This window comes from Chrysemys picta, chromosome 8 (assembly GCF_011386835.1).
Source record: "Chrysemys picta bellii isolate R12L10 chromosome 8, ASM1138683v2, whole genome shotgun sequence".
NCBI lineage: Eukaryota > Metazoa > Chordata > Testudines > Emydidae > Chrysemys > Chrysemys picta.
In genome coordinates, this window is record NC_088798.1 from 19,877,973 (window position 1) to 20,365,559 (window position 487,587).

The 487,587-nt window shown below is 43.9% G+C and overlaps 7 protein-coding genes, 2 long non-coding RNA genes and 1 pseudogene across 52 annotated transcripts; 3 read left to right on the plus strand and 7 right to left on the minus strand.

Annotated features, from left to right (window-relative positions):
- Positions 1 to 40,620: 40,620 nt before the first annotated feature.
- On the plus strand, positions 40,621 to 45,891 carry GADD45A (growth arrest and DNA damage inducible alpha). The gene is made up of 4 exons (XM_005300111.5): positions 40,621 to 40,867; positions 41,032 to 41,133; positions 41,718 to 41,937; positions 43,383 to 45,891. Exons 1-4 carry the CDS (start codon positions 40,824 to 40,826, stop codon positions 43,494 to 43,496), a joined length of 480 nt encoding a protein of 159 aa, XP_005300168.1. The 5' UTR covers positions 40,621 to 40,823; the 3' UTR covers positions 43,497 to 45,891.
- Positions 45,892 to 56,392: 10,501 nt separating this feature from the next.
- GNG12 (G protein subunit gamma 12) lies at positions 56,393 to 124,976 on the minus strand. Of its 9 annotated transcripts, XM_065554006.1 has the most exons (7): positions 124,616 to 124,970; positions 112,627 to 112,695; positions 96,515 to 96,573; positions 95,305 to 95,385; positions 93,323 to 93,444; positions 61,541 to 61,658; positions 56,393 to 60,364 (listed from the first exon to the last, which is right to left on the minus strand). In XM_065554006.1, exons 6-7 carry the CDS (start codon positions 61,634 to 61,636, stop codon positions 60,239 to 60,241), a joined length of 222 nt encoding a protein of 73 aa, XP_065410078.1. In that variant the 5' UTR covers positions 61,637 to 61,658; positions 93,323 to 93,444; positions 95,305 to 95,385; positions 96,515 to 96,573; positions 112,627 to 112,695; positions 124,616 to 124,970; the 3' UTR covers positions 56,393 to 60,238. The 9 variants fall into 9 exon arrangements, with proteins under 9 accessions (XP_065410078.1, XP_065410077.1, XP_008164882.1 ...); XM_065554005.1 differs by lacking the exon at positions 112,627 to 112,695; XM_008166660.4 differs by lacking the exon at positions 95,305 to 95,385.
- A 58,176-nt stretch (positions 124,977 to 183,152) lies between these two features.
- DIRAS3 (DIRAS family GTPase 3) lies at positions 183,153 to 189,747 on the minus strand. 8 transcript variants are annotated; one of them, XM_065554012.1, is made up of 3 exons: positions 189,632 to 189,729; positions 187,391 to 187,455; positions 183,153 to 184,512 (listed from the first exon to the last, which is right to left on the minus strand). In XM_065554012.1, exon 3 carries the CDS (start codon positions 184,420 to 184,422, stop codon positions 183,826 to 183,828), a length of 597 nt encoding a protein of 198 aa, XP_065410084.1. In that variant the 5' UTR covers positions 184,423 to 184,512; positions 187,391 to 187,455; positions 189,632 to 189,729; the 3' UTR covers positions 183,153 to 183,825. The 8 variants fall into 8 exon arrangements, with proteins under 8 accessions (XP_065410084.1, XP_065410083.1, XP_065410082.1 ...); XM_065554011.1 differs by lacking the exon at positions 189,632 to 189,729 and adding an exon at positions 187,937 to 188,155 and having other exon boundaries at positions 187,391 to 187,452; XM_065554010.1 differs by lacking the exon at positions 189,632 to 189,729 and adding an exon at positions 187,937 to 188,155.
- A 19,339-nt stretch (positions 189,748 to 209,086) lies between these two features.
- Positions 209,087 to 216,465, minus strand: LOC101946224 (protein wntless homolog; annotated as a pseudogene).
- A 12,762-nt stretch (positions 216,466 to 229,227) lies between these two features.
- On the minus strand, positions 229,228 to 297,999 carry WLS (Wnt ligand secretion mediator). Its single transcript, XM_005300117.5, has 12 exons — positions 297,717 to 297,999; positions 257,697 to 257,969; positions 249,825 to 249,949; positions 244,017 to 244,178; positions 242,560 to 242,696; positions 241,616 to 241,784; positions 240,165 to 240,262; positions 238,722 to 238,785; positions 237,553 to 237,696; positions 235,759 to 235,842; positions 233,053 to 233,206; positions 229,228 to 232,641 (listed from the first exon to the last, which is right to left on the minus strand). Exons 1-12 carry the CDS (start codon positions 297,820 to 297,822, stop codon positions 232,532 to 232,534), a joined length of 1,626 nt encoding a protein of 541 aa, XP_005300174.1. The 5' UTR covers positions 297,823 to 297,999; the 3' UTR covers positions 229,228 to 232,531.
- Positions 298,000 to 302,013: 4,014 nt separating this feature from the next.
- LOC112059301 (uncharacterized) lies at positions 302,014 to 359,319 on the minus strand. 8 transcript variants are annotated; one of them, XR_010589652.1, is made up of 6 exons: positions 359,180 to 359,319; positions 358,544 to 358,616; positions 334,266 to 340,779; positions 322,527 to 322,652; positions 322,125 to 322,330; positions 302,014 to 302,603 (listed from the first exon to the last, which is right to left on the minus strand). It is a non-coding gene; the product is annotated as an uncharacterized LOC112059301 (long non-coding RNA). The 8 variants fall into 8 exon arrangements; XR_010589647.1 differs by lacking the exon at positions 359,180 to 359,319 and having other exon boundaries at positions 334,266 to 334,382; positions 340,669 to 340,779; positions 358,544 to 359,125; XR_010589651.1 differs by lacking the exon at positions 359,180 to 359,319 and having other exon boundaries at positions 334,266 to 334,382; positions 340,705 to 340,779; positions 358,266 to 359,125.
- On the plus strand, positions 359,249 to 380,981 carry LOC101935285 (methylcrotonoyl-CoA carboxylase beta chain, mitochondrial-like). Of its 16 annotated transcripts, none has more exons than XR_010589640.1 (14): positions 359,358 to 359,509; positions 361,477 to 361,815; positions 363,483 to 363,697; positions 365,899 to 366,077; positions 367,431 to 367,511; positions 369,581 to 369,759; positions 371,272 to 371,464; positions 372,597 to 372,688; positions 375,146 to 375,302; positions 376,535 to 376,587; positions 376,987 to 377,109; positions 378,092 to 378,240; positions 378,861 to 378,942; positions 380,638 to 380,981. XR_010589640.1 is itself a non-coding variant. In XM_065554016.1 (13 exons), exons 2-13 carry the CDS (start codon positions 361,481 to 361,483, stop codon positions 380,719 to 380,721), a joined length of 1,776 nt encoding a protein of 591 aa, XP_065410088.1. In that variant the 5' UTR covers positions 359,359 to 359,509; positions 361,477 to 361,480; the 3' UTR covers positions 380,722 to 380,981. The 16 variants fall into 16 exon arrangements, 11 of the variants coding, with proteins under 11 accessions (XP_065410093.1, XP_065410090.1, XP_065410088.1 ...); XR_010589642.1 differs by having other exon boundaries at positions 378,185 to 378,240; XR_010589643.1 differs by lacking the exon at positions 359,358 to 359,509 and adding an exon at positions 359,622 to 359,805 and having other exon boundaries at positions 363,501 to 363,697.
- Positions 380,982 to 384,581: 3,600 nt separating this feature from the next.
- On the minus strand, positions 384,582 to 405,183 carry RPE65 (retinoid isomerohydrolase RPE65). Of its 4 annotated transcripts, none has more exons than XR_010589653.1 (15): positions 405,071 to 405,183; positions 402,711 to 402,793; positions 401,243 to 401,393; positions 399,832 to 399,939; positions 399,589 to 399,730; positions 397,260 to 397,349; positions 396,821 to 396,968; positions 396,382 to 396,463; positions 395,774 to 395,906; positions 395,519 to 395,658; positions 393,535 to 393,664; positions 387,803 to 387,917; positions 387,610 to 387,704; positions 387,394 to 387,505; positions 384,582 to 385,341 (listed from the first exon to the last, which is right to left on the minus strand). XR_010589653.1 is itself a non-coding variant. In XM_042851331.2 (14 exons), exons 4-14 carry the CDS (start codon positions 399,906 to 399,908, stop codon positions 385,190 to 385,192), a joined length of 1,326 nt encoding a protein of 441 aa, XP_042707265.2. In that variant the 5' UTR covers positions 399,909 to 399,939; positions 401,243 to 401,393; positions 402,711 to 402,793; positions 405,071 to 405,110; the 3' UTR covers positions 384,582 to 385,189. The 4 variants fall into 4 exon arrangements, 2 of the variants coding, with proteins under 2 accessions (XP_042707265.2, XP_005300179.1); XR_010589654.1 differs by lacking the exon at positions 405,071 to 405,183 and adding an exon at positions 404,520 to 404,597; XM_042851331.2 differs by lacking the exon at positions 397,260 to 397,349 and having other exon boundaries at positions 405,071 to 405,110.
- Positions 405,184 to 422,015: 16,832 nt separating this feature from the next.
- On the minus strand, positions 422,016 to 442,165 carry DEPDC1 (DEP domain containing 1). 4 transcript variants are annotated; one of them, XM_008166666.4, is made up of 12 exons: positions 441,990 to 442,165; positions 441,253 to 441,518; positions 440,374 to 440,524; positions 438,886 to 439,001; positions 438,020 to 438,150; positions 437,664 to 437,711; positions 434,178 to 434,318; positions 432,787 to 433,668; positions 431,878 to 432,050; positions 428,553 to 428,729; positions 428,063 to 428,248; positions 422,016 to 423,621 (listed from the first exon to the last, which is right to left on the minus strand). In XM_008166666.4, the coding sequence occupies exons 1-12, from the start codon at positions 442,035 to 442,037 to the stop codon at positions 423,478 to 423,480; spliced, it is 2,463 nt and encodes an 820-aa protein (XP_008164888.2). In that variant the 5' UTR covers positions 442,038 to 442,165; the 3' UTR covers positions 422,016 to 423,477. The 4 variants fall into 4 exon arrangements, with proteins under 4 accessions (XP_008164888.2, XP_023959631.2, XP_023959630.2 ...); XM_024103863.3 differs by having other exon boundaries at positions 433,021 to 433,668; positions 441,990 to 442,164; XM_024103862.3 differs by having other exon boundaries at positions 441,967 to 442,106.
- Positions 442,166 to 447,069: 4,904 nt separating this feature from the next.
- Positions 447,070 to 475,295, plus strand: LOC135973283 (uncharacterized). Its single transcript, XR_010590094.1, has 4 exons — positions 447,070 to 447,180; positions 451,689 to 451,764; positions 473,131 to 473,257; positions 473,372 to 475,295. It is a non-coding gene; the product is annotated as an uncharacterized LOC135973283 (long non-coding RNA).
- Positions 475,296 to 487,587: the final 12,292 nt, after the last annotated feature.

The following is a 487,587-nucleotide window of genomic DNA, read 5'->3' on the forward strand; positions in this document are numbered from 1 at the left end:
CGTGCCATTTTGACAGATTCACTCTTTAGAACTGCACTTTGAAAAGAAAAGGCTGTCCATGGCAGGCCACTTCTCCCCTTGTTCCTTTAGCCTCCATTGTTAAATAAATATGTTGGCTAATTATGACTAGCAATCAGCCAGAAAAACACAGGGAAGGAATTACGGAGCAATTTTGCTAAGCAAAGAGCTATTTTTTAGAAAAGTGCAAAAAATTTTTTTACCTTCCTGCACAACAGAAGGTAAATAACATTCCCAAGTTAACCTTTGAAGGAATGAACCTAATAAGACAATGGAAAAATACAGTTTCTGTGCTCCTAGCCAAACATATATTCTGACACAATGGGGCCCTTTTAAATGAATACTTCCTGCATGTACAAAAACAGACTTTCTGAGCACCTTAGTTATATATTGAACAAGTTTTCACTCTGTGTTGCAGAAGCTTATTGGTTTAGAGACCTATATTGTTTCATTTCAAATGGGTCCATTCTATTTACGGAAGGAAAAGAAATGCCCCCATTTTTTCCCCCAGCAGGATACCTCAAGATCCTCTCTTCCACTACCTCCTCTTAGTCCCACCCATGCCATTCAGTGTCCCTCCCTTGTACAGAGTGGAGGTTAGTTCAGGATGGGTCAGCCAGAAGAAGTGGCTAAATTAGTTGGATATATTTTAAATATGTACAGAGGGCTCTGGCTTTGCAATCAGTTAAGTCAGAGAGGCCCAGGACCAATTATAAGTTACTGAAGTTGTTATGAGGAAATTGTTTACATGGGGAAAATTCACCCTGGGCTTGTGAAGTGAGCTAAAGATAACGTTTTCCTCTCTGGACGCTTGATGATTTACCTAAGCTGCAGTCACAGCTTCTATTACATTGTAGACATACCCAGAGTGCCTGGAAAGAAGTATTTATGTGACACTAGATTTTGGCTCTGAAAATGGATATCCCCCTCCCACTGAGGGGGACTGCAACCAATGGGAGCTGCGGGGGCGGCACCTGTGGGCGCGAGAGCAGCGTGCGGAACCTCCCTGGCCACCCATGCGCCTAGGGGCTGAAGGGACCTGGCAGCCACCTCCTGGGAGCTGCGATAAGCGCCGCTGGGACTCCGCACTCCCTCCTGCACCCACAACCCCCTGCCCCAGCCCTGAGTCCCCTCCTGCAACCCAAACCCCTCATCCCCATCCCCACCCCAGAACCCACACTCCCAGCTGGAGCCCTCACCCCCGCTGCACTCCGACCCTCTGTCCCAGCCTGGAGCCCTCTCCCACACTCTGAACCCTCATTTCTGGTCCCACCTGGAACCTGCACCCCCAGTCCAGAGCCCATACCCCCCAACACACACATCCCAAACCCCTGCCCCAGCCCAGAGCCCTCTCCCATATCCCAAACTCCCTGTCCCTGGCCTCACCCCAGAGCCTACACCCCCAGCTGGAACCCTCACCCCCTCCCACACCCCAACCTCTTGCCCCAGCCTGGTGAAACTGAGTGAGGGTGGGGGTGTGCGAGTGATAGGGAGGGTTGAGCGAGTGAGGGGCGGGACCTTGGAAAAGGGGTGGGGCAGGGGCATTCAGTTGTGTGTGATTAGAAAGTTGGCTGAGATGGAAACATGAAAATGGCCCACTTAGCATGCAAATTTAGTATCAGTCACTTGAGAAGCATTTTTGGAGAAGAGAATACTAAAATTCTAAGTGTTCAGTCCTGCAAGGTGCTAAGCACTGCTACAAGGTAACAAGCATCCTTGAGTGGAGCATGAGGCACTCTGCAGAATTGAGCCCTAAATGGACATAAAGAATGGCAAATATTTTAAAGTTGACTTACAGCAGTTCTGCCAAAGGAAGCACCTTACAGAGAGTGGTTAATTATGTAGTTAAAGGTAATAAACATCCCATTATATAATAAGTCCCGAGGCTTTAATCAAAGATCCTGACTGTAAAGTTATGAAGCATCGTGCTGGGGGAGGGGGCGTGTCTGAGTAATTCCCCCCCCCATCCAATTAGAATACATTTTAAAAATGTAGGCCAAGAATTGGACCTAAAAGCATTGGCAGAGTATTTTACACCCTGATTCAAACATTTTCTGTTCCAAATCCTGTCACCACACCTATTTTTATATATGCTCGGAGAGAAATGGCACTGAGCTTCAACTGGAAAGGTGCTGATATTGCAATGCTTAGGGTACATCTACCCTGCAAAAATACCCATGGTAGCGAGTCTCAGAGCCCAGGTCAACTGACTCGGGCTTGTGGGGCTCATGCTGCAGGGCTAAAAATAGCAATGCAGACATTCCTAGTGGGGCTGAAGCTCAGGCTCTGAAACCCAGTGAGGGAGGCAGGTTTCAGAGCCAGGCTCCAGCCCCACTGGCAGGGCCAGCTCCAGGGTTTTGGCTGCCCCAAGCAGCCAAAAAAAAAAAAAAAAAGCCGCGATCGCGATCTGCGGCGGCAATTCGGCGGGAGGTCCTTTGCTCCCAGCGGGAGTGAGGGACCGTCCGCCGAATTGCCGCCGAATACCTGGACATGCCGCCCCTCTCCGGAGCGGCCGCCCCAAGCACCTGCTTGCCAGGCTGGTGCCTGGAGCCGGCCCTGCCCACTGGGAAGGTCCTGCAGTGTGAGGCCCACAAGCCTGAGTCAGTAGACCTGGGCTCCGAGACTTGCTTCCGTGGGTTGTTTTTTTGCATGATGGACATGCCCTCAGTTTCAAAGCACCACTTTCCTCTCTATGAGAGAATGACTAGATTCACTGGTCTGCTTTTGCTGCTTTGCACCACTCTGGCAATGCCAAGCAGCGGCAAACCCATCTTAACTGGTTGGTTGGCATTGCTGGAGCCACTCAGAGAGGCTGCTGAATGACACAGAATTTGACTTAATGAGTGTTTTTCCTTTGACTTCAAAGGAAGCAGAATCCAGCTTCTAATAAGGATCAATTATTTTTATTGTGGAAGCACCTAGAGGCCTTAACCAAGCTGAGGTCTCATGGTGCTGGGCACTGTACAAACATATAGTAAATTACAGTCTCTGCCCCAAAGAGCTTACAACATCAGGCTCCAATTCTGCCAAGGCTTCTGCATGCGCTGAACTTTACACACACTGTGTCGACTACTATATGCTGGGCTAGTATATTATAGATCTATACATTGGTATAAATCACACACACATATAAAAATTGGTATATATTAAGCATGTAGTAGTTATCCAGCCTAAATTGGCCCATGCTTCTTATAAAACCCTGTTCATTTATGCTAAGTATCCCATAACCCCTTGCATTCAGCAAAAGCTTACTTCAATTAAGTAGATAGGAAAACTGTCAGGATGAGGACACACAAGTATTTTACCATAGCAACAGGTAGGGAGTTATTCTCACAGGCCAGTACTGGAACATCCTAGGAAAAGGACAAGATATATGATTGTTCTACCCTGGTACAAACCTAGGCGGTACCTGCACAGATCAGTACCTGGAATGCTAGTATCCAAAACAAAGACGAGGAAAGGAACAGAGCAACAAGTTAAGGAACTGGGACAACTGATGGGTTGTATTTTAGTGACATGTAAAGAGATGTGTAACTCGTAAAATCATTCTATAAATACTGCCAGCTGAAATATGTAACTTCAGGAGCACACCTGCTGTGAATGTAACACCACGTGAGACAGCTTCCCAGAGACTGGTATCATATTGAACCTTTTTCCTGTACTATGCTATTATTGGCTTAAAACAATAAACCTGACTTCATCATCCATCTGATGAAGTGGGTATTCACCCACGAAAGCTAATGCGCCAATACACCTGTTAGTCTATAAGGTGCCACAGGACTCTTTGTTGCTTTTTACAGATCCAGACTAACACGGCTACCCCTCTGATACCTGACTGATATTGGTTATTTAGTCTCCTGAATAGATTTCATAATCCAGTGTGGTCAAACAATTGACTATACAACTTATCAACGATTCTATGGAAGTCAATGGAACTGCTTCCAGCACCCAAAGTTAAGCACATGCATGACTTTGCTGCATCAGGCCTAAACAGATGAGGCATAAAGGATGGGTTAAACAAACAAATGGGTGGCAAGAGTGGGAGAGCTGGTTACAAGAATAATAGGCTGTTTTAGCACAGATTAGCTGCATGCCCAGTTTGTAGCCACACTCACCTCCTGCCTACCTGTTAACTAATGACTAATCCCCTTTTCCATATTAATCTCCAACACAGAAGTGCCACTGTCAATGCACAGCAGTTCCCTCTGCATTGTGTAAAAAAGGATAACAAACAAGACCTCAGTGCCCTCCCTAAACCAAAATCCAGTGGGGACAAAAATAGACCTGCCCTTTCCTTAGACGTCAAAAACAAGCGCAGCAGAACTTGTTTGCTTCATTGTGCGAAAAATAATCCAACTGCTCTCACATCTTGGCCTTTGCACACTTGGGTGAATCCTAACCAGGTGTACAGCACTTTAATGAAGCTGATCAAACCAGCCATCTGACTAGACCGGAATGAAACGTGACGAACATTTTTGTTCTCAAAATAAAAATGATTCTTGCACCCTTCTTTCTCAATGTCCTTGTCAGAATCAGAACTAACATCACCTGCTGCTTCCTGCCCACTTTTTTTTGGCCACAGCTTATTATCTTGTATGCATTTAACAAAGCAAAAGTCTAATTACTTCTTTTTGCCCAGCTCTCAGGGGGGGGTCTGTACTCCATTTTTCTGCTCCTTGACCCCTCTAGTGCTTTTGATACTGTCGACTGTCCTCTTCTCTTAGACATCTTATTCCCAATGGGTTTTCATGCTACCATCCTCTCCTACCTCTGACTGTTGTTTCAGCCTCTCTCTTTACAGGGTCTCCTTTGCTACTGTTTGTGGGAGGTACCCCTGGGCTCTGTGCTTGGCTCCCTGCTCTTCTCTCCTTACACCCTCTCTCTGGGCAATTTCATCTATTCATATGGCTTCAGCTGTCACCAATATGCCGATGATTCACAAATCCACCTCTTCAACCCTGACCTGGCACCTCCCATCCAATCCCACGTCCAACAGTGACCTTCTGACAGCTCCTCGATGTCTTGTCATCAGCTTAACCTGAACATGGCTGAAACTACACTCCTTACTTTCCACCTTCTCTGACACTGTTGACAACACCACTTTGCTCCCTGTTACTCACCACCCATAATGTGGGGGTGAGTTTTGATTTCTTCCTCTTCCTTGCTTCATACATCCAGGCCATTTGCAAATTTTGATGATGCTTTTTCCAAGATCTCCAAGATCTCTTCTTTGCTTTCCATCTCCATAAGTAAATCCCCCCATTATATCCCACCTTCACTACTGCATGGCTATCCAAACACGCACATCGCCCACCCACCCTAGGAGTGTCATCTTTCTAATGGCTGGTGACCGGGCCCCCAAGGCCCCACCCCCTGCTCTTCCCCATGGTCCTGCCTCCTGCTCTGCCTCTTTCCCCCAGAAAAAGAAAACCAGACATCAGGGTTTGTCAAATGGCACCCGGACACACAAGCCGAAACCCAGACTATCTGGGTGAAAACCGGCCGGGTAGCAACCCTACCCCCCCCCCCCATAAGTCCAAAGGAACGCTATAGGAAAACCAATACATTCTGATTTGTAAAATAAATCCCACATTTAGTTTGGGGGAGGGGAGAGGAGACAGTGTGAGGCGTAACGATGGGGGGGGGGTGATCTATGAAGGAGAATTTGCAGGGAGAAGAAGAAATCAAAGGAATGGGTTCCCCCACACCATAAGTAACTTCAGTAACAGCTCCCCAGATATTAAAGCCAGCCTTGTTTCTATCCCAAAGAACAAGAATGGCAAAAGAGATGTGCACACAGGTTTAGGGCCACAATGTGACTCCCGTTAACTTCAGTGGGACTCATGTGACTAACTGTTCACTAATGTGAATAAGAGGGTCCCAGTCTAGACTGTACACGCTTCAGGACAGGGCCCTGTCTCCTCTCTTTGTCTCCTTCAAAGCACTTAGCACTATATAATAAATAATAATACTGCACATATTGCTGGTGGCATTTCTATGTTATAGAATTATCCCCATGCCATCCGAACACTAACCAGTAAGGCTGCCTGAACCAAGCCTCAAAGGCACAGACACTTGCATATTGGATAAAATTATTTAACAGGACAGCAGGAGAGACAAATTTCCTTTCCTTCCTCAGCACTTTACCACTCAAATAAGGTTGGAACATGAGGGCTAGAGGATTAATCTGTGCATGGGCTGAGTTAGCCCAGAGGTCTCTTACACTCATAGTTAAATTCAGCCTGGTTTGCATCGGCATCAGCATAATGCCACAGCAGCAGTAAATCCACTAGGGGAGAAGGCTGTGGTGATAAAAAGCCTCTCTCCTCACTTGGGGTGGCCATGGGAGCCCAGTGCAGACCAAGATAATGGGCAGAGCTAGCCAGGGAGTTGACATAGGTAGGGCCGCTGCGGATGCACTGGTTCAGTACATCTATTTACCAGCCCCTGCCGGTGGGAGTCTTAGGCAGAGGCCAGACTTAAAGCTCTCCTTTCTGCAAGTGGAAAACTCTGAGGCAGGGACACTGGGTGTAACCTCCTGCTCTCCATTAGGATGAATCCGTCCTGGGATGTCTGAGGCCAGGAGGGCAGACAGAAGTGTCATTTACTGCTCCATGTGCCAGCATTCTCCTTGAGAGGAGATGGTCTTCTTAGGGCCGGGTTATCAAACTACCAGTGACATAGTTCATATAGTCTCCTCCTGGGCATAAGTTTCCTTCTGTTGTTCAGCCTCCTTTTGTCTTTCCATTGCTGTGACCATTCCTGCAGCCTTACACAGTCTCCATTCCTGGCACCTGCTGCCACAAGCATAAAGAACAGGCTTCTAGCACAGTGGTTTTCAAACTGCGGATTGCGACCCAGTACTGGGTTGTGGAATGGAAGGCACTGGGTCGCTGCAGCTCTGGTCAGCACCGCCGACCGGGCCATTAAAAGTCCCATGGACTGCACTGCGCCCTGGAAGTGGCCAGCAGCAGGTGCAGCTCCTAGCGGAGGGGAAGGGAGGGGGTAATGGGGCTCCGCACGCTGCCTCCGCCCCGAGCACTGGGGCCAATGGGAGCCGGAGGGGGTAGTGCTTGTGGGTGAGAGCCACGCGGAGCCACTTGCGCACCACCACCTAGGAGCCGGACCTGCTGCTGGCTGCTTCCAGGGCACAGTGCAGTCCGTGGTGCCAGGACAGGCAGGAAGCCTGCCTTAGCACCCCTGCTGCACCACTGACCAGGAGCTGCCCAAGGTAAGTCCACGCCCCAATCCTCTGCCCCAGCCCTGAGCCCCCCCCCAAACCCGGCGCTCCATCCTGCACCCCAAACCTCTCATCCCTGGCCCCACCCCAGATCCTGCACCCCAAGCCCAGAGCCCTGCTTTCCTCCTGCACCCCAAACCCCTGCCCCAGCCCAGAGACCCCTCCCATGCCCTGAACCCCTCATTCCCAGCCCCACCCCGCAGCCCTCACCCCTGTACCCCAACCCTCTGCCCCAGCCCCGAGCCCCTCCCACACCCCAAAACCCTCATCCCCAGCTCTGTTGGGTCGCAGGCATCAACAATTTTCTTCTACTGGGTCACCAGAAAAAAAGTTTGAAAACCACTGTTCTAGCAACCTTCACTAAGTGGCATCGATTTCTGCAGCCTCAAGCTAACAGGTGCTACTATCCTCACATGATCCTTCACTCCTTACTCCCTGATTGGAACAAAAACCAATTACCAGGAAAAGGAACAAATCACCTTCCCCTTGCTGAGGCTATGTAGATGTGGACTGGTATTTTTTTCCATTTAGATGAGAAGAAAACTGACCACAACAATCTAATAAGTTAGGGCCATTATGAAACAATAAAATGATTCCAGTTTATATTTCCTGTTTTCAATGCTGTCATTGTTACATAACACTCTGGGCAGTGCAATAAAAATACCCCACATACATAGGTGGATAAAAGCGAGCCACAGTAAAACGAATAGCAGTGAATGGAACACTAGGATCTTTAACTCTGATCCTGCTGCCACTGGATAGAAGCAGTGGCAAATACAGTATTCTCCATTTAACTCCGGTTTTAACTCATATGCAGGTTATTTGCTTATCTTTCAAAGTGAGGCACCAAGCCAGACTTACAACCATTCTTGGCCCAGCTGTGTGCTCCTTTTTGCACAACTCAAAGACGTCCAGACAAAACATTGCTCTAGCTTTGTTTTCAGTTCCCACCATGGACTTTAGCAACATTTTGTGTTTTCTCCTTGAGATTTGATAATCCAGCAGGACGTGTGTTTTAGTCTGAAAATAAGACATTGTCACTAAAGAGGTTTTTCAGATGCATGTTGTAGGACGGAGGCTGACTGAGAATCAGCAGAACTATTCGTTTCTGACCACTTATAGGATGTGGATTCTTTCCCAGTTTCATGTAAAGCTGGTTTTCTTTAACCCACACTATACAGGAGCTCAGTGCTCAGCCCCAAAACTGAATACACTCTGCACTGGCAGGAGATCAGCTAGATAACCTACTGAGTCCCATCTCTAATTTCTATGAGACTTTGATTCTATGAAGATAGCAGAACAGCAATAGGTGGCAATTTATCACCTCATCTGCACATGGGGACTTTTCTTTGACAGTATGATACGTGAGTTAAAATTAAATAGGCTAAACTCTCTGCACCCAAACACACCCAAACTTTGGGGAAGTCAGCTCCAGATCCAAAGTTTGCAGTTTGGGTCTATGCTGTAGACAGCAATAAAACTGTAACGTCCTTGCTCTTTGTTTACAGCACCTCTACCTTTCTAACGCCAGGAGTCACTTTAATTGCAGTGTAGACATATCTGAAAACAGACGCTCATGGCTGGCCCGTGCCAGCTGGCTCCAGTTGCTGGGCTGTTTAATTGCGGTGTAGACATTCCGGCTTAGACTGCAGCCCAAGCTCTGAGACTCTCCCACGTCACAGGGCACTAGAGCCTGGGCTCCAGACTGAGTCCGAACATCCATGCCACAATTAAACAGTCCCATTGCCAGAGTCTGCTGGCATGGGCCAGCAGTGGGTTTTTAATTACAGTCTAGACATACTCAGAGTTTCTGAAGCCTGGTACAGAGGTGATAAATACATGGAAGTTTTACATTTGTTCTCTTTCATTTTCCTTATTCTAAAATAAATAGCCAAAACTTCAGCTTTAAGTGGCTTTTGTGTACAGAAACAAGTTCCAGAGCAACATTAAACATAGCAATTGAAGGACTGATTTGCACAGCTTATCAGTCATCAACATTTATTTCCTTCTGAGCCAACACTTGCTTTCAATCTAGCCCAGTAATTCTCTTCTTACTGATGGTTAGCACTGTGAAATCTTGCTCCCAGTGGCACAGGGTTAAAAAAGTGCCAATAACTAACTGGCAGTTACAGTTTAACTTCTTGCCACCTACAGCTACACAAACAAAACCCCAGCAGCTATGGACAGTGTTTCAGAAATTGTGGATTTTGTTTAGATTTTATGCAGCCAGCTTAGCCAGCACCTTCCAGGAAAAAAGGCTTGACTTCTGCCAAGCAAGTCCTGTTCTTGCTTCATTAACTTCTAAAACATGTTTTTAACTGCTGGGCAGTTTGAGAAATCATATTTTTCTCAGACCTGCAGCATTTTAAAATACCCTTCCGGTAAACTGTTTGGTCAGCCTGTTCATTGGACTAATCATTGCAGATTCAGCATGGGACTGATATTAATACACAGAAGCTTGGATTCAGTAGCCTTTTCAAGCTGCGTTCAAATGGAGGCTCTTATGCATCTGTACTAGACTACTAAGTATCGGTGAAGAACTATTATCATTGCTCAGCACATAGGTTAAGTATAGAACAATATTAGTGAGTTTCCTTTACTGCACATCTCTCCTGCATCAACAGGAAGTAAAGCTAATAATTAGCAAGACATGTAGGTAATTGTAATTCGTTTGATGTAAAAAGCACTATGCAAACATCTTCTTGTGGACTGCCTTGACCCTGACATTTAGGAAGGCTGTTGGCCAGATGCCTAGGCTCATGTGCACCCACATGGCTCAGAAGCCAAACAAATTGAGAGAGTTGCATTTTCCCAGCTGCATTATGAACTCACTGAATGTCTGGCCAAAACAATAAAAATGACCCAGGCAAGCCAGCAGAGGAGAGGGAGTTGCTTCAGCTGAACTTTGTTTTTTATTTTCATTAAGAATCAAGAAACGCCTCTAAGTAAAAATGCGGGAAACAAATTTCCAAGGGTTAGGGGCATATTCTCTCCCAGATGAACACACCTAACTCCCATGCTTAGTGACAGGAATGGTGTGCAGTTGGCTGAAATACACCCTCTGGATACAAAAGCCCAAATAAATTGGCTTTGTACTAAGAACTCTGTAGAATGCAGGGGAGGATGTAATCCTCAACCAGGACATGGGCAGCCCCTCCATGACCGTTCCGCACCGATGAGCTGTAACCCAGTGGTAGGATCCCTGGATACTGGATTCATATGTGAATAAATCCAGTGGTCTCTCCCTCATCTGTCCCCAATGCTTCCCTCTATGCCAGTATCGTGGGAGCCAATGTGTAGTTGTTTCCTCTGTATGTAGGGTACCATAAGGGTATCATGGCATGGAGGACCATGTGTGAGCCTTCTACCTATGTGTATTTGTCACCCATGTGGTATAGCACAACTGGAATCTGCAATTCAGAGATAAAGGGTGAAATTCTTGTGCCATGGGATGTGAAGGGGCTTCAGCATAAATGAGAATAGGCTCAGTCTTTAACTTCAGAGAGACAAACTGATCTAATGACCTGAGCATGGGACTGGGAGCCAGGAACTGCTGAGCTCTGATCCATGGTTGTGTCATTGACTCCCTGTAACCTTGGGCAAGTCACTTAACTCTCTGTGCCTAGTTCCCCCTAAGTGGGGATCATTGGCAGAGGCTACGACAGGGTTGTGTTTTGCCACCCACAAAGCCATTATCCTCACTTCATCTAGATCCCACCTGAGGGCCCACTTCTAGCAAGAGACAACTGGCAAGTTCATCAGCTTATCCATTTCCGGTGTCTCTCTCAGGAGTGACCTGCTCAGAGACATGGAGAGAAGGGTAAGGCCACTGGAACTGAAACAACAAAAGAATCAGCATGAGAGAAAGAGAAGTAGGCGGGATCCTGAAGGGAGGGTTGTTTGTGTGTTATCTTCAAAACTCCCACAGATGAATAACGTCCACCAAACCTATAATTTAGCAAGACATGTGCCAGTCACGGCCCTTATCACTGTGATTGGGTGTTACAACACCAAGATCCTTCTTTGTCTGAAAGCTCTTCAGAGCAGGGGCTGCGTCTGTCTCTGGGTTTGGAACACATAACATACCATGGGCTCTACCACAATCCGGATAAATAATAACTGAAGCCAGCATCTCCGCTGAGCCTGATTGCCACTCTCTCTATGGCAAGGGTTGCCCACTTTGGGCCCCTGGTTGAGGGGGCACTTTATGCAGCCCCTCTTGGGTGCAGATTTTCCACCACTAGGTACCTTGCTCCCTGATTTCCACTGGCGGAAAATCTGTCCTTTAACATTAAAGGCTCTTTTACTCTTTGAGTTACTGTACAAAAACCTATATTTGACCTGGTTATTTTGCAGCATTGCTGGTGACTGAGTTCTGAAATGAAAGGAAGAGGTTCAGACCTGCTTCTCTGTGCAGAGTTCTGTCCCCAGCGCCCTTTGCAAATGAGAGTGGAGGACAGCTGGGAGCCAAGAATCTCATACTGCCAACTGGCAAGGCGTGGCAGAAATCTCACAAGTCTGGTGTGTACATTCTAGTTCACCACAGAATGTCATGTGAGTCTCAAATGAGAGCCAGTGTCCCACTGGTCATTAATAGCATTGTGAAATGTATGTAGAGATATGGTGTAAGGAATTACGTATATATACACTGAAAAGATGTTCTTAAAGTCTGTATCAAGGTATTAGTCACCAGCAAAGGTGAAAACCAGGTTTTCCTCCAGACAGGGGGGAAGAAATGTGTACCTCTGTTGGTTGTAAATTAAGCACTGTAAGCTAGAAGGATGCCTGGTTCCATCATAACAAAGAGATGTGAAGTCAACAGAGAAGGAGTGCACACACAAAAAACACTACCACAATTCCCAAGGGCGTTATCCTGTCTAGGTTATTTCTAGAAGGCACAGAATACACCTTAGTAGGAAGTAAATGGACAGAGCATTTACATTCATGAAAACAGCATCTCAGCCAACCTCGGTTGAAAACACTGAAGAAGACTGTGGGTGAGATAAACTTCTTTAGGTAGGAAAGCGTATTGTGATTTTGTTTGATATGTAGCCATTTGTTTCCACTATGCTTACTCTCTATCTCCTGAATCTCTAGTCTTTAATAATAAATGTATTCTTGTTTTCACTATAAACATACCTAAGTGCTGTTGCTGAGCTGAATCTTACAAGCTGGTGTGCGCACAGTTCCTTTGGGAACAGCAGCCCCCTATTTCTGGGAATGCTCAGGGAATAAGGGGCTGGACACTACAGGGAATGCTCAGAGAGACACGGGGCTGGTGTGTGACGTTCACTGACCTAGAAAGAGGGAGCAAGGCCTGTGAGGCAGGGCTTGTGCTGCCATAGGCTGGTTGTTTTAGGGAGCAGAGCCACAGTAGGCACAGACAAGATTCCTTCATGCTAAGGGCAAGGAATAGCAAGGTGCTTCCCAACCCTGGGTACCCCTGGGGAGCATCACAACAGCTGCCGCCACACCTGTTTTTCTGTGGAATGTGTTCTCTCATCAAAATGAGACACCCATGTTGAAAGCCTGCTGGACTCTAGCTGCTTTCATGGTAGTGATAGCCACTCCACAATGCTATTATACGCAGATTGCACCAGAGAACAGAAGGGAAGGCTGTAGAATTATTTCTGAACTTGGGGATATAGTGTCAGAGGGCAGTTCAGTGACTCACACTGTAAATATTCTCTTGAGAAGGGCAGATCCGGAGCCCCAGCTCATACACGGCACAGCACGGGTGCTCCAGTCACCAGGCCTCTCTCACACTGCCACTTTACAGCGCTGAAACTTGCAGCGCTCAGGGGTGTGTTTTTTCACACCCCTGAGCGAGAAAGTTGCAGCGCTGTAAAGTGCCAGTGTAGACAAGGCCTTCTAGTGAATGTAGCACTTGTGAACAGTGCTGGATGGATATCCCTGGAGAGGGAAGTCTTCTCCAAACTCATACAACAAAGGCAGAATCAGTGCAAGAGTAGCACATTGGCAAAGTGTGTGTCACCCCCGCTTTACCGGCTGGTCCGCTAGCGGACAACAGCTTACCATTACTAGCTAATGGAGTTGCTCTTTCAGCTCAAGCAGCATCTGTAGTAGGATTTTGGGTGGCTTTCATGAATTCTGGGTAGATGCCCATGCGGTGTGGTTATATCAGCAACACTGCTAATTACTTCACTACTGATTCTTAGTGTGTTAATTCAGGAAGCTCACAGGAACTTGCGCTACTTGGAAAATGAAGTAACTGAGAGGATTGTAAGGGGTCTGTGGAATCTGCTGGCTAGTGTTCACTTTTCAATGGCAATCACCCTAGTGGTTCTCTCGCAGATTTAATGGGAAATTAAAATTACAATCCAGAGTCTGAGACAAACCTGAAAGTTTTGCTATGTTTGCCTGCCAGAGAGCCTGCTAACTGGTGCAGACAACATACTTCTGTACATTGTTGACCAAAGAACCAAATCCAGGGCCTTTACATAGCAACAACATGACAGAGGGGAAAGCTCAGTGAAGCAGACTAAAGATTCTAATAAAGTCAACAACAGCAGGCAGCTGGTGACAGATTTCCACAGCAGGAAGGAGGCAATGCAAATGACAGTAGGACAGAGCAGAGATTGGACCGTAGGATGGAAACTGGGCCAAATGAGCACGTCAGCAAGGGATTGAGTAAATGTGGAGCAGCCGGCATGCAGGCAGCCTCCGTGCCCTCTTTTGTAGGAAGAAAAGAAATGCTGCTTTAAAAAAAAAAAATAAATAAATAAAGGACATTCCACACTGGAATAAATGTATAGTTACTTTTCACTGAGTAAAGAACTAAAAGTTACCTTTCCCTTCAGCCCCCAGTTTCAGATCAGACATTCATATACAAAAAAGGGACTTTTCTAGTGTTAAAAACTTCTCTCAATAACTGGATGTGTCTCTCTCTACTCTCCAGATGGATGGATAATGAAAAGTTTCCTCTTTTTTCTGTGAGCAAATTGTTTCCTCAAATTTATTTGCTATTTGAGATTTACTGAATGCTCTCAAACAATTTTTCTTCATAGAGAGCTTGCTGTGAGTGCTCAATGTTTAACCATCTGATTGAGCACATAGGTCCCAGTGTATCCATCCTACCCCCTGACTAGAAGAGCTTAACTTTAAGGGCTAGATTAGGATGTTAGGCACAGTTCTGAGCAAGGGATGTGGTGTATGGAGCTACTCATGAGGGCAGCATAGAGGGGAATTGTTGCTCAGAGACACACTCTGAAGGCTCAATTCCATCCTGCTCTGCATTTCCCTTGTGCAGGTGTGTGTATTGGGGTAGGGTGGGGTAGACATTTGCTGCTGGCCTATAACAGCAGCAAGTTACAACAGCTCTTGTGTTGGCTCAGCTACACTGGCCAAGCTCACCTGGTCTAAGAGGAGTCAGTGAGCACATACTCCCTGTTTACCACTGCATGCCTGCAGCCAACCCCCATATAGCCAGCGCACAGGTATAAGGAGGGTTCTTACTCTCCTGCACAGGTGTGTAGTCCAGCCCTTAGAATCAGTGTGAATGCTCCCAATTACAAATTCAAAATATGCTTCCTGTGACTATTCTGGAAATCACTTAAGATCTGATGCTAGGGTTACCATACGTCCGGATTTTCCCGGACATGTCCGGCTTTTGGGGGCTCACATCCCCATCCGGGGGGAAATCCCCCAAAGCCGGGCATGTCCGGGAAAATCGGGAGGCTCGGCCGGGGCCTCTTTGTCCGGGGTCGGGGGCATGGTGCCGGGCCGGGAGCGCGGTGCCGGGCCGGGCCCGCGGGGCCGGGAGCCGGTCCGGGGAGCCGGTCCGGGCCCGTGGGGCCGGGTCGGGGAGCCGGGCCGGGGGTGCGCCGGGCCCGCGGGGCCGGCAGCCGGGGCCGGGGTCGGTGCGCCGGGCCCGCGGGGCCGGCAGCCGGGGTCGGGGTCGGTGCGCCGGGCCAGCGGGGCCGGGAGCCGGGGTCGGGGTCGGTGCGCCGGGCCCGCGGGGCCGGGGCTGGGAGCCGGGGTCGGTGCGCCGGGCCCGCGGGGCCGGGAGCCGGGGGGTCCGCGGGGCCGGGAGCCGGGGCGGGGAGCCGGGGGGTGCGCCGGGCCCGCGGGGGGTGGTCGGTCGGGGCCGGCACCCCAGGGCCCGAGCCAACCCAGGCTGGAGCCGCCGGGGGGCCAGCCTGGGCCGCGCCTCCTCCCCCCCGTCCCCCTTACCTGCTTCAGGCTTCCCGCGAATTAAATGTTCGCGGGAAGCAGGGGAGGGGGCGGAGACTTTGGGAGGGGGCGGAGTTGGGGCGGGGGCGTGGGCGGGGCTGGGGGCGGGGCCAGGGCCCTGGGGAGTGTCCTCCATTTGGAGGCACAAAATATGGTAACCCTATCTGATGCCTCTTACCAGAAACTACCACTGCTAGAGTAACACTGGTCTGCAATTTTTGAGAAGTCGTCTGCTTCAGAGATAAAATGTGCTATTTATTATGTATTTTGATGTGCTGAATTCAAATATGACAATTAAAACAACTGATTGGCTACTGTTTCTAAGATATTTAAGTTTTTACATTTTATGTCTATATATATTGTGTAGATAGTAGAGTTTTAATCATAAATTGTAAACCTAGATCTTTTCATGTGTTTATGGTTGCTTTACATGATAATATTTCACCTGTCCTGTTTAGGTAACACTTTAAAAATCAGCAAAAGGGTTATATAAATAAAATGTATTATGAAACAAAAGGCAAAAAACTATTATGTACATAGTTTGGTCCTATTCAGTGTCTACTTGGAGCTTCTTGGCTTGTCTCTTGTATTCATTAAATGGAGCATCTCTTGTCACTGTCCAGCAATAGTCTGCAAGCATTGATGGGCTCCATTTGCCCTGATAGCGTTTCTCCATTGTTGCAATGTCCTGGTGAAATCGCTCGCCGTGCTCGTCGCCCACTGCTCCGCAGTTCGGTGGAAAAAAATCTAGATGAGAGTGCAAAAAATGTATCTTTAGTGACATGTTGCAACCAAGGCTTTTGTATGCCTTGAGGAGGTTTTCCACCAACAACCTGTAGTTGTCTGCCTTGTTGTTTCCGAGAAAATGTATTGCCACTAACTGGAAGGCTTTCCATGCCGCCTTTTCCTTGCCACGCAGTGCATGGTCAAATGCATCATCTCGAAGAAGTTCACGAATCTGAGGACCAACAAAGACACCTTCCTTTATCTTAGCTTAACCTTGGAAATTTTCCATGGAGGTACTTGAAAGCTGCTTGTGTTTTGTCAATGGCCTTGACAAAGTTCTTCACCAGACCCAGTTTGATGTGTAAGGGTGGTAACAAAATCTTCCTTGATTCAACAAGTGGTGGATGCTGAAGACTTTTCCTCCCAGGCTCCAATGACTGTTGGAGTGGCCAATCTTTCTTGATGTAGTGGGAATCTCTTGCACGTCTATCCCATTCGCAGAGAAAACAGCAGTACTTTGTGTATCCAGTCTGCAGACCAAGCAAGAGAGCAACAACCTTCAAATCGCCACAAAGCTGCCACTGATGTTGGTCATATGCACCTCATGCATATTTATGCATGTAAATGTTTATGCATTTATGCACCTCAAAAGTTTATGCACCTCAAAAGTTGTTTCATGTTGTCATAGGTTTCCTTCATATGGACTGCATGACCAACTGGAATTGATGGCAAAATCAAACACTGACAAATAAGAGAGCACGACACTGTATGATTTCTAGAGCTGATATAGGGCAATTTATTCCGCAGAGTGATGTAAGCTTCGTTATGATTGCATCATCCATGACTTCTAGGAATAACATGATGCAATTCATATCATGTATGACGCAATACCAGCTTCAGATTGCATCATTCATTGTTTTGCCTAAAAAGCAAGTACTGTCCAAACCCAGTCATAGATTTATTCATAGATCCAGTCAAAGATGTATTTTAGTCATTTCTGGTTTAAATTGAGATCCCTTCCCTTTATAACTCACTTATCCTCCGCCATTCCCAAGTCAAGGGGAATGACCCAATAGCATATCTTGAAAACTAGAGCCAATCAACAATTTTAAGCATCATTTTCGTTCTCAGTGACCCATAATTAGTAAAGTTTGACTACATTTATTTCAGAAGCATTTTGGCTGTAGAGCAATGTAATCAGAGAAAGTGATTTCAGAAGGGGCACAGTCAAAGCAACTGTGTTTAAAAAGGCAAACAAATAATCCCTCAAACTTTTGCAATATTTTCCCTGCTCTAATATATGCCTGGTACAGGATACATTTAACCCAGCAGGATTCAGCCCTTCTCCCTCACTGATATTTATGCTGTGATGCACCTACTTCATTTAGCATTGTATTTTTCTGGTTCTAAAACTAAACAACAAGCCACTGTGACCCCAATTCAGGAAAGCACCTAAGCCCATGTTTAAGTGCTTTGCTGAATAAGAGCGTCTGTTGGGTACTTCCAGAAACATAGAATGATACAGGGTTCAAGACACAGTTAGCATGTAGCAATGCATAAATTCTTAACATTGTTCTTATTCTTTGCTTCAGCTCATTTCCAATTAGAAAATTCAGGAACAAGTAGATCTGGGAGCAGAGTCAGACACTGTACCTGTAATGTGGGCTCTAGCCAGTTAATTTCACTAGTTAACACATTTAGCGCATGGGCCACATAATTTATATGTGGTGGAAGTGTTTGAATCACTGAAAATAAAGTTAGACTCCTCCTGCATAATAGATTCAAACAATTTCAAAAACAGCTGGGCAGGCTTGCTTAGTTGTTCCACCAAACCCTAAATTTGTTAACTATGAGGAAGCAAGTTGACTCTGCTTGATTTATTCTTGTTTATTTGACACGAGCACAGCTCAAATTCCCACTTGCAGGATTTGATTTTTGGCCTTATTCCCAAAAGAGGTGAATTGTGTTCTTACGTGCAGGGTGTGGTGTAATATTTTAGCTTGACCGGTGGAGAATTATCTGCTCCTAAATCAGGAGGGATTTCTCTTTTGTTGTTTTTTTAAGTCTTTTACATTTCTTAATTATAATGTGTCCATTTCTCTGTTAGTACTGCTAATGCATCCCCCACCATAGTCTGCATGCTTTTGTCCACAATCAAAGGGTTTCTGAAAAATATGACCGAGATATACAGCTGTATCTCTGTGTGAAGAGCTTCATTTTGCAAGTATAAACAAGAGGGCAAAGTATACAATACACATTTTGCAAAATGCTTTATTTGGTATTTTACTGGAATAAATTCTAATTAAAGATCAATAACTTTGCTGTCAGACTGACCCAATCTCATATTACTGGCTGACTATAGGAGTTATGCATGTATAGGGTCACTATCTCAGATGTCACAATAGTGCCCGTGACTATTGTATTTAAACACTACACTCTGCAACTGAGGTGGCTCTTAAGCAAATACTTAATTACAATTAAACCCTGATCCATCTTTTAAAAAATCCTAAAGTTAGGAAGTGTTTGAATGGGGGATTTTTGTTTAGGCTTGTAAAAGGGCATACCTACCCTCTAGCACCCCCTGCTGGCTCTGAGGAGACTAACTTCAGTTTCCCCTTCTCTCAGGGCTCCTTAATAAATTCCATACAGGCCCTCTCATAGCTACCACCACCACCCCGCCCCCCAGCCCTGGGGCTGGTTTAATAGCATAAGTTAAAAACAATCCCAAAGTCCTAAAATAAAGTCCATGAGCACAACACAAGAGATCATACTTAGCTCTAGCATTTTCAGCCAGTCCTAGAGCTCTTCTTTCCAAGTCTGCTCCTCACTAAGCAACCACTTCCTGCCTTTCCTCACTGGGCCTCAGCCTTCTTCATCTCTTTCTCACCGTCTGAGAGAGGTCAGCAGACAAACCCTCTCTACTGCTCTTGTGGTTACCACTCAGGGTCTCCTTTCTGCCCTGCAGCTCTGCCACAGCTTCCTTTACAGCACCCTCACTTCCCTCCCTTGAGAGAGACCAGGACATAAACATCCTCCCTTTGTTACTATCTCCCCTTATAAGGCCCAGGTGCCTGCCCAGTTGGACAGTGTGTAATCAGTCACAGATACACTGGACCCTTCTCCGTCTTAAATGGGCTTGACAAGGCTTAGTTGATGAGGATTGGAAACCTCTCCTCTCTGAGTCACAAAGCTGAATCTGGTTATGGTCAGCAGAGATTGAAAGCCTTAGCTGACAGCTATGGTGATCTATGTGAAATGAGTTGGTGGTTTCAGACTGGTTCCTAGTGGCTGTAGTAGCATGCTGGTTTTGAAGCCAGAGATTGAAAGGGCAAGTAGAGTGAATCACCATAGAGACAGCATAGCCTAGGCCAGGGGTTCTCAACCTTTTTCTTTCAGAACCCCCACCCCCCAGACATATTATAAAAACTCCATGGTCCACGTGTGCCACAACTGTTTTTTCTGTATATAAAAGTCAGGGCCGGCATTAGGGGGTAGCAAACAGGGCAATTGCCTGGGGCCCCACGCAACAGGGGGCCCCCATGAAGCTACATTGGTCAGGCTTTGTCTTCAACCCCAAGTGGTGGGACTCAGAGCCTCAGGTTTCAGACTCATGCAGTGGGGCTTTGGCTTTCCACTCTGGGCCCCAGTGAGTCTAACACCGGCCCTGCTTAGCGCCCTCCCTCCCCCCCCAAGGGCCCCAGACCCTGGTTGAGAACCACTGGCCTAGGCCCAAGCATCTGAACGTTGTGGTAGGGCCAGGAATTCGGCAGTTCTAATACTAGCTCTCACATTTGCCCTGTGTCACCTACAAGGTCAACATTCACAGAATTTACTCATTTACTGAAACTTTTCTATGCATCAATATAGTCAAAACTTGCTGAACTGAAGACTGAACCCTGGTTAAATAAAACAAAAACTAGAAGCTGAAGCTAGACAAATTCAGTCTACAAATAAGGTATACATTTGTAATGGTGGAGGTCAGGCCCTGATTTAGGGGAAGGCAACCAACTGATGTGCTGGGCTGGGGGGTGGGGGTGGCGGGTGCCGGCTTGGGATGATGTTTTTTATTGTTAGTGACAAAAGGGAAAACAAAATATTTGAAGTAAAGTGTTTCAGGTATTCTGTATGTGGATTCATTTTTCCTAACCTCCTTCTGGACCTTTGTAGAATCTCATGGAACCTTCCGGACTTTCTGAGAACTGCATTTTTCTCAAACTTCTTAGAATGTTGTCTGTCATGCCCTCACAGGTATATAAAGGGCAGGGCGTCGCCAGTCAGTCTTATATGACAGGGAAAAATCATGTGTGCAAATCATGCATCAAAGTTGTGAAATGGGCTACAAATGCAATAACCAATAAGGTATTCAGAAGTTTAACAAATGGGAGGGGCGCCAAAGATGCGCCTCACCTGGGGTGCCATTTGATCTAGGGCCAGCCCTGGTGGGGGTAATTAACCAGTGGAATAAATTATCTAGGGACATGGTGGATTCTCTGTCACTAGAAGTCTTTAAATCAAGACTGGATATCTTTCCAAAAGATGTGCGATAGCTCAAACTGAAATGATGGGTTTGATACCTAAACTACAGGGTGGGTTGTATGGTCTGTGTTATGCAGGAAGTCAGACTGTGACTCTAAAACTCAGTTATCTTAAATTAAGATATGGCGTAAAAGTGGAGGGTGGCATGGGGATGGGCTGAAGATCTCCATGACATAATCAAAAAGAGAAAACCTCCATGCTTTGGGTAGGCTTGACTACCCCTTGTCACTATATGGACGTAGTCAGCTTAAAACCACTTGGTTGTCTGAAAACTTTTCATGTACTAGTATTACTGGTAACATCTATAGCAGGGGTAGCCAAACTTACTGACCCTCCAAGCCGCATACGACAATCTTCAGTTTGAGAGCCAGGGTGCACCAGTCTCGCTCCTGCTGAAACCCCTATCCCTGGCAGGTGCACCCTGCGGTGCTGAGGCCCAGCCTCCCCTCCCCACTGGGCAGAAGCCCCTACCCCATCACCCCGCAGCAAGGCAGAGGTCCCAAGCTCCCCCCTGCACCAGTCTGGTAGGTGGAGAATGGGGAAGGGGCTCTGCGAGCTGCACTTTAACAGTAAAAGAGCTGCATGTGGCTCGCGAGCCGCAGTTTGGCCACCCCTGCTCTATAGTTACCAATAACAGAGAGATTAAAGGGGGAAATGTCTCTGTATTTTCAGTTTGTTTACATTATGCATTTGACAGTACATTGTGTATAGTCAATTTAGGAGTTTCCCCATTCCAGTGCCTTGTTTTCCCCTGTTCTTTGTATGGGTCTTTCACACAGCAACAAAGGAGAAAAAACATAAACAAAGATAAGAAAGTGAGATTGTGAAACCAGAAACATTGGCAGGGGGACTCAGGGACTGGAGTACAGTAATTCCTGAAACTGCTTTGAATCTCCTCTTTAAACTCACTAGATTTCAAGCTGACGATGTCCCTTCAAATTCTCTGGGCCAAATTCAGAGGTGAGTCAAAAGGTGAGACTTCATACAAAGTTATAGCAGTTTAACCAAAGGTGTGGTTTTAAACTGATTGACTCTAAAAGCTGTGCAAATACTCTAATTTTGATTTAAACCAGGTTTATTTCAGTTAAACTGAAACAAGAGTGTCCAAGCAGCCTTTTGCAACGACATAATGAATCTGGATTTAGGCTACGTTAACACTATGAGCGAGGGGTGTTCCTAGCTCTGACTGAGCTAGTGCAAGTATCAATAGCAGGTTAGCTGGGGTAGTGTTGGTAACGGCAGCAGAGGCATGGCAGAGCTGTGCCCAGTATAAACCTGCCTGAAATCGGCGGGTTTGTGCGCAGCACGGCTGAGCTGTGTCTCCGCTGCCAATGCCTGTGCAACCGCCCTACACTGCTGAGCTAGCAGGGGTCTGTGTACAGGAGCAGGGGAATCACACCTCTAGCTTGTAGTGTAAACATTGCCCTAGTTAGCAACTTTCGCCTAGAGATAAGACCTAAGCTGATGTAACTTACATCTTCTTCTGGGCCCGCTGTACCATGTGAGTTATACCAGCTTAGGCCTTGTCTACACTAGGGTTACCATACGTCCGGATTTTCCCGGACATGTCCGGCTTTTGGGGGCTCAAATCCCCGTCCGGGGGGAAATCCCCAAAAGCCGGGCATGTCCGGGAAAATCGGGAGGTCAGCGGGGCGGCGGGGAGCCGGGTCGGCCGGGCCCGCGGGGACCCCGGCCGGCGGGGAGCCGGGTCGGCCGGGCCCGCGGGGACCCCGGCCGGCGGGGAGCCGGGTCGGCCGGGCCCGCGGGGACCCCGGCCGGCGGGGAGCCGGGTCGGCCGGGCCCGCGGGGACCACGGCCGGCGGGGAGCCGCGTCTGCCGGGCCGGCGGGGAGCCGGGTCAGCCGGGCCGGCGGGGACCCCAGCCGGCGGGGAGCCGGGTCAGCCGGGCCCGCGGGTACCCCGGCCGGCGGGGAGCCGCGTCGGCCGGGCCCGCGGGGACCCCGGCCGGCGGGGAGCCGGGTCGGCCGGGCCCGCGGGGACCCCGGCCGGCGGGGAGCCGGGTCGGCCGGGCCCGCGGGGACCCCGGCCGGCGGGGAGCCGGGTCGGCCGGGCCCGCGGGGACCCCGGCCGGCGGGGAGCCGGGTCGGCCGGGCCCGCGGGGACCACGGCCGGCGGGGAGCCGCGTCTGCCGGGCCGGCGGGGAGCCGGGTCAGCCGGGCCGGCGGGGACCCCAGCCGGCGGGGAGCCGGGTCAGCCGGGCCGACGGGTACCCCGGCCGGCGGGGAGCCGCGTCGGCCGGGCCCGCGGGGACCCCGGCCGGCGGGGAGCCGGGTCGGCCGGGCCCGCGGGGACCCCGGCCGGCGGGGAGCCGGGTCGGCCGGGCCCGCGGGGACCCCGGCCGGCGGGGAGCCGGGTCGGCCGGGCCCGCGGGGACCCCGGCCGGCGGGGAGCCGCGTCGGCCGGGCCCGCGGGGAGCCGGGTCAGCCGGGCCCGCGGGGACCCCGGCCGGCGGGGAGCCGGGTCGGCCGGGCCCGCGGGGACCCCGGCCGGCGAGGAGCCGGGTCGGCTGGGCCCGCGGGGACCACGGCCGGCGGGGAGCCGCGTCCGCCGGGCCGGCGGGGAGCCGGGTCAGCCGGGCCGGCGGGGACCCCAGCCGGCGGGGAGCCGCGTCGGCCGGGCCCGCGGGTACCCCGGCCGGCGGGGAGCCGCGTCGGCCGGGCCCGCGGGGACCCCGGCCGGCGGGGAGCCGCGTCGGCCGGGCCCGCGGGGAGCCGGGTCAGCCGGGCCGGCGGGGAGCCGGGTCAGCCGGGCCCGCGGGGACCCCGGCCGGCGGGGAGCCGGGTCGGCCGGGCCCGCGGGGACCCCGGCCGGCGGGGAGCCGGGTCGGCCGGGACCCCGGCCGGCGGGGAGCCGGGTCGGCCGGGCCCGCGGGGACCCCGGCCGGCGGGGAGCCGCGTCAGCCGGGCCCGTGGGGAGCCGGGTCGGCCGGGCCGGCGGGGACCCCGGCCGGCGGGGAGCCGGGTCGGCCGGGCCCGCGGGGACCCCGGCCGGCGGGGAGCCGCGTCAGCCGGGCCCGCGGGGAGCCGGGTCGGCCGGGCCGGCGGGGACCCCGGCCGGCGGGGAGCCGGGTCGGCCGGGCCCGCGGGGACCCCGGCCGGCGGGGAGCCGGGTCGGCCGGGCCCGCGGGGACCCCGGCCGGCGGGGAGCCGCGTCAGCCGGGCCCGCGGGGAGCCGGGTCGGCCGGGCCGGCGGGGACCCCGGCCGGCGGGGAGCCGGGTCGGCCGGGCCGGCGGGGACCCCGGCCGGCGGGGAGCCGGGTCGGCCGGGCCCGCGGGGACCCCGGCCGGCGGGGAGCCGGGTCAGCCGGGCCGGTGGGGAGCCGGGTCAGCCGGGCCGGCGGGGACCCCGGCCGGCGGGGAGCCGGGTCAGCCGGGCCCGCGGGGACCCCGGCCGGCGGGGAGCCGGGTCAGCTGGGCCGGCGGGGAGCCGGGCCCGCGGAGCCAGGAGCCGGGGGGTGCGCCGGGCCGCCGGGGGCCGGCAGTGCTGGGCGGGCCGGGGGTGGTCGGCGGGGGCCGGCACCCCAGGGCCCGAGCCGACCCAGGCTGGAAACGCCGGGGGGCCAGCCTGGGCCGCGCCTCCTCCCCCCACGCCCCCCTTACCTGCTTCAGGCTTCCCGCGAATCAAATATTCGCGGGAAGCAGGGGAGGGGGCGGAGACTTTGGGGAGGGGGCGGGGTTGGGCAGGGGTGTGGGTGGGGCTGGGGGCGGGGCCGGGGGCCGTGGAGTGTCCTCCATTTGGAGGCACAAAATATGGTAACCCTAGTCTACACTGCAGAGTTTTGTTGGCAAAAACCAGTGGAGTGCAGTACACACTGCAATGCCACTTGTGGTGACAAAACTCTTCAGTTTTGGCCACAAAATAAAACCACCTCGACGAGAGACATAGGACTTTTTGCACAAAAGTTTTGTGAACGAAGTGCCAGTGTAGACGCTGCCGTTCATTATGTCAACATAACTGGCCTCCCCCGTATCCCGCCGTGACCGCTGTGCTCACTTTTTTGAACTCAGCTGCCCTCCTCTTTCAAAGCTCCAGGAGGCTTTGACATTCCTCAGCACAGAGAGCTCACAGAGCTGCTCAGGATGCCGCTCCCGGTAGCTGAGAAGGTGGTGGGAGAACTGGAGGCAATCACAGAACCACAGGCAGGCAGGCAGGGCAGGCTGCTGCTGATGCAGAGTGGAGGGAAGAAAAGACTGCTGTGCTCAGGGGCGGCGCTAGCTTTTTTGCCGCCCCAAGCATGGCAGTCAGGCTGCCTTCGGCGGCATGCCTGCGGGAGGTCGTACCCGTACCCACGGCTTCGGCGTACCCGTACCCGCCGCCGAACTGCCGCTGAAGCGCTGGTGCCTGGAGCCGCTGCTGGCTGTGCTCTGCTGTGCAGAGCCAGGGGCTGATGTAGGGGGTGTCCTCCTCCCCATAGGCACCGGCTTCTAATTTTCCTAGCTGCCACTCCACCCCTTCCCCAAGACCCCACCCCCACCCTGCCTCTTCCCGCCCCCACTTCACCCCCGCCTCACCTCTTCCTGCCCCCTCCCCCAAGCACATCCCATCCCCGCTCCTCCCCCTCCCTCCCAGCGCCTCCTGCACTGCGGGGAACAGCTGTTCTGTGGTGTAAAAGAGGCGCTGGGAAGGAGGGGGAGGGGTTGATGGGCAGGGGCCACCAGCGGGGAACTTGGCTGCAGGTGGGTGCTAAGCACCTGCTAATTTGCCCATGCCACTCCCCACCCCCAAGGATTGGTTGTTCAGGTTGCTATCTGAAAAAGAGACAGCACGCGGACACACTCACTCTTCCCAACACACATCCTGTTTCTGTCTCTCCCCCAACACATACATTCCCTGTTACACACTCTCCCTCTTCTCCTCCCCCACATATACGTCAGTTGAAAAGTGGCTGGCAATCTAGTAGAGTGCCTATGGATAGATGGGATTGAGAAACCTGCATCATGTGACTCTGTAACTGCTCCAGGAGGCATTGCAAACCCTTCCCAAAGCACCCTGCGACCAGTTGCACAGTGGGATAGCTACCACAGTCAGGGCCGGCTCCAGGCACCAGACGAGAAAGCACGTGCCTGGGGCGGCACATTGTAAGGGGCGGCATTCTGGCCAATTTTGGGGCGGCCAGCCCAGCCCTGCAGGGGCATGAACTAGCGATCCCCGCTGCTCACCGTGCCGCCGGGCTCCCCGGACGCGCCACTCCCCAACGCCTGCACCAGCCTCTGCCTCCTGCGCCGCTCTGAGCCGCCTTTAAAGGAGCAGCTGAGCCAGCACCTCCTGCAGCTCCCGGGGGCTCCGCCTGCCCGACCGGGAGAGGCACCCCAAAGCCGGAGGGCTACCCACGGGCAGAGGGAGCGGGCGGGTGCCGCCCTTCACCCCCCTGCAAGCCTCCACTCGCTCCCTGCGGCTGCCGGTTTTTTTTTGCCTGGGGCGGCAAAAAAACTAGAGCTGGCCCTGACCACAGTGCACTGCTTTCTGTGTCGATGCAAGAGCTGCTAGTGTGGATGCACTCTGAGCATGGTGTGGACATGCAACAGCGGTTTAATTCAAATGCTTTAATTAAAGCGCCATAACTTTTGTCGACAAAACCCTACAGTGTAGCCAAGGTCCTAGATTCTGTTAGGCTGAGAGGGCCAAATTCACAGGTGATGTGTTAGTTATGTGATAGCAAATGGGTGTGAATCTAAGGGAGAATTAGTAGGTCTCATTTACAAGCATGAAGGGGCTAGAAAAAGGCAAAAAGTTACCCCAGCTCAGAGCCACCTCTCAATCTGTCTCTCAGTTTCTCATTCGTACAACAGGGATGTTAATACTGACTTACCCACCTGACATGGGCGTTATGAGGATTAATTTATTCTTGCTTGGCAAAGGGCTAATTATTGCTATTAGCTTTTCAACGGAGTGGTCCTTCCAGGTCAGTGCTGAGTCACATTGGTGGGGCAGTGTGAGGAAGTTTGCACTCCTGCTGGCTGTGCAGTACGTGCACCTCTGGGAAGACATAAGATTCGTGATTCCAGTGTAGTCCTTTCCTGGGAATTAAATTAACTGGAAACAGAAGAGCCCTCACTTGGCTACTAAAGGAGCGTTACCATCAGCAGTGAGTCGAATGCAGAGCCATGAAGCACTGCAAACCCGCCCTCATCCTGGCAGACTTCAGCAAATCATCACCTGAAGACTTGGCCTGTGTGCAAGGGTGCACAGAGGAGCTCCTCTACAAGAGGCATGTGTGGAGAAATACTCGAGCAGCTGCATCTCAGGCTAATTGCAGTTTCTTGACAGAGTTATCAGGGAGACCCATAAAGAGGGAATTACAAGCATCAACCTGGCAAATTATGAAAGTAGGGATTAAAGCTCAGAGTTTGTGTGAGAGCGAAACGCCTTCAGCACTTTTTGGCAGGTGATGAAAGGCAGATTTAGTGACAGCTGCCAGATGAGACTCAAGGGCCAACTGAATCCATATGGATATCTAGCTTGTTGGCAAGCTCTGAATCTTCTAATGTATCATGGTGGGAATAATGGGGGAGCCTGACTCAGACAGCATTTAAGGACAGTCAGGATCACATCACCTTTATCTGACTTTAGCCAGAACCAATTTTGAAACACTCCATCCTGACCAGCTGATGTTAAGACAGCACTAAGCCTACCCTTCCCCCATTCCCTTAGCCACTTTTACAAGATAAATCTATAGGCTGGTCACAAAGCAGAGGAATCCCAGAATAACTGAGCCAGCTGAAAGACATTTAAAGGGAAATTGATTAAATCGGGTAATGACAGTAACTCATAGGCCCTCCATGCGTTCACAGGGGTGAAAGAACCCAATGATCTAGTGTATCAAGCTGGTTGAAACTCTGAATTTCTGTTCTGTGAGAAATCCTGACATTTCAAGATTGGTCCAAATCAGAACAAAACAAGTAAAATTTCAAATTTCCTGCACAATGACATTTCAGACAAATTTTGTTTCCAAAATATCAAAATGACCTTATCTAAACATTTCCTTTCGATAAGATCAAAGCACTTCACTTTGAATTAGAATAGCCTAGAATACAAAAATCGAAAGAATAAAGTCAAAACAAAACTCTTTGATCTTATCAAAATAAAATGGTTTGCCCTTATCAAAGCAAAACATTCTGATAATTTTTCATCAAAAGTTTCCGTTAACTCAATATGTTCCTGTAAAATGTTTTGATTTTGTGGAATCAGCATTTTCTGAAATGTTCCACTGGAAAATCTTCGACCAGCTCTAGTCATCCCTAATAATACAAAGAATATAAAGAAAGACAAGATGAAACCACCTATTTACTGTGGCAGAATTAACAGCCCCATATCAGTCTGTCTTTATGCTATGTCTACTTCTAAAACCAAGTGGGAATTTTCATACGAGCAACGGTAGATGGGATGCATTGCTACGCCTTTCCCTAAAACCTTGCTCACAAATCAGCAGGTCTGAAAGGATCTTAGTCCATACAAGAGAGGAGAAGGGAGAGAGGTCTTTTCAGCAAAACAAATAGTGCATCTAAGTACACAAAGACATGCCACACTCTTCAAGGGGAAATGAATTATCCTGGCCAATATTTGACCCAGCATTAAAAATAATTGAGTAAGCAGCTAGGCTGATCATGGTCCATTTGACAGAGGGCAAGGGTGCATCTGGTTTACCACTTTAAGTAAATCTGTTTTGGAAATCAACTCAAAAGTTCCCCCAAGTTCTAGCCAGCAACCTCAGCATGAGAGGGGGCCCTGATTCTGAAAATGCCAGGGTAGGACTATTGTGGAGAAGGATGAATCTGTGTCATTGTCAGAGCTTTTTTGAGCTTATCAGTAAAAGGAGAATGGTGGGGAATTGCCCTGTGCATGAAAATCCTGAGAAAAGACCCATTTTTACAGCACTGCACAGGGTTTCTAATGTCCTGGCTTCAGGGGGTTACTGACACCCAGAAGAGAGAAATCGGCATTTTGTTTTGCAGTTGACTTTAAGACAGATTTGGCTCTACAAGCAGTCACAGATGGACTTGCACTGACAGTTTGTCTACGAAGTTTAAACCTGATCTCAATCTCGTGCAATGAAGTCTGAGATTTTAGTTGCTAGGGATATGTAAAGATATAGTAAATTAACCGAACTTAATTCAGATCACCATCAAACAATAGTTCCACCTGTTTTGCTCTTGTCTTACCATCTGCCATCCCCCTACCTGCTGCAAAAGAAGCTTTTCCCTTTCCCCATATGTGATACATATTGTTAAGTCACGTCATGTCACATCTGATACACTAAGTGCCACCTTAGAAGTGAGAAAAGGACAATACAATATGCAGGCTGAGCTAAGCTAGTGAAATGTGCCCACAACTGTTTTCTTGCCCATGTCAGAAGCAATTAAAGATCCACAAATTTTGTATTTAATTACCCTTTTATATTGTGCTATGGCAGATAGTAAGAGCTGAGTATGAAACTAACAGATGCTCAGATAAATGGTTCTATGTATAGCATACAGCATAAACCTTTACCTCATTTCGCTGCATGCTTCAAGCTATGATTTTAGAGGGTTTCAGATGCATTACACTAGATTGACTTAATGTTCTGAAATCCAAGTTGCCATTTATAACAAGCAAAAAGCAAATCTGAAAACAAACAACAAACCATATTAAACCACATTGCCCAGAAGTCTTTAATAGATTTTTCAGGGCCAGATCCTTAGCTGAGGTCTGTTGAAGTCAAGGGAGCTATGCTGTTTTACACCAGCAGAGGATCTGACCCTCCAGCTCTGTGTTTCTGTAGATAATGTACAATGAATGCAGGTCTTCTGGAAAAGGGAGGCTTGCTTCTTGGGGCAGCAGCTGAGAAAGCATGATCTCTGACATAGTTCTGATTATAATAAACCCTCCCCTGTAGGTCTTACAGGGTGAATGGGAACATATGGCAGCAAAAGTTCAAAGAGAAGCACTGGGCTGACTACTGTCCTTACAAAGCCTTACAGGTCAACTGTAGAATCTGAAAGTACAATCTACCACGTTACAGAAAGCCAGTAGTTTACCAAATGCAGGAGTAAAGCCTAGTACAGGGGTTGGCAACGTTTGGCACGCGGCTCGCCAGGGTAAGCACCCTGGCGGGCCGGGCCAGTTTATTTACCTGCTGACGTGGCAGGTTCAGCTGATCGTGGCCCCCACTGGCTGCGGATCGCTGTCCGGGCCAATGGGGGCGGCAGGAAGCGGCGCAGGCGAGGGATGTGCTGGCCGCGGCTTCCTGCCACCCCCATTGGCCCGGGACGGCGATCCACGGCCAGTGGGGGCCACGATCGGCTGAACCTGCCGTGTCAGCAGGTAAATAAACTGGCCCAGCCCGCCAGGGTGCTTACCCTGGCGAGCCGCGTGCCAAATGTTGCAGACCCCTGGCCTAGTAGCTAGCCAAAGAATAGCCTGATAGAAGTAGTTTGTGTTAGCTAAAGGTGGTGGATTATCTTCTCCAGGAGTCTAAGGCCTGGGCTACACTAGTGGGGGGGTTCGAACTAAGATATGCAACTTCAGCTACGCTATTCGTGTAGCTGAAGTCGAAGTATCTTAGTTCGACTTACCTGGGCGTCCTCACAGCCGCGAGTCGACCGCCGCGGATCCCCCATTGACTCCGCTTACTCCTCCTGCCGAGGTGGAGTACAGGCGTCGATTCGGGGATCGATTTATCGCATCTAGACAAGATGCGATAAATCGATCCCTGATACATCGAACACTACCCGCCGATCCGGCTGGTAGTATAGATGTACCCTAAGTTATAAAGTGTTCATAGAAGGTAAGCAACTGGAAGGTAATAAGTAACAGTCAACATGATTTGTCAAGAACAAATCATGTCAAACCAACCTAATATCCTTCTTTGACAGCGTAACAAGACTTGTGGATGGGGAAAAAGCAGTAGATGTGATATATCTCAACTTTAGTAAGGGTTTTGATACTGTCTCACATGACCTTCTCATGAGCAAATTAGGAAAATAAAGCCTAGACAAACCTACTATAAGGTGGGTGCACAACTGGTTAGAAAACTGAAGGATAGTTATAAATGGTTCACAGTCAAGCTGGAAGGGCATAACCCTGGGGTCCTGCAGGGATCTGTCCTGGGTCTGCTTCTATTCAATATCTTCATAAATCAGTTGGATAATGGAATAGAGTGTACACATATAAAGTTTTCAGATGATACCAAGCTGGGAGGGGTTGCAAGAACTTCAGAGGACAAAATGATCTTTACAAAATGGAGAAATGGTTTGAAATAAATAGGATGAAATTCAATATGGATAAATGCAAAGTATTCCACGTAGGAAGAAAAAATCAAGTCCACAAATAGGAAATGACAAAATGGGAAATGACTGCCTAGAAAGGAGAACTCCAGAAAAGTATCGGGGGGATCATAAATTAAATATGAGTCAACAATGTAATACTGTTGCAAAAAAACCCCAAACATCATTCTAGGATGTATTAGCACATCTGTTGTAAGCAAGACACGAGAAGTAATTCTACTGCCATACTCAGCACTGATAAGGCCTCAGTGGAAGTATTGTGTCCAGTTCCGGGCAACACACTTCAGGAAAGATGTGGACAAATTGGAAAAAGTCCAGAGGAAAGCAGCAAAACAGATTAAAGATCTAAAAAACATAACCTACAAAGAAAGATTGAAAAAAGTGAGTTTGTTTAGTCTGGAGAAGAGAAGACAGAGGGGGGACATGATAACAGTCTTCAAGTATGTGAAAGGTTATTAATAAAGACCAGGGGGATAAATTGTTCTCCTCAACAACTGATGACAGGACAAGAAGTAATGGGCTTAAACTGCAGCAAGGGAGATTTAGGTTAAACATTAGGAAAAACTTCCTAACTTTAAGGATAGTTAATCACTGGAACAAATTTCCTAGGGTGGTTGTGGAATCTCCGTCATTGGAAGTTTTTAAGAAAAGGTTAGACAAACAACTGTCTGGTATGATCTAGATAATACTTAGTCCCGCCTCAGTGCAGTGAAAAAAACCTATCGAGGTCCTTTCCAGTCCTACACCTCTATGATAAGCAAGTATCAGATAAAAGGCTATGTATAAACTAAGCTTCCAAACCAGGACTAGTTAAAATAGATAAAAGAGTTACTCTAGCATAGAGGGTGATGGGCAATCTTCTCACCCCTAATTGCCCAGACCACCATCTCCTTTCCATCAGAGCAAGAATTTCAATGGAAAACAATCACATGCTTCTTCTACATCTCAGTAATCACCAGCAAAATGAATCCCAGTCCCTCCTGTAGGGAGATAAGTGGCAAAGGTGGTGGCAACCTGTTAAAAATACAAGTATAATTCAAAGGTAATCCTGCACCTTCCTCAAAGCCAGGTTAAAAAAACAAAATCCCAACAGGTTAGCTAAGGTAGAAAGTGAAATGCAAACTTGAGCCTCAGATCTCTGTCCAAGCTGAGCAATATTCTGTGCAGAACAAGAGGGGGAAGAGACAACATTGGTTTTAAGCCACTTTTGAATGGGGAAGTCTGAGATTGTATGCAGCCTTTTGTTTAGCTGTTCATTTGCATTTTATAAGAGTACTTCTTGGTAAGGCCAAAGGTAAAGTATACATGTAAATATTTGGCGTAATATTGCAGAACAGAAAGGGACAGTAGGTTTTGGTGTGGTATTGTTATACATACGTATGTGTATAGCTATTGAGTTTAACTATTGTATATTCAGAGGTATTCAGTGCAGCATGGTTATACACAGGTAGGGTAGGTCTGAGATTGTTATACACAGATACATGGCTGGTTTGTGCAGCATTGTGTTCAGGTTGAATTTATTCAGTGATTGATATTTTTTGAGAGATAGTACAGTGGAACTTTAGCCCTGAGGCACTGCCACTTGTTTCCTGTGTGTTAGCTCTTCAAACAAGTTACGGATTGTCTGATTTAAGAAGAGATCTATTCCCTTTCCTCTTTTCATATTTCGTTTAGCTATGTTGTAATTTTCCTATGAGTCACAGTCTTTGCTGCTTCAGTTAATATCTTTTGTTGCTTTTTTGTAGGTTTGGGGTGTATCTCCGGGAATGTAGCAGTGTAAGGTCAGTGGAGCTGCACTGATTTACACCAGCTGAGGACTGGGCTGTGATTTTTTCTTAATCTCTCTGGTCTGTCAAAGGTTTTGTAAAGTCTGATCAAAATGGCAGGATTTGGGGGCAGTGCCAGAAAATGTGTATGTGGCAACTAAAGATGCCATCCAGGGCTTAAAGAGAGAAGACACTGAACAAAATGGAAGGCTTCTCACAGTACCTTTTAGAAAAGTTATTTTGTTAATATTGCAGTGATTGCAAATAACTACCTGGCTTTTGGAGAGAAGCATAGCCTGAAGGGCCAAGCCTCAAGTTTGAAGTAACTAGATTCCCTAGAATGAAATGCTCATCTCCCATCAGTTCTAACATAGATCAGTTTGGTTCCATGCAGCTTTTTGTGCGGGGTCATTCAGGTTAGGTCTGACAGTGTGGATCCACCTGTGAGAATTACTATTTATTTGGGCTTATTTAAACCATACATTTAAAAAGTGCCATGATGCTAGGAGGAGGGCCTAACCCTAAAAGCTTCTGGAATGTGCTGAGCAGCCTCAAATCCCACTGAAGTAGGGTGACCATCCGTCCCACTTTTAACGGGACAGTCCCGTACTTAAGCCCTACTGCAGGTGTCTCGCCTTTTTTTAAAAAACGGGCAAATTGTCACTTATTTTATGCTACCCCTGCTGGTCAGTCAGTGGTCAGTCAGCGCAGCCCCAGCCGTGTCTTGTTTGTGGCTGGTGAGCGAATGCGGCCAGGTGGTGGCTCATCAGGGAGAGCACGTGGTGGCCTCAGGCCAGGTGGAGAGGCGGGAAGATGACACATCAGGTAGCCCCGTGTGTGAGGGGGTAGGGGTGTGTGTCACCCCTCACCATGTGGAACCTTAAGCAGGGGTTCTCAATTAAGGTCTGCAAGCGCAGACGATGCTGAAACCCAGGGCCTGAGCCCCAGCGCCGCCCATGGGGCTGCAACCCTGATCCCCGGCGCCCAGGGCCGGCTCTGGCTTTTTTGTTGCCCTAGGCAAAAAAGCCACCCGCCGCCCCCCACCCCAGCACAGCAGGGGAGGTGGCCGAGCCCAGCCGCGGGCCCGCAATCCCCGACCGGCCGGAGCACCGGGTGGAGGGCAGCGAGCCCGCTGCGGCCGCCGCTCTCCCCGGCCAGAGCAGCGGGAGGAGGGCGGAGAGCCCGGCCGGGACTCTCCACTCTCCCCGGCAGCCAGAGTGCCGGGAGGAGGGCAGAGAGCCCGGCCGGGGCTCTCCGCTCTCCCCGGCGGCCAGAGCGCTGGGGGAAGGGCGGCGCGCCCGCCGCGGCTCTCCACTCTCCCTGACTGGCCGGAGCGCCGGGGGGAGGGCGGCGAGCCCTGTTGGGGCCCTGCTCTCCTCGACCGTCCAGAGCGCCGGGGGGGAGGGTGGCGAGCCCAGTCGCGGCCTGCCACGCCGCCCCCCTCCAGGCACCGCCCCAAGCAGATGCTTGGTGGGCTGGTGCCTGGAGCCAGCCCTGCCGGCGCCCACCGCGGGGCTGAAGCCGATGCCACGGGGGGGTGGGGAGTTTAAAACCCTGATTCCCAGTGCCCGCGACAGGGCTGAAGCCAGAGCCGGGGGAGGTGTGTGTGTGGGGGGGGACCGAAACCCTGATTCCTAGCGCCTGCCGTGAGGCTGAAGGCAGGATCCGTGGGGCTGAATCTTGGATCCCCGGTGCTCTCCATGGGGCAGAAGCCCCCTGAGCAGAGTTGGGAGGCACCGGGAATGTTGCCACCCCAAACGGCAGCTCCACCCCCCCCACACCTCCTTCTCTCTCTGCCCTCTGGCCAGTTCAGAGGTGGGAAACTGGAGCTGGGCAGTGCGGGGCAACTGCTCCTCTGGCTGGTGCCACGGAGCAGGTAGCCAGGGTGTTCCCTCCTCTCCTGCTGGCTGCTCCTCAGCTCCCAGCCCCCTTTTCTCATGCAGCTGGTAAGTGCCGTAGGGGTGGGGCTAGGGGACCAGACGTCCCGACCTTATCGGGACTGTCCCGATATTTGCTTGTTTGTCCCGCGTCCCGACCGATGTGCGGTTGGCACACTGGACACACAAGCAATTTTGCCCTCCCGGAAGGGCTCTCGCCCCACCCCACCCCCCGGCTCCGCCCCCTCCTCCCCCCATTGGCTCCCTCCCCAAATCCCCGCCCTGGCCCCGCCTCTTCCCCAAGCATGTGGCATTCCTCCTCCCTCCCAGGCTTGCTGCTGTAATGGCTCCTAGCACCCTGAGCTACCCCGTGTCTGCACACAGCCCCTAGCTACCCCCTCACTTCACCCTGAGCTACCCCCTGCCCATACACAGCCCCTAGCTACCCCCGTCCCTGCACCCTGAGCTACCCCCTCCGCACACACAGCCCCCAGCTACCCCCTTCGCTGCACCCTGAGCTGTTTTCAAACTTTTTGAGCTGACCCCCCCCACACCTTTGAGTTATAATTTTTGGTTGTGCCTCCCTCCCGTCACAACCAAGACAGGCTGGGTGGCCTCTTGAGGTGAGTCAGGGGGTGAAGGTGGCACTCCCTCCGCAGACCCGCCATGTGGCACTGGCTTGAGCCCTGCTGGCCCCTGCCCCCCAAAATAGAAGTCTACTATGCCTATGCCCAAGGCCGCCCCCCCCAGACCCCTGAGGACCCCTTTTCCTTGCTGAGCTCTGGAGTTTTTATAGCATGTTGGGGGGCTACTGCATAATTCTGATTGATTGCTGTTGAATATGAGCAATTTTATAAGGTGTCCCATATTCAGCATAGGGAAATATGGTCACCCTACACTGAAGCCAATGGGAGCTGAGGGTGCACTTTGCCTTTGAGGTGGCTCTCAGCACTTCACAGTTATCAGTGGTACCTTATCAGCAAGGGGCAGATATAAAGTGTAGCCATGGTGTCCCTTGTAGAGATAGTATTGTTATTTTAAGACTCTGTGCCATATTTAGGGACCCTGTGCCCTTCAGAGCCCAACAGATCCAAATTTATGTGCATCAGAGAATAAAGTATTCTGAATCCAATAACGGTCTAAGACAGAAAGCATGTTTTCTAGGAGAAACATCTAAGGGTGACCACCAGCCCCAAGACTCTCTGTCTAACCATCTGATTTACCACACAGTTTAATACAGGAAGCTTCCTCCAGTTAAAATCTTTGGTGAAAAGATCACATCAGGCATGTGCATGACTTACAGAATGTGCAGGGCAGAATTTAGCGATGGCAGAAGATGACACAATTAACATGTTTATAATTAAAAACCATGTTATAATAACAACTAGGCGTCTGGTGGCACCTTAAAGACTAACAGATTTATTTGAGCATAAGCTTTCGTGGGTAAAAAACCCCCACTTCTTCAGATGGGCTATTTACCCACGAAAGCTTATGCTCAAATAAATCTGTTAGTCTTTAAGGTGCCACCGGACTCGTTGTTTTTGTGGCTACAGACTAACCCGGCTACCCCTCTGATACATGTTATAATAAAAGTTATAGACATGAGAAACCTGTAGGCTCCTAAAAACAAACCCAAATGTTCCACAAAGTCATTGACAAAAGCTCCTATATTCTTTTGAGGACAATGTATGGAGAGGACATTAACCCCAGCACTTAAATGCCTAATAAGGCCAGATGTTAAGAAAGCCATCAAGGCTGCGGGATAGGCTGCATTGTGTAATCAGGATATACAGTATCTGCTGCACACACGTCCCTTCCACCTTCTTCTACTCACTCTTGGCACGTCATTAGTATAAGTAATTTGAATTGCGGCACAATTAAAATGATAAAATACTTAAGGTAAATTAAAAAAAGCAGAGGGGATATTTCTTTACCAGCTTCTTGGAGAAAAACAGACATAAACCTATTAAGTTGTGGCTGCATTTTTCGCTTCAGAGTTGCCAGATCTCTGTATTGTATTGGAAGTCCCGCAATATTTTGTGCTTTGTTTTTAAAGCCCCAGCTGTTGGAGTCAGATTATGAGCCGAGTATCTCAACTTTCATTAAAAAAAGCAAAATAAGTCTCTAGCCCCCCTGGTTGTGAAGAACAACTTGAAAAATGTGACTTGAGTGTACCCTAAAGGCCTAGAAACAGGATGGCAAATTAAAGAGAAGCCCAATTTTTTTAAAAAAATCATTATTTTTAAGCCAGTGTTATGATTTTGGGGGGGCCTAGCTTGTGATTTTTGAATGCTTGGGGTTGGCACTATTGCACTTAAGAAATTCTGGTACAGAAGGAAAAGTGATATCATTGGGCCAAATGTTTCTCTCAGTTATCTGAGTAGAAACCAGAGTGACATCCTCGATCCTGGTACTAAGCACATACCAAATTAACTCAGCCTAAAACATTCCCAATTATGCAGCGAAATGCAGCGCCCAACTCCCTCATTTTAAGCACCAACTCACCTCCGTGCCACCCATAGTTTCTATCTCACTTTTATCACAGTGAATTATTGACATAATGCTGATTCATGCAATGGATATGATAGAAAACTTTGTACCTATGCTAAATCAGAGGCACCTGAATGTAATGTCACTGAGAGCTGTATTGGCAATTGGCCAAGGGCTAGACCTGGCTTGCATGTATATTTATCCCCAGTAGACGATTGAATGTGGGCCTTAAAATGATATGAGAGTCATTTCTTTTCTCAGGGGCTGCCCATTGTGCGGCACAAAGTCTAAAGTGTGATTTCAGTCAACGAGCTATCACTGCTCCCCTCTCAAGGAAAGTACAAGTTCAGTCACTTCACACTTCTAATGGTGATATGACTTCATATTTCAGGATTTTTTAAAACAGATTCAGCCCTGATTGCCAACACAGATGTCACTGACTTTACCTTTGGGCATCTTCTTGCTTTAGCCAATAACAGCACCTCCCCCCTTCCTGAACCTCTCCCCACTGACCCCTATGCCCAGCACCACCTGCCAAGAGACCCCTCCACGGAGTGGGGACAGGAGCGGAGCCCTGGGTGGGGTCAGGCAGCAGGGACCCCGGATCCCGCCGTGCAGGGCCGTGCAGCAGCCCCGAGTTGCTGGACCCCGCCGCAGGGGGCTGGGTGGTAGGGCAGCCAGGCAGCAGCCCAGACCCCAACCCCTCAGGGCTGGCCAGCAGCCTCAGACCTGGACCCTCTGGAGCTGTGCGGTGACCCCAGACCTCTGCTGTGTGGAGCCGGGCGGCAGCCCTGGACCCCAGACTCCTGCTGTGCGGGGCCTGCCGGTAGCCCCAGACCACGCTGTGCGGCCCGGCGGCCTTTAGCACACAGCTGGGCCACAGCTGTGTGATAATTGGGCTGCATGCGGCCCATAGGTTGAGAACTGCTGGCCTAGAGACAGTTTTCTGTCATTTCTACAGCATGAGTCAGCATAATCTTACGTCATTAACTTACTGTAATAAATGTGAGATAACAGATTTGGGTGGTACAGAAGTGAGGAAGAGTTGAGAAATGCATTTCAGTGCATGAATGGGAATACTTAGAGTGACTTGGTCTGATACGCACTTACCACTTACTTATTTCCAGTCTATTGTTTTTCCTCCAGTTACCAACCCTTAACTAGGGAGATCAGATTTTTGAAGTGGAAAACCAGGGCAACTGCCATGGTAGGTTGTGGGTGGAGAGGCCAGTGCTCTGACTGGACATTAAGAGGCACTTATGACACTGCCCTCCAGAGCTAGCCATGTGCCCCACCTCCAGAAGAGAAACCAGGACTGTTACAGTAAAGGATGAAGTGGGAGAAAACAGTCCTTACATCCCAGTGCTCCCTTTAGTCAGTCTCAGCCCCACCTCTTGCAGGCTTTGCTCCCTTTTTAATTTTAGTCCAACCTTACTTCCTTATTGCTGCTCTGAGTTTCTGTCACCCCAAGTTCTTGGTGCTTTATCTTCTCTCTCCGTTCTCTGCTCCCTATGCTTTCCCTCTTCCTCCAACCAGCATTACTTACACAGCTTTCCTCTTCTCTTGCATCAGCTCTCTCTCAAGCTTCTTCTCAGTCTCCCACTTATCCTCTCCAATGTCTCTTTCCTTGCTCGTTCTCTTCCCACTTCTATCACAGGGTGGCGAAAAGAGAGGGGAGACATCTTGCCAGGGGAATGGGGAACCTGAAGGTCAAAAAGGATCTGTTGGAAGGGGGAGGGGCAGAAATCAGAAGAGAAGTAGCTGGAGAAGGTTGGAGGCCAGAAATGGAGGCCCTATGGTAGAGAGAAGGAATTTAAAAATATGCCTGGAGTTCAACAATAGATGGGGCTGGACATGAGGGGTGCAGGAAAGTGACCTAAACTGAAGACAGGAGACAGAAATGGAGCTGCTGTGTCACAGGCAGGAAATGATGTCAGAGTGCACGGCTGAGAAATGGCCCTCAGGAGCTCCAGAGCAGCACACAAGGCCAATGAGGCTGCCATGTCTTCCAGTACTCACTCAGAGAAACTGAGACTAACCCAACCAGGAGGGGAAGACAGGTCCCATAAACTGGAAAATTCCCAGTAACCCAGCTCCCCCTGACTGTAACCAGGGGCTAGCAAAGGGTTGGATCTGCCATATCAGCATTCTGGCCCTGACCCAGAAAAGCACATGCTTAAATATTAAGTGCTTTTGTGGATTAGTGCCAGAGCATTCAGCACCTTGCAGCATTGAGCCCTCAGTGGGTATTTGTGGGCATAGACAATTTTTGGCTTACTAAGCCTATGGAGTCCTGATTTTTAGGAGTCAAGGGCCAGATCCTGAGCTTGTATAAATCCACATAGTTACTTTGACTTAGATGGAGCTATGCCAATTTATATCAGCTGAGAATCTGGCCCCTACTTTCTAGTTACAGCTGCTTCACAATCACTGTCTTATATTACAAGTGACTGGTGACCTCTCTTCTGATGTTAATGAATACTATTAGTAACACTTACAATGGCATTCTTCAAATATATGTTAAAAATGGGTATGCCATAATAATAGGGTGACCAGATGTCCCGATTTTATAGGAACAGTCCCGATTTTTGGGTCTTTTTCTTATATAGGTTCCTATTACTCCCCACCCCCGTCCCAATTTTTCACACTTGCTGTCTGGTCACCCTACATAATAACCACGTGCCCAATAATACTGTTTTGTGTTTCCTAAGCACCTGCCATCTGAGGTTCTCATACAACTTTCACCAGCATTAATGAACCAAGTCACACAACATCCCTGGGAGGTGTTCAGATGGGGAAACTGAGGCACAGAAACCAGATTTTTTTTTTTTTAAAAGGTGCACTGGGCACCCCCAGCTCCCATTGCAAGTCAACAGCTACAGGGAAGTCAAGGGGGGGCTGGGGGTACTTAACACCTCTCCAAATGGAGCCATATGCATGCCAAAGTCATGCAGCAGCCGAGGTGGATACAGAAACCGGGTCCCTCCCCTGCCCATGCCCTGTGACATCTGGGTGGCAGGTCACACACCCCACTACTGAAATGCTTCCCTCATTGAATTCAATGCAGGAGTTCAATGAACAGCAGCTGGAAGGGACAACGCGCTGCACGCGAGCAGCTACACTTGGCTTTTCTAACCTGCTACTAACAACTACTATTGTCCTGGTGCTTTGCGAGCACTAAGCCCCGGCAACAGCTTTGCCCAGCAGCCCCCTCCCCCACACACAGTGGGGAGAATGTGCACCGACCAGAAAAACAGCTGAAGCAGCCCACAGAGGCTGCAGGGATGATGGACAGCGCCCTGCCACCGCAGACCCCGCCTCCCAACCCATTTGCCCCGCCAATCGGCAGGAGAAGAGCCTGCTGTCGTCCCGCGCCCGGCTTCCCAGCCCCCTCCTTTCACCAGCGGGGCCCGGGCAAAAGGGGCAAGCGGGCCGCGAAACCACATTTGCATGGCCCAATGGGGCGGCCGCATGCAAATGAGGAAGGAGACGGTTGGCTGGATGTTGGCAGGATAACCCCGGCCGAGGCCGCCTTTGTCCCTCAGAGGCTGCGGCGCTGCTGGCGGGTGTAGGCGGCTCGGCGGGGGCAGGGGCTGCAGCTGGGGAGGTGCAAGTTCGTGTGAGGGTCGCGGCAGGGCCCCCGCCGGTGTGTCGGGCGGGGCGGGGCACGCTCCGGCGCTACCCACGGCTGCACTATGACTTTGGAGGAGCTGCCTGGAGAGCAGCAGGCGATGGGCAGGTACCGCGGGGCGGGGGGCTGCTCGCGGCGGGACGGTAGCGCTGCGGGGCTGCCTGTCAGCCGATCGCACCGCCGGGGGGACGAGGGGATGCCGGGGCGGGCGCAGCGAGGACTCTGCCCGGGGGTGGCTGACGGGAGCCTCGGCTTGTTCTTGCTGCTCTCAGGATGGAGACGCCGGGGAGCGCGCTGGAGGAACTTCTCAGCAAAGCCCTGAATCAGAGGCGCGTCACCGTCGGGGTCTACGAGGCTGCCAAGCTGCTCAACGTGTAAGTGGGGAGGCCAGAGGCCCCCGGCTGCCTTCTGCTGTTGTCTGGTAATCCCCTGTTCCCCGGGGCGAGGTGCCCCTGGGCACAGCCTGTGCGCTGTGCTGGGCTAACCGCCTCACACCCCTGGTGTGCGGAGAGCACATCTCTGTGCGTGTAGTGCGGGGCCGGGGGGGAGTACACCTGTGTGCGTGTAGTGCGGGGCCGGGGGGGAGTACACCTGTGTGCGTGTAGTGCGGGGCCGGGGGGGAGTACACCTGTGTGCATGTACAACGTTGGGGGAAGTACACCTGTGTGCGTGTAGTGCGGGGACGGGGGGGGGGGGGAAGTACACCTGTGTGCATGTAAAGCAGATAAATAGGGATGCATCTGTATTGATTACATGTATGCACTGTATGTACACAGGTCTCACCTTGTGAACATACCTACATTTGGTTGCTCGTGGCTGAGACACACCATCAGCCTGCATAGTAGCTTCTGCATATGTATAAGCTGTGACATTGTTTGTTTCATCCGTGTGTGTCTGTGATAAATATGTAATTGTGTGTTAGCTGTGACTAATCGGGCTGTATTGTTTCATCCTTCAGGGATCCGGATAATGTGGTGCTTTGTTTGCTAGCGGCAGATGAGGAGGATGATCGGGATGTTGCTTTGCAAATCCACTTCACCCTGATCCAGGCTTTCTGCTGTGAGAATGACATTAACATTCTGCGAGTGAGCAACCCAGGCCGACTGGCTGAGCTGCTGCTTCTGGGGGCAAGTGGGGGAGCTGAGCAGCCTGCAGACCTGCACTGTGTGCTTGTCACAGTAAGTGACCATCCCCTCCTCCCTCCCCAGTAGCAGGAGCACAAAAGACTCACTGGCACAGAGCTCCCTTTCTGCTGCTTAAACTGGGTCTCAGAGGCCTGTTTCTCACCTGATTACAGTTGGATTTGCTTTAGAGATGAGCTAAGATATGCATTTGGGTAAGATATTGAACACACCCACAGCTTTATGGAGTTTGGGATCTAGGGTTTTGCCCATTATATATTCAAATCTGGGTTTACGCCCTCCACCCCCAGATCTGGGAGTGCTCAGATCTGGGACTTAGATCAGGCCTATCTTTAGCTTGTTATGGGGAATGACATGCCCTTTTCCCTACTTCGTTATTTCCTGAACTAAGGACATTGGATCAGAGCTGTTCCTGATTTAATCAAAGATTTTCCCCATATGGGCATGTTCAAACATGTTCAAGATCCTGCCAGTAGCAGAGAGATCCCCATGAGTCACCTTGCTACAGCAGCCTCTTCTATTTGTTATTCCTTATTACAAATAGGTTCAGAGTAGAGATTAGATAGCACAGGTTAGTTGCTTTTAGAAGAAGCTTTTGGAGTGGGAAGAAATTTTCATTGAAGGTTTTTGGCAAGCCTGAACACTTTAGTAATTTTTTAACTCTAGCCCAGGGTCAAAAGTTACTGTGTACATTTCTCTGGAGAAAAATAGGGAAATAATTCAACTCAATCTGCTCTTTAGAGAGACAGAGCAGGAAATGGATCAATAATTTTCTGTTTAAAAAGTAGAGGAAGTTTATATTCATGCAGCTCCTATTTTAATATTTTTCCCTATACTAAAAATAATCCTCAAAACACTTGTTCAGTATTTCCATTATGCCCATACTGCAGAAGAAACATGAAAGGAATCTTAAGTGGTCTTGTTTGCTTTGCTGTTCTGGGTTATAGGTTTAGATGCAATAGTATAGGTGCAGTATAATGTTAAAGCTATTTTCTGCCACTTCTCTACAATATCCTGACACTCTCATGGAACTCTCACTGAAATGAGTGGGAGTTATGGCCCATCATATATAATCCTGCATTTTCAAATAAGAAGCCAGATTATTAATGTTTGTGTGTGGTTTTCACCAAGATTAACACTAGAATGAAACAAAATTTCAAGACATGCCAGTACATAAACTAGGAATGTATTTAAAATGCTCTGACCATTAGATCACACCACCACCACAGCCAAATTCTGAAGCCCTTACTCAGCTTTTAAATGTTGAATCCCTGTTGCAAATCATGTATATAGCACAGGATTTCACAAAACCTCTAAAGGGCTTGAGGAGACTATTTGTATCAAACTACAATCTGAGTTCAAGGATCCAGCTTAGCTTTGCATTTGGATGTTAGTTGTATCTTAGTTAGTAGCACCATCTTTCTGCACTAGTGATTTAAGACCATTCAGTTTTGTTTTGAAACAACTCTATTTTTTTCCAGAATCCCCATGCATCTCAATGGAAGGATCCAGCACTGAGTCAGCTGATTTGCTTTTGCCAGGAAAATCGCTACAAGGATCAGTGGGTCCCAGTGATTAATCTCCCTGAGCGATGATGGCATTTGGATGAAAACTAATTGAACAAAATTGCACTGAAATTTTGAAATACTTTAGCAGTTGGTCAGGAAGTAAATCCCTATACCTGACGAACGGATTACAAACAACTGATGTCAAGTGGGTAGACTGAGATTGAACAACATGGTGTGTGGGACTGAAGGAAGTTGACTTTGCAGCCAGAAAGTTATGGGAATGAAAAAAGAACCTGTGCTGAAAGAGTTAAGCAAGTGTGTCACTAAAGGAACTAAAAACCAGGCAGGAAGATTTAAGAAGCTGCATGGTTGAGTTACTTTCAAAATGCACCAAACACGTTGAAGTTTTAAAAGTGCAACTAGTAGTTTCTGGTTTAAAACACCTTTAACACGAAAGAGCAAAAAGGTTAATCAAAACTTTTTAAAAAAATTTATTGTATTTTGGGACGTTGATGCTCAAGGTTTTATTCTAAGATATACTAAGTTATTTTATGATATTGACGAAGATTTTATTTATGCTATGAACTTCAGAACCAGAATACCCTTAAGCAACAGGTATACAACTACACCACTTTTTTTAATAAAATAAAATGTTAAAACAGCTACATTTTAATATAAATTTGTTTGAAACTGGATGGTGTTTATTTTACTGAAATAAAAATTTAAAAATCTCAAAAATCCTAGTGTTAGCTTTTACTTTCTTGCCAGATTCAATACTCTGCAATGCTAGGGGCTGATTCTGCAGCTACAGTTCATTTTAGCACACAGGAGTTTTATATACACAGAAGTTACAGGACCAAGCCTGAATGTGGGATGTGGGTTTAATTCCTAAACCCTGTCATAGTTTAAAAAAAAAAAAAAAAAGTACATTGCTGAGAGTGGGGTCTGCTATGTATTATTCAAGCACTTCAAAAGCACCTAAGTAACTTAGGAGCCCAGGTCCTATTGAAAGTCAATGAGTTAGGTGCTTTTGAGAATTTTACACCAAGGTTCCTATGCTGAAAAGCAGTTCATGTCTTGGTCCATGAACTGCTTAGCAACTCCTACCTCCTTTGTATTTGAGAAGGGTAACAAGGCACCTGCTCTGAGTCAGTAAAACCCACTTAAGACTTTCCCTGCTGGATCAACACCTGTTAGCGGGATGGGGAGATAAGGACAAACACTGCCAGTTCTGTTACAAGGAATCTATGCTTAGATGGTATGGAGCAGCCACCACAAAGAAAGAGAAAAGAGTGGGGGTGGGTGAGTTAGCCATTAGAATCTCTCCATCAGCAACATGCACCCATATTCCTTACAGCCCAACTGTACAGGACCTGATGAAGAAGGCCTTACAGGCCAAGAAGGAACTTAGAGGCTAATCCATCTTTGGCCAGGGTCATTTTCCAGAAACCCTGGAAGGATTGTCATTTTAGCATTCCTACCTGGGAAGACTCTCCTCATGCTCTATATGCTGCTTCTACCTGGTTTCAGGCCTAGTTACATTTGACCTTTGGACAGCAGGACATCTACTTCAGACACATGGCCTGGGGGTTACATAGCAGCCAGTATAACCCTGCAAATGGCATTCTTTCTGCAGCAAGCCTTGTGTCCAGATTAACTGCATGTAAAAGACGACTGACAGGCAATCCATAGAGACCAACCAAATTCTGCCCTCATTTAACCTGTGGATTCCCCCAATGACCAGACTGAGTTTGTACTATGGGTAAGGCAAGGCAGAATATGGCCAATTTTAGTATGGTTCTGGGAAACACAGACTAATTGTAGGGCCAAACTGTATGCAATACAAAAGTTTCATTTGCTGGTTCATATTCTATTAGGGTCAGTGTTTGGTAGGAGACAACATCTGACACCTAACTTTAGACCCTTTTTGATGCACTTGCTATCTCAGCATGTGAGAATCTTGCACTATAAGACAGCTGCTTTTAGCTAATTGCAAACTTGAGTCCTGATCCGGCAAATGTCGTTACACACATACTTAACTTTAATCCTGGGAGGAGTCCCATTTCTGGGAATAAAGTACATGTGTAAATTTTTGAAGGATTAAGGCCTCAGTGGGTTAACTTGCCCCATTTAATATCCCTTCTGATTACTGCTGCAAAGAATATACTTTCTGCATGCCTCAGAGAAGTTCCCTATAAACATCTGCAAAGCTAAATCCCGCCTCAAAACTCTCCTTTGTCCCGATGCCTACAAAAAAATTGACAATATTGAGACCACGGGTGTTCTGAGATTACTACCTGTCATGCTAACGAATATTGTCTCATTGTTTCCTTGTACTTCCCATCTGTTGTTTTGTCTTCTTTTACTGTAAATTCTGTGGAGCAGGGACTATGTCTTTCCAGCCCTAGCAAAACAGGGTTGTGGGCCATTACTAGTCCTAATGGCTACAGTGATACAAATAATAAAGTTAAAAGGAAATGTTTATGGCCCCCATTTACTAATTTTTTTCCAGACTTAATAGAAACATTTTGTCATTTGAAACAAAGCCAGTAACAGTTTTTTAGTTCAGGTTTAAACATTCCCCTGCAGTGTTTGCATCCCACATATGACATAAGTGCAGGATCACCAGAATGTGACAGTGATTCTAACCACAAGTGACACTGATAAATTTACAGCAGAAAGGGTGAAGAGTAAATTATTCTAAGACAGCATTAGTGATAAAGGAAAGGAATTTTTGGAAAACATTTTTAATTTGACAGTGTCTCTTTAAATTCTGATGTGCTGCTTTACCATGGCATTTAAATTTACTATCAGCATTTCAAAAGTAAATACACACTGAAGACTTAATGTGTTAGAGATTCCCTCCCGCCCCCCGACTCATGCCCATATCAAAAATACCCTCTCTTCCTGTTGTGCTGGAGGTAATTTAGAAGCAGAATTGAAGATATTAAGGAAACAGTTTAGTCACATATATTTAAGGGATGACTATAAACATGCAATTGGAGGCTGCTAGATCTTTAATCTTTCTTCAACTCCGTGTCCCAGGCTTTGTTCCTTTTGTTGCTAGTTCCTGAGTCAATAAGGTAAATGGTGTAACGAATGTTGGAATCAGTATCTGGAGGATTAGCTACAATCCCTATCTGTCCCGAGCCAGTAGCTTCATTTTATCCTGATCAGGCATTAAAGCCCCATCTCCACAACCAATCTAATGGTGTGAGCAGAAATTTGTCCAGCACTGTTAGGAGCATCCACCTGGTCTAACACTGTCTTTTTTGTTAGTAGTGTTATAAAAGATTATTAGGGAAGCACAGCACAGACTGACAGTGTGTGAGAATACAGACACTCCTAAATGTGCCAAACCACTATGAGTGGGCATGGATAGACTTGTAGCATATTTGGAGTCTTACATTAACAGTGCCCAGACAACATAGCAATTGGCACAGTATAAAAGCCTAGGGAGAATAAAATAGTATAGATCTTAAAACGTACTGCTGTGTGAGATCTGTCCCAATCACAAATCTGAAGGGCATGGAAGCAGAGTTTCCATGTCTAGTCACTTTTCCCCAGACTTAGAACATAAGAATGGACATAGTGGGTTAGACCAATGCTCCATCTAGCCCAGTATCCTGGCTTCCGACAGTGGCCGGTGATTGCTTCAGAGGGAATGAACAGAACAGCACAATTTATCAACTGATCCATCCCCTGTCATCCAGTCTCAGCTTCTGGCAGTCAGAGGGTTAGGAAAACCCAATGCATGGGGTGGCATCCCTGACCATTTTGGCTAATAGTCATAGATGGATCTATCTTCCATGAACTTTTTAAATTCTTTTTTTGAATCCAGTTATACTTTTGGCCTCCACAACATCCCCTGACAATGAGTTCCATAGGTTGACTGTCCAAGTTAGTTGTTTTGTAATCACAAACAAAAATCTCAATTGTAATGTCAATTGTAGCAGTTATTCATTTCACCACCTGAAGCTTGTGCAGTGTTGCTAATCCTGAATAGTTGCCCTGTTCCAACTCTTCTCAAGGCTGTGTTTCAGCAGAGGAGATGGAGAAAATGGCTACTAACCTCCATAACTGTTATTCTTCAAGATGTGCTGCACATGTCCATTCCACTCACGGTCTGTGCGTGCCCCGTGCACAGCCATTGGAAATTTTTCCCTCTGTGGTATCCATTGGGGGCGGCTCAAGCACCCTCTGCTGCTACGTGCCGGCATAAAGGGCCCAGTTGCCCCTGAGCTCCCTCAGTTCCTTCTTGCCAGGCAACTCTGATGCAGAGGAGTGGGTCATGGAATGGGCATGTGCAACACATCTCAAAGAACAACAGCTACGAAAGGTTAGTAACTGCTTTTTCTTCTGAGTCATTGCACATGTGCATTCCACTTCTGGTGACTCACAAGCCGTAACATAGGAGGAGGGATTGGAATTCACATGCACACAGACTGTAGTACAACTTGGCCAAATTTAGCATCGTCTCTGGAGTACTGAGTAACAGCAACATGGGATGGGAAGATGTGAACTGAAGACCAGGTTGCTGCGCTACAAATGTCCTGTATAGGGACTTGTGCAAGGACTTCCCTCGAGGCTGCTTGCAATCTTGTGGAATGTGCCATCAGTGTGCCCAGCAGGAAACATGAATGCAGGAAATGATCCAGGATGAAATTCTTTTTGAAGTGACCAGGAGACCCTTCATTCTGTTTGCTAAGGCCACAAATAGTTGGGTCTGACAAACAAAACTGTACTGTCCTGTCTCTGTAGAACGCCAACACTCTTCTAATGTCTAAGGTGTGCAGATGTTGCTTCTCTCTATTCATGTGTGGTTTGGGATAAAATGCACATAAGTAAATTGACTGGTTAATATGAAAATGAGATACCACTTTAGAGAGACATCTCAGATGAAGGTGCAAGGACACCTTATCCTTAAAAAAGATCGTAGAAAGCATTTTGGATATCAGAATATGCAGTTTGGCCACTCTCCTGGACAAAGTGATAACTACCAGAAAAGCCTCCCTCAGAGATAGGTGTAGTAAGGAGCACATTCATACAGGCTCAAATGGTGGCCCCATGAGCTTCAACGAAATTAGGTTAAAGCCCTTCACAAATCTGATTCTCATATCATTAGAAAATATAGAATTGTTATCCACATGGGGATGGAAAGCTGCCAGGTTGACCTTGATAGCAGAAATCACTAATCCCTGCTGTTGTAGGTGCAATAGATAGTCCAGGATATGTATGGTAGAGAACTGCATTGGCAAGACCCTGGATTGAGGAGACCAGACAGAAAAACACCTTCATTTTGATATGGAAGCAGTTCTGGTGGAGGGCTTTCTACTATTTAACAAGACATGGTGCACTTGCTCTGAGCAAAACTCCTCCCTAGGATTTAGCCATAGAGCCTCTAGGCCATTAAATGAGGGGCCCACAGGTTTGGTGGAACAGCCAACCATGATCTTGGGAGATCAAGTCTGGGTGCAACAGGAGTGAAATTGGAGGTGCCACTGACAGATCCAATAGAGTGAGAAACAGTGCTGTCATGGCCATGCTGGGGCTATTAATATAACTTGGGCCTGGTCCCACTTGATCTTTACAGCAACTCTCTGTAGGAGTGGGATTGGAGGAAAAGCATAGTAGAGCTTGTTCATCTAGGAAAGCCTCTGTGATGGAACTGGAAGGTGCAAAATTTTTGGCAGTTCCTGTTGGCTTTGTTTGCAAATAAGTCTAGCTGGGAGTCCCCATTGTTGAAAAACTTATCTGGCCACATTTAGGAGCAGAGACATCTCATGGTGGTTCATAAATGATCTGCTTAGACAGTCCGCCAGCTTGTTCTGCACCCCTGGAAGGTAAGAGGCTTTGAGATTTGCATTGCCAATTCAACCAAAGTTCCATAGTGAATTGTTTCCTGACAAAGCAGGGAAGAGCGAGCACCTCTCAGCCCGTTGAGGTAAAACATCACCAGAGTGTTGTCTGTGAGAACAAACAGGCTTTTCCCTTTAACATGTGAAGAGGAGAGGCAGACAGTCCTTAGCTCTCTGACATTAATATGCAGAGAGAGATCCCTTCAGGACCTTGAGTTTGGAGGGGTCCCCAGATGAGCTCCCCATTCCAGGGCAGACACATCCATCATCATAGTCAGCAAAAGCTGAGGGTAGACCTTAAAATGTGCCACAATAGATCAAATTGTTTGATATCTTGTGTCTGGAAGGAAAACTCTGGCTTGAGTAGAGTCTAGCACTGTTCCTATAAACTCCATCCTCTGCACTGGACAAAGGGTAGAACTGTCTAAGCTGATCTGTAGACCTAAAGCTTTGAAGGTTGACTGGATGAGTTAAACATTGGAGCGAACATGAGCCCTGGACCAGCTTTTGACTAGCAAGTTGTCCAGGTAAGGGTAGACCTGTACTCATAGTCTCTTCAGGAAAGCAGCTCCCACAGACATATATTTCAACCCCCTGGGAAGCTACATAGTATTTATGTTCAGCCCTTTTTAAGGTGGGGGGGGGGGCAAGGACAAGGAGGTCTTCCAGAGAGCCTTAAGTCTATAATTGCCTTGTTAATAGGTAAGGCCACTCTTGAAGGCCTTGCTGTGGCCAAAATGTCAACAAAGCAGTGTGAGGATTCTTTAGCCTCCTCCACCAGGCTTAAGGCTACCCTCTTTAACAGCTCCTGGTGGGCCTTATAGTCCTCTGGTGGAGGCTAAATGCCCCCTGAGGAGAATGCCTCATCAGGAGAGGATAAAGAGGCCCGCACAGGCTGAGGCAGCTCTTTCTCCACTAGATGTCCAGCAGGGTCCTCCTGAACTATCTCTTGCTGCTCGGTATTGGGCTATAGAAAAGGTAGAGCCTGGTGAGTAGGTGCCCCATGCCTCTCTGAGGACACAAAACTGGAACGTCTCATGTATGACCTAGAAACCAGGGGGGGAACCACAGGTTCCAATAAGGCCACTGGACTGGTAGTGGGTCCAGTGACCCCCTGGCCATCCACTTGATGGTACTACTCCTGATGAAGGTTCCCTAGCAGGGGAGTAGTGCCTTAGCAGAGAGTAGTGAGAGCAGCTCCAGGGTTGGGAAACATAAGAGCCAAATCTCCAATTCAGAGGAGGGTGACTCTCCCTCCCCTGACTGAAGGGGCTGCTCCCTCTGATGTTGGAGTCAGTGCAGAGTTGGAAGTAGTGCCACCAACATTGCAGGCTTCCCTTTCAACAGTACTGGTGGACGTACAGTTTGAGGCAACAGAGGTTGACATGGTACCAAGCGCTGCACCGATGCTGATGTTGCCCTCCTGCATCTGCTGGTATTTAGTGCACGGGCTCCTGCATCGCTGGGTATAGCGGCACCGAAAGGCTAAGCCGCTCTCTCGCTGCAGCAAATGCCCCCCATTTTTTACCGGACGTAAGGGCGAGCGATGGGAGGAGAGGGCGGAGAGGAGCAAGCAGGGGGCAGGGTCTTGCGGGGAAGAGATGGCACAGGAGCAGGGCCTGGGGAAGAGATGGTGCAGTGGCGGGGCCTCAGGGGAAAGGCCAGTGTGAGGTTGGGGCTCGGCCTGGCAGGTGGGACCACGGTTTGGGAACCTGTGGCACCCCTACTTTTAGAGAGTGCTTCCGCCACTCCTGTATCTTCCACTAGGCCGATGCTGGTCTCGGGGTGGTGCAGTGCCGTAGATGTAGAAGGCACTCCCTCATGCTCCGAACAGGACAGTGCCTGCCTCAGTGCCAGAGTTAGCCGTGCCAGCTTGAAGAGGAGTGCTTAGGTTTCAGCTGCACTTTACTCTTATGCCCATGCCTACATGACTGCGGTACCAAGGACCATCCCCTCTTGGTGGTCTGCTTACAGGTCTTGTACCTCTTCTTAAGCACTAAGGAGGGTGAGCAGTGTCGGGACTCAGGCCACATAGGAGGCACACGTCTAAACAATGCCGAGGCACTTGCTGCTCAGCCTGATCGACCAGACATCTCATGGCTGCCTCCATGAGTAAAAACTTTAGCCTGGCTTCTCTGTCTTTCCTTGTCTGAGGCTTAAAGTCTTCACAGATCTGGCAATGATCCTGAATGAGAGCTTCCCCTAAACACTTCAAGCAGTTTGAGTGTGGGTCGCTTATGGGCATTGGCCTAGCGGAAGATACAGGAGCAGTGGAAGCACCCTAAAAGTGGGGGTGCCACAGGTGCCCAAACCGTAGTCTCACCCACCATGCCACCCTGAGCCCCTGCCCCCACCGCGCCCCTTCTCCCAACCTCACACCACCTCTTCTCCCTCAGGCCCCGCCCTCACATTGGCCTTTCCCCTGTGCCATCTCTCCCCCCACCTCCCATCGCTCGCCCTTACAGCTGGTAAAAAATGGGGGCGGGGGTGGACATTGTCCCCCCTGTTCTGGTGCCACCTGGCAAGGGATGCAGGACTTGAAACCCGGTGACTCAGGCATCCCTCAGTACCGAGTACCAGAAAAACACTCCAATTGGGACCAAAAAAGAAAAACTTATACTATCTACACTATTAACTAAGTGGTATCACTATAAACCTAGAAACTATCTACAATTAATTTATAATGAACACACACAGTACTTGCTAAGGCAAGCACAGCAATTCCAACAACTGTCATGGGTGGTAAGGAGGAGCTGAGGGTGCTCTGGGACAGCATAGCCCTTTATGCCAGTGTGCAGGGGTGCGCAGCAGCAGGCGGTGCTTGAGCCACCCCAGAGAGTACCAGTGAGGGGAAAAAAATTCTGATGTGTGCAGGTCGAGTGTACATCAAGAGCAGAATGAATGTGTACAATCCCTCAGAGAACAGAAAGTTCTTCTGGCCCTTCTCACTGAAAGGCATTTTAGCATGTATACAAATATAAGCTGTTTTCTGGAAAGGTATTGTAAAACAGCTGTGGCTACCTGCAACATCACTGCTATCACTTTGCAGCACAATATAGCTACTCTGAACTTTGTGGCAAGAGTAGGGCTATAACACACATCCTTCCACTCCAGAAACACAGATCTCTAGTACATGATCTAAAAGAGAATCTCTTTTATCTGTTTGCAGTACATGGCCTATGACACAACTGAATAGTTTGGAACCACCCCATACCAGGTCAGTGGTACACAGAGGCCAATTCATTACAAGATGGAAGTTTCAGACTAATTATTACAGATTCTCCCCTCCCGCCCCCCACTCCCAATCATTGTGAAATAACGTCATGGGAAAAGACTTAAGCATTCAGGTGGGCCTATTAGTTTTCTATATGACATCTAATGATTAGAGCACAGGTCTGGGAGTCAGTATTCATGGATACAATTTGCTGGCTCCATCCTTGACTTACTATGTGATAATGGGCAAGACACTTTCTATTATTATTAACTGTAAGAATGCAGGCAGGAAGAGCTGTTGTAAGACATTTTGGATCATTCCTGCAGAATCTTAAAGTCTTCTTTTATTTATAATGATGAACTTAAACACGCTCCGCCTCCATGCATGAAATGAATGTATTTCTCCTACATGAGTGCTATTGGATTTAGTGTGTGTGAAGCACTTTGCACTTATCAAAATTCTAAAACCAAAACTTTTGGCTGAAAGCAGTAGAAATTCTAAACTCTTTCATGACAGGTTCAGGGCTCTTACTTCAGAAAGTATCTTGGAATTGCTTTACGACTTGGATGAAAGCCTTTGGCAGCCAAGATTTCTCACTTTCCCATGACTCACAAAGGCATTAGATGGGCCCATATGCAAAATGACCACAGGGCAGCACAGTTAAAGCCAAAATAAACACATCCTGACCCCATTGACATCAATGGAACCAGGTTTTCACCCTTTTCGTGTCCCCACCGATGATTTCCAATCATTTTAATTGACGAGAGTAAGCATCAACTAATGTGCATTTTGTAATGCTGCAGATTAATTATACTAAGGGAGTTTCTGAAAATAGTAATGTAAGTAGACCCCCCCCCCCCCCCTTAAGTGTAGAAATATTTCCTATTGCATTATATGCCCCAGTCCTACAGTCAGGCCCATGACAAGTCCCACTGAAGTTAGTGGGACTCCCTGCAGATGCAGGGATATGCTGACATGAGCCATGATGTGGAATGATGTTGCATTTGCAAGTGCCACGCCACCAGTAGTTTAAAAGGAGTGCACTGCGATAAGGGCCTGATCCTGCTCTCACTGAAGTCAACAGTAGCTGTACCATTGACTCCTGTCCAAATAGGATTGGCCATTAGGTCAGATCTCTTATGCTCAGGGACATTGACAGATTGTTTTGACTCTCTGGGCCTGAACTACCATACAGAAACATTTTCTTGATGTTAAAAAAAAAATCCAATCAAACAGCTTTTTGTTTGGATTTAAACCAGTGCCTGAGAACCAGAACCAGACTATAAAATGATTATAAACTAAAGTGAAATGGGACTACTCTTCTGTACTGTCCAAATTGAGTGAAATACAAGGAGCAAACAAACTGCAGAAATACTGTGAAGTTGAATTTTTTTTTTAAATCAGTTTTAATAACGTTGGGCAGTAATGCTATAGAAAACTAAGTATTTGTTTTAAAATCATATTTTAACTCAATAGAATTCCTTTCAATTTGAATTTCTGCTGTCTCATTTCTGCATGCTGCATCACACGGGGGCTTTTGCAGGATCTGTGTAAAGGAACATTAGTAGCCCTTACGTACTAGTTTAGATGGGGGCCCTGTAACTTGCCTTAGTACTCTGCATGTGCTCATTGATGAAGGGCATGCTTGAAAGTTCGCCTCAGTGCGGTGTTTATCATCATCTGTATAGCAGTAGCTGTGTTGTGGCTGCCAAGTTGTTCAATGAATTTCAGCAGCTGTTGCCTCCTTCTGGAATGGGCACAATCTGTGGCACCAGCACAGCAGCCCCAGATGGAACATTAATTTAGAGGAGCTTTTTCTATTAACATATATGAATGACACATGGATTTGGGATGAAGGAAGGATGGTGTAGCAGCGGGGTAGGACTCGGGAGATCTGGGTTGTAAGCATTCAGGAGACAGAAATACTTCATACCTTTAGGGAGGTGAGAATGATTCTCCCCGAGTCCCCTATTCCAATGGGAATATGGAGCTTATTTCTAGCCTGGGCAGACTTTGAGATATCACCCCTTAAAAGTTAATATTTTTTATGGATTTTAAAATTTTACTAGTTATAATTTCTCTCTGCCTCTGCGGGCTGTGCAACTGGACTAAGACAGACCAGTTTTGCAACTGGAAGGACATGAAAAATAATATTTAAAAAATTGGTATGTACTCTTACTACGGGTTTTTAATAACAAATAAGCATCTCAACCAATTTTCCAGTAAAATATGTGGCATTAACAAAATGCCTGATGGTTTGGCATGAAGTTTTTACTACTGGCAGTCAGTTGGGATGATTTGCATAGCTCACTGGTGCTCCCAATGCTTGGGCCAAACAAAACATTTATACGAACCTGCTCATTGAGTGTGAGACAGATCACACTCACACAGGATAATTAGGAATACAAATTATAGCCTCAAATTCTATTTCAACTATAGTAGAACCTCAGAGTTACAAACACCTCAGGAACGGAGGTTGTGCATAACTCTGAAATGTTCATAACTCTGAACAAAATTATAGTAGTTTCTTTCAAAAGTTTACAACTGAACATTGACTTAATACAGTTTGAAACTTTAGTATGCAGAAGAAAAATACTGCCTCCCCCCCTTTAAAAAAAATGTTTAAAACAGCACTGTACTGTATTTGGTTTATATATTTTTTTGGTTTCTGCTGCTGCCTGACTGCATACTTCCAGTTCCAAATGAGGTGTGTGATTGATTGGTCAGTTTGTAACTCTGGGATTTGTAATTCTGAGGTTCTCCTGTATGAAAGACCTAATAAAAGGGCACTAGGGAAATAGAAACAAGATTTAAAGAAGCCCAATGGGTAAATTTCAAGGATCTCAATAGGTGTGTCTTATAGTCATGATTGGGTTTTGTAGAAAGACATGCACTGAACTACATGTCTTCCACCAGAATTTAAGAAGGGGTCCTTATAACTCCAAAGGGATAATACTGAGGAAGTTAGAAATACCATTGAGCCAGGGGAGCATTTGAATCAGAGTTCCTCATGCAGGGCTGAATCTGGGCTGGCACAACTTTACTGACCCCAATGGAGCTCCGCAAGAGTAGAACAGGAAAAATAAAACAGTCATATTCTTCCAAGGTCTGCCCACTTGAGATACCACTCACTAGAAGAGTGTGCAGATGTTCCAAATACGTCCTCCATGCTCTGCTGGGCTATGACTTGGTTTTCCCTCTGTGCAGATCAGGTACCTGTTAGGCTCTGCTAGCCTAATGGGCTTGGCTCCTCCTCGATTGTGGAGCTGGGGGGGAGAGAGGCACCAACTCTTCCAAATGTTACCAATTAATGGCATCACAAATTATGTCACTTGAAGTTCACCATGCAGATCTTCATAACATGATCTTCCCTCTCCTTCCCTACAAGCTTTGATCAACAGTGAAAGACAACATTCACATTTAAATTTATTCTCATTCAGCAACCAAGTTAACACTTCTTTGAGATGAGCAGTCACCATTTAAGTTCCTCTCAGAGCTTTTAATTCAGGTTCTCTGCATGAGCAGGCAGAGCTCTCTATCTGCTACATTTTGACTTTTTTTTTGTTTTTTGTAACCAAGGTGAGAGAGACTTTTTAAAAAAGAGGAAGCTAAGATTTGGCGCATAAGATTACAGTTGGTAATAACACTGCACATACACAGCCACCCTCCCAATTTAAACCCTGGTGCTTAGCGAATTTTACCTACAGAGCGAGTCATTCCTTCCCCTCCCACCCCCCACCCCAAATTTACATCTAGTCTGTCTTTCTTCCAAGAACATCGTCTTTGTCAGTGTTCAACACCACTGTGCTGAAAGCCTTCGGACCCTCTGGATGGCTGACATTTGTCTAATTCCTCAACAGGCTCTGTGCATTGGAAAGTGAACTGAACTACAATGACAAGCTGAAACAATATACAAAGCAGAGATATTTTTAATTACGTATTTCATATCCATGATATTGAACATGTTAGCCATCCATCAAATTCTCTTGGTTAACATTTTTTCTCTCATTTCTATAAGAAGCCCTCTTCCATACAAAGACCACAATGAACTACTTTAAGAGGCTCACTGATGAATGGCAAAAGCATGTTAGAGAAAACAAAAGGATTTCATAAAGCCATTTGTAAGTCAAAGGCAAATAATTGTGATAACATTCATGTGAATCTGAAGTTACAGTGACAATATAAAACAACACAGTATTAAAACAATCAAATTAGTAAACCCAGAGAGGGAAAAAAACAAGCAAATGGGCCTTTTAGTTTAAGAAAAAGAACCCTAACATTTTCTGGAATAATATCAGGTTCATTTTACAATCACAAAGATTTTACATTTGAGGTATCTGCACTCAGAGCACCAAGTAAGTTGCAGTATTGTGGTTCCGCTTTTTCTGCTTAGCTAGCCTGGCTGAAAATCATTCCCGCAACGTCCAATATCCCAACAGCTATGAATTTGGGGTGGTTTGGTTTTCATTATTTCATCTCACTAACTAGAAAGTCCATATATCTTCACAATTCTTCCCAATCTGCATGACTCCTTCTCTTCACAAGTTCATCAAACAAAAAGGTTTACTTTATACTGCATTTTGTATACTTAAAGAGTAATATTATAAAAACATAAGTAGCTGTTTGAACCTTCAGATGATACTACATATTGCGTTTAAAATACAATACACAGAGAGTTTATTTTAAAACCTATAGAAAAGTAATCAGAAACAGTCAGTTGTATTTCACTGTTTTATTATAGTTTCCATGTGTTTTAGGCTAAAAGTTAGAAGGCACCTGAAAGAAGTTGGCACCCTATTTGCTCTACTTCTAATCATATATATGTGGGTAAAGGGGCTATTATGTTCTAATAAAACTCTTTTGCTATTTAAATGCATAGGTATAAGAAAGAATTAAACAGCTGCTACTATAAATTTTGTCCTTGCGTTGTAAAGATGTCAAAAGTGTATGAAAAAAAGTAGAAAAATACACTTCAGATTAAACAGGGGTGAATAGATCACTATTAATTCATCCTTTAAAAACAGGCATACATTGTGGCACTATGAACATTTAAAATCCTAATATTTATGAAGATACTTCCAACAGGTTATAAGTGCAGTATGCTAGTCACCCCAAGTCTCCTCATAATCCCACTGAAGTCAATGGCAAAATTCTCATTGACTTCAATGGGAACTGAGTCAGGCCCCAGTTGTTTATGAAAATATTTCCAGTAGCGTATGTTTTATGGCAACATGTTTGTGATAATACTTTAAAATGTATCATTTACATGTTTTGATTCAGTAACTTAAAAACCACAATCATGGCACTTATGACTCCAGTTGTAAAAATGCTGGATAGATTTGATATGGAAGTAGTAACCGAACAAAATGGATTCAGGTCAAAAGAAAATTTAAAAGTTTAAAAAGAAAGTTTAAAAAAAGTCTGCAGTTAAACTCATTACTCAAATTAATGCAACTTAAGTAGTTATAAAACAAGTTTGTAAAGTTCTAATTTAGCTGAATACTTCTGACATGAAATTCTATGAGTAAGAAAGATCATAAACCAATAGCTTAGAAATGGCCAAAGAGAAAGAGCCAGGTATCAAAATGACCTTTGTATCACCATATTTGTATATATTACATTTTCATATATTCATTTGGGTTCTAAACAGTTCAAACATTTAGCCACAAATTGCTGACAACACGGGCCATAAAAGATCAACAGAAGGGCAATATTTTGGTTGTAAAAAGTTACTTTGAAAAAAACCAAGATATTACAGAACTGAAGAAATACAGCATGACTGCTGCTAGTAGCTCAGTTATGAAAGTATACAGCTAAGTTAATTACTATTTTTATCAAGATGCATTATAAAATGATGACTGAAATATGGTAAATAAAATCAGTGAAAATCTAGATTGCTTTGAAATTGTTATTAGAAAAATATTCTAATTATAAAAATAATTTGAATGTCAGCACAGAACAATCTGTGCATTTATTTTTTCTTACAGGAAGTCTCAAATTTAGATTTTTGAAAGGAGGTTTGTTAAAAACATAACATATTATTAACAGTGTCTATATAATTTAATACAGAATTAGACACATGCAACATAAAACAGTAAATTAAAAGTGGTTAATAATTTCTGTAAATATCATTACAGAAGATCACAATTTTAGGTATTGTATAGCTGGCTATAGAGAAAAGAAGAACAGGAGTACTTGTGGCACCTTAGAGACTAACAAATTTATTAGAGCATAAGCTTTCGTGGACTACAGCCCACTTCTTCGGATGCATCTAATAAATTTGTTAGTCTCTAAGGTGCCACAAGTACTCCTGTTCTTCTTTTTGCGGATACAGACTAACACGGCTGCTACTCTGAAACCTGGCTATAGAGAAACACCCACACACACAAAAACACATTGGTAACCTACTAGAAGTCAATATTGTTTTCTTTCCACTCACTTATTCCATCAATACACAAGACTTGTATATAAACTTTATTAGGCTATTTGTAAATCAGTGATGTTATGGAAAGGCCATCCGATTACATTTGCTTGATCATAATCTGGATAGGATTTGGCTTCTTTTTCCTTAAAAAAAGGGGAACTCAATTATTAAAAGAACCAAATCCTGGATCACTGCACAAAACCTAAATGAGACTTGCACAGGTGACCCATGTGGTTTGGAGTGACAGAATCCTCCCCCTCACCTTAGCAGTGGGGCAAGAGAAATGCTAGTTCCAAAGTGTTGGAGTCTTATGTAGCCCTATTAAAGGAGCTACATTGATCATAATTTGAGGAGAAAATTTAGAGGGGCAGAATAAAAGGATTAAAATTCTCCTTTATTAGATCTTCTCAAAAATGAAAAATTACATAAATCATCAGAAATCTATTGATTCTTGACACAAAAACAGATTTTTCACTTTTAAAAAGAGTTAAGACATAACTGAAGGTAAAGGCATGAACTATGGAGTTTATCAATAATTGCAGCAGTTGTTTGCAAGGAGTCTTGTCAGAGAATGCACTTTGGAATGTGTATATACACAAACACATATATATACACACACACACAAAACCAATACATAAATACACTAATTGAATACAAATACACTATTTTTAAAAAGCTACAGTAAATTTATCTTGATTAAGAGTCAAATTACTTGTCTACCTTGCTGATCTGTAGGTGAAGATCAGGCAACTTTGGTCTTGATTGTGTAGCCTAATACCTTAAACTGAAATGCAGATATTACACATTTTTAAAAAGACCTTCACCTCATCCAAGCCTCTCTCCTTAGGGCTAGTCTTCACATACAGTGCTGCAGCAGATCGCTTTAGTGAAGATGCTCCTATACCGATGGGCGTACTTAATCCACCTCTCAGAGAGGCAGTAACAATGTCGATGGGAGAAGTTCTCCTGCCGACAGAGTTGTCTACACGAGGGTTAGGCTGGTATAACTACGTCACTCGGGAGGCATGGATTTTTCACATCCTGAGCAACATAGTTATATCGACATAAAAGCCAACACAAGAGAATTACCAGCTGCATGCCACAGACCCCATTCCATTTTACAAGAAATAGGATAATTTAGTTTATAATCTTCCTTCCCAGTAGGGACACTATAAAGAAAAAGAATCTTAAACTTAAGAATTCGTTTACACACATAGTAAATACATTGCTGTTTTACACCATTGATATCAGGTGACCATAACATTATTTCTCTACTAATTTTTGCTTGTAGTCTGTTTTGCTTGGGAAAGCTATGGAGGTACTTACTGCTCTGCTACAATATAATGCATGTTTTTTTATCCTTGAAAGGGTTTTCAGAAGCAGGTATGCCCATTAGTAAAGGATCTTTCCTGGCATGTTCTTCACAGTAGCACATGAGATCTGCTGATGCTTTTGACACCTGGCAAAAAGACACAAAATGGTAAATATTCCCAGATCATTTGCGATAGGATGGAATGGGCTGTGGGATGCATCCATAGCTACAGTGAATTAGTTCTGCATATGGAAGAACAGAGTTTGAGAAATCCATAAAATCTTCAGGTCCAGAGCTAAGGCCACCAAGCATAATGCAAAGGTTTCTGGGATTTGCTTCTTGGACTGGCCTTGATGAGGTTGGTAGAACGGGAAAAAAGTAAGCAAAAACGAGGATAAGCCAGGATGCTGTGTCTTTAAAGGTACTTTGGGAAGATAGGCATGAGTAACTTTACATTTTTCTGAGATTTGAACAGCAGGTTCAGAACAATAGAGCAGGCTTCTAGTAAAAAGATTTTATATCTTTAGATATCATTGTTAATAATCACTGAAGTGTCATCAATTGACTTACAGTTTCTAGGAAATTGATTCAGTCATTTCCTTGCAAGACATTGCATGTTCCTAATCTCTAGCTGACTGAAAGAAAAGTACCTACGTCAGGTGTAGTAACCAGTCTGCTGACCTTTGGACAGTCGGTAGACTGCAGAGAGTATTAATAAAATGGAGAATGAAGGCAAGGAATGGTATGGTTAGAACAACAACAAAAAGCCAAATCTTAATAGGTGATATTTTAGCTTAATCAAATTCCTTAACCACTGGGTGGGACAGGGAGAAAAAGGGAGACGTTTGGGCTCCTTGTCCACCATAATTTAGGTGCACCCTGTCTCAACTCTCTTCCTCTTTCAAGAGGGCTACAAACCCTTGATCTACCTGCAAAGATATATAAAGTAAAATTTAAACATCCAAAACTAACATGCTCAATTGGAAAAAAAAACTGCTTTAAATCACATCTCATCTTCCACCCACTCCATATTATAGATTTAGATTATAAACTCACAGTAGCAAAGATTTGGTCTTCTCACACGTCCATAAAGTACCTATTATACTCTTGGTACATTTTTTTCTATAGCAACAATAAGGAAATCTGTAAAGTTCAGTACCACAGGTATGAGTGAAACTACCACATTCAAAGATAACCCCTGTGAGGTATACTGCATAATAAAAAAAATATGTACATATATATTGGGAGTTTACTAAAATATATCTGCTGTAATTCACATGGTTCATATAAAAAAAGAGAAAGATCAGTAAGAATGTTTCTCACCTTTATTCTTTCGATAGAAGCTTCTATTCTTAACTGCTGTACAGTTCTTCGTGCCTGAGCTATATTGTTTGTTGTGCTAGTTGTTTTGCTAGTCATTTTCAATGAAATCTCTCAAACTCTGTTAAGAAAAACAATTGGTTATTTTTCTAAAAACTGCCTCCCTGTATAGAGGCAATGCCATATGCTGAAAAAGGATTTTTAGTTCTTTTGTGTGAAATGTTGACGGATCAGATATTGTACAGGGAAAATACTAGCAAAAAAAAAAAAAGTGAACACCGTTGAAGCTTTTATGTATCTTTTTTTCTCCCTAATTCCAAGCCCATTAATATAAATACAGCCTCCACCAATAGTTTCTCTACTTGTATTCCCCTGCCCCAACAGCTTTTTATTAATCTATTTAGTCCCTTAAAGTTGAAGACATTCATAAAAGTATTCCTATGCTCATTTTAAAAACAGACATCTGCACAGAAGATTATGGAAAGTGGTATACTGGGCCAGATACTAGCTTTAGAGCCACATATACCTCTCCAAAGCTAGAGTATTATTACTGATTATCATGGGATGAACTTTGCCCCTAGGCACAGCCCCGAGCAAGGGGAGGTTGTGGAATCTAGACTGTGCCAGGAGGCACTATGTCTGAGATAGATGCCATTTCTCTCCTGCTGGCCTCTGGTTCTCTTGTAGGTGGAGGAGTATTTTACAACTGTCCTTACGTGGCACAGCATCCTTTCCCCAGGCAGATCAGCAGAGAAGGAAAGGGGCAGAGAAATGGCCCACTTGCTCATTAGGAGAGAGAATGTCATGTGTGCACCTCCTGCTCTTCCCCCCCCCCCTTTACCACACACCCAGATAAGGTTATGTTTGGATTTTGTAGTGACTTAAGAACAATCTTCCAGCTTCTCACAGGAATCAGACATAACAGCTGCCAAAGTCTAGAGAAATACTCCCACTCCACACCCCAATTCCCCTCCCAACACACACACACACACACACACACACACACACACACACACACACACACACACACACACACACCCCGCATGGCTGGCTCAAAATGTGTTTTTGGTAAAAAGAGTGAGCAACTTTGAGACTGATTATGCTTCGAATTCTCATCCTGAGAAGAAAAGTAGCACTCACGCCACACAGTTTTAGCAGTGCTGCACTTGGACACTACCCATTGTGTTCAGTTGATCTCAGCAGCACATGACTGCAATTTGATCAAAGCTTTTGGACGTTGACTCCATAGTGTGTAAAGTTAGCCTCTGTGAAGGCATGTGAGTGATTAGAATGCAGGTTTTGATCACAGACAGTTCAAGCCTGTGACTAAACCAGTGCCACTAAATCAGAGCATCTCACTGAGTCATGCACAGAAATACCAGATTTGCTCTCAGCATCACAGACAACCAAATCCTAAGAAGTAGCTAACGAGAACCCTGTGTAAGGCCACACTGCGACAAGCATGAGAGCAAAGCTGTCACTGTGCCAGATCCAACTCAATGATAATGAAGAAGAAAAAAAAGAAAGAAAACTGCTGTCTAAATCAAAACTGCTGCAAAAGTAAATAATTAAGCATAACTGTTTGCTCAGACTGGTGTTTTCATCTGGCAGGCATAATGGTGGTCTCTTTACAAAGACTCTTAAAAGATTCCACTATCATGGCCATAGACATGTATTTCATAATGTCTGTCTGCTCATGATACATTACTCTGCCAACTTCTACACCATTCACACTTCAATATCTATCAAATCACAGGGTGGCCTCTGAAAGTTGTGTAATAAGCAAGTTCTAAAGACATCATGTGATCAAGATTCAGTTTGTTACACATGCATGGAGGACTACAGGATTGTGGAGGACTTCACTGCTCAACTATTGTTCCCCCCCGCCTCCCCAATAAGTCCTGCTGAAGCATAATCTTTGCAAAGTCTTCTTTCTAAAAGACCTCTGTATCTTTGATTTACCATCACTTCCTTATTACAATAATACTGTAATAAAGGTGCAAAACACGGAAGTGCTGGCAAGAGATGGATCTTTGTTTCCTGACCCTCATCATAGGCTAGGGTCATGGTCACAAAAGGTTATACCTCTGTTACATGGACAGGGTCAGTATCCACTCTCAGTTAGCTGCTGTTACATTGTGACTTTTTTTTTTTTTTAAAGGCAAATGCAAATGAAGCATATCATCAGTCAAGACCACCCACAAAACAATGCGGCAAATTAAACAACACATGAATAGAGACATCTAGGATGCATAAGGGTACTCTTAAAAAGATCAAGAAAGACGAGTCCAAGGAATTTGCCTATTTCACGATGGATTTAATCACTACTGAGGTTGAAGTCTCATTTTTTGAGCAGAAAATTTTGAGGCTTTGCTAAAGGTAGAACGGGCTATACTGGATCTCATAGCAAAGAAAGACAATCCTGGCCCTTATGTTCAAAAAATTATCCTTGATGAGCAAATGCAGCTCCCATTGAAAATGTTGGCCTAAGGTGACTTGCCCGAAGCCTCAAAGTGAATTATTGGAAGAGCTGGGGAAAAATCTCCTTGGCCTAGTTCTCCAGGTGTTGAACACAGTTAGATCCTCTGCACTTTGGTTGGAACTAGCTTGCGCAGCACTCCCAAAAAGTAAGGCTGCATGAGTCCTGGCACCTAGTTCTCTGTTCTAACCACTAGACCACGCCACTCATGTAACTCTCCACCTAGTAAGTGTCCTACATAAGAGCGAAGTATAATTATTATTTATTTTAGGGCAGCAACATTCGTGCCATTTGTCCTATGCAATCTAAGTTATTTCTCATCTCTGTAGAAAGTACAGCCTACACTTCAGAAACAGGAATTATTTCGGCTGAAACAAGCACTGATCAGAGAGCAGCATGAGGATAGAAGAGGCAACTTGAGCAGTTTGCAGCATCAAATTTGAAATAATATGGTCATTCCACTAATTCCTTATGCAGCAGCAAAGAGATTAAACTAGTAAACTTTACCCTCCACAAATACTTCTAGAAAACAGAAAAACAAGTACAGTAAAACCTGCCAAGAGCAACCACTCACGGGAGTAAGCAAATGTGGTCGCTTGTAAGAGTGGTCTCCCTCCACAGGCTTGCACACTAGAGAGCAGTGGTGTTCCGTGGCCTCTGCAAGTAGTCACTCGTTCCGGGGGGAGGGGGGGGTGTCTCTTTAGCAGGTTTTATACTGTAGGTCAGCCTGGTGGCCTAGCAGTAGCTCTTTGCTATGCGACTGCTGGAGGAGATAAGTGTTGGCTTTGTGTCACACTGTGAAGATACTTGCTTGATCACAAGTGGCATTTAAATAAGCTCCTTCCTTTAGCCCCTCACACGGCAGGGATGACAAGTAAAGAAGCCAGAATTTAGAGAGGCACAGATTTAGCTCTGGATTTTATAGCCGAATGGTATTTCTTCTGCCTAGTGAAGACCTTAGCCTGCGGGTCATTGCAGATGGCAGTTTGGAGAGGGTTGGACAGGGAAATATTAAGGTAGAGGAGCATAGCTAATAGAACAAAATCAAAACAAAAAGGTCTTTGTTTCAGCAGTGCTACGGCAATATTTTGAATATGCCTTTACGGTGCGTCTATATCTAGATAAGCAAAAAAGAGCTGGTTAGGACAAAGCCACTTTGCCAGGCTGTAATTTAAACTATGTCAATCTTCTATGAAAATACTGGCATGTCTCTAATAGGATTTGTATACAAACTCAGCAGTGACAGTCTTATTCTCCACAGATGTTGGTGAATAATCAACTACTGCTGTGCTGTGTTTAAATTCACTTATACTACAACTCAAACATATTAAAAAAATCACCTCTCAAAGACCCTAAATATAGTGTTTCAGAGGAAGTTTCATATTTCTCACCTTTGTGCAGCTATCCAGACAACCCCATTTTTCCCCCTCTTGATTCTTGCACTTATCTAGCCAAACAAGCATGGCATTATTTTATCCTAACAAAAAGCATACCCCCCCCTTTTTTTGCACATACTGTAGTTTTCAGCCTGTTCAGCAGCACCTTGCTTTTTAAAAAGCCCTCTTTGCACAGAATAGTATAGAGCATTCTCTCCCTCTCTGAATTTGAACCATATCCAGTACTTTTCTAGATTTGATCAAAAGTTCTGCATTGCAAAGCAGCTACGACATATCAAGACTTAGATACATTAACAAGAACTGTGATAGGTGCAGAAAGTATATGAAGTTACAGTGTTTCAAAACTCTCCCTGCTAGCTTCTTGCCAAATATGCACTCAGAACTCCTTACAGTGAAAGCTGGGCAAGCAACAGGCTCAGATCCTGTCCCAGCACAAACAGTCTCCTCCCAACTCCCTTGGCCTCTTCATTAATGTCACTGCTCTCCCCAGACAGTGACATGAATAATTATCCAGTATTTTCCATTAACTGTGAATTCCACGTAATCAGGACTAAAGGCCATCTATAGTGGCATTCTAATTTAGCAGATTCTACTATAAATAATTAGCTGAACATGAATAATAAAGATGTAATTACACTGAGGGGTCCCAGTGACAAAAAAGGAGCAAAGAGTGTGTGTTATGTTCATGCCATGAGTACAAAGAAAATATCAAAAGTAACTACCCTTCATTTACACATATTTTGATAGCTTCTTGTTTAGTAAAATATAATCACTAGTAAAGAAAAAACACTCTTTACAAGTGTAAAGAAGGTCTTGTGGCTAAGGCACTGAACTGGAAACCATAAGATCTCTATTCTATTCTGCCATGGACTTCCTGAGTGACTTTGGGCAAGTAACTTAATCTTGCTGCACCCCAGTTTAAGTAATAACACTTCCGACCTCACAGGGGTGTTATGAATGTAAATTTATTTTTTCAGGTATATAGATACTACAGTAGGTCCCATAGACAGGCCTATAATAATCATACATAGCCTTCATTTCCCTTAGTAATTATTTGTATTACCGTGGCACCTGGGAGCCCCAGGCATGGATCAGGACCTGACTCTGCAAGGCACTGCTCAAACACAGAACAAAAGGACAGTCACTTCCCCCAAATCACTTACAATCTAAGGCAGTGATGCCCAAACTTTTCCTGTTGCACTCCCCACTCCTTACCAGTAATGGAATCTGTCCACGCCTCCCCTCCATTACTGCACAATTGGCTCAACAGAGGAGCTAGGGCTGAAGGCGGAACTTGGGACAGAACTGCGGCTGGGGGAGGAGCTGGGGCGAGAGGTGGAGAGGGAATGAGGGCAGAGATGAGTTGGGGGCAGAGCAGGGGGTGGAGTGGAGCTCTGGCTAGGATCGGAGGTGGGCTGGGTGGTGTTCCCTACCTGCCTCCTGTGGGGGCTGGCCTGGGCCCCATCATGCATCCCCCGAACATTCCTCCGCAACACCTTAGGGGGCACACCCCACAGTTTGGGGACCACTGATCTAAGGGTATGTCTGCACTGCACTCAGGAGGCATGACTGCAGCACATGTAGGCATACCCAAACTAGCTTTGATCAACCTAGCTCATTAAAAATAGCGTAGTAGCAGTACAGGCTAGCCTCCAGACTACAATTATGCCCAGACCCCAGGTATGTGCTCTGTCAGCTAGCCCATGCTGCAGCAGCTACTCTGCTATCTTTAGTGAGTTCTCTCAATCAAAGCTATCTTGAGTATGCACACACATGCTCATAGGCGCCGACTCCGTGGGTGCTCTAGGGCTGGAGCACCCACGGGGGAAAATGGGTGGGTGCTCTGCACCCACCAGCAGCCAAGCTCCCCGCCCCGCCCCAGTTCACTTCCACCTCCTCCCCTGAGTGTGCCGTATCCCCGCTTCTCCTCCCAGCGCTTGCCGCCGCGAAACAACTGTTTCGCGGCATAACAAGCTGAGGGGGGGAATGGGGGAGGAGCAGGAATGCGGCACGCTCAGGGGAGGAGGCCGGGAAGAGGCAGGGCTGGGGTGAGGATTTGGAGAAGGAGTCCAATAGGGGCAGGGAGGGGGCAGAGTTGGGGCAGGGACTTTGAGGAAGGGGTTGGAATGGGGGCGGGAGGAGGCAGAGCGGGGTGAAGGCGGGTCAAGCACCCACTGGCGCCAGGAGAAGATGGCACCTATGCACGTGCTGTCCTGCTTGAGGTGTTAGACATACTCTAAGGAGTATAAGACACGAGACAACAGATGAATACAGACAGACGGGGATTACAAGGAAACACAGAGACAACGTTGGTCAGCATGACAGGCAGTGGCCTCTGCACACCAGCAGTCTAACTGTTATCACTTGGGGAAGGGTTCCCTCTCTGGACTCTCAGCCTCCCCAGAGATCAAACCACTGCTACTCTTCTCTGGAGTGGTGTGTAGTTAGTTCTGTTGCGATCTGGACCACCTGCCAACATCTGGTAAGTTCCTTGCACTGGGGGCCAGTTCTCTGTAGGGTGTGGCACTCAACTCTCCCCTTCAGAACTTCTTCCTTCTAAGAGTATTTTTCCTAGGTTCCCTTTCATGGTGAGCTCCCTAACCAGCTTCCCCAAGTATCCCTCTCCTCAAGAGCTTCTTGTGTTCTGGGACCTCCTAACTGAGCCCTCACAACCCTTTATTAAGCCCAGGTGTTCCTTAGCTTATTAACTGCTGCCACCACCTCAGCAATTAACTATTCAAAGATGGATCTGGATTGGCTCATTCTCCTTAGTGGAGCCTGTCGCAGGTAACTGGAGACCTGACCCCCATCAGAGGGTCAGTTACCCTGTGACAAGGGGGTTCTGGGTGTGTGCTGGGGAGAACAGACATTTAACAGCATTAGGATGCATCACATTTAAATATACTTTAGAAAAGTATGTTTTACTACAACCCACCTGAACTGCTGTATCACTGATAAGCACTAATATCTGTGGGTAACAGCTGTCTTTATAATCAAGCTACTGTCCATTACCAGTTTGACTCAGTAATGCCATGAACACTGGTTGAATCAGGTACAAGATTAAGCAGCCTGGTTTCTGACCAGGGCACTTTTTTATAACTTGTCCAGTCCCTCTGTTTTTATGGGCCATGTGAAGAGGCTATTTCATTGGATTCCCACCTGCAGTGTAATGGCATTGCCCTTGCTATCACACTGATGGGTCTGCTTGGTCAGCACTTATGGTTGGCACTCTGCCAAATATACACGAATCAGGAGCAGTGCACTTCAGAGGATTGAACAAAGTGGAATCTTACATTATCTGTGTCATACACATCTACCTGGCAGACCACTCCCCCAATTTTGTATTTGGCTTGGTTATTTAGAATTTATTTTCTGCACCCTTGGGGGAGTTGTGTGTATATGTGGGATAACAGGGGTTGCTTCTTATGCTGCTGGTTCGGAGAAAATAAGTGTAGAATTAGACACTAAAATGAGGAATGCTCTGACAAATATGGATGATAGATTCCTACTCCCCACAGTAACTCACATTGGGATGGATCCTGCTGAATAAGGAATACCCTCAACTTCCATTGATTCAAAGGAGACTAAGGATACTTGACATCTCAGAAGATCAGGTTCATTACCGTACAGAAGGTCTTGGAGTTTGCAGGATTCCCTTCTCCCTTGGGATCGCTATTTCAATTGACTTTTCAAAACTTGGTCTCACTATCTCCTCTTGCTAACCTGAGAGAAGGACTACATACAGTGACTCACTTGAGTCTCCCATTGGCCGCGGCTGCCAGCTCTCAGGGCGGGGGCAGCGTATGGAGCCCCCGGAGCCATTCCTCTGCCTAGGAGCAGTAGGGATGTCGTCGCTTCCGGGGAGCCACGTGGAGTCAGGTAGGGAGCCTGCCGACCCTGTGCCAAACGGACTTATAATGGCCCAGTCAGTGGTGCTGACCGGATCTGCCAGGGTTCTTTTTCAACCAGGAATTCTAGTCGAAAACGGAACACTTGGCAACCCTATTGAAGATCAGAAATCCAGTTTATAGAGCTTTCCGGCTGGTAAAGTGCCGGATAACACAGCGTTTACTGTATAATCACAATGATGAATCAGGAGACAATGCAAAGATCATCAAAAGCCTACTGCCATTGCCACTGAAGTCAGTAGCAGAACTCTCATCAACTTCAGTGGGAGCAGGAGTATGCTGCACATAAGCAGAAGATAGAAAAGTGAAACAGCAGAGTATAGAGCTTTAGAATGAATGCTGTCACCCTTCAACAAGCTACACACAATACAAAAGCTTTTCCAGCTGGAAGAAAGCCAAATGCGCAATGTGGAAGGACTCTACTTAGCATGCTGGTGGTTAGCTTAATTAGAAAATGACAGACAGTGTTGCCTATTGAAAAGCAGGCAGAAGGGACATTAAATAACAGATTTCCAAGTATCATTTCAAACTTATTTCCTGGATCATGCATGTTAAAAAATAAACACATTCATAAATCTCACAGATCTAGATGAATCTAGCCATTTAAATAATCACCTGCTTTCACAACACTGACCTACTTTTCTAGTAACTCCCTTATTTCCATCAGGGAAAAGGAGACTAGAGAAGAATGAAACAGAATAAATTTAAACAATGCTACCACTCTAAATGGCTGACTTTCAGCAAATATGACTGAAGGAGTTCTTCTATAAACCATCATGCCAGTTCAAAGATTAGGATAGTCTCTAGTGCAGACACTGCATGCAGTATTTTCAGAATTGAACTGGCCATGGGTTGCGTACTATCCAATTCACAAAGTATTTCCATCAAGGGTTTCTGTATTTCAGCTTTCCTTAGCAGAGCTGGAGAAAAGATGGTGCAATTTGGAAAGAAAATGCATCTCTCACAGTTGTATGTTGGAAGGCAGAGCAGACAGCACACACTACCAGTCCTTTCAAACACAGATCACTACCGGAAGGAAGTCATCCAAATTCTGTGATAGGAAAAAAAACTTATTAACTGATTAGTTGCAGTACAGGCTGCTCCCTCATCTCCAAAGTTTACTGTATCACTGACCTGACCCTAGACTTTTTTCAAATTTACAACACTCCATTTTACAGAAACCTATTCAGCTCTGACTGTCCTCAACACAAAATCTTTCCAAGACAAAAACCCAAATAGTGATAATGCTTCCTTTGGAACAGTTTGTTTTCAAGGGTTTAAATGTGTTATTTTTTGTAATACAATAGCATCTAGAAGTGCTTCCTGATTGAGCACCTAATTTGCACATTCCTTTCCCAAGAAGTGACCAAATGTTCTAACGAAGGCTACTTAGAAATCAAGCAATGATACAGCCAATGTTCATAACTTTGAACACACAAATGGCGCCTGCATACAACTAGGATGAACATAACCAGTAGATCATAACCTTTACATAGATATGTTACATGGCATTTGTAGCAAAACCCTATTCCAGTTATATCAAACATACATTTATGAGCACCCCCCCATAAAACCTTATGGGGTATACTGTCACAGTGACAATTCGCATATGAAAAATATTCACAAGGTAGATATTTTTTTCTTTTTGGCTGGGAAACAGCATGCTATTATTTGAGCAGGATGTCTGGTTTTGGTGGTGGTCAAGTGTTTTCAGGTGCACTTTTTATTTTTGGAAAATACATCCTAACTGAAAACTGCTGAGAATTAAAAAGTCACAAGACTTTCTGTTTTGGTTTATTATGCGGTGAATTAACCATCTGCTGACTCACCATATTTAAAGGCTTACACAGCAAACAGGCTATTTTTCACATACAAGATAGTCATAGCCAGCTCAATAAGGGATATTTTTAAGTGACATTGGTCATCCAGGAATGTATTATATAGTCTATCACAAATATGGAAGAAGAGTTTTTAAAATGGGAAGAAATAATTTAACACTGAAAACAGCTTAGTCTAGTTTAAAATCTTACACTTACTGATGCCTAAGTGAAAACGTTTTAGTTCCACACAATCACAAAATAAGCTGTAGTTAGCAGTCTAAAGAACTCATAATAGTTCAGATTTCCTGTTGTGCAACTACAAAAGGGAAGCCAGTCCCATGAGAGCACTGGCTGTTTTGTACCAGACATGTGTGAGCAATATGATCTTTAAGAGATTGCTTACCAGAAACTTACAACAATGCCCAAACCAAAGTTCTTATGACACTATCTTCCAGACAGCACCTGAGCGGACATGTTTACAGCTCTGCCAGTAAAACTACTCACATGACATAGCTACACCACTGTCCAGTGAACTGAGCCAGGAGACTGGAACATTACTGGACAGTGACTCGCAACTATTTAAAAAAAGAGGAGTTGGCTTAAGGAGTTAGAAAGCCAGAACTCACGTACAATAACAAACTGCTTTGGTTTTACAGCAGCAAGTTTAAGTTTAAAAACATAATTTAAAAATAAAATGCAATTTTAAAGAAATAGAGAAAAGACTTCTGTTAAGGTCTTACTCAAAAACCCCATACATATCTCTTTCCCCCATATAAAAAGCAATTAGAACTTATACTACACGAATCAGGGCCTGTCAGAGAAAAAAACAGTTCTTACTTTTTGGTTGTTTGCAACAAAGTCAGATACTTTATTTTCAAGCAATTGCATAGAGGGAGAGAGTGCACTAGGACACAGGGTCTTCCCCTTTTAGACAGGTCTCTCTACAGGTAAACAATTACAGCAAGCATTTATACCTTTTGTTACAAACAATAATGAGCAACAGCTGCATTTTGTTTATATATAGGTTATTTTGATAACTTTTTTTAATTTATTTAGACTTTAGTTTATATTTTATTTTATTTATATAAGGTCGCAACAACTTTTTATACAGTTTTTTTTTATTTGTTTTATATAATGTTTGCTTTTACAAATTTTGCATTATTAGGGTTACAGTTAGCCTGACTTTTGCTAACAAAAAAAACTGTTTGCATTGAAATTTTCTTTTAATTTTTGTCAGGTCTTGCTTTACTTTTACAGGCCTAAACCTACATTCTTTACTGAGTCAAAGTTCCCAAAGAGTTCAAAGAGGAGTTTTGCCTAAGGACCACAGGATCAGACTTTTATTTATAAATTAAAGCAATTTTTCTTCTATAAATATAAAAAGAATCTTAAACTGTTCACTTCTACTGGTTCTGCAGTTATAAAGAGCTCAACAAGCTTTTATTTTAATTTACACAAATCATTCCTCCTTCACTAGAAATGTTACAAGTAAAATTTGACAGTGAATTTTTATATTTAGACGAAGCCCCTAAAACTAGGACTTTATCATGGAAATACTGACAGAACCTTAACCATAGCAGAACAAAAAGGCACAGCTATTATATCAATTTTCCTTTTATGTGGGTGGAGAGTTTACATTATTAATTTTTTATAGAAATTTTTGCTCTAGGGCCGTGTTCCCCGTCATTAAATAGATTATTTCATCTTACTGTGAGACAATCAGAGAAAGAAAAGAAGCACTAGAGAGATATGACTCAGCTCTTGTGCTGGAAAGTAAGGCTGTTTTCTGCAAGAGGTAGTCACGTGCAATTTCAAAATAATACTTTAATTGCAGGGAAATCAATTAGTAAGCCACCAACTCCCATTCAAGAGATTCTCTTATGTTAATACTATTAATAAGAGAAATAATACCCATAGAAGATAGCAGAAATAAAAATAGACCAACATTGAAAATTAACTCAGCAAAAAAGTATGATAAGGAATATTAAAGGCCATTTTCTCCAGGTTTTAGTTTTTAATCAGAAAACGTAAAAGTCATACAGTAAGAGAAAGTGGGAAAAGTTAACATTAACAAAGAACATATTTATTTGGATAAATGTATTTCACACTTCAGGCAATCTCAATGCATTTGAAAAAGATCAATTGATATTACTAGTCATACAGGCCAATACCAGTGTAATTATTGCAGAGAATGCATTTTTTATGTGCTACTATGTCTGCAAATCAAAAAACCCAACATACACATCATATGTGGATGTTTTGAACTGAATGGAGATTGAGGTGTTAAAGATAAATCTCTGGAGCAAACAGATAAATTTAAGAGCACCAGAACCAGCTGGTGTACACCCAAAAGTTCTGAAGGAAGTGAAGAATGCAATGGCTGAATGGTTAACAAAAATATGCGTGTACACATAAAATCAGCAACTGTGCTGTAAGACTGGACACAGGCTTTGGAAAGTAGTTTGATATTATGACTAGGAGTTAGACGAGGGCATGAGTTACCACCAATCCTCTTTGGATTAGCAGTAGACTGGGTAATGAAGCAGACAACAAAAGGCATCATGGATGCTATAACCTGGGTTAACGGAGATGCGCTAGATAACCTTCACTTTGCTGATGACATTACTTTACTAAGTCTAAAATGGAACAGAATGACTGTCCTTGCATCAGAGGTAGAACAGGAAGCAGCAAAAATTGGATTGAAAATAAATGTAAAGGAAACCGATTTACAAAGGTAGGACAACGGATGCAAAGGTGTATGTGAGTGGAACAGAAATTGAACAGGTAGAAGAGTTCTGCTATCTGGAGAGTGTGATGACATTCGAAGGTGGCTGTGATAAATAATAGGCATACGAGAGTAGGGAAAGCAAGCAACACTTTTGGAGGATAAACAGTATCTGGTCAGACAGAGGTCTCCACACCAAACTAAAAGTCAGATTATACAATGCATTGTACTGAGCATGCTACTGTACGGAGCAGGGACTTGGCCAATGACAATTGCTAACAAAAAGAGATTGGAGGCTGCCCATCACAGATGGCTGAGGAAGAGGCTACACATTTCATTGAAAGACAAACAACAAATGGGAGAGTAAGGGGGCTAAGAGAGCAGGACGTTCGAAAAAATCATCATAGAAAGAAGGCTCAGGTAGTTGGGACATGTCTTCCATCTTCCATATGGCGTACATGCTAAACAAGCACTCAACTGGGTACCGAGGGAGGAAAGAGAAATCAAGGAAGGCCAAGAAAGAACTGGCAGAAGTCAATGAGATAGGATATTGAGTGTGCTGGCATCACTTGGGAAGTACCACAATTAGCAAGTGACTAATCAGTGAAGGAACTGGACTACCCAATGTGTCAGTGGCACAGGAGGAACTAAGGCCTAAGGTAAGGACTGTACTGAAATACTGCTGAGGACAAGTTAAACATAATACTTTTACACAAACAATTGCTGTTGTTGCCACAAGGATATTATGTGATTGTAAAAGGGCAGGGGAGTGTGCCTCTATTCAAATGTGGTCCAACTACATTGCCTGAGGTTGAGAACTCAGGTCCTAACTGGACTTCTCGCAGATTTTTTCCCCCAACAATTTAAAGAATCTAGCCAGATTGAGAGTTGTATTCTCTAGGTCAGTTATTTATTAATTGTATTACAATAGCACCTAGGAGTCCTAGTCACGGGCCACAGCCCCATTGTCCTAGGCACCGTGCAAATGCCTAGCCAAAACATGGTCCCTTGTTGCAAGAATACAATGTGCTTGTTTGAACATGCTGTTTTTTGTTTAAGACAAAACTTCCAGCTGCTAACCTGCAACACATGCTGTTACATAGGACAAGCAATACAGCCACTGAATTTGATATTAAGTACATTATATCCATATTCAAAGATTTATTGGCTATCAACAGAGCAAATTGGTTGTATATTTTTAAAAAAATGTTTGGAGTAACGAAGAGGTATTTGCTAAGTGGTGTGAAGTCCTTTCCCAGAGAGCCTGGATCCACTCCAATAAATACAATCCGAACTTTGGTTCCATGCATCTCAATTTTTACTTAATATACTATAAAATTTTGTCCTGTGTTTGTACAGTGCATAGCACAATGGTATCCTGATCCATGACTAATGCTCGAAGGTGCTACAACAATACAAATAATAAAAAAGTTGCAGGGGGAAAAAAAAAGGAAAATCTTTTCTCTTAAAATGGAATACACACGATGATTTCTCTACCTTTTGTATTAAATCTTTCTTGGCCAAAAGAAAAAGATGTCAAAGAGCAGCTACTAAAAAGTTTAAGAGCTAAATTTTTCTCTCAGCTTCACTGATGTAAATCCAGATTAGCTTCATTGAAACTAGTGTCTCCCATTTAAATCAATGGAGTTACGCTGGATTTACATTGTAAAATTTGACCTTAAAAAGTACTGGGCAAAAGAAAATTCTAATAATGACCTTATTAATAAGTTCCACTGTCCATTTTCTTAAATAGTTAGGCTTTTTGGTAATTCAGACATACAAGACATTCATGCCTTTTGGAAATTAAATTGCCAAATTTGGTACTGAACCTATACTATTTCTTCCCTCATCTTCAAATAAACATAAGAAGCAGCACTACTTTACATAGTCCTCCCAAAACTGAGTAGATCTCTTCTGCAGATTTTTTGAACAGAATACAGACTGGCTATGTGATTTTAAAGACGGGCTGGCTGCCTACGTAAATTCCTAATTTTAAGAGGCGTTTTAAACAACCAAAATACTACCCAATAATCTTCTTTTCCTTCAGAGTCAAGGGGAATCTACACTACACAAATGGTCACAAAAATTCTCAATGGTAGTATTTGCACTCTACTTCAGACTATGGTGATGAACTGTCCGCAACTTTATATACATTTTGAACACAACTCTGAAGAATTTATATATTTATTTGTGCTCAAAGTTTAGGAGAAGGATTTTCTTAATGGGCTATTAAGCAAATGATTCTTTAAAAAGCTCCTCAAAGAGGTAGAAATAGGTCATGCTTCCAATTACCAGTCATATACTCCCATCAGCAGGTAGAGCATTATAGTACAAGGACAAAAACATCAGGAGATTCCAAGTCTTCCTAGTAATTTTCTCAGTAGGATACCCATTGATCTGTCATTTCCTGCTACACTTAGATTCGCCTTACAGTGGGGGGAGGGAGTTGATCCCCATTTTAAGTATTGCACTTGGTAGTGGTTTGGGTTGCACGTGGTGTAACTGGAAAGAATGGGTGTGTTAAATATATTCTCAAAAGCTTGCTTCAATATGGGACATATTGTTTTCTACTCATCAAGCAAACTTTGGCATCACTGTATTATAAAACATCTACATGTAACTGTAAAATTAGAGAGAACTTTACAGACCGTAGGTAGGGCACATTTCCTACCCCAAAGACCTCATGGTATACAAACTACACAAGACAGTTATTGTTTAACATAATATTGTGTTCATACCTAGATGTCAGCCACGTAAAGCCCCATTCGGCTAGATGCTGCGCAAACATATAGCAAATGACAGCCCCTGCCCCAAATAGCTTGCAATTTAAGGCCATGTCTATACATACATCACTGCAGCAGCACAGCTGTACAGATACAGCTGCAGCACATCTGGTGAAGATGTTTTATACCAATGGGAGAGAGCTCTCCCGTCAGCATTAAAAAACCCACTTCCACAAGTGGCATAAGCTATGCCAGTGGGAGAAGCTCTCCTGCCGACATAACACTGTGCACAAAAGTTTATATCACACAGGGGGGTGGAATATTCACACCCCGAGCAACATAAGTTTTGCTGACATAGGCTGTAAGTGTAGACATAGCCTAAAATATTAGTCATAAGAAGCAGATGAGATAAAGAAGTGAGTGGGGTTAACAAAAATGATACGATGCGTGCAAGTTTTAGCCAGTCAGGAGCAGTAATCCAAGTTGCCACCTATTTAACCATAGGTTAAGGACAACAATTGAAGAGAGGGAGGGTCTGGTATTTACTAATGATGAGATGAAGGATTTTCTGAAGAAGGGGAATTTAAAGAGGAATTTGAAGGAGAGTGAGGACTCTTGGTGGCAGGGAACAAAGAGACTGTTGCACTCCTGGGGCTGCCAGAGAGAAGGCATGAAGCTGGGATTGGGAGACAGGAACAGAGGGAGGTGTAGGGAGAGGTTTGGGAAGAGCATAGGGAGTGAGATGGGGATAATAGGAAGAAAGAGCAGAGATGTAGGTAGGGACAAGATTACGTAGAGCCTTGTGGAAGAGGAGCTTGAACGTATGTGATGAGACAGGAAGCAGAAGAAAGGATTCAAGGAGAAGGCGATGTGGAGTGCAAGCATCCCTCCCCTTCCTGCTCCGCCTAAAAATCCAGGCTAAACACTACCATGACACTCAACTGTCTTAGGGTTTGTCTGCGCCACTGTAGCACTTCAGTGTAGACACACACTACTGCAATGGGAGGGGTTCTCCCATCAGTGAAGGGCTGTAATCCATCTCTCTCAGAGGCGGTAGCTAACTTGATTGAAGAATTCTTCTATTGACCTGGTGCGGTCACCACCAGGGGTTAGATCAGCTAACCTATGTCGCTCAGGGGTGTGGATTTTTCACACCCCTGAGAAATGTAGCTGGGTCAACCTAACTTTTTAGCGTTGACCAGGCCTTACTTACAAACTACAAATAGGCATAAGATAATCAGGTTTATCTGTAACCTTTTCTGTCAAATGTGTTAAAGACAGAGCACATTTCAGATATCTGAAAGGGCTCTAGAGACAATTCATCTTCCAATTTGACGAACATTTCTTTTTGGGGGGCAAATCGACATCAAACCAATCAGCAATGAAATCGTTCAAGTTGGCCTCTTTAAACTGTGACTACCATATACCCACAATCTGAACCCTCACACCACTCTGTTGAATTGATGCTCCCATTACTTCTAAGCCATGGATCCTAAACAACCTTAATCCTCCAGCTACTCCCCAGAGCAGCATCTTTTATTTTGTTGTGCGCTCTCTATCATCTTTTGTCCTTTTTTACCCTGCTGTCTCTTCAGCTCAGTTGTTTTCTCTTATTGCCTCCACACTCGCTTTATGGCTGAACGATGGAATCAACTACCCACTGGGAAAATGCCTTTTTTTAAAAGTGCCCTGATCCAAAAGAACCTGCCCTAGAGCTCGTGATTTACAGACATATTAAGCCCTTTTGAGCATACAGTTGGATGTTTAAGGTCAAACCTGGACACCAGGAAACATCTGTACAGACATACTGGTCACACAGATTTTGTATGGAGCCATACTCAGCGATTGAGTACAAACCAAATCAATGGATGAGTTCAGAAAGCAGCACACAGTCACATATTTGCACTGCAGTTATCTGCATCAATCCGCCATAAAGAAGTTCTTCCCTTAAAAAAATAAGAACTTTTGAAAAATAAAATAAATTATCTAAACCAGAAAAGAAACAAAATTTGTGGAGGAAAATTAATCAGCACTAGAAACTAGCAAAATCACCTGCCCTCTTCTACATATTTCAAAACTATAGTATCCACTGTGCTAAAGCTCTTCATTTAGCAAGAGAATAAACAACACATCTACAATGACCTCTACCAGGAGAGCATTACACTGGTAAGGAAAGGTTTAACAAACAGGGAGAAAATGTGTCTTTTAACGTGCATTTAGTGTGTTCTGCATATTCTCCCTTTTACAAGCGATAACAGAAAAACACATACACAAAGTTAAAACTTTTCTCCCAAACTAGAACGCACACAACTATTTTCAATACATCATCCTGCTTCTTTCTGCAGACTTTAAATGCCGAAGATACAGTGCTATAAGTGTTTAAAACAACAGTCTGAGCAGGTATATGGCTCAGTCTTAAAGCCGAGTTCCAGCTGGGATAGTTAAAGGCCAATCTATCTTTTTTTTACTGACTCTTAGATCTAGGATTTATGAACAACCTGCTGAGTGAAGTGTAATTAACTCACTCCTGTAAAAGTACACAAGGGAATTCCATCTCAGCATTCCTTTGTAGATAATTTGCTATTCACTACAGTTGCATAAATTCAGCTGATGCTCTAGTTTTAAAAGAATACATCAAAAATTCTAATCTAACAAAGACCTAAATAAAGATTAAGAATAAAATATTGAGTATTTTGCCACTATTTCTTTTGACAGAGAACTGCTTTTAAATTGACTCACTTAACAATGTGGATCCAGCAATAAACCAGACTGAACATAGAACCACAGTGAGCATTACAGTACTTAACATGTGTAATCTTAATACACCAATTAATGGTGATTTTATCACCATGCACTGTGTCAATCCACAGTATGAGGCCAACTGTAACAGGTATCCAAAGTCACAGTCTATGTGTGGTCGCAAATTTCTAAGTAATGTTTTTATACAAAAAGTAATACCAGCCCAAAGTAAAACTAAAGGCCATACCCTACACTCCTATAGAAGCACCACAGGGGCAGCAGAATTGCCAAGGAAGCTCTGGGATGAAGGTGTCCTTTGAGTACACCCCTGAATACACTGAGACTTGGGGGGCTGCACGGTGGAAGGGGGGATACTGCCTTCAAATTGTGCAAATCCCAGGAACTGTGGGAAAAAGAAGATGCCCACATGGTGTACTGAACCCTCAATGATACTGCAGGGCTCCCCATGACAGTGCACAACCTTGGCCTTTCTGCTATTGGCTCCTCTACCCAAGTGTAGGCAATCCCTCCTCACTGAGAAAGGTGTAGGCCTAAAACAGGAGTTAGTGATATTGGAGTAGTATTAACTTTTGCTCAGAGATCTATGCACTTCTACAGGGAGCAAGCCCCAAAGAGTGGTTGCTCCCCCAATTCACCACCTACTGAACAACAGAGCCTCAATCTTGTGGAATCAGGGTGGTGCAGCTTCTATGGGACATGGGGAACAAACTATGGAGCCCACAACCTCCTTCTGCATGCAAAAAAGCATCATCGTGCTGTTTATGTTAATGAAGGGGAGCATATTTTAATTAACTTTAAATTTTATTTATAAATATGCACCCACTCAATACTATATACACAATCATCACAGGTTTCAGAGTAGCAGCTTCGTTAGTCTGTATCCGCAAAAAAGAACAGGAGTACTTGTGGCACCTTAGAGACTAACAAATTTATTTGAGCAATCATCATAAATACTAATACATCATAAATAAGTTTCTCTTTAAATCACAATAATGAAAACCAATGGAAAAAACACCAAACACTGGAATTCCAATATACTTCACTTGTTCTGTGTGACAAAGTCAGAACTGACAGCTATAAGCATGGTGGAAGGTTGGTATATCAGGCCTTGAATGGTGAAGGCCCTTTTCCCCATGAGCTGAAATGAGATCATCTCAGGTTAATTAGACACACCTGAGTTCAATTTAATGGCCACCAGGAGTGACCTTTAAAAATCTCTCTTCTGGTGAGAGAGGAGGAGGGATGAGAAAACAAGCTGCAGGAGGGAGAAAAGGCTACTCCTAGGTGGAAGGCTGTTCTTTCTATAGGGGAAACAATCAAGTTAATGTCTGTTGGGGAAAGGATTGGTGACCAGAAGCCAGCACAATAAGGCAATGCCCTGGAGAGGGGGCAGGGACATGTACGTATTTTTTGTGCATTGTGAATTTGTTTTTTGCTTAAGAGAACTACTCAGGCCTACCCTGAGGCCCACTTTGTAAATACTGAAAAATAAACCAAAGTGAAGAATTAAAAACCTCTGGAGTAGAATTGATTTACTCCAGGCCCCCACCACCAGAGGGAGAAATGCTGAGGCAAATGATGTTCCTTGCCAGACTTTTTTTTTTCTTTTTGTAACACAGAAAACAATCCTGCTAAACCACTTTGTTGGGGTCAAAAGTAAATTAAACCGCTGAACTAAAAGCCTTTCAAAAGGAGATTTACCATAGAAACATGGATTTTAAGATCTATTTTAACTACAGAGCTGCAGTAAAGTATTATATATTCCCTTTGTTCATACTTTCTCAGAGTACATATTTCTGTTAATTCTTCATCTTATAAAATGTGTACAGTCCATTTTTTCCTGCTACTGAGGTGAGGATGTGAACCTTTAGTATATCTCAAACAGGATGAATTTACTAATATACTGATGGATCTTTAATGTACCTTATCTAACTTTCCAGAGAGAAACTACAGTCTAGATTAGAAGATCACCTTTAATTTAAACCAAAAACCCACCTAAAACCATCCTCTGAGCCATGCCATATAAGGTAATCCACATGCCATTTTAGGTCTTAAATTATTCAGCATGATGTGATCGTCTGGCATGTACTCACTGCTGTAGTCACTCTAAGCTAATGAAAGCATAAACAGAAGATAAATGATTCTTAACCGTTCCATAGAAAAATATTAAGCCTGAATATGGCTACATGCTTTGCAGAATGTTGAAATTTTTGCATTATCAACTACTAATCATACCATCAAGGCAGCTAAATGTAAATATCACTTTGCCATAACACTTTCCCCACACTTACGTAGGATTTTCCATAAACGATTCACCTGCATCAAGGTGATTCACCTGAAAATAAAGTCAATAAAGCAGGTGATGTTTCCCACAGTTCTTTAATGCATTTAGTGACCTTTCACAGCACATTTTCAACATTCATACAACTAAGATTAAAACAAATGAAAACAAACCTTTGTTAGAATTTAAGAACCCAATTTTTAAACAGGCCTCAACATGGCCTCTAATATTTTGGACAGATTTAGTGGTTCCTACAACTGCATACGTTTATTATACTACTACTAAATTATAATAATCTTTGCATTTAACTAATATCTTCTGAGAATTTCATAGTGCTTTGCAAACATGATTAAATTAACTCTCACAATACCCATATGAAGATGACTGGCATTACACTCAACGGCATTTCTCTGTTTGTCTGTAACATGACAGCTTTGGAATTGATTGGATGTGATGTTCAAAAGTATCTCTTGTTTCTTTGATGGCATTTCTCTGTGTGTGTGTAACACCACAACTTTGGAACTCCACATCCAATCAGACACCTTTTCTGTTGAATGTGGATTTCACTACCACCTGCTCTGCCTTTGTCACCTCAAGATTAGACTACTGTTATGCTTTACATAGTACTGTACCTAGCAACTAGTCAGAAACCAAAGTTAGATCAGGTAGACCTGCCTGCCGCCTAGTGTATCAGCAGCATATTACACCAATACTCTGAATTCTGCATCAGTTCTTTATTAGTTTTTAGGTGATAATTACATTCTATTTCTGATCTGAAAACTGACTATATAAATGACATTGTAGAGTTCCATGTTTATGGTCTCTGATTTCATATTAAATGTGCTCACTTTACAAGTGAACATTTTTTCAAACTGCCAGCTCTGCAAACTCCCCAGTATGGGTTCAGATGGTTATCACCACCAGCAACAAAGGTTCTTCAGGCAAATTACATATGTACCACCTCATCATTTTTAAGTTGCACCCTCAGGGATACCTGTGCAATGACCTTATCTTCTAATTATGCTCTCAGTGACTCATGTGAACCGCACTGCCCTTACATGGAAATTTGTAACAAATTGGTAGATGATACACAAGGAGGAACAGAATCTAGCTCAGTCTCTCCTTCGCTGCTTTGACTCTTCAGAGCTAACAGGAGTAAAAAGCAGTGAACTTACTGTCACTTAAATCATCCGTTTTTCTTCTGAATACTGAGAGAAAGCAGATCTGTTGAGTAAGGAGGTGTCATTTTTATAAGCTATGTTTCACAATACATCTGCTCCTTTCAGATGTTGGTTTTGAGCTATAAAGCCACCTGCTTCTCTTGAGGGTCTGCCACAGTTACAATTGTTGGAGGCACTTGAGCTGGGATCTTGATTAAAATGGGAAGGGCTTCGATGTGTTTTTTATGAAAGGACCTGGACTTTGGAATTCACCTGAGCCTCTGGGTCTGAAACAGCTCAAGTTTATTCCCTGGAAGGCATGCTTCAAGACAACTATTTTTTCAGGCATTTGGGGGCTTAAAAGGTATGTTGGGAGGGAGGGAGAAGTGTTACTTGAGTGCTGGTTGGTTAATTTAGCTATGGGGGTTCTGGTTGTTCTAGACCAGGTTTGCTATTTTAAAATAAGTTGTGTAATTTAAAAAAATTGGCCTCAGCCAAAATTTTCAACTTGAGCGGCTAAAGTTAGGCACTAAAGTCCACGGTTAGGCACCTAAAATAAATGGCCTGATTTTCAAAGCGATTGAGCACCCAACAAAACTGGTCAGCCTATAAAACCTGTGCTATGTACAGGTATTTAAATGTCTCTATAACTGAAATTTCACAATCCAGTTTGACTGTTTTCAGATCCCTGAGGGAATTACCCATTGAAGGCCCTTGTAAGAATTCCTGACATTGCCACCCTACTGAATTGCCTGGTTCCCTGCACTGAAATTTGCCTAAAGGACTATGTTTAGACTCCTTGAACTTTCGAATCCCAAACACATCTTTATGGATAAGCTTCCATACAGGCAGCCTGTGGTGATCCAGTGAGGCTCTTCCTGAAGTGATAGTCCTTCTGCAGATCCTCCCTTAAGGGTCCTAAACTCTGAATGAGTTTATTTAACACCAACACTGGACTCAATGCTGTGCAATACACAAAAACCGAGTTAATCCTTGCCAGATGAGGTCATAGGCCCTGAGTTTGCAGGCCCCAAGACTGAAAAAACATATGCATGTACCTAACTTTATGCACAAGTACTCCCAGGGAAGTCGGTGGTACTACTAATATGCACAAAGTTAAGCATGTTCAGGTTTGCAGGATCATGCCTTAAAAGAGACCTACTAAATAAAAACATGCACCAGGAACTCCAATGATGGGAATAAAAAGGGTTTTATTTGTTTACGATCTATTTAAAATTTCAAAGTCACTGAGGATTTAAACACAATAGTGTGAGGTCAAGTTGATGACCTAATTGAAAAGGACTTATTTAAAGGATTTCTGCAAAAATAAAATGTCACGAAATATAATGCATATTGCAAAGTTAGTAAATACTTACAGCACAAAGGAGAGTAAAAGTGTGATACATTATCTTCTATGATACACAGTATTTTGTGCATTTGTGAATGGCATTTTGATGCATTAAAATGATTGCTCTTTTTTCTGTTTCACTTAAACATTGACAAGAATTAAAATACTACAAGAGTTCAAGTTATTTTGCTCTGTGTAAAGTCAGGCAGTCATGAAGGTTATGGAAAATGTGATTTTTCCTGATCTAATATAATCACTCCTGCCTTTTCCATGGTATTGCTTTGATTTTTTGTTTGTTTAACATCAGCTACCTTAAGGAGAAGAGGAACACTGCTGACAAGTGTAACCCACTGCCGTACTGAGTGCAATCTGCAGAGGACACAAGTCAATTTACAGATGCAGTTAGAGAGCCTTAGCTTTTTGGTTCAAGCTATAGCAGTTCATGCTTTTAGTTCTGGAGGTCTTCAGTTTGCTCCCTGGTGTGTTGGCTAAGATGCCAGCCATCCCTAGGGTAGGGATGCAAGCTCTGTAATACCAATCAAATGATTAGCTCTCCCCTTCTCTGTGCTCCAGGGCTGGAGATCCACAGGGCAAGCATCCTACTGCTAGCTACCTGAGCCAGTCTCATCTTCACTGCTTTGGATGGCTGGGGTTCTGGAGGGCAGGCTCCTCACTGCTGTCTGCTTCCTTAACAAAATAGTCTAGCTACCCAGGCACTGCAATATAAGAGGTTTCATAATCTAATGTATAGGAACAAAGAGAGGTGGGGTAATTAGGCCCAGAATAGGCACAACGACACTTAGCAGCACAAGTGAGGGGGAGAAAAGTAATTGCCACAGTTGAAGCAGCACCAGGACCTAACAAAGACAGCAGAGCTAAGGGGATGGCACCTGCCTATGCTATCAAAACTCCACTGCTCACCCCCAGCTCTACACCAGGGTGGAGCAGCAGCCCCACTATCAGCTCCCCGCTCCCTTAAGTTCCCTGTGCAGCAGACGCCCAGAAGGCTTATCAATTGCCCAGCAGTTCAGCGGCCCTCCCCCGACTGCCCTGTGCTGCTCCTGCCCTCTGCCTTGGAGCTGTTCCCGGGAGCCTCTTGCTTGCTATGCAGGGGGAGGGGGAAAAGGGATGCTAATGTCAGAATGTTCCCCTCCTTCCCGCTGCTGCCCCCCACTACTTAACCCCTGTGACGTTGCACTCTATATGATTTTATAAATATATGCTAATGAGTGAATATAATGTAACTGGAATATGCTTCATGCAAAAGGTCTCTTGTAAGGTATCATTACAAAGCTTATAATCTACTGAGTGTGGTCATCCTATTTGTATAAATGTATCACTCTTGTATCTGAAACTAGAAATATGAAATATAACTCTGAGGGCCGATTGTAATTATGCAAAGTGTGGGCCATTAATGGTGGTTTGGAATCTTGATGGCTCCCATCAACCAGGACAATTGACTGCGGAGGGCTCTGTTTGCAGGCAAGCCTTTCTGTGAGTCAGGCTGGAAGGAATGAAGGCTTGAAGTCTTAGGCCGTGGCTACACTCAAAACTTCAAAGCGCTGCCATGGGAGCGCTCCCGCGACAGCGCTTTGAAGTGCAGGTACTCCACCTCCACAAGGGGATTAATTTACAGTGCTGGGCATGCTCCCAGCGCTGGGGCACTGTTTACACTGGCGCTTTACAGCGCTGTAACTTGCTGAGCTCATGGGCGTGTTTTTTCACACCCCTGAGCGAGAAAGTTGCAGCGCTGTAAAGCACCAGTGTAGCCGAGCCCTTACAGTGACATGTGATCATGTCACCTGAACTGGAATCCATCTTTAACCTGGTGTCTTTCCATTGAGAAGGAGGGGGTGGGAACCCAGAGAGGGACAAAGGATTCCTGCCTTATGCAAAAGATATATAAATGGGTGGGACAGAACAAAGGGGAAGCCATCATGGGGAATCCCCTAGCTACCACCTGAACTGGAACAAGAGCAGTACCCGGGGAAAGAAATGTGCCCAGGCCTGGAAGGTGTCCAGTCTGAGGAAAAAACTTACTGAAGCATCTCTAAGGGTGAGATTATCTGTATTCAGTTTGATTAGACATAGATTTGCATGTTTTATTTTATTTTGCTTGGTGACTTACTTTGTTCTGTCTGTTACTACTTGGAACCACTTATATCCTACTTTCTGTATTTAATAAAATCACTTTTACTTGTTAATTAACTCAGAGTATGTGTTAATACCTGGGTGGGCAAACAGCTGTGCATATCTCTTAATCAGTGTTACAGAGGGTGAACAATTTAGAGTTTACCCTGTATAAACCCCAAGTGGGGGTTCTGTGATCTAACCCGTCACAACCCCATCTCCACAGAGCGGGGGGACATAACAGGGCTCAGGATGGAAGGAGCTTGCTGGCAACAGCTGCTGTCTCAACTTGCTGATCTACTTAAAAAAGCAATGTACTTAGAGTGGTGTCAGCATACTTAAAGGGGCAATGCGCGTCTCTCTCACACACAGGGTGTGTGTGTCTGTCTCTCTCTGCCATACTGTCTCCCCTCCCTCCACTCGTGCTGCCTTGTAGAGTGTGAGGCTACATTAACAACAATGTGTTAACTCTTGAGAGCTCAGCCGAGTGCTAGTTCATCATTTATCAGTAAGGCATTTCCTGGGAAATATCCCACCCTCTGACACTCTCACCTCAACCAAGTTTCACAATCATCATTGCTGTGTACAGTTTTCAACTGTTTGTTTAAAACTTACTGTGCATTATATAATATAGTCTTATCTGGGTGGAAAAATTTTCCCCTGGAACCTAACCCCCCTTTTTACATGAATTCTTATGGGGAAATTGGATTCACTTAACATCATTTTGCTTAAAGTAGCATTTTTCAGGAACATAACTACAACGTTAAGCAAGGAGTTACTGTATCTGGTCAGGTCACCCTACTGGTCACAAAGTTTATCATACCCAGTTTAGTCAAAAACGTCAAAATTATCCATCTCAGCCTTATTAAAGACAGTCCAATGCCCTATGCATAGTCTTAGAATTGGAAAATTCTCTGACAACCCCAAATTCAGTATTTCTCCCTTCAACTGACTATCTGCTTCTTTCCTGTAGACTTAGCCAATTTAAAAACAACTCCTTCAATTTAACAGTCGCTTCCCAGAATCTTGAAGTGGGCCATCAGACCCCTCCTCCCCTCACACAACTCAAGAGGGGTCAAGTACTGTGGAGACCGTCAACTAGTTCATCTACCTAGGCTGCAAGCATAGTTCAAATAGTCACAACAAACAGGACGTTCTTTGACAAATAAGTCTCACTGCCTCCTGCATCTCTCACTTACGGACGCAGTGACAAACATAGTAAACAAGTCCAGCATCAATTTCAGCAGGCGATGTCCACATGTGCTCTGTCATCCCAATGGTCTGGATCATCCACAAGTAAGAAAATTGACACAGCCATTGCAGCCATAGAATTAGGAAAAGCAGTAGGAAAAGATAGTATATATCCGGAGTTCCACACATGGAAATGGATGATGCAGCTTTTTACCAACATTCTGGAGACTGGTGAAATTCCTCACATGTGGAGAGAAGCCAAGGTCATTGCAATCCTAAAGCCTGGAAAACCTGCAGATCACTCTTCTAGTTAATAGGCCAATCTCCTTCTTGACCACCACAAGCTGATGGAGTGTATAATTCTGAAACGAATTGGGCCCCTGTGGATGCCAGCCTACCCAAGTAGCAAGCTAGTTTGACTGCACAGAAGTAGCTGCAAACAAGTCCTGTGCTATGCTTATAAAAAGCATACCAGATTTTTGTTTGTTAGTTTGTTTTTTTTAAGTGAAAAAGGCAGTATGCTGCGTTTATTGAAGACACAACAATTAGCATATGTATTTACCAAAAGGCTCTGTTCATGCTCCGACACTCTTCAATGTATACACGAGCGATATACCTGAAATGATAGCTCAGAAGTTTGAGTATGCTGATGATTTGGCACTTGCAACTTAGGCCCATAGCTTTAAAGAGCTTGAAGTGACCTTAACATTTGACGATAAGATCATGGAGTACTTCCAAAGGTGGAAGATGAGATCAAATCCAAGCAAATCAGTAGTTTCTACTTCCCCACTTGACAATACAATCACACAAAACACTAACTGTTGAGTTTTGTCGTGAAACTGTTATGACCCAAAACTAACATATCTCCGTGTCATTCTTGACTGCTCACTGACCTTTCATGACCACCTCAAGAAAGTAGCCTCTAAAGGTAAGACTTGCATCAATATTATTCAGAAGTTAGTGGGAACAAGCTGGGAATCAACTGCCTCAGTGCTATGAACATTGGTCTCGGCAGAGTTGCAGAGTATTGTGCACAAGTGTAGACAAGAAGTTGCCATACCCAACTTGTGGATGAGCAGCTGAATCAGACCATGCAAAATCATCATAGGAACTTTAAAATCAACACCTCTACTGTGACTTTCTGTATTAGCAAACATTGAACATCCAGCTATCAGCCGAGATATAGCCACAGCATGAGAACTTAAATGTGCCAAAGACTACCCAGAACTTCCAATCTGACTGGTTATGGATAACATGCCCCCAAAACACCTGAAATCATGAAAACCACTGTGCACCACACATGACCACCTCATGTCTCTAGATCTGGCCAGGGAATGGCAAAGTGTCTGGAACCTCATCAACCATTTCAAACAAACACATTGCTACTTACCCAGCAAAGCCACCCTCCCGGTTTTGACATGCCACACAGACTTTGGTCCACACTGAACTGCATCTGAACAAACCATGGAAGATGAGGCTCCTTGATACACAAGTGGAAAATCCCCTTCGTATGACTGCGGTGAGAACATCCAAAGCATCAAATACATCATAATGCAGTGACCCAAATATGAATTGAAAGGTGAATTGGATGAGATCCACAGTGTAACAGAGGAGGCCTTGATATGGCTTATGGACAAACAACTGCATCTATAGACTGTTGCTCTGCAGAGGTGAGAGAGATGGGTGCAAAAAATGTCTTTCCACTGAAACAAAGTCCAGGATCTATCAAACCCGTGTATTATCAGTATTGCAATATGGGTCAGAACCCTGGACCTTCCTGTCAAGCTATCTTGAGTAGCTCACAAGCATGAATGCCAATCTCAGGGAAAACTGTCAAGGAACAAGGTGCAAACCCCAAACTGGTTTTAAATTCTATAATTAGATTTCATCAACCCAGTAATAAGCGTGAACTCCTAAAGCACTATAGTACCCTTAACATGGAGTCATAGACAATCCTCCTGGGCACTCTGGTCTATCTTGCCACCCAGGCAAGTCTGCTGTTGTGATAGATGGCCCCTTACAACAAAAATCACAATAATAGTCAGGTGACTCCTAGTCCAAAAATATTCAGGTTACTCCAGGTCAATTGTAACTCAGATCTCAAACCAAAGACTACTCTTGTAGCCAATCCTAGAATACTAATGATTTATTAAGAAAAAGTAGTAAGATAATTATTTATAAGGTTAAAGCAGGTAAACATATATACACAAATAAGATAAAGTCTTAAGTTCCAAAAGGTTATACTAGCTGGTATAATATGCAAGCTCTGTATGTCCTTTAGGGCTAACCAAGCCAAGCAGCTTGGGGATCCCTTGCTTATGCTTAAAAATTTTGCTGTCTCCAAATTACAAGCAGTATAGTCATCACAATTATTCCTAGACAGGGATCTTTATTCCCTCACCCAGCGTTCAAGCAGAGATGGGATGAGGGCTTGTACACACATACCCTCTTCATGGGTGTGGGGGAAGCAATCAACAAAGTCTTTTGTCTACTGATGTTCCACAATGGCTTGTCTGTTTGACCTTCTTTTGTTGGGGAGATGACGACACCTCTAGGGCCGCCCAGAGGATTCAGGGGGCCTGGGACAAAGCAATTTCGGGGGCCCCTTCCATTAAAAAAAGTTGCAATACTATAGAATACTATATTCTCATGGGGACCCCTGCAGGGCCTGGGGCAAATTGCCCCACTTGCCCCCCCGTCCCCCGGGCAGCCCTGGACACCTCATGTGGTAAACTAGTATCTCACTTGACTGTGGGGGTTTACAGCCTGAGCAAACATTTTTATAATTGCGAACACTTAAATGTTATCTTACTTATATCTGCATCCTAGTTATAAGATAACTACATACAGCATCCTACAAGCATTTTATAAAGACTAAACACATTCTTATAACTCTAAAATTTATTTTAACAGTACTCACACACAGCTGAGCAAACTGGTTTCCAGCTATACATTTGTCAATATACAGTGAGGCCCAGGGGCCTTGGCATGAGCTGACATCTGGTCTTCCAGTGTCACACTTCCTATAAGCACACTTGGAGCGGCTAGAGGCATTCCATATGTGCTGTCAGCACCAAATCCTGAGCATAAAGTAGTTTGACTTTGTGTGAAATGTCACAGTTTTGCAAATATCTGGCCTTCCTTCAAGCCCTCGTTATATCCAAAAGCAGCATTGCTTGCTCTTCAGCCACGTTGCCAGGATGGACAAAAATACCCCAGCATACCATGCTTTCACATTCTCCATCAACACGTGAAGTGGTGCATACTCTGACACTTCCTGGCGCCACCCACGGGGCCACCCCAGAGATTCATGGATTCACAGGATTGACTCCTATCTGGCAACTTCACCGCACGCCTCGTGTGACATCATCCACCGTAGTCGCTGTCACTAGTGTAACAGTCTTTAGTAGGCTATGGACGTTTGATAATGACTCCCCGCCCAGCTAACAGATCTCTTGCATCCTCTCAAAGAAACCTCTGTTATTTCAAAGTTGAACATCAGATTCAGGCTTGCTCAGCTGTCACATAGCTAGCCTCATTTCTAATTATGAATGCAGACAGAAAATCTTAAAACATAGTTTCTCTCTTACATGGGCTTTTACTTCTTTCACTTCCTTGTAAACTCAAGGGTTTTCACTGCCTTCCTAATATTAGAACAAGAGTGACACCTAGTGGATAGCAAATAAGTCAGATGTATCAGACTATCAACAAAACTGATACTTGGAATTTGTAGTCTTTTATTTTATATTTTTATTTTGAGTTACATTAAAGAGATTAGTGTAATAGAAAAACTGTGTGTTGAGAAGAAACCTTAAAGTTTTGTCCTCATTGAGAAATACACGATATGATGCTAAAATAAAACATGGATTAAAAACCAAGATGCCTTACAATCACTTGGATTATGAGCTATTTGAGAGGGGATTGTCTGTTATATGAATGTACAGCTCCTAGCACAATGGAGCTTAAGGGTGAGATTCTGTGCTGTGCCAGAACACCCAGCCCTGGGGAAGGGAATAGTTAAGGTGACCTTGAGCCACCTTTCTGCCCTCCTGATCCTGCATTGTTTTGGGGGACAGAGGTCCTAGAGAAAAAAAGAACAGGAGTACTTGTGGCACCCTAGAGACTAACAAATTCTCTAAGGTGCCACAAGTACTCCTGTTCTTTTTGCGGATACAGACTAACATGGCTGCTACTCTGAAACAGGTCCTAGAGAGTAATTTAAGACAGCCCTTGGGGCCTAAGTTTCAGAAGCCTCCCTAGTTGTCTTAAGGGCCACAGTGCTGCCTAGAATCGACTACGCTGCATGTTGTGATCCCACCCTAACACAGAGCTTGCAGTAGAGTCTTCAGAAGGTAGCCTTCTGGCTGTCTTCTGCATTGCCTGTGCCAGGACTTCTACAGCCCCTTCATGTCACTCCAGCTGTTTTACCCCATATAACAGGGTGAGAGCAGGGCTGTCCTCACCCCTCCTCCCAGACTCTTGGTGCTACACCAATACAATGGATTATTAATAATAATGCCAATGGTTTACTAGTGGGGATTGAGTAGACAGATTTTTTTTTGAATGCACGCTTTTCAATGTAAAGCTTTTATAGTCAAATAAAAAAAGCTCTAGAAAATCCCTGCTGTTTTGCACCTTTTAAAGATTTTCCGTTTTGTTTCATAGAAAAATTTTACATGCACAAATTATTTTTCATATGTCCTATGATTATCCCAAAAGGATTTTGAGTCTAATATAATATATACTGTACAGTATAAGACTGTAAATTTCAGTATGCAATGTGAAACGGAAATAAATGCACTGAGATATGGTTTTATACAAAAGAGAGTTGAAGTCAGTGGTTTAAGCATGGGACTGGAATACCCCTGTTTACGTCTTGCTTAGATTCTGATGTATATTAATACATTTCACAACCACTTCCATAATAAATAGTACAACAACACTTAACTCTCGTATCGCATTTTTCATTTGTGGATCTCAAAACACTTATGAAGGAAAAGTATCATGTTCCCCATGTTATAGATTGAAAAATCTGAGGCACACAGAGGTACAGTAACTTTTCCAAAGTCAATCAGTTCAGTGCATGTGCACAGTGAGAGAGATCCCTTTTTATAAGGAAACAGATTTCAGATTCTTGCTTTCAAGAGATTATTCAGAGTGAGTACATTTAAAAAAATTAAGCATCATTTTTACCTGTCTTTTAGTTTGGCGGTATTCCTGAATAGCATAAAAAACCCTACTCAGGTGTAAGGAAGTGAAGGAAAGCATAAGACATTTACTTCCAATTTTCTCAACAGGATTCAGCATACTGGATACTCAGTTAAGGACTGGATTCTTCAAAGCCTTACTCCCAAGAGTAGCTCTTATGCAAGTAGTCCCACTGACTAATGGAGCTACTTCTGTGATTTAGGCTTTTTAAGGTCAAGCTGTCCTTTAGCATGTCTGGGGGATGAATGGCATGTGCAATTCTGTCAAGCACAGCTGTTTGGTGGAGGTGCAAATAGTGGAGAAAATTAGGTCTTTCCCCTTCCATTTTTACTGATCTCATTCCGAAAACTCAGACCATTACAGTAAATAAAAGTATCAAAGTGAAAGTTGACCCCTAGACCTAGTTACTTTGAAACCACTGTAAATTATCTCATTCAGGTAATATCAACAAAATGTCATTTATAAGAACAATTCGTACTCCTCAAATTGTAGTGAGATTTCTCTAAATCTTTCTCTAAGGAACATACCAATTACCCTCCAGATGGTGCTGTCAGCCTAATCGACAATTGGAAAGTTTTCCGGTCATCTAAAAGTACCTATAAACAACTTTAATTTATAAAGAAGTCTCTCTCTCTCTCTATCAAAAATAGCTTACCGTACAACATGTAGGGCAGAGATGGTCCCGTGGTCAAAACACCAGAGTAGAGTCAGGAGATCTGTGTTCGGTTTCCAGCTCCGCCACACTGTGGGTGTGTTACCTTGGGCAAATTCTTTAACCTGTAAAACAGGGATAACATCCACTTGAAAGGGCTGACGGGAAGCTATTTGTCAAGTATTCAAGGGCCTTGTTTGGAAGGCACTACATAAATTCAAAGTCCGGGTTTTATGAATTTATCAAAGCTTTTATTTTTGACCATTTTATTGGTGCTGTGACAAGGAAGAGAAACCCATATAGAAAGAAGTGTTGTATTTCAAGACTGTCAAACAAAATAAATTTATTTTAGCACACAAATCAGGAAGTCATCTGCAACTGACTGACTGCCAGTAAACTGAATGAGCAAACCAGAAGCATAGGCGCCGACTCCGTGGGTGCTCCGTGGCTGGAGCACCCACAGGGAAAAATTGGTGGACCAGCAGCCAAGCTCCCCGCTCTTCCCCCCTCCCCAGCTCACCTCCGCCTCCTCCCCTGAGCACGCCACGTCCCTGCTTCTCCTCCCAGGCTTGCCGTAACAAGCTGTGGGAGGGAGGGGGGAGGAGTGGGAACATGGCGCACTCAGGGGAGGAGGTGGGGATTTGGGGAAGGGGTCCAATAGGGGCAGGGAAGGGGCAGAGTTGGGATGGGGACTTTGGGGAAGGGGTTGGAATGGGGGTGGGGCAGGGGCAGAAGGGGGCAGGGCAGGTGTGGAGTCGGGGTGCAAGCACCCACCAGTGCCAGGAGAAGTTGGCGCCTATGACCAGAAAGAGCATCATTTGTCGGATTGGGAGAAGAACTCCATCCAAAGTAGCAGATGACGCTCAGAAATTACCATTAAAAACACTGGACCAGGGACGTTGTTTCCTGAAATTCACGCATCAGAGCAGCACACAGAAAAATGAAGCATGGTCCAGGTCACTACATTTTTATTCAAGCTGAACTGGTATTGATCAGATGTCTGACATGTCTGCTTCTGCGCATGCTCTCTTACTCTCTCTCATCCGCCTCCCCAGAACAGCCATCACTGCTGGTTTTGGAGGTATGGTCCATAATGCGTATTGTATCTAGGTTTTTATATGGCCTTCATCACTGTATTATCTGAGTGCTTGATTTCACATGAGATAGTACCCTAATAAAAATAGTACCCATAAAAACCGTTTGCCAACTTCTGCCTACCCACTTCCCCTTAGGAAAACCAGACAAACTGACTCTTGTCCACCATGATCACACCCACCCTGTACTTATGTGAATTAACAACACACAGTTTCAGGGTTTTATAAATAAATGAGCAACCAAGTATCCCTGAAAACTGACAAAGTTCCTGTCGGTTTTACAGAAGACATTGTTTAGTCTTGATTTTTGTAAACCCCAGTAGACTGGATGGATAACTGAATTTTTGGAACTGACAGTGAGCTGGGAAGCATGTGCGCACCTCAGGGACCAGCCACAGATTTACCGAGTGATCATATCCCCACTCAATTAAATCTCACTATCAGCAACCCTATGAGCCATCTCTTCCTCAGACATAGGCCCTTGCCTATTCTATGGAAATCTTCTTAAAGTTTCCCATCATTGCTGACATCTGTTCAGCTCCACTAGTGTTAGCATCACTGGAAGTCTTAGTATGATGGGATACCAGCTGCTGCTGATTCTTTTATTATTAATTATTATTAACAAACAAGTGTTGATTAGGGCTGCTCTGAGAAGAGTTATGACACTATGTTAAAGATGCCAGCAGCCCACCTATACCAAGTCTCCAAATATGCTAACACCAGTGAAGCTAAACAAGTGTTAATTATCGTGGAAAGTTTTTAGAAAGTTTGCATAGCACAGACAAGGCTGTACAATCAGATGTGAGCAGAGTCTGAGACTGAGCGCTGCTGCAAGTGGCAAGTCTACAGGAAGCTTGGCTGTCATGCTACCATATGCAGGCAGTTACTGACCTAGACTTGGAAGTGCCATCCATACTTCTGTTCTCCTCCCCTGCACCACCTCTCCTGCACCTTGTAAGCACTGGACTGTTGCTGGGCATTAGGGATGATTGTGGCAGAGCAAAAGGGAGAAAAAGGATTGAGAGTGGATGTGTGAGAGGATATTTTGCAGGGGGAAGACATGAGGGAATAACTAAAGAAGGAAAATGAAAAAGGCTGAAGCAAGGGAAAAGACAGATGAGAAAGGAACAGAAGAAAATGGAAAAATTAGAGAAGATAAAAGCATGGAAAATATGAGGAAAGAATGAACATCCAATACATTTAATTTGTTTAGTAGGTTTTCATAGATTCATAGATTCTAGGACTGGAAGGGACCTCAAGAGGTCATCGAGTCCAGTCCCCTGCCCTCATGACAGGACCAAATACTGTCTAGACCATCCCTGATAGACATTTATCTAACCTACTCTTAAATATCTCCAGAGATGGCGATTCCACAACCTCCCTAGGCAATTTATTCCAGTGTTTAACCACCCTGACAGTTAGGAACTTTTTCCTAATGTCCAACCTAAATCTCCCTTGCTGCAGTTTAAGCCCATTGCTTCTTGTTCTATCCTTCGAGGCTAAGGTGAGCAAGTTTTCTCCCTCCTCCTTATGACACCCTTTTAGATACCTGAAAACTGCTATCATGTCCCCTCTCAGTCTTCTCTTTTCCAAACTAAACAAACCCAATTCTTTCAGCCTTCCTTCATAGGTCATGTTCTCAAGACCTTTAATCATTCTTGTTGCTCTTCTCTGGACCCTCTCCAATTTCTCCACATCTTTCTTGAAATGCGGTGCCCAGAACTGGACACAATACTCCAGTTGAGCCTAACCAGCGCAGAGTAGAGCGGAAGAATGACTTCTCGTGTCTTGCTCACAACACACCTGTTAATACATCCCGGAATCATGTTTGCTTTCTTTGCAACAGCATCACACTGATGACTCATAATAGGTTCTTCATAATAAAAAGAGATTCAGTCGCTACTATTGCCTCCCAACCAAGTAGGATATGCAAACTATTCCAGAGCAACAAGAATGTTCAAATTCAGAGCCAAATATAGATGCTGATTTTATTTATTTTACTCCAGAGCAAAATTAAGGCAACTTGGTTTGAGAAATTGAATATCATGCCTTTTTATATTTTGCAATCAAAGACAGAAAAGGGTGTGTGCTGAAAACTTACCTAGACAAGCAGTCTTTCCACTTGTCCCAGCTTGTTCAGGTTTAATCAGCGTAGTAAATCTGTAACACAGTAAAATGAAAATATAGATATACCCATAGTATAAGAAAGCCAAAGATTAGAATCGAACACTGACATTTCTTATTACAAAGACTACAATATTTTGAAAGTTTCCTTATATACAGGCAAAATAAAAAACAAACACACAAAAATCAAACAACCAACCACGCGCTGTATTCACCTCCCAAAGCATAAACCCAGTAGCGGCTATGGCCACAGCACAGGAAGTTTTCTCAAAGATGAGTGAAAAAAATCAGGAAGTTCCCAAAGAACCCGCCAAGAGGAACAGTTTTACATCTCTCCTTCGGTCCAACTTCTACTGTTATGTCTACAAGAAACCAGAACAGATTTATCTAGCCAACAGATTATGGCTAAATAGAGGGCCAGTGAGCACACATGGTATCTACTTAACAAATAATCCTTCGTATGTTTTATCGATCTCCCAACTCTTCATACTTTCCTTGTCTTTTCCAACTGAGAGCCCTATGGGGCAGGAACAGCATCTTGTGTTTGGGAAGTGCCTAGCATATAGGAGACATTAAAGCAATCATAAAAAATAATACTACTTCTATAATTCTGAAAAATGATCTGAACCCAGGCCTCTTTGAAAAGTCAACTGGAGCTTGGTCTACTTTTAAAATTTATATCGGCATAGCTACATCAGTCAGGGTTGTGAAAAAAGTCACATCCCTGTCTGACAGCTATGCTCACAAAACACCCAGCGTAGAGACAGCTCTGTTGACAGAAGAGTGCTTCTGTCCAGGGGCGGCTCCAGGCACCAGCACAGCAAGTGCGTGCCTGGGCGGCAAGCCGCGGGGGGTGGCGTGCCGGTTGCCGTGAGGGCAGCAGTCAGGCTACCTTCGGCAGCATGCCTGTGGGAGGTCTGCCAGTCCCGCGGTTTCAGCAGCAGATACACCGAAGGCACAGGACTGGCGGACCTCCCGTAGGCATGCCACCGAAAGCCGACTGACTGTCGTGCTTGGGGCAGCAAAATACATAGAGCCGCCCCTGCTTCTGTCAAGGTAGCTAACATCATTTGAGGCAGTGGTGTTCCTGCACTAGTAGAAATAGTCCTTCTTTGAGTGTACACTGCATCTATATTAGGGGATTAACCAACACAGCTATGCAAGCATAGGCTCTGTGTTGTACACGTAGCCTCAGTGTCTGAAACCCTGGTCCCCATTGAAGTCAATAGCCGAACTCCCATTCACTACAACAGGGTCAGGATTTCATCCCTATTCCTGCTCCTATTTATTGACTATTGAACCTGATTGTAAAGAGAGTCTCAGCCCCTCCCAGCATCAGGCCTTTAGCAACAATCAAGCTACTCACTCCCCTACCACAATTATTGACATTTTACATATTCTGTCTCACTTTAAATATTATGATAAAAATGAGCGAAAAATTTAAGCTTTTAGCTAAAATATTTTGATAAGGTTTAATGTGTAGAACAAAAAAATTATATTAATTTTTCATTTTGGGAGAGATTATTTTTAAATCAAAGAAAAATGCATAAGTGCACAATAAAAGTGTATGCTAGAACAGAGTAGAAACACTTCTAGCTAGAAGCCTAGAAATAATTTTTCTGCACTATCAGAGCAGAGCCAATAAACCTCAGTGCACAAGCAATGGAAGAGGGAAAGGTCAGTTTCAGGCATCCCAGGGAAGAGGGAAAGGTTGGTTTCAGGCATCATCAGTGAGAAAACCATGATTTAAATAATTGGGAGAGAAACCTTTTTAGAGTGTTTTACATATTTTTTGTTTTCTCACATCATAACTAAGGATCATGGGTATAATTCTTCCCCCTTTGCTTTTGGTGTAATGTTTTTGGCAAGTTGCTGCACTCACTATCACTTTTTATTTTTATTTTTTTAAAGGAGTAGTAGTAGTTGTAGTAACCCTCTATCAACGTTTTAAGGAAATCATAATTTTTAGATGCATAAAAATTTGCCCTTTCTGAAGCTCACGGCTCCCAAAGCTGAGTTCCTAGTGAAGGTGGAAGGTTTACTGGCTTTGTCTACCCTAGGATTTAAAAGTATATTGTTAGATGGTGTTAGCTATCACCGTCTAGCTGCCTAGTGTAAACAAGGCACACTGCCTGTAACACATGCTAAACCGGTCAGGTTGAAGTGGGGAACCTAAGTTTTAATGCCATTTTAACCCATATTAGGAGTATGCAATGCTTTGTCTATGCTAGAGACCAGGGGGTCTCACAAGAAATTGTTTGGTGGCCTCAGAGTGCAGCCACCAACTCTTGCTGGTGGCCATTCTGACAATTTTTCTTAAAATACTTAATTAACTTTAAAGAAAAACAACAAATACATTTGCACATATACACATCCAAATCATAATTTATTTATGTAGGTTAATAATGCAGACTCAATAATAAAAATAATGTACAGTTGTCTCTATTCTTTACTGGACCTAAACAGAATAGAAACAAATGTGATTTGCACGTTCTTGTTTTGTTGTTGTCGCTTATGCTTTTTTTTTTTTTTTTTTTTTTAACTTGCTAGCTAGCAAGTCCGTTTCTGTGAAAAATGATATCTGTATGTTTGTTAACATTGTTTTGCCTCCCTCCCCATCATTGCCTAGGAATCTTTGGCCACACAAAAAGCCCCTGGTGGCCACATGCAGCCATATTTGAGAAATGTTGGACTGTAGACAAAGCCTTAGGGTATGTCTATGCCGCAATAAAACACCTGCAGCTGGCCCTTATCAGCAAGCTCAGGGGGCTGAGGGGCTATAGAACTGCAGTGTAGATGTCTGGGCTCCAGCCAAGCCTGGGTAGTGGGACCCTGTGAGGGGGGGAGGGTCCCAGAGCTCAAGCTCCAGCCCAAGTCCAGACATCTATACAGTAACTCCTCGCTTAACATTGTAGTGATGCTCCTGAAAAATGCGACTTTAAGCGAAACGATGTTAAGCGATGCTCTGCGTTTCTAGCTCATGCAGCCACCCTAGTTCTCACTGTGATGTGGCATCAGATAGTTGATACAACAAATTTACATGGGTTGAAGGACACATTCCAACCACTACATTTATGTCCTTTTGATTGGTTAGAGGTTTTCCCCCCGTCGTCTTTAATATGTTTTCAGAAATGGTTAAAAGAAAAGGAAGAAAATGTGCCCTGTGCCACTCAGTTATGTAGTTGACGACTGGTGCTTTTCGCTCTGCCAAGAAGTCTTGCTGTACTTCCAAGAGAAACAATGGCTTGTTTAGGACCTCTCCCATGAACTGCTAGTGTCAATTCATAAAAAATGAAAGCTTATATTGTTTTTTAATTAAGTTTCTAGCACTTATGGCAAAGAACAAAACCTTCCAAATGTGAAGTGAGTGTGAACCAATGCAGTGCTTTTTTTGCCAAATCTGCACATAAACTGCACCAGTGAGAAAGACCTCTGGGCAGGTTCTGTGCCTATTCAGAACTTAGAGCCAGTCAGAACTGTCATTTCAGCAAAATAGGTTTTCGTTGAAACCAGAATGTTTTGTGCAGATGTATCAGTTTAATCTCCATAAATCAGTTTCCAAGAAATGTTTGTCAGGATTCAGGAAGGTCTTTAGGTCTGGGGCACGGGAAGGGTAGGGGAGAGGGGGAGGAGAGATGTGAATAACACCTTTATTCACTGTAAAAAAAAATTACATTTAAATATATTCAAAATGTCATTAAATACGTTAAATATACATAAAGAAAGGAATAAATAGCAATAAACCCACCCCGAACAAACATTACAGATGGATCACTATGGCGTCACCAGAATCAAGTTTGCTCAAGACATTATTAATACATCAGGTGAATCAAAACATATCCAGACTTCAAAGTGAGCTTATAAAAGGTAGCAAACCCACAGCCAGGCAACGATCAGCATGCAGAACAACTCCAGCACATCACACCCCTTTACCCTTGTCACTTTATCCTTGGGAAAGTTCAGAATGACCAGTTTGGCCTGATACAGTAACACCAGCACACACACACACACACAAACAGGCTGTGTATTGCACTCCCAGAATAAACTCAAGTTTGGAGGAAAACAGTTCCCAGCAACTGAAAAGCTACCGCAAAAACCCAAAGAGATTAATCAAATGGGAACAATTGAGGAAAAAAATGAAACACTGCATCCAAATAGGATAGAATAGGATCTTGTAATTGGGACAGAGAAGGGAAATAGGTCTCCAGTTCCGCACATCATAGAGGTCCCATTTCTTGGGCAGCAGGGTAATCACTGCCCCGTGACAACTGAGGGACAGCTCCTTCCTCTGGAAGCACTCCAGAAACCACTCAGAAAAATATCAGGACCAATAAGATCCTAAAATGTAGACAACAGCCCATCTATTCCTGAGGCTTTGCCTGTAGAGAGCTGCTGGACCACAATAGAGCTCCTGCAAGGACAGAAGGGCTCCAGACATTGTTGTTCCTCACTAGCGAGACAGGGCAACCCATGGTGCAGCTCCACCACTGCCAGCATGTCACAGGACTCAAGTGAGTACAAAGCACTACAGAAGGATACAGATGCTTTCTGGATTTCCACAGAATCAGATGTCAGACATGCCCTGGGCAGCTGGAGACAGTGAATCTGCTGACAGTCCACAGTGTTCCTCTCCAAACCAAAGAAATTTCTCATGTCATGCAGCTGAGGGAAATGGGCCCAAACCAGAGCTCCCTGCAATGTTCTCCTCCAGCAAGCGCTCTGGAGGCTCATATTTGATATCAGGTTCCCAACATCAAGGCTGCCATGAAGATCCACGATGTCCCATTCCAGGGTACTCAGCATGACACAAGGCCCTTACAGCAGCCTGGGTGTAACATTGGCAAAACAATTGCATTTGGACCTCTCATGTTCTGCCGCTGTCTCAAGGACTCCTAGAAGGACTTCTGCTGCTGCCGCCAATGCTCCCAAAACACAGCTAATGCCTGGGTGAAATTCAGGCCCTGAAACAATTTGGTGATAAAAACACCAGCGGGAAGCACAGGCAGGATAGGGGAGAGAAACACTGACAGAGACATAGTGATGGTCAGCCAAGTGAGTGGGAGACAAGCAGAACTGAACGAACAATCATGCTGGACTTTACAGCATAAAAGAAATCCAGCCTAGCCCCAGAGATGTGGTTGGGGTGGCCTTTGAGCCTAAGTATTGCCTAACAGTGGCATGAGAGAACCTCCAGTCATCCACTAAGCCAAAATTCTACACGAGACAATACAGCTCCTTGGCCAGCTGAGGCTGTGGCTCCGGAGGGCTCCTGTCTAAAACAATATACAGTACAGATGAAGTCATCATCCCCACCCCTGCAGACAATAGTAGCATTGAGGACCACAGCCAAGTAGGAACTGGGTATCTGCAAAAAGGAAACATGGTCCTGCCCCATAGTATGGGCACAGACAGTAAAAAAAACTAACCACCACAGCACCAATGCACACCTCCATCTGGAGGATCTGACCTTGCACAATCTCCTTCACAAAGGAAAGCTGCACTCTGGGAGAAAAGTACAGACACCCTAGCACTGACATCAGAGCCATGGCTCAAACAACCTTCCCCTTCCTCTTCATTCAGATAGCTTTCTGGTCATCAGGATCCAAACAAATCTCTTGCAAAAAAGACTGGCCAGGTTTTATCAGAGAAGCTCAAGAACTTGTGCCCTTCAACAACCACCCTGGTACCCATTAATATTCAGAGAGCTGGGGTTGAGCAGCACCATAGAAGTTAGAAGGATAAAGATAGAGAACAGAGGGAAACAATGCAGAGTGGGAGGACCCAGAGATACACGAGCCACAGGGGAGTTTTATCGCCCTGAACAGTCCCGGCATGCTTTCTGACCTTGCCTACCTACTTCTTGAGATGGAAACATTTCCTGCTATCAAATGAGATATCGCTCAAAACAAGAGCGGCCAAATGAACAAAGCACTGCAGATCAAGGAAACAGGCCTCAACCTCAATTCCCCATTTCCCTTCAGTGTCATCTCAAAAGTCACTCATCTCCTGCATGCTGTACCACCCTTCCTGTCCAGCTGACTGGTGAGAACATCAGGGACCAGCAAGAAGTCAGAGACATCATCATCTTCTTCATCTCCCTTGGACTCCACTAACACAGAAGAATATCGGGCTCCTGCTGCAGCATCCCCATTCAAAAAGGGGCCAGGCATAGTAGAAGTAGCGGGCACATCAATCAGATCCATCCTCAGAGGAGTAGGCAGTGGAGCAGCCTGAGGCTGAGACGCAGTATTACCACCATGCAATGCGGAATCTGAAGCCAGTGGACTCACCTCACTTGGGGGAAGCAGGGCACCACTGGGAACCCCAGGTATGGAGCTGCTACCTGGCACTGCACAAACCTATTCCCCAGGAGCCTGCACGGCTCCATCAGCCGCCACAGCCAGCAACTCAGGGGCCTCCCAAAAGCTTGGCCATTTTAAAAACTGTCCCAGGCGGATCAGGATTTGTAGCTGTTTGTTTCACAAAGAGGCACTCCTCAGTGTCTGGGACTTGTTTCCTATCAAGCAAAAACTATCAGGTCACAACAGGGGGCTGACCCCTGAACAGCACATCATCTAGGGTAATGAGGCAATGCAGATCCCAGAGGTGCAGGCATGGACTTCTGTTGTCCCTGTAATGCTCCAGCCTCCTCCCTTCTATTTTTGGGCCCCATATTCTTACCGTGTCCCCAGATTTAGTGGTACATGGGCAAGATGCCCTCAAAAGACCTGGCTCACCACACAAACATTAAATACTGTAAGTGGTGGCAAACGTCATATAATCCAATATTTATCTTGCTCTGTTACTTGCATGTCTGTATTAGCCAAATTGCTGCCCCACATCCCATCAATATGGTACTTCAGAACCAGGTTTAAAGGGCTGGTCAGGGTTATTTTAAACCACATTAGCCTGGCATCAGAATGACATGACATGCCTCATGCCCAGACTGACAACCAACTGGATCATCCTAATGGCAGAAACCACCTTCCCATAACGAAAGAGGGTCTCATTACAAATAAGTGGAAGGGGAACTGGTTTAAAACAAAAAAACAAACAAAAACTTAGCAGGAGTAAAATGGAAAATGGGAACAAAAGACTCCTTTACCCAGCGCAGTGAATTTCATGCTGCTGCTGCTGAAGAAGGCTATGAGCAATAGCAGAGACAGACACTGGATCTATTCACTGACAAGAAGGACTTAAAAATGGAGTCAGAGAGGAAGAAGAGATTTCTCTTTATTTCCCTCCACCTATGTTGTACCCAGGAACTTCTGGAGTAAGTGGAAGGGGGAAAAATAGGAATATAAGCATTTTCTCTTTTTTCAGCAGCCAGGTTTGTGCATGAGGAAGGGTTTTGAATCTATTTATTCAACACTTGCTAGTCAGAAGCTACAAAACAGGATTCTGTTCAGAGGACTCAGGGATAGCACCTTGGTATGAATCCAACTACCCTTGGCTTGTCACTTGAGCTTTGTCCCTGGACAATAGCCTCTCATCCCTCAGTTTAGTCCTCGCACTGTTGTGCTGTTAGGTGTTCTGCTAAATTTTGAAAGTCCTTTGCATAAAAGAGGTTGATGATTGAGTACATGGGATGATTGTAGATGGTATAGATTAATGGGATAAGAAAGAAAAGAGAAGTAGAGCACAGAGATTATTTTGGAGACAGGGAAGAGTGGAACAGAAAATATAGGAAAGGAGGTAGAGAACACAAACAGAAAAAGAAAGAAAGGAATATATAAAGTAAATCGGAAAGAGAAACAGTGAGAACAATTAAATGGAAAGTATGTCTGTCATGTTTCACATCACAGGTGAAAATTTTAACTTAAAATGAATTAAAAGGGATTGGCTGAGGAATTGATTAATGGCGCACAAAACTTTTTGCCTTTAAGTCAGCAGTTCAAAACCAGCCCAAGTTTCTAGTGACTAAAAGGTTTTTTTCTTTTGTTTACTTGTTTAAAACCACCACATGATTTACATGAAAAGCATTTGATGGTTAAAGCCGAATTTTCAATGGACAAAAACTATCTCACCAACTGGCATAAGAGCCTGTCTTCACTAGAAAATAAGGTCATGGTGGAATACAACCTTGGGGAACCATATTAACTAACACAATGTTCAGTACTGCTCCAGGCATTAAAAAGTCATAAGTCAGGAATCAAAAGACCATGAGATTGGCTTAAAAATTATGACAAAAATAATTCAACCCTTTTTTTATTTTTAATTTTCCCTCTAGTTTGAGGGTTTAGGCTACACTTGGTTCACATTTTCAAGTTTGTTTTCTATAACCATGAGGGCTAGAAACTTTTTTTTTAAAATAAAAGGTGAGATTCTCTTGCAATGTCTTAGGCCTTGTCTATACTGGCAAGTTTCTGTGCATAAAGCAGCTTTCTGCAGTGCAACTCCTGAGGTGTGCACACTGCCATGGCACTTAGTGCGCAGAAACTGCGCAGTTGCAGCACAGTAAAAAAAAAAAAAAACACACACACACACACACACACACACACACCACGAGAGGCGTACAGCTTTCTGCGCTGGGGCTGCAGTGCCAGTGTAGACACACTGGTCAATTACAGCGCTGCGATTGGCCTCCAGGAGGTATCCCACAATGCCTGTTCTCGCCTCTCTGGTATCGGTTTGAACTCTACTGCCCTGCCCTCAGGTGACCAACCGAGAGCCCCACCCTTTAAATTCCTTGGGAATTTTGAAAGTCCCCTTCCTGTTTGTTCGGGGACGCGGGCAGTGGTCTCAGCACATCTTTCCAGGTGACCATGCCTGCTCCACCCACCAGGCGATCTCCCACTTGGAGCAATGCCAAGCTGCTGGACCTCATCAGCATTTGGGGAGAGGAGGCTGTCCAGTCCCAGCTGCACTCCAGCTGTAGGAATTATACCATCTATGGACAGATTTCACGATGCATGACAGAAAGGGGCCATGACCAGGACACACTGCAGTGCGGGATCAAAGCGAAGGAGCTGCGGAACTCCTACCACAAGGTGCGGGAGGCAAACTGCCGCACCGGCGCTGTGCCCACGAGCTGCCAGTACTACAAAGAGCTGGACGCAAATCTCACTGGCAACCCCACCTCCACTGCGAAGGCCACTGTGGATACTGCAGTGGCTCACGTGCCAGTCGAGAGTGGACAGAGCCAGGGGGAAGAAATCTTGGATGAGGAGGGGGAGGGGGACCCAGAGGCAGAGGACGACTCGGAGGTCAGAGATGCATGCAGCCAGGAGCTCTTCTCTACCCTGGAGGAGGCTAGCCAGTCACAGCTGTCGGATGTTGGCAAAGCACAAACAGGAGAGAAGGCCCCTGGAAAGTGGATTTGATTTTGGGAATCGCTGAAGCAAGTTGTTGGGGGCAGGAGGGTTGCAGAAAGCAGGCTTGTGTCTGTATGATGTGCGTCCCACCACATGCCTAGTCTGAGCGGCGGAACAGGGGGTTGATTGACTCCCTCACTTCATGGGACTCTCCCTCAGAGAGCAGCACGAAACTCTCATGGAGATACTGGGCAATCTGCTGCTGCAGGTTTTTGGCAGAGCTGCTTTTTTCTTGCCCCATTAAGGGTAACTTCCCCGCGCCATTCTGCCGTCACTGCACACAGGCGACCTGCAAAAAAAGGGCCTGGGCGGACGCCTCAGCCTTGGAGAAGACCCTCCCTTGATTCCCTGCTCACCCTCAGCAAAGAGATATCTTCCATAATGAACACAGCCTGTGGAAAATGTGGGGACAGTAAGGATTATAAGGCCTCCCCTACAGTGCTGGCTCTCCCCAAGAGCCACATGCCCAGTGCACATGTGGTCCTGGAACACTGATTTCCCCTGCGGTTACTCACCATTTTGGGGGTCTTGTGGCTCATGTGTGCTTGCCTGGGATCAGCCAGTTAGTGACAGGTATGTGAATAGTGGCAGTGTTTTAAATCACTGCAACACACAGACCACTGATTCAAACAATACTACTTCTGTAAAATGTTGCATTTTGGCTTCACAAATATGATCTTGGGAGCCCAGCCTCCCTCTTTATCGCTGGCTGAACAGCTGCGCAGAATTATAAAGCAGACACGAAGAACTAAAGAGGACTTTCTGTGTGATGTCATGATGACGCCGCAGCCAAAAAACAGGAATTGAAGGAGTAGCAGGACAGCAAAAAGAGGGACCGAAAGGAGAATGGAGCTCACCAGAATGAAGCCACGGAGCGGCTCTTAAATATTATGGAGCGCCAAGCGGACATGTTCCAAGCACTACTAGCACTGCAAACCGAGCAGCTCCATGTCCGGCCTCCTCTGCAGCCACCGTCGCACAATTCTTTCCCATGCACCCCCCAGACACCGCCAACACACTCTTATCAACCTCCTGGCTCCAGTCTGTACCCGCTGCATTCCACTCCTGCCCCGTCACAGTCCAGCCCTGCAGACTCCCACTATCCACTGCACTCAACACCCATCCCTCTGCAGTTTGGCCCTGCTGAAGTACAGTACCTGCTGCACTGTACTCCAAAGGACAATGTTGGATATGATTCCTGGACAAACACAAATCTTTAACCGTCCCAGGGCCTCACCTCCTCCTGGGACTCTCCCTCCCCCGCATATCATCCACAGTGCTGATGTGTTTTTTTGTTTGTCTCTCTCCTCTGGTTGTTGTTTTTTAAATAAAATAATTGTTTTGGTTTGAAAGCAATCTTTAGTCCCTTAATTGAAAGCAAAAAGAGCCCTGCAAAGCAACAGGCAATTTTCTTAAACCTTCATAGTGCATTGTCTGCACCAATCACAATCACCTCCTAACATCCCAAGCACAGCAACAAATATTAGTGGCTTTCAGCTTAAAATTGCTGCCTCAAGGCATCCCTCTTGTAGCCCTGGTCTCTGGCTGTTCAAATTCAGGCTCCAGGTGCTGAGCCTCAGTGGTCCAGCCCTGAGTGAAGCTTTCACCCTTCCCTTCACAAATATTATGGAGCGTACAGTACACGGCTATAAGCATAGGAGTATCGTCATAGACAGCGCCAGCGGGCCTTTAAATGTCCAAAAGCACACTCAGTCATTCTGCACTTGCTCAGCCTGTTGTTGAATCACTCCTTGCTGCTGTCAAGGTTCCCCATGCCTGGCTTCATAAGTCATGGCATTAACGGGTAGGCGAGGTCTCCCAGGATCACGATGGGCATTTTGACTTCCCCTACAGTGATCTTCGGGTCCGGGAAGAAAGTCCCTGCTTGAAGCTTCCTGAACAGGCCAGTGTTCCAAAAGATGCATGCATCATGCACCTTTCCGGACCAGCTTGCGTTAATGTCCGTGAAATGCCCACGGTAATCCACAAGCGTCTGGAGAACCATAGAGAAATACCCCTTCCGATTAATGTACTCTGTAGCTAGGTGGTTTGGTGCCAGAATTGGAATATGTGTGCCATCTATCACTCCTCTGCAGTTAGGGAAGCCCATTTGTGTGCACAATGTCACAAATGTTGCCCAGAGTCACGGTCTTTCAGAGCAGGATGCGATTAATGGCCCTGCACACTTCTATCAACACGAGTCCATCGGTCGACTTTCCCACTCTGAACTGGTTAGTGACCAATCGATAGCAGTCTGGAGTAGTCAGCTTCTACTGTGCAATCGTCACATGCTTCTCCAATGGCAGGGCAGCTCTCATTCTTGTGTCCTTGTGCCACAAGGCTGTAGCGAGCTCACCACACAATCCCATGAATCTGGCTTTCCTCATCCGAAAGTTCCACAGCCACTGCTTGTCATCCCAGACGTGCATCACAATGTGATCCCACCACTCAGTGCTTGTTTCCCGAGCCCAAAAGCGGCGTTCCACTGTGGTCAGCTCCTCCGTGAATGCCACAAGCAATCTCGTGTCATAGCTACTATGCGTGGCAAGATCAATGTCAAACTCCTCTTGCCTTTGTAGTTTAAGGAATAATTCCACTGCCACTCATGAAGTGTTAGTGAAAGCGAGCAGCATATTGGTCAGCAGCGTGGGATCCATTCTTGCAGACCAAAGAGGCAGAGCGCACAGTACACAAACCATTGAAAGATGGCATCAAATGCGGACACAAGCACAGGGATTGCTGGGATGCGAAGCAATGGATCACGGGGTACTGGAACAGGACCCAGGATGCCCCGCGACTCCCTCCACTTTCCCACAACTCTTAGCGGCAGAAGAGGAAGAGGTGCTATGCAGGATAGCTGCCCGGAGTGCACTGCTCTGAATATCACTGCAAGGGCCGCAAGTGTGAACATGCTATTGCGCAGGGAGCTGACAGTGTGAACACACAACAGCGGTTTCTCTTCGGCGCTCTCTGAGCAGCGCTATAACTGCCAGTGATGTAACTCTGCCATAGTAGACATACCTTTAGTTGAAGCAGCTGTAGCTTAAAGAAAAACACCAAATATCACAAGACTCAAATAATAGAGCAGGCAACACTGCAATGGTAAATTTGACTTTGCATTCATTAACAATGGGGGCAAACAATGCTTAAAATTGTCGCTTGATTGTGAGTCAAGTGTTAAACACTACTTGTCCTCATCTACACTGACAGCAAAATCATGCCTAGGCTCCTCAAGGTTGTATCCTGGTACAACCAAATATTCTAGTGAAGACAAGCTTGTATCAAACTTGTTGGCAGTTTAAAGGAAGAGACCAACTTAAAGAAAGAAAAAGTGCCATCAAGACAGGAAAGGAAAGCAGGCATAACAAAAGCAAGAGGGACAGAGCAAGGGTTTTTTTTTCATTTTTTTTTTAATGTTTTAAATAGAGAGTTGACTGATATTAGTTGCAGGGTGTTTAGCAGCGTATTTTTCACCCTGGCTAGACTTACCTAATATCTCCTAGCTTAAAGGTTAAATTTTCAAGCCCTATAATAAAGAGGTTAAGTGAATTCTTATTTTGCTAAATCTTTATTATCTTTAAGAACTATACTGCACTACCATTTTAAAATGGTACGTTAGAGGTATGTCTATGCTGCAAAATACCTGTGGTGCGAAGTCTCAGGATATGTCTACACTGCAATTAAAAACCCGCTGCTGGCCCATGCCAGCTGACTTAGGCGCATGCGGCTCAGGCTAAAAAGCTGTTTAATTGTGGTGTAGACATTCTGGCTCAGGCTGGGCTCTAGGACCTTGCAAAGCTTGAAAGCCCCAAGCCTGAACATCTACACCACAATTAAACAGCCCGAGCCCGATCCTCACGAGTACGAGCCAGCTGGCACAGGCCAGCCGCAGGTGTCTAGCTGCAGTCAGAACTACCCTCAGAGTTCGAGTCAACTGACTCAGGGTCACAGGGCTAAAAATAGCGGTGTAGATATATTCATGCTAGGGCTCTGAGACTTGCTGCAGTGTTTTATTTATTTTTCTGTGTAGATGTACCTTAAACTATAATTGTCAAAATAAATGAATAAAGCACATTGTGTCTTTAGCATTAGCCTTCCTTTATATCATTTGTTCCTTTCCTGATTCATAAAATTCAGGGATTTGCAATGGTCTTCCCAATCATTAATGCAAATTATTGAACTGCTGTTGTATGTGGGAAATTTTATAACAAAAATTTATATACATACGTACGAGGTAAGTTTATGCATGTGAATTCAGTCTATATATTTATTAGGGCTGTCAATCGCAGTTAACATATGATTAACTAAAAAAAAAATCATGATTAAAAAATTTATCACGATTAATCACACTGTTAAACAATAGAATACCAATTTATTAAATGTTTTTGGATGTTTTTCTACATTTTCAAATATACTGATTTCCATTACAATAGAATACAAAGTATACAGTGCTCACGTCATCTTATTTTTATTACAAATATTTGCACTGTAAAAATGATAAACAAAAGATATGAGGTGAATTGAAAAATACTATTTTTTTTACAGTGCAAATATTTGCAATCATAAATAAATATAAAATTAGCATTATACACTTTGTATTCAGTGTTGTAATTGAAATCAATATACTTCAAAATGTAGAAAACACCCAAAATATTTAAATAAATGGCATTCTATTATTGTTTAACATTGCACGCTTAATCTTTTTCATCGCACGCTTAATCACAATTAATCTTTTTAATCACTTGACAGTGATTATTTATGTTTTAAAATTATATACTTACTAAAACCATTCAATTATTTTTGCTAGTTTATACAAGTGCAATACTTTAAATATGAAAGCAGAGTTATTTTGTGAAAGACAAGTCAAAGATTCTTTAAAAACCCTGCAACCAGAGTTTTTCAAGTTATGCTAAACTACTGCCACATTAGTCTATTTTAACTATGCCTCTGTAAACTCAATAGTCCATTATTAGTCATTTTTTTTCTTTTAACTAGATAAATCCATCTCAGCAGGCTTATGCTATTAACACGGCATATGCCGCCTTGGGCAGATCCCTCTATAGTCTTCCCTTTTCTTGAGAAAAAAAGGAAAACAAAGCAGCTGCAATGCAACACAAAATATTTACTCTTCTGCACCATTTACATAAGAGAGTAGGCCAAGTGAGGCCAACGGGACTGCTCATGAAAGGCTTATTAACTTGAGTAAAGATTGCACCATCATTTCTGTTGTGTATTAATAAACTCAAAGCAGAAATGAATTATGGCAGCCACAGATGAATGGCCATATCTTTTCTAGACTTACGATACATTCCAGATGAAATAATATGGTCAACATTTCCATCTACTTTTACATAGATTCATATTAATCAAATGTGAAAACAATAGAGCAAATAAATGTTTGACAAGTGTAAAACTTCCATTTTGCGTAACGCAAAATTCTCTAACTAAACTCCTGCGCCCTCAAAGTTATGTTTGAGAAGTTAAGAGACATACAAACTGATAGCATATATCAGGATAAAATACCTGCCACACTTACTATAGCTAAAGTTTCTTTGCAAACATCCTAAAAACATACACAGTATCATTGCAAAAGATCATCTTCCACAAATGCTTATTCTTTCAATTCAAACTGATATGGATTGCTCTGCAATAGAATTTAATTTATTCCACTGAGACACTGAAGTCTAATAAATTGTGAATTCCTGTTTATGTAAACTTGACTTAAAAAAAAAAATACAGAATGGAAATTTTCTTCCTGAAAAGCTTCGTTACTTATTGAAATGATTAATGACTTAAAGCAACAAGCCAGTTTTAAGGATTTAAATTCATAAACACAGACAGTTCAAATAGCATGTAACTGTATATTCAACCAACTGTTAAGAAAATTTAAGCATGAAAACATAACGACACAGAACAGAAATCTAAACATATCCTATTAGGGATAGGCAGTTTACGGAAAACATTTCTGGAGACTTCCTACAGTGCATTTAATTTTTAAATATAAAATTTACAATTGATTTAAATGACTGAATTCCTGTCTGCTATTAAAAACAAATAGGCATTTGGCAAAAAAGAACATTTCTAACATCTAATTCGATTGATGGTCTCCTGCCTAGGATTGCAAGGCAAGATGTCATGAATGGGAAATAAATAAATGATAGTTGGTTCCACATTAGGATAAGATCCTGTAAACACTACCTGCCAACTAATAGTGCCTCCATTTAACTTGTTCACAGGATATGGCCTGCAGTGTTTTGTCTCCCACCAATGCCTACAGGCTCCTGGCCTGCAGAAGAGCTGAGCTCCCTCTGGAGGGGCGTGAAGAACCCAGGAGTCCGGGCCCCCCTTCCCCTGCTGGCGTGGCTGTGTGTGTCTCAGCTTCTGCTCCCCCCTTCTGGTGACAGACGACACTCTAGGCGTGCACGCCATGACCGAGCTGCTGGCCCCTCACCCTCAGAGGTGGGGGAGGGGTGACCCACCCACCCCCAGATCCTACAATAAAGAAGAAACTATTTAAACAGGGGAAAAAAACCAAAACTATCCACCAAGTCACCTTCTCCCTCTGACTCAGCTATTAGCTACAGTACACAGTACTTTGGAAACCAATCCCTGCACCATTGCTCGCCTCCCAGCTACTATTTATCTAGATGTTGCAGGCCAACCAACACTTTTAGATGATCCAACCCTTTAAATATAAATATGCAGCAACGGTGTGCTGTGTAGGAAGGGAGCATCGCCTATTTTGGCAAAGAACAGAGTAATTTTGGATTCTAACCTTGGCTCTGCAACTCACTGGGTGACCTTGTGGTCAAATCAAAACGTCCCCATCTCTCAGCTTCTCCACCTTTAAATCAGACAAAAATAAAACTTATACACCTCACAAACTTAGTGCACGTTGAGATCTTTTGATGAAAGATAACATACAAGTCTTATATTATTTCATGCAGGGAACACTGGGCACAGCAAAAAATGGGGGCTGTTTTGGCCGCTGTGGACCCAAAGAATTTTTATACTTTTTAAAAGAAATGTGATTATATGTAAGACACCAGGAGGTTCTAATGGGAGTGAATGTTTTTAAATTGCTATATCTTTAAGTCTATAGATATTGACAGTGTTCCTTTAAAAAAAGGAAAAAAGTTACCTCCAGGAAGAAATAGATAGGATACTCTTTACACTTTTAGAGAGACTTCCACCCAGGAACCTCAATGCACTATGAATATCAGTGAACCAAGCTGCACTACACTCCTTTGAGTTAGGGAGGTCTCATTTGCAGGAGAGGAAACTGAGATGCAAAGAGGTGCACAGTTCTGTGCCTTAACCACACACAAAAAATACTCATAAAATAACACACCCTCCCAGAAAAGCACTTTTGGCTTCTCAGATGAATATGTAATTGATGTGGGATGGTGGAAGTGGACTAGTGTTCATTTATAAGCAATTAGCTCCCACCATTTTATTAAAGCACAAAGATGAATGTCAACCTGGACCAAATTAGAAAGAGTCATTGAGTAAGACTAGATGATATAACTTTTATACTTCCCCACAAGAATTGGTGCCACGTGGGCACCAATGATACTGCCAAGAATGACCTTGAGCGGATCACTGCAGACTACGTGGCTCTGGGAAGAAGGATAAAGGAGTTTGAGGCGCAAGTGGTGTTCTCGTCCATCCTCCCTGTGCAAGGAAAAGGCCGGGGTAGAGACCGTCGAATCGTGGAAGTCAACGAATGGCTACGCAGGTGGTGTCAGAGAGAAGACTTTGGATTCTTCGACCATGGGATGGTGTTCCAAGAAGAAGGAGTGCTAGGCAGAGAAGGGCTCCACCTAACTAAGAGAGGGAAGAGCATCTTCGCCAGCAGGCTGGCTAACCTAGTGAGGAGGGCTTTAAACTAGGTTCACCGGGGGAAGGAGACCAAAGCCCTGAGGTAAGTGGGGAAATGGGATCCTGGGAGGAAGCATGAGCAGGAGAGTGCAAGAGGGGAGGACTCCTGTCTCATGCTGATCGATGGGTTATCTTAAGTGCCTATACACAAATGCAAGAAGCCTGGAAAACAAGCAGGGAGAACTGGAAGTCCTGGCACAGTCAGGGAACTATGATGTGATTGGAATAACAGAGATTTGGTGGGATAACTCACATGACTGGAGTACTGTCATGGATGGATATAAACTGTTCAGGAAGGACAGGCAGGGCAGAAAAGGTGGGGGAGTTGCGTTGTATGTAAGAGAGGAGTATGACTGCTCAGAGCTCCGGTATGAAACTGCAGAAAAACCTGAGAGTCTCTGGATAAAGTTGAGAAGTGTGAGCAACAAGGATGATGTCGTGGTTGGAGTCTGCTATAGACCACCAGACCAGGGGGATGAGGTGGACGAGGCTTTCTTCTGGCAACTAGCAGAAGTTGCTAGATCGCAGGCCCTGGTTCTCATGGGAGACTTTAATCACCCTGATATCTGCTGGGAGAGCAATACAGCGGTGCACAGGCAATCCAGGAAATTTTTGGATAGTGTAGGGGACAATTTCCTGGTGCAAGTGCTGGAGGAACCAACTAGGGGCAAAGCTTTTCTTGACCTGCTACTCACAAACAGAGAAGAACTAGTAGGGGAAGCAAAAGTGGATGGGAACCTGGGAGGCAGTGACCATGAGATGGTCGAGTTCAGGATCCTGACACAAGGAAGAAAGGAGAGCAGCAGAATACGGACCCTGGACTTCAGAAAAGCAGACTTTGACTCCCTCAGGGAACAGATGGGCAGGATCCCCTGGGAGAATAACATGAAGGGCAAAGGGGTCCAGGAGAGCTGGCTGTATTTTAAAGAATCCTTATTGAGGTTGCAGGAACAAACCATCCCGATGTGTAGAAAGAATAGTAAATATGGCAGGCGACCAGCTTGGCTAAACAGTGAAATCCTTGCTGATCTTAAACGCAAAAAAGAAGCTTACAAGAAGTGGAAGATTGGACAAATGACCAGGGAGGAGTATAAAAATATTGCTCAGGTGTGCAGGAGTGAAATCAGGAAGGCCAAATCACACTTGGAGTTGCAGTTAGCAAGAGATGTTAAGAGTAACAAGAAGGGTTTCTTCAGGTATGTTAGCAACAAGAAGAAAATCAAGGAAAGTGTGGGCCCCTTACTGAATGAGGGAGGCAACCTAGTGACCGAGGATGTGGAAAAAGCTAATGTACTCAATGATTTTTTTGCCTCTGTCTTCACAAACAAGGTCAGCTCCCAGACTGCTGCACTGGGCAGTACGGCATGGGGAGAAGGTGACCAACCCTCTGTGGAGAAAGAAGTGGTTCGGGACTATTTAGAAAAACTGGACGTGCACAAGTCCATGGGGCCGGATGCGCTGCATCCGAGGGTGCTAAAGCAGTTGGCGGGTGAGATTGCAGAGCCATTAGCCATTATTTTTGAAAACTCATGGCGATCGGGGGAGGTCCCAGATGACTGGAAAAAGGCTAATGTAGTGCCCATCTTTAAAAAAGGGAAGGAGGAGGATCCGGGGAACTACAGGCCAGTCAGCCTCACCTCAGTCCCTGGAAAAATCATGGAGCAGGTCCTCAAGGAATCAATTATGAAACATTTAGAGGAGAGGAAAGTGATCAGGAACAGTCAGCATGGATTCACGAAGGGGAAGTCGTGCCTGACTAACCTAATTGCCTTCTATGATGAGATAACTGGCTCTGTGGATGAGGGGAAAGCAGTGGATGTGTTATTCCTTGACTTTAGCAAAGCTTTTGATACGGTCTCCCACAGTATTCTTGCCGCCAAGTTAAAGAAGTATGGGCTGGATGAATGGACTGTAAGGTGGATAGAAAGCTGGCTAGATCGTCGGGCTCAACGGGTAGTGATCAATGGCTCCATGTCTAGTTGGCAGCCGGTTTCAAGCGGAGTGCCCCAAGGGTCGGTCCTGGGGCCGGTTTTGTTTAATATCTTTATTAATGATCTGGAGGATGGTGTGGACTGCACTCTCAGCAAGTTTGCAGATGACACTAAACTAGGAGGCGTGGTAGATACACTAGAGGGTAGGGATCGGATACAGAGGGACCTAGACAAATTAGAAGATTGGGCCGAAAAAAACCTGATGAGGTTCAACAAGGACAAGTGCAGAGTCCTGCACTTAGGACGGAAGAATCCCATGCACTGCTACAGACTAGGGACCGAATGGCTAGGTAGCAGTTCTGCAGAAAAGGACCTAGGGCTCACAGTGGACGAGAAGCTGGATATGAGTCAACAGTGTGCTCTTGTTGCCAAGAAGGCTAACGGCATTTTGGGCTGTATAAGTAGGGGCATTGCCAGCAGATCGAGGGACGTGATCGTTCCCCTTTATTCGACATTGGTGAGGCCTCATCTGGAATACTGTGTCCAGTTTTGGGCCCCACACTACAAGAAGGATGTGGAAAAATTGGAAAGAGTCCAGCGGAGGGCAACAAAAATGATTAGGGGTCTGGAGCACATGACTTATGAGGAGAGGCTGAGGGAACTGGGATTGTTTAGTCTCCAGAAGAGAAGAATGAGGGGGGATTTGATAGCAGCCTTCAACTACCTGAAGGGGGGTTCCAAAGAGGATGGAGCTCGGCTGTTCTCAGTGGTGGCAGACGACAGAACAAGGAGCAATTGTCTCAAGTTGCAGTGGGGGAGGTCCAGGTTGGATATCAGGAAAAACTATTTCACTAGGAGGGTGGTGAAACACTGGAATGCGTTACCTAGGGAGGTGGTGGAGTCTCCTTCCTTGGAGGTTTTTAAGGCCCGGCTTGACAAAGCCCTGGCTGGGATGATTTAGCTGGGAATTGGTCCTGCTTTGAGCAGGGGGTTGGACTAGATGACCTCTTGAGGTCCCTTCCAACTCTGATATTCTATGATTCTATGATTCTAAGAACACTTATGCATTGCACAATACATTTTCTTCTGGTTTTGTTCAATTTAATTGTAAAGCGGGCTTTCTACCACTCCCACTGGATGACTATTCTACATAGCAACAAGTCTCATGGTCATAAAATTCCACCTGATATTTAGGCTGCATTTTCCCTTTCTAATGATACCCAATTACTCCTAATTATAGCCCCTTGAATGATAATAAACAATTATTTTCCCTTCTTGGTACTGACATCCTTCAAATACTTGCAGATAGTTATGACTCCACAACCCCTAAGCTGCCACTTAGCCAAGACCTACATTTAACTCAGGGGCCGGCAACCTCTGCTCACCAGGGTAAGCACCCTGGCAGGCCGGGCCAGTTTGTTTACCTGCCGCATCAGCAGGTTCAGCCGATCGCAGCTCCCACTGGTCGCGGTTCGCCATCCCAGGCCAATGGGGGCTGCGGGAAGCGGCGAGGGATGTGCTGGCCATGGCTTCCCACCGCCCCCATTGGCCTGGGATGGCGAACCACGGCCAGTGGGAGACGCAATCGGCCAAACCTGCCGACGCGGCAGGTAAACAAACTGGCCCAGCCCGCCAGGGTGCTTACCCTGGCGAGCCGTGTGCCAGAGGTTGACGACCCCTGATTTAACCTTTTTAGTATTTCCTCATTCGCGCCTGATTCTGACACCCTCACTCATGTTGAGTAGTAATTTACTCTGCAAGCCGTCCTATTCAATTCAATCAGACGACTTGCAGAGCAAGGTGCTACTCAGCAGGAGTGAAGGTATCAGAATCTGGCTTGGAGGAAATCAATTCCTCTAGAACCATAATAATTGTGCCCCCACCCTATCTCCGTAGAGTTTCTAGCAGTGAAAGGCTAATTAAGGTTTATTGTTTGTAGTTAATCCTATATCAACACTAGGAATAGAAAAACTCACCTTTGCTATTTTGCATTACATTGAGTATTTAATCTCAAATAGTTAAATGAAATTTACGGTTGCCTTTGAGCCTCAATACAAACTGCCCAATCTCCACCCATGTAAGTGAGAAAAGTTGTTCCAGACATTGTTTTCCTAAGAACACCTACCTGCATGAGCATTCACAGATAACTATCTATTAAGAATGCAAGATCCAGCAGGACTTCATTTAACATGTTACAACTCCCTGTTTAACAAGGGTGGGTCACAAACAGCAACAGGCCGATTCAGCAAGGAACTGAAAATACTAGTCTCTGCATCTGTGAAGTCAATGTTTAAATACCAGCCCATATGAATGAATGGGCTTTCTATAAACATTACCCACCAAGATAAAATTCAGTTTTACATTTTCCAAACATCCAAGGATCTCACCCTTCACTTTAACTGTCAACTTTTACCAGATGTTGTATGACAGAACAATTGTACATTAAGCAGAGTGAAAAAAATAATGCTACGAACAAGTTTATGACTAAAACTAAATCATGTCAAAGTGAAATGTTTGTACTGCAAGTTTTAAAAAATATGGAAAAGGGATGGAAAGAAAGATGGTATAAACAGAACAAATTTGCTTTCTATTGCACAGCAGCCAAGCTGACGTCTAAATAGCAGGGACAAAATTCTTGACCTACACATACGTTGCATACTAGTAGTATACACTACCAAAGTAGCACAATTGTGTTCTGACTACCAGCAGCCCTCCACAGTCCCCTTTCTAAACTTATTATTCCTGCCTGGAACATGCAGAAATATGTGGGGTTGTGTCCAAGGGACACACTATCATCACCTATTGATGTAATGGTACTAAGGTTATGTCTACACTGGCAATTGAACTACAAAACTTGTGTCTTTCAGAGGGTTAAAACGCCATTTCCCCCACCCCAAAAAAAGACAAAAGTTTTGCTGTGACAAATGCCAGTGTGAACAGTGCATTGTCAGCAGGAGCACTCTCCTGCCGAAAACACAAATGTCGCTTGTTGGAGTTTTTGTTTTGTTTTGGGTTTTTTTGTTTAAATCGGCAAGAGAGCTCTCTCCTGCTGACGAACAGCAGCTACACTGCACAACTTTTAGCGGCACGGCTGTAGCGACAGCCATGTCATTAAAAGCTGTGTAGTGTAGACATAGCCTAAGCAAATATCTATTACATTAGAACATGATTAGAGCAGACTAAATAATAATTTTTTGGTTCAATGGCTGAACTGAAAAATCCAAAAAAAATGGTGTTAGTTTTCAAACTAAATTGCTTTGTTTTCATTTTTTCCCCTCACGAAAATGGGTGGGGGAGGGGAAGGGAGAAATCATTCAGGTCAATTTAACTCAACATAAAAAAAAAAAATTCTGTCAATTTGACTTTAAAAAAAAAAATCCTCAATTTTTTACTCAGCTGAAACTGCAGTTTTTAGCAAATTTACCATTTGCCAAAAATGTTCACCCAGCCCTAAATGCAATCTATTACTAGGTGTAGATACAGCACCTAGCACCATGAGCACTGATTTCAATTGGGGCCCCTAGACACTATTATAATACAAATAATTGTCATGGTGGTGAAAAAGTAATTACTTAGACTAAGTCATATGTGCCTATCATGTGAAATGAGCAGCTGTGCACATATACATTGAAATGTTAGGACATTTTACAATTTTCAAGAACTCTGGATTTTTCAATAGCAGATCTAGAGAGACTCTATTCCCACCAAACAATAACTGTCACCGTGTTTCCTTTCCCACTGTGATTGTGGATGATCCCTACGATTCCCCCTTTTAATGTGAATAATGAAACCATTCACAGATTACCAAACCCAGGGAGAGGCCACTTCAGCCAATAGGCATGGGAACTAAGGGTACGGGGCTTGCTGCAGCATCCCCAGGTTTTGTGCAGGGCCCCAGCCCCAGCTGTGGTCCCAGCCTCAGGCCCCTTACCCTGTCCGCGTCCCCCCACCCTCCCGGAGCCACGGCCCAGTCCTGGCCCCAGCTCTGGGGAGAGAGGGCACGGACGGGGTAAGGGAGGTGCAAAGTAAAAAGTTTGGGGACCACTGGCTTTCAGCACCCCCACTGTAAAAAGTGTTCCAGCGCCCCTGGTTCAGCAAGACACTCAACAGGTTCAGGTTGGTGGTGACTATACATTTGGAAGACAAAACAAGATGGAGAAATCTGCTGATCCACAAAGAAAATTCAGTGATTCATGTAACAATTATATTAGTTTCATACTGGATTTAATACAATATATTGAAAGCAAAGATGAGGTCTTCGGTAAACAATGGAGCGAAGAGGCACTGGAACCTGCAACATTCCCTCTCTCGCAGTTTGCCATTTTTAGTAAGTACATATGGCACTGCTCAGCCAATGGGTGTGCATGCCAAACTGGCATGTCCACACTGATCAGAAGAGTAGTCTTTCCACAGGGTCAAAATGGAAGTGCTCCACAGCCAAGACTTTGCAGCCTCAAAGATGAAGCATCCCAATTAGCAAGTTTTGACAGGTGGATCCAAACATTTATGAGTCCACCTGTCTCTCCCATCTTTAAAACCTACCCCTGCACTAGAAAGCATAGAGCCCCAAAGAGCCGTAAGTGCAACAGTTAGGCACAGGGTTCCACTGCATTCTGGATCTTCTGCACATCCAAAACGGAGGGGGGGGGGGGGTGAAATCTGCCTATTATAGAGGAAAGCAGAGGCAAACATGGAAAGACAGACCATAACAGCAGTCTATAAGCATTGCCTCCCTTCACCACTTTCTTGATATTGTTTTTCCAGTGAGAATTTTATACCCCAAAGTTTGTAAGTGGGCTGCCTAAATTTGCCATTTCGTTCCAACTGTCATCATGAAACAAAACAATTTGTTCACACTTAGGAAAGAAACTACACTGTCCCCTCCAACTAACGAAGTTGCTCTTCTGTGGGAAAAAAATAAATCCTGAAACCCTCATTATATATATATATATAGTTGTGTGTGTGTGTATATATATATATACACACACACACACACAACTACTACTACTACTACTACTACTACTACTATTGAAAGTCACTCGAGGTAATTTTCATTAATCCTCTTTTAAACTCACTGATCGTTCTTATTAATCCTTGGAAGCCAGACACTAAAAATGTTCACTTATCAAACAAACCTTCCCCCACTGATTTACACATCCAGTCACATGTACACACTGGTTTATAGTTAGGAACAGAGAATTGCCACATCAGTTGCAGAATTATCCTATGGTTCATCTGAAATACCATTATGCTACTCAGGCTAGGACTTGTCTACATAGGGAGTTATTCCAGTATAGCTATTTCTGATTTATTCTAGAATAAAATCATCCACATATAGAGTTAGAGTGTCCTCACATGGATAGTTAATCCACTTTAAATTCCTAAATTATTCTGGATTAATTTTCATGTGTAGACAAGTCTTAGAGAGATTAGGTCTAGTCCATGCAATATCACCACATTGAGGGAAAAAAGCTGCCCGAGTCCAGCAGTAATAAAACTGGACCAAATCCAGAGAGACACCAAACAACCTGCCAGTTTGGTTTCACTGGGAATTGCAAGTCCTCAGCCCAACTCAGGATATGGGGAAAGATCCTGCTCCTTGCTCTCATTGAAGTTAAACTGAATCAATAATAAAATGTATTAAGCAGGTTCAGGCCATTGGTCCTTTATACATTAAAGCAAGAGGGCTGATTGTCATTTTTATTCTTTATTTTATAAATGCAGATGCTAATTTCATTTCTAGATGGCTCTAATCCTTAAATTACTTGCTTATTTCAGTGGCAGCGAATTTCACAAGTTAATTTTATATTGCATGAAAAGTACTTTTTATTCATTTTAAAATTTGTCAATTTCATTTAGTCTGTGTTTGTTCTTGTATTATGGGATAGGGTAGGTCAGTTCATTAGAACCAGGCTGCAGGAATAATTCCTATTGGTTTGTTTCCACTGCAGGGCCTAACCAACAGACCAAGAATCAGGAGTTGGGGAGCTTTGCCTGTACAGCAACTGAGCTACTGCCTTTTGTAAAACTTACGTTGTTTAATATCTTCCAAGACAGACCCAAAATCCTAAGAACACATACGCCTGCTGTGGAGCCAGCACCCAAGATATTCCACAGGTTGTACTCTTAGAGCCACAGACACATTGTTTATGAGTTAGCTCCAAGGTCCTGAGCTTTTGCAGGATCAGGCCCAAGAATTCAGACCTTTAGTATCCACAGAATTAGTTACTACATAATTACAGGTTTGAATTATACATATTATTTAAAATGAAACAAGTAGCTGAAATGTATATTTGTATAACTCAGTATCTGTGCTAAAAGATTAAAATAGAATTAAAGTATGTATACTTCTGAGACAGCAATGTATCCTAAAAAAAGAGTTGAAGTTAGAAGTCTCAAAACAATTTTGAAGTGTTTCATTACTAAATGCATGTACCTTGATTAGCTTTATAATTATCCAGATAAGATTGCTTTATTGCACTACTTAATTTCTAAGGGAAAGCAATTCATGAAATGTATTCTGACACTTTATCACTTGATTAAAGAGCTCCCAAATTGCTCTAATATATACAATGCAGGGGGAGGGAAGAGATGAAATAGGGGATTTAGAAGTCATTAACTGTATACTAATCCTTTAATCTCATTTAGTTTGTGTTGGACCAGCACAAAATACTACTACTATACAGTACTGGTCACTTACTCATGGAGTTTTATTTCAAGCTAATCTACAATTAGCATAAATACAAGCTAATTACCTATTATTATTAGCTCTAAATTAATTGCAATATTGGGGAAAATGTGACGAATCACTTTAAATATTATTCTATACATAATGCTAAAAATATAATTCAAACATCATCTAGATGGATGTTAAAGAATTTCTCTCATTAAAAACATCATGAATATTAGCCTGGCATATGATATTGTAGTTTAAGAATGACTAAAATGAATTATATATATATATAAGACAAGTAACAAGTTTTGGTGAGACACATTTTGATTAATAATGTTAATAATATAACATGTTTCTACTTCAATGCACTAATTAGACCCAATCTGCAACTTGTTGCATGAAGACAGACTACTCAACCAGCATAGAGCCCCAATGAAGTCCTTGTCTGCCCACACAAATAGGGGCCTTAATCAACACAAACTTTCCTTTGTGGAATTTTGTGATCCCCACTTTACAGATGTGGAAAATGACACACAGCTTTAAGTGATTTGTTCATGGCCATACAGCAAATCAGTGTCAACGCTAGGATTAGATTGCAGCAGTTTCTGACTCCAGCCTCATGCTCAGATCACTAACAAACACTATAAAGACATACTGAATAAAAATTAATCAGTATTCACAATGGATGGACAAGGATACTTATTCCAAATATGTTTTTGTTTAATAAAAACTTTTATAGCTACATACTCACTGTATTTTTTTAATAAATGAGTGGGGTTTTTAGTAGGGATATGTAACTAACTGAAATTAAATAAAATCAGTCTAAATATATGTGGCTTTAATGCAAAATTGTTTTAATGAAATTTGTGGGGGAAGTTAAAAAAAACCACAAACTTGCTAACTAAAATGTTTGCTGATTTAGATCTGTCATTATCTGATTTATCCATTCACTTCTGCAGCTGAAACACCAGAGACTGCTACCCACAAGCATAAGACGATGTGCAATATTTCGAAGGTTTAATACACGTTAAAGGCAGAGCCAAACTCTTTCTTAAAACAAATACACTTTTTGATATCAGCTAAAAGATTCTCTGTAGGCAGTATACCAGCCTCTGAAACAACTGTCATTACACTAGTGAATGTAAACATTCTGTCCTCAAAAGCAGCACGGGGCATAGGGGATAAAGAGGTAATATGGATGAGAAGAAAGATGATAGAGTTTAGAAACAGATGGAATTTTCAACAAGTTGCATGTTTCCTTCCCAGCAGCAAACAAGCCAAACAGGCAAACACTAAACATGACAGGACACATTAATTAACTCCCTTCTTTCTTTCTGTTACCACATTTCCCTTAAGACTAGTTTTGCCAGTCTATTCACCTGGGGAAAAATAGTAAATATTCAGTAATAAAGTGGCAACTATCACCAGACAATCCCTAGACAATGTGTTCTACCATAGTTTTAAGTCCTGTCATATCTTGGTCCTTGATGGGAACAATTATTTCCTTTTCCTATTTGTAACAGTATCAAGGACTATTACAAAAACAACGAGGAATTCGGAGGCACCTTAAGGTGCCACCGGACTCCTAGTTGTTTTTGTGGATACAGACTAACACGGCGACCCCCTCTGATACAAAGATTATTACCTGATACATTTAGCAGTATCACCAAGATGGGGCAGAAGGTGTTTGAGCAGGGTTGATTCAAATCTAAGGAAGAGGCTGAAGGGGTAGCAGCAAGTGGAAAACTAGACTAGCCAGCCAGGGTAGGTGCTATTTCCACACCTGCTGGGAAGTTCCTGTAATAAGTCACTCCCAGAACCCTGCCATCACTTCCAACTCTGGCACGCATATAAGCAGGCGCACACTCCATGCAGGGAGAGGAGTTCAATAACCATTTGCCCTGTGCTAACCACACTGGAGGAGCATGTGAATATCACCCCTGGTTCTCCCACTGCCAGCCACGCCCGGGCGGACAGGCGTGTGTGTATGTGTGGGCGGGTGTCTCAGGAGTCACCTCGGCTCTCCCCCAAGGCCAGCCACGCTGGTGGTCTCAGGAGTCACCTTCCCCCAGGGCCAGCCTCAGCAGAGGAGTGGTGGGGGCGGGAGGGAGGTGCGGGGTCTCAGTCACCACACCCGAGGAGCCAGGCACGCCGGGGAGGGCCACAGCGGAGAGCGGCCGCACGGGCCACTGTTCTGCTGGGCGCCGCCTGCCGCGATTTCCCCCCAGCGCGTGCGGGCGCGGGGGCTGCCACCCACCCCGCGGGGCCGCCGCACTCACCGCCGGGCGCCGCCGCCGCCCTCTCTGCCCGGGACTCAGCCTCTGTGGGCGACCGGAGCTGGCCGACCTCTCACCCGCTCCTCCTCCCGCTGCTGGCTCCGCCTGGCCCCGGGCGAGGGAGGCCGGGCCCGGAGCTCTCCCGCCCGCCGCAGGACCCAGAGTTTGCCGGCGCCCAAGCCAGCCAGGGAGACGCCCTCTCTGTGCCCCTCGCCCAAGGGGGCGGGGCTGTGCCTGCTGGTCCCCTCGGGCAGCCTGGGGTGGGAGCGTCACCGGGTGACACTGCGCTGCCGGCCGCCTCACACCGCCCCAGTACCAGAGATCCTACCGCTCACACCGCCCCCCACCACAGCCTCGCACTGCCCCCGGGCCAAGGAATCCCACCCACCCATCACGGCGTCATACCCCGCGGCGTCACACGGCACTTTCCCCACTCCTTCACATCGCCCCAGTGTCAGGGATCGCCCCATGGGGTCATCCCCTTCCCCACCCTCACATTGTGCCCCCTCCCAAAGTCTCCTACCCCCCCTGCCAGGGCATACCCTCCCACGCCCCCACACAGCCGCAGTGCCAAAGCATCACCAGGGCTGCCCAGAGGATTCAGGGGGGCTGGGGCAAAGCAATTTTGGGGGCCCCTTCCATTAAAAAAAAGTTCAATACTATAGAATACTATATTCTCGTGGGGACCCCTGCGGGGCCTGGAGCAAATTGGCCCACTTGCCCCTCCCTGGCAGCCCTGAGCATCACTCTGCCCCCCCCACCCCCTCCCATCACCACCCCCTCCCACACCAACACACTGCCCTGCATCACACCCTCATACTGCCCCAGTGCTGGAGCATCACTCCACCTCCCACACAACATGCTCTCACAACCCCAGTGTCAGGGCAGCACATTGCCTCTCATCACGCCCATACACTGCGCCAGTGGGTCACACTGCCCCCAGCAATCCTCTCACATCACCCCAATGCCAGGGCATCCCACCACCCTCCACCATGCCCTCACACCACCCCCACTGCACCATCACACTGCCTCAGTGCCAGGATTCATGCCACTCTCCCACACCCTCAGAACATTCTTGTGCCAGGGCATCCCACCGCTCCCACCACACCCCACGCCCTGCCCCAGTGTCAGGGGGTCATACCAGCCCCACCACCATGCCCTCATACTGCCCCAATGCCAAGGCATAAAAGTGTCCCACCCAACGCCATCATACCACCCCAGTGCCAGCACGCATCCCACTCCCCTATACCCTCACACTGCCCCAGTGCTAGGGGCATTACTCCTCTACCATGGTTACCAGTTCTCTGCAATATTGCTCTGCCCAATGTTTACAGAGAGGAAAGCATAGCAAAGCTTGTGACGAAATTGCATGATATGCCACATCTACTGTTAAATAAAGACTTGTTTAATCCACCAAATGGGCATCTGTCCTCACGTTGCCCATTGTGGATAAGTTTACCGGGTGAGGGATTTACGATAGAGAATGAGTGGTGAGCTTCTTGGTCCACAGAGAAAATGACAATTATCTTTTCTGAGACCCCACTCAATGTCAATCCAGGGTTGATTTACCACTAAGGCAATGGAGCCTTCTGAGCCAGTTTCATACTGGACATGGAATTTGTGCTGCAGCGGAATTTCGGTGACGTTTCAGAGACAGTCCACTATGTCAATGTGGGCAGCCCCAAACCATGACACACATGAGGACTACAAAATGACTCAACTTCCTGGAGGTCTTTGTGTCTTGAACATAGTTCATAAGAATGCTGTGGCTTGGCTTGACCAGATTACATACACCAAATAATAATAGTGCCAGGATGTCACTCCACTCCCCCCCCCACACACACAAACCACCCCTATGCCAGGGTGTCACTCTACCCCCCTCCATGCCCTCACACCACCCTGGTGCCAGGGTGTCAGACTGCCCACCAGTGTGTGTGTACGTGTGTGTGTGTGAGACAGAGAGAGAGTGAGCGCGCTTTTCCTAAATCCTGTCACTCAATAAAGCCAAATTAATTGGAGCTGTAACTCAATTGTTTTCAATGCAGTTAGAACAAGGATTATTTTCCCCCATATGTTCAAACAAATTTAGGGTTGAGCAATACAGAAGGGAAAATATCCAGTTGCTGCTTTTAATTTAGTTTTCGACCAAATCACTAACCACAACCCAAATTAGTCTTTGTCTCTGTCTTGGAAGGACCTAATTCTGAGGAGATGCTCAGCACTCCTGACTCCCACTAATTTAAAGGAAAGTTGATGGAATTCAGCACCCTACAGGAAGTGATCAGCACCTTAAAGATTAGGCCTGAAATGTGCAAGGACTTGTCTATGCTGATTCTGGTAAAACTTGCCTTTACTTGTGATTAGCTACTTTGACGCTATGAGTTACTCAAAAATGCATTTGTTTCCAGAAGCAAAGAGCATCTGATTAAAGTTTTACAAAAAGTTATCACTTGCAAGCCAGAAGCAGGCACATGTTATAACACATCACATTCAACTTTGTATTTAAAAGGTGGACCTTCCTTAATACTATACCAAAATTGGAAAAAAAAAAAAAAGTTGGAAAAGAACACCCAAACATGTATAGTTTGATTTTTACACTTTGCTATTAGTAAAGATATTTATGTTTTGAAAGACGGCTTCTCTCTCATGGCCTAACTAAGCCTTTTGCTAGATCCTGCAGGGATGTCACAGTCCCTAACGTTAAAGTTGAAATTGCCACATACAGAATGTATTGTGATGTCACAAATTCAGTATAATAGGCCAAATTCTGCCCTGATTTGCACCCATGAAACTTCATTGGGGGGAATTTGGCACTATGGGTAAGATGAAAGAGCAGACAAGTTGTGAAGGAGAAAAAGCTTGTTTTACTACAAATGGCTCCTGTAGTTACAAAACAACATCATGTGCAGGATAGACTCTGCCACTAGAGAACATAAACAGATATTTTAGCCAAAAGGCAAATATGAAATTAATGCAGAATGTGTCCCTAACCTGCCTGAGAATGAATCCATCAATAGACTCCTTAGTTGTGGTGGGCAGAAGAAAGCACTTTGAGTTTGCAGCTATGGTGCAGTACACTTAGCTTGAAGGTACGCACCCTATAATTTGTCAATTCAGTTTGTAGTTTAGGATTGTTCTTGGCTTCCTCACTGATGCTAAGATCTCATGTAATAGAAAGTATTACTCATAGATGCTATCATTTTCAGCTGGCTAGGAGACACCAGCTCATCCTGACCTTGGTTATTCATATTTTTGTCATGTCCAGTCTGGACTACAGCTGTGTCAGAGAGTTCAGGGTGCAATCCAGACCAGTGAGGGGTTGTGTTACTTCTTACCCTGTAACCCTGAGTACCCCACAATGCTTTGCCACTGTAGCTCCCAGCCTAGGAGCCATCCGCTGACTTTGAGGCAGTAGGTCAGAGCCCTCTTTCCTGGACAGGGCATCTGCCACCATAGTTTCTTTCCCCTTTATATAGAAAAAACCTGTTTGTCACCTTTGTCTATTTATAGTCTCCTGGACATATCATCAGAGAGTATCTATGATTTCACCTACTGAGGTGTTACAAACATTTTACAGTGACATTAATGGCCAGTGTGTTATTAGATTTCATTAGCTAGACATATTATATTACGTGTCACCTTTTAACTAAATATCATGACACCAGTGCGTGAGGTGTAATGAGTATGTCAGGCCTGACAAGAGTTGCTAACATGGAGTAGTGAACCATAAGTGGGCCAGTGTGTCACAAGCAGTGCAGTGCATTTGGGCATGAAGTCATCAGCTCTTAGGAAACACCAGCTAGAATGCTGCAGCATGTTTCCTCAGCCACTACATCAAACCCATGCTCTGCTCTCCACACTTCCCATAGAACAGTGAATCAAATTCAAGATCTTGGGCCTTATCTTCATGGTGCTGAATGAAGGATGACAACTCCATATGACGAAGTGGGACTGTTCATAATGTTTCCTCTGAATACTGTGTGGGTGCCTCAGTTTCCCCTATGCATTTCTTAAGTCTCCAGTGTGCATAAATGGCTGACAATCTGTCTCCTAGCAACAAATGGCCAGGGCCTTCCCCTCTGCAAGGGAATAACTAAAGGTGAACAAAGAGATCAGGTGACCTCCTGGCCCGGGAAAGAGACAAAGGCCAGAAAGGAGTGGCCGGAGAGGGTTTCAGTTTGGAGCTGGCTGGGGACAGGAAGTGAGGGCAGACGGGGGTATCTGCCTCGCTGGGCCCCAGAATGGACCCGGCTGAGGGGTCCCGTTCTTGGCACCTACAAGCTCTGTTTTAGACCGTGTTCCTGTCATCTAATAAACCTCTGTTTTACTGGCTGGCTAAGAGTCACGTCTGACTGCGAAGAGGGGGTGCGTGCAGGACCCTCTGGCTTTCCCAGGACCCCGCCTGGGTGGACTCGCTGTGGGAAGTGCACGGTGTGACGGGTTGGATCACAGAAACCCCCTTGAGAGCTGCCACCCGATGTGCAAAGACTACCCCTGCTTCTGCTTTCCCTGCCAGCTCAGGACTCCAGCACCCTGTCTTGCTGAGCCAGACACTCCCGTCTGGCTCCAGACACAGATCCAGGGTCTGAATCACTTGTCCCAAAGCTGCAAGTTTACCTGAAAACAGCTCACAGTAGTGTGCTTGTCTTTAGCACTCAGATGCTCAACTCCCAATGGGGTCTAAACCCAAATAAATCCGTTTTACCCTGCATAAGCCTTATGCAGGGCAAACTCATAAATTGTTCGCCCTCTATAACACTGATAGAGAGATATGCACAGTTGTTTGCTCCCCCAGGTATTAATACATACTCTGAGTGAATTACTAAATAGAAAGTGATTTTATTAAATACAGACAATAGGATTTAAGTGGTTCAAAGTAGTAACAGACAGAACAAAGTAAGTCACCAAGCAAAATAAAATAAAATGCGCAAATCTATGCCTAATCAAACTAAATACAGATAATCTCACCCTCAGAGATGCTTCAGTAAGTTTTTCTCAGACTGGACATCTTCCAGGCCTGGGCACAATTCTTTCCCCTGGTACAGCTCTTGTTGCAGCTCAGGTGGTAGCTAGGGGATTCTTCATGATGGCTCCTCTCCCTCTCTGTTCTCTTCCCCCCTTTATATATCTTTTGCATAAGGCGGGAACTCTTTGTCTCTCTGGTTTTCCACCCCCCTTCACTGGAAAAGCACCAGGTTAAAGATGGATTCCAGTTCAGGTGACATGATCACATGTCACTGCAAGACTTCATTACTCACTTGCCAGCACACACATATACAGGAAGACTCACAGGTAAATACAGCCATCTGCAGACAATGGGAGTCATCAAGATTCCAAACCATCATTAATGGTCCACACTTTACACAATTACAATAGGCCCTCAGAGTTACATTTTATATTTCTAGTTTTAGATACAAGAGTGGTACATTTATACAAATCAGATGATCATACTCAGTAGATTATAAGCTTTGTAATGATACCTTACAAGAGACCTTTAGCATGAGGCATATCCCAGTTACGTTACATTCACTTATTACCGTATTTTCTCTAAAACTATCTCAGTTACATTATATTGACTTATTATCAAGTTTTTATAAAACCATATAGACTGCACAACGTCACACACGGAGGGGCATATGTTGAATGCTCCAAGGAGAGATCCAGGAGGTGAAGCCATGTAAGCTTCTTGCCCTGAAGACAGTCTGCTCCAAGGGAGAGGAGGCTCCCCAAAGTCCTGACTGGCTTTGTGGGGAGCAGTTCCAGAGCATCGCCCGGGGACTCCGTGACACTCCACTTTTCAGACACAATGGAAATTTCTACCATAGGGGTAAAGCTCAATTGTACGAGAGACAGTTTTCTTGGGGACTGATCCACGACTGTGGAGTGAACTCCCACATGAAGTAAGGACCATCATAAACTTCACCACCTTCAGCTTCAAGTGCAAGGCAAACTTCATTGATCTGCCTTGTCTCACAAAGACACAGCAATGTGTATATTAAAAAAACAAAACAAAAGAAAGCCCTACAAAACCCATAATTCTCCTTCTGGGGAGAATTTGAGAGGGAGAGAATGAACCACATGTGACAGATGCTAGACATGTTGCACTACTGGAAGGCACTCCAATATTATTCTGTTCTGAAAAGAATAGAATCCCAGAGGCCCCAGATTTCTCTCTGGATTAGCAAAAAGAAGAACAGGAGGACTTGTGGCACCTTAGAGACTAACAAATTTATTAGAGCATAAGCTTTCGTGGACTACAGCCCACTTCTTCGGATGCATATAGAATGGAACATATATTGAGGAGATATATATACACACATACAGAGAGCATAAACAGGTGGGAGTTGTCTTACCACCTCTGAGAGGCCAATTAATTAAGAGAAAAAAAACTTTTGAAGTGATAATCAAGCTAGCCCAGCTCTGGATTAGGGCTATCAGGAATAAACACATCTGGCCACCAGAAGGCACTGTCTTCATGAAAAATCACCCTTGGGAACATTTGTTTGACAGTTGTGAAACAACATAGGATCAAGTGTCAGAGTGCAGTGATGGGCTTTAAGGGAATGGCTCAGCAGACACTGAAAATTGATGATTTAGAGAGTTAGGGCTAGTCTACACTGGCAACGCTAAAGCGCTGCCACGGCACTTTAACATGGCTTTAACGTGGTTGTGGCGCAGCACTGGGGGAGAGCTCCCAGCTCTCTAAAAAAAACCTACCTCCACGAGGGGCGTGGTTCCCAGCGCTGGTGCACTGTCTACACTGGCAATTTACAGCACTGAAACTTGCTGCGCTCGGGGGGGGTGTTTTTTCACACCCCTGAGCGAGAAAGTAGCCGTGCTGTAAATTGCCAGTGTAGAAAAGCCCTGAGATTAGAGGACTACCTCAAACCTGAATGCTGGATCTAGGCCTGAGGTGATCTTTTCTTCTGAACCTTTTGACCAAGATCAACAGTACGATCAATTTAGTAGCTGTCACCAGGTAATTTTGGCAATTTCCTGCTTAGAGCCCAGTCCTGTGGACTCTTGTTCAGAAGTCCAGTTAAAGCCGAAGGGCGTTCTATGCATGGAGGATTTGCAGGATCAAGCCCTTAATTAGGGTTACCATATTTGAACATTGAAAAAAGAGGACACTCCATGGGGCCCCGGCCCCGCCCCAACTCCGCCCCTTCCCCTCCCCCCGGTCCCACCCCTTTCCCCACCCCCGGCCCCGCCCAACTCCGCCCCTTCCCTGTCCCCATTCCAACCCCTTCCCCAAAGTCTCCGCCCCCTCCCCTGAGCACCCCACATTCCCCCTCCTCCCTCCCAGCCACACGAAACAGCTGCACCAATTCTAAAGTCAGGCACTCCACTAGTATAGACTCCCATGACTTTAATGAAGCTGCTCAGTGGAGGATCTGCCCCGGCGCTCAGTTTTTGGGAGCGGTCAGGACACGCAGCTCACACTGTTCTGTTTCCCAGCTCCCCAGATGCCTTGGAGCACCCAGTTCTCCTCCCTGCCCGGTAAAATCCCGGACATTTTGAGCTATTTAATTCTTTAATTCTAAAACGTAATTCTTTATATGTAGTGAACTTTGTATTTTCATTTTGGCATTGTGTTTGCTCCTAGGATCAGGGGCAGCCAGGGTCTCCACGTGCTGGGCCCGCCACAAGCCAAGCTCAGAGGCTCCCATTGGCTGGGAAAAGCTCCAATGGGAGCTGTCGGAGCCAGCCCCTGCAAGCCCTGCCCCCGCAGCTCTGATTGGGCAGGTATTTCGCAGTGATCTACCACACTGCTGTGTCTCATCACAAATGGAGAGCTGAGTGCCATACAGCACACCCCAGCCCCAGGAGCTCTGATCCACTTGCAGGCAAGGCAGCCCGATGCCCATCGCAGCCAGAGCTCTGATCCCTCTGCACACTCCTGCCTTTTTCACACTGCCCTCCCCTCCTCCCCCACCACAGTCAGTGCTTTTTGGCGACTCCCCGGAGCAGCTCCCCCAGCGCTGCCCCCCACCTGTGCAATCAGCGGCGCATGGTACTCCCAGCTTTGCTGGCATCCCTGGCTTACCTTAGAGCAGGCTCTGGCGACTGCTGCTGCTCCCTGACTCTTCGACTCTGTTTAAGAGCCAAGCTGCCCTAGTGCTACCGGCTTCAGGCACTTCTCCTACCTGGGCTCCACCTGAGCTGCTCCTCCCAGCTCAGACTGTAAGAGCCGAGCTGCTGGCTTCTGGCAGCCCTCCCCTACCTCAGGACCCAGAGCTGGCTGGACACGTCCCTTCCCCAGCTCCAGCCGAGCTGCTCGGCTCCGCCCCCTCAGACTTACAGAGCAGAGCTGCAGGAGCCAGCGTTACCGGCTTCAGGCAGCACCCCCCCTGCCTCCGGACCTTGCACCGTGGGAGCAGCTCAGCTGGAGCCGGGTAGGAGAAGTGCCTGGCTGGGGGCTCGGGGTCCGGAGGCGGGGGGGGGGGTGCTGCCTGAAGCCAGTAGCGCTTGCTCGGGCAGCTTGGCTCTGTAAATCTGAGAGAGGAGGAGTGGAGCAGAGCCACAGGGGGAGAGGAAGTGCCGGCCATTTTCCCGGACATGTGTGGCTTTTCAGCAATTCCCCCCGGACGGGGGTTTGATTGCTGAAAAGCCGGACATGTCCGGGAAAAAGAGGACGTATGGTAACCCTACCTTAATGCTATGTCTATATAAGCATTTCTCAGGAAATCTCTCACCAGTACAGCTCCATGGATAATATTGCCAGCATAGAGAGGGCACAAGCATTATTACTATCATGCCATCTAACCCTGCTCAGAGCAGATCTGTATGTCATGATGGTAAAATTGCCTGTGCTTTTCAACACTAACACTCCTACTGTTACCACCACCCTGAAAACTGCACCAATGGGAGATTTAAAAACAAAGATCAAACCAAAAACCCTAGAGTAGACAAGGCTCTATTGTCTATGTGCCAAATATTTGTCAAGTTTGGTCTGCACTGTCTTCACTTGTGCTTTTAGATACATTGACAGCAAATATTGAAGCAATTCAGTCGCAGCTGCATTCTATAATAAGACAAAATGTACAGTACGAATACAATGTAGTCTTAATTTGATAAAAAAAATATAAGACCAAGTTACTAGTTTTAGTTACTGCTGTTTTCTTTTGGTTACTCTGCCATCACATTCATTTCTAATTCCGTGTCCAGGGCATATTCTTTAAATAATTGAAATTAACCTCCCAAATGAAAGGATTTGCTAGGGGTAGCAGCTACGCTTGGTACAGTCTCAGCCAATAACAAGTAAAGACAAACTCTGTAATTTCTAACTCAGCCCCCTACTGAGCAGTCCCATAGAGGGGTACAAGGGCAAATTTACCTTATGGGGTTCTTAGACCTCGTACTGTGATGCCTCTTCTAGTTCATCCTTCTGATAGCAATTAAGTCTAGGTTAGGGTTGCCAATCCTCCACGATTGGCCTGGAGTCTTCAGGAATTAAAGATTCACCTTTAAGTAAAGATTATGTCATGTGATGAAATCTCCAGGAATACATCCAACCAAAATTGGCAACCCTAGTTGCCCCCTTAAGATGTTTTGAGGGCTGCTATTCTGTGCTCCAGACAATCCCTTTCAGACGCCTCCCAGGTTTTAGCTGCTGGGTCCTCTACCCCCAGCCTCTTTGCCTAGTCTAGACAGCGCCTGTATCCCCCTTGGAAGGTTAATGACAGACACTGTTGGCCTAACTTTCACAGGTTGCGAGCACCCACAGCTAGATCAACTTCAGTACATTTTAGTCCCCATATCTCTAAGGGCTTGTTCCACCGACGGGAGGTTAATTTAGCAAATGTACAAACAAGGATCTTTTGAACAGTTAAAAGTAGTTATCACTAAAAGCCAGCCATGTTACTTCTTACTCTTTTAAAATACAGGAGGCAATGCTTATCAGAATAACTTGAGTTACCCTTAAATGGCCATAACATTAGTCCTGCCTTCCATGGGACAATTCCCCATGCTTAAAATTAAGCAAACGCTCAAGTATTGTGAGATCAGAGCCTAACTGGGTAACTAGTGGAGCTGGTTGAAGTTTTTTCCATCAGAAAAACAACAGCAAAAACATAGCTTTCAACTTCCATTAAAGTTTCCACACAAAACTTCCATTTGGGTCAGAATTCTCAGATTTTAATGAAAAACCAGAAAGTGAAATATTTTCAGTAAAATTTTTCAGGGTTTGGTTTTACACAAACTGAACTTTTTTTTAAGCCCAAAAATGGTTTTCAATTGTTGACACACTTATTTTTAGCTTAGGTGTTTCTTCAAAAATCTTAACATTCTGAAGAATCCCTTCCCCCTTCCCACCCCTAAATTTCCCACAAAAACTGGCATTTTTCCAACCAGCTCAAGCAACTAGTCACTTGGGTTGAAAGGAGCATTGCTCTCTAGTGGACAAAACAGATACCCAATTATCTATTTATATTTATGGACTGATTTATTATGACATGCATTCTGTGTCACTAAATCTTTCAACATAATATAATTTTGAAGAGAATGTCTGAAAATAAAGTGACGGTGAAGCCAATGGGAATTTTGCTGTTGACTCGAGTGGGCCAGGATTTCACCTACTCAGTCAGTTCAGGATCAGCGCACAGGCCCTAATCCTGCAAACATGAACATTGGTAATTACATTTGTTAGCAATCCCATTACACAAGGTTGAGAGGGGAGGGTGGTCACTTCATCTCTCTGTACCTCAGCTCTCTATTTGCAAAATGGGGATATTAATATTTCCTTTCACCCATCCGTATTCATCTTTTTAGACTGTAAATTCCTCCTGTGTGTCTTTATAGCACCTAGCACATTGGGGGCTGATTATGACTTTATTATGTAATACAAATACATAAGCCCAAATATGAGGAAGTCTCAGTACAAGATCTTACATGAAATCTGTTATTCTGTCCACAAGCAGACAAACCTTTGCTTACAGTGTGATTCTGTACTGTGTAGTCTGTTTCTCTCATTCAGGGATATCATAATGTTTCTCTACATTTGTGGTTATATGTAAACCAGATTCCACTCCTATTTTACATTCTGCATAAAATGCTTCCATTTCATATCCTTGCATTATAAATGTTGCCATGAAAGTTTTATGGGAAACGTGAAAGGTAAAATGTAGTTTCATCAGGTCTTCATGTTCATGTAAAAATAATGAAACTGATCAATTGTTTTACTTATGTCTGGTTTAGACTGTGGTTGATAGTTTTTATAGGTAGACCGTGAATGTCTTTTTGTCTGCCTTGAGTGTTTTTCAAAGCTAATAAATACAATTTCCAGAAAATGTCAGTCTTGAATTTTTTAATCAAAACTAAATAGTGCTATTTAAATAATAATGCATTATTATTCTGAGACTGAAAACATAATTACATCCTAAAAACATGCCAGATGCCATTTGGGGCCAAATCCTCAAATCTAGAGGACTTTGGATACAGAAGATATTGTACAGTTCCACTGTCCATGAGAAAGTAGGGGAGAGTAGATTTCCAGGTCTGTGGTCTCCCTTGTGAATCACAGGCATTTGGTCCCAGTGCTCTCCTGGCTTCGGGAGGTGGGTGGAAGGCTGAGGATCGTTAAAACATTCAAATTGTTATAAGCTCCTAGAGGTGTCAGCCAGGTTGGTGTCCCATTCTGTAGGCACTCTACAAACATACAACCCCTGCAACAGATTGCTTACATTGACCGTGTGGACACACTAGCCATTACATCCTGCAGAGGCAGAGCATAGCATCTACTGAGGTAATTGAATCCATTAGGCTGAATTAGTGGCTTTGAAGCAGCTCTGCTGGTACTGCTCAGTAACATGAGGGAAAGATTCCTCCCTCCTCTGCTACTTAAGTTGTTTGCAGAAGACAAGATTTACTCCTTAATGTTAAAACGTAATAAGCTCTATGTATATATTTAAGGTTCAAGTTTGACTTCTTCACCACACCCGCAGATACAAAATTAGAGAAGACCCAACATTAAGTTTGGGACTCCATAAATCACAATCATCCCAAACTGAACCCTATTAATGTAAATCAGCTTAGCTCCATTGACACCATCTGAGAATCTGGATCTCTCTCTTTTTGGAACAGGTTCATAGGACTTTTTGCTGACACATTTGTCTCTGTTACTTTCTTTGAAGATGTGCCTCAAAGTTTTTAGGTGAATTACAGAAAAACATGGCTGGCTCTCTGTGTAGTTGGCTGGGACTCTCATAAGCAATAGTCCCCGTTAGTAGTAAGGAGAACACAAATGTGTTCCAAGATTACTATGCTTGAGACATGGGACTGATACTGTATTCCTTGTGTATCAATTAAAGTCAGCCCCTTAGTCACAGTGACACTCACTCCAGCAGAGGAGGGAGTATTGCAGTATTGTCCATAGCCAGTGAAAACAGTACTCCACAGATCTTACCATAAATGGGATTGTGGCTTGGGAAGATGCACAGCCACTTCTGCCAACCTTCTAGACTTTCTTCTCCAATTATTGCAGCACCAAGCTACCTTACTACTGAAGTCAGCTTAATCGGCTACCTTTATCCCGCCCAATATGTTGTCCTCCAGCCTGCCTTTCTCAGCACATCATTTCCAAGTCTTGGTTATGACACTGTCATTAATCTGTCCCCAGCACCCTACCTGTGTCTGCTGAAAAAACAGGGCTGTTAGTCAGACTGAGATGTATGTGTTATCTATTGTCCCATATGTGATAATCTCCTCAGCTCCATTCCCTTCAACTCTTGCAGTACGATTTCCAAGTATAAATCAGTGAATTCATAGAAAGCCAACAATCTACGCAGGATAGCACTGGAATGAGAGGATAATGATCTCATTCCCAGTTTCATAACAGGCAAGTGGAAAATCCTCTATGAGCCAACTATTTTCTAAGTTTAGGAAACTGTAGTCAAAGTCTGATTTTATTAAACTTGACCAAATATTATTCAATATTTAAAAAATTATACAGTACTGACCAGTTGGATAATATGATGAGCAACAACAAAATGTATTGAACAACTATTTTTTCCAGTGTTTGACCAGTTCTAATATATATCTTCTGACAAATGATCTAAGTAGGTAGTTAATGGTTTTTGGAAAGGTAAAATGAAATAAAAACCAGATGTTTGAAAAGATGACTAAGACAGTATCTAACTGTTTGTACAATACATAGCTCAATAGGATCCTAATCATGGCCTTTGGGCACTACTGTAATATTAATAAAGACTAAGACATCAGCATTAACTCCCAAAAAGTACTGTAATAGTATCACTTCCATCTCTGAGTGATTATTTCTATTTATCACTAGTGCAAACATCAAAACTTCACCAAACATCAAAATATAATCCCAACTATACATATAAAATGATGAGGGTCTAAATTAGCTGTTACCACTCAAGAAAAAGATGTGGAGTCATTGTGGATAATTATCTAAAAACATCTACTCTATGTGTGCGGCAGTCAAAAAAGCTAACAGAATGTTGGGCATCATTAAGAAAGGGATAGATAATAAGACAGAAAATATTATATTGCCTCTATATAAATCCATGGTACACCCACATCTTGAATACTGCATGCAGATGTGGTTGCCCCATTTCAAAAAAGATATATTGGAATTGGAAAAGGTTCAGAAAAGGGCAACAAAAATTATTAGGGGTACAGAACTGCTTCCGTATGAGGAGAGATTAATAAGACTTGGACTTTTAAACTTGGAAAAGAGACAACTAAGGGGGGGGATATGATTGAGGTCTATAAAATCATGACTGGTGTCGAGAAAGTAAATAAGGAAGCATTATTTCCTCATCATAACACAAGAACTAGGGGTCACCAAATGAAATTAATAGGCAGCAGGTTTAAAACAAACAAAAGGAAGTATTTCTTCATACAACACAGTGTCAATGTGTGGAAGTCTTTGCCAGAGGATGTTGTGAAGGCCAAGACTATAATAGGGTTCAAAAGAGAACTAGATAAATTCATGGAGGATATGTCCATCAATGGCTATTAGCCAGGATGGGCAGGGATGGTGTCCCTAGCCTCTGTTTGCCAGAAGCTGGGAATGAGTGACAGGGAATGGATCACTTGATGATTACTTGTTCTGTTCATTCCCTCTGGGGCACCTGGCATTGGCCACTGTCAGAAGAAAGTATCCTGGGCTAGATGGAGCTTTGGTCTGACCCAATATGGCCATTCTTATGTTCTTATTTAATGAAGGAGGTGATAGTTTCATTTGATTTCACTGTCAGCCTTAGGCAGAAAACCAAACAAATAAGGTGATTCAACAGTTTTAAAATAGAGAGCAGAATTAATTTTAAGTGTATTCTCAACCTGAAAAATAGAAATACAAAGATCATACAATTCTAATATGATGCTAATAGTTGGTTTTTTTTAGTTCTCTGGCAATTCCAAAGAAATAAAAATAATAATAATTTTGGGTCAACCTGAAAATAATTTTGGGGTGGGGGGGGGGTGGAATATTCCAGCAACACAAAAGTTACAAAATAACTTTTTCAGACATAAAGTATCAGGTCAAACAAGGTGTTTCATTCTACTCAATATAAGATTCTTTGTTTCAGCTTTGGGCATCTTTAACTTGAAAAATAAATAAATAAACGCAAAAGGAAATTTGGAAGTGAAAGGCTAGATTCACAAAGGAGTGGTGGCAGCCTGCCCAACAGCTAGTGGCTAGGGTACTCACTTGGAGGGGGAGTAAAGTCCATGCTCCAGAGTGGGAATTTGAACCTGGGTCTCCATGATGAATACCTAACCAACAGACTAGTGACTATTCTGGGGCAGAGTTAGTCTCTTCTGTTGAGCTGTTCCACTACACTTGAGATACTCCACTAGAACTCGACTAGCTTGAGTGAGAATGACCACACTGCAAAACACTATGTTCTTTGATTAGCGGCACAGATTGATTGGATTAGCTGAGTGATGGGGACACTACTATACCTTTCTCCCACCTGTCGTCAGTCTTGTCTATTTAGACAGTAAGCATTTTGGGACAGGCACTGTCTCCTACATTTTGGTACAGTACTTAGCACAATGGAGCAAGGATCTCAGCTAGGATTGGGACCAGGAACTACCATAATACAAATAGTTTTTAAAAATGTTATTTTGAAGCCAGCCTTACAGGTTGGAGGGGCACCAGACAAAACAATATTCTCACCCCTTCCCTTCCTATTAAGTCACCTTTCGTCAGCATTATAATGAATTCCAATGCAACAGTGCATTCAGTTAATGAGCCTGAAAAAAATTGCCGATTCAGTTTAGTTAGGACATTCTCAGGTTAAGATTCTTATTTGAACATAGCTGAACTGCTTTAGGATCCAATTCCATGGGATGTTAAGTGCCCTTAGTCTCCCACTGAATTCAAGTGGAGTTGAGAAGGCTGCATCAGGCTCTTAAAAAAAAATCAGCCCCATTGAGGAGAGCCCCAGAAGGTCATGGTTTTAATAGGTTCAGAACTAACACAAGAAAAAGACCTCTCAGCTGTACAATTATTATTTTAAAGCTAATCAAACTCTTTTGAACCCTAAATAGGATTGAGATTGTGTATTAGTTTCAGATCCAGCTACACTCATTTCTAATCATGACATCCCTCAGTGAGATGGCTCAAGTGTAGAAATGTTTGGTCAAGAGCAATCACTCATTTTTTAAAAGGGATGGCCTGACTGCAGAGACAATAGACCCTCAGCCTACAGTGAGGTCTGTTTTAATCCAAGCAGCCTGCTCCTTATTAGAAAGGTGTGAACAGCCACAATCTACTCCATTTTAAGTTATGAAGAGCCCTTGGCCTCCTGCCATTTACCAGTGCTGCCATCAGTTGGGCAAATTGTGGATGCTCACACTGAATGGAAGTCCTTGTGTCCTCTCCCCTTCGTAAGCATCACTGCCTCTTACTGGAGACTTGTGAAAGTTATTTCCTGGATTGTACAGCTTGGCATGTTAATCAGATGCTTTGTTTTACTGCAGGACGTTCCAAAGTCTTTAACATTCTCTGCGAGTCAGGAATGAAATAAAACTGGCGTAGGTGGAGTGTCTGGGGAAATGAGACTGCTCTGGCACAAAGAATTCAGACAGGTCTGGAAGGAGAACAAGGGAGGTTTCCTTCTGACATAACCAATAGCCATGAAAAAGTAATTGTTTTAAAAAATTAAAAATACACCACCTGTCGCTTTATTTAATTATGGGTTTGCTGCTACTACTGCATTGGAAATCCATGTCTGGTCTCCCATTCAGTTTGACCTGACAGTAACAGCTTCGCTTGTGTTATTCATGACCACAGTTACACCTATCATTTACAGTAGTTGAGTCAGTGAAATAGAGCAGAGCTCAGCAAATTAATCTGAATCTGGTCTATATAAAGGTTTCAGACAAGTTGAGGACAAATGACCACTCCTGCTCCACCTCCTCAGTGGGGTTGGGGTTTGATTGCTGAACTGTTTTCACAGCCCTGCTGAAGTATCCCAGGCAGACAGTGCAGGAGGGCATGGGAGAGAGGAGACGGGGAAAATCATAGGAAAATCACCTATGAAATAAGCAGGGCTCACAGGTTCCCCTACAGAAGATTTCTGGGGACAGTGAGTGCAGGAAACAAGTGCAAAGCAGAGGATTTCTGAATGTGGAGTTTTCCCACAGATTTGCTATTAATGAATAGTTAGAAATGCTTAACAGCACCTGGGCTTTGCCTACATTAACAATTAGTCATCCTTACAACATGCCTGGGAGAGTGGTATTTATCACCTCTATTATACAGATGGGGAAATGAAGCGAATAAGCAATTTGCTCAAGACCAAAGTTAGTGAGTGCAGGGATTCCTGGCCCCCAGACCCATATTCAAGGTATATCTTCACTGCAGAGTTAATGTGGGTGATTGGCACCTATGACACTTCCAGGGGTACCTAGGGTTGTGAAACACCTTGCTACCATCTGCCCTTAGTGTGAGGAAGCCTTGTCCGTGCCTGTCAGGGGTCAGCTCCCTGACTCCACCGGCCATGGGCAACACAAACTCTCCCCTCTAGGCCTACACAGGCCCTACTCTCTCTCTCTGCAGGTTAGCTATAGGCACGCTCCAACTTCTAAGCATCTCACTGAAGTGCCCAACCCCTGTTCCACTGGACACTCACAGAATTCACAGGTTCGCTGCTTCCAAAGAAGCAGTTCCATCTCAGATCACCACTCTGCTTAACACACAGCATGTAGTGAAAAGTAGTAAAAAAAAGTTTTTAAACAAAGTATAGCGATTCAAATGACTTCATGTAGAAGTATTGGAAACAAATGGTTACATATAAAATAAAATCATAAAGTGCATTCTAGAACCTAGACTTACTTAACTAGATACTTTCATGTCTTATAGAGCAATGCTAACTCAGCCTTCTTCCAGTGTTTTACAGCCAGTCATGGCTGTGTCTCTCCATTCCTAAGACAAACACACTGTTAGCATGCCTCCTCAGTGAAGGATCCAGGGTATACCTCTGCACCCCTCCCCCCTGCCCGATATACCCCAGCCATTGTCTTTATTCATAAAGAGGATCCCCTCCTGTGTTTATTTCTTCCTGTACATTTCCTCTTAAAGGTTTCACAATCTCTTGATTAGTATTCAACTCAGTATGCAAACAGGCATCCATTGTGAGACATACACTATGCACATGAACAGACACAGAGAGAAGCTCTGTTACCTCCTGAGTGAAAGGAACCTGTATGAGACATGTCCCCTCCTGGTTACCTGAATTTAAGAACATAATTTTCAATATAGACATAACTCCTTACATATTATCCAGACATACATTCACAGTGGGCTCTTGGTAGAGACCTCACCTGCCACCATATAGTGAATTATTATGCATATAGTGACTCACGGGATCCCTGGTAAACTTTAGGCACCCCATGCGCTCTTCTAGTTGGTACCTAGAGATTCCTGGGTCACAGCACCCACATTAGCCTAGCCACAGTGTGAGCAGTGCTGCATTCTCATGTGTGTGTCACTAAGACCTGTGGAGACATAGCCTATGTGCTCTTTGTGCTGCAGTAAGATGAGCCGCTCCATGATTCTCTCACAGTAAGTGGTGGGAGAACCTGTGTCTCTTTCTGGGCTCTTGTGGGAAGGCATGGTAGGACTATCAGCACTTGAGTGGTTTAACCTGCATCCTCACTGCAAAGTGGGTGGGTTACCAGCCTGAATTAAAGCGGAACCCAGCTCTAGTCTATAGCGACAGGCAAGCCAGCTAGCCCAGGTTGAAAGCATTCAGAGGTTTGCGTGTGTGGCTGGAAGCTGGGTTGGGGCAACCCAAAACTCTTACTCAGGTGTTAGCCTCAGACACAAAACCCACATAGGTTTCCATTGGAGGCTGTCTGGAACTTCAGGAAGGAGGGTAGCAAACAGGCAGGGTGATCACTAATATTCAGGATTTAAAAAATAAAAAATTGAATCCTTATTCCTAAGACCATTTGTGGCCTCTGCAGTGAGAAGTACAGTTATGCATCCCTCGGTCCCACTTCTCCACAAAGTGGAAGCAGACAGTTGACTGAAAGCTTGGCTGGTGGCCTCAGTGCAATCCCTACTGGACAGGTGCCCACAATTAAAGTTTTTAAAAGTGCCTACGTGATTTAATTCTTATCTACACATAAAAGTTGTACCGCTTTTAATTAGACCAGTCTAGCTAAAGTGATACAACTCTCCTAGCATTGACAGCTCATACCAGTAGAACGGTGCTTATATTCCCTTCAGGGAAGGAAAATAAGATATACTGGTATGAGGCATTTTTATACCAGTACAAATGCATTCGTGGTATGGATGTCAGTAAAATTTTTGTTTTAAAAAAATCATACATCTAAACTAAATAGTTAAATCTGTACAAAAACTGCATAGCCCAGGCCTTAGAAGCATAAGTTCTATTGACCTCAATGACTATGACAATCATAATAACCATTAATGCTATTTTGCACTCTCAGAAGAGGCCAGAGATTCGGCCATCTAAGGAGTTCCCTTCTCACAAAACAGGATGGGTCCCTTCACATCAGGACTAAAGCACAAAGTCAGGGAAGTATGGGAAAGCTTGTCCTGCTGCCTTACCTTTTCTATAGCAAAATCGAGGATACCCTTCTCCAAGGATGTCAAATGCTAAATCTAGGTTTGTTTGGTTTTATAGATCTTAGTTATAGGACAGTCAACAGTGGCTCCAGAATATTAAAATCCTCTGGGGTAGTAAATAAATGTGATGCAACTATCTGAGACTCATATGTTTATATAAAAGGCTATAATATTTCAAAAGGACTCTTATATAATTTAAATACCTTTTGAAAACAAAGAACAAGAAAACCACATAAAACTACAATGCATAGTCAATAACTTTATAGTTCTGACTCCGGGCAACAGACGTGAGGAAAGTTAACTATAAGGCTGATGCTCCATTTTATACTCCCACTGTTGGGCTTTTCTTTCACAAGGATCCCAGTCAAGATTCAATGTGAGGCATCAGTCTTAGTTTTGTATTTCTTGGATTTTGATAGGTTTTTGGTATCACAATCTTATTACTTAAACATACTACATTGCGACTTTGCCAACTATCCTAGAGAGAGACACACACACGGCCCAACTCTCCCTAGAGTTACATGACTGCAACTTCCCTTTTTCCTCCAAAAACAAATGTTAACATTTATTATTTATTTGTATAAACAATAGCACCACTCAAGTTCAATACTGTGCTAAGCAATACACACATACAAACACACACAGAGAGAGACCCTGTCCCAAAGATCCTGCAGTCTAAATAGATAAAGGATGGGAGGAGAAACAGAGGTGAAGTGACTCTTGCTCATGGTCATACAACAGGTCAGTAGCAGAGCTGTAAAGAGAACCCAGGCTTCCTGACTCTTATCACAGTGCCTTATCCACTAGCCTACATGGTCTCCTGATAGTTTAATACTAAGTAAATTTCTCCAACAGGGACTGATTCAGGTGAAAAACAAACAAGCAACAAGAGATTCATTCCCATAGAACCATGGTCCACTACTTGACATTTCTTTAATATAGAAAAGCATCCTAACTTCATTCTTCTGCTTTTCTTAAGTGAAATTTCTAAATACTTGCTATGACTTAAACCTGTTTAAGGAAAAGCAAACAAAGCAAAAAATCCTTCGTTCTCCCAACTTGCCTCTAACAAGTGGCTGTATTTTAACTTAGGCAATTGTGAAGCCCTTTTATTACTATTTGATTTTTCTCCAACTTTGCCCTCTTTAGCCCATAGTGAAATGCACAAAATCTATTCTGAATGTGTATCATTAGCACCAGCAGCGCCTTTAGGATTCAGTGCTCATCCATAATTTGATCTTTTCCTCTTTAGTGTGCTCAGTCACATTTGCTGAGTCCTTATTATTTCACATGTAACAAAGTTTAGAGTTCAGCCAAGGGACATGCTGCAGTAACAAACCATGAAAATAAAAAGGTCTAGTCTCAGCAATGCAGTTTGGTCATGCTAATGCTATGGGGGGGTTTGTTTTGTTTTACATATCAACTTTGACTGAATCGGATACAATGCATCAGAAGAGTAAATCTCTTGTAAAGTGTAGACGATCTAATTCATAAACAGTTAGATATCTCTGCAATGCCCTAATAAGGAGATTAGATCAATTTCATTAAAGGAGCTGCAGTAAGAGCCTTTTAAATCTTTCTTACTGAGATCTCAGATATTAGAGACAAATGTCTTCAAGAGATTATGCTTTTGGACTGAAAACTAATTAAGATCTGGCTTTGTAAGCTAACTGGGGCATCTGTATAACAAGGCCAATTGTTTACTTTCTGAAATGGCTAGAGAAATGAAATTCACCACTCTGGGTACATGAGAGTATTGAGCACCGAGGTCATATCCTTTCAGCTTCCTGCCAGCCTCCCTTCCTCTCCTTCCAAGGAAAAGGTATTTCCAGGAAAGGACTGGAAACAAAGATAGGTTTGTGTGGCTTCTGGGAAGGCCATCAAAGCATCAACCATTCTGTTCAGAAGGTTCTTCCCAGGATGAGGTTCAATTGCACTGTTCAGAGTACCTATGCTAAGGAGAAGTAATATTGGCCAACTGCCTTCTCTGTCATAGGGCCCCAATGTTAAGAGGTGCTAAGCAGCTATCACTACCATGCAGGCCTAAGTCTTTAAGCAAAAAAAAAAAAAAAAAAATTGCATTTAGAGCAAGCCATCTGCAACTATCTAAATGAGAGAAAAATGAATGATTGCTTAAATCTCCCATTAACTCTGTTAAGAGAACTGTTAGATGAGGAGCAGCCGAAATCTGAGGCAGCCAATGAGTGCGTGACTTTCAAATAATTACATTTCTTGGATGAGCATATTGCTTTTTCTCCATCAGAGAATGAGACAGCACTTTATACAATACAGAAGCAATAGACCTTGAAATGAAAAGTGGAGTGCGGTAGCTCTAGCTAATCAGTTCTATAGCACTGGAAAGCGCTGCCAGCATTGCTGCAATCAGGTGGGAAAATCACAACCACAATAACATTAACATGACTAAATTAACATTAGCATCATCTTCTTGGTTCTCAATGAGCCATGAAAGAAGGTCACTGCTTGAATGTGCTGTCCTAGAGGAAAGGATTGCACAGAGGGATCTGAAGTGACCTTCCATTGTCTCTCTGACAAGAACACAGCCTTAAACTCGAAAGCTACCACGAACGGGCTGTGCTATCTGGACAGCCGACAACAGTTTTGCACTCTCACCAAGTCCCTCCACATTTGTGGCATTTTGAAAGGGATGGGGAGGGATATCTCAGTGGTTTGAGCATTGGCCTGCTAAACCCAGGGTTGTGGTTCAATCCTTGAGGGGGCCATTTAGGGAACTCGGGTAAAAATCTATCTGGGGATTGGTCCTGCTTTGAGCAGGGGGTTGGACTAGATGACTTCCTGAGGTCCCTTCCAACCCTGGTATTCTATGATGATTCTACCATGTAGCTGAGGACAGTTTAGTCTCTACTTGAGCCACACGGGGCTGTTGCAGGTCAGAATTCAAGTAGAGCTCTGTACGGACGCTTACACAGTACTCGCCTGGCTCTCGCCAATCCCCTTATCCCATGCCTGTGTGTCATACTTTCAGGAAGGTACATTAGGAAAGAGCCCTAGTCTTGCTAGGGTGACCAGATAGCAAGTGTGAAAAATCGGGAGGGGGGTAATAGGCGCCTATATAAGACAAAGCTCTGAATATTGTGACTGTCCTTATAAAATCGGGACATCTGGTCACCCTAAGTCTTGCTGACAGATTAACATATCTAAGCACTAATTTTCCTAAGGAGTCTCATTCATTTTGAGGGGGCTTTGCTTTATTATTCATCCCTGACAATTTCCCTCTGAGAGGCAGGGCCGCCCAGAGGATTCAGGGGGCCTGGGGTCTTCGGCAGCAGGGGGCCCCTGCCGCCAAAGACCCGACACTTTGGCGGCGGGTCCCGGGGTGGAAGGACGCCCCGCTGCAGGTCTTTGGGGCACTTCGGCGGCGGGTCCAGGAGCGGAAGGACCCCCCGCCGCCGAATTGCCACCGAAGACCCAGAGCGGAAGAAGCTCCGGGGGCCCAGGCCCCGCAAGAGTTTTCTGGGGCCCCCAGAGCAAGTGATGGACCCTGCTCCAGGGGCCCCAAAAAACTCTCGTGGGGGCCCCTGCAGGGCCCGGGGCCTGGGGCAAATTGCCCCACTTGCCTCCCCCCCTCTTGGCGGCCCTGCTGAGAGGAGGTGAGAAGTGATGCAACTATTTTGGCACCTTAGCCCTGGGGATGGAAATGCTCTTCTGGCTCTTGTTCTCCAGCTACCTCATAAGGACAGCAAAGCAGTACAGATGTTATCTCCCCAGAGACAACTAGGATACTTATGAGAGCCACAGGCTGAAACCTTGACTTCCAGCAAATGCCAGCAAAACATAGTTTGCACTTTCCTAAATTGTTACTCCAGAACAATTATTAGAGATGGACCTGAACCAAAAACAGTCTTTATTGGAGTTTGGATCCAGATTCAACATTTGCAGTTGGGGCCCATCTTCAATAGTGATTATTTAATACCTATTTCAGCATCATTTTATCATGGAAACAACGTTGCCATCTTACAAGTGGTGAATTTATGCAGTATATTTTCATTGTGACCTCTGCTGAGTGTCTCTAACATGTGCAATACACTTCGGAGGATGATTTAGGAAAGCATCCCTTCAGGACAGCACCTGAACATTTGCTTAATTCCAAGCACGTGTTAAAGTCCCATTGAAGTCAATGAGATTTAAACACATAGACTAAGCATGTTCTTAAGAGCTATTCTACACAGGAATGGATATAAGCATGTGCTTAGGTGCTTCCCTGAATCAGGGCTAAATATGGAGATCTGTATTGTTTTAACTGGTTGCACTTTATATTTACTGGGAGTAAAGTAAAATGTGTCAGCTCTGTTCTCAATGTGCATCAAATGTTATCCAGCTCAGGGAGTTCCTACTGCAGGCCAAAGTCTATTACACATCTTTCCCTGGTGACGAAAATCGAGAGATATTTCAACTTACCTGTCAAATAAGTTACTCATCACAGGTGGGGGCTGAGGAAAATTCTGCAAAGCTACTGTCTATATAATCACATGGTATGTTGTCTCCTACATCACAAGTCATTCAAAGCTATTGCTTCTTGCACACAATGTACATAGTATCAGAGGGGTAGCCGTGTTAGTCTGAACAAAGAGTCCTGTGGCACCTTATAGACTCTATGGCACCTTATAGACTAACAGACGTATTGGAGCATATGCTTCCGTGGGTGAATACACCCACACACTGTCTGACGAAGTGGGTATTCACCCATGAAAGCTTATGCTCCAATACGTCTGTTAGTCTATAAGGTGCCACACGACTCTCTGTTGCTTTTTACAATGTACATAATTGCACCACCTTGTGACGTGTGTGTGACGGGTTCAGTCACAGAGACCCCCCCTTGGCACTTCATATTTCTAGCTTCAGATACAAGAATGATACATGCATACAAATAGGAGGAATGTATTCAGTAGCTTATAACCTTTGTTATGATACCTTACAAGAGACCTTTTGTATAAAGCATATTCCAGTTACATCATATTCATACTCATAAGCATATTTTCATAAAACATGGAGTGCAATGTCAGTGTGTCCTGGTTCTTCTATTTGTTTTAGCCATAAGCCATTTTGTAAGATCTTAAATCTGAACCTGATCATCCCTCCCAAAAAAATTCTGGATTCATGGACTCAAAACAAAATCCCACAGCTGGACACGCTCTCAAAGTTTTGGGAGAGGTCAGATTCAGCTCTTTCTGTGGTGCAGGCCCAACTTTAGGAAAATTAGATATGAGGGGAAAAGACTGGCTACTATTTGCCCTGATTTTTAAATGCTACATAAACTTACATTTGACAGGCTCCACATCAGCAACCAAATTAAAAGATCCTGTGATAATTCTAAGGATAATTGTACTTTTTTCAGTGAATGGAAAATTTTTAAACTCACAAATTGAAATGATTATTTGTATTGTGGCAACATCAAGAGTCCCACTCATGGACCAGGTCATCGTAGAAAGACAAAACAAGACGACAGTCCCTGCCCCAAAGAGTTTAATTGCATAGTGAGAGTGGTGGCTCAGGGAACTAAGGAGACACATGTAGAGCAGACCATAGTTTGATTCAGATAAAAGTGTATTGAAAATTCAAGCACACATCTGTAATAACCACCACTGGATAAGACAGTCCTGAATGTGGGCATCTGACCAAAAGTGCTTAATTTTGGAATTGTTCTTTTAAAATCTAGCAAAAGCCTACGTTCCAGGTGTATTTTCTTCCTCTACCTTTTTTAAGAACAGGATTGGATTTTTGGTGTCCTAAGAGATTTATGCATGTTGTTTGATTATCTGGTAGCAACCACTAATTTCCTTTGTTTTCTTTCTCAGCTCTTCCCTGGAGGCGGGGGGTGAAAGGGCTTGAGGGTACCCCACAGGGAGGAATTCCCAAGTGCTCCTTCCTGGGGCCAAGGATGTTTTTTTATTTATTTTTTGCATTTGGGTGGTGGCAGTATTTACCAAGCCAAGGTCAGAGAAAAGCTGTTTAATACAAGCCTGGAGTGGCAAGTATTAATTTTTAAAATCCTTGCAGGCCCCCACCTTCTGTACTTAAAGTGATAGAGTGGGGATTCAGCCTTGACAGTCTCCTTCAAAATCTTTGTGACTGTTTATATCTGGCCTTCAGTGACACGTCAGGTGAGTAGCAGCCAGTTGTGGTGAGTGGGTATAAGAAGAATGAGACAAGGGATCAGCCCCACAACATTTGAAGAACATAATATGGCTGATTCTCCATTGCCCTCTGCCTTGTGCAGCCAGTTATACCAATGAAAGGTGGGTTAAAGGCCAACATTCTGATTTGGTAGTGTTTTTACACTACTCTCCATTGGTAGGAATCATTGCAAAAGGCACAGAGCAATGGACACTCATGCCCAATGTCTATTGGAAGCAGGCTTCTGCTTCCAGTCAATCCAAAGTATCAAGAAAAGATTTTTCACAGCCATGTTCTAATTAAATTCAAGAGAGAGATTCAGGACACCACTGACTAAACTCAGAACAACACAGGGAGGACTGCCTTCAGTCCAGGTTTCTCTCAGTAACAAAAGAGTATTGCTCAAATTCAATATACCAGATAAGACCCTTTGGCTTCTAGGGGCTGGTCTACACTGGGGGTGGGGAGGGGAATCGATCCAAGATATGCAACTTCAGCGTAGCTGAAGTCGAAGTATCTTGGATCGAATTACCTGGGGTCCAGATGGCGTGGGATCGATGGCCACAGCTCCCCCGTCAACTGTGCTACCGCCGCTCGCTCTGGTGGAGTTCCGGAGTCAACGGTGAGTGCTTTCAGGGATCGATATATTGCGTCTTAATGAGACGCAATATATCGATCCCGGATAAATCGATTGTGTACCCTTTGTAAAGACGTACCCTTTGTAAAGTTTCTATTGCCTAAGCCAGGCACTGACAGCAAATAGCGGTGGTGTTCTACACTCGCAAAGAGTAGTACTGTAATAGTCTTCTTGCAAACCACTGGATGGAATCTGTCCACCCTTCAGACCTGTTCAGCGAAGAGTGGTTTTCACAGGAAAGGGAATGGGGTTTCAGTGATATTTTTAGAGCCTCCATAACATTCTCTTATTGACCTTTTCTAAAGTGGAGAAGTCTAGAGGAGGTGGGATGTGAATAAAACGGGAGAACACCTAGGGAAAAACATGCTCTCGGCCTATCTTTGCCATTCAGTTTAAGTGTGTAAATAACAGGCTACCCACTGTGCAATGATGATAAGTTCCCACTCTGTTATTTGTTTTGAAGCAAAAATAAAACCCCCAAGGAGGAGAGCACAAAAGTGGATTGCCTAAATTCAGTTAAGACCATAGATGTGGCCAGGGGATCTGTATTGCTGAATCAAATGCCTGCTGACTGGAATTTATTATTTTGTGACATGACCAAAATCAGGGTAATTTGAAATCTGAAGTAAGAGTTGCATTTATGTCTGAAGGACGGTGGTTGAGGGCCTGAGTCTGACCTCAGGGCAGTTTTACACCAATGTGTAAAGACTAGTGGGTCTGATTCTCAAATGCTTTGTTCCAGCATTTCACACTTGTGCGAAATGCTGCCATTCTTATTTGGGAACCATCTGACATCCATTTTGCAAACTTATAAGTGATTACACAAGGAACAAGGCAAGGGGAAAAATCAGGCCAGTTGACCTGAATGAAGTTAAACCAGATTTCCATCAGCATCTGACATGAATCAGACCCTGTGTAATACTAATAGAGAAGACTTCTCATGGAAATGCTGTCCCTGAGATACTTATCACATCGTAAGAGTAGGACAAGACCATGCAACCCTTGGAGACACAACAGCCTTGTAGTTTAAGATGGGCTCCCTTCCCCCCAACCTCCTGAAGTATCAGGGATGGGTAACAGAGTTTAGTCACAGGCCGCTGACATGATGGTGAATCCAATATGCTCTAATCTACACTAACCACCAAGTCAAGGTCAGCATCATACCAGCTGATACTCCCTGTCAGAGCTCATTCTAAACACAAGTCCTGCCATTCCATGCTGATAGGCAATCGCTGAACTCACTTCGCTGGACAAAATTTTTTTACAAAAGTTACTTTTGAAATACCCATTATGTTCCTGACATGTTCCTCATTATTCTTAGTCGTTGTAATAGACATAAAACAGTGGTGAAACTTGTCAAAGTCTGCTTTCCACATCAACTGATTTGAGGTGCAAGATCCAAATCCTTCACTTGGCTGACACACGTGCAACATATTTTCTCACCCATAATGTTAGACGTATTGTACTATAGGGACAAGAGAACTGGCAAAACTCATTTACCATAATCTGCACTGGATTAAAGCGAGGGATTCAATTCAAGAATTTGCCAGTTGCATATAAAGATCTTAGGGTCAGCGCTGCAAGCTACCTACTGCTCTCCCCTTCTGTTGGCTACACTGGGAGTTCAGCACCGCTCAGGGTTGCACCCGTGGTAAGCTGGGCATGAGGTACTTTGGCAACCATTCTTCCTTCATGTCCTTCTAGTTAATTGAGATTGTCTGGGCTAACCCCGCTATCTTCTAAGTTTATATCAGAACTGCTTCGGGGGGGCTCAGACCTACTTAGTCCACAAAGCTCCCAACCTGCAGATATCCCCTGGAGTCCCTATGGGGCTTCCTTCACAACTGTTCCAGGCAGGTCTGTACAAATTGACCATTTTCCCCTCCCTTTCCCTCCCTTTGTTTAGAGGATATTTCTTTTTTGCCCAGATATTTTTATGGCTCCCCCCCCACCAACCCCCCAGAGATTGAGCCCAGTCTGCTTTCATTTTTGTTTATTGCACAGGGTCCAGACAGATGCTTTGTAAATAAAATAAATAGGTGTCCACAGCCAGCAGCTAAGCAAGGGCATTTTCTTCTCTGAGCTTGAAGACAGTAATAAATTCTGCTCATAGCATCTAGAAGGTGAACCAGAGGTAGAAGAAACAATGAAATAGAATTGACAAGTAATTTCGTGAAGTCTTTTCAGTTGACGTCAAAGCCTTCTTACATGATTTATACCCTGATCCTACAAAGTCATGCATCGGCATTGAAATCAATGGGACTATTCATAGTAATAAAGTTTAGCACATATATAAACGTCTTGAATAAGACCTGACCCCACGACTCTTTGTATATAATGCAGACCAAGAGGAGATGGTGAAAAATTAAAGCCTCAAAACACAGCCACTAATGACACATGCCATAACTGTTGTATCAGAGAGTTGAATGGAGTGTTCAATTGGTTAATGTACTTTTGGCTCACAGGGCCTGTTTTTTTAGTGAGGTGTTAGTGACTTGGACCTACTTCTTTTCCAGTCTGCCTCATGCCTACCTGTGCAGGTAGAGTCCCCAGAGTGCATGTATACTTGAAATAATTTAAAAAAATAAATATGCAGTGTCATTCTGCCCTTCTCATCCTGGAAAAACTCCAATGGACTTGTGGGAATGTTGTCAGTCACGGACTAAGTCAATATTGGGTGTTTTGTTTAATTTTCTTCATGTATGTGGATATAGATACTAAGCTCTTCTGGGCAGTGACTGACTTCCTGGTCTGTGTTTGTACAGCTCCTAGCACAGTGGAGTCCTACTTCTTGAGTGTAATGTAATACAAGTCTTCAGAAAAGGCTTCTGTTTAGAAAATAAGTTAATTTTCAATGAAAATGTAAGGCTCTGTAGCCATTTAAACATAACTAATTTGGTTATTAGGCTCATCGGAGGCTTTCACCAACATAAGGCCTCAGCAGTATTACAGGCCTGACTACAGCCATTGTTCTAAATGAAGGGATAACACCTCCCACGACATTTATTATTGACCCCTCCAAGTAATACTGTCTAGTCCAGGTTAAGGCAAACAGAGGTATTGTATTTATTTCTCTCCTGCTACAGCTATGTACATCTTCAGTGAATCCTTTTGATTGTATTCAGCCAATATATCTAGAAAGGTTTCTGTGAGCAGAAAAGGGAAGGAACTTTCCTGGTGTCTTGATTAAAGAGGACTCAGTTTACAGCTGCCTGCCTTCAGAGATAGCTGTGTAATTAAAAGGTCACCATGTTTAAAGCTCTGTTCTTGAGACTCATTTCCTGTAGCTATCTTGCAATGCTGCTACTCCATACTGTGTAAAAATGGCTCTGAATGTGACATTCACACAATGGTGATGCTTTGCAATAGAAAATTGCTTTGTCACAGGGGCTTGACTGTCCAGACATACCCAGTAATTTCTGCCACTGATGGCCTGTCCTGCAACATGATCCACTGTTTGTAGGCAATCTTTCTTCCCCTTGCACTTTGTCATGTAAAAAACCAGCAGGATCATATAAATTGATATTTAAAGAAAAACAAATGATGTTTCAGATACATAACCCGCTTCCCATATTAATTCAAAGCAGCTGAAATCTTGTGGCCCAATATGAATTTAGTGACTGACTATTCTTGATAAATAGATAATAAATGGCTGAATGGATTTCAGAGGTAGATGAAAGGGAAATGTGACATCTGTATAACCACCATCGAATAGGAGTAAGAGACAATCAAGCACAAAGCAGGCAATTACAGTGGTGATTGAAAGCAAATGAAGAGTTACAGCAGTGAGCTTTGGGGAGAGCCATAGTCCACATCTCAGAAAACAGAACAGCTTTCAATGTGGGAAAACAGACAGCTGGAAAGGGAGAACAAACTGCATAGTGTACCTATAAAACATGGCAAAAGCAACAGCCCAGTGCTGTTGAAAAGGTGCTGAAAGCACAATTTTAACCACCACAAACGGAATCCTCATTTATATTTCTTAGATCTGTGAAACCCCATGAAGCTTCAGGTTGGGGGTGGGTGATTGTCCGGACTTAGAGTGCAAGGAGTATTGTACAACGGAGAACACTAGTGCTGTACAGTCACAGATTTCATGGCACCAACCTAATCACTATAAACTGGCCTGGTGGGCTTCAGCTACATAGTGGTGTGGTAGGGCTTAACCCGCGTAGTAGGAGGCAAGAGCTCTGGTTCTGTTCCCAGCCCTGCAGTACTTGCTCTGACCTTGGGCATATCATTTAAGCCTGATTTACAGAACTGGCCTCTCCTTGTGTGTGCCCAACTATAGTCAGATGTTGAGAGTTGCTGAGGACTCAGACATCTAATTGAAGTCACTCAGAATGGTGAGAGGAGGCAAAGGTGGCTTAATGCTACTTTGGCACCTCCAAAATCATGGGCCAGAGTGGGGTGCCCACTCAGCAGCTTCCCACACTTAACTATGGTGTGCTGCACTGGCCCAGAATAGCTAGAATGCATTGTGCCCTGGCTACACCTCATGTCCCTGACTGGGGGGGGGGGGGGGGGGGGCAGGCAAGTGGTGCTCTCCTCATCTCTCGCCACTAGATTACTCCCTCTTACCACATCACTGTAGTTTTCCCCTTCCAGGGAATCAAAGTCTCTCTGGGCTAAGTATCTCAGGCAGTCTTCCAATCCACCACCCAGACTATGCCACTTCCCAGTGGTTGGTAGCAGAACCCAGTCCAGGGGCCCTATGACTAGCAACACTGTGCACAACCCCAGACTCCATTGCTGTTTCTCTGGACTGCTGCCTACCTTTCTTCTCTAGCTTCAGCCCCACCCCGCAGTTACCTCTGGAGCGCCCTCTGGTTATTTCACCCTTCTTGGGCTCTTGCAAGTGCAAGACAGGATCCCAGGACCTAGTATCTCCCTAGATCTCCTCCTCACTTGCCAACACCCCTTGTCTCAGAGCAGTAACTACAGAGCTCCTTCCTACAGCCCTCTTCTTGTGCTCCACTTCCTGGATTATACCAGCTAAGCCTGCCCCTGCACAGCTGGGCTTCATCAATCAGACCTCATCGGCCCAGATTCTCTTCTAGGTGCAGCCTGTCACAAGGTTAATTGGCCCTTTTTACTTACTGAAGCCTCCTGTAGAGTAAACAGCCCATCACAGGGCCACATAAGGGATAGCATTAAGCCAGTCCTACACTCAATTGCTGTAAAGGGTTGCAGTGGAACACAAAACTGGGGCTCATGTGAGTTTATATAGTGCCTAGCAAAATGGTCCCTAATCCAGATTTTGGTCACTGTGCTACAACAAATAGCCCATCAGTCCCACACGAAACTGACTTTGCAAAGGCACAAGTGTGGGTATTAAAGGTCAGATTTTCTAAAGCACCTAAGGGATTTAGGAGCACAAATACTATTAACATGCCTTCATGTGCATCTCTGATACATGACTTTCCAACTATTTCACATGGCTTAGATCCATTACAGTGCTTCTGATGCTGGCTGCTATAGGATTATCTCATAGCAAAGACTACTTAGATTGCCTTGTCTGCTTAGGAAGATGTGTGCATATATAGAGAACAAACTATCATAGTCAAGATCTACTATGTGACTCTGAGAGGAGAACTGTGCCCTAATGCTTGGGAATGACTAAATGACTAAGTAGTGTTATTAGCTATCATCTCATCAGCATGCAGCACCACTTCTTCTCCATGCTGTAGCGGAAAATGCAAAAATGAGAAGGAGAGATAAAAGGATGGGGGAGGAGGGAGAGGGAAATGTGGTACATTTGGTCATCCAGATCCTCATCTGATGTAAGCCAGCACAACTCCTTTGAAGAAAATGGTGCTACACTGATTTACCCCAGCAGAGGCTTTGGCCCATTCTTTCTTGTGCTGCTACCCTCATTTATGTGGGGCATATACTGCCAATGGGTCAGCAGTGACATTACATACAGCAGCCTGTAGTGGACACACAAGCATTTAACTTTTGCATTTTCTAGACAGATAAAAGTGGATTGATGGGGATACCCCACAGTTCTTTCACAAAGGCCACTGGCACGAATCCTTCTCAGTAGGCTCAGTGCCTAAAACAGAGCTACTGCTCTCCCACACCATCCCCAACTCTGAGTCACTCTGACTGTGTGATTCTCCCTGCGTGGCTCTAATGAGCCATTTCCCTCACCTTTGCCATTAGCCCCCTATTTCTAAGTGCTTCCCCATTAGCAGCTGTTAGAACTAACAGCTAATTGAATCTGACTTCTAAAAGGAACTCTTCATTTGACATTAGTAGTGTGGTAGCCCTGTTGGTCCCAGGAGATGAAAGAGAAAGTGGGTGAGGTAATATATTATATTGCACCCAGAGCTCTGTGAAGCTTGAAAACAATCATTTGAACCAACAAATGTTGGTGCAATAAAAGATATTCCCTAACCCACCTTGTCTCTGTTTAAGTCAGAAAAGAATTCTGTGGATTTTTCAAGAGTGAAGTGAAAGACAGAATTTGAAATGGCTGCTCTCAACAGGTTCTCTCCTGGGTCTGAGGATATCTTGGCCTGCCTGTTACCCAAAGACAACAGGGGATTGTTCAGAACATGAATTAATGACCCCAAAATGAGCATCTTAGCCATTCTGTTGGATGCTGAATAGACTCTGCTGAAGGAGAAAGGATGCCAGCATAGAAATGGAGAGGATGAGGGAAGTGGTGCTTCTTAAATCTGCTGTTCATTTCTTCTCCATTAGATCACCTCTCCAATCCAAGCACAGCAAGCGGCAGGGGCTGTGATCTCAATAGTACCAGTCAAGGTGCCTGCAGTGGCTTAAGAGCATGAGTACCAAATTTAATGCCCTCTGTTAGGAACCAGGATACAAACTCCAAATTGAGGTGAGTTCTATACTTGGATTTCACCAATCAATCATCAAGTGTTAGGCACTAACAGCTTCATGAAGGAGTCACAGACTTGCATACTCCGTCTATGTTGCCACCTAGGTAAGATCATCTTTGTGATCGATGGTCCCTTACACCAAGAATCACAGCAATAGTCAGGTTATTCCCTGTCAAAGAACTGCTCACTTTCCCCAGGTCAAATCGCACTTTAGCTCTCACACCAAAGACAACGCCTGCAGCCAATCCTATAACAAACTATGTAAAGGTTTATTAAATAGGAAAAGGAAATAAGATTTACAAGGTTAAAGCAGGTAAATATATACACACAAATGAGTTACAAATCATTATGTAAGCGGGGGAATGGTCCCGCTATTGTGAGGAACTTTCCTGGCTTCTGCACAACCCCGGTGAAATGGGCTAGCGGAAGGATCTGAGTCCTCGCTCCCACTTCCTTTACCCAGAGGCCTCCCTGCCCTCGAGGACTCCCCTTGCACTCTCCTGTCTGGCAGAGTCCTCGTAACCCCAACAAGGCTGGGCCCAGGATTCCTGGGGGGCTCGACCCCCAACCTTGCTGTGGTCACCTAGGTCGGGGCTAGGGTGTCCCCACTCCGGGGTACTGTCTCTGCACTGGATGCTTTCCTGACCCACTGATCATTACATACGATTTAAAGAAATACAGTTTATTTAATTAACAATTAGTTTAAAAAGGAATAAGGAAAAATGGAAAAGGTTGAAGGAAACACATCACCCTGCTCTGTGGCAGGGAACATCACAAACAGTGTCTCTGGAACGTCAGGGCAGTTCACAGTCTGTTCCTTGTAGGTCCCAGGCTCCTTCTCAGGCCCTGGCTGTGCTGCAGAGACGCTGTGGGTTGGACACTTGCTCTGGCGGTGGCCACACGCTCTCAGGCTCTAGATGGCAGGACCCTTCTTCCCAGCGTTGCCCCCGCCCTGTCGGGGTTACGATCCCCCCCAAGTCTGGCCTGCAAGGCCTCTTGGCTGAAACGTCTCCCTTTGCTGCGCCCACTGCCCAGGGTCCCCCTCGCTCTCTCCAGCTGCTCACCGCACCCAGCTCCGGACTGCTCCAGCCCCAGCCCCAGCTCCAGCTCCAGCTCCAGCTCCAGCTCCACACTGCCTCAGCACGGCTGCTGCTGCTGCTGCTCTGCCTCCAGCTCCCTGGGCTGCTTGTCTAGCCCCTCTGGCTCTGGTTGCTGCAGCTCTGCTCTCTCTGGGCTGTGCTCTGGCTTTGGGGCTGCAGCTCTGCTCCCAGCAGCTTAACTCGGGCCCCTGCTCTCTCCTTAGCTCGGCCCCACTCTGTCTGACTCAGGCCATTCCAGTTCACACAGAGGATGGGACCCCCCTGGCCTCCTGACTCCTTGAGTAGCCTGCCTGCCCTGTCAATCAGGCTGACCTGGAGCATTGGCCTCTCCCCATTGCCCCTGGGGACTGTCAGTCTCAGGGTCCTGATTTCCCATCGACCCTTCCCCTTTTAGTGCTGGGAGCTAGCCAACCAAAACACCCCCACTGAATGTTAGTAAGGGGATAACAGTCCCCTTACATTAAGTTTCAAAAAGTAATAGAAGCTTCTATAATAAGCAAGCTGTACATGTCCTGTAGAGTTAACCCAGGCTACACAGCTGTGGACCTTTTGCTTATGCCTAGAGCTGCGTGGATACAAATATATATCTGCAGATGCAGATATCAGTGGATATAAATTGGTATCTCCGGAACGGCAGGGCTTTCCTGGGAACCACAGCAGCGAAAGGAACAGAATGTGGGACCTTCACTCCCAGAAGCCAGCACCTTGCGTCGCAGCTCCTCCGGCACACATGCACCGCCCCCAGCCCTGTCCCCAGCCCCTCCACACTGCTGTCTGTCTCCCATCTGGGGGGGGCGTGTACACCGCTTGCACACACTAGCACGACCAGGGACAGCTGCTGGTGAGCCTGGTGCCCACCCCAGTGGGTGGGGCTAGCAGTGGTACAGGCACATCAGAAGAGCTGCCGGCATGGGGTGTTGGCTCCTGGGAGCAGCGGCCCCACATTCTGCTCCTTTCACCAATGCGGTTCCTGGGAGAACCCTGCAGCTCCACGGATACTGAGTTATAGCTGTGGATATCTGCATCTGCGGGTATACATTTGTATCCGCACAGGGCTCTACTTATGCCGAGAAAACCTTGCGTCTCCACTGTGGGGAGGGGAGGGGAAGGGAAAACGTATTCTGTCCTCTTTAGTGTGCCACAATAGCAAGACTAGTGTCCAAATAACTTTCCTGTTGGGCAGGACATAACATGTTCTGTTGAAGAACAGCAATTCACACTAGTTCATGGCTCCCTCCGGTCTGGTGATTGACACAGTCAGAAACTTATAAGGTAATGTCTGAGTGGTTGTATGGCAACATCTGTATCCCATGTTGTAAGTGAGATTAATGCATGCAGCAACTCACAAGCATTCAATAAATCTAAACACTATACACATTCTTATAATTCTAGTACTTATTTTAAGAAGACCAACAAGTGAGCCAGACAGATTTCAGCATATATTTGTCAGTGTTATGAGACACAGGGACCTTGACATGAGCTGGCACCTGGTCTTCACAGTATCTTCAGTGACAGAGCCGTCATGGAGGACAAGTTAAGGGTGACAGGAGCAGTATTAACTCCCATGTAGATAGCTACCTGCTTCTGATGGCACTATGCTGCAGAGAAAGGCTTCTCCCAGCCCTGACCCCTCCTACCACAGATATGACCCTGCCTGACCTCATGGAATGGGACAGAGGGGCTTCCACAAGCTCTAGGGGAGGGGACAAGCATGCCAGGGAGGTGCAACCTCCTGCTTAATTACAAAGAAAATAAGCCACAGACGTGTTCTCTTCTGGCTTTGCTACCTCCTTGCCCACCCAATTCTTTGGGGAAATACCAGCCCCAGGTCTCTGGGGAATTAGGACCAGAGGATTGGTTGCATTAGGGTTACCATATTTCAGCAAGCAAAAAAGAGGACGGGAGGAGCCCTGCCCTAGCCCCGCCCCTGCCCCCCCACTTCCCGCCCCCCTCAGAACCCCCAACCCTCCCCCTGTTCCTTGTCCCCTGACTGCCCCAACTGCCCCCCAGGACTCCACCCCCTACCTAAGCCTCCCTACCTCTTGTCCCCTGATTGCCCCCGCCTGAGACCCTCCCCCCATCCTAACTGGCCCCCTAGAACTCTACCCCCTACTTGTACCCTGACTGCACCAACCCTTATCCACACCCCCACCCCCAGACAGACCCCTGGGACTCCCACGCCCCATCCAACCACTCCCCACCCCCTGACAGCCCCCCCCCGAACTCCCAACCCATCTAAACCCTTCTGCTCCCTGTCCCATTGACTGCTCCGATCCCTCTCCCCACTCCTGCCCCCTGACAGCCCCCCCCCAGAACTCCCAACCCCCCCCTCACTCCTTGTCCCCTGACTGCCCCCTCCTGGGACCCCTGCTCCTAACTGCCCTCCAGAACCCCACCCCCTACCTAAGCCTCCCTGTTCCTTGTCCCCTAACTGCCCCCTCCTAAAACCCCCCACCCTAACTTCCCCCCAGGACCTTACCCCCTACCTGTACCCTGACTGCCCAAAACCTTCTCCACCTCACCCCCCAAAAGCCCCCCCCCGAACTCCCGACCCCCCCCGTCTCTTGACTGCCCCCTCCAAAATCTCCCTGCCCCTTCTCCTGCCCCCTGGCCCCCTTACCCTGCCGCTCAGAACATGGTGTTGGGCTCTGTGCGGAGCCAGACACGTGGCTGCGCTCCCCAGCGCAACACACAACCCGGTCCCTGCCCCCGCACAGTGCTGCCGGAGCGGGGCGCTGGGCAGCAGGGGAGGAGGAGCTGCCGAGGCCCGATGCAAACGGCCCGGCAGGCCGGCCGGCTCAGAATGTGGGGGGGGGGGGGGGGCGGGGAGGAGGAGCTCTACAGCTGCTCCGGAGCCCAGCCCGGCAAGCTGCGGGGGAAGGGCTCTGGCTGCCAGAGCCCCATGCGAGCGGCTGAATTTCCTGCAGCCCTCCCAGCCGCGCCTCGCTCTGCATGGGGGGGAAATCCCGGACATTTTTAGTGATTTACAAATTCCGCCCTGGACGCTATTTTTAACACAAAAAGCAGGACATGTCCGGGTAAATCCGGACGAATGGTAACCCTAGGTTGCATCCCTATTTCCTTTCACTGTCTCTTTCTCTCGCAGAGAGCTGTGTCCAAGATAAGCCCATAGTGCTGGGCTGGTGGGATCAGCCTTCACTGGAAAAGACTGTACAGAAAAAGGACATGTGTAATACGTCAGAAGGTGTCCCATAAGAAAGCCTTATCTATGCACTGTGCAATAATAGTATAACATGCACAAGCTAAAATTGACTCTCAAAGTCCACCTTTCATATGTATCATTTAACTTAAAACATTCAACCAAACTAAAATGTTACATCAAATAGTGCATATAAATAGAAAAACTGACCTAAATGGATTCCCCCCACTAAAAAACAAAACAAAAAAATCAAATCAATTATATTTAATTTTATATACACCTGCTTGTATGAGATGGCCAGTGCGGTGTTTGACAATTCTGATTTACACACTGCATGTGAAATTTCCTTTCCTCTCTATTTTGCCTCTAAACTGGGCACGTTAGTAGCTTCAAAAGCAGACAAATTAAATCCATACCCACTGTGAATAGACAGGAGAGATGGTGCCTGGGTGCATTATATTACGTTAGCACACAAATTCAGGCACCATTTGATAGGCAATGTACAAACACCATAGGAGACAGTTCATGCCCTTGAGGCGTTGCAATCTAAGGAGACAAAGGAAGTACTGCCCCCATTTTGCAGATGGGGGAAGTGAGGCACAGAGATTCAGTGTCTTGCCCAAGACCACCCAGGAAGTCCATGGCAGATCTGAGACCGGAACATATCTCCTGAGTCCCCATTTAGTGCCTTAACCACAAGACCATTCTTTCCCTCTACAGAGAGAGCCAGCCCAGAAATGCTGTTGCTAGGGTTATGAGTATCCTTTGCTATGTTAATGGCCACATAAGCTATCCTTCTCTAAGCATTACTCATTTTTATGAGGGTACAGTGGTCACAATTGAAACACTTTTTAATTCTGAAGAGCAATTGATAAAATCTCTGGTGAATCAATGGCAAGAATTATGTTTGTAGCAAAGAGTATTTTATAATCTATACTAATGTTTTCCATTTGTGTTCCATGTTCTGGATAATTTCCAGTTAATTAATAAATCAGCCTAGTTAATACTTGTTCAGCACAGCTGGCAGTCAATAAGTTTACCAAGGGTAGTGGGGGTTCTCCATCACTGACAATTAAAAAATAAAATAAAAATAAAAATCAAGATTGGATGTTTTCTAAAAGATATGCTCTAGGAATTATTTTGAGGAAGTTCTGAAGCCTACGCTCTACAGGAGGTTAGACTAGATGATCACAGAGGTCCCTTCTGGCCTTAGAATCGATGAAAAAGCATCTCACAGCAGAAATGGCTGAAATGCAGCCTGAGAATAAACACATTCTCCTTCTGGTTTTCCTCCTCCCCTTTTGCTGGCTGTCCTCCCTAGTAATGAAATGTTATGAATGTATAAGGACAGGCTAATGACTCATAACTATATTGTAATAGTCAGTTGGAGAGAAAGGATAATTCAACTTTCCGCTCCCCCGTCTTCCATTTATATCCTAAATATTGAATCTATAGCATCCTGTTTGCTATTTGTCTTCCCTTCTCACTTACCCTCACAGTGGCATTTCTAGGAGAGAACTAGTTCTGGGCTGTAGCCTAGCAAAGTGATTCCCTGCAGAAGGGCTCCATAGAACCATGTCTGACTTATACTGGTAAATACCATTTTATAATTTTTTTTTTCTGGGCTTCATTGTTGTATCACTCTGAATAGCTGCATCTGACATTGGCTGGTGAGTCACTGACTAACCCTTTCCATTCTCTGATCATTGTAGTGACCCATTGCAGGGCATGTGTCTCACCCACCCCGTACATTTTATTTGGAGGACATTGGTATAGCAGAGGTGTAAAATGTTGTGCATATGTAACACCAACAGACCCTAGTCATCGGTGAGTGGGATAGAACCTGGGACCTCTAGAGCTAAATGCATGAGTCTCTACTACATGAGCTAAATGCCACATGGCCCTTAGCTAAGTCTGTAGAGCTGACTCATTAATTTCTCTCTAAGTGGTCTAGAGGGGACAGAGCACCACACCCAGGAAGTGTGTGTGTTGCACACACTCTGCTGGGTTCAGCTAATATGTGGACTAGCCACTGCCTCCTCACTGGAGCAAGTCCTTCCAAACCTCCAGGATTATTAAAAGTGATAAATAAATGATCTAATGAAAACATTGGTAACAGTGAACTCAAGGATAGGGGATTTTTGTAAAGAACCAGAGGTGGAATTTAGTGTGTTTTAGCCATTAAATTAAGAGTCCACTGTGGGAAAAACAAGAACCCACCCGGCAACAGCCTAGCTCCCAAGTCCTTCAAGTTACCTCCTAGAGTGGGACAATCTGGAGCTGTCATGAGCAGCGACAGGAGCAATACAGCTGAGAGCCACCTCTGTTCAACAGTGGGACTGCAGGCCACAAAGGAGCAAGACAACCATTAATAACCCCATTTGAGAGCCACTGCTCACCCGAGGCCTTCACCCAGGCCCAGAAGCGCCATGTGAAAGACAAGTTATTCCCCTTCCGACCGCCATGGAATGTTGGCTTTCATTCAGCCAGGCATGCTGGCTCTCCTGAACACGCTACCCTGGTGCCTGCCTCATTGCAAAACACTTCTCACCCTGGTCAGTGTTTGCCTCTCAGTAGGAGGAAAATAAAGATTTCCTCTGAAAGAGCATTCAGATCGCCAGGCACTATCATTCCATTCAAGAGAATCCTTAGGTCTAAAGAGTGTCTCTTAAAAATCTAGGGATAAATTAGCAATGTCGAAAGGGGAGCCTATAAGAGAGAGAAAGATTGTGAGGGAGAGAGCACCCATGAGCAAGCATGCCAAAACCAGCAAACAGTCTTTCATCATTGGAAAACCTGACTGGTATTTCTAGGTGCCCAGAGTCACTACTGACCCATAGGCCCAGCATGATGTTAGTTGGCACTTTGCTCCTGGAGATGACATCTTTCAGGTGACACATAAAATCAAAGTCCTCCTGATCTCTTGTTGTCATTACAAATCTCACATGGCCTTCTACACATACTAATACTAGGTAAGAAAGGAAAGAGATAAGGTAGAAATGGAGACTGAAACAAAAGAAAGGATGTGGGGAGAAACACAGAGATAAATAACCAGGTGAGAAAAGAACAATGGTGTTGTACTTAAAGTACTGCACAGGATCTTTTCAGGGGGAATAAGACAAAACGCCACATTTATTAGTAATACATGTATTCATTAACACTGTATCATATGCATATAATATATTACACTTACACTCACACACACACCCAAACACACTCCATCTTGTTGTTACCAATTAGTTGCTCCCCTTAACTTCACTGGCCAGGTGAGTTAGATGGGGGAGGGGGTGGAGCTGGGCTTCTGCCGATCAGGATCGATGCTCCCATGTTGACAAGACGAGACCCGGGGTCCTCTGCAAGACACCTCACTTTTATAGCAGCTTTCCTCTTATGCAAATCTATACCAGATTCAAACTCTGTGTCTGTGTCCATTGGTCCTTTGTGCTGCTTTCTTTTGAGTGTTGTCCCAATGCTGCAAAGAGGGTGTTTCCAAAAGAAGGTGCTTGTTTCTAACCCCCGAGGCCGTCGGTATGTCTGCTTGTCTTTAATGAGCCCACTTGACATGTTTTATTGTCTTGGGTCTGGCTCCCAGCCCCTCTCCAACAGTTGAGGCTGTCTGGAGGTGCTGGCTTCCATGCCTTGCTCATCCACACCTCATTCATTCAACAGGGCAATTGATTAAGAGTGGGGGGGAGAGCGCTTGTTCTACTGCTAGCAAAAAGAAATTTTTCTTCTATCTTATTCTATCCTTAGGGGCTATAATATTATATCAAGGGCAATGCAAAGTTTCTAAATGAGGCTTTGATACAAAGTCCCATGAAAACAGAGGTCACACGTGGGTAGACCCACCACAAGGTTATATGAAGAGGCACAATGCAAAGTCATATGAAAATTATCAGAGATTTATCTACAATGGTAGCCCAAAAATTTCATACAGAGAATTATGTAGGCCACCAAAATTTGATTTAACTAGTAAACCATTGGATCCCAGATTGACTTGTTCACCACTGTTTACTTATTGTAAGTGCCAAATTAGTAGACATTAACACCTTAACTCTTGTCAATTCAAATCACTCCTTACCCTTGACTTTTGTGGTCCTGAACTCTGATTTTTGCAAAGTATTTGAGTAAAACTTTCACTGACAGCAGTTCTAGTTATGCCAACATTTGAGTCATATGCACAAAGTGACTCCTCACTCTCCTAAACATTAATTAGTTGTGGCTTTGATCAGCTGGAGAAGTATTTAAGAACATAGAACATTAAGGTCTTGTGGCACATTGAGCAATCAAAACATAGCCATATCTGAGCTTTGAGGTGTGATAAATGGGGGGTGGGGGATAAGCTCCCTTTTATGGACACCCAGCCAGCAGCTATAAAATCCCTTTTAGTAGCTGTTCTCTAATTGCTCTACCTGTAAAAGGTTAAGAAGTCTCACTGCTATGCATAGGTAAAAGGAAGTGAGTGGGCACCTATCTAAAAGAGCTAATGGGAAGGCTAGAACTTTTTAAAATTGAAACAAGACTCCCCTTTTGTCTGTCTGTGGTTATTCTCTCGGAGAGAAGACACAGAGCAGTTATGCTGTGAGAACGTTGGGCCAGGTATGAAAAAAATCATCAGTATCCTACCTAGAAACTACTCATTTAAAACCCCAATGTAAGTAGATCAGGAAATGCCTAGGAAGATGCAATTAGGTTTACTCCTTTTATTTCTTTATTGCTTGTGGGCTCCTCTGTGCTAACGCCAGGGGCTTCTTTGTTTTGCTTGTAACCTTTAAGATGGACCTCAAGAAAGCTATTCTTGATGCTTAATCCGTGTAGTTTTTTTAATCTAGCAAATTACCTTAATTCCCAGATATATTTTTCCTTTTTTTTTTAATAATAAAATTTACCTTTTTAAAGAACAGAATTGGATTTGTATGTCTTAAGAGGTTTGGGCACATGTTTAATAAGCTGGTGGCAACAGCTGATTTCCTTTTTCTTTCTCAGCTCTTCGCCAGAGGTGGGGTGAAAGGGCTTGAGGGTACTCCACAGGAAGGAATTCCCAAGTGCTCCTTTCTGAGCTCTCAAAGGGGTTCTGCACTTGGTTGGTGGCAGCATCTACCAATCCAAGGTCAGATAAAAGCTGTTACCTTGGGAGTTTAATACAAGCCTGGAGTGGCCAGTATTAATATTTAGAATCCTTGCGGACCCCCCACCTTCTGCACTCAAAATGTCAAAGTAGGGAATCAGCCCTGACAGGGGTATTGACGCCAGCTATTGTCTCAATCAGCTGATGAGGATTTTGCATTTAGAGATGCAGGGGCTGTCTAGGGGAGCTTCATTTCCCCTTTTCCCCTCACAAGGATGCTCCTACCACCTTCACTCACTTGTTTCTAAACAAAAGCCTCTTTCACTGCTGCTACTACCAGCCCCACTGCAGTGGACACCATGGGCATGCAGGCACCACGTGTGACTGGACTATTCACAGGACCCTGTTCTGTTTTTTTTATAAACATATCCCACTAACTCACAACTCACTTCTTGGTGTCACACGCCCAGTCGCCCCTGGCTTTGGAGAACTGACTAATGTTGTATTCTGTTTGGATAGGACTGCTGAAAGCACTTTACTACACATACTGGTACAGCAGAAGCTCAATTATCCAAATATAATGAGAGAAATGAAATTTACTCTGAATCAGGAATTTGGGTAAATGGAAAGCAATTTATAGGCCTTGAAAACTTCATCACACAAGGATGTGTGTGAAGAAGTCTGGCAGTAGTGTATAAAGACTTCATGAGCTGTAGACTTCAAGCAAAGAGAGTTCAGATTCCATCCATTATGGAGAAAGGTAACAGATTTGAATCTTTTACCAGGTTCAGTTCTACCCTCAGTTATCCTAACTGAGCATGAGGTCAGGCTCCTTTCCTGGAAAAGATTGGGTGATGCAGACCAGATTTTATACAGTATGCTTTGTGATACAGCGCCCTTTTCTATCACCTTGAGCTTAACCATCTCACAGGAGGAACTGGATGTCCTCCAAGGTTATAAGATTAGACATTTTTGGCATTTCATTAGCTCTGCTGTAAGCACTGCGTTGCATCTCAGTAAATGTTCAACTGAGGCCCTCAAACGTCAAAAAACTAATAATCCGAAACTCTGCGCCTTGTTATGCTTTTCTCCATGCTATTTAGACAGTGTAATATTTCAGTTGAGGACAGAGGAGTAGATTAAGTCATACTGAAGTTTATCCCTCTCACACTTTTGTTGCACAGAAAATTCTTCATGGTCATGGTAAAAATGGAAACCAAAGTTTTTAAAGGGACATCAACTTGAAAACCTTATTTCTATCCAACAGTCACAATACTCATACCACAAGGCATTCATCACAGTTGCGTTTGTGGTTGAAGTTAAATGAAACTGGATTAGTTCTTTTCATTAGAGGGACAAAAAGCGTGAGTTATAACTTTTATTGGACCAACTTCTGTTAGTGCAAGAAACAAGCTTTTAAGCTTACACAGGTTTTTCCTCATGGTGTCACTAAAGAGCAGACTGGGGCCTCTAAATGTAACTTTCATACAAATAATGTAATACCAGCTACTTGTTTAATGACCAATGCATAAATTCAAACCTTGAAACCTCTAACAGAGTGAATAAGATCTAATCAAGTTTGATAACAGACAACACATCTTATCTTCCACCCCTAGCCTCCCCACTCCCAAATATTAGAGTGAAATGTTTCTCGCTTTGGAAATGGAAAGTTAGAAAGATTAAGTACTGGAAAAACCATCCATTGTTTTAGTTTGCTGAGTACTCAGTGAAATCCCAAGCCCAGACTCAGGGCCGGCTCTAACTTTTTTGCCACCCCAAGCAACAAAAAAAAGCGCTGCCCTGCCGTAACACACCCCCCTCCAGCGCCACCCTGCCCCACCGAAACACCCCCCCACTGAGCGCCGCCCCGCCGAAACACCCCCCCACCGAGCGCAGTGCCGCCGAAACCCCCCCCCCGTTGAGCACCGCGCCGCGCTGCCCCCTGCCACCCCAAAATTCGCCGTCCCTTACCAGGTGCCGCCCCAAGCACGTGCTTGGTTGGCTGGTGCCTGGAGCCGGCCCTGCCCAGACTAGGGTCTAGTGGTGTGAGTTACAGTGCACACACTGAAGTGTTATACAATAACTTCTCTGTGTATACTTTGCTAGGGCTAACTAAAAGGTACCTAGTTGGCATTAGTGAAGTCTCTACAGGGGCATGTGGACAAGCCCTAAATCTCTTAGTGTGTTGAGAGCCCAGAGACCAGCATGGATATGAAATGGATGCAACCTAAAAGAATTTTCTGGGTACTGATATACTAAGAAATTTACACCCCACTTCATTTCAGAGTTGCTGTGCCCACATGCAGTGATACACCACTGCAGGCACAACAGTGCCCCAGAGCCAGAGTTACTTGTGACAGCTTGCAAGTGTTGACTCACCACTGAAGTACCTCCTTCTGGTCAGGCATTTCATTGGGGGCTTAGGGGCTGTCTCCCTACCTGGCATCCCTTGCTAACAGTCACTCCAGCAGTCTCTCTTCCTGGGACTCAGCCCTCCAGTCAGAGCACACTTTAGTTTACCCCTTTCAGGATAAGAGGAAGTCAAACATAAATCAGTCTAATGTCCTCACAAAAGAAGCTTCAGCCCCACCTCTGAACCCTATGATCTTCACACCCTTCTAGACTTAGGGCTTTCCACTGTCCTTATCCCCTTCTCAGGGGCCGGGGCCAGGGCTCCCAATAGGAATCACAAAATGAAAAGTATACAAACAATCCCATTACTGCCTTCCTCAGGCTCGGGCTTGACCTCATATACCTCTGTGTTGCTCTGTTCCTCCACTGAGCACCTCCCCAAGGAACCTCGGTGCTCTCTCCCTGGTAGTCCAAATCCTGCCCTTCTATCAGGGCTCACCAGTAAGACCTGCTTCACTCCCAGTAGCTACTGTCTTGCTGTCCCGGCCTCTTGCCAGACTTCTCCTCTCAGGAATGGATTGTAGGGCCAACTCTATCCCCTAGACTTTATCCTCACAACATCTGAAATCCCAAAGACTAACTGCAATATTCCTCAAATTCTACCTACAGCCCCCTTTTTGAACTTCCTTTCTTTATAATCACTACCCAGTTGGGCTTAATCTCTAATTAAGTCTGGAGAACTCGCCCCACGACCCAGGTTCTACCAGGTAACCTAATTGGCCTCTGAGGCCCTCATTAACTCTTTCAAGGTCTGTGTGGGGGACATACCCTACCACAGGTAGTAATGGATACAGGAATTCTTGGGGAGAATGGGCTGCTTATAGGGTTACCACCTGGCTGGTATTTGACTGGCCTGGCTTTTTTTTTTTTTTTTTTTTTTTTTTTTTTTTTATGGATTTGCCAGTTGCCAGAAAAATAATTTAATCTGTCAGGTTTTTTTTCTTTTTAATGTGGGTCTAAAGATTTGCATTATTGTCACAATTCACTGGGCTATCTAATGTTAAAAATTTCTGTGTCCAGCTAAAGATGCTGCAGTGTTCAAGTGATAACAGATCAAAACTGTTGAAAATGCAGTAGCTGTCTGCCCACCAACACGCAAGTGTTGAGAGAGGGTTTGAGTCACACGAGAGTGAGGAGACGTGCAATGTTATCAATCTTGTCTACATGTGTTATCTTTCTAGGTACTATAAGTGGCTATCGAAGACGGGGGTTGTGGAGTTGTCTTGTGGTTGGGGGTTGAGGTTGCGCTGGGCTTGCCCTGTGGGGAGGTGCCGGGTGTTTTTTTTAATTTCAAAGGTGGAAACCTTAGCTGCTCAGCATGATCACTTGTGAATCAATAAGCAGCATGTTCTTCCAATGTACAGCAATGTTATAGTGGTGCTGATGTCTGGGAACAAATGGAACAGTTTGCATTTGCTGGGCGCCCTCTGAGTTCTGTCAGTGCACTATTACATGGCGAGAGGCATATTTTTATTCTGAAAAGCATAAATGCATCACTAAAAAAGGCCTCCTTCCCTCTCTCGTGTGGGGACTTTTGTAGAATTCTGTTATAAAGGCTCTGCCCACATCTCACTTCACTATCAGCCTCCTTTTCACTTCCCTGCTCTGCAGAGTAGGAGTGGGGGACTCTGGTGGGGTGAAATGGAACCAATTTAGGAAAAGAGCAGGCTGCCTCTCTGCTCACATGGAAACACCCTCGGCGACCGCCACTTAAGAGAAATATCTGACATCGTTCTGGAGAAAAATTGCAGTGGGAGTCTTTCCCACCCACTGGCTGCTAGTGTAGACAGCAGCATATTTAATAATCCCTCTCTCTCAGGCAGTATAAGCCTTGTGTTTAAACATGGGCACAATACCAAGTGTACGCATAAAGCTCTGGGAAAAGAGAACTGAAGAACAGTGACAACTGAAAGTTCACTCTTCTTTGTCTGGGGGAAAAACTGTTAGGGCTTGTCTACATGGGGATGCCCAGGAAAATTGACTCAAGGTGTGAAGTTTTAAAGCTCTTTAAACCTCTGTGTGGACTCCTTCACTCAGAAGTAAAATGGCCTTAGCCCTGGTCTACACTGGCGGGGGGACGGGGGTGTCGATCTAAGTTATGCAACTTCAGCTACGTGAATAACGTAGCTGAAGTCGATGTACTTAGATCAACTTACTGCAGTGTCTTCACTGCTGCCGCTCCCCCGTCGACTCTGTCTGTGCCTCTCACCAAGCTGGAGTACAGGAGTGGACGGGAGAGCGCTCAGGGATCCATTTATCGCATCTAGACTAGACGCAATAAATCGATCCCCGCTGGATCGATCACTGCCCTTTGATCCGGCTGGTAGTGAAGACATACCCTTAGTTTGCTATAATGAACTATTCACCTCCCGCTGTTTGTTCAGGCACCTCATAAGATCAAAGACCTGCCTGTGAAAAATGAGAACATAGTGGGGAATTTAATAAGTACATGAGCTTATTCACCTATCCTAGGAAACCCTTGGCCAAACACAAATGGCCATGGTTCTCTTCTCACTTACATGGCAAGAATCAAGAGCAGCTCCACGGAAGTCAGGGGCATTGTCCCAGTGGAGTAACTCAGGAGAACCCGACCCTACAGTAGAATTGGTCGAAATACAGGCCACATTTTATAAAGAGGAGCTTCTCTGCTCATTTAATAAGTAATACATATTTAGCATTTTCATCCATATTATTCCCATTTGCACATGGAAAAACTGATGCACAAAGCCCTATGTTACCCAGGGAGCGAAGAAAATGCAGATCTCCTAACACCCAGTCTGATGCCTTATCCATTGGCCCACATTGCCTCTTGATGCCAACACAGGCAGCATGACTAATCAACGTACAGTAGTCTGACACACCTTTAGTTCAAACCTGATTTGCTTATAATTATGGTCAAATTCTCAAGTCCCTAACAGTCTGACAACTTACTGCACTGCTGCAGTGAGATATTTTTAGATGTCTTTAGCCTAATCCTGTACCTCGTACTCTGTTGCAGAATCAGGCCTGTATTGTGCAGACTGGATAAAACTAATCCAAAGCCGTTTCTGGGCAGCTAATATTTGCTTGTTAAATTCTACTCACTTAGAGCAGTTTGATGAACTATAAAAGGCAACCACTCATCTATCCTAGATAATGCTCAATACCACTGTAAACTCCAGTTGTTTAACCTTGATCATTGTTCTGATGTTGACTCATTTTCTTTTAGATTGTCCTCTACAAATAAACCTTGCTGTCAGCTGTGTTTGTCAGTTGTTTTAGGGCCCGGGGAAAAATTTACAGGCATATAAAACACTTCTCTTGTTGAAGAAAGTATGTTGGCTTCAGATGATGAATTATAAGGGTTTTATCTCTGATTTGTAATAGTATATTTTATCAATAAAATAAAAAAAAATACAGCTGCTAAAAACACACACAATATTTCATTGATGGGCCAAATTCTCCATTGATGTAAGCAAGCACTTTATTATAGAGTTAGAATTGCACCTGCTTCCATTGGCAGTGAATTTGCCCACTTTTGTCTACTTGTAAAAGTTTATACAGATTGAACAGGGGAAATCAGTTATGTTACTGTATAAAAGGGTATATAGTTTACATGAGCAAAGCTGCACAATTGCGATTCCTTTTATATAGATATTCTAGCTAAATTGTCATGATTCTGCAGTTTAGAAGGATATAGTCACTTTCAGGGTGCTAGGATCCTGGCTATCCACCTACTCTGTAGTCAGCCTATCTACTAAGAAAGATAGAATGAGCTCTTCCGTGGAAGGCCAAATGTGCATGCTGCTGCTAAGTATTGTACACTGGGACCTAAAATAGCCAAAGAGATTTAGGAACCTAAGTCATTCAGGCAATTTTGAACATTTTGCTCACAATATGAAATGGGAGACCATTAGAGCAAAACTCCCATCAACTTCAGTGAGAGTAAGGGAGCACTTTTAGGCTCAGATTCAGCAAACCATCTCTATTAAGCTAAACACTAAGTGTGTGCTCAATTTCCATTGATGTCAATGAGACTTAAGTATGTGCATCAGTGTTTTGCTGAAATGAGGCTTTCATTTGTGATGTACTGAAGCCAGAGCCACTGCAATTTGGTACTGTGCAGAAAACATTGTCCCTGTGGTTGCCAGTACAAAGTCAGCGTTTGCCAACAGTCCCCACAGTGGAATCTGAGATACCCAGGGTTTCCCCAGTGTTTAGACTAGGATATAGCTGCTGTAAAACCAGAAAGGGGCATTAGAGTAGTTTCTGTTTCTAAAGGAAATTAGTGATAAAATCAGCCCTGTTTAATAAAAGTAGCAAACAAAACACCTATACTTGGAACCAAATTTTTTATAATAATGATCCACCAGTGCCAGGTCTGATGACAGGCTTCACTCTGAAACATCCACCACTGTATTTCACTAAGGAGGAGGTGGGGTGAAAGTGAGGCAATTTGTCAATAGCCCACACAAGTCAAATGAAACCTGCTACTGTTGAAATCAGTGGCAAAATTCCCACTGACTGTAATGGGACCAGGATGTCACTCATTGTCTTTTGGGATCTCTTGGTTGCCATATTTAATTTTTCAAAGTTTTCCCTTTTCCTTTGGAACGCAAGAGTGCTGAATGGTCATCCTGACTTTTTCCGGGAGGGAGAAGCTGTGATTAGTGCTAATCTATACCCAAGTTTGCTTAAGAATATTTACTAAAATATTTACACACATATTTACACAATAGCCAAGAGGCAGGCTGGCCCTGCTAGCTAATTCATAACCTGCTGGTAAATGCATTAAAAAAGCTTACAAAATGCTTTTAACATACATTATATATTTATACCATAATTTTTCTTCTAAATAAGTGTTAATATTCAACCAATGTTAAATTCAAACACATCTAACACATAGTAGAACTTACCTTAAAACAACATGTAAAGTTCCAGCTTTTCTCATGCATTCATGTCCTGAGTAGCACTTTTGGGGCCAGTTAAGTCAGATACATTAATCTGTTTCTTAAAGCATGGTAAGGAAAAATGTACTGACATACAGGAGTCTGTAGAACTTGGAAAACTGTCTGCTAGGCCACAGCTTCAAAGTATTACAGATTCTCCACTTGAGCAGAAAGAGATCCACAGTTTGGTAACATTTATTCCTTATTTGGAGGATCTTTATTCCGTCTGTATTTCGTGCCAAGGGCTGAAGCCCAAGACCCGCCACCCAAGCCGAAGCTTCAGCCGCGCCACCCAAGGCTGAAGCACAAGGTGCATTGACTTCACCGCCAGCTGCCCCTCCCCCCCCCCCCCCCATGAATGATCCGTCATGCTCCCCTTGGCTGATCGTAAACCTGAATCTGACCCTTTCTCATTTTGATTCTTCTGTATTCAATTTATTAATTTAATGCCTGTAAAGGATACTGCAATGACACTACTCTAAAGCAGTAATCCCCAAACTTTTCAGAGTCACACCCTCCCTTACCCCCTATGGAGAGGGGGGGAAGCTCCACAGATAGGGGTAAGAGGACTGAGGCTGGGGGCAGGTCTTGAGCCTGGAGAGGGGCCAGGGCTGCGAACAGAGCTGCGGCCAGGAGCTGAGGCCGGGAGCCGGGGCCGGGGCCGAGGCTGGGCTGGAGCAGAGCTGGGAGCGGAGCAGAGCTGAGTGGTGCTCCCTCCCTGCCCTCCATGAGGGCTGGCCCAGACCCCACAATGCCCCCCAGAACGTTCCTCCATGCCCCCCTCAGAGGGGCATACCCCACAGTTTGGGGACCTCTGCTCTAAAGTGACGTTGTCCATGGGCAGAGCAGGTATAACTAGGGTTACCATATCTAACAAATAAAAAAAGAGGACCCTCCATGGGCCCTGGCCCTGCCCATTTCCCCACCCCCCACCCCGCCCAAACTCCGCCTCTTCCCCACCCTAACTCCGCCCCCTCCTCCCTCCCACTCCCAGCCACGCGGAAAGGGCTGCCCGAGTGCTACCGGCTTCACGGTTTGCCGGGCAGCCCCCAGACCCTGCGCCTCCGGCCGGCGCTTCCCCAGCGCAGCTGGAGCCTGGGAGGGGAAGCGCCCAGCCGGGGGCGCAGGGTTTGGAGGCTGCCCGGCAAACCGTGAAGCTGATAGCGCTTGGGCTTCGGGCAGCCCTCTTGCCTCCGGACCCTGCGCCCCCAGCTGGGCACTTCCCCTCCCGGGCTCCGGCGGCGCAGGGTCCGGAGATATGGGGGCTGCCCAAAGCCTGTAGCACTCGGCTCCAAAGAGTCGGGGAGGAGCAGAGCCGCCGTGGCTGGAGGCTCTGCTCCTCCCCTGACTCTTCGGCTCTGTTTAAGAGCCGAGCTGCCCCAGCGCTACTGGCTTCGGGCAGCCCCCATGCCTCCGGACCCTGCGCCGCCGGAGCCCGGGAGGGGAAGTGCCCGGCCGGCGGCTGGGGTCCGGAGGCAAGGGGGCTGCCTGAAGCCCATAGCGCTCAGGCAGCTCAGCTCTTAAACAGAGCCAAAGAGTCAGGGGAGGAGCAGAGCCGCCATTTTCCCGGACATGTTCAGCTTTTTGGCAATTCCCCCGGATGGGGGTTTGAGTGCCGAAAAGCCGGATATGTACGGGAAAAAGAGGACGTATGGTAACCCTAGTATAACATAAGAAGCAGTTGTGTAAACTTCCCCACACTGCCTTGCCAGTGTGCTCAAATCCTGACCTGAAGGAACTACTACTACTGGGCACGAAAATTGACCACCATGCCTATGTTTGCGTTAACTATCTGAGCCTTTATCTTTTGCTCTTGGAAAAGAACATGGGTTCTCACCTGGGGGGGCTGCAGAAGGGTGTGTGGCAGTCATGGCCACCACCCTGTCTTTCCCTGATTGCTAAATGCCAGGGACATTTCTGTTAGATTGTGAGGAGCCATGCAAAGGAAGGGTGTTTCAGTATGAAAAGGCTGAGAATTACTGCAATAGAATATAAGCAGGGAAAGTTGTGAATAAATAATTGCTGTGCTTTCATGGTGAATATTTCCAATTTGCCAAAGCTAAGGTCCTTTCCCCTCTTTTTTTTCTAATTTGTCAATGTATCCCTTCTAAATATCAACAAGAAGAGAGTTTACAAAAGGGAAATATTCCAACCTAACTTCTTTCCATGCTATACACCAGTCTGGAAGCCAGACCCAGGCATAAAACACTCTCTCTCAGATGAAAACAGGAATGCAGAAATTCTCTGCTGCTGTAAATGAAGGCTGTGTCCATTTACATCAGCAGAGAATTAGCCCCAAATATCTGAAGAACAATGGGGATGGAACTGGTGACTCAAAAGTGATGGAAAAATGATCCCCGGGTATACTTTGTACAGCCAGTTGAGATCCTTCAAGCTGACAAGTGCTAGAAAAATGTAACAATCTTTATGCAACAGCTATTGTGAATAAGATCTGACAAAATATATAGCATGCCTCCTTGTACTGTACCAAAACCGATCAGTTGTGCTATTTAGGCTAAAACCAGTGCTGTCTTGATCTGGTCAATGTGATGCACTTTGACATGACACAGAATGGATAAGTGACAAAGGAATCAGAGCTAATGTTCTTGTTCTCTCATTGTTCAAATTGTTCTTTTCTACCATTCTATCCAGGTCAAAGCAGAAATCGTAGGAACATAATTAAACTTAGCATGCTATCCTGGTATCAACTAAGATCAATTACCTAACAGGTCATCATGCTGGAGTAGGTTTTACATGGTCTTTATAGGTTTCCTTAGCTTGTAGCTGCTTTCTGAGTACTTAATTTACCTATGTCACAAAACAAACTGCAGAAAATGACAGACTAAGATTAAATCAGACATATCTGTACTCCACTAGCCCCCTTTCCATTCCCTCCTCTGAGTACCCTTTAACTGTGAAACATTAGACATGAAAACCCACGTCACTTATTTAAAAGTGCTAATTATACTAATCATGGACATGCCCTACTCTGATAAAGGGAATTAGACTATAGCAGCAAATCTCCCTCGCTACTCGTTCTTTAAACACTTGTGTGGGTGGACTCTGAGTTTGCTGCTTACATTTTCTATTACAGATTGCAGCTCAGCTGTTTTATGATTACCATTATTGTCATTTCTGAGGGTAATTTTATTGGCCAGATGCAGGAAGGAAGCTGCATTAAGCCAGTCTCTAAGTGTAGCATGAAAATAAATATTGTTAATTGATAAATGTTTGAATATCTGGATTGTGACAAATGCTTTAAAATGGGAGCTTTTTAAAGCACCCACTCCCCCCCCCAAACAAACAAAAAACCTCTAGTGCAATTATCTTTGCCCCTGAAAACACTTTTGTTCTGACAGTCTCTAGTTTAGTATGATTATTTTTCAACCTGTTTTATATGGTTAAGCTGCCAAGTGTTTTCTATACATTTTTAAAATGGTTGTAAGGGCGCTGAAGCAGTAGAAAGTTATTTTAGGTTATTAAGAGTAACATTTGTGGTGTGTTTTAACAAAGTTTGAAACTCTCCTTTGCTTTCTCTTCTCCTCAGAAATCTTCCAGGCACTCTTGCTGCTTTCTTTCACCATATCATATATGAGGGAGAGAATACACACGCCCATGCTGCAGTGACTTGATGCCAGTGCCACCAGTGTAAGTGGCAGCAAAGCAATTGAAGGTCCCCACACTGAGTTCTCCTTGGTGGGGGTGGGGGGAGAAATGGCATATCTGAGGAATAGCCAAGGTATTTCTTCAACCTGCTGCAGTGCCCAAAGGAGCTATGTCAGTGATATATTCAAGCTACTCCAACCTGCTCGAACAGCCGATCTGGCCTCCCCCCACTTCTAGCTTCCTCTGTCAGAGCATGACCGGCGTATGGAAGGTTCTGCAGGGCGGTCGCCCGCATCCCACATAGAGAAAGCGACACTGCATCAGTGCTAGCTTCTCTTATGCTTTTTAGTTTGCTGCTAACCAGATTTGGGGAGGAGGCTCCAAGTTCCACTACAGTTACGCCACAGACTGGAGTAACTTTTTAAAAATTATAATTCTCTTCCATGACAGGAATGGTGCTTTGACCTCCTATCCTCATTCCGGATGTTGCAGCCAGTTTGGATGGAAATAGATGAAAAGCATAATAATGGATGACACCAACCAGCACCAAGTTCCTTTCACTGATGGCACTGCAGAAACTAGCAGACATGGGAGCTGGGTTGTAGCTCCGGCTCTGCTAAGAGCTGAGTGAGCTCAGGCATGCCACTTTACTGATGGGGTTTACTGTACATCAGTAAACCATGGGGTCGGTCCTGCTTTGAACAGGGGCTTGGACTAGATGACCTCCTGAGGTCTCTTCCTAATCTTCCTATGATTCTGTGTGTGTGTATGGGGGGGTGGTAATAATATTTATCTTGCTCACAAGTGTGTTGAGAAGCAAACCTTCATGAAGTTCTTTGAGAAACATAGATAGAAGAGGCTGGGTAAGTTTAAGCTGTGATTTTATTGACAGGAATGCCTCAATGAGGCTGCCTTCATCCAGCCATTGCCACAAATGTTACTTCAGCCAGTATATTTAGCTACACGTGGAAAATATAGTTGAATGTGCTCACCTCTTGGTCCTGGAAAGAAGTGTTGTGGACAAGTAAATAGCAATTCCGCAACCTGTCATATCTACTTCCCTAACCCCATCTCCCCAGAGTCTGAGTTTTGGGACAGGCTGGGCAAATACTTGAGAAAGTGCATCAACTTGAGAAACAACAAATGCCATTGTTGTCAGCTCGTAAGAATGAAGAGAAGTGACGGGGCATAGGCAGAGTGCACGTTTTAGAAAAGCATGGGAATTAATGGAACATATAAATATCTCCACAGAGAATGTGTCACTGTTACCTCACAAAGACCATCTGCTTCCGATAGCCCTAATGCACCATTGACATTCTAGGATCCAGGAACCCACGAATCTAGCGTGCAAGGAAATGCAAAGCTGACTGAATTGTCTCAATATTTTGATAAAAGGCAAAGATTCTTTGTAACAATTCTTTGCCCAACTCTGTTGCCCTGTAATCATAATTTATATCCCAATTCAGCAAAATACTTAAGTACTAACTTCAGGCATGTGAACTGAGGCTCCAGTTCATTGTAAGACACTTTGCTGATTTTAAAAAGCATAGCTATTTGGGACAGCACTTAAGCATATGCTTAAGTTTCTTGCTTAACTATTGTTCTGAATAGGGATAGACTCACATTATGTGTCTAAGCACTTTCCTGAGTGGGTGCGTCTAAAACAAGTAGTATTATTCAAACTACGGCCTTAACAAAGCATTTGACAATCAGTCCAGCAACGTCTACCTTAGAGTGTCTTCTGAAAGGCAGCCAAAGTTTGTCTACATGGGGAAATTTACTGGCATAGTTATACCTCTATAGTTATACACCGGACCCTCGCTAGAACGTGGGATTTGTGATCCATGCAAGGTACTGTGTTAAAATGAATTGCAATTAAAGTAATAAATTTGGGATCCATGGCCGTGACCCCGTTATATGCGAATTCGTGCTATATAGATGCATGTTCTAGCAAGGGTCCAGTGTACTTATATAACCCTCCACATGGAGTTATTCCTTATTCAAGAATTATGCCAGTAAATTTCCCTGTATAGACAAGACCTTCAGAGTGTGATCCTGAGAAGGGCAGAAGTGAAAAGGGGACTAAAGGTGCTCAGAAGCCTTTTAATAATGGTATTACCACTTCTCACAAAGCAATACAGCAATTACAATAACAATTCTTTAGATAGTAGTAGCTGTAATAATTCTTAGTAGAAGGCTAATGATTTATCTTGTAGTTTATATTTGTAACGAAGTTTTAATAGTCACAATCTTAACAAAAAACAGTTCCATAAAAGTGACCTTTCATAAGAATAGTGTGTGTGTGTGTGTGTGTATGTGAGTGAGTGAGAGAGAGAGACTGTCTATATCTAGCTTGGGTCAAATATCAGTGTTGTTGTAGCCTTGTTGGTCCCAGGATATTAGAGAGACAAGGTGGGGGAAGCTAATATCTTGTGTTGAACCAACTTTTGTTGGCGAAAGAGCAGATTTCAAGCCACACAGAGCTCTGCTTCAGGTCTAGTAAGCTTTACAATTGGGTTTTTACATCCCCAATGTTTTTATGAGACTGTCACCAAGCAAGGCTTCTCTCCAGCTCCAAAATATACACTGCCAGTCAGTCTCTTTCAAGGAGGCTTATTTTCTTAATGGACCCACCTAAACAAACAGAAAAACTGTATTTTAATTCAGTCCTTATTTTCAGGTTTCAGTTCCACCCCTCTTCAGGGCCTTGCCAGCTTCCCAGGTCTGCTCCCTCTCTAGGGCAGTAGCCTCCTTGCTCTAGGGGCCCACAACAGTGTCAGATTGGGTCAACCCGTCTCAGTCAAACCATTTCTTCCTACCTACTAGTAGTTCTTTATAGGCCCAGGTAGATCCCAGCCCCCTTGAATTGGCTGGATTGCATGTACCTGCTCTGATATAGGCTACCTGGGCCTAGGCTAGTCACAGAGACCAGCTACCCTGAGGCAGCTAGTTTGACAGTATAATACGTCTCTGGTACATATTCTCACTACTGAAAAATCAGCTTGTAAGAGGACTGTTAAAATGTTACAGATTCAAGACTCTCCTGATGCAGGAGAATGTCCCTGCTGTTATGATTGAAACAGCACATCTACATTTAAACAGGGAAGCTTTGGATGCTGGTATTACTACTGTTCTGTATAGGTTCTTATACCAGCCTCATCACTGCAAGATTGGAGCATCTTCTGGCCGTGCATCTGTCACATGTGATCCTGCCTCCATTGAAGTCAATAGGAGTTTTGCCCTTTACTTCAGAAGGTGTCGGATGGATTGAGCCCTTTTACCATAAATAGTACTTGTCCCTTGTACACTGCCAATGCCTGGTTTAGTTATCATTGCCATTTGATAAGCAGGAAAAATAGTGCAGTGATAACACATTCCAGAATGGTAAATGTGAATAGATAACTCCACTCTTGGATATGCACTGATGTCTCCGTAAGTCAGAGGGCATTGTGTTTATGGAGATATTTTTAGGCTGTATGACTATTTTTCTCAAGGTTTACATGTAAAATGTCATATCAGGATTTCTCAGACTGGAATACAGCAGGTTCAGCTGGAATTTAAATGTGGTCCCTGGCAACATTACCGCCAAACACTCCATCGTGTAAGCACTGTGTAACTGTCCAGAAATGCTGAAGAAAGAGATCAAAGTCCTGGATGTAAAGGAAGGTTATTTACAAACAAAACCACTATTAGTTCTTCCAAGATCAAATGTAAGTCTGACCATCTAGGGTCATAGTTTTGCAGCACGCACTCCCTGTTGCCTCCCATACCTGTACAGATTTAACAAATAACGAATTTGGCAGGTAGCTTTCAGGGTTTAGTAGCACTCTGGAGACAGGATGGAGAGAGAAGGTTCAGCACATTTATTAACCGCATGAGTGCTCAGTGCCAACTGAGTCTGCTCAGAGTTCTGGGAGACATCCTCATACCTGCTCCAGCTACTTTATGCTGGGTAAAAGGGACCTACTAGTCCTAGTTCTGGCTGAGAATGAAGGCAAAGACAACTGAAAGGCAGCCTTCCAAGGAACCCTTATAAGCCCTGATGTGTGTCAGGGCCAGGAGAGGCATAACAGACAGTGCTTCCAAGATTCCAGACAGTGTTGCAGTCCATAGAGCAGCCTACGGGCCTGTCTAAATTATGCTGGGCGCTGCGTCAGAACAGGCAAAGATCAGAATGTTGCAAAAGAGGACATAGCCTGGACTGTGAATTTTGTACTGTGCCTTTGCTAGGTGCAGCACAAACCTGACCTGTACTTTGCATTGAGCCTGCACAGAGAATTAACACAGCATTATAGCTACACACACATTAATATCATATCTATCCTTACATTTAATATACTGCCTCTTGTGTTAGCATCTAACTACAAGTTGTTCAAATGTGAGACTTTGCTTTAAAGAGGGGAAATATATTGTAAGCTATGTTGAATTCCATTTTTTTTTAACAGTAATAGAGCCATTACAAACCAGAATGAAATAACTTGCCAATTATCAATACAGTATCTCAGCCCAGATGCTCCACAAATGCACAAAGAAAAAAATAGTAGGCAGTGTCATGGGACCAGAAGATTACAGCTGTTAATTACTATTTTCCCCAAAACTCATGAAGACACTTCAAATCCTATTAGGCTGTCCATTCGTGAATTTGGGACCTTAAACTAATACAACCCAAAAGTAACATGTTGATATCTATATTATATGCTAGTAATGGACACAACATGATTTAGCCTCCTTCTCGTTAAAATAGCTTTACTGATTTGCAGACAGTAGATCAAGGCTGCATATGCAGAAGGCTACTACAAAGAGCCAGGGCACAATTACAAACACTTGCCAGAGACAGAAAAAAGGGGAGGGGTGGCATATAAATTGACTGGGACTCTTGTTCAAGTTCAGAAGGAAAAAAAAAAAAAAGCAGCATCACCAGGAGTATGCAAAGCTGGATTTGCAGTTCAAAAGGGTAGGTTGGGTTGACAAAATAACCGGCCTCACTGCAGCCAATAATATACCTGTGCTTGGATTACCTGAACTTCTCTATAAGAACTCAGGCCATCTCGCTTTAGGGTGATGAAAGGGACAGGCCACTGGCCTAGGAGTCAGACAGACTGAAATCTATTACCTCAGAGACAGTGATAATGTGGCCCATATCACACACATGAGGCAGACTTAAGCAAGTCACTTCACCTCTATGCTTCAGTTTCCCCAGCAGTTCCACAGAGATTGTAAAGCTTGTTCACATTTGTGATGTGATTTGAAATCTATGGCTGAAGAACGCTATATACAATGCAGAGCATTATTTCAGTTGTTGGTGCTCAGCTATGCAATAAGAGGCAAGTTAGCAGACAATTTCTGTTAGTAACTATGCTACATAAGTGCCTGATCTTCTGGGGTTATGAGCTCCCTCCTCTCCAGCTGAAGCCAAGGTACTGTGGATACTTCCCACTTTACAGGATTGGGCCCCTAGGCACAACATGGCCAGAAGGACATAGGGAATTAACCAAGTTACAGGGTGCAATGGAAATGAGAACTGTTGGCAAGAAAAAAGCCCAGCAAACAAACTAATTACATGCAGGAATAACTTTAATAAGTCACATAGCTGTAAAATATCAATAACTGCATAACAATACACAAATTTAATTTTTATTATGAAACAACAAGCATGTCTTTGGTAAGCCAGTCAGTCTCTCCCCAAATACCTACATATCTGAAAAATCATGTGTTTGTTCCTTCGTAATAAGACACCCTAACTTTGTGAAAGATTTGCTGTGGTCACTATATTTCTGAAAACATTTTTCCTTTAAGTATATACACACTGTAGGCAAAACAGGATTTTTGTTTCAGGCTAATACATAATCTGAGAATATTTAAAAACCAACATATACTCAGGGATAACAAAGATGATTTCTGCCTCTATTAACACATTCTGGTATTTTGATCTTGTCTGTAAACTTTTTTGTTCAAAACCTGGACTACTGTGTAATGGCTAACACTGGACATTCCATTTGCTTAAAAAGACACGTTCAAAAAAATCGGTGTCTTCCAAGTCAATGATTAAAATGACCCAATTGAGTTATCAGAGAGAAACTATAGGCCTTAAACCTATTTATTCTTCTTGGATTTCTAGCAAATGCCTATGAGCAGACTGTTTCCACTTTACATGAGAATATTCTGAGAGAGAAAGTCCATGCTCTTATTACATCATGCAGTGATGCGGCTCCAGCCATTCAAGGTATACTCACATAACAGAACACTTGCCTTTCAGTTTATCCTTCTTTTTCTGCTGCTTGGATTTCTTCCCATCCACCTGGAGACTGACAGTTCTTCTCTTCTCCAGATTCAAGAGTTCTTGGAAGAGCTCCTGTACATTGTAGTTCATTTTAGCTGATGTCTCCATGAAGGAACACTTCCACTTGCTGGCTAAGGCTTCCCCTTCACTGGCATCCAGTTCCCTCTGGGTCTCATCACTCTTGTTACCAACCAACATTATTGGAATCTTTTGGATATCCCCTTTGATCTGACAAATCTGATCATAGATTGGCTGAAGTTCTTCCACGGACTGCCTGCTGGTGACCGAGTACACCAAGATGAAAGCATGACCTTTGGAGATAGACAACCTCTGCATAGCAGGGAACTGATGGCTGCCAGTGGTATCTGTAATCTGAAGGGTGCAGATGTTCTTATCACAGCTGATCACCTGTCTGTAAGTGTCCTCAATGGTAGGGATGTAGGTTTCCCTGAAAGTTCCCCTTACAAAACGAAGGACCAAAGAGCTTTTACCAACGCCTGCAGCTCCAAACACAACCACCCTGTAATCATTGCTTTGTTCTGGCATGTTTGCTCTGATGTGACCCAAGAAGTGAGGAAGGTCTGAATTGCAAATGCCCAGGTTTCTTGAGTTTACATGCCCTTGTGCAGAGACGGCCTGCAGAGAGGAAAAACAAAGGGGGGGGGACCCCAACCCTCATCATTCACAGTACACAAGAAGTTTTGCTGTGCCAATAAATACACCCCCTCCTCCCATCCTTCATCTCTCTGCTGTATTACAAAGCCAAACCAAATCCCCATGGCACACGTCCCATACACAGCAAGCATCATATTGAAAGTGAAAACTGTAATTCACCTGTGGCCACCAGCTCCAATATCCGGAGAAACGAGATTAAAATCACCCACCAGAGCTAAGATCAGGCAGCTTCTCTCATTAAAGTTCTTCTGTGCCCAAGCAACAGAGCCCCGCAGCATTTAGCTCCCCTGCAGCTGGTGCAGAGGCTCTGCTCAGCAAATGCCTTGGAATCACCTCCTGCTGCCTACACCAATCCCAGCGACAGGCTCCCTCACTTCCCACCTTTTCTCGGATGCTAATCCTGGGGGGAGAGGAGGGGTTGTTTTTCTCTCTCTAGTTTCTGTGCACTCTCCCACGCTGGCTCTCGCAAAGCAACAGGCAGCACAACTTGGCCATCACTAAAGCTGCATTACCTCCACTGATGGATCTAAGCTAATGCAATATTTCAGCTGCTGGTACAATCAGAGGCATGCAGGCATGAGAGTCACGCACTAGGGTCATCTATAACCAGGAGTGGCTGCATCATCAATCCCCTTCAGAAAAAAGGGGTAAGGTGGATCCTGCTGATTTTTGCATCCAAGCCCCCCTCGATTGGACCATCAGAATAAAAAAAAAATCTGCCCCAGAAAGCCTGAACCCCCAACATCCTGGCACAACAGACGCCCAAAGCCCAGATCCAGTACCTGGACTCTGCTGGATCCAGCCACATTTTGCCTCCTACCTTCAAATTCTACTGCATAAATAGAGAATGAGGATAGAGGTACTTCTTACACCAAAAAGAAATTCCAGACTCTGATACACCACAGAGCAATAGTAGGACAGCTACCCAGAGCTGGCACTTGGTTCTCGTTCGATCTAGCCAATTTTTGCCCCCAACCATGAAAATTCCACTGGTCAAGTATATCAGCAGAACTTCTGTGTGGGTTTTATTCTGATGGAAGCATTTAGAGCTACAGAAGTGAATTGTGCTATTAAAAGGGGGAAAAATACAGCCTTCACCCCCACCCAGTCCCCAGTCAAGCCACCAAGCCTTGATATTTTCCAGTTTAGGCTCCGGTGCTTTGATTTTGTTGCTGATAAAGAAATAATGCCCTATTTGGTTAGGGGGCAGGGCTGGGTGGAGATCCAGCTTGCATGGCTGATCATTTATGGGACCTCACAGGCTGGAGGATGTTTCCAGCACTCTATTTATTTAGAATACATAGACCTAATTTTGTTGCTGTTTCAATGGTATGTTTACAGTGTTCTACAGAGTTGTGAAATGTGCATCTCCACCACCTTTTTGGCAATGCTGTTGCATTAGGATAGGTAAGAATCCAGATTATGCTGGTGATGTAGGGGAAGGTGCATATATATAGTAAGTGTACGTAGAAAGACTGGGGAGTATGCAGCTAAAAATTATCCAGATTCACAAAGATACTGGGGCCAAATTAGAGAATTGCAGTTTTCTTGAAGGAGGATATCTTGGGAGGAGGAATAGAACAGGAGTACTTGTGGCACCTTAGAGACTAACAAGTTTATTTGAGCATAAGCTTTCGTGGGCTACAGCCTACTTCATCGGATGCATGGGAGGAATAGTAAAAGCTACACCTGCTCTCTCTTTTGATGGTACAATTTCTGGGTTTGCAGCCAAAAGTTGGCAGGATCCCTGGATCCAAGTTTTTGCATCAAGGTCTAGATTTGTTAAAGGTACAGAAGAAGCAGTGATAGGTTCTCTACTTACATGGTAGATTTTGGGGGATTGGGGCCCCAAAATTGGCAGCATCCAGGTAGGTTTTGCAGAGCAGTTGCACCAGGATGTGTCCTGGTCTGGGTATTTTGGTGGCAGGAAAGTAGCTATTTTGGTAATACATTTGGGGGTATAGCTGCAAATATCAGCAGGACCTAGCCAGCTCCAGGGCTGCCCAGAGGGGGGGAAGCAAATGGGGCAATTTGCCCCAGACCCCATAGGGGCCCCCACGAGAATATAATATTCTATAATATTGCAACTTTTTTTTAATGGAAGGGGCCTCTGAAATTGCTTTGCCCCAGGCCTCCTGAATCCTCTGGGCGGCTCCGGCCAGCTCCATCTTTCACCCACTTACCTGCCACATTCGAGCCCCAAACATGCACCACTCTCACCCCCTCCACTCCCCAACAGTAGAGCAGACACAACAAGTGCTCCTAGCTCCAGACAAGCAGCTTCCTCCCAGGCAAGTCACCCTGGTACTGTTCAGCTATCAAGCTCTATATGCAGGAGAAAGTGGTAGCCCCAGGCCCTCCCAAAGCCAGGAGGGAGCAAGCAACAGCACCACTGCTGGCTTTTTGATGAGTAATAAGATTATTGCAGCGCAGCTGAAGACAGCACAGGGCTTTAGCAACAGCCAATGAAAGCAGCCCCCTTTCCTCATCCAAGCCTCAGCATAGAATAAATATGTATATGAATCTTTACCTCATTCTTTTGCTCTTCCAAAAAGCCGGCTAGTGCAGGGGCAGCCCACACCCACAGGCAGCCTGGTGTGGAGCTGGCACTCAATGGAAATACAAATTCCACTGTTGTACTTGTACCCGATGGAGAGCAGAGGCTGGGAAGCACCACTGCACCGAGGGAGAGGGCAGGCGTGGCTCCCCCTGTGCAGCAGCCCTAAAGCCAGCCTCCAAATCTGCCCTTGCTGGGAGCCCTGCTCCGCCCTGGCAGCTGGGCCGCTCTGGCGCGGGTGCCTAGCTGTATTTCCAAGGTGATGGAGCCGCACAGACTCACCCCTGCTTGCAGTCACCCTGTATTTCATTCAGTTTTTCCAGGAGTGGAACATCCCATTCATGCTGCTGGAGTGGAATAATAATAGTTAAAGGAGCCAAGTCTTCCATTAGAGGGTTATCATCTTGTCTGGGGAAAACTGCCTGGGTTTATTAGAGCACTTTTCCAAAGCCAAGCACAGTGTTTAGTGCTGGAAGAAGCAGCTCAGTATAATGCAAATGCTAGCAGGGCTTTCTCGGAGGTAGACGGTTGTCTTTAATGTCAAAACACCTGATGTGAGCCTAGCAAAGCGTTTCTTGGCCAGATCCCAAACCAATATTGTTATTAATTTCTTATTTGCACCCAAGTACTTATCCCAGCGGTGGCTAGATTTTTCCCAAATTCTCTTCACACCTTTTAGCATCCCATGAGAGAGAGAAAAAAAATCAGTGTACTCCTAAGTAAAAATCATTTTAAAAAACGAAGCCAACAGTGGAATTGTAGGTACAAATACTACACTGCTAACTGTGAGTGCTTCTATCAGAGGGACCCCCCCTGAACTGAAATCACCTGCTGTTAAGACTGGAGATGTCCTCCTCCTTTGGGAGCATTGTAAGTAATGTTCAGCCAGAAACTTCCTGACATTCTGCACAGATATCTTGTTCAGGACAAGCAAGTCCAGACTCTCTCTAGTAGATCAGCATCAGTTCATCAGTCTCTAATAGATCAGCAGTTCAAGGAAGCTATGCTGCCTTATTAGGGGAGCTCAGGTGTTCTTTCTCTTTATTGTCCCAGCCTCATTGCCTGAGACAGGGCAATTTAACCTTCTGTTATCTAGGCGGGACCAGTTTTCCAACCCATCACATGCAGCTGTGCTGATCTTCATTATAAAAAGGCTTTTCTGAGCACTTCTTTATACTAACAAACAACAGTGGGAGAAGATTTTCCTATATTTAGTTGTGCAGTGTGCCACTGCTTCTTCCTTCTTACATCCTGACCTATGGTTATTTATTTGTATTTTAAAAGCAGACAAATTAATTGCATGTCTTCTTCTTGGCTATTTGCTAAAATCTCTGAGCATGTATTGTATAGGGCAGGTGTACATTTGCTTTAGCTAAAAATAGGATTCCTATATTAGCATCTATTGTATTGTCCCCACTGAATGGAGGTTGTTTCCATAGAACTATTCCAATTCAATATAGTCTTCTTTCCTCATACATGTAAGAGGAAGGAAATTCCTAATTTTGTTTCAGGATAAATTTTCATATGGAGTTTTACTTATTTCGATCAGCAAAAGGACTTATCAAAGCGCTAGGTCACAGGTGCCTTGTTACAAGTTCTAAAAAACCAAGACTACGCTTTCTCATTGTTAGTGGAGCCATTTCCTGTTGCAACAATGGAAACTACATCTGTGTAGCCGAGTGTCTGTGCCCCCTGTGACAGTTTGGAGGATATGTCTGTGGCCAATTACGAATACCTCTCTTTTATAACTGGCATGTAACATTTGCTTTTAACAACTCTCTTCCAGCAATCCCACATGAGGCTGAAGCATGGAAAATCCCAGGGGAAGGACAGGAACAAAGAAGATGTGTCGCTTATTTAAAAAGTGACATGCTCTCTAGCAAGGGCAGCCATTTCATTACCAGAACCAGAGGAGTCAACAGAAGGAGTGGAGGCAGGTGGGACCTGGCCTCCCTGAAGGATCTGGACCAAACCCCAAGATTCACAAAATGGGGACACAAGATTCCCAAGACTAAGTGGGGATTGTGTTCAGGAGACCGTTGTTTTGCCTAAGTCTAACTCTCTGGTGCTGTCTAAGAGTAAAGCATGAGTGTGTTTAAGAAGTTCCTTTGCAAAGCCTGTGTTCCTCGCTTTAATGGTCATGTGGTTTCCAAAGAGTTAGACTATACACCGGAGTGCACTTGAGGGTGGATTGCTGAAGGGAGCATGTATAAACTATTGGGGGGACTCAGAAGGGCTGAGACACTAGTTCAAGGGTAGTTGGCTGTATGGCAGGGGCATCCTACCAAGACATGAGGCCTAGAGAGTGTGTGGAGTAACCCAGAGCTAGGAGCAGCAATCAGCCACTATCCAGGCCCAGGAGCGTAGCTGGGGGGGGCAGGGGGAGCGGCTGCTCCCCCACTGAGCATATTCACCAAAGATGGCGCCTTGCCGCCGACTCTGTGTGCTCCGGGGCTGGAGGGAGCACCCATGGGGAAAGCCCAGCCCAGCCCAGTCCAGCTCCCCAGTCCCCGCCCAGCTCACCTCCAGTCCATCTCCACCTCGTCCCCTGAGCGCCGCGTTCTGCTTCTTCCCTGACCTGGCTCCCAGTGCTTGCCCTGCAAAACTGATTCACGGCAAGCCTGGGAGAGGGAGGAGGGTGAACGCAGCGTGCTGGGGAAGAGGCAAGGGCAGAGATTTGGGAAGGGGTCCAATAGGGGCAGGGAGGGGGCGGAATTGGGGCGGAGCAGGGGGCAGGGATTTGGGGAGGAGTCCAATAGGGGCAGGGAGGGGGCGGAGTTGGGGCAGGGCACGGTTGTTCTTTGGCAGCAGGGCCTTGACTCGCTCCTGGTCTTTGGCGGCATGTTGGTGGCGGGCCCTGCAGAGCCATTGAAGACCCGATAGGGAACTGCCCAGTGAGTACAAGCCCTGTGTCCCCCCTCAGAACCCGCAACCCATCAACCTCCCCCTTGTCCCCTGACCACTCCCTCCCGAGATCCCCCAGGACTGCACCCTCTACCCAACCCCTCCCATCCCCTGACCACCACCCCCAGAAACTCCACCCCCTCCAACCGCTCCATGTCCCTTATCCAACCCCTCCTCCTAGCCCCGGCCCGGCCTGGCCCCCTTACCATGCTGCTCAGGGCAGCGTGTATGGCTGCTGCACAGCCCACTGGAGCTTGCAGCCCCACCCCCTTACCATGATGTTCAAAGTGGCAGGAGCTGCTGAGCTGCCCAGGAGTAGTCCAGAGCACTGGCGGCATGGCACGCTGAGGCTCTGCGAGAGGGGGGAAGGCAGGGGAGCCTCCCCAGCCAGGAGCTCAGGCAGGCCGGCTGTGGCCCGCGGGCCGGTGTAACGACAGAAAAACCTTCCTCTCCCAGTTGCCCACCCCTTTAACAACCGGTTCTAAACCAGCTTCTAAATTTAACAACCGGTTCAGGCGAACCGGCTCCAGCTCACCACTGGATACGGGTGCCTCCAAATAATTTTTGAGGGGTGTCATTTTCTTCTGGACAAGCTTCTGACACCCCCTCCATGCACTTGAGTATCAAGTTTTCCTTGGCATTTGGAGTGGGGGCTGAAGGAGGGGGAACGATGACGCCTCAGGTTTGTTTCAGCAACACTAATGGGGGGGAGCTGGCAGAGTTGTAGGAGAGAGATCTTTATTGGGCACGCTGAGGCTGCAGAGTTTGTGTGAGGTGCCTGGCCCCTGCTTGCGTCCCTGAGCCCCTACTGACACAGCGAACTAGGTCCTCCGGAAACATGGCCCTCTGTGGCCCAGGTCAGGGGAGATGCTGCTGTCTTGGGTCTGGACTAAACAATTCAGAAGCATTCTGCCATTGCAGGATGTGTGATATAAGAGCAGTCAGATACCGTAACAAAGATCTGGACCCCCCAGTATAGTCACGTGGAAAGAGAATGAGCCTGCAATCTATGTGGGCAAGACAGGCCCAGGTTGGGAGGAGAAACAGAGGCACAGAGAGGAAAGTGACTTGCCCAAGGCCACTTAATGGGTCAGTGGCAGAGCTCAGATCAGGGCCCAGTTCACCTGATTCCCAGTCCAGTGCCCCATCTCTAGACCCATGCCACCTCCCACATATGTATTGATCATTCAGATCACCTTTATGGAAGGGGGCCTATACGGTCTGAAAAAAACCTTCTGGTATTAGGAAGGTAGCTCCTGGAGGCTCTAGCTAGAGGAGGGCCCATTGTGCTAGTAAGAGACAGTCCCCTCACTCCAAACAGACAGAGGATGGAGTATTATCCCCATTTTACAGACAGGGAACTGAGGCCCAGAGAGATTAAGTGACTTATCCAAGATCCCCCAGGGAATCTGTGGCAGAGGCAGGAACTGAACCTACATCTCCCAAGACCCAGTCTGCTGCCTTATCTAGAAGCCCATCCCCTAAGCTGCAGATGCCCCCTAAAGAATGGGAAATGCTCCAGAGCTCATGTCTGCACCCCACGCTTTCCAAGATGACAGCTGAGTTTTCTCTAGCAGCAGCAGGATTGGCTGCTTTAAATGCTATATTTACAATACCCCCCGCCCCAGAGATTGTACCCTGGACCTGTAGCCCCACAAGTACCAACGCCCTTGAGCCAAGGGAACAACCTCATTGGCTGTGAGTAAGTGGAACCAGCCACTAGGGGGCACCGCACCCCCATAGCCTACCCAATAGTTACACCCATAGATGAGTGAATCTGATTTCCGCCCCCCCCCCCTTCACTAAAAATACATCCAGGGTCAGCCTCCTCCCCCACGCCGGCACAGAAGATGGCCTGGTCCCCACTGAATCCCTCTCACATATCATGCAGTCCCCCTGCATATCTGGGTTGGTGGGGTGCTCCCCAGCACCCCTCGCCACCAGTCTTTTATGCACAACGTAGGCTCCAGCAATAAAACCCAGAGACCTAAGCCGAGCTCTCAGGCATCGCTCTTGCCTCTCGGCACTAAGCCTTCAGCCACTTGGAATTGCTCACTGCCTTCCTGAATGGGTTTGTAGTTGATATTCTGCGCATGTCACTGGTAATATCTTTATCTGATCTTTTGAAGACATTTTGCTGCAGTAAATGGAACTTGGTAGGGGTTTTAAAAAGTTTTTTATTTTGATTTATTTGGACTGAATGGCACACTGGAGAGACGTGATGGTACCTAGAGTCTCCTCTCTTCCTGTAGAACAGGAGAGTAGCAGGGCTAGCCAGCCCCCCCATGATTCCCCAATGATGGGCTTCTGTAGATAAATCTCTGATAATTTTCACATGACCTTACATTGTGCCTCTTCATATAACCTTGTAGTGGGTCTACCCATGTGTGACCTCTGTTTTCATGAAACTTTGTATCAAAGCCTCATATAGAAACCTTGTACTAATTTGTATCAAAGCCTCATGTAGAAACTTTGCATTGAACCTTGGTATAATGTTACAGCCCCTAAGGATAGAATAAGATAGAAGAAAAAATTCTCTTTGCTAAGAATAGACTAAGATTTCCCCTCACCCCTTAATCAATTGCCTTGTTGAATGAATGAGGTGTGAATGAGGAAGGTATGGAAGGCAGGTACCTCCAGACAGCTGCAACAGTTGGAGAGGGGATGGAAGCCAGACCCAAGGACAATAAAACTTGTCAAGTGGGCTCACATACTTGTAAAACAATATAATTCTTGTGTTTTTATTTTAAGTACAAAATAAATATGTATAACAAATTTAAAAGTATGTAATTAGTAATTTGATATGTTGGGTGGTGCCTTTTTTTATGTGTTTGCTCCCCCTGATGTTAGAACCTGGCTACGCCACTGTCCAGGCCCAGAGAGTTTAGGAGGACGTGGTTCCAATGGTTAGGTCTGACACAACAGACTGGTGACCACCCATAAGGGGAGACCCACCTGGCCTATTTCACCCACATTTTCAACCCATTTTTGATCGGAGGTCTGTGGTTTCCATCCTTGTGTGAATAACATTACTAGACTCTGACTTTGGCTGCTTCAGTGCCTGCTGCCACCTATTCCAGTGTGTATGCGTATATCTAACCCACAATGGAGCTTGGACGTCCTAAATCTGGCAGCCTGCAGTTTGTTTTTGGAGGGGTTTCCCAGTGGATTAAAGCATACTGAAGGGAACGTGGGTGATGACAGTACAATGGGCACTGCCGAAGCCCATCATTAATACTTCTCTTATTTAGCAGCTTTTCATTCACACATCTCAAAGCACTTCACAAAGGAAAGCAAGGACCATAATCCCTTTTACAGCTGGAGAAATTTAGGCAAGTCACTTCCCCTCCTGGTGCCTCAAGTCACACAGCAGATCAGTGGCAGAGCCGGGAATGGAATCCAAGTCTCCTGAGTCTCTGGACACGTGAGGATGAAGACTCTTCATTAGGGGAGCCTAGAATAGGGTGACCAGACAGCAAATGTGAAAAATCAGGATGCAGGGGATGGTGGTGGTAATAATAGGAGCCTATATAAGAAAAAGACCCCAAAATCGGAACATCTGGTCACCCCAGCCTAGAATGTCCATCACAAGAGTCTGAGTACGTTACTGTTATGCGCGCCAGGGTTGGGATCTGCTGCCATAGAGACAATATATATGCAGCATATACATGGAACTGATTGACTATAATGTCTCCCAATCTGACCCTTGAACTGTCAATGGAAAGTTTTTCTTAACAAATGTCATAACCAGATAGTTATAGGATAGAGTCTTAAGTGTCACTTTAGAGATCAACCAAACAATGTGTTTCCAGAAGTCTGCAAGGACATGATCATCATGCTCTATAAACAAGTGTTCATGGCCTGACTTTCCATTTCTCACCTCCCCCAAACTACACAAATAGCCCTTACTTCTCTCAGACATCACACCAGTAGGCGTATGGATTTTTTCCACTTTAAAATATATATATATATCTATATATATATATAGATATATATATAGATATGACACTCCTCTGTCTGCATCTCCAAGCACATCTAGTCTATGTCTATCTTCGACTCTCCCAGGAAGGGACTGTCTTAACACGTGACTCATACATAGCTGAGCCCATTGATGGTGCTTAACAAATAATGGATCCTCTATCAGCAGATGATGTCAAATAACCTGTGGTTTAAAAAAGGCCAGTTATTACTTATTGACACTCTAGTCTTAGAAGCAAGACATTATTGAGCACTGCTGAAATGTGACTAACACAGCTGGTACAAGTACACCTCTTGATGACTTGGGGAGAAGGAAACATCCTTTGGTTTACCTGATACAGCTGCTCCTTGCGGGTCACAAGGCTCCTAGTTGCAGAAAATGTTGGATATACTCACAAGTCCCTCCACCAGCTGCAGGACTCTGCTAGTTAGTTAAGTCTACAGAATGAGGTCATTATCCCTCATCCAGCACCTATAAACTGGTGGTGAAATGTTGTAGAGTAGGGTGGGCTGACCTTTTAAAGGCATGCAGAGCCCGGGGTCAGTAAACCTTGGCCTAAGGAGAGGCCCAGCAGGCACGTGTTGGGAATCATTAGGTACAGCTAAGCAGCAGCAAATGATTGGCTTGTATTCCCAGCTGGAAGATATAAGTGAGGACCTAGCCCCATAAAAGAGAAATACCTTTGTAAGTGTTAAAAGGTTGTAAGCAGGTCCTGGGACTCCCTTGAGATTAAGGAGGGCTGTGAGCCATGAGCTACTGAGGTGTTGAGGACCCAGCAGTATCATTCCAGGTCAGGACACTCATTTTTTGGGGAGGGAGGCTTTTATGTAGCAGAAGAATAAAGAGCCTTGAGTTGGGTGTGGCTAACTGTTGTGTCCCCCCCACAGACCCGCCAGCCTATAGGTGCCATCCATAGCAGCATAAAGCCCTAGTTCTAGGGAGGGGGGAATTTCCCCCCCCCCCCCTGCCCGTGCAAGACCTGCTAATGATAAATGTAAGGCTATTCTCTGAGGACCACCTTCAAGCTCTGATGTGACAGGTGCTGTAATAATTGGGCCTATACATTTATCTTAATTGTAAGCTCAATTATGAAAAGGGAGTGAAGTTCATAAAATACCAAAATAACCTATAACCATATCTTTTGATGGGGGGGAAAAACTGCAAAAAGAAAACAAAAAGGTAGGTTAATCCAAACAAAAAGGACTGTTGATATAATGGCCAGTTCACCTTGAGTGGTTCCTTGAAGTATATGTTAACTACGTATGCTAAACAATTTTTTCCACCTTGTAGTGAGCTGTGACACTCAGAGTACATTTCCCAGACCTGAAATCTGCATAGCTCAAAAACTTCTCTCCCTCCTGAAGAGAAGTTGGTCCAATAAAAGATATTTTCACCCACTTTCTCTCTCTAATATCCTGGGAGCAACTTTGCATATGGTATAAGTGGAAACATAATTGTGAAGTATGAAAAGAGTGATTTTCACATAGGGATTAAAATTATTGCAAAAAAGAGCAGGCTGGCTACCTACATGTCTAAGGAGTTTGTCGCATGAGCAGAACCAGGTTAGTAGACTGAGATAGTTGGACATGGCTGAAGAATGAGCGTGAAATGTTAAGGAGGCAGATGTATATCTGGCACAGAAACAGGGCCGGCTCCAGGCACCAGCTTAACAAGCAGGTGCTTGGAGCGGCCAAGGGAGAGGGGCGGCACCTGCGGCAATTCGGAGCAAAGGACCTAGGAGCGAAGGACCTGCCGCTGAACTGCCGCCACCGATCGTGGCTTTTTTTTTTTTTTTTTTTTTTTGCTTGGGGCGGCAGAAATGCTGGAGCCGGCCTTGCACAGAAATCCCCTTTAAAGGGGAATTAGGGTCCCTGCCTGCCCTGACCTGCTCCAGGAAGAGGCTGGAATGTGGGGAAGGAGGGGCGGAGGGGTGTGTTGCTGTTGCTTCAGGCAGCGCCTCCAGCAGCTCCCATTGAAGCAACAACAACACACAGCCCCTTCCCCACATTCCAGCCTCTTCCCGGAGCAGCACAGGGCAGGCAGGGAGCCTGCCCTGTCCCCGGTGCACATCCGGCTGGAGCCACTCTAGATAAACACTGGGGGAGTGTGGGGGTGCTGCGAGGGGCTCGTGGACCGCAGAAAATAACCCCGCGGGCCACGTGTTTGAGACCCCTGGTTTAGACCAACCCTAAGTCTCATTTTCAAAAGTGACTGACACTTAAGAGCATAAGCTCCATTGCTTTAAACCAAGACTCAGATGCCAAAGTGCCTAAATCCCTTTTGAAAATGGGACTTAGGTTCCTAAGTCACTTAAGTGCTTTTGAATTGCTTTGGCACCTTTTCTTAAAGTTTTCATTAATATATAGAGAGAGGAGTCAATGGAGTTATGCCGGGTTACACCAGCTGAGGACCTGGTCCTAAAATAAAATTGTGAGTCTCACTCATTGGACAACAGGTAACCAAAATATATAGCATATGCCTTGGCATGAAGGATAGTCTGGCAGGTGCTGGCCAGTGATGCCAACACATTTAAAAGCACCTGATGTTTCCTCAAGGCAACTCCTCCTCTGACAGAACAAGGAGTAATGGTCTCAAGTTGCAGTGGGGGAGGTTTAGGTTGGATATTAGGAAAAACTTTTTCACTAGGAGGGTGGTGAAGCACTGGAATGGGTTGCCTAGGGAGGTGGTGGAATCTCCTTCCTTAGAGGTTTTTAAGATCAGGCTTGACAAAGCCCTGGCTGGGATGATTTAGTTGGGAATAGGTCCTGCTTTGAGCAGGAGGTTGGACTAGATGACCTCCTGAGGTCCCTTCCAACCCTGATATTCTATGATTCTAACATGCAGAGATGCAATTGTTACCAGCACCCACATCAACCCACTGCAGAATTAGTGCACATTAAGAAACAGTTTTATTGTGTGCTCCCCTTCATTAAAAAAGCTGATTTCCCCCACCCTGCTCCCACAGTTCTGCATGGATCTGTTGCAGCTGCTTGATAGTTTGTCTACCAGCGACTCGACTAAAAACGTGAGTGTTTCAAAGCTCATTAAAGGATTTAGCCACGCAGCTCCCATTCATTCAATGGACGGTATAGGGCTAAATTCCCTCAGCAGCTCTGAAACATCTCATTCTTAAGTCTTCCTTTATCCCGTGTCACAGGCTTTTGGAGGCTGCATTTCTTTTCAGGCTCAGTAAATAAAATGGCCAGAATATTTATTACAATAGTGCCTGGGGGCCAATGCAGAATGGCCATCATGTTAGGTGCTGTACAACCACAGAGGAAGATGTGGTTCCCTGCCCCAAGGAGCTTACAGTCTAACCAGACATTGGTTAGAGGCTAGGATTATAACAGTGGGATGGTCTGCAAGTGACATGTTAGTGCCACAACTTTGGTTGTTTCTGTCATTTTAGCTATTTAAATCTTTCAGGTGAGGTTTGTTAGGAGGGGATTAGCTAATTGGAAAGACAAAAGGAGGGAGGAGTTTGGAGCCAACAGCACAGGGGAGAGAATATTCAGCATGAAAGCTGCAGAAAAGGGTCTGATGACACCATTTGTGTCCATCAGTCTCTGGTAAAACTGCAGCTGCTCTGCTAGCTTTAGTCTCTGGCTGGTCCCACCCTGCAGATTCTTTCCCATAGGTCACATTGCTGGAGGGAGAGAGGTGGGTGCCGCACTAGTGGCTCCAGATATTGTAAATAAGTTTCATTTTGGTACAAAGTCACACCCCTTGACTCTCATGGATTTCAATGAGAGCAGAATGGGGCACATATTTGTGCTTACCACACCGTGGTTCCTTGATGGGCTCAGCATGGTTGTCTAGTACACAGGGACTCCCAAGCAGCACCTGTTCCCATTTTGTCTAGGAGATCTTGAAAAAGAGTTCATTTCTAGCCACTGCGGAGGAGGAGGTTTTGCCACCACCTGTGCCTGACTAATTCAAACAAAAACCAGTCCTCTTTGCAGTTGTGGCAAACAGAGCTGACTCAGCCAGTGACTCAGAGATGGGAGGAGTGGATGCAGCACTGCTAGCAGATGTGCCTCAGGTCTCATTATCTGAGCTAGTTATGTAGGAGGAGGGTTGTTATTAGTGCTACAGAACCTCTCACTCCTTCCTGCAGCTACTGTTGGGGTTCCCCTCACCATGCAGGTGCTGCTGACTAACCAGCATAACCCTTCTGCTGGGTGGGGTAGGTAGCAATAAGGGCTAGGTTCAATATCTAGAGGTGCCTCTTAATAATACAAAACAGGACTGGCTCGAGCCCCTACCCAGTAATTGGGGAAACCTGAACCCTTGGGCACCTTTAAGAGGCACTACTTCACCACTCTCAGGCACTGAGTCTGTGTATAACTACACAGTTATAGTTACACAGTTAATACTTTTATTAAAAGAAGAAAACAGCATTAATTTGGGGAAACACTGCAACAATGACTTGAAAGTACACAACCTAGCAGTAAAATACCTGCACCATCGTACCTTGAGCAGTGTGTTGGGAAGAAGGGTTCCTCTTAAGACAGGGAGAGTTCCATGAAGCTGTATCTTGTGGAAGCAACAATGGAGTGCATTACTGTTGATGTGCTTGGGCCTTTGCCTAAGACAGGCTGCCAATCAATACTGGCTAATAGCTAGGTACTAAATTACAAAATGGCTGAGGCTTACTCAATAAGGAACCAAGAGGCCATAGCAGCAGTTGGAATCCTAGTGAATGAATTCTTCACTAGATTGGGGGGGAGGTGAGTTACACACAGATCAAAGAAGAAACTTTGAACTCAAAGTGTTTCAGCAGGTTTGTGAGATTCTAGGGATCCACACCACCCTACACACCCACAGTCCAATGTGATTTAATCAGACTCCAGGGATTCAGCCAGCTACCTTTGTAGAACAGCACCAAAGGGAATGGGACTGACATATCCCAGTCCTTTTGATGATTTATAGAACAGTAGTCAGAGTACAAAGTGTACTCCAGCAGTCCTCCGGTTTGGACATCAGCTTTGTGTGGGATGGGTTGTTTATGGTGCCACTATTTTAGGCTCCAGTAGGGTCATGGATGAAGCTGAGGTGGTGGGGAAGGAAGGTTATGGATTGGGCTAAATGTTATTGAAACTGGTGGGTGTAACCACCTCCCTTCATTTAAAACAGTTGTAAGAAACAGTTAAGCTCCTCTATATAACCAGGTAGTTGAAATAATAGCAGCCTTCACCCTGAAGATGGGCACATGTGATCACCCAAAACAAAGGCACATGCCAGGCAGAGGGGCTTCACTAGCTCTTGTTTTGTGAAGTCAGTGAGAGAGAGGCAGAAAACCCAGAGAAGCAGCAGAAAACCAACAACCCAGTCAGCACAAGTGCTAGGAATGTTGCCCTGAAAATGCCTGGAGAGTGAGCTTTTGGGCTAAGTAGTGGCTGGAAAGGGTCTTGGAACTATGACCAACAAAACAGTGGTCTTCTGTTTGATGCCTGCTGTGTTCAGAGTAACAGACCTCTACGTACATTTGTTGTAATAAACAGGATAGCATCAAAGAAATACCTGACTCAGTCACCAATATCTCCACAAGACCCTACATTTTTGGCTAACCGCTTGGGTCAAAAGGGCAACATTTTAGGGCCACATCAGCACAGCTATAGTAGGTGATTAATCAAACAGCTGATAGCACAGCCATCTTGTCCCATCAGACAATTCTGACAGAATTAGCTTCAGCATTTGTATCATCAGGACAGGTTCTGGGCTTTTTGAATGATCAAAATTCTGTAGTTAGCCTTCCACAGGGGCAGCACGCCCCAGAAACTGATGTTTCCCTTCATAGTGAAGCTTTCATTTTATGGTATCAGATAATACTGTATGTACAGGTGTCTATTTATGACTTTTCTACAGATGTGTGTGTGACGTTGTGCAGTCTATATGGTTTTATAAAAACTTGATAATAAGTCAATATAATGTAACAGATAGTTTTAGAGAAAATACGGTAATAAGTGAATGTAAGTAACTGGGATATGCCTCAGGCAAAAGGTCTCTTGTAAGGTATCATTACAAAGCTCATAATCTACTGAGTATGATCATCTGATTTGTATAAATGTACCACTCTTGTATCTAAAACTAGAAATATAAAATGTAACTCTGAGGGCCTATTGTAATTGTGTAAAGTGTGGACCATTAATGATGGTTTGGAATCTTGATGACTCCCATTGTCTGCAGATGGCTGTATTTACCTGTGAGTCTTCCTGTATATGTGTGTGCTGGCAAGTGAGTAATGAAGTCTTGCAGTGACATGTGATCATGTCACCTGAACTGGAATCCATCTTTAACCTGGTGCTTTTCCAGTGAGGGGGGGTGGAAACCCAGAGAGACAAAGAGTTCCCGCCTTATGCAAAAGATATATAAAGGGGGGGAAGAGAACAGAGAAAGAGAGGAGCCATCATGAAGAATCCCCTAGCTATCACCTGAGCTGCAACAAGAGCTGTACCAGGGGAAAGAATTGTGCCCAGGCCTGGAAGGTGTCCATTCTGAGAAAAACTTACTGAAACATCTCTGAGGGTGAGAGTATCTGTATTTAGTTTGATTAGACATAGATTTGCGCATTTTATTTTATTTTGCTTGGTGACTTACTTTGTCCTGTCTGTTACTACTTTGAACCACTTAAATCCTACGGTCTGTATTTAATAAAATCACTTTCTATTTAGTAATTCACTCAGAGTATGTATTAATACCTAGGGGAGCAAACAACTGTGCATATCTCTCTATCAGTGTTATAGAGGGCGAACAATTTATGAGTTTGCCCTGCATAAGCTTTACGCAGGGTAAAACGGATTTATCTGGGTTTAGACCCCATTGGGAGTTGGGCATCTGAGTGCTAAAGACAAGCACGCTACTGTGAGCTGTTTTCAGGTAAACTTGCAGCTTTGGAACAAGTGATTCAGACCCTGGATCTGTGTCTGGAGCCAAACAGGAGTGTCTGGCTCAGCAAGACAGGGTGCTGGAGTCCTGAGCTGGCAGGGAAAACAGGAGCAGGGGTAGTCTTTGCACATCGGGTGGCAGCTCCCAAGGGGGTTTCTGTGATCCAACCCGTCACAGTGTGATTCATGGTGCACAATGATTTCCTATACACTGAGAGTACCAACACTGACAATAGGGGCCTAACTGTCCCTCCTTATATCAGGACCTGCATCTGATACAGCCACGGAAGGTTGTTTATATAACCAGAGTTCAGCAGCTAATAGGCCTAGTCTTTCCTTCTTCCAGCTGAGACAGTATGTCATTATGTAATATAAGATTAGCTCTGAGGATTGAAAGCAGATATTTAGGGTCATACAAGGGTGTATAACTAGGAGAAATGAGATGGCATTAAGCATGGAACAATCTGCACTGTATCAAACCTGAATGAGGTGACCTAATGAGTCTTTTGTAGAAGTGAGAGAAATATGGGATTTCTATCCCCTGGGAAATTCCAACATTTCAGCATTTATTTTCATCCCAAATTGGGATAGAAAGTTGAAGTTTTGAATGAAATGGAAATTCTGAAAAAAATAGATTCAGAAATTTGTTTAGACATTTTCAATTGAAACTGAACGTTTTGACATTCCCAACATCAAAATGTTTAGTTTTGGTTTATTGACCTGACCTGAAATGCTTTGTTTTGAGTCAGCTCAACATTAATCTGCATTCCCCACAGTGTGCCTTGCCTTGTGGGAGTTGTAGTTTGGGAGCCTGATGCCCATATTACCCACAATAGGCCAGGTTCTTTGGCTGGACTACAATGTAACGCATCCTGAGTCATGTAACTCCCATGATGCACCATTCAATTTAGCCTGAGAAAAATCTACAGTGCATTAGAGGAGATGTAGTGCTCCAGGGAGTCTAGTCTATAAGGGAGAATGGGGGCCCAAATTACAGCTCTCTTAAGGCAATGCATTGATAGGGGAAAACAGTTCAATGTTTTGTTGAACCAATTCAAAATAAAACCTTTCAGCTAGTTAAAAAAAAAATTCCAATTTGGGTCAAACAGGCCTGAAATGAAGTATTTCCTGACAGTCTTCTAGACAGAAACATAGAAAAACGTCAGCAAAAAAAATCAAAAATTTCCTGTGCAAAACTTTGATGTTATGGAAAATGTTGTGCATTTTCATTTGGAACTCATTCATATGGAAAATTCCCAACTGGCTCTCGTTGTTTCTGCTCTAATTTCTAAAATTCTAGGGCAGGAAGTTTAAAAATGAGCATATGGAGGGAATAGATTTGGGAGGAATGCTCTGCCTCACAGGAGAAAGCCAGCTGAGAGAGAGCAGACCAAACTGTGACCAAGCCATATCAGGGGGCAGTTAGCAAAAGGTTTATGGAAGATGGGCTTGCAGATCAAGTTATTTATCTAGCACTTAAACAGGGCAAAATGGCCTACAGCTGGTGCATAAGAAAAGGTTACTGAAGAGGGGAATTATTTACTGATAACCAGCTGAAATCCTCCTTTTCCCACCCACATTCCTCAGAGATTACAGGCAACCCAGCAGTGGCCTGCCTTTTCTGTCAGATGAGAAAAGTGCAATTTACAGCTGAGACAGGCCTGGGACTTGTGCACCTGGGGGGGCTGCTGCCCAGAGGCAGGGGTGCTGGCACAATTCTTATTGTGGGGATGCTGATGAGGGAAATCACACATTTGGTGTTTGTTATAACCACTTCAAGCTGGGGGTGTGGCAGCACCCCAGGAACCCTAGTTCTAGCCCCACTCCCAGACGCACAAGGGGCCGGGCTGAAGTCTGGGCTGCAGGACCTACCCCTGAGGAGCCTGACCACCAGAGAAGAGGATGGGGTGCTGGAACCATGTGTATAGTAGGGGTTCTGAGAGCCACTGAACAAACTGTACACCCTATACATGATGGAAACCACTTCAAGCCAGGGGGTGCGGCAGGCCCCCCACGACCACTAGTTCAACCCCTATGGAAGATTCTTTAAACACCTGGCAACCCCTTTAAAGCTGGCTTGGGCAAGGGTTGAGCATGCAGCGCAGTATTAGAAAAGAGACTTGTAGGGGAAAGAGGGAGGAACCAGGCTGTTTCAGAACTTGGATGATAGTCGCTGCCTGTCTCTGAGGGGTAAAATGACCTGTTGGGGGAAGGGCTCCTCCTCTTAGAAACAGCCAAAAGGAGGTAAAATATTGCTATAGCCACCAACTCAGTTCCTGTAAAAATATACACAAATAGAAGGCATTCAAGCTGAATGTCAACCTTCTAGAGGGATTTGGCCAAGGTCATCAGGTTGACTCTTACTCAAAACAGCCAGGAGTCACCACTGCTAGAAAATATAAACCAAGGCTCTCCCTTTTTGCACTGGGTTGGTGGGTGCTATTTGGCAGACACCTTGTATGTACCCTTTTCCTAAAGGCACCTCAGCATTTCTGGCTCAGCTCCCCCTATTCCTTGTAATGTCTTCTCCAATACTTTACTCAGGCAAGCTTCAATGACCACCCCCCGAAACCCACTTCACAGTCTCTCCAGCAATGACCCACAACCTTATCAAATCTACATTAATTCAAATAAAAGAAAGCCCAAGATCAAAGGGAATCAAAAGGATGCTTAACAAGTAACCTTTTGTCCTGTGTCTAGCAGTGTCATGGCTAACCTAAGTTGTAAGCTCCCAGAGGGGAGACCTGATTCAATGCTCACACCAGGGGAGAATTTGAGTAACTCCATTAAGGTCGATGGGAACTTCATATTTCTGAAATACTAGCCTCTTATACAGATGTGAGGGAGGCTGGTCATCTGCAGTGCCTGTGCTGGAGGAATCCTTCCCCAGCTTAAACCAGGGCTTTTGTGTCCCCTTTATGCAGCTCTGGCCCTCTTCTCCCATGTAAAAAGGCCAGACTGGGGGTGAGAATCTTACCTATGTGTGGAGAACAAGGGAGTTGTGGAGTAGTATTTTTTAAAATAAGTAGCATATGCCCCTAGGGTGACCAGATGTCCCAATATTTAGTTGTTTGTACCGCGTCCTGACCGATGTATGTCCCCTCATTTTGCACTCCGGCTTTTTTTTTTTTACTTCAACGGCAGCACCCCAGCTTTTGTTTTTTCTTATGCTTCTGTGATATTTTGTTCTTGTCATCTGGTCACCCTATATGCCCCTCAGGTTACCTGTGTGATATTCTCCTGAACATCTAGAGTTAAATCAAAGGGGCTGTTAAAGGAACCAAGCAGGAAAGGCAAAACAATGATGCAAATAAGAGTCCTTAAGGAAACAATAGGGAAGCTGTTTATTGGGGAATACCCCCTACTCTATCAAGGTTAAGAACAGTTTACTCTTCCCTAGGCTAACCCAAATGTCAAAAGGGAATCCTAAACTGTGGAGATGCTCACCCCAGGAAGGAGCAGGAACAGCCGGGGAGTGTCAGTGTCAGGCAGTGCAAAGTGACCGAGACAGAGGTATGCTGAGAGCAGGCCAGCCTGCGAGAGATGAAATGCACCAACGCTTGGCTAAGGGGGAAAAATATGTATATAGATCTCTCGTTTTTACCTTTGCTTGGCTGTGCAAGAACGTTTTGTTTTTAAGACACTTTGTTTTGTTCAAAACTTATCATGGTCATAGGCTCCTGAAGGGAACCCCTTAAAGTTGCCATTCCAAACCCAGGTGGGCCTCTTAGGTTGACACGATCTTTTAAAGGGGTGGGGGGCCTATGGGCAGAGATTGAGTCAGAGTTTCTGAACCTTGTAGCCCCACCCAGAGTGAAGTGTTAGCAGCCAGTCCTGTCACCTGAGGGGTGCACCCAAGAGGGACAAATGGGGGGAGGGGGTGTCTAAGGCACATCTCGCCTGGTCACCATAGATTTCCAGTCCTAACTTTAGGCTCCTACTTAGTAAACTCTTGGTCTCTGTTAAGCACTAAGGCTAGGTCTACACTACAGGGTGTGTGTGTGGGGTCGACCTAAGATACGCAACTTCAGCTACGTGAATAGCATAGCTGAAGTTGCGTATTTTAGGTCGACTTACTTGGCTGTGAGGATGACAGCGAGTCGACTCCGCTTCCGCCTCTTGCCGTGGTGGATTTCCGGAGTAGACAGCAGAGCCATCGGGGATTGATTTTATCGCATCTTCACTAGAGGCGATAAGTCAATCCCCAATAGATTGATTGCTACCCACCGATCTGGCGGGTAGTGAAGACGTGCCCTTAGACACCCACTACATTATTTATGCAGCTACTGCTAATAAAATGGTGCTAAACTTTAAAGCCAGCTCTGTCACATTTTAAAAGCAGAAGCAATATGGTACAAAGTCAGTCAGTGATAAAGATTAGGGCTGATTCTGAGTTCAGCTTGTCTCCAGACCACCGGATTAGATACTTGGCAACACACATAGGTGGGACTAAGATCAGAATCCAGCCAAAAGTCTGAGGAACCATGACAGGAATTTTCAAAGGGGCCTTGAGTAGTTAGAGGCCTAATTCCCTTGGCCTACCTTGAAAATCCCAGCCCCCCAAAGTAATTAATAAATAAAAATCAGAGGGGAAAAGAGTGTTATATCAATACATCAATAATAAAACCCAGGTTACTGTTGTGTGAAATACAAAAGAATGGGAATTTGTTCTGGCAAACTGTACCTCTCTTACAATAGTAAAACTTACGCGCTACAATCACGCTGAATGAATCACAACTATCTGGAGATTGTGTGTTTGTTCAGGACATTTTCCTCCTGTTATTAGTCATCTCTCAAAAGAAATTGTTCTCAGCTCACTGGGAGTTAAGGTGACGCTATTACACACAGCATAACCACACAATGTGTAGGAGGGTTAGACTGTGAACAAAAAAAATAATACCTCACGCATTGCAAATGTCGGGGGTGGGGGCACTGCTTTTGTAACAAGGTTCCCTGCAGAGTTGCACGATGAAATGTAAGCAGGGTTAATAGCATTAGAGAGAGGCTGACTCCCTATTTATTCCATTCAGATCTGTGCTGGAACATCAGCAGAGATCCTTTTTTGTTTCCCAGTGTTCAGCTCACAGCATTAACAAACGTGTATTTCAAACTAGAAGCTCACTGAGGCTGGGATGGTCTGGTGCTGGAAGATATGCTTTAGTCAAACACAAGTTACTGGGATCAATACAGGGGTGACTGGATGAAATTCTATGGCCTGGATTAGGCAGGAGGTCAGACGAGATGCTCATAGAATAGGGAACCCATCCCCAGGTTCAGTTTCAGCCCATAGTTCAGAGTGACTGGAAGCAGTAACTATCTATTGGCTATTCAGTATCCCAAGTGAAGGGAGCTAGTTACCTCAGCAAATCTCATTATGACTGTCACTAATTAGCACTTTGGCTATTGTCTGCACAGAGAAACCAAGGATTAAGTAGAGCTGGAGAATGAACTCTCCTCTCATCCTGCAGGAAGATCCTTTCAGCTCAGGCGGAGAGAGGAGGGAAGCTTGCGTGGATACTGCATATGCAATAATTATTCTGCAGATAAATAGCATCTTTCACTATGGAAAAAATGGAGGGCAATGAGCATGTCATTTCATGGTAGTGATTAACTATTTCTTCCCCATGCTCATACCCTGCATTGAATAGCAGTAACTGACATTAAGCAGCAGCAATTTTCCCTTCTAGGTAAGAGAAAACAAATTGCCAGCCTGACCTTGTTCACATACGAAAGGTGAGTCCTTATGGACTAGTCTGCATATCAACTTGTACCTCATGCTTGGGGCTATATGGGGAGGTTCAGCAGGCACATTTGTATCCTTTCACGGACGGGAGCACTTTGTTCTCTCTTATAGGAGCCATACATTCACCTGACAAATTCATTCCGTGGGAGTAGACGTTACCTCTCATTCCAGGAAGCTTAGAAACCAAACCGTCAAATAGCTTGTGGTGTGTGATCTTAGAGCCTGAAGAGGAGAGGAGATCTGGCTAGAGTGCCCAAGTTCAAACTAGAAATAAGGCACCATTTTTATTTTTTTTATTTTTTAAACAGTGATGGTAATTAACCAGCGAAACAACTTACCAAGGGTCCAGTGGATTCTCCTTCCCTGGGGATTTTTAAATAAATAAAGATTGGATTTAAAAAAAAAAATAAAAAAATACATGGTCTAATTCAAACAGGAATTCAGGGAAGTCCTATGATCTGCATTATACAAAGAGGGGAGACTGGATGATCACGGTCATCCCTTTTGGCTTATAATCTATACTCCACAAGGCCTACTGGCCATATTGACGACATGAGGAACAGGCAGGGAAAGGCCCTAGCTCTGTTCTTGAGGTGAACACTAAAAGGGAAGAGGTGCGCGCTCTCACACACAGTTAGAAAAGAAACTGATCTGCACAAGGATCTCCAGACATTTGTAAATTATAGAGGTAAACAAACATTTATGGGAGAAACCTACCTCCATATTCCAGCAGATGGCAGCAAATAACTGCCACAAATTGGTGAATCACTCATGCTACGTTGGGGCGGGGGGGGGGGGGGGGGGAGAAGATGTATGCAACCAGCTCCAGCCTGTGAATTTTAAGAACCAGATGTTTTTGAAGTATAAACACCCCTGGGAGCGCGGCTTTAGGAAACACAGTCCATATTAAAGGGGGACCCATACCTCAAATCAAGTTGGAAGCTAACAAACCCAATCCTAAAAACATTTTCACATGCACAGAGGCCTACATACATCAATGGAGCTACTCACATACATAAAGTTAAGCTGGTGCATAAGTGTTTGCAAGATCAAGGCCTACCATACAAACTATCAAAGGCATGATGATCCCTTTAGTTCCCTAACTAGCCTACTGTAGCCCGGCAGTGTATCTCTGAGGCAGACTCACACAGGCACAGTGTATTGGACCCTTTACTGACATAAGCAAGTCTTATTTTTTCTAGGTGGATTATAGTATGAATATATTCGAAACCTAAAAGGATAAAAAAAACTTTCACAAGACCCAAAAACTGTTGTGGATTCTGTAATTCTTACTTAGTTTGACACAAGTTATGCTTTAAAATGTCAATGCCCCATATGTAATAAATGTGTAGATTATTTTTAAAAAAAATCAGAGAAGCATTTATATTCTGAAGTACCTAAATATTTATAGAATAAGCTATTTGTAATGTAAACCAAAACCAGAAATAGTCCTGAACTAGGCATTAGAACTAAGGAATAAATCTGAATTTTGGATTTAATGCCAAGAATGCCTACAGCAGAGGAAAAAGTTCTAGGCTCACAGTTCATTTAATAAGATTTTCATATAGTTAAGATATTTGCTAATCTATAGATTCCTAAACGTGGGGTTCACTAGCTGACCAATTCCTGGCACAGAGATTATATTATAGAATATTCGACACCGATCCCAGAAAATAAGTAGTAAAAAAGGATACACGTACCTGACACTCCTGCTCTGCCCACCCACAAAAAATAAAGCTACCACATTAAAGAAAGTTAACAAATGTTGATCCAACTTGTATTCTCCTGCAATAAAACCTGCAGGAAGAGGCTTTGGGCTGGATATCTCTGCAGAAGTCCCCTCAGAGATCCTTCCATGGTTAGGGGTTGGGATTTGTCCACCGTCATGGAAAAGTCTGCAGGGCCCCCACCCCAAAAGCTGGCTGATTCTGCCCAGGATTCCAAGGCACTAACAGCTGGTGTACAGATCCCTGAGTATGTGGGGGAACCCTAAGCTGTAGTATCTTTGGCAGGTGTTTCTATGGGCTGAGGGGTGGAATGATGGACAAAGGCCTATCCAATACCCCTTCTCAGAGAAGACCAATTATAAACACTGATCATTTATAAAGTGAGTAGTTTTAAGATGTAGCTCCTCATGGAAATTGTTGAGTAGCCTAGTATCTTATATCTCAGTTCAGGTTTGTCTTAAAGGTGATGGCATAGCAGTTACTCCTAGGCCTCCTTGCGAGCAGGTTACAAACTTCTATTGGCCCGGCCAGCCTGGTGGTTTCTCCCCACTTCTCATCCTAAATCACCCCCCCCCCCCCCCCCAAAAAAAATAAGTTTGGATACTTACTTTGATTTAAAAAGGAAAGAGAAAGACTTGGTGATTGAGAGACACTGCCAGGTCAAATTTGGCTCCAAATTTTAAAAGTGGTGTAAAGATTTTTTCAACCCCCCAAACCAATTTGAAGGTCACATTCTCTTTACGCTGGATGCTTTAAAAAAAGAAGAAGAAAAAAAAAAAAGGATTCCCCATTAGTGTTGTAAATGTTGCGCTAGATTGGAAGAAACAGGGGTCCCGTGCAGTAGTTTTCAACCAGTGGTCCGCTGACCCCTGGGGATCCGCAGATTATGTCTAAGATCTCCAATGGGGTTCACACTTCCATTTGGAATTTTTTAGAGGTCAGCAAATGATCGAAAGGTTGAAAACCACTCGTCTAGTGCATGAAAAACAAAGTGAAACTGACTACATTAAAAAAAAAAGGGGGTGTGTGATAAAACTGCAATAAATAGTTTTTTTTCAGCTGACCATTTCAAAGCAATTCAGAAACCTGGGTAAATTTACTTCCCTGTGTCTCAGTTTCTAAGCCAATAAAACAAAGCTAAGTGACATGCCCAGGGTCACAAAACAAGTCAGTAGTACAGTCAGGAAGAAAACCCAGGCTTCTTAGTTGCTCTGTCCATTAGAGACCTTGCTTTCCCAGTTAGTGAACCCAACTAGTTTATTTTCATTGTCCATGCTGGGAGAAATGCAGAAACTGAACAAACAGAATTAGATTTTTAAAGGCCATTTTAATAATCTAAAGTGTTATTTGTAATGTAGGTCAGGACAATTACTTTTTTTAAGTGAGTAACTTTACCGTGTTCCTTAAAAAGAAAAATATCTTTGTATAGAATCGGAGAAGTTAGAGAAGTAAAATACCCATTGGATGTTCCAGTCATTCCCTAAAGCACATTTTTAGTGGTTTATTACCAGTGTCTAAAAATGTCAGTAGCACCTATGTCCCATTAAAAGTAAAAATTGCAAATGCCCCTTGGCTTTCCAGATCTGTTTTTTCATTTACTGCCATGTGCTAACAGCTCTAAATCCAGCCAATAACAATACGAATTTCCCTTGGAGAAACAGATGGTCGCTAGACATTTCACCAGCTCTAGGATTCTTTCACAGGGCCCCCTACTGGTACAGTTCTGCTGGATGTGCAAACAGCAGTAACCACCACATTACTTCAATATGCAACTGATTAAGAACAGCTCCACAGCCCAGCTTACTGTTAGCTGCTGATCTTCGCCAAATTTCTCATGTGAAGGCGCATATAGGAACAGAAGAGCGAAGACGTAAAGGTTCCACATCCCATAGATGCCTGTGAAGAAGGCACCATTCCCGTACCCTGGGAAGTCCCCCCATTTCCAGTGCCCTTCAGGCACCTGTCCATGAGAAAGCAGAGATTCAATAGGGCCAGGCAGGTAAGGAAGAGTCTCAAATATGTTGAATGAGCACTTAGGTAGAACCAAGGTATCTCTATGGGAGTGGATGTGTCAGGCTTAAATAAAAAGCCCACAAGTTGCTTTTTGGATGGATAATGGACCAAATGTTTGGCTTACCACCCAGAACCACACACGCGCGTGCGCACACGCACACTAAAATACAGGACAATGGACAGAGCAGGTGGCGGAATTGCTCAAGCAATTCCTTCAAAATCTATTAGGTAAATAGAAACCCACTGCCACATTTTTAGAACTAAGATATAACCATGCAGCTCACACTGGTGCATTGTTTTCTATAAGCATTTCAAAGGGCTCTATATTAAGACATCACATATCTCTACATCACCACTGCAGCCCATGAGAAGGCACTTCTACACACAAAACCAGAGCCATAGGGCTTGTAGTTAACCAAGAATCATAACCATTTCTTCCTGAAGGTGTGTCCCCTTTCTACTCACTAACCCAATGTGCTGCCTTGTAATTACTGGAACAGAAATCCCTCCAAGTGCAACACTGGAAGACTGAGTTTTTCAAGGGCATTGTTCAGTACAGAAAAGGGGATTAGTCCCAGAGGAAGAATCTTGGATAAGCCTCAAGAAGCTGCGCAGTGTTTGAGACACTGATGAAAATCCATGGTACTGAATGGCCTTTTTGACTATGGCCCTTCTCACTCCAGACTGAGCTAGGATGAACCCGAGATGTCACAACACAACGCAGGAATGCTTTCATGCAGGATTACCTTTCAGCACACTCACCTGCCGGACAATGAAGATGATGATAGTCATGGCAGCACAGATCAAGGTGATGACCATCAAGAACTTGAACCTGATATTCAGCTCCTGGGTACACAGACATCATTAAAGACTACAAACAAAAACAGACTCACACATGTCCTCTCGGAGCGACAGCCAATGTTCTTCATTCCCTTACACATCTGAATTCCCCTCAGACGCACGGAGAAGGTGTTTAAGTGTCTGAGATTATTACTGCTTTCCATTACATTTCCTTTTGTGAAATGATACAGGATAGAGTGAGGCTGATTTACTAAGTGAATGTGCTGGAGGCACCACTTCAACTTAATCAAAAAGTTTCATTAAAACAGCAGCAAATTTGACAGCCCCAAGCTTCCATGCTTAACTGTTTACACTCCCACCATGCTTACAGTGAGAGACTGGACAGAATTCTGACTGACTTAGCCAGGGACAAAGGAGGCACTTTAGGAACAAAGAGTGAAATTTTCAAGTGTGCCTAACTGACTTAGGAACCAGACTTAAGATGCCTAAATCATTGAAAAAAGCAACAAAGAGTCCTGTGGCACCTTATAGGCTAACAGATGTAGTGGAGCATAAGCTTTTGTGGGTGAATACCCACTTTGTAACACGGCTACCCCTTGGATACTAAATCATTGAGTTGCTTTTGAAAATTTTAGCTCAAATTATGATGTATTTCTAAATAATAACATAAGAACGGCCGTACCGGGTCAGACCAAAGGTCCATCTAGCCCAGTATCCTGTCTACCGACAGTGGCCAATGCCAGGTGCCCCAGAGGGAGTGGACCAACAGGCAATGATCAAGTGATCTCTCTCCTGCCATCCATCTCCATCCTCTGACAATCAAAGGCTAGGGACACCATTCCTTACCCATCCTGGCTAATAGCCATTAATGGATTTAACCACCATGAATTTATCCAGTTCTCTTTTAAATGCTGTTATAGTCCTAGCCTTCACAACCTCCTCAGGTAAGGAGTTCCACAAGTTGACTGTGCACTGCGTGAAGAAGAACTTCCTTGTATTTATTTTAAACCTGCTGCCTATTAATTTCATTTGGTGACCCCTAGTTCTTGTATTATGGGAATAAGTAAATAATGGGGAATTATTAAGTAATAATTATTAAATAATAAGTAAATAATGGGGAATTAGACTTACCCAACATTTGCCCCTTTTTTAATAAAGGCTTTTCACTATATCTTCCGATAACCAAAGAATGGCAGGACGCAGAATCCTCTAGTACATCCACTATGGACCTTGCTATGGTCATTGACTTTCCCTGCACAGTACTAAGATACCCCAGAGAAGGGCAATAAAAAAAACCTAGCACTAGATTACAATTGGACAGAAGGTAGTATTTGGCTCCTTGTCCATACCCTGTACCCTGGCTCCGTTAATTCTTCCTCTTTAGTTAACAAAGAGCTTGGTCAGACCTTCTGTACCTATGCTAGGCATGCTCTTAACACAATCTTTCAGTTGAATCAGTAGGCCTTTTTGTTTGGACTAATTAAGGCTTTTTGGCTCACTTTTGCAGCTTTTCGCATCAACATTTGTTGTTATAGGTTATTGTGACATTTTATAAACTTTCATTCAGTTGAGTTCACAATTAGGGTAAATTTGTAAGCCCAATTATCACATGTGCTGCATATGACACATTTTTATTGGAGTAAATAACATATTCCTAGTGAGACAATCACCTAAGATCAAGATTCCACCTGTGATAATATCTACTAGGAAATGTTCAATAGGGGCTTAAAGATTTTTGGAAAATAATCCATCAATACAGATGCCCTCCGGGTTACGCAAACCCGACTTACATAAATCCGCACTTAAGGAAAAAGTTCTGTAAGCTAGAAATAGGAGTGGTGGTTGGGTTGTTTTTTTTTTTTTTTTGGGTGCATAATGGTCAGGTATATGTTTCCGACTTACGCAAAATTCTAATTATGCAAGGTGTTCTGGAACAGAATGCTTGCATAAGTCGGGAAGCATCTAACAGCACAATGGACATTTTGAGCATGTTCAGAAATCTAGAGGGGACATTCATTTTCTCCCCTGCAGCAGAAACAATTGGGAGCAGACCTGCAATCAAGTGAGTGGAGCTATGTTGATTTAGGCCAGTTTAGGATCTGGTCCAAACTCCAGTCTCCCTAGTAAGAGTTATCAGAACGAACACACACACACACACACACACACACACACACACACAGTATTTGAACAGGCTTTTCCAACCTGATACTGAATCCTGCAAGTCTTCTTTATGGGTGGGAGACTTAATGGCTTTCCATGGAAGTTCTGAAACACTTTAAACACCAGGAAGCACAGAAACAAGAAGTAGAGGCAGAGACAGATGCCTGCTATTGTAATGAATGCCATCAGCTGAGCATACCAGTTAAAGGAAATGACTACTTGACAGAGTGGTATTTACAGAAACAACCATCCAGGTAATTAGTCTGCTTTCAGCTACCCTAATTCAGGCTTCTAGTGTGTATTCAATGGAAGCTTCAGACAGCAGCTTCCGTCTGAGCGAGGGTATATGCTTCACAGTTCCTTCCCCAGCTCAGTCCCAGAGCTGATGCTTTGTTGTTCCCCCTAAGCACTTGACATGGTGTTAATGAGGGATAAAATATTAAAACTTCTGCAGGCTAAAAAGGCTAAGCTGGAATTGTCACTTCTGCTCCACTGGCATGAAAAGGCAGGGCTTAGCTAAGAAGTAATCACCAACCAATCTTAGACAACTCCTGCAAGAGGACTGGGATGCTGGAGAAGTGGAACTAATCATGTTAGCTTATCTCACCCTGGAATAAAAGTTAAGGGAGCTGAAAGAACTTCCAGCGTGAACAGGCAACTTTAAAAATCGTATAAATGCTGTAGGATAATGCTCCCAATCAGCAATGAAATGAACTGCCCCGGGGGGGGGGGGAGGGAAATCACTTACACTTCAGATCAAGAGAGGGAACAGCATAACCTGTACTTGTGGCACCTTTGAGACTAACAAATTTATTTGAGCATAAGCTTTCCTGGGCTAAAACCCACTTCATCGGATGCATGCAGTGGAAAATACACACACAGCACGAGAGAACATGAAAAAATGGGTATTGCCATACCAACTATAACTAGAGTAATCAATTAAGGTGGGCTATTATCAGCAGGAGAAAAAAAAAACGTTTGTAGTGATAATCAGTTTCCAACAGTTGACAAAAAGTTGTGAGTAACGGGGGGGGGGGGAGAGGAGGAAAGAAATTAGCATGGGGAAGTAGTTTTTACTTTGTGTAATGACCCATCCACTCCCAGTCTTTATTCAAGCCTAATTTAAGGGTGTCCAGTTTGCAAATTAATTCCAATTCTGCAGTTTCTCGTTGGAGTCTGGTTTTTGAAGGTTTTTTTGTCGGAGTATTGCGACTTTGAGGTCTGTAACTGAGTGACCAGTGAGGTTGAAGTGTTCTCCCACTGGCTTTGAACGTTAGAATTCTTGACGTCTGATTTGTGTCCATTTATTCTTTTGCCTAGAGACTGTCCGGTTTGGCCAATGTACATGGCAGAGGGGCATTGCTGGCACATGATGGCATATATCACATTGGTAGATGTGCAGGTGAACGAGCCTCTGATAGTGTGGGCAATCCTGATTATCACTACAAAAGTATTTTTTTCTCCTGCTGCTAACAGCCCACCTTAATTGATTACTCTCATTATAGCTGGTATGGCAACACCCATTTTTTCATGTTCTCTGTGTGTGTATATATCTATCTATATCTATCTCTTACTACTGTATTTTCCACTGTATACATCCGATAAAGTGGGTTTTAGCCCACGAAAGTCTCTAAGGTGTCACAAGGACTCCTCGTTCTTTTTGCTGATACAGACTAACATGGCTACCACTCTGAAGCATAACCTGTGCAATTTAGACAGGGTTCAGTAAGGACAGGATTTGCTCTAGAATCACTGTAATACCCAAACCCTAATTCCAGACTTCCTACAGCTTGAGGCAGGTGCTAATTTTTCTAGTTACTTCCCTTATATTAACATCAGTCTCAGAATTCATCCTTGCAGCAAAATCTACATGCTGCACTAATGTTTGACAGAGTGTCACCCTACAGAACCATAAACACTGTTCACTCAAAGGACACTCTGGATCATCCACTATTAAAATCATTAGAAACCAACTATTGGTCCCATTTTATTTTATGATAAGATGCTTTTCACCAGTTAAATAAGAACTTAAAGAAAAATAAATTACTTAAATATTTCTAGTTTCTACCACAAGGAACACATGGTACTAATAGATGGAAGGATACAGCCAGCTCCATGTCAACATCTGTGGTCCAGAAACCGTAGAATGGATTTTTCAGTTGTACCCCCCTGAAAACAGGAGAGAATCCACAATAGTCATAGATCACATCAGTATAAAGTTGAAAAATAGAGCAAGATGCAAGTTCTTAAGTATTATTCTTTGCCGCTTGGAAAAACCTGAGAAATGTTATTTTCAACTGGTTGGGGAGAGGGATAGGAAGTGGGAAGGAGGGACATACTTGTCCATAAAAAACAGGAGTACTTGTGGCACCTTAGAGACTAACAAATTTATTTGAGCATAAGCTTTCGTGGGCTACAGCCCACTTCTTCGGATGCATATAGAGTGGAACATATATTGAGGAGATCCGAAGAAGTGGGCTGTAGTCCACGAAAGCTTAAGCTCAAATAAATTTGTTTGTCTCTATGGTGCCACAAGTACTCCTGTTCTTTTTGCGGATACAGACTAACATGGCTGCGACTCTGATACTTGTCCATGTTTCCAAATATCCATTTTCGGAAGAGCAGAATATTTTAAATCGGAGCATAATCACGTTAGCACTACAGAGGCCAGTTGGACGATAGCATCTCATTTACCTCTCATAAATGTCAAAGATGAAAAGGCAGAAGGGGCCAACAGCTATTGGCCCAACCCACTTCTAGTACCCGGAGACCCACATTTGGTCATTTTGATCCTAACCAAACAAGGATGGGAAAAAATAATCAAAGGACTTCTTTCCATGCCAGGTAGAGCCAAGAAGCTAAGTTAAAGGCATAAGCTTCATTACAACAACATGGAGAAATCGCACCGAGCAGAGGACTCTTTTTTTTTTTTAATTATTGTTTGAAACTGAAACAGAATAATTACACTGAAATCACATGCAGCACAATGGCAGGTTCTAGGATACTGCACAACATGCAGGATGACACAGGCCTGGTTAAACTCACCTTGATGTGCACTCACCAGGTTGCTGTGTTTAGATCCAAGTGCTGGATCCGATCCCACATACTTCTAAGCCCGTTGAGACTGAGCAGTGTCCAGACATGGTCTCTAACTTCTCAGGTCAATAAATCAGAAGATGCAGATTCCCTGACAGGTGCCCCTTCTTGGAAGCGGGACCCTGCAGGCCAACTGTCCTAGGCCCCAGAGGTCCACCCTGATGGGTACTCTGATTTAGTTTAACCCTTCAGGAACATGTGAGTTACAGCAAGGAATAGAGGGTTTGCACAGTAACTCCTTAACACACACACACACGACTTACAGATCCATGAAAAAACCAACAAGCCTTTGCAAAAATCCCTCTCTCCAGTGCCTCATTACAGAGAGGCCTTTGGTTTTGGCCAGTCCTTTCTAGGGATCCCTCTTGCTTCTTAGCCTTCAGGTTCTGGTCTCTCCCCTCCATTGCAATGGCCAGTCCAAGAGGCACACTTTTATATAAATTGCAGCCCCCTTTGTCAGGTGACCACCATCTTTCACTTCAAGTCCTTTGTTTGGTGATGCTTTTCTTGGCTCCTAGCTCATATGGAAGGTTGGGTTTGTCCAGGCAGTACCCAACTCATCATCCCAGGGTGCTTGTGTTCAAGTAGGAGACCCTCCAGGTTAATGACCCTTGGACACTTGGTATTGTTTGCCCTCTGTCAACACCTCTTGGAATGTCAGTCCAAAATGGAGGCAAAAAGACCACAGGGAAGGCACAGTACAGTCTTACAACCAAAACGGGGCTCCTAAACAAAATGGAGTTTGTAGTTTGATATAGATACATACAGGCATAAACCGAGTTGTCACATAGGGCTCTTTTGTTGCCTTTTCCTTCCATTTATTTGTTGTCCCCTTGTAAGATAGTCCGGCGCTACCCCTTTGGGGGCCTTTCACAGGAGCACCCCCCCCATAACAAACAAACAAAAACAGACAGCAAATAGGGGGCCCACTTTGAGCAGCCCAGAGCCCTAAGCAATTGCTTAGTCTGCTTATGCCCAGTGCCAGCTCTGATTACAGGGTCCCCATTCAGCAAGGTAGTTAGGCACATGGGTAATTCCATGGACATTGTGGTATCAGGGCCCAACCCCTCCTTTTTATTAAGGATAATGCAGCAGTAATGAAGCCAAAGTAGAAATGATTTTACACTTCTTGGTTTTACACTTACCACAAGCTGTTTTGATAGGGTTTAGCTGGCAGGTAGCTCCCGGCCAAGCTGTGCTAAAACCACCGGTCTAGTTCAGATTTCGGCTTCAATAAATACATTTAACACTGAGTCCATCCCGATTAGTAATTAAACCAGGATGAAAACAGGGTTTAACTGCTTCAGGCAATATGGTTTTACTAGCTGGAAGGCCATCACCAGGACTCTGCACAAATAGGAGGGGAAGTGCGGTCACCCTTTGTGACAGCTATGAGCTACTGACAGATTAAAGCCAGAGTAGAAATACTGGCCAGAATAAATGATAAAACTTTAAATCCTGCCTTGTAAAATCAGCGAAGCATGAGCTGGTTTCAAACTTTGTCAGAGGATTAGAAGTGGCGTTCCTCATCAGCAGAGCCTGCCACTGAACAACTTAGTCCTCCAGTTACAAGTGGAGATCATGCATTTGTTGTTGCTTTTGTCCTCTAAGCATCTACCCATGCAGCGATTCCCCCTACCCCGCAAAAAAATACTATATATAAGGGCATCAGCCACCTGCAATTGGCAGGGTAGATAGGAGTGAGGGCTGAATGTATAATGTCTATGTCACTTAGGCTAGATCCTCTCCTTTTATACCATTACCTCTCCTTTCTTAGAGCTAAAAAGGGACTACTGCATTCCCAGCACCATATTGTTCCCAATAAAGGAGGTTGCACAAGCTGCACGTAACGGACATGAAACTAAGGAAGCTCTGAAATCCTGTCGAGCAACATCCTAGTTGCAAAAGTTTCCAGTAACTGTTGCAAACCTGGCAGTGAGTAAAAAGATTTCACCTGAAATCCACCATCTGTGGAAACCAAACATCACACTGCTATTTCCCTGCTTAGCAGCTTCCCTGACGTGAGAAAGGAGCTCTTCAAAAAGCCCTGAGGGGAAAAACATCACAAAACACAGAGAACCCCAAGTTTCAGAGTAGCAGCCGTGTTAGTCTGTATCCGCAAAAAGAACAGGAGTACTTGTGGCACCTTAGAGACTAACAAATTTATTAGAGCATAAGCTTTCATGGACTACAGCATCCGAAGAAGTGGGCTGTAGTCCACGAAAGCTTATGCTCTAATAAATTTGTTAGTCTCTAAGGTGCCACAAGTACTCCTGTTCTTTTTAGAGAACCCCAAGTGTCACTCTACCAAAATGCCTCCTCAATCTCTTCCATTCTCCTCTCACTCTGCCAAGAACCCACCTCAGGAAGCAGACGCTCCCTCCCCGCACCTCTACTGTAACTTGTACTGAGTTTCCTCTTGGCAGAGTTCCTGAAATGAAATCTGCGAGAGACTTTAAAGAGGGAAAAAACCCACCATCACAGCACAATTACAGATAAACAAGATTCTTCTGCTGGAGCAGTTCCCAGCAGTTGTTTTTGTTATTATTTGTTTAACTGAAGATTAAGTTACTTCCTGTAACTGCTCTGAGAGAAGTTAAAGATTTTTAGTTTCAAAGTTCCTATTCAATTTCCCTTCCTCTCCAAGCAGATACTGAAACTAGGCACTTTTTCCTCTCTCCCCTTTGTTTCCTGGTAGCCACTGGAGTCCACAAAGAGGTCTGGGGAAGATGCATGTTCATAGAAGCAATTCAGCAACACATAACTAAACAGGACAGAGGGAAGGAGAAAGTTTGCACCTTTAACACTTACCCACAGGGCCAGCTCCAGGCACCAGCACAGCAAGCAGGTGCTTGGGGCGGCCAAGGGGAAGGGGCGGCGCGTCGGGCTGTTCGGCAGCAATTCGGAGGCGGGTCCCTCTTGGAGGGAAGCACCTGCCACCAAATTACCACCGAAGAAGAAAGCGGCGCGGTGGAGCTGCCGCCGATTGGAATGGCGATCGCGGCTTCCCCCCTCGCCGCTTGGGGCGGCAAAAACCCTGGAGCCAGTCCTGCTTACCCATCAGATCTCCCACTAGAAAAGCAATGACTTGGGAAATCAGCAAGATCCCTCCAATAACGCAGAGCTTTTTAGTGCTCATGTTTTCTATAACTGCCCCAGCCATACTTGGCCTCCTTCGCCAGCAAAACTGAGGGCTTGAAAAGTGCTGTGGGGATGGGAAGGAGATAGGCTCAACACTGGCTGCTGAGACAAGACTGGATCGGTCTCCCCTCTTCTGAGAGCTGTGATTTAGCTTGGTGCTTGGCTGCTTTAAAAGGTGCAGGAACACAAAAGTGAATCACATGACACTATCTTGCCCCTCCTCCCCTTCCAATTCATGCAGCAGCTATTTATGGCAGTCTCATAGAGCCTCGTCAGCTGTGGGGAGAGCCAGAACTGCCCATTCAGCAGGTGCTTTTTCGTTCTTCAGTCACAGAACCATAGGCTAGCTCTACACCACAAACTCTTGCTGGCATAGAGAGGTTGGTCAGGGGTGGGATCCCTGGCCAACATAGCTGTGCGGGCAAAAGCCCCAGTGTAGATGCGGTTGGGCTGGTAAACACTATATCCACACTAGGAGTGCTTTGCAAGCTCAGTATATTAGGATAGCTGTAGGCAATGTGCTCTTAGTGCACATCTGGCGCTAGAAGTTGGAGATGGAAGGGCTAGTCAGATTCACAGGCTGGGGTTAGTGTAGGATTGTCCCCTACAACATATGCTTCAGGCAATTTGAAAGTGAAATTGGATCTGGAAGAACATGCAAGCAAACCTACAGGCAACAGTAAGAACACAAGGCCAGGGGACCCAGAGGGGGCATTTAGATTTCTGTGCTGTATTTAGCCTATCAAGGCTCACATCTGTTATAGGAGTACTCTGTATGCATATTACAGCTGTGGGATTTCAGAAACTGGTCCAGTTGCACACCAGAAGCATCCATGAGCTTTCCAAAGGTTTTGTGAAAAGGATGACAGCATGAGCCAGGACCCAGAATAGCCAGTAGCCTGGTGGTCAGGGCACTGTCCTGGGGTGGTGGAAATCCAGGCTCAGATCCCTGCTCTTCCTAATTTAGAGCAGGGACTTTGACTCTGTACCCCATTTGGGATATGGGAGAACCAAGTTCGTCTCTCTCTCACTGAATGCTTAATTATTTATACCAAGTGGAACAGCTCCAGCAGGAGAAGCAGAGAGACCCAACCCAGAACAGCCGGTAGCCTGGAAGGCAGGACATTCACCTTCACTGTGGGAGAATGGCAGAGTAGGGACACACACTTGGCTTGCCCACATCAGAGGCGAGTTCTCTCACCCTCAGCTTACTGGCTATTCTGGGGTCTCATTCTCTGGATTTGATCAGAAATTCCTGGGCCTGAGAAACCTTCCTGATGACAGTTTAATCCAAATGGATACGCTCCCACCAAAAGTGTCCGTTTCGACAAAACATTTCCAATGAAGAACCCTTTTACTGAAAAGTTCCTGAATACATACGGTACCAGTAGATGCACTCAAGAATATGCTGAATAATTTCTGGGTTTTGTAGGCCAAATAGAACTTCTTGTGCACTGAAAATGGCTTCCTCTAGATTTTAAAGTGATGTAAAATGCAATCAGTTTCATGCCCCATACCTATCCTTTGCCAATTTTTGTGGTTTTACAGTCACCTTTCCTATTCAAAAAAGGGTTTCTCTGTCCTGCTGCTGTGTGTAAGAACCACACAAGCAGGAGAAATAGACTAGGGGGGGGGGGGAGGAGAGGAGGGGAGAGGTAGGAAGTCAACAAAAAACAAACAAACCAAACCACACAGTATTCTTAGATGTTCCATATCAGACTAAGTAAAACAATTGTTCAGACATGACTAATTAAATTGATACTCTTTAACCATCCCGGCTTTTCTGGACTACTTCACCTCTGCAGTGTCAATAACATGTCTGAATGTTTGTGCCCTAATCTTCAGAGAATGGAAGCAAATGCAAACTGCATCAGTTTCTAATGCAACCTAGCCAGCAGTTTACAACAAACAGCCATAAGAGGCATTTTAATTGGTCTTTGTTTTTAAAATGTTAATTGTAGACATCTGTTAGATAAATGACATGGCCTGTGATAAACTAAGTGTAAAAACTTTGTTCCCCAGTTAGCACCGTCTCCCATTAAGCCACTCATTGTCATGCAACATGCTCTCCTTAGTCTTTTTAGCTGGATAAATGGATATTCTCAGCTCCTTTCACATCTGTCACTCTTGTTAAATATATGCTCCCAGTTTATTTTTCATATACAAATAGTCTTTATTTTTAATGGTATGATGCCTCATTTAGGTATTCTACCTAATCCATTATCCCGGTTTTCCATTTAATCCTCATCCATAAATAAAGTCATGGGGCCCCTTTTATTGCACTATAAATACAACAGTAACGTTTTCTCGTCAAGAAAGCGTTCCCCATTGTTGGCAGTGTATAGAGTGAAGAGTGATTGTTAGGAGTGTTATGGGCACCAGCTTAATACTGTTTCATCAACAAAGTACAGAAGTTACAAAGGAGGTTTGATTACAGTGATGGTTTTTGGCAACCTCTAATTTCACATTCCATCATAGGCAGAGGTGCAGAGGGGGAGCTGGGCCTCGCCCTGCCTTTTTTGAGCACCCAGGATTCCCACTGAAGACAAGGGAAGTCTGGGTGCATAAGAAATGCAGGGTTGGGTTCCTATACTGAATGTGGGCCAGATGTAGGGTACCCCAGATGCCTTCAACTCATTGCAGTGGTGCATTAGTGTACAGCTAATTTTGTAAACCAAGTCACACTACGAATGTGGTGAACTGCACCTAGAATTGTGACAAAACTCAAGGTCCATTGGATCGAGACAGACAAGTAAAATGTACAAAGCCTGCTTGGAAACATAATGGCTACTGCTCAAGGCCTAAGGGTATGTCTACACTACAGGATTACTCCGAATTTATATAATTCGAATTTTGGAAACAGATTGTATAAAGTTGAATGTATGCGGCCACACTAAGCACATTAATTCGGCGGTGTGCATCCATGTACCAGGGCTAGCGTCGATTTCCGGAGCGTTGCACTGTGGGTAGTTATCCCATAGCTATCTCATAGTTCCCGCAGTCTCCCCCACCCATTGGAATTCTGGGTTGAGATCCCAGTGCCTGATGGGGCAAAAAACATTGTCGCAGGGGGTTCTGGGTACAGCCTCACCCCTCCCTTCATGAAAGCAACAGCAGACAACCATTTCACGTCTTTTTTCCTGGGTGAACACTGCAGACTCCATACTACGGCAAGCATGGAGCCCGCTCAGCTCAAGACGGCAGTCATGAACATTGTAAACACCTCATGTGTTCTCATGCGGTTTATGCTGAGCCAGGACCAGAAAAATGAGGAGAGGAGGAGGCGGCAGCGCAGCGACAAGAGTGATGAGGACATGGACAAGAACACAGAATTCTCTCAAACCGCGGGCCCCGGTGCTTTGGAGATCATGTTGTTAATGGGGCAGGTTCTATCTGTGGAACGCTGATTCTGGGCCCGGGAAACAAGCACAGAGTGGTGGGACTATATAGTGTTGCGGGTGTGAGACTATTCCCAGTGGCTGCGAAACTTTCGCATGCGTAAGGGCACTTTCATGGAACTTTGTGACTTGCTTTCCCCTGCCCTGAAGCGCCGGAATACCAAGATAAGAGCAGCCCTCACAGTTGAGAAGCGAGTGGCGATAGCCCCAAGGAAGCTTGCAACGCCAGACAGCTACCGGTCAGTCGTGAATCAATTTGGAGTGGGCAAATCTACTGTGGGGGCTGCTGTGATGCAAGTAGCCAAAGCAATCACTGAGCTGCTGCTACGAAAGGTAGTGACTCTGGGAAATGTACAGGTCATAGTGGATGGCTTTGCTGCAATGGGATTCCCTAATTGGTGGGGCGATAGATGGAACCCATATGCCAATCTTGGCACTGGAGCACCAGGGTACCCAGTACATAAACCGCAAGGGGTACTTTTCAATGGTGCTGCAAGCACTTGTGGATCACAAGGGATATTTCACCAACAGCAACGTGGGATGGCCGGGAAGGGTTCATGATGCTCGCATCTTCAGGAACACTAATCTGTTTAAACGGCTGCAGCAAGGAACTTACTTCCCGGACCAGAAAATAACCGTTGGGGATGTTGAAATGCCAATAGTTATTCTTGGGAACCCAGCCTACCCCTTAATGCCATGGCTCATGAAGCCATACACAGGCAGCCTGGACAGGAGTCAGGAGCTGTTCAACTACAGGCTGAGCAAGTGCAGAATGGTGGTAGAATGTGCATTTGGCCATTTAAAAGGTCACTGGCGATCGTTACTGACTCGCTCAGACCTCAGCCAAACCAATATCCCCATTGTTATTGCTGCTTGCTGTGTGCTCCACAATCTCTGTGGAAGTAAGGGGGAGATCTTTATGGCAGGGTGGGAGGCTGAGGCAAATCGCTTGGCTGCTGATTACGCGCAGCCAGACACCGGGGCGATTAGAAGAGCACACCAGGAAGCGCTGCGCATCAGAGAAGCTTTGAAAACCAGTTTCATGACTGGCCAGGCTACAGTGTGAAATGTCTGTTTGTTTCTCCTTCATGAAAACCCACCCCCTTTATTGACTCATTCTCTGTAAGGAACCCACCCTCCCTCTTCCCCCAGCTTGCTTTCAAAGGAAATAAAGTCACTATCGTTTAAAAATCATTTATTCTTCATTAATTGATTATAAAAAGAGGGAGAGAATCCGGGTGGGGTTTGGGAGGAGGATCGGCGGGAAGGAAAAGGCCACTAAAGAAAGGTTTAAAAAAAAAAAAAAAAAAAAAAAAGACAGCCTTTTGCTTGGGCTGTCCACTGGGGTGGAACGGGAGGGTGTACGGCGCCTCCTCCCCCCCCCCCACATTTTCTTACACATCTGGGTGAGGAGGCTATGGAACATGGTGAGAGGGGTTATACAGGGACTGTAGCGGCACTCTGTTATCCTGCTGCCATTCCTGAAGCTTCAGACGCCAGAGCATATCTGTTTGCTCACGCAGCAGCCCCAGTGTTGCATCCTGCCTCCTCTGATCTTCCTGCCGCCACCTCTCATCTCGAACGTCTCTCCTCTCCTCACATTGGTCCCTCCTGTCCTCACGTTCACTGGCTTCTTTCCTATACTTTGAAACTGTGTCCTTCCACTCATTCATATGAGCTCTTTCACTGTGGGTGGATTCCATGATTTCCGCAAACATCTCGTCTCGCGTCTTCTTTTTCCGACGCCTTATCTGAGAGAGCCTTCAGGATGGAGGAGGGAGGCTTGAAAAGTTTGCAGCTGTGGGAAGGAGGGAAAAAAGGAGAGAATTTTTTAAAAAGATACATTTTGCAGAACAATGCTTATACTCTTTCATGGTGACCAACACTATTCACATTACATAGCACATGTGATTTCTGTGCAAGGTCGCATTTTGCCTCTTAATATTGAGTGCCTGTGGCTTTGCTGCTAGAGATCACAGAGGCAGATCCGGGCAACAGAATTCGGCTTGCATCCGGCCATGGTAAGCCATTGTCTTTCGGCTTCTGCGCCCTCCTTTCCCACATACCACGCAAAGCCCGTTGAGTGCTGCAGTTTTCCTGTTAACCTTCAGCAGCAGAAAACAAACTAATCCCCACCCCATCCTGTTCTCTGGATGATTGCTTTACCCCTCCCCCCACCACGTGGCTGGTGTCAGGGAAGATCCCTGCTAGCTAAACGCGAAAAGCTCAGGGCCAATTCCCCCCCCCCCCCCGCCCTGCACTTGGCTAACTGCAGGGACACCTCTCTTTTCAGCCATAGGCAAACAGCCCAGTAGGAACAGCCACCTCTGTCCCCTTAATTAAATTCCCGTATTTCAACCAGGTTACCATGAGCGATATCACTCTCCTAAGGATTACACAGCGAGATAAACAACGGATGTTGCTTGAATGCCAGCAAACACTGGGACCATACGCTGCCAGGCTTTGTCATGCAATGATCCCAGATTACTTGCTGCAAGCATGGCGTGGTCAAGTGTCCTACCATGGAGGATGGAATAAGGCTGCACTGCCCAGAAACCTTGTTGCAAGACTTTTGGAATACCTCCAGGAGAGCTTCATGGAGATGTCCCTGGAGGATTTCCGCTCCATCCCCAGACACGTTAACAGACTTTTCCAGTAGCTGTACTGGCCGCGAATGCATCCCAAGTCCTCAGGGCAAAGTAATCATTAAAACACGCTTGCTTTTAAAAGTTTTATATTTTAAAAGGTAAAAACTCACCTGAGGTCCCTTCCATGGGGTCATGGTCTTGGATACTGGCTTGGGAGGGTTGGGGAGAACGGAGTGCTGTGTGCTCTCCGCAAGCTCGTCCTCCTCCTCCTCTTCCCCATCTGCAGAATCCTCAGGTGTAGTTGATGAGATTACCCCCGCCTCGGAATCCACGGTCAGAGATGGGGTAGTGGTGGCGGCCCCCCCTAGAACTGCATGCAGCTCGGTGTAGAAGCAACATATCCGTGGCTCTGACCCAGAGCGACCGTTTGCCTCCTTTGTTTTTTGAAAGTCAAGGAGCTCAGACAAGCCTATCACGCGGCACTGATCTGAGTCCCTATTGTGGCCTCTGTCCATCATGCCCTTGGAGATTTTTTCAAAAGTTTTGGCATTTTGTCTTTTCGAATGAAGTTCTGCTAGCACTGAATCCTCTCCCCATATAGCGATCAGATCCAGTACCTCCCGTACGGTCTATGCTGGTGCTCTTTTTCGATTATCGGCCTGCATGGTTACCTGAGCTATCTGTGGTCACCTGTGCTCTCCATGCTGGGCAAACAGGAAATAAAATTCAAATGTTCGCAGGGCTTTTCCTGTCTACCTGGCCAGTGCATCCGAATTCAAATTGCTGTCCAGAGCGGTCACAATGGTGCACTGTGGGATAGCTCCCGGAGGCCAATACCATCGAATTGTGGCCACACTAACCCGAATTCAAAATGACAATATCGATTTTGGCGCTACTCTGCTCGTCAGGGTGGAGTACAGAAATCGATTTTAAGAGCCCTTTATTTTGAAATAAATGGCTTCGTTGTGTGGACGGATGCAGGGTTAATTAGATTTAACGCTGCTAAATCCGAATTAAAGTCATTGTGTAGACCAGGCCTAAGTGTAAACAAGACTCCAGCTCCTTTCCAGGTTCTTCCAGAAGCACGAGTCTCGCAGCACAGTTCATGCTTTCTGCTATCTTGCCAGTATTGAACAAACTATGGTCTTATGTCTGAAGCTATGTTAACTTTTAAAATGCTACAGTAGCACAACTCCAGTGCCACCACTGCACTGCTCTAGCGCTACAGGGTAGACCCTCACTACAGCGATGGGACTGGGTTCTCCAGTTGCTGTAGTTAATCCACCTCCTCAAGAGGTAGTAGCGAGACTGACAGGAGAAATCTTCCAGTGACCCAGCTAGACTGGGGGTTAGGTTGGCTTAACTACATCTCAGGGGTATGAATTTTTTTGCACCCTTGAGAGCTGTAGCTATGCCGATGAAAGTTTCCAGCATAAACCAGTCCTGACACCATGCCCTGAAGTACCCTAAGAAAGCACAGCAGTTTGTACCCTTGTGCTAGTCATTCCTATATAGTCTGTTAATTAGGATGGTGTTAAAAGTACTTTACCTTGTTCTGTTGAATAAAGCTGGCAGCATGTACTTGGAAAGCTCTGCAGGTTTGCTAGCTTTTTTAAAGTGGTCATAGAGCAGCACGCTTGTTCATGCTCCGTGCTGTTTGATGGCATAGGAAGGAAGAACAGTTTATGCGAGACTGAAATCATATAATATGAGCATGGTGCCTCTCTGTTTGGAAATGCTCCCCCCGCAGCACAATCACTGTAACAGCCAAGTGCCTCCTACAAGGGCAACTGCCAATGGCACCTCAGGCTTCATTTTCTGCTAGCAAGGAGCAGGCTTGGGAGTGTTTGGGGCCATTAGTATGAAAGGGAGGGTACTATTGCAAGAAAGCCTAATCGGGGGGGGGGGGGGGGGGAGGTTTGGTTTTAGCTCTGAACACTTTCTGATCAAGGGAACTCACTCTTCCTGACAGTTTCCTAGTTCTCAAAAAACAATGTCATAGCATGCCAATAAATCAATCAATCTCACCTTGTAGCTCAAGCAGCGGGTAATGGTCTCCCATAAGTTTAACTGTCAGTTCAAATTATTTCACTTAATACATTAGCTTTCCCTTCACAGAATACCCCTGGGCAGATGTACATGCCAAACTAGTTAGGAAAGTCAGTTTGAAGTACAAGGAAACAGAAGGGGGATTCCAGTTAGCTGTAGGGTCCAACGCCAAATACCTGTGATATGGAGACCAGCCTCTCTTCAGTTCCCATTGACTTCAAAAAACACTGGATCTGGCCCGGCGTAAGCAATACCTAAGTTACTTTGATAACGTAACTGCTTCTAATGTGAGGGATTAAAGAGAGAATGAGTTCAGCCATTGACGTACTGCTTTTCAGCACTTCAAATGTGAGGGGTAGCCATGTTAGTCTGAATGTGACGTGGCGGTGAAAAAAGCCAATGCGGTCTTGGGATGCATTAGGCGAGGTATATCTAGTAGGGATAAGGAGGTGCTGCTTCCGTTGTATAAGGCGCTGGTGAGACCTCATTTGGAGTACTGTGTGCAGTTCTGGTCTCCCATGTTTAAAAAAGATGAACTCAAATTGGAACGGGTGCAGAGAAGGGCCACTAGGATGATCAGAGGAATGGAAAACCTGTCGTATGAAAGGAGACTAGAGGAGCTCGGGCTGTTTAGTCTGACAAAACGAAGGCTGAGGGGGGATATGATTGCTCTCTTTAAATATATCAGAGGGATAAATACCAGGGAGGGAGAGGAATTATTCCAGCTTAGTACTAATGTGGACACGAGAACGAATGGATATAAACTGGCAGTGGGGAAGTTTAGGCTTGAAATTAGACGAAGGTTTCGGACCGTCAGAGGGGTGAAATATTGGAACGGCCTTCCGAGGGAAACGGTGGGGGCAAGGGACCTGTCTGGTTTTAAGATTAAATTAGATAAGTTTATGGAGGGAATGGTTTAATGGTAAAACATAAGCTGAGGAATACCGAGCAATAGCAGGTAAATAGTATAATGGCTAACAAGGGTCAGGCTGGAGACTCTTACCTACATGCTCGGGGTCTTACTGATCGCCATATTTGGGGTCGGGAAGGAATTTTCCTCCAGGGTAGATTGGCTGAGGCCCTGGAGGTTTTTTGCCTTCCTCCGCAGCATGGGGCGGGGATCGCTAGCAGGAGGGTTCTCTGCAAATTGAAGTCACCAAGACACAGGATTTGGGGACTTCATCAGCAGAGTCAAGGGAAGGGTAGGGACGGTTTTGTGGCCTGCAGCATGCAGGGGGTCAGACCAGATGATCATAATGGTCCCTTCTGACCTTAAAGTCTATGAATCTGTAAAAAGCAACAGAGGCACCTTTAAGACTAACATTTGAAGTGACAAGTTGCTTATGTTAGCCATCTTGCCTCATAACGAGTTATGCAAAAGAATTCCAGCTTCCAAAAAAAAAAAAAAAGTTTTGCGTTTTCATAATAAATGCAATTATTAGAATTTTTTTTTTTTAAATAAAGGTCAAAAAGATCACCAAGAACTAGATCAGTGGCTTGGTGGGAAATTCAGGTCTCCATAAAGCGCAGTTCCGCCCCATTGGTCTATCCACTGTAGTTCAGCAGACAAACCATAAAAAGACACCCAAAAAAGGCTACAATTTCTTCTCACTCAATGAACCAACAACAAACCCACAATATTGTATATTTTATTTAAATTAACAAAACTACATTTTTTCCAGGTTGCTTAAAGCATTTTGTAAAAAGTGAACATACAACAAACAATTTAATAAGACCCAGGGGCTGTTTCTGGTACGCAAGTGGCACTTAGTTTAGCAAATATAAAAAAAGATATCTACACCGTAACAGATGTTAGTGTTGGACACACAAGATTTGGTTTTAAAGCTGCAATGACTCTTTCGTAAATCAATTTTTACAACATGCAACGTTACACTACGCTATAAAAGAAATCAGGATGAATTTATTCTAGGTATATAGATATTACATAAAAACTAAAGTTAAAGTAACATTAAGGTTGCAGAGTCAAGCTCTCAAAAGTTGTGAAATGCTAGAATTGAGGTTGGAAGAGCAACTCAACTCTGCCCCCTTGGGAATATATGTTTTATGTTACAGTCTTTAATTATATGCTTATCTATATTTTTCTCCAGAGGACCCCGGCCTCATTGTATGAGCATATATTTATTCAATATCTTCTTTTATTCTCCTCAATGTGGATCCAGGCTTTATTTGACAAAACCCATCCAAACTCTGCACTGGATACAAAATTAATAATTTCCAACTAGTGCTCTCCAAGTGCTTCAAACACTAATACATGGATCTTCACACACACACACACACACACACAGGTGGCATTTACCCATTTACAGATGGGGAACTGAGGCACAGAAATTATGGCCAAAATTGTCAAAGTGTCCATTAATTTTTGGTACCAAATTTGAGAAGCCCAGAGCCTTGTTTTTAAAAGATTTAGCATTTTCACAGCACTTAATCTATGCTCCAAGCGTAGCACCACTTGACTTCAGTTGGAGCACTTAGCAGTTCTGCAAATTTGGTCCTTGGTACCTCAAGGTGAGCAGCCAGAAAATGAAACACCCACATTTAGTGATGGGGATGCTACAGCCAGTAGCATCCTTCACTACACATCCCTGATTTATCCCCACAGCTGGTCCATCCTCTGCACTGGATAAGGCAGAGGGGGCCTATGGGGAGCAGGAAATAGTGAGAGATCATTAATTAAAATCTACATCAATGTGTATGCAGAAGAGGGTCATATTAAGGTTACACAGGCAAGCTTAATACTGGCATTTCCTAACTTCTGAGTGTTTGACTTTGCAACCTTAGCACTACTGTAGTTTATGGTGTGTGATTTCCCAGGCTTAAAAAAAGCCAACTGAAAAATGATTGTGCCCCCCCTCTGCCCATGGCAGCTGGGAGCTGCAGGATGACCATATTTCCCAGAGAGAAAACAGGAAACCCCAGCCACTCGCCTGAGGCGTCCCCCTCTCACCATGCAAGGCAGTTGCCTGTTGCTGGAACCCTAAGGAGGGCCCGCTCAGGAGTCTATTACCTGTTGCTGGAACCATCCAGGGGGTCCCTGTCACTGGAACCCTGCCAGGGCCCCACTGGCTGTCAGCTCCAGAGTCCTGCAGCCCATGGGGCTGAAGCGGAGAATGTCACAGAGGTCTCCGAAAGTCATGGATTCTATGACTTTGTGACCTCAGTGAAAAACACAGCCTTATGCATGAGGCAATTTGGAACCTTTAGCTTCGTAGCACAAACCTCTATTACTTGAGCAACTGATAGCAGTAGACTCATCCTCTGCATGGACCAAGCTCTAGAGGGGGAATGACAAACTTTGCTAGGAGTTTCAAAAGATATTTGCTGACAGCAGGAATAAGACACTCAGGAATCCATTCCATGCACTCTAGTGGGCACAGACCCTTGTGCCCATCTCTCTCAGCCTCTCCCCTTCCGCCCCAGTCCCCTCTAACCTATGCCTGTCTTAGTTTTCCTCTCTCCCTCACCACAGCTCTAGCGCCTTCTCCTAATCTCCCTGCCCAGCCAGTCAGTCCCTGTCCCCCACACCTCCAATCCACATGTATCCTAGTCCACTCCCTCTCCCTCCAGGTCTGGATCATCCTCTCTGCATTTGAAATCAGGCTGTTTCCTCCTCCACACTGCCTGGGCATTAGCAGGGAGAGCACAGGACTTAATACCGTGTGCAGCACTACAGCATCCCGCAGCAGCCAAAAGCAGCAATTGCAGGGAAAGTCCTGCTCAACTGTTGAGTCCCCAAAGAGTCTAAGAACTGGTCAGGAAGTTTGGCCAAGTTACGAGACACTGAAAAATATTGGTTCTCACATGCTCAGTGCAGATTTGGCAGCTAAGTTCTCCAGACATTCCATCTCTGAGTGTGCTCCATGCTAGTGCTGCAGTCTTTGAGCAGGAGTTGCCCTGCAATTGCTCCTCCCAGCTACTGCAGGATCCTGTGGCACTGAGCACAGGAACAGAGGGAGACAGTCTCTCCTGTGTCCTCAATGCTCCCTCTCCTGACACCCAGGCATCATGGATGAGAAGGAGCCATCACTGGAATGCAGAGGAATGAGAAATGGAGGAAGGAGGGGTGGGGAGGGAAGGGGTTTCAGGAGCCCAATGGGAGTGGGGCAGATAGGAGGATACGGGAAAGTTGGGGGACACAAGGGCAGAAAGGTTATAACCACTAGAGTATATTCCCCTCCAGGACTTGGAAAAGAATCCAGGAATTCAGAGTTCCTACATTCCTCTATCCGCAAATAGCTGTGAAACCCACTAGTAAAGTGTGCATCTCTTCCTCCTTTAGTGCCTAGTCCACACACCAGGTAACAGCCTACTACTGCTGCCAGTCACTGTTAGCTTAAGTGGCAGAGGTCTGTGCTACAGGTCTAAAGGTTTGAACCCTGCCGGGGAGGGGGCACACTGAAGGAGGTATCAATATGGTTAGATACAGAATATAATTTTGCATTTTCTGTGTGTTTATGAGGAAGTTACACACAAAAGATGACAAAATACTAAATACCTCCTCTTAAGTGATACCTCCAATGTCCATTTTGTGCATTGAATGAGGCAGAGGTCCTGTGTAAAACCCCCAGTAATTAAAGACTATCATCCTGCATACACACAAGGAGCCAAATTAAGGTTCTGCAGGCAACATTAATCCTGGCTTTTAACTCTTGAACGTTTCACTTTGCACCCTTAGTGTTCGTTTAGCGTGTCTGTAAAATATAAAATACATATCCTGCCCTCCCCCAGAGATAACTACACCATATTAAAGAGAGAGTTTACAAAGGTTCTATTTTAGTGCCACTGCTCAGTGAACACACTATAAATACTGGGCATTTGTAGAGTGAGTTACTTCTGATGTCTCCTCAAGGAGGACGTTGTCTCAAATCGGTGTATTGTACTTCATTGTGTTTGTCCCAAGTGAGGTGTTCCAGGAGTTACTCCTGAGCCTCCTTGCGAGCCAGCTTGTAAACCTCAGTTGGCCCGTCCACATGGGTGATGGTGGTGGTGAGCTGAAGCTCCTCCCCACTACTTACTCCCAGGTCACCTGAAATACAAAGCTATGTTTCAGTGTGATGCACAAAGGAGGACCCGGGAACTAGAGAGATTGCCATTCAATTTCTCCAGAGTTTGGGTCTTGGAAACAATAAGCTTTTCTAAAACTGAGAATTAAGAAGGGTTTCCATGATTCCTTCAATTCATTTGAAGAGAAGAATGTTCCTTTGCAGTGGTTTCAGTCCAAACAAACACTGTTACATGAGCTAATGCTGGAGAGCCACTGTGCTACTGAAAGATATTCCAAGGGAAACCAACTGTAAACTCAGTAAACAAAAACTATTTAGTTCCATTCCTCAGTCTTGTCTTTCACTTCCTCCACCACAGCTACACAATGCAGTCTCCAGACTATTTCAAGTTAGTATTGATATGCAATTAAGAGCCACACCAAAGCCCAGTTTACCATTTGATTGATCTTCACCATAATTCTTGTGTGATGGAGCATATAGGAACATAAGAGCGAAGACGTAGAGGTTCCACATCCCATAGATGCCTGTGAAGAAGGCACTGTTCCCCTGTACTGTGAAGTCCCCCCATTTCCAATGGCCTTCAGTCACCTGTCCACAAGAAAGCAGAGATTCAACAGGGACAGATAAGTAAGGAGAATCCTTCTACGATGAAGTAGTACATGTTTCTAAGAGCAGATACAGAGAATTCTGAAATTAGACAGAATGAAGCAGATGGACAATTCATGTCCAGACAGCAAACACATGGAAGTAAAAAGTCTATACTAACAAGTCTCTTCCCCTGCCACTAATCTAGAAGGATTGGCACATGCAACAAGATTTGTATTAGAAACTTTATTCATCTTTGGTTTTTTTAAAAACTAACAAAATTTATCTCAGAACATTCAAGTTAGATCATTCCAGTCATACAAGATTCTAGTGAGAGGAGAATTATAATCGAGCAGTACCTGGGAGACTGGCTACGTCTGGAAACTTTAGAGAGGGTCTATAAATAAACCTTTTATAGAAGAAAACAGCATGAATAATGCAAAGAGCTAATGGCATTCAGCACATCTCACTGCTTCTGTCTTACAGCAGAGACCTATGGCTGATAGCATTAGCTCCAGATATAAAGAAAGACAGGAGACTCTATGGAGAGTTAAGAAAACAGTCATTTAATATCAATATTTTGAAAACAATGAAATGCATGAGCTATGCACCTTAAGACTGCTTTCCATTTTAAAAGCCAAATTAACAAGTCATTTGGAACCATAGCCTACCATTGACTTTAAAGCAGAATTCCCTATAGAAAATGAGGAGCTCTGCTTTAAAGAAAAAGACAGTGGCAGAACATAGCCTTTAAACAAACAAAAATACCAAACTTGATGAAAGTAACTGGACAAAATGATTTGCCAGATTTGAGGTAGAACTTCAAGCCAATTGCTTCAACTGAACAGATTTTTAGATCAGAGTCATCTTACCATGCCAATCAGACTATGGCATTGTTTTCCATAAGCAAAGGGAACACAGATGCTAGATTCTCTAATATAGTATGTCTGAGAGTACTTCTGTGCACGACTCAGCAGAAGTGCTTACAAGTAAAATTGGCAAGAAAATAAAATCCCTTCCTGTGAAAAATTTCACCTTTTTGAAAGTTTTCATCACAAGCGGAAATGAAACATCCAAAATTTCTCACAGGAAAGGATTTCAAGAAAAACTTCATTTTGCTTCTCTCAAAACTGAAGCTTTCAGCTGCCCATCTCATCAATTTTGCTTTCTGCCTGCAATGAAGCTGACCCACTCCTCCCAATTCCTGCAGCCAAAGAACTGGGCCTGTCAGTCGCCCCCACCCCAGTGACTAGCTGGGGAGCGGTCTTTTCAGTTTCCCCTATAGAAAAGAAGAGATTCTTCCCCACGCCACCAGCAAAACTGAAATTGTCCTACAACTGACATTTTCCTTAGGAAAAGGAGTATTACTCTATAGAAAATTCAGACGAAAAAGTTTCAGAACAGTTCTACTTTCAAAGTAGAAAAGAGTGTGACTATTAACTTATAAAGGTGTATCCACTGTATTTCTGCAACTAAAGCCTACATGTCTATATACAACTACAATTGCCACCTTATATCTGAGACCAATAAAACATCTTAACACTGGAAAGTCATTTTGGGAGGCTGTAGTCCTGGGAACTGGTCAGGAGAGTGAAGGGGCTTATTCTCAGAGGAATACTGTGGGGTAGACCTTCAAGAGGGTACATGGGGTTTTATCTGTGCAACTTAAAACATAGCCCAATACACTATATTTTTATTATAATTGTATATCCACATATCTATCTATAGGCTAAATCCAAGTTCAGAGGGAAGAGACATACACACCTGCCTCACGCCCAAAAAACTGTTAAGAGCATTTAAGATTGCAAAAATCAAACACTCAAAAGTTAAATGCCAGAATTTAAAAAACCCCACCCAGACAAGTTCATGGAGGATAGGTCCATCAATGGCTATTAGACAGGATGGGCAGAGATAGTGTTCCTAGACTGTTGGGCAGAAGCTAGGAATGGGCAATACGAGGTGAATCACTTGATTACCTGTTCTGTTCGTTCCCTCTGGGGCACCTGGCATTGGCCACTGTCGGAAGACAGGATACTAGACTAGATGGACCTTTGGTCCAACCCAGTATGGCTGTTCTTGTGTTCTTAGAATTAAGGTTACCTATGCAACCTCAATTCAGTCCCCTTGTGAACATGCATTATGACAGTCTATAGTTGCATACTCATATATTAGAGATTTTCAAAGAAAAAGGTCACCAGAATTTTTTAACACATGGACAAACCACCCTCCCCACCCCTTCATATTGCAAATGGTTAACCTATTTTGACTGAAATGTAAGGGGCGGAGGAGGGGGAAGAGGGAAAAAGCTATCCTGAGGCAGACACTCAGTATGAAAAATTTCAGCCCAAACAGTTTAAGTTTGGCAAAGTCAAACAACTGAAAACAGGGTCTTATAATGGGAAATATCAGGCAGCCTTAACAATAAGAGGATACCAGCCCTGCCTACAGTCTATGCATTCCTGTGTCCTCTGAACTAGGATATAGCCAATATCTTGGCTACCTAGGAATTTGGATACTGCACTCTATCATACCAAGTTTGGTTTCAGCACACTCACCTGACTGACAATAAAGAAGATGATAGTCATCGCTGCACAGGCCAGAGTGATGAGCATCAAGAACTTGAACCTAAAAATCAGCCCCTATTGAGAGAGAGAGAGAGAGAGAGAGAGAGAGAGAGAGAGAGAGAGAGAGAGAGAGAGAGAGAGAGAGAGAGAGAACATGACACTGGTCACTGTAACAGAACAGACAATCCCTTTTCAATTTTTAGCTTCTACAAGATGGAAGTTGGAAAAAAGATTAGTCCAAAACTACAAAACCCACAACCACCCACTTGCTCCTTTGTCCTGCCCTGGTGACAGCAGATATTCTCTGTTCCCCACACATCTGCATTCCTCGCAGTTACATTGAATGGGGTGTAGAGATCTTGACTGCTACTGCTTTCCATCATGTTTGCTTCTGTAAAATTAAACTGATTTACGTAGAGCTAATGTGAAGGAGGCACTTGAGTTTAAGGAAAAAGGTTTCGTTAAATTAACATCACATTTGATAGTCTGTGGCTTCCTTGCTAAATCAGATATGCTTTCTTTCTAGAACATATCTGTGATGAGGGTTTGCTAGGTTATACCAGGAATGATCTACTTTACAAATGTTTTCTGTTTCTGTAAGTGTAATGAGTTTATGTGAGGAGGATGCAAACTTTCCCAATCTAATTTCCTGTGGCCGAGAATTTAAGGTGACTAAATGAATGTTAGACTATAGATTAAGGACAACAAACAAATGACATAAGACCTTCAAACCATGTGACTTTATCACAGACTGTTTGCTTTTTTTAAATCTGTTTTAAATTTAACAGATGGATTTTAGTTGTGTTAGTTTGAAATCACACTGACTCAGGCATCTTGGGGGAGTGTGGACATTTTACAAGTTAGTTTGTGCAGCAGGTGGGCTGAGGGTGGCAAGACTGAAGTCCTCAGGGAAAGGACTGTCTTTTTGTTAAGTGTCTGCACAGTGCCGAGAGCAGTGGAGCCCTAAACTCTCCTGTAACACAAATCCATAATCCCTGTGCTGTACTTTTAACTCAAGAAAAGAGATGAAAGAAGAGCTAAGACTTCAGGGAAACGTCTGCAAAAATACAGATTCTTTTATTGGAACAAGTAATGTGCCTTTTAATGAGTCACAAATGACCTGATTAGACATGGAGTTTGACTCATCAGAACATTTTCTACCAAAGTTTTATGGACACAAATCTTTATCACCAAGAAAACAGGCATTCTTGGTTTGACTGCAACTCTATCTGGGCTCCTCCTTCTGCTCTGCAACAGCAATTAAAGAGGAATGAGTACAGCTCTGACCAGAGACAAACTTGGTCTAAGGAGAGGATGGCAAGCCAGAAACTCCTTATTTTTAATCCTGTTCCGATGCAAACTGTCAAGTGGTTTGGGCAAGTCACATGAGTACCCTGCATCATTTTCCTCATCTGTAATAATAATGCTTGACATCAGTAAATCTCAAAAGGTTTTACCACCGGGCCACACCACTCTGAAGATTAAAACAGAGCTGATTGGGAGTAAATGCCTACGAGTACGTTGTGCGGGTTAGTGTTTGTAAAGTACTTTGAAGATTGAAAGCATTAGTGGGGGCTAAACGTCAGAATGAAGAAAAGTTTATTGCGTTTTTGTGAGCTGACATTAGGGTGGTTTTGGCAGCATGAGAAAGCGGTTTTCTAAATTATGGAAAAAGCTAATGAGGGTGGATACAGTTTTTCTGGTAGATCACCAGTCGCCTTTTTGGAATACTAACGCAATGAGCGCATGCACATGACAACTTTAATCCAACAAGGGTTTTCTAACCTCATAATGAAGCCTGCGAGCCTTGCTCATTGCTGGGAGGCTGGATTGTTTCCCACTAATGTTTCTGAACACTTGAAACACCATGAAACACAAAAACAGGAAGTAGAGGCAAAGGCAGATTCCTGCCACTATAATAAATGCCATCTGAGCAGTAAAGTTAAAGGGAACAACTACTTGACAAAGCAGGAGATTGAAGAAAATATTATTCAGGTAATTAGAACTTTACAAAAGCAAACTAATTATCGCAATAATCCTAATTCAGGCTTCCAGTGGGTATTAAATAGAAGCTTCCGTCTGAGTGAGGGTGTATGCTTCATGGTCCCTTCCCCCAGCTCAGTCCCAGAGCCAATGCTTCAGTTGTTCCCCAAGCACTTAACATGGTGTTAACGAGGATAAAATATTAAAACTCCGGCAGGCTAAAAAAGGCTAAGCTGGAATTGTCCCTTCTGCTCTGCTGGTACAAAGAGACAGGGCTTAGCAGAGAAGACGAGAAGTAATAACCAACCAACATGTGATCTTGGCGACTCCTGCAAGAGGACTGGGATGCTGGGGAAGTGAAACTAATCACATTACCTTATCTGAGCCTGGTAATAAAAATTAAATGCAGCTGAAAGCACTTCCAGCGTGACCAGGCAAATTTAAAAAGCAATTTGTATAAATGCTGTAGGACCACACTTCCAAGTGTCAGTGATGAAATTAACTGCCCCAGAGAAAAAACTGCTCTAGTTCAGACCAGGAGAGGGAATAGCGTAAAGGGTGCAATTTAGACAGGGTTCAGAGAGGATAAGATTCTTTTCTAGAATCACTAATACCCAAACCCTAACTCAAGATGTGCCATTTCCTAGACTTTCTGCAGCTTGAGGCAGATGCTCATTTTTCTAATCACTTCCCTTATCTCAATACTAATCTCAAAATTAATTCTTGCAGCAAAATCTACATGCTGCACTAATATTTTTACAAGTGCCCCCCTATAGAGCCATAAAGTTGTTCATTCAAAGGATACTCTGGATCCTCCACTATCTTTGAATCAGAAACCAATTTCCCAGTCCCATTTTACTAAAGTGACCAGGCTTTTCATCAGGTTCAATAAGTAGTTACTAAAAACATTTCTCACTCCAAAAACCTAATACAAAATAAATGCTACTGCACAAAAACAGATAGAAGGATACAGCCAGCTCCGTGCCAACATCTGTGGTCCAGATACTGTAGAATGGATTTTTCAGTTGTACCCCTCTAAACAAACAAATAAATAAAAATAAAAAGAGAATTCAGGGCAATCAGAATTTGTGTGCAAAGAGTCAAAAATACCGTAAAATACACATTCCTATACATCTAACTTAACAGTTTGGAAAAATGAGTCATGTTATTTTGTAATTTGGGAGTGTGTTTGGAGGTGGGTGGGGAGACTTCAGTTTACATTCCAGTGGACATGTAATCTTACAAAAAACTGTTCCAACACAACTTCACAGTAGTATAAAAGTCAAAGGAAAAGCCTTCTTGTCTCTTTGCAAGAAAAATGGTGAAGCAAATGGTTGGACAGTTGCTATCAGCATTGGGGCAGACTGTACCTTGCTTGTCCAAAGTGACTTGCATCAGCTATGCAAGTGATAGCATTTTTAAAATAGGTATTGTTTGTGGTGTCAAGCACACTAGCTGAGAAGGAATTCTCGTCACTTGCACAGTATTAAACCTCCTTTTCAATTATGCAGAATTATAATGACTCCACATTGCTTCAAAAAAAGTGTTCGTTGGAAATGTATAGGATACATGTAATAAAAATCTTCCATGTAAATGTTAATACCGGAAAAAGGGATGAAACTTTCATATACACAAGAGACTGGACTAACTTTTATGTCTTGATTCACATACCAATGAAGTGATACTGTAAGGAATTGTATTTTAGCCCACAATGGGTACAGAGCTGGATAAAATCCTTATTTTAAACACACACGGTCTACTGCATTTTCATCCTGAAACTCACTCACTGTTCCAGTGCAGCTTTCTGAGATTGCTCAATATACCCTTTGAACTACAAGTCAAAAACATTTTTTTGTCCTGTGACAGGTAATATTTCCATGCGTTGTGAACTTATATGGCCAGGCAGGCAAAGAGCTACCTTTTATCTCTCTCACTTTCAGTCAGTCATTTTCCAGTAAAAAGTCTACTTTTAAGTAATGTAATCTGATCTGGAAGGGAAGACTTAAATTGGGGAAATTGCTACTGGGATGTCTAAGAAATTGACCACTGGGCTTGGAGGAAATTGACTTATAAGGGGGCTAATGACTTGAATACCTAGTCTGAGGAAAAGGGACTTGCCATTCCCTTCCCCAAAAGAGCACAGAAAGGTGGCTGGTGCATACCAGTGTTGGCAGGGGGAGACCCAAATGGCCTGAAAAGTGCTAAGTCTTTGTACCAACTTTTCAATCCTTGTCTCAATAAAGCTATTAGAAAAAGGCAAGCCAACATGGACCCAGTGTAAAGATCAATTGTATCCAAATAATTGCCCCTGTAAGAAGAGGCCAGAGCACAATTGTATTAGCACTACAGAGCGTAAGAGAAGAGAAAAAAAAAAAAAAAAAAAAAAAAAAAAAAAAAAAAAGTGTCTCCGTTACCTCTCGCACATGTCAAAGATGAAAAGGCAGAAGGCACCAACAGCTATGGGCCCAACCTGTTTCCAGTACCCAGAAAGATGATTTCGTTCATTTTGATCCTAATGAATCAAGCCATGGAAAAAGAAAGTTAATTTATGAAAGGGGAGGGGGGAAAAAGTGGGTGCATAATTCAGTCAGTGAGATTGATAGCAAAGAACATTCTTAAGTCAAGAAAGAGGTTACTTACTAGGTGCTGTTTTGAGTCACCTCTGTGTATTTCCATGGTGGGATATGGCATCCCAGATTTTGAGCTACATAACTTCATTGGGAAGCCAGGTACATTGGGGATACATGAAAAGCTTGAGAGGGAGACATCATTGCCCTCCCCAGAGGTGGGCAAGCTATTGCCCTGCGGATCACTGCCATTCCAGAACTGCTCCACCCCTGCCCTGAGCCCCCTGCCACACCCCAACCCCCTGCTGAGTCCCCTTGTACACCCCACACCCCTCCTGCACCCCAACCCCCTGCCCTGAGCCCCCTGCCACACCCCAATCCCCTGCCAAGTCCCCATGTACACCCCACACCCCAACCCCTTGCCCTGAGCCTTCCACACACCGCACTCCAACCCCCTGCCGCAGCCCTACATTCATGGCCCTGCATACAATTTCCCCACCCCAGTGTGGCCCTCAGGACAAAAAGTTCACCCACCCCTGCCCTACCCTACATATGGGAACATAGTCCCGCCCCATCCCCCCCAACTGCCTCTGTTCATTCTCCAAAGCCACACAGTACTGATGTCAGACCTCTGTGTAGAGGGAAAGTAGTGGGAACGCACAGAGGTGACTCCCAAAGAAGGAGTTACTGATAAGTAACCTCTAAGCTTTGAGGGCATCTGTACATTTCTATTTGTGGGAGATTAGCAAGCAGTGTGTCCATCCGGAGGAAAGCAGGTGAAGAGTTCTGCTAAACTTAGGGCTTGTCTATGCGGTACATTAACAGGCAGTAGGGAACTTTAAGTGCCCGCCAGCAGCGTCCACACACAGGCCAGTTAGTGTGACACATGTTGGTGTCATCTAGAATTTACAGCCCACTGGTGTGGGCTAAAGCACCATGTAGCCAAGCCCATAGATTAACACTGTTCTGCCAGTCTGGCATTGGAGCATTATGCTATTTCCAAGGAAGAGATCTGATGAAAAATGTGCACAACACTCCCAGTTGTTGCTTTGCAAATATCCAGTATCCACCAGGGGAGCTTGTCTAAGGCAACCACTGATGCTGCAATTGCTCTTGGGGAGAGGGTTTGTAAAACCAGGAGATGCTTGTTTCCTAGCTAAGAAATATACATCTAAACCAGTGGGAAAGACTGGCTGGTAACTTTCTCCCTAGCATTTATTCCTATATGCTACGAACAATTTTTTGGATTTCTAAAGGGAACGAGATACACTTTACTCTATAGTCATAGTCACACCCACCATCATATGCTCGCCACAAAAGATTATCCAAAATGACAGAAGCATGGCATAGAAGATTCCTTGTCGAATATCTCCAAAGAGCAACATCCAAGTCCAGTCAAATCCAATGGAAAACCACTCCACTGGGATATTTATGAACGTCATGGAGATCCCAAGAGCAAAGATTACCCTGGAGAAGCAGACAGAACAGAATCTCTTTCCATTTCAAAGAAAGGACCAAGAGGACTAGGTCAAAGGAGCTCAAACTTCATGAAGAAATAGAGGTTTCCTCCTTTTTGCCACGATACCTTCCTGTTCACCCACCCACATAGCAGTCCTGTTATCCTGCCTCCACAGAGACACTGTTAATGAAGGGTGACTCAGTAACTGGCAAGACATGTATCCATTTCAAACAAAACCCATGCTCAGGAGTCAAAATGGAAAACCAGTTGCTGTTTTCAAAAGGACTGGTTGGGCAGTCAAATTCTTATGGTGCTAATCCTACACAAGCACCCACAGTCAGAGGGGACCCTGATGCAGCAGCCTAGCGTATTTCTGCCATATTAGGAGATAGGGTTCAGAATTTGGGGGAACTGACACACAGGGTACAGACACTGTCTGCTACACAGCCCTGCAGGGGCTTCCCGTGGACCACCAAAAAGTTTTAGGAGGCAAATTCTGTGGCTCCATGATTGCTGGGAGAGAATGGCAGAAGGGTCTAGTCACGCACACATAGGAGGAATGTATCAGCTATGCAGACTATTGCAGAACAAAGACTGCAACAGAGGATCAAGAGCAGCTCTGTTGCCACATTGGCTTGGCTAAGAGTGGGGAAGGAAGGAAAATGGATCCACAGGGTTGGCAATCTAGTACATGGCCAGTTTACCCAGGCTTTGCATGAGGCATACATTTTGGCCTTAATCTTACAAGTTGTCTGGATCACAGTGAGTTACTCCTTTACTCACTTTTCCAGCAGGACAGGAGCGCGTGTCATCATCGTGATCCGTCTCCAATACCAAACCATGATGATGAAGATGCTGGGCGTAAGGAAGGTTTTCATTGCGAACCACACCTTTGTAAAACCTCCATTTTGATGGATACTCTGAGGAGACAAGTTTAAACATGGGAGCTGTACAATATTTCACTTTCCTCATTTACAGACAAGATCAGATTTTGCATTATCCTGTTATAGTCACAGGGCCTGACAGAAATTGCAATAGTCTAAACTACAACCACTTTAATATTAAAGAGCATTGCTTGTGAAATGCACAGCTGAACTGTTGGACAAAATGGAAAGAGCTGTACACCGCTGTTTAATGGGTGTCCTGACCATTCAGTCCAAGTCGAATTTTTAGGACTCCTGATAACTAATGCAAATATTCCACCACTTCAATTTCCAAATAACCAGAAATTGATAAACAGATTTTATTACTGGTGTTTGATAGGTATATTTTTGCATACAATTTAATCAATAAAAGTTGCCACGCATTTAAACAAAATTAATTTATTCTAACATGAAAATTAGTCAACTTAATATTAAATGCAGAAAGATATACATGATGGTAACCCCGATAAATACTCAGAGCTAATAGGCAAATTGATCATTGCTCCAGAAATAGTGCCGCTCAAAAGCCAAAAACAGTGAGAGGAGAGGGACTAGTTCTACTGCATTAAATGGTGGTAAACAGGAGAACTATTTAGGCTCTCAGCACCTTGATGGACAAAATTATTTAAGACTGAAATGAGGCAGAGACAAGGACACTTAACACATTTAAATTAAAATCAAAAAGGTGACACGATTAAAGGGGTTTCCTCTTCAAGTGCTATCATTCCAGATCTCTTATTTCCTCTCATCCCTTATTTTAAGTTCTATGCCTAAAGTGACCATGTGATAGGAGGCATATTTTCCAGTTAAAATTAAACTCTGATCCAAAGCCAGACTGTCTGCAATAGAAAAATGTTAGTCAGGCATAATAAAATTGCCTGCTTCTGGAGTCAGTCAAGGAAGCAATTACCAGTAGACCAGAATAGCAGTGAATTATCCCACTAGTGTAGTCAGCATGGTGGGAAAGGGGAGGAATAATAGCTAGAGAATAGTAATAGAAGAGATCCAGTGGGGAAAAGGGGCTGCATTGACGATGAGAATCATACAAGTTTACTGACCTTAAACAATAATGTTGTCATTATATTCTTACTAGGGCATAGAGCAATTGGCAATTGTGGTTTTGTACAGAACAGCAAAACTCCTTCCCATTTCTCTATCAGTCATGGGTTACTTTACCACAGCAAAATCATAAACCCAATAAAAGGTTGGATTTTACAAATATCTTCCCACCTTTGACACAGCAGTGAGTCTCCATTAAACACCTACTCTAGAGACGGGAGCCCAGAGTAAAGATAGAAATGGGACATGCACACTTACCACCAGGCGAACATCCTTTATTTCCCCAATTCCCACATTAATTAGTTTCCTTTCATTCACAGGGAGTCGAATATTGAGGAGGTAGAATTTGTGAGCCACAGTTCCAATTTCCATGAAATGGAGTGCATCACAGTCATAGTGTCGGCCTTCATGCTCTATGGTCTAGCGGAATAGTGGAGAGAGAGAAAATGCAAAGGGATCAGCTTTGATCACTTTTATTTGGACTTCAAAGATGATAAATCAATAGTTGTAAAGCAGTAACTAGTCCTTCCAGGGACTCTAATTTGGAGATGTACAGCACAGACTTCTTGTTTCATCACATCCCAACCTTTCCCCTTTTAGGGAACCAGGAAGTAGGTACTAATAAATATAAAAAGAAAGCAAATCCACATGGAGAAGCAGTTCAATTTATATTTTCAGAGAAAACTGGTTGATACATAGTGATGAGAACATATCGGAGCCCTTTTCTTCCTGAACAGTGACAATTTGCCTCAATACTATAGCTTTTGCCAGTTTTAATCCGTGGCCAAAAAGAAGTTCATGGGTGTCACTATGCTATTTGCTATGGCTACTCAGAACTTCCTGTGGTAGCAAGGGTAGGTTACAAATATGCTTGGTCTGGCTTTTCCAAGTAGAATTAAAGGAGACTCTCAGTTAGCCGAACATGGCCAGACGCATGGTTGAACAGTTCCAGTTCCATCCAGTAGAGTTTAGTGGTGCACATTAATGCTGCAATTAACTGGCTAGTTTAGTCAGTAATATCGGTACTGTTAAATTATTCCAATTGTTTCACAGCACAGATCACTACAGTCCAATCAAGTGTACTTAGGCATGTTCATTTTTAAAGTTATTTTATTGTGTAGCAGTTTTAGAATGTAAGTCATGCATTTTTAATGTTCAATTTTCACACAGAATGACTTATAAATAAGTACCGGTAGTGAATAGAGTAAGTTAGAGAAATTTGATTTAGACCCCTAGATGTAAAGTCTGTAATTGATATTTAATGCATTAAGCATTTAGACAACAAAAAAAAATGTAAGCAGGAAGTAGTTATGCAGCATCTAATATTCAAATATCAGATGCCAAGCAGGGATAATAGGTCTAATCAATTAACCAGCATTGTCTGTCAAACTGCCAGCAAAACCCTATTAATAGATCAATTGCTGCTTAATATTTATCAGGGTAGATTGATTTAAAAAACTATGCTTTTCACTTGGTCACTTAAATCATGCTTAAAATAACTGATTTTAATCAACCCTCTCCATTTGTACTTCAGTTAATTTTCTAAAGAAAGGTACATTTTCATTGGTTGATATAGCCATTAAAACATGTTTATTTACAATTAGATAGAGCCTTTACATTAGACTGATACTTTTTTGCTACCTAGGAGGATAAACAAAGGTATATAGTTATAGTGTAAGCACTTCTATAGGTTGATATTTTCAGATTTTTAGTATGTTAGAAAATGGTGGTGAAGGATATATTCCTTATTTACTTGGACAATTAAAGTTGTACTCATGTGCATTGAGCTGCATTAGGATGGCTATTGGAGTTTCATTAAAACAACTGCACAAAAATCTGCTTTTATTAAACAAAACAACCTTAAATGTTTTGGATACATAATCTCTTATCATAAGATGTTTCACATTTACAACTAAATGATTTATTAAAGGCACAGAGGGATTAGCAGCAGTAAGTGAATCAAAACTATTTCAGGTGAGCCTGGGAAAATTTTCAAATATGCTTAAGTGAAAGTGTCTTGAGCTTAACTTCCTACTCACCTGAGGGGCTGCTCTATACTTGAAAGTTAGGTCAACCTAGATGCATTGCTTAGGGGTGTGTAAAAGTCACACCTGAGAGACACAGTTAAGATGACTAAGCCACACATTGTAGACAGCACTTCAGATGACCTAGCTCCTACCTTTCAGGGTATGTCTTCCCTACCGGCTGGATCGGCACGCAGGGAATCAATCCAGTGGGGAAAATCAATTTATCACGTCTAGTCTAGACGCGATAAATCAATCCCGAGCGCTCTCCCATCGACTTCTGTACTCCAGCTCAGCAAGAGGCGCAGGCAGAATTGACGGGTGAGCAGCAGCAGCAGCCTCACCATGGTGAGGACACCACAGTAAGTCGATCTAAGTACATCACCTTCCGCTACGTTATTTACATAGCTGAAGTTGCTTAACTTAGATCGATCCTCCTCCCCCCCTGCGTAGATCAGGCCTCAGAGGTGGCTTTACTTCAGCAACAGAACCCTCCCTTCTGTCACTGTAGTGTCTCCACTGCCACAGTACAGTGTTTCTAGTGTAGACATACCTACCCTCGGTCTCATTTTCGAGAGACTGTTTTCAAAGTTTTTCAGACTTAACTAGGAGATCAGATCCCCTCTCGTGTTTTTATTCACAGCCTGGAAGAGAGACAAGTTTTCCTATTTTAACTCCCAATTGATTTTTCAACCTCACATGAATTAGTTCACATGAAGAAAATACTCTGTGCCTGCAGAAGAGGTTATTGCTGTCAAAAGCTGGTTTAGAACTTCAACGAACTATGGTTCCAAGTGCTTGACTAGTGATTTAAATCAGTTAAGTGGTGTGACTTTCTTTAAAAGATCAGCAGCAAACATTCACTGCTTGAATGGCTCATCTCTGGCCCTTCAATTTATTATGGTTGGCATGATTGATGGGTGAATATTTAGATGCCTATGTCATAGTAATATGATCTTCAGCAGTTAGGCATCTATCCTGATACTCTGGTTCAGAATATTTGCAAGAAAATTAAGGGGAGTAAGTGCTTAATCCATCCGCTTCTTTACTGCCTGAAAACAGCACCAGCAATACAGCAGCACTTTTTATTTCCATAGCCTTGGGCAAACTGCAGAAACTGCATATACTGAATCCTACCGCTTACATTTTCCCTTATGTTCGACGTTGCCTACTTTGGCTGTGATAGTTCCATCTATTTTGCCATGCTTTTCTTCATAAACTTGTCATCGGAATGGGCCAGTTCTTAACAAACAGCTCCAGACAGCCAACCAACGAAATCATGCATCTTGGGGGAGAATTAGTTTGCATCCTCCTGCTCTCTTCAGTGAAGTTGAGACAAAATGGTTGTTATGGAAGTACCTTGTAATTTCAACATGATTTTCCTTTATTCCTAGATTTGTACTTGGCTAAAAGATGCCTCAAATGAGCACTGTACTCATATGTCAAGTTTCAGGTTCCCTTTGCTATCTTATCTTTGCAATGTTTGCAGCATTGACTGTGACAAAGCTACACACTTGAATTTTTGTTCATCTTGTTACAGCTTCATGAGAAACTAGATGGGCTCATTGAATGATCCTGATGAGAGGCTATACGATGGTGTCTCCTGGAATCAGAGGCCAGGTCCCAATGCCTGCGATGACTTTGCCTTGTGCACAATAATGCAGCCCCAGAGTCCTCCACAGGATCACACCCTTAATACAGTACATGATCTGTTTGTGCCACATTTATAAAAATGTACTCAAAAAAGTTAGAATTGGGGAAAATATCCTTCATATAGAAAAGACGACTTGAACTCAGTTTTAGATGGAGGCCCCATCAGGGATTCAGCATACTTAAAATAATAGTTTAGCCTTAAAACATTTTGTATTTACAAAAAATCAGTTTGATTTTTTCAAAAAATTTTTAATGACCCTGATATTTACCACTTTTACTTAAATACAGTTATTGTATGCATTATTCCTGCTTATATATGCAAAGTGGCCATTAAATATAAACTCAATACAATCCCTCAACATCCTCAATCTCTGCCCCACAGTCATTCTTTACCCTTCTCCTTAACCTCTCGCTCTCCTCTGGCTCTTTCCTCTCACAATACAAGCATACTTTAGTCTCTCCCATCTTCAAAGATATCCTTGACCCCACTTGCCTCTCCAGCTACTACTTCATCCACCCCCTTCATCCCCAAGCTCATCAATCAGATGTGCTGTCTACAAGCCCTGCAGGGAGTGTCTCTTCCAATTCCATTCTAGACCTTCTCCAAGAACGCTTCCACCACTTGCACTTCACTGAAACAGCTCTCAGTCCTCTAATGACCTCTTCCTACCCGAATTAAAACAGATTCTCCATTCTCAGTCTCCTTGACCCATTGGCCACTTTCAAGAGGAGCAGCATGGTTGGCTATGCTGAAGTTCTTGTCCGGTCTTGTGACTCTGTCCTTTCCAGGTTCTCCCTCTCTCCAATCAGCCTTCCGCATGTCATTTGAAAGATCCTTTTCCAACTTCAGGAGGAGGGAAGGCAGGTCCCACGGGGCTTTGCCCAGGTCTTCTCCCTCTATATACTGCCTCTTGGCAAGCTCACCTCATTCACAAATGCAAGTTCCACCATAATTTCTTTGCTGCTGCTCTCTCTATTTTAGAGAGTAAAATCTTAGCCTATCTTTCAGACATTTCCTCATTGACTTCCAGCTGTCAGCTTAAGCTCAACATGACCAACACAGAGGTAAGCACTCTAGATAAACACACATCCTCACATCCAGGCTAAGTTTTGTCCGTTCTTCCTGTGTAATATCTTGAAGATACAGCCTCTCCATCCGCACATCTAAGATTCTTGTCCAGATCTTCAAACACCCTCTCCACTGCATTTGTCAAGGCCAATCTTGCCCCACTTATATCCATTCAAAAAACACTGCTGCAAAAGGTCATTTTCCTGACATTTTGTCCAAATCATCCAGTATTTGCATCCCTCGCTGGCTCCTCCTTTTCCATGCATCAAACGCAAGAGTACTTGTTTTCACTTCCCTAGTCAATTCTGCCAATTGCCAGCTTTTGATGCCCACGTGTTCAGTTTTTGAACAAATACCTTCATGCTTTCTCCCAACACTGTTTCTTACTCCCGGAAATAGTTCCCTATAAACACCTGCAAAGCTACCTCATTGATCTCTTTCAAATTCTTAGTTAAAGCTCTCCTTTGCCATTAAGCCTACTCATATCCACAACCTCCAAAACCACCACCCAACTTGACAATGGACAGTCAGCTGGTACAACACCACTGACGATCATGCTAATACTATCTCATTATTTCCTGGTGCTCCCCCATCCGTCTGTTACATCTACCAATTATTTCTGGTCTTACAGGGCTGTGAACTAAGGCAGGGATTATCTTTTTGTTTTGTGTTTGTACAGCACCCAGCAGTGGGGCCCTGGTCCCTAACAGGACTCTCGTACATGAATTCAGCCACCACCATGGATGTGATTTGCTGCAGGAAATGCCATTTCGGACTCCTCACCAGGAGCACAAAGAGCTGGAGTCACAGTTATCTTCCCCCAAATACTAGAATTACAAAATGGAAAGTTACCTTTCCTTCTCCTTCCCACCTCCCCTACTATTACTCAACCTCAGGTACCCACACACGCAACCCACCAAGTCACAATTGTTAGTCATGTCCACAACTCCTTATTGTAGTAGGAATTCTCCCCCCCGCAACAAAATTTTGTTCATGACACTTTTTCCTTCCAGAACATAGTGATTTAAACAAAACAAATAACCACCATTATTTCTTAAAATAGCTTTTTTTTTTTTAAAAAAGCATTACAAATCAATGTAGACCCCAGGATTAATGACTACTTGGGATCCCAATTTCATTCCTTAGAGAAAACACACAGTCACTCTTGCCTTGGAGTCTTTGAAATCCAATTTTATTGGCACCATTCCCCCTCTGCAACTCCCATCCACTTACTGTACACCCAACAGAAACCTAGTAATGCTGAAAGCGGTTAGAATTGTGTCCAGTTGCAAAGAACTCCTAGAAACCAGCAATACCTACTTTTGGAGAGGCAAAAGAACATTTTAGCTTTCGGGTCTCTATCGCATGTGCCATTTCTTTCCATTCACTGAACATGTCATCACGATAGGCCAAGGACACATCAAGCGTAACTTCTGCATTGTCTTCTGCAAGAGTAACAACCAAGCTTATTATGAAAGGAACAGTATGCAACAAAAAAAGGTGCAAGAATAAATATTTCAGAACATATAAAGGATAAACTCTGATTTACATATGGTGATGGAAATCCCTCCATTCCAACTCTTATGGATATTTACCGTCTATAGGAGGTTTATAGATTCTCCAGTAGGAGTCCTAGAAGTCCAGGGTGACCAATCTTTATTGGTCATGAGTGTTGGGTATTCTTTTCTATTCTTGCTAACTTGTAGTCTTAGGTAACACTGGTCCTAAGGCACACACACACACACACACACACACACACACACACACACACACACACGATCCAGCATCCTATGTCAAGGCTCTGCTGCCTCATGACCCACTTCACCATGACTGCAATTGAATTTGTACCATAGCGATCGATGAAATCAGAACTCTCACTCAGTAACTGGCCCTACCCTACTTCCTGTGTGTACAGGAGCTTATATTAAGTATTGTAAGATAGAACATGTTAAAAAAAAAAAAAAAGCCACCTTAAATGGACATTCTCTTCTGCTTTTCTCCCACTGTTATTCTTTTCATGTCTATTTTCATCATTTCTAATGTCTTTTTCAGAAGATAATCTTTCTTCACTGCACACTTCGAAGCAGATGCAGAAAGTGGACAGACCTGAAGCAGTAGTAGTTCAAAGTACAGGTTACCACAAATAGCATCTGCTTTGAAATTCCCTAGAAGTGGAAGGTGGCATGGTTGCCAACAAACCAGATCAGAAATCTCACCACGTGATAAGTTGCCATATGCATTCCATCTAGTTTACCCCATTGAAGAGGTTTAGAAAGGCCATTTATATACAAACCATGAACAGAGATGTTGTGCAAAAGGGATCTCAAAACAAAAATCCACCAAATCCCACCTCACTTACATAGTTCACATGGGAGCAGATTGACAAGGAACTCTGCACCCAACATATTCTTTTGAATCTCTGGCCCCAACCATGGATGCTGTGCTCCTTTGAGAAACTGGCCTTTACAGTTTACAAAGGATGATATTTCAAATCTACAACAGAATAAGAACAGATTCTTGAAGCTCTGCTTGGCCTACGCATTTGTCATCTTTTTCAGAGTTATGTTTTTGTTGGGATTATGTAATGGTACACTCATACAGAATGCTGGGAAGGGGTGTGGATGGGTTTGTGGTTTAGACTTGCTATTTATAGTGTGTTTGGAGGTGGCTCTCTCAAGCTTTAATGTGGACGCCAACATGGTTTTTTCTGAGCTGTTTTTGTCGCATGTGTGATCTGTGTCTTCCAGATTGATCAGGAGTTCTGATACCCCAGAGCCATCTTTGCATTAGTTAAGCTTCCTTGAAATATGAATACACGAGCTCAGGGCCACTGTTTTAGCGTTTCAGCAAATAATGGCTAAATAGTCCAGTCAAACTGGGCCCCAAAAGCCCACCCACACACCCCATTTTACAAAATTATAAAAACGGGACTATTCAGGACTTCATTTTTGCAAACTGTTCCCACTGGAACTGAAGTGGTTTTTAAACACTAAAACACTGCTGCACTTTCACTGGTCATGAAAACCAGAAAGCAAAAAAACTAGTATATTTTTGTCCAAGCCAAGAAAAATGCCAAAGAAGTAAAATCCAGAATATATTTGGATATATTAATAAAACTCTGAAAACTTGAAAATTATAAAGCAATAGTCTGGGATTACTCCGCCCATCAGAGATGCAACTTGACTGAAGCGTCCCTTCAAAATTGACAAGAACAGAAATGTTCTTACACACCAATACAGTATAAAGAAAAAGACTGATTCCACACTTGGGTGCACTAATGACTCCTTTCACTGAAACCAGCTATTTTTGGGGGAGAAAAAAAAATTAAACTTCTGCTAAATACTTTAACCGTGAAAGGTTTGTAACTCTACCTGTATTGGCTATACTAACACCCTTAGACAGTTAACTGTTCTTTCATACTTTTTGTTCAGCTGGGTAACATTCCTGATGTTCTTGCAGATAAAAAAAACAACACACAAAACCAGGAACCATGTATATAGTTAACATACTGTAGCATGGTGTGGAAATTGGAGCAAACGCAGACACCACGCTATGTTTGGCCACAAGACAAGGGAGTGGTTTTAAAACTGGATGTCAGACACACGTCTCAAGAGTCAACAAGACAGATCATTGGAGGAACGAACAAAGACTCCCCATCAACATATTACTCACTTCTTGTAGCGCCCAATACACAGTATGGGCTTTCTAAACAGAAAGCAGGCACAATATCTGTCCTGAGGAACTTATACTTTAAGTTAGAGAGGTGAACTGAGAAAGGGGCACTGGAAAAAGATACAACATACAAAGGTAGTCAAAATTGTGTTTCTTTGGTTAGTTGGTATAAGTTAGTTGCCTATGAGGAATTTAGCATGGCAAAAAAATTGAGTCTTCAAGGAGGGATTTAAATATAGAGGATAGGGACCTTGCAGATGAAGTCACAAGAAATATTAAGACCTCTAAACAAAAGGTCTCACTCAATTGGCCCTCTCATATTCCATGAAGGGCTCATCTTCCAGTGGTCTTTTGTCTTCTCTACTCCTGGCTTTTGGGTGCCCCCACTCCAGATCCACATGAAGTGCTCTTTGGGCTCAGACAGCTGCAGGATGGGAACAGAGCCCATTCAAGATCGCGCCAGGTACTTTTGGGGATGAGAATAAGGAGCCCATCCCCCAAAACATATTCAGAACCAGGATAATAGGCAACACCTTCAAGGCTTTGGAGAGGCAGCCACACATCCTTCTTATAAAAGGGAATTTAAATAAAAAAAAAAAAAAAAAAAAAAAAAAAGAGTCATGTATCGGAAGGGAAAGGTAGAGAGGAGTGGAAGATGGGGCAGTATCTTCTTCATACTGGAGGTAGAGAGAGACCAGGAGAGATTGTTTATTCAGGGGGAGAGAGAGAAGGTGAGGAAGAGAGACAGGCAAGGTGCTGCTGAATACCCATAAATATATTCAGCTTGTCAAAATATCAATGTTCAGGGAATTATTTATTCAGTTTCTCCATGTTGCATAGAACTCTCCAGTTTTCAGAACCATGTATGGCCGCAAAAAACTGAGGTGGGTGGGGTCACGCACAAACATGGTATCCGCCACCTCCTTTAGTGTCAAAACAGGAGACTGGCCAGGCACCTATAACAGGCTACCGTATATAGTTAAGATTCAGATTAAGCATGTGTAGTTGCGAGGGTTTCCCTTCCACTTCCCCCACTGCATGCTCAGACTAGATGAACCTTCCACAGATGCACAGGACACTTGTGCACAGAAGAGGTGGCTATGCAATTCCATTGTCATCGTAACAGGATGCTGTATGGATAATGGAGATTTCAGATTTCACATCCTCATATAGCACCTCAGTTGTCAATACCAAGAGGTGGTGAATAATAATCTCACCTGCCCCACTGGATTATTTTGAAACACTCTAAATGAGAAAATAAACTTGTTTATACAGTAGGCAGTGTGCCAAAGAGGATTGTCTCCTGGTACACACGTTCTCCTAAGGCTTCCAGCCAGTCACAGACTTCTCCATGACAGTTTCATGGACATCCATAAGGTAACTCCGGTCACAACTACAAGAGCCCTAAAGAAAGACAATTTAGCTCTCCTTGCATTCCCCATGTCACATCTCAAGATGTCGGATTTTGAGGCTAGAAATTCAACGACTAGGAGCTTTCACCCAATTCCCTTTAAACTATTAGTACAGATATCTTCACTCACAAAAAACAGTCTAAAAATAGGGAAGTCATTTCACAGACTGACAGGTCTGTGCCAGCTGCATACTAATAGAACAACCTGGAAAGACACTAGCAACTAGGAAAAACTGTCAGTTTTTGCATTAGCAGAAAGCTAACAAAGGATGGAAGTACAAGCCAGCCAATTTAGGAAGAGAAAAGGGCCAGCTCATACAAATCTCAGTAGGAGCATACAGGGCTAGACGGACTATGGTGTCCCCTTCAGAAAAAAGAAAGTGATGGTAATCTTTTCCTCCATGCTGACAATACTGGAAACTTAAGTTATTCGCATCTATTAGGATTTTTAAGATTCATTTAAAATGGGTCTCCTCATCCTCCCCCCAATTATTATTATTTTTTTTTTAAATTAGGCTGAAAGTGGTTTAAGTCCTTCACAAGACAGTTAGGGAATGTTATAGATAAAGTCATGCCATTGATTTTCCGTGTAATAAAATGCTGCTGCCACCACCTCCTGCTTATAAAGCACATTTCATATACAGATTTCAAATATTTTCCTCATTTTATACACGTTGAAATGGAGGCAGAGATGTCAAGTGACTCGGCCAAGTTTACAGCAGGAGTTGGGAATAAAAGCCAAGTCCAAGTTCACTAAGTGTGAATAGAAGTAAATCAGTTCTCTGCATAAGAGGTTAAATATAAAGCAGTCTGAGGAGGAGTGCTAGTGTACAATGGTCCAGTCTTCCAGGTGATGTACAAGAGGCGAAGCTTGATAAACAAGAAAGTCCTATGTCCAAGAAGGTACAGCAGACAAATAAATAAATAAATAAATACATACATACATACATACATACAGTATCCAGTGATACAGCACATTGCTTCATGAAGGAGGGGTATTCAGCTATAACCAATGTGGTGGTGGTGGCGGCGGCAAGATGTGCAGGCAGTTATTTCTATTACTTAAGACTAGAGAGGACTGAGGATTGGAAACTTAAGTTGAAGGACTTAAATTACGAGAACAACAGATAGAGTCTAATGCAAACCTATTAAGCAAGTAAAAGAGGATTTAACTCATTGTTGGAAGTGTATCCAACTTGGAATATTACCTGCTGATGGCAAAGTTACTGCCGAAGGATCAAAAGGCCAGAATGCATGAAAGTTTAGAAGAGCATAAGTGCAGGCAATGGCTGGGCTAAGTTGAGGCATGTGTACTGTAGGTCAGCCAAGAAACAGTTGGTTTGAAACCAGGTGTTATATGGTGGAATGAGCACTGATGAGCTGAGTGGCATTTTACCCATTCCAAAAAAAGTTTCCAGTGTTCTCCAACTCAATGACAGGAATAAGATCTAATTGCACAGTAATAGAGTAACACTTCAAGTTTCAAAAGAAGTGTTTTGTGCTGACTCTTAAACAAGCGATTTCTTGTGGTCAGAAACTAGATCACCACCAATGCTCCCCCCCTAATTCTACCTCACTTTCAAGGTTGCTGCCAGCCAGCTAAATGTCAGATTACTGCATACAAACATTCCCTCAGAGAGTGCCATCCATCGTCCTGGTAACTAAGCTCTTTCAACAGCTGTGTTATTGATGGAGACTGGCCAATGTTATTCACACAGAGCATTTGTTTCATACAGCTTATGTGAATGAGACTTATTGCACTAAGATAAGACTGGAATTCTATTTGCAGTCGTTACCTGCTTGACAAATTAAATGAAATATGCACGGCGTATTTCAGTAGCCAAATACAGACCATTTTAACCAATTCAGACTTCTTTGGCAGATTTCTCCATGCGCCCCATCTTTTGCAGAACAGTCAAACTGAGCAAGAGCATTTGTTGTTTTCAGTATTTGAGTAAACATTGCATTAAAGAGGAATAGTCTGTTTAGACCCAGAAATTAGCCTTTTTTAGAGAAAAGCCAAGCTCAGGCAGCTTTCCATGCGAGTTGACAGACATAAGAGCAAACTGCTTTTTCTAAGTATCTGGATCCTTATCAAAGACCTAAAACATATTTCTAAAGATGTGCATGAATAAGGCCTTCCTGCCTTCCGAAGGGCGTAATGCCAGCATTCCTGAAGGCATATTTTAGGGCTACCCAGTTTGTGTTGCTTTGAGAAAAATAAACCATCTTACAGAGTCCACTTGGGGCCCACAGTATCATGACTAGGATTTCATTCTACCACAGGAAAGCCCCTGTTTAGTCAATGACCAAGTTCTGAAGTTGTTTGACTGACATACATGCCTGACTCGTGGTATTCTAGTCAGTAATGCCTAGTGAGCAAGCAGAGTAATACTAATTAAACCGTGATAGAACTATGACAGTCTCCCATTATCCTTGCCCTGTGGCTCAAGTGGCAAAATTTAGAACTTGAGCTGGTCAGAGGAAAAGCCTACATCAAAAACAACACGAGTCACTGCAACCTTGTCACTGGAGCCCTGCCCCCACCAGGCAAATATTGTATACATACCCCCTCCCAGAACCCTAATATCAGATTCCTCAAAATAATCTAACTCTGCTAGAAAATTTGAGTATAAAGAATTATTGCAAATAGACTTTTGTTCAGCTCAAACAGCTTGCAGACCACTAGTGAAAAGAAGTCCTGGCTTTTGCAGTGAAAATTGAAAACCAGTTTAAGCAAGCATCATAAAGTTACAGGGTCACTGTTAAGTACAGATGAACATCCCCCTTATCTTTCTCTGGTTTTCTGATGGTGCCTATGCAGATTTCAGTAGCCTTGAAAAGCTAATTTATAAATGCAAGGGATATGTGCTCACTAGAAAAGAAGTGTAGATTTAATACAGTTGATTTTAGCTTGGTTAGGAGTACTGCTGATTAATTTGTAATAACACTACATAATAATTTGGGACATGGATCTTAGAGGAGTGACTTCCAAACGGTGTCATAATGGAAATCAACCATGCATTTTACCATTGCAAAGTCTTTAAGAAGGAGCCCTTGTAGGTGGGGCCATTCCCGGTTATCATCCAAAAGTGTAAGGCTACTACATCCAGTAATAGAAAGGAGAGGATAGATTCACGTTCACTCAACAAGAGTAAGATTAAAACAGAAATGATCTTAAGGTGAAGTTCAATCATATGAAAGAGTCCACTCCATATTTGTGCTCGCAAAACTGAGGTTTGGAGGGTGAGGTAGTAAAGAAAAAGGCCATTTCTGATTGCAGATCAGAATTATGCTTCAGCATTCTTTGTTGGGAGGGAGAAGAAGAAGAAGAGGAGAGTTCCTTATGCTAGCTTTCCTTCCTTTAACATGCTAGAGCTGTTCCTTCCCCACGATTTATTTTTCAAGGAGAAGGGGCCTCCCTATCTCACACAATTTTAATAACTGACTATTCTTTCCACTGACCATTCCAGCACTAGCATGCTGCTTAATCCTGTAAAATGCTGCACGTCAGATTAAAATGGCACCATCTTGTTAGCATCACTACCCCAGCATAGTTTAATAAAAAAAAAAAAAAGTTCCAGAAACTTTCTCCCATGCAGAGGGAGATAGTGGACCTCAACTAGTGACCTTTGTCTTATGGTTCAAATCCTAGTTCCACTAAGTCAGTGGATTGTTGCCAGTGGACTTCAGTGGGAGCAGTACTAAAGCCCAAACAGCTGGTTATGTAGTAGGATCTGGCAAAGGGGGATTTGGAGAAGACATTGCTCTTACCAGGGTTACTCCCTTTTGTATTGTTGGGGGATATTTTGATTTTTCCATGATTAAATACATTTTATACACTGTAAATAATCCATAAATTGACAGACCTTCAGGACATTAAAATTCTCCTTAAGATGATGGTTTCAAAAGGGAACAGTGTTTATACGTTCTCACTGTTAGTACGTATCCCAGGTAGCTCAACTTAGACAATTAAAATACATTTTATTTAACTATTTTATATAGACAAAGATTTAACCCCCCACCCATACACACGCATGCACACACTCTATGGTCAACGTTTTCTTGTACTGATCAAGCATTTTTGGGGATACATAAAAGTGACATACTTATCTCATTATTTTTCTTGAACGCAATGTCCAGCTGCAGGATAACGAGTATGAACTGGAACCAGGGACTCATCTCCTTGGCGGGGAGGGGGATGTGAACAGCAAACACAATGTCATTGGCTTCTATTTGTCTGCTCATTGCCTCGTCAAGATCTCGGATCCTCTCACACTGGTTGGGTCCCCAAGGCATTAGCCACTTAGTTTTGTGGTGGTTTTTCCGTACATCTACACATTTTATTGACATGTAGTGCATAGCCGTAGTGGGACTTGGAGCTGAAATTGAAACAAGCCATATTTTTAGAATCTTTAACATGTTACATGACTAACTGCTTATGAAACCAGATTATCCTCAACCCCACAGAAAAGTACAGGAGACAAGTTACATCAGGGCAGTCATTGCCATTAGCCTTTTAAAAATACTTTAGGAATCCTTTCAACATATGCAAGAAGCAACACAGTAGTTAAGTAAAGAAGTTTCTAGGTGAGAAAATGTTATCCTTGTTCTACTGACTAGGCATGCCAGTGGCACTTTGCATCACATGGTGGAGTAGCCACTGTGACCATGAGGGCCACTTTTAATGAAGACCAACCGGAAGCGAGGTGCAGAACGTAGCAGGTCTATCCACTGGATCAGGCAGTGTTGTCCAACTTATGGCCCTTCAGAGTGACTAAAGAAAATGTGGACTGAAAAGGCATTCTATAAGCTGTGTGCTGTGATTTTACTGTATCAGTTGGTACATGGCATAGTGGAAGAACTTACAGATGTGAATGTGCCACCTATGCATTTCCGGCTTCTTTAGCAGAAAGAGGCAATTACAGATTTTCAAAACCTAGCCTCTTTTCTTGTGCTTGTAATTATTTGAGACAAAGAACTAGCTGGAGGCTCATATTAGACATATTGTTGTCTAATATCTTGTACATCTAGGTACTTGTCCAAGGAGATTTCTAACATAAGGGAGGTCAGGATGAGGCATCATAAAAAACAAAAACAAAAAGCCACACACATCCCAGCTTACTTTATCTAGCTAGAATACATATCGCTCCTAGCTCTTACATGCTAACCCTTTCCTTGCCTTTAGCCTTATTTCTGCAGAGAGAAATTTGAATGCAAGTGGTTTTTAAAATTGCATCAGCATGATTTAGCCAGCTGAATGGAGGGAGCTTGAGACTAGACACCATTTGGCTCCATCCACCCCAGTTGGTTAAGCCATGTTAACACATTTTAATCTGAATTAGTTTTCAGAACAGCACTTATGATAACATTACTACTTCTGGATTAACTAGTGACTTCCATTCATGGCAGCAGGTCTCCAATAGACACCACTCACAGGAAATTTTGATAGATGGGTTTTTACAAACCAAGAGCAAGAGGGTTTATTGTGCTTTTTGTAGCCTGCTAGAAATGCCACCTTAAAAATCTTTGGTCTGTGAGGCTCCCAGTCTTTGCAGTCACTAATTCAAGTTTCTACAGTTGTGCCATACTTGCTTCCTGTGCAGCTGGGGCCAGAGATCTCACTATGGCCCTTCAACAAGATTTCACAATGTCTTTTCACAAGAGTTAGCAACTCGGCCCTGGTCTACACTATAGAGTTAGGTCAAGTTTAGCCGCGTTAGGTTGATTTTATAATGGATGCGACTACACAAGCAACCCCGTTCCGTCGACCTAAAGAGCTCTTAAAATAGACTTCTGTACTCCTCCCTGGCGAAGGGAGTAGCGCTAAAATTGACCTTGCAGGGTTGAATTTGGGGTATTGCGGTTGCAAATTGATGTTATTGGCCTCTGGGAGCTAACCCAGAGTGCTCCAGTGTGACCACTCTGGACAGCGCTTTCAACTCTGATGCACTAGCCAGGTACACAGGAAAATCCCCAGGAACATTTGAATTTAATTTCCCGTTTGGTCAGCGCGGCGCGCTCAGCAGCACAGGTGACCATGCAGTCCCCCCAGAATCGCTCCATGCTGGAGCTCGTTTGCTGTATGGGGAGAAAAATCCATGCAGGCAGAACTCCAATCAAAAAGAAGAAATGCTAATATATATGCCAAAAATCAAACAGGGCATGATGGACAGAGGCTACAACAGGGACACACAGCAGTGCCGCATGAAAGTCAAGGAGCTCAGGCAAGCCTACCAAAAGATAAAGGAAGCAAACGATCACTCTGGGTCAAAGCCCCATACATGCCACCTCTATGATCAGTTGCATGGCATTCGGGGGTGAGGAGGACCCTACCACTACCCCAACACTGTCCGTGGACACCTGCAAGGGCGGGGGAAGTCTCGTGCAAAACGGAGGAGGATTTTGTGGATGAGGAAGAGGAGCAGGAGAACGCGCAGTTGGCAAGCGGTGAATCTGTTCTCCCCGGCAGCCAGGATCTTTTCATCACCCTGGAGCCAATACCCTCCCAAGGCAGGATCCCTGACCCTGAAGGCAGAGAAGTCACCTCTGGTGAGTGCACATTTGTAACTACAGTACAAGGTTTAAAAGCAATAGTCTTCAAGGCAAATCAAACATTAAAGACTTCGGATGCATTCATGGCCAGTACAGCTACTGGAAACTGTCTGTTAACGTGTCTGGGGATGGAGTGGGAATCCTCCAGGGACATCTCCATGAAGTACTCTGAAAACCTTCTCAGAAGGTTTCTGGGAAGGGCTGCCTTATTTCAATCTCCACAGTAGGACACTTTACCATGCCAAGCCAGCAGCAAGTAGTCTGGATTCATTGCAGCACGAAGCATGGCAATGAATGGTCCTGGGTTTTGGTCCCATTCAAGCAACATTCAGTCTACATCTTTCTGTGTTAGCCTCAGCAGAGTGATATCATTCATTGTCATCTGGTTGACATAGGGGAATTTTTGTAAGGGAACAGTAGAAGGACCCCGTTCATGCTGGGCTGTTTGTGCTTGCCTAAAAGGGATCATCCCTGAGAATAGCCACGTGGCAGGGGTGAAGGGATCATCCCAAATAGCCACGTGGCATGGGTTGGGGGGGGGGGGGGGGAAGAAGGTATGTGCTGCACATCCACCAGAAAACTGCAGCCCCTCTTTTTAAAATGGCAAACCCAACCAGCATTGCTTGCTTTGGGAAAGGAGGGTGCTGCAGTTTGAAAAAACATTCCCACGTTATGAAGGCGTTAGAAGCCAAACCCGCGTACCCTTTGGCTTACCATGGCTGCCTGGAAACAGAATTCTGTTGCTCAGCTGTGTGTGATGTGTCACCATACTGGCAGGCACTCAATATAAAAAGGCAAAATGGGACCTTGTACCTAAAGCACATGTGCAGTCTGCTGGGAATTGCTTGATTCACTGTGAAAGAGTCTCCCTTTTATTCTCAGAAATGTATCATCTTAAATTTTACTCTCCCTTTTTATCCCTTCGCAGGTGCAAATGTTTCTATGCTCCCCCTATCAACTCTGTCCCTGAGGTTATCGCAGATTAGAAGGCGGGGAAAAAACAAAACAAAAAAACCAATGCACTCACAATGACATGTTTTCTGAGCGAATGCAGTCCTCCCGCACTGATAGGGCACAGCTGAATGCATGGAGGCATTCAGTGGCAGAGTCCAGGAAAGCATTAAGTGAGCACGATGAGAAGAGGCAGGATGCAATGCTGAGGCTAATGGGGGAGCAAACAGACGTGCTCAGGCGTCTGGTGGAGCTGCAGGAAATCCAACAAGAGCACAGACTGCTGCTGCATCCACTGTACAACCACCTGCCCTCCTCCCCAAGTTCCATATCCTCCTCACCCAGATGCCCAAGAACGTGGGGGGGAGGCTCCAGGCACCCAGCCACTCCAGAGGATGGCCCAAGCAACAGAAGGCTGTCATTCAAACAGTGCTTATTGTAGCCACACTACAAATAAAAAATGTGGCCTTGTCCTTCCCTGCTCCCCCACCCCACCCTATCCAACCCGGGTTACCTTGTCAGTTATCTCCCCCTTCCCCCCCCCCCTTTTTTTTTTAAAGAAAGAATGCACGGTATCAAAACAATAGTGACTTTATTTCCTTTGCCAGCTGTGATCGAAGGGGGGAGGGTGGTTGGCTTACAGGGAATTTAAAAAAGTCAACAAAGGGGGCGGGTTTGCATCAAGGAGAAACACATACAACTGTCACATTGTAGCCTGGCCAGTCATGAAACTGGTTTTCAAAGCCAATGCACAGCACGCCTACCTGTGCTCTTCTAATCGCCCTTGTGTCTGGCTGTTCAAAATTGGCAGGCAGCCTGGACACTGGTAAGGAGCAGTTCAGCTATAGGCTGAGCAAGTGCCACAGCACGTGCTTTCAGGAGTGTCTGTGTCCATGTCCTCCTCACAATCATCCTCATGCTGCCGTCTCTTAGCCAGGTTCTGCACATACTGCAGTATAATGCATGAGGTGTTTACAATGCTCGCAACAGCAGTGGTGAGCTGAGTGGGCTCCATGCTTGCCATGCTATGGCGTCTGCACGGGTAACCCAGGAAAAAAGGCGTGAAAGGATTGTCTGCAGTTGAATGCTCTCAGTCTCCAGAGCTACACTATACCCTTATGCAATCTTCAGACTGTAGTAGCCACCCATCAATGTTTGTCTGCTGGATAGTCGCCTATATGCTGCAGGAGTGGGAAGAGATCTACAAGTCTTCAAAATTAGATATCCAGATATGTTCCTACAGCATGGAGAAACTCCCTACCCAACCCAAGGCAGCAACACCGCATTGGGTCTGCAGCATTCAAGATCTTGCATCGAATCACAGCACTGGAAGGAACCTCGAGAGGTCATCTAGGCCAGTCCCCTGCACTCAAGGCAGGACCCAGCATTATCTAGACAAGAGGTGGGCAAACTTTTTGGCCTGAGGGCCACATTGGGGTTCTGAAACTGTATGGATGGCTTGGTAGGGAAGGCTATACCTCCTTCCCACCCCGACTGCCCCCCCTCAGAACACCCCCTCCTGGGACCCCCCTGCCCCTAACTGCCCCCCCTCAGACCCCACCCCCTATCCAACCCTCCCTGTTCCCCGACTGCCCCAACCCCTATCCACATCCCCACCCCTGACAGGCCCCCTGGAACTCCCACACCTATCCAACTGCCCCCAGCTCCCTGTCCCCTGAAACTCCCTGCCCGTCCCCAAACATGCTGCTCAGAGTGCCAGGACTGGCAGCCGTGTTGCCTGGCCAGAGCCAGCCGCGCTGCTGCACATTCTAGAGCACTGGGGTAGGCCGGCAGCTCTCACCGCCACGCCGCCCAGAGCACTGCCGGCACCGCAAGCGGAGACTGCAGAGGAGGGGGGACAGCAGGGGAGGGGTTGGGGGCTAGCCTCCCTGGACGGGAGCAAAAGGGCCAGGCAGGACAGTCCCGTGGGCTGGATGTGGCCTACGGGCTGTAGTTTGACCACCTCTGATCTAGACCACCTCTGACAGATGTTTGTCTAACCTGCTCTTAAAAACCTCCATCATGGAAGTTCTATAACCTCCCTAGGCAATTTATTCCAGTGCTTAAGAGGTTGTCTAGACCCTTAATCATTTTTGTTGCTTTTCTCTGGACTTTCTCCAATTTGTCCACATCTTTCCTGACATGTATGGTGTCCATTTCTGGGCACCACACTCCAGCTGAGGCCTACTCAGCATGGATTAGAGCAGAAGAATTACTTCTCATGTCTTAGCTTACAACACTCCTGCGAATACATCCCAGAATAATGTTTGCTTCCCCCCCCCCTTTTTTTTTGGCGCACAATAGTTTTATACCGTTGACTCATCTTTAGTTTGTGATCCACTATGACCCCCAGTTCACTTTCTGCAGTACTCCTTCTGAGGCAGTCATTTCCCCATTTTGTAGGTGTACAACTGATTGTTCTTTCCTAAGTGGAGTACTTTGCATTTGTCCTTAATGAATTTTATTCTATTTACACCTCAGATCATTTCTCCAGTTTGTCAAATCATTTTGAATTTTAATTCCATCTTCCAAAGCACTTGCAACTCCTCCCAGCATTGTATCATTCGCAATCATTATAAATGTACTCTATACCATTTCTAAATCATTGATGAAGATATTGAACAGAACTGGATCCAGAACGGATCCCTGTGGGACCCTCCTATATGCCTCTTCAGCTTGACTGTGAGCCACTGATAACCACTCTCTGGGAATGATTTCCCAACCAGTAACTCACCCACCTTATAACAGCTCTATATAGGTTGCATTTCCCCTAGTTTGTTTATGCCCAAGAACGTAGGGGTCAGAAGAATATAGCCTCTCTCTCACCTTTGTGAAGAGGTGTGGCAGCAGATTAGTTGAATGGAGAAAAGAACGCATAGAAATTGCCTCTTCGAGTTCAGTTGGCATGAGAGACAGAGCCCTATCAAATGAAGATCAGCCAATAAAAATACTGTTTCTTTAAAGACTATTAGGAGAAGTTTCTCAAAATTTACAGTCCCCATGTTCAGTTACCATATTAATAAGTTACCCAAGAGGCTTATATTCCAATAAATATTTATCCTTCATGGCCCAGTTTCTGCTTAATCTTGCAGCAAAGTTAAAAAAAAAAAAAAAAGTAGTGTTCAATTTATTAGGTAAGCAGACAGACATAGGAGTGTGACTGCACAGTGGGATCAAAATAAGATTAGCTGGTGGAAAGGGAATAAATGGATTCAGCAATAACAGAGATGAACTGAATATTATTGGTCCTGGCAATTTACTTTGCCCACATTCCCTTTCAATGTGTCCCAGTGAGCAAGTCCCTGTGTAAAGCACATACTCATATCAGTAACTGATAAATAAGATGGTCATGAACCTCATTATGCAGATGAGATAATGACCTGCTCTGATTAATTGAATTCAAGCATGTTGCTAGGGTAAAATTGTATTTCTCTTGCTGCTGGATCACGACTTAAAAATAATAAAAAGCAGCAAGTTGGACAGTACAATGAGTGTCTGAAGCTACTGTACCATCTGGAAAACAGCCATGAATTTAATAGTTTCTAGCACTGAAATTCAGTGCTGCTGCATCCCCCCTCCCCTAACCCCCAGAACTGATCTGATTTCCCTATGTGTCAGTGAGTTAATCACAGACCCATTACACTACACAGCTGTAACCAGTTCAGAGGACACACAATTATAACTTGGATAAAGAGCTCAAGTGTAGATGGGACCTAACCTTATTATGCAGGGAGGGCTGTAGTGTAGACAGAATACAGAAACCCAATTATGTTGGATTGCATTGTATTTATACCCAATGGCCTTGTGTACATTACACTGTTTTCCCATAAACAGTAGGGGGAAATTCGTTTCTGTAGTGAAGTTTCCCCATACTAACTTCTCGCTACTGTTACTCACACCTTCATGTCAACTGTTTGAAATGGGCCACCTTGATTACATTGGCATCATTACTACTACCAATAATTTTTTCCTCCTGTTGAGAATAGCCCACTTCCACTTTAATTGAATTCTCATTAGCACTGATTTCACCCCCCCCCACACACACACGGAAGACAACTCCCATCTTCATGTACAGTGTCTATATGCATGTCTACTGTATTTTCCACGCCATGCATCTGATGAAGTGGGTTTTAGCCCACGAAAGCTTATGCCCAAATAAATTTGTTAGTCTAAGGTGCCACAAGTACTCCTCGTTGTTTTTGTCTTTAATAGAGTTATTCCCGATTTACACCAATGTGGGGGGGGGGGGGGGGGAGAAGAGTAACCCCCTTTGTCTTAAAAGATAAATAAAACAGATGAAACCCCAAGCAAGTCCTTCAGTATTGGATGTAGGAATCAAAGGATGTGATGTGTTTGGGGTTTTTAAAAGTCCCCCCCCCCTTCTCAAAGCAAATCCTGTATTTCTAACATCACTGCAATGCAAACAAACAACGATAATTCTTGTGTCAAAGTAGTTCTGTCATGTTTGTAGTGTCACCTGGGAAATAAATATTTTAAAGCTACACATAAGCATCAGAGAACTCTCAAACCCTGGAGCTAAGTGGAACTGGTATCATTCGGATTCTAAACCTAGCAATCATGATTTTGAGAGGGTTCTAAATATGACAAAGTTCTCCCATTCCTAGCTGGGTGTTCATATTCCTCCAGTCTTGTGTAATACACAGTAGGAATTATTTTCCAGAGTGGGAAGTGGCAGAAGAAAAACCAATCAGGAAAAAAGTTGTATGCTTTTCACAGCATTTGGGCATTTCATGAAGCATGCAATCACTTCCAGATTGTCTTTAGAAGCACCAAACAAACATTCTCTACATACAAAGCAGCAAACATGTCAGGGAAACTATCCATCTGTGGCATTTAAAAAGGAGAAGAGAGGACCAGCTAACATTAAATGGAAAAAACACCATTCTTGCTGCTTCTGCCTAAACCAAAGTCTAAAAAGCCAGGACTCTGGTATCAATTGGTTATGGAAACTGTGGCATCACAAACATTTTGCATTATTTTGTTAAATGAAAACAATCTTTTTCCTCTTTACACCCAACTGCCATTAGTATAAAACAAAATCAAAAATACCCCCAAAAAGAATCTTATAATACATGTCACATTGTCTCTAGATACAGGATGTTTAGAGTACATCAGGTTATTAGGACCAGAAGGGACAGAGTTTGCATTGGCCCCAATCCAGGAAAGCATCTAAAACATACTTAACTTTAAGTTTGATTTCAGTAAGATGTAAGGACTGTCTTAAATAGTGATTACCTAAATTAGGGTCATGGGTTCCAAGATTCAAAACATCTCAGTTTAATAAAAGAGAAATAAGAAGTGTGTGCGTATTTATCTGGTCTCCCACTAGTTCACTTTTAATGGTCATTACAATTAGCAACTCAGCTGCAATGTCTACCCTCTCAGGCCTTGGCTACACTTACCCGCAAGTTTGACGGCTGGAAATCGAACTTCTGGGTTCGACTTATCGCGTCTAGTCTGGACGCGATAAGTCGAACCCGGAAGTGCTCGCCGTCGACTGCGGTACTCCAGCTCGCCGAGAGGAGTACCGCGGAGTCGACGGGGGAGCCTGCCTGCCGAGTGTGGACCAAGGTAAGTTTGAACTAATTCGAACTAAGGTACTTCGAACTTCAGCTACGTTATTCACGTAGCTGAAGTTGCGTACCTTAGTTCGAATTAGGGGGGGTAGTGTAGACCAAGCCTCAGAAGAGTGAGGCAATCAAGACATTCCTTAAATGTTATATTCCTTTCCCCCCTGCACCACCACCACACCACACCCAATAAAAAAAAAAAAAAAAAAAAAGTGACATCAGCTTGCATTCTGGTTCATCCAGTAGAGCTCTCTGGCATTTTCTCAAATATCGCTACATTTGGTAAGTGCTGGAAGTCATAATATGTTTAAAATATTATGACAAGTTGTCATAACTATAAAGGGAAGTACACAGGAGGGATGTTACCCAATACTATAATCCCTCCTGGCCAGACACACCAAAATCCTTTTACCTGTAAAGGGTTAAGAAGCTCAGGTAACCTGGTTGACACCTGACCCAAAGGACCAATAAGGGGACAAGATCTTTTCAAATCTTGGCAGGGGGGGGGGGGGGGGGAGGAGAGAAGAAGAAGAAGAAAGCTTTTGTCTGTGTTATTTGTTTTGGGTGTTGTTCGCTCTTGGGAACAAGGCCTGGTCTACACTAACCCCCCCAATTCAAACTAAGGTACGCAACTTCAGCTACGTTATTAACGTAGCTGAAGTCGACATACCTTAGTTCGAACTTACTGCGGTCCAGACGTGGCAGGCAGGCTCCCCCGTCGACTTTGCGTACGCCTTGCGCCGAGCAGGATTACCGAAGTCGACGGCGAGCACTTCTGGGTTAGATTTATCGCGTTCAGACAAGACGCGATAAATCGAACCCAGAAGTTCGATTGCCTGCTGCCGAACCAGCGTGGTAAGTATAGACATGCCTTAAGAGGGACCAGACATCACCCCATCCTCTCCAAATCTTCTGAACAAGTCTCTCATATTTCAAACTTGTGAGTAACTGCCAGGCAAGGCATGTTAGGTTTATCTTTGTTTTCTCAACTTGTAAATGTTCCTTTTGCTAGAGGGTTTACCTCTGTTTGCTGTAACGTTGAACCTAAGGCTAGAAGGTGTTCCCTCTGGGCTCTCTGAATTTGATTACCCTGTCAAGTTATTTTCCATCCTGATTTTAACTTCTCTTTCTTTAATTAAAAGCCTTCTTTTTAAGATCCTGATTGATTTTTCCTTGTTTTAAGATCCAAGGGGATTGGATCTGGACTCACTGGGGATTGGTGGGGGGAAAAGGGAAGGAGGGGAATGATTAATTCCTCCTTGTTTTAAGTTCCAAGGGGTTTTGGATTGGTGTTCACCAGGGAATTGGTGGAGGAGTCTCTCAAGGCTACCCAGGAAAGGGAGTTAGCACTTGGGAGTGGTAGCAGCAAAACCAGATCTAAGCTGGTAGTTAAGCTTAGACGTTTTCATGCAGGTTCCCACATCTGTACCCTAAAGTTCAGAGTGGGGAAGGAACCTTGACACAAGTATTTACAGTATAAGGCTATATCTAGAAGTGCATTATACCAAATAAACTAAAGGGAGTCACTACAAAACCAGAACACACTCCACAATTCTTCATAGCAACCAATTCACTATAGTTTGATCTCACAATAATGTCCACTAGATCATTCCTACCACAGTGCTAGTTTAGCAACTGATATCCAGCTTTCTGAAGCATTACGAGTGATGTAGCATTAAAATAAAAGATACTCTATTGCATTTACTTCAGTTATCCAGTTTTCTGAACTCAGAGCTAGAGCTGGTCAGAGAAGTATTTTCTGAAAAATAAATGACAGGTTTCAGAGTAGCAGCCGTGTTAGTCTGTATCCGCAAAAAGAAGAACAGGAGTACTTGTGGCACCTTAGAGACTAACAAATTTATTAGAGCATAAGCTTTCGTGGACTACAGCCCACTTCTTCGGATGCATATATAAATATAAATAAATAATATAAATGAAAAATAAATGTTCCTTTTGATTGTTTTGAAGAGTGAAGAATTTGACAATTTTTAAAAAAAAAAAAAAATCCCCAAACTAACTTTTTTGTATACCAACCCCCCCACCCCTCCAAAAAAAACCACCACATACCAAAAAGGTTGACTGGCTTTACTCAATCATTACTGATTATGTCAACAAGTGCCCTGGTGATGTGAAAATATAAATGGAAATCTCATCTAAAATTACTTGAAAGGGTAAGATTCAAAACACCCTCCAACCATTTACATATTTTCACTATCACCGGGGGGAGGGGAAAAAGAATAGCATGCAGAATGCCAGTGAGCCACGCCAAAACTTCTACAGGAAGAAAATGACTTGGTAAGTGTGGTCATTTTAAATATGAAAGAAGGGGGCTAGACTCAATGCAGACTCTAAGCTCCTACAGAATTCTGTTTTCATGCAGTCACCATTAGCTCTCAACAACCGGTAAAGAACTTGCTGGTAATGCTTTTTGATATGTTGATTTACTCAGGACATAATAAAACCCACATGCAAATTGCAGTAGTTCCAATTACACAGCAAGGTTTAGGAATTCACAGGACAAAATCCTGGACAGTCTGATTTTTGTAATGAGCTGGAACACACGTGCCAGCAACCCCAAACACTGATAAAATGGCTCAAGAATCAGAGACATCACATATATACATATTACACACAGGTCTATTTGCACAATTTTTTAAAAGTTAGTACTGCCCCTTTGGTCTATTTGACTGAGCTTATTTGTAAAATTAGAGTTTAGATTTATAACAAAGTTATAATAACTGACAAGAACAAGGCCTGGTCTACACTAGAAAAGAATCAGATCACAACTATAAATTGCTCAAAGGTGTGAAAAGTCCACACTGATCAGGGTAGTTAAGCCAACCTAAGTCCCCCTGCACACAGTGCTAGGTCAACAGAAATATTCTTCCATCAACCTAACTACTGCCTTTTGGAGAGATGACAGGGGGGCAGTACTTATGCTGTGCTGCTTTAAGTGTAGAGAAGCCCCAAGGTGCTCATTAGGGCAAGAAGTGTGTGTTATTCCAAGAGCAGGCTGGACAGTTGAAGCTCAAAAAAGGGAAGTTTGCTGGGGTGGGGGGCTACTACTGTCACAATTTTATTTCAAAACGTTATTTGCAGGTTCTTGGGTGAACTGAGAAACAGATCACCATAGCCAATACATGCAGGACTGTAACCAGGGTGGGGCAAGCGGGGCAGCCACCCAGGGCACAAAGTCATGGGGGCAGAAAAATGCTGTGGGGGGGGGCGGAGAAACGTAGCAGGGGGCACAAATATGCTTGCTGTCACTAGCCACTAAAATATGTCTAGTTACAGCTCTGAATATGTGTTTGGTCACGGAAGGTTATTAAAAGGCAGTTGCCTAGACAGATCACACAACTTTTTATTACAAAGATCCCTTTCGTGGTCTTTGCCCTCCACTATAAAAGCCACACAGACCTGATTATATCATGCCTGGATGCCCCTTTATATCAATCTCCTCAGACATATACTGCCCCCGCCTCCAATAATCCCTGCACTGCATTCCATCTATTCACTACTTCCATAGGCCCATGAGAAGCGAAGTATAGGTTATCACAGCCCCAGCAAAAACAAATCCCTGATAATTCTATGGTTAAAACCAAGAAACAGTTTTTTAAAAGGCAACTTTGTGTCCATGATTATGTAACATATTTGTGTCTTGTTTTTTTCCTATCCCCCACCACCCCATTAAACACACACCTTAGCAGTAGAGTGTTAACTTCCTTTAGCCCCATGACAAGATAGTAATCTAGCACTGATGACTAACAAAACACAGGTTTCAGAGTAGCAGCCGTGTTAGTCTGTATCCGCAAAAAGAACAGGAGTATTTGTGGCACCTTAGAGACTAAAATCTATTAGAGCATAAGTTTTCGTGGACTACAGCCCACTTCTTCGGATGCATATAGAATGGAACATATAGTGAGGAGATATATATACACACACACACACAGAGAGCATGAACAGGTGGTCTGTACTGGGCTAGCTGGATTATCACTTCAAAAGTTTTTTTCTCTTACTTAATTGGCCTCTCAGAGTTGGTAAGAGAACTCCCACCTGTTCATGCTCTCTGTATGTGTGTAATTATAATATATATATATATATATATATATATATATATATATATATATATATATATACACACACACACACACACACACCATTCTATATGCATCCGAAGAAGTGGGCTGTAGTCCACGAAAGCTTATGCTCTGATAAATTTGTTAGTCTCTAAGGTGCCACAAGTACTCCTGGTCTTTTAACAAAAAACAGCAGCTTTGCATGAAGAGTTTGAATTCTAGTTTTTTGTTTTTAATAAAGAAAAAAAGCCAGATGTTTCAGACAGGCTCTCCTGGAGCTTTTATACACACTAAGTTCTTTGTGTTTGATTTAAAGCAGGCATTTCTGAATTAAGAGGGATCATGATTTCTACTTTAATGTTTCCTGCTTTGATGCAACTCATTGTGGCTTTAAATATATGTTTTCATTGCTGGCTGATTATGATTTTAGATACTTGGCCTGCAACCTCATATCTTCCCAGCCAAAGTTATAGCTTTGAGAAAGAAAAGACAATCTCTATATATTTCTTGTCAGGAACTGCACACCAAACAAGCATTGCCACTTGGCTTACATTACTTGTTTGGCTCAGATCCCATTAAATTGGAGAAAGCGTTGAACCAAGTGGAGAAAATGCTTTGTGAAAGCCAAGTCAACTAACAGTATTACAAAGTGCTATGCAAAACTCCTCTACCATCAAGAGATTTCAGTTAAATATTGGTGCCAAGCATACAGTTTTTAACCATGCAGTTTACATGCTTGCATTTGGTTCAGCTGTATGTGTGCCTTGGTATATTTCAGTAGAAAGGTAATTAAAAATGACATTTCTGAGCATAATACAGTGTGATATTGTTGCCTGAGTTCTACAATTGCTGTTGTAATGAAAAACAAATGCAGTAATTACTGTTTAGATAATTTACTAGAGGTAGCCAAGTACAAGGACTTCTAATCAGGAAGTGTGTCATAGAATGGGGATATTTTCAGAAATTCTTTAGTGTAGGCCAGTAGTTCTCAACCAGGGGTACCGCATACCCCTGGGGATACACAGAGGTCTTCCAAGGGGTAAGTGAACTCATCTAGATACTTCACTAGTTTTACAACAGGCTACATAAAAACCACTAGTGAAGTCAGTACAAACTAAAGTTTCACACGAGTTGGTTTTTACTGCTCTATATACTATACACTGAAATGCAAGTACAATATATATATTCCTATTGATTTTATAGTTATATGGTAAAAATGAGACCGCAAGCAATCTCAGTAATAGTGTGCTTTGACACTTTCGTATTTTTATGTCTGATTTTGTAAGCAAGTAGTTTTTAAACTTGGAGTAACTTGGGGGTAGACAAGACAAAAACCACTACTGAAAGTGGTACAGTAGTCTGGAAAGGTTGAGAGCCACTGGTGTAGGCAAGGTTTAACAGAAAATACCTCTAACATAGGGGTCCCCAAACTTTGTTTGGTCACCCTCCCCTCCCCCCAGGGGCCACAGTCGGGGCCAGAGTTGTGGCTGGGGCTGCAGCCAGGGCCAGAGTGGAGCCTGAAGGCAGAGCAGGGCTGGACAGCACTCCCTCCCTAACCCCCATGTGGGCTGACCTGGGCTCCACTGTGTCCCCCCCTCCCCCAAAACAAAAACAACCACACTTTGACCCCCCCTAAAGGGCAGGGCCCCACAGCTTGGGGACCACTGCTCTATCACCACCACTAGTTCACCTCCAGAGTTAGCCATATTGGGAGCACAACAACTGGGAAAGGCTATCTGGCATAGACATTGTGCTGAACACACTTGCTCCAAGCCATCTAAATCAACATGGTGCTGAAAACAGCTGCTGGAGCCAGAAAGCCAGCCACACTAGAGTTCCCACCGTTGCTAACACTGGTTGACCTGAACTGTGTCAGTAGAATTTTTGGATGGGAAAAAAAAAAAAAATCCTTCCTCTAGCCAAGTTGAGACAGCAACTAATAGCATTCACTTCTTGGGCGGGGAGGCTGACTCTCCAAGGTGTGAGTGTACATGCAATATTGCTGGTGCATGAAGCATAACCAAGGGTCACCTCCAAGTCTCCTTACCAAGGTTTATGCAGATTCCTCCTCCTCCCCCCATTTGTGAAGGTGTAACAGAGACTGCTTAGCAAAGGGTCCTCCTGCTCTTTGTCAATAGCTTTCACCTCAGACCTGACAGACTCATTACACTATTAAACACACATCCTGCTGGGTTTTTATCCATAAAGGGATATCATGAGGAGTCTCCTGTGGGAGAAGCCGACACCTCGGTGTTGAAATACAAAAAGCTTGTAACTTACCTCTTGTAATGATTTGAGTCTTGGTATGTACAGGTCACATTTAAAGGAACAATGTATTTATATTGGAAGTTTGCTTTATGGACTGGAGTAGAGCTTAAATCACCAAGAATTAATGGGCCTCTGTCATGGAGTGTGGGGGAGTCAGGGCCCTGCACCCCTCTCTTCCTGAGATTCACCGTGACTCTCAGCCAGCCAGTAAAACAGAAGGTTTATTAGATGACAGGAACACAGTCCCAAGCAGAGCATGTAGGTACAACCAGAACCCCTCAATCAAGTCCTTCTGGGGGGTTTAGGGAGCTTAGCCCCCAGCTTGGGGTTCCCTGCATTGCACCACCCAGCCCAAAATGAAACCAAACCAAAACTCCTCCTGCAGCTCCTCTCTTCCCCCTCCCCCCAGCTCCTCCTCTCCTTTGTTCAGTCTCCGGGGGCAGAAGGTATTATTTCTCCCAACCCCCCTCCTGGCTCAGGTTACAGCTCAGGTAGCTTCCTTCAAGGGAAGTCCCCCATCCCCAATGCAACCCCCCTGCAACATTCCCAGGTCAAACCTGCCCTGCTCCGTCACAGCCTCACAGATGGCCCATCCAGGCAGGAGGGAGTTGTCACTCTCCCTAATCAGCCAGTGAGGTAAAGGAAGGCTCAACTGACCAAGCTTGCTCCCTCCCAGAACTATTAATGAAAAGCCATCAAAGACATCACCAAATCAATCAAAACCTGTTGGGGGGGGGGGGAGGAGGAGAAGAAGAAGAGCCATTACTGTAGACAGAGCTGCACCTTGGCTGTGAACAGAAACAAAAAAGAGACTTTCCAGTATTAGAGTACTGGAAAGGGCACTCTGGCTCCATTCATTGAGGAAACTGCTTGGGGAGCACAAGTGCCCTCATGAACATTTTGGATCCTGCTTACTGAGAAGCCAGCCATCTTGGCAATAGAGTAAGGTTTTTTTTAAAAATCCTGTCTCCCCCCTCCCCCCCACCAGCTCAGTCTAATAGATAGAAAAGGAAACTATTGATAAGCGTATGTTCAGCATGTTTTATGGTTTTGTTTTGTATTGTATGGTAACCACTTGCTTTTCCACCACTCTCTCGTTTCTAGAGAAATCTTTATTCTCTCTTAAATTAAACTTACTTTGTTTTACTCAGAAGTGCCATGTGGTTTACAGAAGTGTTATTTCCAGGAAAAACTTGTAAACTGGAGTATGTTGCATCTTTGGGCCAAAGGATCTGGGATTTCTGAGATTAGCTAGTATCAGGAGCTGGATATCACAGGGGAACAATCAAAGGGATTAGGTTTCACCTATTGTTAGCCTGCAAGGCGAAGGAAGGGCTGGCATAGCCCAGTGGAGACAGTGGTTGAAGGAGCTGACACCCACAAGATGACTCCCTCTCACTAGAGGCAGGAGGTAACAAGGTAACTCACAGTCCAGGATACCCAGAGAACACTCACAGGTGGGCAGGCATAGAAGATGAACACAAGAGGCATCTCAGTAGCCTGTCTGTTGTAGCTCATTGCTCTTCCAAGAAGTCCTGAATACAGTGTATTTGCCATGTCTCACACTATGTTCAAAGAAACAAAAGGGAGGAGGTAATATAGTATTACAATACTGTATTTTAAAATCAGACCTACTTCTGTTCATGAAAGAAAGACAAGCTTTCGAGCTACAGGTGACCTGAAGAAGAGCTCTGTGTAGCTCAAAAGCTTGTCCCTCTCGCCCACAGAATTTGGTCCAATAAGAGCTACTACCTCACTCACCTTGTGTCTCTGATATTCTGGAACCAACATGGCTACAACAACATCACTGTTCAAAGCTTGTTCATATCCATATTGTAACAAGTTTGTCTGGAAGGTATTTGCTGACAAACTGGTCGTCTGACTAACTAGGGGGTCAGACTGTTCCACCTCTGCAACAGACAACTGTAAAAACGCCTTACTCACAAAAAAGCCACAAGCATTGAGCAAGAAGAAGATTCCAATTTACACGGAGTTAGCCAGACTATGCAGCAGCCTTCCAGGGAAGCACCATACCCTTTGTTTTATCCTAACTAGACAGATCTCTCAAGCAACATTGCTCCTTCTTGCTAAATCTAGTAGCTCTCCTTGTGAAGGTTTTCCTGAATTTTCAGCTAAGTTTCCTTTGCTGTTATTGCATTACTCCTAGCTAAACACTGTGGTACCACCCACCCTCAATGTCCTAGACAGTTTTTCCACTTTTAATATTAAAAGTAATTCTGTAGCTAATGATACATGGGGTCTTCCACTCAAGTCATATCCATGAAACAAGCCATCATTTATTAGGATTAGGGGTATTTCAATTTAAGTACTTCTTGTAACTTCAAGAACCAAGACTTAAGGGAGAACTTAAGTTTCAAGTATTATTTATTTATCATAGATCAATTAGTTCTAGGAAGCCAGAAGACTGAAGCGGGTAGTGCGGCACTGTTCTCAGGACCATTTAAAACAAAACAAAAACAAAAGACACCTACAACCTTGAAGTCTTGCTACTGAGATCGCCATTATTTTATTTAAATTGCTAGCTATTATTGCCAGTTTGACACTCTGTATATCCCTCCCCCACTTTTTTGATCCTAATGGTTCATTCATATTTTTGGGACTCTAATCTTCTCTCCTCCAGAGCACCCAGATTCAACCCTTACCCCAAAACCTAGTGCCACATTTCTATCTGCCAAAAATACTTACTTATTTTGTTAGGGCTTGTCTACATGGGGAAAAAGCCCATAATAGCCAGCTCAGAATTGCTATTGTGCACTAGCTCCACATGTGAGCAATCTTGCTCTGCAGAAGATATGTCTACATTGCAATTGCAGCACATGAAGATATATGAGCTAGCTTTGATCTAACCAGATCAAAGCTAGTTCAAGGAACAACTGCAGTAGTGAAGCACCCGCTTGAGTATGTACCCAAGGTCCCAAGGGGGTGAGACTAACCCATACAGCTGCGGCTCCACTGCTATCGTTAACTGAGGTAGCTTTGATCTAGTGTGACCACAGCTAGCTCAAGTAGTTTATACTGTACATGCTGCACATGCAGTCACCACAGCTGATTACACAGCAGACATGCCCTACAAGTGCCTTTTTGTGGTTTAGGAAGGATTAACCTACAACACAAAGAGGCACTCTTAAATGCAGAATAAGTGTCCACATGGGGAGTTAAAATACAATCAACTATATCGCACTAGCTTCCTACCTTAGTTATTTCACACTAACTTCCCCATGTAGACAAGCCCCCACTGCAAGATTTTAAGTTCAGTTGTGCCAGTATTTGATGTGAAACAACCCCACCAGGCTACAAAAGCCTATGTAGGGTGTTGCAGAGCGTTTGATGCCAGGTCCTTAATAAAGGAATGTCCTGATGACCTCCAAGTTAGTATACTAAACCATCAGCTCGGTTTTTTTAAACTACATACAGACCACTCTCCCATAAAATAAGACATGGAAGTTTGTTACATGTTTGATAGTTAATTCTGAATATTTGATAATGCCTTAAACAGTCACACAGGAGTACTCTTGCCTTCCTCTGGCACAAAACTTTTGGAGCAAATAGGACTGAGATGACAGGAGCGGTTACATCTCAAAACTCCAGTTACTGTGCCAGGTAAGTGTCTCCCCCTAGGGGTGCTCCACCACAAAGTGTGTTTACACCCATGCACTCTTGGCTAGAGATTTTCCATCAGCAGTGTCTGCAGGCCTGTGCATGGGCCCTAGATATCCTTGTGCTTTGGTATGAGGGCATATCGGGGGGAGGGGAGAGGAGGGAAGAGAGGTGGATCCACCACCTCTCTAGTTTCCAAGGTCCAGCACAAAGATTCTGAGGCAGAGGAGAAGGAGGGCAGATAGTGGAGAACCCATAGAGACGCACACACCTAAGAGAACTTGAGTTACCGTACAAGGTAAGTAAGCTCTTCAAGTAGTGTCCCTATGGATGTTCCATCACAGGAGATTCCCAAGTAGTTCCCCAATTAAAGAAGAGAGTGCAGAAGTGATGGATTCAGTATAGACTGAACAGCAACAGCTTGTGGACCACAAGCTAAATATGAGTCAGTATGATGCTGTTGCTGTCCCACATGATTCTGGGATGCATTAACAGGTCTGTTGTGAGCAAGACCCGAGAAATCATTCTTCCGCTCTACTTTGCGCTGGTTAGGCCTCAACTGGAGTGTTGTGTCCCGTTTTAGGCACCGCATTTCAAGAAAGATGGAGAAATTGGAGAAGGTCCAGAGAAGAGCAACAAGAATGATTAAAGGTCTTGAGAACATGACCTAGGACGGAAGGCTGAAAGAATTGGGTTTGTTTAGTTTGGAAAAGAGAAGACTGAGAGGGGACACGATAACAGTTTTCAGGTATCTAAAAGGGTGTCATAAGGAGGAGGGAGAAAACTTGTTCACCTTAGCTTCGAAGGATAGAACAAGAAGCAATGGGCTTAAACTGCAGCAAGGGAGGTTTAGGTTGGACATTAGGAAAAAGTTCCTAACCGTCAGGGTGGTTAAACACTGGAATAAATTGCCTAGGGAGGTTGCGGAATCTCCATCTCTGGAGATATTTAAGAGTAGGTTAGATAAATGTCTATCAGGGATGGTCTAGACCACGGGTAGGCAACCTTTCAGAAGTGGTGTGCCAAGTCTTCATTTATTCACTTTAATTTAAGGTTTCGTGTGCCAGTAATACATTTTAACGTTTTTTTAGAAGGTGTCTAAGTCTATATTATATAACTAAACTATTGTTGTATGTAAAATAAACAAGGTTTTCAAAATGTTTAAGAAGCTTCATTTAAAAATTAAATTAAAATGCTGATCTTATGCCGCCAGCCTGCTCAGCCCGCTAGGTGTGTGGGGGGAGGAGAAGGGGGGTGTTCAGGGCAAAGGGCTGGGTGTTGGGGGGGGGGGGGGGAGGCTCAAGGTCAGGGCAGAGGGCTGGGGTGTGTGTGTGGAGGTGCAGGGCAGAAGGCTGGGTGTGGGGGTTTGAGGGCAGAAGGCTGAGGTGCTCCCAGCCCCCTGCCCTGAGCGGCTCAAGACAGGGGGCTAGGAGGGATATGCCCTGTTCCACCCCCTTCCCCAAGGCCGGTCCCTACCTCTCTCTGCCTGCTCTAAGGAGCAGCGAGCACGGTGCACTCAGCTCTGCTCCTCTGGGAGGAGAAGGGGCTGGAATGCACCATGCTGTGGCAAGTAGTGGGGGAGGGGGGGGAAGCTTGGCTGCCGCAGGACCAAGCTTTGCCTCCTGCCCCCGCAGGGGAGAGCGGTGGGCCAAATTTTTTTAAATCAATGTAGTTAAACTGATGCAAGTGGAGTGTTTAAAAACAGCTTGAAAAATCCTCTCTTCTCAACTACTTGATTTTCGCATCCTGGAGATGTCATTTCATTAGTCTTCAAGTCTGTCTAGCTTGGACAGGACCTGAATATTGAATGTGTATCTTAAAACAAATCCAAAACCAACAACCAATTTCTATTTCCTCCCCCCCTTATTTATGATGTAAAATGAACTTGAGGAGTTTAAAAAAAAAATTCCTCTACTGCCCTCAGGCCTTCTATATAATGTATAAAGCAACAAAAAAAAAGAGCCCAAGCCTGGTTTCTGGCCCATTCCCTTTTCACTTGCAGGTTCTCCTTAGGAGAAGAGTGCAGGAGGAAAGGATGAGAGCAGAGATGTAGACTGGGCAGGGTTATACCTTAAAGGTGAAGGCAAGAACTATGGTGCAGAAGGTAGACTAAGAGTGGCCCCTCATGACTGGAATCTCTTTAATTTCTTCTTTGAGTAATATCCTGCGGTAGAACATGCACAGGACACGTACGCCCCTTTGTGTTCTTGATTGGAGATTTTTCTTCAGCACTCAACTTCCCACAGAAGGGAAATTCCAGAAAAAACAGTTATTTTTCTATTTAAGAAAACTTCAAAACTAAAAATTCTACCTGGTTAGCTGATGTGGAGATAGGAGCTGGAGCCTGGTTTCCAGACTGCTGGGATTCTGGTAGTCCAGGGAGCCAGCTGAACTCAGGAGCTGAAGAGCCTGGCAGCCCTGAGAGTCCCAGCTCCATGACAGCTTGCAGTTTTCCACTAGATATTCATCAAAATGGACACATTCCCATGGAACACTTCAATTTAGATGAATCTGCATTTTCCCCAATGGAAAAAGGTTCTACTGGAAAGCTTCTGATCAGCTCTAGCCTGGACACAAAGCCATCACTTTCAAACTTTGATTGAAATGAAATAAGTGTTAACAAAAATAACTGATTAATCATGGAGAAAGGAAGTTTTTTGCTGAAGCTTCATCACCTCCAACTCTCCAGTTAAGAGCTGAGAGAACAATATACCTCCTTCAAGAGCCTCAACCAACCAGTTCTCCACCAAGACCAGGAGAGGCTACATTTAACACTCACTGAGTTTCTAAAAGGTAAAAGAACCAAGCAGAAAATTAGGACACCCAAAAACATGCCTTTCAGGGCTTTATACATCATAAAGTAAAATAAGGCACAAACCACATTTCTGAAAATTATTTGCGTGTAAAATTTCATGCCCCTTTCATTATCCTTGTTCCACATTAAAAACAAAATTTGTTATGCCTCCCTTTGAACTTGAAGTCTCCTCCTTGAAATCATTTCTACTACAAAGTCTCCACGAAGCAGGTCAGTATTAGGGCTTGTCTACAACTACTGGAGGATTGACGCTGTGGCGATAGATGCACTGGTGGTCAATTTAGCAGGTCTAGTGAAGACCCATTAAATTAGGGGTCTCAAACTCAATTTACCTTAGGGCCAGTGCCAGTTCTCAAATCCTCCCAGAGGCATAGCTACCAGCGCTGGTGCACTGTTTACACTGGCGCCTTACAGGGATGAAACTTGCTGCGCTCAGGGGGGTGTTTTTTCCACACCCCGAGCGAGAAAGTTGCAGCACTGCAAATTGCCAGTGTAGACAATCCCTAAAATGGTGGCTGTCACACTAACTTCTCTGCTGTAGCAAGAGCAGAGAATTAAACTTCAGATAAATAAATCAAACAATCTTCCCCACTGACATTCACCAAGCACTCCACATTTCTTCTCTAACAAGAAGCTGAAAGCCACACACTCCCTGAAGACCCACCTGTCCCATGAAGTGTTCCAAGAGACCACACTCGCATCCTGTTTGTCTAGTGTTGTGCTTTGCTATATTCAGGGCTCTGTTTAGTTTAAGTATGTCAAGTTCTTTTGGACAAAAAGATGAATTGTGAATTGCATTTTTGCAGTACTAGGTACATCTATAGCAGTACATAGATTACCTCTTCTCTAAACTACAGTTAATCTAAGGGGCCCTTTTTAAAAACCATTTCTTATACATGAGTTCAGCCCAAAATTTAAAATGGTCACATCTATCCCATCCTTAACAGTAGGATATTTGTGAGAAGTATATTCTGTACCTTCTTTTTTGAAGCACCTACAGCATTTCAAATTAACTACTAACCCTTGATCTCACACTATAAACAAGCCCTTTAGAAAATCTCAATTGCATTGTGTCTACATTGATTAAAGCTTGAAGCCTAGTGACCTCACATGGTATTAACTTCTCCCATGCACCAAGAGCATTCTGCTTTTCTACTCAATTACCCCCTTCTGTGCAGAGCCACCACTACCCAGTGAGCATGTACAATGGACTTCTGCTTCATTACACTAACCAGCAGCAGGATTGGAATAAACAAGCTAATTTATCAGGACTGAGCTAGCTTTTGCTATTCTGAAAAGTTTGTTGGTGGGTTTTTAAGTTATTCACAGCAATATCAATGTGAGGTAAAAATCATAACTTCAGACAGCCAAGGTATTGCTACTGGCATAAACATGTATATTATATTGACAAGACACCTGGGGTGATTTTTCAGTAGTTACAATTTCCCAAGACTAAGTGAAAAATCCCCTTCCAATCACCAACAGCAGCACTTTTTGACAGAAGTTATTGTATAAGAGATCCCCATTCCCTGTGTGTATATAAAAGGTGTTATTTTTGCAATTATAGTACGGCCTAGAGACTCCTCTCCCCTAACAGATCTTGGGGCCCTTTTGTGCCGGGGACAGCGTAAAAATATGGAAATAACATCCCTGTTCTGAAGAGACTACAATCTAAAAGAAAATAAAGGGTGGGGTGGGAAGGGAAAGAGGCCCAGTTGAGCTGTCTTGCCCAAGACCACATAGCAAAATCAGTGGCACATCAAGTAACAGAGCCCAGATGCCCTGACTCCTATGCCAGTGCCACATCCATTGGACAACACGGCTTTTAATTGTAATTACAAAAGTAAATTTTTGCCACTTTTTACTCCTATTAGCGCCACACCGCTAAGTGAATAGATTCATTCCACTCTAGCTCAAAGATCAGAATTGTTAGTTAGTTACCGGTAAGTTCTGTCTGTTTTCATGCTTTAACTATCCAAGACCCATGCATCTATATTGCCCCACAAGTCAAGGCAATGAAGGAAAAGGCACACTCCTGTCTCCAGCACAGGAGTGTCATGGCCATGTTTTGATAGCAACTCCGTGCAGCAACTGTAACTCCATAATTACAACTGTAACTTGTTTTCCATTGTAAGCCTGAGTTGGGGCTTTCTGCTAGATATTTCATATCTTGCCCATACCCAGGAAACTCTTGACAAGATAGATCAGTGCCTTAATGGCTCTACTAGTTGAACATCATTATTCCCCAAGATTTCTACAATATAATAAGATCCAGTCTCCAAGCATGGACCATCTGACTGAGTCCATCACCCCACAACAGGTGATCTGCTTAGGAGATTCTCGCTCAGAACTACCACCACCTATGATAGGTTCATCATTAAGACACAATCCATTGGATTTAGAGAATGCACTTATTGTTGGCTTTATACATTGGAACTGAACCATACTAATCAGTCATATAAACAAGACCAGATATGCACTGTCCCAAGAAAAAGTAATGGGAATAAATCGTTCAAGATTTGTAAAAAGTGACTGGGGGGGGGGGGGAGGAGGAGGAGAGGAGAAAATAAATTGGGGCATACACTCCTGTTAAGTGGTGTAGAAGGGAGTCCATGCAAACAGGGGGAGGGGAGGGAAAAGAGAGTGGCATGGGCAGAGGGAAAACAGCTCCATACTATCTTTGCCCTGTAACATTGCCCTGTAACATTGCCATGTGGGGACTAGATGCAGTTATGCAAGAACTCAGCTGTACACAACCGCTGCCATAGATGGTAAGAGGGAGAAGTTGTCTAGGAAATCAGCCATTCCGCACAGCATGCGCTCTTCAGAGGAGTACATGTTGAAAGGTTTTTTGGTATCTTAAGTTACTGCTCACAGATCAATAGTAATAACTACTCCCAACATGTTTGCAAACCAAACAAAGGATATAGACTGGTGGGGTTCCCAGTCAGTGAACCTTTTGTACGGTTTCTGACAGAAGGGGTTTCAGATGGCCTTTCATAGGAAGTACAGAAAGGCAAAGATCTTTGGGAAAGGATATTGTTTCCACAGATCTTGATACTATCACCAAAGTCACCCTGCTGCCAGTCCCAAATCCCAGAGTGACCAATATGGTAGAGTGGCAGCACAAGAACAGCATGAGTGTACTTACACATGGTAGTACATAGAAGAGGGAGCAGGCATGTACCTCACTGCTCCACTTGCATGGTTTTGCAAGGTGCTGAATTCTTACTGTGCTCCTCATAAACTAAATTAACAAAACCAAAATAGGAGATACTTTCTACAGATGTGAAGACAGGGTTTAGCTTTTGAAGCACCTGGAAAAGAAACACCTGTGCAAGAAGCATTTCATGAATGGAATGTGGATTCACAATGAAATTTAAGCAGACTGTGTTCAGACACTGCATTTAAGTACACAGATAGTCGTCATTTTACAGCAAAGAACCAGCAATTTGAGTTCTATAAGTGCAGAAACATGCACCCAAGATATTTTATTAACTTAAAAATGCTAGAATTAAATTTTCTAATTCTTACAAAGCAAGCTGAATCTTCATCCAAGCTTGCATGTGTCAGTTTTCAGGTCAAATCAAACAAGTGTTTCCTGCTACACTGAGTCAAGCTAATAAATCCCTGAAAATGGAGATCTGTAACTGCAGTGGTGACCCATCTCTCTCATGCTACAAGCAGTGGTGTTTTGACAACAGATATTTCCTTGGCGCTTCTCTCCTCCAATACATGGATACTGACATTAATTCTCCATTTTGAAATCAACAGCTTAGATTCTCCCAGACATATGCATGGTTGCCTATATGAGTATTTCACACACGCCTGAACTAATGCTAAGGAAACACTGGAATGCATGTGTGCACGCCTTTCCCTCTTCAGAGGCATTCCTGGGTTAACAGGAGAGACTTGTAATTTAACATGTATCTTCTTGCAGTTAGGGTACGTCTACACTACGAAATTAGTTCGAATTTATAGAAGCCGGTTTTATTGAAATCGGTTGTATACAGCCGATTGTGTGTGTCCACACAATAAAATGCTCTAGGTGCTCTAGTCGGCGGACCGCGTCCACAGTACAAGGCTAGCGTCGACTTCCAGAGCATTGCACTATGGGTAGCTATCCCACAGCTATCCCACAGTTCCCGCAGTCTCCGCCGCCCCTTTGAATTCTGGGTTGAGATCCCAATGCCCGGATGATGCAAAACAGTGTCGCGGGCGGTTCTGGGTACATGTCGTCAGGCCCCTCCCTCCCCCGTCACAGCAACGGCAGACAATAGATTCGCGCCTCTTTACCTGGGTTACCTGAGTTACCTGTGCAGACAACATGGAGCCCGCTCAGCTGAGCTCACCGTCACCATATGTCCTCTGGGTGTCGGCAGACGTGGGACTGCATTGCTGCACAGCAGCAGCTGCTAACTGCCTTTTGGCGGTAGACGGTGCAGTAGACTGGTAGCCTTCATCGGCGATCTGGGTGCTGGCAGCCGTGGGGCTTGCCTTTTGGCAGTAAATGGTGTATTACGACTATTAGCCGTCCTATTACAAGTCGGGTCATCGCACATTAGCAGAGTCTTCCCCGAGCAGCCGATTGTGCAATAGGCCTGAAGACCATCGTCATACACCGCCCCGTATTTGCTGCCAAGCACCCAGAAAGATGCCGAGGGCTATCAGTCACGCTGCACCGTCGTCTTAAGATGTAAAAAATAGATTTGCTCTGTATTCATTTGCTTCCCCCTCCCTCCGTCAAATCAACGGCCTGCTAAGCCCAGGGTTTTCAGTTTAATCTTTGGGGGGAACATTCTGTGTGACAGTTGTTTGTGTTTCTCCCTGATGCACAGCCACCGTTCTTGATTTTAATTCCCTGTGCCTGTACGCCATGTCGTCACTCGGCCCCCCTCCCTCCTTCCCCTAGTCCGTCAGATACTACGTTTGCGCCACAGCTCAGAGAGCCGAGAAGCGGTTCGCGCCTTTTCTTTGAATTCTGGGTTGAGATCCCAATGCCCGGATGATGCAAAACAGTGTCGCGGGCGGTTCTGGGTACATGTCGTCAGGCCCCTCCCCCCTCGTCACAGCAACGCAGACAATAGATTCGCGCCTTTTTACCTGGGTTACCTGTGCAGACAACATATCACGGCAAGCATGGAGCCCGCTCAGCTCAGCTGAGCTCACCATCACCATATGTCCTCTGGGTGCTGGCAGACGTGGGACTGCATTGCTACACAGCAGCAGCTGCTAACTGCCTTTTGGCGGTAGACGGTGTAGCATGAGTGATAGCCATGGGGCTGGCAGCCGTAGGGCTGCATTGCACCAGCCCCTTGCCAGGCGATGGTATATTATGACTGGTATCCGTCGTCATCGTATTGGTGTGGCTGTCAATCATGGCCACCTGGGCAGACATGCTACTGTTTCGATGATGATGGCTACCAGTCGTAATATACTATTTTCTGCCAATTGCCCAGTATTGTCTGCTAAGCACCCAGAAGAGGCCGAGGGCGATGCTGGGTGCTGGCGGACGTGGGGCTGGCAGACGTGGGGCTGCATTGCTACACAGCAGCAGCCCCTTGCCTTTTGGCAGATGATGGTATTTTATGATTGGTATCCGTCATCGTCGTACTGGTATGGCTGTCACTCATGCTGCACCGTCGGCTGCCACCTTAAGATGTAAAAAATAGATTTGTTCTGTATTCATATGCTTCCCCTTCCTCCGTGAAATCAATGGCCTGCTAAGCCCAGGGTTTTCATTTTAATCTTTGGGGGGACCATTCTGTGTGACAGTTGTTTGTGTTTCTCCCTGTTCCTGTACCTGTACGCCATGTCGTCACTCGGCCCTCCCTCCCTCCCGCCCTCCCTCCTTCTCCTGGTCCATCAGATACTACTTTCGCGCCTTTTTTCTGACCAGGCGCCATAGCTAGCACTGGGATCATGGAGCCCGCTCAGATCACCGCGGCAATTATGAGCACTATGAACACCACGCGCATTGTCCTGGAGTATATGCAGAGCCAGGACATGCCAAGGCGAAACCCGGACCAGGCGAGGAGGCGATTGCAGCGCGGCGACGAGAGTGATGAGGAAATTGACATGGACATAGACCTCTCACAAGGCACAGGCACCAGCAATGTGGAAATCATGGTGTCACTGGGGCAGGTTGATGCCGTGGAACGCCGATTCTGGGCCCGGGAAACAAGCACAGACTGGTGGGACCGCATCGTGCTGCAGGTATGGGACGATTCCCAGTGGCTGCGAAACTTTCGCATGCGTAAGGGCACTTTCATGGAACTTTGTGACTTGCTGTCCCCTGCCCTGAAACGCCAGGATACCAAGATGAGAGCAGCCCTCACAGTTGAGAAGCGAGTGGCGATAGCCCTGTGGAAGCTTGCAACGCCAGACAGCTACCGGTCAGTCGGGAATCAATTTGGAGTGGGCAAATCTACAGTGGGGGCTGCTGTGATCCAATTTGCCAGGGCAATGAAAGACCTGGTGATAGCAAGGGTAGTGACTCTGGGCAACGTGCAGTCAATAGTGGATGGTTTTGCTGAAATGGGATTCCCAAACTGTGGCGGGGCCATAGACGGAACCCATATCCCTATCTTGTCACCGGAGCACCAAGCCACCGACTACATAAACCGCAAGGGGTACTTTTCAATGCTGCTGCAAGCCCTGGTGGATCACAAGGGACGTTTCACCAACATCAACGTGGGATGGCCGGGAAAGGTACATGATGCTCGCGTCTTCAGGAACTCTGCTCTGTTTCGAAAGCTGGAGGAAGGGACTTTCTTCCCGGACCAGAAAGTGACCATTGGGGATGTTGAAATGCCTATCGTGATCCTTGGGGACCCAGCCTACCCCTTAATGCCATGGCTCATGAAGCCGTACACAGGCAGCCTGGACAGGAGTCAGGACCTGTTCAACTACAGGCTGAGCAAGTGCCGAATGGTGGTGGAATGTGCATTTGGACGTTTAAAAGCGCGCTGGCGCAGCTTACTGACTCGCTCAGACCTCAGCGAAAAGAATATCCCCATTGTTATTGCTACTTGCTGTGCGCTCCACAATATCTGTGAGAGTAAGGGGGAGACCTTTATGGCGGGGTGGGAGGTTGAGGCAACTCGCCTGGCCGCTGATTACGCGCAGCCAGACACCAGGGCGGTTAGAGGAGCACAGCAGGGCGCGGTGCGCATCAGAGAAGCTTTGAAAACGAGTTTTGTGACTGGCCAGGCTACTGTGTGAAACTTCTGTTTGTTTCTCCTTGATGAACCCTCCAAACCCCCCCCACCGACCCGGTTCACTCTACTTCCCTGTAAACCAACCACCCCACCCCACCCTCCCCTCCCGCTTGCAGAGGCAATAAAGTCATTTTTTTTTAACATTCATGCATTCTTTATTAGTTCCTTACAGAGGTAGGGGGATAATTGCCAAGGTAGCCTGGGATGGGTGGGGGAGGAGGGATGGAAAAGGACACACTGCATTTTAAAACTTTAACTCTTATTGAAGGCCAGCCTTCTGATGCTTGGGCGATCATCTGGGGTGGAGTGACTGGGTGGACGGAGGCCCCCCCACCGTGTTCTTGGGCGTCTGGGTGAGGAGGCTATGGAACTTGGGGAGGAGGGCTGTTGGTTACACAGGGGCTGTAGCGGCGGTCTCTGCTCCTGCTGCCTTTCCTGCAACTCAACCATACGCTCGAGCATATCAGTTTGATGCTCCAGCAGACGGAGCATTGCCTCTTGCCGTCTGTCTGCAAGCTGACGCCACCTATCGTCTTCAGCCCGCCACTTGCTCTGTTCTTCCCGCGATTCAGCCCGCCACCTCTCCTCTCGTTCATATTGGGCTTTTCTCATCTCCGTCATTGACTGCCTCCACGCATTCTGCTGTGCTCTATCAGCCTGGGCGGACATCTGCAGCTCCGTGAACATCTCGTCCCTCGTCCTACGTTTTCTCTTTCTAATGTTCACGAGCCTCTGCGAAGGAGAAACATTTGCAGCTGGCGGAGGAGAAGGGAGAGGTGGTTAAAAAAGACACATTTTAGAGAACAATGGGTACACTCTTTCATTACAAGGTCGCATATTTCGGCTTGCAGGCAGCCATCGTAGGCCACAGTGTTTTGGCTTTTTTAACCTTCTTAACATGCGGGAAAGGTTGCAAACAGCAGCGCATTTCCCATATCAAGGATGAATTGGGTTGTCCATTTAAAATGGGGTTTCAATGTAAAAGGAGTGGCTGCGGTTTCCCGGTTAACATGCGGCACAAACACAAGTAAACCCCCCCGCCCCACACACACACACGATTCTCTGGGATGATCACTTCACCCCTCCCCCCACCGCGTGGTTAACAGCGGGGAACATTTCTGGTCAGAAGAGCAGGAACGGGCGCCTCTGAATGTCCCCTTAATAAAATCACCCCATTTCAACCAGGAGAGCTTTCTGGAGATGTCCCTGGAGGATTTCCGCTCCATCCCCATACACGTTAACAGACTTTTCCAGTAGATGTACTGGCCGCGATTGCCAGGGCAAAGTAATCATTAAACACGCTTGCTTTTTTTTTGTAATGTTTACAAATAGTTACAAAGTTACACTCACCAGAGGTCTCCTGTGTGCCCTGAGGGTCTTGGGTGAGTTCGGGGGTTACTGGTTCCAGGTCCAGGGTCACAAACATATCCTGGCTGTTGGGGAAACCGGTTTCTCCGCTTCCTTGCTGCTGTGAGCTACCTACAGTACCTCCATCGTCATCATCCTCCTCGTTCCCCGAACCGTCTTCCCTGTGTGTTTCTCCAGTGAGAGAGTCATAGCACACGGTTGGGGTAGTGGTGGCTGCACCCCCTAGGATCGCATGCAGCTCCGCGTAGTAGCGGCAAGTTTGCGGCTCTGCCCCGGACCTTCCGTTTGCTTCTCTGGCTTTGTGGTAAGCTTGCCGTAGCTCCTTAATTTTCACGCGGCACTGCTGTGTGTCCCTGTTATGGCCTCGGTCCTTCATGGCCTTGGAGATCTTTTCTAATACTTTTCCATTTCTTTTACTGCTACGGAGTTCAGCTATCACTGCTTCATCTCCCCATATGGCGAGCAGATCTCGTACCTCCCGTTCGGTCCATGCTGGAGCTCTTTTGCGATCCTGGGAGGACTCCATCACGGTTACCTGTGCTGATGAGCTCTGCGGGGTCACCTGTGCTCTCCACGCTGGGCAAACAGGAAATGAAATTCAAACCTTCGCGGGTCTTTTCCTGTCTACCTGGTCAGTGCATCTGAGTTGAGAGTGCTGTCCAGAGCGGTCACAATGAAGCACTGTGGGATAGCTCCCGGAGGCCAATAACGTCGAATTCCGTCCACACTACCCCAATTCCGACCCGCAAAGACCGGTTTTATCGCTAATCCCCTCGTCAGAGGTGGTGTAAAGAAACCGGTTTAAAGGACCCTTTAAGTCGAAAGAAAGGGCTTCGTTGTGTGGACGTGTCCAGGCTTAATTCGGTTTAACGCCGCTAAAGTCGACCTAAACCCGTAGTGTAGACCAGGCCTTATTTGCCAGGGAAAGACTTCCTGTTTAGTCTGAGAGAGAGAGAGACTTAAAGAGGCAGAACACCACCACTTGCTAAATCTTCAGATAAAATTTAGAAATAAAGTTTGTTATACTTGAAACCAGACACATCTAAGATGGAAAACCACGCAGTTGTTTTCACTTTACATCAACTATGAAGCACAGACTGTCACCCAGACTTTTCAGGTTAACTGTTATCTTGAAAGAGATGCAGTTACAAGAGGATCTAAAAATATTACCTTGTAGAGTTTACTGCCTGCTCCTCGAAGGACAGAAGTTTGTATCTGGGAATTGTCAACTCTGGCACGTTTGCCCATTCGGCTACAGTAACAGCTCTTAAAAGAAGAATTGAGTAGACCTAAACTAAATAGACACGACCTTTCATTTCTGTTTTTTCATCAGCTCCCAGAATCCCTGCCAAGATTTCAGGCTGAAGGAATCTTTCAATACACAAGAGAGTCTATCAGTATTCGTGTCCACAGTACAGCATGGACCTATTCAGCACAACTTGTCCATAGTTTTGGAGTGTCAAACAATTAAAAAAAAAATCAGGAATATAAAACAAAAAACAAACAAAAAAAATGTTGTGTGCTGGAATTCACAACCATTTTACTTTGAAGGTCTGCACGGTGTTCTCTGAGGAGCAACATTCAGTCCTAAAAATGTAATAAAATCAGAGCCAAAAAAAAAAAAAGGAACCGTAGAAAATTCACGGGTAAGTAACAGAAGCAGACTCAGATAATTAAATGGAATTGTTGATAACTACTCAACCGTTTATATAAATGGTTCATTATCTAACTGGTTAAGATCTGCAAGTAATTGTTTTGATTGGAGCACATGGACTTTTCAGCATTTGCTCAGCCTTGACCAAGTGCAAGCAAGCGGTGATGCTCGGTGTTTTTAAATGAGTCTCTCTCCTGCCAGCAACTTTATACACTAGAATGAAAACCTCAATTTCTCTTGTGTAAAAATAGTCACCTGAAAAATCAGAGGCTATAAGGTATACTTTCAAAACTCAGCAGTACTCCCACTCTTTGGCCTCCTTTTTACTACAAGACAGACGTGTTCTTAACTCAAGTTAGCAAAAATGCTAGTGACAAGAGTTTGTAGTCTTCACATGAATTAGCAAATGAATGACTACGGTGAAGCCTAGAACATGTGACAACTTCCTAATAACTCTTGCACATCCTGTGCTCTTCATTGCAGCGATACATTGGTCTTCATGGGGTCTTCTACATAACTGGAAAAAAAAATACTGAAGCACAAGTCAAATCATACTGACGCATGGGAGAATTACAGCAGATGCCAAGCCACAGGGGAGTCAGGACAATGGGAAGATATCCCTACTCCAAATATTTAAAATAGAGCAATCCAGTCTCAGTTAAGCAGGAGTACCGAGTCTAAGATTACATATCTACACAGATTATCAAAATCATGTTGCAATGCACAGATCTGGTCTAAGCCCCCCTTCATAATATGCTGCCACAGCACCAGCAGTGCAAATGGAATTCTCTAAGGACACAACTAATGTGTTATCTGTACATAAAGGTAGATATACTTTCTATTCAAGATCACAAACAAATACAGTTTATTGTACAATATTCACTCAGACTCCAAGAAACAAAAAAATAATAAGTTTCCCCATTGTTTTTAAAAAGACACTTACTGCATATATAAATTTTCCCTCCACCCCAGAGGTGGGTGGGTGGGTGTGTGTGAGAGAGAGAAAGGTAACTGTCAACAATTCTCCATATTGACTATGGTGAAGATTGCTTGATATTATCAACTTTCTCTCCCTTGTGGTTTATTTCCCCCCCCCCCCCCCCCCAAACTCCTCAATCCTGAATTGCCTCTTCAGTGGAAGAGACAAGTCTTAAAAGGCCAATTTTAATAACTTCTTCAAAACCCAGTGGTTGTTTGAGCTGCTGGGGGGAGGGGGCATATCCACACTTTGCTGGATAACACCATACCTGAAAAAGGGGTGGGGGGGGGCAAAGCAAAGGTCTGTAAGGAAAGAACATTCCCAATGAGACCAGTGCTGGAGTTCATATGCATCTCCCAAGGCAGTGAGCATTGGTCAGATTTATGCTTGTGCAGAAATCAGAGCAAAGATGGGAGAGGAAGTTGGGGCTTATATTGACCCTGGAGCTGCCTAGAGGCAGTTTGGCCCCAGCTGCTAGTTAGTGCAACTCAAGACTTCCATGGCTTGGGGGCAGTTATGGGGACAGATCACCCTGGCCACACCCCTCCCAAATCCTGAACACCCTCTGGGTACGTCTACACTACCCGCCGGATTGGCGGGTAGTGATCGATCCATCAGGGATCGATTATCGCATCTACTGTAGACACAATAAATCAATCCCTGATCACTCTGCTGTCGACTCCTGCACTCCACCATGGCGAGAGGCAGAAGCGGAGTTGATGGGAGAGTGGCAGTAGTCGACCCTGCACCGTGAGGACACGAGGTAAGTTGACCTAAGATACGCAACTTCAGCTACGAGAATAGCATCGCTGAAGTCGATGTATTGTAGGTCAATTCCTCCCCCTTCCCCCCCCGCCCGTAGACCAGGCCTCTGCGAGTAAGCTCAGTGTCAGCAGGCAGAGCTTAGACCTGGGGGGGGGGGGGGGAAAAGAGGGGGAAAAGAGTGTTTCCCACCTTCCTCTGCAGCATGGGTCACTTGCAGGTTTAAACTGCGTAAATGGTGGATTCTCTGTAACTTGAAGCCATGGTTTGAGGATTTCAGTAACTCAGCCAGAGGTTAGGGGTCTATTACAGGAGTGGATGAGTGAGATTCTGTGGCCTGTGACGTGCAGGAGGATGGACTAGCTGATCATGATGGCCCCTTCCGGTCTAAAAGATTATGAGGGCTTCCTGGTACCAATGAAATCAAGTCCCATCCCTAGTTTCTCATACTCAATCATTGCTGCTGACCACAGTGGTTGACTGGCTTCACAAAATGTCTGTGTTTGTTAACACTGGCTAGGCCATGAGGTCTGGCATACTGCACATCCAGCCTTCACTTCTGCTGTGTAAACAGCTGTCTCCTTATTTACAGGAAAGAGTCTTCTCTTAATCTCCTTCATGTCCCACAATCTCAATTACATGTGTACAATATTTAGGAGAGTGAGCTACACATACATCAATGAACTGTTACTACAAAGCTTAGCAGAAGTCAATGGGAGACGCTGCCTGTCTGGAGAGCAGTTGGTACAGAATTTTCACATAATTCCAGTTGTCTGGAGTCAGCATTTCATACCAGAAGTATGATGGAAAAAAAAATCTCCCTTTCTGGGCTGCTTATTCCTCCCTACGTCAGGCAAAGATTCCATGGACTTCAGCAGGAACTTAGCCCTGGTAGGAATGTTACTCCTTACTTCAGTCAGACATACAATTCCATGTGAATACTGATAAAAGCCCTGCTTCCTAAAGAGCATGTTTGCAGCCTTATTACATTTTAGGTATTGATACAATTTAGTGTCCAAAACTAGATTGGCAGCCAGCACTGGCAGATCCACAGGCTCAGAACATGCAGTTTTGTTGCAGTTCCCAAATCAGACAGCAGAGTAACCTGCTAACATAGAACATCACTTAGCATTGTTCTGAAACATGACCTAATTTCCTGATAGGAGAGGTGTTATAGCTTTGTAGCTGTGGTCCAGTTGTATACGTACCTAGACCCGGATAGCATTAATATAAAAAAAAAAATCCTTGATTTAGTTTTAGTCTAGACTTAACCAAAACAGACCAAAGTCACCATTTCAGATGCATCTTCAGCTCCCATCCCTGCTTGTATTGTAGTAATTTCATGTAAAAGACCACGGTTCTGATGTGTGAAGTTACCATTCCTGTCAGAGCCATGAAGAGTTTATTGACTAATCTATGGCAGTTGTTCATATTTTAAGTCTCAGGCCATTTTGTAAGACAAAAATCCTGCCATGGACCCACTTTTCCCTAAACTCCACTTAGTTCATACAATGGAAATTCTCCAAGTGGAAAGTTTGTGTGGATCACTGATGGTCCAGGGACCATAGTGTGAAAGACACTGGGACACTGTTGGGGGAGGAAGAGTTCAGAAGATTTCTTACTGAATATTGAAGAAAGATTTTAGTGCAGGTGGTCCCATGTAAACTTTGCACTATGAGTACACTATCAACATGTCAGATCTGGAGGACCACACCCAATTTACATACACATACACTTAATAAAAATTTGGGTAAGTATAAGCAAATACTGCACATGCAATTGTTGATGGAGTATTTGAAACTGAGTTCACTATCAAGCGACCCAGACAATGACTAAACTGGATGGGGAGGAAAGCGAACCCTTTAACTCTTTACATGTATCCAAAGGTTGTAAACCCCACAAAGGGAGGGAATTGTTCTGGGTGGTCCAACTTCACTTATATTTGCAGCTTCCTTGATAAAAGGATTAAAAGCTCACTAACAAAAACCTCGGCCTTCCCCGGGAGAGTCACTGGTTTAACTAAAGATATTATGTGGCACTGAGATAATTTTAACTGTGTAGCTTTGTTTTTAGAGCAGTCCCTGAGAAATTGTATCCTCAGTTATGATGAGAAGGCCATTGTGCCATGCCCTTTAGGATTTTTGCGTGCCACCTTTGACCACCACTACCTTCACCATCTCGTTTCAGCAGGATTTCTTTTTCAAAGAAGTAGCTGTGTCCACAGCCTGCAAGTGGCATAGTAGATACAAAAAAAAGTGAAAACTGAACTTGTAGGATCCAAGTATCAGGGGGTAGCCGTGTTAGTCTGTATCTACAAAAACAACATGGAGTCTGGTGGCACCTTAAAGACTAACAGATTTATTTGGGCATAAACTTTCATGGGTAATCCAAAGAAGTGAGGTTTTTACCCATGAAAGCTTATGCCCAAATAAATCTGCTAGTCTTTAAGGTGCCACCAGACTCCTTGTTGTTTTTTGTAGGATCCAAGTCATTTTGGCTCTAAATGAGCCTTCTTGTGTTTTTCATACCTGTTCTAAGACTAAAATGAGGAATACTGCTGTCCAGTCACCCTATTTTCAAATGAAAATTGAGCAAATTGGAAAGAAGGCTTGTTACATTGTGCAGTCTATATGGTTTTATAAAAACATGATAATAAGTGAATATAATGCAACTGCGATATGCTTCGTGCAAAAGGTCTCTTGTGAGGTATCATTAAAAAGCTCATAATCTACTGAATGTGATCATCCTATTTGTAGAAATGTACCACTCTTGTATCTAAAACTAGAAATATAAAACATAACTCTGAGGGCCTATTGTAATTATGTAAAGTGTGGGCCATTAATGATGGTTTGGAATCTTGATGACTCCCATTAACCAGGACCATTGTCTGCAGATGGCTGTGTTTACCTGTTAGTCTTCCTGTATATGTGTGTAATGGCAAGTGGGCAATGAAGTCTTGCAGTGACATGTGATCATGTCACTTGAACTGGAATCCATCTTTAACCTGGTGCTTTTCCAGTGGGGGGATGGGGGGGGGAGAAACCCAGAGGGACAAAGGTTTCCCGCCTTATGCAAAAGATATATAAAGGGCTGGAAGAGAACAAAGGGAGAGAGAGCCATCATGAAGAATCCCCTAGCTATCACCTGAGCTGGAACAAGAGCTGTACCAGGGGAAAGAATTGTGCCCAGGCCTAGAAGGTTTCCAGTCTGAGAAAAACTTACTGAAGCATCTCTGAGGGTGAGATTATCTGTATTTAGTTTGGTTAGGCATAGAATTGCGCATTTTATTTTATTTTGCTTGGTGACTTACTTTGTTCTGTCTGTTACTACTTGGAACCACTTAAATCCTACTGTCTGTATTTAATACAATCACTTTTTATTTAGTAATTTACTCAGCGTATGTATTAATACCTGGGAGAGCAAACAACTGTGCATCTCTCTCTCTATCAGTGTTATAGAGGGAGAACAATTTATGAGTTTGCCCTGCATAAGCTTTATGCAGGGTAAAACGGATTTATTTCGGTTTAGACCCCATTGGGAGTTGGGCATCTGAGTGCTAAAAAACAAGCAAACTTCTGTGAGCTGTTTTCAGGTAAACTAGCAGCTTTGGGGCAAGTGATTCAGACCCTGGGTCTGCGTTGGAGCAGACGGGAGTGTCTGGCTCAGCAAGACAGGGTGCTGGAGTCCTGAACTGGCAGGGAAAACAGGAGCAGAGGTAGTCTTTGCACATCAGGTGGCAGCTCCCAAGGGGGTTTCTGTGATCCAACCAGTCACAAGGCTGTTAAAAATATATCAATCATTAAGACCAAAAAAAAGGGACCATCAAAAGTCAGACCTTCTCGCATGACAAAGGCCATAGAATTTCACCGAGGCCTTGCTGTGAAGCACCTGAGTATAGTCGCGCCGCCAGCGCTGCGAGAGCTCCACCTCTCCGAGGGGAATAGCTTGCAGTGCTGCACGCTCGCAGCACTGATTACACTGGCGCTTTACAGCGCTGTACTGGGGGGGCGGGGGCACGTTTTCACACCCCCGCACGCAGCAAGTTGCAGCGCTGTACAGCGCCAGTGTAGCCAAGGCCCGAGTGATTGAGGCATCTAGCCCAATAACTTATGCTTAAACCAGAGCAGAGCTTTTAAGAGGTATGGGAGTCTGGATCATTAGCCCTTTCTCTGTAATGTTACCCTTTTGTGATTCAAGCACACAGGACTGAAATAATACCAGATCTTTCCAGGTCTGCCACAGACATCCCGTGTGATTGACCTTGCCCAAATCAGTAAGGGTCTATGCCTCATTTCTACGAAAGCTGTAAAAATCCTCATGGGGTGCTGCAGGTTATGTTTGTAGGACACTTAAGGATTCTCAAATATAAAAAAAGTGTTCTAGAAATTCAAGGTGTTCTTGCATACCAAGACACAATGGATCAGCTCTTAGGGGTGTAGAGAGATCATTGGTTCATAGGCTATAAAAGGAAATGAGACGGATTGGTAAAGGTCAGGTATGGTAATAGCCCTGCTTTATTCCTAAAGTAAGATGTTGGATTTGTGACCAGCCATAATTAAAATCCTTACAGCAACCACTCATGAGCAAATGGTGTCTGTTAGATCATCTTCGCCAGTGCCATCACTCACATCAGAGCCCTGAGTAACTGTACATAGAGATGTGGTGGATAAATACTGGTCTAGTTTGTGGGATAATTTCCACCTCATAGAAAGGGACAAAAGAGGAAGGATTTTAGGGGATTCTGTAGTTCACCTGGTTTGGGGCAAAGTTTCTCCTAGGAGATGCTGCTGCCGCCACCACCTCCATTTATCAAGACACAGAGATAATATTTGTCTGGATGCTGTAGTGGCTGCGCAAGGAACTGACACCTTAGGTAGTAAAACCACCCATGAAACTGCTTCCTGGGACTATTCCTATGTACAGTTCATACCTCCAGGATTGTCCAAACTCTGGGATCTCCCTCAGCAACTCTCCCCCTCCCTCCCCACGTCACCCCCCCCCCCCCCCAACAAAATCACAGCCGTCACAGACAGGATAAGTTAGACAATAGGCACTGAATGAGAATATGGGGGCAAAGAGGATTACAAGTTATGTCAGCACTTCCATAAAGATTTTGTAGTGAAACAAACTTGCCCCCTTCAAGGTTAAATAAATAAATAAATAAAATAAATCGGTGGCTCTAACATTTTACCCGGGAGAGTCTGCACAGGTGCAGGAAAGCTTGGAGCTGCTGAAAAGTATGGACCAGTTGGGGGGCTTCCACCAGAAAGCGAATTTTGGGAAGTGGCTAGACTCTGGGAAGCTGCAGCCACAGGCCCTTCATTAACAAAAGGAGCAAGAAAGAGATCTAGTTAATGGGACGTCTGCGGAGCCCATCACAGCATCTCTTACCCGCAGGGTATCAAAAAGGAGGTAAAGTGGAGGTAAAGTGGAGTCACAATACACATTTGGGGAAGGGAGTGTTTCCAAGCCCATACACAATAGCCAGAGAACTTTTCACAAGCAAAACACACACACAAAAACACCCACCAGTCTCAAGCTTCTTGAAGCAGGATCAGAGGAGGTTTCTCCCCCTCCGCCCCCCCTTTCTGGGCTAGGAGAAGGGGATGGGTGAGAAAAACCTTTCAAGCACAAAGCTAGGAGCAGAACTTGCTGCCATGGCCACCCAAAAGTCTCTCCCACTCACTCCAGCTTTGCTGAAAGCTCACATCACCCCCTCCCATTATGTTAGGAACGCCCCCCCCAAAGCCCCTCAGGCTGAAATACAGCCTAAAACAGGAGATTGTTGGAGAATAAAGTAAACAGTGATCTAAATACAAAACACCGCAAATTAGAGACAATAAAAACGTTCCTTTCCTCTACTAGAGCAGCTCTCATTGATTTTTTTTTTTTTATTGAAGGAGATTAGATTTCCTCCTGCAGCCGGTTCAAAGAGAGAAAAGGGTTGAAGGCAAGGAGAAAAAAAAAACCAAAACAAAAACACAACTTTGTAACCCAACACTTCCATGCACGATCAGTCGCCATGCTTAAGATTTTCTCCCCCTTCCTCGTTCTTTGAGCAGACACTGAAACTAGGCCAAAAAAACTTTTCCCTGCCCCTTCTTTTCTTGTAGCCACTAGAGTGAACTGTGCACAAAGAGACCCGCGGAGCTATGTTTTCTTAACTACAATAGCAGGACTAATTAGATCATAGAAGCAAGGCAGTGATACAGTAACAAGTAGCTAAACAACACGACAGAGCGAAGGAGAAAGTTTGCACCTTTAACACTTACCAATCAGACCTCCCACTAGAAAGGCGATGACTTGGAAAATCAGTAAGATCCCTCCAACAATGCACAGCTTTTTAGTGCTCATGTTTTCTATAATTGCCCCAGCCATTTTTGCAGAGATTTCCGCCCCCCCTTCTCTCTCACTGCAAAACTTAAGGCTCTGAAAGTGCTGCAGGGATGGAAAGGAGACAGACTCAGCTCAGATTGCCCAGGCACGCCCGGATCTGGCTCCCCCTCTGCTGAGAGCTGTGATTGTGGCCGGTACTCGGCTGCATGTGGCTGCTTTAAAGGAGCAGGAAAGCGAATCACATGATACCTACCTCCTCCTCTCCACTCCCCACCCCCCCTTTTCCCTCCCTGATCCATTCAGCAGCAGCAGCAGATATTGGTGTCAGTCTCATACAGCAGTGGCAGCCTCTTCAGCTGCGGGAAAAGCCAGAGCTGCCCATTCAAGGGTTGCTTGTTTTGGTTTTTGAATAACACAAACATAGAAGTTGGAGGTAGAAGCGCTAGTCCAGTCCAGTCCAGTCCAGGAATGTCCCCTTGAGAGTGTTCTCCAGGGCCTTGCCCAGTGCAGTTTTAAGGGTGAGGTTTGCACTAGCCTAGTAGTTTTTTTTTTTTTTTTTTTGATAATGCATTACAAACACTAAGTGCTTTCAGTGCTAAGCATTATCCATTGTTTTAATAATATTATGTTCTATTTTAGCACCTTTCAGAAGGAGGATTTCAAAGCACAATGTAGGGTAAATAAAGGATGCCCCAGTGGATAAGGACTTTAACACATCACTGAAATGCAGGTAAAGGTAAAGGACTTAATATGCTGCTGAAACAGTCACCCTGGGGCGAGATGCAGATTTCCTTTAAGGGCAAACATTAACACCACAAATGAATACTATATCCATCTGATACAGCAGGAAGAGTTTAGATGAGACATAATGTGAATTAAGTTGAAATTTAGCCAGGACACCAAAGATCATACACCTACACAAAACAAGTTCTTTAGTGTCTACAAGCAGTCAGGGCAGTTGCAGCTCCAGATAAAGACAGCAGTAAGTTTTCGATGATATTCAGTTTCTTCCCAGTTATGCCACCATTGAATAAAGGCTCTCCCTCTTCCGTGTTCAGGTCCGTCAGATGCTACAAAGCTATATCTCCTCCTCCAATTAGTGATGCTTCAGCCAAAGTACTTTCCTTACTTCAGTTCCTCCAACCACTTAATTATTTTTGTTGCTGTCCTTTGAATTTCCTCCAAATTACAGACAAAGTTTGGAGGTACCCAGAACTGAATGCAGCATTCTAACTGCAATCTCACCAGTGCCACAGAGGGGACTTATCACCAGCTGGTCTCTGACAGTACATTTGCTCACATGTTGCCATATCACAATCTAGAATTAATTCACTCTGTTCACCCCTGCCCTCATTAGTGGTTTCTGGCATTACTGCTTTTCAGTTATTTATGGGATTCCACAGGGACCACTGTTAACCCTGATTATTTAACATCTTGATACTTCTGAGATCTTTAATAAATAGAACATTACCATTTACAGATTAAACTAGATTGGGAGCTGTTGAAAACATCTATGAGAACATAAACAATGCAAAGGGAACAGAAGAGATAGGAATATGGGCAAGGCATATCAAAATGGGAGCCAGCTGGGAAAATGTGCAAACAGCAACCAGTAAGAATAACCTGAAACATATATATATATTCAATGAAACAGAGATAGCTGGGAAGCAGTAATAGCACAAGAGACCAATAGAGGTGATAGTAAAATGAGATAAGTGTTTGCACTGCAATATGGCAGCAAAACCCCCCAAACACCTGTATTCACTTTTCTTTGGGACAAATATCATATCTATGTGAGTCTGAAGAATGAGGCTGTTGGTCATTCAATAATAGAGATAATTAACACCTCAGAACCAGAAAGACAAGAAGTTAGAAAGAATTCAGAGAAGGGCAATAAAACAGACTAAGGGTCTGGATGGACTGATTTGTGAGGAAAAATTAAACTACAAAGAGCTTGGCCAGTGTAGGCTAATTAATTCTTGGCCAATTAGTATGAGGTGATGAGGGGGCACATGTTAACTTTCTATAGGTAGAAATAAAGGTAGGGAGAAGAATTGTTTTGGGTGGTCTAACCAGGGGTAATTTTTCATGTACTTTTATCTTCTTTAACAGAGATTTAGAAATAGTCCATCCATAGGTAAGAATGTGTCCTCCCTTTCAGATGTAGTTGCAGGATCAAGGCTTAAATCACTTCAGCTAAATCCCATCCTTTATACTGTTTTCTTTAACTAATAAGGGAATCTGCTTTCCAACCAACATATTCCCTCATTAAGGGAGCACTGGCACAGGTTCATTATATGAAAAATGATACTGATGCAGATTATTCAGACAGTCTTATGTTAGCAAGAGCAAGTGAAAAAAATAGAAGGGTGGCACTGGAGATCAGCCAATAGTGTAGTGAGGAACTTTGGATTCACTAAGGGTATGTCTACACTACGGGATTAATCCGAATTTATATAATTCGAATTTTGGAAACAGATTGTATAAAGTCGAATGTATGCGGCCACACTAAGCACATTAATTCGGCAGTGTGCGTCCATGTACCAGGGCTAGCGTCGACTTCCGGAGCGTTGCACTGTGGGTAGTTATCCCATAGCTCCCGCAGTCTCCCCCGCCCATTGGAATTCTGGGTTGAGATCCCAGTGCATGATGGGGCAAAAAACATTGTTGCAGGTGGTTCTGGGTACAGCCTCACCCCTCCCTCCATGAAAGCAATGGCAGACAACCATTTCGCGTCTTTTTTCCTGGGTGAACACTGCAGACTCCATACCACGGCAAGCATGGAGCCTGCTCAGCTCAAGACAGCAGTCATGAACATTGTAAACACCTCGCGTGTTCTCGTGCAGTTTATGCTGAGTCAGGACCAGAAAAACGAGGAGAGGAGGAGGCGGCGACGGCAGCGCAGTGACAAGAGTGATGAGGACATGGACACAGAATTCTCTCAAACCGCGGACCCTGGTGCTTTGGAGATCATGTTGTTAATGGGGCAGGTTCTATCTATGGAACGCCGATTCTGGGCCCGGGAAACAAGCACAGACTGGTGGGACAGCATAGTGTTGCAGTTGTCGGACGATTCCTAGTGGCTGCGAAACTTTCGCATGCGTAAGGACACTTTCATGGAACTCTGTGACTTGCTGTCCCCTGCCCTGAAGCGCCAGAATACCAAGATGAGAGCAGCCCTCACAGTTGAGAAGCGAGTGGTGATAGCCCTGTGGAAACTCGCAACACCAGACAGCTACCGGTCAGTCGGGAATCAATTTGGAGTGGGCAACTCTACTGTGGGGGCTGCTGTGATGCAAGTAGCCAAAGCAATCACTGAGCTGCTGCTACGAAAGGTAGTGACTCTTCGAAATGTGCAGGTCATAGTGGATGGCTTTGCTGCAATGGGATTCCCTAACTGTGGTGGGGCGATAGATGGAACCCATAGCCCTATGTTGGCACCGGAGCACCAGGGTACCCAGTACATAAACCGCAAGGGGTACTTTTCAATGGTGCTGCAAGCACTTGTGGATCACAAGGGACGTTTCACCAACATCAACGTGGGATGGCCGGGAAGGGTTCATGACGCTCACGTCTTCAGGAACACTAATCTGTTTAAACGGCTGCAGCAAGGGACTTACTTCCCGGACCAGAAAATAACCGTTGGGGATGTTGAAATGTCAATAGTTATTCTTGGGGATCCAGCCTACCCCTTAATGCCATGGCTCATGAAGCCATACACAGGCAGCCTGGACAGGAGTCAGGAGCTGTTCAACTACAGGCTGAGCAAGTGCAGAATGGTGGTAGAATGTGTATTTGGCCGTTTAAAAGGTCGCTGGCGATCGTTACTGACTCGCTCAGACCTCAGCCAAACTAATATCCCCATTGTTATTGCTGCTTGCTGTGTGTTCCACAATCTCTGTGAAAGTAAGGGGGAGACCTTTATGGCGGGGTGGGAGGCTGAGGCAAATCGCCTGGCTGCTGATTACTCGCAGCCAGACACCAGGGCGATTAGAAGAGCACACCAGGAAGTGCTGCGCATCAGAGAAGCTTTGAAAACCAGTTTCATGACTGGCCAGGCTACAGTGTGAAATGTCTGTCTATTTCTCCTTCATGAAAACCCGCCCCCTTTATTGACTCATTCTCTGTAAGGAACCCACCCTCCCCCTTCCCCCAGCTTACTTTCAAAGGAAATAAAGTCACTATTGTTTAAAAATCATTTATTCTTTATTAATTGATTATAAAAAGAGGGAGAGAACCTGGGTGGGGTTTGGGAGGAGGATTGGCGGGAAGGAAAAGGCTATTAAAAAAAGATTTAAAAAATGACAGCCTTTTCCTTGGGCTGTCCACTGGGGTGGAATGGGAGGGTGTACGGAGCCTCCCCTCCCCCCCCGCCGCGTTCTTACACGTCTGGGTGAGGAGGCTATGGAACATGAGGAGGGGGGTTATACAGGGGCTGTAGCGGCACTCTATCCTGCTGCCGTTCCTGAAGCTCCACTAGATGCCGGAGCATGTCTGTTTGCTCACGCAGCAGACCCAGCGTTGCATCCTGCCTCCTCTGATCTTCCTGCTGCCACCTCTCATCTCGAGCGTCCCTCCTGTCCTCACACTGGTCCCTCCTGTCCTCACGTTGGTCCCTCATGTCCTCACGTTGGTCCCTCCTGCCCTCACGTTCACTGGCTTCTTTCCTATACTTTGAAACCGTGTCCTTCCACTCATTCAGATGAGCTCTTTCACTGTGGGTGGATTCCATGATTTCTGCAAACATCTTGTCTCGCGTCTTCTTTTTCCGACGCCTTATCTGAGATAGCCTTCAGGACGGGGGAGGCTTGAAAAATTTGCAGCTGCGGGAGGGAGGGAAAAAAGGAGAGAATTTTTTAAAAAGATACATTTTGCAGAACAATGCTTATACTCTTTCCCGGTGACCAACACTATTCACATTACATAGCACATGTGATTTCTGTGCAAGGTCGCATTTTGCCTCTTAATATTGAGTGCCTGTGGCTCTGCTGCTAGAGATCACAGACGCAGATCCGGGCAACAGAATTCGGTTTGCATACGGCCATGGTAAGCCATTGTCTTTCGGCTTCTCCGCCCTCCTTTCTCACATACCAAGCAAAGCCCATTGAGTGCTGTGGTTTTCCTGTTAACCTTCAGCAGCAGAAAACAAACTAACCCCCCCCCCCCATCCAATTCTCTGGATGATCGCTTTATCCCTCCCCCCACCGCGTGGCTGGTATCAGGGAAGATCCCTGCAGGAACCAAACTAACATCCCCCACCCCGCCATGAATTCTCTGGGATGATCGCTTTACTCCCCTCCCCCCACCGCGTGGCTGGTATCAGGGAAGATCCCTGCTAGCCAAACACGAAAAGCTCAGGGCCAATTTCCCCCCCGCGCTTGGCTAACTGCAGGGAAGGATTTCTTTTCAGCCATAGGCAAACAGCCCAGTAGGAACAGCCACCTCTGTCCCCTTAATTAAATTCCCGTATTTCAACCAGGTTACCATGAGCGATATCACTCTCCTGAGGATTACACAGCGAGATAAACAACGGATGTTGCTTGAATGCCAGCAAACACCGGGACCATACGCTGCCAGGCTTTGTCATGCAATGATCCCAGATTACTTGCTGCAAGCATGGCGTGGTCAAGTGTCCTACCATGGAGGATGGAATAAGGCTGCACTGCCCAGAAACCTTGTGGCAAGGCTTTTGGAGTACCTCCAGGAGAGCTTCATGGAGACGTCCCTGGAGGATTTCCGCTCCATCCCCAGACACGTTAACAGACTTTTCCAGTAGCTGACTGGCCGCGAATGCATCCCAAGTCCTCAGGGCAAAGTAATCATTAAAAAACGCTTGCTTTTAAAACAAATTTTATATTTTAAAAGGTAAACTCACCTGAGGTCCCTTCCATGGGGTCATGGTCTTGGGTACTGGCTTGGGAGGGTTGGGAAGGTACTTCAGTCAGGCTGAGAAAAAGATCCTGGCTGTTGGGGAGAACAGAGTGCTGTGTGCTCTCCGCAAGCTCGTCCTCCTCCTCCTCCTCCTCTTCCCCGTCCGCAGAATCCTCAGGTGTAGCTGATGAGATTATCCCCGCCTCGGAATCCACCGTCAGAGGTGGGGTAGTGGTGGCAGCCCCCCCTAGAATTGCATGCAGCTCGGCGTAGAAGCGGCATGTCCGCGGCTCTGACCCGGAGTGACCGTTTGCCTCCTTTGTTTTTTGATAGGCTTTGATAGGCTTGTCTGAGCTCCTTGACTTTCACGTGGCACTGATCTGAGTCCCTATTGTGGCCTCTCTCCATCATGCCCTTGGAGATTTTTTCAAAAGTTTTGGCATTTCGTCTTTTCGAACAAAGTTCTGCTAGCACTGAATCCTTTCCCCATATAGCGATCAGATCCACTACCTCCCGTACGGTCCATGCTGGTGCTCTTTTTCGATTATCAGTCTGCATGGTTACCTGTGCTGATGAGCTATCTGTGGTCACCTGTGCTCTCCACGCTGGGCAAATAGGAAATGAAATTCAAATGTTCGCGGGGCTTTTCTTGTCTACCTGGCCAGTGCATCCGAGTTCAGATTGCTGTCCAGAGTGGTCACAATGGTGCACTGTGGGATAGCTGCTGGAAGCCAATACCATCGAATTGCGGCCACACTAACCCTAATTCGAAATGACAATATCGATTTTGGCGCTACTCCGCTCGTCAGGGTGGAGTACAGAAATCGATTTTAAGAGCCCTTTATTTTGAAATAAATGGCTTCGTTGTGTGGACGGGTGCAGGGTTAATTCGATTTAACGCTGCTAAATCCAAATTAAACTCATAGTGTAGACCAGGCCTAAGCATTGGATTGCCTTCTGTGGTGTCCTCCTGGTAAGGATTGTGTGTCAGGCTAACAACCTGTCCATGCAAAAATGCTTTCTGTTATGGAAACAAGCCAGAGAGACAACTGCATCTGTCACAGATTTGCAAATACAATCATCAACTGTGGAGAACCACGATCTGCTGGATATAAGACAAGATAGTACTGGTCAACCAGCAAGTCCAGCTGATGCTAGGATGATGGAGAATCAAAGCTGCAAGGAAGTTCTTCATCTGAAACAAGGTAGCTTCACAGCTGAGATTAAGACAAGAATTGGGTGTTGGAATGTTAGATCACTTTGAAGGACAGAGAGAATGACACAAGTTATCAGAGAAATGAAAATCTTTGGCTTAAGTATACTTGGGCTGATTGAGATGAGGTGGACTAGACAAGGGAAATTATTGTCAGAGGGTGTGATGGCTTTATATTCTGGAAGAGAGGATGACAAATACTGGGAAGGTACAGCCTTATTATTTTGCAAGGAAGCTGCTAAAGCACTGAAGGAATTGGAACCTATAGAGTCAGGAATATTGACTGCTTGCTTTGTGATGAACCATGCAACTCACAATTGTTCAGTACCAACAGACAATAGCAATGAACAGACTATTTCTATGAAAGATTGCAGAGCATCCTTAGAAGATCAATAAATATGACATTGTTTCCTTGTGGGAGATCTAAATGCACAGGGTGGTGATGATAATACTGGATATGAAGCATTATGGGCAGACATGGCACACCAGGACAGACTGACAATAGAGAACATTTTGTTGAACTCTGTGACCTGTGCAATCTTTGCACTGGGGGGTACACTATTTTCACACAAAGACCGACATAAACTGACATGGAGATCAAATGATGGCTTCACCCACAAACAGCTTGACCATATTACTGTTAATAGGTGCTGGAGAAGCTTGCTGTTGAACTCTAGGGTGTATATTAATTCTGATGTCAGAAATGACCACCATCTTGTTATTGAGACAATCAAAAATAAAACTAAAGAAGGTAACTTCATGCAAGGCAGAAGGTATATGTATGTTACCAGAAAGTTAGCAGCTCCACCAGTGCAGGTGTATTTCAACCTGCAGCTTAGCAATAGATAGGTCTGAAGAGTTAAAAGAAACTGATGGAAGTCACAAAAGAACAATGGCAGTTTTTCAAAGAAGTAAGTGTGAATGCAGCCAGAACTACAATGGGGATGAGAAAGTCTCAGAAAGAATGGCTCCAAGTAATTATATGAAGAGAGGAAAGAATTAAAGAAAGCCACAACACTGCCCCAAGAATATGTGGACAAAGACAAGGAAGTTAAAAGATCAGCCAGAAGGGAATGGATGGAAAATTAAGCCAGAGAAGCTGAAGACGTGTACAAGAAAGGGAATTCTAAAAAGCTTTTGCTAGTATCTAAAAAACTCACATGGCAACTCTTGAACCTTGTAGTGGCATTGTGAAGGTTCAAGATGATACAATTTTAACGTCAGACGAAGGACGGAAAGCCCCATTGGCTGGAACATCTCCAGGCTATTCTCAGCCAGTCAGAACCACCCACTGAGATATCTGCAAAATAGCAGACTTACCTGTATGACTAGAAGTAATCGCCATTGAGGCAGTAAATGAGACCATAAACCACCTGAAGAGTGGTAAAGCACCAAACTGTGATAAGATAGATGCTGAAAAGTTAAAAACTGTAGAGGAAGTGATTGTGATTTTCATGTGCAAGTTGTAAAGAATGGTTTGGGAAAAGGAGATTTGTCCTCAAGATTGGAGAAGAGGTGTGTGACGTTATTGGCATGAACTGTGATCAGATAGATCACTGTTGCAACCAAGGTCCTATAATTGCACCAAATCTTGTACAAAGGAGATCAAGTGAGGTGTCTATGAAAACGTTGTAATTTGCTGATTATGATTATGCTGTCTGTATGTGTGTATCATTTTTGTATTTGAAGTTATGAATATTGGCTATGTACTTGCATCTCAATGTGTTTGATTCTAAGTAGCATCAATGAAGCATTTGGTCAACTTCTTGAAAAAGAACTATTCTGAGTAAATGCCCAATCAAGAAACACTTAACTGACAATGGACCTTGGGAGACTCCAATCCACATCTGAGGAGCCTTCCTGGGAACGTTCAAGGTAGCATGTGAGCAATGGCTGCCGCCTGCAAACTGAGTCAGGCATGGACATGTGACTTGCCCATGTGGCTCCAAACTCCATCTTGCTGCTGTGATTTTCCACTGAAAGAACAAAGGGGTCATTCCATGGCAGAGGATATAAAAGGCCCTGGAAACCCCTCCATTTTGTCTTCAATTCTGACCTCTGGAGAAACTGTGCTTGAAACTGAAGCTCTGAACAAAGGACTGAACGACCCATCCAAGCTGGGGTGTTTGTACTCCAGAGACTTGATTGGTTTAAATCAGCAGTAATCCCATCAAGCCTGAAACAAGCCCAAACTAAGAACTTTGCAATTGTTGTATATATTTTATTCCATTTAACCAATTTTAACTCTCGTCTATAGTTCTTTCTTTTTATGAATAAACCATTAGATTTGAGATTCTAAAGGAGTGGCAACAACGTGATTTGTGGGTAAGATCTGACTGGTATATTGACCTGGGTCTGGGGCTTGGTACTTTGGGATTGGGAGAACCTTTTTTTTTTTTTCTTTTACTGGGGTATTGGTTTTCATAACCATTCATCCCCATAAGGAATGGTACTTGTGGTGATACAAGGGAACTGGAGTGTCTGAGGGAATTGCTTGTATGACTTCTGGTTAGCCAGTGAGGTAAAACCAAAGTCCTCTCTGTTTGGCTGGTTTGGTGTGCCTTAGTAGTGAAGGACCCCCACCCTTGGGCTGTGATTGCCTTGCTCTAAGCAATTTGTCCTGAATTGATACTCTCAGTAGCATCCCACCAAAGGCCACTTTGTTACAAGGTGTCATCTGTAAAATCCCTGAAAAGGGGGACCAGTTTATTTGTGATAACAGGGGACGGGTGACACTCCTATCTGTACCTAGAAAAGTGGTTTACATTATTAGAATAGGATGAAAACTGCCATTGATAAACTAACCATCAGACCATCTTGCCATTGAGTACAGAACGGATTACTTTCTATGGTTATGCAAGTGTTGGTGGATCAATGGGGACACTTCAATGACATCAAAGTTGGTGGCTGGTCAGGGAAGGTGCATGACATTTGCATCTTTAAGAACACAGGACTGTTCAGAAAGCTACGAGCAGGGACTTTCTTTCCTGGCTGTCAGATTACCATTGACAATGTTAAGATTCCAGTAATGACCCTGGGGAGACCCAATGGTCCCCTGGCTCAGGAAGCTATACACAAGCCACCTTGTCAAGCCCAAGGAAAGAGTCAACTACTGGCTCAGCATGTGCAGAAAGTAAGTTGAATGTGCTTTTGGTAGACTGAAGCCCTGGCATTGTTTACCCACAAGACTGAATCTCAGTGAAAAAAACATCCCAATGGTTATAGCTGCCTTCTGTGTCCTGCATAATATCTGTGAAGCAAAGGGGTAAAAGTTGCTGATGGGATAGAAGGTGGGGGTGGAGCAGCTGTCTGGTGAGTTTGAACTGCCAAACACAAGGGCTATTAAAAGAGCACATAAGCTACAAGTGGAGCTATAAGGCTCAGGGAGGCTTTGAAAGAGCACTTTAACAGTAAGCCACTTTAATACATTGTGGTGTACTGTGCTCTTCCTGGCCTGTTAGGAATTGTGTGGTGCTGGGTGTACATTTATGAATATAACACTGTTGATGCACCTATTAATTTTGTGGTGCTTGCCGTACATTTATGATTATTACACTGTGGTTGTTGCTGATCCTATGAGTTGAGTCATGCTGTACAATAACAAGTAAAGTAGTTGCTTTCAGAACGGCAAGGCACTCTGCAGCATATGTTGTGAACTAATAAAGAGGAATTATTTTTCAAAAATAATTTTATTCAGTAACAAAACCAGTGCAAAGAAAAATCTGTGCAATTTAAAAGCAAATGCATTAACCCCTTATAAATTAATAGAACAGAGCTTAACAAGGGGAAAGAACATTCATATGCATTTTCCCTACATATACAGCAACCGTGGCTTTCACAGGTCAGTGTAATGTGAAGCTGTGGTTGTCCTTAATATCCCCCGGTGTGGAGCATCAAGGATAGGGATGTGGACCCTGGTGTCCCGTGGAATGTTGTGGGGGTTGTAGGGAGGTGCTGTAGTGGAGTTCTCCATGGACTGCAAAGGGAGGCGAGCCAACGACTGTTGAACCTGTAGGCCCACAAAAGTCTGCAGCATAGGCGCTGACTCCGTGGGTGCTTCACAGGGAAAAAAAATGTTCCACGGCAGCCCCCCATCAGTACCTCCTCCTCCTCCCACCAGCGGCCCTGCCGATCAGCACCTCCTGCCCGCTGTGATCAGCTGTTCTGTATCATGCAGGAGGCGCTTGGGGGAGAGGGGAGTGAGGGCCGGGCACGCTCAGGGGAGTGGGCAGAACGGGGTGGGGAAGAGGCGGGGCAGAGGCAAGAAGAGGCAGGGTGGAGGCGGGGCCTTGGGAGAAGAGGTGGAACGGGGGGGGGGGCTGGGGCAGAGCCATGGGGAGCCCCCCCCCAGCACATTTGTAACTCGGTGTGTATAGTCTGCAGCATCCATTGGCGGCAGGTGGACCCCCCCCCCTTTGGAGAGGCTAGCCCCCAGCTCCGCCTCTTCTGCCCACGCCCTCCCCATGGCCACAGCCCTGAGCCCTCCTGTCTCCCCCCTGCGGCCAAAGCCCTGAGCCCTCCCCCCACTGCCCATAGGAGCCAAAGACTGGCCGCAGCACGGAATACCCCTCCCTCTCGGCTGGAGGAGCCCCCGGCTGGCAGAAGCCCCAAGCCTCCTCCCCCGACTGCCTGCCCACTCAAAGGAGCTGGCCAAAGCCCACCGTCCATAGGAGCCCCGGGCTGGCCGTGCCTACCCTCCCAGGACACAACCCAAGCAGGGGAAAAGCATCTGTTAGAAGATGCTTTTGATATGCCCCAAGCAGGTACCAGAGCGGCTGAGGAGGCGGTATGTGCCTCTTCAGCCGTCCTGGAATCTGCATGGTGCATAATAAAGCAAAACTTCGCTGCCAACCCCGCAACTGGGGGTCCAGCAGCCGCGACAGCGCCAGGGGAGACAGAGCCTCTCCTGGCCTATTATACCCGCCGCCCATGGCAGCATCTGTGTTTGCTGCCAGAGAAGCCCCATTATGTCCTGATGAATCTTTAAGAACACAGGACTGTTCAGAAATTAAGATTTCCTGGACAGACATCAGGATATGTTTCTATGGGCACAACATTCTGAAGAATCAGAGCAGGCTGTGCAGTGGGGACAAAAGGACGGTGAAGAAAAGTGGCAACATGTGACCTCCAGAAGAAGGAGGTATGCAGATACAGCATACAGATGCAGATACAGATGAGCAACTGTTTTCATGTTCTCTCCACAGGTACTAATGCGGAGAGTGGACTACATGATGTATCTGAGGGAAGGGAGCAGAAGGAGACTCCACCGACTGGAAGGCATGAGATGCACTGTCCTAGGGATGGGGGTTCCAAGACCACCGCTCCCAAGAGAAGGAGGTGGGTGGTGGTGGTCAGGGACTCCCTCCTAAGGGGGACTGAGTCATCTATCTGCCATTCCGACCGGGAAAGCCATGAAGTGTGCTGCTTGGCAGGCACTAGAATTCATGATGTGACGGAGAAACTGCCGAGACTCATCAAGCCTTCAGATTGCTACCCCTTCCTGCTTCTCCGTGTGAGCATCAATGATACTGCCAAGAATGACCTTGAGCGGATCACACGGCTCTGGGAAGAAGGATAAAGGAGTTTGAGGCTAGGGTGACCAGACGTCCCGATTTTATCGGGACTGTCCCGATATTTCCTTGTTTGTCCCGCGTCCTGACCGACATGCGGTCGGGACACTGGACAAACAAGAAAATGCCCCGGAGCCTGGAAGTGCTCGCACACACACACCCCGCCCCGACTCCGCCCCCTCCTCCCCCGATTGGCTCCCTCCCCGAATCCCCGCCTCTTCCCCGGGCTCACCATTCCCCCTCCCTCCACAAGCGCTGGAGGGAGGCCCGGGAAACGCAGGGGAAGCGCGGGGCCGGGGTGAGTAACAGTCCGGCCTGGCCCCGAGCAGGCAGGACTCAGTTGGGTGGTTGGGAGAGGAGGGGGGCGACCCGCGGGGCCAGGCGGCGGCTGTTGTTGTCCCCCCGGGCAGCGGGACTCGGGAGCAGCCGCTGCTGCAACTCCCACTGCCGCGGGGGAGGAAGCGGCCATGGCGCTTGGCGGCTGCGGCGCCTCCGAACCCCCCGAGCCGGGGCCTGCTGCGGGGACCCAGCAGCGCGTACGCTGGGCCCAGCCCCTGGCCAGCGTCTGGGCTGCTGCCCAGCTAGTGCTATCCCGCAGCGGCCCCGGGGTGGAGGCATCGGCCGCCCAGCCCCGTTCGTTCCCCTGCGGGACGGGGGGGCTGGGGCCTGCTGCCCCCACTCCGGGGCCGCCGCGGGATAGCACCAGCTGGGCAGCAGCCCAGACGCGCCTGGCCAGGGGCTGGGCCCAGCGTACGTGCTGCTGGGTCCCCGCAGCAGGCCCCGGCTCGGGGGGTTCGGAGGCGCCAGAGCTGCAGCCGCGGAGCGCCATGGCCGCTTCCTGCCCCCGCGGCAGTGGGAGCTGCAGCCGCGGCTGCTCCCGAGTCCCGCTGGCCGGGGGTGAGAACAGCCGCCGCCTGGCCCCACGGGCCGCCCCCCTCCTCGCCCTACCACCCAACTGAGTCCTGCCTGCTCGGGGCCAGGCCGGACTCTTACTCACCCCGGCCCCGCGCTTCCCCTGAGTCTCCCGGGCCTCCCTCCAGCGCTTGCGGAGGAAGTTTTTTTTTTTTTTTGGCCCCGCCCCCCACCACGCCCCCCCCCGCGTCACCCCCCCCGCGTCCCGATATTTGTGTTGGGTGATCTGGTCACCCTATTTGAGGCACAAGTGGTGTTCTCGTCCATCCTCCCTATGGAAAGAAAAGGCCCGGGTCGAGACCGTCAAATTTTGGAAGTCAATGAATGGCTATGCAGATGGTGTCAGAGAGAAGGCTTTGGATTCTTTGACCATGGGATGGTGTTCCAAGAAGAAGGATTGCTAGGCAGAGACGGGCTCCACCTAATGAAGAGAGGGAAGAGCATCTTCGCAAGCAGGCTGGCTAACTTAGTGAGGAGGGCTTTAAACTAGGTTCACCGGGGTAAGGAGACCAAAGCCCTGAGGTAAGTGGGGAAATGCGATACCAGGAGGAAACATGAGGAGAGCGCAAGAGGGGAGGACTCCTGCCTCAAACTGAGAAAGCAGGACAATCAGTGAGTTGTCTTAAGTGCCTATACACAAATGCAAGAAGCCTGGGAAACAAGCAGGGAGAACTGGAAGTCCTGGCACAGTCAAGGAATTATGATGTGATTGGAATAACAGAGAGACTTGGTGGGATAACTCACATGACTGGAGTACTGTCATGGATGGATATAAACTGTTGAGGAAGGACAGGCAGAGCAGATAAGGTGGGGGAGTTGCATTGTAGGTAAGAGAGCAGTATGACTGCTCAGAGCTCCAGTATGAAATTTCAGAAAAACCGGAGAGTATCTGGATTAAGTTTAGAAGTGTGAGCAACAAGGGTGATGTCGTGGTGGGAGTCTGCTATAGACCACCAGACTGGGGGGATGAGGTGGACGAGGCTTTCTTCCGGCAACTAACAGAAGTTACTAGAGCACAGGCCCTGGTTCTCATGGGGGACGTCAATCACCCCCATATCTGCTGGGAGAGCAATACAGCAGTGCACAGACAATCCAGGAAGTTTTTGGAAAGCGTAGGGGACAATTTCCTGGTGCAAGTGCTGGAGGAACCAACTAGGGGCAGAGCTCTTCTTGACCTGCTGCTCACAAACAGGGAAGAATTAGTAGGGGAAGCAAAAGTGGATGGGAACCTGGGAGACAGTGACCATGAGATGGTCGAGTTCAAGATCCTGACACAAGGAAGAAAGAAGAGCAGCAGAATATGGACCCTGGACTTCAGAAAAGCAGACTTTGACTCCCTCAGGGAACTGATGGGCAGGATCCCCTGGGAGAATAACACGAGGGGGTAAAAAGCAACAGAGGGTCCTGTGGCACCTTTGAGACTAACAGAAGTATTGGGAGCTTTTGTGGGTAAGAACCTCACTTCTTCAGATGCAAGTGAACCTCTGTTGCTTTTTACAGATTCAGACTAACACGGCTACCCCTCTGATACATGAGGGGGTAAGGAGTCCAGGAGAGCTGGCTGTATTTTAAAGAATCCTTATTGAGGTTGCAGGAACAAACCACCCCGATGTGTAGAAAGAATAGTAAAAATGGAAGGTGACCAGCTTGGCTTAACAGTGAAATCCTTGCTGATCTTAAACACACACACACAAAAAAGCTTACAAGAAGTGGAAGATTGGACAAATGACCAGGGAGGAGTATAAAAATATTGCTCCAGCATGCAGGAGTGAAATCAGGAAGGCCAAATCACACTTGGAGTTGCAGCTAGCAAGGGATGTTAAGAGTAACAAGAAGGGTTTCTTCAGGTATGCTAGCAACAAGAAAAAGGTCAAGGAAAGTGTGGTCCCCTTACTGAATGGGGGAGGCAACCTAGTGACAGATGATGTGGAAAAAACTAATATACTCAATGCTTTTTTTGCCTCTCTCTTCACGAACAAGGTCAGCTCCCAGACTACTGCACGGGGCAGCACAGTATGCGGAGGAGGTGACCAGTCCTTTGTGGAGAAAGAAGTGGTTCAGGACTATTTAGAAAAGCTGGACAAGCACAAGTCCATGGGGCTGGATGCACTGCATCCGAGGGTGCTAAAGGAGTTGGCGGATGTGATTGCAGAGCCATTGGCCATTACCTTTGAAAACTCATGGCGATCGAGGGAGGTCCCGGATGACTGGAAAAAGGCTAATGTAGTGCCCATCTTTAAAATAGGTAAGATGGAGGATCTGGGGGACTACAGGCCAGTCAGCCTCACCTCAGTCCCTGGAAAAATCATGGAGCAGGGATAGATTTTATTGCCTTACAAACAGTGAGCAGTACTTTACTTTGCAAATAGTCCCTTTGAAGTGAATGGAGTAAGGCTGTACTCAACAGGAGTCAGGCTATCAGACTCTGACCCCTAACACAAATAAAAGTTTGTTCAGATAAAGAATTACATAATCAATAATACTTAAGCATCTTTCATCTCTGTCTTCTCCAATCACCCACAAACCTCCAGCTTCTCTCCTTAACCCACAAAGAGCTTCCAAGCAAAAGACCTAATTCTCTGCTGCATTACACCACATCTATGCAAAGTGGGTGTAGAAAACTACCATTCTGATACATCTGCTTTGCAGAGATGTCAGTGATTACACAGAGCAGTGGAGAAACAGGCCCACAGTTGGTTTATAAGCCAATCACCAGCCACTATTGCCTCTTCTCAGCTACTCATAGTGCAGAATCTGTACTTACATCTGCAATTTTTCTGGAATTATCCATTCAGGAACGCACCTATTTGCAACTGATAAGTAATTTGTCATCAGCTCCTTTAGGTTTCTTTGAACACTTTAGCCTCACCCACTCAAGCCCCAATCCTGCAATCAGTTGCATTCAGGTGCAGGAGTCTTCCCATGCAGAGATCCTTGCTGAATCAGGCCTACAGGCCAGATTTTCAAAGGTATTTAGGTGCCTAAATGTGCAGATAGGCACCCTGTAGGATTTTCAGAAGTACCTAGTATCTAACTCCCATTGATTTCAATGGAAATTAGGTGCCTTGGTGCTTTTGAAAATCCCACTAGGTACCTATCTTCATCTTGAGGCACCTAAATACCTTTGAAAATCTGGTCCTATGCACTAAACTCCCACACAGATCAAAACTCTCTCTTTCTCTCTTTTAAGGGATCAATATTTTCCCTTATTCAGCTGTTTGCTCATTTTATTTGATCCCCCAGAGCTCAAGATTAACATGAACAGAATGTAAAATGACTCAGAGATGCAATTCTTAGAACAATTTCTGAATTTCAGAAGAAATTTTGAGGCAGACAGTTGTAAAGAGAAATATGCTCTAGCTCAACCAACTGGGCTTGAGGCAGGAATTACTGGATGAAATGCTATAGCCTGTGTTAGGCAGGAGGTCAGACTATGTAATTGTGATGGTCTGTTCTAGCCTTAAAATCTAGAAATCTATAAAATTCTAGCAGCCTCACAAGTCTCCAAAGTCAACTGACTTCTTTTCATGTATGTGGGCCTGAGACCGATCTCCCTTATGCTTGATTTATAATGATATAACTCCACTACCTTCAATACTTACTCCTGATTTGCACCAGTGTGAGACCAGAATCAGGCCCTGAGTATAAATAACATAACACATGAACATACAAAAGGTTGGACAAACAGAGCCCTAACTATAACCAAATGATTGCTTGTAAAGACTTGTTTGAGACTATCACTGTGTCTGGAATTAGGCTTGAACTGTAGAGGGGGATTTTCAGCCATACAATGTATCAACTATTTTTTTAACATTTATATTTGAGTTCTTTTATGTTTGGAATACACCTCAAACATCATGGGTGCTAAGGAAAACACAATTACTCTCTCCAATCAATAGTGTGCATTTCGATGCTACAGCTAAGGGTGAAAGGCTATACAAGGTTCAAGTGTTTTAAATCTACTGGTCAGGGATGGTCCGAAATACTTTTGTAATTAGCTTCAACATCTTTTTGTTGTTTTGCAGAATACTGATACCATGGGAAATTATCTCATAGTACAGGAAATGGGTGGTTCTTGCTATCCCTAGTGCATAGAAGTTGGGAAAATTCTCACTTTATAAACAAATCCTTTTATATTTGTAAAGATGCCCAACTGTAAAACTTTTTGCTGTATACACAGGAATAGTCCTTCAAAGAGGGGTCAAACACCTTTCCCAGGTAGGGCAGCTGTCTGGAATGCATTACAATAGGCTGCCCTCAGGCACGTCTACATGCCTGTTTAACAAAATGGAGTTCACAATCTGATAAAGACATATGCTGTTCTTTCACAGTGAGAATATAGGCTCCTGTGATTCCTTGCAGGAGACAACCTTATACTTTATTTAATATTATTTACTTTATCTATCTGCCTCTGCCCTCACCACAGGATCAAGGGCCCTGAACTCTTACAACCACTGCTGTCTGGATACTCCATATCCCCAGCATGTTTCAGTGTTGTTCAACTTTCGTTGACACCGTACAGGGGTCATCAAGGGCCAGAGTTGCTGCAGCAGGGTATGCATGTAGCCCATAAGGCTAGCTTGCCTTTATTATATTCACTGCCTTGCCTTCATTATATTCTGTCTTTATTATATTCAGCAGTAATGCAAGGAACCTACAGGCCCATATCCTGACATCAGAAAATCACAGAAACATGAGCTTTTGGAAAGTTTTTGAAAGACCATCCAACCACAAGAGTGCCATGGCAATGAATGTGATAATAATTTGAGAGCATTAATATACTAACCTGTAGGAGACGGGCACCTCAACATTAGGAGGGTGAGGAAATACAAATGAGGAAGAGGGGAGAAACCCCTACTGAATATGCATTAGACATAGTGGCGTCAGTGTAACATACTATAAAAGTTGCATCCCAGCCTGTGGGCAGTAAGAGGGAGAGATGTAGCCTTTGAGAGGTGCCAGAATGATGGCCACTTGGGGTGAGGAGGAAAGTAATGGTGATGAGGAAGATAATGGCTAACATTTCTGGTTGTTCTGCAAGAGATGGTGTGAGTATGGATGTTCAGAAATACTTTCTGTATTACCCCTATCTACCTTATTAAGTTGGAGTGTTTGTGACTTTGCTAAATGTATTAATAAACTATTGTAAATGTAGAAGCATTTCTATAGTGTGAGTGCAGCAGCCGTGCACACTGGAGTTCCCAAAAATATAGTAATTTTAACAATACTGGGTTTGAGCTTGGGACAAGAATTTGTCAATCCTCAAAGTGATAACTGGGAATTCTTTAGTAATCAATATAATTAATACATAATCTATAGATTGGGCTACTGCAAATAAGAACCACCAGGGCAGATCACAAAATCCAGTCTAACCAAAACCCACCACCAATAACCAAGAGGCCCTGGAGGTTTTTCGCCTTCCTCCGCAGCATGGGGCAGGGATTGCTAGCAGGGGGGTTCTCTGCCAATTGAAGTCACTAAGCCACAGGATTTGGGGACTTCAACAGCAGAGTCAAGGGAAGGGGTAGGGACGGCTTTGTGGCCTGCAGCATGCAGGGGGTCAGACCAGATGATCATAATGGTCCCTTCTGACCTTAAAGTCTATGAGTCACTTCTGTCCAACCTTCACCCACAATATAAAGATCAATCTTCAATTTAGTGCCACTTCACTCCATCTATGTAACTAATTAACACATCCATCTCAACCCACAGCTAAATAACCTTATGGGTCTCCCACCACCACAGCACTTTTTTGCCTTTCCTAACCTATATCTTGCTTCTTCCCATTACTGAACACAGAACACTAACCCCATATCAAAAAGCGAGGTGACTTAGGCCAGGTCTTCACTCGGAAAGCTTTGCTGGCATAGCTATACCAGTGTACTATATTGGAAAAGCACTCCTACTGTGGATGCATCTTATATCAGCAAAATGTACTTTTGCTAGTATAGGTTATTCCAGTCCCTGCAAGCGAAATAAACAATACTGGCAAAAGCACATTTTTTTCACTATAATGACATCTACACTAGGGGCTTTTGCCAGCACAGCAACTGTCACAAATCACACCTCATGACACCCCTGACTGACAAAGGCCTCTAGTGTAGACCTGGTCTCCGACTTTCAGACACAACTGTTGCGGTCCCAGGACTGAAGCTTGCTGAAAACAGGCCACAGACCGGGTAATTTTGGGGGAAATTCCCACATTTGGGTAGAGATGGAGGAAACATTTCTCTGGAAGTTGTTTGGAGCTCTTCAGATGTCTGGAATGTGATAATATGTTCTGGAAAAATGCACTAGTGGGCAGAGGGCAGGTGATGTGGTTAAAGAGTGATACATTCATTTATTACGTGGATATCAACACTACATATGTAGTGCATATGTGTATATGTATAATAATTTGTGTGTGTGTGTGTGTGTGAATAAAATGATTATACTGTATACACATATACACCACCACCAACATATCTCTTAGCACTATTCAGTTTGTAAACCCTTCCCCGCCCCCTTTGAAAACAAGCTAGGGAAGTTGTCCTTATTAGTAGCTGTGGGCAGTTTTAATATTAAAATAATATACAGTATGCTGTCTTGGTACCCATGATTCTAACCCATTTTCAGATTAGCACTGAAGGTTCAATTAGTAGATGCTGCTACAACTAAACCAAACTGTAGTTTTTCAGAGCCTACCAGAGGTGAGTGAAAATGAACTCATCTTGAGCACTTGGGATTCTGATGCCTGCTTCAGAGTTATTGCATCGAAGATGCAGCTTTAATCCAATTTCAGAAAAGGCCGATGACGTACATTAGTTAAGTGAGAGGACTGAGGCAGCTTGCCAAAAGAGATAGATTTCATCAAGGAGTCCCTGCATTAATAGTATTGTAGCATTAGATGACAAAAAGGACAACAAATATGTACCAATTTTGGAACTTCATACTCTTCTGGTGCTTTATAAGGTAGCAAGGTTATGCAGCTTGGCCGTTCTGATTGTAACAGGGACCCCAGTATCAATATTAGCATTGTACGTGTGTATAAATATATCAGTCAATCGAATTTTAAGATTTTGAGGACCTGGAAGATTAACAGATTACTGGGGGCAATAAACCTTGATACTGCTTAGAAGAAGGTTGAGATTTTTCAAAGCAATCTTAGGGGATTTAGACACAGCTTCCATTAATTTTAAAGGAAGATATGTATAACCCCTCTAAGATTGCTCTGAAAATCTCACTTGAAAAAAAAAACATAGGCATGCTTATTATTGTTATAAAAGTTTTCCTATAAAGAGACACCTCTGTTGGAGTAACCAGAATGGGCTATTGCCAAGCCTATGATCTAATAGCTATGAGCTGTAATTTGACATTTCTCTTTAGACATACATTCCTCTTGCCAGTTATTACTATCTTTTCATTTTTAGCAGAGAGCAAATCAAAAAGGGCTGCGTCAAGTAGCTAGTATATCAATCCCAGGGATTTAATTGACAGGGAACACAAAAGCTCTGTTCTCTTCTTAAAATAAAACAATGTGTAATATATAGGAAGAACGTAGAAAGGAAAATGTAATCCCCCATTAAATGTTTCCCATTTGAACCCCAACTATATGCCTATGCAGTCAAACTCCTCCTACCTAGTGTACTAACTCCTATTGACCCTCTGTCTTGTCCTGCTGACTTTGTTCTGGTTTCATTTCATTGAGCTAAATAATAATAATAAAAATACTTCACACATGTATAGCATCTTATCTAAAAAACTCATCATACTTCATAAAATTGATTGTTACTATCCTCATTTTACAGAAGATAAAGTGGTTAAGTGAAACACAGCAGCTAATGTCTTTATCTCGCAGGGATCTGGCCTTCCTTCAATTGCTCGTTATATTTAAAAGCAATATTGCCCCCTCTTCAGCCATGTCGCCAAGATGGGACAAATACACCCCAGCACACCATGCTCTCAAACTCTCTACTGATACATGAAGGGATCCCACTCTTATCTTTCCTGGCACTGCCCCTGGGGCCATCCCAGAGATTTGTGCATTCACAGAATTGAGCCAGATCTGGGAACTTCACTACATGATACCTGGTGTGACCTTGGTCACTCTGACTGGTTCAGCGGTCCTCAGTAGACTATGTGTGTTGGAGGATGCTGATGACCTCTAAAATTCATGGTTGTTGTTTTCTTTAAACTCATTGCTATTTCCTATTGCTAATTGCTATTTCCTTAGCCTTCTAAGGAGCTTTTATTTTGTCTGATAAGAGTAGTCCATTCAGCTCTAACATGGATTTTCACACATTTCATACATGTCCTATTGTCCATGCTTTCTTGTCTAAGCTGTGAGGAAGATTTCTTGCATTTCCCTGATGTAGCCATTTTTCTAATGTAGCACAATTAGCTTTGATGTACATCAAAGCTCTACAGACCTTATCCCACTGATACCCGATATCGGGTAAAAACATATATCTGCTGTGTTCCAGCAGCGTAAGGTTACTGACGCATCTCATTTAGTTTTTGGCCTCTCTCTAGACCGCAAACAAGGAATCAATTGTGATGCGGACGCTTGTCTGGTAGGAATGGAGACCATCATATAGGTGACCAATGGTAACGATTTTCAGTGACTACCAACCAGTGCTGGATTGGAACTAATGACTAAGGTCTCTATCTGGAATCAGAGCCATGCAGGCAGTCCCCAGTGCCTATCCAGAGTCCATATGGGAATATAGTCTGCCTATGTGGATCCAATTGCAAGACCAGGATCTTCTGGGTCCCCAGAAATATGTATACATTTGATACTTGTAGAGTTGGGGAAGAATACATTTTGACAGGTTCAAAAGGTTATGGCTACAGCCTCCAGCCCTCCCTAGCTAGAAAGATGGATGTCAAGGAAGGGGAAGAGAGGGAGGAGAAGGTCATCTCTCCACCCCGCTACCTTAAAAAAATGATATACTTTCAGGCCATCTGATTCTGTAATAGGAATGAGCATTGTCATCAGGAATAATCATTTATAAAACATTTAGAATTTATTTTTCTGTATGTCAATAGACAAAGATTTCCCTGAAATCATTGTCCTGGGATAAGTTGCGAACTCTTAGCAGTAGTCCTTGAAACAGGAGTTTTCTTTAGGTTTCTCAGTGTGTAATGTTGGCCAAGTCATTTGATCGCTATGTTCCACAATTTACCCATCCTTAAAATGGGGCTAATACTTGCTTAACTCACAAGAAAGAGTTGTTAGGCTTCATTAATAAGTGGTTTGTAACTCTCAGCTGAAAGGTATTATAAAAATGTAAATGATTATTACACAGAGTAGAGAACACTGAACTCGGATTTTAAAATACCAGTTGAGTTTAGTTTTTGAAATATCTGAGTTGTGTTAACATTTTTTAGTTCTGGATCATCTTTACTACTTTTCAGAGACTGCTGCTGAGTTTTAGTTACTGTCAGCGAGTAGAGAGGTAGGGAGGCTCTTAAAACTTCAAAATCCTCATGCTCAACCAGCATAAAAAAAAGTGAACTCCAACTGCTGATATGCAAACATTCGGCAGGTATGTGACAGTTACCTGTCACTCGTATGGGTAACTTTGTATTCTGAACAGCCTGTTCTCATAGTACTTGTCCGTAAGCTTCAGATCTCATAAGTAAGGAATCTATCCAAATGTGAATTAGACATGTTTAAGGAGGGTCATTCCATTAAACAAAGGAGTAATGACTATACATTCAGTACTGGGGTCACCCAAACTAGATTCAAGCAGGTTTTACCTTTCTGGTCTGATTTCGAAAGATGATGAGATGTTTGAACTATTGTCAGTTATGAAGGTCTGAGCCTCCATTGTCCTGCACCTTGTATAGATGTTTACATTAGTGCAAAATGGATGTAAAACACTATTATTCTGAACTGGTACCATTTTACACTGACAAGGTACCAGGCAATGGAGAGTCAGGCCCCATGTGTTTTGAAGAATACAAAGAAAGTCAATGCCTACAAAGGAAGGATGGATTTGGGTTGTTGCTAATTCAGGCTCTCTCCCACACTCACACACTTCTAACTTTTTGGAGTAGAGATGGGTCTGACCGGCAACATTTCGAACTGGATCCAAATGTCACCACAGTTCAATGATGTTTGAATCTGGAATTTCAGTTCAGGCCCATCTCTAATTGGGACCATGTCAGACAGGTAGCAGAACTTGTAGTGGATAGGCAAGAGGGAACAGACAGACGTAGTCCTCTAGGAGAAAGACTTTAATCTGCCATGTAAGATTGTCAGCAGCTTTAAATAATACTTTGCAACTAAACTTAGAACCCAGCGGTAATGGTTTTCATAGTATTCAGCCAGCCATGTTAATTTTTTAACCCACTTTTATTGTATGCTTTCTCTCTGTTTTTGTACTCTGTACTGTCATTTTAAGACAACTGGCATTGGATCTTCAATATTATTAGGGACAGTCACTGACTGGTGCTTTTGGGAGAAACTGCACTCTAGGAACACAGAATTAGAAATAGGCTGGTAACTGCTTGAGTACAAGGTCTCAGGAATGTTGCAGAGTGCCATGTCCTTCCCTAAACAGTGCCATAGGAGGCTGGAGAAGGCCAGTGGGGGTACAAAGAAAGCCAAGTGACTGGACGGTCCTAAGATAGAGTTATTATTTTCAGCTTGTAGTTGCATACATACAAGTATTGGAATAAAAACAGAGCTCTATACTAGAGATGCACATTCCTCCCTGTCCCTGTTACCCAGTATGTTGGCATGTACCTTAACTCTGTATTTCCTGGTTTTCAGATATTTAAGTTTGAATTACCTTAACTCTTGATGTTCTGCTTCTCAGGGGGTTGAGTTTTGCTTGTGAAGGGGTTGACTCACCGCTGGCGCCTCCTCGTGGCCGGGCCTGGTGTGGCAGCTCGCTCTCCACTGGGGCTGCTGCCGCTGGCTATTCTGCCTCTGCAGTGGCCTGCGTCTTCCGGTGATTTGGCCCTCTGGCCAGGTCCCTTCAAAGTCTCTCCCCTTCTGGGGACAAAGCAAGGGGAATTAACACAAAGAAACTGAGTTAGTGAGAGAGAGAGGGGGAACGCTTCCCTCCCAGGGTGTATCAGAATCAGGCCCTCCCTTCTCTCCACGGAGGGCCTTCAGGCCATTGCTGTTGGAATAGTTCCTGCCTTCAGTCATCCCGTTCCTCAAGATCTGAGGGTTGAAGATCAGTTACCTTCACTGGTCTGCCCACAAGTGAGCTGTTCTGCTTCCTTTTTAACTCCTCCTCCAGGCTGTCCACGTCTTGCAGGTGTGGTGGTCCAGTGTGGGGTTTGTATACATCACAGCTGTACTTGATGTTCTGGAATGGCACAAGATATCAAAGACAACCTTAACGCAGCATTAGAAAAAAATTTGTTAGTGAATTTATATATAAAACTTGCATCTCTAAATCCTGGTTGGGAAGCCCCATTGAGGACCCTTTCAATAATCTAAGCCAAAGTACCTTGCTTTATTTATTAAAAACAAATGCATATTCCTGACGGAAACAGAATGCTATCAACACTATTAGACTCTGAAGTGTCGATACTTGTGCAGAGTATATTACCACAAATAGTCACGTTATTTTGAACATTATATACCTAAGTGAGACCTTCATTATATATATATATATAAATGGTATCACATGACACCTTAAGCTGAAATTAACAAATTTCAGCCTGCACTCCATGCTGCCTAATAGCACTCAGGGCCGGCGCAACCCATTAGGCGACCACCAATTTGGGGGGCGGCGACCGCGGTGGTATTTCGGCGGCAGGATCTCCCGCCACTTCTGTGGGGGGTGGCATTTCGGGACGGGACCTTCCGCCGCCTAGGGCGGCAGAAAAGCTGGCGGTGCTCCTGATAGCACTTAGGGATTTTGGCTTCTGAAATACACCCATACACATTGATAAAATATAATTGTTCATTTTCAGTATTCTTGTCATTGCTACTTACACAATATGAAGATTATAATCCCTTTATATATAGTTTATGCTTTTGCAGGCAAAATCAGCTGCTTATACAAATGCACGCAGGCCAGATTGAAACACACTGAAAATTCATTTGTTCCCATCTGTTTCCAAATGATTACTTAGTAACTCATCTCCAGTTCCCACAAGGGGAGCACCATTAACTCCCAATGAAATCCCAAGGATCTAAAGGAACTGAGCACTTTATAGCATCCTCTAGGATTTAGCCCTTATCCACTGCCAAAATTATCAAAAATGTAACCTATGGGAAAAATGTATCTATAAAAGCCTGACCAATGGCAATGGTACATGGGTGCATCAAGTTTGTTCCGATGTTGGACTCTTGGCCTCGTCAAGCCCTTGCGGTTGCACCAAAGCAGACCAAATGGCAGACGATTGCTACAGCCGACTATCTGGCTAAGCATTGAAGGAGAAGAAGTGGCAATAGAGAATAATTTGGAGATACCATAAAAACTTGACTTTTTTTCCTTTTATTCCTAAAATACTGAACTAACTCTGAACTTTAATAGGAACAAGACTTCTAGTGCCCCAAAGGAGGCCTGTTTAAAGGGATGGATAGAAGGTGAGTAACTGTCTGTCCTGACCCATTCTCATCACAGTCAATGAATCTTTGATGTTGGCAGGTGCTTCCCTTCCCTTGCACCAACCTCTGAAGTTAAAAGCCCGTCCAGACTCTATGGTCTGTGGTGTATTTAAATTCAGTGCACAGGAGAAAGGTCAAGCTCTGTAAATCTGTACTCAGTGGATGAAAACATTGATAGAGGAGTCTAATAACAAAGATAATCCAGCTCTCAAGCCTCCAACGAACAGTTATTTTGATAGTTAGTAGTGGTGTGCCTACTGTCAGGAGAGAACAATAATATCCACAATCCAAAGTGCTTTGTAAATGAGAGGCCAAATCCTGACTTTGATGTTTAGCAATGCCAAGAACAGCCACAGCTCTGTAGCTAGGGAGCGCTAGTCACATCCTGACAACCCCAGGATGACCCTGGAGTTGCTCCAGGCCCACATAGCCATGTGCTTTTTCTCAGACATAGAGTCTGAGGGCCTGATTCTTAGCTATTCGCACAGGGGTGGTCATATTAAGGTCGCTTTAAAATCCTCATATTCTGGATCACTAAAGAGCCTGCCTGGCCCCTTGTAAATGACAGCAGCCTGGAGGTTGTTCTAATTAGTCTGCTTTCACCCACGGGGAGAAAATGGTGGGTGCTGAGCACCCACCGGCAGCCCCCTATCAGCTCCCTCCCATCCCCCCCAGTGTCTCCCGCCCACGGGCAGGCCCCATGGATCAGAGCCACCCTCCCTCCCCGCGCCTTCAGCCTGCCACAAACAGCTGTTTTGCGGCGGGCAGGAGGCTGGGAGGGAGGGGGAGGAGCGAGGACACAGCATGCTTGAGGGGGCTGGCCACGAAATTGGGTGGGAAGGGGATGGAGCGAGGGCAGGAAGAGGCAAGGCTGGGGTGGGACCTTGGGGGAAAGGGTGGAGTGGGGGCAGGGCCTGGGGCAGAGCTGGGAGTTGAGCACGCCCCGGCACTTTGGGAAGTCAGCACCTGTGCTGACAGCCACTGAAATGGCAAGGTGACTGACCAGTTCACCTGGCCCACAGCACCAGAGCTGACTGATAAATCATGAAAAGATTATCCACTGGCAACAGGGACCCGGGGAACAAACTGAGGATAAAGAAACAGCAGAGGAAGCGGCAGTCCGTCTACTCCACTGTAAAAATATTGGCATGTCTGACTGAGCCCTGGTCTGTTCTCACAGCCTGTAGCTCTCAGGGCTACTGCCAAGATCCACAGTGGCCCAGTGGTTTGGTCAGGGAGCTCATGACTGCAGCATCATGGCTGAGCGGCCATGCCACTGTCCACCACACTATAGTGATCTTCCTTGGCAGTCTCCTATCCAAGTGCTGACCTGGTCCAGCTTTGGTTAGCGTTGTAAGATCATCCCTGATCATAGCCAAGGTACAGTAGAAGCTAGTTAAGCTTTATTTTTCCATAATGATAGAAGACTAGATTGTGTTTTTAGATACAGCCCAGAGCACGGAGTGGCACATAAACTGCCGCACCCAAGGAATAACCCGGGGAGGCTGTGTGACTCAGAGATAAGTTTCTGAATCACAGTTCCTCCCCTGCTTCCTCTTGGCTCTTGGGGGTGTAGTCATTTACTGCTGGCCTGTAGCAGCAGCAAATTATTACCCCAGCTCAATTATTCTGAGCGAGGAGAGTAGAGGCCCCAGGGAAGAAGTAAGGGGAGTAGCTTCACTTACTCCTGTGCTCCCAGACCCAATGTCTCAGGAGACATTTTCCCAATGGGGAAAGAGGTGTGTGGCTCTTACTCCTTTGCATGGGTACATTGTCCAAGTTACAATCTAGCTCCAAATGATTTGATTTTCAATGTAAAACCGAAGCAATCTCAGTAAGCTATATAATCAGATTCCAGGACTGTCACTCTGAAGCATAGACTGTCGGAGGGCAGGGGGCATGGTGTGTGAGTGTGTGTGTGTGTCATGGAAACAGCTACAAGCATGGCTGAGAACTCTTTTTGTTTAGAATATCACCATGTACAATCATCACTAGGATTCGTGATCAGTTACCATCCAATTTTTAAGTTCTCAGCCATTTTCCACTTTTTTATATTTTATGAATTACACCCATGTGACAGCCTGGGCTTTCACCGAGTGTAACTGTAAGTTAAATGACGCAGCGAGTCACCTCTAGCAGCTTGATCTATGCATCTGTCTTAGATTAGATGGTGTAAATCAAATAATAGTGAATATTTATTTATATCACAATTCTGCTATACAAATCACCTGCAATGTAAGACACAACTGTGACGTTGCACTTTATATGATTTTATGAAAATATGCTAATGTAACTGGAATATGCTTCATACAAAAGGTCTCTTGTAAGGTATCATTACAAAGCTTATAATCTACTGAGTGTGATTATCCTATTTGTATAAATGTATCACTCTTGTATCTAAAACTAGAAATATGAAATATAACTCGGAGGGCCTATTGTAATTATGCAAAGTGTGGGCCATTAATGGTGGTTTGAAATCTTGACGACTTCCATTAACCAGGACAATTAACTGCAGATGGCTCTGTTTTACCTGTAAGTCTTCCTGTATACCTGTGTGCTGGCAAGGGGTAATGAAGTCTTACAGTGACATGTGATCATGTCACCTGAACTGGAATCTAACCTAGTGCTTTTCCATTGAGAAGGCCGGGGGGAAGGAGGCAGATTAGAACCCAGAGGGACAAAGGATTCCCACCTTATGCAAAAGATATATAAATGGGTAAAACAGAGAAAAGGTGGAGCCATCATGAGAAATCCCTTAGCTACCACCTAAGCTGGAACAAGGGCTGTACCAGGGGAAAGGACTGTGCCCAGACTAGAAAGGCATCCAGTCTGTGAAAGAAACCTATTAAAACATCTTTCAGGGTGAAATATTATCTTTACTCAATTGTATTACTGTATTAGGCTTAGATTTGTGTGTTTTATTTTATTTTGCTTGGTAATTCACTTTGTTCTGTCTGTTACTACTTAGAACCACTTATATCCTACTTTCTGTATTTAATAAAATCACTTTTTACTTATTAACTCAAAGTATGTGTTAATACCTGGGTGGGCAAACAGCTGTGCATATCTCTCTATCAGTGTTATAGAGGGCGAACAATTTATGAGTTTACCCTGTATAAGCTTTATACAGGGTAAAACAGATTTATTTGGGTTTAAACCCCACTGGAAGTTGGGCATCTGAGTGTTAAAAACAAGAACAATTCTGTAAGCTGCTTTCAGTTAAGTCAGCAGCTTTGGGGCAATTCAGACCCTGGGTCTGTGTTGGAGCAGGGTGCTGGAGGTCCGAGCTGGCAGGGAAAACAGGGGCAGAAGTAGTTTTGGCACATCAGATGGCAGCTCCCAAGATGGGTTCTGTGATCCAACCCGAGCTCGGGAAAGCAGGGGCAGAAGTAGTCTTGGCACATCAGGTGGCAGCTCCCAAGAGGGGTTCTGTGATCCAACTCGTCACAACAACTACTCTGAAAAACCCCAATAATGGAACAATTCTGTTTTACAAAAGAAGGTTGAAATACATTGGAAGATCTGGACAGCATGTGCTTAACTAGTATCTACCTAGTCCCAGACCTGACTTTAGCAAGGGCTTTGAGTCTTCACTTTCAGGAACACAAAGATTATCTTTGAAAGGAGAGGAAAGCAAAATAAACCAAAATAAAATACTGTGACATACAAATGGGCAAAATACAAATAGCAGAAAAAAAGGGGTTCCTGTGTAAGTTTGTAGTTGGTAGTCATTACTTTAAAGAGAAAAGTTACGTGTCTTACAGTAACTGGAGTTCTTCATGTTGTCCATATGTATGTGGACATGTGCCCCACGCCCACGCACCTGAGATCGGAGTCTTTTGGCTAGCAGTGTCTGTTGAGGCCGTGCATGCGCCCTAAGTCTTCTTGTGCTTCTACCAAGGGCAAAAAGTGCAGAGCAGGTCCAACTACAACTCAGTTCCTTTGTCACTGCAGAATCCAGATGTTAAAAGACTCTAGTAGCAAGGAAGGAGCTCAGGTCATGGAATACATATGGAAAACACAACTTAAAGAAATCCAGTTACTGTAAGTTAAGCAACTTTTATTTCTTCATCAAGTGCTGGTCCATATGTATTGCACACCAGCTGACTCACAAACAGTGACCTGATGTGAAGGTAATAGGGTGCTTGGAGTCCACTTAGAAAAAGACTCTGCCAAAAAAACCCCATCAGACCTCTATGTTTCTTCCAAGGAGCTGTGTTTAGTGAAAGTAGAAAGTGATTAGCGTTAAAGAGAGTGGCAGAGGTGAAAGTAAGCCGGTACGGTACGGTACAGCATACTGGCATGAGCCAGTACGCCGTGCCAGACTGGACCGGCTTCCACGGCGGTGATTTAAAGGGCCCAGTTCTCCTGCCGCAGCGGGGAGCCCCGGGCCCTTTAAATCCCCGCCACAGCTCCGGCAGCCGGGCTTGAAAGGCTCTTCCGGTTGAGGCCACACCCCCGCTCAGGACTCCGGCGTACCAGTAAGTCCTTTGAGTTACTTTCACCCCTGGAGAGTGGTCTCCATGAGACTGATACCATAATGACTGGTGCTGAAGCTCTTGGTGCTAAGGTAATCCATAATGCCTTGGCCTCAGTATCAGAGGCAGCGGATTTCAATTTTTGAGGCAACACAGGAGCCCTAGTACCGTGCTCTTTAAGAGATCCAGTGGTACCTAGATTGGGCCATGGAGTCTCCTTCAAATAGGAGTGATGAGATGATTTAGACCTCTTTTTTACCAGGAATTCCCATTGAGGATCTGCCCTCTGCTCTTTCCAGAGGAGTAATGTGCCTTTTTATCTGAGGCTTTTGATTTAATGGTCCTACCCATATACAAAGCAGCCATGGTCTTTGAAGATGGAGCCTGGAAGCTAGTGGTTCCAGAACTTAGAGGGGCCTATTGGACTGAGGTGGAATTTGTCCAAGGGGTTCTGCTCTCTCTAGAACAGAGGCTGGCCATATGGAGCCATCCAACAAAAACATTGTCAAATATGCCTCCCTTTTAAGGTCCTTTTCAAAATGGACTTATACTCCACACATTTGTCATGGATATGTGCATTCCTTAAACAAAAATGGCATCTTGCATACTGACCATTTATTAGAATTGACACCTAGCAAGAGGGGCAATAATTAAAGCCAGGAGACTTAGATATATAATTATCAGCGGCAAAGTTTGTAGCAAATTTAAAACTCTGAAATGCAATTAACGTATTCTGGCTGCAAAATTTGGTCTTTACTTGTGGTAGAATTACAGTTTTGTTAAATATTTACATACCTAGACTATCTAGATAAATATCTGAGTCCAATTTATCTAGATATAGACATTTAACACAGTTGTAACTCTCTGATATTTAAAAGCAAATTTATGTATGGGCTTAAAAAATTATAAAAAAAGGTTTCAATACAGATCAAGGGATAACCTTACAAACTTCTTGATTCTTCTTTACTATGAAAGCTAACCTGATTTTAGTCAATGAAAAATAAATCAACAGCCACTATATTTGTGGGTATACTTTAGATCTTCATTGATGGGCAATGGCTAGTCCTTGAACTCGTTGTCTTAAAGGGCAGAAAAACTGGAAGAATTTAGCTTCCATGAAGTTGTGTTATCGTGCCAACATGTGCCCTATGATTGATATTAAGAGAGGTCTGCTGTGGGATTGCTTTTTGTAGTACTATCTAATTTCCATTGCTAACAACATCTCTGTAGTAGCAGAGATAAACATTAATTTTTGTTGGTGTAGTTGTAGAGCATCGTGTGAAAAATATGTTATATACAGTATCTGGCACAATGGGGTCCTGGTCTGTGACAGGGGCTCCTAAACACACTATTGCAATGCAAATAATAACCAATAAATAATAATATATACAGACAGCAGAACTGGCTCACTACACATAACGAAAATCTGTGAGGAAAAAATGGAAGACCCAGATTATTTCAAAGTTTTGCAACAAGTCAAGAATTGCAAAAATTAACTTCTATTTATAAGAAAATGATCCTGTGGAAAACACGTAATTTCCCAAGTTTCCACTATATTGTATTAAAAGAACTGCACCTATTGGCTTTGTCTTGTATCTTATCAATCTAAATTAAAGTCCTATTTAAAAATATATAAAGAAGCACTTGGGGAAAAGCCTCCCAAGGGAAGTGGTGGCAGCCCCAGTGTAAAATTAAAATGTAAACAACCCAGCGGTGGCAAGAAGATGGACTGTCTGTATGCTCTAATATGTCTACCATTTCTAGTTTCCATGAAGCTGTGATTCACATACAGAATTAGAACTGGAGACTGATGTATTTCTGAGCTGGGGATGTGGTAATTCCCAGAACATGACTGACAATTTGCAAATTCAATGTGTTTGAATTTGGATTCTTCGTGAGTATAATCCAGCAGAAGGGAACAGCAGCACTGGAGTTACCAAATGAGGCCAATTCATTCTCTGGAATGTAGCAGCACTAGTAATGAAGATTGATACTGACAGGGCTGCTTTCATGTAGCAGTATGCTCTCCCACCAGCTGTGCAACAGAAAGAAAGAACTCTCTGGAATTCACAACATTCCCCCTCTGATTAATCCCTAGCTTTCCTGCTGTGCGTGAATGAATTGTGCTAGGTATTCCTAGCTCTGACGGGGAGATTTGCTGATTTCTTTGAACCCCTGCTGGGAAGTGATATAGAGAGTAAATAACCAGCCTGCAGTACCGACTGTGATGTAATGAACAGGGGTATGCAGATTGCAGAACCCTTACCTCTGCTATCCCAGCATTCACTGTCCTTGCCTCTGAATGCCAGGAGAATTGGGTGTGGAGACAGAAACCCACTGCCCCATTTACCATTTATAACCAAGTTTAAAACTATGTTTCAACCTAGAAGAGCCTAATAGAGTTTAACATAGTCTAGTCAACACAGTCTTTATTTTAAAATAAAAAGCATGCCGTAAGGGTCAAAGAACACTACAAAGACAATGGTTGTTACCTGAAAATGTTAAAACGTAATGAAATAAAAAAAAAAAAGTTAAACAGAAACATGTAAAATACTGGACGGAGTATCACCACTGCCCTCTACTGTAATGTCAGAACCTGCTCTAGCCATAGACTTGAGATTCTCTGTTTAATCCAAGTGGGAGGAGTCTATGTTTTTCTAGCAGAAGGACCAAAATTGCCCCCTTGGTTGTGGCTGTGACATTCTGGGTGGCCACAGACCTTTAGAAGATACTAAGTGCCATCACTGTTTCCACTTCACCTCTGAACCAAAAATGTTAAGAAAATAATAGCGGGGAACTTAGAAGGATTGAGACAAAGAATAATTAAATGTCTCTCTTTCAGTGGCTAAATATTAATTAATTAATTGTCAAATGACAATGCATCTTAAATGGCATTTTAAATACACAATATAATAATATAAGCAAAATGGGAGACATCCTCGAGGAACCCTGTTCCAGTTTGGAAACCAAAAACAAGTTCTAGTATTCTTAGAACAGAACCCAAAAGAGAACTCAGTGGCGGAACAAAGAAAATATTTAGGGACAGCATAAATGTGAATAAGCCTAAACACACCATTAAGGCACAAACCAACTGCAAAATGCAGGCAGACACATTTCATGCCCCATCTCTCTCATTACATTACATTTGCATTCTTTACAATTATAATACCTGGCTTAACTATATAAGTCCTGCTTTTACAGCAAAATTGAACATAAAATAAGATTACCCATATTCGGACAACCCTCCAAACATGATAAGATTACACATACTCTTAATAAGATGACTGGAGCTGGCTGTAGATGCTGACAAACCTTAGCAGCTCCCACCGAGTTCCTGCAAGCCAGTTCCTCCACAAAAGGTCTTGTTCTGGAACTCTGACACTGCTCAAACTTGCACCCCCAGAAACAAGGGGGTTAAGACCAGATATCCTGATTTTATAGGGACAGTCCTGATTTTTGGGTCTTTTTCTTATATAAGCTCCTATTACTCCCCACCCCGTCCCGATTTTTTACATTTGCTGTCTGATCACCCTAAAGGGGGTGGAAAAGCAGCAGAAGGCTTCAGGATCTGGTCCTCTATCTGTGATTCACAGGAAAAAACATTAAAGACAGAAATCTTTATTAGCTAGAGAGAGGTGAATATTGCACGTTGTTTTCTGGGAATTTTCACTCTGATTTTGAAACGAATTTGCTTAGGCCATGTTCATGCCCCATTTGTGATCATTTTCTGAGAACATTCAAGCAACTGAGTTTTACTGGAATAGATGTTGGTAGAAAGCCAATGTCAAAGTTGCACATGAAATATTCACAGAAACTGCATTTTATATTCATGGACAGAAGCATTTGTGCCAAAAGAGCTTGTGTGCTCACCGAATAGCGGAACACAAACCAGACTATGGTTTATGTGGCCAATCACAACTACGCAACACAGCTGGCATTTTGAATATGGAATAAAAAAAACTTAACAGAAAACTATCTGTGATCAAATCTTAGTGGAGAAAAAGGAGAAAAAATGTGTTGAACAAATTTCCAACAATAAATTCAGTTGGAGAAATCACAATCTGTTCCTGGATATACTGCAAACAGAAAGAGAGACTAAATTAGCTGGATGATGTATCATTCACGGTGGTTTATTTGCTCAGACCTACTGGCAGCTTGCCTCTTTGCCTTGATCCTTTTCTGAAAATGGGCCAAATTGTGAACCCTTTAATCCCGCTGGTGAGCAGTTACTCACATGACTAATCCCGCTGATGTCAGTGACATTAGTTGTGTAAGTAGCTGTTCAGCAATCTGAGTAAGGAGTTTATAATTGAACTCTGTTTTTTGTGTTTTTTAATATACTGATATTACTTTAGATTCAGGTCACAACAACTGTGTCACTAATTGTGTACTTTAATGTATGCTACAGCCCAGAAAAATAATTGAAGTCTTCCTGGAAATTTGATGTATTATAGTGCAATCGTGGTTCTAGTATAAAAATTCCCAGTGTGAAAGCCACTATCTATGTAGGAGACAATTACAACAGCATTAACAATGAAGATGTAAATTATGTTACTCTTGTAGTCTATTGACACCAAGAGAGTGACAGACACAGACCTGTATTTAAAAAGAACAATAAAAATAAATAGGGGACAGCTGGAGAATATTTTCAAAACAATAAATACTAAAATTGGAAAAGCTCTGTTTGGGTATGTAAAGAAATTAATTATGCTTGTATGTACTTAATTATAATTCCTTGCATTTATGTTGTCTCTGTCATTCAAAGATCTCAAAGTTAATTAATCTCAAATTAATTCTTGAGATACACATGAGCTAGATATAGATCACCCCAATTTTACAAATGGGGAAACTGAGGCAGCTAGGTTAAATGATTTACCCAAGTCACAGTGGAGGTCAGTATCAGAGCCAGGCCTGGAATACAGGAGCTCCTGACTTACATTCCCATGCTCAGACCATTATACCATGGCCCCACTTAATTATTAGTATTAATTATCTCCCCTTAATTATTAGTATTTCTAAAAAGGGTGAATTAAACTCTCGATATTACAAGGACAAAGCTTACATGATGAAGATAATTTCCTTCATTCACTTTAATGCCATTTGTTCAGCTGTCCAGGATACCCTCTTGTTGAATTCCAAGTGTAAATGTTTGTACTCTTATTATTAATTATTTGTCTTGTGGTGGCACCTGAAAGCCAGAAAAGGTTCGGACCCCCTTGTGCTAGGTGCTCTTAGCATCTTGAATGATTAAATCACAATCCAGAAGGACAGACACTGAAGAAAGCAGTTTATCCATAGCAGCTAAATTGGGTGAAACTTTGAAGACTCCTTTATACAACAGAAATGTCTGAGAGCTGCAAAGGAACCAAAGGTGACTCTTGTTAAAAGAGATTTCAAATTGACACATCTATCATATGTCTTATCTAGTGTCTTCAAGAGAGAGCTTTATCCTTCACTGTGTTTCAACAGCTGTATTGAACAATCCATGTGATTCCTACATTCTCTCACATTCCAATTCAACCGAAGAGGTCCCCTGCAGAGTTGGTGCTTGCAACCCTTGAATAAAAGTTTCTCACACTACAACGCCATTATATCAGGGATACCAGGGGAAGATGATCCAAGTAATTCAACAAACCTTTACATCAAAGGTAACCCACAGGGGGTGGATCTGTTCAGAATCTCTCTCTCAAATCTTTTTAAATGTATCCTGTGATTTTTATAGCCCTTGTGCATTTTATTTTTATCCCTTATAATAAGAAATTCGTTTCTCAGTATCTCAAGTTGCATGGAGCTTATTATTTGTAATTTATACTGCACCAACACTGTGTTAAACATGTTATAAACAGATAAAGCTTTAAGAGTTAATCAGCTGTATGCCAGACCTGAAGAAGGGCTCTTTGCAAAAGCTTGTCTCTTTCACCAACGGATGTTGGTCCAATAACAGATAACCTCACCCATCTTGTCCCTAGCATCCTGGGACTAATATGGCCACAACAACACTGAAAACAAAAACACACAGGTACACATTCAATTCAAGTGTGAAGCTGTTTCTTCCAGTCTAAACAGACAGTAAAATTTGTTACAAGAACTCAAAAAAATGAGCATTAGCTAAAAGGATCTTGGTGACCTGTCTATTAATTTTTCATCATGCTATCATTTAGTTGTAAACATTTACCTCAGGAGGTTTTGTCAGTAGAAATGCAAACTATTTTAGTATGCAGGCATTTCCCTGTTTAAAGATTGTGGTTTTCTAGTCCTAATGGATTGTGTGGACAAAAAGGTATAGAATCATTGCAGTGACTTTTCAGAACACTGTAGGCAAGCACCATAGACTCAGCCTATCCTTCCTGTGCCCTGCTCAGTAAAAAGTTTACTATTGCAAAATGTTGCCAATTAATGACTGGGATCTTTGGCAAAGCAGGTAACAGCCACAAGAAACCCCTGTAGCTAATCCGGATCTAAAGCTAGAGGTCACGGGGGCAGTTGGTACTGAATGGATTGTGAACACACTAAAGGGAAGAAGGTATTAGGATAGGTCACGCTACCATGAAGATTGAAGATAGCTTCCTTAGCCTTATGTGCCCAATTTTCAATGCCCTGTCCCTCCCCTGCAATATCCCCCAAATTTCAGCCTGAAACCTTACATGCCACATTTCATCACAGGGTAGAGTTTTCCTGAGAAGTTTGGCAAAAATCAGAAAAAAGAGTTTTAAAGATACAATATTTTGAAAATAAACCTGTCCTTTGCTTATTGGAAAAAAATCCATCTTTGTTGTGTTGGCCTTGCTGAGGAAGAGTGCCTTTTTGAGTTTTGGATGAGTAGGTAAAGAGTTACTTTTTAGTGTATAAAGACCAACCTTGATATTTGCAAACTACAGAGGTCAACTTTAAGGTTGGGTGGACAGTGTCAGTCAAGTGGGGTTATTGTAAGTGATGGAGGCTATACAGCATTAGAACTAGCGGGATCCCTGAACTATTCATTTCCAGCCTTAACATTTTTTGAGTGGAAGAGGGTTTGAAAATAAATTGTACATTTGTGGATGTGTTATCTGCACTCTGTTAAGAATCTTTTTCAATCTTACCTCTTTTTGAACGAAGTTTTTTGTTTAGCAATGTAATATATATGAAGTAAGGAAATAGAGAACACATTAGAGCACCTAAGCAGAGTGAATATGCCAAGATGTATTGAAAATGTATATGATTTAAACATAATGTTTTGGGTTGAGTTAAACCTTGTTGTTATCGGCCAGGCATGGCTGCCATCTTACATTCAGGATAAATGTAAAGAAGCCACTGTAATCAGTAGGCTGAAACAATAACAGTAGCATCGCAAACACAGGACCACAAACAAGCTGAGCAGAAGTTTAAGCATATGGCTCAGGGGGTTTCAAATGCAGGTGGTAGGGCTTTGATTGGTGGGATTGTTGATGGCATTTGTGTTTGTATGTGCGAGCGATACACAGAGAGAGAGAGCATAAGCTGAAGCACCACAGGACAGACAAAAGCTGCAAGATAAATCCAAGCAGATAGTAAGAGAAGGCTGGTAATGTGGTCTTAAGAGAAAACTAAGAGCAAAAGCTTTCTGGGTACAGAGTACAGCTGAGAAGACAAGCTTAGAACAGTGAACACAGGAACTGTCTCCTGCTGTTTGTTTCCTACTTTGTTCAGGGAAACAGGATTTTATACATTCTTTGCAAATAAACAAAGCTGCATCAAAGAAATACCTGTTACCAATTTTCCCTCCTAAGTGGAACAACCTCAAGACCCAAAATTTTTGGCTAGCTGCTCGGTCGATAGAGGTAACAATAAAGAGCCAAATTAATCTCTGAAGTAACTTCCATGATTTTAATAGTTTCCAGGAATGAATTTGACCCATTATTATTAAAATATTTAAAACCACCACCAGTTACTATTGCAAGTTTATTTTCCCATTGATTCCAAGTAATCTCAGTTGAAAAAACATATTAAAAAAACAGACTCTCTTACCTGTGTTATTAACATCTTGGATTATGACCCCTGAAAGCATTTTAAAGTTCTGATCACTTTTCATCATTCGTGCCGTTTTTCTCTGTCTTGCATTTCACTCAGCTTTGATAATGAAATTAGACTAACCAGTTTCAATTGCTGGCTTCTATGCACTAGCACAATGCTGCAGTATTTCTGTTACACTTACTGTAACTGAATGGAGAGTGAGTAGGGAATGTTTTATCCAACCAAGAAACTGTTTTAGTTGGCATTTTACAAAAATATTGATGGGTATATTTATGCTGATCTTATGGGACATGACCCTGCAAGGAACTGAATGCCTCCTGAAGAGATACTGGACACCTTTAATTCCCATTTAAGTTACTAGGAGCTAATGGTACTTATTGCCTTGCAGGATTGGGACAACATTTTGTATCATTTTAGCCCTAAACTGACCTAATAGTGGAATTATTTCTACACTGAAGTTCTTAAAAATACTTAAGCCTAAAGCCTCAAAAGATCTAAACTGTACAATATAATCTTGTTCATTTCTGCACTTTCTAGTTATTTTTCAACTGGAAAAAGTATTTTCTTTATGGATGAAATTTGTCTAAACATTTGCAGATTAAGCACCTTGAGTGTTTTGAGTTGTGATCATTTTTAAGGAGCATGCTGTCAAGGTAAGTATGTGTCAGGGTATGTAATAAGTGTGTACCCTTATTACAATTCACAAAACTGTTGTGTCTAAGATTATTTGACTAGAAAGACATGAACTACTCTGGTCTACAGCTTTGCTTTTCTCTCACGTCTCCTTTGTAACACTGTATAGAAAATATACTCTATCAAAGCATATGTCCACTCTTAGTTTTTCCTTAGCGAGCATTAGTTATCTAGGGATTGCACATTTTATAGAATCTATCAGTTACTTATAACAAACTGAAAGAGTTGTATTTTGTCTGGGAAGTATGTTATTGACTCCACTCTGTGATAGCAAAGACAGAACTGTTGTTATGCTCCTCACCACAATTGTTTATACACTAACACCAAGCACTCCTTTCCAGCTTGATATCCTCCTGCCTGTTCATAAAATATTTGTCTTTATATTTAAAACTATTTTAAGATAGTTTGTGTGTATATGTGGGAGGGTGTGTACATGTGGGGGAGTGTAAAATGACTAGCGAGAAAATTATGCTCTTCCGTTTAACCCCACTGACTTTAATGAGTTGAACAGATATAATTAACATCAACATTTTCCCCTTAGTAGTCAGGCTTTTCAAAAAAATGAAATAAAAATGGTGAAACCCTCATTGTTGTAAACAAGAAGGAATAAAATTCTTGGGCTAGCTGTTTAGGACTACCTTGGACCACCTTTGCAGCTCCTTGGTCAAGCCTTCTGGAATTGGCCTAGACCAAAGGAACAATTCAGAGCAGCCTCAGGACTGCTCTATATCATTCTGGCTACAATGGCTTCCAAGGGTCTTTTCAGCAAATGAGATCACTGGAGAGGAGAGGTGCTCTGGCCAGCCACCCTTATCGCTGGCCACAGCCCTTACACTGGGCACTGCAAGGTGGAAGTTCAGCTACATCAGCTGTATACTATTGGAGGATTCCTACAAACAAGGGGGTTGTCAGTTGGCTACTTAAGCTAGCTTTACACAACTGGTGATGCAAAGCAAACTTTATGGGGCTGAGGAACTGAATCCTTGATTTTATTCATATCATATACATTTTTACTTAAATTATTTCATCAAAAAAGAAAAGGATCCATCAGTGGGAAGAAGTCCAGAAAGTGAAGGGAGTCAGGGACCCTATCAAGTCTGGGAAGGAACAGAAGATAGAGCAGGCATGGTCAGGGTTCAAACAAAAGACTCAGGGTCAGTGATCACATCTGTGATTTTAGGAAGGCAATAGTAGTGAGTTGGGTTTCTGATCAAGTTTCCTAATTTTGTTCCCCCATACAAAAATTCGAAGGGATTTCAAACTGGCACAAAAAAAAAAGTTCTGTTCAGCAAATCAAATTAAATTATTTCACCTCCATTTCCATGGATATGAAGTGACCCTGTCACTGAGAATTATGCTGCAAAAATACATGCCCTATTGTGGTAAATGCAACAAATTACACATCTTCTGGCGCTGTTTGGCTGGTTTCAGACTCATGGAAAAATTGTCTATTTTTTTAAAATAGGAAAGAATATTAAAATTTGCATAGATGCCCTTAGTCTGCAATTTTGTCCATGCCTCCATGAATAGTTAAAACCACTGTCACTGCAAATTGTCATTAACTGACAGATCATTGACAAAGGGGCAGAAAATTACGCTGTGGTCCTTATAATAGATACTAGCTTTAGAAAGCAGATTTTTTTTTGAGTATGCTAAGAAATGCTATGCTAAGAGTAATTCTACCTAGGGTATAGCTATTAAGTTATTTTAAAAGATTTTCCCCAGATTATGAGCCTAGGGAGAGATTAATTCATGTCTATGGAGAAAACTCCAAGATAAAAACAAATTACACATGTACAGGCGCTATGTTTTTAACATGATTTTCAAATTAAAACCAAACACCAGATCCTCAGTCCTGCTACAACTGCATTGCAGCGTTCTGACTCCATAAAAATGATGTTTTAACCATCTGGTGGAGGATTCCCCCAGCTTTTGGGGAATTCCCAAATATTGTAGAGCAGCTGTAGTGACTGAGACACCACTCCTTCCCCACTCCCACCTGACCATCTGTGCAGGAGATATTTCCTAGGGAAAGAAGGCAGGGCCACAATGCCATAGTGATACTCAGTCCCTGGAAAAGACCCTTTGGGCTATAAGGAGCTGGATGTACGTTACAATAGCTCTTAGGCTTTGTCTACACTGGACTTTTGTTGGTAAAACTTTTGTTGTTCAGGGGTGTGAAAAAAACCACACCCCCGAACGACAAAAGTTTTACCGACGAAAAGCGCCGGTGTGAACAGCGTTTTGTCAGCTGGAGAGCTTTCCTGCCGACAAAGCTACTGCCTCTTGTTGGAGGTGGAATTTTTTTTGTGGGCATGAGAGCTCTCTCCCACCAACAAAGAGCGGCTACACTGTGAACCTTTTAGCGGCAAAGCTGTAGCAGCACAGCTGTGTCACGAAAAGGTGCGTAGTGTAGACATAACCTTAGACTGCCCTAACTTTTGCTGGAACCAAGTTGGTCCCGGGCTGGCCTTAAAATGGAGGGAGGGCATAAAGGTGACATAACGCCCCCCACCCTCCTAAGCTGAACTGAGTTTACTGTTTATCCTGACCTACATTGTCATTTATTAAACTAATAGGTGAAACAAGGACACTGGCAGCACTAATTTATTTAGATGGTTCCAACTATGTGGCTTGACTCTGACCTGAAGGGACTATCTCTAGAGGTTAGATTCTCCATTGGTTTCTTGATCTCCCTTTGACCTTTCTACTGAGACTTAGTCAGCTCAGCAAAGGTGACATTAATGCCAGCTATGGTAGTGGTGATTGTTTTAGTAACATGGGCACCTGACTCCTGGGAGCTGGACTGATATCCCACTGATCAGATGACAACAAATTTGTCACTGCACTGTCAAAATACCCAATTGCTTCATTTCAAACAAGGGTCCTGGCAGCCAGCCCTCCTCTTTGCCATTTTTGGAAGATTCATCCTAGCGCTTACTTGAAGTCTTACTGGAACTTCTCTGTTCCATTCCTTCATTATAGCCATATGGGCCTCAAGTCTTTGCTTGAAATGTGGCAACTGGGTATTTTGACATTCCAGAGCCAACATTAGTTAAAAGGAACCTTATGAACATTTGAATTCTACATATGGAATCATTTATTATGTGGTATATGAACCATTAAGATTACAAGCACTTGCAAAGTGATATATAGAAAACGTATGCCTAGATTACATTCTCACATGTATTTGTCATTTGTTTTTGAGAGGAAGATATTAACACGGCAAAACATGCTACAGGCACAAGTACCTTAGTCAAGTCCTTCAACATGTTCGGGGGAGGTATGTTTTAATGAAGAAGGAATGAGAGGAGTTACATAATTCCCTGACCAAAGCTCAAAGAGACTAATGCAGGGGTAGGCAACCTATGGCACGCGTGCCGAAGGCGGCACGCAAGCTGATTTTCAGTGGCACTCACACTGCCTGGAACCTGGCCACCGGTCCAGGGGCTCTGCATTTTAATTTAATTTTAAATGAAGCTTCTTAAACATTTTAAAAACCTTATTTACTTTACATGCAACAATAGTTTAGTTATATATTATAGTCTTATAGAAAGAGACCATCTAAAAATGTTTAAATGTATGACTGGCACGCAAAACCTTAAATTAGAGTGAATAAATGAAGACTCGGCACACCACTTCTGAAAGGTTGCTGACCCCTGGACTAATGGATTTGAAGTTAGATGCCTCTAGGTCAGGGATGCTCTTGTCCTAAAATAAGAACAAGAAAACTCCATTAGTGTCATATTTTTATTTCTTCACAATTTATTCTGGTTTGGAGCCTTGGGAGTCAGAGGCCAACACTTTCCTGTTCACAGAGCACTGAAACATTAGTGTCAAACTGATCAAGGAGTGAGGGAAAAAACATAAGTACAGGAAATCCAGGGGTCTCCCAGGATACACCCCTGAATGGGGTCCAAATTGTCTTCCATGCTATTTGAATGCCACATAAGGGATTTTCAGGCTGGGATCCTCTTGCCCCCACCCCAACCAAAGGAGTATTGCGGAATATGACTCCCTACTTCTAGTAGTGGAGAGTCTGTGACTGATTATTCTCAACCACTGAAGGGGTAGGTCACTGATATATCTGTTCATAAACACCATCTATTAACACAAGCGTGCTCCAAGTTAAGGTCCCCTTTATCATTCCCAGAAGCTGACAGATCTCCAATAAGACTGAGGATCAATAGCACAGAGGAGTGGTTGGAAGCGTGAGGCTGGTAGCCAGCTGGATGGCTTTTGTCAGAGAACCAAGGAGTTCCATTGTGTTGGGGGAAGGCAAAAAGGGAGCGATCAGAAGCTGAGAGAGCGGAAGAGGGAAAAACTCTGAGGAACACAGTATACACCTTTTCTGGACAACTTGAAGTATAGCTACTTTGATAGTCCTCTGCCTTCCCTTGCATTCAAAGGCAGAGCTGCATCCCACTTTGTAAAACTGCCAGGCAGTTCTAGTGGCAACTTCCTATTTAATTATTGCTGCAAAATTAAATTTCTTTTGGTAATGAGAATGTTTTATGTATTCCATTGTTGCGTGTGTGCAATATGAAAGAAAAACCACAGCAACACTATTGCAAAAAACACTGTGGTTAAATATAGACACATAATAACCATGTTGCACTGTAAGTCAAAACTAAGCATGCCAGGGCTCAAATAAAAAACTTCTGCTTTACCAGGCTGTGTACAGAGATCCAAGGTTGCAGCAAATGGCTTTCATCAGACAAACTTTGCTACTCCCTACATTTATTTTCAATTGCAAGCTGGACAATTAGAGCCAGATCCTGGGGTTCTGAGGAGCTGCACAGAGCATCAGTCAGGGGTGCGTGTATACAGGTGTCTTACATTTCCTGCAGCTCTGTGCGGGATTGATCCCTGCATCATTTTAGTCTAGAGCTGCATGAGGGCTGTCCTATTTTACATTTTGCTGAAATGCGATTGAGGATTGGTGTCCTGACCAGGCACCCTTTTTTCCAGTTACACTTTTCCCCCCTCAGATATCCTGGCAGCTGGGTGAAGACGAGAATAAAAACTCCTACGCAGGCTACATGCATTTGGAGGTTTCTTCTTAAGTTGTGATCTACCCTGGACCAGTGAAACCATCTTTAAGGTCAGATTACACACTGCATTACACTGGAGAATATTGCCCCATATCAATGTCAATAAGGTAATTATTAGCTGTAGCAACACGAAATCACATGTCATTTAGTTCCAATTACACACTAGCCATAATGGGCAAGATTCTGGCCCCCACTCAGCCCCTACATGTTGGCCCAGTCCAACTCCGTTACATGCTTAATTACACCCACTTAAGGATATGAAAGGGAGTTTATATTGGTTTAATTTACACTCCGCCTGGGCTATACGAGGAATTTGCATCAGTATAGCTCAGGGATCGGCAACCTTTGGCAAGCGGCCTGCCAGGGTAAGCCCCGGGCCGGGCCAGTTTGTTTACCTGACGCATCCGCAGGTTCGGCCAATTGTGGCTCCCTCTTGCTGTGGTTCCCCACTCTAGGCCAATGGGGGCTGCGGGAAGAGGTGCGGGCCGAGGGATGTGCTGGCCGCCACTTCCTGACATCCCCATTGGCATGGAGCAGCAAACCACAGCCAGTGGGAGCCGCGATCAGCTGAACCTGCAGACGTGGCAGGTAAACAAACCGGCAGGCTGCAGACCAAAGGTTGCCGATCCCTGGTATAGCTACATCTCTCAGGGGTGGGGATTTTTCAGACCCCTGAGAGACGCAAGTTCCCAGCCCTTAGCCTTCTCTGCATTGCACTGGTACATGCATGTAGACATGCTGCATAATATAAACCAGGCTACTCTGGTTATTCATTGGATTAAGTCATACTAATCTAGGCCCCACCAATGCCGCTCATTTACATTAGGGGTTTACATTGATGGAACTAGACTGATACAGTTACATAAGGGAAAATTCTCTAATATAGGCAAGACCTCAGACTCAATGGACCAAATTCCAAAGTGCTGTATTAAAGGGAGTGGCTGTATATTACAAACTGGTCAGGGGTCGTGATCCTAAAGAAGTCTAAATTGATGTAGCATATATATGTATGGAATGAAGGGTCCATGAGCTGAAAGGAGGATTAAATTAAACCTACTTACAGAGTTTATCTACATTTAAAATGCTGCAGCTGCACTGCTGTAGCGCTTCACTGTAGACACTACCTATGCCACCTACCGGACAGGCAGTAGCTAGGTCAACAGAAGAATTCTTCTGTAGACCTACCACTGGTCTACATTGGGGGTTAGGTCGGTTTGGCTACATCTCTCTTAGAATCACTTCTGAATTTGGCCCTTATACTTCAGCAAATATTCTCCTAGGCCTGGTCTACACAAGGAATTTACATCAGTGTATCTATGTCTCTCAGGGATGTGAAAAATCTATCCCCCTGAGACACAGCTATTTCAACCTGACCCCTGGTGTTGACAACAGTAGGTCAATGGAAGAATTCTTCTGTCGACCTAGCTACAGGGAAGTGGTTTACCTACACCAATGGGAGAAGCCCTCTCGTTGGCATACATATACTGAAGTGCTACAATGGCACAGCTGCAGCGGCTCAGCTGTGCCTCTATAGCATTTTAAGTGTAGAGAAGCCCTTAGTAAAAGAAATAGATGTCAGATCTGCCCAACACTATTACATATAATGGCAATTCCTAAGCATCAACTATTTATTTACTTAATGATTCATCCTCTCCTCCATATGTTTATTTAAATAGCCTAACCACATCCATTGTTGCTGATTACAAGCTGGAAATGACTTTACAATGTCATGTTCAATCGACTCTAATCATTCCCACATGGTCTTAGACTCCAGAGTTACCACTCATCAGTGAACATTTGCAGAAGAGAATAAATCAGCATTTCACTTGGGATAAAATACTACTGGGGAAATATGTATTTAGAGTTCAATCCAGCACCCAATGACATCTGTTAAAAGACTCCTGGTGACTTCAACAGGCATTAGGCTCAGGCCCTTACAACCAAAAATGCCATAGCTCTTCGAGCACCTTCTGTGTGATGAAATTGTGAAATATCCTTTCAGATGCAATTCTACTCTGAAAACTGACTATGTAAAAAGGGCATCATGGGACTCCACGCTAATTCCCCCTCAGACCAGGTCTAACACTAGGAATTTACTTTGGGATAGCTACATCTCTCAGGGGTATAAAAATTCCACACCCTGAGAGACATCGCTGTACTGACCTAACCCAGTGTAGACCAGCACTAGCTTGATTGAATAATAGCTACTGCCTCTTGGGGCAGTGGATTACTTACACTGACCTTGTTTAATTAGCTGGTAGCAACAGCTGATTTCCTTTGTTTTCATTCTCAGCTCTTCCCCGGGAGAGAGGGGTGAAAGGGCTTGAGGGTACCCCACAGGAAGGAATTCCCAAGTGCGCCCTCCTAGCTCTTCAAAGGGGTTTTTGCATTTGGGTGGTGGCAGCATCTATCCATCCCAGGTCAGAGAAAAGCTGTAACCTTGGGAGTTTAATACAAGCCTGGAGTGGCCAGTATTAATTTGGGAGAAGCCCTCCTGTTGGCATAGGTAGTGACTGCACTGAAGCACTACATGGAGCTGCTGCAGTGTTTTAAGTGTAGGTATACCCAACCCTCAGTGATTCCAGATCAAATGTGTTCAATTTACAAGTAAAAAGATGGGAGGAGTTTAACTGCGAGCCATGTAAATTCAACCTCAGATCTGAAGTTGATGCTCGGTTCTTTCTGGTTTGTGCATCATCACCAATAATAAAGACTCTGAGGCCAGGTCTACACTAACCCCCTAATTCGAACTAAGGTACGCAACTTCAAGCTGAAGTTCGAAGTACCTTAGTTCGAACTTACCTCAGTCCACACGCGGCAGGCAGGCTCCCCCGTCGACTCCGCGGTACTCCTCTCGTCTAGCTGGAGTACCGCAGTCGACGGCGAGCACTTCCGGGTTCGACTTATCGCGTCCAGACAAGACGCGATAAGTCGAACCCGGAAGTTCGATCGCTCGCCGCCGAACTACCGGGTAAGTGTAGACCTACCCTAAGATTCTGAGAGCCAAATTCTGTTCTCATTGTCTTCAGTGGGGTTGCATAGGTCAGTGGGGTTCTGAGGTCAGAATTTGGCCCTGCAGAGGAAACTAATTAACAATTCCGTTGACAATGCATGAACCAGAATAGAATCCAGCTCTCTTTCCCATAGCTCTGCAGGGCTAACAGGAGTAAAAAGTTATAAAAACATGCTTTTGTCAGTGAGCAGACGTGACACTGGGAACACAGAGGCAGCTAATATTCGGAGTCAGACGGAGCCATTTTTACATGATTACTTTTTTCCCCACAGCCACATTAATTATCCATGCTTTTGTAAGCCCATTGTGATGGGAGCAGATACCAGATCCAGCAGACAAGAAGTTGATCCCCTGGCTCAAGGCTCTGGTGGCTCACAGCTATACCGGGGGAAGGTAGGGCTCCTGATAGAACAGACTCTAGCCACGTGCTGAGCCACACAGGACTTTTTAAGGAGCCCCTTCTTTTCAGTACTCTCTTTCACCACACACACACATATAATGGCCGTTTGAGACATTGTTTCACCTACACATTAGGAAAGATGAACTACAAGATTCCAAACCCCCTCTCAGTTGCTGAAAACCTGTTCCTGATTTAGATCTAGCTGATATAAACATTCTGGCCTCTCATCCATCCACCTCCCTCAGTTATGGCAAACTTTTTACATGTAAGGAATATTATTTTATTCTTCCCCGCATCTCACGACTCACTTTTCCATACCACTGTGATGCTGGTAAACCAAGTGCCAGCTCTGGCCAAGGCTGTAGGCATTAGCTAAGAACTTACAAACTCATAGTTGGAAACCAAACCTGTTCACCTGTATGTTAGTTTTGTTCAAGAAAGGTATTAGTCTTATAAGAATATATTTAGTGTTTAGACTCTATGAAATGCTTGCTGCCTGCATTGATCTCACCCGTAATGTCTGAATTCCATGCTATAAGGAAATATGTAAGTTTTTCTTTATAATTTGGAAAATGTTTGCTCTGAACTTGTGAACCCAGGCATGGGAATCATCCTCCCCCTCCAAGAGGACTATCAATAATTAAGCTAGGGTTACCATATGTCCAGATTTTCCCGGACATGTCCGGCTTTTTGGTGCTCAAATCCCCGTCCGGGGGGAATTGCCAAAAAGCCGAACGTGTCTGGGAAAATGCCGGCATCCCTGCCCCAGTCCCCTGCTTACCTGAGCGGCTCCGGCAGGCTACAAGCTGCAGGCGGATTCCCCGCTGCGGCGGCGGCTGCTGCTCCCCCCAGACACCTCAGCTTTGTGTAGCTGAAGAGCTGAGCTTCCCGAGTGCTACCAGCTTCACAGTTTGCTGGGCAGCCCCCAGACCTCCAGACCCTGCGCCCCCAGCCGGGCGCTTCCCCTCCCGGGCTCCGGCTGCGCTGGGGAAGCGCCCGGCCCGGGGCGCAGGGTCTGGAGGTCTGGGGGCTGCCTGGCAAACCATGAAGCCGGTAGCGCTCAGGCAGCCCTTTTTGCATGCCTGGGAGGGAGGAGGAGGGGGAATGCAGGGCGCTCAGGGGAGGGAGTGGAGTTGGGGCGGGGACTTTGGGGAAGGGGCGGAGTTGGGGCGGGGCCGGGGGCAGGTCCAGGGCCCCGTGGAGTGTCCCCTTTTTAAAAACCTTTAATATGATAACCCTAGTTAAGCCTTTTTAATTGCCCAGTCCACCCCAAGGAGAAGTATCTGCAGAAGGTCTCCCATTGGTCTGAATGCTGGAAGAGGGAAATAAATATATCAGGGGTAGCCAAACTGCGGCTCAGGAGCTGCATGAAGCTTTTTTACGGTTAAAGGGCAACTCAAGGAGCCCTCCATGGCCACCGACCCCATCCCCCACCTAACAGACCGGTGGAGGGAGTTTGGTGCTTCTGCCCTGTGGCAGGGATGGTAGGGCTCGGGGCTTCTGTCAGAGATGACTGGTGCTTGCTGAGGGGGGGGGGGGAGAACATTTTAAAGGTTCCCCGCCAACAGCTTGAGTCATGCACCACACAGGCATGCCCCCCTCTTACTCTCAGTAGCTCTTCCCTGCAGCTCCCAGGTGTTTGCTGCAGTCTCTCCCCACAGCCGTTCCCAGCTTGCTGGCTCCAGCAGCTGTTGTGCAGGTAGGGGGCCCTATGGCACCATGTGACTGAGCGGGGCCAGCAAACCCTGGCAAAATTATGGGGGGGGGGTACGTGACCCCATGTGCCTCCCCACACATCATCTCTGGCTTTTGCCCACTGCAGAGGGGGGATCTCAGAGTTTCAGCCCCATGGGGCACACCTGTTGGGGTTTGGGGCTACAGCAGAAGCAGGACTGAAGCCCAGAGACCTCCTCCCCACAGGACTGAAGCCTGGAGCCCTGGCAGAGGCCTCTCACGGGGCTGAAGCTCCGAGACACCCCTCTCTGCAGGGCTAAAGCCCCGAGCCCCAGCAGGTGTGCCCCTGCTCTCGAATTTCTGAAGATTGTCATATGCGGCTCGGAGGGTGTCATAACTATAAAGGGAAGGGTAACAGCTGTCCTGTGTACAGTACTATAAAATCCCTCCTGGCCAGAGACTCCAAAATCCTTTTCCCTGTAAAGGGTTAAGAAGCTCAGGTAACCTGGCTGGCATCTGACCTAAAGGACCAATAAGGGGACAAGATACTTTCAAATCTTGGGGGGGGTGAAGGTTGTTGTTTGTGTTCTTTGTTTTGGGAGTGTGTTCGCTTTCGGGACTGAGAGGGACCAGACATCAATCCAGGTTCTCCACATCTTTCTAAACAAGTCTCTCCTATTTCAAACTTGTAAGTAAATAGCCAGGCAAGGCGTGTTAGTTTTCCTTTGTTTTCTCACCTTGTAATGTACCTTTTACTAGAGTGTTTATCTTTGTTTGCTGTACTTTGAACCTAAGACTAGAGGGGAGTCCTCTGAGCTCTTTAAGTTTGATTACCCTGTAAGGTTAATTTCCATACTGATTTTACAGAGATGATTTTTACTTTTTTTCTTTAATTAAGAACCTGATTGATTTTTCCTTGTTTAAGATCCAAGGGGTTTGGATCTTGATTCACCAGGAGTTGGTGGGAGGAAGGAGGGGGAATGGTTAATTTCTCCTTGTTTTAAAATCCAAGGGGTTTGGATTTGTTTTCACCAGGGATTTGGTGAAGGTTTTTCAAGGCTTCCCAGGGAGGGAAAAATTGAAATGGTGGCAGCGGAACCAGAGCTAAGCTGGTAGTTAAGCTTAGAAGTTTTCATGCAGGCCCCTACATTTGTACCCTAAAGTTCAAAGTGGGGATCCAGCCTTGACAGAGGGTCTGTAAGTTTGGCCACCCCTGAAATATATAGTGGACATGAAGATTTTTCATTTCTTTGCTGTTTGAACTCACAGAGGGCCAGAGACACTAAAGTGAAGCCAGAGATCATTCCCTGGGTTTGCCCTGAAATACACTTTGAATTACCAAGCCTCTACAACTCTGTCACTCTTAGGATTTTGGGCTTGGCTACACTTACAAGTTAGAGCACACTAAAGCAGCCCCGTGCGCTCTAACTCATGACACGTCCACATTTGCAAGGCACGTAGAGCGCTCGGACTCTGCAGCTAGAGCGCTCCTGGTACTCCACCTCGACAAGTGGAATAATGTGTGATGCGTCCCCGCTGGAGCACCGCGGCGCGAGTGTGGACGCCCTGGTCTGTTAATGCGCTCTGATCGGCCTCCAGAAGTATCCCAGGATGCCATGCCTGTTCTAGCCACTCTGGTCATCACTTTGAACTCTACTGCCCTGCCCTCAGTTGACCAACCGTCAGACCCGCCCTTTAAATTCTCTGGGAATTTTGAAAATCCCCTTCCTGTTTGCTCAGCCAGGTGTGGAGTGCTTTCAGCAAATCTTTCAAGGTGACCATGCCTCCATGTGCCAGGTGATTCCAGTATGGAGCAATGGTGAGGTGCTGGACCCCATCGGTGTTTGGGGGGAGGAAGCAGTCCAGTTCCAGCTGCGCTCCAGCCATAAGAATTACAATACCTTTGGGCGGATATGATGGAAAGGGGCCATGACCGGGACGCACTGCGGTGCAGGGTTAAAGTGAAGGAGCTGTGGAATGCCTACCACAAAGCCCACGAGACAAACCGCCGCTCCGGTGCTGCCCCTGTGACCTGCCGTTTCTACAAAAAGCTGGACGCGATACTTGGGGGTGACCCCACCACTACTCCAAGTACCACCATGCACACTTCAGAGCCCAGTTCAACAAGGCAGGAGGAGGAGGAGGAAAGCAGGAGCTAGGGGGCTGAGGAGCAGGAATACACCCCGGCATCCCTAGATGCATGCAGCCAGGAGCTGTTTTCAAGCCAGCAGGAAGGTAGCCAGTCGCGGCGGCCGGTGCTTGGGGAAGGATGAACACCAGAGGAGGTTCTCGGTAAGCAGCTTTTATTTTGGAAACGAAGTTATTCGGTGTGGGCTCTTGGGGTGAGGAGAGGTAGGGCTGCCTGCATGCCTAGATCCAGAATAGGACATTGATGTACTCTCTCACATCACGGTAATCGGCCTCAGTGATCTCTTCAAAGGTCTCATCCAGAACTTGGGCAATGTGCTTGCGCAGGTTGCTTGGGACAGCCACTGTGGTCCTTGTCCCAGTCAGGCTAACATGTCCACCCCACTGTGCTGTGAGGGGTGGAGGGACCATTGCTGAACACAGGCAAGCTGCATAGGGGTCAGGGAGAAGCCGTATTGTAGTAGAAGACCCTCCCTTGCTTCCCAGGTCACCCTCAGCAGCGAGACATCTTCCAGGATGAACTCCTGTGGAAAATGCGGGGACAGTGTTCAGTATAGGTGCCCCCTGCAGCTGTTGGCTCTCCCCAACGCACAGAAACCCAGAGGGCAGTACAACCCTGAAACAATCAGTCCCCCTTATCCCTGTGCTTACTCACCATTTTGGGGCTCCCGTGGGTTATGTGCGCTTGCTTTTGGATGGGCAAATTATGTTATTATGTAGACTGTGTTTGCCCTCCTTACGTACAGGGGAATCATTGCTCTGTCTGGTGTGAACAATGCTGCCTCTGTTAAGTGTTGCATTTTGCCTTTACAGATGCAACCCTGAGATCGCAGCCGTCCATCTTATCACCGGCCGAGAGGCTGCAAAGAATCAGGAAAAGACGACATAGAAGCAAAGAATCATAGACTGTCAGGGTTGAAAGGGTCCTCAGGAGGTCATCTAGTCCAACCCCCCGCTCAAAGCAGGACCAATCCCCAGGCAGATTTTTACCCCAGATCCCTAAATGGCCCCCTCAAGGAGTGAACTTACAATCCTGGGTTTAGCAGGTCAATGCTCAAACCACTGAGCTATCCCTCCCCAAAGAAGACATGCTGCATGAAGTAATGCAGCACTCTAAAAGTGCAGGAGTGGAGGCAGAATGAAAGGCGAATACACCAGCAGAATGAGGAATGCTGGCATAAAAGCATGGTGCTCTGGCAGCAAAGCACAGAGCAGCTGATAAGCATCATGGAGTGCCAAGCGGACTCTCTCCAGGCGCTCGTAGGCATGCAGGAGGAGCACTACCGCGCCTGTCCCCCCTGCAGCCCTTGTCCCTAAACTCTTTCCCTTGTGCCCCCATGTCACCTCCAACCCACATTCCCCAGCATCCAGGTTCTTACTGCCACCAGCTGCCTCCAACACCTGTCGCTTCACCACCCAGCCCTGCAAACTATGACCCTTACCCACTGCACTCAACCCCCATCACCATGCAGTATAGCCATCCTGAAGCACAGCACTCATTGCACAGCACTCCAGCCAGGAAGGCTGAGTATGATAACAGGACATACGCAAATCTGTGATTGTACCATTCCCCTCCCCACCCCACCCCACCCCCTTGCCCTTTCTGTTTCTCAAGCAGTTGTGTTTCTTTTCAATAAATGGATTTTTTGGCTTTGAAAACATTCTTTATTATTGCATAAAATAAAAGATACCTTAGCCCAGGAAAGCAACAGGCACTGCAACTCAGTGTAGCGCAAACAGATTTCTACTAACGTTGGAACCACTGAACTTCACTCCCGTGCAGGGCACCAACATTACTGGTGGCTTTCAGCCTCAAATTGCTCCCTCAAGGCATCCCTAATCCTTGCAGCCCCACGCTGGGCCCCTCTAATAGCCCTGCTCTCTGACTGTTCAAATTCAGCCTCCAGGTGTTGAACCTCCGAGTTCCATGCCTGAGTGAATCTTTCACCCTTCCCTTCACAAACGTTATGGAGGGTACAGCACACGGATATAACCATGGGGATGCTGTCATCAGCCAAGCCCAGCTTCCCATACAGAGAGCACCTTTAAACGGTCAAAAGCACACTCCACAGCCATTCTGCACCAGCTCAGCCTGTTGTTGAACCACTCCTTGCTGCTGTCAAGGCTCCATGTGTAGGGTTTCATGAGCCACAGCATTAAAGGGAAAGCAGGGTCTCCAAGGATCGCAATGGTCATTTTGACTTCCCCTACGGTGATTTTCTGGTCTGGGAAAAAAGTCCCGGCTTGCAGCTTCCTGAACAGTCCAGTGTTCCGAAAGATGCATACGTCATGCACCTTTCAGGGCCAGCCTGCCTTAATGTCAATGAAATGCCCACGGTGATCCACAAGTGCCTGGAGAACCATAGAGAAATACCCCTTGTGATTAACGTACTCGGAGGCTAGATGGGCTGGTGCCAGAGTTGGAATATACGTCCCATCTATCACCCCTCCGCAGTTAGGGAAACCCACTTGTGCAAAGCCAGCCTGTAGAGAGCGGACTCACCCCTGCGGCACCTCCTGCTGGTCATCTACGGGAATTAGCTCATTTCAGCGTTGGAGCGCCCTCTGCAGGTCGGTGATCCGCCTGTCCTCCAGCCCCGTGTCCCTCCCGGACCCTGGTGCCCTTTTATCTGGGGTGCTGCCCCCTGGCAGTACACCCCTCAGTACTAGGGTCTCCCCTCCCCAGGGAACCCCCACCCACTATCCCTACCTCACCTCAGAATCAGGCCACTACCAGTCACCAACTAGCCCCCGCTCCCTGGGGCAGACTACAGTATAGGCCACTCATCACAGGCAAGGTTGGGTTTGGACCTGCTGCCTTGGCCTACCCATGGGCTGCCCTCTGCAACCCCCAGTACCCCTTGGCCTTCTGCTAGGCCACAGCCTGGGGCTTTCCAGGCTGGAGCTCCCCAGCTCCTCAGCCTTTCCACAGCCCTGCTCCACTCAGGTACCCTGTCTCTATCTCCCTGCAGCCAGGCCCATCTCCCTCTACAGCTAGAGAGAGACTGCTTGGCCTCTGGCTCACAGCCTTTTTATACAGGCCAGCTGGGGCCTGATTGGAGCGTGGCCCAGCTGCAGCCACTTCCCAATCAGCCCAGCTTAGCAGCTCCCAGCCACCACCTTCCCCTAGGGCTGTTTTAAGCCCTTCAGGGCAGGAGCGGGTGTCCACCCCGCTACACAGCCACAATGTCATGCACGTTACCCAGAGTCATGGTTCTTCTGAGCAAGATGCGATTAAAGGCCCTGCAAACTTGCATCAACACGATTCCAACGGTAGACTTTCCTACTCCAAACTGGTTAGCTGTCTGGAGTTGCCAGCTTCCAGATTGCAATAGCCACCCGCTTCTCCACCGGCAGGGCAGCTCTCAATCTCGTGTCCTTGTGCCGTAGGGTGGGGGCGAGCTCCTCACACAGTCCCATGAAAGTGAATTTTCTCATACGAAAGTTCTGCAGCCACTGCTCATCATCCCGAGCCCAAAAGTGGTGTTCCACGGTGGTGAGCATGTCTGTGAATGCCACAAGCAATCTCATGTCGTATGCGTTACTCGAGTCGATATCGTCGTCGGAGTCCTCACTGTCAGTTTGGATATTAAGGAGTAACTTGACTGCCAAACGTGACATGCTGGCGAGACCCATCAGCATATTCCTCAGCAGTTCAGGTGCTGTTCCCACAGACCGAAAAGGGAAGACAGAGCATGCAGCACAAAAAACATTGAAAGATGGCGCCAAAAGTGGATGGAAGCAGAGGGATTGCTGGGATGCAAAGCAATGCATCACAGGGCATTGGGACAGGACCCAGAATACCCCGCACCCCTTGCCCCCTTCCCACAAGCCACAGCACCAGAATGGGAAGAGGTGCTCTGTGGGATAGCTACCCATAATGCACCGCTTCCAATGCCGCTGCAAGTGCCACAAATGTGGCCATGCCAGTGCGCTTGCAGCTGTCAATGTGGACAGACTGCAGCGCTTTCCCTACTGCGCTCTATGAAGGTTGGTTTAACTAAAAGCGCTCTCCATTTGCAAGTGTAGCCATGCCCTTAGATTGCAGCTCATTGTGTGCATATATTTGCTTGCTTTAACCCGTAAATAACTTTCTTATTTATGTTTCCTAGTTAATAAATCTTTAGCTACTTTGTTACTGTATTGGCTACAGGCGTTGTCTTTTGTGTAAGATTTACAGTCCCAGTTGACCTGGGGTAAGTGACTGGCACCAGAAGCAACCTGAATATTTTGTGATTTTTGGTGTAAATGACCTTTTATCACTAAGTCCAACTTGGAGAGTCTAAGGAGACTGTCTGTGACTCCATGGTAAGGTTATAGTGATCCATGAGTTCACATTTGTCACTGGCTTAGTGAAATGTAATTATAGAATTTACCACTAGATTGGGGTATCTGCCCTGGTTTTGAAAGTCTGCCCTGAGATAGGCACTCACGGTCATAAGCCACTCCAGACAGCGTGACAACCTCATTCCAACAATGACAGACAGTATCTTTCTCATCATGAGACCAACTCTTCCTCGTGTGTTTCTGTGACAACTGAGATCATGTGAGGCACCTGAGCTAACAGTCCCCTCCTGATATAAGCAGGAGACGAGGGCTAGTGACAGGCACTCTCAGTGAGAAGTCCTTGGCTATCCAATTTGCTCCCTCTCCTGCCTCGAGCCCAAACTTCTAGATCCACCTGTTTGCCCATGCTTTTTCTGGAGAGGGATGGGATGATTAGGTGCTGACTGAGGGGCAGTGGAGACCGGGTTGGGAGAAGTCAACTAGGGTTTGGAAGATACTGTTGTAGTTCTGTGATTTTTCTCTTGTATGATTACAGGCCGGGTTGAGTGCCCCGTGTTAATATTTTATTGGAACTGTTTTATATAAACGTTGTGATGTACCTAGAGCCTAGGATAGATTCAGTGAAAAAATATGAAAAATAAATAAATCATCCACAGCCCATGCAGATATCACATCCTCCAATCCTTAGATGGTTTGTGGACGTGGCCTGACACCCCACATCTTATTTCATAAAGGGCTCCATAAAATCTAGAGCCAGTCTGGGCTAGGGAACATGTGATATGGTACCAGATCCTCACATGGTATAAACCACTATAGCTCAATTGTCTCCAATATCACACTACGTCAAATGACATCAGCTAAGGATCTGGCTTTTAATTTCTCCCACAACGACTCTCATAACTTCAGGCGAATTCAGTGAACTCCCTATGTTCTCTCATATCTTTTGGCATCTACAATAAGCTTTCTAGCATCTCTTAACAATTCCAGTCATTTTGCTGAGCTCCCCTAGCACCTCTCAAACCTTTAGCTTCCTTTGCTCTTCTCTCAGCATTTAGGTAGTCAAAAGCAAATATTTTTGCCAAATTTGTCTGGAATTGGTTGAGCCTGATTTGGAATTACAGAAGCTCCCAAAAATGCTGTGGTTTTGGATCAGCCTTTTAGCTCTTTTAAGTAAACAAACAAAACCCCACTTTAATTTAGAGACACAATTTCCAGGCCATTATTGTCAGAATGCAGATGAAAGGCTTTGGGGTATTAAAAAACAAAATCTAAATAAGAAGCAGCAGAAATTCAGTGGAATTAAGAATGGGGCTCTCCCTGCCTTTGATATGACATTCCAACAGAGTGTTCTGGTTTCTCCCAGCATCCAGTGCATATGAGCAGGTTTCTAAATAAAATGGAGAAGAAATTCCACTCACCAGTCTGACTGTTCTTTAAATGACAATGTTGGGGGGTTAAAGTCGGTGAGCAAATTTGAAATCCATGTTAAAGTGAGCAATTGCATAAAACTCTTCCTCAATGCTGGCACAGTTCATTGCACATAATTTCATATCACTAGTCCATCTGTTCTAAATACTCAAAGTAAAGATAGAAAGTTTTCAAAATAAATGGCTTAGAGTAACAAATGCAAACTCTGCATCCTTCCAGAAAATCTGTTTATTCTTGCTTCAGTCAGCTTCCTTTCAGTATTCATTAAGGCAAGGATGCTCTATGCTAATTCAACAATAAATACTGAAAGTCTAGACTTCAGCTGAAGGAGTAACATAAATCCACTTGAATCTACTTGCTCTTAATTAAGATACTTGCCATCCACACCTGGTTGCCTTTTGGAACAGTAAATTAATAATCGATGTTTATCAAGAGAATACAAACATTCCTTTAAACACTTGCTCTTTGCCTTTGTTGCACTTTATCTTTCACAAGATAGTTATTTATCGTTTGGTTTGAACCCCTGTGTTCAGTTTTCAGCAGGGTAATACCAGTCTAACATCAACTTAAGCATGTGGAAAAGTAATCTATATTAATGGACTATATTCTCATTATGAATATGAACCCCATCTAGTGGTCAAAATATATTTATATAAAATAAGGCAGGCCAGCGCACACGACAATACTAAAAAGAATACTCAAAAACTAAATCTCAACAGCCTCTAAACGTAAACAGAACAATCCACCAGTGAATTCAAATGCAATGTTAGAATTTTACGGATAGCTTGTCTTTCAAAAAGGAAGCCTAAGGCTTAATTATGGAGGATGAAAAGTGATTTTTGCATGTGAATTATGATACAGTACTCAGTACAGACAAATGCACAAATACATCAGGACAAACTAAAGTACTATAGACCTTATGTCTATAGGAAAGGGATGTTGGCCAAAATTTCAAAAAAGGACACCCAATGTTTGGCTCCTAACTACATATTTAGGCACCTAAATCAGTGGCCTGATTTTCAAAGTGCTGAGCACCCAGGAACTCCCACTGACTTCAAGGCATTTTTGTGCTTTTAGCCTCCTCAAATACATTCTGCTCGCTTAGAGTGAATTTCTGTCACTGCTCCTTACCCCCCCACCCCCCATCATCTGTGCAGTTCCCCTGTGCAGTGAGCCAGGAAATGGAGAGGTCATACCAGGGGCTACAGCACATGTTGTGTAGAGGAGTTGAGTGCCATAGCAGTCTACTTATCGTAACACATATGAAGGAGAAAGGGTGGTGGCTGGACCAGGGGAGAAGTGAATAGTAGGTCTCCAAAATGCCCACAGCCACTGACCACAAATCCTGGATGGAAGATGCAAACCTATGGGCTGGACTAGCGATCCTGCAGTGGCTATATGGCTGACCAGTACCCTACCACCAAACTGGGTAGGAGAATTTCATCCCACAGTGGTAATATATACATATCACTTGCATTGGTGTGGATGGCCAAATTCTTGGGATTCTGGGACAGTCCATGCCAGAGTGGGAACTCTGCTACCCTTTTACAGAACACCATTTGCACTGCCCAGATCTTCTTGCTTGTGCAGAAAGGCCCCACCCTTCTCCTGGCCCTCCAGCTCTGAGGAGTCACTACCCCTACAGTGCTAAACTCTTCTGGTGCTTTCACTCAGAATACATCTGCATTGCAAATGAAGGTGTGATTGCAGCACAGGTAGGCATACCTGGGCAAGCTTTAATCTAGCTGGCGAGGATAACAGTGGTAGTGAAGACATGGCAGCACACGTCATCCAGTCCAATACAAGCCCACTGTGGACTCTGGTATGTGCTCAGGTTGCTGACCCTCACCAGGATCCATGATCCTATGTTGTCACTGCTACTGTTAGCTATGCTTACTAGGTTAAACTAGCATTCTATGCATCCGATGAAGTGGGCTGTAGCCCACGAAAGCTTATGCTCAAATAAATTTGTTATTCTCTAAGTTGCCACAAGTACTCCTGTTCTTTTTGCGGATACAGACTAACACGGCTGCTACTCTGAAACCTAGCATGACTATGTTAACCTCACACCTTCAGCATAGTTTTTCTACATCTTGAGCTATTCACTGGTGGCAAAAGCAGGATTTTATACTCTATGTGGGCCAGCCAGTAGAGGGAGATATAATCTCATATATTTAGATGAGGATTGTAGCAGGATCCTTCACATTGCCACTAGGGTGGTTTCAAAAACTTCCACAAGCATTTCTCCTCTTAATAAATTAATAAACAATAGCACAGACTATTACGTGCATTTCCAATGTAAAACAGAGTCTATAGAGCTATAATAATTTAAAATAACAAGTCTTCAAAATGATTGTTATTGCTAATAATTTTTTAATATTATATAAAAATTCTTTTACTCTCAAACTGTTTCTTCCACCTATTCTGGGAAAGTTATATTCAGCAATGTATTAGTCATTGCTCAATTATCCTTAAGAAGTCTTATTAATATGTATGTATGAAGATCTATCTGGCAGGAATGCATTTTAATGATGTCGCTGAAAGGCAACAAGCTATAATTTCAAGAAGAGTGTTATGTCATGACTAAACAATAGCAAACTCATTAAAGCAGCCCAGAAATAGTGTGCTGGGTGGAAGTAAAAATTTAAATCCATTTTAATATTTTAATTACAATCTTAATTAGAAAATGTTTAGACATCTTGCCTGCATAGTTAGAGAATCAAATGATTTAGAAATATCCCTGCTGGTAAAAGTATTTAAAAATGTAGTCTACAGCTTCCAGTCCCATTATTGGCAGCCTGGGTAAAACCCAAATATGAAAGGAACAGTTGGAAACTAAACATGTTGTGGCCTATTAATTAGTCTCAATCAAACTTAGAATTTTTAAGTAATTAAAACATGAGGCCTACACTCTCAGCAGAAAATAACTAGAGGCTCCAGTGCATAGGCTGTAATGTTCCATATCAGTAAATAACAGTCTACACTTTAAAATCAAGGACACGGTATACAGCAGTGGTTTTCAACCTTTTTTCATTTACAAACCCCCAAAAATGTTGAATGGAGGTGCAAACCCTATGGAAATCTTAGACATAGTCTGTTGACCCCCAGAGCTCCGTGGACCACAGGTTGAAAACCACTTACATACATCATATGTAACAGCATCTATTTTCTGTACCCAATATGGGTGCTTTACCTTTTATGTAGCTTTTTGTGATGTATATCTGCTTCTTCTCCTAAGGTAAATCATCAACACTTAACATAACCCTACCCAGTGAATTCTGAACAACCCCACTAAATCTAAGGAGGCAACATGCCTAAATACTAACATAAAAGGGCAAGAAGAAAATAGAACAGCAAGAGAGCTAATGAAGGGAGAGAATGAGAAGGAAAGCAGGGAACAGAGAAAAGAGAGGCATAGAAGACCAGGAGAGGAGAAAACAAGAACCTGGGATTTACAGAGAGGGTACTTACCAAACTGTCAAGTTGTGACACTATGAATAGTGAGGGATATCACAGAAGCATGGATGAGAGTTCAAGTGTGTCACTGAAACACATAGTGAAATCCTTCATGTAAGATTTAACTGCCTTGGACTGAATACAAAACAATGCAAAAAAAAAAAAAAAGTGCAACTTGGCTGATCTGTACTTGAATTGGCAAGGGGTGAAATGGAAAAAGGAGATAGAGAAGGGCAGTGAGTCAGAATTAAATAGGGAGAGAAGGGACGAGGGAACTGATGGAGATGGTACAGTGAGAAATAAGGTGTCAAGGATTTGAGGTGGGATAAGAGAAGAGAGGACAAAAGAAAATAGACACAGGAAGACAAAAGGACACAGAGGAGAACAGATAAAGAGGAAAAGCAGGTGGAGATGGAGGTAGAGACAAAAAAGAGAAGGCATTTTAATAGCCCATGCAGAGACGTCCGCAGATCAGGCCAGGCAATAAGGAAAAGTGAAGGCTAGGTGGCTTCCTCGGTTACCCATGCTGAACATTTGGGAGAGACTGTCACACATCTGCCACGAGCTTTGCTGGGGTGAGGGGTCAGTCTGTGGCCGAGCAGGGGGAGATTAGAGGTAAAAGCTGGGGGGTGGGGTAGCTGGGCATGGCACCTGCTCTCTGGGACTTGTGGATGGCGTCGTGCTGCCTCTGCCAGCTGCACTATCAGAGAGAGGCAGAGCTCAGATCCTGCAGCTCCCGGCACAGGCCCCTGCAGCCAGGCTCCAGGAGAATCCCCTCAGCTGGGAGGAGTACAGTACAGGGCCTATGCCCCACAGCTGACCAGCTATGACCCCACCCCCGGAGGACAGCGCGAGCAGACACAGGGGCGGGATCCTGGCAGTGACTGGCGTGTGCACGCCCCGGGGAGATCCCGGAGACTCCGGAGTCGCTCTCTGAGGCACGCGGGGCGGGCTGTGGGGCAGTAGTTTGGGTCGGCTGAGGTAGGAGGCCCAGGCGCGAGCTCCCGAAGGCGGCGGGGGGAGGGGCGAGGAGTGCCGAGCCCCGCTGAGCGGCCGCGAGGGACGGGGCCTGTGGGGGGAGGGGCGGTAGGGCCCGCCCGGACCGGACGCGGCGCTGGGACTTTCGCTCGGAGCGAAGCTTTGCTGGGGGCGGGGCGGGTTAGAGGTCGAAGGTCGCGGGGCGAAGCTGGGCATGGCCGGGTCCCGCTGCCGCTCAGAGCCTGGCTCCGAGCTCGCTGCGCCCAGGGGCCCGTGAGAGGGTCTGCGGGCTCCCCCCGGTGCGTTCTCCGGCCGCCCCCTCACGGCGCCCGGCCCGGCTCCCTTCCCCGGCGGGAAGCCTCTCTGAGCTGCTGGGGGAGAGCAGAGCAGGTGGCGCGGATACGCGCCTGCCCCAGCCCGGCCGCGCTAGCGCTTCCCGCGCCCAGAATTCAGGCCCGGCTTCTCCTGCGGCCGATTTCCGGGGCGCTGGACACCCGGCAGAGCAGCCGTGGGGGCGGGGTGGTTGCTTAAGGCTGGGTCAGTTCCCTGCATTGCTCAGACTTCCTGTGTGGTGGGGCAGCTCCCAGCTGTACAATGGGCAGGGTCAGCTTTATGGGGTGGGAGCCACAGATGAACGGCCATAGGGGGTCGGACCAAGGGTCCATCTAGCCCCTCTGGTAGGGGCTAGAGTCAGGTGCTCCCCAGGGAAGGATCAGAACAGGCAATAAAGTATGTAAAAGACATGTTAAAAAAGCAGTCCCCTAGTGTGGAGCAGGGCTAGCTCACACCCTGTTGTTCCTCACCCTCGTGTCCCGCCCCAATACAAAGTGGCGGGACCTCCTACCACCTGTTGAGGGTGAGAAGCCCCGATGGGCCAGCCTATATTCCACCTTGGTCCCGAGGCCCGCCGGGGATATCAGCTGGTGGCTCCTTCATGGGGCCGTGAGCACGGGCGTGTACTTGGCGCGGTTTACCCCTGTCCCGGACACCTGTCCTTTCTGCGGCGTGAGGGAGACCCTGGCTCACGTTTATTTGGAGTGCGCCAGGTTGCAGCCCCTACACCGGCTCCTCACCAATATTATGTTGTGTTTTTGGTTGCACTTTTCCCCTCACCGTCTCATTTACGCACTCCCTATCCATGGCCCCACTAAGTCACGGGACCTCCTGGTCAACTTCCTCTTGGCCCTGGCTAAACTGGCCATTTATAAAACCAGGGAGAGGAGGTTGGCCGATGGAAGCATCTGTGACTGTGGGGCCTATTTCCGGTCTTCTGTCCGTTCACGTATCCGGGCAGAGTTCCTCTGGGTGGCGTCCACTGGCTCCCTTGACACCTTTGAGGAGCAGTGGGTGCTGTCTGGGGTTCTCTGCTCGGTGTCCCCGTCAGGTTCCCTTCTTTTGACTCTTTGACTGCACTCCTGTCCCTGTTTTTACATTGGTTGTCCCCTGTAATTATTTGAGTTTCAGGCCCTGTGGATCCCCCCCTTAGGCTGTGGGGGGACCCTTTAGCAGTGGGTCCCCCCACTTCCTGAAGCCCAATAGGTGTTGTTACTGGTGTATAAACAATGTAGCTCTCACACCTACCCGCTTGTTAATAACTGAATGCTGCTCTGTAAGTGGGGGTGAACGTTTGCAGTCACTTGCGGGGTGCCGCCAACTCTGCCACTGATCATTAGCACAGTTCTTGGAGCCTGATTTTCAGAGATGCCCAACACCTACAGTTTCAACGGTAGTCTTTTAGGAGCTAGGGATACTCTGTAACTCTAAAAATAGTTTACTATTCATTGAGCATTTAGTTCACTAGTAAGAAATGTTAAATAGATCAAAAATAACTTGAATTTAGATTTTCCAGGCTCGGCATTTGACGATTGTGTCATGTAATGTGGTCTGCTTGTTAGTTTTCACCCTTTTAATTGAGAGATCTGTGAATTTGAATTCTGGAAATAAAAAGCTGTTTCTCCTTTAATTCTTAGGGCCATGTGGAACAATATCACTTCATGCTCACTCTGGAGACTTTCTCCTAGCTTCATGTCTTCAAGAATCCAAACCTTAACTCCTTTATTCATAAGACATTATAAGGACTTCTGCAAAAACAGACAGACAATATGGACACTACGAAATAGTCTCTGCCAGGTTCTGAAAAAGACTGTCCCCACATTGACATGTAACATGTTTCCCCATTGTTTTGTAAGTAACAAAGCAAGATACGGACAGTATAAAAAAACCTTCCCTGTTTTAGATGGAAGTATCCCTTCTGTATGTGAACATGTGTTTGAAGAAAACTTAAGGAATAGCGAGGCTTGTATTCAAAGGTAATTGGCCATTTTTGTAATCATTTGGCAACGTTAGTATGTATACAGACTTGACTATACATGCAGTAGCCTATAGATAGCTAATTTTAAAAAATATAGAAATTAAGATTTTTAGCAGTTTTTTTTGCCACCTGAAAGTTTTAAATGGTTCTTTTGCTGGGGCTTCTGGATACCGGCTATTTGCAAGGTGTTTGCTTAGCTCTTCCAAATGTCAACCCACTTATGTAGTTGCCTAAATATCAATTGAGGTCTCCAGTGTTAGGCACCCAAATTTAAAACATTTAGCCATGGTGTATTATTTTGCATATATTACTAAAAAGTAATTTTCTAGAACTTCATAAAATTTGCCTTGTATTTAATTTTTAATGCAAAGATGGTGGTGACTCATACATTTTCAAAACTCCAGTGAAATAGTAGATGACAGTTATCTCAATTAGTCGTGATTCACTGATAAAAGGAGGAAAGTGATTCATTTCTTTTATGTATTTGTCCTTAAGGATCATATGGCAACAATTCAAAGGTCTTTACTCAGAAGTATGCTCCCTAAGCAAAAGCAAAACTATGTAAAAGATATGGTGCCCCCCTGTGGTGGTATTTAAATAGTTACTTACAATTCTTTGCTTTTTCTCATGAGGCATTTTAACTTGAATACCGGTACTTACCTTGCGGGAAACCACAGTAAAAATAGTGAATAATCTACAGAATCGTTCATATATTGTTTGGTCAAACAATGCTTTTGGTTAAAAATGGAACTTGGAGTTGAAAATATATATTTAAAAAACGTTTTACTTAACTTTTAAACTGAGATGATTTCAAAAAGCAAATTTACTGTTAATCATTTATTCTGTTTCTTATTTATACTGCGCTTCTCAGACAAAATTAGACTAGTCAGATTTAGTTTTGTGAAAGTACAATGCTGCAGTGTTCACTTAGTGTAAAACATTCTTTCCGCAATGGAGTTGGACATTAGTTTTTTCCTGTCTGTGCCAATGGATAAGCTGTTTTTAACACTTGTTGAGGGGAGCCAGAGAAGAAGCTAATGAATGGTTCTTTTTTCTAGAGTAGCAGAACTCAAAAAGTAAGGCTTGCCAAAAACTGAATTAAGGTTGGTAAACTGATCATCAATATTTGCTCTGCAGTGAAAATTCTAATCAGCAAGTGATCGATATCTCTCAGGATCAGATGCTTCAGCTGTGACAGTCAGTAACTGCTCAGTCACTTCTTAGTACTGCATAGATTGAGCTGTCTATACAGATGGTAATTGGATCCCATAAATAGTTTAAAATATTTAACATTGGATGTATATGGAAATACCAAGGAAAAGATTATAGCTTTAATAAGTTCCAGTAACTATGAACAAAAGCCATAAACAGAATTTATTTTGACTGTTTTCTAAAATGTCTTTTTTTCGGCTTGGGAAATTTAACTTGTGAAGAATCAAACTGAAATGTCTCATTCCTATAAAATATCTGAGCTTTTTTTGTCTCCCTTGCTTAATTTGGTTGTGGTGAACTAAATTATAATATTAACTGAAAATAACTTCCAGAAACATAATCCAAAAGTGATAGTTTAACCTAATTGTCAAACATTGGTGTGACAGCTGGGTAGTTTATTTAAGTACCATATTAACTTACTAAAAGATAATAACTATTTTTCATTAAATGAAGCTTTGTTTTTGAAATCAGATATTCAGAGTTGCTTTGCAAGGTCAGTAAAGGAGGTGGAGAGAGTGCAATCTTGCGTCATACCCAAAGGAACAAGAAGTTGCTTGTTCGTGAACGCCTAAGAATGCTTCTCGATGATGAAACTTTTCTTGAGCTGTCCCCTTTTGCAGGGTTTGATTTGCCATATGGTGATGTCCCTGCAGCTGGATGCCTCACTGGTAAGATTTGTGGCCTCTATAGTTAGTGTAATGCGAAAAATCATTGCATGTATAGTAAGGGGTTATGCTTTTTGTTTAATTGTTAGTAAATCTGAATATAATTAATAGATTATGAGCTCTTAAACTGAATATGTTCATTGCTCTCTGGTTCCTTTTAGCAATCATAAAGATAGATTGAGGTTGAGAGTCCAGTTCTGTGCCATACCTGTGTGAGGCACAGCCCAGGGGAGGAAGGGAATGGATGTTTTTAAACCGTCCAGAATCTGGACTGGTTGGGGGGCAGTATGACCCCGGACATGAACTGGAATAGTGCTGATAGTGCTCTGATTTACAGCAGTTCTCCAAGGGCTGATTATGGGTTGCTGGACTGCTTAGAATCTCTGTAATGGCATGTACTATTGAGATACCCCATCCTGCCCACTGCTGGAACTCCCCCTATACTGGGGCTTGTGTTGAATGTGCTATATTATTGGTTTAATATTTTGTCCTAGTTACAGCAGTGACTGATTTCTGTCTCAAAAGGTTAAATATGACATCGCAAACACTTTAACTAAGGGCTGCCCCATCAAATTGAGGGAGCTTGAGCCACTGAGTGATTAACACAGGAACTGTGGCTTTCATTAGTGAGCTGTTCTCAAACTACCAACTTGATATTTGGGTTCTTTCCAGTAGGTATTCAGAATGCATGACCAACTATGCCTGTGTATCACTATTGGACTCAGGCATCTCTTTGCTGCTGCTATGACCACCCAAAAAGTGTCAGAGGTTACTTTCATTCTCTATAAATAAGTATTCACTTAAAGTGAAATTCACCCAATTCAGAGGGCCCACACAAGCCCCTGCGTCCACAAGCCCTTTGTTCAGTGCTGTTACAGGGAAACTTTGTCATGGGCACCCTACCTATAGCCATCCTCATTAGTACAAGCACAACCTGCTCAGGTTTCCCTCCATCCACCCATAGATCTCTCAGTGGCAAATTCAAACCCTTTTATTTATGTAAAGTGCCACAGTTCACAGACCCCTTCATAGTGAAAACAGTTCCTCTGAAAATCCTGAAGTAAAACAAGGTAGCAACTGTTCAAAAGTCAATGTTCCCAGCTCACCCTCCTAAGAATCATTAGCCTCTCTGTCCCAGTTCCTTTTGCTCCTGTTCTGGATCTCCACTCTCGAGGCCACCTACTTGTGTGTACCAAGAATTGCTTCACTCACTTTTCGCACCGACTAAGCTGGTTCATACCCTCATTTCTAGGGGCCTGTGCACAAGCTTTCCTATATCTTGGCAGGATTCCCCAGCTCTAGTCAGTTCTCCTCAGTACACATCACCAGCAGCAAAAAGTTACTGCTGTCTTTCAGATCTTCAGCAGCTTTTCCTCAGGGTGTTCCTGCCATCTGTTCTCAGGCAATTCTTACCTGCCCTTTCTGTCTCTCCCTAGGCTGCAGGTGCCTTCTCTTAAGTCTAGTTGTGTGGTAGCTGACTAGTCACAGGTGCATTGGACCCTGCTCCCCCTTAAATAATCCAGTCATCCTGTACTTAGGGTATTATGTTGGTCCTCTCCATTGGGAATTTTTTTCTATAAAAACTTAAATGACCTACTTTTGGAAGGGTGATGAGCAAGCACATACTCTTTTAAATGAAAAGGGACTGAAATGAGATGAATGCTTGGGGATCATCAGTTCAGGGCTTAGTGAATGCCTTCTGATAAAATAATTTGCCTTGTTGCATTTGAAAGTGCAGTTCTGTGATGAAAAGCACCTGGAAGAATGGCATAATGAAATTCCATATTTATTGTCTCACTGGGTTCTTTATCAGATTTTCTCAGTTTTTACACAGATTTTTTCCCCCTAATTGCCTGTCTTGCACACTCATCTGGAGAGCTGGGTTCTTTCCTCATGTAATGTCAGTAGCAAAGATGTTCCAGGTCACATTGTTTTCATCTGTACAACGCCATTAGCCTTCACTCTCATTTTTCAAAATAAGACCACATTGTAAGGGTACAGAGTAGGAGGTGTCTCCTCCATACAGTATGTGTGGATCATTGGCATAGGGGTAAATGCTGTAGAAAGTCTTACTGACATGCTGCTAATACTGAAAAGAATAACATGCACTTTGGCTTCTTTGTTTAGTGTATGGAACTGTTGCAAAAGGTTTACACTTGGGTTATTACAGAGCCCTTGATAAATGTCTGTGGGCTCTGTTTCAGGAATTGGAAAGATCTGTGGAGTCTGGTGTGTCTTTGTGGCAAATGACGCAACAGTTAAAGGCGGGACCGCTTATCCCATTTCAGTGAAGAAACAGCTAAGAGCTCAACAAATAGCAATTCAAAACAGACTTTTATCGATATATCTAGTTGACAGCGGGGGAGCATTCCTACCACTACAGGTAATATTGGAAAGGGCACATTGTATGAAAATAGCCATTTTTTATCTGCATCAGATTACAGGCAGTCCTCGACTTTATGACATTCGACTTACAATGAACAGCACTTAAGACATTTCTGAATTGACACCCTGATTCGGTTTTGACTTTACGATGCTCTGTCCCACAGTGGAGTGGATTGCGGTTTCGAGTTATGACGTTATGACTTACGATGCAATTTTCAGGAACCTATTCTGTTGTAAGTCCGAGGACTGCCTGCAGTTTCTAGAAGTGAATCTCATTATGTTTTTTTTTTGGCTGGCTGACTTTAACTTTTGTCCAAATTATACTCTACTTGAACTCTGCAATCAAATCAGAGTCTAGGAGATGTTTCTAACATCCAGGACAGTGGAAGTCATTCTGACTGATCTTGCATCTAAGTGAAGCCAACATGATCAACATTTAGAAACTCGAGTTTCTACATGGGAACAAATTGTGGACTCAGCAAACACTGGGAGCTCAAGTGACGATCCCCTTGGTCTTCAGTGTTTTCAGTTTGTATTTTCAGTATGAAAAAGTTTTGCAAAGACAAAGTATTTTAATATAAAGTTTGTATTAATAATGCAGAGAAAATTGATGATAAATAGGCTCCTTAAAAATAAAATGGAGACTTTTTCTCCTTGCTGTAATATGAGGAAGAGGGTTTGCAGAGGTCATTTTCACTGCATAGAATTCAAGTTTCTGCAGAGAATATGAGTACTCTTAGTACATGGGACTTCTGCTGAAAAGCTGCGCCATCTCAAACAGAAAGCAAAGCTTTGTAGACAGTAACCATCACTGAGCCTGTTACTAAGTCAGCAGGAGCTCTGTATGATTAAAGCAGCGTCTAGTTTAATTCTGAATCCAGAAATTGCATTGAAAATAAAGGACAAAAAAGAAACTCTCTTGAATTCATTTCAGAAATCTAGAATGAACATGAGCTCTCCTATTCCCTGGTTTTCAGTCTGTGCCCATGTATCTAAAGAGAGATGGCTTCTGTGCCCCCGCTGTCCTTGAATTTGAATTAGCTGCCCTTGAGTTTGAATAGATTGCCCTTTCACAAAGCCAAGATCTGTGACTTCTCTCTGCCTTGTACAGCACAGAAGGGCATGGTTATTTTTGTTGAATTGAGTTTCAGGTGGGCAGTACATACAATAGAGAATAAAACAGTACCTGAAAGTTATACATTATGATTCCTAACAGTGTTCCCCTGTGAATCAGATATGCTGTACAACTTGTTTGCTTTTTTGTTTGTCAAAACTAAAGGCAAAGTGTTGGCTTTTTAAAATAATATTGAAACTCTCTGGTAAAAACGGTGTCTTTTCTCTGCATTATCAGGCAGAACTCTTTCCAGACCAATCTCATGGTGGCCGAGTATTCTACAATGAGGCAATAATGTCTGCTATGAAAATCCCTCAGGTACAATGTCATATTGGATCTTTATAAAGATAGCACATGTGGTTAATGGATTTATGGAAAATGTTTTACTTTCAGTAATATAGCTTCTAGAACTAACACTCAGCTATGTAAAAATACTTTATAACATCTAGGTTTGTGTATGTTGAGGGGAAAAAATCAAAAGGGAAATTTATATAGTATAAATATCACATTTCAGCCTGAAGGATCCCCAAAGTGCTTAACAAACTCTGTATAGCAACACTGAAATGCAGTTCTCTTTTGGAATGGGCAAAGGGACATTTTGGCCAAGGACACCAGAGCAAATCCCTGATCTTAGGAAAAACACCATTTGCTCCTTAATGTCCATGCAGAAAGGACAGGGCCTGACACACACAAACTGACTGCAATGCACTTTACTCTATCTGTATTGGAAGGTTGTGTTGACAGTGGTTGACAATGATTAGATTTGTATCTGTAGTTCTAAGGAATCTAGTTGTTTCAAAGCTGAGAGTTATGCTATGAAGTTCTTGAGGGCAGCGGGAGTGATTAAGTATGGATTAGTGGGGATGGCCTAAGGCTAAAGGAGACCTAGGTCAACCAAAATATGGGGTCCCAAATCTGGGTGTTGACAGCTGATTGAGGGTTGGGATTCTAATCACTGGGAGTGTATAAGTGAGTTGGGGGTGCTTGTGGGGTATGCGAAACAGTATGGCAGGTGAAGGACAGGGAGTGCTCAGAGGATTTGGCAGCTAGTAGGAGGTAATTAGAGCTTTTCTGGACCAAGGAAACAGCTGGTGCCCTATTCCTAAAGATGGGGTTCTGGAACTTCTTCCTAGTTAGCTAGATGGGGACGCATCTGACTCACAATTCATTTTTAGGTGACGAGGCTTTCAAGGATGGCTGCCTAAAACTTAAAATTTATCATCATTGTACTTATCATATTTCTATAGTCTTTTCCATCTGGAGGTTTTAAAGTACTTTGCAAACAATAATAAATTCAGAGGCGGTATTATCTCCATTTTATAGATGGGGAAACTGAGGAAAGAGAGTTTAAATCTAAAGTCACACAGAGATGGTAGCAGAGCTAGTCCCTTCACACCATGGATGGGCAAGAGAGTGAAATGCCCAAAAGTGTAGGGGTTCCATTGGAGTAAGAGGCTCAGATCGGCCATAATCCATCATTGTAGATGGTGAAAATTATTTCCGAGTAGTACATAGTGATAATGAGGCTAACACTCTTAGAGAACAGCTTAGTAAAATCTCACTTTTTGCTGATTTTATCTGTTTACCAGTTGGTGGAAATTAAGGGGGATAGGGTTGGGGGTAGGCTTAAGGCAGTGCTGGCAGAGAGGCTCCCAGTGCTGACAGTTGAGTGGCAGGGGGGCTCCCAGCATGGCTGAAGGGCCCAAGAGACCAGGCACAAGATGCAGGGAAGGCTGCAGGCCTGGACTCTGAGGAGGAGGATGAGCCCCCAGATGTGGGGTGCTGCTGAACAGCTCTTGCCCAGGCATGCCTGCCATGCTCCTGGGTGGTGAGTGAGTGAGCGGGGCCATGAGAATGGGGGCTGCAGAGGGCTCCCTGCATGGCCGAGGGACTGGTGATGCCTGACCCTGCAGGCACAAGGTGTGGGAAAGGCTGCTGTCCTGGTAGGGCAGAGCAGAGACACCCCCCACACACATCTCCCCAGTCAGGGCTGTGAAGAGAACAAGTTCCCAGCCACAGGGAAGGCCACCCTGCGGCTTAGTGGCTCCTGCACAGGGTGACCGCTCCTGCCGCTGGGGACTCCTCCTCCTCTTTGCAGCCCTGGACAAAGGTTTCTGCTCTGCCTTTTCAGGTCAGTAGCCTGCCCCACACCTTGAGCCTGCAGGGATTGGGTGTCACTAGCCCTGAGACAGCACAGGGAGCTCCCTGTAGCTTTGCTGTCATTGGGGTGAAGGAGCTGGGCTGTGACAGTGGGGCTGCAGAGTGCTTCCTGTGCCGCCACAGGCTGGTGACACCTGATCCCTGCAGGCACAAGGGCAGAGGGAGGCTGCGCTCTTCGTCATTGCCCAAGCATTCTCCTTACACAAATGTCTTGCTTTATCCCCTAGGTGGCAGTGGTGTGTGGTTCTTGTACAGCTGGGGGTGCCTACGTTCCCACCGTAGCAGAGGAAACTGTGATTGTAGACAAAATTGGTAGTATGTTTCTTGCTGGACCCCCTTTGGTTAAAGCTGCCACAGGAGAAGATATCTCTCCTGAGGACCTAGGAGGAGCCAGTATGCATTCTAAGTAGGTACAATGTTTATTAAAAAATGGGGCTCAAATAATATATTTAGTAACAAAAGATATGCCTGATGTCTGCAGTGACAGGACACTGTCTGATCCTAAAGATAGGAAGTATGCCTTGAAAACACATTAGAAATTATATGTGAGTGACTTTAAAGAGCCTTTTTGCACATACATGGGAGTGCGATAGTGCTAGAGATACATTCATTTTAAAACGAACCCATCAAACATATAATGTAACGGAAGTGTATAGGAGCTAAGTATTGTTATAATTCTTTTAATTTCTTATTTTACTATTTGTGCTCAAACAATCTCTCCATTTCAGGGCCTGCTCCTCAGACCTTACACACTTGACTTCATTAGAAGTTCAATAGAGACTCCAGGATTAGGCCCATAATTGGAACTTACCATCACACAGTATCTGAGGAGGAAGAAAGCTATTGATTTATTTACATCAGCAGAGAGGCAGGATGGTCCAGTAATTAGAGTGCTAACCTGGGACTAGGGAAACCAGGGTTCACTTCCCTGCTCTGCCACAGACTTCCTGTGTGATCTTGTGCAAATCAGTTCGTCTCTGTGCCTCAGGTCCTCATCTTGCAGGGGTGTCATGAGGATAAACGCATTTAAAATTTGTGAGGCATTGAGATACTATGATAATGGGGACCAGATCAGTACCTAATTGGGAGGCATTAAAGTATTTCATGCAAGAAAGAAGCTGGATGCTGGAAACAAGGAGCCAGCTTTTCTGCCTCTACTAGTAATCCTTGCTGCCTAAGAGGAAATGTGAGCTGAAGGGACTAGAGACTCTAGCAGGACCGTTCCAAGTATCTAAACACTTCCTTATTATTTTTCCATGTAAGAAATTGCTGTAGTTGCCAAAAGAATGTTTTGCAGTTCCAGCTAGGAGGAGAGGTGGGTTCTGTCTTCTGTGCTCTGCACTGTAAACATCTCCACTGCTCCCTGGCTTGGCAGACTCAGAAACTCTACTCCAGAGCCTGCTGGGCTGGATGCTGTGATTGAACGAAGGTTTTGGGGATCCCAGTGCCATTCAGATAAATGGGACCGTGCAGTATATGAAAAGTTGGTTTCTTTATTTCCAGTCCTGAAGTGCTGCTGGTGTAAAGAGATTACAAAAATTATTTTTCTCTTTATCATTTCAAATGTTGTATCCGAACTATATTGAAGATGAGTACAAAAGCTTTTTCCTTTAAATATGGCTAACCACCAAAGAAATAAAGAGAGTATTTTTCTCCTCTCTGGATCTTTTGTTGTTTAGACTGCAGTTGTTCCAGGCACACAACTTGCATTGACTTACATGAGAGATCTGCACCTGAAGCAAGAACAAAAATGCACAAAGTCCCGAATGAGTCAGGAAGATCCACAGTGCAGATGATAGAAATGATTTTCCCCCCTTTAATCTGGGGTTAGCATCAGTCCTTCATTTTTCATTAATGTAATTTGATGTCCTGAACTTTCATTTTTATCATGTATTTCTAAAATGTCTTTGTCCCTCAGAGTCAGTGGCTGTGTTGACCATTTTGCATCTTCAGAAAAGGAAGCGTATGAATGTGTTAGAAATATTGTCTTGACGCTAAATTATGAACTTCCACCAGAGGAAACGTTGGAGTATGATGATCCTTTATACAGTGCTGAAGAGCTCCTGGGGCTTGCACCACGAGGTTATAGCTATACTCTACATATAAAACTGGTAAGGAGGACAAATGCTACAGTAGTTCACAATTTTTAGGTGTCTGCTTAATCCAGTATCTGCATATTAAAAGAAAACATCCTTTCTTTGGAGGATTCATTTGGGAATCCTAAATCACATGAAATACTCAGTGTTGGATATTATTGTTGCCAAGGACCCGACTACTACGTCAGCTCCTCTTTCTGTTTTGAATACATTTCAAAGTGTAATGGGAAAGGTTCCTCATGGTTGTGTAAAAAAACAAAAAGTGAAACACTCTGTAGAGAGTAAAGTAACTGCACCAAATAATTCTGGAAGTACTACTACTCCCACATGCCGAGGCGTGTAGAAGCTTGGAGTGCTTCAGAATCGTGCTTTGCATCTTTGTGGCTAATTTAAGGAATTGCAAATCTATGGAAAATGGTTTTGGTGCTCATTGTCCATTTCCCAGTAGACAAAGCTACACATCACAGAAACCACTCCTACAATTGGCACTAACTTGCACCCTTGCCGGTAGTCTCAGTTGAGAGGCCAAGGAATGAGTGAATTAAGGAGTCTGACTCCCTCCCATCCTTTGGTGGTCCCTTCAGATCAGGCACATTAGTGGGGCAGTGTGGGAAAACTTGGACTATCACTTCTCATGTTATAGGTGGTCTGTGGACATACAGATGATTTTGGTCTCCAGGGATATTAGTCCTGCATCTTTTGCCAGCAGTAAATTCTAACGATTCAGGGGTCTCAGCTTCATTTTGAAATGGTCCTCTTAGAATACACCTGAAAAATTTATGAGCACGTGTGGTTTAGTGCAGAGTTACTTGTGCACACAAACCAGGTAATTGCACTCAAAAAAGCCTTTTTTTGCTTGTGCAAATGTGGGTTTTTGTTCATGTGAATGACCGTTCACAAACTTTTTAGAGGCCAAGTTTAAAGATTGTTTCCGAGTAGCAGGTAATCAAGTACTAACAAAAGTTTGTTTTCATGCTCATTGCATATTTTTAGATTTAAAAGATTTTTAAAGCCTGAAGGACTATTATGATCTACTCTGAGCTTCTGAATAGCACTGGCTGTAATTTCTGGTTGGACGGAGCGTAAGTTTAGAAAGACATCCGATCTTGATTTAAGTTTCTGTTGAAAACCAGTAATTTCCTTGTAGATTTTGAGCCGTCTGATAGATGGAAGCAGGTTCCAGGAATTCAAAGCTGAATATGGAACAACATTAGTAACGGGATTTGCCCATATGGAAGGGTAAGACTGCAAGAGGATATTATAAAAAAATTTATTCTTTTGGTTAAGAAGCTTTTGTATCATTATTAGGTCGTGTAGTATGTCCAATTAAAAAACAAACACCTTAAGTTAGAGTTCTGGATGGTTCAAGTGATAGCTCTAGTTAGCCTAACATTTTACCTCTAGATTCTGAATTCAGACTTGGCCAGGTCAGTAGTGGCTGAGAACCATTACAAGATGATGGCTGTTTTGTGGCCTATGTGAAATGAGTTGGTGATTCAGTCCAGTACCTAGGTGGACAGGTGTCCACATCCCAGTTGGTACTTTGCTGGCAGTCTCAGCAGATTCATTAAGCAATGAACAGGCTTGGAGACTGAACCTCTCAAAGTGGCCCCTGTAGAGCAGGGCTGAGGTATATGGGTGAGGCAGTGTGAGTGAGCTTGCATTGCCAGTTCCTGTACTGTGCCACTTCAGTGGATAAGAAATTACTTCATCTTCTAGGGCTGTTACTCTGGCACATTTTACCAGCACTGAATCCACTCACAATCTTTAAAAGATGAAAATAAATATTTTAGGCCCATTTTGTGAGTCAGAGTAACCTCTAGTATGATAGTCCCTTTCTCCTTAATAAATGTTAAGTTAATCATTAAACAGTGCCAGAAGATAAATCATTTTGCTAGAATTGATATAGCATGCTACTCTGCTTAACGGTCAGGTTAATTGATTTTCCTCTGAGACAAGATGAATATTTGAGGTACACATTCCATTATGCTGAAAAGACAGATTATACAGTTGAGTATATTGGGCAAGTATATGTTGCTTGCTCCATTAGCAGTTTGAGAGTTTGTCAAGCTGAGACCATTCATAAGCAGCCATCTTTAGAGTTCCTAGTATTTACTGGCCTTATGTGTCCTGGTGAATTTCTTATTCAGACTCCCTGCTCTAAACAAATCACAGCTTTGACAAGTGTAATTTTCATAATAAACTAGAAACCTAGTTTAAGCATAGACTTGCAGCCGAGTGTGCAGCATAGTACAGAATGTCCATTATCACTGCAGAAGGTACAGCATGCATTGTAAAACATGTTTGTTTTTCTTTTAGCTGCACAGTTTATCCTTCAGAATCTGAGTAGGATTTGCTCATGAATAAACTACAAAGAAATAATAATCACAGCCTGATCCTTTTTTCTGGCAACAAGAATTGAAGCTTTGCCATTTAAACTGGTCCTTCGTTTTTTACCATGTAGAGCCCCAAAGTCCTAACCCCATTAAGCAGCATTTTTGGGCTAGCATTTAGGACATTTAATGAAGCAAGTCATTGTTAACTAAACAATATAAATTGGATGTGGGGAAGGAGAAAGTGGTAGTAAATGAATTTTTAATCTATTTGCAAGCGTTTCCAAAGCGACCAGCTCTGCATGAAAACAGGGCTTTCAGTTAGAGCACCAAGAGTCGCCTCTCGTTTATGTTAGACTCTTTGTGATCTGTTGCTTAAATCATCAGTATGTGCTAAAACGGACCGTGTTAAGTTATCGGAAACATTCAGTAAGTACTTACTTGTGATCTTGTTTATTTGGAAGCACAAACATACATGGCAGGCCTCTGTAAAGTTGAACCTTAGGCATCAGAAATGTTGATCCTGATTAAAATTTGTGGTTTTGAAAGACATTTTATAGAGGAAGAATATTTGACATGTTTTGTTTGACATAAACATTACTTGGATTTTTTTTTTTTAAAGAAACTGTTCAGAAATAAAAAAGCTTTTCAAATTTTTTTTTTCAAGTGTAAATATTGAACATTGGATGTTAACTAGAGACACATTGTATGTCACACTAAGTGATGAGGAAGAGAGTCAGGACTCCTGGGTTGCATTCATAGCTCTGTCCACTATCTCACCGTGACCTTGAGGAAGTCACTTAACATTTCTGTACTTCATCCATGGCTACGTCTTCACTACCCGCCTGAATCAGCGGGTAGAAATCGATCTTTTGGGGATCGAATTATTGCGTCTCATCGGGACGCAACAATCGATCCCTGAACTCCACCAGCGCAGGTAGGAGTAAACACCGTCGACGGGGGAGCCGCGGAGGTCGATTTGCCGCCGTCCTCACAGCGGGGTAAGTTGGCTCGGATACGTCGAATTCAGCTACGCTATTCGCGTAGCTGAATTTGCGTATCTTAAATCGAACCCCTCCCCCAGTGAGGACATAGCCTAAGTGTATTTATCTGCTAAATGGGTATGACACTACCCTGCTCCACAGGGATGTTGTACACTCCATGTTAGTAAAGCACTTTGAGAGCCTCGAATGAAGGCAGCATGCAAGTGCAATTTATGTATTATTTTGAGTCTCTCTTGAAGATGCTTCTATAGGACTGATGCTAGTACATATGGATGTTATTTTTGTTAGTTTACTACAAACAACACTTTTACCAATCTCAATCTACAAAAATGAAAGTGTTCCTATGTGTGTTTTGTTAGACACCTGGTTGGGATAGTGGCTAACAATGGTCAGCTGACTCATGATGCTTCTCTAAAGGGCAGCCACTTTGTACAGCTGTGTAGTCAGCGAAGCATTCCCATCCTGTTTCTCCAGAATACTGCTCCACATGCACCAGAGCCAACAAGTCTCTCACAGGTATGGTACCGTAATTCAAGAATGAGAAGGTAGTTCCCAGTTCTTGTCCCGACTCATTTTTTCACGTTGACAAAGTTGCTATTTGTTATGAATCGCAATCTTTGTTTCAAACTTATTCGTTTTGATAAAACCAAGTAGGTTCTTAGGCATTTTATTCTTAGACCTACACTCTAGGGCAGGGGCGGGCAAACTTTTTGGCCTGAGGGTTTCAGAAATTTTATGGAGGGCTGGTTAGAGGAGGCTGTGCCTCCCCAAATAGCCAGGGGTGGCCCGGCCCCCCCTGCTTCTCGCCCCTGACTGCCCCCCCCCCCGCCCCATCCACCCCCCCTGCTCTCTGTCCCCTGACCACCCCCGGACCCCCGCCCCTAACGTCCCTCCGCCCCTAACTGCCCCCCACCTCACCATCCAACACCCCCTCCCTTCCTGACTGCCTCCCCGGGACCCCTGCCCCATCCACCCCTCCACCCCGCTCCCTGAGTGCCCCCAGAACCCCCACCCCTGACTGCCTCCTGCCACCCCATTCAACCCCTCCTCTCCTTCCTGACTGGTCCCCCCCCGGGACCCCTGCCCCATCCAACCACCCCTTCTCCCTGACCACCCCCAGAAGCCCTGCCCCCATTCAACCCCCCTGTTCCCCGCCCTCTGACCACCCCGACCCCTATCCACCCCCGGCCCCTGACCACCACCCCAAACTCCCCTGCCCTCTATCCAACCTCCCCCGGCCCTGCCCCCTTTCCACTGCCTGGAGCACTGGTGGCTGGCGGCGTGGCTGCAGCAGGACAGGCAGCTGCGCCGCACGGCTGGAGCCAGCCACGCATTGCGCAGCACTGGCCGGGCTCTGCAGCTGCGCTGCCCCAGGAGCTCACAGCCCCACTGCCCAGAGTATGGCGCCGGTGATGGGGTGAGCTGAGACTTCGGGGGACGGGACGGGGGCTAGGCTCCCGGGCCAGGAGCTCAGGGGCCAGACAGAATGGTCCCACGGGCTGGATGTGGCCCGCGGGCCGTAGTTTGCCCACCTCTGCTCTAGGGTCACCATTTCCCCTTATTATTACACTCATCCACATTCTCTTTCTTTAGCAACACTATCCATTTACCTGGGGTGGCAGGGTGTCCAGCCTTCACTGCTAGTAGTAAAACCTAGCACTCCGTGCTTTTCATCTCAAAATATTAACTAGTCAGTTCTCACAGCAGCCTTATCAAGAAGGTAACTAAGTATTATCTCTATTGTACAGATGGAGAAACCGAGGCAGAGAGTTACTTGTCCAAGGCCGCAGAGAACATCAGGGTAGGCTTAGCCCTAGGTTCTGTGAGCAGAGAACTCCTCTCTCTGTGCACCCATTTCTTCCCTAGCCCTACTCTTCCTATATGCCCCTAGCATTTGAGATCAAGCCTGGTACAGCCGCAGTGGATCTGAGCTTTACTAGCCTAGAGAGAGCCAAAGTCACTCCAGGGCTTATGTAGCAGAGCAGTGCTGCGTTACCAACACAGGCTATAACTATTTCACTGATTGATAGTTTTATGGCATATGCATATGCTCTTCCTGATTTACTTGTTCTGAAAACATTGATCACTTCAAATTTTATACAAAGAAATCCTCAGATGCTTTATAAATTTGCTTGGGGTGAAGGGAATCTAGAAAAAATATTTAAGAACTACACTGACTTCATCTGTATTTTAATTTCAGGCAGAGGATCACACCAATAGACTAAAGGCACAGGCCTCCATGATGGCTGCAGTTGCTTGTGCTGCTGTGCCCAAGATAACCCTTGTAATTGGTGGCTGTTACGGGAATGAAAGTTATGCCATGGTATGGTTAATACGTTGGATAATATTTGACTTGTCATAGGTTTCCCTCTGGTTCAGTCTGCCATTGGCACACGTAATTCCATTCATTATTGTAATCATTTTTAAAATAAGAGCTGCTTCATAAAGTAACTCTAGTAAGTTTGGTCCCTTTCTGTGAAAGCTGGGTGTGAAAGCTCTGAAAATTAATTCTCTGAAACTGCTCACACTACGGATCAAACGCTGCTCTTGTTCCTCAGCTGAAGCTTACTAGTCTCAATGATCAAGAGTCGTATGTTTCTTGGCATTGGAAATTAGACGTATAAGAAAAAAAATAGCATAGACAATGGGGACTACTCAGACACTTACAGTTAAGGATGTGTATAAACACAGCTACATACGGATCAGCCAACTCACATCCTGTAAGCTGCTGAATGACCTGAACTCTAATTGAAGCCAATGAGAGTTTAAGGTGTTCAACACCACCTCGAGCCAGGTCCTTTAGTAGTTATATACTCCATGACTTGAACGTTTATAACGGAAACAAATGCATGTATCCATGTTAGACTTGACAAACTAATATTCACCATTAGGTATTTAGGCCAGAAATTAATTAATTAATATATATAGAGAGAGTTAATGCCTTTTTATATGTAGATATAAACAAAGACATTTTAAAAAATGCAACAGAAAAATAAAGCAAACACAGAAGATGCTAAAACTTGTCATTTTGGTTCATACCTTTAAAGTCGCACATTATTGCAGGGAATGTGATTAATTCAGTTTAATATGTTGAGTGTTCTAATTAATCCCTATAAAGACTTGAAAGAATTGGTTTAAGTCTGATAGGATCTTGTACCAAAGGGGAATATACACACCTTAAAAAGTCATTACATTTTGTTCTTCAGGGACCTGACTGCATCATCCTATGTAAATGGCTCGTTTTAGTTGTTAAGCTCCTGGAGAGTGAATAGTGTGTCTCACTTATTTATTTATTTATTTTTAAGTGTGGGAGGTCATTTGATCCAAATTTCCTGTTCCTGTGGCCTAATGCAAGAGTTGCCCTTGTGGATTCAAGACATATTTCCACATTCCCACAGGCTAGGGATGACGACTGCACAGGAGATGACTCAGAGTTAAAGCATCTAAAAGAAAAGTAAGTATTGAAAATAACCCCCTTAATTATCAACAGAGGGTCTCGTGGCACCTTTAAGACTAACAGAAGTATTGGAGCATAAGCTTTCGTGGGTGAATGCCCACTTCATCAGACACAAATTGCTTTTTACAGATTCAGACTAACACGGCTACCCCTCTGATACTTGGCCCCTTAATTATGGTTATGATTAAATTAATTTCACTTTTTTAGTTTTGTTCTCTTCCAGACCAACACACCTGCTAAATATCTCACCAACCAAAGCAGATCTACTTAAAAAAAAAAGAAAAAGAAAAAAAAAGCCAGTGCATTACCTCGAACATTGATGAAAATCTAACAAACAAATATCAGTGTTAGTTATAAAACATGGTTTTATATTAAGTAGAAACCTGGCATATTTCCTTTGCATGTGGAATTACTGTCTTTCTGCAAGATGGCTTAGGGGTCAAATTCTGTCCTTACATATGTACTGGACATGCACTGATTTCTATGGTAGCTTCACACATGCATCCCAGAGTAGGATTTGTGCCTTAGTCACTTATGCTTCTGTTTCTCTGCTTTGACTTATCCAATTAATTTCCTATTCTGGAGTTTTAAAGCTTCTGAAATACTCTCTTATCTAGGCTAGACGAAGAAAGCAGTGCATTTCACTCCTCTGCTCGACTCTGGGATGATGGCATAATATTGCCACAGAATTCTAGGAAGGTAGGCTTTTTCCTTACATTAAATGCACATTCCACATAAATCATTCAGGTTCTTCTCACCTTTTCTCTCCCTGCCACTCTATCCAAAATGGTCCCATTGCAGTCCTCTTCCATTCTGGTTGCTTTGATTATGGAACCTCCTTGAATTCCTTAATTGGCTTCAGTCTCCTTGAAGTTTCCTATATAATCTAGTCTACACCTACATCTCCACTTTTTTTTTTTTAATTCCTCAATCCCTAAATTCTTCCCAATCCTTTCTCCTTGTGCTGCATTTCTCTTTCTTCTACTCTTGGCTTCTAATTTGCCCCTTATTCTTGGAATGGTCTTCCTGTTCTTACCTGCTGTGCATCCACTTATTCAGATCCTTCCTTAAAACTCACTGCTTCCCTGTGTGCCTCCTCACTATCTATATTACCTGGACACTTGTCCTTTGTCTTGTCTTATTATTTATTAATAAATATTTCTTTAAGAGCCTAGTGTACTCTATACTTTGACACAGCAAGCCCTTTAGGGCAAGGATCTTGTCCCACTAATGTATATTTATGGCACCATATAAGTGATTTTTAATATTTTCTTTGGCATTTTGTGGAAACTCTGTTTATGGGAGAATGATGTATCTTTCACATATTTGAGCTCACAGACACCTATAAATATATCTGTCTAGAAATTAAATTTGGAAAGAAAAATGCACAGTAATCAGGGAGCTATCCATACTTTCCCAAGCAATTTCACTGGGACACCAAAGTTCATTTTCCTTGCAATTCTGAGCAGTCTTTTTACTATACCATGTTGCCTCTTATCCCAGTTCTCACTCTTAGTTGCAGATACCAACCTAAATAGAGAAATGTGTGCTCACATCTAAGCCTGACTAATAGGCCTTTCTGTGGTAATATGCTCTATTAGTAGTGGGGTGTTCACTATTAAAGCAGGACCAATAGACAAGAGAAAAAAATCAATATTTAAATAAACAAGACAAAAATATGTAGCGAACTTTGGGAAAGGAGTCTTTCTATATCAAACTATGCCAAACATGATCTGAGTCCCTATAAATCAGTATATTTAGAACAAGAAAAATCAATCACATTCTAATATAGAAATTGTGATTTCCTTACTTTAAAATTGAACAAATGAAAGGATCTTATTTTTCAAGACAAAAACTGGACAAGATATTGATCCATGGGAGACCAAGAAAAACGATTTTCTAAAAGATTAAGCCTTGAGAAAGGGAGCAGGATAGTCAGTTCTTCTGTGCAATTGGGAATACCAGTAGTGCAGAGTTGTAATGACATTTAGGTTGGATGATCAGGGAAATGAATATTGTATATTGGTCAAACAAAAGGGGTGGAGCAAGATAGTTTAATAATAAAAAATGTATACTTTTGTCATTAGTTACGTCAAATTAATATTCTTTCTTCACAGTTGCCTAAAGTAGAGTGACATCTGTTTGCTCCACACTGTCTATTGATCTCCCAAGGACATTTCTCCCTCTTCCTTCCCCCAGCAAAATATTGCTCTAATGTCTATTTTTCTTCTATGTGTGCATATGTTAGTTTTTACAGTTCATCATTTTAAGCATCAATTGTTCTACGAAAGAGATAAAAACAAAAGCATTATCTGAGTTTCTAAACATAATGTAACTTCTAGTATTCGCAGTTTCTGGAGGATTAATTGCTTATCCTGTTTTCTTTTTCATCAGGTGATTGCACAGTGCTTAACAATTATGAAACAGCAGAAGTACCAGATCGCATCTCTGCAACACTACCCCGTTATCAGACTGTAATCAAACTGCCATTTGCAAATAATTGGGTTTTTAAGAATGCCAACATACAATTTTTTAAATGGAAGTGATTTTCTAACAGTTTGATACCTTTAATATAACTTGAATTAGTTCTAGAAACTGTCAGTATACAAAAAGGAAGCTCAGATTTCAGGCTATTTGGATTAGGTTTGTATTTTGATCCCTGTTGAGCTAGCAAATTTGAAACTTACACTGTATGAAAAGAAAAAAGAAAATGCAATTAATAAACTTTTGGATCGTGACACAGTCTGTGTAATGAAGCAAACTCCTCTTTGTGCAAAAACGATTCTTGGGTTATTAACATTCACACTTTGTATATGAAATGTAAGAGCAAGCTGTAGTTTCTCAGTCTACAATAGAAAAACAATGAAAATTAATAAAAATTGAGTGGAAGCTGATATGAAAAATAAAGGATTTATTCTTCCCTGGATATTTGCTTTAAAGTCACTATACTAGGGGTGGGCAAACTACAGCCCAAGGGCTGCATCTGGCCCCTCAGCCGTTTTTAATCCGGCCCTAGAGCTCCCACTGGGGAGCAGGGTCCAGAGCTTGCCCCGCTCCAGCTGGGGAGCAGGGTTGGGGGCTCCTACACATAGGGGCAGCCAGGGGGCTCCACGTGCCCCAGCCCCAAGCACCACCTCCAGAGCTCCCATTGGCCGGGAACTGTGGCCAATGGGAGCTGCCTGGTCACGCCTCCATGTAGGAGCTGGAGTGGAGACATGCTGCTGCTTCCAGGAGCTGCTTGAGGTAAGCCCTAACCAGAGCCTGACCCCCTCCCATGCCCCAACCCCCTGCCCCAGCCTTGATTTCCCCCCTCGGAACCCCTCAGTCCCAGCCCGGAGCACTCTTCTGCACCCCCAAATCCTAATCCCAAGCCGCACCCCCATCTGCACCTCTGCCCCTTCCCCGAGCCCCCTCCCACACCCTGAACTCCTCATTTCTGGCCCCCCCCCAGAGCCTGCACCCCCAGCTGGAGCTCTCACCCCCTCCCACACTCCAACCCCCAATTTCATGAGCATTCATGGCCCACCATACAATTTCCATACCCAGTTGTGGCCCTCAGCCCAAAAAGTTTGCCCACCCATGTATTATACTGTCAAACTTCTCAGCATTCGTCAGTGTAAATAGGAGCTGAAGGGATCCTTCTTGCTTCTGAACTAGTTTGTTTTGAAATTGTCTTTTATGATACATTATAAATAATCTGCATCACTGTGAGTCTGATCCAGTGCCCTCTAAATGTAACGGGGGTCTTTCCGTTGACTTTTAATCAGACCAAACATTCAGAGATCTAGTCTCTCCATACTGTTGGGGTAACATTTAGTCAGTGCTAGGTGTTCAGTTAGTTAAAGGACACATGGTGAGTCAGCGAATAGGGCACTGACCTGGGAGACAGGAGCCCTGGGTTCTGTTTCCAGCTCTCCTGCCTACGTGGCAAGTCATTTCATCTTTCTGTACCTCAGTTTCCTCATCTGGATAGTCATGATAATGATGTACTCCTTTGTAAAGTGCTTTGAGATCTGGCTGCAAAAGTATTATATGATATGACCTAAGTACTGTTAGTAGACCTTCCTCCAGCCCAGGTTGCTAACTGAAAGCTGTTACAATCTGAAGGCTGTTTGGCCTATGTGAAATGAATCAATGTTGAAAGAGACCTCAGAGAAACTAGTCCTGGAATTGGCACTTTTGTCTCTGTTCAGTAAAGGTCAAGAATCCATTTGGCAGGTTATCTGAAAACTCTAGATGCAGTCTTTCCCCATGGAATGTGAGGTATCGTAGCAGGGCAATGTGGGGCAATTTAACTAGCCCCCCTGGCCTCCTAAGAATTGGAGACCTATTCTGCAAATAAGTAGAAAATTTTAGGACAAAAACCTTTTCTTTGCATCTTTTGTATGTGCTAAGAAAGCAGGAGCTAAATGCATCTCACATAGGAGTTTTGACAGTGACAAGAAATTATAGTAAGTTCTGGGATAACAAAGCTTTAACAGACAATATTACTTCAGCTCAGGGTCTGAGATAATATTCCAGCTTTAATATTACTTTTAACATCAAAAGATAAAATGTTTACATAATGAATAGTGTTCTAGTTATTTAATATAACTAGTTTGTCAGCTCTGGCACAGAATTCCAGGAATTCAGAGTCAAATAATGCTATATTTTACCCAGAAGCTGGCTGCTAGCAGGTACCTCAGTTATGAACTGTAATAGCTTTATTTTTCATATAGCCTTCTGGATCTTTGCATCAAATAAGTAACTCCTCACTTAAAGTCGTACCAGCTAACATTGTTCCATTGTTATGTTGCTGATCAATTAGGGAACATGTTCGTTTAAAGTTGCGCAATGCTCCCTTCTAACGTGGTGTGGCAGCTGCCTGCTTTGTCCACTGCTTGCAGGAAGAGCAGCCCACTGCAGCTAGCTGGTGGGGGCTTGTAACTAGGGTGGACAGGCAGCCCCCCCTAGCAGCTCCCCACTCCTAAGTTCCCTGTGCTGCAGCCGCCAAGCAGGCTATCAATTGCCGGCAGTTCAGCTGTCCCTCCCCCCTCTGCCATATGCTGCTCCTGCCCTCTGCCTTGGAGCTGCTCCCAGAGACTCCTGCTTGCTGTGCTGGGGGGTGAAGGTGGGGGGCTGTCAGGGTGTCCCCCTGCTCCTGCACCCCGCTTACCCCTTCTCCATATAGAGCAGGGAGGGGACACGGACAGAGAGAGACAGAGAGGTTGGGGCAGCAGTTGCTGTCTCAACTTCCTGATCCACTTAAAAAGACAAGGCACTTAAGAGCGGGTCAGCTTACTTAAAGGGGCAGTGTGCATCTCTCTCTCGCACACACAAGGTGTGTGTCTATCTCTGTCTGCTATGGTCCCTTCCTCCCTCGTGTTCGTGCTGCCTTGTGTGAGAGGCTACATTAACAATGTGTTAAACCTTGAGGGCTCAGCCGTCATCAGTTCATCATTTAGCAGCAAGGCATTCCCTGGGAAATATCCCTCCCTCTTCCACTCTCTAACTTCACCACCTCAACCAAGCTTCACAATCATCACAGCTGTGAACAGTATTAAATTGTTTATTTAAAATCTATACAGTGTGTATATCTATATAATATATAGTTTTTTGTCTGTTGAAAAAAATTTCCCTGGACCCTAACCCCCACTATTTACATTAATTCTTATGGGGAAATTGGATTCGCTTAACATTGTTTTGCTTAAAGTTGCATTTTTCAGGAACATAACTACAACGTTAAGCGAGGAGTTACTGTACAAATACCAAACTTAGCTGACGGCACATTATTATATTGATTTGGAGGCTGGCAGGACTTCTGAGAGTCATAAGAGTACTTTCACCCGGCAAGCAAGTGGCCAATATTTAAATCCAAACCTCCTTTAAATTAAGTTTGGATTTTGATTTTGGTCACGTATGCAAACCTGCTACCTGAAGCATCAGGAAGGTTTTGCTCCCAAAATTAGGAGAAGAGGGGAGAAAGGTGGGGGATTTTCTTTCATACTGACTGCTATAATGCTTGGAAAGGGGACTTGCTCCTTAACTGAAGGGTGCAGGGCGAACGTGAACTGCTACTTTGTTGGCTGCAGCTTTCAAAATTTCTTTGGCGTGTGCGTGTTATCAATGAAGAAAATGCTGTGTCTCAAAGTCATGGACTTACTGCCTCATAGATGGATCCTGGTTCTCAAAAACAGCCACAGGAAGGACAGTCGACAACTTGGATGGATTTATGGTGGCCCCACTCAAAAATACTGCGTTTTAGAAAACTAATACAGTAAACTGGAATTTAGTCAAATTAATAAATTTGTATACAGGATAAAATAGTCTCCTCATAAAGCAGTCATTGGAAGACACTCTTGAGCTTGTTCCACTGATGTTTATTGAATCTACAACACACTGAATTTCACATAGTACTGTTTCAACTGCATCTCTGCCCCAAAGTTTAACTCTGTAAAGAACCATTCTTTTAAGTTTTAAAATGCTCGATGCTGCTCATTTTAAAATCCTGTCAATGAGTTTGCAAGGTTGAAAAATCTGATGAGAGAATACTTAAGTGACCATCAAGAAAAGCGAGAGACAAGGTGGTAATATCTTTTATTGGCCCAACTTCTATTGATAGAGACAAGCTTTCAAGCTGCACAGCGCTTTTCTTTAGGTCTGAGACACTCTGAGTACCTTTCCCAGACCTAAAGAGCGCTGTGTAGCTTGAAAGCTTGTCTTTTTCACCAACAGAAGATGGTCCAATAAAAGATATTACCTAGTCCACCTTGTCTTTCTAAATTCTGGGACCAACACAGCTACAAAACAAAAATACCGCAAACATCAAGAAAAATGAAATTTTCAGGCTTAGTGAGTTTTACAAATCAGACATTGAAGGAACATAGAATATTGGAGTTTGGTAACTAGAAATGTACCTTTTCAAAGTCAAAAAAGCAAATTACGATAAGTGCACTGAAGAGAATCGTCACGATCTTTTGAACATTCCATGGAAGGTAACAGGAATATTCATCTCCACTTCAGCCCTGGCAACTTCACTCATATCCTTTGCATTCAGGATCAGTAGATAGGCAGGCTTCTGTCCTGCGCCAGGGTTAACAATTACACTCAGAACGACACCTAGCAAGCAGAAGTAAATATGATTTATATAAACAAAAAACACATGGCATTCAAAGTACCACACTAGGCTCTAACGCGGGCACCCGCTAACCTGTGAGTGGCAAAACTATCAGTTACTTCCAGAATCCTGGCAGAGCATAGCTATTACTAAAAGCATGGAGGCCATAAAACTGTTATTGAAAGGAAAAGGCTTTTCTTCTTCAGAAAGCATTCTGGATTTTTACTTGCTTTTCCAATAAGCCAGTGCTTTTCTGATTTCTGAGGCAGGTTCGCTATAGCATGGCAGCTGCAGCCCAACTGTATACAATGTTTTAAAAGCAGAGCTTTATTCTCAAGGTGACCATAAAAATGATATTGTAAGATCCTGTGACAATTGACCCTCAGTAGAATTCATATCACATTAGAAGTAGAAAGGGAAAATTATTTGCCTTATAATTAAGGCTAAGATTTTGTCATGCATATTTTTAGTAAAAGTCACAGTCAGGTCACGGGCAATAAAGAAAAATTAATGGAAGACCGTGATCTATCCGTGACTTTTACTAAAAATATGCATGACAAAATGGGGAGCTGCAGGGTCCCCATGCCACTGGTGACTCCAAGCTCAGAGCATCCCCGCCACTTGCGGTAGCTCTGCTTGGAGCTCCAGGGCACCCCTGCTGGCTGCGGTGCTCCATGATCCGGTGCTGCGGGGGTGGCATGGGTGGCAGGGACCCTAGAGCTCCCAGGTGCCGGGGGCTCAAGTCACAGAAAACTCAACATGAAAGTCATAGCCCTACTTTAATTCTACTTTTCTGATCCTCACTTCTGGGCTGAAGTGCAAGATGGGCAGAACTCCCCTACCTCTTAAGATTTTTTTTTTTGGCAGCCAGTTGAAGCAGGGTAGAGCATGAGACGTGAAGGCCCTATTTCCTTCTGCCTATCACTCCGTTGAGTCCAACTAGCCCTCTTCACTGAGTTTCAATCTGCCTCCATGCAAGTGGCAGGAACTGCTGACAGTGTCCTTAAACTCAGGCACTGGTACATTAAGCCCACATGCTGATAGCAGAGTGCCACAGCAATACTGAAACATGAGAAACAAGCACCTGGTGCAAAGAAACAAAAATACTGATGCATGGAAAACAAAGTCACTAAGATACCAAAAAATTATCAGTGACTCCTGGGGGCAGAGACAGGTGCTGCAGCACCAAAGAACAATGTCAAAACTCTTAGGACAAAGTCTGTAAAAATGTAAGCACTGAACCAGAGCTGATGTTCTCCTAATTCCGGAAAGCATGCAAGCCTGTGCTTAAGTTCCATTTAAGTAAATAGCAGTTAAGCATATGCGTAAATGCTTTCGTGAATTGAGCACATAAATGGAATCAAAATTTCACCCACTAAGTCAATGGGAGATTTAACTGTTGACTTCAATGGGGTCAGGATTTCCCCCAATGTCTTTTAACCATATTTTGGGAGACAGGATGATACAGGAAACCATCGGGATAGCTCCTTACCTTTACTAGTGCTGCTGCTGACACTCAGTATTGGGGCGCAGGAGTATGGCTGCACAGAGCCAGCTTGCATTATGCCTTGTGCAAGTGGGGTGCTTTGCATCCTACACATACACAACCACTAAACTCACTCCTCTCCCCCCCACATTAAAACTATAATGACATTTGTTCTTAGGTTTATACTTTCATAAAACTCTGCTATTGGAATTGCTTCTAATATTGTAATTCCTGATAGAAATGCTCAAGAGCAGGGACAAATTCACAACACCTTAAACTCTTGCTTCCTCAGTCTTGGCCTCTGGTCTATTTTCAGAAACTCCTCCCAATTGTTTTAGACAGTTCTGCTTCACAGTAATGAAAACAACCCTTGTTTGGGGCACACTTTGAGTGCCTCAGTGTTGTTATGGCACTTTGCTGCTTGATGCCTGTCTTTCACTCGGCAATTTATTGACTGTCCATCTAAAGGACTTGGCATTCAAGATAGCTCTGGGTCCCTGGGTCAGTGGATACAAACTTATAAAAGAATCTAGTTGAACAAAAGTAAACATAATCTAAAATCATTTACCGTCATCCTCTTCCAAGGCGTCTGGATGTGAAACAAAGATAGGCTCTGATGGATATGAGTCTGGTTCCTGCCACACCCAAGTCTCTTTCGTTTTAACATTCAGCTTACAAAGCTGCAAAAGGGAGAAAAATCATCTCAGTACTGCTCCTTGTTAATTTTGCCTTAAAATAACATGCCTTAAGTCAAACGTGTCCTCATTAGAATATCAATATTTACCCTGTCTGGAACAAAGTGATTCAATCCAAGGCCATATGCATACGTATAGGGTTTTCCAGCATATTTCTTATAATTGATTTGTGGAAACTCAAAGGCTAGAAAATGAGAGCACACATTTGCTGGGATTAGTGGGTTTTGGATTTAGTAAACTGCTTTTGCTGCCTCTGGCTGAGGTTCAGAATTAACATCTTACCTTGGCGAGCCCCAGAGAAAAGAATCTCTGGTTCCAGCCAGATGGTTTCATCACTGTGCAGAGTTGCAGTTGCTGTTGTGTAGGGCAAGGTGACTAAATTCTTACCCGTGTCGGCCTACAACAAAGAAGCAACAGGTTTTGAGAAACAAAGAAACAACTGCATTCCAAACTCCGTTTATTTTCTGCACTTTTGCACCACACACAGTCTAATGTTTATTTTTTTTTTGCACACCTGCAATGCAGTTAGTGACGTACAGTAACTCCTCGCTTAACATTGTAGTTATGTTCCTGAAAAATGAGACTTTATGCAAAACGATGTTAAGCAAATCCAATTTCCCCATAAGAATTAATGTAAATGGGGGGCTAGGTTCCAGGGAAATTTTTTTCGCCATACAAAAGACATTCTATACATATACAGTATACGGTTTAAACAATTTTAAACAAACTGTTTAATATTGTACATGGCAATGAATGAGTGTGAAGCTTGGTTGAGGTGGTGGAGTCAGAGGATGGGATATTTCCCAGGGAATGCCTTGCTGCTAAATGATGAACTAGCACTCGGCCGAACCCTCAAGAGTTAATACGCTGTTGTTAATGTAGCCTCACACTCTACAAGGCAGCATGGACTGAGGCAGGAGGGAGGAAACACAATAGATGCAGAGCAGTAGCTACAAACACTTCCCTGCAAAAACTGAACATGATGATGAGTCTACGCTATCCGGCTGGAGCGCATCACTCCCTTCTCCTGACAGCACATGCACGGCTGCACACGTGCTGACTTTCCAAAGTGCTGGGGGGATGCATGCATGAGAGAGAGAGAGAGAGAGAGATGTATTGCCCCTTTAAGTACACTGACCCCACTTCAAGTACATTGCTCTTTTAAGCAGATCAGCCAGTTCAGACAGTCAGCAACAGCTTCCAGCAAGCTCCCTCCGTTCTGTCCCAGAGCCCTGTCCCCCTCTTCCGCTTTGTGGAGAGGGGGTACGGAATGGGGGGACAGGAGCAGGGGGACATCCTGATATCAGCACACACACACACACAGCAAGCAGGAAGCTCCTGGGAGCAGCTCCAAGGTAGAGGGCAGGGCAGGAGCAGCACGGCAGGGAGGAGGGACAGCTGAACTGCTGCTGGGCCGTACAGGGAATTTAGGGGCGCTGATGGGGATGGGGGCCTGCCAGCTCCCCCTGGTGCTAATCCCCACGAGGAGGGGCTGCTCTTCCAGAGAATCCTGCAAGCAGTGGACAAAGCAGGCAGCTGCCAAACGACATTATAAGGGAGCACTGCACAACTTTAAACAAGCTTGTTCCCTAATAGATCGGCAACGTAACAACAAAACAATGTTAACCGGGACAAAGTTAAGTGAGGAGTTACTGTACAGTAGAACCTTGCTAAGCAGCAAAATTTATAATTCACCTACACAAAATGGCTGTCTCTTCCCGTTTCTCAGTTAACACTTAACAGCAAGTTGCTTTAATGAGAGCTCATTAGTTTTACAAAACATATAACTGTATATTTCCCAGCATACTATGAAGTCTCAGGACAGAATTGAAACTAAGATATAGTTCCCAAAACAAATAAGCGAAGTACAACCTGCAGTTCAGTATCCTTGACTTTTCAGTTGGGATTTACTGGCTCATTTTCACAACTCGTGAATTCACATGGGTTTCCCATTGGCTAGTATAAATTTATAAGGCTCTGCTGCACTATATCTGATCATGAGCAAAATCCACATTTTGTTTTCCTTAAAAGAATGAAAACAAAGAGAAAGCTGGGGCCAAATTTTGGTCTGTTATTTAAGTGTGAATCAGGAACCAATGGATTTACATTGGCATGAGATCAGAATCAGGCCACTGGTCCTTAGGGGAGAGGTTTCACAAAGAGAAGTTAGGTACCCAATGTTCACTGAAAGGCAATGGAACACAAGGGCCTAATTCTTCTTGAGAATCTTCCCTAAAGTTATCCTGAGGTAATTAAGTGCTGACATATGTACATGTATATTTTAATTAAATTATATGAGGTGTATGATATATAGTGCCACTGAAATTCACTGCTTTGAGGCCAATTTACTTGATTGGAAGTATCACCCCTGTCTGTTCTCAACACAGTCAGGATTGAGAGCAAAGATTAGTTTTAAAAATCATCTAGAACAATAAGGGTGAAATGTAAGGGCCTCTGCTTTACAAAATCTATTTGGGGTGGGGGGCACAGGAGGAGCAGATGCACAATGGACCTCAGCACTCAGCACTCAGCCAGGGAAATTAGCTCTGCAGCCATAGGTGCTGGACCTTGGGGTTCTGCTGCACCCCTTGGCTTGAAGTGGTTTCCATTATATTCAAGGTTTACAGTTTGGTTAAAAGACTCTCAGCACCCCCCGCTATAAAAATTGTTCCAGCACCTGTCTGCAGCTACTCTGAAGATAGTGGATTAGAAGGGAGCAGTAGGACAAACTTGTCCAACACAAGCTGCTTGGTGTGTAAGTTCAGAGGCCACAAACCTTGTGTTGAGGCTGGTCATGTGTCAGGATCCCAACACCAAACCAGGGGCTGGGAATGGATTTCATCCAGAAATTCACTCCAGCTGTGTCTGCTCTCTGCAAATACTCTAGCAAACAAGATGGCTGACAAATTATTCACCCAGCTCCAATCAACATACTACACCTCCTGGAAAACAGCCTATTACACTGCTCTACAGCCAAAATACTTCTGAAATAAATTTAGTCAAACTTTACTAATTCTGGGTCACTGAGAACGAAAATGATGCTTAAAATTGTTGATTGGCTCTAGTTTTCAAGATATGCTATTGGGTCAGTATATACGACCCTTGACTTGGGAACGGCGGAGGATAAGTGAGTTATAAAGGGAAGGGATCTCAATTTAAACCAGAAATGACTAAAATACATCTTTGACTGGATCTATGAATAAATCTATGACTGGGTTTGGACAGTACTTGCTTTTTAGGCAAAACAATGAATGATGAAATCTGAAGCTGGTATTGTGTCATACATTATATGAATTGCATCATGTTATTCCTAGAAGTCATGGATGATGCAATTATAACGAAGCTTACATCACTCTGCTGAACAAATTGCCTTATATCAGCTCTAGAAATCATACAGTGTCGTGCTCTCTTATTTGTCAGTGTTTGATTTGGCAAAGGGACACATTTCTGTTTAGCCAAAGTGAGCAGAGATGCCTCGTACTTCTGTGAACAGTGCAGATAACTTCTGCTATGTTTGTAGTGAAGTGACTTTTGCATCACAAAAGCGCAGTATAACCACTATGGTTAAGAAAGCCTATCACCTTTATTTTTGCTGCAAAATTGGAGATCAGGACAAGAGGTGGGCCCCACACATATGCTGCAACACTTGTGCAACAAATCTTCGCCAGTGGTTGAACAGGAAAAGGAAATCTATGCTTTTGCAGTGCCAATGATTTGGAGAGAGCCAACAGATCATACCAGCAATTGTTACTTCTGCATGGTGCCTCCATTTGGGAAAGGTGTGTCAAAGAAGAAAAAGTGGACTGTGCATTATCCAAACATTCCATCAGCTATATGCCCAGTACCCCCACGGAGAAGGACTGCCGGTTCCTGATGCACCAGAATCATTCTCACTTGAGTCAGACAAGGAAGAGGAAGAGGATGAAACTTCTGGTCCTGAACCATCAATGTCACAGGACCCACATTTTCTCCCATCCTCCTCCTCTGAACCACACCTCATAACACAAGGTGAACTGAATGACCTTGTCAGGGATTTGGAACTACCCAAGAGTAAGGCAGAGCTGTTGGGCTCCAGACTACAGCAGTGGAATCTCCTGGCAGGTGATGTTAGGGTTTCCATGTTCCGTGACTGTCAAAAGGCTCTTGTCCCATTCTTCTTCATGGAAGGTGATCTTGTAGCCTGCAACAACATCGATGGTGTGATGGCAGCCCTCAACATCGTTCACGATCCAGATGAGTGGAGACTGTTCATTGATTCATCGAAGACGAGTCTTAAAGCTGTTTTACTGCATAATGGCAATATTTTGCCATCAATTCCAGTTGGTCATGCAGTCCATATGAAGGAAACCTATGACAACATGAAACAACTTTTGAGGTGCATAAACTACGACCAACATCAGTGGCAGCTTTGTGGCGATTTGAAGGTTATTGCTCTCTTGCTTGGTCTGCAGATTGGATACACAAAATACTGCTGTTTTCTCTGCGAATGGGATAGTCGTGCAAGAGATTCCCACTACATCAAGAAAGATTGGCCACTCCAACAGTCATTGGAGCCTGGGAGGAAAAGTCATCAGCATCCACCACTTGTTGAATCAAGGAAGATTTTGTTACCACCCTTACACATCAAGCTGGGTCTGATGAAGAACTTGGTCAAGGCCATTGACAAAACACAAGCAGTTTTCAAGTACCTCCACGGAAAATTTCCAAGGTTAAGTGAAGCTAAGATAAAGGAAGGTGTCTTTGTTGGTCCTCAGATTCGTGAACTTCTTCGAAATGATGCATTTGACCATGCACTGTGTGGCAAGGAAAAGACGGCATGGAAAGCCTTCCAGTTAGTGGCAATAAATTTTCTCGGAAACAACAAGGCAGACAACTACAGGTTGTTGGTGGAAAACCTCCTCAAGGCATACAAAAGCCTTGGTTGCAACATGTCACTAAAGATACATTTTTTGCACTCTCATCTAGATTTTTTTCCACCAAACTGCAGAGCAGTGAGCGACGAGCACGGCGAGCGATTTCACCAGGAGATTGCAACAATGGAGAAACGCTATCAGGGCAAATGGAGCCCATCAATGCTTGCAGTCTATTGCTGGACAGTGACAAGAGATGCTCCATTTAATGAATACAAGAGACAAGCCAAGAAGCGCCAAGTAGACACTGAATAGGATTAAACTATGTACATAACAGGTTTTTGCCTTTTGTTTCATAATAAATTCTATTTATATAACCCTTTTGCTGATTTTTAAAGTGTTACATAAACAGGACAGGTGAAATATTATCATGTAAAGCAACCATAAACACAAGAAAAGACCTCGGTTTACAATTTATGATTAAAACTCTACTATCTACACAATATACATAGACATAAAATGTAAAAACTTAAATATCTTAGAAACAGTAGCCAATCAGTTGTTTTAATTGTCATACTTGAATTCAGCACATCAAAATACATAATAAATAGCACATTTTATCTCTGAAGCAGACGACTTCTCAAAAATTGTAGACCAGTGTTATGGAAGAACTGCACTTACACCTTACACTTCTCTAACTTGGAAAGCAATACATGGGAACTTTCTGTGGGACAGAGTAGCAGCCGTGTTAGTCTGTATCCGCAAAAAGAAGAACAGGAGGACTTGTGGCACCTTAGAGACTAACAAATTTATTAGAGCATAAGCTTTCGTGGACTACAGCCCACTTCTTCGGATGCATATAGCATCCGAAGAAGTGGGCTGTAGTCCACGAAAGCTTATGCTCTAATAAATTTGTTAGTCTCTAAGGTGCCACAAGTCCTCCTGTTCTTCTTTCTGTGGGATAGACACTGTTAGAAAGTGCTGGGTAGTTTTCTATTTGTATGAAGACAGATTTTTAAGGGGTTTTTCCTTCAAAAGAAATGTAAACTCAGTTAGACTGAAAACAGTCTGCAACAGATTTGCAGGAGCCAGGGAGGCTGTCGCATTTCAGAGAACTGAATGTAGTTAAACTTCCCGACGTGCATAGCCCAGTCGAACTGTTACCTTGTCAATGTTTAAGGGAAGGACATATCTGCGAGCTTCGGGCTGAGGAGCTTTTTCTGCATGTTTCTTCACTTCTTCCCAATTGGACCGCAAATTGGCTAAGTACAGATAATTGTAAACAAACTCAAACCTGCACAAAGATAGAATCAGAAATAAGAGCCAGAACAATTGTGTGTCATTTTAGAGAGAAGAGGTCAAAATGCACGTGTTCATTCCCACGCCCGCAACAAGGGAACAGCAAGATCTATTAGGGCTCCTGATGCAGTGTTCTTTGGGGGGATGTTGCGTGTGCACAGCACTGTTCTCTAATGGATGGAATTAAGAACTGTTCTGCTGCATGTCACAGGCTCTATAGAGTTAGCTGCTTTTGGAGCAGGATAATCCCACTTCTGTACTTGCTGTCACCATGAAGTTTTGAGTGGCCATGGTGCAGAATCACTGCTGGAAAGTTAAAGTCTACGCTGACAGATTTATTTCTGTATTTCTGTGACTATTGCCTATCATCCTGACAAAATTAATCCAGATTTGTGCCCACTGGACTAGCAGTGGCAGAGGTATTTCAACAATGAATACCATTTACTGAAGTTAACAGTGAACTGAAAGCACTGGTAAATCAGTTATAAAAACTTCACAAAATCCTCCGTACACACTAGTAACTGAATATCTGTGTAAACCAAAAGTGATCAATATGAACATTCTGAAAGAAGATAGTTAAAAATCAGGTCCTGCTTTAAGCCCTGACCCTGGAAGCTGATTCCCCACAGACAGATCCCATTTCTTGTGGGTCAGCTTGGGGGAATCAGAGCCCTACTTCATTGCTAATACCTAAGTGCCCTGCAGGAACTGACATCAAAAAGTAAGATTTTTCACATATTGTAATGAAACAGTCACACAGCCACAAAATTCTATCACTTTCAGGAAAATAATATTTTGCTTTTAAAAATTAACATTTGCCCTGAAACCCAGTTATTTTTTAGTCTGAACAAAAAAATCAGTCTGCCAACTTATTTTCCTTAACCAGATCACAGCATCGCAGTACTTTATGAGGAGATGTCACTTCAGCTTTCTGCTTTAAAACTGATTATACTTAAATACTTCCAGGTCAAAATTATGAAGGGCTGGGCTACACTACACAGTTAGGTTGACATAAGGCAGCTGGGGCTCCTCACCTCCCTGCCTGCTGGGAGGCAGGCAGCCTTGTCAATTTCATGACTGTATGAGCCGTGAAATTGACAAGGCTGCCCAGCTCCTGGTGGGGAGCGGGTGGGGGGTATGGGAGGCCCAAGAAGCGAGGGCAGCTGGACCCCACTCCTTGGGGGCAAGAAGCCCGGGGCAGCTTCCAGCAGGGAATGGGGAGGGGAGAAGCACCAGGCAGCTTTCCTCGCTCCCAACGGGGAACAGGGACCAGATGGGGGGGGCAGCCCTCCAGGAGCCCGGGAGACTGTGGGGCAGCTGAGCTCCTGGCAGGCGGCTGCCAGCGGAGCTGAGAGACTGGGCTCTTAGGTCAGTGGAAATGCTCCTTGTGAGGACGTGCACCACCAACCCAAGAAGGGTTGTGTGGACATGCACTACCGCAGTAATTACCGAAGTGGCTGTAAATCGACTTAATATAGGTCAACTTGCATTTCCAGTGTAGACATACCCTCAGTGTAGTGGTTATCCCTGGTTCCTTAGAAAACAAACTTGCTGCTGGATTATCCAGACAAGCCAGGTATTTTTTCAGTCAGAATGGATTTATAGCCTTGGATGACAAAATCATCCATCCATTCCTGGTTTGCAATCCTACTCTGATTGAAGAAAATGACAAAAATCTCACTAATGTCAATCACCGAGAATCAGGCCCCAAATAATAGCAATTAGATACGGGAAAGACCCATTAGGTTGCCCATCCCATCCCCTTCTCAGTGCAAGATTTCTCTCAGCACATCTCTAGATTGTATTTACCAATAGCCCTGCCGGCAATCACTTGAGCGCTCTTACATACCCCTTCCAGGTGCAGAGATCCACAATAAGAAATCCATTGTCTTCATAGGTATTAATGTGATGGAAGAGGTTAAAGGCCGAGGTCCTGTATTTGATATTGAGGTATTTTCCTTTTTTTTTATCTGCTACATGAAGCCAGACCTGGAAAACAAAGAAGCATTTTGCTTTTGGCACATGAGAAATAGTGGAGGTATATTTAACATGACACAACCTCACATGTGGCCAGTATGTAACAATGCAATGCAATTTCACTTACCCCCATGGTTTCATTAGACTCAAAGCAATCCATGTAGTTGGCTCCCCACAGACTCCAAGAAGAAAGGAATTTGAGCAGGTTAATTTTCACTGGTGTTTCCACAAACACTATATAGTTTGGAGTCAGCCCAAAGCTGTTCAGAAATACAGTTGGAGCTTGTAAGTTTGCTTGTGGTGATTTCTGACAACAGTATGTTTATACACAGAATGGTAGCTTGTCAAATAGTGGCTGCTTCATTTAAAAGTCAGTTTAATGTTATTGGAACATAATCCTCCTGATATCTGCAAATTCTTAATGTTAACTGTCGTTTACTGCATGCTTAGCAGTTCTGCTTCCCATGTATAAAACAGCAAAAGCGTTTGAATAAACCATGTTTAAAAAAAACAGTCAAACGTTGTGCAAAATATATCTGTCCACATCACAGGACAATTATACCTTTTGTGTTATTTGAATAAATGACAGTGGGTTCTCGGCTAGAAATGGCTGTTTTCCAATGTGGCTCAAAGGTATGAAATACAGGTTTCACAGCAAGAAAGTCTCACTTTGCTGCATACAGAACTGGTTTATATATTTCACTGTGCTGTTTACAGAAATGGCCTACAATTTACCTGTGCACATAGGAAGGTTTAAATCTATCGCTGCAAGGAAACTGCACAACCACATCGGACTTGTTCATTGGATCTTTCTTGTCTGAAATAAAAATAGTATTTAAATGATTATGGAAGCTGCCCCAGGAATGGCTCAGTAAGCCCATGCTACAAAATGTTAGCTAGGAAAGTTTTTGGCCTTTAACACGAGAAGTATTATTCTCTGAAAATAACATGTACTGTCTTTTTAAAGAACAACATCTGTAAAAAGTTTCTTATAAAAATTTGTAGTTAGATAAGGAAGGGACAGAAAAGAAAAAATCAAATAAAAAAATCATCTGAATACTGAAAAATGATGCAACGTACAAAGGTGACAGATTAATTCGGCACCTGAAGGGATTTCTACAGCCTGAATGTCTGAAGGACACAGACATTGCTTTTAAGCAATATATAAACTAACCTGCTTGCAGTGGAGGGATCCGTACAATATTGTAGGCAATTGCAAAATTTTTTCCAAAGCAGTTGCCGATGTTATAAACCGTCCCATCGTTTTCAATATGGGGGTGAGCAGTTACGCCATTGATTGAAACATATTTACAAAGGTCCACCTGAAGAATGAGAGAGAGAGGTGACTTGGGGTGAATCATAAGCTTTATCTGGAGGAGGTATATACTTATCATTATGAATGTAATGAAGTACTTGGCTTGGGAGTGTCCTGTTATTTTAGCTAAGGAATGTTCTCATTTCACACCTCGAGGTAAATCATCTACAAATATTTAGAGAAATAACAGCAACGGCATGCACACAACTCCCATTTAAGTCAAGAGGAGCTCTGTATGTAGAACTGTGAGGTCCAAAGGCAAAGAGTTTAAAAATAAAAAACTGCTTTAATGTCTCACGGATAAGCTGTTGAAGATGGCATTCAGGTTAGAGACAGTTCTGCATCTCTCCACTTGGGGGGGTCAGAATCCTTCCCAAAACCTCTAGCTCTGATCAAAGAAACAACACACTAGATTCAATTGTCGGCCTTGACATAGAAATGTGATTTGTACCCTGCTGTAATCCCCCTATGAGCTACTGAAAGGTCCGCTAAATTGGGGATGGGGTGGAGTGGAGTGCCAGAAGAGAGTGAAAATGGAGGTGTGCTCATACTTCCATGCTGCAGTGGTATAAATGGGTGTAAGGGACCTGATCGTAATGTCTAAGATTAAAGCAGCCCCCTTCACCTTAACTCTGGTGCTACTTTCCAGGGTCTGCAAAGTCTATATCAGCTCATGCACTCAGATTTGCAGGTGGCTGCACAGGAATATTGTTCTTGTGACAGCCATTACAAAAACGAAATATCCTGGCAAAACAGACAGCAAGCCAATAAGCACAACGATGGCTCCACCTGGGGGGCCAGAGACCAGCAGTACAATTGTGTGTTCAGTGAACATTTTGCCCTGTCACCAGAGCACTGGGACTCCATTAGCACATGGCTGAATGGCAGTCACTGGCTCATACTAAGGATTGCTCACTAGCTGTGTCTTCATTGCCATGCTACTCAAACGAGGTCCTACGGGGAGGATGGCTTTGGGATAAAGGCACTGAACTGGACATCTGACACAGACTTCCTGTGTGGACAAATCACTGAAGGGAGGACGGCACCCAACACCCACTGAATTTCATTGGATTTTGAGCACTCAACTCTGAGAATCCTTTGAAAAATGCCAGCCTTAGTCTCTGTGTGCCTCGGTTTCCCATCTCCAAAAAGAGGATCATAGAACAGATCCAGTTTTTTTTTACCCCGTGAACATTTTTGACACAAACAAAAAATATTAATTTTTGTCAAAATGTCCATGGAAAATCTTTTATGTTTTTGGTGAAAACTGGAAATCAAAAGATGCTGGCTGCAAATGTGGGTTGTAGTATGTCATGGGAGCTATGCTCCTCATATCCCTATTCTCCTATGTGGGCTGGACCCTCAAACTGGACTACATCTCCCATAATGCCTCACAGTCTCACTTTTTGGTGAGGAGAAGCTGTGGAACATGGAGTGCCTGGCTATGGTGCATTATGAGAGATGTAGTTCAACTGGGGATCCCAGCCCATAGAAGAAATGGAACCACGAGGAGCAAACTACAGCTTCCGTGAAGCACCACAATGCTCATTTGTAGCCAAACTCTCAGTTTTCAGCTGAAAAGTTTAGGTTTTTGGCCAGAATATTTTGACATAAAAATGACATTTTCCATGGAAAGCAGACACTTCTTTATGAAACATGTAATTTTGTGGTGAAAACCCAATTTTCCATTGAAAAACAATTTCAATGGAAAATTTTAAGCCAGCCATAATAATAATAATAATAAAGAGGTGCAGTAAATTCATTTCTATTTGATGTGCTTAGATAATACAGTCTACAAGTACTTAGACAGATCGACAGCAGGTGCACCTAGCTTAGGGCCCAGTCTTGCAAACATGATTGGCATATTGCTTTCTGCTGTGAATAGGCCCATGGACATCACTCTTATCTGTAGAGTTGGCCTTTCATTTTTCATCAGCCATGGTCATGGATCCCAGTCACACTCCTCACCTGCACAGGTGTCTACTTTGTACATGAAGATGCACTTTGGTCACAGTTTGTAAGGCAGAATTTTAACAGAATCCTTTGATTTCAAGGGAGGAATTAATAAGAGGAGCAGAGAAAACTCTTTAAAACAAAGATCCTATTTCCATCTGCAAGCATGATGTAGGCAGCATGCTGTGAAGAGAACATTGTCCCATTTTCCATGATGCCTCAGAACCACTTTAATAAATGATCAAGCTAGTTGATATCATTATTGAAACTGCCCATTCCAGGTAATACCTTGGATATTACCCATCTGTAATGTGCTGCTGATAGTCTTCATTTTATTTTTCATTCCTCCACATTTTTAAATGCTTAGCCCTGGTCTACACTGGGGGCGATCAACCTAAGTTACACAACTTCAGCTACGTGAATAACGTAGCTGAAGTCGATGTACTTAGATCGACTTACCGTGGTGTCTTCACCGCGGTGAGTCAACTGCTGCCGCTCACCCATCGACTCTGCTTGTGCCTCTCATGGCGCTGGAGTACAGGAGTCGACGGGAGAGGGCTTGGGGGTCGATTTATCACGTCTAGTCTAGACGTGATAAATCGATCCCTGCTGAATCGATCACTGCCTACCGATCCGGTGGGTAGTGTAGACATACCCTAAGTACAAATATCTACCTGCTTGATTGTCTCCAAAGTCTCTGGGTTAATCTTGGTGATAAAGTTGGTCTCTGTGCAGGCATAGTAATCTTCACCCACTGGGTACACATTAACCAGGGCATTATCAGTGACCTCCACACCTTTGAAGTATGAAAAAAACCTAGGCAAACAAAGTCAACAAATGATCAATGACAGTGGGGCTTTCAAACCATGACACCGAAAACCTGTCACTCTCCTACAACATGCAACTTTCTCAGTCACCTGGAAAATATGTTCTTGCATGGATCAGGGTAAGCACAGGTGCCAAATTCAGTTATCACGATTCTTTTCTCAGTCATTGCTCTTACATAAGCATCAGTCCGAATGAATCTAGAGAAAGCAAAGAAATAGAAGGGATGTAATGCACATGATGACAAAAATGGCTACAGTGTTATATAATGAAACAACAACTAATCCCAAAAATATTTAAATGAAACTTGATGTGAAGTTTAAAGAGCTGAGTTTCATAAACATATTACTGCTATCAAGAGGGTCATGTCACATTTCAAGAGTATACAACTCTGAAACCTGCTTCTCTCACTTCCCAAATGCTCAGACATGGGAAACACCTGGGAAGTTGATGACCAGGTAAACTGGAACCCGTCTTAGATTTTGACTTCAATGGGAATTTTGCCTAAGGACTGCAGACTTGAGACTTTTCTTAGTGGTTTTCCAGAATGGCATCAGTCATGTCTTCCTTGCAAGCTCAGATGTCCTATTCAGACCTGGACAGAGGTTTTTTTCCTTGGAAAGTCTCAACTTTTCAACAAAAAATGGAAACCCCCAAACTGAATTATTTTTTAAACTGTTCAGTTTTCAGTTGAATTTTTTTGGTTTTTGGCAGATTTTGCCTGACCAAAACCCACAGAATGTTCAGTTTTTGGTTTTCTCACACACGCACACACTTCAAGGAAAACAGACACTCTCCACTAAAAATGCCTTCTGTTGAAAAATGTTTCAATGGAAAATTTTCAACCAGCCCTAATCATCTTGTATCCTGGATTGATCAGCTTGAATGCCAGTCAAGTCTCTGGACCTTCAATATCAAACAAATGCTGATCCTGCCAAATTGAAACAGGTACTTATATACTTTGTCGAATATAAAGTGGCAGTAAATTTTGGGTGCAAGCATAGAACCCCTGATTAAGAACGACAACAGTGTTCTACAGTAATGGTCCAAAACTCTGCACTAACAAGAGGCTAAGCTACAGGGTTTTGACCATTGCTGTAGGACATTGCAACAATTTTCACAGAGGACTTTATTTAACTAAAGGAAGGCAGATTTGTCTAGTGATTAAAACCTGGGATTGAGAATCATGAGTCCTAGCTCTGTCACTGACTCAGAGGAAGTCACTTAACTTCCTTCTTTACCCGTTCTCTCATCTGTAAAATGATCCACTTGCAAAATGCAAGTATTCTGTAATCTTTAAATGGAAAGTGTTATGTTGGTGCTAAGCATAAATATGATGATATTACCATTATTAACAAATTATAATAATCCCAGCATTAGAGATCTTACAATCAGCTAACCGATTTGAAGTCAAGGTGAATCCTGGAGGCGTCAGAGGGCAGAATGTGGCCCTAACATTTTGTATTTTATCTCTTTATATTTGCTTTGATGTTTTGCACTTACCTGCGATGGTATGTGACATGTCCCTCCTTAAAGTCAAATTTATGAAGAAGCGCTTGGCCATCAAACAAATGATAAAATGGTTCCGAACCAACTTCAAATAAGCCAGGCCCACATCTAAGCAGACTGCCTGTAAGCCATATGGGAATCCTGCCTATAGGAAAGGTAATCGAGAGGTAATTTTGTGAATGCTAATTCCAAGTGCACCATCCCTCTTTCAATCTGAGTTCTCCCTATGTTTATTAATCTCTTCTTTTAACAAGGAATACTGGGCTCTTCCAATGTCTGAGATCAGTTTTTTTCTTATTCTGCAGACTTAATAGAATAAACCCAAGTATGGAACTAAATAAATCAGCAAATTGTTATTATGCAAAGGAGCAGATTTTGTTTTTTAATGTAGAAGATTTTTTTTAATATCTATTGAATTCCAATCTCTTTCCACCTCCTCTTCAAGTTTTAAAAACGAAAGGAACTTAGAATTTAGTATAAGAGTGAGCTATGGATTTGAATTCTCAATTAAAACTACACCTCTACCTCGATATAACGCTGTCCTCAGGAGCCAAAAAATCTTACCGCGTTATAGGTGAAACCGCGTTATATCAAACTTGCTTTGATCTGCCGGAGTGCAAAGCCCCGCCCCCCCGGAGCACTGCTTTACCACGTTATATCCGAATTCATGTTATATCGGGTCACGTTATATCGGGGTAGAGGTGTATAATGATCTTCCATTATACAGTATCCCAAGTCACCTTACAAACCTAACTAGTCTGATGTACAACTTTATAGAGGGATTACTTCATCCACCACGGAAATACAGCCTCCTCTGAGGTGAAACGCAGCAACTACTTAAGATTGCACAGTAATACCAGACAATAGTTCTGGACAAAAAGGTGAAGAAGAATACTGCACACGTGTTAAGATGCAAGAGAAATTTACAGGCAGAATGCCAATTTTAGGAAGAACATTGCTCTCAAAGCTGGCGTGTGACAGCAGAGTTACCATCCCTGTTCTTACAGAAATGCCATGGGATCATTAAATGACCACAAGAGGTCAGGTTTTATGTCTCCGAAAGATGTTACCTCCAGCAGTCCAGTGCTTCCTAACAGCATACTGGGCCATGCATTATTTCAGTACTGACTCTCAGAAAAGAATGTGACCTATGGAACTGTCAGTATTATTTCTTCAGCTGTTAGGTGTTCCTACAGGTCTGTCCTGGTAATGACTCAGCTTGATTAAGAGATCTGATGGGATCACAGCACAGGGTATAAAGGGAAATTGGGCTTGTCCAGCAGCACCTGCTTCCACTACCCTGAGATGTACAGGTCACTGTACTTCCTGCCCCTGTGACATGTTTAACCCATTTACCTCGCAGTGCAGCACCCCGGGATCAGGTGAGCAGCATGCAGTGACCCTGGGGAGAAGCGCTGGGTTCCGAGGAAGCGTGAAAGGAAAGCATTAGAAATGCACAAACCTGTGACATGAGCAGTTACTGGTGCAGCCAATTCCTCCACAGTCTCAAAAAGCTTCTTGTATCCACCAGCTGGGTGCTCAATTCTGAAAAGTTTTAAGAAAGCTTAGATAAGAGCTCTGGAAATGTGTCAGAGTTACAGGGCTTTGTTTCTAGATGGGATAGTTTCTGACTCACACACACAAACTCTTAACAAAGCTGCACAATCAGCTTGAGGAGAAGCAGTGGCCCTCAGAAGAATGAAGGTTTGAATGGAACCGAGGGGAAGCCTGATGAGCTGCTTTAACTGATTAAAAATAACACAGAGACTCTGAAGAAAGAGAGTGAGCGTCATCATGTGACTTCACTGCTGGGCATCAGATCTGAACTAATGTTTGTGAATGCCTCAGCCCCCGGTGGCTGCTCTGCAACAGGGCAAAGCCCTAATACTATTGGCAATGGGTAGAGAAACCCTGAGGTCAGGGAAGTGGGCTGTGATTTTAGTGCCAAGAGTCACAAGTTCTATTTTCCAGGCCAGCTGTTTGCTGCCAACTGTAATGTGTGTGTCTGGCTAAGAATCATACACTTGATTCTCCTCCTGCCAAGTACAGACTACAATATCTAAAGGCACTCTAAATATAGACTATACTCCGCACTGCACTGCCCTGCCCTCTCATCCAGAGGTGCAGACCAGCCTCCTGCCCCCCCTCCCCAGACTGTAACCCCCCATAACCATCTGCACACCCACATTAGCATAGATAGAATATACTGCACCCCTAAACACAGACTGAAATTCCTCCCCGACTCTGATGCAGCTCGCTCTCTAGGACCTGGTCACCTTCTCTCAGTGCTACTGTAATGTTCCCCCTCTGTGTTCCCTGATGCATTAAGGATGCAAGTCTGCTACAGCCAACTGCTACAGAGTGTGTTGTGGAGACTTATGCTTTCAGCTCTGGAGGTCCCCTGTCAGTCCCTGCTTATGACAACTATCACATTGCTCCTTAGAGAGCCGAGTGCTGAATTATTCCCATATACTGCAACTTCTGAAGTGGGTTTCCATTTCTGAGAATCTAACAAGCTGCAACAAGATGCTGCGTGCAATAATCACAGTAGGTATGTTCAGGTATCTAGTAAATCCAGCAGATCCAGCTGCACCATGGAGGAGGGAGCCAGACAGTGTAACTCCTTCCCCCAATACTCCCCATAGGAGGGGAGAGCTGATATCAGGCTTCATATGCCCCCCCACTTCAGCCATCTGAATTTGGGGAAGAAAATCTCCTGGGAGGAGCCAGCCAGTAGGAGCAGAGATAAGCAGCTGTAGCAGGCACCTTCAGAAGTTGGTGGCATCATCAGCACTCAATAGATTTCATTGGGAAAACTCTCCCCTGTGCTGACTGGCTGTTTGCTTCCCCCTTTCCCCGCAGTCTCCCCTTCAGCCTCCCTCCATGCTCCCCTTCCCTTAGTATCATCTCCCTTCTTTTCTCTGTCTGGTTAGCTAATTCCCTCCCAGCAAAACTCCACCAAATAAGTTTAAAAACAAACAATCAAACAATCGTGGCACTAACTTGATATCTGCATCCTATTACATTGCTTCCTCCGCTCATGTTCTTTATCTCCCTCGCCTTCCATCCCCCTCCCCCCCCGCATGTCTGTGTCCTCTATTTAGAGAGAAAGCTATTCAGGGCATGGACAGTCTGCTACTCTGTACAGTGCCTAGCACAAAAAGGGGCCCTTCCTGAGAACGGGGGCTCCAGGGGCTATTGTAATACAATTACTACATTAATAATAAGCACCGAGTCTCTAGTCCAGAGAAAAGCCTATAGGGATACTCACTGGCTGGACATTTTCTCCCTGATCAAGGATTTGAGCTTTCCAGAGCCAACTGCGAAGTGTGGAAGTCAGAACTATGTGCTGGGTATTTATATGAGTGGTAAGTCCTACTGAAGGGAGAAATAGCTTCAAGGAAATCATCCCAACCAATCAGCTTGTACCAGGGAACAGAAGTTGCTTTCACCACTGAAATCCTCCTGACCCTTTATTTATTATTTGTATTGCTGTTCACACAACAAAGTCTTTGAATGTTTTCCAGAGACCTAATTCCTTCCCAAGCAGAAATGGATTACAAAGAAACAAGAAGGGAAAGAGAGTGCATTTGAGTCACACAGTCTGTAACGTGCTCTGCCCTTCACCACCACCTCCAGTCAGACTGGCTCTGTGCATGGCGCTGCTGGATCTGAGCAGCCAGGAAACAGTCTCCCATTGCACAGCTGAGGGACAAAGAATTCTCTCTCTCTACCCCCCAGGGAGTCTTTGTGGTCCTGTGTATCAGGCACTAGACCAGGCATCAGGAGATCATGGATTCTCTTCCCAGCTTTGCCACTGACCTGCTGTGTGACCTTGGGCAAGTCTCTTCATTTCTCTGTATCTGTGACCCTGTCTGTAAAAGGAGGATAACATCACTTACTTTTCTTTGTGAAGCCATTGGATATCTATAGATAAAAAGTGCAATATCGGTGTTTAGATAATAATCCTATGTAGCTATTCCTGGTGAGTCTGCCACTTTGCTACTGATCCACTTCCGAGCCCCATCACATTCTGATTGAGCACTGACCACTTCCCACATCTACCTGCTACTAATTCCATCCCCCATCCTTGTGCCATGGATGACTTCTCTTCCTAGCCCCAGTGTACCACGCATCTGCTTCCCCCCTCATGTTGGGCCTGCCACTGACTGCTGTACTGTGACTGGCCTTAAAAACTTGCTACACTGCAGTAGATAATACCTTAAGCAAATCATGTTACCTAAGCCCGTGCAGTACTCCCCATAGTAAGAATAAGATAGTTCAGGTACTGTGGGTCAGGGACTGTCTGTACCTTTTGTCTTGCTACTGTGTCTTGCTTATCAACATAAAACAGAAGAGTGTCTTCACTTCCATGCAGTGCTTAGCCTGATTTAATGGTGTAATATCTAGCTAAACAACTTAGACCTAGAATAAAAATGGCATATCCTCTTAACCACAGGCATGCAAACTCAGAACACAGTGCTGCTTCATTACTCCAGGCTGGGAACTATGTCTTAGCGAACATATTCCATGCACATGGCCTGTTGACTGCCTGCACACATATCTCTGTTAGAACAGACTGGTGCCTATCATACATTGACCAAACTCCTGCATGGGTCAACACTATAGCAGACATCTTTCTATTGGAAAACCGTCTCTAGTGACTGTGCTGTCACACGGCACCACATCTCCTTAAACAGGATGGAACATACTGATGCATCTTTGCCACAGAATGATTACGGGCTAGTTTATACAACCATTCATGGTGAGTAGCACCTTATCCCATTGAGATCAATGGGACTATTCATGGGGTAATTGTTTATGTGAGTTAAGACATCTCAGTCTGGCCCTATACAAACAATTCAGGAAAGAGCGGCCTGGAGTTCATTTACAGGTACTTCTGACAGCCAACAATCCATGTGGTATTCCAGATGCAGCTAGACCATACAGAAGTGCCAAAATACCCAGTAGCAGGTAAGAGACTATGGGGACCTTGTGTGCAGGATGGTTATTTCTGGTTAGGTAGGACACTAGGAGACAGAACAAACCACAAAGACAAATTCCACCTGAGTTCATACAGAGATTGTCCACTGCACTAGGTATCAGGCATCTTTCTGTCAATTAAAAATTTAACAATCCCTTTTCAAAGCAATATACAGTTATTAGTTAATTAATAATCCTCAAAACCCCTGAGTATTAATGTTCTCACTTTACAGATCAGGGAACTGAGAGACTGATGCTGTGAAGAAATAGATTAAGTTAAACTGTACTAAATCACTCAGACCAAAATAAGAGTTCTACACAAACTTACACCACATCAATTTAAAAACACATCTTTAGTTAAACCAGTGCAGGTCTGTGTGTAGACCAGGCCTGCGTGACAGGGCTGAGATTAGACCTCAAGAACTAGCTCCTAGTTCTTTGTCCAATCCATTACATCATGCCGCTGCAGCATGTACAGATGGTTTAGTATTCAGGGAGAGAGAACTGGATTCTATCTGGCTCATACATTATAATAATAATAATCAGGGACTGGGGAATGCAGTTTAAAGTGGGAGGCCCATAGATTTGCTTCCCTCCTTCTCCTCTCAGGCCCCTCCACTACCTCACTATCCTGACCCCCCCACACCCAACCAACCAACCAACCAAACCACTCATGAGCCCTTACGCCCTCTGCAGCTGGGCCAAATTTTAGTTGAGTGAATAGCATTGCAACTTGACACATGAGGTTGCAGTGGCACTCAGGTTTGGCCTGGTCAAAAAATAGTCAGGTCATGGCCCGGGTGTCCCACGCTCACCCCCCAGCTCCCTGTGCTACAATGATAATTGTTAACTAAATCCCCAGTGCAGAATCTTTACTGTTGGTGATGCATGGGGGGAGAGATAGCTCAGTGGTTTGAGTATTGGCCTACTAAACCCAGAGTTGTGAGTTCAATTCTTGAGGGGGCCACTTAGGGATCTAGGGCAAAATCAGTACTTGGTCTTGCTAGTGAAGACAGGGAGCTGGACTCAATGACCTTTCAAGGTCCATTCTAGGAGATAGGATATCTCTATTAATTTATTTATTTTAGAAAACAACCACCACCAGATTTAACTTTTAAATCCCAAAATGAGTTTACAGAGCTGGGTGCTAAACCCCATCTTTTCACGTGTAGAATGAAGAAATTTGATCTCGGGTCACTGAGAGACAATAAACATGGAACCCCATGATGCCAGTTTTACAGAGTCAGTTTTCAAAACAGAAACACACTTTAAGAACAAAGAACTATTACTATATTGTACACAACTCTGATAGGCTACAGGAAATTGAATGAACTCAACTGATAAATTAATTGGTCCTCCTGGCTAATTTTAACTTTACAGCATGGTACTTAAAATGAATACTGCCCAGCTTGAAGTAGACTTTTTAGAATGAGTCAGAAAGAAAACTGACAACTCCATAGGAGTATAGTTTAAAATGAAACAAAGAATGAGCATTTTTATAACGTCACCCATTTAAAGGTGTTAACTGTCATGTTTGTTAGTCAGATTTGTAATTTAGTTAGCTATTAATTTAGTTTATGTCAAGACCTTGGACTACAGATTAAATAACATGGATCAGGAACTCTGAATAATTGGGGCAGCCCTCTGAAAGCTAAATCCAAAGAAATGTCAGCCTCTTTCCTAATAAGTTGCTTATCTGGAACATGTAAGTAAGTAAAGTATTAACACAGAACAGAACAAAATGGAAGTCATTACAGTGAGTAAGGTTAGGCAGGCACTGGGGTTTGCAATCCTTTATAAGCACTGTTGGCTCCAGACTGCGTTTAGATGACATACATCTTACTAGCAACAGCATCAATGAAAAACAATTTCTACAGACAAAAGAGCCATTGATTAAATTACCAATATCAGCCAGTTTACACTGGAAGTTAGTTTATCCTGAAACCCCTGCCTCCCATCACAAAACAACAGCCCACCACCCTAAACACTAGATTATAGCAGGAAAGCACACATTAATGTTCCAAGACATATCCTGGCTATTAGAAAATAACCTGTTGCACCAAAGAAAGGAGACACAAGTTCATACTACAGCTAGTGAGCATTTTTCTCTCTCCCCAAGAACTGTTTGTGCTGCATCACAGATGGTGCCTTTTGTAATTTCCACAAGCAGAGGCAAAAAACAATTGCTTTGCCTGGAAAACTGAGCAAACTATGTTAGAACAGAGCTCCAAGACCAGATGTTTCCCTCCAAGATCCCTACATGGGGGCTCTTTGCATGGATTTTCCCCTTTTCATATAGAGGAGAGGCTCAGCTGCCTTTGCAGTACTTATCCCCCATACTCATCCCTCCAGATTTTGCTGATGCCTCCCCATATGGTCCAGCAGGTTCATGCTGGGTCAGGAGATGTGGGGTGGCTGGGAAGAGAGCAAGACTATGAGACCCCCAAATTCCCTCAAATTCTCCTGCAGAGAATCCCTAGATAAGATGAGTCTTTATTATTTTTTTCATGGAGGCAGATGTGGTTGAGAAAGAGCTTGCAGCCAACGTGACAGGGAGACAAGGGTGAGTAGCCACTGGGTCCACAGCCTGTATGCAGATGGCCTTCTGAGATCCTGCAGTACTGCTGACAGGCCCTCATAGGAGCAAACTCCATCTCCTTGACGGAATAATGGGGGGACATCTCTGTGAGAAGGTCCTTGTGGAGATTTCCTCACTCTGAGAGTCCACCGTGCTGGTTTTGTTTTTTTAAACACTTGAGGGCGAGATTCTGTTGCTGTTACATGCATAGAAATGCCACAGAAATCAAAAGGAGCACAGCAGGACACAGAATCAAAACCGTAAGCTTTTTAGGAAGAACACTGCAATTCCAGATGGCGCAATGCAAAGGGATGAGGATTATCAGCCACATGATGGTGAAAGATGCATTATTTAGCTTTTTAAAGGGAAAATGAAGTTCTTTATTTTGCTGTTAAGTTTTTCTGAGTTGACAAAGATTTGTATCAGTCTTTCTTAGAGACTGACCATTGCTCAGGAAATACCGGTCAGTCACCTGGACAAGGAACAGGAATTTATTTCAACTGCAGAACGTAAGAGGCATTTGTAGCCCCCCATTTCTCCAAGAAATAAGGTATTTTGGGAAAGAACATGGGTGCAGTTTCATTGCTTTAGAAAAGAGCTACTTCATGCTTAAAAATAGACTAAATGATAGAAATAGAAATGACCATCCTCAGGCAAACTCTGCGTGTGTTATGCTGGCAAAAGTGTATTTATCCCAGAATGAGAATTCTGGTACAAAGTTATTGGGAAATCTCCCCATGAAATATTGAATAAAAAGGCTCCAGGAAAAAAGACTGACTAAAAGCCTAGAGGATCCTTGGTTGCCTGGCAATCAATACTACTTTGCTTTCATTTTAGTTTGGATGTGTTTGGCTTTGGGGCAGTTCTATTGTAATTTCATAGGCCATCGGTCTCTTACCACAGCAAATTCAAACTGCGTATCCTCTCTTCAAGATCTACTTATCTCTCTGGTCTCATTTTCTCTTACTCCTCCACCCTGTCCCTGTGTTTCTCCCAATCTGCTCATCTTACTGCTCCCTTTGGCTTTTCCCCAATCTCCGTTTTGAACCTTTAATCATACCTCTCCAGGTACGTCCACACTGGAATAAAAGACCCGTGGCACAGCTGCAGCTGGCCCAGGCCAGCTTGTGAGGATCGGGTTGAGAGGCTAAAAATTGCAGTGTAGATGTTAGGCTTGAGCTGGAGCCTTGGATCTTGAACCCTCCCCCCTCACAGAGTCCCAGAGCTCAGTCTCCAGCCTGTGCATCTGTACTGCAATTTTTAGTCCCATAGCCTGAGCTCCGTGAGCCCGAGTCAGCTGACCTGGGCCAGCTGTGAGTGCTTAACTGCGGTGTAGATGTACCCTCACAGGCTATGATTCAGCCATGCATCCCTACTCAGTAATGCACTTAAACATCTTTAGTCTGAGGGTGTGTATGCACTGCAAATTAAGCCTGGGCTCTGATTCTGGTTTGAACTCAAGCCCCCCTTCCTTCTGTCTACCAGCAAATCAGTCTGACTCAGAACAGTAAAGACCCAGGTTCCAGGACCCTGCTCAGGCGGGTAAGTCAGAGCTCTAATCCTGCTGCGACTCACATCCAAAACAGCTAAAGCTGCAGACCTGAGTCAGAAGGTCTGCATAGTGTAGTATGGCCACATTACCAGGGCTGAGAGACCCAGGTCCAGCACTTGTAAATCTAGGTTTACAATGCAGTCTGGATGCTCCAGGGTGGGCTTAGAAACACCGAGTTCACAAGCACAGGTCCCCCAGATTCAGGTTTACAATGCAGTGTAGACAAACACTTATTAATTTAGGGTATGTCTATACTACCCGCCAGATCAGCGGGGAGTGATCGATCCAGCCGGGATCGATTTATCGTGTCTAGTCTAGACATGATAAATCGACCCCTGAGTGCTCTCCTGTCGACTCCTGTATTCCACCGCCGCGAGAGGTGCACGCAGTAGACGGGGGAGCGGCAGCAGTCGACTCACCTCAGTGAAGACACCGAGTAAATCTAAGTACATTGACTTCAGGTACATTATTCACGTAGCTGAAGTTGCGTAACTTAGATCGATCCCCCCTCTAGTGTAGACCAGGCCTTAGTGTGCCTGGCCATTTAAGTGCTGTGATGTACCTGGGAATAAATGTTAGCATTAGATTCTTTTTTTTTTTTGGTCGCGGGAGGGGAAATGTAGGGAGAGAGGAGAAATGAGGAGGAATAGCACAGTGGCATCATGTGAGTAAGGAACATAAGATAGCCATGCTGCCTAAAACAGTACAACTTGATCCTCCCCACTCCACCCCGGGCAACTTGGATCTGTAGAGTGCCACCAGGACCAGTAAGGGGAAGGCTAAGGTTGGGGGAACTAAAGCATAAAATGAAGGAATTGCATGTGAGCTTGCACAGTACCTCCCCCGTATTGCCCAATGCAATCAAATGATAGTACTGCCTCCTTTCCACCCTCACCCCCAGAATGACACAGAGCAAGCAGGTGGGCAGTTTAAGAATTTATCAAGGAGCAGCACGGTAATTAAAAAAACAAAAATGTAAAACAGACTTTCAACTTCATGGCTCAACTTGCTTTTAAATCAAATACCAATTCCAGCCTCTCTTTTACACTGAAATGAGGTTATTAGTGAACTCATGACACTATGTTTAATAACACCTTGAAGCACACTAGAAGAAATGTGACAGTGAGCAAGAGGAGAATTCTGCAGTGGAGAGTACACCTGAATACCAATTGAGATTACAGGTTTTTTTAAAAAACCATGGGCTTGAATATCAGGTGTTCTGACACGCCTGATCAGCTCAGGCAAAACAGCATGCAAACAGCTAAGATTCAGAGCAGGATACCTACTAAATTTCAAATGAGTAGCTGAAAAGAAACTAAGAACATGGTTAAATCTTTCAGGATCAAACTATAAATATTACAGTAGTGAAAAAACTTATTGTAGACTATTACATTATGTAAAATAGCAGTTTTTACAGAATATTTGAGTAAGTGGCAGAATGTTGGGTATAATTAAGGGTGTTTACAGAACGAAGCGGTTATTTACTTTATAGTAACTGTGGTTCTTCAAGTTATTGCACATGTCCATTCCAATGTAGGTGTGTGCATGCCCCCACGCCCTAAGCACAGTCGCTGGAAAATTTTCCCTCAGAGGTACCCGTCGGGGTGGCTCTGGTGCCCTCTGGTGCCACACGCTCATAGTGCCAGTGTAAAGGACCCAGCAGATCCCGCACCCCCTCAGTTCCCTCTTTACCACCCATGACGGTCGCTGGAACTGTTCCCTTGCTACGACAAGCTTCTCAGTGGACCTTCTTTCTGATTATTGTAAATAGTTTATTAAGTGTTACTTAGTATAGTTTATTTTCAGTTAGTTAGCAGAGTTTTCTCCATACTTGGTGCTGAGGTATGCCTCGGTCACCGGGCTTCAAGCCCTGTGCCACCTGCAACAAGGTGATGCCTCTGAGCGACCTAGTTGCTTGAAGTGCTTGGGTGAGGCTCACATTAGGGACCACTGTCAAATTTGCAGGGACTTCAAACCCCGTACCAAGGACCGGGAGGCTAAATTGAAGTTTCTCCTTGTGGAGGCGGCACTGAGACCTTCCTCCAAGCAGAGCCGGTTGGACTCAGCACCATGCCCCTCAGTGTTGGTGAGGAGTGCTCCTCCTATGGTGTGGGAGTCCTGGCACTATGTGCCATCCCCAGTGCTGAGGAAGAGGCACCAGGGACAGCTGGCCAATAGTGGATGTTCCCCAACTCCTAAGAAGGCCAGGCATGGGGAGCAGAGCGGAGTGCAACATAGGTCAGGCCACTCCTCTGCTTCAGCATCGCAGTCAGCACTGCTGAGGCTGGCCCTTATGTGAGTACCTTTGATTCTGGTACCAGACGAACTGTTGGCACTGGAGGGACAACACGGCACCAACACCATTGCGGTGCTGTCTACACTGGAGGCATTTGCTGCTGCCAGAGACCTGCTGGCACTCTCAATATCGCCGTCGCTGGCAGTACAGGAGTCAGCGGCATCAGTGTTGATGGCTAGGAGGAAGCACATAGCCCACAGTTGCCACTCAGTTCCGGGCCCTGCAGTACCGTCTAGAGGGAAACTCTGCCTCGGCACCGATCTCCAGCACAAGTGGGAACCGCATGGCCATGGTCGTCATCAGAATTGGAGGTTGGATCGTACGCCTCTCGGCTGAGCAGTCGCTCCTGCTACTCCTCCAGTCATCCCTTCCCTGCTGTGAACCCTGGCATAGGAGTGCCATTGAGTGCTTGGCCTAGGGGTCACTGGCCTATGCCAGTGCAATGACCCCTTTGGAGCCCCCGATCCCAGGGTCCCATTCAGAACGCTCATACTTGGTGGCCTCCAAGAGAAAGGCACATCTGTCTCCTTGGTCATCACCTGATCAAGACTCTGGTACCAAGTTTCAGGAACTGGTTCTGCAGGATCCTGTCACCGCAGAAGGGAAGGAGGTGCCCTCAGCCAGTGCAGGCTTCCTCCTTCCTGGACGAGGCTGTGTCAAGGCCGGGCATGTCGCCTCCCCAAGACATCTGTAAGGCCCACCAGGAGCTACTGAATACTTAAACTTAGGCTTGCAGGCAGAGGTAGTGAAGGAATCCTCCCACAGCCTGGTTAACTTTTGGTTGTGGCATGGCCGTCAAAGGTAGCCGTGCCTTTCAATGAGGTCACTATGGACCCAGTGAAAGCTCTGGGCCAAACCCTTGCTTTCCTTCCCCCACCTCAAAAAGAGCTGAGAGGAAGTATTTTGTGCCCGCCCAGGGTTATGAGTTCCTTTACACTCATCCCCTCCCAGGATCCCTGAAAGTGTCTGCAGCCAACAAAAGGGAGAGGCAGGATTTGCAGGGAAGCGACTCCTAAAGCAAAAGACTCCAAGAAACTGGACCTTTTTGGTAGAAAGGTTTACTCTACTGGGAGGCTAAAGCTTAGTATCACTAACCAGCAGGTGCTTCTGGGCAGATATGATTTCAACATGTGGGACACCATGTTGAAATTTAAGGACTCACTTCCCCAAGAGACCAGTCGGGAGTTCTCCTCACTGGTAGAGGAGGGGAAGTTGATAGCCAGGGCTTCTTTGCAAGCTGTCCTGGATGCGGTGGATTTGGTGGCCAGGTCCCTGACCTCTACGGTAGCCATGAGTAGGAGTTCATTGTTTCAGTCCTCCGGTCTCCCATATGAGGTCCAGCAAACATTTCAGGACCTCCCCTTCGAGGGAACTTCACCCTTTTTGGAGCAGACTGATGCTAAGCTCCATGAGCTGAAGGACTCTAGAGCGACCCTCAAGTGCCTGGGGATATATATCCCATAAACTTCAAGGAAGCACTTCAGCCTCAGCAGTTCACCCAATTCTCCACCCTGCCATCCCATCAAGACCTACAGAGGCATTGGAGCAGATGTTTTAAATATAGACCACCACCCGCCTCTAACTTGGCATCAATGCCTGCCCTGCCCAGACACCCAGGGAGTTCTAAGTAGGCCTTTTGATGGGACGTTCAAGGACATTGTACCAGTTCCCATGTTTCCAGATCTTGTTTCCCCTTTATTTTCAGACTGCCTGTCACTTTTCTTCGCAGCGTGGTGCTAAACACAGTGCAAATGGGGTACACCCTCCAATTTACTGCTACCATCCCAACCTCCCTCTCTCCCCATTTCTCTTCAGAGCCCTCTCTAGTGCAGGAGGTGAAAACTCTCTTCTGGGTGGGAGCCATGGAAGAGGATCCAGAGATTTAAGAGGGAAGGGGTTTTACTCTCACTATTTTCTAATTTCAGAATCCAAGGCTGGTCTCAGATGTATTCTAGACCTACGCCTGCTCAATGGCTACCTTAAAAAACGAAAGTTTTGCACAGTATCCCTGCCTTCCATTATTCCCTCCCTGGATCCTGGGGACTGGTATGCTGCCCTCAATTTAAAGGACACTTACTTTCACATTTCCATCTTCCAAGGCCACAGAAGGTTTCTCAGGTTCATTGTGAACCAGATGCATTGCCAATTTGCCGTACTCCCGTTTGGACTTTCAGCAGTCCCGTGGGTGTTCACAAAATGGCATGGTGGTAGTGGCGGCCTTCCTGAGGAGCCAGGGGGTGCAAGTCTACCCGTATCTGGAGGACTGGCTAGTCAGAGGCCAGTCCATGGCTCAGATAGAGTCCAGCCTCCACCTCATTCAGTCGATGTTCCAGGTCTTAGGCCTGCTCATAAATGCACAGATGTCTACCCTCATTCTGGTACAGAGGATAGAGATTATTGGAATGGTGCTCACTGTGATGTTGCACTCTCTATGATTTTATGAAAGTATGCTAATGAGTGTGAATATAAAGTAACTGTAATATGCTTCATGCAAAAGGTCTCCTGTAAGGTATAATTACAAAGCTTATAATCTACTGAGTGTGTTCATCCTATTTGTATGTATGTATCATTCTTGTATCTGAAACTAGAAATATGCAATATAACTGAGGGCCTATTGTAATTATGCAAAGTGTGGGCCATTAATGGTGGTTTGGAATCTTGATGGCTCCCATCAACCAGGACAATTGACTGTGGATGGCTCTGTTTGCTTGCAGGCCTTCCTGTGAGTCAGGCTGGGAGGAATGAAGGCTTGGGGTCTCACAGGACATATGATCATGTCACCTGGTACTGATATCCATCTTAAACCTGGTGCTTTTACATTTAGAAGGAGGGATGGGGACCCAGAGAGACAAAAGATTCCTGCCTTGTGCCACAGCTATATAAGGGGGTGGAACAGGACAAAGGGGGCTGCAATCATGAGAAAAAAAACCCTAGCTACCACCTGAGCTGGAACAAGGGCTATACCAGGGGAAAGGATTGTGCCCAGACTACGAAGGCGTCCAGTCTGTGATAGAAGCTTACTGAAACATCTGAGGGTGAGATTTTATCTGTATTCAGTTTTCTTACAGTATTAGGTTTAGACTTGCGTGTTTTATTTTATTTTGCTTGGTAATTCACTTTGGTCTGTCTGTTATTACTTGGAACCACTTAAATCCTATTTTTTGTATTTAATAAAATCACTTTTTACTTATTAACTCAGAGTAAGTATTAATACCTGGGGGGAAGGGGGCAAACAGGTGTGCATATCTCCCTATCAGTGTTATAGAGGGCAAACAATTTATGAGTTTATCCTATATAAGCTTTATACAGGGTAAAATGGATTTATTTGGGGTTTGGACCCCATTGGGAGCTGGGCATCTGAGTGCTGGAGACAGGAACACTTCTTAAGCTGTTTTCAGTTAAACCTGCAGCTTTGGGGGGATGTTGTTCAGACCTGGGTCTATGTTTGTAGCAGGCTAGCGTGTCTGGCTCAAACTAGGCGGGCACTGAAGTCCCAAGCTGCCTGGAAAAATGGGCTCAGAGGCAGTCTCGGCACATCAGGTAGCAAGCCCAAAGGGGGTTTCTGTGATCCAAACTGTCTCACTCACCTCCACCCAGGTCAGAATCTTTCTCTCAGAAGGTCAGTTTCAGATGATCATGTCCCTGTTAGTACCTAAGGGACCACCCACAGCAGCCCATTCTTGTCTGAGGCTTTTGGGTCACATGGCCTCTTGCACACATGTGGTGCAGCACACCAGGTTACACCTCAAGCCCCTTTAGACATGGCTGGCCTCAGTGTATTTTGCCAAACTGTTACCATCTGGATTCAGTCTTCATGATACCTTCCCCGGTTCTCACTTCCCTCAATTGGTGGCTGGACCCACTGACGGTTTGCACAGGCGTTCACTTCTCATGGTCCCATCCATCGATATCCCTGGTCTCAGACACATCAGCACTAGGCTGGGGAGCTCACCTAGGGCCCCTCAGACTTCCAAGCCTGTGGTCTCCAGAAGAGCCCTCGCTACACATCAACATCACAGAGCTCAGGGCAGTTCGCCTGGCCTGTCAAGCATTCCTGCCTCACATTTCGGGCAGGAGCATGCTGGTGCTTATGCATAACACTGCAGGCATGTCCCACCTCAACAGGCAGGGAGGGGTCTCATTCCCCCCCCGTGTTAGGAAGCATCCTCTTATGGGAGTTTTTCATAGCCCACTCAATTCACCTCAAGGCTTCTCACCTTCTGGGAGCGCAGAACAAACTGGCAGATCACCTCAGCAGACCTTTCTTCAATCACCACAAGTGGTCCCTTTGCCCAGACATCACGAGGGACATTTTCCAATGGTGGGGACTCCCCAGATGTGCCTGGTTGCAAACAGGTCTAACAGGAAGTGTCACCAGTTTTGCTTCCCCCAAAACCATAGCTCAGGTTCACTCACGGATGCTTTCTTGCTCCTGTGGACAGGTCACCTGTTCTTTGCTTCCCCCGCATCCTGCTCATGCAGAAGATTCTGCTAAAAATCAAATGGGACTGGTGAGGGTCATTCTCAGCCCCAGCTTGGCCGGGTCAGCACTGGTTCACCACACTGCTAGGCCTTTACACGACTGCTCCAATTTCGCTCCCTCTGCATCTGGACCTGATCTCCCAGGACCACGGTTATCTGCTCCACCCGAACCTCAGCTCCCTCCATCTCACTGTCTGGAAGCTCCATGGCTAAATCCCAGAGAGCTGGCTTGCTTGGAGCAGGTTTGCCAAGTCCTGTTAGGAGCAGGAAGCCCTCCACCAGGGCTATGTAACTCTCCACATAGGCCTCCCAGCACAGAGTCTCACCCACATAGTCATCTCTGCAGGACATTCTTGACTATTTGCTACGCCTGAAACAGCAAGATTTAGCAATTTCCTTAAGTTAAGGTCCACCTTGCCGCGATTCAACATTCCACTCCCCAGTGAAAAGCCGGTCCGTTTTTTCACACGAGATGTCCATCCATTCCCTCAAGGACCTGGAAAGACTATACCCCCAAGTACGGAAACCTGTCCCTCCATGGGACTTAACCCAGATCTTATCAAAACATACATGTCCCCCATTTGAGCAGTTGGCAACGTGTCCCTTGTTGTACCTTTCCTGGAAGGTGGTTTTCTTAGTGGCCATTACTTCAGCCAGAAGAGTCTTGGGGATCCGCGCCCTCATATCAGAGCCTCCATACATGGTTTTCTTTAAGGATAAGATGCTGTTGCATCCTCCCGCAAGCTTCCTCCCAAAGGTGGTTTCCCAGTTTCATAGTAATCAGGCAATCTTCCTACCTGTTTTCTATCCAAAGCCACACGTGAGTACGGAGGAGCAATATTTTCACACTCTGGATGTTAGACATGTCCTAGCATTCTACATAGAGCAGATTAAACCATTCCGTAGATCCACCCAACTCTTTGTAGCTATTGCAGAAAGGATGAAAGATCTCCCTATCTCTGCTCAGAGACTTTTGTCATGGATCACATCGTCCATTTGTACATGTTATGAGCAGACGGGTATTCCGCCACCAGCTAACCTGACTGCCCACCCCATGAGTGCAATCATCATCAACTGCACTCCTGGCTCAGGTCCCCATTCAGGACATTTGCAGAGTGGCAACTTGGTCATTAGTGTGTACATTCTCTACTTGTTACGCCATTACTCAATAAGTTAGAGATGATGCCAGTTTCAGCTGAGTTGTTTTACAGTCAGCATGTCCGTGAACCCCAATCCCACCTCCTATGCAATTACTTGGGAGTCACCTACATTTGAATGGACATCACTCAGAAAAAACAACAACAATTACTTTCCAAAACTATTGTTCTTTGAGATGTGTTGCACATGTCCATTCCACAACTCATTTGGAGTTGGCTGGAAAGAAGGAACTGAGGAGGCGTGGGATTGGCTGGGTTCTTTATACCAGCGCTGAGTGCATGGTACCAGAGGGCATCAAAGCCACCCTGACTGGTATCACTGAAGGAAAAATGTCCAGGGCTTGTGCTCAGAGCACACACACACCGACATTGGAATAGATATGTACAAAACATCTCAAAGAACAAGTTACAGAAAAGTTAGTAACTATTTTTTCTTCAAGATGTGTTGTCTGCATAGATTCTTCTCTTAATGCACATGAAATTGTACATGAAATTGGATTTTTTTTTAATAGCAGTGTCCTTTGGGGCTGCACTCTGGGGGCCCTCACAGTCACCGTAGCAGAGGTTATAAAGGTCAGGGTGGCCTAAACCACCTCTTAGTTTCTTCACCAATAACGACTCTGAATGGCAGAACGGGGACTGAGGGTGGGTCGTCGAATTTGTATGGTCAGCACATCTCAAAGAACTACAACCACAGTTACTATAAAGTTAGTTACCCGTTCTCTTTTCTTTGAGACATTGTCCACATAAATTTTACTCTCAGTGATTAGCAGGCAGTATTCCATGCTCAGAAGCAGTTAAAGGAGTCCTGTGTAAATATCTTTTGAAGTATCACCCTTCTAAAGCTTGCATCTGATCTAGAGGCCTGTACCAAGGCAGTGAGAAAAAAGTATGGACTGAACGCAATGGCGCTGCCTTACATATTTCAGTCAGGGAAATTGTTCAAAATGTCAGTGGAGGCTGCCTGGGCTGAAGTTGAATGAGACCTGATGTGTCCACAGAGATTCCTTTTTTTGCTAACACATAGCAGGTACATATACAGTTGGAGATCCATTTAGATAATCTCTGTGAGGATACTGGTGGTCCTCACTTATTTCACAAATGCAACAGTCTTGGTTAGGCGCTAATCAATTTAATCCTGGCTAAATAACAGAACTCTCTAACCACAACCCGTGTGTGAAGTTTTGCTTCGGCTGGTGAAGAATGAAGTTTGGGGAACAGAGACCAGCAGGTGAAAACACTGGTTAATGTGAAAAATGAGACTGTTAGGCAAAAAACTTTGGATGAGGCCTAAGAGTGACTTTGTCCTTCAGAAAGATAGCATAGGAGGGCCTGAATCTCTTCTATTCTCCTGGCTGATGTTATGGCCACTAGGAATGCTGACTTAATTGGCTGAAGGCACATGGAGTGCAGCAGTCATAGGACAAGAGAGAAGGTACACTCATGCATCAGTAACTGGTTAAAAGACGGGAACCAAAAAGGTAGAAATGGTCAGTTTTCACAGTGGAGAGAGGTAAATAGTGGGGTCTTCCAGGATCAGAACTGGGACCAGTGCTGTTCAACATATTCATAAATGATCTGGAAAAACGCATAAACAGTAAGGTGGCAAAGTTTGCAGACGATACAAAACTACTCAAGATAGTTAAGTCCAAAGCAGATTGCGAAGAGTTACAAAGGGATCTCACAAAACTGAGTGACGGCAACAAAATTACAGATTAAATTCAATGTTGATAAATGCAAAGTAATGCACATTGGAAAACAATCCCAACTATATATACAAAATACTAAATTAGCTTTTACCACTCAAGAAAGAAATCTTGGTGTCATTGTGGATAGTTCTCTGAAAACATCTGCTCAATGTGCAGCGGCAGTCAAAAAAGCTAACAAATGTTAAGAACCATTAGGAAAGGGATAGATAATAAGACAGAAACTATCATAATACCACTATATAAATCAATAGTACACCCACACCTTGAATAGTGTGTGCAGATCTGGTCACCCCTTCTCAAAAAAAGACATTAAAATTGGAAAAGGTACAGAGGAGGGCAACAAAAATGATTAGGGGTATGGAACAGTTTACATATGAGGAGAGATTAAAAAGACTGGGACTGTTCAGGTTGGAAGAGAAACAACTATGGGGCGAGGGATAGGATAGAGGTCTGTAGAATCATGAATGATGTGAAGAAAATTATTATTTACTCCTTTACATAAAACAAGAAGCAGGGGTCACCAGATAAAATTAATAGACAATAGGTTGAAAACAAACATAAGGAAGTACTTCTTCACACAATGCACACTCAACCCGTGGAACTTGTTGCTGGGGATGTTGTGAAGAGTAAACTGGGTTCAGAAAGAATTAGATAAGTTCATGGAGGATAGGTCCATCGATGGATATTAGCCAAGATGGTCAAGTTTGTTACCCCATACTCTGGATATCCCTAAGCCTCTGACTGCCAGAAGCTGGGACCAGATGATGGGAGATGGCTCACTCAGTAATTACCGTGTTCTGTTCATTCCCTCTGAACCATACGGTGTGGGCCACTGTCAGCAGATCTGGTCACCCTAGATAGACCATTGGTCTGACCCAGTATGGTCATTCTTGTGTCCTTATGGACTACTACTTGAAGACTAATTATACTTTACACTTTAGTTACATTCCCTCCAAGTATCTCCAAATGCATTAAACAAGAATTAAGCCTAAATGCACTCAGACTGGCTCATCACTAAACTCCCCACATACCCCACCTGGACCGCTGATGCAGCCTCCGGTTGGCAGCAATGGAGCAATGTTTTTAACCTCCATGCACTTTTACTTCCACATCATCCCATCCTGTTCTGAGCAAGTTCAGATGACATGGTAATAAAAACTCTCTCATCCCATAGATTTTCCACAAAAGACTAAAACAGACAGGTATCAAAATGAATATTCCATTACATAAGTCACTCTTCCAGCTTTCAAGCAACATTGTCCACGAATCTCATGATCCCTCCCCATCACCATGTATGCTAATTGTTGTTGGATACAAATTCTTATTTTTCACAGGTGATATTATAATACTTCTGATGTATTTCACAGTGTATAGCTACTGATTCGGAATCTTTAAAGGTGACTTGCATAGGGAAAGGGAAGAAGGTTTGTGCTTTTTTACTACTATACGCTGTATAAAGGCATTAACAAACACTACGTTTCAAACCACCCTAAAAGAAAATCCATTCCCTTCTTCTATCAGTTTCACTAGTTCTACCATCTCCCATAAGTCAAAGGCAGACAAGACCCGCATTTCTACTGTAAGAAAACAATCTGGATTTTTTTGTTTTTTGAGGGGTGGGCAAAATGACTTTCAGCCTATGCTTTTATAAATGCATAAAGAATGGCACAAACCCCCTCCCTCCTTCATCCCACCTTTTGCAGCTCACTAAGATTCTAAATCATTTAGCTGGTGGTTGTTTTACAGCTGTAATGCAGCTACTTTATGTACAAGCTGCAAGCCCAATTCTACAAACACTTACAAAGAGTAATCCCCTTGTAGGGCTACTCACATGTTTACAGTTCCACATGTTTGAATTTAGGGGCTGGATCTGGATTGTTAAAGGGTGAAATCTTGGTCCTGCTGAAATTAATGGTATAATTTTCATTGACTACAATAGGGCCAGGACTTCATTCAAAAAGATTATCTACAAATCCAGAGTTTAAAAACCACACACACAAAAACACGTGCTCCCTACAATCAAAGTTTAGTTTCGGTATGGCTTAATATGCATGTACAATGTGCAAAAGAGTTTAACAATATGACAAGTCTTCTGCATTAAATAGATAATAAACTGTGATTTAACTACATTAAATCACCAGCATAACTAACAATGACCATTTACATCTAACTTATACCTTTAACAATACACAGAAGTGCTTAAATACAGTACACAAATAAGTGATCCATAAAACTGAATGGATAAAACAAACCCGCCCTCTCAACAAAAGCCCCCTACATTCTACATATGCACAAGTTGTCCTGAATTTAAAAGACAAAAACCAAACCCACCCACAAAAAACCCTGGCAACAACAACAACAACAAAAATAGTACACAAATGATAACATAGTATATGGAAATACCTGGAAAAAAAAACTACTTTCAAGATGTGAAATTTATTGCACAGAGATTTAAAATCCTGCTGAAGATAAGGGATGAAATCCTAGCCACCAAGTCAACAGGAAAACTCCCATTGCCTTCATTAGGGCCATAATATCACCCATGATGTTTAAGAGAGGGAACAATACGGACATTTTCCAAAAGTCTTGTAAAAGCCAGCTCAGCAGTGTTATAAATAAAACACTGAAGCCTTATATACAATACCTATATACCTACACTGAACCAAATTGGCATATATCATCCTCCCCTCTTACTTATTTTGTTCGAGCAGAATATCAGGTCAGTTATCCATGTATTTGAGATCAGCTTTCCATCAAAAATTAGAAATATATATAAAATCAAGTATAATAGTTTTAACATGTATAAATATATTAAAAAGTTAAGATGATTTTAATGATTTACAAATGAGTGCAAATGAAAAGTATATACGAATTTGAAGTTGGATAAACAGATTAATTCCTAACCTAGGGTGAATTTCTAGCCCTACTGAAGTCAGTGGGGCCTGGATGTCACCTTTCTCAATCCAAAAAGGTAATGTTTTGTTGCAAGTACACACTATACAGAGTAGCCAACCAGAGCATTTATACAGTACGCAAGAAATGATTAAAAACCAAAACTACAATTTAAATAGCATCATTTCCAAAACAGATTTAACACAAAAGTTACAACAATACGTATACCATTAGTTTCCCAGACTGTAGTAATAACACACACACATTTTTTGGTTACTAATAACTTCATGTTTCTTTTCACATTTCTTTCTACTTCTGAGATTCAACACAAACAACTCAATATTTGTTTGCATGTGTTGGGTAACTTGTAAACATTAAATATTTATCTCATTTCAAGATTTGGTAAGTGAACAGTGATCTTCAGAAGAAAGATACTTTGGCACCTTTTAACATAAAGTGTGCATGTGCACATCTCTCTTCCCCTCCACAAAGTAAATATCAGATTTTCATAGTAAATGTCCTTCACTAGATTATGCATATACCTATCAGATAAATAGATTCAAGAGCTATAGTTGAATACCTAATAGTATCTTACACTACGAAACTTTGGTTTTTTCAAGCTAAGCATTGGTTGCTTAATTGTTGGTTTGTTTTCAAATAATATTGCTTCACTTTCTGTAGTTGGAAATCTGTTCTGGTAGATCAGTGGATATTCCTTTTGAAACTAAAACACAAAAGAGTAATTATAAAAAACGACTTAAAAGAAGATACAGAGAGCTTGAAAAATATAACAACCTGATTAGTCACCTATTAGTCTGGGGAGTAAGCCTGCTAGCCAGGATGAAAAATATCTTTGCTGTGATATCCTACCAAACCCCTGGCCCCTGCCCTACAGGAAAATAACTATTTTGTACTGCATTCAACTGTAATATTATCCCATTTCTATTTAATGCATTGTTTAAAAGTGTATAGTACTCCCTATTTTGTTTTGTCAGGCCTTACTTCCCTTCAAGGCTTTACTCTACATTTTCTTTTCTATAATATAGCATGGCTTAACTCTTTAGTTCCTCTCTAGTGCTAAGTATCCTCTTTTCCTTCTCTTTCTGCCTCCAACAGCTGCTGGGAAAGAGGTGCTAGAATACCTACCCGGATGGCATACGTGAACCCTGTTCATGGGTTTTATCTTTCAGATCCGACTCTGATAATATTGAAGTCTCTCTCTCTCACACACAAAAAAGAAGTACATTCTCTTTCTTTCCCACTCCCACTCCATGGTCTACTGGCTACTGTGTTGGAGATGGAGGTAAGTGCAAGCACTCCTCTATCCTGTACTCAGCCAATGCCAGTTACCCTTATGCAGAACTACACCCATCTCTCCATTTTAAATGTTAGTCTCTGCTGTTGTTCCTGACTTTGTCAAACAGCAGTGATGTACACATCATGCTTATCAGTTTGCACCATCCACAAAGTTCTGAACATTCCAGTCAGCTTTCACCCTTCTGCAGCATAGCAACACTGGAGCTAGCTATCCGCAGACAAAGGAAGACAATCTTGCATTGGCACACACTCTGTTCTCATTTGGAATCTTTTATGACCATAACAATATAAATTTAGTTTTTTGCATTAAAGTTTAAATTATGCAAATTTTGATGGTACTAGGAAAGTTTCCTACTCATCCTGTTTTCCATATCTGTAGATATCTTCCCAACCACTGCAGCAAAAAATAGAAGAGATAATAGGAAAGCAGCTTGGAATATCTACAGATATGTAGATATGGAATATTACATCAAAAATGGGTTTCTGAAACTAAGCTGCTTTCCTATTATCTCTTTTGTTTTTTGGTGCAGTGGTCGGGAAGAGGGAAGTGGTATATGAACTTTATTCAACAGATCAAAAACTTTCTGCTGATGAAGTCAGCTTTTTCAAAATGACAGCACAGTTTATAGCAGGGGCCGGCAACCTTTCAGAAGTGGTGTGCCGAGTCTTCATTTATTCACTCTAATTTAAGGTTTCGCATGCCAGTAATACATTTTAACGTTTTTAGAAGGTCTCTTTCTATAAGTCTGTAATATATAACTAAACTATTGTTGTATGTAAAGTAAATAAGGTTTTTAAAATGTTTAAGAAGCTTCATTTAAAATTAAATTAAAATGCAGAGCCCCCTGGACCAGTGGCCAGGACCCGGGCAGTGTGAGTGCCACTGAAAATCAGCTCGCCTTTGGCACCCGTGCCATAGGTTGCCTACCCCTGGTTTATCGGCTTGGGGTGGGTGGCAGAAATAATTGGACCTACTCCTAAAGGAAAGAGCATATTGATTAAAAAAAACCCACAACAACAAAAAAGCCAAAATGCTCCACAGGGTTATCATTTCCGGAAAGTATGTAGTATCTGCCTCAATCGCTGAGAGTAAAACTACTAATTCTTACATATTCTCATGGCCTCAAGCAGTCTTACAAATTAGTTGACTTTATATGAGAAGTTCCCAGAATGTGGTGCATGTGCTTGTTGGAAGCGGTACACCAAAACCAAACAATATTCATAACCCCCTGCCCCCAACCTTTCAGTTTCAAACAAAAAGTCATTGCACGCACTGCAGTGTGCCAGAAAATGCCAGAGAAGCAATATTCACTTTTCTGGTTGCTTTAAGGTATAATGAAGGCACAACATTCACTGACTATTCCCGCACAGTAATTTTATTTAGCAATTAGTGTGCTGTTGTTGTGCAGATGAGCACTGTACTTTTATCTGTGTGGCTTTCTGCTAGACCTAGGCCTCAGCTTGTGCTACTGAGGCAAACTTGTGCATTTCAATATCACAACACCAGAGCATTTTTGTCCAAAAATACACATGCATACAGGGCCAGTTTAGAGCAAATGCAGTGAGCCCCAAGATCAAAGCCCTCTTCCCCCCCCACCCACAGGAAGCAGCTGTACAGCTAGAGCTCTCTCTACACTCCTTACTCTGCAGAGGCTGTAGCGTGATCCTTGCAGGGCTGAAAGGCAAGGGGTGCATGGGGAATTCCCTCCCATCTCCACAAAGAAATTTGGGGGTAGTCAAAAGGTTTAATCTACCAATGCTGGTACTATTTATTTCATACAGCCAGTTTCAATTAATTAAAAAAAAATGGAGGCCCAGCCTTTTGGTTTGTGACCAAGTTTAAGAAACATTTCAAGTCCTACAAAATCATTCTTTTTGTGGAGGCTGGGGGAGGGGAAGAGGGAAAAGGGGCAACTTGAAAATTTAAAAGCAGCTTTTGTGGAGCTGTGTTTGTCACAAGATGTGCTTAGTAAATTCTGGGACAAGTACACTATTCACTGATCAGAGATATTTGCCAAAGGTTTTCTGCAAGAGAAAAAAATCCTCCAGCATTAAGTCCTGCCAAAGTTGTTGAGCTATTAGTTTGACTATTAGGCAGCAGCTTAGCAGAATTTAGAAATATCAGATAACCTGAAGCAATATGTAAGTTGTTCAGAACTCTATCAGTAGGTTAGAAAGTACCAGTTACTTGGTCAGAAGAGGGCTTCTCATCGGAATAATCTGGTCTTAAAATTTAACCAAAACCACTTATTTTTATTTTTGCGCCCTTTACATCAGAGTTTTACCTAGTGAAGAGCCTGGCTCAAAAATTAAGCAAGAAACCTGGTGCATTTAGTATATCACAAGAAATAACTAATTCCTACCACAGAGTTGGTATTTAATGCAGAGGGCCTTGAAAAAAAATGATTTGTGTTTTACTCTTAAATTGTACTTAGTTTGAAAAACATTGCTGCTAACCAACATGAATTCTTATAGTGGAGACCAAGCCCCCTTCAAAACAGGATCAGAAAATGCCATCATGACAAGTACTCATCCAGATGGCTGTACCCAATTCTTTTAGCTATCAGACTAGAATTCATTTTTAAAGTGTTTGCTGATGTGCCAGGATCTAGTAATTAGATAATTAATTCTAGGGTTACCATACGTCCTCTTTTTCCCGGACATGTCCGGCTTTTCGGCAGTCAAACCCCCGTCCGGGGGGAATTGCCAAAAAGCCGAACATGTCCGGGAAAATGGCGGCTCCGTTTAAGAGCCGGGCTGCCTGAACGCTACCGGCTTTGGGCAGCCCCCATGCCTCCAGACCCTGCGCCGCTGGAGCCCGGGAGGGGAAGTGCCCGGCTGGGAGCGCAGGGTCTGGAGGCACGGGGGCTGCCCGAAGCTGGTAGCGCTCAGGCAGCCCGGCTCTTAAACAGAGCCGCGGCGGCTGGAGCCTCCAGCCCCCGGGGCTCTGTGTAACTGACCCAGTGTCAGTTACACAGAGCCAAAGAGGAGCAAAGCCTCCAGCCCCCGGGGCTCTGTGTAACTGACCCAGTGTCAGTTACACAGAGCCCCAGCCGCTGGAGGCTCTGTTTAAGAACCGGGCTGCCTGAGAGCTACCGGCTTCGGGCAGCCCCCTTGCCTCCGGACCCTGCGCCCCCAGCCGGGCACTTCCCCTCACGGGCTCCGGCGGCGCAGGGTCCGGAGGCACGGGGGCTGCCTGAAGCTGGTAGCGCTGGGGCAGCCCGGCTCTTAAACAGAGCCTAAGAGGAGCAGAGCCTCCAGCTGCAGGGGCTCTGCTCCTCTTCGGCTCTGTGTAACTTATACAGTGTAAGTTACGCAGAGCCGCCGGAGCCCCGGAGGGGAAGTGCCCGGCTGGGGGCACAGGGTCCGGAGGCATAGGGGCTGCCCAAAGCCCGAGCGCTACCGGCTTCACGGTTTGCTGGGCAGCCTCCAGACCCTGCGCCCCCGGCTGGGCGCTTCCCCTCCCGGGCTCCAGCTGCGCTGGGGAAGTGCCGGCTGGGGGCGCAGGGTCTGGGGGCTGCCCGGGAAACCGTGAAGCTGCTAGCACTGGGGCAGCCCTTTCCCCCTGGCTGGGAGTGGGAGGGAGGAGGGGGCGGAGTTAGGGTGGAGAAGGGGCGGAGTTGGGGCGGGGCTAGGGGGTGGGGAAATGGGCGGGGCCATGGCCCGTGGAGGGTCCTCTTTTTTTATTTATGAGATATGGTAACCCTAATTAATTCTCTCCTCCACCTTTATGAATTTTTAAAAACCGTCTTGCAAACTACAACTGAGTGTTCTAAAAAAACAACAACCTAAAAACAAAGTCCCACCAAAAAACAAAACAAAACAGAATAGCCCATTTCTTTTCTTACCCGTTTTAGCTTTTTTTTTTTGTCTTTCAGAGACAAGCTTTTGTCCCGGATAATGTTCTCCAAGAGTTCTGCAACTGCTGCTTGAGAGGTAGAAACTTTTTGTTCATCAAACTCCTGAGGAGTTATCCGCTTACAATATGAATAAGTTGGCAAAATAGCACTGATTTCTTCCCCTGGATACTGGAACTGAAACAAGAAGGGCAACAAAAAAATCTACACATGCTTGAAGGATCTTGTTTGGTTGCAAAGTTATTGCCTCACTGGCATTCAGTTACATTGTAAATTAAATGCAAGTTTTAAAAAGTTAAATTGCTAAAAAAAATGAAAAACCTATCTATAATTGTAAAGCTAGTTGCATGAAAGTTTGTACTTTAAAAGAAAAAAGGAATGGAATATAGTTGTTTTTTAAACTGACAGTAGTAGTTTAATACCCTACAATTCATAAACAGCAATTAGCAAAGAGGGTTCAATTTTTTGTCACAGGACCCACCTGAGCTGTCTTTAGAGATTCTATATGATCTTGCACTGCAACCTGTAGGTAAGTTGGAACTTTAAAAATGTCCTGCTGGTGATCCATTAGAAATGAAACTAATCTTGTGGCAAGTAGCTCATCAAGGTCCACTTCTTCTGCACAGCATAACACACATCGAGAAAAAGTCTGTATCATCTAGAAGTTTTAACAGGTTGTTAGTATGTACAACTATGGCATTTGGATTCTTTTCCTTCTCCCTGCAGCTCCATACTGCATTCCCTGCTACAGATTTGCATCAAAGTACACCTCTACCCCAATATAACCCGACCCAATATAACACAAATTCGGGTATAACACGGTAAAGCAGAGCTCCGGGGGTGGGCTGCGCACTCTGGTGGATCAAAGCAAGTTTGATATAACACGGTTTCACCTATAACGCAGTAAGACTTTTTGGCTCCTGAGGACAGCGTTATATCAAGGTAGAGGTGTACCTCACCTTCCTGCACTATTGACATATATTAATGGAGCAAGGAGGAAATCTGCCATTTTCCCCCATTTGAAACAAAGTGATGCTTGTATAAGAACAGAGTATAATTCTAGTTTTATGATTAACTAGAGCTTACAGTTTTGAGTTTCAAATTCAAAAAAATTTAACCAGGAAAAAGAGTACAAGAAAACTGCATTCACATTCACATTCTCTGCTATGTAGGAAAAGCGACACACCTTGAAATAGCTATCAGGGTTACTTTTCCCCATGGAAATATCTCCTGGTTTTGCAGAGTAGCAGCAGAAGAGGAGACTCTGAGGGAGTTAATACTGCAGGATTTAGAGCAGTGGTTCTCAACCCCTGGCCCAATCAGCACACAGCTGTAGCCCATGTAACATCCTCAGGGCCATACAGATAGTATATATAGTGTGGATGCAGCCCACACAACATATAGAGAGCTGCATATGTGGCCCACAATGGTAAACAGGTTGAGAACCACTGATCTAGAGGCTAAAATGCCACAGAGTTGATATTTCTATTCCTCACCTGCCCACTAGGTTCTTCCAAATTTAACTCCCCTCTGCTTAAGGTAGCAGAGGAAAGCCAACAGCTCTAAATGAATAATGAACTAGTATTTATTTGGCACATTTCACCCAAATGTATTAGTGGATCCCAAGTGCTTTACAAAATACAATAGGAATAAGTTTGTCTATGAAATAGTCATCTTTGGGATGAAACGTGGCAGATGCTGAACAAAACAGCAATACAGCAATAGTTTAAGTAAGAAGTGAACAATATTCAGTTGAAGTTAGGGGAAGTGCGCTCCTTAAAAAAAGAAAAGCCAAACAACACATAATTTGCACTTATACACCGTCTTCCATTTGCAGATCTCAAATCACTTTATTAATAATATTTATGAATTCCCCAGAATCATTACCGACTGTGTTGTGGCAGGATCTAGAGGCCCCAATCAGTGATAAAGGCCCCACTGTAGTAAGGACTGTATACACTGATTTGGGAATACAACTCAGATCTGCCTAGCTTCTAGTTCAGTGGTTCTCAAACTTTAACAACCTGTGAACCCCTTTCACTAAAATGTCAAGTTTTGCAACCCCCCCTTAAAAATGAATATTTCCAGGGATTTTCTCCTTTACCTGAGTATAAATTATAAAAGCAGTGATCTTGGAAATATACAATTTATTTTTATGACATGCTTATTACACACTATTTATTATTATTATTTATCATTACTGTATTTTTATTACATTATGAAAACAGCAACACTCTTCCAAGATCTCACTTTTGTAGCTTGTATCACTTTGAATAAGCCTGTTATAAGACAAGGCTCCTATGTTTCATCAAGGAGTATCAGATGTGAAACAGCATGAAGGTATTTAAGAAGCCAACTCAAAGAATTCTTCCTACACAAGCATTCAGGTCTTGAGCAGTCCAGGCAAACAACACACATTACAACAAAGCTTAAACTTGTTTTTCATAATAATTTAGAAAACAATACTAGCGGCCTATTTAATTTTAAAAACAGCAAAAAATATCCACCTCCCTTTCCATTTCTTATAAGGAGTCTTGAAGTTTAAATCTCCTCAGTGTGATAGATATGCTTGCATTGATCTGCCTAGCTTTTGGAATCCTCCTGGCTTTGTGCTGCCCGGGGTCCCTAGGAACAGCTCTGTCCACCATTAGGGAATTTTTTCCTGAGAACCCCCTGTAACATTTTGCGAATCCCCAGGGGTTCACGAACCCCAGTTTGGAACCACTGTTCTAGTTCCATACCTCAACCAAACTATACTAAGTTCTTCATCATCCTTCCAGTTTATGTAGGAAAACTCACTGGCTAACACCCTTGTCTCTTACACAAAAAAGAGAGTTCAAGATGGCATAAATGGTCAGAACCTCTGTTACATCACTTGCAATAACTGACAAGTATTTACTCATTTCTTGTTTCCCATTTTTAATTAACATTCTTTAATCAGTATTTGTTTAATGTGTTTTTAAATAACTGTAGGTAGTATGGTAAGAGAACTAAACAAAGGTTTGATGTCATTCTAACAACTGTAAATACCTCTATTCTTTCCACTGCAAGCTTAAATTCAGTCCTTACAGCTTTAAGCCTTTAACAGACTTACTTCTGTTTCCTTTCTGGCATTGGACCTACTAGAGTTCAAAATGTAAACCCTACAGTTAGGTCCATTCTTTAATTTTAACATCTAGTGGCATCGGTGTACAATAGCTAGAGTCCTGACATAACATTTATATAATAAAAAGGCTATGCTAACGCTCGGCTATGGAAATTCACTCCATACTGAACAAAATAAAAATAAACTACCTCAAGTAGACACACTGCAAGAGTTTTAGCCAAAAACTATTTTTCAAAACATATCCATTAGACCTTTTAAGTTACAGGAAAGCAAAATAAGTTTTGTGTTCATATCAGTTAAAACAGAGCGTCAATTAAAAAATACTTACAAGGTTTTGTAGGAATTTAATTGACAATATCAATTTAGTTATTGACAGTGAGGTGTAGAAGGAATCATTGAAGCAAAAAGAATACTGAATCTTTTCTGTTCTTTTAAAAAGTTAATAAAAGCTGTTCAAATAACAAGTTTCCCCCAAAATCTATTTAGAATATGTTCAGATGGAGTTAAACAAGAGAGTTTACTTTGATGCAGATTTTCACAAGTATACCAGGAGTGACATATTTGTGTTACATACTAGAATTAGTGAGACAAAGACTAAGTTCCTCTGTTAATATTGAATATTCTTGCTTTTCTCAGATTTAAGCATTATTTTTATGCTATTGAATAAAGTTATCCATACTCTTAGAAAAAGGTGTCTTACCAGAGACCTCGTGCCCACTGCATCATGAAGTCGAGGCATATCAACATTTTGGCTGATTCGAGAGATCATACGCATTAGGAGTTGAAGCTTTCTACGATTTGGTGGAGGAAGCAACAAACAGCATATCTGTAGTGCTTCAATAGCAACTCTTTCTAAATGAGGCCGGAGAAGATCTAAAAGTTAATAATTATAAAAACAGCTGTAATTAAGTTTTGAAACAATATGAAGGACAGTGGTACCTTAATATCAGCAATTTCATTTTATTCAGTTAAGACAGCAGCCACTTTATAGCACAGTCTGCTCTAACATAAAAAGGGATCAGTTATTTCAACATTTTTTGCATGGTCTTCACCCCCAGTTAATCTCATTTTGTTCTGACACATATTATTGACGCAGATCAAGACTAGCAGAGGAATATAACTGAAGCTATTTCTGCACATTAGTGTTAAGTATTTTCTGTTATTCTATTATATATTGTTTGGCCAATTTCCAGGTATCTAAAGACACCTAGAAACTTCATTCAGCATCCAGTTTCAAAGAACGTGAAGAGACATCACTTAGAAGCAGGGAAATCTATGTTGATTCCTCCCTTTCTCTCAGATGTTTGTATCACAAGAAATAGTACTTACCTGAACAAAGAGCAAAATATGGTGAATTGCTTAGACATCACTATTTGGGGAAGAGAGGATACTACCCACGAGCATGTATTATGGAAGATACAAAAGCTTGTATGTAATATAATTAGTTAAGTTACTTAATTTCATAGCCATTAGAATATTCTTTAAACAAACCATGAAGTACAGATTTTGCTATTTAAAAATCCAATAATGGGGCCAAAGAAAGTAGGAAAGCAGAGATAGTTAGTCAACACAGTAAGCCAATACCACATGCTTTGGAGAGCAATCTTACTTTGCGTGCCAGTCAACATAAAGGAAGCTGGAGTGAAAGAGTTTTCTGAAAGTTCTACTGCACTTTTGCAGAGTCTTTTATTGACTGTGATATCAGAATCCCTAGGCTCACTTTCTACTATAGTAACCACACTGGTAGTACTTGATTTTCTCTGTCCAAGATGAACTATTGCATATGGTTTTACTGTGATTTCAGCAACTGGTGTGTTGATGCCACTGCAATTTCTGGACTTACTGCTTCCAAGTAAACTCTGAGACGTGCAGAGTTGCTTAGATTTGCGATTCCCATTACATAGCTCTTGGTCGTGAACTGTTGATGCAGACACTCTCCTGGAACCACACAGTTGTTTCTGCCCAGTGCTATCTGATCCAAGATCCAACAGCAATTCTGCTTTGTACCCAGAATGTAGTAGTGGGTTTTCCTTATTTTTGCCTGATATTATGTTAATGTCAGATTGATAGAGGGAGTTTGATCCCACTTCATTACAAAAACTTGAGGTAGTAGCTGCAATTTGTTCCAAAGAATAGCACCTTGCCCTAAGTTTGAGAGACAGGGCCTGTTCATTCCTTAAACCTGACAGATTTTTACAGCTTCCTCCTCTTAGATCATGAACACTGGCTCGTTTACATGCCAAGTTATAGTGCTGTAATTTTTTAGCACATTCTTTTTGAAGAGTACGTTCATTTTGGGAAATATTTCCAGAAGACTCAGATTCTTCCTCTTGTTTTTCAGTCTCTTTTCGAAGTAAACTTAGTAGAAGATATTCAGTTGACTTGAAAGAGTTCAAGTGCAGAGTTTTCGAAGGCTGTGGGTCACACGCCTCATCTTGGATACAGTGTTTTCCACTGGGTCTATTTGGAATTGTGATGTAGCCACACACAACTATCAGAAAATGAAATACAAGTTAAGATGCAAGTGGTGTGAAAGTGAACAAGATAAGAACGAACTGAAGTAGCTAAGTAAAACAGAACAGTCAACAAATATAAGACATTAATATAGTCCACATTGTTAGTTGTAGCTAAAAAAAAAAAAAGCATTAAACAAGACATGCAACAAACAGCCCATACATGCAAGACTAAGGACAATAAAACTTTACATTTAGCTTTTAAAACCAACACTAGGATTAGTTTACACTATTTGAGACTGTGGTTATTATACTTTGACACTGTTAGACCAGATAATTTATATGGATTTATTATCACAAGAATGTAGTTGTATTTTCACTCAGATTGTAATATAGAACTACTACTGCACTGGTGGCCTCCCACAAATTCATACTGCCATAAAGACTGGGGGCCAAATTCTGCACACAGTTACATGTGTGTAACTTACTAGACCCAAATTTGTACTTTACACTTAACAAAATAGGTTATTTCTCAAGTCATACATACCAAGAATATTCACAAACAGTTCATAGTATTCAAAAGTAAGCAATGGTTCAGGTAGATTGAGAAAGTAATCAGCGACTGTTCTGAACACATCCCGTTCAAAACCAATGTAAGTTGGTTGGCTCATGTCATTACTTCTAGGCCCTAAAAAGAAGGTGAGGAAAGAAGGCTCACGACAGTACTATTCTCATAATCACCTTTAAAAAAAAAAACCACCACCAAACCACACAACAAAAAACTTCTGCAACATTAGCTGAAAGAATGGTAGGGACGGCCTAGTATTTCTCAAGGAGATTCATGTCAGCCATCTACTTATACAAACATTGGACCAGTAGTTCAGCCTTGTGTAACTAGTATGCAGAAACAGAATAAAACTGTTTATATATAGCAACAGATGAACAAGAAGCTGTCACTCAACTTTAGAAGATAGATATATTTCAATATTAATAATTTAGAGGAAGTCCCTTATTTGACTACTTCAACCCCTTCTGCTTCTCACCCACCCCTTAAAAATGAGCCAAAAGAAGCAATTAATTTTAGTTTTTCTGTTAAAATTACCACACACCTCCCCAAAATATCCCAAACCAAACAGATTACATACACATAAGCAATAAAACAAAAATTACAGGCACCTAGGAGTTTATTTTCAGATACTCAGAATAGATTTAAGATTTTTTCATATTCAAGATGCTTAAGGCTCAATTCACTAATACAGCTGCTAAAGTTTTTTTTTGTTTTTAGCTAGGGGACAGGTGTGTGTTTGGTTGGTTCTTTTAAAGTGCACACACACTACTGAAAGCTTACATAACTGGTGCAATAAGAGCAAACTTTGTTCACCTATATCCCTCCCCCCCCCCCCAGATGATCACAACTGCGCACTTCAGGTTTGCTCTTCATCCAATACAGCATCTTCAAAAGTGGGCAATGAACCAATTTATGGGCATGGATGAGGACAAGGAGAGAATAAACTGAACCAGAGTTTCCCTGCAGATGGGTCTCCACCATACCCCCACAGAAAGATGGGCTAGGATGAAGCAAAGCAGCATTCTCTGCCCTGTCCCCATTTTCCTTTACAGTTTTCTTCACAAATGGACTCTAGCTTTTTAGGGGCTGTGCATGGAATGGGGGGAAATGACACTTTCTGTGAATCACACACTGCAAACTCAACTCCCAGCTCTATTAGCTGCATATGGGCCCCTCCTGCAGCTGCTACTGAACAGTTACAAAGATACATATATGCATGCAATGACACAGCCAATGCCACCATAGCTTCTTATGGAGCTTTGCTGGAGGTTGTGCGGAGAGAGGAAGCAAAAAAGCCACACAATGGCATAGGCACCAGTGCAGATACAGTACATGTGAAATGGTGAAAACTCAGTTGGGAGACATGACATTTCTAAATTTTGCATGCCCCAAACTGCTTCTTTGAGGAGAACTGCTCTGCAGGAAATTCAATGAGGTCAAACTCATGTTTTCCCTACCTCTCCAAAATCTCTCTCTCTCTCTCAAAAAAAAGTTACACATCAGTCACTGTACAACTGATGAAGAATTCAACTGGATACAAGACTTGCAACACAGCCATGCATATACATTCATCCGCATTTATAAAGTGTGTGTGTGTTTTTTTTTTTTTAAGTGAAAGACTGACATTCCGAAAGCCCAAGTGAAGTCATTTCTGTTAGCCCACTTCACATGTGTAAAGTATTTTTTTTTAAAGTTTATAAACTTTTTGCTAAATTTTACATTATTTTTTAAAAGGCTATTTTAATCCAGTTCAAAGCCAACAACTTGAAAAATGCAGTGCAGATCATTACATAGCTAGAAGTGACGCCCATTCATTTCTCAAGAGAATTCACTTAATTTTGCTATCCTGATTCTACAATATAGGAACATATACCTATGTCTTGAAAATATTCCACTTCTTCATTTCATTCCCTCTTTTCTATATAAATATTAGAGTGGAGAGGACTGTGCTGCAAGTTTGTCACACCTTCAATTAAGGATAGTAGCTAATAAAGATAGTTCTTTAGAGTGGAAACTATGGAATATTCCTTTCTGCGATGAGAACAGATTTTGCATCAAAAATGCCAAAAATCTTGAGCACTTTTGATGCCTATTCAGAAAAATAATCACATTATCATAGAATCATAGAATATCAGAGTTGGAAGGGACCTCAAGAGGTCATCTAGTCCAACCCCCTGCTCAAAGCAGGACCAATTCCCAGCTAAATCATCCCAGCCAGGGCATTGTCAAGCCGGGCCTTAAAAACCTCCAAGGAAGGAGACTCCACCACCTCCCTAGGTAACGCATTCCAGTGTTTCACCACCCTCCTAGTGAAATAGTTTTTCCTGATATCCAACCTGGACCTCCCCCACTGCAACTTGAGACTATTGCTCCTTGTTCTGTCGTCTGCCACCACTGAGAACAGCCGAGCTCCATCCTCTTTGGAACCCCCCTTCAGGTAGTTGAAGGCTGCTATCAAATCCCCCCTCATTCTTCTCTTCTGGAGACTAAACAATCCCAGTTCCCTCAGCCTCTCCTCATAAGTCATGTGCTCCAGACCCCTAATCATTTTTGTTGCCCTCCGCTGGACTCTTTCCAATTTTTCCACATCCTTCTTGTAGTGTGGGGCCCAAAACTGGACACAGTATTCCAGATGAGGCCTCACCAATGTCGAATAAAGGGGAACGATCACGTCCCTCGATTATGGGCTGGGCCAGGCCAAACTAGCAAACTCTTCAAGGTTTGGCTCAGATTTTTTTCTGAATTATTTCACAGCCTGGGAGAAGCAGGCAGTTCTGTGCAAGAAGCAGGTAGTTTAATCCCTGAAATCCCACATCTGAGAAGGAACCACACAGAGGCACTGTGCCTGAAGACTCAAGTTTCATCTCTGCCCAGCTCCCTGCCAGCATAGCTTCTTCCAGTGACTCGGGAGTCTGTAGCTACCACTTGGAACCCTCCTTATGGTGAGAAGAGATAGGGAGGTCTTCCAGCATAGCAAGGCTCCATATAACATTAATAGAGTTCTACGTTGTATGTTCCTGCAGATTCCCTAACTGATTGGGGAATGTTGCCATCTTTCCCTCACTTCAGTTAAACTCCCCAGCTGATCATCCCCTTTTGAAAGGGTAGGGAGAGATTCATGCATGGATCCACAGAAAGCAAGCTGGCACTAGGATATTTAGGTAGTCTACTCAATGATTAGGAGTAGTACATTGTTCTATAGGATCTCTTTCCTCTTTAATGCACACCACATAACTTCATTATCTTTACCTCTTCTTCCTTACAGGTCACCTTTGTACACAACTGTTTTACGCAGCCTACTGTTATATCTTCTGAATATGTCAGGTTGTTAGATATAGTTGAACTTGCATCCAGTGTAGAAGAGCCTAGTACCTCTCACATATAAGCAAACATTTTGGAATTTCCACTCCCCAAAATAAGCTTCTTCGTATCTGAAATTTTAAAGACTACTTTTGTATAACTTACAGTATGCAAGGCACTTCATAGCTGACAATACCCAATGAGGGAGGTCTTCTACAAAAAAAAGTAAGAAAATTGTTCAGCAACTGCCACTATATAAACTAGCCACCTGATGTTAAACTTTAAATACAGGAAGATCATATATAGAATTTAACTAGTTTTAAAAGAATACATAGAATGATTTTTAAATCACTATACTTATTACATTCTCACCTGCCCTACTTTCTAGTTTTGAAATAAAAATAGACTTATCACCCTAAGCAAATCTGTTTTAAAAACTACTATAGTTAATTACTGTCATCTCCCACTTGACAATAACTAAATACTGGCACTTGAAGCAAATGTCAAAAACAAAACCAAACCTGATTTGTTTTGCAGAACAACAACACCATGTTTACTTGTGTTACTCATGTTGTACATGACATATTGAGGAATTACTTGGGCTGAGTGCAAGACTTCTTCCAGAGAGGGTAGACCTAAAATGGTTTGCAAGCTGTAGGGTGGAAGAGAACAAATGTTGTTTCAGAAGTCTTGACAGCACGTGAACACAAGCTAATTACTTCAGGACCTCTTCAACAAGGAAAAACTCAAAATTTAACTTATTAAACTCAAAGTTCTTAGTCCAAGACCAATGCTTCCAAGTGTCAGAGGTAAGTTTTTATGCCAGATGACTAAAGGTCTGTCTGAACCAATAGAAAGGTCTGTCTGAACCAATAGAAAGAGCCAACAGCAAGAAGCAAGCAATTCATAAATTGTTTAGATCATTAATTATTGACACAGCATGTACTCATGGATGTACCTTCTGCTCTGATGGTATGTTGAAGCTAAAATGGCCTAATCCAGGGGTAGGCAACCTATGGCACCTGTGCCGAAGGCGGCACGCAAGCTGATTTTCAGTAGCACTCACACTGCCCGGGTCCTGGCCACCAGTTTGGGGGGCTCTGCATTTTAATTTAATTTTAAATGAAGCTTCTTAAACATTTTAAAAAACGTATTTACTTTACATACAACAACAGTTTAGTTATATTTTATAGACTTATAGAAAGACACCTTCTAAAAACGTTAAAATGTATTACTGCACGCAAAACCTTAAATCAGAGTGAATAAATGAAGACTCGGCACACTACTTCTGAAAGGTTGCCGACCCCTGGCCTAATCCCTATGTACTGGCAGGAAAAGATATATACACACACTCTCCCCAACTATTTCCAGTTTGTTATTGACTTACTGTATCAAAATTATGTTTCGCCAAATTTCTTCTATATCCTCTTGACTTATTTTCTTCCTGTGTAAGTTTTCCTTGTCCTCTTCCATTATTTCACTTTTTGTGTTTTCTATGTTCTCCTACAAATAAGCAATCATACGTGTTATATTTTGTTGACTCTCTGAAGTATCTCAAAAGCCAAACTCAAAATTCCAGTAAAATGTTATTTAAAAACAAAAACCTACTCACATACACTTGTAAAGAAGGCTTTATTCCAAATTAAAGAACACATTCATTTTCTTTTTTATAATTTAAGCTCTCTTATCACTGAATGAGTCTTATCCCAATTTAAAATAGAAGGCTAAAGCTCTTTTCCATCCACTGCTAATGTTTACTGTCCACCACAGGAAAAAAAAAAATCCATATTTTTGAAATTTAAAGGCAAAAGTAACGAAATGCAGAATGAAAAGGGAAACCAAGGCCCTAAATATTGAATGCATGCGTAAGTGCTTGCAGGACTGGGGCCTAAATTCAGAGAGTCAGAAGCACAAAAAAATTAGCAAAAGAATAAAACAAATAATGACTGGGCAGCTACATTCAAGGTTGTAGAGTTAGGCAAGTTACCAGCTAAGTAATGTATCCTGATTTAGTGTTCCTAAAATAGATAAAGTTTGTAAGAATTTATGAGGAATCTTAATCGTATGACAAAAAAGCATTAAATATTTAAATTTATAAAACATATTTTGGGGGGGAATGAGGAGGAGCATTAAGTGATCTTTTTTAGTTCTGTTATTATGTGACTAAATGAGAAAAAAAAAAAGAATAAGCCAATACTAGTCTATAGTTAATCTAAAATTGTAGGTAAGAGAAGAGCTTGTATATATAGATTTCAGTTTGTACTGTACAGTGTAGTTCAATCTACTACATACAATTAATAGCCACAAATACACCTCTACCCCAATATAACGCGACCCGATATAACACGAATTCTGATATAACGCGGTGAAGCAGTGCTCCGGGGGGGCGGGGCTGTGCACTCCGGCGGACCAAAGCAAGTTCGATATAACGTGGTTTCACCTATAACGCGGTAAGATTTTTTGGCTCCCGAGGACAGCGTTTTATCGAGGTAGAGGTGTACTTAATTTCACTATTTCCAATTTGTCAGATTTCAGCAAGTCCACATACAAGTTTACAATTAAGATGGTTTTCATACAAACAGTATTTTGAACATCTACCGTTCAAGTTTCTTAAGATCTTAGGTTGCACTCCAAGCTGTAAGCAACCACATATAGCATAAAGGCTTTTTGTTACCAGGGCTGCTGTGTCTTTCTGTTGCATTCTCATACTGTTGTACTTCACTGAGAGTAGTCCAAAGGAAGCTGCTAGCTTATTTTTTCAACTGGAGATGAAGATTCTACAGAAGTAGATGATGCAGCCACTAAAGGAGGTGATTATTTTTGTTTTCCTAATGCTGAAAAGAACACATGATCGATAAGAAGCACAAGTTATTACCAGGGTTTCAAGTAATTCATGTTTTTTAGGAGTCCTCCTGGAGAAATGTGGTAGTTTAAAGAGACTTCCTTCCTCTTTTGGAATATTTTCTGTGTTCTCTTTCAATAGAGACTTCCTTTGCAAAGTTTTAACTGGAGAGGTTGAAGGGAATCTATAATTAACAAGATAAATGTAAACGCATTCAGAACATATTAAAAAATAAGAACTTAGTTTCATCAAAAAATTTAGTGCCCAGTGATGATTCCAATAAGACTCTGTAGAGGCTTAAGATAAAAAGAAGAAAACACAAAACACCTCTACAACATATACGTAATTTAAATTAGGCAAAATTCCAAATTAGCTTTGGAATATCATTCCCTTCTCTCAAATTCATTGGAGGACAGTAGGGGGAAGTTCAACTTTCAAGTTAAGTCCTTGGAGCAGATTCTGCTCTGATTATACCTTCTGTAGGCTGTAGATAGAAGGCACTGGCGGGGAGGGAGACAGCACAATGTAGGAATGCTTATGCATGCTATCCTCCTTGCAAGCTCTGGGGTCAGGGTGGGGTTGGTGACAGGTCCCTTGCACTTAGTGCTACAGAAATGCTGGGCTGCAGCCCATAACAGCATTAGTCCACGAAAGCTTATGCTCTAATAAATTTGTTAGTCTCTAAGGTGCCACAAGTCCTCCTGTTCTTCTTTTTGCGGATACAGACTAACACGGCTGCTACTCTGAAACCTTTCATTAATGAAGGAGTAGAGGAAAAGCAGACTTCCTGGTGAATCAGTATTGCTTCTGACTGAAAATTACTTTCCCCACAGAAAGTAACTGTTGATCTCGTTACAGAGTACTCTTGGTTAGTTTTCACAGTTTAGCAATGGGTGTACACCCGTACAGCACCTGAATAGGTCGTTGTTGTCATCTAGATTTTCTGATCCCCATCTTCCTTTGATATCCTCAATTACATGATTCTTGAGAAACTTTCTTAGTAACTGAACTGTTTGTTGCCTACTAACTTCTGGACCAAAATTCCTGTTGTTCCTTAGCAGTTCGTGAAGCCAGTCCACGGCTTCCACGGCACTAAAACAATTCCCGTGTTTTCTGAAGCGTTGCCTGTGCTTCCTCAATGGCATCCCTGCTCGGAAGTATTTAGTAACCTCATTCCACTGCAAGGGAGCGGGGACGGGCAAGCGGGGGTGTGAGTGGGGGAGAGAAGAGAAGATTAAAGCAAAAGGTTGAGCGCATTTCGACCACGGATCCCTATCCCTCCCAGCCAGTCCCCGGCCCCCATCGCTCCTTGCTGCCTTTCCCCCGTCACCCATCCCCTCAGGGGCTCGGCCCCCGGCCCCCATCGCTCCTTGCTGCCTTTCCCCCGTCCCCTCAGGGGCTCGGCCCCCGGGCCGCATCGCTCCTTGCTGCCTTTCCCCCGTCCCCTCAGGGGCTCGGCCCCCGGGCCGCATCGCTCCTTGCTTCCTTTCCCCCGTCACCCATCCCCTCAGGGGCTCCAGTCCCCCTCCCCGCCAGGAATCGCTTTGCACCGCACACTCCGGCACCCTACAGACCCTTCCCCCGCCATCGGCAGAGTCCCCCCCCCCCCCGGCCCTGTGTGCTGACCCGCAGCCCCCATCCCCTCTAACCAGCTTGGTGGCGCGGTAGGGCCCCGCTGTCACCAGCCGGCTCTCCATGCTGCTCGCCGCGGCCCCGTACGCAGGCCGGAGATGGGGGCGGGGGAGAGCGACCACCCAGCAGGATGACACTTGCTAACCGTCGTGGTCTAACTGTTTGAATTGAGGGCTCGAGCGCACCGGGGCCGCTGATTGGAGGAGCCAGGCGGCCACGTGACAGAGAGCGCGCTCAGGTGACTTAGCAGGAAGCAGCCCCGGCGGCTCGGGAGAGTTGGGTGCGCGCGCTGTGCGCACGGTGGGATGGAACAACAGGTGGGTGGGGCTGGGTATGCCTGGGCCTGGAGCTCTCGTCACCGACCCCTCTGCCCAAAGCGTCTCCCGCAGGCACAGCGGGGTCACCCCATCCCCAGTGCAGCTCCATCCCCGCTGTTTGTAACACGATGGCCATGTGTCTCACTAGCAGCACGGCACGACTCACGGGCCAGCTCTAGAAAGCATATTTGCAGTGTTGCCTACTCCTGTGCTTTTATTGCCAGCCTCAAAAGGTTCGGTATTTAAAGCCCTAACTACTGGATTCAGGGGATTACACGAGTATCTCAGCTTTCTTTTCAAGGTGCTTGTCCTCCAGGTTGCAGAGGAAAAGCCTGAAAACGTACATCGTATGGATTATGACACAGAAGACATAAGAAGAATTCCAGAAGGATTTTTTCTGCTTGTGGAACACAGCACAGTCTTGTGAAAATCATCCCTAAAAACAAACAAGGCAGCAAAAACGAATTTGCATTGTGGCTCATCAGCATGCAGGGGGAAGAATTCTAAGTGGTAATGAGTGAGGTACAGGCAGACGTTTCAGTCATAAATTAGCTGTGAACCCAAAAGGGGTCAAATAACTTGCACCCTACTGAAGCAGCACATTTTAGTCCACACTGAAATGTCAGATCTGAGTTTACTCTCATATATTCTCACATATTTCCTCCATCAGCCCAAGCTCTGCTGCTGAGGAAGCCTTGGCTGTTCAGTAATGGGGGGGGGGGGGCGAGGGACATGGGACACATTCTGTTAATGGTAAAGGGGGGGGCATGACTGGAAAAGTTTGTGCACCACTGAATTAGAGATTAGTTTAAGCCCCAAACCATAAGATTTAATGTCTCTTACAATATGTATACCATTATTTACAATAACTCTGGATATTCTTATTATCCATATCATTCTCCAGTCTCTTTTTGAATCTTAATAAGTTCTTGGCCTCAACAATTTCCTGTGGCAATGCGTTTGACAATTACACATCATGTGAAAAATATTTCCTTTTATTGGTTTTAATTTTCCCACTTTTTAAATTAATTGAATGGCCCCTTATTCTTATGAGACAAGGAGAACAGAAGCTTCCAAATGACCTTCTCTAGACCATTAATAATTGTATATGTTGTGTCACATTCCCTTTTATTCATGTCTTTTCTAAGCTAAACGATCACAGTCTTTCTAATCTCTTTTCCTAAGAGAGCTTTTCCGTGCCCTTGATCATTCTGATCACTCTTCTTTGAACCCATTCCAAGACTGCAATGGCTTTTTAGAGATGAGGAGACCAGCACTACACTCAGTATTCTAGCTAAGGCAACATCATTGATTTATGTAAAGGTATTATAATACTCTTTTTGTTCATCATCTCATTCCTGTGCATCTAATATTTTGTTAACTTTTTTGACCATAGCTGCACATTGAGCAGAGGTCTTCATTTATTAGTCTACCAAGACACTCTGGACAAATGTAGATTATACTGTGAGAAGAATGTTTGAATGCTGCTTCTGTTGTGGGGTAGAGAGCTGCTAAGGCAGTATTATGTATAACTAAGCCTCTTCCCCTTCTTCCTGCACCTCAGTTGAATTATTTGCTAAAGTACAGACCAGGATTCTTTCTTTTCAGAAGGCATCTCACGGACTTAAACTTAAGAACTGTTGTATATAGGATCCTGATAAATATGTGTTAATACACCTTTACCCCGATATAACGCGACCCGATATAACATGAATTCGGATATAATGCGGTAAAGCAGTGCTCCGGGGGGCGGCGGGCCTGTGCACTCCAGTGGATTAAAGCAAGTTCAATATAATGCGGTAATATTTTTTGGCTCCCGAGGACAGCGTTATAGCGAGGTAGAGGTGTAGTTCCTAGTCAGCTTTGGAGTATAATACTGTTTCTTAGTAAATTAAAATTAATGCACACAGAAAACAATGTACACCTCTACCTCGATATAATGCTGTCCTCGGGAGCCAAAAAATCTTACCACGTTATAGGTGAAACCACGTTATAGCAAACTTGCTTTGATCCACCGGAGTGCGCAGCCCCGCTCCCCCCAGAGCACTGCTTTACCACGTTATATCCAAATTCGTGTTATATCGGGTCGGGTTATGTCAGGGTAGAGGTGTAAATAGTATTTGGAATACTATGAATAACTATTAAAAAAAAAACCCTGTTGGGTAGTATATCTACAGTTATTCCTCATACAGACTTTCCCACAATACAAGATGAACAATACAAAGAGTATTATAATTTGTTTCACTTACATATATTTAAATATAAGCATCCAACATAATATTTACACATCTGTACTTTAGCACACATGTATATAAACATTTCCCTCTGATCTTCTACAGAGATAATTTCTCAGTCTTTATAATGTGCTCACCGTATGTAGTGTGTGGCACCTGGACTCAGCAGAGTTTGAGAAGAATGGCAGCATCTAGTCAGTTCTTTCCCAAACACTTTAGATTTAGTACATGGTTTTACACCTATGATAGACTAAACAAACCAGTCTGATGTTTAATCAAAGAAAATAAAACAATTAGTATAAAAACATAGCACCCAAAGGTATTTAACGTTGTTTCATGCAAAGTTTTCATTGTGTCAGTGGGATTTACAAGATAAGAAGGAGTCATCCCTGTATCCTTGCAGATAAAATGTTGAAGGAAATTCAATTTTCTTTCAAACCATGTTTTGTGCCATTCCTTAAATATTTTTAATAGTGAGTGCTGTTTTGTTTTTGGTTAGGACATAGACTTTATACGAAGGGTGCTATTTGGAGATGAGGTCTAACCCCTTGAGTTTGTACCTATAGGAAAAATCCCTTTTGGAAAAAGCCCATAGGAATTATCACTATTTCATGATAATAAAAATTCTTCTGAAAAGCAATTATTTGCCTTTGGAATTCACCAGTTTGTACAAAATGACATATTTTAACAACATCAGCAGATCCTTGGGGATAGATTAACCAGAATTTCCTACTGAAAAATGAGACACCTATCATGGGGGAAAGTTTTGTGGGGAAGGGGAGATAAAAGAATGCAGGGATGGTTCTGGTGGGCATCAGGGAGGTATACATGACAAGGTTTTCACTTTTCTAACTCCTCAGCCAAGCACCCCCACTTTTTTCCCGCTATCCTGTGACTGTGACTCTACATGCAAGGAAGGGCTGGTTTAAGAAGTCACATAGTGGGAGGCTTACTGGAGAGTCTGAAGTGGGGAGTTTTTCATTCTATGAGCTGAATAACATGGGATGATGCCATTCTTATTAAATCAAAGTCTTTATTCAAACAACTGTTTACAGAGCTGCTCTAAATTTCAGCTTAACATCCCAGCCTTTTGCAGGCAGACCTATTTGCTGGTGCCACTTCTAAGCTCCTCTCTCCTGCAACCCATGTTCCTCCTTTCAGGTTCCATGGAGGTTGCTACAGAGAGGGCAAGGTCTCAGCATGTGGCAGGCCTGGTGTGGGGATGCCATGCAGGTGCACATGCCCTCAGTGAGGCATTTCACCAATTCAGCTCACCAGCGGCTCTTTCAAGTGGCCATTCGGCAGCAATTAACAAAAACACAGACAATACCCTGATATTTTGTATAACTGATGGGGTCATCAGGAAAAGCCCTGAAATCTGTGATGGCCTTGGATTTGATAGGGACAATCCCTGCCCCTAGGTTCCCCTACAAGCCTTTCATTTCTGCTATTCAAAATTCAAATACCTAGAATGTATTTTGCCCACCAACCAAATGTTTTAAAGCAGGACCCCTACTTTATAAAAACACCTTATATATTTTCCCCCAGTGAAATTAGTTGTGGAAAGAGAGAGAAAATCAATGTACCCAGTGCTTAATTTGTGCCAGGGCTGAGCTCTGGCACCTCTAGGCTTGCTGCATCTGTTATTAATGTAAAAAATTTGCTTGAGCCCGGGTACCTCTTTCATTACAAATTAAGCACTGATTGTATCTTATTCACAGTATCGCCATCTTTGTTGTAAATCTAAGATGATGGCAAACCTAAGGAGTAGTGAGAGCTGTAAGCCTTTTCACCATCGGAGTAATGTCAACATTTCAATTTTTAGCTGAATATCAAACAGAGAAAATTCAACAAAATGTTTCAACAATTACTGGCAGATCAACGACTAATTAACAACTAATTATGAGAAGATATTTAAGATGAAATACAAAAAATAGCTTTGGAAAAGAAGAGATTGTACTTAGCAAAGTGAGCGTAACTGTAGCAGCGAGCAGTAAATTAATACAATAAATATTTTACTCATATGGGTTGATTGATGTCTGCAGTCCGCTCTTCTTGCAAGGACATGTTAATTTAACATCAAATGTATGTGAACAATTAAGATGAATGTGATCTTTGAATTGTCAGATATGTTCAGAAAGGGACTGTTTGGAGCTTAGCCTATTAACATTAGCTTCAAATATACTTTCAAGCCTTGCAGAAATATTTAATCTATAATTAATAACTAGTGCATTACACCCCTTTTGGAAAATGGCCAGAGTTTTAATACCAAATTTTATTTTTCATAGGACTCAGATTAATTCAATACAAAAAATGATAAACCACATATGACGTCTGTTTCCACTGCAACATCTGCAATTGCAAGACACTAATGTTTACATAGTTGCTGAAGTTTACAGCTGTAAACAACATCTTAATGGAATATACATATAAGATGTTGTGGATCCAAGCATTTAATGTATACAGCTACTGTAAAGCTTGAAGTAATTTGAACCAGTCATAAGAGAGAGCCATTTTGCTGTGCATATATAATTTATTAACCTTTCAGGTAATACAAAACACGAAGTCCTGGCTGTCTGTGATCATTTAAGCACCCGAGGCACTCTTTATGACAGAAAGGTTGTTATCCCTGGTTTCCTGGCCAAATTCTAATGCTGGTAAGTACATTCTGTTTATCAGTCCCTCTGCAGATTTAAGTGGATACGGTTTTCTTCACATCCTGTCTTAAACTGTTGTGTAGTGTGTGCTCTTAAACAATTACCACAGAGTTGCTGTCATTTCAATGGTGGATAAATCTGTGAAGTGTCCTTGGATTTATCTGATTGAGGGGACAGATTTTCAAAGTTATTTTTAAACATCTAAAGATGCAGATGGGCTACTGGTGAGAATTTAAACGCACCTAAACAGGTTAGATGCCTAAGGCCAGATTTTTTAAAGGTATTTACGCATTGCTCTGCTCTGCATTTTAAGGCCTAAGTGACTCAGATGGCTAAGTCCCATTTTCAAACATGACTTAGTTGCCTAAGTCCCACTGACTTTTATTGATTTCAGTGGGAGTTAGGCACCGAACCTGCTTAGGTGCTTTAAAAAATCCCACTAGGTGCTTGCCTGCATCTATAGACACTTAAATACCTTTACAAATCTAGCCCTAGATGATATATGGTGGTTAAAAAAGCTGAGCCCTGTCTTCACTAGCTTATTAGGACCTTCTGTGGAGCTTCACCAGTGGGAGATATTCCAGAGAATGATAGTATAGACACAGCTAAGCAAGCACTATATTTCCTTCCCGCTGACTGACCTGTATCCTTCAACCTAAAGGAGGTGATTTAATAGTAGAGGACCAGTTTTCATAGTAGGATTTGGGAGTTAGGTGCTAGAGGCTTTTAAAAAGCCTATTATTATTGCACATTGTGTTACAGGGAGAGCTGGCTGTATGTGTTTTACAATCCCTGAACTAGAGGAATGAAAAAAGGAACAGATAAACAGGCCTAGGAAGCAGGAAGAGAGCAGAAAAGATATCAATCCTAGAAGCAGACCTCCTTTGCTGCAATTATTGTAATGTTTAAAATTAGCCACATTTAGGCCATTAAATTGCCTAAATTGGTCCCTTTGATAGCATCAACTTTGCAGTGTGGTTTGCTGTACCTTTTTATTTTATGTGCATTACAACATATTAGTTAAATAATCTCTTTTCAGAGTATGGTAGGAGTAGTTTAAAACTACCTGTGTTTTGTAGAGAATTATTGTGTAATGACCACAGATTGCTAGCAGAAAAACAAAGTAAGCCTGATAATGTTCCCAGAGACTATCTTGGTAGCCTTTTCCCTCTAGACATAAGAAAGCTCTTTGGGGTATTTATTTTCTCACTGAAAATCATGTCAGATCTGTCTCAGCTATCATCAAAAGCAGAGTGTTAATTGTACGTTTTAAGAAAAAGTAAGTGCTTTCAGTGCTATTTCTCAAGCTGATCTCTGTATGCGTACGACTAGTTCCTTGAAAATAGCTAACAAACTGAAAAAACAAATGCCTGACCAACTGCAGGGGAATTTATTCAAACTGAATCTGTTCAGTAAAGCTGGACAAAACTTTTCCAGACAGTCTATGCAGAATCTTGTATTTGTGAATATCTGCTGGAATGTTCACACAAAAAAATTAGGTACTTTAGAATAGTTAAATCTCCCTGGATTGTTCAGGGACAGAACATATCTGGATGGTGAATATTGGACCTCACAGAGTATGCATTGTTGTCCACAATTCAGTGCAGGAGGGAACACAAGTTTAAGAAGGGCCTGATTCTATTTCCATTGGCATTTATGAGGACACTTCATTGATTTTAGTGGGTATTGAACCAGGCCACCGTGCAGAGAGGAGAAAGGCAACACATTTCTCTTAGACTGGACAATGAACATACTATTCACTTCTACTTTTGTTTATATTGAGAGTCATTCTCTAGTTTCCATATACTAGCCCAGGGATCGACAACGTTTGGCACGCGGCTTGCCAGGGTAAGCTGTGATCCACATAGCTACTTCTTCATTTTAAAAACTTTACAGTTTTAGTCAAGTTGTTCTGAAAAATTTAGTTCCCTTATGCAGTAGCTCACAATTTGTCATTTGTGAACTGCAGTACAGCTGGGCCCAGTTTTGTCACAAATTAATTCATCAGGTCTATTATTCCATAAATGTGAAGCAGCTGTTACTCAAATCCAGCTTGATTATACATACCCTCTACTGTTTTACTCAATTGGTTTACGCCAAACATTTTGTTGCTAAATCATACATTTGGTTTTAACCATCCATACAAAGTGTATGTAAATATGCTTCATACTGCAGCAGTTGGAAAACCAATTGTTCAGAACATCAAAGGGTGAGAACACATATATGTTTTAACAAGAGTAGACTACTAAATAGGGTATTATCTTTTTCATGCATATACATGACTCCCATTGGTGCTAGTGGAAATCTCATGCACACATTAAAAGAAGAATCTGGCCCAGTCTACAGAAATGATAAATTTACAGTTTAAACATTATGAAATTTGAAATCTGTAGAGAATATATAATTATTAATATTGTACATTTATATAGGAACTTCATCCCAAAGATTCCCAATGATTCACAAAATATATAATATACATTCAGCACTACTTACTGAAATGCAGCTACCTCTAGGGTGGAAGATGGTAGCCAGCCAATACACAGTACAACAGCAGAGGAAGGCAAATGTTGACCAGGAATTCTGAAGGGAAACTATTTTTAGAAAAAGTGATGTGTAGGGTTTTTAACATTCACAAAGACTTATCAGGATCTGGGTTTTTTAAGGTCTTTTCCAAAAAAACCCACAGTAAAGTGCATGATACTCAGTTTATCTACATCAGAAGAGCTGAGTTAGCCTTGCCAGGATTCAAATCTGTTGTTACATGGAGTCTGAATATGCCAAATCTCATGGACAGATGACTTATCTCTATCACTGAGTTGACATGATGTGGCTATTATTCCTTATTCAGTACACAAATATCACTCCCACTGATGCTAATGGGAGAGACACGCACACACGGTAAGACTAAACTACTCAACATTGCCTTTCTGTGGTTTTTAACAGCTTTGGAGATCACTGTGCTTGATTTATGCACTGAACAAGTACAGCAGATGTAGTAACTTCTCTCTTTACCTCAGCGGTTGTCATACTGTTCAGTGCTTGGCTTCTCTGCTTTTTTTCAACTAACAGAAATGGGGGAAGGGGCAAGAAATTTGGTCACCTATTCATTAAAAAAATGGACTATATTATCAGTTCATTAACTGAACACCTGACAGCCATGGTAACAACTTTCAGTCACTTCTGATTTGGACTTGAGTTGAATTGGCAACTTGGAGAGGAAAGACTCTATGGGCAATTATCAGTCTACTGAGCCATCTAGTCTCCCTAGCAACCTCTTTTTGATACCTAGATATTTAAAATTTTTATTAAAGCTAATGTTAAAAAATTATATAGTACATGAGTATTATGTACTATAATACTTTTCTTAACCTGGTTAAGAAAAGAGTGTCTTGTATATCTGGGTATAGTGCTAAGATTATCCACAAATACAAAGTTTATTTTTAAAGTCATACGATACATAACCCAAATTTGGGTGAATAAATTCAAGAATACAGTTTAGATGTTAGCATCCAAGTATTCGGGTATATCACTCATGAAAAGTTATACAGAGAGTTGGTTGTGGAAAGCAAATATAGCAATAAGTAAAGATTGTCCCTCAGTAATTGAAAATGTAGGGTAAGGTTGTCCATTTAGAAAATACAAGACATGAGGGAAATATTTCAGTTACTTTCTCCACTGCACTTCTCATCTGCACTCCAGCTCATCCCTCCTGGTATTGCCGATGTCTGGTGATATGTTCTATGGAGATGTCTCTCGATCACCTGATGGCATCCGACTCCATGAGTTGCCACATCAGCCGAGTGTAGCGCTGACCGAGTCCACATTCTCTCAACAGTCGCTCATTACTGGGGTCCCATTATTAAACCAACTCCGTACCCAAGTTGGGGGCTATAATGAAACTATTGTCAGTTCCTTAACCATAGAACCTTAATTTACCAGTACAGCTCCACACCACCAATATGACTCCCGTGCAAACAGCTAAATTACTCATTAATAATGAGTGAAGTATCTACTCACAAAAGTTAGAAAATGCAAATCGAGGCTTCCATGTAAACCTTTGCTCTGTGCCCTTGTATTTATGCATTTTGATAAGGTCTTCCCTACTTCAGAGCGGTGTTGTGAGGATTAGTCCTTACGCAAGCAAAATTACGATTTAACTGAGAGTTTTGCCCAAGTAACGTCTGTGGGGCTGGACCCTTAATGTCTGCAACGTGATTTGATGATGAGAAGTGATGATAAGGCCCCAAGTCAGCAAAACACATAAGCCTGTCTGTAAGGTTAAGCACATGTTTCAGTGCTTTGCTGAATCAGAATCTAAGTGCCAATTACTTATCAATTGTATAATACTTCTACAATACTGGCTAAAGTGACATATCATTGAATAAACATATTATATTACAATGAATTAATTTTGCTTTGTGTACACTATGTTTCATTTTAACAAAACACTGCAGCTAGCTATCAGAAACTTAGCACTGACATTCACTCATCCTTATTGTTCTCCTTAGGGGACATTTCAGCTGTTTTCTTGATTAAGAGCCATCCTATAACGGAGGATCTTCATTTCTCTTTCATTTGAATCAAGTAAGTACTTGCCCTCCCCACTGAGGGCAGTAAAATTTCCCGATTAGGAGATACAAGCAAGATATTTTAATTTCCACTTAAGCAGATGTTTGGGTTGACATAGACAGTTAAATCAAAAGTATTATAGCAGTTGACTGAATACACTGTCCCATTTTTGAACAATAAGATTACATAGTCAATGCTTGCCAAAATGGGTAATTTTCACTCACCAGGTCAGAGGTTTTTTCTTCTTTCACTCTTTCCTAGACTGCCTATAAGAAAAATAAATTTGTTATATATCTTCAAACACTGTAGCAAGCAGTAGTTTCAATACTAGGTTTACTTATAATTGGATCTCTTGACAACTACTGATAACTTCTATATGCCTTAACTAGTCACTCAGGATTTTTCTAAGGCTATTTAGCTTTCTTAACTTGTGCAAATATATATTTTTACCCCAATTTGTTTACAGTGGCAGAGGAATAAGCTATTGCATTCACACAATCTTAAGGTCATTATTGCTGATGCTGTTAGCGGAGCATGGCAAGCAGAATTCTTTGTTAACTTTGTCTTTCTGTTACCTGGGGCTGTATTGCTTTAATTCAAAACTCGTAGTGTAATGATCTTGTGACCCAGTAAAGTGACCTGAAAGACCAGTATAGCTTGAAAGAATGATATAAGAAAATGCTAAGAAACCACTGGGCACAAATTGTTTTCTGGAATAAACCACTATCCATCCTTTCCATTTTCTTGGAGCTCTGGAATAGACATTACAGATATGGTCTTAGTATTCATAGAAAAGATGGAAAGGCCATACAGTCAGATGGAAAAGACCATCAAGACTAGATCATCAGGTATATCGTCTACCACATCAGGATATATTCCTGCACAGAGGGAATAGCTGATTTTCCACTAGTGCTATACTTGATCTGAAATAGCAATCTGAAAAAGGCCCATTCCTGCCTGGATATTGGGAGACTATATTGTCAAAACCAAAACAAAATAGTTAGCATTAAGGACAGATTCTGCTCAGTTGCACCCACAAAGTTCCATTGAGATCAGTTAGGGTGCATGGATATAACTAAAGGAGAATTTGGTCCATATGTTAAATAATAGTAGAAAAAAAGAACATTTAAAGAAAGGCAAACTACAGTGTTAGGGCGAGATTTAGCTCTGCACTGGCACAGGTGCCGACACAGTTATAGAGAGGAGATGGCTTGTGACTCCTCAGTTCAGGAGCTACCAGGGTCTGGTGGGGTTGCTGGTGAAGGGTAAGTTGAGTACTTGCTTCAGTGGCCCATATGGGCCATGAGGGAGGTGCAGAATCACTGGAGTGCTGATCAACCCCATCCCTCCTCTGATACATTATACCTCCACTGTGCCTATACTCTGCTTTGGGCCTACTCCAAAGTGACCCGTGTGCTAAGGATTGCTATGTAGGAAGACCAGAGCTGGTAGAGTCCCATTCCCTCCCCCATGCCTCCATGGGAGTTTTAATAAATTAGCTTGCATTTCAGTAGTATCTGGGGCCCCCAATCTGGACCAGTAGGCCCTTTACAAAAATGGAGCAAAAAGATAGTCCCTTCCCCAAACAGTTTACAGTCTAGTGGCCCAAAACTTCAATGGGATCCACTAGCATGGGGCCCTGTGTCCATATGGAGCCTGAGTGACTTCAAGCTAATAGGACTCCACATGGACTCAGGATTCTGAATTAGCAAATCTGATGGCAGGATTCAAGACAAGATGCAGCCCAGTAAGTGTAACAAAAAATAGGGAGGAGCAGAGGAGGAAGGATGAGGGAAGCTAAACTGAATATCTGTGCTTTTGTAGGTTTAAATCTCAACTTTCTACTTCACTTTTTGTGATTTGATTGTTTTCTACCACATGATGGTGGTGTTGCTTCTCATTTTAGGCTTGAAAATTGGCTTCGGATTCCAGTTGGAGCAGTAAAATTATTCAATGCAGCCCAATGATAACACATATGTTTAACAAATGTTAGTGCAATTTTCATGTTATTTTTATAACTAGATATAATAAGGCTATCTCTTTATTAGAAAATAGATTGGCTGCACTTTAGGAAGGATAGTCTCCCCATCATCCACCATTTTTCCAGTCATCCCAGATCCTTGTGTCTCTGAGAATCTTACTGAGTTCTGATTGCCTGACAGTATTCTTTTTTTTATTTTTTTCAGTAAGACAAAGATGACACTTTGCCTGAAAAGCAAAATATGCAATTCAGACTTTTCTCTTTGAGTCATTTAACATCATTCTACATAATTAAACTCCTTGTTCTTATAAAGACAACTTGGCAGGCATTATGTTATATGTAATGTGATACTATTTCATCTCTGTGTAGGTTTCAGCTTGTGCTAGCTCAAAGGGATCATGCTTGTCAGCTGGGTAACCATCTTGTTCAGGGAGAGCAATTCCTAGAATGAAATAGTGATCTGTGATTTAGCTACTGTAGTAAAGTTCACCACAATGTCCCAGAGCTCTAAACTTGCTGAGACAAGGATCAAGACATGATAGTGTGGCCCAAAAATACTGGGCCACACCCTTTGCCCTGTGAGGGCAGCACAGAGGGGGTGGGAAATCAGCCCAGTTGGCCCCTTGACGATTGCCCTTGAGTAGAGGGAATGCCAGAGATGATGTGGAGCCAACATACAAGGTCTACGCCACCATATCGCTGGTGAATAAGGACTTAGCAAAAAGGTGCCTGTGTTCCGCAATCCCCAGCCACTGGAATGGTCCTTTTGGGTCATAGGCAGCAGGCTGGGATATAGAGCAAGCCCAAGGTATCAGCTGTAAATTGCTCCAAGGTCTAACCTGCCCAGCAGCTATTCTAAGGAAACTGCCGAAGTGGCATAAAGTCAAACTTTTCCATCCCCCTCCAGTCCCGTACAGAGTGCAGCTGGGCTGGACAGGCAGGTATAACTCGCTCATCAAGATACAACATCAAGCAGATTTCTCATGGACACTGGAAGCTAACTGACATACACATTCATATAATAAGATTGCTACCTGTGCCATACAGTCTTGGATTACCATTAGCAGTCTGAAAACAAACAGGCATGGGAAAGAAAACTGAACACTTTTGCCACTTTATGGATAAGAAGACAGAAGTATTAAACAGTCTTGCCTTGTTGTCGTCATCATCATCATCATCATCATCTGTTTATAGAATCTCCCACCATGTGCTAGGCACTTTCTAGACTTTCAGGAAGGGATAGTACCTGCCCAGAGAAGCTCATGATCCAAGGATAGACAGTCAGATGGACAGAGGTTAGGGGAAGAAGAACAGCAAATAGGGACCTAGATTCACTGTAGGAACCATGGCAGAAGCAGTTTCTTAAGGGAGATTTAAAATGTAGACAGGGCAAGGGCCTTGCAGATGAGCTGAAGGAGGGTGCACCATGTAGAGGGCTATGTGGAATAAAGCACAGAGGCGATTGTTCAAACAGCTGACAGACAGAATGATGAGGCTGGGAACATGGACAGTGTGCAGAGAGGGTGAAGGAAAATGTGAAGAGACCTTTGCCAGACCACACTAGTAACTTCTTTCCTCCTCTCTTTGACATTTTTGGTCGATCCTACAATTGGTCCATGCGTATAACTCCTGCTGAAGTCAAAGGGAGTCTCTTACTTCCCAAAAGTCTTCAGAACTGGGCCCTCACTTGCCAGATTGCAGCAGTTTGTAACTGTTTTCCTGCTGTGCTAATACAGAACATTTTGATTAGTGTTGGTGAAGAATAAAAGATAAACCACTTAAAATTCTCCATGATTTGATTAGTTATGGCAGAGACACTGATTAGGTAAACTCCTGGAGAACAGATGAAGAGGACAATTTGGCCACATGAAATGAGGGCAGGATTTATACTGTGCAACAAGTAGAAGGCATGATAAAATTTTAAATAATTCACCTTAAATCCCAGCAAAAGTTCAGGTCATTGCTTTTCCTCAACCAAACCAAACCAGCTATTTTACTTATATGCAGTCTTACTACATAACAGCATAGCTCTGATCTTGATAAAATTTATATTAGTTTTTGCTAAGATCATGTGAAATAAACATCATTCATTCTACAATAAAATTAGTAATGTATGGTTCAATTAATTTCATTGAATTAATTATATTAATGTGCAACATCCTGTCAGTGTACCTTGGAAAGAAGATATATAATAATATTCATATGTCACATCCATCTAGGATATTCCACCAAATCACTTTGCAAACATTGATTAATTAAGCTTTGCAACCCTCCTGGTGAGGTTGGGAAGTATCATTATCCTTTTTTTACTTGAGTTAACAGAGTAACTGATAGCAGTAGCAGGTTGTCATCTTCTATGTGGACCAGCACTAGAGGGGAATTGGACACCTTGCTGGTGGGTTTCACAGATATTTGCTGACAGCAGAGGAATGGTCAGACTCAGAACTCTTGGGTTCCATTCTATATTTTGGAAGAGAGTGTTCACTAGTGAGCACAGACTCTTCCGCCGGTTCCTCCCAAGCTTCATCTTTTTTGTCCCATCCTCTCTAACCTGTTCTCCTCAGGCCCAGTTGAGTCTCTTGACCAGACAGTCTCAGATCCCTCCCTCACTCCTTGTACAACCTCTCTCTTTTCTCCCCAGTCTCCAGTTGTCCCCCATTCACCTACGTTCTCCATTGCCAAAGGCTCCCGGTCTCCCTCCTTGGGCTCCTCATCTAATCTACCCCTCCCTCCCCATAGCTCTGTCCCAGTCTCTTTGCCCAGCCAGTCTGTCTCTTCTGAGGTCAGACTAGATAATTTAATGGTCTCATAGCCTTAACAACTATTAGTCTATAAATCCTCTGCATCCCCTATGGTGCCCATTGTGACGGGTTGGATCACAGAAACCCCCTTGGGAGCTGCCACCCAATGTGCAAAGACTACCCCTGCTCCTGTTTTCCCTGCCAGCTCAGGACTCCAGCACCCTGTCTTGCTGAGCCAGACACTCCTGTCTGCTCCAACACAGACCCAGGGTCTGAATCACTTGCCCCAAAGCTGCAAGTTTACCTGAAAACAGCTCACAGAAGTGTGCTTGTCTTTAGCACTCAGATGCCCAACTCCCAATGGGGTCTAAACTCAAATAAATCCGTTTTACCCTGTATAAAGCTTATGCAGGGCAAACTCATAAATTGTTCGCCCTCTATAACACTGATAGAGAGATATGCACAGTTGTTTGCTCCCCCAGGTATTAATACATACTCCGAGTAAATTACTAAATAAAAAGTGATTTTATTAAATACAGAAAATAGGATTTAAGTGGTTCCAAGTAGTAACAGACAGAACAAAGTAAGTCACCAAGCAAAATAAAATAAAATGTGCAAATCTATGTCTAATCAAGCTAAATACAGATAATCTCACCCTCAGAGATGCTTCAGTAAGTTTTTCTCAGACTGGACACCTTCCAGGCCTGGGCACAATTCTTTCCCCTGGTACAGCTCTTGTTCCAGTTCAGGTGATAACTAGGGGATTCTTCATGATGGCTCCTCCCTCCCTTTGTTCTCTTCCACCCCTTTATATATCTTTTGCATAAGGCGGGAATCCTTTGTCCCTCTGGGTTTCCACCCCCCCCCCACTGGAAAAGCACCAGGTGAAAGATGGATTCCAGTTCAGGTGACATGATCACATGTCACTGCAAGACTTCATTACTGGCTTGCCAGCACACACATATACAGGAAGACTCACAGGTAAATACAGCCATCTGCAGACAATGGGAGTCAAGATTCCAACCCATCCTTAATGGCCCACACTTTACATAATTACAATAGGCCCTCAGAGTTATGTTTTATATTTCTAGTTTTAGATACAAGAGTGGTACATTTCTACAAATAGGATGATCACACTCAGTAGATTATGAGCTTTGTAATGATACCTTACAAGAGACCTTTTGCACGAAGCATATCCCAGTTGCATTATATTCACTTATTATCAAATCTTTATAAAACTGTCCCAGTTACATTATATTCACTTATTATCATGTTTTTATAAAACCATATAGACTGCACAACGTCACACCCATCCTCCCCCACCAGCTCCCAGTCCTAGTGACCTTGTTCAGCCAGTCCCAGTCTCCTCCTACAGCTCCCAGTCCTAGTCTTCCTCTCTCCCATACAGCCTCCAGTCTTAGTCATGTGTTGTCATCCCACAAGCTCCTTGTCACGATATACTCCCCCCACAATCCACCTCAGCTCTGGCTTTTGTCTTCAAGTCTAGGCAGCTTCCTCTCTACACTGCCTAGGCATTAGCAGGGGAGACAGGCTCCGTGCTCTCAGTTCTGGTGCCCAGCCCCAGTGCATCTTGCAGTAGCTCAGAGCTGTAGTTGCAAGAAAAGTCCTGCTCCATCGTGGGATGGAGCATACTCAGTGTGGATGGAATCTTTGGAGTTTTTAACTGCAAAGCCCTGGCAAGTCTCTACTGAGTATGTGTGAAGAACGATTTTTCAAAGGCTTATCATTTGGCCAAATTTGAGCAGATTTTCCCAAGAACAGCAAAGGGCACACCCCTGACACAAATGCCACTCTCTGCCAGATTTCAAGTCTTTGTTCCAGAACAGAAGAATGGTAGAGTCTCTCAAAGAAAAGGTCACTAGAATTTTTAGCAATGGCAAAACAAAACAATGTATTTTCCCCTAACCTCACACTCAGAAATGTCTGAACCATTTTGGCTGAAAATGTCCAGAAAAAAATCAGTCGGAGACCGACACCCAGCATGGAAAATTTCAACCTAAATGGTTAAAATTTGGCAAAATTATAAGCAGCTATATGGCTCTTATAATGGGAAGGGTCAGGCAAATTTAATAATAAGTGGTGATACCATCTCATCTATAATTAACCTGGTATCAATTCTTTTAGCAAGATTTATTTAATTTTTCCTAAAAATTTCCTTCAACAACTCTAATTTTAGAATATAAGAGCAATTACAGAATCAGAAATGCCAAATGTGGCATAGTAACGTGTTGAAAATCAAATCAAATCAGCATTGATGATGCTGATGGAAATATGCCAACCTACCCACATTTATATAGTCAAAGAGCAGTCTGGATGAGTCATGGTTTTCAGTGCCAGTTACATATATTTTCAGCTTAGTGTGTATATGGAACAAGTACCTTAGTTAAGAGTATTTCTCATGGATATACAGAGGTTTGTCACTAAACTAAGCTTCCCTTTCAACCTAAGGGGTCTAATTCTCTCTTTGATGTGTATGAATAGGTCCCATTACCATTAACATTACAGTCTCTGGGACATAAATGTTGCTGTTAATGTAAGTTATGAATATGAATTGATAGAGAAATAGACCCCTAAAGCTGTAATCTGAATTCAAACTGGGTATCAGTTTTACATAGGGAGTTTAATACTTTTCTACTGGATGATCAGACAAAGCCATACTGTATTTACGTTAATCTCTACATTTTCAAAGCAATATGTAAGGTTGTAGCTCACAGCCACTGTTGATTTCAATGCAAGTCAAATCCCGTGCAACACTTTGAACTCTTCCCTTTAGAAGTTCCAGTTTTAGGCAGTTCAGTTGCTTCTGAGGCTACTGTAAAAAATGACTTTTTGTTGGCCTTATGTAGGTGAATTGATGAGAATATATTTCACTAATATATTTTGAGGAGATTTTCCCCGGTGGAAAGTTCCAGTTCCAGTGTATGTGGTTACCCATAATTCTGTAAATGCAGGACAGATTACTGCAGCTGTTTTAACTAGCTGTTTTGTTTTGCTAATTAAAAGTTTCTTTTGTATTGGAACCAGAACTCTTGTGGAAAACAAACTTTCCTCCCCTTGTTAAATAGGTATTTTTTAAGGTAATTTTATGGTGTTTAGCTATGGATAAATAACCTGTCACCTTTTTTTAACAACTGTAGAAAAGAAATAGATGTGTTCAGAAATTATCACAGCCATATTCAAGTGTAGTTCCTGCTTTAGCAAATTTAGAAACTTTAATCATAAAGACAGTCCTCTTTGTGTTTGCACAGGAATGTACGTAGAAGCCATTATAAAAAATGAGGGGAGGGGCACCTGATTCTTCGACATTTCTCCTTTTTATTTTACACTGCAGTCAGGGAAAAGGAAAGTATGTGGTAAATTATGTTGTGTATTTAAGCTCATATGTATAATGTATACAATTACAGTCACAAATGACTGAATGGTCAGGGCATGGCTACACTTGCAGATGTAGAGCGCTGTGAGTTAAACAAGCCCTCGGAGAGTGAAGCAGGGAAAGCGCTGCAGTGTATTCACACTGTCAGCTGCAAGCGCAGTGGCGTGGCCACATTTGCGGCACTTGCAGTGGCATTGGGAGCGGTGCATTATGGGCAGTTATCCCACAGTGCACCTCTTCCCGTTCTGGCGCTGTGGCTTGTGGGAAGGGGGTAGGTGGGTGAGGGGCATTCTGGGTCCTGTCCCAATGCCCCATGATGCATCGCTTCGCATCCCAGCAATCCCTGTGCTTCCGTCCACATTTGGCGCCATCTTTCAACGTTTTTTGTACTGCACGCTCTGTCTTCCCTTTCGGTCTGTGGGAATGGATCCCAAACTGCTGAAGAATATGCTGTTGGGTCTTGCCAGCACATCACGAATTGCAGTCAAGTTACTCCTTAAGCTACAAACTGACAGTGAGGTGTCTGACAATGATGTCAGCTCGCATAACGCATACGACACGAGATTGCTTGTGGCATTCATGGACATGCTCACCACCGTGGAACGCTGCTGTTGGGCTCGGGAAACAATCACTGACTGGTGGGATCACATCATCATGCAAGTCTGGGATGACGAGCAATGGCTGCAGAACTCTCGGATGAGAAAAGCCACTTTCGTGGGACTGTGTGATGAGCTCACCCCCACCCTATGGCGCAAGGACACGAGATTGAGAACTGCCCTGCTGGTGGAGAAGCTGGTGGCTATTGCAATCTGGAAGCTGGCAACTCCAGACAGCTATTGATCAGTAGCTAACTAGTTTGGAGTGGGAAAGTCGTGTTGATGCAAGTTTGCAGGGCCATTAATCGCATCCTGCTCAGAAGAACTGTGACTCTGGGTAACGTATGTGACATTGTGGCTGGCTTTGCACAAATGGGTTTCTCTAACTGTGGAGAGGCAATAGATGGGACACATATTCCAATTCTGGCACCAGCCCACCTAGCCTCTGAGTACATAAATCGGAAGGGGTATTTCTCTATGGTTCTCCAGGCACTTGTGGATCACCGTGGGCGTTTCACTGACATTAACGCAGGCTGGTCCAGAAAGGTGCATGATGCACGCATCTTTTGGAGCACAGGCCTGTTCAGGAAGCTGCAAGCTGGGACTTTCTTCCCAGACCAGAAGATCACCGTAGGGGAAGTCGAAATGCCCATTGTGATCCTTTGAAACCCCACTTACCCTTTAATGCCATGGCTCATGAAACCCTACACAGGGAGCCTTGACAGTAGCAAGGAGTGGTTCAACAACAGGCTGAGTCAGTGCAGAATGACTGTGGAGTGTGCTTTTGTCCATTTAAAGGGCCACTGGTGCTGTCTGTATGGGAAGCTGGACCTGGCCGATGACAACATCCCCATGGTTATATCCACGTGCTGTACTCTCCATAACATTTGTGAAGGGAAGGGTGAAAGCTTCACTCAGGCATGGACCTCAGAGGTTCAACACATGGAGGCAGAATCTGAACAGCCAGAGAGTAGGGCTATTAGAGGGGCCCAACGGAGGGCTGCAAGGATTAGGGATGCCTTGAGGGAGCAATTTGATGCTGAAAGCCACCAGTAATGTTTGGTGCCCTGCACGGGAGTGAAGTGCAGTGGTTCCAATGTTAGTAGGAATCTGTGTTTGCTACGTATGATGCACTGACTTGCAGTGCCTGTTGCTTTCCTGGGCTACAGTATCTTTTACTTAATGCAATAATAAAGAATGTTTTCAAAGCCCAAAAATTCATTTATTGAAAAGAAACACAACTGCTTGGGAAACAGAAAAGGCATGACACTATGCTGTGTGAGACAAGGGAAGGGGATGAGGTGGGGAACGGGACAATCAGAGATTTACATCTGTCCTGTTATGCTCAGCCTTCCTGTCTGGAGTGCCGTGCAATAAGTGCTGCTGCACTTCAGGCTGGCTAAAATGCATGATGATGGGGGCTTAGTGCAGTGGGTAAGGGTTGTAGTTTGCAGGGCTGGGTGGTGAAGCTACAGGTGTTGGAGGCAGCTGGTGGCGATAAGAACCCGGATGGTGGGGAAAGTGGGTTGGCGGTGACATGGGGGCACAAGGGAAAGAGTTTTGGGACAAGGGCTTCGGGGGATGGGGGGGGCGGGTACGGATGTGCTCTGCCTGCATTGCTATGAGCACCTGTATCGAGTCTGCTTGGCACTCCATGATGCTTAGCAGCCACTCAGTGCTTTGGTGCCGGCGATCCGCTTTCTGCTGGTGGACCCTCCTTTCACTCTTCCGCCACTCCTGCACTTTTTGATTTTCATTAAGGGACTGCTGCATGACTTCATGTAGCATGTCCTCTTTGCTTCTTCGTGGATGCTTCCTGTTTCTTTGGAGTCTTTTGGCCATTGATAACAAGGACGGCTGGGATCTCCAGGTTGCATCTGTAAAGCCAAAATGCAACACTTAACAGAGGCAGCATTGTTCACACCAGACAGAGCAATGATTTGGCCGTACTTAAAGACAACTACAGTGTATACAATATCAGAAATTGCCTGTCCCAAAGTGAGCACACATAACCCACAGTAGCCCCAAAATGGTGAGTAAGCACAAGGGCAATGGGGACTGATTCTTTCACGGCCATACTGTCCTCTGGGGTTCTGTGCTTTGGGGAGAGCCAACAGCTGCAGGGGGCCTCTATACTGAACACTGTCCCCACATTTTCCACAGGAGTTCATCCTGGAAGAGATCTCGCTGCTGAGGGTGACCTGGGAAGCAAGGGAGGGTCTTCTACTACAATGCGGCTTCTGCCCTGGCCCATATGTAGCTTGCCTGTGTGCAGCAATGGTCCCACCACCCGTCATGGCACAGTGGCGTTGAAGTGTTAGCCTTACTGGGACAAGGAGCACAGTAGCTCTGCCAAGGAACCCAAGCAAGCACATTGCACAGCTTCTGGATGAGACCTTTGAAGAGATCACTGAGGCCAATTACCGCGATGTGAGAGAGCACATCAATGCCCTATTCCACATCTAGGCATGCATGCAGCCCTAACCCTCCTTGCCCCAAGAGCCCGCACCGAACAACTTCCTTCCCAAAATAAAATCCACTTACCGGGCACCTCCTCTGGTGTTTGTTCTTCCCCACGCACCGGCTGCTGTGACTGGCTACATTCCTCTTGGCTTGAAAACAGTTCCTGGCTGCATGCATCTAGGGATGCCGGCTGTCCCCCTCCTCTTCAGCACCCTCACTCCTGCTTTCCTCCTCCTCCTGCCTTGTTGAACTGGGCTCTGAAGTGTCCATGGTGGTCTTCGGAGTGGAGGTGGGGTCGCCCACAAGTATCGCTTTTAGCTCTTTGTAGAAACAGCAGGTCGTGGGGACAGCACCGGAGTGGCGGTTTGCCTTGCGGGCTTTGTGATAGGCATTCCGCAGCTCCTTCACTTTAACCCTGCACTGCAGTGCATCCCGATCATGGCCCCTTTCCATCATGTCCCTTGATATCTGCTCTAAGGTATTGTAATTCCTATGGCTGGAGCGCAACTGGGACTGGACAGCTTCCTCCACCCAAATACTGATGGGGTCCAGCACCTCGCCATTGCTCCATACTGGGGATCGCCTGGTGCGTGGAGGCATGGTCACCTGGAAAGATGCGCTGAGAGCACTCCACCCCTGGGTGAACAAACAGGAAGGGGAATTTCAAAATTCCTAGTGAATTTAAAGAGCGGGTCTGACGGTTGGTCACCTGAGGGCAGGGCAGTAGAGTTCAAAGTGTTGACCAGAGTGGCTAGAGCAGGCATTGTGGGACACTTCTGGAGGCCGATTAGAGTGCATTAATAGACCAGGGCATCCACACTGGTGCCGCGGCGCTCCAGCTGGGGTGCAGCAAGCATTATGCTTCCTGGGGAGGTGGATTACCGGGAGCACTCCAGCCACGGAGTCCGGGTGCTCTACGTGCCTTGCCAGTGTGGACATGTCAGGAGTTAGAGCTCCCGGGGCTGCTTTACTGCGCTCTAACTCGCAAGTGTAGCCAAGCCCTCAGTTTCATTCATGTTTACCATGGTATACAGGCATTGCAGTTGTTAAGGGGGATCAGACCCATAACTTTTCAACACCAGAAACAGAAATTGCTACCCCTTGAGCTAAGTTAGAACTCCTTAAGCTATATGTAAGTAGAAGGCTGTTATTGATGCTAGGGTCAGCCAATATATATCAAGAGAGAGAGACACATACACACATACCCCAATCCTGTTTACACGCAACCCTGCACAAAGTTGCACTCTTGTATTCGTGTTTGGACATTTGGGGCTATAAGTGTATTATATGTGAATGCAATTGCAGTAGATGAGCATGCGAATTATGCAAATAACTTTTTCTGCTTACATTTCAGAAAATTCCAATCTCAAGCCATCTAGGATGTATAGAGTAGCATTGCAAAGGAGAATCCTTGGGATTCAGTACCACCTTTAATACAGTTTTTACCTTTGCAGTTAGATAAAATCAGATTATTAATATATTTGTACCCTGGTATTGTCCAATCAAGATTGGGGTCCTATAATGGGGCAGGACCTGCTTGAATATATATAGACATGATTCCTGCCAGTTTGTTTGAGACAGCATAAAGCTAAGTAGGCCTTCTGGAAACAATAATCAGGAAAAAAGGGGATATTTGTTAATGGCTTGGTGGTGTGTTACTTGAATGGGGTATACGATAGAGATTTTTACCTCTTGGTCCTTGGTTTGACACCAGCCCAGTTTTGTAGAAGAGATGGGCTCAAACTATAAAATTCAGACCTGGATTTTGAACACCCCAAATCTTGGCAAGGGTTAGATCTAGGGTTTGCTTTGTCCTGTTATAAAGAGAGGGAAAATCTGCAAAATCCAGAGCCATATCTCAGTGCAGAATTTGAAGATCCAATGTTCCAGAGCATTTTATTGGTTTAATTTTCTTTGGAGTCAGGGTTTTGGCTCAGGCCCATCATTAGTCAAAAGTGTTACTCTTTGGTGGCTTTTAAGCCCTAGTGGTACACATTTCATTAAGAAACCCCACTGTCAGTAACTGACATCTTTTGAAAGTTGCAGCAGAGGCCAAAAGTTAAATGGGCACAGAGGCTTTCAATCCTGGAAGTGGTCCGTCTAGGGCTGTGATGGTGCAGTGTGGGGAAGACGGCACAGCCACTCCCACATTGTACCTTTTTTTGTAGATACTGAGAGGATGCCAGTCTGCAGGGCTGTCAGGTCCATCACCTACAAAGAGCACTAAGTGTACACTAGCAATAAGTGAACAAAATAATAATAATAATTAATAATCAGGAACTATCGGGGTGGTGAGTTATATGGGCCTGTGCTCCAGCAATATTCAGGGCCTGGGGGTTGGACTCCATGAATGTTTGGGGCCGGGTCTCTCCCGTAGCCCCGCCTGCTGCCCCACACGCCTCCATCCGAGTGTCGCTGCCTGCACCCTGGGCAGTGGGTAGCTGCCCTGCCGCTCTGCGCTGCAATCCCTTGCCGGCCGCTGCCACTGCTGGCTACAAAAGGGAGCGGCGCCAGCAGCAGGCTGAGGAGTTTGGGTGAAGGAGTGAGTGAGTGACTGCAGCAGCTCAGGGAGCCCCATGTGGCTCCTCAGCCTGCTTTGGGCTTTTTCTTTCCCTGCATCTCCTCCACTTTCTTTTCTTGTGCTAGTTTCCCTTCTTTGTGGCTGTAGCCAGGGCACTCCGACCACCCACCCCACGCTTCCTCCTCCCTATCTCCACTGTCTCCTCAATGCAAACAACTTCACTGCTCTTCCTCCCCTCTCCCAGCTTCTTTCCCCTGTCTCCCTCGGTGCAATGCAGCCTCCTGCTGCCCCATGGCCAGCACCTCCCCCACGTGAGCAGCTCCTTTCATGGGTTCTCCCTGGGTACAGCGTGAAGTCTCTCTCCCCCAGCCCCTCAGTAATCTTTCTCTGGAGTTGAGGGTGGGGAAAAGTTTGTTGATTGTCGGGTTTCCCTCAGAACTCGGGTTTCCCTCAGAACTCTTGTCGCTCTTGTTTTTCAATGAGGATTTTTTGCTCCAGGGAAGTGTAACCCCCTGGACCTGAGAGGGGCCCTAGGAGCACGTGCAGCAGTGGTGCGGGGTGAGTGTGCTACTGGTGGGGGAGAGAGGACCCCTTCCCTGGAGCTCACTGCTGCCAGTGGGGAGAAGGAGGGGCGGAGTCTTCCTCTTGGCCCCAGCCAGAGGCAGCCTGCCTGCACCCCAAACTCCTCATCCCCGGCCCCTCCCCAGAGCCTGCATCCCCATCCAGAGCCCTCACCCCCCCCATCCCAACCCTCTGCTCCAGCCCTGAGCCCCTCCCACACCCCAAACCCCTCATCCCCACCCCAGCCCAGAGCCCTCACCCCCAGCTAGAGCCCTTATTCCCTCTACCCCCCAACATTGTGCAATATCAGAAAACTCTTAAACACTTACTGTTTCCAGACCATTTTTACATTATTTAAAAAAAAAATCGGCTTACAAGGCAAGTGTGTGTGTATGGGGAGGACTTAGACCCGTTCTGGTCACCACCAAAAATTATACAAACCTGCTGCCCCTGGGAACTATATGTGTAAATGGCACTAGAGGTTACTAAGTGTTCTAGGGATTTAATACGTTTACAATGCCCCCAAAAATGTACAATAAAAAATTAGCCTTGGGTTAATGAAATGGTGTTTGGATCCAGATTAAGTCTAGGATAAGATTTAGGATTCAAGTTTGAGACCAAACTAGGTTTAAGGCTCACATTTGAATTTAATGACATCAAACTTCTATGAACTGCTCTTGCAAAATTTCAGTCCACATTGGCAGAAATCTTATGCAACCAGCTAAACTGATGCGATTTCAGCTCTCTTGAGTGGTAGAAAGAAACCATACAAACCCATATATTCTTGTGATATTTCCACTTAACCTACCCCCTTTCCTGTTTTGGATCAAACCCAGACCCAAAACCACAAGAGTGAGCGGAGATCCCTAGATCTGAACTTGTTGCATGCCTAAGTACAATACTGTAGATGTAGACTATGATAAGTCCCCACACAAACTACAGTAAAGCAATGCTGGGACTGAGATGTAAATGAAATTGGTGACAATATGAGTTCACAAAGTTCCCTTAACTTGTCCATGGCTGGATTAATGTATAGACAAACTAGGCATGTGCCTGGGGTCCAAATGGGGCGGGACGGGGATGGGCAAGGCCCAACACATAGCTGTATAATATACTCACTGCAGCTGGGTTGGCCATGCTGTGGATCTGCCAGGATGAGGTGATCATCCTGCTGCTGCTTTGTGGGGCTGCTCTCCCCGATTGGGGTTGCAATGCCACTCACTCAATTTTGGCCTGGCTGATTCTTCATCATGATGGGGGTTGGTTGGCCAAACCTGAGTGAGTGACGTTGCAACCCCCATCACAGTGAGCAGCCCTACACAAAGGGGAGGGATAGCTCAGTGGCCTGCTAAACACCAGGTTGTGAGCTCAGTTCTTGAGGGGGCCATTTAGGGAACTGGGGTAAAAATCTATCTGGGGATTGGTCCTGCTTTGAGTAGGGGGTTTGAGTAGGGGATCTCCTGAGGTCCCTTCCAACCCTGATATTCTATGATTCTATGAAAGCAGCTGCAGGATGAGCAGCATGGCCAGCCTCACTGCAGGGCGTGTACTATACAGCTGTTTGTTGTTCATGAGAAGGTAGGGGACCATGAAGGTAGGGGGCCATAAAGGTATTGTGCCTTGGCCACACTGGTAGGTTAATCTGACCCTTGCCTTTTCATAAACCTTACAGCATATTGTGCAGTCTGCATGTTCAGCTGGTAACACTCACAATACACTTATTGTTGAAGTCATAAGGGATTGTCATTATGTCTCATTTTGGTTATGTAAGACTAGTTTGCTTAAAGAATGCATTTGCCTCGTGTTCGGATCATTGAGACTAATTACCACAATTTACATAATCTACTATCAAACAATCCCATGATCCTCAGAAAATTTATATACACCCACTAGTTCTGTACTACATAGTACAGTATAACAAGTGTATAACAAGTGGTGCACAAAATATTTATATATGCCACAAGCTCCTATGGGCAGATTAAATATTTTCTCAGTGGTATATACCAACTTCATTTATCACCTCAGAATAGAGTAGTATATTTGACAGCACAAATATTTTCCTTATGGATATTTTGTGTAACTATAAATGTTGTCTTACAATTAAAATGTATAATTTCCCTAAGTTTCACTTAAAAAAATTATACACTACCAATTATTAATTCAGGGCGTGGGGAATAGAACGTTGTTTTAAACAAAAGTAAGTAAAGCTCTCAAATATTCCGTTATAAATGAGGCACTCATTAACTTTAATTTATCCATTCTTCCTGTGAAGACAGTTTCATTCAGTCCATCTTCAGAGTCTTGTGCAGTTCTGTAGTATTAGGACATTTCATAATTTTAAAAAGAGAATGAAGTACTCATGGAATGTTCAAGATAGACAGGAATGATAAATGAATTATCTGTTCAGAAATGAAGGAGAAGAAGGATGATCCAATGGTTAGGGTATTGGCATGGGACAGAGAAGACCCTACTCTATCATATTTCCTGTATTTAGATAAGTCACTTGGTCTTTTTGTGCCTCAATTCTCCAGCTGTAAAAATGAAGATAATACCATCTGAGCAGTTACTTACATTGCTCTACCAGTCTATTATATTCCTGACCTACAAGTACGCTCTATGACCGTTCAGTTCATCTGTAACTAAATGTGCCAACAAGGGTGTGATGGAGGCTGACTGCATGTAGGCAGAAAAGAGCACCATCGCTTCACCTAGACATCCATCTACCGACACCTGGGGGACAATGCAAGAGCCCGCTTTGAAGTTCCACTTCTGACACCTTGCTGATCTTACCAGAGTGGTTTTGGGCAGCAAGGCAAAAGGCATGGGAAAATGAGAACAAAGACCTTTGGCTAGATTGAATGATAGGTCCTCAAGGACGGGGGACAGACTGAGACCTAGACCCCTGCAGATTAGGGATCTGGGATAAGATAGGCCTGCCTAGGACTCTAGGTAAGATAGACATGCGTGTAGAACTTTTATTGTTTTAAAAATCCTTTTCATTATGTTATGCTTGGCTCCTGCTGTTAAAATTAAACAATACTCTGTTTTAAGAAGGCTGTTTAGGGTCACTGAATCCACAGGTCACTGGCTCCCAAAGGGAAGAACTGCAGGTGCCTGAACCCAGTCAGACCTGCCTGGTAAACACAGTTGATATAGAAGGAACCGTAGCCCAGGCCCCAGTCGAAGGGTGGAAGAATAGTAGGATTCTACCCGGAGGGTGGTATAGGCACGAGATCCAAGATCTGAGGAGGATGCGCTCAGGTGCAGCCAGCCTTGTAACCATAACAAAGGGCACCAATTGTGATAGTGGCTTTTGTAACATAGACATGGACACTTGTCCACCAAGATCTTGACTTGAGACCACCAACTCCTTTTAGTTGACACATGGTGATAGGGCAACCTTTAGCAACCATCATCTTGGTCAGATTCAAGCCAGTGATTCAAGTCAGAGTCGATATTCTATCGTCAGTCTCTTGTTACATCATCCCTATTTCTAAGACTCTTTTGTACATTTATTATATTTATCTAGATATAATCACATGCAGTACAAATAGTTGCAGTCTGGTGAGTCATGTAACACAAAGGGTGCTTACAGAGTGAATAAGGTGTTTTAAAATAGCCGAATTTCTCATTAATTAATAGCATATAATGATTTTTAGGGCTCAATGCAGTAAGATGTTGAATCACTCTCAATGTGAAATAGACAAGATGTCTAGATAAGAGGAGATTGCAACCTGTATTTCTTTTTAATGGTTTTGAATAATCCAAAATCTAAACACTGTTTTCCTAATTAACAACTCTAGAACTAAGGAGTTAGCATAATTGTTTAGAGAAATAGAGCCTTATTGTAAAACACAGCAATTTAAAAAAAAGTAACTATTTAATCATACGGGCTTTTAATAATAACTCAAGAGATTTATTGTTTTTTCTGTTTGTTTTAACTAGGGGAGAATGTTCAGTTTTAAAAAGTGTATACCTCCATGCAAGTTACAGTTGTAATAATTACATGCTGCATGTCATATAAATACAATACCTACTGACATTAAAGCTTTTAGAAATTATAATGGACACAGATAGATGTTGCAACATTTAAAAATAAAACTAAAACAACAGAAACAGTCTAGAGACTCATCAGAATTCATCAGCAATCAGAGTTTAATTCCATGGTACTGTACTGTTATCTGTCAACCATTCATGCAATTAAGAGAAAATATCTACCAGCGTTTCCATGGTGCTAAAACATTCCAGTAGAACAACCAGCCCACACAGGACCTAGAAGCTATAAAATATTAATTCAGTACAAGCATGCATTTGTTAATCTCAGCATTTATTACAGGCTATAGTAATTCAGTCCTAACAAATTGTTCTGTTAAATAGAATATTGCCAAATACTACAATGCTCTGCAATGATTCGTTTTAAAAAAATATTATTTTCAAACAATGTTATTTATTATGGGATTAGGAATGTAGACCTGATAGAAAGGCTTTCATGTTAACAATGTAGCCATCATAAATGACAGTTAAGGATAAAGGTTGACACATTGATTATGTAGCATACAATAGAGGTGTGGTTCAACCTGCATAGAGGCCACTGAGGAGATTCTACTACATGATCAAGAAAAGAGTTTGATTTCCCCCTGAGCCTTTAGTCAATTCAGAAATCACAGCTAAAGTAAAGGTGAGTGTCAAAGCAAGAGAAAGCAGTTTAGCAGTGTTCAAAGGAGGTGCCCTATTGTAAGAGGTACAAAATCTAAAGGGAGAGGGAGCTTGAAATTCTTTCTCTGCCCTAGCATAATTTACCTACTGCATGGCTCTGGGATAACAGTGCATACTATCGGTTTCACTAACAAATGAAAAGTGGTCCCTTCACTGCAGTAGTAGCAGCTTATCATAGGTTATTAATGTAACATGTGTCCACAGTGCTCACATTTTGGAGAAACTGTTCTTCTTCTGCCAGTAAAGACATACGATAAGCATCTCCCAAGATAATAGACTGGCCTATTATTAGGATATGGCTTTCACTTAGTTTTCATTAGCCCTTTCCCTGCCCTCACTGAGGTCTTTGTTTCCATGTTCTGCAGCCACCATTCTTTTATCCTTCCTCCATCACAGCCTGGGGAAGTGGACACTTCAGTGATCAGTGCTCATGTAATTCTGTGACTTGGATTTTGATACAGTTGTACTGCGTTAGTAGCACCTTACTCCATGAGTAGTCCCATTGGTTTCATTGGGGCTACTTGAGAAGTACAGTACTACTCTCAGTATGAGTAAGGATATCAGAATCTTAAATAATTCCATTTCCACTTGCCTGGAGAGGTTTTTGCTCTTTAGTTCATGTGTGTGTACAGGACATTGTCCGAATGCTCTTTTTCTGAACAGTGTGTGTGTATGGTCTAGTCATGCTTATTTGATTTTAAACGTTTATTCATACAAAAGTGAAATCCACCTTTGTGCAAAAAGCCAGTATAAGTCCTATGAAGCATTTAACTCCCATTTAAGTCCTCCAAATGGGGCTTAAGTAGTGCATAGAGCTGGAGCTTGCCCTCTGCACAGTGCTGAATTTCACCCACTAGCTCATGCGGAACTCTAAAACAAACTACCACTCTGGGAAACCAGGCATGGACTAAATAATTGTGCCCAATCCCGCAACCCTTACTCTTGTGAATAATCCTTACTCATCTGATAGTCCTGATAGTAACGATTGCAGGATTGGGCCCTAAATGGAGTTGTGCTGCTATACCAGACTAAAGATTGCTGTTTCCATGGCTATTGTAGGTTTAAAGGCAGCACTATGCAATATTTCGGTACTGATGCAAAAAGCCTGGGAACAGGCTTACTGTGTCCTATGCTATAAATACCTAACATTGGTACTTTGTAGAATATATTGCTTCATGTAGGATGCAGAGAACTCTGGAAGGAACAAAGATAAAATATGTTTGCCCCATGTCTACTCTTCAGAGATGTGTGGATGAAAGGACCATCACAGCTCCTCAGTATTCCTTTCATCAGCTCCTTTATAATGTGATGCTTTTTGTTCAGGCCATTGCTAGAAAGGAAAAGAAGAAAAGTTGGAAGCCTTTTGGGAAAATACCACGCAATCAGTTTCTGAGGATATGATTATATATTTAAAATCAAACACTGTCATTTGTTCACAATTAAAACCATGCATAATAAAAAGATCATACTCATAACTCTATCTTTAAAACCATTCTCAACCAAAGGTCAGCTTTCAGCAACAGTTATTATATTTCCTTACGTGACCGGAGTGTTGTGAGCCTACATTTTAAATTGTTAATCATAGAATAATAGGAAGTAGAGTCATAATGCTCTATTAGGTCATCTAGTTTATTCCCCTACCACTGGAGCACAAACCGGGGGGAAGGAAACCTTTTATTGCTTCTTTATGATATATAAAGAAAGTCTCAAAGATGGAGTCTTTTGTTGTTTCTTAGCATTAGAAATTCATATCTTATGTAGTCTGGAAAACTCTGATGACTATAGAACTAGTGAGAGGATGGTGTCGTAATGGCTAAGAGTGTGAAATTTGAGTAATTGAGAGGGGAAGGATTTGTAGTCTGATTATGTGACAGTGTTTTGTTTATCATTTATTTTACTCCAGTGTTCAATTAACATTTCAGAGAAATGAAGCCTTTGTTAAAATCCAACATCCCACTCATTCAGTTAAAGTATCAGAGCTAACAGTGCACATCCTCTGAGATTTCCAACAAGCTTTACAGAAAAATAAGGAAAGATCAATGTTGAAATTCCTGATATCTTAAAGATAAAACAGGAACAAACAAATCCTTTTAAATAAAATATTTCAAGCCTTCATTATAGATAATCAAGAAGTAAAAACAGGTACAAGCATATTTTTTTTAACATTTTAGGTCATCATTAATATCATCCCATTACTTCCTCCACATTTTCCTGCATATTTGATCATTGATTCTTAGATTCTTCAGCTATTTGTAGACTGTTGTCATGTTCCCATTCCATCTTAGTTGACACTTAGGCAAGTCATTCAGTGTATACAGTAGTAGAGACAGCTAAATTTAGTTTCTTCAGTCTTTCCTAATACAGCAAGCCCCTCTATCCTTTTACTCATTTTTATTGTTTTCCTCCAGCCTTTTGCAGTTTATCTACGTCTTTCTGGTAATGGGGTGGCTAGAACAGAATGGACTATACAATGGCAACAAGGCAGAGAGTGTTGAGATCTGAAGGCGCAAGAGACAATGATCAGATCTGGACAAGGTATAATCTAGAGTTTGGGGTTTGCATTTAACAACATCTAAATATTGCATGCTGCTCTTGTGAGCTTTTTGCCTCAGATGGTGGAACTCTCATACTAATATCTGATTTCAACAGATTTTTGCAATCTCGAATTGGGGAAATGTTGGGAAGTCAACTGTCCTCATGAGATTTCTTGTTTGTTCATCAAAAATCTCACCAGAACTGCTGTTTGAGGAAAATACAGCCCCATCTGTTCAGGATCAGAAGGAAGGCTCCATCTGATTTTAGACCCAGCCCAAGCTATAATGGAGATTGACATGGTATGGGTCGATGGATCAGCAGACAGACAAGCAGATCGGAACCAGCATCATAGTGGATTCAGAATCTGAATTGTCTGAAATTTGAAATGGTGCCGATTTGAAGTTATTGTTGCAGTTCATACTTAGTACAAGGTCAATCAGTAATCATGCTGCTTGTCAAGTTATCTTTGGTGGCAGTAATGACCCAACAGCCAACACTTCATACTATGGCAAAAGTTGCTGCATATAACAGATAAACATATGTTGGCACAAAATCAAAGAAAGTTTTTTCCTATAGCTATCCACCTGAGTGAATTCTCATTAGATTGATGGGTATTACCCTCATTAGCCAAGCATTCCAATGGTGCTACATACAATTATGAAATATTAATCATTATCAGCAGTAGTCACCTAGAAATTGTGCCCCCTACCACAGCACCCAATTTCCCTGACTTAGTGAGAACAGTTAGGTTTTATTAGGATGAAAAATATCATTCACCTATGAGGTCTGCATTCCCCATCATATATCTTAAAAAAACAGTCAAACAAAACCAGGCCTTGCTCCAAGTGCAACATTCATTGAACTACATACTGGGTTGCTACTGACAGCACAATAGAAGAATCATAACCCTAAGCTTATTTATATCAAACTTTACAAAAATCAGTATGTTTTTCACCAAAGATGTAAATTGTACCATTTTTCTCTTGTATTGCTAATGAGATATTTAACCCTTAATGCATTTTAAGCCTTCAGTCACAATATGTTAACATGGCAGTTTATTATGACACTTTAATATGACATTAGATTTATTTTGTTCATTACTGTATGAAGATTAATAATAATTTTCCAGATCTCCATCTTCTGCAATCATCTTCCCTTACTATTGTTCCTTAAGTGTATGTTGTTGCTGTACATCAGAACTCACACAGGGAAGGATGGTGTCAGACCCTGAACCCATTCTGCTTGTGGAGATTGCTCATTTGTATGATCTAGGGTAGATCAGACTTATGCTGACAGGGAGGAGATAGAAGACATTTTTTTTGTGGCACTGAATTGCTTCTCAGACCTCATCAATATTGTGGATATAGAATGCTGAAATCTTCAAGAAATGATACAGAATATTAATATTACTTTAGACTGCAGACTCAGGGAGTTACCTGACAATTAGATATCTCATTGTGTACAGTATTCCAGCTCGGCAATGATTCTTTAAGTTTTAAGAGAATTACATTAGAGCCTGAAAAGTGACATGTGGGTGTAGGATCGGTTTATTCTGTTGTATATCTGCATGATAACTAGCCTGTAGTGTAGATGGCATGAGAATGAGAGGGATATTTTGATGATGGGATTGTTGTCAGTCTATCAGCTCATCCTTTATTAAATTACACTGTATGATTTTATGAGTTAATAGATTAAAATTATTTGTACAATTATATATTTTCATATTTATGCTTAACTTGGTTTCTCGTGATTTTGACTATATGGGCTGCTGGTGAGTGATGTTTTCAATATATGGCAAAAGTGAGGCATTTGATAGTTGTGTCTTGGAACACATTTGTTCTGAAATTTTGCATGTTTTGTTTTTCTTTTGTTGACTGAAAGCCTATGTAATTTCCTGGCTACCTTGGGTTTCAGCAGAGCAGCTCTGTTGATCTCAGTCCTCTTTCTTTCTGGTCTTCAAATCCTTTGCCTGTGGAGCCTTTGTTGACTAGCTTGATATAAGCTAGTTTTGCTGCCTCTTTCTCTTGAGAGCAAAGCTTGCCTGCTCCTTCTCAGTTTCTTGCAGTGAAACTTGTGCAGTTCTAATATGCAGAGCATGGAGCCTAGTAGTAGGGGGCTGCCTCCCTGGCCATACTTGCTGGGCCTATGGTGGAATTAGAAGATCTGCCATGAAGCTGATCCTCTCATCCCTCCTTCTCCTGTTGGGAGGATGGGGTGGGGCGTGCTAAGGCCCCTGTCTCACAACAGTTAGAGTGTGGGAGATATGGGTTGTAGACTCATAGAAGTTGTGAAAGAAGTCAAGTCCATTTGTAAATATCATAAGTAAGGGACTTTAATTTAAACCCCATAAAAAGTGCACAAATTTGACTTACAGAGTTCCGGTAAAAACAATTGTATAAAACTATCACCCTTTCAGATAATCCACATTTAGGGGCAAAACCACACCTAGCTAAAACCCTTCAGCTGAGATTTAACTTGACCTAAGTCCTAAACTGGACTGAACTCCTGGGTCTGGAGACTTTTATAGAATCCATTGGCTCCACACAACTGTCTCCCTTTGGTTTAAACCCCCTTCCATCTCTCCCTGCAATTTCTTTCCTTCCCTTTTGTTCCCATTTTTTGTGTATACGTGCTTCCCCCCACACTTTTCCATCTTATTGTCTGGCCAGAAGGAAGTAAGGGGCCATCACCCGCGGCCACCAAAAAGAAAAAAAAAAGAAAAAATAGAATAAGAACAAACCAAGTAATTGTGGGCCGTTTCCTACTCCTGAATGGGGAGCTGCAGTTCTACCTTTGTGCAATACTGCATTCCTGACAACAGGTGATGCTGCTGGACTAAATAGCAGCACATGCCAGCTTCCCAAGGGCTTCCTCACATGACCTAAAATGGAGCCTAGCTGTAGGAGATACATGCCCTCTCCACTTCCAGAGAAAACTTGGTGACATGTTCTTTTGGCTGAAATTTGGTGTGAACAGATACAGTAATATTGATTTTGGCTGTAACAAGAGACTTCTTGGATCTCCCACAGCTGGCAGTGACACAAATACATGTAGGTATCTGACGCAATCGTGTTTCATTTTGCAATTGCCAGCTGTTATCCAGGAGTAGGTGGATCTTTGGGAGTTCTTTTCTGTTACTGAATATAAAGAAAACCTTCAGGAGTGGTCAGGTAGAGAGGAAAAATATGAGGTTCCCGGCTTGACAAAGCCCTGGCTGGGATGATTTAGCTGGGAATTGGTCCTGCTTTGAGCAGGGGGTTGGACTAGATGACCTCTTGAGGTCCCTTCCAACTCTGATATTCTATGATTCTATGATTCATGGAGTTTTCCTTGAAATGTTATTATTGTGGGAGGGGATTGGGACGGAGTGGAATTTGGAGGTCAAACTTCCTCCTTAGAGGGGTAGGGAAACCTGGTTTGTGCTGAAAGGAGCTGTCCTCTAGGTACATCTGCTACTTTATTGCCCTCCCCCATCTACCTTTCACTCTGTCTGGATATCTTCTGCTCCTGTGCCTCTATTTCTCCATCTACCTATCCATCCAGTCTTCTAGGTATATACATGGTCCTTATCACCATGGTAACTGAGTGCCCTGGCAACATTTTAGTTAAGGGGTGGAAGAAGGACCTCTTGATACTTAATATTACGTATTTCTTGTTATCTAGTGTGCAGTGCTCTTTGTAAGAGCTTACTCAATGGAGATTGTTGTCAGTGACTTTGCCTTTGTATAGTGAAAGAGGTAAGAGTAGATCAAAGTAAATGTTCATAGTTATGCTTATTATTTTATGATGACCTCTCCAGATGTCTTTAACATTGATTTGCCTGTGTTTTTTTTCCTTTAACTCGTAAGCTTGATATATCATACTGACTATTCCTGCAGACCAGAATAGTCACACACCTTGCAGTATGGGGAAATCTCTATGCAGTAAGGGCTGACATGGAGTATGGCTGTTTCTGTAGAATAATAAACACTTCTTAACATGGCAGGAGCTTGCTCCTGTTGTTTAGCTGACCTGCCATGGGACTATGGCTGAATGGTGGAGAGTTTTCACTTTGACCTACATTATTTATTCTGCACGTTTGTCCTTTTTTTTTTGAGTGGCAAGGAAATCTTTTCCTTGCTTCTCTTGTTTCCTGCAATGTTGTGGGTAAAGGTGGGTTGGGATGTCTGTGTGTTCACAACAGACCTGCCAAGTCCCACTCATTTGATGAGAGATTCTCTCCTTTGGGGTTTATTTTAAGTAGGCTCTTAGAGTATTTCACTCTTGCAATGAAGGAATTTGCAACATATCTCAGAGGACCATTTAAAATCTCACTTTCAGAAAGGGCACCCATTTAAATGGTCACAGCTTGAAAACCATGCCTACAGATGCCTTTCTGTGTGTGGATTTATTTGGTGGCTTTTTGTATTGTGTTGAGGCAGCTGATGTCAGTTCAGCAGTCAGACTAAATATCCTTTTAAAACATTTTGGATCTCTTTCTTCTTGTATTTTTATGTGCATTTTGTCTTCACTGTTTCATTGGTGCTCCTGCTCATTCATAAGCATAATATCTGTCTTTGGCTCTTAATAGGCTGTATTAATTCTAAATGTATAGGTCATTTGTGGTTTATTTGGACATTTAAGAACACTTTATAAGATAGCAGAATGTGAATAAAGAGAATTTATTATTCATGAGGTTAGTATATTTCTTTCACTTGCTGTTCTAGATTATATTTCTGCTTATATATGCTGGTCATTGTTTCTGAGATTTTTTTTTCTTGTTTTATGTTTTGTTCAACACTGAAATGCACTCTGAGTTGGGGATATTAAGACAATATATTATTATTTATTATATGTAGAGCACTCTGGTAGGCTTCTTTTCTTAGGAGCTAATGATCTATGGGTCCAACCAATCTCTCATTGACTTTAGTGGGGAAGAACTGGACTTTAAGGGGCTGATCTAATTCCCATTAATTTCAGTGGAAAGACTCTCACTGACTACAGTAGGAGTTGGATCTAGCCCTAATAGCGGAGTCTGGGAATAGTTGCATGCTCTTCTTCCCTTGATACAAACATGCCGCCCTCCACCGCCACCTGTGCTTGGAGACCTGCTCCACTGGAACTCCCTATGCACTAACAGGCAGGAGGTGTGTGGGGCTGGGATGGGAGCCAGAAGATCCTCGGCTTCACAGATTCTCCCTTTCTTTTCTCTACAAAGCAAATAAGTGAAAGTTTTAAGCAGAAAAGTAGAAAGCTTAGTTAGGTATTATCTAAAAGTTACTACGAAGTTAGACTCCCATTTAACTAAAGAAGCCTGTTTCTGCCATGAGCTTTCCCCATGTTCAGTACAGTAAAGTCCAAAGTTTGCAAGTCATGAAACCTATTTTTGCATGAATGTAAGCCAGTCCTTTCCCTCCAAATTCCCCACAGGCTGTGCAACTTCAAAAGAAATTCAAATCAAGATAAAAAGGAACATTTCTAGCTTTTTTGTGGTTTCTTACCTCATCTCTTTTTTCTTTATTTTAAAATGGTGAGAGAATTTAGTGCTCATGAAAGTGTGGAGCTAATAGCGTTGGTATGAGCCCGGAAGACTTCAGGCACATGTTATGCAAGCTGTCCCAGATAGCTCTCTGCCAATTAACCTCAATCTTGGCCTGCAACTGTCTTGATGTTCCACTCTTGGGCCTACGTTAAGCAGACTGCAACCTGCGTGTTGACTTTATGATTTGCACATAAAAGTCATGTTACGTTGTGCAACCCTGAGAGGGTTGGAGTTCCCAGTAATGGGATTTGGCCAAACTGGGGGCTCTTGCACCTGGGACAGTGGTATAAAATGTAACCTTAAACTAAGGGAAAATGTAGTTAATAGTTAGGAGTCTGTTTTGTTTAAGTCAGTTCTGTTTATGATGGATTAAATTAAAGAATGTGGTGTTACTGAAAGAATATTTTTGTATTAACAGGCTTTAGTCTATGAGTTAACTGGAATTTATATAAATGGAGAGAGGAAGATTGATTCTTTTGGATGGGTATAGGGGGTTATAGGTAATTTCTTCCCTAAAAGAGCTGAGTTGAACAGCTAATCAGATGAGGTCTCTGGTAAAGTTAGGTTACTGTTGGGGTAATATGGACAAAGGGCTTGAAATGATGTCCTATTCTTTTGGCCAGGACTTTAGGGACTTTTAAAATCTTGGTTTTGGTATTAATTAGCACATAATTCCTTAAATTAGGTTAGTAATAGCAATTTATCTTTTGTATTTTGAAATTTCCTCCTTCTAATTAAAATTAAGAGTTATGGAAATAATTCTTACAAAGTTCTTTGATGAACCCCCAATCCCTCCAAATCAGTGCTCAAGTGTGCCCGTAACCTGCCTATAACTAGCTTGGCACAGCCCCGTCACACATTCTGGGTGAAATCCTGGACCTTCATAGGGGAGAATTTCATCTCCCCTATAAAATTTCTGGAATATGTTGTGTAGAGGCCTCTGAGTATGCATAGGTGCAGAAAGACGTGGACCATATTGGCTCAGTCATTGAAGAAAGGCTTGTGCAATCATAGGACTTTTATTTATAAGAGTTAAAATCCAGGCAGCCCACTTGTGTCCTGCTGCTTGCCAGGTATTTTCTGGCATGCACAAGCCAGAATTTGGCTCCATCACTCTATTATTTTCAAAATAGAGGCAGAGGTTATTGTGGCTCCATTGCAGCTGCAAATTATGTTGCAGTAACTTGAGTTTGTTTTATGTCATTTAGTCTGTGTTCAATGAAAATATACTTCTACTGTGGTAATATATGCTTTGTATGGTACATACATGCTATAATATGGGACACTTTAAATCAATATTTTTTTTAAATTAATGGAGATATCCTATCTCCTAGAACTGGAAGGGGCCTTGAAAAGTTATTGAGTCCAGCCCCCCACTTTCACTAGCAGGACCAAGTACTGATTTTGCCCTAGATCCCTAAATGGCCCCCTCAAGGGTTGAACTCACAACCCTGGGTTTAGCAGGCCAATGCTCAAACCACTGAGCTATTCCTCTCCCCCCCTACCCTAGATAAAGATGGGCACAAAGCATGATAACTCTTAGCTTTCCCCAAATGTGGGGTTGTTTGGAGATGGGGTTCCAGTTTGGGCCCTTTATAGAGGTAAGCCAGAGTTGTAAAAATAATACATGTATCGGAACTTTCCCAAAGATCAATGTGTGTGTCAGAGAGGATGGGTTTTGAGTTCTGGGTTTTAGCCACCTCTGCTTTATCACACCAGAGTATTGCATGAACTCTGTTTAAATGTCTGAATGATAAGCACCAAGACTATAATGGGGTGAAATTTAATTGGAAAATGTGATATTTATAAAAAATCTCCTTAGTGCCATAGGCAGTGTACCAGGTTAGTATTTTAGCCAGAATATTTATGTACTATTAAGGTGCTGAGTTAAACATTTTCTTCTACGAAAGTCTTCCCTGCTTATAACCTATCTGGTTTGTAGTTCTGTAGATCTTTCTTTTATTATTCTACAGTATATGATCACAAAAGACAATCTTGCTGATGAGAAAAGCCACTCGGGCAAAAAAAAAAAAGTATGCTTATCCTTAAATCTAGACTGAATATTGTGCATGGATGTAGTATTTCAAAAAGCTATTTGCATTACTTTTATGACTTTTTCTCTTTAAGTCTGCTCAGTGATGGTATATTACTCAGATATGTCTGAGTAGTGAATTACCCAAGATGTCAAACTATGTGTGGTTAATTGACAATAGACCATTTTAGTGTATTAAGTATCCATTAAAAACAACATACTTGTTCTAGATAGACACTGTGCAGTACACTCTTGAAATAACATGAGCCGACATAACATGGAGGCTAGCTTGTAGATAATACAATGGGCCAACTGTGAAGAAAAGGGCTATTTGTTTGGATTATATATTTACTACCAATTTTGGTTATATCTCATAAAGAATAAATCTAAGGAATTTATGGTCTTCTGTCTGAGAATTAGCAGGTATAGTACTGCTGTTTGCTGACCAGCCGTATTATTTTCTGATTTGTTCAGCAGTATGCAGTATGTCAGTTTTCTGGTTAGTACATCTTCATAGCTGGAGGTTTTCAGGCAGAGCAGAGATAGGCTCCTTTAAACTTACTGTGACACATCACTAATTCTAGCAATATATTTTTTTCCAGAGGCTATTTTCTCTGAGATGCAATGAAAGGAGATCTATATTGTTATAGTATTTTTTTAAGAATGAAAGCTAGATTTCCCCCCCCCCCTGATGAAGAGGTGGGAGTGGGAACAGTTGTAAATATGTATATCTTAATTCATGCAAGCCTTTGCCATTTGGTATTCACCAACTCAAATAAATAAGCATACCCATGAGGCAGAGCAGTGGATTTATGCACTTAGGCTAAAACTGAGTTCAGGCATCCTGCACTCATCCAAGTGGTCAGGATGGGTGCAGGGTCAGGAGTATGAGGAAACCCCGCACAGCGATGAATACCCAACTTGAACCACTCCTCTGCTGGCCCACCATGCTCTCCTCTTCCATGCTTGCTGCATTGCTCTCGCACATCCAGTTTCCACTTCCACAGTAGAGCTGTCCCTGTTTTGCTACAAAGGAGATGCTCTATGGCTGAGGAGGAATGTGCTGGATTTGTTCCTACAGCAAAATCCTCCAAAATCGTGCTGACATGAGGTCTAGGGAAGCTCTATAAGAGGTGGTATCTGGCAGTCTACTTTGGGCACAGCTCTGTAATGGAGTTTTAATACTTACATTTTCAAAAGAAAATTATGAAGAAATGCATGGAAATCAGCTAAAAAAAATCAGAATAACTGAATTTTAACTAGCTAATGTAAAGCACTACAGGCTTGTCCCCATCAATCAAACTTGAGTGCAAATTAGATGTACTTCTCAGTTCTCAACAATTATAGCTAAAGATAATGCAGCAAGTAAAATACTGCTGTTAAAATGTTGTCACTCTGCAGTGTAGCTGACTGTATCTGGAAATTATAGGCTTACAACAGAATTTTGAAATAATTAAAGGAAAAAAGAAAAGAGACAGACAAAAATCTTTGGTGGCACTGATAAAATTGACTAAAGTGTATCATTTCTATTAAAAAAGCAATTATTACTGTTATTGGATTCATCATTGTTTTATTGCTGATTTTGATTCCTGCATCTTTCTTTTTTTAAACACACGAGATAGTGCACGTACAACTTTGCATTGGTATTCAGGAAGAAGCTGCAGGTCTGCATTCATGACAGCCTATTTAAAATGTGCAAGAAAAGGAGTCTTCTGTAACAAGGTTATGCTGTATTGATTTACATTCACGTTTTTATGTATTGTATGTGCCATTTTCAATAGGGAAAAAAAATCCACATTATTTTGTGTTTGAAAAGATTTTGATGCTGAATGTGAATCTATATGGTAAAGAAAATATAAAGGAGATTTATTTTGAATATCTGCAATGGTTTTTATTCAAAATGAACTTTATTTACAGTACATATTTAAAAAAATACTTAAAACACAATACTAATATCTATGCAAAGTTACGCACTTTACATCAAATCCTTATCTGGCCTGTCCCAAAGTAGATTTTGGGAAAGAATATCCTTTGCATTGCAAAATTAACTTGTTACTTCAATGGGTATACGGGAAGAATAGCTCAGGGGTTTGAGCATTGGCCTGCTAAACCCAGGGTTATGAGTCCAATCCTTGAAGGGGCCCACTTAAGGATCTGGGGTAAAATCAGTACTTGGTCAGGCTGGACTCAATGACCTTTCAAGGTCCCTTCCAGTTCTATGAGAAGTGTAGAAATTCCAAGCTGAATCCTTCACTTAGCACATTTAAGTGGCAGAAAGATCAAACAAAATACTCCCATAATTAAAGAAAATGTATTACTACTAGAGTTTTTTTAGAAACACAAGTGTATTATCAAATGAAAATCTTCTCTTGATTTGTGGGGTGCTGCCAAATGAGAAAGGGACTGAACTGAGGAACCTGCAACATGTAGCTCCTCTTTCAGTTTGGAAAGGTATCTGATACACAGCATCTGATAAACATCTTGAATGGACCTAAACTCGTAGTGTAGACCAAGCCTAAGCTTCAAACTAAGGGCCAGACTGTGGCCAGCCCCTTGGTGAGTGTGCAAAGAGTTTTCCCAGTCTCTGTATCCCATTCAGGGAATGGCCATAACTATCCTTGCACATGGCCACTGAGCACGCAGGCAACTCCAGTCTACCACCAGATGTGCAACCCTCCCTATAGGGAGCAGAAAGTAAGCATGGCAAAGGTATTGCTCCTTTCTTGTTAGCGACTAGTGGAGCTGCAGTCCTGTCTCATTTTTATGGAGTAACAACATTAGCAGCTCACTGTTTATTTATATTAACTTCATTAATAGCCATCATGGGTTTATGCAGGATTTGTATGTCTCTCTTGTTTGAGAACTCCTTGGGGAAACAGGCACTATCTCCAGTTATTAAAAACATCACCTGCTTATAGCAGTGCAGAGGGCTTATTTTCTCATTTGTGTGAAATGCCTAGCATGCAGCTGGTGCTATGCAAATTGCAAGTAATAATTAATAGTTAATGATTGCAGCCTTTATTTTTCTGTATCAGTCCTGATACATAAGTAAGAGGGAGAAATGAAATGTTTCCACAGAATTTTTCTAATAGTTGGGCTTTAACTTTGAGAAGTGTGTGAGGTTAGCGTTCTTTGATCCAAATGTTCAGATTGGGTTCCTAAAGATAGACACCTAAATCCATATATAGGGACATAAATTGGTATCCTGCTTGTCCAAAAAAAAGTGCAGGTGCTCAGCACTTCTGAAAATCAGGGCCTTATTTTGATGCCTATCTATAGATTTAGGTACCTAACTTTGCCACTGAAAATTTGGACCTCTGTTTTTCACCTACGTTAGTTTTCAGTAGTGAAAAAACTGCTTTTAACATTCTGGGTCCATACATTTAGGAAAAGAATCAACAGAGGAAAGAACATGATGTAGAACTTGTGTGTGGCGGGGGCGGCGGATGCAAAACATGCAGCACAGTACGAGAGAAACATCTATGACATTTTTTTCAATCTGCATGTACTCTTTATTGATGCTTTCTTTAGAAGAGACTGCAGCAGAACAAATTCTGTTTCTCTGCCCCTTCTTACTTTGATGGTCAAACTAAAGGAGCAGGTCACCAGTAGTGCAAGAAAGGGACATATGGCTGTACTTCAAGATACACTAAAGCAATAAAATCACAGAGAAATACTCTAATGATAACGGATCTCAGGATCTTTCAGGAAAGACCATTAGAATAAGATCACCGGCATATTTCAATTCTTAGATATTAAGGATGGAGAAAGCCAGGTGAGTTTTGTGAATGAAGATATAATAGAAGTCTATTAAAAACTGCCATACAAGGTCCTAGAATGAAATCCTATTTATAGAAACATTATGACTGTTAAAGATATTATAAGAAGGAAATTGAGGGAGATACTTGAATGCCAGAACAAACAGCTTTCATTAGATAGAACTTATGCAAGTCAGTAAAAATAAGAGAGGCTTTAAAAACATTATTAAACTTATTTAAAAAAAAAAAGGAAAAACAGGAGCTTAAGAAGAAAGAAAAATAACATTTAACTGCACTGCTAGATAAAGATGAGTGTGAGTAATAACTGATAAGGCTAACATTATTAAAGTGCAGTTCTGTTCTGAAAAATTACTTTATAAAAACAGCAGAGTGAGGTTCTGTGTTTGTTGTATTCCAGTGATTTCCAGACAAATGTGGTCAAGTTTACAAATTAAAAGATTTTTTTTAACTGCCAGCCGTGCAAACTCAGGGCTTGTCTACAAAGGGGACATCCAGAAAAGTTAATCCCAATTGTACATATAAAATGATGGGGTCTAAATTAGCTGTTACCACTCAAGAAAGAGATCTTGGAGTCATTGTGGATAGTTCTCCGAAAACATCCACTCACTGTGTAGCAGCAGTCAAAAAAGCGAAAAGCATGTTGGGAATCATTAAGAAAGGGATAAGACAGAAAATATCATATTGCCGCTATATAAATCCATGGTTCGCCCACATCTTGAATACTGCTTGGAGATGTGGTCGTTCCATCTCAAAAAAGATATATTGGACTTGGAAAAGGTTCAGAAAAGGGCAACAAAAATGATTAGGGGTACGGAACAGCTGCCGTATGAGAAGAGATTAATAAGACTGGGACTTTTCAGCTTGGAAAAGAGACGACTAAGGGGGGATATGATAGAGGTCTATAAAATCATGACTGGTGTGGAGAAAATAAATAAGGAAGTGTTATTTACTCCTTCTCATAACACAAGAACTAGGGATCACCAAATGAAATTAATAGGCAGCAGATTTAAAACAAGCAAAAGGATTTTTTTTCACACAACGCAGTCAGCCTGTGGAACTCCTTGCCAGAGGATGTTGTGAATGCCAAGACTATAACAGGGTTCAAAAAAGAACTAGATAAATTCATGGAGAATAGGTCCATCAATAGCTATTAGCCAAGATGGGCAGGGATGGTGTCCCTAGCCTCTATTTGCCAGAAGCTGGGAATGGGCGACAGTGGATGGATCACTTGATGATTACCTGTTCAGTTCATTCCCTCTGGGGCACCTGGCACTGGCCACTGTCGGAAGACAGGATACTGGGCTAGATGGACCTTTGGTCTGATCCAGTATGGCCATTCTTACGTTCTTAATTAACAAAAGGTGTGAATTTGAAGTGGGTTAGTTAAACTACATTAACCCCTGTGTGAACACCTTCATTCAGAATTAAAGTGGGTGCTCAACCCTTTTTTGAAAACCAAGCCCCTTCAAGTTGTCTTAGGCTGGGCACCCAAAATCACTAGACACTTGAAAATCTTGGCTCATGTCCTTTCCATCCTTGGCTCTTCTGCTGTTCCATCCTTGTAGTTAGTTTCTTTTTTCCTCTGCATATATTAAAATATATTTTATTTAAATATAATTCTGAATGGAATGCAATCTACAGATATTTTGTGCTGCTTATGCTTTGGGTTTTCTATAGAGTTGCTCTTGTAGAGCTTTGGAGCAGCTGAGATTGGGGCAATTTACTTCAAGGATAATAACATCTATCTTGACTAACAGCTTTTTTATCAAGACTATCACAATAGAGGCTATTCAAAATTTGCCTGGGTAAATTGCTATTTTGTAAGCTACTCCATTTAAATTATTCAGATGCTGTTACTATGGTACTGCAAGCTTTGTTTGTTCACATTGTGGAGGAAGAGTCTAATGGTCCCCTAGTGTCCTCTGAACTGTAGAAAATCTAATTAAAGGAAAAATACTTTGCTGTGTGTGTTCAAGATTCACAACAAAACTGCGGAATACCCTTTTCAGTGTTTTTTTTTTAATGTGTTCAATTGGCAGAGGTGGGGTTTTTAATAGAATACACTATTCATCTATCATTTCTGGCTGCATGGGTGCAAATGCTCCCCCATCCAGCTTCTGCTGGTTCAGGTCTGCCACATTCAGGTCTGTCACTGTCTGATGGTGAACCCTGCAGGTTGGTGTTTGGCTGCATAAGAAAGAACTTTTTATTAGTTCCAAATTAAATGCTTTTTAATTTATTTGAGTGTCCCTTGTCTGTGTTTTGTGTGACACGGTAAAATAGTGGAAAGATGTAATTAAAAATCATTTCAACCAATGACAAACTTGAGACAAAGCAGGTTGTTGACAGTGCATCCTTTATGCGAGGACACTAGTGCTAAATCCAGTGGTACATCCTTTACTCTGACTGGACCTGGCTATCAGAGCAACATACATTTTTAAACTAGTGCTCGCATATTTCTTTAGTTACTCAGTCAATTCTGCAAGCTATTAAATGCAACAAACAACATCAGAAAGAAACAGATTTAGATATTTTTCAATATATCCACCTGTCTAGCGTTTGAATCCTTATCCCAGGTCTATGATTCTGAGAGAAGGTGGCTTGAGTAAATTCCCCGTTGTGCAGGCTGCTGAATTACTCCATGGATTGGAACTCTCATTAAACACAATCAGATTGCTTCTTTTAAACAGCCATTTTTATAACCAGCAATTTTACATAACTTCCATAGATTTGTACCGCAAGGGCCACACCATTACTTGCTTTTGCAGGAGTAGAGAAGAGAGTGCAAGAAGCCTGGCCCCTTAATCCCATGCACAGGGGCTAAGCACAGTATCAGTCTCACTCCCTCTGCAAGAGAACTGGCTTGAGGTGTCGCCAACAGACACACCACCTTCCTCAAAGGAGAGAGACAAGTGCAGGACAATAACTTCTCTCCCAGTCTTTATCAACCAGGGCAACTGGGCCTATGTGGGGTAGGTATCCACAAGATGCATCTTTT

Coding starts and splice junctions, on each gene's coding strand:
- DIRAS3 (XM_065554008.1), bottom strand. CDS start 186,758: ATGTTTGGGGCTCGAATGTGGCAG. Junction 184,513..186,734: donor TTGGGGCTCGAATGTGGCAG/GTAAGTGGGTGA, acceptor TCCTCTCTGCAG/GCCGTCTCTGCACAAGGGCA.
- RPE65 (XM_005300122.5), bottom strand. Junction 399,940..401,242: donor CATGTCACATACCATCGCAG/GTAAGTGCAAAA, acceptor TGCTTTCTCTAG/ATTCATTCGGACTGATGCTT. Junction 387,705..387,802: donor TTTCTCTGGGGCTCGCCAAG/GTAAGATGTTAA, acceptor CTCATTTTCTAG/CCTTTGAGTTTCCACAAATC.
- DEPDC1 (XM_008166666.4), bottom strand. CDS start 442,037: ATGGAGAGCCGGCTGGTGACAGCGGGGCCCTACCGCGCCACCAAGCTG. Junction 439,002..440,373: donor ATGAATTACTTGAAACCCTG/GTAATAACTTGT, acceptor GCTTATTTGTAG/GAGAACATAGAAAACACAAA. Junction 433,669..434,177: donor ACTGTTTGTGAATATTCTTG/GTATGTATGACT, acceptor ATTTTCTGATAG/TTGTGTGTGGCTACATCACA.
- LOC101935285 (XM_042851334.2), top strand. CDS start 361,481: ATGTGGAACAATATCACTTCATGCTCACTCTGGAGACTTTCTCCTAGC. Junction 366,078..367,430: donor GAGCATTCCTACCACTACAG/GTAATATTGGAA, acceptor CTGCATTATCAG/GCAGAACTCTTTCCAGACCA. Junction 369,760..371,271: donor GGAGCCAGTATGCATTCTAA/GTAGGTACAATG, acceptor TTTGTCCCTCAG/AGTCAGTGGCTGTGTTGACC.
- GNG12 (XM_042851342.2), bottom strand. CDS start 61,636: ATGACTAGCAAAACAACTAGCACAACAAACAATATAGCTCAGGCACGA. Junction 60,365..61,540: donor CTTCTATCGAAAGAATAAAG/GTGAGAAACATT, acceptor TCTTTTTGCCAG/GTGTCAAAAGCATCAGCAGA.
- GADD45A (XM_005300111.5), top strand. CDS start 40,824: ATGACTTTGGAGGAGCTGCCTGGAGAGCAGCAGGCGATGGGCAG. Junction 41,134..41,717: donor GCTGCCAAGCTGCTCAACGT/GTAAGTGGGGAG, acceptor TTCATCCTTCAG/GGATCCGGATAATGTGGTGC. Junction 41,938..43,382: donor TGCACTGTGTGCTTGTCACA/GTAAGTGACCAT, acceptor ATTTTTTTCCAG/AATCCCCATGCATCTCAATG.
- WLS (XM_005300117.5), bottom strand. CDS start 297,822: ATGGCTGGGGCAATTATAGAAAACATGAGCACTAAAAAGCTGTGCATT. Junction 249,950..257,696: donor CAAGAAAAATAATGAGATAA/GTATGTCACTTT, acceptor TTACTCTTGCAG/AAGACAATGCAGAAGTTACG. Junction 237,697..238,721: donor ATGTTGGCACGGAGCTGGCT/GTATCCTTCTAT, acceptor TTTACTGCTCAG/ATGGCATTTATTATAGTGGC.